The sequence below is a fragment of the Pseudorca crassidens genome, chromosome 7 (assembly GCF_039906515.1).
Source record: "Pseudorca crassidens isolate mPseCra1 chromosome 7, mPseCra1.hap1, whole genome shotgun sequence".
In the NCBI taxonomy this organism is placed as follows: domain Eukaryota; kingdom Metazoa; phylum Chordata; class Mammalia; order Artiodactyla; family Delphinidae; genus Pseudorca; species Pseudorca crassidens.
The window spans coordinates 55666919-56137938 of NC_090302.1; the positions used below are offsets into that span (position 1 = coordinate 55666919).

Sequence of the window (471020 nt, forward strand, 5' to 3'; positions counted from 1 at the left end):
AGAGTCCGCATGCTGCAACTAAGAAGTCCGCATGCCGCAACTAAGACGCATCACAGCCAAAATAAATAAATAAATATTAAAAAATAAATAAAAGCATTTAAAAAAAAGAAGTAACTACACTGGAGTGTTACTTAAAGAGGTAAAGTTACACGAAGTAACACAGTCATTAACTAAAATATGAGTGCTTTCCACCAAAGGAAACCATAAACAAGACGAAAAGACAACCCTCAGAATGGGAGAAAATATTTGCAAACGAAACAACCAACAGAGGATTAATCTCCAAAATATACAAATAGCTCATGCAGCTCAATATCAAAAAAACAAAAAACCCAATCAAAAAATGGGTGGAAGACCTAAATAGACATTTCTCCAAAGAAGACATACAGATGGCGAACAAACACATGAAAAGATGCTTAACATCACTAATTACTAGAGAAATGCAAATCAGAACTACAATGAGGTATGACCTCACACCTGTCAAAATGGCCATCATCAAAACATCTACAAACAATAAATGCTGGGGAAGGTGGGAGAAAAGGGAACCCTCGTGCACTGTTGGTGGGAATGTAAATTGATACAGCCACTATGGAGAACAGTATGGAGGTTCCTTAAAATACTAAAAATTAAACTACCATACAACCCAGCAATCCCACTACTGGGCATATACCCTGAGAAAAACATAATTCAAAAGAATCATGTACCACAGTGTTCATTCCAGCTCTATTTACAATAGCCAAGACATGGAAGCAACCTAAGTGTCCATCAACAAAGGAATGGATAAAGAAGTTGTGGTACATATATACAATGGAATATTACACAGCCATAAAAAGGAATGAAATTGGGTCATTTGTAGAGACATCGATGGACCTAGAGTGTGTCATACAGAGTGAAATAAGTCAGAAAGAGAAAAACAAATATCGTACATTAACGCATATACATGGAATCTGAAAAAATTGGTATAGATGATCTTATTTACAAAGCAGAAATAGAGATACAGATGTAGAGAACAAACATATGGATACCAAGGGAGAAGGGGGGTGGGATGAATTGAGAGATTGGGATTGACATATATACACTACTGATACAATGTATAAAATAGATAACTAATGAGAACCTACTGTACAACACAGGGAACTCTACTCAATGCTCTGTGGTAACCTAAATGAGAAGGAAAACCAAAAAAGAGGGGATATCTGTGTACACATAGCTGATTTCACTTTGCTGTATAGTATAAACTAACACAATATTGTAAAGCAACTATACTCCAATAAAATTTTTATAAATATTATGACATAGTATGAGTCTGTTTCGTGTTTGGTAATTGCAATCATTGTTGCTTTTGTTGTGGTCATCCATTTACAGTGCTTGGTGTCAGTTTATTATCTCTTGTAAAAATAAAATACAGTGTGTGTGTGTGTGTGTGTGTGTGTGTGTGTGTGAAAAAATTTTTTACAAATAGATAGATAAATAAATAAATATGAGTGCTTTCAACAACTTCCCATTGGCCCTTACCATTTCAGTTTGACTGGATCTGACTTTCAACTTCTAGCACCTGCAATCTTTTTTTTTTTAACGTCGCTATTGGAGTATAATTGCTTTACAACGTTGTGTTAGTTTCTGCTTTAAAACAAAGTGAATCAGCTATATGTATACATATATCCCCTCCCTCTTGCATCTCCCTCCCACCCTCCCTATCCAACCCTTCTAGGTGGTCACACAACACCAAGCTGATCTCCTTGTGCTATGCAGCTGCTTCCCACTAGCTATCTGTTTTACATCTGGGAATGTATACATGTCCATGCTACACTCTCACTTTGTCCCAGCTTACCCTTCCCCCTCCCCGTGTCCTCAAGTCCATTCTCTATGTCTGCATCTTTATTCCTGTCCTGCCCCTAGGTTCTTCACAGCCACATTTTTTTTTAGATTCCATATATATGTGTTAGCGTATGGTATTTGTTTTACTCTTTCAGACTTACTCCACTCTATGACAGACTCTAGATCCATCCACCTCACTACAAATAACTCAATTTTGTTTCTTTTTATGGCTGAGTAATATTCCATTGTATATGTGTGCCACATCTTTATCCATTCATCTGTCGATGGACACTTAGGTTGCTTCCGTGTCCTGTCTGTTGTAAATAGAGCTGCAGTGAACATTGTGGTACATGACTCTATTTGAATTATGGTTTTCACAGGGTATATGCCCATTAATGGGATTGCTGGGTCATATGGTAGTTCTATTTTTAGTTTTTTAAGGAAACTCCATACTGTTCTCCATAGTGGCTGTATCAATTTACATTCCCATCAATAGTGCAAGAGGGTTCCCTTTTCTCCACACCCTCTCCAGCATTTATTGTTTGTAGATTTTTTGATGATGGCCATTCTGATTGGTGTGAGGTGATATCTCACTGTAGTTTTGATTTGCATTTCTCTAATGATTAGTGATGTTGAGCATCCTTTAATGGGTTTCTTGGGAATCTGTATATCTTTGGAGAAATGTCTATTTAGGTCTTCTGCCCATTTTTTGATTAGGTTGCTTGGTTTTTTTCTTTTTTTTTAATTTTATTTATTTATTTATTTATTTATTTTTGGCTGTGTTGGGTCTTCGTTTCTGTGCATGGGCTTTCTCTAGTTGCAGCGAGCGGGGGGGCCACTCTTCATGGCGGTGTGCGGGCCTCTCACTGTCGCGGCCTCTCTTGTTGTGGAGCACAGGCTCCAGACGCACAGGCTCAGTAGTTGTGGCACACGGGCCTAGTTGCTCCGTGGTATGTGTGATCTTCCCAGACCAGGGCTCAAACCCGTGTCCCCTGCATTGGCAGGCAAATTCTCAACCACTGCGCCACCAGGGAAGCCCGGTTGCTTGGTTTTTTCATATTGAGCTACATGACCTGCTTGTATATTTTGGAGATTAAACCTTTGTCAGTTCTTTTGTTTGCAAATATTTCTCCCATTCTGAGGGTTGTCTTTTCTTCTTGTTTATGGTTTCCTTTGCTGTGCAAAAGCTTTTAAGTTTCATTAGGTCCCATTTATTTATTTTTGTTTTTATTTTCATTTCTCTAGGAGGTGGGTCTAAAAGGATCTTGCTGTGATTTATGTCAGAGTGTTCTGCCTATGTTTTCCTCTAAGAATTTTATAGTGTCTGGCCTTACATTTAGGTCTTTAATCCATTTTGAGTTTATTTTTGTGTATGGTGTTAGGGAATGTTCTAATTTCATTGTTACAGGTAGCTGTCCAGTTTTCCCAGCACCACTTATTGAAGAGGCTGTCTTTTCTCCATTGTACATTCTTGCCTCCTTTATCAAAGATAAGTTGACCATATGTGCATGGGTTTATCTCTGGGCTTTCTATCTTGTTCCATTGATCTATATTTCTGTTTTTGTGCCAGTACCATACTGTCTTGATTACTGTAGCTTTGTAGTAGAGTCTGAAGTCAGGGAGCCTGATTCCTCCAGCTCCCTTTTTCTTTCTCAGGATTGCTTTGGCTATTTGGGGTCTTTTGTGTTTCCATACAAATTGTGCAATTTTTTGTTCTAGTTCTGTGAAAAATGCCATTGGTAGTTTGATAGAGATTGCATTGAATCTGTAGATTGCTTTGGGTAGTATAGTCATTTTCACAATGTTGATTCTTCCAATCCAAGAACATGGTATATCTCTCCATCTGTTTGTATCATCTTTAATTACTTTCATCAGTGTCCTGTAGTTTTCTGCATACAGGTCTTTTGTGTCCTTAGATAGGTTTATTCCTAGGTATTTTATTCTTTATGTGTCAATGGTAAATGGGAGTGTTTCCTTAATTTCTCTTTCAGATTTTTCATCATTAGTGTATAGGAATGCAAGAGATTTCTGTGCATTAATTTTGTATCCTGCTCCTTTACCAAATTCATTGATTAGCTCTAGTAGTTTTCTGGTAGTATCTTTAGGATTCTCTATGTATACTGTCATGTCATCTGCAAACAGTGACAGCGTTACTTCTCCTTTTCCGATTTGGATTCCTTTTATTTCTTTTTCTTCTCTGATTGCTGTGGTTAAAACTTCCACAACTGTGTTGAATAATAGGGGTGAGAGTGAACAACCTTGTCTTGTTCCTGATCTTTGAAGAAATGGTTTCAGTTTTTCACCATTGAGGACGATGTTGGCTGTGGGTTTGTCATATATGGCCTTTATTATGTTGAGATAAGTTCTCTTTAGGCCTACTTTCTGGAGAGTTTTTATCATAAATAGATGTTGAATTTTGTCAAAAGCTTTTTCTGCATCTGTTGAAATGGTCATATGGTTTTTCTCCTTCAATTTGTTAATATGGTTTATCACATTGATTTCCGTATATTGAAGAATCCTTGCATTATTGGGAAAACCCCACTTGATCATGGTGTATGATCCTTTTAATGGGCTGTTGGATTCTGTTTGCTAGTATTTTGTTGAGGATTTTTGCATCTATGTTCATCAGTGATATTGGCCTGTAGTTTTCTTTTTTTGTGACATCTTTGTCTGGTTTTGGTATCAGGGTGATGGTGGCCTCGTAAAATGAGTTTGGGAGTGTTCCTCCCTCTGCTATATTTTGGAAGAGTTTGAGAAGGATAGGTGTTAGCTTTTCTCTAAATGTTTGATAGAATTCACCTGTGAAGCCATCTGGTCCTGGGCTTTGTTTATTGGAAGATTTTTTTTTATGGTTCTGGCAGCTTTATTGAGGTATAATTATCATACAATCAATGTAAATATTTAAATGTATAATTTGATAAGTTTTGACATATGTATATACCCATGAAATGACAGCCACAATCAGGATAATATTCATCATCTCCTAAAGTTTCCTTGTCCCCTTGGTAATTCTTACACCTGCCCTTCCCTGCCTTGCCCCTTCCCTGTTCCTATGTAACCACTAATCTACTTTCTGTCATTATAGATTTTATGAATTTTCTAGAATTTAAAAATATGGATTCATATGGTAGGTACTATTTTGCCTGGCTTATTTCACTGTCTGGCCTAATTACTTTGAAGTTGTGTGCACCAATAGTTCACTAATTTTTATTGTTGAGTGGTATTTCATTGTGTGTGTATCCCATAATTTGTTTATCCACTCACCTGCTGAGGGACATTTGGTTTGTTTTCAGATTTTGTCTGTCACAAATAAATCTGCTATAAACATTCATGAAGAAGTCTTGGGACTTCCCTGGCAGTACAGTGGCCAAGAATCCACACTTCCAATGCAGAGGGCACGGGCTTGATCCCTGGTCAGAGAACCAAAACCCCATGTGCTGTGCGGCATGGCCAAAAAAACAAAAACCAAACCAAATAGTTTCAATTTCACTGGTTGTGATTGGTCAGTTTATATTTTCTGTTTCTTCCTGGTTCAGTCTTGGAAGGTTGTGCTTTTCTAAGCATTTGTCCATTTCTTCCAGGTTGTCCATTTTATTGGCATATAGTTGCTTGTAGTAATCTCTCATGATCTTTTGTATTTCTGCAGTGTCAGTTGTTACTTCTCCTTTTTCATTTCTAATTCTGTTGCTTTGAGTCTTCTCCCTTTTTTTCTTTTTTCTTTTTATTAATTAATTATTTTTGCTGTGTTGGGTCTTCGTTTCTGTGAGAGGGCTTTCTCTAGTTGTGGCAGTGGGGGCCACTCTTCATCACGGTGCGCGGGCCTCGCACTATCGCGGCCTCTCTTGTTGCAGAGCACAGGCTCCAGACGCACAGGCTCAGTAGTTGTGGCTCACAGGCCTAGTTGCTCCGTGGCATGTGGGATCCTCCCAGACCAGGGCTCAAACCCGTGTCCCCTGCATTAGCAGGCAGATTCTCAAGCACTGCACCACCAGGGAAGCCCTCGCTTTTTTTCTTGATGAGCCTGGCTAATGGTTTATCAATTTTGTTTATCTTCTCGGAGAAGCAGCTTTTAGTTTTATTGATCTTTCCTATTGTTTCCTTCATTTCCTTTTCATTTATTTCTCATCTTATCTTTATAATTTGTTTCCTTTTGCTAACTAGGGTTTTTTTTTGTTCTTCTTTCTCTAGTTGCTTTAGGTGTAAGGTTAGGTTGTTTATTTGAGATGTTTCTTGTTTCTTAAGGTAGGATTGTATTGCTATAAACTTCCCTCTTAAAACTGCTTTTGCTGCATCCCATAGGTTTTGTGTCATTGTGTTTTCATTGTCATTTGTTTCTAGGTATTTTTTGATTTCCTCAGTGATCTCTTGGTTATTTAGTAGCGTATTGTTTAGCCTCCATGTGTTTGCATTTTCTACAGGTTTTTTTCCTGTAATTGATATCTAATCTCATAGAGTTGTGGTCGGAAACGATACTTGATACAATTTCAGTTTTCTTAAGTTTAGCAAGGCTTGATTTGTGACCCAAGATATGATCTGTCCTGGAGAATGTTCTGGGAGCACTTGAGAAGAAAGTGTATTCTGTTGTTTTTGGATGGAATGTTCTGTAAATATCAATTAAGTCCATCTTGTTTAATGTGTCATTTAAAGCTTGTGTTTCCTTTTTTATTTTAATTTTGGATGATCTGTCCATTGGTGAAAGTAGGGTGTTAAAGTCCCCAGTATGATTGTGTTACTGTCCATTTCCCCTTTTATGGCTGTTAGCATTTGCCTTATGTATTGAGGTACTCCTATATTGGATGCATAAATGTTTACAATTGTTATATCTTCTTCTTTGATTGATCCCCTGATCATTCCGTAGTGTCCTTCTTTGTCTCTTGTAATAGCCTTTATTTTAAAGTCTGTTTTGTCGGATATGAGAATTGCTACTCCAGCTTTCTTTTGATTTCCATTTGCATGGAATATCTTTTTCCATCCCCTCACTTTCCATCTGTATGTGTCCCTAGGTCTGAAGTGGGTCTCTTGTAGACAGCATATATATGGGTCTTGTTTTTGTATCCATTCAGCCAGTCTATGTCTTTTGGTTGGAGCATTTAATCCATTTACATTTAAGGTAATTATGGATATGTATGTCCCTATTACCATTTTCTTAATTGTTTTGGGTTTGTTTTTGTAGGTCTTTTCCTTCTCTTTTGTTTTCTGCCTAGAGAGGTTCCTTTAGCATTTGTTGTAAAGCTGGTTTGGTGGTGCTGAATTCTCTTAACTTTTGCTTGTCTGTAAAGGTTTTAATTTCTCTGTCGAATCTGAATGAGATCCTTGCTGGGTAGAGTAATCTTGGTTGTAGAGTTTTCCCTTTCATCACTTTAAATATGTCCTGCCCTCCCTTCAGGCTTGCAGAGTTTCTGCTGAAAGATCAGCTGTTAACCTTATGGGGATTCCCTTGTATGATATTTATTACTTTTCCCTTGCTGCTTTTAATGTTTTTTCTTTGTATTTAATTTTTGATAGTTTGATTAATATGTGTCTTTGCATGTTTCTCCTTGGATTTATCCTGTATGGGACTCCCTGTGCTTCCTGGACTTGACTATTTCCTTTCCCATGTTAGGGAAGTTTTCAACTATAATCTCTTCAAATATTTTCTCAGACCCTTTCTTTTTCTCTTCTTCTTCTGGGACCCCTATAAGTCAAATGTTGGTGCGTTTAATGTTGTCCCAGAGGTCTCTGAGACTGTCCTCAATTCTTTTCATTCTTTATTCTGCTCTGTGGTAGTTATTTCCACTATTTTACCTTCCAGGTCTCTTATCCATTCTTCTGCCTCCATTATTCTGCTATTGAGTCCTTTTAGAGAATTTTAATTTCATTTATTGTGTTGTTGATCATTGTTTGCTCTTTAGTTCTTCTAGGTCCTTGTTAAACATTTCTTGTGTTTTCTCTGTTCTATTTCCAAGATTTTGGATCATCTTTACTATCATTACTCTGAATTCTTTTTCAGGTAGACTGCCTATTTCCTCTTCGTTTTTAACTTACTGTGTTTGGGGTCTCCTTATCGCAGGCTGCTGGTTCATAGTTCCCATTGTTTTTGCTTTCTGCCCCCAGTAGGTAAGGTTGGTTCATTGGGTTGTGTAGGCTTCCTGGTGGAGGGGACTGGCCTGTGTTCTGGTGGGTGGGGCTGAATCTTGTCTTTCTGCTGGGCAGGGCCAAGTCTGGTGGTGTGTTTTGGGATGTCTGTGAACTTAGTATGATTTTAGGCAGTCTCTCTGCTCATGGGTGGGGTGTGTTCCTCTCTTCCTAGTTGTTTGGCATGGGGCGTTCAGCACTGGAGCTTGCTGGCTGTTGAGTGGATCTGGGTCTTAGCGTTGAGATGGAGATCTCTGGGAGAGCTCTCATCGAATGATATTATGTGGCGCCGGGAGGTCTCTTGTGGTCCAACGTCCTGAACTCGGCTCTCCCACCTCAGTAGCTCAGGCCTGACACCTGAGCACCAAGACCCTGTCAGCCACGTGGCTCAGAAGACAAGGGAGAAAAAAAGAAAGAAAAATAAATAATAAATAAGTAAAAAAATTTTAATTATTAAAATAAAAAAGTAATAATAATTTTTTTAAAAAAAGAAGGGAGCAACAAAACCAATAAACAAGTCCACCAATGATAACAAGTGCTAAAAACTATACTAAGATAAACATAAAAATCAAAAACGGATTAGTCACATACAGCAAGCCCCAAGTCCACAGTTGCTCCCAAAGTCCCTTGACTCAATTTTGGGATGATTCATTGTCTATTCAGGTATTCCACAGATGCAGCGTACATCAAGTTGATTGTGGAGATTTAATCCACTGCTCCTGAGGCTGCTGGGAGAGATTTCCCTTTCTCTTCTTCTTTTTGCACAGCTTCTTCTTTTCGCACAGCACAGCCAAAGCAGGTCCTGTCTCTATTCTTTTGTCTCTGTTTTTCCTTTTTTCTTTTGCCCTACCCAGGTACGTGGGGATTTTCTTGCCTTTTGGGAAGCCTGAGGTCTTCTGCCAGTGTACAGTAGGTGTTCTGTAGGAGTTGTTCCACATGTAGATGTATTTTTGATGTATTTGTGTGGAGGAAGGTGATCTCCACGTCTTACTCCTCTGCCATCTTGAAAGTCCCCCCACCTGCACTCTTGTCTGATGGTTTTCTTTGGCCTCTAGATCCCATTTTGCCTGAACACCATTTGTGCTGGAGAAATAACATACCAGGAACTGCCCTCCACCAATTAACTCAAGAGTGGGTTATAAATACCCCAGCTCTTTCACTCCTTGGGTGGGATAACTCTGGCCTGAGGGGAGGGTGTGTTCTAAATCATTTCTCAGAGTTCCCCAGCAGGATTAAGCTCCAGTTGCCCACAGAGGTAATTTCCTGGGTCAGACTTCATTAACTGGCTTCCTTTTCTTCCCCAATTCCCCACAAGTGTTTTTATGAGCATCTCCCAAATAAATGCCTTGATCAAGTCATTATTGCAAAATTCGCTTCAAGGAGAACCTACACTGAGACAGCTAAAAGAGATAAAAGTGAACATATCTGAGGAAAAGAAAATGGGAAGGAGAACAGAATGCCTTTTAACTATGACCCATGAGCCTGTTTGAATTTTTCCTTTTCCTAAAATACTCCTGTTCTAGTAGGAAATTGATGTCTCTGCTTGAATTGCTGAAAAGAACTTACGAAAGTCAGAACCTGAACAGAACCTCCTTTGCCTGCCTAGTTAGACTTTCAGGCTGTTTCAGAGGTAGTGGGCTTGTCCTAAGTCTGCAGTTCAGAAAAGGAAACTGGCTGGAAGGTCAGTCCGGCACCCTGTGTTTTCCATGGCTATTGAATTCAGAGAAGTAACTATCCATAGGCACAAACTGTATTCAAACCCCAGGTATCTTTTTATTATTGCTAGTTTGAAATAGGTAGCATTAGTTGGACTCTTTTCAAAAATTTTAGTTCTTTGAAGATGAAAAGAAAAGCATTCCAGAGGCCAGTTTTTCTCTCTGTTATTTTAGGAAGATGTAAAATTGTCAATATCTCAGAATCCATATTGGGTTCCTAGCACTCTCTCTGCCTCTGTCTCTCTTTCTTTTACAAAATCACCTTGGTGGATAGAGTTGGTGCTACCTTCTACTCAAGTCAGATCTTCATCAGCAGTACTTTAATGGTGTGGGGATGGTGGGAAGAGAAGGAAAAATAGTCACCTATATTCCTCAAAGCCCAACCATATTATCCTGACATCCTGACAGCTTTTCACAGAGTTCCCTTATCACATTTCAGTGTCTACTAATATCTCTAGTCTGTTGACTTTCACATACATTCAATAGCTGAGTCCTTACAGTTTTTTGAAACCGTCAAGCTATGATAGATCTCTGATTGTCAGTCTTCCATGGGACTTAACTTCATTTGGGCACATTCTTAACTCTGTTCTCCTAACACCAAATGAAATGCCAAAACCAACTTGGGTTCAGGGTCTGTCTGTCCCTTATGTCCAGGCAGGGCAGAAAACACCCACAAAGTGCCGCTGACCATAGATGAAGTCCTCCAAAAAAAAACCAGGTAAACTGAGGTTAGCATTGCATCATTCAACCCTGTGACACTTGTGGATTAAGAAATTGTATACCAAAAATGTCATCCAAACCTCAGACTCAGCAGTACTACTGAGTCGTTATCAGTGGAGTACAGATTTCCATTTGCTTTTATCTGTGGTCATGATGAATTTGTGCTGCCCCAGGCACACTTCTTACTGTCTTCCAAGTAGCCAGAGGAACAAGTTAGCACAGCAAAATAAACTGGCCTGTGAGGGGATCCCATGGGTGACTTTGGTCCCTGGGGGGCTCAGCTCCCCCAAACAAGCTAGTAACTGAACCCTGGCAGCCATTCTTGAGCTGTTTACTGTGAAAGGCATTTGAGTCAGCTCTATTCCTTCATGATACTACACTTCCTTGGTCCTATTCTTATTTTCTAGGCCTTTCTCACTTCCCCTTCTCTGCCCCTGGCCATTCTGGGCTTCCTGGTGCACCTGTAGCCCAAGTACTGCTCCAACCTTCATAAACTCCAAGACTGACACAAAGTTACTGTAGAAAAATCATCAGAGATGCTAAATAGTTAGCCCTGAATGTTAGAAACAACTCTCTACAAATTGACAGTGGGTAGTATGCAGGGTATTCCTGAAATCTCCTGTAGGCATCCACAAGGCCAAACCTAAGGAAACATTTCCAACCCTCATGCAAAACAGACACACTCGAAGGCCAAGAGAAACCACACCGCCTGAGTTACAGGCTTTATTTAAAAATATTTTCTCAAAAAAAATTAATATTAAAAAAAATATTTTCTCAGTAAGAGTTTGTTCCTTTCCCAGAATAATGGAGCACAATAGGTTCTGGCAAGGGTCTCTAGAATATCCCATTTGAACATGTGAATATTAAAATTGTTGAAGTCTATAAAAATGTTTTCAATTTCTTATTACTCATATTCCTATTACATTGTTGTAGATTATTTTTGCAATCTGAGTCTGATTCCTCCCCATCCTCTTCTAACTCATGCCCTTTTAACCTCACTTTAGGACACTTTCTAAGGCTCTGAGACTGAGCATATGTGATAGTTTTTAAAAATTTCTGATTTTGACTTTGTCATTGTCCTCTTAGAGTCAGGCAGCATGTTGCATTGGAAAAACTCCTGCCAGTGATACCAAACACCAAAGTTCTAGTACAAACTACCATTACCAGATGTGAAACTTTAGGTAAATCACTAAGGGCCTCCATTTTCTCAACAGTAAAAATGGGGACTTAGACTAGACCACTTCTAAGGGTCTTCCCTCCCTCTTTAACATCTTGACAATAATTTCAGTATTTGTCATTAAAACTGTTTTGAGTAGATTTGGGACACTGCTATAATCTTTACAAAGTGCAGTTGAGTACTGCGCCACTAAGGACCATTCAACATTACCCCCAAACACAAACTGAATTGGGTGGAACACCATATAAACTTTATTTGTAATTTTAGTCCCCAGTTGTCTCATTTAAATATGAATTTAAAACATTCAAAACACTTAGGTACTGTGATGTCATAAATTGCATTTTTAATATTACAATATTATTTACTATTGTACAGTGATTTCCAAAAAGGGTCATTCTGCTGTAGAGAATTTCTGGACCCGTATTTATTTCCTTTAAACTATGACAACCTCCACATACACTAAGAGAGTCTCTGTGTTGCTTTAGTTGAACCAACAATGTTTGGGGAGAAATGGGTAGCCACATGGACTGAAGATGAGATTTTTCCCCCCAACTTTGTTCCTAATCACTGACAAAGACACTGGATGAGGCTACCATTATTTTAATCTCTAAATCTTTGCTCATAATCAGACAATAGTTTCTCATCCTTCTCCTTATACGCTTTCTCAGAATAATTTCCTTATTCTTCTTGTAATATCACAAAACTTTGTGGTTATAAGCTAGCTGAACAAAGACCCTATCAGGCTCAGTATTTGGAAATGTCAGATGTCTAGTTGTTAATCAGGGCTTATTATTAATGCAAGTTTTAATTAACATAAATGACTAAGGAACAGCTCAAGAATCAGGGCATAAATGTTTGTCTTTTCAATTAAATGATACTGTAAATAATAAATTAGGGGGAAAGCTTTGGATAATCAGTAATACCAAAGACAATTGGGATATATTTTAATATAGTCGAGTTGCAAAGCCATTAGTTAATAGCTCTGCTTTGATTTTTGCCTCACCACACATTTGGGAGCAAACAAAAGTGTGAGTATGTGCATGTGTTTAGCAGAGGCTCTATTCAGTAACAATTATTAACTCAGGGTCAATGCCAAGAAGCCAAGACAAATGAATGGCCTGGTGGTTCAGAGGGGGCTCAGGGCCTGGATATGTTTCACAGCAACACAAATCCCATGTAAGTTATTTAGCCAGTCAACCCTTGCAGGGGACTCAAACCCACTCTTGGTAAGCCCTGGCTAGACTATGTCAGGAATATTTGGACAGCATGATTGAACTTAAGGGGAAAGAAAGACTTACAATTCCAGATTCTGACATGGTCTACAAACCAATGCTAGATATTAGATATCCAGTAGACTACCAGTATGCCTCCCAATCACTTCTTTCCCATGTTCTCCAGAGGCCCCAGATAATCCATGTGGATTAAATGAAAGGAAATCACCTTCTCCCTCTACAACCTCAAACTGGTTTCCTAGTCCTGTTATTATTCCTTTTCATTTTCCTGAATCCATCCCCAAAGCCACGCCTTAGCCATATTTGGGCCCTGGTGAATGCTCAGGTGGACCATTGCAGCAATTGATTGGGCGCTGGGATCTTCCCCCTGCAATGGACTAATCCCGATCCCAATTCAGATTCTTTCACGCCCATCACCCTGAAGATAGAGTGCAAACTATAGAGTGTTACACCCAAGGTCCTTCAGGAGTTGAGCTGTGCCTCCAGGCTCACTTCTTAAAAAGTACCCCATGTAAGGAACCTCTTGCTCGCGGCAAACTGAACAACCAGCAGCCGATCCCCGGACTTGACACACATGGACGTGCCTTTAATCAGTCTTCTGACCAAGATGCCCTTCCTCTTCACTTCCTTATCTTCCTGGAGAAATTCAGTGGATCCTTCAAGATCTGGCCCAAGTTCTCTACAGCTTTTTTTTTTTTTTTTTACATCTTTATTGGAGTATAATTGCTTTCCAATGGTTAGTTTCTACTTTATAACAAAGTGAATCAGTTATACATATACATATGTTCCCATATCTCTTCCCTCTTGCGTCTCCCTCCCTCCCACCCCTCTAGGTGGTCACAAAGCACCGAGCTGATCTCCCTGTGCTATGCGGCTGCTTCCCACTAGCTATCTATTTTACGTTTGGTAGTGTATATATGTCCATGCCACTCTCTCACTTTGTCACAGCTTACCCTTCCCCCTCCCCATATCCTAAAGTCCATTCTCTAGTAGGTCTGTGTCTTTATCCCTGTCTTACCCCTAGGTTCTTTATGACTTTTTTTTCTTAAATTTCATATATATGTGTTAGCATACGGTATTTGTCTTTCTGACTTACTTCACTCTGTATGACAGACTCTAGGTCCATCCACCTTTAATTGTTTCAAAACCATATCTTGCTATGCTTGAGGGTAGTGGCCATTATATGCATAATTGTTTCCCCCCTTCAGATTTCATCTTCCACTATTCTCTCTGGCCTTCTTTCTATTCTCTGGCCATGCCAAGTCTCAGAGCTTTTCCTCTGGCTCTTCCCTTTGCCTAGAGATCTCTTCCCTGTCCCCATATGTGCTCTTCACAGGACTGCCTCATTCAAGTCTTAGCTCAAATGTCACCTCTGCAGAGAGGCAGTCCCTACTGTCCCACATCTAAAGTAGCCTCCCCCAATATTCTTCTAATCATTCTTTTATTATCCTGTTTGCATTTGTCTCCATCAGAAATGAACTTGTTTATCTTCATGTTTATTTGTTCTCTCCCCAGCTCTCCCACTCCTCACTAGAACATATTTATCTGCCTAAGATATAGCAACCTTGTCTATGCATTCACTCATGTAGCCCCAGTGCCTACAACAGTGGCTGACACATAGCAGGTATTAATAAATATCTTTGGAATTAGTGTATGTAGGGTTTGCAACTGTAGGAATGGATATAAATAGGATTATTTTATGAGTATAGGTTTCCTGGTGAGTGGAAATAAAAAGGTGGACATCCTAATCAACCTTCCCCTCCTTCCCACCTCTCTAGAAACTGTGCCCTGAGTCATTATTTGAATGTTTTTACCTTTTGTCTTTCACAATTGTCTTTGCATGTCAAGAATGCATTAAGGCATAACTTTTGCAAGACCTTTTAGAGTATAGACTCTGGAGCCAAACCATTTAGGGTTATGTCCCAGTTCTGTCTGTGTATGACCTTAGGCAAGCAATTCAATCTCTTTATGCCACAGTTTCCACATATATAAAAATGATGGGGGGCTTCCCTGGTGGCGCAGTGGTTGAGAGTCCGCCTGCCGATGCAGGGGACAGGGGTTCGTGCCCCGGTCCGGGAGGATCCTGCGTGCCGCGGAGCGGCTGGGCCCGTGAGCCATGGCCGCTGAGCCTGCGTGTCCGGAGCCTGTGCTCCGCAACGGGAGAGGCCACAACAGTGAGAGGCCCGCGTACCACAAAAAAAAAAAAAAAAAAAGGAAAAAAAAAAATGATGGGGGCTTCCCTGGTGGTACAGTGGTTAAGAATCTGCCAATGCAGGGGTCACGGGTCCGGGAAGATCCCACATTGCTGCAGAGCAACTAAGCCCATGCACCACAACTACTGAGCCTGCATTCTAGAGCCCACAAGCCAAAACTACTGAGCCCTCATGCCACAACTACTGAAGCCCGCGCGCCTAGAGCCTGTGCTCCGCAACAAGAGAAGCCACTGCGATGAGAAGCCCATGCACCACAACGAAGAGTAGCCCCTGCTCACCACAACTAGAGAAAGTCCGTGCACAGCAATGAAGACCCAACGCAGCCAAAAATAAATAAATTTATTAAAATAAAAATGATGCCTGCCTCATTGGATTGTTGGGATAATTACAAGAATATGTGCAAAACAATCAGACAATGGCCATAGCAAGTGCAATATACATGTTAATCATTAATATTAGTTGTTTTCTATCATGTGGAGACAGGACACAATTGAGAAATCCAAATAAAAGCAGTATCTGTGGGAGATTACTGTGATGGGGCAAGTGTGTGCAACAGAGAAATGAGAACAATAAAACTTTTGCTTCCAGAAACTCAAAAAAATATAGTTTATTAATTTTACATTTAGATGTTTGTGATACACACACATATAGAGGAAATCTGAAAGTAGAGTACCTCCATGATTTTGTGTTGAATGTTATACATTTTATTTTAAAATAATTTAACAAAGTTCATCTTAAATTTTATTATTTTAAAATAAAAACCATTATATCAAAATCTCAAGCATTTAAAAAATTGTAAAGGCCATGATTCAAGTCAACAATTCTGTATTTTGAGATTTGGTGGGTAAACATGATTTCATTTGTCTATGAAGAATTTACTCTGTTCCCTTCTTGCCTTTTCAAGGTTTTCAAAAGTGATCATTCCTTTTGGCAGCTGCAACTTACTCTTTTCTGTTTCCAGTATGTTCTCGGCTTCACCTTAAATAAAGTACAGAAATGTGCAAGGTGACAAAGGGGTCATCAGCATTTTGTGAGAAGACCTACTTGTTGTGTTCCACTGACATGCTGTAACACTGTGTGGAGGCATGCCCCCAGATCTCACAGTTACATATTTCACCCACTGTCCCCAGTGAAGTGACCTCCCAAAGGAAACACAGTAATGAATTCTGAAGATTCATAAAGAGATAAATCAGATGCCAGAGACTTTGACAGAAGACAGCATTTTAAAATGTAGAAGAGAAAGAATACCAAGTACTATTTTTTTTCCTTGAAGGAAAGTCAGGATGAAAACATCCTGACTTTCCTTCAAGGAAAAAAAATAGTACTTGGTATTCTTTAGTTATAAAGAATACTATTAGTTGTGTTAGGATAACTATTAGTTGTGTTAGGAGGGGTTCAGGGTAGTGAAACCGCATATGGTTCTTCTTGTTGCCCCTTATTATATCATAAGTGATGTGAGAAGAAAATAAAGTTTACTAAAAAACTCTAATTTTTCAGGAAAGCTAATCTTTGACTTGAAACTACTTATAAATACCCCAAATAATATTAAATGTTCTTTAGTCCATATATACATACATACACACACATATACACATTTTTATAAACAATTCCTCTTAAATAATAGCTAGTAATTTCTTGGGCACAGTGACATTTGCCAACTTTTATTGTTGAAGACTAGCGAAATTCTGAAAAACTATAATATATGTTGTTGACATTCCATAAACTTTCCTTGGGAATAAAGGCAGTTGTTTTCTTGAAGTATTCCTCTTTTAATGCACAATTAATTTATACTCCAAACCCAACAGGGCAGGCTACAATTTGCAAATTATCACAGCATTCTAACAATCTGCAAACATTTTTTTTTCTCAATCTTAAATAGTAAGTAAAAATCATTATAAAATTGTATGTAATTGGGCAGGCTATTGATGGACAGACTAGATGTTTCCATGAGAGAGTGCCTTCCATATGGCAGATTCTTAGTATATGTTTACAGAATGGCTGATAATAAAGTCAATTAAACAGGAAGTATATATCTTGGGGTCATCTCTAGTTAACAGGGCTATATATTATAAACTAAACTTTTTAATATGGTAAATTTCCTGGTGGATTCTAAAGTTTTATTTTATTTTTTTTAAACAGGAAATTTCCACAACATTCCTTGGAAGTTAAATTTTTATATTCTATAGACTCTGATGGACCTGTTATAAAATTACTTCCCAATTATACAATCAAAATATTCCTAGAAAATAAATTTGCCCTCCATTAGTAATACATTCAAGTGAATGCTGTATAATAGAGTTGAGATTTCTTAATACTACATACTAACTTTTATGAGGGACTGAGAACTCTAATGTTCTTATAAACAGTGAGACATAGTTGAGCTCAGACTAATGAATTCTTAAGCAAATGAGTAACATGAACCTGAGCAGGTTATTGAAATGAGTTTTAACATAAGTAAATCAGTTTTGTACAGTTAGTTTCCAGCTTAAAATGGAATTGTACTCCAAAAGTTAATTTGTAGATCAGTGTTTTAGAACTCAGAATACATTTTCCCACAGTAATATATGCTATAAATAAATTTCTAGGCCATCAGCAAAACACTGTTTAGCCCACAATATAGCTGAACTATGATACCAATAATGTCTGACCCCAAAGGACATTTTAACATAGTTTCTATGTGGAAAATGTACTTCTATTTTCAAATGGGAATTTTTAAGAACATATAATTCCTCCATTTCCCTAAGTCTGTGCATGAAATGTTCTACTGCCTACTCCCAATACCTGCACCTTCTCCTTTCCCATACTAAACCAGTCCCCACAGAGCCTCAGGGATAGTGATGCGCCTATAGCCCAGGAGAGAACAGGATGGCAAAAATGAAGGCTTGGGAAAGCACTGTTTCCAGCATGCTCTGGGTTGAAGGCTTGAGGATTAGGGAAATAGGGATCCTCATGAGAGGTGTGTAGTGGTGGGAATTTGGAAGACATGGATATCCTAGACTAATGGGAAACTCTGTCTTCTTGGGACAGGAATGGCATCTGTGGCAGCAGTGCTAGTTTCTAGGGCAATAAAAGCCAGAGTTCAGTGGGAACAGTACGGTACTGGTGAAAATTTAACAACCAGCTTTCCAGAACAAAAACAAATGTATATAAGTTTATTATGTACATAAGTTTATTATAAATTTTACTTCTATGAAATATATGTAGCATACAATTTATAAATGATAATAACATGTACAGTACCCTTTATCATAAATTCTATATAGCAAATTGATCCTCAAAGAATGTTTTCATTGATTTTTGCTGAACTCTTTTATCCATAGCTCACCTAAGCAGTTGATGAGAAAGTATAATTTCAACATGAATGATGGTTGGTGTTTTCATTTACGTTAATGAGTAGGACAAAAGTGAAACAGTGATATTGTGGACTTTGTTGAATCAGATAACAGTTTTTAAATATTAGGACATTTCCTGAATTTTTTATGCTATTCACAACATAATGGATATGGACACAACACACTTTTAAGACTAATATACATCATTAACATTTTCTTCATCATTTTCTTAAGTCTAGACCACGGGTTGGCAGACTTTCTTAAAGGGCCAGATAGTAAATATTTTAGGCTTGTGGGGACTTGCATATCTGTTGCAGTGACTCGGCTCTGTCATGGAAATGGAAAAGCAGAAATGAATGGGTATGTCTGTGTTCCAATAAAACTTTATTTTCAAAAATAGGTGGCCAGCCTGCAGACCATAGTTTGTCAGCCCCTGATCTAGACAATCAACAAAATAGTAAGTCAAGCCTTGATTTGGTATTTGTAGATTTCCATGGTGTAAATACTCCCACCATGACCACCTTCAAGCTGACATACCAATGGGATGTCACTGAAGTCAGAGTTGTATCTGTATTTTATTGTGTCTATATATTGTATCTGCATTGCCACCATACAGATACAGTAGATATACATAACTTAAAAGAATAGATATACATAACTTAAGAGTACAGATATTTGTAAAATAATTAGAAACTAAGTTCTGATTATTAGTGTTTTAATATAATTTAATATTATGTATTTTCTGTAATTTATTTAATTGTAAGTTTATATAATTTAAAAAAAATTTTATTGGCGTATAGCTGATTTACAATGTTGTGTTAGTTTATATAATTTAATTTTTAATAATGACTGTGTTTAACAACCAGCTTACAAAATTCCTGAACATTTGACGGTTGGTTCTTGTGAGCTGGTATGAGGTGACTCCAGCATACCACTATGTGAGAGGGGGCAGAAATATCGGTCATTGGTAGCTCAGGGAGAGTCTTGTCAGAATTTTCATAATTCAAGGGGGTGTGAGGAGTGGATCCTGGAACCAGAAAATGAATCAGAAATTGAGACTCTGGTCTAAGACTTATCAAAGACTTACCTTTCATTCTTTGTATAAGGGTCCCGTAGCCCATGTCATACTGGTAGGCAAGGACAAAGCCTAATGGAACGATAGGGAAGAGGAAGGCAGGCTTCTTCTTTTTAATTGCTCTGATTCAAGAACAAAAAAGAATGAATATCAAGGAATAACCTGTAAATAAATATCTTTGTACTTGATGAAAGGAAATAATTTATCTGCTTTTGGGAAGAATATCCTCCATTTCAGAAGTTACTTAATTCTTCTATGGAAATAGGATTTGCTTACCCATAATCCCTCAGCAGATTCTGCAGTTCTTGGGTAGGGTCTATGATTTGTTCATCTTTATTTGATGTTGAGGCTCAGATTACTCATTTTAAAAATATTTAAGTATTGATATCTATCCCTTAGGGACTGTGGAGATGAATTTGTAGAGACTTCCTTCTGTCTTGGTGCAAAGTCAGTCCTCTCTCTTACTTATAAAATGGAGAAAAGTACAGAAGAAATCTAAGAAACTAAAGGAAGAATTAACTATTACTATCCTGGTTCTACAGAGTTACCGCCAAGGACTAAAATATCAGGGTTACTTTGTTCGCCTATACGTGTACTATTTGGATCAAAGTCCTATCTTGGCCAACTTAATAATATGATCATGGCAGAGACAAAAAGAAGTAGAAGAAAATTTTAAAGTAAGTAGCAAATATACCCAGCTGTTAAAGAGACGGCTGCAATGCCAAAAAAAGTTCCAAAATATTTGAGGAATTCCCGAGACCAAGCAATCTGCATAGCCATTTGTCTTTCTCTCGTTTCATTCTGCATCATTAGCTGCCTTTCCAGCTGAGGACAAAACAAAAGACAAAGTGTGGTTATTCATCTTTTGAATCCGAGCACAGAGTTAATAATCTGCTTTTCTAGTGGATTTTCTTTCTTCAGTAGCTTTAATTCATGTTTTTTCTTTTTTTAATCTCAGGAGACTTTGACTAAAGTCCTTCTGGACTGCTATCCCCAACTGTAATCTTGGCAGTGAAATCTGGAATATATATGGAATAAGTATGATATTCTTCTTCAGCTCTTGTATGCATGTAGTCTGGAACGTTTATCCAAGCCCAAAATATATGTTCAGCTTACTATATGAAATGTGAGAAAAATATCTATGTGCCTTTAAATACAGAAACACTTTATTGGCCTTAATTACCGTTTGCACTGAAATCATTTTGTCTTCCAAAACCATCCAACTCCACGCTGAAATTCATTTGAAGTATTGGGTCCATATTGCATCATAATATGATGGTAGAGGGGTATTATTTTGAGATATCAATAGAGATTTTTCTTTGCCACATTTTTCTTGTTGCCTCAAGTCCTTCACCACTTTAGTCAGTGCCTTTCACTGCCTTAGAACAGAAAGCAGATACAGCGCAGAACACAGGAGACTGTATTTCTGAATGGATTTTTTAGAAAATACATAGGAGAAGCAACAGTCTGAAAGCCCAAGCCCATTATTTTGAAAGAGTTAGATTCTTGAGAGAGAAAAGAGCTCTTTTTAAATTCTCAAATCTTGGCACTGTGTATCATTAGCAAAGCCTAGAGGATAGCAAGCATATAAACCACAGTGTGAGAGGAATGAGTAATAATGTGACTCAATTTTCCTTCCATGCCTTCTTTCTCCTGTGGGAAGGGACTGGAAGAGGAGAATGAGATTTTATGAAAAAAGATGGGGCTTGGCTCCGTGACCCCTCGTGGAGGTTGAAGCCCCAGGGGATGTAATGGATTTCGAATTTGAGAATCCTCAGACAGAGAGCACTTGTACTTCTGCCTCCTGTCAAGAATTCTGGGAAGGGGCATCTGTCCGCCTGCCGATGCAGGGGACACGGGTTTGTGCCCCGGTCCGGGAAGATCCCACACGCCGCGGAGCGGCTGGGCCCGTGAGCCATGGCCGCTGAGCCTGCGCGCCCGGAGCCTGTGCTCCGCAACGGGAGAGGCCACAACAGTGAGAGGCCCACGTACCGCAAAAAAAAAAAAAAAAAAAAAAAAAAAGAATATAAAGTAAAGCAGAAATGGTTGCAGAGCAGATCTAGGCTTATAGAAGAAGGCCTGAGAGAGGCCACCCCGGTCTCCCTCAGTTGCCAAGGGTTGTGGATAAAGTCTGCAAGGTTCCCAGGTCAACCTGGATAGGGTCATAGAAGGTAGCTGATAATTGAAAGCATGTGGCTTACCAGAGAGTCACCAAAGCCTAGGGCCCAGGAACCCAATAATAGACACTTGGGTAAAAACTAAGGATATTCAGAAACTCTGAATACCCTAACTTTACTTATCTATTAATCTGAAACTATTCTAAAATTTAAGTTTATTTTTTTATTAAGTTTATTTTTATTATATATTCTAGGTCTCTAATCTCTACCAATAAGAATAGAAGCAATCATCTCCATATATCAGAGAAACTGTGAAAATCAGCTAGACTATATCTGCAATAAACTAAGTCTAGAGTTGAAAAAAAATCCATGCAGACCCTCTCTTTCATGGGCAAAAAATCCTGATGAAGGACATCATTGAGCTATAATGCTAATTATCAATTAAAACTTTATTAATGACCACATACTTTATAAAATTGTATTTAAAGTCACAGGTCTAGGTCCAAATACATTTTAAAATTCAAATTAATTAATAAATTTTATCACCAAACTTTTTCAATAGCCATAAGGAGATAATTACATTAATGTAATTATTAATTTACCAGTAATAGGCATTATTTAACTAAATGTACATTCATTTTCACCCTTCTTCCCCAAATATTGACGCTAATAACAAGAGCAAAAGAGAACATGTACAGTAAGTTTCTGTAACAGTCTTTAACCCAAATCATAAATATAAAATTCTTTATCCTATTTTAAAAGAATTTTACACCTTTTTATAATAATTATTTTCCTATCTCTGTTACTTTTGATACTGCTTTATAGGACAATTTGAAATTAAAATGTTCCTCATTATGACTTCAGACTAAGATGATTTTACAGGCTTAGCTGGTACTAGTTTAACAATTACAGAGCCACAATTAATTTTAAAGAGAATATAATAAAAGAGAGCTAGCTTATTAAAAATTATTGTTCAGGGTGCAGCGGTTAAGAATCCACCTTCCAATGCAGGGGACATGGGTTCGATCCCAGGTCCGGGAAGATCCCACATGCCACAGAGCAACTAAGCCCGTGCACCACAATTACTGAGCCTGTGCTCTAGAGCCCGCAAGCCACAACTACTGAGCCCGCGTGCCACAACTACTGAAGCCTGCGTGCCTAGAGCCTGAAGCTCACACACCTAGAGCCCGTGCTCTGCAACAAGAGAAGCCACCGCAATGCGAAGCCCGCGCACCACAACCAAGAGTAGCCCCCACTCGCTGCAACTAAAGAAAGCCTGTGCGCAGCAGCAAAAACCCAACGCAGCCAAAAGTAAATAATAAATGAATTAATTTAAAAAATCATCATAGCGTTTCTTTAAAAAAAAATCATTGTTCATAGTAGGAGAAACCACATTATGACCACCTTCATAAAACTGTTACATCCACTCTTTCTTGTGTATTTTAACTCTTCAGATTTTTTTGTTTAAAAAATATTAAGGGCAGCCACAAAATTACTGACCTCAGTAATTTGTCAATCTTTTGAGTCTCAGAAGGGGCAACTATGTAAAAATCCACAGACCATTTAATATGTTTCCCTTTAATACAATCTTAAAATGATTAAATTTCATGTGGACACATAAAACATTTTCACAGCACAAAAAAGGCAATGACATTGTCCTATAAATTATCTTCATTGTAGTTTTAATTTTTTATTAATTAGAGCCTTTCCTATTTTTGAGAAATAATTAGGCCAACCTTGAAAAAAATCCGTATACTTCTGTGTTTTTAGTTTCCAACAGTCTTTTAACTTATGCATAATATATTCACATGTAATAGAAAAGATGTCTTTTTATTTGCTTAACTGGACAATGCCAAAAAGCTATTCTGCATGTTTTGTCACAAAAGAGATTTTGTTTTATCAGAAATGAATATTTTATATTTGTCTATGCCTTTTTTAAATTAACAGAGACATTATTGATACCTTCTAAACTAAAAGCAAAATCAGAATTTCAGGTAAACAAACCATAAAGATCATTAAAATAAAGCAACCATAATGAAAGCTGTGACAAGTGGCATTTAAGTTTAACTTGCTCTACAGATGTTTTAAATGTTCAACATCCAGTAAGTAGTTTGGGAAGAATCTGGAACAGGAAATGAATAACAAATTGAAGCTTTTTAAAAATAAATCCAGGGCTTCCATGGTGGCGCAGTGGTTGAGAGTCTGCCTGCCAATGCAGGGGACACGGATTCGAACCCTGGTCTGGGAAGGTCCCACATGCTGCGGAGCAAGTAGGCCCGTGAGCCACAACTACTGAGCCTGCGTGTCTGGAGCCTGTGCTCCGCAACAAGAGAGGCCTGCGCACTGCGATGAAGAGTGGCCCCAGCTCGCCGCAACTAGAGAAAGCCCTCGCACAGAGACGAGGACCCAACACAGCCAAAAATAGATAAATAAATAAATAGATTTAAAAATAAGTCCATTGTTTAATCAATGACTTATGAAAATAAAAACATTGAAGTATTATTCAGAAGCTTAAAAGCTTTGGTTACAGCATCTTGTTACATACCTTCCAATAAAGATTACAACACAATTAAATCCACTCTTATTCTCAGATGTTTGTAAACAATAAGGTCACCCTATGTAAAAACTAAGAATTCCAGTTTAGCAAAAGCCCTTTATATTACTTATGGATTCTAAAATATATGGACTTTCTCCAGCAAGATCAGAAGATGCTGACAAGATGAGTAGAGCCTGGGAAAGAACGAAAGATCAATGACGTTCTCGTCCGTTATCTAAAATTCTGTAAAGACATAGCTGCTAACAGTGTCTGGTACATTATAAATGCTATTAACTGAAGTTGAAGACAATTCCAGAACTTAAGTAAAAAATGATAATAAGCATATTTTCTTTTATCCTGGATTTCCTCATTTTAAAGAGTACATATTTCTTACTTTGATAATTAACGTTCCTCTATGTCAATCCTAGCTGTGCACAAAGCTAAGACCTCTATTCTATAATACTTAGAACAAAAAATCTTAGAAACAAAATATGCTTCAAAAATAAAATTAGAAAATCATTAAGGTAGTGTAAGATGCTTACTTCTACTTTATTGTGGCAGCTGATACACTGATAGAAATAATAATGTGGTTCACCAGGTGCTAAGCACTGTACTTAATTTACATATATTGACTTTCCTGCAAAACCCTATGAGGCTGGTCTATGAGTTAAAGATAATGGAATCCACTCCAATTAGTAATTTAAACAGAATGGGACTTATTGCAAGGTATTTGGCAGGTTAAGAATTTCTAGGGGAGCCATGGAAGTTAGTTTGTGTCCTATACTATCAGGAATAACATAGCAGGGAGAAATGCTCAGCCAGAACAGGGGACTCTCCTATGGGAACCCCACAGCTACTGCCTTCTGTCATAGATGCTCAGAACCAAATACTGAAATTCCACCTCCACATTCCCAAATGTCAGCTCCACTACAGTGATTACAAGAAGATCCAACATCTTCTAGAAGCTTTATACTGCCCATGTCCACCTCCCAGGTTTCCTTCAGGTGTGCCTAGATGGCAGAACCATGTCAGATGTGAAACCCAGCTGCAAGAGTCTGAGAAATCTGCCTCTGGCTTTCCAGCCTCTGTTGCCATAAGGGAGTTGGATGGAATGGAAGCTGAGCAGAGGATGTATTGACTCAGTTTACAGTTGAGGAAACTGAGGATCAGAGTTCGACTGATTTTCCCTGTGGCCTCAGTTATCAAATGGCAGATCTAGGATTCAAACCCAGGCCTGCCTGTTCCAAGGCCCAACCTTGCAGTCTACTCTCAGTACACTGGCAGTAATCAAGTCAATGTGGAAAATGGGAGTAAAGCAGGCAGGGTATGTCGTTACCATCTGAAAAGCCTTTGGCCTTCTATTATAATTAATACAAGAATTTTAAAAAGACACTGTGTAATGAGCTCTAAATTTATGGGGGTACAGGCTGACCTGAATTACTCTGTTTAATTCCCCTTAAAAGAGCCTCTCTACACACTGTCTCTGATTTTATGCCCCCATCCCTGTAGTGATTTCAGTGACCAGCACTCTCTGAATGTGAGCCTCCTAAGGCCCCTGTGACCTCCTCCTTGTTGTCATATCTAATTTCTCAGAGAACTGGGGGCAACCACCACATCCAAATAATGACCATGGCCTGGAGACTTGATTTCTAAACATTTCTTGAGATGTGGCCTCTCCTACGCTGTTGTGCAAGCGTGCGTTTGGGGCTCAGGCCAAGGGCCCTGGGAGAGAACAAGGCCAGCCCGTGGCTCTATAAGGAAACTAGTGTCTGTGCTCAAGGTGAGGGCAGAACAGGAAGCTAAGGAAGTTCTGAAAAGTCAAGACCTGCTCCCCTTCCATAAATGAAATACAAAGGGGAAAGGCAACTCCTAAAACCACAGAGGTACTAGAACCTTTTCCAGAGAGGGTCCTTCAAATCCTTTATTTGTTTACTTTCCCCTAGAATTTTTTTCTCATCCATCTCCTCTTGGTCTTCTCAGCTCCTGGTGATATTATCACTTTCCAGGATCCAGCTACCACTTCTTGCTGATGACGTCTGAATTCTAAATCTCTACCCTGGAGCTCTTTTCAGTGGTATATTGTGTTTCCAACTGTCTTCTGAGCATCTCCACGGGGAGATAGACAGCCAAGTCTTACCTAGATGTCTCTGCACACCTCTAAATCCAGCCTTCTTCCTGCTGTACCTGCTCCAGCTCAGAGCATCATTACCCATCAACAAAAGCACTATATTACCACCAATCTGTCTCTATCCTAGTTTCTTCTCCCTCCAATCCATCTTTTATATGGCTCTCTCTATATTTATTTACATTTCTATTCCTATCTCAAAAGCAATCTCATGTTACTTTCCTGTTTAAAAAATTTTACTGGTTCTTTAATTCCTAGACATAACACGGCCTTTAAAAATCCTATTCCAATTTACCTCTTGGGCTTCATGTCCTGACAGTCTTCCCCTAAACCACAGCCAGCAATCCTTACCCAGACTAGGCACGTTCATCTTTCCACAGCTTTTTGCTCATAGAGACAGACATTGGAGTCACTTGGACTGGGTTCAAATTCTAGTTCTGTCACAAACTTGCTATGTGATTGTGCACAAGCCCCCTAAATGTCTTGACTCCAATTTCTCTATCTCTAGGAGCAACATAGTTACCTTACAGGGATGCTCTCCTAAAGAAGATGGCATATTTGAAGGGAGTTTTGCACCGCAGGCATTGGAATGTGTTAGCCCCTCTGTCTTGCTTTCTCCTCTTGTCTCCTGTCCCAATGGTTACCTAGACTTACAGCCTTTTTCCTTCACTATCTTCCCTCTCTCTTTCTAGGACAGTTCACCTGTTTTCTGACTTCAAAGTTTCTCTTTGCTGAAGATGCCCACATCTCTATCCGGAGCCCCATCAACTCACTGAGCAATGCTGCCAGCTGCAGCTGGCTGACTTGTGTTCCTGGTACTACACTGAATTCAGCACTCCCTGCACTGTGACTGTTAGTTCCTCCAGACCAGCCCCCCTGCCAGCTCCTTGTACTCCTCAGAAGCTCCATGATTCTCCCAGAGGAATAAAAACTTTGGTTTCCATCTTCAACTCACTCTTCTTAACTCCCCATGTATCTAGTTAGTCCAGAAATTCTACCACCAGCTTTTTCTCTGAAATCTCCCCTTTTCTCCATTCTTGCTACCTCCCCTGAAATCCAAATCCCTATCACTTTAGACTTTGGGTACTGCAATGGCCCCATGTTATCCTTATATGTCTAGCCTGTGGTATAGATCTATTAACAAAAAAGCACTGTGGCCCAGAAGTTAATACTATGGACACTGGAGCCAGACTGCCTGAAACTGAAGCCTGGCTCCACCACTTGCAAGCTGTGTAGCTTCTGGCAAGTTCTTGCATCTCTCTGTGCCTCAGTTTTCTTATCTGTAAAACGGGGCAAATGACAATGCCTACCTTAAAAGGTTGTTGTAAGGATTAAATGAGCAAATACATGTTAAGGTCTTAGAGCAGAGCTTTAATAAAGATTCAATAAAAGTTAGCTGCTATTATTTGCCTCGAAAATAGACGTAAGGTTGCAAGATTATTTTAAAATATTTTAAATTAAATAAAAGGTTCTGCTCCTGTCATTCCCCTGCTCAAAAACTTCTAAAACTTCTTTTTTCTGCTACATCATGTATAAATGCTCTACTCAGCTTTCTGAGCCCTCTGGACCAGATCTGTGCCTCACCTCATTTTCTACTGTAGCCCTTCTCAGCTTTGGTCAGGTGGACTTCCTGCAGTTTTCCAAATGTGGCTCTATCTGACTCTTCCTGGCCTTGTGACCTTAGGTGAGTCACAGCATGTCTAAACAGCCTGTTTTCTCATCTGTGACGTGGGGATAATAACAGTACCTTCCTGGTGGGTTTTTTTGTTTTTTTATGAGACTAAAAAGGAATTAGAGCATCTTTTTTTAACATGCCTGTAGTTGTTGAGGGAGAGCAGGCTTGTATGGGAAAAGCAGCAGCAGTCTACATAGTGTCAATCAGAAATACATTTCTGTAAATCTTGAAGCCTAGGGAGGTAAAAATACGTTTCAGGAGAAAAAGACAAAGTTTCCACAGAAATGAACATAGTATCCTTAAAGGCTAATGGTTATTGAGTCATTTACTCTTTATAACAGTATGTTTGGCAGGTGTCACTAATATCCCATTTTTCCAGATGAGAAAACTGGTGGTAAGAATGATTAAGTAACTTGCCAGTGCCTGTAGCTCTCGTACATCCTGGGTGTTTCTTTTACTTCTTAGTAATACTACTTAACACCTTTTATAATAATAGCCAGGAAATTAATAAAGTACTTATTTTCAGAATACAAGCCAAGGCAAAAGAGAAGTAAAACAAAAAGACAAAACTAAACCCCAATGAATACAACTGTGACCATGTAGAACATTCTTTAATTAGTTTCACTTCTATCTTCTCAATGAGTTGTGTGTGCTTCTGACCCTACATTTCAGTATCCATGGAATCCCCAAAACTAGAGGTTCTTTTTCTTTTTCTTTTTTTTTTTTTTTCCGGTACGCAGGCCTCTCACTGTTGTGGCCTCTCCCGTTTGTGGAGCACAGGCTCCGGACGCGCAGGCTCAGCGGCCATGGCTCACGGGCCCAGCCGCTCCGTGGCATGTGGGATCTTCCCGGACCGGAGCACGAACCTGTGTCCCCTGCATCGGCAGGCGGACTCTCAACCACTGCGCCACCAGGGAAGCCCCTAGAGGTTCTTTTTAATCCAATAAAAAAGTATTTCTGTACTTTGATGTGCTTTTCTTACATTCATAAGTAATATAAAATAATTCTTCTAAAATGCTTCAGAAGATGAGGAAGCCAAAGCAAGAAATAAGAGGGATTAAAAGCATTGTTGAACAAAGGACTTTCCACCTGGTTGACAGGAATTTTTTAAAAATTTGCTTGACAAACTGATTTGAAAAGTCCCTTGGAGGAGAAACATCCCACAACATGGATGAACCCCAAAAATATTATGGTAAGGAAAGAAGCCAGACACAAAAGACCACAAATTGTATGATTCCACTTCTGTGAAATGTCCAGAAAAGGCAAATCTATGGAGACAAAAAGTAGATTAATGATTTCCTGGGTCTGGAGTTGGGATCAAAGATTTACTATACTTGAGCACAAGTGAACTTTTGGGGATGATGGAAATGTTCTAAAACTGGATTATGGTGATGGTTGTACAACTCTATAAAAATACTAAAAATCATTGAATTGTACCCACACAACGTGTACCCCTACAGTTTTAGAGTATGTGAATTACTCAATAAAGATGTTTAAAAAATAGAAGTGGGACAGAGTAGCCTTTCAGCATCAGTAAGTAACAGCATGCGTTTATTTTAAATCATTAACAAAAATGATGATGCTTTGTGGTGATATAGCTGCCTGACCACACAATTATTCCTGTGTCTTAGTGAGGTTTTTCATGTTCCGCTCTCAAGAACTGTTCAGAAACATCTGAGCCACTTGGTAAGGAATAACTCTATTCAGATGCAGACTTTATAAATCATTTTATAATAATATATTCCATCTTTATATTTATCAAAGAGAGAAGAAAAAACGTTTTAGCATTATATATATATAGTCCTTTTCATAAATAATTAGTTTTAAGCTTTATATTCCATACATTTTCTATTTTCATACTAAAACACACCACCAAAATTTTCCTTGCAATGTCAGGAGGCGGGGAGGATATTGTTTTTTTCTCTGTAAATGTTTCTATTTTCTCTTCAAGCATTCCTATCCCTAATACTCATATCACCCTTCCTGGGTATTAGACCTTATTTGCCCTAAAGAGGTGCAATATATACCACAGCAAATTTTTGGTTAAAAGGGTGGGTTGAGCTGATCCATCTTACTTTAAAAAATTGCTCAAATGTCAGCTCACCACCAGTTTTCAAGCTGTTTTGGGAGCTCAGCTTAGATGGCTGTTAATCTAGAGATTCTTTTATTTAGAGGAAAATACATTTATACAGCAGCTAAAATCAGAATCCAGTTAACACCAGAAGATTAACCTAGTGATATAATAATTGTTAATGGGAAGAATTTGTGGGGCAAGTCATTTCCAATTCTAATTAATTTTAGGCAAGCCTTTAAATTAGAAATTTATTTAAACCTGATTTCAATATGAAAACAAAAGTAGATTGTGGAAAGAATTCATTATTTAGTTATCCATTTCTAGGAAAAGATACTTCTGATAATTCATGTTCACATGAATTTAAAAATAAAATATCATCTCACTATTATAAGAAAATAATCATTAATTCCTGAAATGGAAAAACATGTTATTTTTACATGTTGTCCTGTTCTGATTTGTATGGATCTCAGAGTTCTGCAGAAAGGTGAGCCTGACCCAGTCAAGACCAATAAGTCTTAGATTTGCTGCTGTTTAATCCCTGTAGTGACACTCATTTCTTTTTGAATACAAGGCTAAATAAAAACCTAAACTAAATAGCCACAGATAGGGAGAGAGAAGTCAAACTGAGAAATAAACATAAAGGTAATTAGAGTTTTATGTCGTAAGTTTTTTTGTGCTATAAACGTTTTCACACAGGCTTTTTGTAAACATAAATTTTTTTAGTGGCTTTTTAAAATTTTTATTTTATTTTGGAGTATAATTGATTTACAATGTTGTGTTAGTTTCAGATGTACAGCAAAATGATTCAGTGTCATATATATATATTTTTTCAGATTCTTTTCCCATTTAGGTTATTACAGAATATTGAGTTGACTTCCCTGTGCTATACAACAGGTCCTTGTTGATTATCTATTTTATATATAGTAGTGTATATATGTTAATCCCAAACTTCTAATTTATCCCTCCTCACCACCTTTCCCCTTTGGTAACTATAAGTTTGTTTTCTAAGTTTGTGGGTCTGTTTCTGTTTTGTAAATGAGTTCGTTTGTATCATTTTTTTAGATTTCACATACAAATGGACAAATATCATATGATATTTGTCTTTTTCTGTCTGACTGACTTCTCTAGGTCCATCCATGTTGCTGTTAATGGCATTATTTCATTCTTCTTTGTGGCTGAATAATATTCCATTGTATATATGTACCACATCTTCTTTATCCATTCCTCTGTTGAGGGACATTTAGGTCGCTTCAATGTCTTGACTATTGTAAATAGTGCTACAATGAATATTGGAGTGCATGTATCTTTTTTGAATATATGCCCAGGAGTGGGATTGCTGGATAATATGGTACCTCTATTTTTAGTTTTTTAAGGAACCTCCATACTGTTCTCCATAGTGGCTGTACCAATTTACATTCTGCCCAACAGTGCAAGAGGGTTCCCTTTTCTCCACACCCTCTCTAGCATTTATTGTTTGTAGACTTTTTTTTTTTTTTAACATCTTTACTGGGGTATAATTGCTTTACAATGGTGTGTTAGTTTCTGCTTTATAACAAAGTGAATCAGTTATACATATACATATGTTCCCATATCTCTTCCCTCTTGCGTCTCCCTCCCTCCCACCCTCCCTATCCCACCCCTCCAGGCGGTGACAAAGCACCGAGCCGATATCCCTGTGCCATGCGGCTGCTTCCCACTAGCTATCTACCTTACGTTTGTTAGTGTGTATATGCCCATGACTCTCTCTCGCCCTGTCACAGCTCACCCTTCCCCCTCCCCATATCCTCAAGTCCGTTCTCCAGTAGGTCTGTGTCTTTATTCCTGTCTTACCCCTAAGTTCTTGATGACATTTTTTTTTCTTAAATTCCATATATATGTGTTAGCATATGGTATTTGTCTTTTTCTTTCTGACTTACTTCACTCTGTACGACAGACTCTAGGTCTGTCCACCTCATTACAAATAGCTCAATTTCGTTTCTTTTTATGGCTGAGTAATATTCCATTGTATATATGTGCCACATCTTCTTTATCCATTCATCCGATGATGGGCACTTAGGTTGTTTCCATCTCCAGGCTATTGTAAATAGAGCTGCAATGAACATTTTGGTACATGACTCTTTTTGAATTTTGGTTTTCTCAGGGTATATGCCCAGTAGTGGGATTGCTGGGTCATATGATAGTTCTATTTGTAGTTTTTTAAGGAACCTCCATACTGTTCTCCATAGTGGCTGTACCAATTTACATTCCCACCAACAGTGCAAGAGGGTTCCCTTTTCTCCACACCCTCTCTAGCATTTATTGTTTGTAGACTTTTTAATGATGGCCATTCTGTAGTTTTGATTTGCATTTCTCTAATGATTAGCGATGTAGTGAATCTTTTCATGTGCTTTTTGGCCATCTGTATGTCTTCTTTGGAGAAATGCCTCTTTAGACCTGCCCATTTTTTGACTGAGTTGTTATTTTGATATTGAGCTGCATGAGCTGTTTGTATATTTTGGAGATTAATCCCTTGTCAGTCACATCGTTTGCAAGTATTTTCTCCCATTCTGTGGGTTGTCTTTTCATTTTATTTACAGTTTCCATTGCTGTGCAAAAGCTTTTAAGTTTAATTAGGTCCCATTTGTTTATTTTTGTTTTTATTTTCATTACTCTAGGAAGTGGATCAAAAAAGATATTTCTGTAATTTATGTCAAAGAATGTTCTGCCTATATTTTCCTGTAAGAGTTTTATAGTATCCAGTCTTACGTTTAGGTCTTCAATCCATTTTGAGTTTATTTTTGTGTATGGTGTTAGAGAATGTTCTAATTTCATTCTTTTTACATGTAGCTGTCTAGTTTTCTCAGCACTACTTATTGAAGAGACTGTTTTTTCTCCATTGTATATTCTTGACTCCTTTGTTGTAGATTAATTGACCATAGGTGCATGGGTTTATTTCTGAGCTTTCTATACTGTTCCATGATCTACATTTCTGAGACACATATTAATCAAATTGAAAAAAATTAAAGACAAAGCGAAAATATTAAAAGCCACAAGGGAAAAGCAACAAATAACATACAAGGAAATCCCCATAAGGTTATCAGCTGATTTTTCAGCAGAAACTCTATAGGCCAGAAGGGAGTGGAACAATATATTTAAGGTGATGAAAGGGAAAAATGTACAACCAAGTATACTCTACCCAGCAAGGGTCTCATTCAGATTCGAATGAGAAATCAAAACCTTTATAGACAAGCAAAAGCTAAGAGAATTCAGCACCACCAAACCAGATTTACAACAAATGCTAAAGGAATTTCTCAAGGCAAAAAAGAAAAGGCCACAAATAGAAAACAAGAAACTTATGAATGGGAAAGCTCACCAGTAAAGACAAACATACAGTAAAGGTAGGAAATCATCCACACACAAATATGATATCAATAGGAGCAATCGTGAGAAGAGGAGAGCACAAATGCAGGATATTGGAAATGCATTTGATATTAAAAGAACAGCAACTTAAAACAATCTTGTATATATATAGACTGCTATATCAAAACCTCATGGTAACCACAAATCAAAAATCTACAATAGATACACAATAAAAAAGAAAAAGCAACTGAAACACAACACTAAAGATAGTCATCAAATCACAAGAGAAGGGAACAAAGAGGAAGGGAAGAAAAAAGACCTACAAAAACAAATCCAAAACAATTAAAAAGATGACAATAAGAACATACATATCAATAATTACTTTAAATGTAAATGGGTTAAATGCTCCAATCAAAAGACACAGACTGGCTGGATGGATACAAAAACAAGACTGGTACATATGCTATCTACAAGAGACCCACTTCAGATCTAGGGACACATACAGACTGAAAGTGAGAGGATGGATAAAGGTATTCCATGCAAATGGAAATCAAAAGAAAGCTGGAGACGCAATACTCATATCAGACAAAACAGACTTTAAAATAAAGGCTGTTACAAGAGACAAAGACACTACATAATGATCAAGGGATCAATCCAAGAAGATATAACAGTTGTAAATATATATGTACCCAACATAGGGGCACCTCAGTATATAAGGCAAATGATAACAGCCATAAGATTTTCTTTTATAATCCTCCTGAATGTTTTATTTTCATAAGAAAGAGGTACATTTTTTATTATGGGCTGTTTATTCACACTCACTTTCTTGCAATAAAAGTAAGCCTAATTTGATAGCATTGATAAGCAAGCGAAGATAGAAAGTATTAAAAACAATAGTGGCTCAGTATTGGCCCTGGGTTGGGGGGCAGGGGAGCCACAGGAAAGTCAGAGTGGTAGAAAGGGAAAGGCACGAACTATCAGGAATGACACTTGCATCATTGACTCTTCAGTCTGGAAGAAGACAGTTAGTACTCCCTATCTTAAATCAAATAGAAAATTAGTTCCAGGTGAATCAAAGCCCTGAATGTACCAAATGAAGTGATAAATATATTATAAGGAAAATTTGGAGACTGCTTGTATAACCTTAGGAAGTCAAAGACCTTTCCAAGAAAAACAGGAAACATGAAGGAAAAGATTAACAGATTTTATACACGAAAAATAAAAAAATTCACACCTATTGGGATGGCTATTATGAACAACAACAACAGAAAATAACAAGTATTGGCCCGGGGCAAAGATATGGAAAAACTGGAACCCTTGTACGTTGCTGGTGGGAATGTACAGTGGTGCAGCTGCTATGGAAAATGACATGGCAATTCCTTAAAAAAAATTACAGAATTACCATATGATCCAGTAATTCCACTTCTGGGTGTATACCCAAAAGCAATGGAAGCAGGGACTCGAGTAGACACTTATACACCCATATTCATTGCAGTATTATTCCCAATACCCAAAAAGTAGAAGCAACTCAAATGGCCACCAACAGGTGAATGAATAAACAAAATGTGACATATACATGGAATATTATTCAGCTTTAAAAAGGAAGAAAATTCTAACACATGCTCCAACATGGAAGAAACTCAAGGACATTGTGCCAGTTGAAATAAGCAGATCGTGAAATAACAAATATTATATAATTCTACTAATATGAGGTACCTATAGGAGTCAAATTCATACAGACAGAAAGTAGAATGATGCATGCCAGGGGTTGGGGAGAGAGGGGAGTGGAGAGTTAGTGTTTGATGCATACAGAGTTTCAGTTGGGAAAGATGAAAATGTTCTTAGAGTTGGATGGTAGTGATGGTTACACGAGAGAGGCACAGTGAAGGGGTTAAGAGTGTGGGCCTTGCAATCAGACTGCCTGCATTTGAGTCTGATGCCACCACTTATTAACACTGTGTCCTTGGGCATGTCACTTAATCTCTCTGTACCTCAGTTTCTTCATCTGTAAAATATAGAAAATAATAGTAACTACCTCATGGGGTTGTCTTGAGGACTACATTATTAAGGAGAATAGCATGTAGAAATAATACAACCCTATGGTTGAATTTGGAAACATCTATTTTAAATGCACCTACCCCTTGATCTAGCAATTCCACTTTCAGGCTGAGTCAATACTTAATAAAAACTAGTTGTTTTTTCTGTTCTTCTTATCATCATCATCATTATTCCTATGCAGCTATATATTCTGATGTGGAAAAATCTTTCAGCCTAATATATATATATATATATATATATATATATATATATATGTGTGTGTGTGTGTGTGTGTGTGTGTGTGTGTGTATGTATGTATATATACATGAATGGCTATATATGTATTTTTTTTGCCTTTTTTTAAACATCTTTATTGGAGTATAATTGCTTTACAATAGTGTGTTACTTTCTGCTTTATAACAAAGTGAATCAGCTATACATATATCCCCATATATATGTTTTTTTTTTCCTGACATCTGTTTCTTCCCTTTCCCCCATCACCACTGCTTAATCTTAGTCTTCCCATGTCCTTCACCTATAATTATACTCTGGGTTCATTCTTTATGGGTAAAAAGAAGTTAGCTACCATACTGTGAAATTAAGGTCACATAGTAAGCCGACAACTGGGTCAGGAGAAGAAACTGCTGACCAGGTCCTGCTCACACAACCTCTCAATGATAAGCATGTCTGGGGTATCTAAGGAACAGCAAAGTAACCGGTGTAGCCACAGAGGAATGAGCAAGGGGGAAAGTGGTAGATGATGAGGTCAGAGAGGTGATGGCAAAGGGCTAGATCACCAAGGGCAGTGCTTCTCAGACATGCATGTGAATCACCTGGGGGATATATTAAAAGCAGATTCTGATTCAGTAGGACAAGGAGGGACACATGGTTCTGTATTTCTAACAAGCTCCAGTGCTGATGCTTTTAAAAAGTGGACCATATTTGACAACGAGTCTTGTAGGCCTTTGCTGGAACTTCAGTAAAAACTGTGAGGAAGATGGGAAGCTGCTGGAGGGCTTTGAGCAAGAAGCTGTGTGATATGACATTTTAACGGATCAGTCTGACTTTGAAGAATATGATGTACCCAAGAGACATGAGCACATATGTTTACCACTCAAAGCAGCAATATTCATAATAGACCCAAACTGGAATCAATCTAAATATCCATCAACAGTAGGATGAATACATAAATTATGGTATATTCATATAATGGAATACTACAAAGCATGGAAGAAGAATGAATTACTGCTACAACTAACAATGTGGATAAATCTTACAGACATGAATTTAAAAAAAAATGAAAAAGAGTACATACTGTATGATCCCATATATATGAAGCATTAAAAAGGCAAAACTAATTAATGGCGGCAGAGGTCTGGATAGTGGTTGCTTTTAGCAGTGGGAGAGGCAGGAGGAAGCTTCCTGGGCTGGAAATATTCTATATATTGATCTGGATGGTAATTATATGGGTATAAACATATGTAGAAATTCACTGAGCTCTGCACACAAGATTTGTGCACTTCCCTGTGTCTATGATATACTTCAAGAAAATAAGAAGTTGTAGGGGAGCAAGTGTAAAAACTGCAAAAGCAGCTGGGAGGCTGTAGCACTAATCCAAGCAAAAGCGGGGTATGGAGTAGAGTGACAGCAGTGAAGGTGGTAAGTGGTTGGATTCTGGATATGTTTAGAATTTAGAGCTGAAAATCATTTTCTGATGGACTTGATAAAGGGATGTGAGAAAAAGGGAAGAGTAAGAGGCGATCCCAGGTTTGTAGCCTGACCACAGCATGTTGGTGCCACTTATGGAGATGGAGAAGCCTGCAGGATGATGAGCAGATTTGATGGATAAGAATGGGGTCAGAATGGGTGAGAATGAGGAATTGTGGTTTGCATATGTTAGTTTGAGATGTTTGTGGATATCCAGATGGATATGTCAAGTCAGCAGTCTGTAGTTACAGCCAAAGTCTCGGCTAGCAATAGAAATTTGAAGTCATCAGTTATATACGTGGTATTTGAAATTATGAGACTAGATGAGCTCCCCTAGGAAGTGAGTATAGATGGAGAAGAGAAGACAAGTGTGATCTGAGCCAGGGCCACTCCAGAAATATGCAGGAGTCAGGGAGAAGAGGAGGCAAAGGGGACTGAGGTGGTGTGGTCAGGGAAGTAGGAAGAGAACTAAGAGGTGTGTTTTCCCAGAAAGGAACTGAAGAATGTGTTTCAAGGAGGGAGTCATCAATGGTCAATTGTGTCAAGAGTTGCTGAGAAATTGAGTGTGATGAGGACTGAGATATTAATTATGTTGACTAGTAAACATCTGAAACTATGCCTGTCACATAGTTAAGTGTTCAAATATCATAGGCTATATGGAGAATATCATGGAGAATATACATTAAAACCTATATATATCAAATCATTGTTCTTGGCAGGAGATCATGTTTTGCAGTGAAGAAAATAAAAGTTCTTCAGAAATGAGCTCACGCTTCTACTCTTTCCCCTTGGCCCTTGAGGTTTTGGCTTAAGATGGGCAAGTGGAAAGGATCTTCTCCCCATTTGGAACAGCCCTAGGGAACTAGCCTAGCCTTCAGTCACCTCGGTCCTACAGATCATAGAGAAATGAAGTGTTTTCTTGACCTGTTCTGTAGTTTAAAGACTGCCCAAACTCATGAGGGAATATCCTGCTTCAGGGAAACAGGACTACCACGTATTCAAACTCCCCGTGCTTCAGTTTCCTCATCAACAAGATGGGACTAATTATCATGCCCATTCCATGATGTGTAACAAGGATTACAGGTATTAATATATACAAAAAGCTTAGAACAGACCTTGGCACAAAGTAAGTGCTAAATAAACAGTAGACATTTATCACATTATCATAGTGATATCAATGTCCTCCAGCTAAAGAATACCAGGAACATACCTATAGTCAAAAAAAGTAGGATTCATGGACTTGTTGCAGTAAAGAAGACACATACTATGGGGAACTGTGGGGAGTCTCAGTGAGAAGGTATTAGAAAAAGATTTATACCATCTGGACTTATGTCAAGTGATTTGGCGGAGGTTCAAAGATCATTTGGATGGGGTGCTGCCAGGAAGTGGGAGTAATTCCATGATTGGAGATCTTAAGTCTTCTTATCGAGAAGGTGAGAGGAACCAAGCAGATCTAAGTGGTAAATAGTAAAGATGCAGTAGCACTCATATTAGTCAGGGTGGGGGCATACTTGGCCATTCTGCAGTTTGGACAATGTTCATATCTTTGTCTGTTTCCTGACATAATTACAGAGTGGTCTTGCCTGATGGTGGTGATCTGTGAAACTACTTATGTTCCACAGGAGAACACCATGGACTAGCTGATAGTGCCAGGTCAGCTCCTAGCTGTCAGTGGGATAGTTTTCTTTCTCATTCTGTGTAAAATGACATGTGCTTTGAGGGGGTGATCAAAAGACTTCAGGAAGGGCTTCCCTGGTGGCGCAGTGGTTGAGAGTCTGCCTGCCGATGCAAGGGACATGGGTTCGTGCCCCAGTCCGGGAAGATCCCACATGCCGCGGAGTGGCTGGGCCCGTGAGCCATGGCCGCTGAGCCTGCGCGTCTGGAGCCTGTGCTTCACAACGGGAGAGGCCACAGCAGTGAGAGGCCCGAGTACCGCAAAAAAAAAAAAAAAAAAAACGACTTCAGGAAGACTTTCAATTTCCTCTGACAACACCTGAGTCATGAGTCATCAAAGAGAACCCGGAGAGGTGGGCAGAGAGGGTAAACTGATCAAGAAGAACTCTGATTGCTTAGTCCTAGATGTGCCCATCATCTCTGCTTTGAGCTGCTCTCTGGAAGCTCTCTGAAAAAGATAGAAAATTAGTGGGTGACTCGAGGTGAGCCCAGGGAGAAAATAGAAGGTGATGGGAGTTTGCTTCTGGCTCTTGGAGCGAAGATATCCTGGCACATACTCCAGGATAAGATGGTGTTCTCCTAGGTGATCCAAAGCCATTATGAAGATGAAGTGGAGAAACTAGCTTCACAGTAAGTAGGACTGACCTTCCCTGAGGGACAGAGCCCATGGGAACTCCCAGCCAGAATGTACATCTGGAAAACTGAAATGCCAAGGAGAAATATCAAGGAGGAGAAAGGAGCAAGGGTGAAGTTTTCAGGGGTCTGAAATGTAAACAACCAGGAAAGCTGTTGTAGTGTGGCCAGTAGCACTAAGAAGGAATCTTTTGGGTCAGATATTCATTGTCAAAACCCAGTGGAATCAGGGGACCCAATGCAAGCTGTCTAGAAGGTTTCGAAATCCTTCATTTGACTCAGGCTAGGGGGGTGTTTTTGTTTAGAATCCCAGCAGTTGCCCACTCGTACCTAGTTAAGTCCTTGTTTATATTTTGCTTGCCTTTCTCCAAGTAAAATTATCCTGTAAAACCGTGGATTGCCAGGGGTAGACCTGAACATGTTGACAGAATTAAGGCAGCCTGATGTTGGACCAATTTCAGAATCTGAAAAATCACAGGAGAGGCCAAACAGAGTGGTGTCAGGCAGAGAGGGTCAAAGAAGCAGGCTGTGGAGCCTGGAGACCCTTCTTGCCTGGGCTGTATCCCCACAGGGTCCAAGGGCACAATGTGAATACTATTACATCATTCTCACCTTTACTCTACAATGTTTATTCTCTGTGGCATTACATGATTCACCAAATCAAGTTGGGGTCTGTGGCTCTGGAGCCAGAGAGACCAGATTATCAGCCTCCTTCGGTTACTAGTTATCTGATCTCAAGCATGGAACTCTACACCGCAGTTTCCTCAACCTGTAAAATGCAACCAGTAATACCTCCCTTGCAAGGTTATTGTGAGACTTAGAGATAATATTTGTAAAAAGGCAGCCCAGCGTGTAGGAAACAAAGGATGATGATAGCCAGTCAGATCTACATCTCTGCTGCCTTCCACATCTCATGTTAAGTGGGAATATTTTCAGGGAGGAATTTTTAAATGTCTTCCAAATATAAAATGACTTAAAAAATCTATTGACTAACGTAATGCTCAACTGTCAGAAAAATTGTAACAAAGGGACATTTGTTTTTTTACACTACTAAGTCTCTCTACCCTAAATACCAAAGTAGCAAGATTTTCTAGGAACAGCAATTGAAGGATATATAGCATATCCTAATAGCCAGAAAAATAATTTGCTGAGCTGATGTTGGCCACAAAAGACCTTAAATTTGTCTCAGATGGTTAAATGTTTGTGTGTGCGTAAAGCATCATTAACTTTATCTAAAATCATTGATTTGCGTAAACTCTGGATGAAGCAATATGATTTTGATTTGTGCTAAATCAAAATAAGATTACTTTCTTTGAAGCAATCGCAATTGATGACATTTGTTTACTCATCGTAGAAAATACCCAAGATGTCTTAAAACATTGTCTGGGGGGAAAGGTTAAGATAAAAGAAGGAAGTCATAACCTACTGCAATACTAATTTTATCTAGATTATCATAGTATTTCTCATGAGGGTAGTATACTTTAGTTTTCTATTAGAAAATTCCACAGAAGTAGTTTGTCACATGTAGGAAACAAAGGATGTGCTGTTGGGCACAAAGGTGATTCGCATTGACCAGTTCTTAGAGCTTTGGTCAGAAGCAGTGAGAAACTGGTGTTGATTGAGCTCTGCCTTCTGTGCATCATCCTGTGATCAGTGGCACACATTTCTGAGATTGTCCTCCAGAGTCAAAGGCAGGGTCTGTGGCCTTGAAGCAAGGGTAAGGTTGGCCCTAAGCTGTCGAACCATGCAACAAAGCAGGCAGCCACATAGGTGTTCTGGTATGTGCATTGATTTTTGTGCTTTGTCCTTCTCAGCTGTCCTCAATCTTTTAGCTAGCCAAGACACCCTGAAGCTGGTGACTTACTAGGTTCAGTATAAAATTTGGGGAAAGAAGGGTTGGTTGGAAAGCCTCACAGGTAATTTGGATACACTTCCCCCTTACCCACTGCTAACATGCTGAAGGGTGTGGGCATGTTCTCCTCAAGTGGGCAGTCCTAGGCCAACCTCCTTAGCTGCAAGGATGCTCAGAGGTGAGAAGTTGGCCTGGCCTGGACAGCACTGAACGCATTTCTTAGATTTATGACATTGGTACTATGATATCCAGAGGGGGAAAGGCAGCAAATGTCTTAGAACAACAATGCTGGGGAACTGGGGTTTAATCAAAATGAGACTTAAGCAGGCTGAACACTGTGGAATAAATCTCCTGATTTTTCCTTGCCTTTGGTTTTTTCCCATTTCTGTTTTAGACATGGCAATAACTGTTATATAATCTGCTTTCCTCAGGACTGCTCCAGAGAGGAACTCTTAGAATAAATTAAGTGACACTTGCCAAGTTGTTATAGATGCTTACAATAAAGATGATATCATAATTCAGATTAATTGCTTAGGGTTGATATGCTCAAATAAATTAATTTTCATTGACAGTAAGCCCCAGGAGAGTGTATTTCTTATTTCCACGGCTTATGCTAAATTTTATCTTAAAATTCCTGCTCACACTTCCTGTATCATTACTGTGCAATTACTACATAGATATTCATAAGCCAAACTGTTTAAGGTTAACTCACCTTCTCATATTAGGTAAATACCCTGGGCTTTTGTATATGTTTTGTGAAAAACTACTTGAAGCAGAAAGAGACAAGTATTGTTATGTAAAAGTGCAAATGCTGTAGTCAGACTCCCTGGTTTGAATCTTACTATATACACTATATACTGACTGTGTGACTTCAGGCAAGCTACTTAACCTCTCTGGGCTTCAGTTTCCTCATCTATAAAATGGGAATAATAATTGATCTCCTTATTAGGTTATCATGAAATAAAATAAGAGAATACATAAAATGCTCAGAATAGTGGCTGGCATTTAGTAAGCACTCAGTAAAAATTAGCTATTAGTTTTATCGACATGTTTCTTTATTAAAATAATTCATGGATTTAAAAAATAATTTGCGGGCTTCCCCCGTGGTTCAGTGGTTAAGAATCTGCCTGCCAATGCAGGAGACACGGGTTCAAGCCCTGGTCTGGGAAGATCCCACATGCCGCAGAGCAACTAAGCCCAAGCACCACAACTACTGAGCCTGTGCTCTAGGGCCCACGAGCCACAACTACTGAGCCCACGTGCCACAACTACTGAAGCTCATGTGCCTAGAGCCCATGCTCCACAACAAGAGAAGCCACAGCGATAAGCCTGTGCACCACAATGAAGAGTAGCCCCCGCTCACCGTAACTAGAGAAAAGCCCGCGTGCAGCAACGAAGACCCAATGCAGCCAAAAATAAATAAAATAAAATAATTAATTTTAAAAAGTAAAATAATTTGCAATGTTATAGTAAAGAGACTTCATCCTGCCATTTTCACTTCTCTCTTGATTGGTGGAAGTTGGGGCAGGGGGTGATGAATAGTATTCTTTATTTTTCTCCTATCATCTACTCAGTAATAAGAAATAGCTGGTTTGAACAAGGAACATCTCATAATAATATGAAACAAATTTTAAGGCTTCTGTGTATACCTTATACCTCCTGTTGATTGTTAGCATCGTTACTGTGAAAGGTATAGATTTTTTAAAAATTGGCTCTAGCAGTTAAATAATGTTGCTGTAAAAATCTCACTAAGGCATGTGTAAATAGGTATAACTGTTTTTTCATAACCATACCCCTCAAAGCAGTTTCTTCTATAATTTAATATGGTCTTTCAACATTAATCTTTTTTACTTAGCAACAGATAATATGTGCTTTCTCAAAGGGAACTGTCGATTAACAGAACTAACAATTTTCTTTTTTTTCTTATCTATTATTTTCTTTTGGTTCCAGATATTCTGTTACTAGTTTGTAGTTTATATTCAGGTTTTTATTGCTTTAATAAGCTGATAATAAAGACCAGCAAACTCAAGGAATCAAGTAATTTCCTTCTAATAATATTTAACCATTTGTTGATTTAAAGTAAAACTAGTTCTTCCTGGGTAGTTTCCAAAGATAATATATTTCTGTTTTAAAGATTTATATGATTGGTAATAACAAAAAGGCTAATCAAATACAAACCTGTGCCTTCATGGAAATGACCATAAAAAAAAACTGAATTGTGACAACTGTACTTAGACATCTGATGATTTGGGAAGGAAAGAATCTTATATTTTATAGAAATTCATTCTCCTTCAATTAGTAAATCTGTAGAATGACCATCTCCCTAGCTCAGTATTCCAACTAGTGTTGCTAGTTTTATTATTAACACCAAGTTTCATATATATGAACACATTCCCAAGGAACTGTGAACACATTAGTTATAATTTACTTGGTTAAGTGAACTTTTCAAAGGCTTAATGGTCTAGACTTTTTGATATAATGACTGAGGTTTTTGAAATTCTTGGGAAGTAAGAACATGCAGCCTTTATCACTTACTGATCAATGTGGGATGAGGAGACAGAAAGTAGAGGAGGCAACATAGTCACTGAGAAAAAAAGCAAAACAAATGGTCAAGATGTAAGGAAATAAAGAACAAGGGGGAAAGAATTGGAAGTAATATAACTGTATGAAACTTCTCAATGTAACTTCTCTTTCATGAAAGGTTTTTTAAAAGTAACTTTTCATTTAGAAAAAGCCAAATATTGGATGCTGTAGACAAAATACACCATCAGTTCCCTCTAGCACCAATTTAAACACATCTGTTTTTCATCAACTCTCTTTTTGCCTGAGATAGAGCCTAAAGTTGAACTATTTCCAAACAGCAACCTGAGGTGTTGCTGGCTGCAACAGACACCTATGTGAAGGTGGTGATTGCTTAGTGGGTAGAGAGATCGGGGCAGAGGCCCTCCCATTCTGCCCATTCTGCAAGGCTGCAGCAATGACAGATTCAGACATGTTTTAATTCACTAATTATTTTATTAGCAAACTATTATTACAACAAAACATTATACTCAAAACATCACACTTAGATTTTCCTAGCTGTGAAAAGATTTTGCTAAAAGAAAACTTTGTGAAAGATTATCTTCAAATAGTTGCTGTATACAAAAGTTGGGAGGGGGGCTTCTTTCTTATCAATTTGCATGAGAAGTACTCAAGAAATAACAGTACTTAAGTGCCTGCACACACACATTAAGTGGACAGACTTGTATTAAGATTCAGGTTAAATTAGTGGGTTGGCCAAAAAGTTCTTTCAGGTTTTTTCTGTACTTATGTAAGCTACAGAAGCATGTAACTGAAAAAAGAATTTTCCCTGACTGTGTGATCATTACTCTGCGGCATGATATTAGTTTCTGTAATAATTGGCAAGAAAGCTACCCAGTCAATTACCTAAACCAGAAGTCACTGAAAGCCTGGTTAGTGGTTCTAACCATCTCTCTGTAGATAACTTCACAGAAACATGGAGCAATTTTAGAAAATAAGGGCAGTGATCATTAGGGGAAAAAAAAGTATGAACTCATACAGCAGAAAATAACATAAGAGAAGGTGAAAAGAAAAGTTCAAATTTAAGAACATCTTTAGAACAGGGCACATTCCTTTGTATAATAATCTCTATTCACAACTTCAAGAAATTTTTGTCCTCCTGTGTGATTGCATTATAATTTGGAAGCCTGTCTCTTCCCTTTTATCTGTCACATGGGCAGATTTTTTTTTCCCTTTTTTTCAGAGGTGTGCATTTTGGGTTTCCGGTTCTTGAAAATGAGTTATATTGCAAATGAAAGTTCTAATTGACATACTTATTAAAGAGGCACACCAACAGAGTGTTACTTATATCAATTTTAACACATTTAAAAAAAAAAATCTAACCTAATTGAGTTTCCTTTGCTTTCAAGTTCCTAAAGGTTTTAAATATGCAAATATTTAAATACTAAAAACATGAGCAAAATATTCTATTAAAATATACATTCCCAATCAGCTTTTATGGTGGACTTGATTTTTATTATGATATGTGCAAAAAACCTTTTACCAGAAGCCTTGTGGGTAGACTGGCAGTTGCTAATGCTAAGGTACAAGGTCAACAACTGCAGCTCTCCCTGTTTACTTGTTTGTGTATATTATAAAGATACATATAATCACAGAAAGATTTTTCAAGAGAGGAAAAACACTGATAATCACCTATTCTAATATAATTTTTTTTAAGGTTTGAAGTCTTCATGTTCAATTTTTCCTCAAAACAAACATGGCTTCAAAATAATATTTTTCTTTTTGGGTGCATAACTGAAAATAAATATTTCATGCTATATAATTCAGTGTCTGAGCCATGTACAATGGTTTAAAAATCAAGTGAATGTGCTCATACATAACAAAATTTCAAAGTCTAAATTATATATTACCATTAATGTAATAAATCTAAAATATAATAGCCTACACATTTCTAATTTTTCATCAGTAAATATACCCAAGCTGAACCTAACCCCAAACCTAAAACTATCGTTAATTTACCGAATAGATTCAAAGAGAACACAAAATTTTTCTTTCCTGAAAATGACCCAACCATTTCTTCTTCCAAGAAAAGCACTCTGAAATAATATGAACCATTTCAGAACATAATACAATTACTCAACTTTGTCTTTGCATCTTTATATCCTCATTGACTAGCACACGGCCTGGCATGTGGTCAGTGTTCAATAAGCATTGAATTAATAAAGCAGTATCAGAATAGTCTCTTTGGAGTTCTATTCTTTACATAAACATTAATGAGAACCAAACAGAAATGACAACATGTCAATTACAATGCTAGGCAGCAAAGTTAATGTAATTCTAGCAAATTTTTCTAGAAACATTCTGAGGCATTGCTTTGCAAATGCCTAAGTTTCTGGACAAATGTAGAAGTTGGGTATTGGGAGAGTTTATCTTTAAAAACCCCAGAAACCAAGTTAGAGAGATCATAAAATTGGATTAGAGTTTTAAAGTAATGTTTTGATTTAAAAACTTTATTTTCGAAAGGAAGGAAAATTTGCTGCTGCTGGAGTTGACTGTACCTCCGTGTGTGTGTGTGTGTGTGTGTGTGTGTGTGTGATTGATATGAGCTTTAAAGGCTGTCATTTTCAAGTACAGAAGTTTAGTGTTCTATTTTCCAGTCTGTACAATAGACATTACTATAAGTTCAAACATGAAAATTAACAGATGTCCGTCAAAGACATGAAGAATAACTTATGCAATAAGAAGTTTAAGTGTAGGAAGGGCTGTAAAAATTGTTTCAGAACCACCTCCAGAACTCACTGCCTTCCCACCCTCCAGGCTCCTGCTGGTGCCTCCCAATGAATGGTCCAACCAGAAGCCAGAGGGGAAGGGAGTCTGGGAGATGCAAGGCCAAGGGTCAGACCCCCAGTGCAGGGTAGACAAGGGCAGAGAATGGATCTAGGTGGGGGCAGGGTAAGGGGTGTCGAACAGAGAATAACCAACAAAGTGGTGACCTGATTTATATGAAATAATGATGTGATTCTGTGTGAAAGAATGTTTTCAGAGTTCTGGTTTAGATCAGATCCAAAAGTCTTAGAAAGTATTAATAAAGATGGGCAACAAATTGCAAATCACTTTTTAATTTTTTTATAGATAATATGGTCATATACAAATCAATATTAGTTGTAAAGTAAATGCTAAGTATTAGAATAGGTATCAGATCTCTTGACAAGAAAAATTAGATATAAGAAATACTTTTTTTTTTTTTTTTTTTTGCGGTACGCGGGCCTCTCACTGTTGTGGCCTCTCCCGTTGCGAAGCACAGGCTCCGGATGCGCAGGCTCAGCGGCCATGGCTCACGGGCCTAGCCGCTCCGCGGCATGTAGGATCTTCCCAGACCGGGGCATGAACCCGTGTCCCCTGCATCGGCAGGCGGACTCTCAACCACTGCGCCACCAGGGAAGCCCAAGAAATACTTTTATTCAATGATTATAATAGAAGCAATTATACTTTAAATTGCTATTATAGTCAGTCAAATTTAAATAAATGGCTCTTAAGAGAGAGAAGCTAGTTTCTCCCCAATTACTCTGGTTCTTCAGGACAATGTCTACTCAGTACCTATCTAAATCTGTGCTGTTTCCTTTGCAATATTTCACATACATCACAACTAAATTGGTATTTAGTGAACTCACTTTAAACTGGGATTCTTTTTTGTTCAGAAATTTCCTGGGGGAAAAAAGCATAAAAACCCTGAAATATCATATGTGCAAAAGAAATGAACAAGAAGTGATTCCTTTTTGTACCAAGGTGGGCACACAGGAGTACATCCATGTCCTCTGGACCAGGTCACAGGGATCTTTTGGAATGACTTAGGTTCTGCCATGGCGCTGGAGGGGACACTTGCTAAGGTCTCTTAGTGTCTCAAGGCTGAGCATACTTAGTGGGATCAGGAATGCCTATGAGAGTATGTGGGGCTAAAAGGCTAATTAGTTCCCTTTTCTCATTACCAGAATTGATTTTTTAAAGTGCTAAACATCCTGCAAGACAGAGGAGAAAGAGAACTAGAAAAGCATATGCCTGACCACAGAATTGAAGAGATGGGGAAAGATTAAAAAATGATAAAGAATGAAAAATGGAGAATGAAATTAGAGATGCCAGAAAGAATGAAGTAGAGACTATGAGTAAATAAGAGAAAGGAAAGTAGAAAAATTGGACATACGGGAACATTTATTGAGCATCTCCTTTGCCATACAAGTTAGTAGTACTTGGGTATCCTTCTCCCCATTTTAGTGATGAAGCTGAGGCTCAGAGAGCCTATGTCATTTATCCAAGGTTAGACAACTAGTAAGTGATGGAGCCAGGGTTGGCCCTAGATATTTCTGTCTCCAATGCCTGTGAACATCTCATTGCAAGAAGATTAATTCCACAGTCCTTAGCAGCCATAGCCTGGCCTTATATCCAGCAGGCAACAGTCCGGGGCCCAGTTTTTCTTTCTAGATTTCCCATTGTGCCATCCCAACCTGCCTGGAGGTTCTGCCATTCTCTCTCTTTCTAGTCTTCAGTCTCACACATTTCAGAATAAGAATGTCCCTCCCTCACGTGCACTGGTAACATAGTCCCTTACCAAACAGGTAAGGAATCCAACTGTAAGAATATCTGTATGATCATTTACAGGAAATTTTAACTTAAATTTTTTCCTTTTTTAACCAAAAACACTTTGTTTAGTCTGTAATTCATTTATAAACTCCTGGAAGACATAAAAATAGACTCAAACAAATGGAAAAACATTCCTTGTTCTTGGATAGGATTACTTAACAGTTCTTCCTAAATAAATTTATAAAAGCATGCAATCCCAATTTTAAACATTGACAAACTGTTTTAAAGAGTTGGACAAGTTGACACTAAAGTTTCTATGAAAAAGCAAGCATGTAATAACATTGAAAAGATAAACTACAAGGGCATACTAGCTTAACCAGGCATCAAAACATATTATAAAGCACCTTTAATTACAATACTGTGGTACTGGTACACGAATAGACAAGTAGGCCAGTGGAACAGCATGTCCAGAGACAGATCTAAGTACATATAGAAGGTTATTAAAGGTGACATCTCAAATCACTGAGAGTAAAGATGGAGATTTTAATAAATGTCGCAGGTACCACTAGGTAGCCATTTGGGAAAAGATGAAATTAAAATCGTATCTCCCACCATGTATGGAACAAACTCCACATGGATGAGGGATCTAAATGCAAAGGAAAAAGAATGAAGCTATACAAGTACTGTAGGGAAACATGGGTGACTGCCTCTTTAACTTTAGTACAGGAAAAGGCTTTCAAAATAAAGACTTAAAATGCAGAGGCAATAAAGGATTGTTCATTTGAATACATAAAAATTTTTAAATTTTTTCATGGCAAAAAAAGAAAACCATCATAAACGAAGTCAAAGACAAATGATAACCTGCAAGAAAATATTTGCAATATATTCCACAGGCAAGAGATCAATACCTCCAATGTATAAAGAACTCTTAAAAGTTGAGACAAGGGACAAAAACCCAATAAACAGACAATTCACAAAAACAAGGTATATAAATGGCCCTCAAACATGTGAGAAAATGTTCAAGTTTACTCATAATTAAAGAAATGCAAATTAAATCAAGACTGAGATTCCATTTCTTGCCTATCAGATTGGCAAAAATTAAAAAGCAAGTACATATTCTGCTGGGGAGACTTTGGGAAAACAGGCACTCTCAAATTGGTACAACCTTTCTGAAGGGAAATGTGGCAATACCTAACAAAACTACAAGGCACGTGCCGTTGACCTAACAATCCCACTTCTAGAATTCTACCCTGAAGGTATACCTCAAACAGCACAAAAATGTAAAAGCACAAGGTTATTCACTGAAGGACTATTTGTAACAGCAAAATATTGGAAATAACCTAAGTTCCTGTGGTAGGCAGAATAATGCCTCCCCCCAAGAGAAGTCCATGTCCTAATCCCCAGAACCCATGAATATATTACATTACATGGCAAAAGGGACTATGCAGATATGATTAGTTCAGGAATTTGAGATGCAGAGATTAGCCTGGATTATCCAGGTGGGCCCAATGTAATCGCAAGGGTCCTCATAAGTGAAAGATAGAGGCAAGAGAGTCAGAGAGAGATGAAGATGCTACACTTCTGGCTTAAAGAGTGAGGAAGGAGACATGAGCCAAGAAATTCAGATAGCCTCGAGTAACTGGAAAAGGCAAGGAGAGGGATTCTTCCCTAGATCCTCCAGAAGGAATGCAGCCCTGCTGACAGCTTGACTTTCTTCCAGTGAGACCCATTTCAAACTTCTGGCTTCCAGAACTGTAAGATAATTATTTTGTGTTGTGATAATTTGTCATAGCAATAGGAAACTAATACAGTGCCCATACACCATTTGAATAAATGATATATTCACACAATGGAGCATTATGTAACTGTTAAAAAATGAGGAAGAGCTCTATGAACTGATTGGAATGATTTCCAAGATATACAGTTAAATGAAAAAAGCAAGGTACAAAAGGGTACAATGGTACACTACCCTTCATGTAAGAAAGAAGGGGACATAAGAAAATAAACGTGTATCTGTTTATGGTACAAAAGATATGCAGGAATGATAAACCGAAGACTAGAGAGATCAGACACAGAGACAGCATGGGAAAGGGTATATAAAGAGAAGAATAGGAATAGGTTAGCAAGGATGAGGAGGGAGGGATGCTTCTTGGAGTGTATCTTTTTGTATAGCTTTAATGATTAGAACATAGTTTTGTTTCATATACTCCCCTACCCTGTAACTAAACTCAAACAGGATGTGGAGAGAATACAAAGTATAACTGTATTTTAAATGAAATTACCACCCTGAAGTAGCCCAGGAAGAACTACCCTAATTTATAGGAAAACAGTATTTTGAATTGATAGTGTAAAAGGGAAAAGAACATACAAATAATGTATGCTGGTTAGTATATATTGGCAATCCTGTAACTGTTTCTTGTTTCTACTAGGATTGAAGTGAATATATTGTAGAAAATGAGAGCCAGGCTTTTCATTGTCTGAGAAAGAACTTAAAAATAAAGAAAAAGGAAAGGCCAGAATGAAACATTATAATGCATTGGAATTAGAGGTATCAGTATGAACTCATGGTTTATAGTATGAAATACTTCTATGTATAAGTCTGTGTATATACATGGGTTAGTATATAAGTACATGTCTTTGCTGAAAGGATCTAGGAACAGTGGCCACAGCAATAAGCACCCTTAGAGCCCAGATCTTGATTTCTAAATATCATTCTCTAATTAAAAAACTAGGACTCCTTGAATGAGTGATTAATTCCAGGCCTGGGCAATATATATGAACTAACTTATGATACAGAAAATGAGCAAAAAAGGATGGGATACGTCAAAGGGACATAGGGAACCAACTGGAAGGAATTCCCAATAGCCAAAACAACTTAGGCCATAAAATAAATAATGATGGTACTAAATTATAACCCACAGAATAGTAGGTCCATGTGTCCATATTGATATAAATAAATGAATAAATAAATACATGGAGAAGGGACAGCTATTCCAATGAACAAATATAAATGGAATGAAGGAAATACAAAAATTACCATTAGGCAAAAATTACCACAGTAATAATTGTTCCATATAAGATCCCACCAATGGATGCTAAAATCAGTGGTTAAAAGTTTAACGAGAAGCAAGATATTAACAGAGTCTCAATGTAACTCCTCAAAGATATTTATCAATAAGAAATAGTAACTTTACAGTAGGGAAACCTGGTGTACACCACCTTAACCAAGTGACCAAGGTTAACATCACTAGTAATAAGTTATACCAACAGTATCCTCTGGTATGATGTAATGAGAGAGACATAACAGCATCCTGTGGTTTAAGAATAATATGTAAAAAATGCACAACCTCAATCTAGTCATGAGAAAATACTGGAAAAACCCAAAGTGAGAGAAATTATACTAAATAACCAGTACTTATGAAAGCCAAGGAAAGAATGAGGAACTGTCACAGACCAAAGGAGACTAAGAAGAAACAACAGTTTAATGCAATGTGAGATCTTGGATCCCTGGAACAAAAAAGGAATATTAGGAGAAAAACTGGTGAAACTTCAGAAAGATCAGTAATTTAGTTAACAGTATTGTACTGATGTTAATTTCCTGGTTTTGATCATTACTATAATTTTGTAAATTGTTAATATTAAAGAGAGCTAAACAAAGGGTATATGTGAACTCTCTACTAGTTTAGCAACTTTTCTGCAAATATAAAATTATTTCAAACTAAAACATTTCTTAAAATCTGGATTCACTATTATTCTGCATTTTAGTAAATTTATTCAAGAATAATGACACTTAAGCTTGTTCCCTTTTATTAATTGTATATTAAGGATGTTTATGGGGCTCTTTTTCTCTCTAAAATCCTTTTCCCCCTGCTGCCCTATATCGTCAGTTATCTTAAGGAAGAAAATGAAGTAGAAACAAGACACATATGAGAAGTCTAAAGATTTTAACAGCAAGCCTACTTTACATTCTTTTCAAAATAAGATGAAGTGAGTGTGTATATGTGTACACATTATGTACATATTATGAAGATTTACAGAGGGAAGTGAAGATAATTATTAAAACCATAGGATCATTTTTTAATTAATAGTTTTGGGCCCAAAATCTTATATACTAGGCATTCAGTAAACGCTCAAGTTAATGAATAAGTAAAGTAACCCTCCATCCCCTGCTTGCTCAAGCAATGAAGAACTAGAAATAAATTAAAATTGACTCTGATTATATTTATGAAAATAGAATTGTAGCTGAGGGAGGAAACTAAAAGGAAAAGCTTTCTGATCATCTATAACTGGATTTATTGATCTCATTTAAGTTTGTGAACAAACTTAAAACCAATGTCCCCCTTGGAGAATTAAGTGTGGGAAGGGTCCTGGACCAACTTGTCAGCATGGAAGGACTAGGCAGCAAAGGATCAACTTGGGGGTTTGACCTATTACCAATGACTTTTATTAATTATTTTACTTTCATTTCCTACCATTTCTCAACATAGACAATATACAGGAAATCTTAGTGTTTTTATTAACTCTTCTAAGTGATTCCGGACATATTAATATCTTGTCCCACACTTAAACAGACTTAACATTTTTAGAAGTCTCTTTAAAAGTCAGGAAATTCATTAAGTATATTCTTTGCATTTAGACCCAATCCTTCATAATATCGTTAAATTAACTTATTTCCATTCGTTCCAACTTTGGTAAAGAAAGACACTAGCAGGTTACTACCATCTTGAAGTTCAGGCACTTGAAGGCCACTAACAAGTCAAGATGCTCATTTCAGAGGGCCTGGACCCAGGTGAACAGCTTCTTCATCTGCGTCAGTAACAGACTTACTATGTGATTCCTAATCTTTACTGTGCAATGTCTAACTTCATGTTCATAAAGAATGAACATCGTACTGAGATAACTGGGTATTCACATTCAAAAAAATGAAAATGGACCCTTACTTCACTTCATATACAAAAATGAACTCAAAGTGGATCAAAAACTTAAATATAAAAGCTGAAACCATAAAACTCTTAGAATAAAACGTAGGTACAATCTTAATGATCTTGGATTTGGCAACACTTTCTCAGATATGATACCAAAAGTACAAGCAACAAAAGAAAAAATAAATTTGACTTCATAGAAATTAAAAAGTCGCATGCATCAAAGGACACTGTCAAGAGAGTAAAAAGACAACTCACAGAATGGGAGAAAATATTTGCAAATCTTATATCTGATAAGGATCTAGTATCCAAAATATATAAGGAACTCTTACAACTCAACAAGGAAAAGACAAACAACCCAATTTATAAATGAGCAAAGGACTAGAAGAGATGTTTCTCCAAAGAAGATATGCAAATGGCCAAAAAGCACATGAAAAATGTTTAATGTTATTATTAGTCATTATGGAAATTCAAATCAAAACTACAATAAGATACCACTGTAAACCCACTTAGAATGGCTAGAATTTAAAAACAAACAAACAAAAACTGAAAATAACATGTATTGGTGAGAATGTTGGAGAAATGGTAACCCTCATACATTGTTGTAGGAATGTAAAATGGTAAAGCCACTGTGGGAAACATTTAGTGGTTCCTGAATAGATTAAACATAAAATTATCATATGATCCAGCAATTCTACTCCTAGGTATATATACTCAAAAAGAATTGAAAAGCAAGAGTTCAAACAAAAACCTGTACAAGAATTCCCATAGCAGCACTATTCCCAAAGTGGGAAATAGCCCAAAGTGGAAACAATCTTAATGTCCTTAAACCGATGAATGGATAAAGAAAATGTTGTATATTAATACAATGGAATGTTATTTACCTATGAATGGGAATGAAATACTGATTCATTCTACAACACAGATGGACTTTGGAAAGATTATGCTAATTGAAATAAGCCAGACACAGAAGACCACATATTGTATAATTCCATTTGTATGAAATGTCCAGAACAGGCAAATCCATACAGACAGAAAGCAGATTAGTGGTTGCCAGGGTCTGAGAGGAGGGGGGATGAGGAGTGATTGCTTAATGGGTATGGGTATGGGGTTTCCTTTTGGGATGACGGAAGTGCTATGGAATTAAATAGTGGTGATGGTTGCACAACACTGTAAATGTACTAAATATCACTGAATTGCACACTTTAAAAACGTGAATTTTATATTATGTGTATTTTACCACAATTAAAAAAAAAAGAATCTCAGAAGAGGGAGGCTAAGAGCAGGTAACCAGGATGGGGACATGGGCAGAAATGAGTTTCAGAGGGGTAAGTTGAAGACAGTTATGAATCCAGGCACAAGAATTAAGCTGTTGTAGCCTTCCTTGTAGCTCCCACTGTAGGTGAACTTGTGTTGATCATGCTGCCTTTTTTTCCAAGGCACTTCCTAGTTAAGTCTGCTGACACTTCTAGTTCTTGAGCCAACTCCCACTTGGTCATCTTTTTGCTATAGATGGAGTTGGCTGCTTTCCTCTCCTCTTCACTACCTACTCTACATTTTGGGTTCCTTGTCGCCACAAGACTCTATACAAAGCAAACACTGTACTTTCTTGCTTTCCTCAGAACATCAAGCCCTTTTTATTCTAAGATGTTGGTACAGCTTTCACCTCAAAAAAACAGATGGGAGGGCACAAGAATTATAGATGTTGGGAGTTATAGGGGTTTAAGCAATTTCAAGTTCTCATAAGTTATTTGCTATTATTTGCTGTTTTACTTTTTAAATATTTGAAAAAGCATTTATTGAGTCTACACTATATTTTATGTTGTAAAAATAACCCTAACATATATAGCTGTACAGAAAAATTACTACCATCTTAGTGGCTTAAAACAACACAGATTATTATCTTGTACTTCTGGACATTGGATGTCCAACATAGGTCTGAATGGGCTAAAATCAAGATGTCTGCAGGGCTGTGTTCCTTTCTGGAGAGTCTAGGGGAAAATCTGTTTCCTAGCATTTTCCAGCTTCTAGAGGCCACCTGCATTCCTTGGTTGGGGGTGCCTTCCTCCATCTTCAAAGCCAGCAACATCACATCTCTCTGATTCTTTTGTCTTTAACTCTCTACTTTAAGAATTCGTGTGTTTAGATTGGGTCCACATTGATAATCAAGGATAATTTTCTCATCTCAAGGCCTGTTCCCTCAGTCACATCTGCAAAGTCTGTTTGCCATATAAGGTAATATATTCACAGGTTTCAGGGATTAGGGTGTGGACATCTTTAGGGGGTCATTATTCTACCTGTCACATTCATACCACAAACATCTGGTTATTTGCAGCATACCTCACCTTCTTCCCACCAAATAAGATGAGAAGTTCCTTGGATATAGAGCCCGCACCTTATACACGTCTGAATCCTGCTTAGCATGTAGCACATTATTTCATATATATTAAATAACTGTATTTTTGGTTTATAACTATACCCTATTTTCTTAACACCAAACACTACATAGACTTACAGGTCAAAGGCTCGCTGTTTCTCTAATTGCGGCGAGCGGGGGGCGCTCTTCGTTGTGGTGTGTGGGCCTCTCATTGTGGTGGCTTCTCTTGTTGCACAGCACCGGCTCCAGGCGTGCGGGCTTCAGCAGTTGTGGCATGTAGGCTCAGTAGTTGTGGCTTGTGGGCTCCAGAACACAGGCTCAGTAGTTGTGGCGCACAGGCTTAGTTGCTCCGTGGCATGTGGGATCTTCCCAGACCAGGGCTCGAACCCGTGTCCCCTGCATTGGCAGGCTGATTCTCAACCACTGCACCACTAGGGAAGTCCCTCATGTATTTTTTTAAGTCTTTAGTTTGTTGCCTGCTCATAGTGAACAATGAATAAACTGCCCTACTAATCTTATACATGGACCATGACTGCTTTTCCTACAAAGCACTACAGCACAGCAAAAACCCATGGAATCTTCCCTCATTTTTTCTGCTTTATACTTCCAGTTTCTATCCTATTTTATAACATCAAAATGCTTTTCTGGCCACTTAGGTCATATAAAATTGGTTTAGGTGTGCCATCTAGTGGCATTTTTAAGGAAGTATTCATTTTTACCTGATTGATACTTGGCTTAATGAATACAGCCATCCATCCACCATCCTCAGTAACAGAGGCTAGACAGAGCAGTGAGAAACTGACTTTTGCTGATGATCTGAAAACATTATTATACTGAGTAGTATGAATCCCCTCTAGCTCATCTGGAACCAACTTGTTAATAAAAAAGAAACCATTTTGATTTGAAGCCTTTTATAAATTTTTATTAACCAGACTCCAGTGATTGATTTAATTTCATGATTAACTTACCTAAATTGAAAACTTATTTGGGTTTATCTCCAATGTGTGCTATATTAAATCACTGCCAATCACCAATTACAATTATGTAGCAAAAGGAAAGGGCAAAGGTTCTCAACCCAGGCTGTGCATTATAGTCCCCTGGAGAGCTTAAAGCAACTACGTGTCTGGCCATGAAGAGATCTGATTGGTCTGGGGTGGGACCTGTACATTCAAAAGCCCCTCTGAATCGAATATACAGCCAGAGGCGGGAACCTGGTATAAGATGTAGCTGAATCTCTAATTCTGGTCCTTTATTCTGCAAGATAAGCACCAATAATATGGAATTATCAAGTTATGATTTATCTTTTTTTACCAAAAAAAAGAAGTAGAGCTTAAAAAAAAAACACTGGGAAAAGGATTATAGTTATTAGGCTTCTTTTTAATAAATGTTTTGCTTTATTTCTTCTATTTATCCTTTTTAATTGAAGTGCCATCAAATAGGAAAAAAGCCAAAAGACATCACAGGCTAGAGATATTAGTAGGCCTGGTGTTTCAACGGGGGTTTTTTAAACCTCCCCTTTGAAGAACTGACATGCCATCTCCCACCCCAGTGGCCCATTCCTTCCATTTTCAGAGTCCTGCTTAGTTCTAGGAACTCTGGGACATTCCAGCCCAACTTTAGCTGTTTGGGTTCATTCAGCAGATAGGGAGGAACCCATATGTAGCTTCAGGGGTATTGTGATAATATAATTCTTCAATTTAGTGATGGGTTCATTGGTGTTCATTTTATTATGCTTCATAATTTATAAATATATTCTCTTGTATATATAAGATATTTCATGATATTTCTTATATATATAAAGGAGAATAGCCCTAAGCCTTAAAATGATGCTAGATGTTTAGTTTCTTTAAATGAGGAACATTCAAGGACCAACCCAATCTTCCAAAACTGCTACAGATGAGTATGTTTCTCCCTTGGCTGCCCCAGTTAGGATGAGAACTCAAGCAGCTTTAGGGTTGGAAGGCTGCTTCAACTATATTGATCTATATTCTTTTTGTCATCCTTCCTTGAAATTAAAAGATAATTAATAAAATATATCCTGCTCAACAAGGAAAAACTAATCATCTTAACCAACACATGTGTTGGAAGAATCAATCTGCCATGGGGCCTAAGCATTCTTGCTGAGTAGGCCAAGGATGCAGGCCCTGACTACTCTTTGCCCAGGCCATTTGTCAGGGTTGTGTTTGCAGTAAGCAACTTTGAGGGATGAAGTAACATCTCTTCCCAGTCAAAGAGCAGCCTTGCTCACCATTCATGACAAAGGTGATAGATTCTATAAGCTCACTGTTCCTCACCCATGTCACAAACCCAGGCATCCACCTAAGCATACAACTAGGCCCACCTCCATCACCTCCATGGGACTTGGAGTGCATAGAAAACTGGCAGCAACACCATGCTTATGCTCCCTGTTGTGCTGTGAATAACAAAATCTTCTGCCAGCATCTGTGAAACAGTAACAGGCTAACTTGTTAATTTGCAAGTAGGGTAAAATCCCAGACCCTTCATGCGGCCTGCCAGTTTGGGTGACAAGGATAAGATGCTGATAGAGATGGCGTTCTGGAAGAGGGCCCTTGTTGGTCAGGTTAGAGGATATCAGAAGGCTCCCTGAGATCTGGAAGTAAATGCTCTTGCATAGGTGGTGGTGAAAGTAAGAGGGTAGAGTGAAGATCTCTCACTATCTTATGTGTTAAATGAGGCTGAGAAACAATAGGGTCCAAACAAGACTCCCAGATGGTGCTTTGGTTGTGGCACATTCTCCTCTGGAGTGGGAGAAGGAAAGGATGTTTTCATGACATCAATGGGACAGCAAGCCCCACACCCCAGCCAAAAGTCATGCAATGTGGCTATGGCTGATGGGTCAAGGGTTACCCAAAGCTGAAATAATGGTGTTAGCAATGAAGATATAGAACTTTGCATAGGCTAAATACGTTAGAAATTTGTTTGTTGAGTCCAGCGACGGGAGGCCCTTTGAAACAGAGTAAATTCAAACCCTTGCTGACTGGCACCGAGCTGCTCTTTCCCTCCTCCACTCCTCCAACTTGAGCTGCTTTAGGGAAGAAGGCTGAGTGTGCCAAGGAATTTCAGGGAGGGGAGAGGAGGAACTCAATGTTTATAGCTTTGTTGGATGTGGGCACCCATGTCTACTTGGTCCAGTGCAGGGAGGATGTGCTAAGTGCCAGGGTGGCCCAAAGTGCTGAGGATACAGGGCAGAGCAGTGGCACCAGTGTTGGCTAAAACAATGATGCCCCTGAGCCCCAGTGCTCTCCAGAAGCCAGGGGAGCCCAGTGGAGGAAGTAATACCAATTCTGGGATGAGAAACCAAAGGGCAAACACACATTTGTATTCTCTATCTCCCCCAGCTGGGAAACAGCCTAATCTCCTGAAACTATCATGATAACCCCTGAAGTACCTATGTTAATATCTTTGATTTGTGTTCCCACAGAGCAAAATTCAACTGATAGGGTTTGAGCAGTTTGCAGTGAGAAAGGGAAGTTAAAGAACATTCAGCTGATTCAACGTACTGCAGTTGTGTCCCCTGAATATAAATATATAATGTATTCTGTGTTGCTTGCTTTTATTGTAAACATTCATAGTGATGAGAGGACATTCTCCCATTCAGGGGTTCTCTGACCCCTTCCAAGTGGTCCAATAGAAACAATATAGAATCCCAGGCGAAAAAGAGAAAATCACAGCCATCTCCAGAGGCCATTGCCCAGTACAGCAGCGCCACACGCTGGACACAGGCACCAGATACATCCTGTATTAGTTTTCTGGGGCTGCCATAACAAAGTACCACAAACTGGGTGGCTTAAGCAACAGAAATATATTGTCTCAGTTTTGGAGGCTGGAAGTCCAAAGTTAGGGTGTCAGCAGGGTTGGTTGTTTGTGAGGGCTATGAAGGAAGGCTCTGTTTCAGGACTCTCTTCCTGGTTTGTAGATGGTGTCTTCATATTCACACGGCCTTCTCCCTGTATGCACGTCTCTGTGTCCAAATTTTATAAGGACACAAGTCGTATTGGATTAGAGCCCATCCTAATGACCTCATTTTAACTTGATTACCTCTGTAGAGACTCTATCTCCAAATAAGGTCACATTCTGAGGTAGTGGGGGTTTGGACTTTAACAATATGAATTTGGAGCGGGGGGATGGGACACAAACCCATAACAGACCCCTTTCAAAATGGGGAGGCAGTTATTGGGCTATTACTGAGCTCCTGTTAAAAATGAACACCTTACCCCTGGAGAATTTATGACTCAGGCCTGACATCCCCATTTTTGAAGGGTGGGTCAACTAGGAGATGACAACTACAAGGAAAGCACCCATTTGCTGGTCAAATGAAAATAATGTATTTGAGGATGTGCCTAGCCTGGCCCTGATGTCATCTCAGTTTTGCATAAAGGAGTAGTAGCTACCCTTTGGTGAAAACTTTATCCCTGACTCTGCCACCTGAAGCAAAGCTACTGGCTCAAAAGGCCCTTGGGTTCACAGAGACTGTCCTAAATGCCTGGGCCTGGTTCACCTTTGGTTCAGCTAAGCTGAAAACTAATGGTGCTGATAGTGTTCCGGCCAGTTTGACCCTCAGCACCAGCTATAATGGTCGCTTGGATCAGTGGGCAGAAGTCAAGGCTGTTCTCAAAGCTCTGGTCAACTGCACTGAGCGGGCAGTCTGCCACGGTCCCTGAAGGTACCCCCACATTCTGGGTAAGCCAAGAATGCAAGGCCCACACTGCTGCTTATTCAGGCCATTTCTTGAGGTTATGTTTGCAGGGAACAACCTTCAGGAAGGGGTTAAAGTTCTCCCCACCTCAACTCCACCAGCTCCTCATTAACTAGAAAAGCAGCAGATTCCCAAAGTTCAAGGGTGCCACAACCCACTGAGTGTACAGCACCCATGTGAACCCATCTTTGTCACCTCTGTGAGACTTGAGAGGCATGGGGAATTGACACGAACCTCATGCTTATGCTCTTGCTGTGCTGTGAGTAATAAACTCCTCCGTCTGCTGTAGGTGTCTCCTGTGTTCTGCCAGCATCCATGGGATAGTAATAAGCTAATCTCTTAGCTTGCAAGTAGGGTAAAATTCCAAACCCTTCACAGACCCTGACTTCTGACATAAAAGTAAAAACCCTGTAGTTTCCAGGGGTCTTGGACAAGGACTCTCTGAGTATGTGACATACTTTGCTGGTTCATAAACCTAATGTTTGGTCTCCTCTAGGTCACTTTCTTCTGTTAAACAATTCAATTGCCTATTCTTTCAACAGTTCCATTCCCCCCAAAGAGATCTTTATCCTGCACAAGACAGTCTTATCACTCTTTAGAAGCAATAATAACAGCAACAACTAATGCTTATAGAGTGAGAGACATTGTTCGAAAGACCTGACGCGTTGTTCTACACATTCTCTATATACCGTCATCTTTACTCCTCATAGCAACCCTCTGAGGGGGATACTATAACCTCCAGTTTATAGGTTAGGAGACTGAAGCAGAAGCCACACAGTTAGTCAGGAGGTGGAACTAGGATTCAAACCCAGGCTGCCTGTCCTCACTTTTAACCACTCACTATATGTCTCACAATAGGACCGTCTATTCCCAGGGCCATAATGAACCACAGAGGCCTAGAGATCTTTGTTAGACGTCTTAGGAAAATAATTTCAGTCAAACTTTTAATACTTGATTGATGTACAACATTTTAAAATACCTTTTGATAACCTATATTAGGCATTTAGACAATCTTCTACTTTGCTTTGATCTTTTTATCCAGCCATTGTATAAATCCAATGTCGAATGTTCACACTGTATTAAAATTTCCTATTGCTGCTATAGCAAGTTATCAAACTTAGTGGCTTAAAACAACACAAATTGATTACCTTACAGTTCTGAAGGACAGAAGTCCAGAATGGACTGGAGGGACTGCATTCCCTCTGGAGGCTCTAGGGGAGAATCTGTATCCTTCCCTTTTCCAGTTTCTAGAGGTTGCCTGAATCTTTTGGCTCATGGCCCTTTTATTCCATCTTCAAAGTCATCAATCAGCATAGCATCTTCAAATCTCTCTCTCTCTCTGACTCTGACCCTCTTGCCTCCCTCTTTCCCTTATAAGGACCCTTATGATTACACTGGGCCCATCCAGATAAACCAGGATAATCCAGGGTCTCCCCCAATTCAAACTCCTCAGCTTAATCACATTGTAAAATCCCTTTTGCCATGTAAGGTAACATATTCACAGGGATTAGGATGCAGATGTCTTTTTGGCAGGGTGGGGAGGGGCATTATTCTACCATACACTCTAAGCAGTTATCTCTTCCTGCAGTATGGAAATTTTTACATTAGATATCTAGATTAGAGATTTAAACAAGCCCATTCACCAGATAATTAGTAGTCTACTTCATCTTGGCTTTGAGGGTAGAGCACCGAGGGCATTTTACCTTTTGGGAGGTTAAGGAGAACATAGTGCTGGAGCACATGTGACAGAAACTTTAACCACCGTAACAACATAAAAGCTTAATTATCTAAAAATGTATCTGAAGGACTTCCCTCGGTGGTTAAGAAACCCCCTGCCAATGCAGGGAACTCAGGTACAAGCCCTGGTCTGGGAATATCCCACATGCCACGGAGCAACTAAACCCACGTGCCACAGCTACTGAGCCTGCACTCTAGAGCCCGTGAACCACAACTACTGAGCCCACATGCCACAGCTACTGAAGCCCATGTTCCTAGAGCCCATGCTCTGCAGTGAAGACTAGCCCCCGCTCTCTGCAACTAGAGAAAGCCCACGTGCAGCAACGAAGGCCCAATGCTGCCAAAAATAAATAATTTTTTTTTTTTAAATTAAAAAAATAAAAATGTACCTGAAGTCGGGCATTCATAAGCATGAACTCCTGCTGGCTTTTCATGTTCTCATTCATAGATTTTGAAAATATAAACCCCATCTTGACCTAAAATGTAAAAAAGCAAAGTTTAAAACAATATATTCTACATGCATCCTCATATGCTCTGTTTTCAGGCTACCATGAGCTTAAGACAAAGTAAAAAAAGAAAATTTTCTGACCTGGGAACACAGTATGGACACTAGTCTTTGCTCCTAACTAGCTGTCTGATCTTGGACAAACTTAACCAGTCTGGCCATCATTTACTTACATAAGAACAGCTGATTGAACTGGATGATTTCCAAAATCTTTTCCTGCTCTATAGTTTCATGTTTCCTGATTTTTCTTCCCACTGTATATCTTGAAGAACTGAGCACTTAAAAACAAACAAACAAACAAAAAACGCTCTCATTTTTAGGAGGGGCAGGGTGAATACCATCCACCCTCTTACCTTCTGTACAGCTGGATGACAGAACCTTTGCTTTTGAGGAGTGATTTAGAAGATGCACTGTACAACTTGAACACCGATTTCTCTGTGCTCCTTGCATTTGTATTTTAGGACGTTTTAGGTATCTCAAGGTTACTATATCAATACTCTTCCTATAATCCCTACCCCTCTCCTACCCACTTGCTCTTTCCATCCACCCACTGCTAACATCCCTTGGCCATCCTCCTCTAGCCTCACTTTTTTCTTCTTAAGCTACTACTGAAGTTCTCAAAAGGGGGAAAACCTAAGGATACTTAAATGTTCTGGGAAACACAAATTTTAAATGAATACATGGTTATCATCTATCTTATTTATCTTACTTAAGAAGTTCTTAAGTGGGCTGGCAATTCTAGATGGTCCAGAACTCCAATTTTTGTTCTTAAGTCAATTGGGTAGGTACAGAAGACCTCAGTTAGTTGTTGATTCTACCTTCAGAAGACTGCAGAACTCAGGGAAGTTATGACTACTCTACCCGCTTCAGCGATGTTGCTGATTCTCTTTGGTAGGCTGTTGAGCACTTTGTGAACATCAGGTCAGAGTGGCCATTCCTAATGCTTTCTGCCCAGAATTCACAATATTCTGTGGGAAGCTCAGACAGAGTTCCTATTTTCCATAGCCTCAGCAGAAAATCTTGGGATCTAGGTAACTGGTGAGAAGATGATGGGAGAGGGAGGATATTTCATGCCAGACGCAATGGGTTATCCCTGCTAATGGGGCTCCAAGTGAGTGTATACTACAAGCCAGACTTCACTGGCTTCCCTGTATTTTGGCCAGAGATGCACCCTGGATTTATAGGGGTCTCTGAGCCAGAGTCAGCTTCAATGCTAGGCACAGGAGGCTGAGCCAGAGGAGGAGAGGCAGAGTCCTGAACAGGCCTGGGAGGTCATGAGATTTCCCTACCCACCCCACCCCTCAGCCGCTGCCCTCCTCCATCCTGTGAGTGACCAGAGGCAGAGTCACCCAGTAAGGGTGGGCAGATCTAGCAGAAGTTCTCTGCTGTCTCCAGATTTGACAGCCCCAAGTCCATTGTCTCCAACAGCAGAGCAGAACTTGCCTGAAGGCAGAAGCAATATATTATCCATTTTGGCAGTCACCAAGGTGTCTCTTTCCCACAAATGTGCAGAAAGCATGAGTGACACAAGAGAAAGTGTAGCTCAGGCAGTTGCCATTCCTTATTTTTCTTTTGCGTGTAGGAGTAGATCATTGAATTTTTACATACGCAGCAAACATTTATAAAGAAAACAGCTGTCCTCTAATCCCATTTACACACACACACACACACACACACACACACACCCTGTATGTCAGAGTTATGTCCCTTAGAGTGCTCCTATTTATAAGGGGGTGGACTCTCCCCTGAAGCGGAGTGACAATCCTCGTGTCAGTGATCCAGGGAAGAGAAACCATGTGGAAAGTTAGGACTTAGGCTTACCTTTTTCTTGTCCTTGCTCTCTTGGGTCTGGATTGTAGTTTCGATGTATCAGGGGATATTCCCACGGGTTAAAGGTAGAAGCCAAGCAGGAAGGAGAGCTTTCCCTTGGTTCCCAAAGGAGACCACACCTGAAAATGAGTGCACCACACCTTGTGAACTGTGCCCTGGAATTCGGTATTTTCAACCTTCTTCTCCTTCTTTTCCCACCCTAAGAAAGCCATTTTCCAAAGTCTGGGAGGTTCCTTAGGGTATCCACAATACTCTCAGCTTTCACTCTCCCACTCACAAAATATATATCAGAAAATAAACAGGAGTGACGTTGCAATAGGAGTAACTTTGAATTCACCAAATTGTATAAGGTGAGTCTTTCAAAAATGCTAACACTTTGTCATTGGTGACAAACGCCTTGCTACTTAAAACTTTGATACCAGCGTGTGTCAGAGGGCTAAGAATGCTGATTTGGGTCCTTTCTGCCTTCGTTTTTCCTTCAGTTACTCCTGAGACCTTAGAAAGGACTCTTTAATGCTCCAACCCTGCCTCAACTGTGCTACAGATTACAACAGGCATGGGTATTTCTGAGGAAGAAGTGTTGGGACCGCAAGTTCCAGGCAGCCCTTCTCAGGTTGCATCTAGGAGCCAGGATTTGATTTTACTTTAAAAAGAAAAGAAAAGGATAATTCCATGACCCATAACCTCTGTCATCCAAGTTTCTGCGCTGACTCATTTCCTGATCGAATGACACATTAACTACCTACATTTCTGACTGGTTGCATAATTACAATCATTTTCAATAAGTCTTTGGGTTCCATTCCAACTAGCCCATTTCCCCTGCAAATTCCAGCCGAGAACTCACAGCTTCAGGTAGGTTTTCTGTAATTTATAACTCCACCCGCTCATCCTGGACCCAATCACAGTAACTTGGGAATTCCTGCAGTGGTATGCTGATTTCCGTTGATAACGCTCTGCCTACTTCCCCCAACTTAATTACAATGGTATGGGAGAGGTCTGGAGTCTTTAGCACTAGAAGCGGTTCCTCCGAAACGAGGTTGGCGATACTAGGAGCGGGAAAGCCAAGGGCACTCACAAGGAGAGGGCACCCAGCGCGGCCCGGCAAGCCCAAGGCCCTGAGCTCGGCGCCGGCAGACGCAGACGCAGCCCCGCGGACCCGCCCTCCCCAGCAGCCTGCGGCCGGCCTGGCACGCACGGCCGGCGCTCACTCACTGGGCAGTGGGCAGTGGAAGTGCGGGGACACTGATCAAAGCAGAGGCCTCCAGGCCGGAGTCCGAGACCGCCGCACGGACCGGGTCTCGCCCCGCAGAGCTTTGGGATTGGCTAGCCGTGGCAGGGATTCCGAGCCTCAGCCCATCAGCGCAAGTCTCGTCTTCCTTAAAGGGCCCGCTTGCCTGACCGAGGAGGCCTGGTGTTTTCTTTCCCGCCTGGCGCCTGGAAGGGGCAGGTTAAAAAGGCAAATTCAAAATCCAGCGACTCAAATTTTGAGGGGAGGCAGAAGAAGCATAATGGAAATCTCACTTAAAGTCCTCAGTGAGGTTTGTCAGTTACCCACGAGGAGCCTGAGCAATCCATGCTCCCTCGCAGAGCTAAAACCTCCATAGAGCTTAATGAGCCGTCTCACAGTTGTTCACATACGATGTCAACCACCACTTGTAGGCTCTGTTTCTAGAAGAGAATGTGTCTCGTGAGCGGTTGTCACTTAAGCATAATCCACAGTTATAAACATATGTAAGGGCTTTTCTTCTTATAGAATAGGTTTATGTTGAGCGTGGACTTTTTTCCCCATTTGAATCTCAGCACAGACATAGTTTATTTAATTTGTTAGAGACTCAGCCTACTCCAACTGTTGAGCTGCCACCATTAAAGTGGCAAAAAGATTAAGACAGGAAACGAAAAAGAGCAGACTTGACCAGAGTTACCAAATCAAATTTCTTTTTTTTTTTTTGACAGAGCTATCTTTCTCCCCTTCTGTTCTGAGAGATTCATTTCTTCTCACCCCACTAGTAATTTCTATCTTGAGTAAGTCAAGCCTCTCACCCAGCTTCATTGAGAGAATACTTGAGGAACTGTTGGCATTCTGTTCTTTGTTATTAAATGGCTTGGAAGAATACCATGGACTTCACCAGGCTCTGGCCTTGAGGAAGGTCAATGAGGAAGGTCACTGCCCTTAGCCCTGGCTGACCATCACACCTGTGGAGAAGGGATCTAACCTTCCCCAGGCTCTGTATGTGAGCGAACACCACACCGACCTGTTGCCAGAGTGACTGGGGCACCATAGAAGCAAAGCCACATGGAACTTTGACTCTTTAAGAGGGGATAACAATTGGTATGATAGCATTTGAGTGCTTGGACTCTAGCATAAGCACACCTATATTTGATTTGATTTCCAGCTCCATCACTGTCACTCTTCATCCTCTCCAAAACTTACTTTTATCATCTCTACAATAGGACTAAAGCCATCTAATTTACTGGATTGTGAAGACTAAATGAGATAATATATTCAGGCACTTAGCACCATGTCTGGCACACAGTTAGCATTAAATAAACAGTAGTAACCAGCAACAGTGGGATCCTGTTACTAACTCTAGGTCTGGAGGGACAAAGGTAAGGGAGCAGTTACTAAAACCAGGCGAGAGCCATAGCTGTGGCTGTATAAGAGGGCTACCAAGAGGAGCTATGTTGTTCAGGAGAGGAAAGCAGTCGATGCTGACCTTTGGCCCAGGAGGGTAAGATCCTATAGTTGTAGCCACTGCTAGCACCTCAGCTCCAAGTGGGGATAGGGTGGAAAAGAAAGATACATCCTTCTGTCCTTCCATGCTCGGAAATCCTGCTGAAATCTTCCATTGGCTGGATCCACAAGAAAGCCAGAAGATAGGGGAGCCAGGTCCATACAGTCTGTAGAGGTTCCGGACAAATGAAAATATCCAGCACACCATTTCTACAACCTTGGGTTTATCATACTTTGAAGTACTAGTTCAAAAGGAAGAAATGTTTCCACTAGAGGACCCAGCCATAGCTCCATTGAATTGGAAGCTGAAACTGCCCCCGATCAGTTTGGTTCCTCATCATGATGGAATTGGAATAACTGATCCTAATTACCAAGAGGAAATTGGGTTGCAGCTATACAATGAGGGCAAGGGGAAATATGCATGACTCCCAAAGATTCACTGAGCATATGTTAATACTCCCATGTGCAATAATAATGATCATTAGGTAACTACAGTAACCTGATAAAGTCAGGAGCACTTAAATTTCAGACCATACAGGAATTAAAGTGTTGTATCACCATACCAGGTAAAAAATCCTAATCTACTAAGATACTGTATAGAGCAAGGGAAACAAAAGTGAATGAAGTAGGAAATTATGATTATCAATTTTAGCCTAGCAACAAGCTATAGAGGCAGGGACTACTGTAGCTCTGTATATAAAACGTTAATTGATTATTTCTTCCCTGCCCTTCCTTTCCCTGTTTCCTTGGATGAAGAATACTGATGGAGACAAACATTATAATTTAGTTTCTAGGTCAGAGTATTGCCGTCACCTCAAAGCAATATAGTACTTGGTAGGACTCTGTGATTCTCATGTTTAGGGGATGTGTTTCTCTCCATCTGAGCAAAGGGAAAGAATAAATACTGGGTGGCAAAACAGGTAGACTATCCCGGTCTTCTATTTGCCTCCCCTCATATCCATTCTCCCCCCTTCCTTGCCCTATTCTATACCCCAGCAGCTGACCTCTTTGGAAAACAGCACCTGGGCTCTTCTCAGCTGGCTTCCATTTGGGTTGGGACTTTGGAGGCATCCACAGGAGACAGGAGGCAGGAGAAAAGAGAGGTAGGGTGTATTTTATCCATTCTTTCTCTGTTTGAGGATCTGGCAGTGGTTGTGTCTCTCCACAACTTCAGCTCTTGACCCGTGGCCCCTCCTCTGTGGCTCCAGCTCACAGAGCTCTGGAAATGCTCTCCTCCCTTGCTCTTCAGCCTAGAGATGCTATGGGTTTCCCGCTGCTGTTATACTCTCAACCTGATGGTTCTTCACCCCAACTTGGTGGTTGGGAGCTAGATGGTTCTCTTAACCCTACCCCCACTCCTTTAATTAGCATCTAAGATCTCTTTAGTCAGACCAACTGAGTAGAATTCTGATTCCTGATGGAAACCCAATGGATACACTTTATACACATACATTATAAATACTCTTGTATGTATTTTAAAATATAAGTGAAAAAAGTGACTATGAGAATATCTACTCTGGGAATTGAGAGAAATCTTGGTATAGATATTGAACACATTTTATAGACTGTGGGGTGAGAAGATTAAAGGAAAATTATTTCAATATCAAATGACATATAACTAACTGGTGTGTGCATTATTTCTAATTGTATGAATTTGTGAATGTATGTATATATGCTTTATACACACATACAAATAGGTACTTTTAAAAATCATTTTGCATTATAGCATAAGGATTTTCATGTTGTTAAATGGAATTCATATATACCATTTAACATATGTAAGATTTTCAGCAAGTATGTATACAATTTCCATCATTGGATATTTCTGATTTTTTTTTGCTACTGTCAGTAGCATCATTGTTAATCAACTATGCTCCAATATAAAATAAAAAATTTTTAAAAAAGAATTAGATGGCTTCCCAGACCCTAAAAAAAATAACATCATGATGATCGCCTCATATATGTATAGCTTTTTAATATTTTGATTGGAAATACTGGATTAAATAGTATACATATTATAGAAAGAATTGATGTAAAATCCATAAAGTTCTCAACTCATTTAAAGTCCCCTACCTCACGACAGTAAAATTACTCAATATTTCCCTGTATATCCATAAAGTAGTTTTTTAAGAAAACAAAGTTTTTAATTGGGGGATTGGGATTGACGTGTACACATTACTATGGAATGGATAACTGATGAGGACCTACTGGGTGGCACAAGGAACTCTATTCAGTGCTCTTTGGTGGCCTATATGGGAGGGGAATCTAAGGAAGAGTGGATATGTGTATGTGTGTAGCTGACTCACTTTGCTGTGTACCTGAAGCTGGCACAAAACTGTAGATCAACTATACTCCAGTGAGAATTTATTTTTTTAATTTAAAAAATATTTATTTGTTTATTTATTTGGCTGCATCAGGTCTTAGTGACGGCATGCATGATCTTTGTTGTGGCATGTGGGATCTAGTTCCCTGATCAGGGATGGAACTTGGGCCCCCTGCATTGCGAGCATGGATTCTTAGCCACTGGACCACCAGGGAAGCCCCAGAATTTAAAAAAGAATATTTAGAATAATAAATAAAAGTTTATAGAGTAATAAATTTTTTAAAAGTTTTTGAAAGTTCAAGATGTGCTTAGAGGTATTCCCTTTTAAAGGGATGCTTTTGAAAGGAGTGTGAATTTCTTCATTAAAATGGGAAACAGGTTTAGCCAAGAACTTCAGTTTATGAAGAAGAGCATGTGTGGGGATAATGATAGAAGTCTTCAGTATTAAGCTATTCTGGAATTGTGTTGCGCATACTCTGGAACACAATCTGAATTTTAACTTTAGACTTCATTCATGGGGCATACTGTAGCCTGGGCGCAATCTGAACCAGCAGAGCATCACTGAGCTTTGGACAGCCTTCTCTGGACTTTGTCCATTCCTCAAGTGACACCATATGGCACTGTAATATAATGGCAGCAGTGGACTCAAATCTTGTTTTCTCCCTACCTAGAAAATTTTATATTGAGATATAATTCACATATCATAAAATTTTCCGTTTAAAAGAGTACAGTTTAGTGGCTTTTAGTATATTCAAAATGTTGTTCAACTATCACCCCTACCTAATTCCATAACATTTTCATCACCCCAAAAAGAAACCCCATACCCTTTAGCAGCCACTCCCCATTGTCCCCCTTCCCCCACCAGCCCCTGGCAACTGTTAGTCTGCTTTCTGTCTCGATAGATTTGCGTGTTCTAGACATTTTATATAAATAGAATCATACAACATATGGCCTTTTGTATATGGCTTCTTTCACGTAGCATAAGGTTTTCAGGGTTCATCCAAGTTGTAACATGTGTCAGTACTTCATTCCTTTTAATGACTGAGTAATATTTCATTGTATAGATATACCACATTTTGTTTATCCATTCAAAACTGATGAACATTTGGATTGTTCCTACTTTTTTGCTATTATGAATAGTGCTGCTATGTACATTCATGTACAACTTTTTGTACCTATGTTTTCAATTATCTTGGTTATATACATAGGAGTAGAATTAGCTGGGTTAAATGGTAACTCTATGTTTAATTTTTTGAGGTTGAACAAATACATGATGCCACCAGCAGTGAACAAGGATACACTTATATGGTGGTTAAGGGCATAGACACTAAAGCCACAGTACCTGGGTTTGAATCTCAGCTGTACCACTTCCTAGTTATACAAGCTCAGACACGTTACTTCAGTTTTGTGCCTTGGTATCCCCATGTCTAAAATAGGGGTGATAGGGACTTCCCTGGTGGTGCAGTGGTTAAGAATCCTCCTGCCAATGCGGGGACACGGGTTTGATCCGTGGTCTGGGAAGATCCCACATGCCTTGGGGCAACGAAGCCCAAGCACCACAACTACTGAGCCTGCACTCTAGAGCCCGCGAGCCACAACTACTGGGCTCACACGCCAGAATTACTGAAGCCCATGTGCCTAGAGCCCGTGCTCCTCAACAAGAGAAGCCACCGCAATGAGAAGCCCACACACCACAACAAAGAGTAGCCCCCGCTCGCCGCAACTAGAGAAAACCCACATGCAGCAATGAAGACCCAACGCAGCCGTAAATAAATAAATTAATTAATTAAAAAATAAAATAGGGGCGATAATAGTATCTTCTTCATAGAATTGTTGTAAAATGTAAACTAGCTAATGTAGGTAAATCATCAAGACATGGTGTCTGACAAAAAATGCTATATATTTTATAAAAATGCTATATTTATAATCTTTATTATAATTATTGCATTTTGTTTTGTTAACTTGATAGTTGAAAAAGTGATGATATAGTTTGTTGAGGTTTGCCATTGAAATGGAGTAATCAGAAATGATAGTAATTTAAGGAGGCAGCCAAGTCAAGGAAAGCTTTTTTGAGCAGTGGGCGATTGTATTTCAGAGTGTAACCTAAATAAAACTGAAGCTTCACATGGTTCAGTACAAGCATGTAACAGCAATCTAAGAAAACATCAACTGACAGCTGAAGCACTTAAGAATAATACATAAGCTTTCTTAAGCAGTCCCTGCAAATGATCTGCACAGCATATTTAACAGGAAACGCCTAAAATCTTCCCTAGATATTTCTCTCTTTCCAAATATTTTTTCCACTTACAGTAGCTGCTTATATTTTTCCTTCTTCTCAACCATGAGGTTTCCATATCACTAGACTAAACCCCTGATAAGTTCCTTCACCTACAGCCCATGCCATTCACATAACCCTGTTCCTAGCCGGTGACTCTCAGCCTCCTGCACCTCTGAGAAATTCAGCCTGGTCTCCTACCTGGAATCCCAGGTAGCGTTTCAATTTAAGTTGAAAACAGTCCCTGAACTCTGATGAATAATATTATCTACCTTATTATATATTCTCTCTTTTGCAGCTCTTCACAAGAGGGACACAACATCTGTTTGGGCCATCCAGGGACATCAAAAAACCATACCCAGAGTTCATTCTTCATTCTTTTTCTCGACAGTGTCCATTAAACTTCTTCTAAGCAAACGTGGGAACAAGCATGTCAATGTTAGACTTTATTCTTCCCCATGCCAACTCCCCATCTTCCTCTTAGGATCTCCAAGAACACACGAAAAATGATGAGTTCACTGGGTTAATTTTTTTGTGGTTACAGCAGGCATTAATTATCCCCATTATCAAAAGCAAGCAAATGAGGGTTATCTTCATAACTGTTGGAGTCTGTGACATACAGAATAATGGATGCCCCATGATTTTGCTTGATATCAACCCTACAATATATCAGCTGCAAACTAGAACCACCTTGTCCAATTCACACCTAGGCCAGGCCTCACTGGGTTTGGGGAAACTGCTTATCTTCACCCCCTGGGGCCTTGCCTTGAGAGAGTTGGACTTCAAGAGGTAGAAGTATGCCTATGTTGCTTCTGACTTTCCAAGTCTACCTCAGTGTTTGAGGTCAGTGTGTCACTATCCTATCTTACTCTTAAAATGCTGCTATGGTCTTCTCTTTTGCTATGTCAGCTCTGATTAACACAAAATTAGCAAGAGATTCTGGGTCGGGGGCCTTTGCTTGGGGTTGTAAAATGTCTATTACTCTAGTCTATAATTCATGTTTCTACTTGGCTTGTTCATGCACAAGCGTGGATGAAACCTATGCTTTCCCCTTACTCTCCACTTTGCCATATTCTGTAAGAAGTAAACCAATTCATGCCTAGAGTACACACAAACACACACCTTAATGCTATTGCCTTAGCTGATGGCATTTCTCAGCCTCTGAGGCTTTCCCTCTGCATACTTGTCAAAGGAATGCTCTAACCATAACTCAGAGCCTTTTCCTCTCATCTCTGGCACAGTGTTCCCAGTGAATTTCTTCAGCTTATGATAGCAAATGACCTAGACCAGTCATGTTGTACCCTGATTAAATCCCATAAGCAGGACCAAGGCCTTGGACCACTTCCAGCATACTGCCACCAACTTTCCATTTCTACAAAGGATTGTATCAATAATTTCTTCTTAATAAGTTATGAGTCTCTTGATGGGTTACAACCAGTTTCCAGTGATAATTTAATGGGAGAGTTTGTGTTTCATTTTTAGATATCCTTAAAGAGCTCACATTGTGAGCTCTAAGTCTAAAATATTGTGAAAGCCTGTAATTCTGGCTGTAGTATCCTACCCTGAAATAGCGTATTACATCGTATCTATCATCCTTGATTCCCTTTTCTCTGTTAGTACTAATATCCTTCAACAAGTTCTGTTAGTTCTGCTTCCAAATTATATTTTGAATGTACTCTACAGCAATAGCTCCTAAAGGACTCCCAGCTTCCATGCTAGCCCCTCTATACTCCATGCTTCAGACCACAGCTAGAGTGATGTTTTTGGAGCACCAATCAGGTAACCCTACTGCTTTAAATTATCCAGCAGCTTTCCATTGCAATTAGAATCCAGCCCTCTTCCCTTGGTCCTCAAAACCATGATCTGATCTGATCACCACCCCTTCTTTCACTCTGTACTCCAGCCACAATGACATTTGTTCAATCCCTAAAACTTGCCAAGTTTTTGCATCTGTTGCAAAAGCCTTGGTTTTTGCATCTGTTGACCCCTCTACCAGGAATGTTCTTCCTACAAATCATTTCATGTTTGTCTTCATAATTTGTTTCTCAAATATCGCCTCTTAGAGAAGACTTCCCTCGCCACCACACTAAAGGAGCCTCACATCTACGTATTCTATCATATTGTCCCACCTCTTTTTCTTTCTTTTTTGTTTCTAATAGGACTCTCCAGTATCTGAAATTTATTAGTTTATGTTTGGAATCTCTCTCTCTCTCTCTCTCTCTCTCTCTCCAGAAACAGAAAGGCCTTGCTGTCCTTTCAGGATAGGGTGGGGAAAAGAAAAAACTATATCTCATTCTTTTATGATGAATCTATTATCATGAATGGCAGATTAATTAGGTTCTAGATCCAGTAACCTGGATGTGACTATAATTGGCCTTTGAATAACTACTTATACCAGAAAACAAAAATCAGTTTTTCCCTTTCAAGTAGAGATTCTGAAGACTTTTAGACTCTTAGAAGTCATATTGTTCTTAGTTTAAAACCAAGAATGAGTATAAAATAATACTCCTGGAGGCAATTCTACAGACACGTTTGAACTAAATCATGTTCTCGAACCAAGTAAAATGACTCACAAGGGAACTGTTTCATTTGTACAACATTCACTTAGGTTACTTAGTTCTAAGATATTAAATCTATAAAATATTTCCCAGTATTCTCTGAAAGGGTATCTCCCAATTGTAAATTCTATTTTTAGCAGTCTTCAGTTCATTTATTGAGATTCCTTGGAATTAAATTATTTACCATAGAGTGTTCCCAACTTCCCACAGCATTTACCTGGGTCATAATTATCTATGTCTGGGTTTATGAATTCCTTGAGGACAAGGGACATTGCTGGAGGCCTCATCTTTGTTTTAAAGAACCCACAGTGTGGGAGCTGCCCTTTGTAGCCAAGAGCTCTTCACCTGACCAGCTCTCCTCCAGCTCAGGACAGGAAATAAGAGACAAATACAGCCCTTGTTAAGAGAAGCATCTGAGCATGGGTGTCAAGTGATGAAAGCTGCTACCACTTGGCCATCCACACATGTTAATTGCTCCTGTATTTTAAACAGTTGTATTGTATAACCAGAGCAAAGTGTTCTGCTCCATGAAATCTGTTTGGCACCAGTCTATGGGGGTGGATGGCAAAGGTGGAGGCAACAGAAGGTGAGAGTTGGTGGATGGGGACAGAGAGAGAGAAATGGGCATAACATACGGCAGTGGTTTACAACCCTACACAATCAAAACTAGAACATGGGGGAAAATCTGGATGTTGTCTTTATATATAATAATAAAATGCATTTCTACATATTCAATGAAAACAAAGCAGTTTGTTAATATCTTTTTGTTTGTTTAAGTATCTTTATTATGTCCTGTTCTTGATGATCAAGAAAGTATACTGGAAATTGCTCCTTCACCAGGAAATTGCTAGTATCACTTCAGACCCACTTGTAAGAGCCTGGAATCTCTCTCTCTAAGGTCAGGACAAACAAAGATCATCTCTCTTGTTTTAGGGGCAAAAGTGAAAGTAGAACAGGCAGAGGTAGAGTGAAGAATGGTGTTGATACCAATTAAACCAAATTAGTTGGAGGAAGGAGAGTTATAACTGTACTTGCAAAGAACTCTTCGTTCAGTTTTTTCCCTTAAACATTATATCATCAATTTAAAAAACTTCAGTGTGCACATGACTCATGTGGGGATGGTTTCGAAATGTAGACTCCCAGGACCACCCCCAGGAGAATTGGATTTAACAGGTCTGTGGCAGAGACGGGGAATCTGTATTTAAACACCTATCCCAAGTCAACTGTGATGCAAGTGACCCTCAGAAACGCTCTGAGAAATAGCACATCAGCAATGATGAGTTTTTAACCTCTAAAAATGAACAGATTAAGAGGGGTGTGAATGGGACATGGCGATACTGGAGATGATCAGGTGTCTAGTTCTATAGCTCTGGCTTCCCACTGCTCGTCCCATATCTCAGCACTCCTCCATCCACTTCACCCAAATCACAAAACACGAACAAGGTTTTGGGACTGATGCCCCCCTGGCTGTTAGATTTTCATATACTTTTTTGAAGTGATAAAATCTCTTTTTTTCTAAACACATCCTGTTTTTCTGTCTCCAGACGATATAAAAACATTAAGAAACTTGATAAACAGTATAGGAAAATGAATGGCTTCATTAAGAAACTTGATAAACAGTATAGGAAAATGAATGGAAACAGGTGGGTGAGATGAACAAAATCACAAATCCTCAGATTAGTAATATGTAAATCACTGAGGAGAAAGCTGAGTAAATACCTTCCATTCCCATCAACAACTTCAGAGAAAGGCAAATTCCGTTCACCTCCTGCCTTGCCTGCTGATCATTATGTAGACCTTGAACATTGCTTTGGTAAAACAAATAAACAAGCAATTAAACATCCCCCCCACCGCCCCCAGTTTTAAAAATTATTCATGCATCATAGAGACCATCTAAGAGGATATCACTTATTCCTGCCTACTCAGTAAATTACTTGCTCAGGAAAACTCAGCTAGTTAGTGGTAGGTGGCTCTAGAGCCAGCTTTTCCCCACGTGATGGTCATGACCCCACTAGCAGGTCTTGAAATCTATGTCCTGGGTCTTGAGTGTCATTTTTAGAAACATGAAACTGGTTAAATAGAAAATATCACAGGGAATAAAGTTGAGAAAACGCGGCTCTATTTCACCATGTGGCCTCAAAAAGAGATTTGAGCTAATCTCCAAGTCTATTACAATTTTATTGAGGCTAAAGAGAATTTCACACTCCCCACCAGATTGTAAAGGCAGTATCTTCTGTATTTTTCCAAGTTAAAAAATAAAAATATGTGGGCTTCCCTGGTGGTGCAGTGGTTGGGAGTCTGCCTGCTAATGCAGGGGACACGGGTTCGAGCCCTGGTCTGGGAGGATCCCGCATGCCGCGGAGCAACTAGGCCCGTGAGCCACAACTCTGAGCCTGCGCGTCTGGAGCCTATGCTCCGCAACAAGAGAGGCCGCGATAGTGAGAGGCCCGCGCACCTCTATGAAGAGTGGCCCCCGCTTGCCACAACTAGAGAAAGCCCTCGCACAGAAACGAAGACCCAACACAGCAAAAAGAAATAAATTAATAAACTCCTACCCCCAACATCAAAAATAAAAAATAAAAATAAATAAAAATATGTGATATTCTAAGAATGTGAAAATTCTTACTTGGGAAGCAACTGCCGTATCCAAGACAACAGACAGCTCAATATTCATTCCTTATGCAGTAATTTGAATTGCAGTTGAGATGAATAAACAGGAAAAGCAAACAATGAAGAGTCCAATATATCAATTTAAAATTAAAAAGAAAGAAGAGAGGGAGAGCGAGACTGCGCTAGAGAGCGAGAGAACGAAAGAGCAAGAGAGCCGCATCTAGAAGTTCAGTAGTGGGGAATGCTTGACACAATTCTGCCGCCGCCTCAGTATGAGTGACGTGGTTTCAGCTTGGGCTCAACCATTGATCCGGAGTTACCAGAGGATTTTCTTAACCCTCACCTGTGCTACCCCAACGTGGATCTCAAGGACGGCAGGATAGCAGGGATCCAGAGCATTCTTAAAAGGTTTAAGTCCTGATGGGAAGTTATTTTAATGACAAAGCAATGATAGTTTCACTAGGTCGAGGAACTTTGAGGACGTGACAAAGTCCACGTTTTAAAAATATGTTTCCTATCACACACACCTACTTTCTAGAATAAAAACCAAAGCCATATGGGCCTGTCGTTTTACTTTCTTTATGTTGTAGATTTATAGCAAGTTATCAGGATGATCCGTTATCTTGTAAAAGCTTTTATCAGAAAGAGGGGAAACCGCATGGCAGAATTTAGAGTGTGAATTCTGAAGGTAAAACCAACGTCTGAAATCTTTGCGATGATTTCGGACGTTGGTTTGTTTTTAAACATTGTTTAAAACATCAGATATGATTTGTTTTAATCTTTGAAGCTTTCCTTTTGAAAAGCTGATTTACGGGAAGCCGGACTTAAGTTTCACTTTTGGTTTCACTTATCTAACCTTTTATTCCAAAAATGAAAAATCCGCTTGTTTTCCAGATTACAAGTTTAGCGGCAGCGTAAGAAAATCCAGTCGGGGGCGTGGGGTGCTGACCCGGGGGCGGGACTGTCTGGCAGGGGTGGGCGGAGAACTCATCCACGCTAGCTCTTTAGCTGAGGGCCGCCGCGGGTGGTCCTCGCAATCCCGGGCGCAGTGCCGAAGCCTCCCCGCCAGCCGAGAGTCTCCCGCCCGCAGGTAGGGAGCGTTCTCGCTCACTGGCCAGCATCTTTGGCCATCTCGCTGGGCACTTTAAAACGGAACGTCAACAGACCCTTTCTTTGGGATGGAGAGAGGAGAAGGGAAAGGGAAAGCGTGATGGTTTGAGTGCAGTAGAGCCGATTAAGGTTAATTGGAACAAGTAACAAGTTTAGCCTTTAGCTAGGGGGATTCAGTTTTGCTTATCCTGTAAGTACATATATGTTCCTGCGCGTTCACGAATGTGGTCCTGAGGTGGGTAACCGGGTCTAGAGGGAAATTCCTGGGTTAGAGGTCGGGACACCCGGGTCCCAGTCCACCTTTAGCTGCTCACTAGCAGTCTGATCTGTGTAAGTCATCACACCTGCAGCATCTCTTAAGGTCCTTTCCTGCTGTAAGAGCCAGGATACCCGAGCCCGAGTTCTTTGCTCTATCTGCTTTGAGGACTAAAGGAGTCCTGAAGGTGGAAGAGAGGAGCCTAAGGAAAAAAATGTTAAACATTTCTTAGCCACATTGAGCTTAGCCTATGTCAAAGTTCAGTTTGGATTTGTCTTAAAACACAGGGAGTCTTCACGTATCATTGTTCCACCTTGTTTTGTGCACCTAATGTGGCTGATTTTCTATGGATTAAATTGCTGTCTAAAAATGTGATTTTTTTTAATGGCTACATTCCATGGTGCTGGATAACCAAACAAAATTAATCCCCCATGCTGGACATAAAGATTATTTACAGTGGTTCACTATTTTAGCCATTCACTGAACATCATTGCATATAAATATCTGGGACATTGTTGATTATTTCTTTCGGATTAACTATTACAAGTATAACTACTTAATCAAAGTCTGAATGTTTTAACAGCCTTTTGATACAAATTGAAAATTTCCTTCCAGAAAGGTTGTGTCAGTTCACATTGACAGTTACCCAGCAGTTTTTAAGAACTGTGATACTCTAAAGAAAAAAATAGCCTTTTTTTCAGTTAAGTACAGTAGGCAGAGGTTACAGGACAATAGTTAGAGTGTGGTCTTAAAGGAAGCCACAGAAATACTATTGGGAATTGAAGTGACACCTGGGAAATGTACAAGAATATCTCAGTGTGACTGAGGGGAAGGAGAAAGGACACAGGGTTTAGTCGAGTTTAATAGAGTTTTGTATTTCATAGAGGTTTAAATAGATCAACTCGATCTGTTAATTGGGTAGGTTTTCAGCTTACTTGGAGACACATTTTCAAACTCTAGGAATTTTTAAAAATCAAATCATAGTACATATACATCAGGTAACAATCAAAGGAAACCCTGAACTAACAGATATCAAGACACTCCTTGCTTATACTTTTGAGAAAGAAAGCTTGAGTTCTTTTCCCTGTCTTTTCGTCCTACCCATCCTACCTTAGCAAGCTAGAGAAGTAGTATCAGCTCCATAGTGTTACACTGGGTTCCCCTAGGGACAAACCTGCTTCCCCATCCTGAATGAACCATCGCTTCTTCCCTAGTTCACGTTTTCCTTGCTCTTTAAATATCTCAGTTCTTGTCTGGGAATTCAGATATACTGTCAGAGTTTCTTCCCTGAAGAAGATGTCAGTGTTCTCAGACCAACTGCCCTAATGTGGAGTTTAGAGGTCAAAGACCATGTCTGTTTACATGGTCCCTATCTATCTATCTATCTATCTACCTATCTTCCCTCCACTAACAACAACTGCACTCCAAGGGAATGGAGCCTTGGAAGAGGAGCTGTAATGAGGAATTAGGTAAATATCAGATCTAATCCATCACCTTCCAGTAAACTTTTATTACCTCTAAAATTTTCAACTAAATTCGTTAAGGGGTAGGAACTCCACCAGGGTATGCCATAAACATTGGAAAAGTTAGTTGAAATCCATGAGTGGATTTAATGCCCCTCTGTTTTATTCAGTTCTTTACTTGGAGTTAGGGGCATCTTAAGTTTTCTTCTGCCCAATAAATGTATTTGTGTTTATTATATCACATTAGTATTTTATAATTGTGGTATAATCAACTCTGGCCCAAGTAAAGGATAGGCAGATAGCTGCTGCAGCCTCATTTCAGCAACCTTTGTGTTCTCACAGTCCTGGCTGCCATCCCTGTTTCCAATGTACAGGGCAGACAGAAAGGAGTGAAATAAGAATTATGTACCTAACACTAGCAAGAGGATGATGATGATATTTTTTATTTTACCGTTTTTGTATGTGTATATCTATATGAACATGAAGGATTCATACAGTTTGATAAGAAACCAGTAAGATAAACAGGCCAAAAAATGATCATATAATTCATAAAAGAACTAAAACAATCAACAAACTTCAAGTTGTACTTTGTAATTAAATTAGAAAAAATATATATTTTAAACAAAACCAAGTGCTAAGTGAAGACCCAATGTAACTGGCACCAATTATCCACATGTATCAAGAACCAGGAAAATGTTCTTTGTCCTTGATCAACAGTTCCGCTTGAGGAAAATCTGTCCTCAGGGCCTAGCCTGGGACCTGGTACACAGTAGACACTTAACAAATATTTGCTGAATACACAAATACTTATATTTTTAAAACTGGAAACAATCCTTACCTAACAACAGGGAAACTAAACATTACGGGACCACTAAACAAGATACTTACAAATATCATGCAGTAAAATGGAAATTATTTGTCAAAATATTCAATGAAAAAATGGGTGTTATGTGTATAATTGTTCTTAAAAGCTTCATGGGGAAAAGACTGGAACAAAAATATATACCGAAATGCTCACAGTGGTTGCAAGGTTTCTCAGCCTTGGCACTGTTGACATTTTGGGACAGATAGTTCTTTGCTGTGGGGGCTGTCCTGTGCATTGTAGGAGGTTTAGCAGCATCCCTGGCCTCTACTCACTAGATAGTAGCAACCCTCTCTCCACCTTATTTTGACAACTAAAGATGTTTCCAGGCATTACCAGATGCTCCCTGGGTTAAGTGATGGAATAGTGGGTGACTTTCCCCTTGTTTTCTTATTTGCCATAATGTGGTAATATTATTTTAATAATGAAGAAAAAACAGAAAAATAAACACATGCCATTATTCTACCTCAACTCTGATGTTTGGGGTTCTGGGGTTCTTTCCATTATACTACTCCATCTGCCAAACTCTCTGCCGCTTGGCAAGATGAAATGGTTCATTAAATTTTGTTTTTATTTTTTTCTAATAAAAATAAAACATATTCATTGGTTTGAAAATCTGGACACAGGAAAACACCAAAGAAGTCATTCACAATCTCATCTCCCTTTTCTTCTTTTTCTCCCATCCTTTCTTCCTTTCGAAAACTATAAAGAGATAAATACCTGACTATTCTTCCTTTAATTTCATTCCTAGATATAATTACTGTCAGCATCTTGGTATGGATTTTTCTGTAAATTTCCATGTCTAAATATACACACACAGATTATTTCTTTTTTAAACAAAAGTGGATTTCTGCTACATATACTGTTCTGCAACTTACTTTCTACATCTTTACAAAGTCAATACATCTACATGTATTCTTTCCTTAATGGTATTACATTATATGGACATACCAAAATTTATTTAACCATTTAGGCTATCTAGGGTTTTCCCAGTTTGGGGCTGGTATTAGCAATGCTAATCCTTTGGCGTCTATTGTTACATGCATGTGTTTTTGTTTTTGTAAGATATATTTCTCAGAGAGGAAGTGAAAGCTAATATGACATATACATTTAAGATTTTAATGGAGATTACCAAATTGCCCTTCCAAAAAAGGTTATACAACTTCACATTCCTACCATTAGTGGGTAAGGAAACCCATTTGTTCATATCCTCAGAAATGCTAAATATTAGGAAACTTTATAATTTTGATCAAGCTAATAAGTGAAAAATGGTGTCTCATATCTTAAACTATTATTTTTTTCTTTATTGGTAAAATTGAGCATCGTTTCCTATGTTTAGATGTCATTTGTATTTCTTATTCTCTGAACTGTATATTAGAACCTTTGGCTCATTTTCCTGTTGGGTTGTGTGTACTTTTCTTATTGATTTTTAGGAGCTATTTATATATGCATGACATAAATCTTCTGCCTTACATATGTGTAACATTGATTAATTGATCAATTGTGAGTTTTTGTATGTATACAAAGGTCGAAGAGACCCTAAGGCAGAAAGCTGGCTTTCTTCTCAAAATGTAAATGTATGTATTACATGAGAGAGAAAATACATTAATAAATAAACAGATTTGCTGAACTATAGAACAAATCTCTATTTACTCCTCTACTGGAATATATGCTCCTAGAGGAGAGTGACTTTTCTTTCCTGTTCACTGCTGTATCCCTAATGCCTAAATTAGTGCCTGGCACAGAAAAACTACTCAATCAATGTTTGCTGAATCAAAGAATTGGTAGAATTTCAAGCAGGATGACACAATGAAGTGTAGAATCTAGGCAGATACCCCTGAAAGAGGGCTGTGAGTGAGTCACATCTTAATGTGAAGTGGTTGAATCCAACTGTTTCTCCTTCTCACTCCCCCTGCTACTAGTGGAATCAGTTTATTGAGGGAATGGAATTTATAATTTGGGATAAGCAAAGGACGAAAGAGGAGATTTTAGAAGGATGGAACCTGAGGGAGAACTGGCATGGTTGGGATAATAATGTGGAAGGCTTGAATAGTTAAAGGGTAGGATGAAAGCTGCTAGTGGGGGGAAGAGGCATTGAAAGGTGGGAGATAATGGAAGTTAGATTCTCCTTGCTTTGAAATTTTGTATAGGGCAGGCTTGGATTTCTAGATATGTTACACTGCAGGAAAAAAACAAAAAGTAATTGAGAGGATTTTGGTGCAATATTTTCTTCTTGGTTTCTTTTGAGTGTACAAGTTTTTTTACAGGCCTTGTAATTAGAATTCTCATCATAGTACCTTTTTTTTTTTTCATTTAGCTTTATGTGGCTGTGGGATATTAAGTGAAGGTATTGAACTTCTAAATTCCCTGCTGTATTTCAGCACTTACAAATCAGTCATTGTCTGGTTATCAAAAGACAATTTCAATTAAAACTGCCAAGTCCCATAATGTCTGGATATTCAATTATTGAGTAAAGCAGTTTTCTTTTTGTGTTTTCCATAATTAGGTCATTCCAGAAAGATGAGGATATACAGTATCTTTACATTCATGGCTTACTGTTGTTTGCTGAAAGGTAAGACACCAAATCCTTTCATTAGGTTCTATAATTTAAATATTTTAACTATAAGATAAAAACTGAAATAATAAAATAGATATAATTTTTGTAGAGAAGACATTCTATTTTTCCTTCATTATAATTCATAAACATATTTCATAGACCTATTTCAATGGACAAAGATATAGGGAGTATGGACACATCTAAAGAAACAAAATTAACCCATATCCATTTATCCATTACTCATTATCCATTATCCATTTCCCAAGGGTAATTACTTAAAATATCTGAGGAAATGGCCTATGTGTATACTTTTATATGCTTGTTTTAAACAAGCAGGATCATTCTATCCACCTTGCTCTATGACCTGCTTTTCCCAGTGAGTATATTCTAAGGAAGAATTATAGTGTACATGCAGTGTCAGGGTAACACAGTACTGGCATCAGCCTGAGACCCTCCCTAAATCTCTGTACTCATCTACCTCTGGCCAGACAACTGATTAAGAGTTTCAGGCAGTATGTAGAGAGGACTATTGGAATCTATGATTTAGACTATGTAAAAAGCAATGAGTGTCCAGTCAAAGGACATTCTGGGGATGTCCACATGAAATAAAGTATCCCTTGTTATAAGCACCCCATTACCATGTAATATTTCTACAGTAGTGTATGTTTATGAATTTTGGGACTACAACTTGTTTAGCTAATTTTATTATTTTAACTCAGGAGTGAGATATACATCGTAAGACATGTCTCAAGCTCACTGGATAAAATATGTATTTCAGGGAAGTAAGTCCTTAAATGTAATTATCACATAAGTGATCAGATAAAGCTTTTATAAACCCTGCATTCATTCTATAAATTTTTTGAGGAATTTTCCGTCTTCTAAAGATTGGTCATCTTTCTTTTCAGCATTTACTATCACAGTTCCCAAGGACCTGTATGTGGTAGAATATGGCAGCAATGTGACATTGGAATGCAGATTTCCAGTAGACAAACAATTAAACCTGTTGGCATTAGTTGTTTACTGGGAAATGGAGGATAAGAAAATTATTCAGTTTGTGAATGGGGAGGAAGACCTGAATGTTCAACACAGTAGCTACAACCAGAGGGCCCTGCTGTTGAAGAACCAGCTCCCCTTGGGGAAGGCCGCACTTCAGATAACAGATGTGAAATTGCAGGATGCAGGAATTTACTGCTGCTTGATCAGCTATGGCGGTGCCGACTACAAGCGGATTACTTTGAAAGTCAATGGTAAGACCTATTACAGATAGACACAGCCTTTATTAAAACCATATCTCAGTGTTGAGAACTTTTCAATCTTGGAAGTCCAGCCTCACTTTCCACAGCAGCAGTCTGTTCATTCATTCATTCACATACTCATCCAATGAGCGTTGCTTGAGCACATCCTGTTTGATAGTCCCTGGAGATCCAGAGCCAAATGTGGCAGTCATGTTTCACAACATGTTCAGTTTTCCTAAAAATAAATTCCTAGGGCTTCCCTGGTGGTGCAGTGGTTGGGAGTCCGCCTGCTGATTCAGGGGGCACGGGTTCGTGCCCCGGTCTGGGAGGATCCCGCATGCCGCGGAGCGGCTGGGCCCATGAGCCATGGCCGCTGAGCCTGCGCGTCCGGAGCCTGTGCTCCACAACAGGAGAGGCCACGGCATGAAAGGCCCACGTACCGCAAAAAAAAAATTTAAAAAAAATAAATAAAAAAGTAAATAAATTCCTAATCTTCACTTTTTTATTATTATAAAAGTAATATATATAAATATATATATTTTTTTCTTGCAAATAATTCGGAAACTGTGGAAGAGAATAAATGAACCACAAAAGTGTCTCTCCTCCCTTCACCACTATCTTCCATGGCATGCAAGGATAATAGTCACTATTTGTGTGTCCCTCCAAGAATTTTTAAATTCAATACTTATTTCTTAATTTTATGAGGTCTGCCAGCATTTTTTCTTTGAAGCTCTCTATGTCAAATCCAAATAAATATATTAATGAGAAACCCCATTGTAAGGTTCACATTCAAAAAGACTTGAAGTCAATCTATGAAGGCAAAAAATAATCATGTCAAGTATTGAATAAACTATTCTTCCTCAGAGACAGTATAAACTATGCTCACTAGGCATAAATTCATCTTAAAAATCTGTACCATTTTTATCTTGGAGTATTGAAGAGGAACTGTGTCAAATTCCTGGGTACTGACCTATAAATATGACATCAGGTCACCTGGATTCAAAGTTTTGGATTGCTTCTAGCTCAGTAAAGGAAAACACCTTAGCTGACCACCTCTGCTTTCACTGTTAAGATTCATAAAATTGAGAGCTGAAAGGATCCCAGGCAAGAGCAGCTAATCCAAACACCCAAAGAACAGCAATCCCCTGAAAGGATCTTCTACTCACATACTTGCTACAATGATACCCCTGTCATTTGGACCTTCCTTCTATAGCCTATTGTAATTACTTTCTGATATTGAACTGAAATCTGCCATCTCTAGTCATAGTTTTGAGATTATCTGCTTGCTTCTTTTGTTTACATGGTGACCTTTTAATATGTGACTAGAATTAAATCATCATCCCCTGGTGTTTCTATTCCTGACCTAAGTACCATCAATCTGAATGTCAGGAATATAAATAGAAAAAGTTTACACTTATCATAAAGGGGTAACTAATCATTATAAAGTCAAAATCAAAATTATATAGGAATTAGGAGAAATGCATCTGTTTTATGGTACATTGCTGGGTCTCTAATTCTGGCTCAATTAATGCTACTGTTGTCAAAATGTCACTTGTCTTGTGAGGTAGATTTAATTTAATTGTATCTTACCATATGCTTCTCCATAACAGATATTCATGAAAGCAAGCTGATGGGATCCCAAGTTGGGATTTTTAACTTTTCTTCAGTCCATCAGCAAATATCAGGCATACTATGTTTCAAGGCATTAAAGAAATTATCAAGACTTAGCTCCATGAACAGCCAGCATTGCTGGATCTAGGGTAGGGAGGAAGAGCATAAGCCTGGCAGTCGGTTAGAAGGAAGTATAGAGTATATGTCTCTGCTTCCAGAAGAAGAGTCTCTCATCAGTCTTAGAGAGTATGCAGAGAGTGGAAAAGCTGTCCCTGTAGTGAAGAAGGGTGTTCTTCCAGGTTATCTGGGCTCTGTAATGTCCCTTGTGGATTTGTGATTTCCTTTGCTGTGGTTTGTTTGACACAATGGGAAATCTCTTGGCACTGATGGTTTTTCCAAGGAGGGGTCCTTGATGGAGCAAAGCAGATGACCAACCAGATTTGAGGATGTGATTTGTCTGACCATTCCATTTTGTACTATAAATTACTAATTTGGCATCCTAGTCCCACTCCATCTAGTTGTCATTTGCACATGGTGGTCTTGGAGGTCAAGTTGAGCTGCACTGAAAGCAAGTCAGCTACCAAGCTTCAATTGCACTGAGGCAGTGTCACCAAAGAAGTGTGGCCAGCTTGCATGAGCTTTACAACTCAGGGAAGTAGAACTCCTGAGTCACCTCCATATGCAAACGATTTCACAGTAACGCTGTCGGGCTTCGCTTCCCATCACTGCAAACATGTGGTAACACAGCTTCCCCATAGGGAGTTTACTCACCATGGGATTTTAAAGGTGAAGCATTTCAAAACTGAAATTTGAAAGAGTTTAGCTTTAGATTAACTCAATTATTATCCCTTTGGTGTTATTGCACCTTTCATGTTTGTTTAAATACCAGACTCTCAGGCATCTGACTTTCAGTTGAAAATGTTATTTTTCCTTAAACACTGAATCTAATAGCAGGGAAAATGAAGTGCCCATTTCTACTTTCAAGAACTTAAATGGGATGAGGCATTGAAAGAACAGAGTATGTATAGTTACCCTGATAAAGCCAATTTGTTCATATGGACCAAGGATTAACTGCTATCATTCTTCACCAACCCCATCTCTCCTCCAAATTCACCAACCAGCCCTGTTTAAGTTTTCCCTGTAGCATTAAATCCCCATCTAATATATCATGTAACATATCATATAAATGTACCTACATATTTTGTTTATTATCTCTCTCCTTCTTCTAGAATATATAGTCCACAAAGGCAGAGATTTCATCTATTTTATTTATTACTGTATCCCTAGGATTTGGCATATAAGAGTAGTAGGATGATAAGAACCCACAAAAATATATATGTTGAATGAATGAATGAATGGCATATTTCCTCAAATAGGATAAGCCTAAAAAATTTGAAACACGAACAGGTTTGGATACATGAAAATTTATTTCCAAGACTGTTCATCAGGAACTGTCAGTACTTTCTAAAGAATACCACATGAGTGCACTTTGCTAGTAGTAAGAAGAGGAAGAGCAGCTCTAGCAGTAAAAGCAGTAGTAATTAACACTTATATAGTACTTATGTGCCAGGGCCTATCCTAAGCACTTTGCCTATATTATCTCATTTAATCCTCAAGCGACTCTATGGAGTAGGAGCTTTATCATGTCTAAGATGCATGTTTTTCACATTTTACTATCTCTGAAATCTGAGTGTGTCTTTCAGTAGGTGACATCTTAAGAGTCAGTGATATGTGGTGGTATTCTTCTCATTTCATGGCTGAGCAAACTGAGGTCCAAAGAAATTAAGTAATTTGCCAAGTTCATTAAACTATTAAGTGATGAAGCCAGGTTCTAAACTCAAGCAATCTGTCTCTGAAGTCTGTGCCCTTAACAACCAGGTTTATTTCCTGTATTTGTACCTCCAAAGTGTGTATTGAGTTGTATTTTTTTTTTTTTTTGCGGTACGCGGGCCTCTCACTGTTGTGGCCTCTCCCATTGCGGAGCACAGGCTCCGGACGCATAGGCTCAGCGGCCATGGCTCACGGGCCCAGCCGCTCCATGGCGTGTGGGATCTTCCCGGACTGGGGCACGAACCCGTGTCCCCTGCATTGGCAGGCGGACTCTCAACCACTGTGCCACCAGGGAAGCCCTGAGTTGTATATTGACTTCAAAACTACTGTTAGCTTTTCGTTGTCCGGATGTAATAGTTGCATTAGAACATGTGTACGCTAGATCTAGTAAACCAGGAGTCTGCAAATGTTTTCGATTACCTACCCCATTAGTAAAGCATGTTAAACTAATATATGTATGTGTGTGTTTATAAAGAATGTACTTGTGCTAATATATGTTATATCATCAGAAATTGACATTTTTTAAAGGCAAAAGAAATTGAATATCACCAATTTCATATGGTTCAACATAATACATTGCACATTCTATAAATGTACAAAAATAGAAATTTTAAAAATATGAAATGAAAATTTAATAAACAATATTTTCAGTCTTACTAATTATGATGCTTCACTATAGTTAGCTAATATTTCAAGGCATAATATATCTTAGGTGAAATTTCGCATTAACAAAAATGGATGGTCTTGACAATCTTAAGGTTTTTTTAACCAATGCCTTGTCAGATCCAATTAGGTACTTGTTGTTTTACTTCATAAAGTCATGGTAAGAAGTATCACTCTTGCCATTTCCTTTTGGTTTTTGCTTGATTTATTGGTAATATATCCAGTCCTCAGTTTCTTTGTGGGAAACCTTTTAATTAGTTGTTCATTTTGTAAGCAGGTTAGTTTAGTTAAAATTAGATGAGAGAGACTTCCCTAGTGGTCCACTGGCTAAGACTCTGCACTCTCAACACAGGGGGCCCAGGTTTGATCCCTGGTCAGGGAACTAGCTCCCGCATGCCACAACTAAGACCCGACACAGCTAAATAAATAAATATTTAAAAAGAAATTATATGAGAGAACCTGAATATCTGTAATAATCCCAAACAAGTCACTGTCCTCCCTTAGGTGTTATAAAACTCCCCTATTCCTTTAAGACAAAGTGAGGCCCAGTGTCAATCAGTAAATCTCATTAAGCTTAGATTATTTCTTAATTGTTTTGATAAAAATACATATAAGTGGAGGTTCTAATATTTTCTTATTAAACCCAAATACATGTGCTCCACTTGAGAGACTAATAAAATGGGTATTTAATGAGTGAGTAGAATGAATCCGCTAATTTGTTGGGCCGTTAACGGTATAGTACATTTATACATATGCCCAGGCATGAAACAACATTCTTCTTTATTCTTATTCCATTAAAAATAATAATCAAAGGGTAAAAAAGCAAACATTTTACCCTTAAAGTTTACTATTCACTCTGATTTTAGGCTTGGAATTTTAATTGTCCAAAAATCAAGCTATGTGCTATATGAATTAGAACCTGTTATGGTAATATTATTTCATGAGGTATAATCAGTGGATTCCTTTTTAAAAGAATGCTTAAATATAATAGATAAAGGTTGAAGATTCAAGTACTCATGAGAACCATTATTTATATGTTTTGAAATTGTAATTATGTTGATTTCCAATGTTTTCATTGAACATAATATCATTATTTCAGTTTTGTTTGATCCTGGCTGTATTGTATTAAAGCTCTGTGAGTATATCATATCACAAAGCCATTGTTGTGTCTTTAGTAAAGGAATGGAGAATTAAGGCTCTAGGTGGACCATTAGTGGTTACACTAAAATATTAGGAGTAAAATAAAAATTGTGCCAACAGAATAATAACATGTTAACATACTTATCAGGAATAAACATGAAAAAGTTCTTAGGCATTGTAAATGCACTAAATAATCTACTAGAATATTTAGTACATCTACTAGAATATTTAGTACATTTAATCCTAAAAGGGTCCCAAACTTACGATCTAAAATTTAATCAAAGTTTCTTCCTTGAGTATAATTAAATGATTTATTAAAATAACCAGCATAAAAAGTTTAAAAAATAAGTATCATAATATGGTATTCTAGATGAGCTCCTAGAACAGAAAAAGGACATTAGGGAAAACTAGTGAAATGGAACAAAGTATAAAGTTTAGTTAATAGTACTGTACTAATGTTGGTTCCTTAGTTAGGATGAAAGTACCATGGTAATGTAAGATGGTAACAATAGAGGAAACGGGAGAGGTATGTGGGCACTCTGTACTATCTTTGCAACTTTTCTGTAAATCTAAAACTATTGTAAAATTTTTTAAAATGCATTTAAACTTTAAAAATTATCATGCAGGGAACACGTATCCACTTTTACAATGACGTTATACTATTTTCATACCTAATTTCTTATCATTTACCTAAAATTGGAAAAGTGAATGGCCCATCAAAATGAGATTTTCTGTTTATTAAATAAAGTCTAAGAAAACAGTACTGACCAGCTGGAGATGTTCATGTTTATAAAGACAGCTTTACATCAACAAAGAGATAATAAATTTAAGAATTTGGCCCTTTGTAAAAACTGTAAAACTTTACTGCGAAACATATAAAGACTTGAGTAAATGGACAAACATATTTTATATTTAGATAGAAAGACTACTGGTTTAAAGATGACAATTCTCTTTTAATTAATCTATACATTTATCAATACTTTGAGCTCAATAAAAATAGCAATATGTTTTTTATAGCAAGGTAGTTGTTCCTTTAAGCCCAAACTTGGCCCAAGTATGAGTGGAAGAGTTGAGGCAGAACTACCAGGCATTCCCCACTGCTGAAACATCTGAAAATTAAGCTTATTTCTCTGAGAACAGCCTGGACTGGTATTCTTTCTAAGGTAGACAAGACCAAGCCACATGTCTAGTTCTGTGCTAAGTGAAAGCTATGCCTTCTTTTTGCTCATGACCTAGCTTCATACCGCAAAATCAACCAAACAATTTCTGTGGATCCAGTCACCTCTGAACATGAACTAATGTGTCAGGCTGAGGGTTACCCTGAGGCTGAAGTCATCTGGACAAGCAGTGACCACCGAGTCCTGAGTGGCAAAACCACCATTACCAGTTCCAAGAGGGAGGAGAAGCTTTTCAATGTGACCAGCACACTAAGAATCAACACAACAGCTAACGAGATTTTCTACTGCATTTTTCGGAGATTAGGTCATGAGGAAAACAGTACAGCTGAATTGGTCATCCCAGGTAATATTATGAATGTCTCAATTAAAATGTGCCTAGTACTGTCCCTTGGTACCTAGCCTGATGCCTGCTCATTGTAAGCTTTCATTGTTTGTTGAATGAATGAATAACACTGTATTTACAAAATGCATCCTACTTCCTCACCTCCATTCGTCCAAGTCATATTGCAACTTAATAAACATTCAGCAAATATTTATTGAATATGTGGTACGTGCCAGGCATTGGGGACTCAGTTAACACTCTCCAGGAAGTAGATAATAAAACAGGCAATCTCATTTTATGTAGGACATGCTCTTGTGGCTGGGGGATCTAGGGCAGCACCTGAGAGGAAGACTCAACTCAGACCAAGTTTCAGGAATCCAAATCTGAGCACATCAGAGCTGTTTCCTTCTTTCCAGGGTTTCTGTGGCAGGAAGCAAATGGAATGTACTTTCCTATCTTATTCCAAACGGGAGAGATCCTTCCTCCCCATCTGCCTCCTCCAAGGTAGTCTGCTTAGTGCGTAAGATATAAGGCTGTGTGTCCCTGGGCAAGCAACTTGACTTCTGTGTGTTTCACTTTTCTTATATAGTTATAACCTATTGGGCAATACCATCATAGGAATACATGAGCTACGGTGTATGAAAATAATTTGAGACTCTTGTTTGCGCAGAATCAACTATTTTATTTTTATCTCACTCTCCTATAGAAGTGGGTAAGGCAGGATACAGTCTAGTGAGAGGCTCAGACCTTTAGAGAAGGCGAGCTTGAGAGCATGATGTTAATATTGGTTTGGCCAAAAAGTTCGTTCGGTTAGTGAATCCGTTGTTCAATGAAGTTCTTCGTGAAAATGAAAAATGTGTCTTTTATTTTTACTTAAAAGCGAGTGAACTTTTTGGCCAACCCAATATAAACCCAGAGGTTTATATTGTCTGCTTCTCAGAGGCACTTCTCACCACTCTCTCCCCCACTAGATGTTGAAAGTAAAGCTTAGGTACTTCAGAGAAAACAAATAAAAAATTGAATAGAAAAGGTAAACAATAGGAAAAAATAATCCAGGGTGGTCCTATGAACAAAAAGAACAAAAGAAGTTTAGAAAATTAAAGAGATGCTCTTACTGGGGTGTGAATCACTTTGGTAGGAGCTGCATTAGTATAATAGGTTCCTGTCATTTAAAAGCTATTTTATGATAACTTACTTGTGGGAAGACCTAGGGTTAACTCACCTAACTGCTCAGAATCTGTTTCCTCATCTGTAACCTGGGGATTTAAAAAATAAAAAATGGCACACCTAATTCATAAAGTTATTAACAGGCTCTGTAAACTGCAAGCTACTAGAGAAAAGCTGACTACAGCTTTAAAGCTTGAACTAGGTAGTCATGGATCATGGCTAATGGTGGGAGGTGGGAGTTAGCAGTCTCTGAGCATCATGTGCCATAAGACCCCTTTTCTTCCTGCATGGGACTGGAGACAGGTTGGTGAGAGGTGCCAATGATTAGATGTCCCAAGATGTTCAAACTGTGGAGAAAGAAAAGATAGCAAACAATGGTCCCAATCATGGCCACAGATATGGGGAAGCAGAGCTCTTTGACAATGCCAGTTGGCCTTCATGTTCCATCTTTGCCATGTGCAGTAGGCTGCTACCTTTTATATTAAGGAATGCAGGAAGTGAAATAATCAAGGCTACCATATAATATTGAGTTGCCACTCCCTGTGAAAAGCACTTTATAAACATTAGCCTCACAAAAATTTCATTAGCATTTCCATTTTTTAGCCTGGTTAAAGGACTTACTGGAGATCTCAAAACTAGTGAGTGGCAGCAGAACTTAACCCCAGGTTCATCTTTCCAAAACTTGGGCTGCTTCCACTTTTCCATGCTGCTCCCATTTTCATATCTGAGGTATCTCACCATTCCAGCCACTCACTGGAAAGGAACTTATGGTATTTAAGAAAATTAACCTCATACTATCCTAAATTAAGCTTCAAAGATGATTATTCTCTTGCCCTTCCAAAGAAGATTTTATCTTTAGTTTCTTTTTATTTTGTTTTGTTTTTCAGAACCATATCCAGATCCAGCAAAAAAGAGGACTCACTTGGTGATTCTGGGAGCTCTCCTGTTGTTCCTTAGTATAACCCTGACAATCATCTTCTATCTAAAAAGAGATGGTATTTCCTTTATTGTAATAGTCTGCATTGGGGTTGAGGAGAAGTGTATGAGAGTGCTACTGTTGTCACAATGGCACTTAGTGGGCAGAGCCAGGGATGCTAAATCTCCTGTAATCTGCAGAACAGTCCCATGTAACAGGGAGCTTTTCTACCCAAAATGCTAGAGGTGCCCCCAGCAGGAAACAGTGATTTATCAAATGGTTTCCTATTAGCTTTCCCTTCCAGGGCCAACTTTCAGTTATGCAAAGTAGGTTTTTAGTTACTGTTCTGCAGTATCACTTTCATTGAAGGGCGGCAGTGAACACTTGTAGTAACCTTTCCAAGGGGGTGAGAATTGGATCATGGCTGCAAGCAAACCTGACCTGCCTCTGCAAGGTAGCACAAAGACACTCCACTGTTTGATAGCAATTATAGTGAAGCTGTACAGGATTGCTGGGTGAAGATCGTGAGAGAAAGGTTGTGTATGGAGGTTGAAGAAGACCAAGTGTTAAACAATTTCTTTCCGTCATGCAAATAACCACAGACTTACAGAAGAGAAAAAGCTAAATGCCTGTTGGTTTCAGTTCAATTTGTCAAGCATTAGTTGCACTGTTATATTGAGCTGGTTTCTGGGACCTTTAAATAATAAAAATAGTTCTTTATGGAGAGCAGTGATACTTTTACCATAGAGTAGTTTGCAAGATTTCTGGCTGAGGGTGTTATATAGATTTTAAAATAATTTTGATGTGTGTATTTCTCTATTTACCCAAGGGGGCAATTAAAATTCAGGGAAACGTGGCTATTCAAATAATTTCCTTTCATTTTAAGATGATTCAGAGCGAACATTTCCCCAGTACTTTGAGAAGTACACCAAAGGATCTGATGATGATCTGTGTATAGAGTTATCTGATGACAAATAGGGAAGTGGAAAATGGAAGGGAATTCCAATAGTCGTTGAGAAATTCCCTACAACCCCTTAAGAGGTGGGTGGATCTGGGAAAGTGGTGTAATTGAGGGAGTGGAGGTCAGCTTCTTCTAATGAACAAGGACTTAACAGAACTGAGACAGCCAGAGTATAAGGATCAAGTTTCAGTGATAGGAAGACCTGAGATGGCTTTGATTTGTCCAAGGAAGTGGCTGTGGCCAACTTGCATTTCCATGTGAAAAATAATTAGTTGGCATTAGAAACGACTAGATAACCAGCGTATAATAAAGTATCTCAGAATATGGTACATCTCTGGGGGAAGAATGGAAAATATAAGTATATACTCCTGAATAAAATCTAGAAAATTTTGAATTAATTGAACTGTTGAATTAACCTCAGGGGTTGGGACTCCTGGAATATGGAAGTCTACCAGATTTCCTAAGGGATTAAAAATGTTTCATAGGAACCTGGGATTTAAACTTGAGTCACTGTGTGGGATGTAGAGTTGTGTTATATGGAAATAAAAATAATTTTTTTTTCAAGTGGAAGTGATGGATATGGAAAAATGTGGCACCCGAGATATGAACTCAAAGCAGCAAAATGGTAAGAATATTAGCAGGGATCGGAAGTTGAAGGAAAAGTAAACAAAAAGTTAAAGAACAAGGAGAAGGCTATCAGCCATAATCTCCCCTCATTTTACAGAATGCTGACTGTTGGAACTGCCAGCTCCTCTTTGCCTCACAACTCTGATATAAGAACTATTCCCACAGTCTGAGATTTAGGGATGGCAAAGGAGAGTAGAGGGATGGCTCTTTGCGGAGGTGGGGGAAGGAGGCAGCTTCTCTCTGTTAGGTTTCTATTGCTCTGCATCCTAACATCTCCCTGCAACAGGGGACCGAAGTGATTTATGTGGATGGGTGATAGATAGATGGATGGATGGATGGATAGATAGATAGATAGATAGATAGATAGATAGATAGATAGATAGATAGATAGATAAAACGTGTATCAGGCACTGTGTGTACTGCTTCATGTGCAGTACTTCAATCTCCTCCCTCCACAAAATCAAAGAGAATTTATTTATTTATTATCCTAGGATAATACTAGGATTATTCCCATTTTATAGTAGAGAAAACAGAGCGTCAAGAAGATAATATAAATTACCCAAGAACACAAATCTGGCAAAAATAAGGCGTTGGGGCCCACTAGCCTGACTATAGAACCTTACTCTTAACCTGTTCACTTAAATCCATTCCACAACAAATGTCTACATTTGTAGAAGTCCACAAAGACCTCACCCAGATGATTGAACTAAGAGGAAAGTTATATTAAGGTTTCTAATTCTTATTAATGTAATTAGAATTACACTTCACAATGAGCCCAAGTTTAAAGTAGTCTAATTACCTTGGACAAGCTCAGGCATGTTTCGTTATATAGTCCATAGCACTCATTTGTGTTGTAAAACTAATTAATGAGTGTTGTTTGGAGCATCCTAGGGTGACAAACCATCCCAGTTTGCCCAGGACTAAGGGTTTTCTCAGAACATGGGTCTTTCAGTTTCACAACCAGGACAGTTCCTGGCAAACCAGGATGGTTGGTTACACTTTATCATGTAAGGGGAATTGGACATAAATATAATATGCTTCTTTCTCTTATTGCAAGTTTATTATATCATCTAGCAAATATAACTTATGTTTCTCATTTTCACTCTCCAGATACACAATTTGAGGAGACGTAATCCGACGTTGAAACTTCTGATCTTAAAGCAGGGATTCTCAGCCTGTGGTTTGAGTTCGTCAGGGCTAGGCATGACCAGAGGCATGCAATGGGCCAGTGGGCTGCAGATGATGTAGAACTTAAAGGGCCCAAGCTCTGAAAATGGAAGCTGGGAAAGAAGAAGAGAACAAAGGAAGAAGGAGTAAAAAAGGTAGCCTTAGCCTGGAAGGAAACCTTGGTACTTCAAAATGACTGGGAGACTCATCAATGCATATGAAAAGGAGAAAGGACACTTCTGAATGATAAATCTCCATGCAAATTATCCATCACTCATCCTAGGAAAACAGGTTGAGATTCCCTGATTTAATGGTCAGTTCCTGCAGAAGTGCCCTTTGCCTTCACTCAGTGTTGATTTGTCTTCTGGGTAATTGAGAGTCCCAGTGTTGCAACAGTACTTAAGTATGAGTTATTTTTATTTATTTTAAGTCTGTGGGGTCTTGTCATGTGAGTGTGGTTGTGAGTGATTTCTTTTGAAGATATGCTGTATTAGAAGTTAAAATTATGTCACCAGACCAAACTTACTGCTTGATGACTTGTGTGTGTCCAGCAAAATATAGTATTTGTAAGTTGCTTGATATCCTCTATAACTATCAGTACATAGGAACCATAGAGAACAAACCATTGGTTTGTATAGGATATTACCTTATTTAACCCATTGATACTTTGACTGACTTGGATAATCTTATTCTCAGACCTCAAAGTAAGATACATTACCAAAATATGTTACGTTTAAGTATCAGCTTTACAACTATGTGTACACATAATCTCATTTCATTCCTGTAGCAGCTGTGTTGTAGCAAGCACTATTCTACCCATTTCACAGCTGAGGGAGCAAAGATAAAATAACGTGCCCAAGACAATAAACAGCAGACCTCAGATATCCGAGACTGTCACCCACTGTCCTTTTATTTCTTTCTTTTAATTAAGGTGTAGTTGATTTACAATGTTGTGCCGATCTTTGCTGTACAGCAAAGTAACTCAGTTATACACATATACACATTCTTTTTAATATTTTTTTAATTAAAAAATTTTTTTACCCACTGTCCTTTTAGAATACAATTTACAGCTCTGTTTTACTTTAAGAAATTCATTCATTCAGTGAACATTTAGGAAGCGCCCTACCATGTTAATCACTGTGCCAGGCAGAGTATACAGATGTGAGCAAGATAAAGCACTTCCCCTCGAGGAGCTCATAGTATCATGGGGACAGCAGTAAGAAAATGTATTGCTACAACATGGTGCATTATCATAGTATACGGTGTTCGAGGAGAATGCTTGTATGAGGAGGAAAGTCTAGAAATGCTGCCGAAGGAGGGGACGCTCTGGGTAGCCAGCCAGTGTGTTCCTGGACAGTTGAAAATACTTAAGCATTTTAATAATCAAAGCAATTTTAGTTTATGAGATGTCAGATTTTTTAAAACTGTGGAAAACAGCTCTTGAATTCCTTTTCTATGACTATATTTACCCCTGATTTGTTTGCCTTTGCCATGCAATTTGATGTTTATTTATATAGTGCCTAGTATTGTCTAGCAGTTTTCTTTTTTATTTAAATGCAATTGAATTTTGAATTCATACTTTTTTATGATTCAAAATTCAAAAAGTGCAGTAGGAGACATTAAAAAGTCTCTATTCCATCCTCCTACTCATCTAGTTTCCCTTTCCAGAAGCAACAACACTTGTCTTTTGTTTATTTGTCTTCTAAAGATATTCTATGAACATATGTGGAAATGTTTGTAAAATGTGTATATATTTTTAGTTTTTGCTCTTTTTCACATAAGTAGTAATGCATTATGCGTCTTCTGTGCCCTTTGCTATTTTTATTTAATATACTATTTCTTATGTAGTAGACAGAACAAATTTGAAGTTCCCAGTGGCTGGGTACTATGTCTTGTTTGTTCTAGGTCATCTTTTCCATAGTCTCTTAGTATCTTTCATATGATGTAGTACATACTAAAGAGTTACTACATCTACATTTAGACAACCAGCATTTGTCGAGTACTTGCTCTATGACTGTGTTTGGATTTGGTTTATTTTGTGTTTCTCAAAGAGAGAATGTGTTTCTCAAAATGGATTTTCCAGGGTACATGGGGTCAACCTGGCTCTAAAGGATGACTTTATTGCTAAGTCTGTATGACAGAATCATGTCTGGAACTTGTTTTTTTTCTGTTTTCTCTTGAGTATAAACTTGAATTCGGGGCTTCCCTGGTGGCGCAGTGGTTGAGAGTCCGCCTGCCGATGCAGGGGACGCGGGTTCATGCCCCGGTCCGGGAAGATCCCACATGCTGCGGAGCGGCTGGGCCCGTGAGCCATGGCCGCTGAGCCTGTGCGTCCAGAGCCTATGCTCCACAACGGGAGAGGCCACAACAGTGAGAGGCCTGCGTACTGCAAAAAAAAAAAAAAAGAAACTTGAATTCAATGTTGCACTTGCAAAATTACATGTTCTTTTTGGAAATTCCAGTCAAGTACCTTGACCCTAGACCTTCATCTGTGCCAGAAAAGGCCTGTGATGCCTGTGAGCTGTGCCTGAACCCTTGAGTCCCACCAGTTCTCACCACTACACAGACCTCCTAATACATTGCTTTCCAAAAGTTCAGATGCCCTCTCAGGAGGTCCCAGAGTGTTTCTTCCCTCTTGGCCATTTACCTGGATCACTGACAAGGAAGACCGTCTTTGCTTTGCCACATGTCAAGGCTGAAGAAACAGAATCTCCAATAGAACTTTTCCTGTTATCTTTTTGTACATGTTCATTTGCACAATATCCCTTGTTTGAGTGACAGTATCCTTTGTTTGAGTGACAGTATCCTTTGTTTGTGTGAAGTACAAGTGAGGATTCTGGTTCAGCAAGACGTAAAGTCTATTTACTCCATTCCTAAATCTTAATGCCTTCTTGTGGTATGGGATTTGTAAGGCACTTTATCCCTTTGTCTTGTGTTTCATTGTAAATGATACAGGCAGAGATGATATCTAGTTCTGCAGTGGATTGTCACTGTTTACACCTGCATTAATTTAATAAAATATTCTTATTTATTTTGTTCTTCAGTGCACCCACATATCTATTTTCTTGTTTTCTATATGTTTTATAAGACCATTCCCAGTTCAACATCCCGATGGAGACAGTTACTTGTAACATCTTCAGCTACCTTCCTAGTTCTTTTTTTCATAGCTTCTATGTTTACACAGCATACTCTTGCATCCTGTGTGATGAAAAAATATCAAAAGAATTTTTTAAAGAATGCATTGAAAATTTTCATCCTTTCTCACTTGATAGCTTCCTTTAGGACAATACCAAGAAAAGAGTCAAAATTGTGTTGTCCAAGTTGAAGATCTGAGGGAAGGGAGATGGGAGAGGAGTGGTCTTCAAGAGAACTATAGGGAAATGAAGGGGCTTTCCTTTACGAGAGTACTCTTCTCAGATCAGTAGATATGGATATGCAAGCCCATGCATACGAAGCTGGATGTATTTCAATCATGCGGTTCTGAAAAGGAAGTGAGAAACCTAGATTGAAGTCAAGTTGAGGATTAAGGCCTGGTTCAGGGTGGGACAGTAAGAAGATTTAATGTCAACTAATTTAATTACTTAGTCATCAGGCTTACTTTAAAGAGACTTTTGATCATTTCTCTAAACCAGACACTCTCAAAAGATAATGATGACTATTTCTAAGAATATGTCAGATTCTAGATGGTTCTAAAGAAAGAGTATCAGTATCTTTGTAGAAATGATGATGATATAATGTTTATGCCACTGCTGGGCAATGAAAGCAATAAAAATGCATGGTTGGCATCAGTATATTTCACCTTTCTGATCAATCTTCCTGGCTGGCTTTGGTGGTCATGGTTCTGGATGGACTTTTGTGACACTGGAAGGGTCCATACTGTAGGAAAGTTAGCTTGAAAATGTACCATAAGCTGTCATTAAGCTTTTACTCCAATCCCTTTTACAAGCATGTGACTATCTGCCATAAGTGGACCAAATATATTTTTATCTAAATATTTTAGAAAATTATAGATTATTACTATTTTAAAACTTAGAATTCAAAATTAGCTTTTTCACTGTAGATATCCCTGACCAAATTTGTGAAGGTAGATACATGCCATTTTCGTACTTTTTTCCTACTCCAGGCCCACAAAGTTTCAAGGGAATTAATACTACAAATCAAATTACCCCTATATAATTTAAATATTTCCAGAATTATTTATATTTTAAAAGAGGTTAAAGTTTGACTAAACTGAAGCAATTGTTAGTGGTGGGGTTTTATCATTAATAATTATAATAATTACCATTTATTGAGCATGTACTCTATGTCAGGCACTGGGATTACACATATTATCTCATTTAATGTCATGGGCTGGTGATAAAGTGTACCAAAAAAGTGCATCATGTTTACCTGGAGAGCTACCAAATCCAGAAAGTTAATGAAAACCGGAGCATTAAAAAGGCGAAAATAAGTAATTGCATAATTACAGTGATATTATGGGAAGCTTTTATTTATTTATTTATTTGTTTGCACCAGGTCTTAGTTGCGGCAGGCAGGCTCTTTAGTTGCAGCTTGTGGGCTCCTTAGTTGTGGCACATGGATCTCCTTAGTTGCGGCTCCAGAGCTCCTCAGTTGTGGCATGAATGTGGGATCTAGTTCCCTGACCAGGGATTGAACCCGGGCCCCCTGCACTGGGAGCGTGAAGTCTTATCCACTGTGCCACCAGGGAAGTCCCAGGAAGGTTTTTTTTTTTTTAAAATAGAGTTTTTATTATAATTCTTGCTGATTATTTACTTAAATATTTTCCCTCAACAGAAAAATATAAAATGGCCATTTAAATGTTATATATATAAGACTATGACATTAATTTTGAATGGAGAGTAAGTTGTGGAACACTGGCTAAGATATACACTTCTCAGTTTCTTATTGTTGTGAAGCTATCGTATTTTGACTCCATTTTCTACCAATTTATGATCTGCCTGCAGATATTATAGTATAAAGATGCAACCTGGGGGGCAGGAGTTCTGAATATGCATTTCCATTCAAGGAAATATTATCAGTAAACAGATCCCCAACCTCCCCCTTCCAGTCAATGTGACCTCTCTAGGAGATCTCTTTTTGTAGAAAATGAAAGTGGCTAATACAATCTCACCAAGGAGAGAGTCAAGCTGGGGAGATGGGCAGCAGCCTCGAGTGTGGAGTGAAATCTCATCCATGACCCCAGGATTTAATTCCTCATCAGAGCTTTTCAGTCCATGTGGCAAACCAGGGGATGATCCAGAGGGGGATGGGAGGTCAAAAATGTTAAGAAGAGCTACCCACTTCAAGGATAGGCCTGAGGAAATAGGCAGCAGCATCCTGGTTGAAGGGGAGGTAAAGGGAGGTGAAGATCCACCCTGTCTCCAAACTTGCAATAATCTCTAGGCTGGAGACCAGCCAAAGGATCACACACTCTCACATTCACACTTTGAGACCCCTGGGGATATCTGCAATGGTGGCAGAACTGTGTTAGGACAGTGTTCCAGAGCCTACATTTTGGGGCAGGAAAATTCTCAAGAAATAAGTGGTTTACCAGATTAAGATTTTATGGCAGGATTGTGTCATACCTCAACATATTAATCTGATTTTTCTCTGTGTATGTCCCTCCACCTCTTCTCTCCCTCTTTGTTGCCTGAGGGTCGATTTTCCTCCCCAAGCCCATGCCAAAGCTGAAACCTAGAAAGTACCACTTTATTCCCTGAAATTCCACTCCCATTTCCCACAGTTCCATTACAAACATCTCAGTGGGTCAGGTAACTCATTGGACATCTTCTACATGCCAGGCATTTACAGGGCATTGTAGGGGAGTCAAAGATATTTAGTGTGGCTCATGCTATCATGGAGCTTACAGTCTAACTGAGGAAATGATATATAAATTTAGGAAGAATTAAGTAATAAATCAAGTGTTAGAAAAGATGAGACATTTTAAAAATGTCTCAAGACAGTGAGAAGAGAGGACAGCAAATGCTGTGAAATAGAGGAGGGAGGAAATAGTAAGGGTTAGAAAGCCTTCACCAAGGAAGCCAGATTCAACTTGGACGCTGGAGAGTGGAGAAGATGCCTACCTCTGATGTTTTGTGTCTTTGTCCATTTGGGCTGCTATAACAAAATACCACAGATTGGTAGCTTATAAACAGAATTTATTTCTCATCTTTCTGGAGACTGGGAAGTCCAAGATCAAGGTGCCAGCGTGGTTGTGTTCCAGCCAAGACTCTCTTCCTGGTTCACAGCTGGAACTTTCTCGCTGTGTCTTCACATAGTGGAAGGGGCAAGGGATCTCTGTGGGGTCTCTTTCATAAAAACACTAATCCCATTCATGAGAGCTCTACCCTCATAACCTAAGCACCTCCCAATGGCTCCATCATCCTAATAACCTCATCTTTGGGGGTTAGAATTTCAACATGTGAATTGGGAGGTGGGGCACAAACATTCAGATAATAGCAGTGTGGAAAGCAGTTTCTTTTCTTTTCATACAGGTTAAATTTAACAATCGAAGAAAATCTGTGATCCCTTACATTTACTTGATACAACCCTGAAAAGGATAATTTGGCAATATCTATCAAGTTATAAATGACCCAGAAATTCTACTTGCAGAAATTTACCCTACAGCTGTATTCTCATATGTGCAAAATGGCATATGCATAAGGATATTTATTGCAACTTTATTTATAATAGCAAAACACTGGAAACAACCCAAATGTCCGTCAATAGGGAACTGGTTAAATAAATGTGGTGGCACATCCAAACAACAGAATACTGTATTAGACAGCCACATCAAAAAATAAGGAAGAAAAAAAAAAATAAGGAAGTTCTTTTCTGTACTGACATGAAACAGATCTCCAAGATAGAGTACAATACGCTACACTTTGTAATTATATTAATTAGGTATACAACAACACATATACTATGAGCATTTACTTTCACAATAAGTAGTATGTATACTGTGTACACTTATTTTGTATATTATGTACACTATGCATCCTTTCAGATACAAATTTTGCACTTTTGAAAGGAAAAAATTAGATACGTATTTCCTTGTATATGCAAAAAATATATATCTGAAAAGATGCATCTGAAACTGTTAAAACTGGTTGCCTTTGGGGTGGCATATTAGGTTTATAGTGGGAGAATTTTATTGGTTTTGACTTTTGAATCATATTATTACCTATTCCAAATAAACAAATTATAATTTTAAAAAATCTGAGCTCAATTATTTGCCTTCCAGGAACTTCCATGTACTTTTAAGGAAATGATAACTCTCATTAATGTATAAGGCCAAATACAAACATCAGAGGTGAGGGAGTTTGAACAACTGAATTCAGCCACCGCTGGATTTCAATCTGGACTTGAGCCCAGCTGTATTGAATTATTTTCTTTCATTTAATTTTTCCCTGTTTTTCACTGGTCTCACTCCCAGAACAGCCTCTAGTATGTGAAAGCATGATCAATTTATTTATGAGCTCTGATTAAGCAGCTATGGGTTTGGATCCTCATGATAATAAAGGAAACTGTTATGAAAGAACGAATAGGCCAGGGGCTTCCCTGGTGGCACAGTGGTTGAGACTCCATGCTCCCAGTGCAGAAGGCCCGGGTTTGATCCCTGGTCTGGGAACTAGATCCCACATGCATGCTGCAACTAAGAGTTCGCATGCCACAACTGAGGAGCCTGCATGCCACAGCTAAGAAGGCTACAAGCCGCAACTAAGGAGCCAGCGAGCCGCAACTAAGGAGCCCACATGCCTCAACTAAGGAGCCCACAAGTCACAACTAAGGATCCCACCCAGTGCAACCAAATAAATATTAACAAAAAAAAGAATGAATAGGCCAAATCAACCCATTGTTTATAGTGCCATAGACATGAAATATGCTTCCACAGATATGAACTAACTAAAATATTTGAACCTTGGGAAAGCTTGCAAGAATGATCCCAACTTATAATTTATCCAGTCAGAGAACTGAGTTTAGCACACGTGAAGTTTCTGCATAACCACAAAGAAAAGTTTGGTCAGCATTTTGGGGGCTATTGGTGACTATCAAAATCCCCAAACCATAGGCTTTCCCTTTCATTATCTTGGCTTCACCATGAGGAAGTTTGGCTGTCTGCCCTAAGATCAAACATCCAGCCTTTGACAAGACACAGAAAGCTGTTTTCGCCTCAGTGCTCTGCAGTGGTGAAAAATGAAAAAGAGAGATCATAGAGGAGTTACTCAATAGACAACAAAACTTACATATCTGAAACTGATTAGAAGAACTGTTTTTGCTGTGAGAATTAAAGAAAATGCTGCGTCAGGACTGAGTAATGAAAAAACTAATATTAGTAACAGCAAATGACTGAGAGCAGCCTTCATCTGTCAACCATCTCTCTTCCTTTCTGGATACAGATGACTTAGCAAGAATAAAATGGTCTCTTTCTAGGACACTGAAGGTGTTTGGAGACTTAAAAACTTGATTTAACTGATTCAGGTATCTAGGAGAAAAAATGCAAAACCCCACAAAAGACAAAAACAACAAACACCTGTTTATACTTACCACCAGCTCTTCTCAAGTTGCTTCATTTCAAGTGACTATGAAAGAAAGGAGAAAAAACAATTAGCTGTTTTGAGAAATGTATGTACATTTGGGAAGAGTGAGAGTGCTTTTAAACACCTGGAATCCTTCAGACCCAAGTTCCAGTCTTCTTAACACTATGACCATGGCTATGTTATTTAACTTCACCGAGCCTGTTTCCTTGCGACTAAAATGGAGTGAAGATTAAATGAGGCAGCGTATCTAGAATGCTTAGCACAATGCCTGGTGCTCTAAAAGCCTGCAATCAATTTGTGTATTGATATTACTGATGCCAAGAAATGGTTTATTAAACTATTTTCCAAGAGCTATGAATCCAGCCAGACTGTTATTGTTATGGATGACTTAAAAATTTTTTTTTAAATTAAAAGTATTTACTATTCAAATTTTATTTATTTTTAAAAATAAAAAATTGAAAGCTAAAGTGTTTAATTTTTCTATCTTAAAAGTTAAAATAACTGAATTAAAATTGTGCCAAGTTAAAGTCTAAATTGATAGACTTTATAATTTTTTATCTTTCATAATGTCAAAATTAACTAGAATTCCTTTTTCTTTTCAATTTGCACATTTAAAATTCTGGCATTCCTTTTTGATTCATCTGGGCCCCTCGTGTTGGTAAATTTTGAGCTATTATAAAGCAGAAGTTACTTACATAAGATAACTTAAAACTTATTTAGGGGAAATTTAGGAAATGTTTATTTGGATAAACCATGTTTTGTTTGTTTTTAAAGAAACATGCTTTGTTCTTTGCTAGTTTCAGAACAAACAGCTTTGTAGTGGAAAGCAATTCCTCTTTTTACACCTCAAGTTAAATATTTGTCTATTCTTCAGTCAAACTGAAAACATAACAAAATAATGACCCAGCTTGGTTTCTAACTACACAGAAATGAACACACGGTAAATGATAATGTATCCTCTTTATTGAACATTGGTTGAGTGCCTACTGTATCCACTAGGCATTATGGAGAATACAGAGATGATCCAGATATCCAAGCTGCCTTAAAAACATGAAGAGTGAAACATACTGTCATTAGTTATGGGCATAGGCCCTCCTCTTCCAAAAACAAAACAAACTGAAAGACACAAATAACATTGTTATAAATAATAACACAAACCATTGAATCACCAGAAAATAATTAAAGCACTTTGAACTCAACCTTTACACTCTCTACCATTCGAGTTATATTTTATCAAACCTTTGCAAGTTAATTCATATATTTTGGTGCCCCAATGACTCTAATCCAAATACAGTATTTTTGTAGTTCCATGTGTTCTAGTGTGTAATCACAGTGCTAGAAAACACATGGAAGAGAGTTAATAAATAGTATTAAGGGTTTTTTTTTTTTTTTAGTATTTACTGCATGCTGGGCAATGTTGTGAGGGCTTCATGTGTATTTATTTAGTCTTCCTAAAAACCCTATGAGGAAAATACTACTATTATCTTCTCCTGGTAACAGATGAAGAAATTGAGGAAGAGAAAGTTTAAGTAACTTAGCCAGAGTCACGCTGCTAGAAAGTTAAGGCCCCAGGATGCGAAGAGTTTGGCTTCAGAGCTCATGCTCCTAAACTCTACACTAGGCTACACCTGAATAATTGACTGAGTCATGTTAACTGAGGTTTCAAAGTTTAATACTGTTGGAGGAGTATAGTACAGTGATACCTGCCTGGGTTGAACAACTCCGAAGCAGTCAGAGGTTTGTTAGCCTGTGTATTTTTGTTTTTCTAGGCAATGGGGGCTAATCTGACTAGCACAACTATAGATATTCTAGTATGGGTCTTCCAATGAATCTTTAAATTCATTTCTGTTCAGTATATACCTAATGGTACAATTGCTGAATCACTGGTATATACATAAGAGTGGAATTTCTGGGGCATAGTGTAGAAATTGCTGGAAAATGTACCAATTTGCATTCCTAACATCAGTGTATGTGAATTTCAGTTGTTCCACATTCTCAGCAACATTTGGTACTTTCTGCTTCTTTTATTTTAAGCATGCTGGTAGATCCGTAGAGGTATTACATTATGGTTTTAATTTGCCTTTCCCTGATGACTAATGGAATTGAGCTCCTTTTTGTATGTCTATTGGTCATTTGGCAATAAACTCCTATGAAATGTCTTTTCAAGGGTTTTGTCCACTTTTCTATTAGGTTGTCTATCTTACTGATTTTGTAGGAATTCTTAACACATTCTAGATATAAGGCCTTTGTCAGATATATGAATTGAATATACCTCCTTCCACTCTGGTCTGTCTATACCCTCTCTTAGTGGGTCCTTTGGATGAACAAGAGTTATTAATTTTACATAGTGCAGTTTATCAATTGTTTTCCTTTATGGCTAGTACTTCTTTTTTAGATTATAAAAATCCAATTACCAATACTTAATTCAGACCAATTCAGTCAGACTTTCTGGAGGTGAGATAAAAGTATCAATAATATTTTAATGCTTCTAAGATGATTCCAATATGCAGCCAATTTTGAGAATTGTGGATACAGAGCCACCTGCTAAGTTGTTAGCTATGATGTCCTTATGGGATAGAATTATGATATAGTTTGTCTATTCTTTATATGTGTTTTCAATTTTAATATATGAGAAATTTTTTTAACATCTTTATTGGGGTATAATTGCTTTACAATGGTGTGTTAGTTTCTGCTTTATAACAAAGTGAATCAGTTATACATATACATATGTACCCATATGTCTTCCCTCTTGCGTCTCCCTCCCTCCCACCCTCCCTATATATGAGAAATTTTAATGATGATAATCGTACTGGGGGCATTGGTATGTGTAATGAGGAGTCTGACTCCATTTTTTTGATGTCTGACTGTTGACAGCTTTGAGCCTCACCTCTCCCTCTTCCTCTGGTGCCCCACATCTGATCAAGCTGATAAGGAGACCTGGGTTGCCCTCCTTTGGCACAGGTGAGAGATTCAAACCATGCAAGCCTCTTCTTGCACATGAACCACCACTCCAGCCCTACCCCATAAAGATGATAAAAACCCAGGCTAATCGCCTTTCTTTGCCTTTTAAAGCCATTTCAGACCTGCTTGAGAGTCTGCCTTGTTCTCGCCAGGGGCCTCAATTATGTAAGTAATAAACTTTTTCATATCCTTTTAATGGGTGTGGCATCAGTCTCAATGTGAACCAAATTTTGAGTAGGGGTCCATTTGACTTTTCAGGGAACTATAACAGCATGGAAAACAGCCACTTTTGAAAATTGTCATTGCAACTCCTCGTAAGATCACATGCCTTCATGTACCACCAAATACTCTCTTTACTGCATGGTACTAGGGCTTTTTTTGTCCTCAGCTGCTAAAGACTCCTGCGTTGTCCTCTGGGAGCAGACTACGGGTTTTTAATCTCTATTCTCCTACCAGACATAATTCCCAGGGGATTTTGCTACAGACTCTGCCTATTCTGGCATGGCTACTGTCTTCGCTCTGTTCTTCTGATGTAACATATCAACACTATCCTTTGATTCAAATTCCTCTTGAGTTTTGATTCCATGACAAGAAATGGACTGATATTTCAACATCTCAGTTTTAAAGCCTCAGAGTTGATTATATTTTTTGTATCCTTCCCTAGAAGAGTCACTTCTACTGTAGTTTTGACTTTCTTTTTGTTTTAAGCAGTCTTTAGCTATGTCTCTTTTCTCATCTCGCCACGCTCCTGGCAACGTTATTGAATCAGAGAATCTTTTTATATTTATTAGCCATTTGTTAGCATTCTTTATAATCTTTGGTATCTAATACGTAATTTAGTAGTTACAATGGTAAACTAAATTCTATATTCTTTCCTCTATTTTTCTACTTTTGTGTCCCATTTAAGCAAACTTTGCCTGCGCTCAGGTCATGAAGACTCCCTTCATGTTTTCTTCCAAAATTTCTTTGTTTTGTCTTTCATATTTAGATCTGCAATTCTTTTGGAATTAATTTTTTTGCATATCATGTGAGGTAGGGGTCAAAGTACATTATTTTCATATGAATATCCAATTGTCCCTACACCATTTATTGAAAAGACCATACTTTCTCTCCCTGTACTGCAGTCTCACCTTTATCATAAACCAAGTGACTGTATCTATATCTATGTCTCTCTAGTTATCTCTCTCTCTCTCTCTCTCTTTCTGCCTCTGGATTCTGTTCTATTATGTTGATCAGCTCCTTTGTTTCTACATCTAGAAAATTTTGTTAAAGCTGTATTAATTTTGTTAAAGCTGTATTAATTTTGTTAAAGCTGTATTAATGTTAAAGCTGTATTAATGAGTTTGAATTTTGCCTCTTGGGGCTAGGACAATACTTGAGCTTGTGATTTTTTCATCTGCAGCCCTAGCCATGCATTTGCACCCACTGAGACTTCCATCCTATGTGTATCCATGCTGTGCAAAAGACACCCCCATCTCTTTCTCCCCCGTTTACCCTTCCCACTTTCACCCTAAGTCTGTATTCAGTCTCTATCTTTCTCTCTGAATGTGTTTGTTTCTCCAGAAGTATAAAGGTATACTCTTATCATTTATTTTACTTATTGGATATCTTCTCTTCTTTGTGCATTATTTCAAAAGTAGACTAATAAGGGATTTAAATATATTTTTTAAATAAAAAAGAAATTAAATTACACTTATCTATGGGCTTCAATGAAAATGTTTTCTACTATAAATTCAGTGGTTTTTGATTTTAGAAAAATATTTTCCACTCACCCTAAAACAACATGGTTATTTGAATTCTACAAAGAAATGATTTTATTCCAACCTAATAACCACTACAAAATATGTTCTTTCTACTATAATTTTAAAATCTATAATAAAAATGAATATTGTGTATTACTGTGGCTTCTGAGAACGTTTGCCCACAGCTGCAATATTGTAGGATCAAATAAACTTTATCTCATATTCACAGGTTTGGAGTAGAGTCACATAGCAACATGCAAAGCAGATCTCCTGTTGAGATGTCTGTGGGACTCACTGGCTCACTTGCAGGGCGATGACTTGACTAAAACAGAGACTGTGGGCCATGTCCAGTGGTTTCCCATTTCTGTTAATGGTTTATCAAGTTCCCACTCACCAGAGCTAAACCTCAGGACCATCAGTTCACTCCTCCCTCTTCCTCATGGCTCAGCTTCAGTATTGACCTAATTCCCTTTCACAGAATCTCTTGTTCCAATTACTTCTCTTGTGAATTCGCTGTTACTATCCTCTCTTGGCCTTTATATCAGGATGTTCATATTGGCTGAAATAAAAAAGATCATTATCTCATGTAACAAGAAATATGCAGATGGAAAGGCTCTGTCTCTGTTTCTCTGCAATTTCCTTGGCCCCACCATGCTGGTGGGTTGGCTTTATACCCAAGCTTGTATCAAGGCAGCTGTGGCAGTTCTAGGTTCCTATCACACCTCATGTCTCATCAGCCAGACCAGGTCACATGCCTACCCCCCAGTTGCTGGCAAGGAGTTACCCAGTAGCCAGGGATGAGATCACCTTTTTCTGCATCACATGAGGAAAGATACCTGAACAAAATCAGGGTCTTTTTACCATGGAAGATGAGGTTTGAATGATGGTAGATAACCAACAGTGTCTGCCTTACTTTGAATAATTGCAGCCACCTCCTGTGCTCCCTGCCTTTTGTTTTTAGCCCCCATGTTCTCAACATTTATAATGAAGCCAGTACAATCCTTTTTAAACACACTTCTGTCACCATAGACAGACGTTCTTGGTCAGGGGGCCCAGGTGTCTCCCCTCTAACTGAAGGATAAAGTCCAAACACCTTGGCCTCCTCATTCAAGATCCCCACAATCAGCCTCTACCCTATGCCTGTTTTTTTCTTTTTTTTTTTTCAAATTTTATTGAAGTATAGTTGATTTACAATGTTGTATTAATTTCTGCTATACAGCAAAGTGATTCAGTTATACATACATATATACATATACATATATGTATACATATACATATATATATTCTTTTCCATTATGGTTTATCACAGGATACTGAATGTAGTTCCCTCTGCTATACAGTAGGACCTTGTCGTTTATCCAGCCTATATATACTAGTTTGCATCTGCTAATCCCAAACTCCCAATCCATCCCCCCACAACCCGCCTCCCCCTTGGCAACCACAAGCCTGTTCTCTATGTCTGTGAGTCTGTTTCTGTTTTGTAGATATGTTCATTTTTGTCATATTTTAGATTCCACATATAAATAATATCATATGGTATTTGTCTTTCTCTTTCTGACTTACTTCACTTAGTATGATAATCTCTAGGTCCATCCATGTTGCTGCAAATGGCATTATTTCGTTCTTTTTTATAGCTGAGTAATAGTCCATTGTATATATTATATATACCACATCTTCTTGATCCATTCATCTGTCAATGGATATTTAGGTTGTTTCCATGTCTTGGCTATTGTTAATAGTGCTGCTATGAACATAGGTGTGCTTGTACCTTTTCAAATTACAGTTTTGTCTGGGTATATGCCCAGGAGTGGGATTGCTGGATCATATGGCAACTCTATTTTTAGTTTTTTGAGGAATCTGCATACTGTTTTCCATAGTGGCTGTACCAATTTATATTCCCACCTACAGTGTAAGAGGGTTCCCTTTTCTCCACACTCTCTCCAACATTTATTATTCATAGACTTTTTAAATGATGGCCATTCTGACCTGTGTGAGTTGGTACCTCACTGTAGTTTTGATTTGCATTTCTCTGATAATTAGCAATGTGGAGCATCTTTTCATGTGTCTCTTGACCATCTGTATGTCTTCTTTGGAGAAATGTCTATTTAGGTCTGCCCATTTATCAATTGTTTTTTTTTATTATTATTATTGAATTGTATGTGCTGTCTGTGTATTTTGGAACTTAAGCCCTTGTAGGTCGCATCATTGGCAAATGTTTTCTCCCAGTCTGTAGGTTGTCTTTTTGTTTTGTTTATGGTTTCCTTTGCTGTGCAAAAGCTTATAAGCTTGATTAGGTCCCATTTGTTTATTTTTGCCTTTATTTCCATTGCCTTGGGAGACTGACCTAAGAAAACATTGGTAAGATTTATGTCAGAGAATGTTTTGCCTATGTTCTCTTCTAGGTGTTCTCTTTATGGTGTCATGTCTTATATTTAAGTCTTCAAGCCATTTTAGGTTTCTTTTTGTGTATGGTGTGAGGGTGTGTTCTAACACCCTATGTCTTTATCCTTCCTTCTCTCTAGTCCCTTATGAAAGGCTGGACAAATTTTTTTCTATAAAGGGCCATAAAATAAATATTTCAGGCTTTGTGGGCCATGTGGTTGCAACTACTCAACTCTCCCATTTTAGTCAAAAGCAGCCATACATAATAGGTAAATGAGTGAGTGTGGCTACGTTCCAATAAAGCTTTACTGACAAAAGAGTCATAGATACAGAGAACAAACAAGTGGTTGCCAAAGGGGCAGGGGAGGAGAGAAATAGGTGAGGGAGATTAAGAGGTAAAAAGTTCCTGTTGTGAAATAAATGGCTGGAGAGTAGGGCATAAGATGAGATGGAAACCTAAGGGCCGTGGTGAAGAGTTGGATTCCATTCTAAGTGTAGTGGGAAGTTGTTGAAAGTTTTAAGCAGGGGGATCATTGATCCAGCTTGTGTTATGAAATCAGTTTTGCTGCAGTTGGAGGAAGCATTAAAGGGGCATGGAAGCAAGGGGAACCGTTAGGTGACAGGTGTCATAAGCTGATGGTATCTCAGCCATGGAAAGCCTGCGCAATGTGGCAGGGAGTGTGTGTTCCTGGCGTGTGCTTAGGGAGAAAAGGAGACTCTGTTGTTTGGGGTCTATTCTTATTTCCCTCCCTTTCTTAGCCCACTTTTTATTTTTGCTCCTTTTTTTGTATGTTATAGACCCTTGTGAAGAGCCTTAAATCCTTTCTGGATATCCCACATCATCCTAGAATCCTAGGATATAGATCTCTCTTTGTTCCAAAAACAATTTCATTATAGTGCTCAGGAAGAACAAATACTGCTTCTTATTGTTTCTCAAGAAGATTGGTGTTTCTGGGTGGATTAATTAAGTTCCAGTTGTGAAGATAGTTGGGACTTTTAGAGAAAGTGGATCCAGAAAAACCCAAATTGCTACTAAGAACAATTTATGAATGTTGGTCATGATGCTTGGAATAAAGTTTTTCTGATATTTTTCTAGGATTATGTGAAAGGACAACACTTGGAAAGTCTATGGACAGTCAGGGAAACCTCAAGTTTGGTAGCTATGAAGAGAGTAGTTACAACTGGGGAAGCAGGGGTGAACATAGAAAGAGTGAAGTAAGACAGGAGACTACTTCCTCAAAGTCAGGATAGTTATGAGAATGGTCTGGTTTGAAATTCAGGAAGTTACTGGAAATCAGTAGTTATATACACATACATTTGACACACATGCACATCTATCGAAAAGAAGACATAACAAATGTCTTATGCAAGTGAGCCTGTGTCAAGTTAAAGTAGCATGACTATCCTTAAAATCTCCTACTAGGTGTTCACTGCCCAGTGTGGGTGTGGATGGGGAGCAAAAATCCTGGCTGCTGTACCCATAATGGAAATGCAGAGCTCCCCCTCTTGAGGCCAGACCTCCCAGCCAGCCCAGTGTCCTTCCTTCCCATCCACTGCTTGATGGCTTGCTGATTCTGGCCACTTTTTGATCACTTCTCCCAGCATCTCTGTCTCTTCATTCTCAGTATCATATAATGGCTCAGGCCTCTGACTGGGCATCTGGCTATCTTGGGTACCTCATTTGACCCAACTATTGTCCTGTTTTCTTGAGCAGTGAGGTCATAATTTCATGACCTTATAAATACAGTACATGGAGTAAAACATTTCCTAAACCTGATGACTTAATAACATTTTTAGAAAATTAACAATTTGTGGAGACAAATTGTGTGTGTATGAAATATATATGTATATATACATAGATATGGATATATAGATGTATAACTGTATAATCTATATATGCATGTGCACGAGTGAGAAATGAATAGTGTGTGTGTGTTGGATACAAAGCAGCTGCAGCCTATGAGGAAGGGACAAAAGGAACAAGGAGGGAAAAGTAAAGAAACTAGAGTTGACAAAGAGTAAAAGCAAAGATGCTCACATTTCTCCTACTTTTAATGCAAAGCATGTGGCTGTCAGATAATGTCATACATCCTCCAGCTAGAATCCCCAGGGATCTGCCACTAAAGACAGTGTTTTCTTTCCCAATCCCAGGCCTGGAGGGGCTCCGTCGAATCTTCTTTTATTTATTAGCCTTTGATTAATCTAAAGAGGTTTCACTTTGACCAACAGGCTCAAGAACTCCCATTAGCTTCTCTAAGGTTACCCCTGATATGTATGTATGTGTACATATGTATATTTTTTCTGATTATTTTGGGAGTGTCTGGTTGAAGATAGAATCATAGATACCCATTCGTACAATAATGAAGAGAAGCAATAGTAAATAAAGGAACCCCGGAATTAGACATGAAAGTTAAACCTCAATTCTCCCATTTACCTGATGTGTGACCTTCAGCAAATTGTTTACCTCCTCTGGCCCTCAGTTTCCCTATTTATAAAATGGGATCCACGAGAGTACCTACCTCCTGGGGTTGCTGTGAGAGTTAAATGGGTTAATACACATAAAGTTTTTGGAACTGCCCTGGCAATACTTAGGCTTCTGTGAATGTTAGCCTGTGTTACTGCGTTCCACTTCAGTTAGGAATTACTAAAAGTCATAGCAGACCGCACGCTCCACTAATTCCTCCTGATCACTCCTCACCCACACCAAGCCTGTGTGTTGGAATGTCCATGCTAGGACAGTGTCTGAAGTGGTCAGGAAGGGAGACTGGAATAAAATGGGTAGAATGGGAGATCCCTGGTTTAGGGTGGAGGGCCAGACATTTTCCTCACCTTCCTCCACCTGTAAGAGTCTGACCTGGCCCACCCTTGATGCAGTTCAGCCTGTGTCCATCTCCTTTCCACCCTCTCTTCATCTTTCATTACTCTCTGGTCAGTAGAAGGCACTGAGTCTCATGGCCACCACTCTTGTTTGTTGCCTCGCATCTCAGCTTCATTTGCTAAGGAAAATGCTCAGGATCACTGGCCAAGCGATGAGGAAAGTTTGGGGCTAGGAAAAATCTTCCCCAAGCCTGATTGGCACAAAATACCCTTGGACGTTATACCCTTAAAAGGTTCCTTAAAAGTTAAGTGAGATTATCAGCCAGTTGAACTTCCCTAACTGATTTCCTAGAAAAGCCAGATATTCAGAGAAATTCTACAGCACTGGTGCTCTAACAAAGAGGTCAGTAAATTCTCCCACAGAATTCCTTCTCAGGCCTGAAAAATTACCTGCTAGCGTAGGAACATGTTTGAAACCCGAGGGCGGGGACTGCCTCCACATATTTGCTCTCCCACAAACTGACCATTAGCCTAATTGTCCTCCCACAACAAGTTGCTGCAAAAGCCACCCTGTCAAGCCAGCTGACTAGCCAGTCTCTTTTCTCGCAATATGAGTTACTTTACTGAGACACATGTCTTCAGTTTAATACCCTTTGATCCAGAGACTCCACTTACAGCAAGTTGTCCCAGGAAATAATCAGACAAGGGCCCACAGCTGACTGTGTAGGGTCATTCAGTGGTGCCACTGTTGTGCAATGTCAACAATATTAGAAATAACCTAACTGACCAACACTAGGGGATGGCATAAATAAATTATGGTATAACCATACAATGAAATACTTACCAGTTTTTACAAATAATTATGGGATCTATAATTATTGACATGGAAAGGTACAATATCTTTGATGAGTAATAATAGCCATTCACTGAATAGCATCCTGATACAATGCCACTTACTAAAGTTGCATTCATATAGACGTGTCCAGAGAGCTATAGAGAATTATGTTTACCAAAATATAAAAGCAGTTATCTCTGGGGTTAGGTAGGTAGGTATCTTTACTTTTTTTTCCATTAAAAAAATACTTTACAATGATACAATGTATCATTTTGCAATATAAAAACTAAGCTTTTTACATTTTGTGAGGGGGAAAAATGAGCTAGGTTTTAGGTTGAGCTTGGATTGGCCACACCAACCAGGTAACAGCATAAGAATAATATAATTAACGTTTACTGAGCACTTACTACGTGCCAGCAGGCCCCGTTCTAAGCACTTTCCCTGTCTCAGATCATTTAATCTATATAACAATCCTATGAGGCAGGTCTTTTATTATCCTTATTTCTTAAAAGATGAAACAGAATCCAAGAGAGAAAGTCATTTGTTCAAGGTCTCACACTAGTACACGATGTAACAGAGATTTGGGCAGAGGTCTCTGGTCATGACCCCTGTGCTACTCTGAGTATGGCTCACCCGCTCCTTCTCTGCAGGAAAGAGTGAGGGTGCTGAGGTCTGAGAAGGAGTGGGAAGGTGATGAGAGCAGGACTCTGTCCTCTTTCCCCTGCTGTTTCTGAAGGCTCTTCAGCCTCCCACTGTCTATTTGTTTACTGAACCCCTCTAAGCTTCATCTTTCTCTTTTGTAAAACAAGGAAGCCTTCTTAGGCCATCCAGCCTAGAATTAATTAGTCTCCCCTCTATACTGTGTACCAGCCTAGGAGCTACTTCTGTTGTGGCACTTATACTGCCCCCCCACTGTCACCACCAACATCCCATCTCAGGCTGAGAGGGTTTCCCCCGGTGGACAAGTTGTCAGAGAGGCTGGAAGACAGCTGCACACTCTCTGTGCCTGCATTTATCACCCTCTACGAGAATTCTGCTCATTTGTCTTCTTCCCCACTGGACATGAACCCCTTGAGGCAGAAACAATGTCTTGGGTACCTCTGCATCCCTGGTGCCTGGAACATAACATTGTTCAATTAATAAGCATTCTTTGTGGACTGAATATTTGAAAATTACAGCCATGTGGTCTTAAGATTCCAGAGTAATAGTTAGGGAAAGAAGTGCTTGCATATTAATTTCTTTATTTTTTGTTTTCTGCTTTCCACCTCATCTGACACCAAGTTCAGAGTAAGAATGGTCATTAAGTAAAGAAGTCACTAATTTTTAACATGCCACTTAAGCAAAAGGGACCAGCAGGCCCTATTTCACTTTAATCACCTAATGCAAGAAATTCTGGGTATTCTATGTAAATTACAAAATATCATTAACAGAACTCCTTCTCTTGGTTCAGGCATTTTACCACCAATGCTCAGAGCAGTCAACTCACACAGCTGGTGAGGAGTGGATCCTGATCCAACTTTTCAGCCCCCTGTGTCAACTGCTCTCCACTTTCCACACAGTGCCACCCCTCTAACCAGTTACTGTGGTTTCTAAAAGCCAACCTGCCACTGATTCTGGCCCCTTAGGAGAGATAAACTCATGTCTGAGTGCTTCCACTTTTCTCCCCACTGGTAACCTGAGGCTCACAATATCAGCTCTTCTTAGCAAAAGAAAATCAGAGGCACAGACAGACAAGCCAAATTTATTTATTTATTTATTTATTATTTATTTATTTAACATATTTATTGGAGTATAATTGCTCAGTTATGAATAAACATATATTCCCATATCTCCTCCCTCTTGCATCTCCCTCCCTCCCACCCTCCCTATCCCACCCCTCTATGTGGACACAAAGCACTGAGCTGATCTCCCTGTGCTATGTGGCTGCTTCCCACTAGCTATCTGTTTTACGTTTGGTAGTGTATATATGTCCATGCCACTCTCTCACTTCGTCCCAGCTTACCCTTCCCCCTCCCCATGTCCTCAAGTCCATTCTCTACGTCTGTGTCTTTATTCCTGTCCTGCCCCTAGGTTCATCAGAACCATTTTTTTTAGATTCCATATATATGTGTTAGCATACGGTATTTGTTTTTCTCTTTCTGACTTACTTCACTCTGTATGACAGTCTCTAGATCCATCCACCTCACTACAAATAACTCAATTTCATTTCTTTTTATGTAAGCCAGATATTTAAATAGCCCCTGTTTGTCTCTGGGTTCTCACCTTCTTTTTCTCCCTTTTACTTACTTTTCTTCACAAATATTGTTGTGACCAACGTCATCAAACCTAGGGATTCCCTAATGCTGAGTAACCAATTAGGACAGGCAGGTTAATTCAGAACCACCTGATCAAAATTTCATAAAATACAGATTTTTGGACCCCAGCCCTGGAGATTTTGAATCAGGAGGTCTGGAGTAGTGCCCAGGCATCTGTATTTTTTTGAAGTTCCCCAGGGGATTCTGCTGTGCAGCCAGGTTTGGGAATCACTGATCTGACCCCAAAACATGAGTCAGCAGTCTCCTCCTGCCCCTGACTGAATTTGAAGAGATAAATCATCATTTCACTTTTTTTTTTTCCCGAACAGAATTGAAACCAAAGACCAGTGTGTGAACCTCAGACTTCCTTTACGTGACAATGAATTCAGGTGTCCCCTCCACTTGGTCCAAGCACTGCATCTGCTTCCCCAGGTTCAGGCTTCAGGTGATAGATTCCCTCCTCCATTTAGTCCTGGGAACATATTGTAGTCTTGATCAGCCCTGGTTAGGAAGTCCCTGGGTGAAATGGCTGTGTGATATTGTGATATATAATGAGAAATATATATTTGGTCTTTTGTCTCCATTTCTGGCACAGAGTTCCTAAAATTTTGGGACTCTGGGGACCCTTCAGCCTGAGTTGCAGGGATCACACCAGGTTCATCTTCCAGCAATCCTAGATCTGGGTTCAACAGTTTTGCCTCCCTCTCTCCTCCCAGAGATGAGTCAGGACGAGGAAAAAGGAGAAAATTTAGAACACATGTAGATTATTTGGTTCTGTAGGTCTACCTTGTCCTTCTCCTCCCAACCACCCTAAAAACGAGGTCAGGCCTAGTCGGCATGCAGGTAAATCTCAGGCATTTTTGATCCTTTGTGTTCTTAGAACTGTCTGATGTAGCAGAGACCCACTTGAGCAAAAATCATAATTCCACACAGGTATCTGGCCAAACCTGACGCTGGGACCACAACCCAGACTGTGAAAGGGCCTGAAACAAGGACCAAGATTCTAGTTAGGGCTGTCCCTCTTTCTCATCTGCTTCTTTCGTAGGTTCTCTCTGAATAGCTTATCTGGGCTACATGGTTGAAGATGCTAGCAACTGTTTTCTAGTAACTATTGCCAACAGTATCCTGTCAAACCTCTTAGCCCATTGGGCAGAGTGACCTCCATCACATCTCAGTCCAGTTTCATAATTTGCAGATCATTTATTACGACTCAATCCAGCCCCATGTTTTCTAACAGCTTTTTAAAATATAATTTACATACCGTACAATTCACCTATTTAAAGTGTACCATTCAGTGTTTTTTTTGTATATGTACGGAGTTGTGCAACAATCACTACAACCAACTTAAAAACATTTTCATCATCTGGAAATGAAACCCCACACCCTTTATCAGCCATCCATCTACCTCCCCACCATACCCCTAGTTCTAGGCAACCACTCATTATTTTCTGTTCCTATGGCTTTGTCTATTATGGACATTTCATTTAATGGAATTTTACAATATGTGCTTCTTCTATTTAGCATGATGTTTCCCAGGTCCATCCATATTGTGGCATGTATCAGTACTTCATTCCTTTTTTAAGCTGAATTATACTGCATTGTATGGATATAACACAGTTTATTTGTACATATACCAGTTGCTGGACAGTTGAGTTCTTTCCACTTTTTGGCTATTATGAACAATGCTGCTATGAACATTCATGTATACATCTTTTTTTTTAAATTTTATTTTATTTATTTTTTTATACAGCATGTTCTTATTAGTTATTTGTTTTATACATATTAGTATATATATGTCAATCTCCCAATTCATCCCACCACCACCTGCCCCCCGCCACTTTCACCCCTTGGTGTCCACACGTCATGTATACATCTTGTGTAGACATATATTTTCATCCTCTTGGGTATATACCTAGGAGTAGAATGCTGGGTCATACAGTAAATCTATGTTTAACTTTTGGGGGAACTGCTAGAATCCAGTCCCACTTGAAATTCCAATCATATGTGCTTTTCAAATATCCCCCCCTTCTCCCAGAACAGGCTAAACTGTGGCTCTGTTATCTTGGAGTGGGGGAGGGAAATATTCCCAGGCTCACCCTGGTCAGTCTAATGTCAGTGGTCCTGATAAGGGCCCAGGACTCCTGTGCCCCTGATTTCCCTCCCTCTGTGTCGCCTGAAACCACAATAACTTTTGGGGTGTTCAGAGGTCACTAAAGGCTCAGGGTCCTGGAATGAGGGGTGCCTGAATTTTCTTCATCCCTGAAAACAGCCCTACAGCCCTTCACACCCTCACCCCCCTAAACTCCAGTGAACCTCTCCCTTCAGAAATTTCAGGCAAGAAGCAGGTATTAATCTCTACATAAGGGCACTCTCAAATGTCAAGGATGTGTGTCCCGCATCTCCTTCTTCTCCCCAAGAATGAGAGAAGAGGACAGGACACATTCCTTCCAGGCCTTCCAGAACCTCCTCCTTGTCTTGAATCCCTCTCTTTTATTTTTCATTGTTAAAGGCCAGTGGAGCAGTTCAACTTCTCCCATACCCCTCTCTTCTCCACCCTCATTTCCTGCCCCCACTCCTGCACTTGGGAGATTTACCTGAGGAATTTGACCTTAATGAAACTTGACCTTTGTGACTTTAGTAACTTTTTTCTCAACAAGGAGCCATCTCCCCAGTTATTTCTTCTCCATTCAGTAACATGGGGGTTGCTAGGGCAGGAAAAGTACTTAATCATCAGTTTACATCAAACCATAAAACTCTCTTTTATATGAGTGCCTTTCAGAAAGTGAGCCAAACCTGGACCTCCTTCCTTCTAAAAACAGCCATCTCAGTTGCTCTGGCCAGAATATCCATCCACACTTTCCCTTCCCTCACTTTGAGCAAAGGCCTTCTTTGGCAGGTGGAGACCACATGGGATTCCAAGCCAAGTATGTGACTTCTGGTATGATGGCAAGAGACCAACCTCCAGCCCCTGGGTTGACCACAACTCAAGGAAAGCCAGTGTTCAGGGTGGCCCACATGTGGACTCCTCCCTCCTCTATCTGATCCCCTCTGCCCTGACTTTCTCCCCACCTCTGAATCCCCTATCCCCATTTTCAAGACAGGGGGCTAGCCATCATTCCTTTTTGTCACATTCCAGGTAAACTCGTATCAAGAGTTTGTTCCTGACTTTAGGAGGGTTACTAAGGCTGGTTCTAGGTAAATTGCTGGCTTCTTGTAGTTCTCACCCCTTCCTGAGCTCTTCCTCTTTGCCCATGTCCCAAAAACCCTGGGTTCATTTCTTTCTCACACTTAAGCTGTGTTCTTTTTTTTCTTCCCTGTAAGGCCTAGCAGAGTGGGAAACACTGGACTTTTTTTTTGGACCTGAAATAGCTAACACTGATTTAGCACCTGCTATGTGGCAAACACTGTTCTAGGTACTTTATGTGAGCATTTTTTTTTACTTCCAGTTTTATTGAGACATAATTAACATACCACACTGGATAAGTTTAAGGTGTACAGCATCATGATTTGACTTACATACATCATGAAATGATGACCACAGTAAGTTAGTGATTATTTATCTCTCATATAAATACAAAATTAAAGAAATTAAAAAAAATTTTCCCTTTCTTAGGATTTACCCTGTTAACAACTTTCATATGTAACATACAGCACTGCTCATTATGTTTATCATGTTGTACGTTACATCCCTGGTACTTATTTACCTTATAACTGAAAGCTTGTACATTGTGACTACCTTCATCCAATTCCCCCTCCACCCACCCCTAACTCTGGTAACCATAAAGCTGATCTTTTTTTTCTATGAGTTTGTTTGCTTTTGAAGGTTAATTGATCTACAACACTATGTTAGTTCCTCGTATACAACATAGTAACTCCATTTTTTTTAACATTTTATTTCATCTGAATTTCATATGGTGCAAAAGTATTATATGCTTGAACCTGTCACTCAAATAGGAGGTTCTTTCAGTTCTCCAGGCCAACCTTCCTTCAGATGCCAATAAATTTTTTTTTTTTTTTTTTTTTTTTTTTTGCCGTACACAGGCCTCTCACTGTTGTGGCCTCTCCCTTTGCGGAGCACAGGCTCCGGACACGCAGGCTCAGCGGCCATGGCTCAGGGGCCAGCTGCTCCGCGGCATGTGGGATCTTCCCAGACTGGGGCACGAACCCATGTCCCCTGCATCGGCAGGCGGACTCTCAACCACTGCGCCACCAGGGAAGCCCCGCAAATAAATTTTTAAAACAAGAATATTATGTAGAACATACATAGAAAATTTTATCTTACAAAAACAAAAATATTTGGACATTTTAAATTTAGTATAGCTTAGCAGCCCAGTTTCTGCCGATAAATTTAGTTAATTGTTAGGAGGTTTAGTACGTATACAGAGAACTCAGTAAACAGCAGATATTTTAACCCTTGATTAAGGATAACATGTCTGACTTAATTTTGTTCTTGTATTTTTTTAAGAAGCTACTCCATTTGTAAATTCAAGTTTGGTTGGCCTTTTATAGTCTTTTTGCTCAATATTTTGAACACTTTTTCTTCTTATTGTAGAGACTTTGAGCTTCTTCTCTCTCTTGTTTTCTACTCTCAAATTCTTGTTTCTTAGCAACACACTTAGCTTGTACCTGTTCATATTCTTCCTGTGCTTTTTTAAAAATATTTTTAAAATAAATTTATTTATTTTATTTATTTATTTTTGGCTGCATTGGGTCTTCATTGCAGCATGCGGGCTTTCCCCAGTTGCGGCAAGCGAGGGCCACTCTTCGTTGTGGTGTGCGGACTTCTCATTGCAGTGGCCCCTCTCGTTGTGGAGCACGGGCTCTAGGCATGCAGGCTTCAGTAGTTGTGACATGCGGGCTCAGCATCTGTGGCTCACGGGCTCCAGAGCGCAGACTCGGTAGTTGTGGTGCGTGGGCTTAGCCACTCTGCAGCATGTGGGATCAGTTCCCTGACCAGGGATCAAACCCGTGTCCCCTGCATTGGCAGGCAGTTTCCTAACCACCGTGCCACCAGGGAAGTCCCCTTCCTGTGCTTTTTGATTTGATGTTTTCTTTTATTTTTCTTTGGCATAGTAATGAAGTTTACTCTTATGCTACATTATTTCTGGCTGAGGTTGTTCATTGCTACAGTGTTCTTCAGACAATGCCTGGTCAATGTTACATTGCTCTTCTGACAAAGGCTGATTAACTTGTTCTTCTGACAAAGGCCAGTCAACTTGTTCTAACAAAGACTGGTCAACTTTTCTAAGTTGATTCTTGAGTCTTTCCTCTTCATCTAAATAGAGATGTTTCAGATGATCAGGGTACCAATCTGTGAATTGGGACTCCTGTGTGGTTTGAGCCTTTTTTACCTTCCATAGTAATTTCTTGTAATTTTGCTGAATCTTTCGTTTCAAAATGCAGACTTGTCCCTCAAGAACACTCCCCATGAAGGCTTGCAGATGGTTAGATTGCAATATCATCTGTTTCACATTCTTATTCTTGAATCCTACCTGTGAAGCTCCTTCACCACGTGTCCCAAAATTCCCTGTCTGCCACCTTGCTGCCAGCCTCACCAGTGCCATGGCACACCACCCATGTCACCAGAAAACCACGAAGGACCCACTCAATAGTTCTATACATTTTAAAATAATCACCATGATAAGGTCTAGTCACCATCTGTCGCTGCACAAAGATATTTCATAATTATTGACTATATTCCCCATACTGTACATTTTATGTCTGGGACTCATTTATTTTGCAGCTGGAAGTTTGTACCTCTTAATCTCCCTCACATATTTATAATGCATCGCATCATATCACATTGCATTGTATCGCATTACTTTTGGAGGAAAATATTTGGGAGGAAAAACCAGAAATGAACCCTGCCCTGCACTCACAAGGTGATCAGTCCTTGGTTAAGCCACGTAATCTCTCTTCACCTCAACCTTCCCTTCTAGAAAATGAAAAGAGCTTTGTAGACTGATTGTGCCCACTAGTGAGATCATTATTATGCAATATTTATGACCTAAATTCCAATTTCCCATTACTAAGTATCAGTGCAACTATGCCAAGTTCTAAAAATGTTTTCTTGTTGCTGTTGTTTAGCAATTTAACTACACTCTCCATTACTGATTTTTAAAAAATTATTTCTGTTTAAAAAGCAATGTGTGTCCATGGCAAGTTATTTAGAAAATAAAATAGAAGGGGAAAAGGAGAAAGTAAAAAAACCTGTGCAAGTCCTCCACCCAGAAACGCCCCTGTTAACACCTTGGTATCTACTGCTCCAGTATTTTTTTGAGGCATATAGATTTATGAGGCAGGAAAATGTACTGAGATATTAGTTTGAGTTTTATTTGGGCCCTGTTGTGAAAACCCCAGGGCTTTCCTTTGTGCTGAGATGAGTCTGTTTTCCCAAGCCTAGGTGTGGAGGAAAAACTGAGCTGCCCAGAGGGAAGGGTGGAGAGACGTAGACTGAGACAGGAGGGAGCCCAGATGAGGTGGAGGAAGGGAAACAATGGGCAAGTGTATCTCCCTTCTAAAGAGGAGCAGGAGCTCTGGTCGGTGGTGTATGGACCCTATAGACACTAAGCTCTTAGAGTCTTGCAGAGGACATATGCCCATTCCTCAGCCAATCACGGTAGCTGAGGAAGGGAGGTCAAGTAAGAGCAGGCAACGCTTATTGAAACCACATGCCTGGAGTTATGGGTGGAGAAGCAGTTCCCCACACAGCCCCATTCTTGGGGCCTAGGCAGCCACTCCCATTTGTAGCTACTACAAATTTCACCCCTTCTTCTTTAAGGTATAAAGTAAAAAGAATGAGAAGGAGGAAACGAGAATGCTGCTTTTTCAGAATAAAAACAATTAGGTTGGGGGAGGACTTAGAGGCAAGGCATGTTAAGAGGACTAGAACACATTAGAGAAATATGGCTTAGAAAACCTACCCTGTCTCTTCTGACCCCACTCTTATGAGCCCAAGAGAAATGAGGAGGTTGGAATTGGATTGATAATCAGGACTGCATGCAAGTTGGCCTTTTCTTGCCATCAGGTTTGAGTCTCACTATTGAAAATATTGAAAAGCCTCGTGGTGTAATGGGGCCGCAGAGGGCTTAGTTCAAGTACAACCATGCAAATGAAGAAAGGCTTCTCGATGTCAACTGTTTCCTCATATGTAAAATGGGTCTAACAGTATCTAGACCACAAGTTGCTCCAAGAATGAAATGAAGTACTGTAGCAGCTTGCATAATGTTTCCTCCAAATTCCATGTCCACCTGGAGCCTCCAAATGTGACCTTATTAGGAAGTATTGTGTTTGCAGATGTAATTAGTTAAGATGAGGTCATACTGGAATAGGGTGGGCACTAACCCAATGGCTGGTGTCCTAATAAGAAGAGGAAAGACATGCAATGATATGCACAACGAATAAGATCATGAAAAGATGAAGGCAGAGATTGGAATGACCTGCTGCAGCCAAGATATGCCAAGGATTGAAAGGAGCCCCCGGAAGCTAGGAATAGACAAGGAAGCATTCTTTCCTGGAGCCTTCAGCAGGAGTATGGCCATGTGACACCTTGATCTCAGACTTCTCGTCTCCAGAATTGGGAGAGAACTATAAGTACAGTGTCTACTGTTTTAAGCCACCCAGTTTGTGCTGAATTGTTATGGCAGCCCCAGAAAACAAATAATGATACCTGTGTAAAGTTCTTGGTACGTAGCTAGAATATGCTGGTATTCTTCTTTCCCTTCCCTTCTCCTACTCCTAAATGTGCACATGTGTGCTTACTTTGGCAGCACGTATACTAAAATTGGAACGATACAGAGAAGATCAGCCTGGCCCCTGCACAAGGATGACATGCAAATTTGTGAAGCGTTCCATATTTTTTCAATCAAGTCCAGGAAATGCAGAGTCCCATACAGGATAAATATAAGGAGAAACATGCCAAAACACATATAAATCAAGCTATCAAAAATTAAATACAAAGAAAAAGAGAAGGAAAAGACGTACAATAACAAACCCAAAACAATTAAGAAAATGGTGATAGGAACATACATATTGATAACTACCTTAAATGTAAATGGATTAAATGCTTCCACCAAAAGACATAGACTGCCTGAATGGATACAAAAACAAGACCCATATATATGCTGTCTACAAGAGACCCACTTCATACCTAGGTACACATGCAGCCTGAAAGTGAGGGGATGGAAAAAGATATTCCATATAAATGGAAATCAAAAGAAAGATGGAGTAGCAATTCTCATATCAGACAAAATAGACTTTAAAATAAAGACTATTACAAGAGACAAAGAAGAACACTACACAATGATCAAGGGATCAGTCCAAGAAGAAGATATAACAATTGGAAATATTTATGGACCCAACATAGGAGCACCTCAGTATATAAGGCAAATGCTAACAGCCATAAAAAGGGAAATTGACAGTACCACAATCATAGTAAGGGACTTTAACACCCCACTTTCGCCAACGGACAGATCAACCAAAATGAAAATAAATAATGAAACATAAGCTTAAATGATACAATAAACAACATGGACTTAAGATACTTATAGGACATTCCATCCAAAAACAACAGAGTACACTTTCTTCTCAAGTGCTCTCCAGGATAGATCATATCTTGAGTCGCAAATCAAGCCTTGGTAAATTTAAGAAAATTGAAATCATATCAAGTATCTTTTCTGACCACAACGGTATGAGACTAGATATCAATTACAGGAAAAAATCTGTAAAAACTACAACCACATGGAGGCTAAACAATACACTACTAAATAACCAAGAGATCACTGAAGAAATCAAAGAGGAAATCAAAAAATACCTAGAAACAAATGACAATGAAAACACGATGATCCAAACCTATGGGATGCAGCAAAAGCAGTTCTAAGAGGGAAGTTTATAGCAATACAGTCCTACCTCAAGAAACAAGAAACATCTCAAATAAACAACCTAACCTTATACCTAAAGCAATTAGAGAAAGAAGAACAAGAAAACCCCAAAGTTGGCAGAAGGAAAGAAATCATAAATTTCAGATCAGAAATAAATGAAAAAGCAATGAAGGAAACAATAGCAAAGATCAATAAAACTAAAAGCTGGTTCTTTGAGAAGATAAACAAAATTGATAAACCATTAGCCAGACTCATCAAGAAAAAAAGGGAGAAGACTCAAATCAAAAGAATTAGAAATGAAAAAGGAGAAGTAACAACTGACACTGCAGAAATACAAAGGATCATGAGAGATTACTACAAGCAACTCTATGCCAATAAAATGGACAACATGGAAGAAATGAACAAATTCTTAGAAATGCACAACCTTCTGAGACTGAATCAGGAAGAAATAGAAAATATAAACAGACCAATCAAAGCATTGAAATTGAGACTGTGATTAAAAATCTTCCAACAAACAAAAGCCCAGGACCAGATGGCTTCACAGGTGAATTCTATCAAACATTTAGAGACGAGCTAACACCTATCCTTCTCAAACTCTTCCAAAATATAGCAGAGAGAGGAACACTCCCAAATTCATTCTACAAGGCCACCATCACCTTCATACCAAAACCAGACAAGGATGTCACAAAGAAAGAAAACTACAGGCCAATATCACTGATGAACATAGATGCAAAAATTCTCAACAAAATACTAGCAAGCAGAATCCAACAGCACATTAAAAGGATCATACACCATGATCAAGTGGGGTTTATTCCAAGAATGCAAGGATTCTTCAATATACGCAAATCAATCAATGTGATAAACCATATTAACAAATTGAAGGAGAAAAACCATATGATCATCTCAATAGATGCAGAGAAAGCTTTTGACAAAATTCAACACCCTTTTATGATAAAAACCCTGCAGAAAGTAGGCATAGAGGGAACTTTCCTCAACATAATAAAGGCCATATATGACATACCCACAGCCAGCATCCTTCTCAATGGTGAAAAACTGAAACCATTTCTTCTGAGATCAGGAACAAGACAAGGTTCTCCACTCTCACCACTATTATTCAACATAGTTGGGGAAGTTTTAGCCACATCAATCAGAGAAGAAAAAAAATAAATGGAATCCAAATCGGTAAAGAAGAAGTAAAGCTTTCACTCTTTGCAGATGACATGATACTATACAAAGAGAATCCCAAGGATGTTGCCAGAAAACTACTAGAACTAATCAATGAATTTGGTAAAGTAGCAGGATACAGAATTAATGCACAGAAATCTCTTGCATTCCTATACACTAATGATGAAAAATCTGAAAGAGAAATTAAGGAAACACTCCCATTTACCATTGACACATAAAGAATAAAATACCTAGGAATAAACTTACCCAAGGAGATAAAAGACCTGTATGCAGAAACCTATAAGACACTGATGAAAGAAATTAAAGGTGATACAAACAGATGGAAAGATATACCATGTTCTTGGATTGGAAGAATCAACATTGTGAAAATGACTCTACTACCCAAAGCAATCTACAGATTCAGTGCAATCCCTATCAAACTACCAATGGCATTTTTCACAGAACTAGAACAGAAAATTTCACAATTTGTATGGAAACACAAAAGACCCCGAATAGCCAAAGCAATCTTGAGAAAGAGAAACGGAGCTGGAGGAATCAGGCTCCCTGACTTCAGACTATACTACAAAGAAGCTACAGTAATCAAGACAGTATGGTACTGGCACAAAAACATAAATATAGATCAATGGAACAGGATAGAAAGCCCAGAGATAAATCCACTCACACATGGTCACCTTATTTTTGATAAAGGAGGCAAGAATATACAATGGAGAAAAGACAGACTCTTTAATAAGTGGTTCTGGGAACACTGGACAGCTACATGTAAACTAATGAAATTAGAACACTCCCTAACACCATACACAAAGATAAACTCAAAATGGATTGAAGACCCACATGTAAGGCCAGAAACTATCAAACTCTTAGTGGAGAACATAGGCAGAACACTCTGTGACATAAATCACAGCAAAATCCTTTTTGACCCACCTCCTAGAGGAATGGAAATAAAAATAAAAATAAACAAATGGGACCTAATGAAACTTAAAAGCTTTTGCACGGCAAAGGAAACCATAAACAAAACAAATTGGAGAAAATATTTGCCAATGAAGCAACTGAAAAAGATTGATCTCCAAAATTTACAAGCAGCTCATGCAGCTCAATCTCAAAAAAACAAACAACCCAATCCAAAAATGGGCAGAAGACCTAAATAGACATTTCTCCAAAGAAGATATACAGATTGCCAACAAACACATGAAAGGATGCTCAACATCACTAATCATTAGAGAAATGCAAATCAAAATTACCATGAGGTATCCCCTCACGTTAGTCAGAATGGCCATCATCAAAAAATCTACAAACAATAAACGCTGGAGAGGGTGTGGAGAAAAGGGAACCTTCTTGCACTGTTGGTGGGAATGTAAATTGATATAGCCACTATGGACAACAGTATGGAGGTTCCCTAAAAAACTAAAAATAGAACTACCATATGACCCAGCAATGCCACTGCTGGGTATACACCCTGAGAAAACCATAATTCAATGAGAGTCATGTACTACAATGTTCACTGCAGCTCTATTTACAATAGCCAGGATATGGAAGCAACCTAAGTGTCCATCGACTGATGAATGGATAAAGAAGACGTGGCACATATATACAATGGAATATTACTCAGCCATAAAAAGAAATGAAATTGAGTTATTTGTAGTGAGGTGGATGGACCTAGAGTCTGTCATACAGAGTGAAGTAAGTCAGAAAGAAAAACAAATACCGTATGCTAACACGTATACATGGAATCTAAGAAAAAAAAAAAGTCATGAAGAACCTAGGGGTAAGACAGGAATAAAGACACAGACCTACTAGAGAATGGACTTGAGGATATGGGGAGGGGGAAGGGTAAGCTGTGACAAAGCTAGAGAGAGACAGGGACATATATACACTACCAAACGTAAAATAGATAGCTAGTGGGAAGCAGCCACATAGCACAGGGAGATCAGCTCAGTGCTTTGTGACCACCTAGAGGGGTGGGATAGGGAGGGTGGGAGGGAGCCGCAAGAGGGAGGGGATATGAGGATATATGTATATGTACAGCTGATTCAGTTTGTTATAAAGCAAAAACTAACACACCTTTGTGAAGCAATTATACTCCAATAAAGATGTTAAAAAAATTTTTTTAACCAATAATAAAAGAAAAAAAAAAGACACATGCACCCCAGTGTTCATTGCAGCACTATTTACGATAGCCAGACATGGAAACAACCTAAAACAAGTAAATACATAAATAAATACATAAATAAATAAATATGCACACACAGGTCAATGGGTACTTGCATGCAGAGACGTGCCACTGAAAGTAAAACCAAAACTTGCCAGTAGGTTGGGCTTCAGTCAGTTCCTTAGCATCAGTTTTGGTTTGAATTGTACTCATATTAAGAGAAAGCCTGAGTTGGATGGGGATGATATCTTTTCTTGTCTTGCTCAGTGTACCTTATCCCCACAGTTTTCTGTCATCCATCCTCGTGCGTCCCTCTGCCAGCTAAAAAGAACCCTGGGTTGGAGCTACTACTTGTTGCATTGGTCTCAGCAGCAACCTAGGTTTTGTTTTTGTTTTGGCTGTTTGTTTTGTTGGCCTCTATGAGGGAATCTGACAAAGAGCAACTGTTTGTTGTTTTATTTTCTTTTGCGTCTTTGCCTGAGGAGCCGTGCCAAGGCCTGATGTGAGTATCGAGTGGGTTGAGATTTTCTCATACTTTGAGTTGGTGTTGTAGACCATGATGAGCATGCCATAGTTGGGTAAGCATGGGCACATTTTCTCTCCACACCATTGGAGGCAGGGGAAACTGCCTCAGAAATTGTGCTCAGGTACACAAACAAGCTAATTTCCTCCTGTCCTCAAAATAGTAGGATTTCTCTTGCTGGTCCTATGCTTATTATTCTTCTTGAGCAGTTTTATGAGATGGGTTATTTTGTTTTCTGCACAAAATAAATCTGCACCAAAAAAAATTTACTCCTAAAGTTGTCTCTCTGCTTAGAATTTTGAAGGGTTAATGGAACTTAAAAATTTGGATTTTTACATCTAACACCTGTTTGTGATTATCCCTTTGGCAGGCAGTCAACATTCCAGGCTAGCCTAGCCTGTGTTTACAAGCTATATTCAAGTGTAAGCTGTTAAAAAAAAAAAAAAAACTATAATTACATTAACTTATAATATAGGCAACCATTATTTAACAAAAGCGTGATTTGGGCCTACTAAAATGCTTAATATTCTACATAAAATGATGAAAGAATGTTTAGCAAAATGAAGGAAAACTGCAACTATTGCTATTTATTGGTCACTATCCAGGTGCACATAGTAGAAAAGTGATGACGATGGATTTATGTGAGAAAGGGTTGAAGTGAGGAGGTGAAACTTGAATGAAATTACCTACAAATAAGGTCTTGTGACCCTGAAATTCTGTGGTTCTGTGGAAGGGAGTGATTAACATACATTGACAAAAATGTACAGTAAGAATATTCAGCGTGAGCAGTAATCAGACAGTTGTAGCAGGAGTCAAATGCCAATTGATCTGGATGTTTTTTAAGCTCCCTTTGAAGCCTAAGATTCTATGAATAGATGAAATCTTATCTCTTGCCACTTGGAACTGGTCTATTTGCCTTTATTACCTGAACTCTCACCATCAGCAGGATGTTCCTTTCCCACTCTTCAAGGTGTCTTCTCAGATTTCTTCTGTGAGCCTTTCCATTAAACTGTAGCTCCTCATAGGCAAAGACCACACCTTTTAGGATCTCTGAATCCCAAGTACCCCTCACAGTGCCTCACAATATGCATGGGTGCTCATTGGGTGCTTGTTGAGTTGTTGAATTAATTGATTTGATGAAGTGGCTGGTGAATCACCAGATGTGGGATATTTGCATAATATACAGCGGACATTGGGGCTGATGGAGGTGATGCAGATTTCTCAGGGACAGTATTAGGGATCATGCTTCAGAGCTGACTTTCTTTAAGATGCATCGGACAGTGATCCATAGGTTGTCGTGTGTAATTTTTATTCCACATGGCAACGTTCAAATATACCACATGACTTAACTGTAGCATACTTGGGTTACCCTGTAATGAGGCAACTGCAGCCTGACCTCCTCATGTCCCACACTGCTCTACTGCTGTGGGGCTCTCTCATGTTGTGTTCCCCTAATCTTCAAATCGACTAACAGAATTCCAGGATAGATAAAGGAATCTGAAAGGTTATCCAGCCCCAATCACCTCAATACCCTCCAGCCCTCCCTAATAACCCTGGGGCTGATTCCCAGTTCCTAGTCTCCCGACCTCTCTATTGTCAACCACTTCTGCTTCTTGGGATTTCCTCCCTCGGCTCTGAGATATTGTGATGGGGAAGCTTTTCACTCTTAGGATCATTTCTTCTCTGCTTTTGTCTCTGGTCTCTTACTCCCACTCTCCAAATTCTGGGGCATTCCTCAGAGTTCAGATCTTTTCTTTCTAACCTCTCTTTTTATACTCTCCCCCTCAGAGAGTTAATTCATTCCCCAAAGTCAACTAACATTTTATTACAAATAACTTCTTTATCTTTATCTCTAGTCCCAAATTGTGTTCCACACTCCAGACCTACATTTTTCTTGACTGCCTTGCATTACTTCATGACTCAAACCTAGCTCATCATCTTCCCTTTAAAAATCAGCTCTTGGGCTTCCCTGGTGGCGCAGTGATTGAGAGTCCGCCTGCCGATGCAGGGGACACGGGTTCGTGCCCCGGTCCGGGAATATCCCACATGCCGTGGAGCAGCTGGCCCATGAGCCATGGCTGCTGAGCCTGCGCGCCTGGAGCCTGCGTGCCTGGAGCCTGTGCTCCGCAACAGGAGAGGCCACAACAGTGAGAGGCCCGCGTACCGCAAAAAAAAAAAAAAAATCAGCTGTTGATCTTATATTTCCTCCCCCCCACCCCCACCCAATGACATCAATATTGTTTTGATAGTCTGACCTCAAAACCACAGTCAACTTGTTGCTTCTGTTTCTTTCCCATGTGACTAATCACTTGTCAATTGTTTTGTCAGTTGTCCTGTCAATTATCTTATTGACAGGAAGTTTCTCCTTCCTCTCCCTTTCTTCCCTCTTCTGATCCTAAATCAGATGCTTTACCAAACATCTGGATGAACACTGTGACCCCCTAATCAAGTAGCTGGCCTCCAATTCCACTCTCCCTCTATTACATACTGAAAAAAACAAACTCAGATTTAATCTTTTCAAACTTCTTTGTTATTGTCACTCAGTTTTTGAGTGACTGTCACTGTTTTTTATTGGCAGCTCTACCTGGCACTAAGCTCTCAATATTCTTGTCCCAAACTTATTTCCAGCCAGGTTATGCTGTTCATTGTCTTCCTTAACATGCCCTGTGTGTTTGCACCTCTAAAACTTTGCTCCTGACTCATCTGCAGTGCCCTCAAGAGTTGTTCCAACTCTCCAATTTCTACCAGTGCTTCAAAGACTCATTTCAAATCCCATCCGAGAAGTCTCCCTTCTTCCAGTCAGCTTCCAGGGTTTTTGCATCGTCATGCAAAATATTTTACACCACTTCTTAGTATTTTTCATGTGTATGAGTTTTAAACTTCTGACTATGTTATAATGTCTTTAAGGGCAGGAATCCTTTCTTAGATGAATCCTTCTATTGATTCTCCACAGTCTAATGCAAAGACTTGCAAAAAATGGCAGCTCAGTGTTTATTGACTAAAAAGTTGAGATTCAATTTGAATTTAAGTTAAATTGAAGGCTACAGATTGTCTACCTATGTCTAGATGGTTTAGATATTGAATACTGAAAGATTTCTGATCCACCTCTAAAAACAGAGCCACTGTTGTTAAGATTCCCTAAAATCTCAAATGCCTGTAGGAACTGGTAGACAGTAAAATGTGTGATCATACAATAGGGAGTAGCAGGGCCTGGGGCAAACTCTGCATTACTTGCCAAAGGCACTCAGATCCAAATTATTTTAAAACATTGCTACTTACAATTCTTGCTTTAGACACTTGGCTTCAAAAACAGTTATTAAGTCAGGTATTTCAGTTCAGTTTGTTGTGTGTTTATCTAGGTCTTCACAGATATCCAGGGCTGTGCTAGACACTTGGGAAGAGGGAGAAGCAAAATGAGTTAAGACTGGCAATGTTCAGCAGAGAATAAAGTGTTATACAAGCATGATCCTTTATGCTGGTTATTATTACACAAAGAAATTATTTGCTAGGATTCTTGAGATATTTCCATAAAGTACCTGTGCCTTGGTTGTTCTAGAGACCAGAGAATTCTGAAAGCTTTGTTTCTGTCTTATTTACCTCTGCATACCAGAGCTTGCCACACAGAAAATATAGAGTAAATGTCTTGAATAAAAGAAAGAAAGAATTAAAACCTCTGTACATAATTTCAGCACCATAAATTTCATTTCATCTATAAATTCACAAATAGCTTTCAGTAGATAGGTGAAATGGCAAGAAACTGGGCCTGAAGCAACCAGAAAGTGAACCTTCTAGCACCTATAGTAATTTTTGGTTCTCTTGCAAATTTTGCTTGGAAAAGTTTTCCTGCTTACATTTTCTGCTTACAACCTTCTCCTCAGAATTTACAGAAATTTTCTTGATTTTTCTGGAAAGATACGACTTCTTAATACAATTGAATAAATTGCTGTTAGTATCTTTTATGGAGAAATAAGCAGAATAAGATCTAAACATCTACTAAGCAGAAAGTTAGACGTAACCTATTAAATACAAGATAGACAAGAAGTACTCTGAAAGGTACAACAGTTCTGTGAACATTTACTTAGGAGGTACAGGGGAGTAGTCGTGAAAGAGGTGGTGCTGAGTGAGTCTTAAAGACTAGGTAGATTTTACCAGGCGAAACCTTCGTGGGTTAGTGAAAGGAGTGGCCATATTAGGAATTCATGGGAATTTTAGACCAAAGATCATCAGTCACCATCCTAAGTAATAATGACAATGAATGTAAAGAACGCTTTGCCATTTACCAAGTATTTTTCACGTACCTTGTCCACAGTCATTTCTGTTTATTGACTGTGGTGTGGTCAAGAGCTTCAGATATTAGAGAACTCGATGATTTCCGATTTCCACCCCTCGCAATCTCACCATGTTAGAAGGACCATTTATGGCTCTTGGACCACAGGAGCATGATCTAATCATTCAGTGAATATTAATGAGGACCCACCATGTATTAGGAGCTGTTTGGGGTGCCAGAGATATAATAAGGAACAAAAACAGACAGAAATTTCTGCCCTTGGGGAGCTTAATCTTCTTGAGCAGGATAGAGAAACAGAGGAAAAAGAGAAGCAGCAGCAGCAGAAGCAAAAGGAGAAGCAGAAGAAGCAGAAGGAGCAGAAGGAGCAGAAGGAGGAAGAAGAAGAGGAGGGGGAGGGAGGAGAATGTCCACTGAAGCAGGAACCTTCCACTTGACGGTATCCATAAACTCTTGAAGATTTCTCCAGGTCCACGTCTCCCTAGATGAGGACACAACTGACCAACCAAACCTTGCATTACTGGTCACTAGCTCTGCCACAACCTAGGCAACAAAGGTTATGCAACTCCCCACATTACTTTATGTTCCTAATAACAAAGTGCCTAAATTATCAAAAGTTTAACTTTATGTCTATGTACACATTCATATATATACACATTTATAAGTTGAAGTTTTTTACTTATCTCCATGATATCATTTTAACTCACTTTCTTAAATGCCTTTTAGAGGGGAGGAATAAAAGACTTCAGCTGGAATAAGGCCATTCTTACATATCTTAACTTTATCTTAAACACTAGTGATCAACTGTTACTGATAGGCCAATAATACTTGTGGTAGTTAGAAATGAAATCACACTTTAATATCAAAAATATTAAAATGTTCACGGTTCATCAAAAATCTTGATATGTTACACACTTGAGTATTACCTAACATGGCGAAACAAAATGGTAGAGATTGGTTGTTAGTTGCATAGATGGTACATGGAAGGGACCTTGGAAGTCACCTAGTTCACCCCTTCTTTTGTAGAGAGTGGAGAGTGAGTTCCTAAGGCAGCAGGGATAGAGCAAAGACTGGAACTCCTGTCTCCTGATGCCTAGCTCAGAACTGCTGCTTCCACCACACCACCAAGAGAAGCAGCTTTTCTAGTGGCCTGGGTGAGAGCCAAGGGGGCAGCAATTTGAGCAGGACTTTGCACAAATCTAAAAAGAGTAGCTTTTGCTTCTTCTCACTCTCAAGCTTGATTATCTCCTTACTGAGGGGGCCCTTCTTGACTCCTGGAGCCACCAGAAAAAGTTCTTGAAGCTTATCCTATGCCATTCTGTTCCATTTTAGATAATGACTTGCCCTCAACTGCAATACTACGACATGTTCATAGGCAGAATTATCAAGAATTACCCATAACTTCATTAAGAATTATCCAGAAATTAAGAAATTCAGCTAAACTGATCATTTGATTAAAAACTACTTTTTTCCATTCACATTCCAAAGTATTCATTAGAGCCCAGCCTGACTGATATAAAGATAGCTACAATGAGCACCCTCTGCTTGATGGAAAAGCTAGCAAAACCAAACATGTACATAAGGAATATACAATTAAGATGAAAATGAACAGCTGACTAGGCATAGACAATAAGATATTTATATCCAAAACAAAGGTGAATTTTAAAAGGGGAGGCTAGAGAGAGATGTGGTTGTTTGAACATGTTCATTGTATCGTGGAGAAGAGTCATCACAATGCTCATTTGGCCAAAGGAGTGCCTTACACATGGATACTCTTTAAATGATGCATTGAGTTAATTAATTTTGGCAATGCACTCCGTAAGTTCTCTAAGTAAATTCTTTCAGGCCTTGCCTGTCTGAGTATGAAAGAGTTCATACTTCCCCAACATTAACGCCTTCAAGAACCTGCTCTTTCAGAAAACGTGGTTCTCCTAAAGAACCCAGAGGGTAGAGGTCTTATCCGGATAGCCTAGTCTTTTGAGAGAGGTTGGTGAGGGGCTTGAGATACCTGTGGAAACATTCTTCTGGGAGATAATCTTGTAAATAATCTTGCTGTTAAAAAGGGATCACCTTCCACCTCTTGTGGAAACTCTTGCTTCAACATGCACCTTTTGCTTAAACAATACCAGGGATGATGCCTCCCCACCCCATTAGTGGCCCATTGTGTTGTGAGTGGCTCCATTCGATGGAAAGTTCTTATTTGTGGCAAAAATAAACAACCAAATTAAGGTTTCTGTTTCTCCGATAGAGTGGAGTCAAGTGGGAGCCAGTGATCTCAGATTCCTGAGTATGATGCTAAATTGTCATGCATGCAAGCACTCATTCACTTGTCCATTCAGCACACAGTTATAAGGACCTAATCAAGTGCAGTCCGCTCTCCGTATCTAAAGGGTTCTGCAACCCTACATATACGGCCGACTATATTATGCCATTTTACATGAGGGACTTGAGCATCTGTGGATTTTGGTATCCACAGAGGATCCTGGAACCAATATCCTGCAGATACCAAGGGATGACTGTACAAAGAGCTCCTATTCTAGCCTAGAAAACAGAAGTGTAATAAATCAGCATACCAGTAATGAGTTAAGTACTTACACTAGAGGTGAGTAGCAGATACAATTGAGGCAGAAGAAATAGACTAAGACAGTTAGGAAAGACTTATCCACTTCTGTTGAATGCATGAAATGTAAGGCCACTTAAGGAGTTATTTATGATGCAATACAATTTTTTAAGCTCATGAAGAAATTGAGATAGAAGAAAAATAAGATTAGAAAAAATAAGATGAGATTAGATGTGAGATTAGACTTCTCAAAGCACCTGTGAGGTCCTAGTCATGGAAAGCACATGTGTTTCTCTGTGGCCAAGGCAGGAGGTGCCAGATCAGGAAAGGTTTTGTAGGCCACACTAAAGGAGAACTTCACCTTGTAAATAGTGGGAGTTGTTGAAGTCTTTTAAGCAGGAGTGACATGGTCAGATTTGATTATTCAGTATTCAAGAGATTGTTCTGCCTGCTAGGTAAAGAGATAGTTCATCCAACAAGTATTAACCAAGTACCTACTTATTGCCAGACTCTGTTCTGGGGCTGAAGGCATAGTAGTAAATAAACAGACAATGATCCCTGTCCTTTGAGTGATTATATTCTAATGGAAGATGACAGGTAATAATATAATAAACAAGTACACTATATGGTAAGTTAGATGGTAATGAAAGTTTTGGAAAAGAAAGACGACAAGGAGAATTGGGAATGCTGGAGGAGTGGTGCTGTTGCAGTTTTTTGCATAAGGCAGACTCACCAGAAAGAGCGAAAAAAGCATCCAGGTGTAGGGACAGGCACACTGGCAGCAGAATCCACACTTGAAGGGATGGATTTGGTGAAGACACTACACAGGCCTGGAAGTGGGCTTAGGGCCATTTGGGCAGTGAATTCCAGCATCCCAAGGACCTAGATTATAATGGGTAGTAGGGGGAGGTCCAGAGGTCCATATGACACCTCTCAACCCAGCAAACAGCCACACTGCAGGGAGGGGCATGGCTACAGTGCACTCATCTAAAGCATGGCAGGGTGACTCAAGACAGAGGCCCCTATTACCTGGTTATTGGAGAGACTTAGGAGTTTATTCTCAGTGAAATACTGAGCCATCAAAAGGTTTTGAGCAGACCTGCTTTGACTTACATTTTTAAAGAATCACTCTGGCTCCTGTGTTGAGAGTCAACTGTAGGAAGGCAAGGTTAGAATAGCCACAAGACACGATAATGGCTTAGGTTGATATGGAAGCAGTGAGACATGGTCAGATTCTAGATATATTTGAAAGAAGGGCCTATAGGATGTGTTAATGAATCAGATGCTGGTGATAGAAGACAGGAGCCAAGGATGACGTCAAGGTTTGTGATGACAAGAGAAGGATGGAGCAGAAGGAAACAAGACTAGGAGGTAAAAATGGCAGTGAGGAGGCTCTGCTATGGTGTATCCAGGAAGTAGAATTAATAGGACTGGGGGCTGGACTGAATGTGCAAGATAAGCGATGTGTAGATTTAAGATGACACCCCCAGGATTCCGGCTTGAAGTAGGAGTTATTATTATTGGCACTTTAGGGAAATGGGACACAAAACGTTTTCATAAACTGTCTAAGTTCTTAGAGGCTAATACTTTGTAGACTCAGAATCTGAACTCAGATGTGTCTGATGTTAGAACCTGAGCTCTTAACCATTCCATGGGGCACTTTATCCCTAGGAGAAAGAAGCCTGCTAGTTGGAAAGTACCTTTACGACAGTGTCTGTCTCTCAGTTGACTCAAGGAGACAGTGTGCAAGGAAAGTCCCCTTCGATGAGCAGGGAAGAAGGGGAAGTTAAAACGAGTGATGGGTGAACCAGGAGTCCTTTCTGTTGCCAGAACTGCATGTTACATGCTATCCTTTTGTACTCTAGGAAAAAAAAATGCTAGGCAAGTGCTAGACTGTAGGTGCAGCTTAAAATGGTATATTTTCTAGATATATTTGTAGTTTCAGTAAGGAAGAGGGTTTTCAAGTCTAGCTAAGGTGTGTCTTGAGCATTTCCTGGTAGAAAGCACTAGATTCTGTTCCTAGTTGTTATCTGCTGTAATATTTCCCTCCCTAAACTAAAAACAAGAATACAGCCCACTGTGGACCTTGCATTCGCTTGTAGCTACTGCCTCATATCTCTGCGCCCTTTTATAGCACTATTCTCTAACAAGTTGCCTATATTCTGTTGTCTCCACTTCCTTAGTTCCTATTTTTATCTGTACCAGATCTACTGATACTGTGTTTATCAGGGTCATCCATGACCTTCATACTCTGCTAAATCCTGTTCTCAGAAACATTTGGCTCAACTGATCACTCCCTCCTTCCAGCACTATGTTTTAAACTCTAGGTTTTATTATTATTTATTACTATTATTTTATTTATTATTATATCTATTATTTAGGCATGGTGAGGCCAACAGATCAGGAGGTGACTGCCTTTGAAAAAATAGTTCGTTATACTCACAGATCCCAAGAGAAAGGGGCATGCCACACCATAGTGCGCCATACAGGCAAATACCAGGATCACACAGGAGGCAGAGGGTGAGGGAGAAAAGTACGCAGGAGCCTCTACTGTGGGTTCCACAGGAAGGAATGGGGCTAGTTTGTATAATTTCAGCAGACTTTGGGGGCATAGGGGTATCTGGTAACTGACCCTAGGGTGATTAGGGCAGATAGATAGTGACCCAGAGAGTGAGAGCCCAATAAAAAGGTGATTGGAGGTAGGACTCTGGACTGGTTGGTTTGCATATGAAAGGCACACTCAGGGGACAGTTGTTTACTGTCTCTAGGAATTGGCTAATCCTGAGGGGGCAGTCCCTCTAAAGTCAGCAAGATTCCAGATGTCAAAGCATCAGAATACAGAAAATAAAAGAGATGGTTAATTTACCTTTATATCCCTTCTCTCAATCTTCTTTGCTAGTACCTTCCCTCTCAAAGACCCCTAAGTGTTCGAATGCCCCATATCTCAGTCCTTTGACACCTTCTCTTCTCTATCTCTCTTTAGGTGGTACTATGCAGCACCATGGCTTTAAGTGACACTTATGCATTGATGACTCCCAAATTTATATCTCTGCCCCAAACTTTGGATCACCAGTTGTCCAACCACCTACTAAACATCTTTACTTGAGTGTCTAATAGACATCTCAAACCAAACATATTCCAAATACAATTTTTGATTTCTGCTCCCTAATCTGCTTCATTCTTAGTCTTCTCCTTTTTAATAAATAGTATCTCCATTGCCCTAGTGACTCAAGCTCCGAACCTAGAAATTTTCCTGGATTTCTTTACTTTTGTCAAACTACATTTCCATCCTGTCAGCAATTCCCATCAAATCTTCTTGAGAATATAGAAGACTTAAATAAATGGAAAGACATGCCCCATTCATGGATTAAAAGACTTAAAATTATAAAGATGGTTATATTCCCCAATGGATCTACAGATTCAGTACAATCCCTTTCAAAATTCCAGCTGCTGCTTTTGTGTGGAAATAGACAAGCTGATCCTAAAATTCACATGGAAATGCAAGGGAGCAAGAATAGCCACACACACACACACACACACACACACACACACACACACACACACACACAAAGTCTTAAAAAAAAGAAAAACAAGTTAGAAGATTCACATTTCCTGATTTCGAAACTTACCACAAAGCTTCCGTGTAATCAACAGTCTGTGATACTGACATAGGATAGACATATAGTTCAATGGAATAGAATTGAGATTCCAGAACTAAGCCCATACATTTAATGTCAATTGATTTTTGGTGAGGGTGCTATGACAATTCAATGGAGAAAGAATACTCCTTTAAACAAACTATGCAGAGTCAACTGGATGTCCATGTGCAAATCAATGAATCTGGAGCCTTACCTCACACCATACACAAAAATTAACTCAAACTGGATCAAAGACCTAAATATAAGAACTAAAGCTATAAAATTCTCAAAAGAAAACATAGACGTAAATCTTTGTGACCTTGGATTAAGCAATATTTTCTTAGAGATGACACCTAAAGCACAAGCAATTAGAAGAGAAAACAGATAAACTGGCCTTCATCAAAATTAAATTAATTTGTACTTTACAATTAAAACATTTGTGCTTCAAAGAACACTACCAAGAAACTGAAAAGACAATCACAGAATAGGAGAAATTAATTACAAATCATATATTTGATAAACAGTTTGGCAGTTTATCAAAAAGTTAAATATAGAGTTACCATTTAACTGATCAATTCCACTCCTACATATATAATCAAGTGATTTGGAAACATGTCTACACAGAAACTTGTACATGAATGTCATAATAGCATTACTCATAATAGCCAACAAGTGGAAACAAATGTCCATCAACTGATGAATGGATAAGAAAGATGTGATGTGTTAATACAATGGAATATTATTCAGTCATAGAAAGGAACGAAGTATTGGTAATGTGTTACAGTACAGATGAGTCTTGAAAATAATATGCTCAGTGAAAGAAGCTATACACAAAAGACCACATATTGTATGATTCCATTTATATAAAATATCCAGAATAAGCAAATTGATAGAAACAGAACGGAGATGAGTGAATGCCAGGGACTGGTGGGAGAGGGAAGAAGAATTGGGGGGGTTCTGCTAATGGGTATTGGGTTCCTTTTTGCAGTGATGAAAATGATCCAAAATTAGACAGTGGTATGGGTTGCACAGTTCTGTAGAATATACTAAAAACCACTGAATCATACCACTAAATCATCTGTGTCTTAAATATATATGTATACACACACACATATAATCCTCTATTGTATGTCAATTATACTCCAATAAAGATATTAAAAGTTTTAATAAATTTAAGGAACCAATTTTAAAATTTTAATACATTTTTAAAATGTGTAAATATAAAAAACCTTCAACAGACCCCTTCTCACCTCCACTAGCCCCACCACTCTGGTCCAAACTATTATCATCTCTGTGAAAACATTTCTTACTGATCTTTCTGCCTCCAATCTTGCCCATCCCACTCTCCTTCACAACAATAGTCTATTGTCTACACCAAAACTGAATCCTCTTTTAAAAATGTAAATGAGATCGTGTCATTCTCCTGATCCAAATCCTCCACTGGCTTTCCATTGTACTCAGAGCAGCTCTGCTTTTACCTGATTTAGATGTATGGCTTCCCTGGTGGCACATGGCTAATAAAATTTTGAAAGCCGCTTTGAGGACAAAAAAAGCTGACAGTGGTATACCCTGTCCCTTTTGCCTTCAACCGTGAGAAGTCCTTGGGTGGGAAAGTTTGTGAGCAAAAGTGGAAGCACGAAAGGTGAAGCAGGACTAAGGTTTGGCACCCACTCAACTGGGTTTGCAGTTCTCTGCAATCCCTGTCTGCACCTCTTAGTAACAGGTAGTTCAAGTGATGGGCACACTGGATCACAGCACTCTAAAGAGCTTGACAACTTTACCTGCTCAGCCAACTAGCAAGTATTTATTGAGAATCCAGCTCTGTTCTATTGAGCACTGAGTGTCCAACTCACAGAGTTCCAGTCCAGCTGGAAAAGATGATGTACATTATTCATCTGATGAACAAGACTGGTTTTCAAGGGCCTACACTGAAACTATGGAAGAAACAGAAAGGTACAGATAACCAGCTGTGTGGGTAACTCATGAGCACTGGTTCATATGAGCTTCTAACTTGGATCGATAAAGGGTGCCTCGCTTCTTCTTACCCCATCTCTCCTCTCCTTTAGGCAATCACCCTTTAACTTCTTTTCCCAGCTCTACTCCACCATGGTCCACTGCCTCCCCAAAAGATTTGTTTACCAGTCATTTCCCTGTTCTGTTTTCAGAAGTGAGCAAATGACCAAATCATGAGACCCAGAAAAACTGCAGAAGGCCCTGAGACTTTCAATTGTCTGTTTCAGATCCGGTACAGAAAATGTTCCTTCTCCTGCTAATTATGAGCCTGGGAATGCCGCTTCATCAGACAGCAGGTAAGAAAGGTCCAAGGGAGGAGCCTGAGAAAGAGGAACAGGTGATGACCCCTAGCTGAAGCCAAGGATGAGAATGTAGTCCTTGAGCTGAAGGCTTTCTTTGAGAGGAAGTGTGATTACCAGCTATTATAAGCACAGCCAAAAGAATGGTGCCCAGGGTGGCATGTGCATACCCATGTCCCTGTCTTACAGAAACAGGGACTAAGAATCCATCTATCCCCACTTTCCAATAAAGGTAGTAACAAGAAGACAGGACCATTCAGGCCATGCACCTCTGAACTGACACAAGAGGGCATGGGTTGAGTGTCCTGAAAGGTGAGCTGCCAAGAAGCTGTCCTTTTTTCTTCTGTCAGGGACAGTGAGGAGACAAAGGTCAGGGGGACACCTCCTCTTTTAAAAACCAACAGTAGGGCTTCCCTGGTGGCTCAGTGGTTGGGAGTCCGCCTGCCGATGCAGGGGACACGGGTTCGTGCCCCGATTCGGGAGGATCCCACGTGCCGCGGAGCGGCTGGGCCCGTGAGCCATGGGCGCTGAGCCTGCGCGTCGTCCGGAGCCTGTGCTCCGCAGCGGGAGGGGCCGCGACGGTGGGAGGCCCGCGTACTGGGGAAAAAAAAAAAAAAAAAAAAGCAACAGTAGCAGCCATGGGTCATTCACACATTAATGTGGATTACTTGAATTGGAAACTCAGAGTCTTCCTTGCACCTAAATGAATAATGAACCTTAAAGCTATGCCTTTGGATTTTGGAGAAAGATATTCTACTGGAGGGTGTGGGTAGCAAGGAGGAAAGCAGTTTCAGAGTTTTGCTTTCCTGGGGAAGGTAGTTTAGACTATTCACATATGCGGTCAGGACCATGAGTGCATTATAGTGGGTGAACACCATTTAGGTAAGAGAGGAGGACAGAGGTGGACAAAGCGGGTTAGGTCCTCTATGATAACAGCCCCGATCCCATGGGAATTCATCCAACATTCTGCCTTTCATTGAGAAAGAATGGCTTCTTTGGCACTGATAACTTTTTGAAGAGCTTTTCCCTCTATTCCAGGTGATCCCAGTCACGTTTCTCCCCCTCCCTTGGGCTGCTCAGCCTGGTCTGGCATTAGAGACACTGACTTGGGGCCATCCTTGGAGAACACCCCAATATTCTGCTTACTCCAGGCCTGCCCTTGCAGTGGCAGCTAAAGGAACACTTGATATTTCCTTTCTAAGAGACCCTGCCCTGCTGGGATTTTTAGAGACAGGCAAAATTAACTCTTTCCTTACTTGAGTGCTCTGTGGATGCTCTACCATTTTATCTATAAAATAATTTAAAGATTGAAGCGAAAAGCTATTGGAAAATATTTTCATTTCACTTTTTAAATATTTATTTTTAAATTGACATAAAGTAAAATTTTACTCTTTTTTATAAAAGCATCTATGAGTTTTGACAAACGCATAGTCATATAGCCACCACCACAATCAAGATCCCGAGCAGTTCTATCACCAAACAAAAACCCTCCTCCAACTTTTAAGCCCAGGTACTCACCGATCTATTCTCTATCCTGTCATTGTAACTTTTCCAGAATGTCATATAAATGGGATCACTTATTAGATATTCTTTTTGTCTGGCTTCTTTCACTTAGCATAACGCATTTGAAATTTATCCATATTGTTATATGAATCAATAGTTCATTCCTTTTTGTTGTTGAGTAGTATTACTCTGTAGGTACACACCACATTTTGTTTATTCATTTCCCACTTGAGGGACTTTTGGGTTGTTTCCTATTTTTGGCAATTATAAATGAAGTTGCTATAAACATTTGTATATAGGTTTTTGTGGAAGCATAGGTTTTCATTTCACTTAGGTGAATACCTATGAGTGGGATTACTGAGTCATATGGTAAGTACATATTTAACTTTATAAGAAACCATCAAACCGTTCTTAGAATCTGTACTGTTTTTGCATTCCCTCCAGCAAAGTATGAGAGTTCCAATTGTTCCACATCCTTGACAGCCCTTGGTATTGACATTGTTATTTTTCTTTTTTAACTCATTCTAGTAGTTGTGTAGAAGTTTCTCACTGTGGTTTAATTTGTGTTTCCCCAGTACCTAGTGAGGATAAACATATTTTCATGTGCCTATTGCCCATTCATATATCTTCTTAGGTGAAGGGCATATCAAATCATTTGACTGTTTTTAATTGGGTTATTTTCTTATTGTTCAGTTTTGAGAGTTCTTTATATATTCTGGATACAAATTCTTTATCAGATATGTGATATACAAATATTTTCTCCCAGTCTGTAGCTCATCTTCTCATTCTCTTTTTTTTTTGGCTGTGTTGGGTCTTAGTTGTGGCAGCAGGATCTTTGTTGAGTCATGTGGGATCTTTTGTTGCGGGGAGTGGGCTTCTCTCTAGCTGTGGTATGCGGGCTCTAGGGCGCGTGGGCTCTGTAGTTGGCAGCATGCAGGCTCTTTCATTGAGGCACGCGAGCTCAGTAGTTGTGGTGCGCAGGCTTAGTTGCCCCAAGGCATGTGGGATCTTAGTTTCCCAACCAGGGATCGAACCCTCGTCCCCTGCATTGGAAGATGGATTCTTTACCACTGGATCACCAGGGAAGTCCCTCTCATTCTCTTAACAGTGTCTTTTGCAGAGGAAAGATTTTAATTTTGGAGATACCTAATTTATCAAATTTTTTCTTTGATGGATTGTCATATCTAAGAACTCTTTCCCTAACCCAAGACCTGAAAGATTTTCTTCTATGTTTTCTTCTAAATACTTTATAGTTGTACATTTTACATTTAGGTTGACCATCCATCTTGAGTTGATTTTTGTATAGTGTGAAGTATAGGTTGGGGCTTTTTTTTTGCATGTGGACATCCGGTTGCTCCAGCCCCATTTGTTCATTTACTGAAAAGACTATCCTTTCTCCATTGATTGCCTTTGCACCTTTGTAAAAAATCAATTGTCCATATTTGTGTGGGTCTTTTTCTGGCCCTTCTGTGCTATTGATCTATGTATATATTCTTTCACTTATATCACTCACTCTTTTATTACTGTAGTGTTGTAGTTCAATTTTTTCCTTATATTTTCGTTTCAAAACCTAAGGACATCTTGTTACCCAGACACATTTAAGGGGAAATATTTATTTTTGTACTTTGTCATGTCTTGAAGGAAAAAGTAACCCCAGTCTTATGTCTTTCATTGATGTCTCCTTCTTTCTTCATCCACCAGAGAAGAATAAAATCCAGGAAGCCCATGACCAGGGTGATGCTTGAGGTCACTCTAGGGCAGGGACCACACCCTGGGTCACTCCACTTAGCCTATAGCTGACCTCCAAAACTATATCTGCTGACCCCTGAGGTATAGAAAGTAGAAGAATCAGGTTGGGGAAGGGATTTCTAATAGACAAGATGTCTCATGCAGCATTCCTGCTAAGAGGAGTGCATGCGTCAAGTGATCAGAGCAGCATCTATTCTAAACCAGGAACTAGAGCTTTCTGAAGGCTGGCTGTGTAAAGCAGTCCCCCCTCCCCTCACTGCCTACACCCATCCTCACCTTTCAAAATACCTTAAGAAGTCTGTAAACACTTAAGCTTCTGTTGTTAATGGGGAAAAAAAGGTATAAAATTAGCTTAAAGAGGAAGCTATCTTGGTAGGTAATGCAAATAAATTGTTTTGTGTTTCCTGGAGATGTGACAGGTCTGACTCCATCGGTGCCCCGACTGCAAATAAAAAGCGAACTTCCCCCAAGAACTTTCAGAAAGGCTCCAGCATTACTCAAGCCAGCTATTTTAATCTGTCTAAAGAACGTGCATTTATTAATTTTTCATGCTCTGGCCAAGTCCTTTGCCCTTTAATTTAGTCAAGATGACCAAATGAATGTTTTACTGGCTTAATTTTCAGTTGTGGAAACTTTCCAGTTTTCTCCTTTGTCTGATGACATCAGGAGTTCAATGCTAGGTTGGAGTTTAATTTAATAACCATGTGACATATGAAATAGAAAACAAATGTCTTTTCCTTATTATAAAGCTGGAAAGTATATCTATTTCATTCATGTATGTAGTATACACATGCCAGTAGATATATAGTCCTATCTGTTAGAAGTACAAGCTTTCAACACACAGAGATATGAATTTGAATTCCAACTCCATGAGCTCCCACTTTTTTACTTTGGGCAGGTTGTATCATTTCTTTAAGCCTCAGTTTCCCCATCTGTAAAATGGGGGTAGTGACTCCTACCTTGCAGAGTTTTGGGAACATGAAATGGTGATGTACAGTTTAGCCCAGTGTCTGCTTCATTGAGTTTAATAAATGTTATCTTTCACTCTACTTCCCAGTCACAGTCCAAATGCAAACCAGTGTTATAACTCTGTTTCTCAGATGTCAATGTGCATGTGAATCACCCCAACCTTGTTAAAATGCAGATTCTGCTTCTCTAGGTCCAGGGCATGGGCTGAGATTCTGCATTCCTAACTAGCTCCCAGGGAAAACTGAGGACAACACTTTGGATGGCAGGATGGTAAAAAATGTTTGCAAGTGCAGGTGTTTTATTTGTCCAGCCAATGGTTTCTCAATGCTCCCTGCACCTTAGAAACTCCTAGGGAATTTTTTTTTTTAATTGATGCTGGCCTCACAAAATAATTAGAATTTAATTTTAGAGGATCCAAAGTGGGGTTTGAGCATTAGTGTGTTTTAAAAGCTTCCCAGGTGATTCTTATGATGCAAGGTTGAGGCCCTCTCATTAGTGATTCTAATGTGCAGCCAAGCTTGAGAAAAACCTCTTCACAGAATTGCTTGCAAGAGTGTTTTGATTTCCTCTGTAGTTTACAATAAGTAAGAATATTTTAGTATTGCATTTCCTAAACTTGTCATTTTGTATCGAGTAATCAAGCTCAAAGCTTTGCATGTCTTACAAGCTTTAGTTGGGGCAAAATAGACCAACTAACAATTAATCTTCTAGTTATTCTGAGCGACTCAGATATGTGATTCATCTTTGCCAATTGCTCTTTCCTCTTGTGAACATTAGATGGAAAATGTCACCTGCCTGAGAGGTAGCATACTTTATGCTTCCAGCCTCTGTATATACACACACACGCTGCACAAGGCAGAGGGGAAAAGCAAGCAGAAAATGGATTTTTTTTTTCAAAGGCCCAGACAGTGAAGAGGGAAGTTCTGCTGTATGCTATGGGGAGTTCCAGAGGAAGTTAGAGGCGTTCCTTCTCTCATGGGAAGAAAGTATAAGTGTGGTAAATAAATCTACTAAATAAATTCAATAGAGACTATACCCAAAGTCCTCTGATTCTTGTTAAATCTCAGGCTCAGCAATTAACCTTCCCTGCAAGCCCCATTTCTCTTCCCTGTTTCTTGTTACATCATGTGTAATAAAATAAGAGAAGGAAGTACCATGAGGAGAGTAAAAGTAGTGTAAATTCCTGAACCTGGTGCATAGAATATGGTTAATACATATTAGATAATGAATAAATAAATATTATTCTCCAGGGTAGAGTGGATTTGGTATCAGGCAGCTCTGTTTTAATTATAAGGGGACTTAATAACTCAAGTATTTGGAGATGATTCTTATCATAAAGGAATCTACTTTAAAGAGTATCCTATTACGGAGACACCAGTGAGAGTTATTACAAGTGTTCAGGGAATTCCACAAAATGGAATCATGCGGGAAATTCAGAAGCATGGCATCTTTTCTCACATGTATCGTCCCAGAGTCTTCTCAACCTGGCCAAGCAAATGCTGAATTGGCATTGTTTTACACAGAAGCACTCACATTGTAGCCTGCCCCCACCCCCATCCTGCACAAAAGAATACCAGGCAGCTGTGAACTCCTTTTTGTATCATAGATCTCTGTCAGAAAGGCACGCTAATGTTCTAGTTGTGGTTAAAACAGGGGTTGGAGGCAATATATAAGCTCGTCATTAATTTTTGATAAAAACTCAAGTGTGTGCACTACACTCTAACCTGTGCTGTATGGTGATTAAGAATGCCAGTTTGGGGCTTCCCTGGTGGCACAGTGGTTGAGAGTGTGCCTGCCAGTGCAGGGCACACGGGTTTGTGCCCCGGTCCGGGAAGATCCCACATGCCGCGGAGTGGCTGGGCCCGTGAGCCATGGCCGCTGAGCCTGCGCGTCCGGAGCCTGTGCTCCGCAACGAGAGAGGCCACAACAGTGAGAGGCCCGCGTACCGCAAAAAAAAAAAAAAGAATGTCAGTTTGTGCAATTTGGGGCAAGTTGCTGTTTGATGAGAGGAAAGCAAAAGTGAATATGGGGAGGCTCATCCTTTTGTTTCTCCCTCTCCCCGTTTTTGTCATTTTATGTTAAACCCTTAACTGGAATTTAGTATGTGTTAGGCACTGGAGACGCCAAAGCAAATTCAACCTGGTCACTGCCTTCAAAGATTTGCAGGATGGTAGGAGGAAAAACTCCAGTCAGAAGAGAATTATGATGTGAATCACTCAAGCAACAGAAAACCCCCGAACTATTTATACTGTGAAATCTGTTATCCAGGGTGGTCCGAATACCACTTTCTCAAGAATTAAAACATTGTACAAAAGAAAGTTTGCTGACTACCTGCCAAAATAAGGCACTTCATATGTGCCATTTTGTCTAGTTTTCCCCACAATGCTGACAGGTAGATGTTATCTTCGACCTTTACAGATAAAGAGGCTGAGACTCATAGAGTTTAAATGGCATGATCAAGATCAAAGGGCTCATAATCCTGATATAGTCAAAATTTGAACCCAGGTTCATCTGTCACTAAATCCCAAGCTCTTTCCATACCACGTTTTATGTGGAAACAACCACTCAAATAGCATATTCTTAGAAGCCATCCCCAGATATAAGTGGATGTTTTGACTGATTAAATGAATGGATTAATGAAGTAAGCTCTACTGAACATAATTTGATCTAATCTTCTGTCACAATTCAGAAGCTACTTCGAGATCTTACACTCAGTCTTAATGACTAACCACTCATTAATAATGGAAGCAGCATAATTTTGTACAATTTATCACAATTTATTCATGCATACACTACTTTCATTAGTTTTGCCGTGTTTGACTACTCTTTGTGCTATTGTTTTTATAGAATTATCTAAATCAACTGAGCTTTTATTTTTTGAACAAAACAATCTACCCTTGTGGTAAATGGAAAACCAGTATCACTGGTACAGGTAAATAGAGGATATGAGCAAAAATAAATGCAATGAAAGTAAAGTGGTGCTATTAAATTCTACCCAGATAATAATATCTGCCTGAGAGCTTCTTGTTTTATTAAAAGGGAAAATAGGGCTTCCCTGGTGGCGCAGTGGTTAAGAATCCACCTGACAAGGCAGGGGACACTGGTTTGAGCCCTGGCCTGGGAAGATCACACATGCTGCGGAGCAACTAAGCCCGTGTGCCACAACTACTGAGCCTGCGCTCTAGAGCCTGCGAGCCACAACTACTGAAGCCCACGCACCTAGAGCCCATGCTCTGCAACTAGAGATGCCACCACAGTGAGCAGCCCATGCACCGCATCGAAGAGTAGCACCCGCTCGCCACAACTAGAGAAAGCCCACGCACAGCAACGAAGACCCAAAGCAGCCAAAAATAAATAAATAAAATAAAATAAAAAGAAAAATAACCATTGTTAGAGACGTGAGAGTCTAGTTGCAAATTATATGTAATTTGAAGGATTGGAATAGAATTGAAGAGGGAATAAATTCCTCTCCGAATAATCCAACTCCCTTTGGGCCTTGATTCTGCCGTATCTAAAATCATTTTGCATACTTCTAGAAGTATGTGCCTCACGTTTTGGGAAATACTGTTTCAAAGACTACAGATTTTGAAGTCAACCATCGGACTAGCTCAGAATTTTAACTTTACTAACTGTACATCCTGGAGCAAACCTCTTTGACCCAGTTTCCTCAACTATAAAACAGTAATGATAATACATGTTTCATGCTTGTATTTTCAGTATTAAATGACATAGGTTTTTTAAAAAACATTTATTTATTTAGCTGCTCCGGGTCTTAGTTGCAGCACTCGGGATCTTCGTTGCTGCATGCGGGATCTTAGTTGAGCATGCAGGGTCGAACCCAGGCCCCCTGCCTTGGGAACGTGGAGTCTTAACCACTGGACCACAAGGGAAGTCCCAATGATATAGTTATAAAGAGCCTAGAACAGTGGCTGGCACATAGTAGGTATACACTAAGTATTAGTTCCATTCTTTCCTCTTATTGACAGAAAAGACACTTCTACAGTAGACTTGTATGATATGATGGTTAAGAGCGCTTGAACTTAACAATACCTGGGTCTGATCCTGGCTGTGCAATGTTAGGCAAGTTGCTTAACCTTTCTGTGTCTCAGTTTCATTTTCTAAAAAGAAGATAGCTCTACGTCACTGGCTTCCTGGGGGGACTAAAAGAGATCATGTGTTAGCAGAGGCCTAACACCTAGTAAGAACTCAATGGGTGGTAGTTATTATTACTATCACTGGTGAGAGGAGGTAGAATTTGGCAGATAATGATGTAATTTGACCCATATGAAGAAAATGAGCCTGGATAATAGGGGGTAGGAAGGCAGTCAGCTGCACAGGTGAGGAGTGTTGAGAGGTGAGAACTACCTCAGAGCAGATCAAGAATTCTACTCTTTCCCAGAATGGATGGGGGCAAAGGAGAGAAAGGAACCTTCACAAATGCCCAGATAATGACAGGTATCTCTTGGGAAACGGGGGTGGGATAGGTCTCCTCAGGTCCCACTCTGTACAGAACTGAAATGTGAAGGCAGACAATCTGAGAATGTCTTATTTTCTGTTCAGCTTTATTCACAGTGACGGTCCCAAAGGAAATGTACACGGTAGACTACGGTGGCAATGTGACCTTGGAGTGTGATTTTGACACCGGAGGTCATGTGGAACTCGGAGATTTAAAAGCCAGTTTGCAAAAGGTGGAAAATGATACAACCTTGCTCAGTGAAAGAGCCATTTTGCTGGAGGAGCAGCTGCCCCTGGGGAAGGCCTTGTTCCACATCCCCCAAGTCCAAGTGAGAGATGCAGGGCAGTACCGCTGCCTGATCATCTATGGGATCGCCTGGGACTACAAGTACCTGACTCTGAAAGTCAAAGGTGAGTAGTTTCAGGGACTAGAATACATGGAGGCATCTCTCCAACACAGGACCTGCATTAGCTGCAAGTAACAAGCTCAAACCAAAACTAGGAGGATGGCTATAAAGAGACAGAGATACCTCAGAGAAAACAAAAGCACCTGCTCAGAAATATTTTTTGATATCTGAGTATAAAGCAGTGGAGGTTAGGGTAAATAGGGGTAGAGGGAATAAAACTGGTCTAGAGAAAGCCAGGAAAATGAGTCCCTGAAAGGTGGGAGAGTACCAAAGTTAAGTTTTGCCTAATTCACAGGAACAATACTGACTTGATATTAAACTACTCTTTCAGAGTCCAGAGTTTTTTAAACCATGATTTGCCACTCATTAACAGATTAAAATATCAGTTTAATGAGTAGCAACCAGATGGGTGTTTTTTACCAATAAAATGAATGAACCGAATGAATAGAATAGAATATATCAGGGCATCACATAGTAGGGATTAGTGTTGTTTTGTGAAACAAATTATTTCAGAGGGGTGTGTGTGTGTGTGTGCGTGCGCACACGCGTGTGTGTGCATCTTGGCTCATGGTGTGATAATTTTTTTCTCACTCTGGGTCATAGTCTAAAAAGTTTGGAAACTACTCTAGTCCCAGCCTAATCTATTGCACATGAAACAGCTGAAGTCCAGAGAATTGAAATGGGTAGCTTGAGGGAGCCAGTGAATCAATAGCTGTCCCCATTCCTCTGGGTTGAGGGCTCTCTCCACCACAACACGAGCCAAGAACCTAAATCTGAAGAGAATCTTCAAGTTCTTGTTTGTTCTGGGAAAGGTCATTTGAGGAAAGACATATAACAACTGTAGAAGAATAGATTTGGCTCTGTTCATTGGCTTATGTTTTTCAGCCTTCGCTGACTGGTCTGAGTTAAACTATGCCAGTTTTTCTCTGTCCCCTCCCTATTCCACACATTACACTCAGAGGATATGTTCTGTCTTCTGGAGGGTCTGTGGATTTTGGTCCCTAAAGACCATTGACCTTGACAGCAGTGGGGTGACTTTATGATCTGGTATAAAGAAGGACAAACTAGAATAATTAGACACGAGGTTGAATGTTGTTTTCACCTGACCTTGGGCAGGTTATTTCACCTCTCTTAATCTAGCATTTTTCTTATTTATAAAAGAATAGCAATAGTAGCATCTACCACATAGGATTATTGTAAAAATTAAAAGAGATAATGAACATAAAGAGCTGAGTATGGTGCTTGGCATACGGTGAGTGCCCAGAGGTTTGGATCAAAGACCCTCAATTACTGCAGGGATGGTGCCCTCTTACATCTCAACTAATAGTGAGTCATCAGGAAAGCCCTTAGCTGGATGTAACTGCCTTCTATCTTTATTGCATTTCCTACAAACAGGCATCAACTGGGAGGAACTTCAGAGCATTGAAGTTAGTCTGAGTTCAGTCAACTGGAAGAGAGAGGGCTCTACATCCTCACAATCCCCTAGTGTACTTGGGTATCTGCACCCCTAAATCACTGCCCCATGTTTGTTGATCTCTATTTGAGTGTTATAATGCACCTAGGGTCTTTGGGCAATTTGGTACCAGTCCCCCTCTTTCTCGCTCGGGCTGAGGGATGTCCCTCATCCATGGGAGGGCACTCTGCCTGCTTCCTCATCTAGACCAGGGATGAATCAGGTGAGGAACAGATTTATTCCTCAAACCTTAATTAATTAATTAATTAATTCCTTAAACCCTTAATGATCTTCCAGCTAGAGTATATGGGATCACAAAGACTTTCTATGAGATGCATAGCATAGGCGGTTTTAGGAAATTAGTTTCTAGATCTTCATCTTCCCCTAGTACTCGTTCCCCAAATTGAGTGTGCCTGAGAATATGCCTTCCAGGCAAGGCTCTTGGGGTTCTCCTAAAACGCTTCCTCTTTTATTTTTGCTTTACCCACTTCATAAAAAGCCTCCCTTTCACCCATCATGAATACAGTGCATTGCCCTGAGGTATAAAATCCTCCATAGTGATAAACAAAAGAATGATTGGAAATATTGATACCATACCAAATTGTAATGACTAACAAATCCTTCTGCAAACCAGGAGGTATCAAATTCTGTTTTCAACAAAATTGAAGGAGGCCCTAATAGAGTTAACAGCTGATAATAAAAAAATAAAGTAATTTTTTGTCATATAAATCATAAGGCTTTCAAAGAATGAAATGATATTACTATAACCGAACTTCTTCCATTCCCACCTATTTATTCATATGAGCAAGATTCCTTAGCCCTTATAGCTACAAAAAATGAAAAATAGAAATAGAATTGATACTGAACCTTGTCTCATTCCAACCATAAGTCATATGCATCCTCAGATTCATGAACAGATTGAAAAAGAGAGCCCCATCCATCCCATTAAAAGATACATTTCCAGTAAACTTTTTTATGTTTAATAATTATCAATATTCATAATATTTTATGTTTCGATTTTACATGTACTGATAATAATGGAAATTAGATTTCAATGCAGAAGAAAACTTTGAACACTTAAAGCCTCATGGTCACAAGAAAAAAAATTTAATTTCAATAGCTATACATGTTTTGTTGTTGCAAAGAAACAAAAGGATAATCACCAAAAGAGTGTTCAAACATGTTGCATTAGAATAAAATTCTGCAGAAGTGGAATGGGAACTGATATTCGAGGAATAAAAAGAAACAATGTAAAGTTCTGACCATTAGAGAAGAATTTTTATATGTATTTTTCAATGGATGGTGGTGTGTATGAAAGACACCTTCTTTGATTTCTAGGTGACATTGGATGCATTTGTAAAGAGTGAAATAATTGCCTTACTAAAAATATGTGTTTATAACGGTCTAAACATCGTATATTTTTCCAATATAGAAACCTATGATATATTCTAAGAATGAACTTAATAAATGTGTGAGAAGGAGCACACTGCATCACGATTGTTTTAGGAGAAATGCAAACAAACAAACAAAAAAAGATTGAAGACCAGCACATAAGGATATTCTACCCAGATGAGGGGTGTCTGAAGGAAGCAGGGGAGATCTAGGACTCCAGTTAGGGTGCGTTTACATAGAACAAGACTAGAGGAAGGATGTGCTTTGTCCTTAAAATGCCTAAGTTTTGGCATACACCTTGAAAATAGGTTTATAGCATTTTATTTGTTGTCTGGGCAACAGTTCATATTAAATATAGTGAAAAGAGAATTGATTTCATAAGGACAGGGAAAAAATTGCCAGGTAGCATGGCTAGAGAGTCTAGAAGAGACAATAACAGAAGGCTGCAGTTTTTCAAAGGCCAGGTTGCAACCCCAAGGCAATTAGAAATCTGTCGGAAGAAGGCCGGGGAGCACGACTGAAAAAAAGGGTACAGAGGCCCTGAGAAGCCAGGGATTGAGCCCACAGGTTGAGAACTGGCCTGAGCAAGGATCCCAGATAGACACAGAGCAGGTACTAAGAACAGAAGGGCCAAACCAGCCTGAAGGCGTGAGCAGGCTGAGGCTTACAGACATACTTTAAATCAACAAAAAGGCCCAAGATAGATAGAGTACAACTTCAACAAGTGGAGGAAGGTGGCAGCATAGTTTCTGTTTCCGCAAGAGAAATGGCCTTCACCCTAAAAGGGGAAGTCAGATGGCAGAGGGCATAGGGAGGAGAACAGCCCGAGAGAAGCAACTCGGTAGTGAAATGATGTCTGTACATTTAGCCTCTAGGCCCAGAGAAAGCATTTGCTAAAAAAACTTACTAATGGGGCTAAATCTGCTCTCAGTGTCTTTTCTCCCTTGGGGAAACTGAAGGGAATAAGGAAACCCTGAGTTAAGAAAACAATATCCTGAATTTTGAAGGGAAGAAAGCTCCTGGGAATTACAAACTGTTTAACCTAATGTTCCTCCCCAGGCCATTTAACAGACCAATTGAGAGCCATCCTAAAAGATTTCTTTCAGTGACTACTAGAAACCTGTCAGGATTCTCTAAGATTAATGCATGTAAAACTACATTTTTTCACCTTAGTTAGGGTCATTATGATGATAAAGCAGATGATACTATGTGCAGTAGTAAAGATAATATAGTAGTAAAACATATAGTAAAGATAATAAAGCTTATCTTTATTTCAGAAATGCTAGAGTTGCCAGTAACATTTGAATTATAGAGACAACTGGGATAACAGAAACCATTTAAACCAATGGAAATTGAAACCAGAAAATAGTAATTCTTTTGATGGAACAGACTGAGAAGCCAAATGGGGACTAGGGAGGCAAATCACCAGTTAGCAAAAGCAGGAAGCTGCTACCACACTGCTGGGTTGGAGGAACAGGGGGAAGGCAGGGTTAATGGGCCCAGGGGTGGAACCCAAGTGGGCCTGTCCAGTGGTATCTGGAGCCAGGGAAGAGCTGTGGCTGCTGCTGGAGAGGCCTTATAGCATAGAGTATGGGGGAGAAACACTCATTCTCCTTCCTCCTGCTAACTCTCACATCTTCCCAAATGCCTGCTGTTGGCTGTCACGAGCCTGGGATACACAGCCTGCAGGAGTCAGCCTTCCCGCCGTATAGAGCAGAAACTGAGGGATTGATCTAAGGGCAAACAGGCCCAGGACCCACACAGCACACACCTTGTGCATAAAATGGTAAAACATGGGATGAATAATAGTGTAGTTGACTGGATCTATAACCGACTGAACAAGTAGTAGTTGTTGACTAAGGGGCAACAAAGGTCTTGGGTCAACCTGGAGACCATCTCCAAGTGATAAGGCGTCTGTTATAGCCAACCTAGCTGGGCAGTAGATCACTCAACAAAATCGATCTTATGACCTTAGGCTGCTTTAAAACCCTGTGTTCGGCCTGAAGTGTACTCAGCACATAGGAAATAATTAGTCACGCTACACTTTGTGCTGCTTAGATAATATCTGGAATATAGGTCATGTTACACTGGCAAAAACAAAGTGTATCCGAAGAGTGCTATCTGGAACTGGGGCTGAAAATTATGTCCTGTGAGATATGGTTGAAGGAAGTAGGCATGTTTTACCTAAGAGGTGGAAAGACTATACGGGGTCTTGCCAGTGATCTTCAGATATCTGAAGGGTTTTGTCACATAAAAGAGATAATAATAATTGACAGTACTAACTGACTATTTAATAAGTTCTAGGTACCTAACTCATTTAATCATCCTCACACCCCTGTTAAGGATAAGTATTATCATACCTATTTTACAAATGAGAAAACTGAGGCTTGACAGGTCACGTAACCACCACTTGGCTTAAGCCTAGTCAAACCTTTCCGACTCTGAAGCCCACGTTCTTAACTACTATGCTTACCATATGTTGTTTTGCTAAACGAGGCAAGTACCAATGGGTTGAAGCTACCATGAGGCAAAATTTGACTTGGCGTAAGGATGATCCTCCCAATGAAAGTTTAACTTTCTTATTGTCTAATTGTGGCAATGACTGCTTCTGGAAGTAAGAGTTTCCATTCACAGATGTGTTTAACCAAAAATTAGTTATCTAGCAGGTTACTAATATCAAGAAGAAAAGTATTATTAAAGATAAAAAGGGGCATTTCATAATGATAGAAAAAATCAGTTCAACAGGAAAATGTAACAATCCTAAACGTGTATACATCTAACCATATAGCTTCAAAATATATAAAACAAAAATTGACAGACATAAAAGGAGAAATAAACAAATCCATAATTATATTTGGAGATTTCAACTCATCTCTGTTATAACTGGTAGAACACACAAAAAAGAAAATAGAAGAGTAGAACAACACAATTAGCCATCTTGATCTAATTGACATATATAAAATTTATACCCAACAACTGCAGAATACACATTGTTTCCAAGTGCATGTGAAACATTCATCAAGATAGTTATCTAGCAAAGCTGCTGGAAAAGATACTTCTCGTTGAGCAGGAAGTTGGGCTAATCAAATTTTAAGATCACTTCCACCTCTGAAATTCCAAAATTTACTCATCTTTTCCTAAGAATGTCACCCTCAGTCCAGCTTCCCCACTGTGTATTGCTGATAATGATGTCTTTTCAGCCATTTCCCTAATAAGAAAGAGGCTGTGGAGACATCTTTAATATTACATAAATGTAGGGTGTGTGCTCCTGTCCCTCCCCCAAACCTTGCTCATTCTTTTTTAAAAATTTTATTTTTCAAACTGAAGTATAGTTGATTTACAATGTTGTGTTAGTGTGTACAACAAAGTGTTTCAGATATATATATATGTGTTCTTTTTCATATTCTTTTCCATTATAGGTTATTACAAGATATTGAATATAGTTCCCTGTGCTATACAGTATATCTTTGTTGTTCATCTGTTTTATATACGGTAGTGTGTATCTGTTAATCCCAGACTCCTAAGTTATCCCTCTCCACCGTTCCCCTTTGATAACCATAAGTTCGTTTTCTATGTCTATGAGTCTGTTTCTGTTTTGTAAATATGTTCATTTGTATCAGTTTTTTGGATTCCACATATTTGTCTTTCTCTGTCTGACTTACTTCACTTAGTATGATAATCTCTAGGTCCATCCATGTTGCTGCAAATGGTATTATTTCATTCTTTTTAATGGCTGAGTTATATTCCATTGTATGTATGTACCATACAATGGAATCTTCTTTACCAATTCATCTGTCAGTGGACATTTACGTTGCTTCCATGTCTTGGGTATTGTAAATAGTGCTGCTCTGAACATTGGGGTGCATGTATCTTTTCAAATTAGAGTTTTCATCTTTTCTGGATATATGTCCAGGAGTGGGATTGCAGGATCATATGGTAACTCTATTTTTAGTTTTTTAAGGAACCCCCATACTGTTCTCCATAGTGGCTGTACCAATTTACATTCATGCCAGCAGTGTAGGAGGGTTCCCTTTTCTCCATACCCTCTTCAGCATTTATTATTTACAGACTTTTTGATGATGGCCATTCTGACTGGTGTGAGGTGATAATCTCATTATAGTTTTGATTTGCATTTCTCTAATAATTAGCGATGTTGAGTGTATTTTCATGTGCCTGTTGGCCATCTGTATGTCTTCTTTGGAAAAATGTCTATTTAGGTCTTCTGCCCACTTTTTGATTGGGCTGTTTGTTTCTTTGATATTGAGCTCTATGAGCTGTTTGTATATTTTGGAAATCAGTCCCTGTCAGTCGCATTGTTTCTCGCCGATTCTTTTAGTTGAACATCTCTCCCATCTCTTCCCTTATTTATATATCCCAAGTCAAAGCCTCAGCCCAGATCCTGATTCATGGCCCTCCTACCTCTGAAATCACCTACCAACTCAGCAACCAAGACCAGCATCTTGTCCTGAGCTACCTTGCTGGAGCAGGCCAAGCCCTCACCTGTAACACACTACTCCTATGAATCCATTTATTCTACTCTATGCCCCTCCAAAGCCCCAGAGCTTACAGAAATAATCTACAACAGAATAGGATTAAATGATTATAAGAGGATATCAAATGAAGGGACAATAAGTGTAGATAAAATAACATAAAATTAGATAAAGTGAGTACTCAAAATGCATGCTTCAGATACTGATGGATTGCTAGAGATAGACCAAAATTGGCTCCAAGGAGACTAATGAGTCTAACTACTTCAAGACCTTCAGTAGGCTGCTTCAGAACCTAATTCTTCTTATCTTCTTCTACTTCTGGGTACTTTGAAGTCCCCCTGGGAAACATATCTCTCTTCCCATGTATGTTGCTTCATCCCTAGACTTTTGTGATTACATAGAGAATCATCCTCTTGTGATGATCCCAGTGCAGAATTCAGAATACTGTACCCATGAAGGACATGAGTTCAAAGCTCCCCAACCACCCCATATTCCAGCTGTTTCCTTATTTATTACTGGAATATGAAATTTTCCTACCTCCTAAGGTCCTTGGGTGGTTTAAGCAAGATAAGGTATATTAAGAGGATGGAGTCAGTAGTTAGAGCTACTCACCCCTGCTCCTCTTTAAGTTCTTGACTAAGTGAGCTGTACCCAGAGGAATCAGTAGCCAAATGGAAATGAACTCCATTTTTTTAAATTAACAACTGGATGAGCACATAATCTTTCCCTTTCCCCTCTCCCCACTTTGGAGATTCTCTGATAATTTGCACTGGAGAACATGACTCAGAATAGGGAATTCTTGTTTCTTGCTCCCTTGTCTTAAACTGAGTCCAGGTTTGCACGTCAGTCCCTGAAGTTATCCATCCAAACTCATAGATAAGAAAATCTGCCCCACCCACCCAGTCACAAGCAGAAGCTGTAATACTGTGGGTGGGGGAAGATGTGAGAGATTTTTGAGGCAGGCAGGCCAGCAGGCCAGGGCAACTACTCTTAATGGCATGGAAAGAACTTCAAGAGAAGGCCACAGGTTATAAGCAGCCCTTCAAGACACAGTCACCTTGCTCTCCAGTGACCCGTGACTCAGTGAGTGACTTTGGCTGTAACTAATCAAATTAGCAACTCATAACACAGAGACGCACAAGGGAGGTTCTCAAAAAGCAAAAATTGTGGAGAGGGAAATGAATCTTCCTTTCACCTCCACAGAATGTAAAAGCACAGGGCATGAGCTCAGCACCTAGAAAACACTTAGTAAATCATACATATTTGATATTTTCCACATGGCTATTAGCATTATTTTAATATAAAATCACTTTTCACAGTTTGTGCTCATTTATACTCCTCCCAAAAATTTAACAAAAAAATGTTTCATCATATCCGTGCCATATATACATCTTTACTTCAAAGATTGTATTGAAATTCTTTCTTAAAGAAGTATTTCCTACCTGATGAGAGCTAGTGCTCACTCCCTCTTCCTTTCACCAAAAATCAGCAGGTTACTTTTTACACTCCCTGGTATCTGTGTACGTGGTTAATATTTATTTTTAGCTATCATCTAAGATAACTGGGCAATTTGTCCTTGTGTCTTCCTGGTGCTCTCAATGTCACTTGTGTCTATTTTAGATCTCAGTTTTCTAGAGGGCAGGGAGACATATCTGATCAATTCATTCAGCATCCACTGCACAGAAGGGTGTGTGTGTGTGTGTGTGTGTGTGTGTGTGTGTGTGTGTGTTCGGGAGAAGTATAAATATACTCAGTTCTTGACTATTTATAGGCAGAATCTAAGTCTTTAAAAATAATAATAGCATTTATCAAGTGCTTACTGTGTTCCTGCCCTTTTCTGAGCACTTACATGTATTAACTCATTCATCTTCAAAGTGTTGCCAGAGGTATTCCAGGTCTTTGCTCAAAAGCCATCAACCCCCATCTTTAGCAGGAATGACATATATCTTTAAGTTAAAGTGTCCAGAGATAAGAAAGGAAGCTACAAACAAAAACAAAAAAACCAAACCCAGAGGACCTTCGAGATGGTGGAGGAGTAACATGTGAAGATCACCTTCTCCCAAAAAATATATCTAAAATACATCTACATGTGGAACAACTCCTATAGAACACCTACTGAATGCTGGCAGAAGACCTCAGACTTGCCAAAAGGCAAGAAACTCCCCATGTAACTGGCCGTGTGGCTGACAGGGTCTTGGTGCTCCTACCGACTGTTAGGCTAGAGCCTCTGAGGTGGGAGAGCCGAGTTCAGGACATTGGACCACCAGAGACCTCCCAGCCCCGTGTAATATCAATCAGCGAGAGCTTTCCCAGAGATCTCCATCTCAATGCTAAGACCCAGCTCCACTCAACGACCAGCAAGCTCCAGTGCTGGACACCACAAGTCAAACAACTAGCAAGACAGGGACACAACCCCACCCATTAGCAGAGAGGCTGCCTAAAATCATAATAAGTTCACAGACACCCCAAAACACACCACCAGATGTGGTCCTGCCCACCAGAAAGACAGGATCCAGCCTCATCCACCAGAACACAGGCACCAGTCCCCTCCACCGGGAAGCCTACACAACCCACTGAACCAACCTTACCCACTGGGGGCAGACACCAAAAACAATGGGAACTATGAACTTGCAGCCTGCAAAAAGGAGACCCCAAACACAGTAAGTTAAGCAAAATGAGAAGACAGAGAAATATGCAGCAGATGAAGGAGCAAGGTAAAAACCCACCTGACCAAACAAATGAAGAGGAAATAGGCAGTTTACCGGAAAAAGAATTCAGAGGAATGACAGTAAAGATGATCCAAAATCTTGGAAATAGAATGGAGAAAATAAAATAAACGTTTAACAAGGACCTAGAAGAACTAAAGAGTAAACAAACAATGATGAACAGCACAATAAATGAAATTAAAAACTCTCTAGAGGGACTTCCCTGGTGACGCAGTGGATGAGACTCCATGCTCCCAATGCAGGGTGCCTGCGTTCGATCCCTGGTCAGGGAACTAGATCCCACATGCATGCTGCAACTAAGAGTTCTCATGCCACAACTAAGGAGCCTGCCTGCCGCAACTGGAACCTGGTGCAACCAAATAAATAAATAAATATATTAAAAAATAAAACAACTCTCTAGAAGGAATCAAAAGCAGAATAACTGAGGCAGAAGAATGGATAAGTGACCTGGAAGATAGAAGAGTGGAAATAACTACTGCAGAGCAAAATAAAGAAAAAGGAATGAAAAGAATTGAGGACAGTCTCAGAGACATCTGGGACACAGTAAATGCACCAACATTCAAATTATAGGGATCCCAGGAGAAAAAGAATAAAAGAAAGGGTCTGAGAAAATATGTGAAGAGATTACAGTTGAAAACTTCCCTAACATGGGAGGGGAAATAGTCAGTCAAGTCCAGGAAGTTCAGAGAGTCCCATACAGGATAAATCCAAGGAGAAACACGCCAAGACACATATTACTCAAACGATCAAAAATTAAATACAAAGAAAAAATATTGAAAGTAGCAAGGGAAAAGCAACAAATAACATCCAAGGGAATCCCCATAAGATTAACAGCTAATCTTTCAGCAGAAACTCTGCAAGCCTAAAGGGAGTGGCAGGACATATTTAAAGTGATGAAAAGAAAAAACCTACAACCAAGATTACTCTACCCAGCAAGGATCTCATTCAAATTCGATGGAGAAATTAAAACCTTTACAGACAAGCAAAAGATAAGAAAATTCAGCACCACCAAACCTGCTTTACAACAAATGCTAAAGGAACTTCTCTAGGCAAGAAACACAAGAGAAGGAAAAGACCTACAATAACAAACCCAAAACAATTAAGAAAATGGTAATAGGAACATACATATTGATAACTACCTTAAATGTAAATGGATTAAATGCACCAACCAAAAGACATAGACTGGCTGAATGGTTACAAAAACAAGACCTGTATATATGCTGTCTACAAGAGACCCACTTCAGACCTAGGTACACATACAGATTGAAAGTGAGGGGATGGAAAAAGATATTCCATGAAAGTGGAAATCAAAAGAAAGCTGGTGTAACAATTCTCATATCAGACAAAATAGACTTTCAAATAAAGACTATTACAAGAGACAAAGAAGGACACTAGAGAATTATCAAGGGATCAATCCAGGAAGAAGATATAACAATTGTAAATATTTATGCACGCAACATAGGAGCACCTCAGTACATAAGGAAAATGCTCACAACCATAAAGGGGTAAATTGACAGTAACATAATAATAATAGGGGATTTTGGCACCCCACTTTCACCAATGGACAGATCAATCAAAATGAAAATAAATAATGAAACACAAACTTTAAATGATACATTAAACAACATGGACTTAATAGATATTTATAGGACATTCCATCCAAAAAAAACAGAATGCACTATCTTCTCAAGTGCTCCTGGAACATTCTCCAGGATAGATCATATCTTGAGGCACAAATCAAGCCTTGGTACATTTAAGAAAATTGAAATTGTATCAAGTATCTTTTCTGACCACAATGCTATGAGACTAGATATCAATTACAGATAAAGATCTGTAAAAAATACAAACACATGGAGGCTAAACAATACACTACTAAATAACCAAGAGATCACTGAAGAAATCAAAGAGGAAATCAAAAAATACCTAGAAACAAATGACAATGAAAACACGACGACCCAAAACCTGGGATGCAGCAAAAACAGTTCTAAGAGGGAAGATTATAGCAATACAATCCTACTTCAAGAAACAAGAAACATCTCAAATAAACAACCTAACCCTACACCTAAAGCAATTAGAGAAAGAAGAACAAAAAACCTCAAAGTTAGCAGAAGGAAAGAAATCATAAAGATCAGATCAGAAATAAATGAAAAAGAAATGATGAAAATGATAGCAAAAATCAATAAAACTAAAAGGTAGTTCTTTGAGAAGATAAACAAAGTTGATAAACCATTAGCCAGAATCATCAAGAAAAAAAGGGAGAAGACTCAAATCAACAGAATTAGAAATGAAAAAGGAGAAGTAACAACTGACACTGCAGAAATACAAAAGATCATGAGAGATTACTACAAGCAACTCTATGCCAATAAAATGGACAACCTGGAAGAAATGAACAAGTTCTTGGAAAAGCACAACCTTCCAAGACTGAATCAGGAAGAAATAGAAAATATTAACAGACCCATCACAAGCACTGCAATTGAAACAGTGATTAAAAATCTTCCAACAAACAAAAGCCCAGGACCAGACAGCTTCACAGGCGAATTCTATCAAACATTTAGAGAAGAGCTAACACGTATCCTTCTCAAACTCTTCCAAACTATAGTAGAGGGAGGAACACTCCCAAACTCATTCTACAAGGCCACAATCACCCTGATACCAAAACCAGACAAAGATGTCACACACACAAAAAAAACTACAGGACAGCATCACTGATGAACATAGATGCAAAAATACTCAACAAAATACTAGCAAACAGAATGCAACAGCACATTAAAAGGATCATACACCATGATCAAGTGGGATTTATCCCAGGAATGCAAGGATTCTTCAATATACATAAATCAATCATTGTGATACACCATATTTACAAATTGAAGGATAAAAATCATATGATCATCTCAATTGATGCAGAAAAAGCTTTTGACAAAATTCAACACCCATTTAAGATAAAAACTCTCCAGAAAGTAGGCATAGAGGGAACCTACCTCAACATAATAAAGGCCATATATGACAAACCCACAGCCAACATAGTTCTCAATGGTGAAAAACTGAAACCATTTCCTCTAAGATCAGGAACAAGACAAGGTTGTCCACTCTCACCACTATTATTCAACATAGTTTTGGAAGTTTTAACCACAGCAATCAGAGAAGAAAAAGAAATAAAAAGAATCCAAATCAGAAAAGAAGAAGTAAAAAAGTCACTGTTTGCAGATGACATGATAGTATACATAGAGAATCCTAAAGATGCTACCAGAAAACTTCTAGAGCTAATCAATGAATTTGGTAAAGTAGCAGGATACAAAATTAATGAACAGAAATCTCTTGCATTCCTGTACACTAATGATGGAAAATCTGAAAGAGAAATTAAGGAAACACTCCCATTTACCATTGCAACAAAATGAATAAAATACCTAGGAATAAATCTACCTAAGGAGACAAAAGACCTGTAAGCAGAAAACTGTAAGACACTGATTAAAGAAATTAAAGGTGATACAAACAGATGGAACGATATAGCATGTTCTTGGATTGGAAGAATCAGCATTGTGAAAATGACTATACTACCCAAAGCAATCTACAGATTCAGTGCAATCCCTATCAAACTACCACTGGCATTTTTCACAGAACTAGAACAAATATTTCACAATTTGTATGGAAACACAAAAGACCCCAAAAAGCAAAAGCAATCTTGAGAAAGAAAAATGGAGCTGGAGGAATCAGGCTCCCTAACTTCAGACTATACTACAAACCTACAGTAATCAAGACAGTATGGTACTGGCACAAAAACAGAAATATAGATCAAAAAACAGGATAGAAAACCCAGAGATAAACCCATGCACCTAGGGTCAACTAATCTATGACAAAGGAGGCAAGGATGTACAATGGAGAAAAGACAGCCTCTTCAATAAGTTGTGCTGGGAAAACTGGACAGCTATATGTAAAAGAATGAAATTAGAACACTCCCTAACACCATACACAAAAATAAGCTCAAAATGGATTAAAGACCTAAATGTAAGGCCAGACACTATAAAACTCTTAGAGGAAAACATAGGAAGAACACTATTTGACATAAATCACAGCAAGATCCTTTTTTGACCCACCTCCTAGAGAAATGGAAATAAAAACAAAAAGAAACAAATGGGACCTAAGGAAACTTAAAAGCTTTTGCACAGAAAAGGAAACCATAAACCAGATGAAAAGACAATCCTCAGAATGGGAGAGAATATTTGCAAACGAAGTAACTGACAAAGGATCAATCTCCAAAATATACAAGCAGCTCATGCAGCTCAATATCAAATAAACAAACAACCCAATCCAAAAATGGGCAGAAGACCTAAATAGACATTTCTCTAAAGAAGATATACAGATTGCCACAAACCCATGAAAGAATGCTCAACATCACTAATCATTAGAGAAATCAAAACTACAATGAGGTATCACCTCACACCAGTCAGAATGGCCATCATCAAAAAATCCAGAAACAATAAATGCTGGAGAGGATGTGGAGAAAAGGGAACCCTCTTGCACTGTTGGTGGTAATGTAAATTGGTACAGGCACTATGGAGAACAGTATGGAGGTTCCTTAAAAAACTAAAAATAGAACTACCATATGACCCAGCAATCCCACTACTGGGCATATACCCTGAGAAAACCATAACTCAAAACGTGTCATGTACCACAACATTCATTGCAGCACTATTTCCAATAGCCAGGACATGGAAGCAACCTAAGTGTCCATCAACAGATGAATGGGTAAAGAAGATGTGGCACATATATACAATGGAATATTACTCAGCCATAATAGGAAACGAAATTGAATTATTTGTAGTGAGGTGGATGGACCTAGAATCTGCCATACAGGGTGAAGTAAGTCAAAAAGAGAAAGACAAATACCGTACGCTAGCACATATATATGGAATCTAAAGAAAAAATTGTTCTGAAGAACCTAGGGACAGGACAGGACTAAAGACACAGATGTAGAGAATGGACTTGAGGACACGGGGAGGGGAAAGGGTAAGCTGGGACGAAGTGAGAGAGTGGCATTGACATATAGCCACTACCAAATGTAAAATAGATAGCTAGGGGGAAGAAGCCACATAGCACAGGGAGACCAGCTAGGTGCTTTTTGTCCACCTAGAGGGGTGGCATAGGGAGGGTGGGAGGGAGATGCAAGAAGGAGGGGATATGGGGATGTAAGTATAGGTAGAGCTGATTCACTTTGTTATACAGCAGAAACTAACACAGCAATGTAAAGCAATTATATTCCAATAAAGGTGTTAAAAAAACGAAAAAACAAACCCAGATGGAACCATCTGGGGCCAAGATGGCAATGAATCTGACCTCCAACAGATCTCTAGGTCCTTATTTTTTCTCCTCCTAATCTTAAAGAGGACAGAGGAAAGGAGGACATGGAAAGAAATTTTCTCCTGAAGATGTTAGAAAAAGTACTAAATAAAGTGAGATATGGGGGTTCTCTAGTGATTTAGTTTACCCAGCCTCTCTTTTCTCCAATCCCCAATTATAAGATAATTTACATTAATACAGGATGCCACAGATTGTGGTAGCGTAAAGCACCATTGAGATTTGGAATCAAACCTCGAGTGTTCATAAATTGGCTCCACCAGTTAAAAGCCCTGTGCCTCTGAGTGAAATCTCGACCTCTCTAGCCTCAATTACCTTCAACAAAAGTTAGGTATATTAACAATGCTGTTTTGATGTATTGTAAAAATTAAATAATTCGATGTATGTAAAATAGCATGATATCTGGGACATAGGAAATGTTTAACAAGTTAAAACTATTAGTACTTAATATTGATAATGATAATTTTACTTCACGTGGCATTGAGTACAGAGATCTACGGGAATCAGAAAAGAGAGACTTATTTCTTTTTCTTCTTCTCTTATCCAGCTTCCTACAAGAAAATAAACACTCGCAACCTTAAGGTCCCAGGGACAGATGAGGTAGAGCTCACCTGCCAGGCTGTAGGCTATCCCCTGGCAGAAGTGTCCTGGCCAAATACCAGTGTTCCTACCAACACCAGCCACACCAAGACCTCTGAAGGCCTCTACCAGGTCACTAGTGTTTTGCGCCTAAAGCCACACCCTGGCAGGAATTTCAGCTGTGTGTTCTGGAATGCCAATATGAAGGAACTCACTTCGGCCATCATTGACCAAGGTAAGAGCTGCCTAGCTTACCAGTCAGGGTTCAGGCAAGAAATGGATGACACATTCAGAATGAGTAATCTGAGGACAGTGTAATAAAGGGACTATTTATGAAGGTGGGATTAGGATTTAGAGAAAGTACTAAAGGTAGTGCAGGACACCTGGGGCTTCAAAGGTCGGGGAGCAATTACCACCCTGGAGAGGCTACTGGAACCTGGAGGAGGGAGCTGTGGCCTCCGGTACAGGGATGCTGCCACCTGCATCAACCCCAAAGAGCAGAAGCTGATGAATGGATACCACAACCTCGTTCTCCTCCCACCCTCCAGTCTCCTGCTGGTGCTTCCCATTAGCAGAGCCCAGGTGGAATTCCACTGACATGTTCATAAAGTCAACCTCTCAGAGCTCAGAACTGAGTGTTGGAGTGGAGAGAATGGATCCAGAGAGGAAACTGAAAACACCCAGCATAAAGGCTCATCATTGTGATTCAGGCACAGTACTACGAGTCAGCAGTATGAATGTTACTTTGCTGACTTTGCTGCCAGCCAAGTGGTTTTAGGGTTTTCCAGGAAAACTGACCTCTTAAAATAATCATTTAGAGGCTTCACTGGCTATGCTGAATCCCATACTTTAGAATTCCGTGCACCAGCAAAATTTCTGACAATTTTGGTAGTCGGACAATTCTTTTATCTGCCAAGAACATTCATTTGCCAAATAAGAGAGTTAACATCTAGTATCATAATCATTTCATAAGAGACAGGTCATTTTATCACCAGAGACATAAGTTTCCTATTGTTCCACAAACATCATGGGCTTAACCTCACTCTTTTTGAGGTCAGAAATCTGAAAACGGCTTCACTGGTCTCAAATCAAGGTGTTGACAGGATTGCACAGGCTCTGAGAATTCATTTTCCTGATTTTTCTGCCTTCTGGAGGCCACCTGTATTCCTTGGCTCGTGGACCTTTCCTACAGCCTTCAACACCAGCAATTGCATTACTCAGATCTCTGCCTCTGTCATCACATCTCTTTCTTTAACTCTCTTGCCTTTTAAGAGCCACCTTTTCCACCTTTTAAGGACCCTGTGATTACATTAGATGCCTCCCCGCAATACATACCTCAACCTGATAATTTAGGATAATTTTCACATTTCAAGGTCCTTAATATAATCACATCTGCAAAATCTTTCTGCTGTGTAGGATAACTCATTCACAGGTTTCAGAACATGGACATGTTTGAGGTGAGTCATTATTCTGCTATCATACCAATAAAGGATATAATCTCCAAGTAAAGAACAGCCCCTAGTTACGATAAATTTGACTTTATAGAAGATTTGCTATGTTGTCATTATATTTCACTATTTGCCCTTTACCTTAGTTAGATAAAACAGAGCCTATGATAAGGACTTGTGTGGCATGCAGGTATTTAGGTGATGACCCCAGGGAGCAGAAGTGAGAGGTTTAGGAAATCAAGACAGGAAAGAAAGAAAAGCAAATAGAAGGGTGCATTACCAAAGTTGTTGGTGTGGACAATAGAAGCTTAAGTACTCAAGGACCACCTGAGAAGTGCATAGATCATCTCCTAAGATGTTTACTCAAAGGGCTTCAGGTGGAAGGACTAATCAATCTGCTTTTACCCCCAGTGGTTAACAGTTGTCCCCAGGAGCGTTAACTGCCTTCTACTGTGAGCTATGCATGCATGTGGGCTGAGTGAGCTCCCCATACCATCTATAGCATCAAAGTCATTCCAGGGCAGAAAGCAATGTATCCACTTGAGGTGAATCACTGACCATGAAGTGAGTCAAGGCCCACCCTGAATTCTACCCAGTCTGTGGCTGAAATCAGGGGTGAAGCTGAGAGGAAATGAGGCAGGACTACAACAGTCTATCCCTTGTGCTGCTCAAATCCCTCCATTCATGCCCTACATTAAGTCCACTGTCTCCGAGGCTTCAGGCAGGGAAGTAGCTACAATCTCTGCACAAGATGCACATACGAGAGTTCATGGAACAAGTTACAGCTTCTGCTGCTGCAACTGATCCCAAGCCGTAAGTGATGTTTGTCATTTCTCTCATCCACCATACATTCTAGATTTCCCTCGCTCAGCATTTCAGATGGAATAGTTTGTTTGCCTGGAAGATGAAGAGAAATAGGGGTTGGGGGTGACTCAGACTTTCAACCCTGAGAGACATGAGCCCGTAGTCACCTTGCCCTTAGCAGACTGAAGTTGTAGCAATTGCCTTTTCATTGTTATTACTGGGTATGGAAGTAACAAGACTCTAAGAATCAGTGGATCCCTGAGTTCCAGACATAGTCTTCCTTGCCTCCATTATGTAGCAGCATTTGAGTTCTTCCTGGTAATCAAGATTGATTACTCTACCAGTGCAATGATTCTTTTCTTTGCCTGCTGGTCTGACAGTGGGTAGAGCTCAAGCTGACTAGGCATTATCTAGATGCAATAGAACATATCCCTTGGTACAGCATCCTTTGGGAGAAGCACTTGCCACTAGGAAGCTGGACCTTTAAGTGGAGCCTAAATTTGTGGAGATGAGAAGCAAAAATTCTACAAATGGGTCACTGGAAGTAATGATGAAAGGGACCAACCCTCAGCATTGGGGGAGCCCTGGCATAAAGTAGCACATGGTTGAGGCAAGACTGTCTGGGGGAAGTGAGTTAGAACCTGCACAGAGCCATCCATCATTCAGCCACATTCAGCCATAGCTGAAATCAGGGGTAAGACAGGCAGAATATGAGTTGGGGCACCAGAGATACCTGCCCTGTCTCAAATTAAATTTTATCATGGATTGGCATCAATCCACAGACCAGACTGAGAACTTTGAAGTGACTCAATGCCCATCTCATCATTAATTTCCTAGCATTTCTCTTTTTTACAAGAAAAGAATCCTCCCTGATATAGTTTTCAGAGGCAGCCAGCTCCGTTGTCATCTTCAAACCCCCAATTCCCCGCTTCCCCAGCTATCCACACTTGGCTACCCAATTTCAGCGCTAAAGTTAGCCCAGCTTCTTTCTAACTAAGTGATTATGATGAAGTGAGGAAGTAAGGAGAGGATTCATGCTAAGGATTTAGCAACTTACCATTTTTAGGGCCAACTCTGAGTGAAAATAGTGAATTAGGCAAGTTTGGACCTTTCAATATTCTCTACCTCTTTTTTAAATCACAGCTAAGACCACCAGACTTGTCACCTTATAAAAATTGAGCTATAACTAATTCGTACCAGAGGTCTAGAGTCTTATATATTACAATCCCAGGGGAATTATTTTTTTCCAAGAATTGTTTAGTAAACTCTCCTTTGTTATGTGGAATTTTCTGCCTGGTTAATTTTTGGCCAATACTTTGGATGAAATGTGGTTTTCTAGAATGACACATATAAGGAGCTTTGCTGGGAAACAGGGGCCTGGGTAAGATGAATTTGGAAATAACTGGAATCTAGACTTCACATCACTGAGTACATCAGTATTTTTTTCTTCATGGTAGAGAGGTGGAAGAGCAGACTAACCATTCTTCTGGAAGCCTTGGGGTGGTGAGAAGTTAGGAATGAAGTAAGCTGGCTCTTCTCTCCAAGGGAGCCAACAGAGCTGATGGAATAGTCAACAATCGTGGGAGAGACCTGTGGGGTCTGCATCAGAGGTTGGGAGCTCCTAGGATACCACTCATGAATGCGGCTGGCAGGGGAATGGAGGAATCTTTGTGTAGTCAGAGATTTTCAACCAGTCTCTAGAGATATGTTGAGAATCCTTCCCAGCTCTATATTCATCCTATCCCCTGACATGGATCCTCTGCTCCAGGCAGCTCCCCTTCCTTTCCTTGTACTCTCTGAACCTCTTGTACCTCTCCAATCACCATGACTTCTCTGCTCAGTAGTTTCTTCCACATAAAATATCATTATTCGCCCTCTTCACCAGTTCTCCATGGCAGCTCAGGTAACTCCAGGGTACAAGGCATCTTTCCTTCATCTTGTGTCCTAAAACCTATTGCCTGTACCATTTCTTTGTTTGCCTGTGACTGTACTTGTCTTTTCTCTTTCATTGGTATTTTATTTTCCATGTATTTTAATTGTTCACATGAGTCTTCTTTATGTCCAAACTAAAGCAAAACCTCAGTGCTCTGCCCATATAGTGCTCAATAAATGTCAGATTAATGGGTTGGAGACTTAGTCTTGGATGACCCCAGTCCCATCATCCCAGCTGCTAGTCTGTGTGGACAGCCAGATCAGAGCAGTCAAATGATCCCCTAGTTTGTGATACAAACACCAACAAAATAGCAACAAAATAACCAAAGTCACACATTCTCCCACAAAGGCATTCTTGCTTCTGTTTCACAAAGGCATTTTTAAATTGTCTTATGACTGTCCCCTTTCTACTCATTCTCATAAGTTGAGCAGCTCACAGCTGACTTCTGTGACCCACAACATGCTTCTCCAGAAGTCAATGAATAAAACAAATATAGCAGTGAGAGTCTGGGGTGGGAGGTGCTCCAGTGGCTCTAGAATAGATGACTGAACATCCTAATTTTCAATCAGAAATGAAGGAGCAATGAGACCATTTTCCCTTTGAAACAGGGTTCCTTCCACTAAGGCAGTGTTGCATTTTCATTAGGAAATATAATGAGATTGGAACACAGGAAATAATTATAACAAGACCCTTGTAGGGCTGGCAGAGAAGTTCTCCCAGGAGACTTGGAAGTGACTCTCTGGCAGTGGTCAGGAGCATGGGCTCTGAAGTCAGATGGACTTGAATTTCAAATCCTCTCTCTGCTACCTACTAGCTCTGAGAACATGAACGTATGACTGTGCCACCCTAGAACTCAGCCTCTCATTTGTAGAATGAGGGTAAATAATGGTAGATATCTAATAGGGTTATTGTGAGGATTAAATGAAATATGTTTGTAAAGTCCTTAGCAGTCAGAAAGGATGAAACAGGAAAAAAAGTATGGTACCTTTAGTGAGAGGCATGACTTCCTTATGAGTGCATGAGGCTGTAGATAGGATAAATCCAATGTTTTTCCTATTGCATCATGACATCATTGTTAAGTAGCATGCAATTACTATAAAACAATCTAAAAGAAGATGTATTAGGATGTAGGCTAAGTAACCTCAAAATACAGTGACTCAAATAAAGCAGGAGTATATTTCTCTCTGATGTCACAGTCAGAGATAGAAGGTGGTTCAGAGCAGGTAGGTCACTATATTCCATAAAGTTATTCAATAATCCAGGTTCTTTCCATCTTGTTGCTCTGGCACTCTCCAGGATGTTACCCCTGCTGAATTGTCAAAGCTGGGTCACTGCCACATTCATGTTTCAGCCTTCAGAAAGGAAAAGAGACACATTCAGTGTTTGAAGGCCAAGACTCAAAAGACCCATTCTCTAGTCCTGAACTTAGTTCACGTGGCTGGCCACACCTAACTGCAGGGGAGGCTTAGAAATGTAGTCTCAGAGAAGCCATGTGTCCACCTAATCCCTAGCTAATACTAGAGAAGAAATGGAGAATGGATTTAAGGGATAAGCAGCAGTCTGCCACAAGGTAACTAATGACAAGGAAGATTGGGCAAGGTAGACTAGATAGACAGATGGTCAATTCAGCCCAACAGATCCTTATTGACACCTTTCATGTAGCTGGCACCTGGCTCTATAGGGGATTCAGAGATGACTTAGAGAAAATCTTTGCACTTCAGATACTTACAATCTAAGCAGACTGATGTCCTGTTGGATGTTCAATGTTAGAAAGTCTTCAGGAATAAGTAGAGTTTGTGTGTGGAAGGAACTATGAGGGAACCTGCCCAGGACAAGGGTTTGCATAAAGGCACTGAAGTAGGGGCCTCTCGTGTTGTGGGGACAGTGAGAACTCTTTGACTTATGGTGCTACATGTAGCAAGTGCTTAATCAGCATTTCCTAGAAGATATTAATTACTATGGGTTATGTATGGTAAGGGAGGTTAACTAGACGTATTGTGGTGATCAGTCACAGTATATACAAATATCAAATCATTATGTTGTATACCTAAAACTAATATAACGTTATATGACAATTATACCTCAATTAAAATTTTTATATATGGATTATCCAGTGTGTAGATGAACCAGACTTCGTAATGCTTTTTATTTTTCTTAATGTTCACCACAAACTTAGGATAGAGACAAATATCTGTGGGGCCTGAGCTTTGGATCAGACAGATCTAGGTTTGCAATCCTGGCTTCGTCACTTACTTAGCAGTGATGACCTTATAGATAATTTAGCATCTCAGAGCCTTACTTCCTCAACTGTAAAACGAAGGCCTCACATCAAATGATATCTGATCCCTCCTCAGCTAAAACTGTCTGTGATTCTCAGACAGCCCTATGATAGGGGAGGGGGAGGGCAGTTGGCAGGACTGAGCCCTTCCTCATGAGCAGTTTTGCCAGGTTTTTCCTGGACCAGGCTGTTATGTTCTTTTTTCTCTTTTGGCCACGCCGCACAGCTTGTGGGATTTTAGCTCCCCAACCAGGGATTGAACCTGGGGCCCTCAGCAGTGAGAGCGCACACTCCTAACCACTGGGCCTCCAGGGAATTCCCTATGTTTATTCTTTATGAGTTACTCCATGAGGCAAAATTCAGCCTTTTGGAAAGGGCACAGTTTACCCTGGATACCCTTCCATCTCCCTACAGTGGACGCCCCTCCAGGCCTGCCCTTTGTCAGTCTGGGGCCCTCATTCTAACCAGAGCTCTCCTTTACAAGTCTTTCCCCCAACCTCCAAAATTACTCTTCTCATCCACCTCTCTACTAGTTCATCTTTTCCTCACTGTCAGACCTTGATTAGCTGAGACAAGGAAAAGGGCTAGTTGTAGTGATTCATGCTAAGGTATGATATTCTAGTTTTTTCAAAAGGATCCTGTTAATCCTGGAGATTGAATAACTGATGGTAAAAATTCTAAGCACCATGAGTGCTTACCAGTGGAGTGAGGAGACATATTCGGGCTGAGGGACTATCCTACTGGGAAAAGAGAGATGATGAAGGAGGAGAGAAGGAGAGAGAGAGAGAAAGAAGGGAAAGAAAGAAGAAAAAAGGAAGGAAGGAAGGAAAGAAGGGAGGAAGGGAGAAAGAAAGAAGGAAGGAAGGAAGAAAGAAAGAAAGGAATGAAAGAAAAAGAAGAAAGAAAGAAGGAAGGAAGACATAATATGATAGGTGTATCAGAATGATGAAAAGCATGGGATCTGGAACCAGGCAGCCTGGATTATATCTCAGCTATGTCACTTACTGTATAACTTTGGGAAAGGCCTCTGTGCCTCACTTCCTTCATCAGTAAAATGAGGGTCATAGTAAAGCCTGTCTCATAGGATGGTTGTGAGGAGTAAAAGAGCGAATACATACAACATTCATATACATACAGCATTCATATATATACAGCATTCATATACATACAGCATTCATAGGACAGTACCTGGCATGGAGTAAATGCTCAGTGCAAGTTGGCCATGTTGGTTATAACCCAGTCATTTGGCCAACTTGTTGGTTTACCTCTAAGCTAACATGTAATGGGATTCTGGTGCTTTTCTTTCCTCCAGGTGATCTGGAATCCCCCGAGATCCGTCCATCTTCACTGCTTCATATTTTCATCCTCTCCTTCATCATTGCTTTAATGTTCATAGCCACAATGATAGTCCTAAGAAAACGGCTCTGCCAAAAGTTTTATTCTGGAAAAGGTAAGTGAGTTTCATTCATGGTAACTGAGTGGACTGGGTATCTGCAGTGTGAGGCTCTGCTTGGCCTCACTGGCCTACAGCTGCCCAGCTTCAAATTCAGTCCACGCAGGGCTTATGAATTGCTTTGGGCTTTTCCTGATGATTTTTCCCCCGGAAAAAAAATGGCTCCAGTCTTCAGTGAGCTGGAATCTTTACACTGAATATTTTTAAAGGAATGTTTTGTTCCTGTGGCCGAAATTGTTTGCTGTGATCTTTGAGCCAAGAAAATGTCATTAGCCTCGTGAGATCAGTGTTATTTTCGCAATACAGATGAGTATGTGGTCAGAGTTCACTCGTGGGAGGATGCCAGGATCCTTTATGAGGATTCCTTTAGTTCTCATTCCTCCTTTCTCCATTCTGGGTCTGCGCTGGGCTGAGCCCTCCTCCTTCCCACAAGAATCTGAATCTTCTGGTTGGGTAAGGAAAGGAAAAAAGTATGAGGCCATCTGGGGGTAGGGAAAGCACATGATTGGTGGTACCCTGAGGTCTTTCAGCAGCTCCCTCCTCACCCTGTCACATGCTTACCAACCCATTCCTATTCTATTGTGACAGCTGGGACAGAGGATGCCTGTGGCCTTTGAGCCCATGCCAGAATACCTGCAGGCCTATCTGGTGCTTTCTAAAACTATTCCTTTGTCAGCACCCAGTGAGCTCCTCCCAAGATCTAAACATGGCCTATAGCAAAGGAAAATGCATCTGGGAGTAATTCAGTAGGAATTTGGAATGGTCACTATTTGAGAATTGGGGGGCTTTTAGGTGATTGTTATCCTACGTCTACAGTCTAACTTCTATAGTCTCATCTGCCGTGAAATATGGTCATAATTTTTCCTTTGACCTATGTGTGCATTAGCTTGGGTATTAACCACAAAACCCTCTACTATGGAATCCAGCATCCAAGAACTATTGTTAAAAGAAAGAGGGGGGTTGGGAAGGAAGGAAGAAGGGAAGAAGGGAGGGAGGAAAGGAGGAAAAATGGGGTGGGGAGAGAGAGAGAGAGGGGATAGAAGTGGAGGGGAAGGGCAATTCACCATAAAGGAGGAATTACAGGGTCTTGCCCCAAAGAATTTTGACTAAACAGAATCACTTCTGCAAATCTATGATCTCAGAGAGTCATGACAGATGCAGCTCATCAAAATCTTACCTTCTGCATTCTTTCATTACCTCCCTCATACGTACCTCTCACAAACAACTTTATAACCAAGGTCCCAGACGTGGGACCTGAGAGCCCATTAGTCACCTCAGAAATGAGCAGCAGAGTCTTCTGTCCCTACTCTCTTTGGGAAAATGAAATGGAGCAACATTCCTTAAAGATAGAGCAGAAAAAAGAAATCCTCCCCTCATCCCCCATCCCAATCTCAAGAGTAAGTGAAGCTATCAGTAGCTTCAAGCTGGGTGCAAGTCTCAGGCACCAACTGGAGTGGGAGAGATTTGTTACTAATAAGAGGTAAGTGAATACATTTTCAAATGATTCCTTTTCTGTTTTTAATGAACCAGAGTGAAATCACCGTTGCCTATGTAATAACCCCCCTCTCTAACTCTTGTGCTTTGGGATCTGCTTTCTTGCAAGGGAGTAAACAGATACACGTGTGGAAATGCATCTGCCATGTAGACAAACTCATGTCACAGAAGAAGCTTGAGAAGTTCTGGTACTCTGGATAGAGCTTCAAACCAGTGACAGAAGCTAGGTCTGGACCTGGTGCTCCCACATATTGGTTCTATGATCTTGTACGAATCACTCAACTTCTTTGAGGTGTTTTTCCCATCTGATGCAGGAAGCAATATGAGAACAACATTTTCCAGCTTATTGATCCAACCTCACTGCCACGACTGTGGTTCAACCTGGACTAGGGCAGAACCCTCCTACTTGTCTCCCTCCACCCACTCCTGCCTCCAATGTGGTCTATTTTCAATTTAGCTAGAACAGGCATTTAAATTCTCAAATCTACCATGTCTTCTCTGCTCACACCTCTTCCATGGCTTCTCACTGCTCGGTGGGTGAAATCCCAACAAATCCCTGGTCCTATGACTCACATCTCGGCTTTGTACCCTCGTTTTCCAAGCTCTAGCCATGCAGAATTGTCTGGTCCACAGAGATATCTCATTCTTGCAATTCTGAGTTTTCTCATATAATATTCACTCTTTCTAAAATACTTTCTTTTCTTTGTCCACCTGAGTTGGAGTCATCCTTTGAATCTTAGCTAAGCTGTCACTTCATCAAGCCTTCCCTGATTCTACTCCCACCCCTGACTCTACTCCCCACGACACCCATTACTTCAAATCCCCTTGTTAGATATTTCCATAGCACCTACTTCTCATTTCAATGCACTCAGCACACATTACATACTTACGGCCTGTTTTAATAGCTTGGGCTATAAATGGAATTGCATCCCTTTTAATTTTCCAAATCCTCAAGTACCCACCTGCCTACCTCAGCAAGAAGTCCAGTGTCTCCCTCTTACAGTATGTACTTCCCCACCTCCCACAGACTGTCACAAGGCTTGCTTAGCCCCCGGGGTCAGTGCTGCTTCAAAACAGGCAGGAAGGCTACTGGGGAGCTAGGTCAGTTCACCAGAGGGCACTGGTTTTGAGCTGCAGCTGTTTCTACTGCCGTGCAACATCTCTGTTCCCTCTGGGTATCTCTGTCCACCACACAAAGGTACCCTTGCCAGTCCAGATCCCCACACAGACCAGAGTGATGCAGGATGGCAACTCTTCTGGCTCCCCTCACACGTTCTGCCATTGCTCCTAAAGCAAGATTCTCATGGGCTGGTGTGGCAGAAGGGGCTTCCTGCCTTAACAGCAGCTGTGCCCAGCCAGCCTCTTCTGCGCTCAGCCTTTGCATTGAGCCTGCGACATCAGTCCTAACTGCCTTATCTTGAGTTCCTCTTGGCGACATTGCTGTCCCAAACTTCTAAATCTATCAGAGTAAAATAAACAGGTCCACCCAGAAGGCTCTTTGGCTCCTAAATAGATTTACCCACCTATGTCTCAGCAACCAGCTCTGCACACCAAGGTGTATAGGGAGGCTGTTGACAGTCCATACAGGGTTCTGTTTACCATCTCCACTTAAGAGGAACCATTCAATAGTTTACGGCTGCAGGGTGACTTGCTGGGTTCCAGAAAAGAAGTTGGCCTTCTATTACAAAAACAATGTCAAGTTCTGCTTCATCTGCTAATCTTTAAATTTCCTGAGTTCAGGGACTGTGTTTCTCTTATTCATCAGTATATGTCCAGTGTCTAAAACATTACCTGGCATATATAGACGTTAAACAAAATTTTAGACATTTAACCTCCCATGTGCAGATATGTATGCTAACCTGCTCTGTACAATGTAGCCATATGTCGTTATTTAAATTAAATAAAAATTCAAGTCCCTGGTCATATTTTAAGTGCTCGCATATTGTAGGTGTTCAATAGCCACATGTGGCTAGTAGCTACTCTGTGGGATAGAGCAGTATTTCCAATTTCTACTGGATTCAATATAATATGATATTTCAATAAATATATATTTCAACAAATATGATCATTAAAAAACAAAACATATTAAAAGAATTTCTATAAAAGTTTCTAAATGTTTATACTTGATTTTTATATCTATCTCATCATAGACTGTTAACAATCAGTTCACCCACTGGTACCAGCCCATGGACCACATTTTGAGTGGCACTGCCCTAAAAGACTGAGCCAGGACTTTGCAGGGATTTAAACCAAAGGCCAAATATGCTGGCTAATGCTTGCATGAGAACCACAGAGAATGGCAGCACTGACCTCAGGCATTAGAGACCTTCACTCAATCTCCAACATTCAAGGGCAATTTCTATAGGCTAACCATTGGGCTCCTTTCAAATACAAACACTCTTGGAGGAGATTGCCGTGTGGGATAGAAGCCCTCTAAGTCCAGGCCAAGGTCAGGATGGTTATGAGGGAGTTACAAAGAATCTGATGTACAGAGCAAAAGCAGAATTAGGGATGGATTGAGTTCAGGAGCCCAGGCAACTGTAGGACATGGGCATCAAGCCCTGGAAGAAAATCAGAGTGGGAGGGAACATGTGAAATCAGCGGTTGAGAAAGAGATGAAACCAGGGAAACAGTGGTCAGCAGCGTCCCATCATGTGAACTTGTGCTTCTGCCCCAGGAATTACTTTGAACAGGTATGTCATTTATACCTTAGAGTAAATTAATTGATCAGACCATCTGCTCTGTTTAGGGAAGACAGGAAGGAAGTGGTATTCAGGACTAAAGCAGAACAGGGAGAGATAATTTCGGAGACATTTCCTGGGCTGAATACCCAAATTAGCAGCCCCTCAGCCTCTGAGTACCTGGGGGCCAGAGGCAGACAACAGAATAGGAAGTAAGTGGGGGCCTTCTTTCTTCACAATTTTCTCCTAAGAGTATGGTTTTTCGTCGTATTCAGCCTGAGGTCTCAAACCACGGTGGACATTTGGACTTCTATATGTGGATTTATTTGAAGTTACTTTTTGTTCTGCCATTGTTTAGCCTATAAACAGAACTATTTCCTCGTTAATCTTAACCCATCCCTGGATTTTTTCTTTTTCAGGCACAACAAAAAGATATGTCACCACGGTAAGGAGGGAAGTGGACAGAGCTGTAAGTAATCATGATTTTTCTTTTCTTTTTCACCCCCTTTCCTCTCCCAGCGTGAATTAAGAAATAACCTCTATTAATGCACCAAGGGCAACTGAATAGTTTAGGCTCGTGCAGAATCTTCCTGTTAAGTGGCATTTTTAGCCCGTTTTTCTTGCAACCCTGTGTTGTTCCATACCTTTCTTGGAGAACAAGATGGTGTCTTGTATAGCCACAGAACAACTCTGTAGCCTTTCGTCTGTCTGTATTCCTAAGCACCCCTAGAAAATAAGGCACAGGACATCTGGGCTCACAAAATTAGATGCATGGTTAAATTTAACAGTAAGGAGAAGATATTCAACTGTGGCACAATCAACAGCTGATGTTTTTGCAACAGTTGTTAAGTACACTGTTGGGGGCTGTGTGTCAGGGGCATTGCTGGGGATGTAGAAGTATGTCATGAGGTTGACAGGCATGGAGCTGGACTTTGTGGAAGAGAGAGGATGTGATCTGGAGGTTAGGAGAAGTAGGATTGCTGAAATCATTCAGGCTCATTGGATGAAAAGCTTAGACCCTGGGGAAGTGGTGTGTTGGGGACCAAAAGGCCTGGGTCTCATTGTAAAATGGGTATTTCTGGCTTTCTTGGGAAAGCTGCCTTTCCCTGAAATCTAGGGATCACATGGTGTGACACACAAGTTTATGAGTCACCAAAATAATGATAGGCAATTCATAGAAATTTCTAAATAACTATGTATCGGCTAGTCAGAATATTCAGAACTGTTCATTTTCAAATTCTGTTGAATATATCCCCAAAATTCCAGAGGGACCAATTGTGAAAATAACCCTAGAAAACCTTCAGATACCAGGGTCTGTGTCTGGCTTATGCATCAGACATGGCAGCTTAGAAGCACAAAATGAAACTTAAAAGAATGAAATGAAAAGAGGCTCCTGCACCCTCCCTGTCTCCACCACTTCCCTGAAAGCGATTCTTGAAACTACATCCTGTGACTGTATACGCATCCCTGGGCACAGCACCAGGAAAGAATTGCAGCTTAGGCCGGACTGTTACCCTGAGCTTTTCTGAATCAGCAACAAGATTTTCTTGACTCAGAAAACTTTCAGATCAACACTGGCAGGCCTGATAGAAACATTCATTTCTTGAGAAACAAAAATCCTATATTCCTATAAATTGATCTGCTTGGCCTACATGTGAGTTTCCATGGGAGAGGCCCAAAATTTGTCTGAATTTCACGAGGTCAGAGTGTATAAGCGACTCCTTCAATGGCTCAGCATAAGGAAGAAAGCATAGTGGAAGTCCTGAGCACAGAGGTAATAAACTCAGGTGCCTACTAGGGCCAGGAAGGAGATGAAATGAGTAAACACTGTCTAGTATAACCTGATAGGGAGTGGGGGAGGGATTTCAACAAATTGGAGAGTATATTCCATGTCAATTTAGTACTAGCCTAACATTGCCTGAGAAGATGGAAATCCATATTTTTATATAAAAACAACCTAATTACTAAATGCTGGCTGAAAGTATTTCAAATACCAAACAAACTAAATAAAATGTGCCCGTAGGCTAATTGAGCCTGTCAATGACCAGTTTTCAAGCTCTTTCATAGAGAGAAAATATTGTCAGGAAAGAGCCTAGGATCTGAGTAATGAAGGCAGAAACACCTATTTGGAGAACTGAACACTCAAAGGCTTGCTGCCAACCTAAATGTCTATCCTATGGCCTGCCACATGGTCTGCATGTTGCACTGTTATGAAGTGACTTCTTTGGATTAACAGTGTATCACAGTCATTTTTAACCAGTACAGCTCCTTATAAACAGAAAAATTTCAAACCCTCTTTTAATGGTGTCTGAAATTCAAAATAGAGTAACTATCTTGATCAAAAATCAAGTTAAAGAAATGGGACTAATTCCCTCCTCCCCCTGCCTGGCCCCCCGCCCCTCCACAATTATATATAGTCACAGTCTCTACCTTTTAACCTGGAGGAAGGGAGAGTCAGGGAGGTGAGAGAGTGATGCTTCTCCTCTTTCTCCCTCACCCCTCCTTGGCACTTACCTGAGAATATGTGGTACAGTGTAAATAAGTCAGGACCACTTAGATATACATCATAGAAGACACACATAGGAATGTACACGGTACTATTACTTATAATAGCAACAAATTAGAAATAATCAAATATGAATCAATAGGAGAAAAGATGAATAGGAAGACTAGACAGTAATTAAAATGAAAGCACCAAAACTAGATGTATTTTTGAGATGAATAAATCTGAACAATATAATTTGGAGAGGTAATATGCTTCTCAACCTGAGAAGCATATTACCAATGACAGAGAGTTTAAAAACATGCAAATAGGGCTTCCCTGGTGGCGCAGTGGTTGAGAGTCCGCCTGCCAATGCAGGGGACACGGGTTCATGCCCCAGTCCAGGAAGATCCCGCATTCTGTGGAGCGGCTGGGCCCGTGAGCCATGGCCGCTGAGCCTGTGCGTCCGGAGCCTGTGCTCCGCAACGGGAGAGGCCACAGCAGTGAGAGGCCCGCGTACCGCAAAAAAAACAAACAAACAAACAAAAAAAAACACATGCAAACAACCCCTAAGTAGTGTTTATGGGAAACAGTCATGTGATATAAAAGTACAAAAATAGTATGGAAGTGATAAACATCAAATTTAACCTCAAACTGGGTAGTGGTTATACAGATGTTCGTTACATTATTCTCTATATTTTATGCCTGAAATATTTATTTTTATAAAAAAAGAGGTCACAATTAAAATTCAAGACATTTAGATTTAAGTTTTTCTGTGAGCTAGCTACACAACCTTAGGTAAGATCTGCCCCCTCTCTGTGCTTCAGTTTTGTCAACTGTAAATTGAGAAAGTTGGACCAGATCCAGAAGGGCAAACAGGCCTCATGTCAGGTGCAGGGAATGCCTAGAGTAGAGATAAGGATGGTTTGGGAGACTATTTCTAGATGGAAAGTGTGGTGATTGATGAATGAATAATGTCTGCCTTGGGTGTGGGGTGGGAAAAGTCATGGTCCTTGACAATATATTAAAAAAAAAAAAAATTACGCATTTATCTGTATTTCCATTCATCTTTGTCATGTACATACATACATGACATTATTTTGTGTTCTACATGTTTTAGTTGCATTCAGAGTTATTTTCAGATTGATCCAAGTCTTTGTAATCATGTTTAGAGCTGCATAAAATGTAGAACTTGACTGATGATCACTAGTGATGAAGTATTAAAGGAACAAATTACTCATTTTTACTTAGCATAATGTTTTATGGTTTTGTCAAGACAAATACCAATGTGTTAGATTTTCAGTAGATGCTTTTTAATTTCCTCCCTAAAAAGTTGTTCATCAGTTATTAACTCTTTATTTAGAATGGATTTAATGCTTTGGATAATATCCCCTGGGAAGAAGAGGGAGCCAGACATGGAGATACTGATTTGAGAAATAGGAAGAGGCTAGGTCTGGGGCCCAGTGTTTGGACAGCCAAGAAAACTTGGCACGTGTTGTTGGGGGTGAGGGGTACTTCAGGCTTCTCCAGAGAAACAGAACACAGAACCGCTAGGAGACCAAAAAGTATGAAATCTGTAGGGCAGGCTGGCAGGCTGGGAACGCAGGTAAAAGCTGAAGGTGCAATGTTGAGTCCCAGATCTATAGGTCAGGCCAGCAGGCTGGGGACTCAGGTAGGATTTCTACATTACAGTATTGAGGCAGAATTCCTTCTTCTCTGAGAAACCTCAGTTGTTGCTCTCAAGGTCTTCAACTGTTTGAATGAGGCTCATCCACATTATGGAAGGTAATCTGCTTTATTTAAAGTCAGTGGACGGTAGGGACTTCCCTGGCGGTCCAAGTGGTTAAAGACTTTGTCTTCCAATGCAGGGGGTGTGGGTTTGATCCCAGGGAGCTAAGGTCCCACATGCCTTAGGGCCAAAAAACCCAAAACATAAAAACAGAAGCGATATTGCAACAAATTCAATAAAGACCTTAAAAATGGTCCACATCAGGGGTTCCCTGGTGGCACAGTGGTTGAGAGTCCGCCTGCCGATGCAGGGGACGTGGGTTCGTGCCCCGGTCCGGGAAGATCCCACATGCCACGGAGCGGCTGGGCCCGTGAGCCGTGGCCACTGAGCCTGCATGTCCGGAGCCTGTGCTCTGCAACGGGAGAGGCCACAACAGTGAGAGGCCCGCGTATCGCAAAAAAAAAAAATTGGTCTACATCAAAAAAATCTTAAAAAAAAAAAGAAGTCAGTTGACGGTAAATGTTAATCACATCTACAAAACACCTTCACAGCAACATGTAGACTAACATTTCACCAAACTGGGCACATTAGTCTAGGCAAATTGACATATAAAATTAACCATCATGGCATCAGGAGTTGAGGGGAACATTTTGCCTGGAATAAGTCAAGTTATCAGACCTCTCAGAGCCTTTAAAAATAGAAGTATGTGGCCATCTATTTTCTGGTCATTGGAGTTGTCCAAATGACCAGGGCTCTGTCTAATACCTGCTCATCCATGTAGCTGTCACCCCAGATTTTCATGCAGACTAACTATTTAGGGTTTTTTGTATATTTCAGCAGGAGTTTTTTCTCAGCTCACTGCCTCTCAACCTTTCAGCAACAAAAGAACATCTGTGGCATCAGACTCTGCCACTTTATGTATTTTGAAATAAAGAATATCTGAGTAGATCTAGAGGGGGAAAGAAAAACAAACTTGTAGTCAAATGTTACTTGATAAAATCAAACTACAGTTTTTGGAAATTACTTCTCAGTAAAATGAAGAGATTACATGAAATAGATTTGACTTATCTAATATCTTGTTTCCTTACCAACTCCCAGTGAGACATTTTAAAATGTACAGATAGCTTTGGAAAGTCCCCTTGAGTGGAGCCGGCATACTCTGTGAGGTCCGATTCCCCCTACACTGTTTTCATCATCATGCCAGTCTCCTGTCTCTAGACTAGATCTAAACTCCTTTGCATGGCTTTTCAGGGCATCCTTCTCCCTCTCCTGTTCCCATGCCAAGCTCATTCCTACCTCTGTGCCTTTGCTCATGTTGTATCTTCTGCCTGGAATGCCCTCCCCATTCCTTCTTGCTGACCCAAATTCAAACTTCTTGCAGGATCTATCTTAATATAGAATAATAATTAGCATTATTATTGTTATAATGCCAGACCACTGTTCTAAACACTTTAGAGGTACTAACATTTAATCCTCACGGTAGCCCTATGAGGTATATACTTCCCCCCGCCATCTCCAATCTTAGAGATGAGGAGATACTTGTGCAAGGCCATATGGCTAGTAAATACAAGGTCCAGTAAATGGACCCATGTATCCCAGTCCAGAGCCCACGCCTATACACTACACTGTACTCCCTTTCTTAATCTGTAAGACTCTCTCCCCCAACTCACCCATCTTTCTTTTTCCCTCTGCATTGTACACACAGTCTGTACTACTCTTAAGCACATGGTCACAGCATTATTTTCTGGCCGCTTCCAAGTGTACATATTTTATGTCTACTTAGTCAATGCAATGAAGTGAGATATTACTGTTAATGAAAGTATTGGGTATTTGGTGTTTGTTTTATTGTCCATTTGTCAGTACTTCTTTTAGTTTATTCTGTGATAAATTTAAAGAAGGTGACTGATATGGACCAAATTTGGCTCACTAATAAAACATCTTGTTTTAGTTGAGTTTTCCAGCTCAAAAGAGAATAACTTATCATGATTTCTAGAACATCTGTAGTACTTTTAGTAGGCATCTATTAATGAGAATCAACCACAGTTAACACTCTACTATCCTACCTCTTTACCTAGTTTACCTATCTTTTTGTTGTATCAACAAAAAAAAAGGTAGGTAAACTACAGCCAGGGGTCAAATACCCTCTTGTTTTTATAAACAAAATTTTTATTGAATTTTTATTGAAACTTAACCATGCTCATTGTTTTCATATTGTCACCCTCCCCCAAATTTCACACCCCTTCCTCTGCTTCTGATGGCAGAGTTGAATAATTGCAACAGAGACCGTATAGCCCATAAAGTTTAAATTTTTTATAATCTGGCCCTTTACAGAAGACGTTTGCTGACCCCTGACCTAGAGGCTCTTCCAGGCTTTGCACCTCCTCCCACCTCGATGTACTTTTCCTGTACTAAGAGACCTAAGGCCACCCCCACTCTTACCTCAGCTTCATGAAGTCTGAAGACAGAGCACACCGGGAAGTGCTTAGGCCCAGCCAGTTCGGGGCTGTCACTCTCCCACACGCATTCTCTGTCACCCCAACTCTGCCTCACCCCCAAAACTACCCCTGTGGGGACAGTGTTAGGTTCCAGGCTTTCCAGGAGCCATCCTGGGCCCTCACATTCTTACTCAGCATCACCTCGGGAGATGAAGTCTTGGGACTTGCTCTTGCCCTTTCCATTTGTGGAAGTTCTTCTTGCAGCTAACTTTACTCACGTGATGCTGTTCAGGCCCATGGCTTCTTGCTATTATGCAGGCAACCAAGCTGTCAAGCAGTATAACTTGAGGAGTGGATTCTGATACCATAGATATGTATCATGCTTCCTTTAAAAAAAAAAAAAGAGTTATTCTAGTCATCAAACCATGCTTTCTTAGAGCTTCCAGACCATGTAGCCTGACTTCTCCACTTTAGAGATGGTGAGACTGGGGCTAAGGGATGTTAAGTGACTTTCTTGATGAAATAATGACAAAAAATAAATAAATAAAAGATCTTGTGATCCCCAGTATAACACTATTTATTCATTCATTCGCTCTAAAACATGTACTGTGTCTGCTATTTGAAAGACTCTGTGTCAGGTAGGCCATGTGAGAATTATAAGGATGAATTAAGCACATGAGTCATCCAAGAGTCTTACAATGAAGTATTGGAGATGAGGTACTCAAAACCCTGTTCTCATTGCCATAGTTTGGGTTAAAATTAAAATAAAAGAGGCCAGCTTTCTATATATTCCCTAGTAATTGATCCAATCTCTACATTTTGTTTTATTTTGTTTTTTTACTTGAGTCTCTTGTCTTCCCCCTAAGAACTTCCACCTGAGAACTGACCACAACCTTGGCATTCCATCATGGCACCATGGATGTGTCTCCTTTCCCCCTTCCTACTCCAGTGGTTCCCAATCTTTTTTTATAAGCCTTTAAAAAGGAGATATTAGAAAGAAAATCTATATATACTGAGTAGGAAAAGTTTGAGTCGTCTTCCTATGTTCCTCCTTTACTCTCACACTACTATCACACTCAAACACATCTGACACCAGATGTGTGGAGGTTTTCCCCACACCAAGCAATTCTCTGCCTCACCAGGTGAGTGTCCTACAATTTAACTCAATTCTAACACTATCTACCTGGCGATAGCATGAGATCCCACAGGTTAAGGGCTCAGTCCCACAAGACTGCTCCCACCCTACTTCAGATGCCAATCATGAATTCAGGTTGTCACCTGTACTTCTGACCAATCAGCTATAAATCTGAGATTCTCATGCCCTTCTCCTTGGGTTCAACTAATTTGCTAGAGCCATTCACAGAGCTCAGGAAAATAGTATACTTAGGTTTACCAGTTCATTACAAAAGGATATGATAATGCATACAGATGAACATCCAGGCGGAAGAAATGTGTAGGGCAAAGTGCTTGGGAAGGGGCACACACGGCTTCCATGCTCTCTCCATGTGCCACTCGCCCAGCCCCTCCACATGTTCACCAATCCAGAAACTCTTCAAAGCCCTTCCTTTGGGGATTTTTAATGGCATGATGAATCATTAACTCCGTTTTTAGCCCCTCTCCCCTCTCTGCAGAATAGGGGGTGGCGCTGAAAATTCCAAACTTCTAATTATGGCTTGGTCTTTCTGGTGACCAGCACCCATCCAGCAGCCCACCAAGAGTCACCTCACTAGACCAAAAGACACTGCTACCACCCAGGAAAGTCCAAGGGATTTAGGAGGTCTGTATCAGGAACCAGGACCAAATATTAGAAGAAAAGATGCTCTTAGTGCTCTTACCACTTAGGAAATTACAAAGGTTTTAGGAACTCTGTGCCAGGAATTGGGGGCCGAGACCAATATATATATTTTCTATTATCTTACAAAAGTAGATTAAAACAGTGGCAGAATTGGGATAGAGGATATAAAGACCCTTCCATAGGTCCCTGCAAAGACTTCCAAGGTACCTCGTGCTTCTTGGAACATATTTGGAAAATCATGTAATAGAAGTGATCTTCTATGATCACTTTATTCTGAAGCCCACCTTATTTATCTGGCCACAGAATCCCCAGAAATGCCCACCCCACATCATGCTTCCTTTCCACACAGAGCACAGCTGTCCCAGGGAGGGAGAAGGGGCTGGGGGCATCAGGAATGGCCTCACTCACCAGTGCTCATAGATTTTTACTGGTGTGAGAAGTCTCTGTGTTTTTTATGGTTCTCTATGGCTTACAAGAGGTACACATAATGCACAAAAGTTCAGAGATGGGGGGAAGAATATCACTTTGGGCTGGGGATAATCAGGGAGGAGGAAAAGTTTCATGGAGGAGGTGACATTTGAGCCAGGCAGAAACAGAAATAGCAGACTATTCTAGATAGAGGGGACACGGGAGGGAAGGCAGAGAGACCGGAAGACGTGAGGCATCTGAAGGAGAAGGCATGTGATCCTCATTTGGCAAGAGCCAGGTATGGGATAAGGGGAAAGATTGTTGGGGGCCATATCGTGAGTCATGAATTCTGGGCAAAGGAGATTATATTTTACTCACCAGGCGTGGGTGCCTTGGTCAGGTCTCAGCAGGAGACAGAGGGCACATACAGAGGGGTAACTGAAGCAAGTTTACAAGTTTTTACTCTTTACAAAGACATGAGCAGGATGAGGGGAAACCAGTGAGGGATATTAGGCATCCTGAGACTAAAAGAGCAGGGACCAGTGACTGAGCCTCAGCCTGAAGGGGAAAGGGGAGGGAGCAGTTACCAGAACACTGGTGAAAACAGCAACAGGAAAGGGCTGCCCCCTGGAGCTGTGGGCTTTAACGGAGGAATAAAACTGACCTGCAAACTGTCCAGAAGGTGGCTGAGGAAGAGATACTCCAACCTCACCCTCCTATCACCGATGCAATCTCCTTTCTCCCCTGAACTGAGGGAATGGAAACCAGAGGGAAGAAAGGCCAGTGAAGCAATCCTGGGGTATGAACAGGACAGAGCAGGGTGGAGAGAGCATCTACATGAACAAACAGGAATATCTGGCACAATCGGAATTCTAAAAGGTCTGAATAGGGAAGCCCCAAGAACTTTGCTCCAGTATTGCTGAGCTGACTACAGGCCAGAGTACGGAGGAGAGAAGCCTCTTGCCACAGGTCTGGAGAGAAAGGCTGAAGATTTGGACTAGGGCAATGATCGAGGGGGTGGAAAGAAAGATTTAAGCCATGCTGCCTTTTGAGCGTTTTTTTCTAACTCCAGTTTTCTCACTCCAATCTGATTTTGAGAGGTTATGTATTTTCTAGTCAGAAAAACGATTTTCCTATTTGTGGACTTTTCTCCCCAGATTTGAATCTGTGGCCTGATGAGCTGGAGTGACCTGATGGGACATCCTCAAGAAACTTCTAGACTCTGAACAAGAATCCCTTGGCCTGCAGATCTTGTTGTGTGCACTTTTCAAATGCCTTTGTGTGAGCCAGCACTTTAATCTGGAGACTGCAGCAAGACTAGGCAGCACCTGCCAAGGTGTACTTACAGAAGTCAGGCAGCCACCCCTCCACTGATCCGGGCTCTCACTCCTGCAGCCCGTGGCTCCAATTACACACTACTGCAGTTTAGAAAAAGACCACACCGGATGCTGGACCCCAGTGAGTGTCCTCAGGCTCTTTGTTGCTTCTGGACGGGAAACAAAAGGAATTATTTCCCCCTAAGTTTCCAAAGTGATTTCCAGAAGCAGAGACCAGTGGAAATTTCCAGTTACAGAAGTGGACAGATTGCCAGTAGAGATACTTTTATCTGTAGTTTCCTCTGGTTACTGGACAAGCCTATTGAGACTGCGAGCTCACAGACAGGGCTTTATACAAAGTCAAACCATAATTGACATGTTTTATGACTTACAGGAATCTTGAAAGCATCTGAGTTGTTCTAATGAAGTATTTAAGCATTTAAGTACACAGAGTGGTCAACTACAAATTGTGGAAAAAAGCCATTAAGTATTATTGTGAGGTCTGAATCACAAAGCATTGGTTTTAACCTGTAATGGCACCATATTGAATGGTGCTTTTTTTTTTTTTTAATTACATCCTTCCTTCAAAAAATTCTGTCTCCTTAACCTCAGAAGCCAATGATACACATTTTAAATTTTGGCATGCTAATATGCTACTTCTGCAAAGATTTCAGATGAGTAGCCATGATGATCAAAGCTCCAGACTAAGTCTCCTTTCCTAGCCCTCTATATGACTTTAAACTTAACCTTTCAGTGGCTCAGTTTCTAGGTCTGTGATATGGTGATACTCACAAGCTGAGGCCTTTGATGTCAGCACTAGAAATCCTGTGAGATCCCATTATGGGTGTGTCAAGGAGGAGGGTAACTGGACATGGTGACATCGGGCTAATCACGTTAAATTTGGTCTTTGTGCTGGGACCACAAAGCTCAGGACATTAATTGACCCCTAAACTATCCAAATGTAAACGTTATCAAGCATAACAGATGGATGAGTGGGCCTGAAGCAAACTCTTTAACTGGTGTACAGACTAATTTTAGGTTTATGGGAATGAAGGGGTGTGAAAGTGAGTAACACACAAATAATATAACATCTCAGTTTCTTCTATAGACATCAAAGAATGCCGTTGAAGAATAAAACTCAATTGTTTATTCTTCAGCGTGTTCTGATGTCCTACTTTTGGCTAAGTGATTTCCTCAGGGCCCATCCAGGTCAGTAGGTTTAATGTTCCGTCAGGCCAGTTGGCTCCCATAGGTTTAAAAGCCTTTGAGGCACACTCGGATGCCCTCTTCAGAAGGGCAGGGTCCCATGGTTTGGTCTGGGGTCCCTGCTGGAGAAGCAGCACCTCCTAAGGCTGCAGAGATCAGAGCAGGCAGGCAAGGCCTTCTCCCTGAAGAAGCAAGTCTCTCCATCCTGGGCCCCACCTCCCCACAGATGTGTTGGCTGGCATGCTGCATCCTTGGGTGGTAATATTTAACTCTATTAGGAACCCGGTGGCATAATGATTTCTGTCAAAATACCACCATCTTTAGTCCTAGATTGGGGCTATTTTCTAAAATACCAAATAGGGACAGGGCTGCCTACCTCCAATACCCCAAAATTCAGCGTTCTTTGGGGAAGAAGACCATTAGGCATTGTGTCCTAGCAGGAGGAACGTTCTACACTACAGCCTACAGTCATAATGTCTAACATTTACCAAGTACTTACTACATGCCCGATATTGTTTAGCGTTCTATACATGTCATTGGAATGCGTTCTCTCAAAACCCTCTGAAAAAGGCACTATTTATGTCTCCATTTTAAAGATAAGGAAACTGAGGCACAGAGAAGAAATTTGGTTAAGGCTGCCTGTTTAGTTTGGAAGGGATAGAGCTAGGGCAGTGAAACCATATTCATTATACCCCACCATGTGTCCTGATTTCCTACCCGATGGGACTTTAAGGTGGGATTTTACTGGTTACATACACCATGTGGTCTTTTTTTGCTGGCCTAGGATTAATTTCACTCTTACTTTTTCCAAAGAGGCACTACAGGAGGGTGGGTGGAGAAGAGGCTCTGACATGAGAGATTCCAACTCCGACTCAACTATATATGAATCATACAACTTTGCATGTATCATTTGATCTCTCTAACCATCCGTTTCCTTATCTAAAAGATGAATACAGTCGTCCCTTGGTATCTGCAGGGGATTGGCTCCAGGACCCCCTCAGATACCAAGTCTGTGGATGTTCAAGTCCCTTATATAAAATAGTGCTGTATTTTTGTATAACCTATGCACATCCTCCCACATATTTTAAATCATCTCCAGATTACTTATAATACCCAGTGAATGTAAATGCTTAAGTGAATAGCTGTAAATACAAAGTAAATGCTATGTAATAGTTGCTGGTACATGGCAAATTCAAGTTATGCTTTTTGGAACTTCCTTCAATTTTTTTTTCTAATATTTTCAGTCCTCAGTTGGTTGACTTCCTAGATGTGGAACCTGTGGATATGAGGGGCCAGCTGTAATATAAGAAAGGTTGTTAACATCTTCCTTTATCAGGCACTTAGCTTATACAGCACATGGTAAATACCTGTTAAATAACAAGTATCATTGGTAATCCCTGATGTACCAGCCACTATTTCTTGCCAAACAGGCAGTGTCGTGACACTATTAAGCTAATCTGTCTGCAGGATATTTCTCCTGAATCCTAGCCCTAAGGGAGAAGTGAGTTATGCTCCAAGGATTTCCAGCCAAGGGGTTTTTTGTCCCCAGGCTCTTCTGTACGTGCCGAATTCTCCAGCTAAGTCAGAGGGCTCACCAGTTCTCCAGTATGCCTTGTGCTGTCCCCTTCACCTGGAACATCTCCTTTCTGGGACCTCAATTCTCCCTTGCAAAACCCTATCTGTCCGTCAGATGCCAGCTCTGCCAGTGAATATTTTCTGTTTTTCTCCAGTTGAATATGAGCTCTCTTTACTCTGGGCAGAGCAGTGTTTTCTTTGTCCCTCTCTAAAGCAGTTATCTTTTTCAGTTTTGAATCATGAGGATTTGAGCACATTTTATATCTTCCCCTTAGACTATAAGCTCCTGGAGGACAAGGAGAGAGTGAGATTTTGTCATTTCTGCAGCATCTTTTATGTGATAGATGCCTCATGCATGATTGGCTCTGAGACTCATTATAATATTAGAGAAAATGGCTGCACTTAACATTCTTACTTATTATGACCTTACTATGATTGGCTGAAAAGTATATTATGGCAATCCTCAAAACAAAAGAGCTAGATGAGTTCTAAGTCTTTTTTTGAAAAAGTACCTTCTACAAAGAAAGCAAAAATAGCATTTGGGAGAGTTTGAGGAATTGAGAAAGATCAAACAAACAAAAATCACCTATGATCTCATCATCCAAGCACAAGTATTTTCATTTTTGTTGTTGACCTTTGCTCTTTGTCCAGACATGTACATAATTTTGGCTATTGTTGTTAGCATGTCATTTTCTGTCCTTTTTTTCAAATTTGTCGCTGTGTATAAGTTCACAGCTATGTGGCTGACTAGTCTTCCTAATTATTTTTAATGGCTGCATGGCTTACAGATCCATGATGAACTGGAACTGGGCCCAAACTCCACTTATCACCTGATCACTCTAAACCCCTATTTTGACCACTGGTCCACAGTGGTATTTGGGATTCCTAAGAATTAGTGTCATTTCAGAGCAGTGTTTTGGAATTCCTGAAAAGTTTGGGTATTTCCATTTCCCCCAGTGCACAGACCCCTTAGTAAATGACTTTACATTCCTTTGGGGATGGCTTGGAGGAGGATCTATGCCAATTATTTGCGACATTGTTGCACAGTCCTTTCTTAAGGGATCCCATTCTCCTCTTCATCCAGGAGCTTCAGATCTGGCCATCATGAGGTTAATTGTTTATCATTATAGATAACTTTCAAGCCATGTGCCAGACATTGTTCTATTTGCTTTACACGTATCACCTCATTTAAACTTCACAATTCAATGAAATAGAGACAATTAATGTCTCTATTTTACCCGCAAGCAAACTAAAGCCCAGTGAAATCAAACAAATTGCTCATGTCACGTAGCAGAGCAAGATCTTAAAGATTCTGCAAGCCAGCCATGGTCCTAGACCTGTAACACAGTCAAGCTCTCATCGTGTGGTATTTTGTAATTACATATGTGTTTGGTTTTCTCCAAAAGCCTGCATTGTACCTAGGAACAGGAACTGGATTTTTATTCATTTATGTAGTCCCAGAACCCAATACAATAATTGGCACATAGAAGATACTTGACAAATACTGTGGAATTGAATTGAAGGCAAATGCATGGAATCTAGGAAAGAGAGGCCAATGTGGAAAAGTGTGATGGTGAATCCCAAGCACATCCAGCGGAAAGGGGTCCCCGTCCCTCCAGCACATGCATTGCTACCACCTGTCTGGTCTATCCCTCCAGTGGTGATGGATGCATCCGATTCACATAGCTTGATGACATCAGCCATTAAAATCATCCCAGCCACCTTCCCCCCTTCCTACCCCATCCTGATTCTCTGGTTACTGAGCAAACTGATTATAATTTGACTTTTCATATAGATTCTGTATGGGAATAGAATGTTCTGAAGCAATTTCTGATCTGCACATTAGTAGTATTTCTTATTATAGAAAAGTCCTAGGAATTTGGTTAGCATGATCCAGTTTTTTAGTCTGATTCTGAGTGTCCTGACAAAATCAATTTTCTGGACCTTTAAGGTAAGACCTTGGTGATGCCAATAAGAAATTTTTTTCTGTAAGGATGCTTATGCTGGTCATCAGCTGCATCTTGTCTATAACTGTGTATTCTCAAAAGCAGGCTCCACTTAGGAGAAGAAACTCAAAGACAGCAGCATGTTTTCTGCTCATTTCTGTTTGTTCTATAAAAATAGAATTCCGTTTTAAAGCAGAACAGCTGCAAGAAGTACAGAGGAAGCAACTAATGCCTGAAATTTTGTGTTGTGCAGATTGAAGTGGAATATAATCAGGCTGCTGGTCAAATCAGGCAACATGCCAGTGTCTCAGTTCTCCTTGCTTTAAAATTCAAAAAATGAAAGGCTCAAACTTACAGGTCATTTAAAATTTAAATCAAAGCAAAACTTAAGTGGGCCTTTTAAATCATTACATTGGCAAAAGCTTTTTAAATTTATAACGCATAATGCTCCAGAACACGTTAAATTCATAGCCTCATAAGTTGTTAGTGGTCATATAAATCAGTACAAATGTTTTTGGAAGGTTATTTGTCTATAGAACAGAGGTCTTACAGTTTGTCATACCATTTGTTCGAGGAATTCTACAGTATGTAAATCTACTCTAATCTGAGAAAATAGCCAAAAAATATAGAAAAAGTTATAGACGTGGAGAGGTTCATCGTAAATATAAATATATATTTTTTTAAAAGCTTTGCCATAACACTGAAAGAAAAAAGAAACATACAAAATTCTATACTTGCTTAGATTACTCTTAAGTTTTAAAAAAATGAACTCAAAAAAAAAAGTGCTTGGATATATAGCAAGAATCATGTCAAGATTCATACTTTTACCCAAAAATACCATTCCAAGGATCTTCTTAAAGGAAATCCATAGACTAAAGTGAAATAGGTATTATATGAAAAAGTACATTACAGTGTTATCTATGGCCCCAAACTGGAACTAATCTGTCAAACAAAACAGAAGTGAATTAGTCATAGTGATTGGTATTTGCATTACAGACTAAATAGTAATCTAGTCATAAAAATGACAGTTATAAAGATTATATAGGAATATGAAATAATTATATATATATATATTTTTTGGTACGCGGACCTCTCACTGTTGTGGCCTCTCCCGTTGCGGAGCACAGGCTCTGGACGCGCAGGCTCAGCGGCCATGGCTTACAGGCCTAGCCGCTCCGCGGCACGTGGGATCTTTCCGGACCAGGGCACGAACCCGTGTCCTCTGCGTCGGCAGGCGGACTCTCAACCACTGCACCACCAGGGAAGCCCATATGATATAATTTTAAGTAGAAAAATAGTTTCTATACAGTGAGCACTTACCATGAGCCTGTCACTATGTTGCTCATTTTATACACATTATCTCTTTTCGTGCTGACAGAACCTGAAGAGTAGGTAGAGTGCTATCCTCAGCGACAGAAGAAAATTGAGACAAAGTTGCTTAGTAATTTTCCCTAGTTCACAGAGTTCATACAGCAGGTATTCAAACCTAAGCTAACTGATATCAAAGCCATTTCTCCTTATCCAACATGCTATAAAAGCCCTAGACACCTGAAGATAATAAGCAAACGTTAATATAAAATATATATGGAGAGAGAGAGAAAAAAATCAGAGTGGAGCAATGGTGTGGGTGGTCTTATAATAACTGGTTCCTTTCTATTACAATGTTAAGTCCAAACAAACAAACAAAAAAGTAAATAAATAAAATTTTAAAAGTGAGAATGATACAAAAGGCTGGAAAGAAGTATACTAAAGTATTAATAGGGTTTTGTTAAAGAGGTAGGGTTTGGTGTAATTTCCCCCTTTTCTCTATTTTACAAGATTTTTTGGTAATGTATAGTACTTTTGTAAAATATTTTAAGTGCTCACTTCAGCAGCACATATGCTAAAATTGGAAAGATTCAGAGAAGGTTAGCATGGCCCCTGCACATGGATGACACACAATTTCATGAAACATTTCATATATAGATCGATATCAATATATATCGATATATATCTATATGTCCTCTGTGATATGGAATCCAGAGCTCTGTAAAGCTTATTGATCATTGAAACACTGTGATGTTCAGAAACAGCAGTGGTATTCCTGGCAGTATAAGTGTTATTAGGAATACAGTATATCTGTCATTCCTTTCAAAAATTCTGTGGGTTAATTTCCACAGAATCCTTTTTTATTTTTAAAGGTTTGAGAAGAAAATCTAAAAGCTCATGTTCCTTCCTTCTTTTTCTTCCTTCCTCACCTTTGCTTTCTTCACTGTAAAATTAGTATGGTGATAACAGTAACCTGCTCTGTTGATGTGATGAGTATATGGGCAATTTTTATTTTCATTATATTCTTCCTGTGTTTGAAAGGTTTTGAAAAACATATTTAACAATTTTAACCTAAAAAATAATCTTTAAACTTAATTTTTTTAATTATTAAATTTAAATTAAATTCAAAAGATTTTTTAATATTTTGAAATTTTAGAAATTCAGTGTTTATTGAAAATCAAAATGTGGCACAAATACCAAGTATAACGGTATTTTGGGAAAAATTCTTATATGCGCTACTCGTGTTTTTCCTCTTTCTGGTACATGCTTTCACCTGTGTTTTAAAGAGACTCTAAAGAGAAACTAAAAGGAAAGTTTACTAAGTGAAAGTTTGAGCAGGTTCTGGGGTTGCCACCATACTGCCTGCTTCATTGAATGTCACATGGGCCTCTGCACACAATGCATGACTGGGCTGTGACAGAGCACATGACACACATGTGACAGGACGGGCTGCTCACGTCCTTTCCAAATAATGCTCTGGGGAGTAGTCCTCAAGAACCGCTCTCCTAAAAGCAGAAAATTCAGGGGTGGGGAGCAAGAGGGGTCTTCCCAAAAACACAAAAACTTTTCTGAGTGTTCTAAAAATGAAGAGAAGGAAGGAACAGTGAGTACTAGATGTTAAAATGTGACATTTGAAAGCTGTTAGGAAAAATGCCAGGCTGACAGTCTCCAGCTATATCCCCCAGAGTCAAAATGAAAAGTGCAAACCCAGGCTGACAGAGGCCCTACTTTTCTGAGTGTTCATCGGTGAGATGGGGAATTCATCGGACTACCCGGAAAGCATCTCCTCCCTTTCTGAGCTGCTGAGCATTAAGGTTTAATCCCCAGGATCTATCAGATTCTGTCTTGGAAGTTTGAACCCCAGTCAGCATTGTATGAGATGTTGTGAGAGATACAAAGTCTATATTAGGTATGCTTCACCCTGGGGAATTTATAGGAAGTGGGAGGAATACATCACACACAGGAAAAGTTATGTAAAAAACAAGGCCACGTAAAATTGTCTTTTTAATTTTTAAAAAAATTTTATTGGAGTATAGTTTGCTTTACAATGTTGTATTAGTTTCTGCTGTACGGCAAAGTGAATCAGCTATGTGTATACATATATCCCCTCTTTTTTAGATTTCCTTCCCATTTAGGTCACCACAGAGCACTGAGTAGAGTTCCCTGTGCTATACAGCAAGTTCTCATTAGTTATCTATTTTATACATAGTAGTGTATATATGTCAATTCCAATCTCCCAATTCATCCCACCCCCACTCCCCCCTTGATATCCATAAGTTTGTTCTCTACATCTGTGTCTATTTCTGCTTTGCAGATAAGTTCATCTATACCATTTTTCTAGATTCCACATATAAGCAATATTATATGATATTTGTTTTTCTCTTTCTGACGTACTTCACTCTGTAATGAGTGGAACAGATCATAAGACAAAGGAATTCAGAGTGGGTGTAGGAATTCAGAGCTCCCATGGGAGGGAGAAGAACAAGAGACCGGGGTGGGGGGCGGTGATGAGGAATGCACAGGGCCTGGAGGATTTTCCATGATGGGTAGGGAGTAGCTAAGTCATGGGGGCAGGGATGATATTAAAAAACCACCAACTTGCTCAGCAGTGGCCCTGGCTGATCAGAATGGATACTGGTCCAAATGCTGGAAAACATCCTGGAAGCTCCTTGCTGAGCCAGGAGTTACTTCTGTAGTTGTTAGATTGTGGGAATATCAGGGGGTTCCTGGAGGAGCAGGGAGTCCTGGGACATGGCCAGGGTGGTGCTGGGGCACTCAGCGTGCTTGAGGCAGTGGCTATTTTCTATTCAGTTCTATCCACTACAATCATGCAACCATACCTGTGAGTATCTGCTGAAAATCAGCCTTGAATGAGGGCAAATGGTATAACAAGAACATTTACAACTTGCTTTTGCATATGGTATTTCATTTGATCTACCTATCTCTCAGCCTATCTGTCTATCTACCCATCTGTCTAACTAGCCATCTATCTGTGTCTCTCTGTCTGTGAAACCAAACTCAGTGTCCCTGGGTGCTGGACACTTAGCTAGGTACCAAGTTGAGGAGCCTGTCCAGAGTTGCAGTTGTCACATGGGCCTTTCATTTATTTTACCACTGATTTAGTGTAAGCACTGTACTAGGCACTAGGGATACAGAGGTAGTAGAACATCATCCCTGTCCTCAAGGGGCTTGCAGGTCACAGAAACCCCCTTTCGAACCTTTTACACAGGTGATAACGTATGCAAAAAGAAGAGATGTCACAAGATGATTAAAATGGGGAAAGCAGCGTGGATATGTGTGGGTGGAGCAGCCCATGAAGGGCCTTTACCCTGGTGATGATGCCAACCCCTTTAGTCACTAAGGGCAGTGGCCAGAACCTGCTGGTTTGGCCAATGGGGGGCACCAAACCAAGGGAGGGAAAAGTAATTCTGTAAGGACTGGAAGGAAGTCAAACACAACCTCTCAGCCAAGTGTTGGGGCCATGAATTTTTGCTGCAAGGTTTTATGTTTTCTGGAGGTCATTTACAGAATTAAGTAGGAGTCACCCTGGGCAATACTGGTAAGGGCGAAGAGCTAGAATTCTCAGAAACTTTCTTTTGGAGCCTGAGACAGAAGAAGGCAGATGAGAGAAATAGCGTGCTGTGGTGGTTCTCAGACTTTTAATCTCAAAACACTGAAGGATAATTCAACACTCTCCATTAGTAACAGCAGCTGACTTGTGCAGACATTCACAACCATTAGGGGTACATGGCAGAATACTGTAGAGAAGTGGGAAATGGGATGTAATTTCTTAAAGTTACCTAGTTGAGTCTACATGTCTATATTTACAACCAGCCTTGAGGCTCAGAAGTAGAGGCCTGAGTTGAAGGCAGCTCTGCCACTAACCAGCTACATCATCAGAGGCAGTTCACTCTCTCTCAGCCTTAGTTTCTTCATATATAAAATAATGAATCTTAACTGGCAGCATTATTGAAGGGATTCAAGATAATAAACTAGGGACTTCCCTGGTGGTCCAGTGGCTAAGACTCTGCACTCCCAATGCAGGGGGCCCAGGTTCGATCCCTGGTCAGGGAACTAGATCCCACATGCTGCAACTAAGAGTTCTCATGCCACAACTAAAGACCCCGCATGCCGCAACGAAGATCCCGCATGCCGCAACTAAGACCCGGTGCAGCCAAATAAATAAATAAATAAACATTAAAAAAAAAAATACACTGAAGTTCCTATCACAGTTAGTATATAGCCATAGAGCCAGTGCTTAATGAATGATTAGCTACTAGTATAAGTAATTTGTCTTAAAAGCTGTATTGGGAGATAACAGAGTCTGCTCAGCCAGCCATCATGCAGAAGTGAAAATCCTGGGATTTGCAGGAAATACACTCTTAACAGTAAATGCCCTCTGTAATGAGGTATAGCAGCTTAGACTTGAGGGTAAATATTTCATTAAATGTTAATTGCTATAAAGAGAAAGATGGGTGCAGAAATGGGGAGAAGATGCTATTTCAAAGCTAGCAGATTTTTTTTTTAGTTGTTCTAGAAGGAAGATTTTAAATTTGCATTTGAGATTGATTATTTCAGGGTAAAAAGATTAATAATTTTTTTAATCACATAAATGTAAAACCAGTTCCTGATCTGGAACAGGAAGGTTGAGACCATTCATTCCTTTATTCACTCAACAAATATTTATTGAGCACTTGCTACATATATTACAAAAGGTACTGTACATAAAAGGCACTGATTATGCAAAAAGGTTGCCTTTACTGTGAATAGAATTGCAGCCCTGAACCTGCATTTCCTTGGGGTCTGGGAAGAGGAGTCATGGTTAATGGACTCTTGTCTGTAGGAAACTTGATCCCTCCCACATGGCAGCAGGAAAGGCACTGAGGGAGAGATACCCTTCCTTTGAGATGAGGGGAGGAGATGTTGTGGAGAGCCCAGTCTGATATTTCTTTTTATGCATTGTCTTTTTCTTTCTCCTTCAGTAAAGTTATATTAAATGTTGCAGTCTGTTCTCTGTTGTGGAGGATTATGAGATGGGCTATGCTTGGGGCTCCAGGTGGTTGACTGAAATAAGCATTCTTTGGGAATTCCCAGAAGTGTTGGGGGAGGAGAAGTCAGGGACTGGCTTTCTTGCAGTCACGTGAGAGGTGAAGCTCAGGTATTTGGGCATTAATGAGAGGTGTGATTCTTTGAAGGCAGGACACCACTGTTATACATTGGTCCTTGTGGGCAGCTTGAATGATCCTCACAAAGCAACTGGACACATTCCCATGACAGCAAGCCACTGGGCACAGTTTCCAAGAACATCAAGCCAGAGCAACTCACTCTCCACTAACTCACATAACATGAAACATGCAAGTTACTTCACATGCTGGGGTACAAATGTCCTGAGCATGTGGACTAGAGATTGCTCATCCAAAGCTATTTCCTTTTATTCCTCTCTTATTCTTTCTTACCTACCATCCGTGCTTCTCCCAAGCTCCCTCTTGGGCCCTGTTGCCCAAGTGAAAGCAAAGAAGCAATTAACACTTATGGAAATCTGCTATGCTAAACACTGCATGTGCTGTTCTGCATAAACTGTGTCATTTAACCCTTACAACAATTTGGCAAGATAGGTAAGATTATCCCCTTTTTCTGATGAGAAACGGAAGCTGAGAGTCCTATGTCCAAAGTAACACAACCAACAAGTAGGTAAGAGTTCTGGGGTCCAAGTACAGGTTTATGTAACTACAAAGTTCTTTACACCAACCACAAAGGAAAATGTATTTTGGGGACGAAACATAATTAAAAAGAAAAATGCATTGGGAGAAATGCTTTCTGCTTCCAAGCAAACGTAAGTAATTGCCCATCAGTGGACATTGACCTCCAGTTGTAACTGAAACCTGAGATGCAGAAGGGCCAGGTTCAGACTCTTCCTCTCCACTTAGAAAACTGTCACAGAGGAAAAAGAAGTGGTGAAAGGCAGTTTCAGACAGATCATGACAAAGTCTACTAAGTTTTCTTGGGTGATAGGAGTAAAGAGGCCATATCTATCTGTCCTGGGGAATCAAACAGTTGCCTAGAACGTTAATACAAATCTGTTGTTTAAAACACAAGTTGTTTTATACATCTGGCCCCAAAATTTAAGCTTAAAAAAATATCCCTCATTCATGCAAAATCATGTTGACATATAAAGGCACATCTGTGGTCTACAGTTTGATCATTCATAGCCCTCTTATAAAGCACTGACCACACAAGCCTTCACAGACCAGTAACAGTTGGTGGGTGGGCACAGATGCACGGATCACACTTTGACAGCACTGATACTTTCACTTTCAGCTACAACAGCCTTACCATGGGTTACTTCTAAGAAAAACCTAACCATTTGAACCTCAACACGGTCTCCGTGTATCAAATAATTGCAAATTACTTCTTTCTTCTTTCTCTTTTTGCCTTTTTTTTTAACTCAAGCAACCCATGGGGCTGCTTAAAGCAGTCTTAAGTTCCTGTAGACTTTCTGAAGGAAATGAGAGGCATTAGGAGGTCTAGATTATATTTTCTTGCCGGTGATTGCTGTATAACTCTGAGTAAGACTGTTATCTTTATCATCTCAGAGATTAAAGTTGCCTCTGGCAGCACAAGGGTAGAATCTCGATGTTTGCATGTTTCTTCCCCTGTTTTTCTCCTCTTCTGATCCTGCACCCACACATAGAGAAAACACATAAGCAAAGCCACTTACTCACGGAAAGCATCTAAACTGGTCTTACAGTCTTATTGTGGAATCTGTTGTAAAAACCAAACCAGACACCACCATACCACCCCCTTTACCTTTCCTTTGTCATCCCTGTTTTGTGGGAACATGGTTTTCTATCACAGAATGATGACACTATTACCTTATGGGGTTTCTATGATGAATTCCCAGAAAGAGTTTGGGGAAGAAGTGTTATTTCTCTTTTGCTTCCCCTACCCCAAAGGTCCCTTCTGTGCACCTCAAACTCTTCAACCTACCCTTCTTTTGAGGGGAAATCAGTCAGTGGCTCATAGGGATATACCCCAGCTCTGACCTCAGTGGCTTACCAAAACCAGAGCCAGTCCCTCACTCAGTCAAGTCCAATAATGATCTTCCACAGATGCTGAAGCCCCACTTGAACCTGGATTTTTTCCCCCCTTAGGGTTCCTCTTGGAGAAAAAGAACCAGGAAAGCCACAGGCAGAGGGTTGAGCAGAGAACAGAAACCCCAGAGCCTTCCAGCTTCAACTGTTCCTACTGTCCTGATGAACCACCTGGGGCCGGAGAGGAAGAAGATCTAGCACAGGGAAGAGTGGCTTTTAGAGGATTGGGGAAGGGGTCTCTTGGGATCTTTCAAGAGATCTGAAAGTGTGTAGAAAGCCCTGCAGTTACCAGGAAAATGCAGATATCAATGCCTGACAAACAATAGGTGCTCAATGTATACACTAAGTAATTGAATGGTTGAATAAATAAATAGGCGAAAGGAAAGAAGCAGAAGAGAAGAGGTAAAGCAGTGCTTCATAGATGACTTTCACCTGCCTTTCTTCCTGGGCTCTTTTTTACAGTTGTTTTTGTTTTTCCCAGTTGCTCCAGGATGATGCTCAGGCACCACCTCCAGGCTGAAGGCTTCTCCATCATTTCACCTTTCCAACCTTAGTGACTGCTAGACCATGAGTTCCACACCTCCCAAGTAGAGGCTTAAGATAAGCACACCTGGATAGTAAGGAATAAGAGAGGAAAGGGAAGGGCAAGCAGAGGAATCTGCCTTCCCTTCCTTCTGTTTTAATTTGCTGGTGGTTATGAGGTTAACTTCCTTGGGCCTCTGTTTTCCTTAACTCTGAATTATAGGTACTGTCACTGAGACACCCTGAAGGTAGATCTACTGATGGTAGATTTGTGAAAACATAAGGAAAACACCATGTTTGTTAATATCTAGAGAATATGCCTTCGAAGCAAACCCTTAGTTCTCATCAGCTCTCACCTAAACCACTGTTATTCAGACTTTAATGTGCACATGAACCACCTTATTAAATATTAAGCTTATTACCATGCAGGTTCAGATTCAGTAGGTCTTGGTGGGGCCCAAGATTCTGCACTTCTAAAAGTTGCCTGGTAATGCCAAAGCTGCCCTGCAGAGGAGTCTAGAACTTTGAGTAACAAGGACCTAGACAATTGCTACAGTGTCATCCGGCTTCAGTTCTTGCCAAATCTCTCCCACACTCATCACCCCACTCGGCACTGTGCCCTCATCAACGACTTGCAGAGCCTCAGGCGCGCCATGCTCTTCAAAGCTGCGTGGCTTTGTACATCTTCCCTCTGCCCTTCACCCCCCTTCACTGGATGAGCTTCTCCGTGTCTCAGCTCACGTGTAAGCTCTTCTATGAAAATTCTCCCGCCTCCCCATCCTACCAGATGGCCATGCCCTCTCTCCTCTGTGCTCATCACACTGTACTATAACATGCTGTCTCCACGTCCAGGGCTGTTGCATAGGGTTGCTCAGGTTGAGTCCAGGGACAAGGGCCCCTGGTCAAGGCGGCAAGAGGGGCTTGAAATCCATCCTGTTCTCCACTTGCCCATTGGTGGAGCCCTGGTGCAGAGCTGCCTCCACCAAGAGGGAGGGATGACCTCTTCTATTTCACACGTGGCACCATATGGGCTGATTTTCTGTCTTTTCTACCAGATGTGGGGTCCTTGAGGAAGGAATCAAGTCTCATTCATCTTTATGTTTTTATCTGCTAGCATAGTGCCTGTCACTATTCAGTGTTCAATGAAATGTTTGTTGAATGGATAAATGATGAGAAAAAGAAATGAGCTACTGAAAGCAATGCACAGACAATAATTTCATTCAATTCTAAAGGTAAATTAACTGAATTGTAAGCAAGAAGTCTGGGATTTGCTAATGTGCTGCTAAAAAGGCAAGGTCTCCAAAACCCCTTTTTTTTTTTTTTTTTTTTTTTTTTGCGGTACGCGGGCCTCTCACTCATGTGGCCTCTCCCGTTGCGGAGCACAGGCTCCGGACGCGCAGGCTCAGCGGCCATGGCTCACGGGCCCAGCCGCTCCGCGGCATGTGGGATCCTCCCGGACCGGGGCACAAACCCATGTCCCCTGCATCGGCAGGCGGACTCTCAACCACTGCGCCACCAGGGAAGCCCCTCCAAAACCCCATTTTACTAAAAGGATTATAATAGGTATTAGTGAAAAGATGTAAAGGCTACAGTCAGCACCTTTAGAAGACTCATCAGTACCAGCAAAGACATAGGCTGCCCAGAATCAATACTAAATTGTCATGTCTTTTCAGATCTAGGGGAGGACGAGGGAGATTCTGAGGATATTATTTGGTCATAAGATTTAGAGGCTACTAAAATCAGCAAAAAGGTCCTGAGAACAAGAAGAGGTGATGACAAAACCATGTATTCACATAGAAGGGATGAAGTCAGAAACACAACAGAGAATGTGTTGGATTGTGAAAATGAGGATCCCACAACTGCTAAGGGCCTGGGCTTTGTTGAGAAAGGCACAGCCCAGATGAATAAGTGTCTTGATACAAATCTTTAAAATGGGTTCGTTTGATCTTCTTTGCATGAGTTCCTCAGGTGTTTCCCAAGAGAGTCTCTCTGACAAGACTGTAAGCTCCCAGAAGTTGGGACCAACGCTTAGACACCTTTTATCTTCCTGAGAGTGTGTGATACTCCGTGAAATGAAGTAGGTGCTGAATTTGCAGGGAGTTTACAGCTGTCACTGACGATAAACTAAGCAAGCACAAAGTGCTAATCATCCTCAGCCGAAATATCCAGAATTTCACCTCAGCACTGAGAAGGAGATTCCTCTGAGAAACGTCCTGATACGCTGCAAAAACCCAACCTGGGCTTTGCCTTCTTACATCATCTTATTCTCATTAAGGCCAATTTCCGAAGTTACAGCTGTGGTTCTGCAGTAAGGGGAACTGAGAATCTTGAATACTGTATGCTACCACATGACTTCAGGATAAAATGTGATTCAAAACAAAACCTCATTTAAACACACACACACACACACACACACACAAAGTAGGCTAAGATCACCAGACTTCCATTTACCTCTTAACAAAATTTAATCCCAGATCTCCAGCAAACAATTGGGAGGCATTTGAGAGCATTGGGGGCCTTATCTTTTCATCTAAGGGACCAGCATTTGTGATCAGGGTGATAAGGAGTCATTACCAAAAAGAATAGAGATGAGGTCTTTCTGACACATCACCATGATGAGACTTACCACTGATAACTGCCCAGGACCCATGGACTATGCTGGAGTCAAGAACTGGGTAATTGCAAAGATTCCTCTTTTTAGAGCAATAAAAAGTGCTGACTTCATGCCCTTATTCCCTGGGTCAGTTCTAGAAGAAAGGGAAGCTAGTTAATTTATTTTTTTTCATAAGAAAATAGGCCAAATAGCAAATACTCATTTTTAAAAGGCTTTTAATTCTTAAAAAATGCATTCTCATTTTAGAAAAAATTTTAAAGCATAAGAGAAGTCACCCCCGCCCCAAAAAAAGCATCCCTCCAATTGCCACCAACTAGCACAACCTTACCAAAAGCTTACTGTAGCTTTTCAAGCCATAGAGAAAATCAACACATGAAAACTGTGTTCATACGTTCACTAAATGAAGCAAATGCAGGCTATGTTCCTACACTCTGAGAATCAGTGGAATTGTGCAAGTAAAATAATCTGGAAATCTTAATGTCAAATTCAAAAATTAAGAAAATATGTGAATATTGATCACTTCTTTCAATGGATGCGAGTGCAGATTTCCTGATCTGTCACATGGCTTTTTTTTTTTTAAAACCAAACAGGAAAGGTTTTGACATCCTTGTTTGCTGTTTCTGCATCTCGGAGAAAAGCTAAAAGCACCTTCTCAGATACTGGCTGGCACACAAAAAAAAAACATTCAGGAAAGTTAGAGAAGTCCCAGAATGTTATTTATCAAGCAATTCAGATGTATCCTTCTGAAAAAGATTAACTCTGGAAACTTTATTACTTAGAATGTCACTTAAGATATTACAAGACATTTCTTCTGTGTCCATAACATTTTTTACTTCTTTTTCTTTAACTAGAGTATAATTGCTTTACAATGTTGTGTTAGTTTCTGCTGTACAACGAAGTGAATCAGCTATATGTATACATATATCCCCTCCTCTTGGACCTCCCTCCCACCCCCCCGATCCCACCCATCCAGGCTACCACAGAGCACCGAGCTGAGATTCCTGTGCTATATCACAGGTTCCCACTAGCTATTTCACATGTGGTAGTGTATATTTTTACTTCTTATATAGCTCTTTTTTCTTAGCTCCTTTACCCAGTTCTCAGAAGAAATCTGAAGTGATCTGACTCCTTTGGATACCACATAGTAGGCTGCTAAATTTCTTACTCAATGATATGGAATTGCTTTCAAGCTGAGTCCTGAAGCTGTAAGCTTCAAACTTTGTTTTAAGCACCAAAAGCGTTTGGGTCATTATGTGTGGCTTGGCATATAAAATAACTGCAACAATAACAGTCACAAAGATCTTACCGTGTGTCAGGAAACATTCTTTGTGTTTTACAACTACTACTAACTCATTTAAGCTTCATAATAAAATCCTCACATACATCCTTTGAGCTAGATACTATTATTATTCCCATTTTACATATGAGGAACAGAAAGCGATTTGCCCAGAGTCAAAGAGCTGTTAGGTGGCAAAGCCGTGATGGGAACCTGGCCGTCTGTCTCAGAGTCCACACCTCTAATCCCTATACTTGATTGTCTCAACTAGCAGTCTACTCCCCCCAGTTGAAAAATTACATTGACTCCTTCTAGCCACCCTCCTCCAACATTATACCCACTTGAGTAACGGAACGCCAAGTTCAATAAAGCTGCATTCTCTAACAACCCCCTTTCCCAAGGTCCACGGGAGGAGCTGGCTATTTGCCCATGAAGCCTGTTCACTCCCAATCTGAAGAGGCTTAATGGAGACTAACTCTGTCTGTGCTACTGGAGGAGAGGAAGATGAGTTTTCTTGTTCATTTAGCATGAAAAGTCTCTTAAATTGAGGCATTTCCTTCCCCTGCCATCTGCTGCTGCCAGCTACAGGTGAGAAGGTCTCCTGGGTATCAGTTTCACATGACCTGCCTCAAATAAAGACAGGTCATCTGCTCCCAAAAAAAGGCAGCAACTTCTCACCTCAGCTTTACTGCTAACTGCAGGTTTCATCTACAGGAAGAGTTTAAGGGAAATGAGCAGGAATTATAAAAACGTTGCTAGTTGGTGACGCAGATAAACCTCATCAGCTTTCATTTTCTCAGCTGGGAGTGCAACCAACATGATTAAAGCCAAGAAAGAAACCCTCAAGTTATCGTATTAACAATTCCATTCTTTAGATGAGACAACATAAAACCTTGGGAGGGTAGAACTAAAGTTCAACATCATTCCCCACATTTTACAGATAAGGGAACTGAGACCCATAGGGGACTCCTGGCGTACTCATGATAACACAACTAATTTGTGATTTAAAAATATGTTACCTTTTTGGATTATTTTCTTTTAAAAAAAAAGAAAAGAATAGAAATTAATCAGCCTCTCTGGCCTTCTAGAAATGGCTCATAGCATAAGGCTCATGACACAAAGTCAGAATTTTATTGCCTTACACAGAGGAAATTGCAATTACTACCCCCAATCCCCAAAATGGGTCATTCTAGGCCCTAGGGCTTACATATTGGCGTGAAGATGGGGAAGTGTCTGGTCTTTGGTCTCTTAGCTACTGTGCCTCTCACTATCCATTGCTGGCTGGTCCTTTAGCATCTGTTGGGTCTTTTGCCCTTGGCAGGATACAGAGATGCTCCCACAGTGTTTCTCTATTTTGATCACAGGTCTGCTGTAAGGGATTCTTGCCACTGCTCTTGGGGCCAAAGTGCTCAGGGCAGGCTACCACAGGCATCCATCCAAGCTTCCCCCACCAGAGGTCTCATCCTCTGTGGAGTAATGTGCAAAATTGCAATCAGATCCCCAGCTCTTTATAGAGCCTACTGCAAATCTCTTCCTCGCAGTTCCTTATCCATGCCAGTCTCATGCATTCTCCCTTCTCCTAAGGGTCAAGCCACTTCCTTTCCCCTCCTCCTGCAAAACTCCAGTTCTTACCATCCCAGAGGCTTTCTAAAGCAAGGGTTATAATGCATCCCTGAGACTCGGAAGCCCTGACCTCCTAGAATGGAAAGCAAGATCCCTGTCATCGTGAACAAATTATTTGTGTATGTTTAATGTCTGACTCTCTCTCCAGACTATAAATTTCATGAATTAAGGATTAGGATTAGGTTAAAGTTGGAGAGAGATTTAGGATCCTTCTGTCTTGTTCACTTATGCATCCCCTCTGCCAGCTCAAGGCCTGGTAAATAATGGTCATTCAATACATATTTTCAGAGGGAAGAAAGGCAGGGACCAGGGAAGGGAGGGAGAGAAGGGAAGGAGAGAGGGAGAAGGCTGATTACAGCGGCCCACTGAAATAACAAGAGCCTGATTTAAGGTAGTCTCAGAGAACATAGAGAGGAAGGGGTGGGAATGAAGTTGAAAACTATTAAGAAGAAATAATTTACAGGGTTTGATAACAAATTTGCCATGAAATATGTGAAATACAGCAGTCATAGATGATTCTGAGATTTTTTAAATTGACTCACCTAAATGTGCTGTGAGACTGTGGAAGACTGGGTTGGTTTTGTTGGTAAGATTGGAGGTTGGTGGAGGGCTTGTGAACAGTGAGTCTAGTTTGGAAACTGTAAGGTGTTTGGGGAGGATGTCCAGTAGGCAGATAAACCTGTGTGGGTCTCACTGCTTTAAGTACCTGTGAACAGGAAAACCAAAATCAACTTGTGAGGTGGGCAAAGTTATCTTTAGAAAGTCCCTTCTCTTTTAAGACCCATTTCAGGCCCCAAGTTCCCTATTCTTTGCCTATCTTTCTTCATCTATGTCTGCTTTTAAGAAGTGATCTGATAATCTCAGATAATCTCAGTTTAGAAGATAAACTATTGATGAGACACAATGAGTTATCCCTCTCACCTTGTACTGGGAGCATTGCCTCAAACCAAAAGAATGATAATAACACCACTAGTAAGAGCCAGTGCTTATGTGGCTCTTAGTATATGCCAGGCACTATACCAAGCACTTCATGCTCTCAGCAACACCATGAGGTAGGAATCATTTTAGAGATGAGAAACTGAGACACCGAGAGGCTAAGTGACTTGTCCAAGGTCGCACAGCCTACTAGTAAGGAAGCAGGAAACATACCCTGGTGCTGTGGCTCTGGAGTCCATTCTTGTATAAGGGTGGAAATTTCAAAGAGTGGAAATGTGCAGTAAATTTTGTGGGGGGGACCCTAGCAAGATTCAGAGCCCATTGTGCAGGTCACTGCAGTTTCACCCTATAAACTGATGACCATGATGACACGGGCTCTGCCAAGAATTAACCTTAGACAATGTACTTAATCTCTTTCAGTTTCATTTTCCTCATGGACAAAATAAGGAGAAATGACCCATGTAAAATGTTATTCCTTATAGCAGCATTTGTAATAGCAGATAACTGGAAACAACCTCAATGTCTATTGAGAGGAGACTGGCTATAAAAAGGATTGTACACCTATAAAATGGAATATAATGCAGCCATAAAAGAGTGAGGTAGAGCTCTATATGCTGTTTAGAGTGATTTCTAGGATATATTGTTATAGAACTGGGTATAGAGTATGCTACAATTTGAGTAAATAAGAATGATAGGAATATATATACATTCTTTTAAGCTTGTATGTGCATACATACAGGAACCCTATAGAACTGGTTGCTTCAGGAGAACTGGGCAGATGGGGAACAGAGATGTGAGGAGGAAGCCTGTACCAGTTAGGGTACCAGCAGGAGTACACGGCACACTCAAAAGCGTAATTAAAGGGAGTTTATTGAAAGGATGATTTGCAACAGTGTGGACAGGGGTAAGCACCCACCAAAGGATTGTGATGTGTCCACCGTTGGGCTACAGAGCGGGGTCTGGGCCCGCATTACCATGCCTGGGCCCTATGGGACAAGGGGAATAAGTGGTTTCCTGAACCCAGAGAGAGAACTGTAGGTGTAGAAGGAGCCACTGGACAGCAGACACAGCCTTCCCCAGATGAACCCACAGCCCAGCAGGGAAGGAGCTGGGGTTTAAATAAAGACCCTGACCCCATTCTTCTCCTGCCCTCTGATCTCTTGCCAGTACTGCCCCAGGGAAAACCCTACCAGAAGCCTGAGAGCAGAGGACACTGTAAGTGTACCCTTAGAGAAGAGCCTCTTGGGGCCCAAGGCAGGTGGCAGTGGATCTGGAGAGCAGAGACTATCCACCACAGAAACTGCATGCATAGCCTTTATCTTGTACATTTAGAACTATGTGAATCTATAATTTATTTGAAAAGTAATAAATTTTGCACACACAAAAAATAAATTAAAAATTAAACGTAATATGAGGGACTAGAGCAAATGGTTGCAAAGTCTCTCCCCCTCTCCAAATTCTACCTATTTCTTTGACGTGTGACTTTTTCATCTAATCAACAATCCATGGCTCCACCTAGCGTCAAAGCAATGCTTCACTGAGTTCAGAGCACAGACTCATTCAGGAGGAATTCCGGGGCAGACATGCTCTCTGCTCCAAATCACTGGTGTGTGTAAGCAGTTTTCATTGGGAATTACACCCACGTGGCGAATGATCTTATCCCCTAAAAGTAGAAAATAATTATTTTGGGACACAGAACATTTGTTGTTTTTTCTTTTAAAGAGATAGTGAACCTTGACTTAAATTCAATTTTGAACTAAATAGTTAAGATTTTTCCCCCCATATTTCAAACTATTAAATACACTTAGAGGTAAACAGCATGTGATCTAAGATAGTAAATCTTCCATAGCCCACTTTTGAGCTTATCACTCCTCTGTTCATATGTCCTTAACGCAGCAATTCTCAACCCTGGCTATAGAAAATATCCTTTGGGGAGTTTTAGGAAGCTCCTACTGGAGATTCCAATTTAATTGGCCTGAGGTGGCACTCAGGCATTAATTCTTTTTTTTTTCAAGATCACCAGTGTGTGTCATGGGCCGCCAGGGCTGGGAGTCCCTGATTTAATGATTCAATACTGCCTGTGAGGTGTATTTCCCTCACTACTCAGAATGTGCTCCTTTCACTTTAGACAAATTACGTCACTTGTAAGACAATTTTCCACTCTCCATGCCTTGCTCATGCTACATCCTCTACACTGCTCAGGCCTTGAATATTTTGCTCCTGCCCCCCTGCTCCCGCCGCCTGCATCTCGACTGCCATAGTTTTACCTATTATTCCTGACCCTGCTTAAGGGCTACCTCCTATAAGAATTCCCCTGCCTCTCATTCCCAAACAGATGTTTCTTCCTCTTTTGAATCCCTGAAGATTTTTTAAATAACTTCTATGATACTTTTTTTCCTTAATAGAAAACTAACACATTTATAGAGTATTCTTTTCTCTTATCAAATTGACAATAATCAAAAAGTCTAATACAGGACTTCCCTGGTGGTCCAGTGATTAAGACTCCACGCTTCCAATCTGGGGGGGGGCGGTGGGAAGGGGACGGAGGTGTGCGGGTTTGATCCCTGGTGGGGGAACTAAGATCCCACATGCTGTGCTGTGTGGCCAAAAAAAAATTTTTTTTAATTATTTAAAAATTTTTAAAAACTCTGATACAGTAGTACCCTCTTATCCATGGTTTCGCTTTCCATGCTTTCAATTACCTGTAGTCAACCACAGTCTGAAAATTTTAAATGGAAAAATCCAGAAATAAACAATTGATAAGTTTTAAATTATGCACCCTTCTGAATAGTGTGATGAAACCTTGTAGCACCCTCCCATCCCACCTGGAACATGAATCATCCCTTTGTCCAGCATATCACCCCAAATAAAATGCTAATTTTTAAAAACCCAAGAGTTCATTTTAAAAAGATAAAATATCGTAAACAATTTGGGTTTATCCAGAAATGCAAGGGTAGTTAAACATTAGAAAATAAACAAATATAATTCACTACATTAACAGATTAAAGGGGAAAGAACATATGATCATCCAAAATATGCAGCAAACAATATTCCTAATGATGAAAAACTGAGAAGCAGACCCTAAAAATTCAGGAACAAGATAAAGAAGTCCATTTACTTCTATTCAGCATTATACTGGATTTCCTAACAAATGCAGTAAGACAAGAAAAAGAAATAAGAAACCACAAAGACAGGAGAAGCAGTACCTGGTAGAAGTATTGGAATGGTCTTTTTTCATAAAGATATAGTCGTCTACATTCCAATGAATCTACAGGCAAATGATTAGTAATAATAGCAGAGCTCAGCAACATGGCTGAATAGAAGACCAATACACAAAATCAAATATATTTCTAAGCACTGGCAACAAAGTGTTAGAAAATACAATTTTGAAAAACAATGCAGTTTACCATAACAATAAAAAATATATAAGCTACCTAATGAAAGTTGTATAAGGTCTATATGGAATAAATTCCAAAACTCTATTTGATGAACATCAAGGAGGACCTATCACAGAATACATGGTGGAAGATGTTCAATAGGAAGACTCTATTGTAAATTTGCCAGTTCTCCCCAATTTGATCTATAGATTCAATATAATCTAATTCCAAATCCCAATGGGATTCCTCCCCCCCGACCAAAAAAAAAACTGATAAGCTGATTCTAAAATTTGGACAGATAAACAAATTTCAATATGTAACTAAGACTCTTTTGGAGGAGAATTAGGTAGGAGGACAATTAGGTAGGAGGACTTGCCCTACCAGGTTTCTAGATTTTAATTATAAAGTTATAAGAATGAAAAGAGTGTGGTACTGACTGATGCTGCAACAGACAATTGGATTAATGGAATAGTGGAGATTCCAGAAACAGATCCACATATTTGTGGACATAATATGTAAGAGAAGTGGTATTGTACGTACCGTGGAAAGGGAGAATTAGTCAATAAGTGGTGCTGGGGAAATACAGGGAAAGAAGCAAAATCAGATTCCTACCCCACAGGTATATTGGAAATCAATTCTAGGTGTATTAAAGACTAGGATGGGAAAGCTGATATTTTTAAACATCTAAGAGGAAAATATAGAATAGTATCTTTATATCTTTGGGGTAGAGAAGAATTTCTTAAACAAAACACACACAAAATCTTATCCAAAACTGAAAACTGAAAAGATTGACAAACTTGACTCTACTAAAATTAGGGATTTCTGTTCTTCAAAAGACCTCACAAAAGAATTTGCAGACAAGCCACAAACCAAGAGTAGATATTTGCAACATATATAACTAGTGCTGTGCTTGTAAATGTTTTAAAACTAGCTTTCCAAGGGAAAAAGCCATGATTTGTAGGGTTTGATGATTACCATGGAGGAAATAATCCCACCATGGCTTATTTCAAGCTATCAACATGGTGTCATTACACACAGTTTGGAAGAGAAGCACAAAATCACTCTTGTGAGACTGTATAAGCCAGCTCCAGCACACCACAGCATAATTACCCTAAAGGATTTGTTTCCAGAATGTATAAAGAACTCTTTCTGTATATCAATAATTAAACATCAAACAGTGCCATACAAAAATGAGTAAAAAAAAAAAAGATAAACACCATATGCTAACACATATATATGGAATCTAAAAAAAAAAAAAGTTTCTGAAGAACCAAAGACGCAGACATAGAGAACAGACTTGAGGACACGGGGTGGGGTGTGTGTGTGTGAAGGGTAAGCTAGGACTTAGTGAGAGAGTGGCATGGACTTCTATACACTACCAAATGTAAAATAGATAGCTAGTGGGAAGCAGCCACATAGCACAGGGAGATCAGCTCAGTACTTTGTGACCACCTAGATGGGTGGGATAGGGAGGGTGGGAGGGAGATGCAAGGGGGAGGAGATATGGGGACATATGTATACATATCGCTGATTCACTTTGTTATAAAGCAGAAACTAACACACCACTGTAAAGCGATTATACTCCAATAAAGATGTTAAAAGAAAAAAAAGAAAAATGAGTAAAAGACATGAATAGTTGTTTTACAGAAGAGAAAATGTGGAGAATAGAAATATACAAAGATTCTCCACCTTCATTAGTAATCATATTAAGATTAAACATTAATCTTAATGTTAATTAAGATTTCAATAAGAAACCATATTATACTCTACAGGTGGGTTAAAATTAAGAAGTATAACTCTACTAAGTAATTGCAAAGACTTGGATCAAAAGGAGCTCTTGAACAATGCCGGTGTGAGTATAAACTGGCACAACTACTCAAGAATAAAATTCAGTACTAGCTTATAGGTTGAATATTTGAATACCCTACAATCCAGAAATATGTACTCTTAGGTATCTATTATAGAGGAATTCTTGCACAAGTATACCAGAAAACACAAACATGAATGTTCATAGTGGCATTTTTATAATAGTAAAAAAAAAAAATTTTTTTTCAACCCAAATGTATCAGTCAGGATTTGTTCAGAGAAGCAGAACCTCTGTGAGAAATGAACACAATAAAGGATTTATTATAGGGAGTTAACTGTATGCAATTACGGAAGCTGGTTGTACCATCTATGTGAGGCTGCTGTTCCTGTGTCTGATGCTAGAGCTAAAGTGCGCAGGACAGGAAGTCAGGATGTGAAGTGGGGGAAGCAAGGACACACTGGAACCCACAAGGATGGACTGGAATCTGCACTAGTCTCTCCCCACTCCCAAATCCCTGGTGCCATTCACCATGGGGTTAAACACACACCTTACCCAAGAGTTAGAGAAGCTGAGCAGACAATTTGAAAGGAGTTGGGTGAGCTATAGGTCTGCAGGGACATCCTCAGTGCAAGGAACTAGGGTCATCCCTTCACTGCCACTTCTGTACTGGGCACAAAATGTCTCTTGTCTTTTCACATAAGTCTAAGAGGCCCAGAGAAATGAAGTGCCTCCTAACCTAGAAGCCTATTTTTAAGAAATATCCTTATGCATCTGAAACTCTTCTCAAGAGAGCTCATGTCAGTATATTTTGGATCTGAGTACATGCTATTCCTCCTCTCCAAAAGACATTCCTGACGTGTGTACTTGTGCCTGTTGCCTCTCATGATACCATATAAGCAGGTTTAGGTAGCTTTGCAATAACAGATCTATTGATACTTATTAGTCTCCAAAGGAAGTTCCTCATTCCACTGTAAATACACGTCATCTTAGGACTTATTTCCTCCTGAATCTCTTTAACGTAATCTTATCTAAATTTGAGCACTGCATCCAAATGTGCATTTTATTTAAATGTGAATTGCTGACTTTGAGGTAAGGACAAGTTTTCAATCCTCTATCCAAATCTGGTACCAAATTATCCATGGTTACTCTGCAACTACTAATCTAGGGGGAAAAAAAAACACTCTTTGGCAGAAGAGGATAAGTAAGTTCCCAACCTTCATTTCTCTGTTCTTAAAGACTTCCAGAATGAAGTTTAAGCCCATTACCAAAACATAGCATTAGGGACTTCCCTGGTAGTGCAGTGGTTAAGAATCTGCCTGCCAACACAGGAAACACGGATTCGATCCCTGGTCCGGAAAGATCCCACGTGCCCTGCTCGCCACAACTAGAGAAAGCCCGCGTGCAGCAGTGAAGACCCAACGCAGCCAAAAATAAATTAATTAATTAATTTAAAAAAAAAACAACAAAAAAAGTAGCATTAGAATTAAAATTATTTAAGGGAGAGAATGATAAGTCTTCGCCAATGCATTTATTTTGAGCAATAATAATACAATAAAGTTGCAGTACTGGGAAAGAATTTGGCTAATCTTAAGAACAATATCACAATATATAACTTGAAGTGACTTTTTCTCCCTCTCTATCTAAAAACATTGGGCCAAGAGCAGTTAATTAGAGTTGAATGCAATTTTACATTCGATGTTTTGCTGTGGCTTTAGATTTGGAGTAACAAATACTTTAAATCATTTCAGTGAGTGAAAATCTAGTTTCATAAAATAACAAATTGGAAGCTGGTGATTTAATTTGCAATTTTTTCTCTGCAAAACTATTCGTCACAAAAATCTCTACATGGTGAGTTCTGCTACTGACTTTAAAACTTAATTTAATTCACCAAAATGTGATTCATAGTCCATTTTTTCAGGAATGTATTTTTTTTTTACAAAGTGAGATATATAAGTACTTCTTTCATTTCTAAGTCTCTTTCTCTATTCTTTTTTTGCTAATTTATTTTTACTCTATTTCTAAGACAGTTTACAACAAAATGTCCCCACAACCCACATTTTTATAAATATTGTACTTATTAAGTTATATTTTGATATGGTTATTATTCAGAGACCTCAAAAGAGAGAGACGGGCAAACTTCCTCCTGCAAGGGAGTAATCGATCACTAAAACCACCGATCACCTGAGCATGAGACAGTTCTACATACAGGCAATAAGAGGCTGCTTTGATTTTCTCTTCCTATACTCCTTTGGGTCTAGACTTGAGGAGTTAAGGTGTCTAGATATTTGCACCTGGGCTGTGGGTACCTGCCATGAATTGGGTTCCCAGGGAAGCAGACTCAGACAGAGATTAGGGTACAGGAAGTTTATTAGAAAATGCTTTTGAAACCAAACCAGTCTACTGCCCTGGCTTAGGCCAATGTTAAAGGAGGGAAAAGTGCCCTCCACCCAGGCCAAGGAGAAGATATAAGATCCAGCTATTCCTTTCCATGTGGAGATTCTCTTTCGAGTGTCGACTTTGGAGGATATGTGTTTCCTTTAATTAAAGAGGGCAATATTTTTTATCAAGCGTCTGTAAATATTAGTGGCTAAACATTTTCAAAACTGGAATTTCAATTACAGTCTTCATTATCAATGAGCGATTTAGAAAAACACAGCATTGTACTGAAACAAATTTGCTATATTTTTCAGACACTAAAGAATTGAAAATTTTGGTGTTTTTTGGAAAATATATGTTTTCTTCTCAAAGTTTCCTTTTGTTTTCGTCTTTATGTGACCTCACTCTCCATGCCCTCTGTATCTCTTCCTAAAATCTGTTCTTGCTATCAGGTAGAGATATTTAGCCACAAAGAAAAATCTAAGTAGGACCCACCCAGCTTTTATATCCTGCATGGCTGAACTTTAATGAAAGTTTGAGTTTTTCCAAAAGTCTGGTCTTCACTGACTGGGAGGAAAAACAGTTGGAAAAATATGCCTTGGGCATGTGAACCATGTAATTTCATTTGAACTAAGGAATTCCAAAAATACTTGCTTATTGAAAGGGCAGTTATATTTTTGTGTTGGAACTTGTTAGGAAGAAGGATAAGTACTAGTTCTTTTCTCCTCTACTTTTTCTCATAAACATTAAAAAAAAATTAAAGACTGTCTGAGTGGCTGGGTAGAAAAATAATGTGGAGAGGGTGAGTTGGACCATGTCCTGTCCTGGAACCTATGCCTTCCTTGGGAGATCTATTTTGTGGGATCTATTGAGCCCCACTCAGCTTCAGATAACCCTCTCCCACTCTGATGAGAATTCAGGGCTCCATCTGGCCAGGTCTTCAAGACTAGTTGGGTTGAAACACAGAGGTTTTGCCAGTTCTGTTCACTGACACCAGCATAAATGCTGTGCCAATAGCAAGACTGGAATTTTTGGGTTCCTGCTGGGCAAACTGGTCAAGCAGAACATTTTTAGGTCTGGTCTGGTTTAAGGGGATCCAGTGTTAAGAATAATATTAATCACTAGCGTTTTGGGGAGTATGTACCATGTACCAGTCACAATACTGGGTACTTTTACATGAATTACATTATTTAGTCCCCACAACTATCCTTCGTGGATTTTTGAAGCTTAGTGAGGTTAAGAACCCAGATTTTGAAACCAATCAGTCTGTCTCCAGAGCTTTTGACCTTCTTCACTATTCAGTGAGCCCTGACTTTTGATAATGGGTCTCCGTGTAGTACTAGGTTGGAATCTCAGACACTAGTGTAGCAGGGGCTATTGGTGCACCATGTCTCCCTGGGGCCTTACCACCTGCCAGCAACTGCCTCACCTTTCCATGTCTTTCTCTAGTGGCTAGAGATCCAACCGTGAGCGTGGAGGCTGGGTGTGCGGAGATTTAATGCCTCCCAGGAGCAGCCCTTAACTAATGGTTGGTAAGAGTTGGTGCATAAATCTCCAGCTCCCTTGCTTCTCAGGTGCAATAACTCAGAGGCATGGGTTCTACACGGGTTCCCAAAATTCCCCAGAGGGACTAAGCACTTGTTACCCATACTGCTAATGTGCTTGAAAACACTCCCCTTATTGGCTGTCTTCCCTCCCTTGCTTATTTCCCCTGCTGGCATTTCCTGTTACCAACACGCAAATAAACTATTGGCATATGTATTCTTGTTGGCTTCTGGGGGAACAAAACGAAGACAAAGGGTAAAGGAAAGGTGGGTCTACAAAAGAAGGAGAACCCAGGTGGAGGAGGTGCCGCATTGCTGGAAGGAGAGCACGGGATTGCTTCTTTAGGAAGCAGCCTCATAGATGGTTCCCTGTTCTTGAAGGTAACAGTGTCTTTGGGCGACAGGAGAGAAAGATTTTGAAGGATTGTTGAATATTGACACACTAGATGGTTCTTTTTTTTTTTTTTTTTTGCGGTACGCGGGCCTCTCACTGTTGTGGTCTCTCCCTTTGCGGAGCACAGGCTCCAGACGTGGAGGCTCAGCGGCCATGGCTCACGGGCCCAGCCGCTCCGTGGCATGTGGGATCTTCCCGGACCGGGGCACGAACCCGTGTCCCCTGCAGCGGCAGGCGGACTCTCAACCACTGTGCCACCAGGGAAGCCCACTAGATGGTTCTTTTACTGTTTTGTTGGTGGACCTTTTTTCAGAAGTCTCTTTTGCTCCATTCCTTTTAAATTTATATTTGTCTAAAGTTTTAATAAGAAGAGAACCCAGGAAATGCATGCATTAATAAGTGGAATAGTGAAACAGGTATAAATGCAAACATGTTCTCAATAGAACATTGAGGAAGCAGTCATAAGTAAATGAAAGATAAAAAGTACATACATAATTTTGGAGGATTTATAGCTTACCCATGGCCTGAATATAATAATGTTACGTACTGTGTTTCAATGTGACAAACTCTTTCACCAACTTGTGACTCTATGGCCTTTTGCTGATTAACTGGACTTCCAGTGGTGTCTAATATGTTTTCAGGGACTAACATGGGCTTTGGGAAACTCTTGCTTTGTTAAGGTTAATGGCATTGTAAAGTGTTAACTATCGTGTTCACACATTTTAATTCCTTGACTGTCTTTGATTTCATATACTCAACTTCATGTCTGCATTAACTGAGTTTTGACATCTTTAAAATTTATTGTATGGTAGTTATATGGTCTGAATAAGTTTGTTTCGGACCTTTTGCTTGGGGGTATTGTTATTAGTGCTTTCAAGGTGAACAAACTTAGAAATGCCCATAGTTGTTATAAAATCTGTAGAGTAAGAGAGGATGATACAAAATTGAGTAGTTTTTTTTTCTAGTGACTACTTTAGCCACAAGAGGGAACTGTATGAGCAATAATAGCATATTTAGGGATAAGCTTTAGAGGATCTCAGCACCCATTTCCCCATTCCTTGAGTCTTGGAGCTTGCCCCATTTTAGACAGACTTTTCACCAGAGATCTGGGTTACAGAGCTGGATAACTCTTTCTACTTTTTAACAGACATTAACAGGTAAACTGTTTTTTATTTCTGTGATCATGGAAGGATGTGGGCTTAATAACAAAGTATATGCAGGCAATGGCCAAGTTCCTTTTCTAATCCACACACTTGGCTGATATAAACCCATGTGTTTCCTTCCACCTGGTCAAGGTAAAAACCTGGAGAGAGCTGTTGCCATCTTTGTCAATTTTTTGTATTTACTGCAGAGGAATTCTGAGACAACCTCTGAGAACAATGTGCTTGCCTGGGGTTGGGTAAGTGTAGGTTGAGGGGAGAAATTGGAACAATATGCTCCCTTTCGCAGGGTCCTACAGAAGATTCCTCTCTATCGGGAAGCCACAGGCAGTGCAGCACACGACAGGAACACAATCAAATCCTAAGGACCTTCAGAGGAAAGAGCCTGCAGTGCATTCCAATGGGCATTTTTAGGAAGTTACTTGGGTAAGGGGAGAGTCTTCCTTTGGTGAATCATGTATTGAACGATGTGGGTGGGTTAATGTTGTTAAACTATTATCCAATTTTTAAAAGACTAATTCCTTGATTCACTTTATAGCCTTCAACATCCTACCTGAGTGATGTGATTTCTTCTTCCCTCTCTTCTGTCCACTGCTAATTTTTAAGAATTCACATGACCTTTTGGATAAATTATCGTTTTCATTTTTGCTGAAGATACAAATGATGTTATTTGCTAGGTGAATGTGAAAATGGCAATTTCATTCATTTTCTTAGCAATTTTTCTGCATGAAGGATTAATAAAAAATATTCTTAGGAATTAAAAAAATAGTTAATAAGTCAGGCTGACATAAAATATGTATATTTAGTTGGTGAGAAAATGAGTTTGTAGAAAGAGACAGTATTGAAGTTGTTAAGTGTTTGGGTTCTGGGTTCAAGTTTTGACTCCACCACTTCTTAACTCTGTGAACCTTGAGTCTTTCTAAGCCTCAGGTTCTTCACCTGTAAAATAAGGATAATAATAGCTACCTCATATGATTGTTAGGACAATAAAAATTAAGTGTTTAGAGCAGTATTTGCACAAAATGAGGGCTGAATAAATACTAGTTGCTGTTGTTATTATTATCATTACTATTATTATTATTCGTGTAATAGCATTAATCATTAGGAAGTTCTTTGTGTCTAATCCAAAATATACTGCTAAGGGCACAGATTACTCTGAGCTCTTGGTTTCCAGCATTATGAAAAAAAAAGAATCTGATAAGATAGTTATTATCATTTCCACTCTACAGATGAGGAACAGTTAAGTGTAGCTCAGAGGGCTAGGAGGGCAAAACAAATATGATGAGCACGGGCCAGGTAGTCCATAAGCATGGGCTCAGCTCACTCATGATGATTGCTATTGAATGACCTAAGGTCACTTCAACAACTTGGTCTCATCTGGTCTCTACAGCAGAGTTGTTACACCCTTTGGATAACTCTTTCATCAGGAAATCAAGAAAATTCGGATTTGCTGGAAGAGGGTTCATGCCCACACTTCCTAGGAATCCAGTGCACCTGGATTCTGACTTGTTTGCATACTGACAGGAGAATTGGAGATTCAGTGCAGAAATTCTAGCCCACATATAGAGTACAAACAAGAGGCACTTTAGCTTTTTAACTTCTAATCAACTCTTTATCAACCTTATTAATATGCATGAGAATCATGAGGGTATTTGTTTAAAATGCTAATTATTGGGCCACACCATCAAGGAATTCTGATTCAGGAAGCCTGGGACTTGGCCAAGGAATCGACATTTTATTTTTGTGTGTGTGGCAGATTCTCTTTTTAATTTTTCTTTGTTTAACTGAAGTATAGTTGATATACAATATTATATGTTGAGGTGTATAATATAGGGATTTTTAAAGGTTATACTTTTTAAAGGTTATATTTTTAAAGGTTATACTCCATTTATAGTTATTATAAAATATCAGCTATATTCCCTGTAGCTTATTTTATACATGATAGTTTGTAGATATCTGCATTTTAAATTGTATCTCCAGACAATTCTGATGCAGTGATGAGTGGACCACACTTTGGGAAAACTGATCTCCTCAATAACAAATTAACATATTAAAAAATAGCACTTACTATTTTTCTGATTATAAAAGAAAAAAAACCCAGAAAGTGCCGAGAATGAAAAAGAAAAGAAAAACCATTCGTAATTATATTTTCTAGAGATGACTGCTGCAAATATTTTGATGGCTGTCCCTTTAGTTTTGTTTTTTTTTTTAAATATGTAGCCACTTTTCTGTATCTCTCAGGTACTTACAATCAAGTGTATTGAGTGTTGTTTCATAGATATGTTCGTTTTATATTAATTCTTTAGTGGTTTTATAAATTATTTCTATGTTTTAAATATATGTAAACTTACTCTATGAAATCCATTTATATTCTTATCAGGTCTAGAGATTGGACTGGATACTATTTAAGGCCCATTCTGACTAAGATGTCATACTTGTAAGACTCCTGCAATTCTCTGAATGTAAGGATTAACCACATTCAAACTTGATGGAGAACCTAAAAGACATCCTCCAAAACTTAAGCTCAAAGATTTGCTCTTGAGTTTTGTCTTTCTGTGCAGACCTGCTGATGTGACATTGTATCAAAGGTAATAATAACATTTCTTCAAAGATGATATACAAATGTCCAACAAGTATATAAAAAGCTGTTCAACATCACTAATCATCAGAGAAATTCAAATCAAAACCCAAAGTGAGATATCGTCTCACATCCATGAAGTTGGCTACTATTAAAAAAAACCCAGAAAATAGCAAGTGTTGGTGAGAATGTGGAGAAATTGGAACCCTTGTGCACTGTTGCTGGGATTGCAAAATGATGCAACCTCTATGAAAAACAGTATTGGATGTTCCTCAAAAAATTAAAAATAGAACTGCCATATGATCTAATCATCCCACTTCTGGGTACATTTCCAAAGGAATTGAAAGCAGGGACTTGAACAGATGTTTGTACACCAAAATTCTCAGAAGCTTTATTCACAGTAGGCAAAATGTGGAAGCAACCCAAGTGTCCATCAATGGATGAATGCATAAACAAAGTGTGTTATATATATACAATGGGATATTATTCAGCCTTAAAAAGGAAGGAAATACTATCACAGTCTACAACATGGATGAACCTTGAGGACATTACGCTAAGTGAAATAAGCTAGTCACAAAAAAGACAAACATTGTATGATTCCACTTTCATGAGGTGGAAACTAAACTAGTCAAACTCACAGAAACAGAAAGTAGAATGGTGGTTATCAGGGGCTGGGAGGCAGGGGAAGAGAGAAGTTATTGTTTAATAGATATAGAGTTTCAGTTTTGCAAAATGAAAAATTTCTGTTGATCTGTTTCACAATAGGGTGAATATACTTAGGCTACTGAACTGTTCACTTAAAAATAGTTAAGATGGTTAATTTTATGTTATATGTTTACCACAACACAACAGCTAAACCATTAAAAAAGGTAATAAAAAAAGAGTGTTGCCCTTTTATAACATTTTGAACTGTTACAAAACATAAGTTATGGGCTTCCCTGGTGGCTCAGTGGTTGAGAGTCCGCCTGCCGATGCAGGGGACACGGGTTCGTGCCCCAGTCCGGGAAGATCCCACATGCCGCGGAGCGGCTGGGCCCGTGAGCCATGGCCGCTGAGCCTGCGCGTCTGGAGCCTGTGCTCCGCAACGGGAGAGGCCACAACAGAGAGAGGCCTGCGTACCGCAAAACAAAAACAAACAAAAACAAACAAAACATAAGTTATACAGTTAATATTAAGGTTTGGTTTGATAAAAATTTTTTATGTAAACTGTTAAGTTTCTAGAATTGTACTCACTTGGGATTTGTAATTCTCAAAGTTGTCAGATTAAACCTAGTGGAAAACCTAAGACTAATGGATGAGAATAGCGCAGAAGACAAAACTATTATATACCAGAATGGTTTGTTACACCTGGGCACTAAACATGACTCTAAGCTTACTGGTAAATACAGGCAATAAAAAAGATAATGCAATGAATATGAATTTTTCTCCAAATTAATGAAGGGAAATTTCTCTGAATATAGAGGGAAAAGAAGGAGGAAGAGATGGAGGAAGAAGGGGGGAATGAAGAAAGGGAGGTGTCATTAGAATTATGGTGAACTCTGTTGTCTCACATTATGGGGTTAAACAATTTCTCATTCGAACTCCTCTTGCTATTTTAATAAAGAATACACACAGAAAATTCAGGTTGGCATTTTTTATACTGGAAAACTGGATGAGACATGGTCAAACATAACGATTGTTATTGTTTGCTATTTGAATGGAATCAGGTCTGTTTCCAACGATTTTTTAAAAATTTCTAAAAAGAGCAAAGTGAAGGGAAAGAATAGTGACTCTTTTCCCATTTTGCTTTATTAGGAACAGCAGACTTCCTCACTTTATTTTCTAGTTTGTGTTCAAGTGCCAGCCTAGGGAGTCTCATTTGCATCAATTAAGGCTTATTAATAATAAGCCATTCTGCCTTTATGGTTAATTAAATGATTCTAAGTAAAATTTAACACTATTTACCATGAGGATTGTGGACAAGGTAGACTGGTTAATCACACATGATGGAGTTCCTGATTTGTTTAAAATTTAAATGTTTATACTTTTTTAGTGGAAATTTCAACCATATGGAATAACAAGATGAGTTCCCAAGTTCCCATCATTTAGCTTCCTAGATTATCAACTCACGGCCAACCTTGTTTCATATATATTTCCACCTTCTCCACTCACCCCCGGATTACCTTGAAGCAAAACACAGACACTGTATCATTTCAGCTGAGATATTATCAATCTTCAGGAGGGGATGAATAATAATCAAGAATCTATCCCAGAAGCAAATACATCAGTTGCACATAACAGAAGTGTCATAAAGTTGAATGTTAAAGGCATATTAGGGACTTCCCTGGTGGTCCAGTGGTTAAGAATCCGCCTTCCAATGCAGGAGATGCGGGTTCGATCCCTGGTTAGGCAACTAAGATCCCACATGCCGTGGAGCAACTAAGCCCGAGAGCTGCAACTACTGAGCCTGCATGCCATAACTAGAGAACCCACGCACTTTGGAGCCCGGTGCCCACCCCCTTGTGCCACAACTAGAGAGAAGCCTGCGTGCCGTAGGAAAGATCCCACGTGCCATCAACTAAGACCCAACGCAGACAAAAATAAATAAGTATTTTTTAAAAAAGCATATTAAACAGTCAAAAACTAAAGCAGTATCACTTTCGGTGAATACTGTGATAGGTTATTATAGAGCTCCCCCCATATTGGGAGCGGTGTGTGAAGGATCAAATTCCAGTCCAACTGTGTACTGTTATAAGAAGTCTGTGAATGTCCGAAGGGCAGAGAGCCTACTTTCAGTCTGATGACTCAGGGTGCTTTTCCTCCTAATCCTCCTCTCACCAGTCTTGGGACAGTGCCTGAAGCTCCACGTTACTACATTCCACCCTGATTTGCCAGCACTGAAGGCCCCACTTAAAGCAGGCAAGTGGCTCATTATCAGTCATGAGCAATTTAACTTTGTTTTACGTAATTGTTTTTCATTACAGAAGTAACATGTGTTCGTTATAGACAATTTGGAAAATACAGAAAAGCCCCCAAAAGAACATAAAAAGCACCATAGTCAGGGTAAATACCAGAATTTTAGTGCATTTTCTTCCTTTTTTTTCTCTAGGCCTTTTTATACTTTTTTTTTCATGAACATGGGATACTGCCTTTTTCCTGCTTTCATTACTTCATAATAGTGAATATACTTCTATATGATTACATATTCTTCCCCAACATAATTTTTTATTTTTGCAAGATATTCCATTGTAAGGAAGGACTATAATTAATGTCTTTTGGGGGACATTTGGATTACTTGCTCTTAGCTACACCTTTGTGGGGTACATTCTTAAAGCTAAACTCTGTACATATTGGTGTTCATTTCTTAGAAAATAATCATAGGAAAAGAAATAGTTGGGGCCAAAGGTGTGCATATCTTTACGATCTCTCTTTCTTAAATGTAATGCCAACTACTCCTTAGAAAAACTGCACCAAATTATACTTCCACCAACCGTTTATAAATGTACCTCTGTTTCTGTGTACGAATATTTTTTCTAATTAAAAAAACCTGTTAATTTGATACATGAAAACACATACCTATTAATGTTCACTTACACCTGAGTCTTAGAATAGAGTTCATTAAGTTTGACTTGAGAGTGACGGTGGTGTTGTAGGGAAAGGAAGAGAAGGAACATTCAGGGCACAGGAATTGCTAGTGTATTTAGAGTAACATTACACTGATATTTGAAAGCTGGAAAGTCCAGTTCATAAGGTTTCTATCATAATGGGGGAACTCTTAAGTAAGGGATTGTGGAGAGTCAGATATTTCACTTTTCCCCCCACAGGGCGAAAGGCCTACAGGGTGTCACTGCCTGGAGCAGCTACGACAGTTCAGTTCAATCCAAAGATCACTAGGTCTGTAGAAGGAAGGCCAGTTTTCTTCAGGCCATGTGACTTTAGGCATGTTCACCACTCTGGTCCTGTTTCCTCATTAAGAAAGTGAGAATAACATCACACCAGTATTACCTACCTTGAAGATTTACTGTGGAACAAAATCAAGTCATGCATTTGAAAATATTCTGCAAACCTTAAATACTACAAAGGAATGTGGCAGGGAAATTAGATTCTAAAGCCAGCAAGTAAAGTTAAAACTGAGAGCAATGAAAATTACTTAGAAGTTCCTTAAAATGTGCTTGAGTGCAGTTAAATGCTAACATTTAGGAAGCACGTGAGAACAGAGAACCTCTGAAGGAGAGCTGGGACGAATACACTCTCAGGAAATTTTGCCAGTGGAATTGGTGCCCTGTAACTTATTTTAATTTCCTCTCTCTTTCTGCCAAGTGCATAACTGAATCTGAGAATGTTAGATGACAGTATGATGCCACTGTTATTCTTCTACAATTTTATATTGGCAAGTCAAGAAACCACTCTGGGCCTCTTTATTTGTCTAATGGTACAGTTCAGCTGGATCACGGTTTCATCCAAAGTTTCCTTTGACAAATACTTTGAGTTTACTATTCTTACTACGTTCCAGGCTGCTTTGCTGTTTGTCAGAAAAAAACACCAGGAAGGAGACACGGTCTGACCACAAGAGGCTGGTGAGCGGTGAGGCAATTTCAACTTTGATTTGAGGAATCCTGGGTTCTTTGATCGCCTTCTGGGGAATGCACTGAATGTTTAGAAAATTATGGAAAGTTACATATTTTGTTATGAATACCAGCTACAATACTACATCTGATACGGATTAAGTTACTTTGTTTCCTCTTTTGCTGTTTATCTTGCTACTTTTTCATGTGAGCTAACTTTTTTTTTAAAACCTGGGCTAACTTAAAAATCCTTTAATTGAAAAAGTAATAGAAACACGTGGAAAAATTCAGACGGTACAAAAAAGTAGATAATGAGAAGCAAGTCTTTTAATCCAGACCCCCACCCTTCCCCTACTCCGCATTCCCTCGCCACTCCTGCCATCCTATTCAGAGGTAGAGTCAACACTTAAGAAAACCCTCTTATTGTTAAGGTGATCCCTGGGTCCAAAAAGTTAAACATTGAACTACAGAATCTCTAAAGTCTGTTCCAGCTCTAAAATTAAATCTTATACCCTACTGAGAGTGCAAAAGAGAAAGCCTCGCCTTGTTTAACATTATGGTTGGTAAAGGGACAGAAAAATGCAAACTGAATTCAAAAATATACACTACATTTAGAATTCCTGAAGGACAGAGAACAGGATTCAGGCACTTCCATGGTGGTTTATTTACGAATTGAAATAAAGGGCTCCTCTAGGGTGTAAACTCCATGAGGGCAGGAAGTTCACCAGCAGGTTTCACCGCAGACCTTGTCACACAAGAAAGGCTCACTGGGCGAGGGACACGACAACCCAGCACAGAGATCACGGCCCAGAAGCCAGGACCGGAACTAGAGCACGGAGCGTCACGTGACTCGTCCTCCTCTGCAATTTCCCCCACCCCCACCCCCGCTCGGCGATGCAGCTCCGGGACCGCCTCCATCAGAGGCCGCACCAATCCGCGAGGGAAGTCAAATTCGGCTAGGCCAGGCAACGGGCGGCTCCAGCTCGTAGTCGCCTTGTAGCTGCGTCTCGCTGGCTCGGCCCACTTGTCGCCGAGTCTCAGGCGGTAGTCCCGCCTTCCAGCCCAGACTACACGCTCTACATTGCAAGTGGGAGGTGCAAAGGAGCAAGGGGCGGGGGGGGGGCAAGGCGCATGCGTGTTGAAGTGAAGCCCAAGGCGAAGCTTCAGAAAGCAGAGGGAGGGGGAGGGGAGAAGTCTCCAGTACGCGCGCGTGCTCAGCAGCCCTCCCTGGCCAGACACACGCGGCGCGGCGTGGTGACGCCAGGGCGGCCCGAGGAAGGGGCGGGGCCGGGGCGGGCCTTCCCAGCTTTTCCAGCTCCTCCAGCTCCTCCCGCCCCCTCCCGGCCCCGACTCGCTCTCCCCCTCCCTACCCTACACTGGGCCCCGTCTGCGCCGGGGTGCCTTAGTCGCTTAGCTTCGCGTCGGCCCGGCCCGGCCCGGCCAACGGGCAAATGCCCTGAGCTGCCACCCCCGCCGCCGCCGACTCGGCCGGTGGCGGTGTGGGAGACGGGCGTCCGGCCCCGGGCCGCTGAGTGTGACGGACGGGGCCGGGGGCCGCCGGGCGCCGCGGCGTCGGCGGCTCCGCGCGGACCATGTATTTCCTGAGCGGCTGGCCCAAGAGGCTGCTCTGCCCTTTGGGGAGCCCGGCCGAGGCGCCTTTCCACGTTCAGTCTGACCCCCAGAGGACTTTCTTCGCCGTGCTGGCCCCGGCCCGCCTCAGCATCTGGTACAGCCGAGTAAGTAGAGCCGCCCGCCGTCTCTCGCCTCTCCCTCCCCGGCGTCCCGGCACCGTCTCGCCCCTAACTTCCCCCCAGAGTCTGGGACCCCTGCCCCTTCGCGCCGGACCCACTCGTCTTCGCCGTCGGCGTCCTTGTTCCACCTACTCGGCCACACGAACCCCCGGGTCCTAACACGTCCTCCGGCCAGGGCTCCAGGGTGGATGTCGTCGCTGCTGCCCCAAATCCCAGCGCCTCCCTGCGTTGGACCGACTGCCGCGCACAGTGCGGACCCCAAGCGCTCCGTCGGCAGAGCCCAGACTTTCCCTCCTCTCCTTTCCCCCATTCGCTGAGGAACAAATTTGTTTAAACTTTCCACAGTTAGGAATCTGGCCGCTGTTTTGTTCCTAGCCCTTCCTTGCCCTAAAGGCCATTGTTTTGAAGTTAGGGAAAGCCTGTTGGGCTTTACCCAGTGTCAGACTTTACATGCTGTGATAACTTATTTCTGGCAACTACAGCCAGAGTTATTTTTTACTAAAGTTTTGATAATCCAACTCCTCGCCTCACCCCAACATCTCCTTTTCACTTTCAGGCCAGTTCTTTTTTCTGCTGCTCTTGGACTCTTCTGTAGAGAATTCTAGGGGGTTAGTAGGAGCGGAAGTAGAGCTCAAATCTGTTCGCGCTGCTCCTGGTATTCACACCTGGAAGTAATAAGATTTGGGAAGAGCGTGAACCGGTGTTCTGTTTTTGCTTTCTGTGAATCTTGCTTTTTTATTTCTTGTATCTAATTACAGAGTAGATAACTTCAAAAATAAGTGGTGGATAGGATACTCCTTATTTTCCGTAACGGTTCTGTTTATAAAAGCAACAAAATAGAGTATAAAAATGCCCCCCCCGAAGGCCGTACTAATCGATGTCAGAGTAAAGTCGTTCTCTTTTCAAAGCTAATTTTACCAAGTGGAAATAGGTCGTGACCTTAGCTTTGTTAGATCTGTGTGAAATACTGGCTTTAGTTAAATTAGCTAAAACTGTCACATCTGTGTATCTGACCATTTGAATGCCTGTGAGGCCCTTGACTACCCTCACACACAGCCGTGGTAAAAGTGATGATGAGATTTAGATATTTCTGGTATCTCTTTTATATGACTATCATAGTTAGTGTTTAAATCAGACTATTTGCCGTTAAGTTTTAGCTGATTTAATTTTTATATATCAGAACAAAATAGGCTGTTATAAAACAACAGTGTGACTCTTCTGTCTGGTGCTTGATGGCATTTTTTGAATATATGTATTGCATATCATTTGGTTCTTAAATGAGATACTAATTCATTTACAGCGTGTATGCCAATTGAATAATATTTTATTTGGTTGTATATAACTATTATACTTAAAGCATATAAAGAAAAAAATAATTAGAACTTAAATTTTAAATTGCCTTCTGAATTTAGTACATAATTTCACTCTAATTTAACAAATTGTTCGTAAAGCCTAAAATTTAACTTTCCTTATCTCTATAAAGGGCAGACCTGACTTAATTTTAGGCGGAACTAAACTTAATTTGTAGGAGGAAGAGACCAGAAGCCTGTAGGCTACTATTCCTCTGTAGAAGAAACAAAAATGCACCTTGACAGGGATATTGTGACTATTAAGAATATCAGTTTTTTTTTTGCTTTTGGACTTAGATACTAAGTAAATCAAAGGCAGTCCTGGAATGTAAAACTACTCATACTTCTTTCCTTCAGATTCCTACGGTGCACACAGATAGCTACTTCCTACAGAAGTGCTGGGGCCACTACCATTAAGATCCACTGTGCAAAAAGTTAGTTTGTACAGAATCTGTGGGCTCAGAAGTATGTGAAATGAGATGCAGGAAAACCTTAGAGGAGGCTCCATGGTACTGTAGGTTTACGAATGGTTAACTTTGATCTCTGGCATCACTGTCACTTTAAAGATCAAGTATTGGACCAGGTGAATTTAAGGTCTATAACTGGGTGAATGGGGGAACAGGTGCCAGACCCCAGTTTCTATTTTGATTTTTTAATTTCTAAACTTAAATTTATTTTAACTTACATAATTTAGGTCAACAGACTTCTTTTAGAAGTGAAAACACCTCTAGCTAAATTGAGTAGCTATCAGTTATTTCTATATAATTTAGAGTGAATTGGTTTAAAATGTTTGCGTGAGAACATGAAAGCTTTGATTTTGGAGACATTGTATATGCAAGTAATTTTACAGAATAAAGTGAATTTTGAAGATCTGAAGAAGGGTTTTATGGAGTTTGAGGTCTTAAAAGCAGCTTGAGGGCATTTGGAGACAGGGAGAAACATGCTCAAAGAGATGAGAGGATATAACACGATTGGCTTACTTGAAATTTTGTTAGGGCTCTCTTAGTAAGTTAAACTCACTTAGGAGGAATGCATTTTTAAAAAGAAAAAAACTAGCCTTGTGGGAGGATCGCGCATTTGATAGTCTAGCTGTTTTTTGTTTTTTAATGTCTAAAAGAATTGCTGTCTGGAAAATGTTGATTAGACATGAGACAATGGAAACATTAAAATAAAATCTCTAAGGATAACTTGGGTACATTTTATTGGTCTTCTAGTGAGCTTATATGTATCAATACCTCTTATAGCTACTATTATAAACTCTAAGTAGCTATTTGGAATCCCAGTGTTATAGAATCGTATCTCTTCAAAATTCTTTCCTGACTCCAAGTTTGAGAAATGTAGTATAGTGCTTTTCAGATGTGTTAATAAACAAAAGAGTTTCTGTAGATACTCACTTTGCTTTTTGATTTCATTTTTAGTGTGAGGATGTGACTTGTTTTCATTGTAACATGTTGATGTAAATTACTTTCTCTACTTTGTGATTCTACTTAGGAGTTTTAAAAACTACTTGAGCTTACAACAGGGATCATCCATATATTTTGGAACCCAAAAAAGGTTTGGTATGTATGTTAGATTGGGATGCTAGAGGTGGGACTTACTTGATGGAGCAGTTGCTGATGTATTTCTGCCAAGGGTATTGTAAAAGGACTAGTTTCAGCTTTGAGGATGAAGCTGCTGTTTAAAGCACATTATGATTTATGATTAACATGTGTGTTGTGTGAGATGAATTGTGTTTTGTATTGTATCAGAGAGCCTAGAATTATTCCTTTAATATACTGCTTAACTGTGAGTACAAAAAGTCTACATATGTGAACCACAAAATGATACCTTAGAATGCTCTAATTCTAAATTAGTCTTATCTCAGTTTTCAGGTCATTGATTATTTCAAATACATGAACACCTCCTGTGAAAAAGGTAGTATAAATAGGCAGTATATGAAAGGGATTAAGAGGCACATTGTATGAAAAAAACATTCTATCCAAAGATATTAGTGTGTTAATATAAATGAAAATTTTGTGAGTTATCACTACTAATAAAAAGCTGAAATAGATAAATAATTACTGGCCTTATGAAATAAATTGTCTTTGAGTAACCCTGAATAGAAACTTATCCTCTTGTTGCTGTATACTAATAATGGAAAACAATGAGATAGACGTTCAAAGAATCAGGTGTATGGTTAAATGTGTGACCTTAGGAAAGTAACTTAATTTGGATGGTACCTGTATTTTTCCAGCTCTCCCATTTCTCACCTTTTAAACCCTATTCTGTTAATGCCTCCAAAGAGCCTTCCTTATAAACTCACTGGTTGGAAGTCATTTAGGGTTCACTGTTGGTTAAAGAATGAAGTTCAAACTCCTTAGTTTGATAACAGAGACACTCCCCACTTGGAATGCTCTCTTGCCCCATCTCTGCCTATCAGAATATTATTCAAACTTTAGCTACTGTTGAAATCCTGCTCTGAGTCATTCTTTATTTACTGTAATTAGAAGTGTTCGTTTTTTTGATGAACTACTGTTTGTACTGTAGTTTTGCACACATGCTTTATTTCTCCAACTAGATTGTAAGTTTCTGGAGTGCAGAAGTGGTCTTATTTATTTATTTAATTGAAGTGTAATTGAGTTACAACATTGTGTTATTTTAGAAGTGATCTTATTTTGTATTATCCATAACACTTTGCACAAAGCACATGCTTAATAAGTATTTAAAATAAATTAATGAATTTAGGGTATCTGTCCTATGCGTAGCACAGAATTTTTTCAAGTTTTAATAATTGGAAGATTTTTAAATGTTGACATGTAACTTAAAAAATGTGGTAATACTAAATTACAACTTAAAATCAGAAAAATTTGATTAGGGAGGGTTATATAAGTGAAGGTGAATTAAATACTTTTTTATTACACACAGTCCAAATTATATTAGAAAAGTGGTACATGTTATTCACAATAGCCAAGATGTGGAAGTAACCTAAGTATCTGTCAATGCATGAATGGATAAAGGAGATGTGGTACATATACACAGTGGAATATTATTCAGCCATGAGAAGGAAGGACATCTTAAACCATTTGCGGCGACATGGCAGGACCTTGAGGGCATTATGCTAAGTGGAATAAGTCAGAGACAATTCATGTATGATATCATTTACATATATGGAATCTGAAAAAGCTGAATGCATAGAAACATTCTAGAATGGTGGATACGAGGGGCTGGGAAGGGTGGAAAAAGGGAGATGTTGGTCCAAGAGCATAGACTTCCAGCTGTAAGATGAGTAAATTCATGTACAGCATGGTGATTATAGTTGATAATACTGTATTATATACTTGAAAGTTGCTTAGATGAGAGTAGATTTTCAATGTGTTCACGACAAAAAAGAAATGGTAATTATGTGACATGATGCAAGTGTTAGCTAAGACTATGGTGGTAATCATTTTGCAATATATAAGTGTATCAAATCAACATGTACATCTTATACAGTGTTATATGTCAGTCATATCTCATTAAAGCTGTGGGAAAAAGTGGTACGTGATAAAGGGTCCTTCTTTAATTATTAGATAATCTGCTGTTTGCCAAAACTTAAACTACTGTGTAGTATTACAGCTAGTTGAAATCCTGGTTCCTAGTATGTGTTTATATTGATGTGATCTATGGAAAAAGAAGGTCACACACACAAAAGAAGCAGAATAAGAACATTAAAGACATTTTGCTTATCTTCAGGTGCTTGTGAATTATCGAAGTGATCCATTTTACTCATGAACATTCATTCTGAGTTTACTGCGGACTGTGTGCTTTACAACATGGGAATCAAAGTTTCCTGAATTTAGGTTCTTAACATACCTCACTCATGATTTTTGCTCTGTCCTCATAGTACCTGTCCAGTCTAACTTTTAGACTTGAAGTTCTCTTTCAAAATAAATTTATATCTTTATTACAAATGGAAAACTATCACCACTTGTATGAATAGAGGGTTACTGCATGAGGGAATACAATGAAAAGAATGTTATGAAAATCTAGTTTCCTGCCAAAGGCTGTTACCTTTTTCTTTAAAAGGGCAGTTTGCAGATTACATGAGAGGTATTTAGAAGTAAACTAGCCCCTCATGCAGATTTCCTCCCTACCTAAATCAAAAGGATTGAAGAATTGAAAAAAATTATTTTCTCACATATGATTAAATATTTAATACAGAGTTTATATGTTACCTAAAATAGTATAGAAAATATTGCCTTAAAGCATTCTATTTACTGCTAAATAAAGCATTTATTATGCAGTTTCAGGTTAGAAAAGATAAATTTACAATTTAAGCATTTAAAAATGTTCTAGAATTCAGACTTGCTACAGAGTGAGACAATTGCTTAATTTTCTTGTTTTTTTAAAAAACTGACCAGCAAACATCAATTGTTTGAAATCGAGGTATCTTACTTTTCTTTTAAGTTCATTATAATTGCTTTGCTTTGAGTTGCTATCACAAACCTGTCTCCCCAAGTGATTGCCTTATTTCAATCATAAATCATACCTAAATTTTCATACGAAATTTTGGATATTATTGTAAATATACAGTAGAATTTGCTGTGGTTTAATTTTCAAACAGCTTTTTTGAGGTGTATAAAATACATCTATTGTAAGTGTATAGTGATTTTTAGTAAATTAATAGCATTGTGAAGTCATCATTACAGTCTAGTTTTAGAACATTGATAGCAACCTCAAAAGTATTATGCCCATTTGCAGTCAACCTCTGCTCCCACTCCGGCCCCAGGAAATCATTGGCTGGCTTTTTGTCCCTTTGGATTTGGCGGTACTCCTTTTTATTGCTGAATATTATTCCATTATATGGATATACCATATATTTTTTTTAGTCCATTCACCAGTTGATGGGTATTTCGATTGTTTCTAATTTCGGACCATTATGAATAATGCTACTGTAGACATCTGTGTATACTTTTTTGTGTGTGAGATTATATATTATCATTTCTCTTGGGGAGATACCTAAGAATGGAAGTGCTAGGTAGTATGGTAAGTTTGTTTTTAGCTTTTTAGGAAACTGCCAAAATGTTCAAAGTAGCTGTCACATTTTGCATCCGCACCAGCAGTGTATGAAGGTTTCTGTTTCTCCACATCCTGTTAACACTTGTTGTTGTCAAGCTTCTGTCAATCTTCTTTATTATAGCCATTTAGTGGGTTTTTAGTGGTATCTGATTGTAGCTTTAATTTGTATATTCCTAATGACTAAACATGTTTAACATCTTTTCATGTGCTTATTAGCCATTTGTGTACCTTATTTGGTGAAATATCTATTCAAATTCTTTGCCCCCTTTTTTTTTAAAATTGGAGTGTTTGTCTCATTGAGTTGTAAGAGTTCTTTATATATTCTAGATACAAATTCTTTATCAGATATATGACTTGCATATATTTTATCAGTCTTTGGTTTGTCTTTTCAGTTTCTTAATGTGACCTTTTGAAGAACAAAAGTTTAGTTTTGATGAAGTCTGGATTATCATTTCTTTCTTTTATGAATCATGCTTTTTGGGTCTTATCTAAGGAACCTTTGGCTGGTCCAAGGTCACAGACATGTTCTATATTTTCTTTTGTAAGTTTTATCATCTGAACTCTTATACATAGGTCTGTCACATGTTTTGAGTTGATTTTTATGCATGGTTTGAGGTAAAGGTCTAAGTTCGGTTTGTTTTTTACATATAGATCCAGTTGTTTTAGCATTATTTGTTGGAAAGACTCTTTTCACTATTGAATTGCATTGGCACCTTTGTCAAAAATCAGTTGACCATAAATGTAAGGGTTTATTTCTGTATTTTCTATTCTGTTCTGTTAATCAATATGTCTATCATCAGGCAGACATCACACTATAGCTTTTATGGCAAGGTGGTGAAACTCCTACTTTTTGATTTCAAAATTATTTTGCTATTCTAGATCCTTTGCATTTCTATATCAATTTTTAAGATCATCTTGTCAATTTCTACCAAAAAGAAAAAAGAAAAAAAAAAAAAAAACCTTGCTGGTATTTTCAGGAAATGGCACTAAATCAGACACACATAAACATGAGTGTTTCTCCTTTTATTTAGACTGTAAAAAGTTTCTGTTGTTAATCGGCTATACTTCAGTATAAAATAAACAAAACCAAAGTTTCTGTTGACAGTATTTTTTCGTTTTCAGTGTACAGGTCTCTCACTTTTGTTAAACTTATTTCTAAGTATCTTATTTATCTTTTATGATGCTGTTTTGAATGTAATTTCATTTTCAGATTGTTACTGGTATATAGATATAAAATTGATTTTTGTATATTGTTCTGCAACCTTGCCAAAGCTTGTTTACTTCACTAGTTTTTTTTGTAGTTAGAACTAATAAATTCAGCAAAATTACAGGACATAAAATCAAGACGCAAAATTCGGTTGCATTTTTATACAAAAACTATGAGCATCCAGAAATGAAATTAAGAAAAAAGTTCCATTTACAGTAACATCAAAAAGAATAAAATACAGGCTGTGGGGGGAGTTTGAGGTTAACATATACACACTACTATGTATAAAGTAGATAAAAAACAAGGATCTACTCTGTAGCAAAGGGAACTATATTCAATGTCTTGTAATAACCTATAATGGAAAAGAATCTGAAAAAAAAGTGTGTGTGTGTATCTGATATAACTGAGTCACTTTTCTGTATACCTGAAGCTAACACAACATTGTCAATTAACTAAAAATGGTTAATTTAAAAAATGGTTGTTGGGGGAAAAAAAGAGTAAAATACTTAGGATTAAACTTAACTAAGGAGGCGAAAGACATAGTCTAACAACTACAAAACATTGCTGAAAGAAAGAAGATGGAAATAAGTGGAAAGACGTCTCATCTTTGCGGGTTGGAAAACAATATTGTTAAGATGCCAGTAGTACACAAAGCAGTCTACAGATTCAGTGCAATCCCAACAGTGTTTTTTTGAAGAAATACGAAAATCACTCTAAAATTGATACGGAATCACAAGGGACTCCCCACATCAGTCTAGCTAAAATTTTATCAATTTTTTAGATCTTTACAGAGAACCAGCGTTTGGATTTACTGATCTTAGTCTATTAATTTTGTTTTCTATTTTATTGATTTCTGCATTGAATTTTCTTAAAAAATTATTTTCTTCAGCTTGCTTTGGGTTTAATTGTATAAAGCAAATTAAAAGTAAAGTAGGGCTTCCCTGGTGGCGCAGTGGTTGAGAGTCCGCCTGCCGATGCAGGGGACACGTGTTCGTGCCCCGGACCGGGAAGATCCCACATGCCGCAGAGCGGCTAGGCCCGTGAGCCATGGCCACTGAGCCTGCGCTTCCGGAGCCTGTGCTCCGCAACGGGAGAGGCCATAACAGTGAGAGGCCCGCGTACCACACACACACACACACGCACGCACGCACGCACACACACACACACACACACGTAAAGTAAATTTTGTTAGGTTGAAAACAGGTTATTAATTAGAGGCATTTCTTTTTTTAAAATAGGCATTTTAAGCTCTAAGTTTTCTTCTAAGTACTGTATTAGCTGTATTCCATAACTTTTTTCTTGTTTTTGAGCAGTTTCAGGTTTACAGTAAAATTGAGAGGAAGATACATAGATTTCCCATATCCCCCCTCTTTACACATGCACAGCCTCCCCCATTATCAACATCAGTCATCAGAATGGTACATTTTTTTTTAAACCAAGGATAAACCTACAATGACACATCGTGCTTACCCAAAGTTCATAGTTTACCTAAGAGTTTACTCTTGGTATGTGTGTTCATTTTGGTTGGACAGATGTCTGATGACATATCCATCGTTGTAATATCATACAGAGTATTTTTCCCTCCCTAAAAATTCTGTGTTCTGCCCATTCATCGCCTGCCCCACCATAACTTTGATACGTTCCAATTTTGTTTTCATTTAGTTCAGTTTTAAAAATTTAACCAATTTCTGTGAATCATGGATTATTTAGAAGTGTTGTGGTTTAATTTCTAAATATTTGAGGATTTCCCAAATTCTTTCTGTTATGATTTCTAACGTAATTCCATTGTGGTTGGGGAATATATATTTTGGGTGATTTTATTCTTTTAAGGTTATTAAGACTTGTTTTATGGGTTAACATATGGTTTGTGTAAGTGAATGTTCAGTGTGCACTTGTAAAGAATGTGTTCTGCTGTTGGCAGAGTGTTCTCTAAATATTAGGTTAAATTGGTTGACATGGTTGTTAAGTGTTCTGTAGCCTTGCTAATGTTAAGTCTAGTTCTGTCAGTTATTGAAAGTGAAGATTGAAGGCTCCAGCTCTGTTGTTGAATTGCCGGTTTCTTCTTTGAGTTCTGTCAGTTTTTGCTTCATGTGTTTTTGGGCTGTGTTGTTAGATTTGTATACATTTATAATTGTTTTATCTTCCCTTTGTAGTAACTGATTTATCATTATGAAATTCCTTCTCTCTACTAATGTTCCCTTTCTTGAAGTGTATTTTGTTTTGCCTTAACATTGCCACTACAGTTCTCTTAATATTACCACTTGTGTGACATATCTTTTTCCACCCTTTTACTTTCAAACTGCTTATGTCCTTCAGTCTGAACGGTGTCTTGTATAGGTATCACATACTTAGATCTTGCTTTTTTGCTATTGTTTCAAAAATCCAGTCTGATAATTCCTGCATTTTGATTGGACTGTTCAGTCCGTTCACATATAATGTGATTACTGATGTGGTTGGATTTACATTACCTATTTTGCTGTTGCTTTTCTACACCTCACATGTTTTTTGTTTACCCGTTATTCCTTTAATTGCTTTGATTTCTTAATCATATTTTCTGAGTTATATTATTAATGGTTGCTCTAGCAATTAAAAAATGAATCTTATTACAGTATACTTCAAGTTAATACTGAATTAATTCCAGTAAAATATAGCAAATTTTTCATCCCTTCGTTTTACTTTTATGTTTTTAAAGTGATGAAATGTACATAAAATTTACCGTTTTAATAATTTTTAAATATACAGTTTTGTGACGTTAAGTGCGTTCACATTTGTGCAGCCATCACCACCATCCATTTTCAGAACTTTTTTCATCTTCCCATATTGAAACTCCCTTCCTGGTAAACAGTAACTCCCCATTTCCCCTCCTCCCAGCCCCTGACAACCACTACTTTACTTTCTTTCCTTATGAATTTCCACTAGTGTGTAAACACAATATTTGATCTTAAGTGATAGACTTAATTCACTTAGAATGTCTTCAGGGTTCTTCCATGTTATAGCATGTACCAAAATTTGCTTTTTAAGGCTGAATAATATTTCATTGTAGGTGTATATTATAGTTTGTTTATCCATTCATATGTTCGTGGACACTTGGGTTGCATCCACTCTTTGGGTTGCTTTCACTTACTGTGAATGGTCCTGCTGTGAACATTAGTGTGCAAATATCTGTTTGTGTCCCTGCTTTTGATTCTTTTGCATATATACCCCAAAGTGGAATCGCTGGATCATATGGTAGTTCTGTGTTTAATATTTTGAGAAATTGCTTTTTTTTTGATTGCTGTACTGTTTTTCACAGTAGCTGCACCATTTTACATTCCCATCAGCAATGTACAGGGATTTCGATTTTCCCACATCTGTGCCAACACTTTCTTTTTTTTGTTTGTTTTTTGATTATAGCCATCCTGAAACGTGCAAAGTGGTATCTCGTGGTGTTTTTTTTTTAACATCTTTATTGGAGTATAATTGCTTTACAGTGTTGTGTTTCTGCTGTATAACTAAGTGAATCAGCTATATGCATATGTATATGCCCATATCCCCTCCCTCTTGCATCTCCATCCCACCCTCCTTATCCCAGTCCTCTAAGTGGTTGCAAGGCACCCACCTGATCTCCCTGTTCCAAGCAGCTGCTTCCCTCTAGCTATCTGTTTTACATTTGGTAGTGTATATATGTCAGTGTTACTCTCTCACTTTGTCCCAGCTTACCCTTCCCCCTCCCCGTGCACTCAAGTCCATTCTCCATATCTTTGTCTTTACTCCTGTCCAGCGCCTAGGTTCATCAGGACCTTTTTTTTTTTTTTTGATTCCATATATATGTGTTAGCATACAGTATTTGGTTTTCTCTTTCTGATTTACTTCACTCTGTATGACAGACTCTCGATCCATCCACCTCACTACAAATAACTCAATTTCATTTCTTTTTATGGCTGAGTAATATTCCATCGTATATATGCGCCACATCTTCTTTATCCGTTCATCTGTCAGTGGACACTTAGGTTGCTTCCAAGTTCTGGTTATTGTAAATAGTGCTGCTATGAACATTGTAGTACATGCCTCTTTTTTGAATTATGGTTTTCTCAGGGTATATGCCCAGTAGTGGGATTGCTAGGTTGTATGGTAGTTCTATTTTTAGTTTTTTAAGGAACCTCCATACTGTTCTCCATAGTGGCTGTATCAGTTTACATTCCCACCAACAGTGCAAGAGGTTTCCCTTTTCTCCACATCCTCTCGAGCATTTATTGTTTGTAGATTTTTTCATGATGGCCATTCTGACCTGTGTGAGGTGATACCTCATTGTAGTTTTGATTCACATTTCTCTAATGATTAGTGATTTTGAGCATCTTTTCATGTGTTTCTTGGCAATTTGTATATCTTCTTTGGAGAAATGTCTATTTAGGTCTTCTGCCCATTTTTGGATTGGGTTGTTTGTTTTTTTGATACTGAGCTGCTTGTAAATTTTGGAGATTAATCCTTTGTCAGTTGCTTCGTTTGCAAATATTCTCTCCCATTCTGAGGGTTGTATTTTCGTCTTGTTTATGGTTTCCTTTGCTGTGCAAAAGCTTTTAAGTTTCATTAGGTCCCATTTGTTTATTTTTGTTTTTATTTCCATTTCTCTAGGAGGTGGCTCAAAAAGGATCTTCCTGTGATTGATGTCATAGAGTGTTCTGCCTATGTTTTCCTCTAAGAGTTTTATAGTGTCTGGCCTTACATTTAGGTCTTTAATCCATTTTGAGGTTATTTTTGTATATGGTGTTGGGAAGAGTTCTAGTTTCATTCTTTTACATGTAGCTGTCCAGTTTTCCCAGCACCACTTATTGAAGAGGCTGTCTTTTCTTCATTGTATACTCTTGCCTCCTTTATCAAAGGTGACCATATGTGTGTGGGTTTATCTTTGGGGCTTTCTAACCTGTTCCATTGATCTATATTTGTGTTTTTGTGTCAGTACCATACTGTCTTGATTACTGTAGGTTTGTACTATAGTCTGAAGTTGGGAAGCCTGATTCCTCCAGCTCCATTTTTCTTCCCTCAAGACTGCTTTGGCTGTTTGGGGTCTTTTGTGTTTTCATACAAATTGTTAAATATTTTGTTCTAGTTCTGTGAAAAATGCCAGTGGTAGTTTGATAGGGATTGCATTGAATCTGTAGATTGCTTTGGGTAGTATAGTCATTTTCCCAATGTTGATTTTTCCAATCCAAGAACATGGTATATCTATCCATCTGTTTTTATTGTCTTTAATGTCTTTCATCAGTGTGATAGTTTTCTGCATACAGGTTTTTTGTTTCCTTAGGTAGGTTTATTTCTAAGTATTTTATTTTTTCTGTTGTGGTGGTGAATGGGAGTGTTTCCTTAATTTCTCTTTCAAATTTTTCATCGTTAGTGTATAGGAATGCAAGAGATTTCTGTGCATTAATTTTGTATCCTGCTACTCTACCAAATCCATTGATTAGCTCTAGTAGTTTTCTGGTAGCATCTTTAGGATTCTCTGTAGTATCATGTAATCTGCAAGCAGTGGCTGTTTTACTTCCTTTCCGATTTTATTGGATTTTTAAAATTTCTTTTTCTTCTCTGATTGCTGTGGCTAAAACTTCCAAAACTATGTTGAATAATAGTGGTGAGAGTAGGCAACCTTGTCTTGTTCCTGATCTCACAGGAAATGGTTTCAGTTTTTCACCATTGAGAAGGATGTTGGCTGTGGTTTTGTCATATATGGCCTTTATTATGTTGAGGTAGGTTCCCTCTACGCCTACTTTCTGGAGAGCTTTTATCATAAATGGGTGTTGAATTTTGTCAAAAGCTTTTTCTGAAGCTATTGAGATGATCATATGGTTTTTCTCCTTCAATTTGTTAATATGGTGTATCACATTCATTTGTGTATATTGAAGAATCCTTGCATTCCTGGGATAAACCCCACTTGATCATGGTGTATGATCCTTTTAATGTGCTGTTGGATTCTGTTTGCTAGTATTTTGTTGAGGGTTTTTGCATCTCTGTTCATCAGTGATACCGGCCTGTAGTTTTCTCTTTTTGTGACATCTTTGTCTGGTTTTGGTATCAGGGTGATGGTGGCCTCGTAGAATGAGTTTGGGAGTGTTCTTCCCTCTGCTGTATTTTGGAAGAGTTTAAGAAGGATAGGTGTTAGCTCTTTTCTAAATGTTTGATAGAATTCGCCTGTGAAGCTGTCTGGTCCTGGGCTTTTTTTTGTTGGAATATTTTTAATCACAGTTTCAATTGCAGTGCTTGTGATTGGTCTGTTCATATTTGCTCTTTGTTCCTCGTTCAGTCTCAGGAAGTTATGCATTTCTAAGAATTTGTCCATTTCTACCAGGTTGCCCATTTTATTGGCATATAGTTGCTTGTAGTAATCTCATGATTCTTTGTATTTCTGCAGTGTCAGTTGTTACGTCTCCTTTTTCATTTCTAATTCTGTTGGTTTGAGTCTTCTCCCTTTTTTCTTCATGAGTCTGGCTATTGGTTTGTCAATTTTGTATATATTCTCAAAGAACCAGCTTTTGGTTTTATTGATCTTTGCGGTCGTTTCCTTCAGTTCTTTTTCATTTATTTCTGATCTGATCTTTATGATTTCTTTCTTTGTGCTAACTTCGGGGGTTTTTTTGTTCTTCTTTCTCTAATTGCTTTAGGTGTAAGGTTAGGTTGTTCATTTGAGATTTTTCTTGTTTCTTGAGGTAGGATTGTATTGCTATAAACTTCCCTCTTAGGGCTTCCCTGGTGGCGCAGTGGTTGAGAGTCCGCCTGCCGATGCAGGGGACACGGATTCGTGCCCTGGTCCGGGAAGGTCCCACATGCCACGGAGTGGCTGGGCCCGTGAGCATGGCTGCTGAGCCTGCGCGTCCAGAGCCTGTGCTCTGCAACGGGAGAGGCCACAACAGTGAGAGGCCCACGTACCGCAAAACAAAAAACAAAAAACAAACTTCCCTCTTAGAAACGCTTTTGCTGCATCCCATAGGCTTTGGGCCATCGTGTTTTCATTGTCATTTATTTCTAGCTATTTTTTTGATTTCCTCTTTGGTTTTTTTCAGTGATCTCTTGGTTATTTAGTAGTGTATTGTTTAGTCTCCATGTGTTTGTATTTTTTATAGTTGTTTTTCCTGGGATTGATATCTAGCCTCATAGCATTGTGGTTGGCAAAGATACTTGATACAATTTCCATTTTCTTAAATTTACAAAAGCTTAATTTGTGACCCAGGATCTGATCTATCCTGGAGAATGTCCCATGAGTATTTGAGAAGTGTATACTGTTGTTTTGGGATGGAATGTCCTATAAATATCAGTTGAGTCCATGTAGTCTAATGTATCATTTAAAGCTTCTGTGTCCTTATTTATTTTCATTTTGGATCATCTGTCTGTTGGTGAAAGTGAGGTGTTAAAGTCCCCTATTATTATTATTATTATTATTTTTTTGTGGTACGTGGGCCTCTCACTGTTGTGGCCTCTGCCGTTGCGGAGCACAGGCTCCGGACGCGCAGGCTCAGCGGCCATGCCTCACGGGCCCAGCTGCTCCGTGGCATGTGGGATCTTCCCGGACCAGGGCACGAACCCACATCCCCTGCATTGGCAGGCGGATTCTCAACCACTGCACCACCAGGGAAGCCCAAGGTCCCCTATTATTATTGTGTTGCTGTTGATTTCCTCTCTTATGGCTGTCAGTATTTGTGTTATGTATTGAGGAGCTCCTGTGTTGGGTGCATAAATATTTACAATTGTTATATCTTCTTCTTGGATTGATTCCTTAATCATTCTGTAGTGTCATTCTTTGTGTCTTGTGATAGTCTTTATTTTAAAGTCTATTTTGTTGGATATGAGAATTGCTACTCCATCTTTCTTTTGATTTCCATTTGCATGGAATACCTTTTTCCATCCCCTCACTTTCAGTCTGTATGTGTCCCTAGGTCTGAAGTGGGTCTCCTGTAGACAGCATATATATGGGTCTTGTTTTTGTATCCATTCAGCTGGTCTGTGCCTTTTGGTTGGAGTAATTAATCCATTTACATTTAAGGAAATTATCGATATGTATGTTCCTATTACCATTTTCTTAATTGTTTTGAGTTTGTTATCGTAGGTCTTTTCCTTTTGTTGTGTGTTTTGCCTAGAGAAGTTTCTTTAGCGTTTGTTGTAAAGCTGGTTTGGTGGTGCTGAATTCTCTTAGCTTTTGCTTGTAAGTAAAGGTTTTCATTGCTCTGTCCAATGTGAATGAGATCCTTGCTGGGTAATCTTGGTTGTAAGTTTTTTCTTTTTATCACTTTAAATATGTCCTGCCACTTCCTTTAGCTTGCAGAGTTTCTGCTGAAAGGTCAACTGTTGACCTTATGGGGATTCCCTTGTATGTTATTTGTTGCGTTTCCCTTGCAGTTTTTAATATTTTTTCTTTGTATTTAATTTTTGATAGTTTGATATATGTCTTGGCGTGTTTGTCTTTGGGTTTATCCTTTATGGGATTCTCTGCGCTTCCTGGATTTCATTGACTCTTTCCTTTCCCATCTTAGGGAAGTTTTAAACTATAATTTCTTCATACATTTTCTCAGACCCTTTCTTTTTCTCTTTTTTCTTCCGGGACCCCTATAATTCGAATGTTCATGCGTTTAATATCCCAGAGGTCTCTGAGACTGTCCTCAATTCTTTTCATTCTTTTTTCTTTATTCTCCCTGCCAGTTATTTCCACCATTTTATCTTCTAGGTCACTTACCCGTTCTTCTGTCTCAGTTATTCTGCTATTGATTCTTTCTAGAGTATTTTTAATTTCAGTAATTGTGTTGTTCATCACTGTTTGTTTGCTCTTTAGTTCTTCTAGATCCTTGTTAAATGTTTCTTCATTTTGCTTTGAGATTTTGGGTCATCTTTACTATCATTACTCTGAATTCTTTTTCAGGTAGGTTCCCTATCTTGTCTTCATTTATTTGGTCTTACAGGTTTTTACTGTGCTCCTTCATCTGTAACATATTTTTTTGTTGTTTCATTTTTCTTGTTTTTGATGGGTGGTACTGTATTCCTGTCTTACCGGTTGTTTGGTCTGAAACGTCCAGCAGTGGAGTTTGCAGGCAGTTGTATAGAGCCTTGGTGCTGAGATGAGTACCTCTGGGAGGCCTCACTCCGATTGATATTCCTTGGGGTCTGAGGTTCTCTGTTAGTCCAGTGTTTTGGACTTGGAGCTCCCCCCACAGGAGCTTGGGCCCAACCTCTGGCCTGGGAACCAAGGTCCCACAAGCTTTGTGGCATGGTGTTTAAAAAAAAAGAAAGGAGCAGTATGATATCAAAGAATAAAAAAGAAAATAAAATTAGAAAGATAAAAAATATATTAGGAAAAATTAAACTATAATTGAAACAATTGCAATTAGCTAAAATAAAGCTGCAACAGGAAAAAGAATGGAAAAAAAATGGGGGGTGGGAGAAGCCAAAAGGAAAGAATAATAACAAAGTATAAAGAATAAAATGAAATTAGAAAAATGAAAGATTTATTAGGAAAAATAAGAATATAAAAGAATCAACAACAGTGAACCAAAAAGGTAAAACAGAACCCCAATCTAAAGGAAGAAAAAGGAAAAAAAAAATGCCTTGGCTGTAGGAGCAGAGTTTAGGCAGGGGTGGAACTTAGGCAGGGGAGGGGTTTAGCATGGGGTGGTACCTAGGCGGGTGGGGGATGATGTTTGAGTGTGGGGCGGGGCCTCTGCTTAGGACCTGTGTGGAAGGGAAGAGGCAGCCTTCCACGAAAGAAGGGCCTCTGGAGTGTGGAGTTCCAGTGTTTAGAAGTAGGGCCCTGAGTGAGGGTGCTTGGGTGGGGTTTAGGCCCATCGCGTTGGAGGGGGTCTCTGAGTGTAGAGGTAGGGCCCTGGGTGGGGGTATAGTGGCGGGGTTTGTGTTCTGCACAACGGGGGGAGGCTCTGAGGGCAGAGGATTAGGCCTGGGAGTCTAACAGGCTCCCCAGTGCCTAAGTGGACAGGAAAGCACTGGCCGTGTTCCCTTCTGTTCCTTCGTGCCCCTCCCCCACCATCTCCCCCAGGGTCTCCCCCATCGCCGCTGGACCCCTTACAGTGGTTGGGTCCCTCTGGGTGTAGGAACTCCTCCCCTCCCCTCCCTCAGCTACCCCTCAGGGGTGCTGGTTCCGGAGGTCTGGCCTTTGTTTTTGCTCCACTTCCCTCCCTCCCACACCCTCAGGACCCGCACGGCTGGAGGGGACCTAGGTGGGCAGAGGATCTGTCCTGGGATCTCAGCAGGTTCCTGGGGGCCCATGTGAGCAGGGGAAACCTGGCCACACTCCCTTTTGATCCGCTGTCCCCAGTGGTTCCCCTTTTCCCCCTTTGGGCATGGGAACTCTTCCCCTCCCCCAGCCACCTCTCAGGGGTGCCAGTCCTGTCTTGCCTCCACTTCTTCTCCCCCTTCACTCCCCCCCAACATCCCACGTCCTACCCAGTCGCTGGGGGTTCCTCCCGTCTCCTTAGGTGTCCGTGGTCCCCCACCAGTGCCTGGTAGGTGCCCTAGTTGTGAGGAGACACAAATTCTGCATTCTCCTAGTATGCTGTCTTGACTCTGTCCTCCTCAGTGTGGTTTTGATTTGCATCTCTAATGACAAGTGATGTTGAGTACCTTTTAATGTATTTATTGGCGGTTCATGTATCTTTTTTGGAGAAACATCTGTTCCAATTCTTTGCCCATTTTAAAATAGGGTCATTTTTCTTTTTGTTGTTGACCTGTAGGAGTTCTGTATGTACAGTTGACCCTTGAACGTCACGGGTTTGACCTGCATGGATCCACTTACATGTGAACGTTTTTCAGTAGTAGATACTATAGTACTACATTCTATGTGGTTGCTTGAATTCTCAGATGTGGAGCTGCAGTTATGGAGGGCCAACTGTTAAGTTATACTCAGATTTTTGACAGATGGTCAATTCCTGCATTGCAAGGGTCAACTGTATTCTGAATATCAATTTCTTATCATATATATGATTTGCAAATATTTTCTCCTATCATGTGGGTTGCCATTGTACTCTGTTGATAGTGCCCTTTGATGTCCAAAAGCTTTTACTTTTGATGAAGTCCAACTTAACTAATTTTTCTTTTGTTGCCTGTGCTTTTGGTGTCATATGCAAGAAATCATTGCCAATCCAAAGTCATGAAGTTTTTGCCCTTTTTTTTCTTTGATAAATTTATATTATTTTAGGCTGTGTTGGGTCTTCATTGCTACACGTGGGCTTTCTGTAGTTGCTGAGAGTGGGGGTTACTCTTCATTGTGGTGCGCGGGCTTCTCATTGCAGTGGCTTCTCTTGTTGCGGAGCATGGGCTGTAGGCGTGTGGGCTTCAGTAATTATGGCACGTGGGTATAGTTGTTCCGTGGCATGTGAGATCTTCCTGGAACAGGGCTCGAACCCGTGTCCCGTACTTTGGCAGACGGATTCTTAACCACTGTGCCACTAGGGAAGCCCCACCTTTTGTTTTTCTTCTAAGAATTTTATAGTTTTAGCTTATATGTAGGAATGTGATCCATTTTGAGTTGATTTTTGTATGTGGTGTGAGATAAGGATCAAATTTACTTTTTTTCCATGTGGGTTTTCATGTTTCCTGGTGCTGTTTGGTTATTTTTTTTTTTTTTTTTTTTTGTGGTACGCGGGCCTCTCACTGTTGTGGCCTCTCCCGCTGCGGAGCACAGGCTCCGGACGCGCAGGCCCAGCGGCCATGGCTCACGGGCCCAGCCGCTCCGCGGCACGTGGGATCCTCCCGGACCGGGGCACGAACCCGCATCCCCTGGACCGGCAGGCGGACCCTCAACCACTGCGCCACCAGGGAAGCCCCCTGGTGCAGTTTGTTAAACACTGTCCTTTTCCCCCATTGAATGGTTTTGGCACCCTTGTTGAAAATCATTTAGCCATATATATGAGGGTTTATTCCTGGGCTCTGTTGTATTCTGTTGTTGGGTATGTCAGTCTTTATGCCAGTGTGGTACTATTTTGATTACCATAGCTTTGTAGTAAGTTTTGAAATCAGAAAGTGTGACACCTTCAACTTCCTTTTTTTTCAAGTTTTGGCTATTTGGGGTCCCTTGAGATTCCATATTTTAGGATGAATTTTCATATTTTTGCAAAAAACTGGTGTTGTGATTTTGATAGGGCCTGCATTGAATCTGTACATTGGTGGTTTGGGTAGTACTGACATCTTAGCATTAGTTTTTACCCCATGAGCATGAGGTGTCTGTCTTTTTTTTTTTTTTTTGCGGTACACGGTCCTTTCACTGCTGTGGTCTCTCCTGTTGCGGAGCACAGGCTCCAGACGCGCAGGCCCAGCGGCCATGGCTCACGGGCCCAGCCGCTCCGCAGCATACGGGATCCTCCCAGACCGGGGCACGAACCCACGTCCCCTGAACTAGCAGGTGGGCTCTCAGCCACTGCACCACCAGGGAAGCCCATGAGGTGTCTTTTTATTTATATGCATCTTCTTTATTTCAGCAACATTTTCTAGATTTCAGCATACATGTCTCTCACTTCCTTGGTTAAGCTTAACTCTAAGTATTTTATTCTTTTCTATATTTACTTATTTATTTTCTGTATATTCTTTTTATTTTCCACTATAAATGGAGTGATTTTCTTAATTTTATTTTTAGATGTTCATTACATAAAAATGGAATTGATTTTTGTGTGTTGATATTGCATCCTGCAACTGTGCTAACTGCTTAATCAATTCTAACAGTTTTATGTGGAATCTATAGGGTTTTCTACATAAAAGATCATGTTTTCAGAGAACAGAGATAATTCTATTTCTCTTCTAGTTTAGATGCCTTTTATTTCATATTCTTGCTAATTGCCCTGGCCAGGACTTACAGTACTGTTTTGAAGGGAAGTAGTGAAAGTGAACATCCTTGTCTTATTCCTCACCTTAGGGAAAATGTTTTCAGTTTTTTACCATTAAGTATGATGTTGACTAATTTTTTTATGTATTGGTTTTACTACCTTGAGGTAGTTCCCTCTATTCCTAATTTGTTGAATGTTCTTGTTATGAAAGGGTGTTGAGTTTTGTCAAATGCTTTTTTACTGAGATGGTCATGTGGTGTTTTTCTTTCATTCTGTTAATGTGGTGTACTACATTGATTTTTCTTGTGTTGAACCATCCTTGCATTCCAGGAATAAATCTCACTGGTTTATAATTCTTTTCATACTGCTGTTAAATTTGGTTCGCTAGTATCTTGTTGAGGATTTTTGCATATGTATTCTTCAGGGATATTGACCTGTAGTTTTCTTTTCTTGTGAGTCTTTGTCTGGCTTTAGTATCAGGGTAATGCTGGGCTCATAGGATGAGTTACTAAGTGGTCCTGTTTCAGTTTTTTTAAAGAGTTTGAGGAGAATTGGTGTTTATTTCAATTGTTTGATAGAATTCACTAGTGAAACCGTATGGACTTTTCTTTCTTTGATTACTGATTTAATCTTATACATGTATTCAGATTTTCTATTTCTTCAACATTCAGTTGTGGAATTTGTCCGTTTTATCTCAGTTTTCTGATTGGTCAGGATACAGTTGTTCAGAGTACTCTCTTATAATCATTTTTATTTCTGTAAAATCAGTAGTAATGTTTCCCCTTTCACTTCTGAGTTTAGTTAATTGAGTCTTTTTTTCCTTAGTCAGTCTACCTAAGGGTTTCTCAGTTTTGTTGATCTTTTAGAAGAACCAACTCCTGGTTTCTTTGATTTTTCTCTATTTTGCTCTTTTTCACTTTATTTCTGTCTGCTCTAATCTTTATTATTTCATTCTTCTAGGTTTGGGTTAATTCATTCTTCATGTATTTCCATAAGATGTAAAGTAAAGTTGGTTTGAGATCTTTTTCTTTTAATGTAAGCATTAGTTGTAAGTTTCCCGCTTTGCACTGCTTTTGTTGCATCCCACGTGTTGTAGTGTGTTGTGTTTTCATTTTCATTTGTCTCAGGATATTTTCTGATTTCCTTTGTGATTTTTTCTTTTCCATGGATTGTTTAAGAGTGGGTTAATTTCCACGTTTGTGAGTTTTTTGTTTTTCCTTTTGCTGTTGATCTTCACTTTCATTCCACTGTGATCAGAAAAAATACTTTGGATTGTTTCAGTCTTTTAAAGTTTATTAAGACTTGTTTTGTAGCCTAAGCTATAATCTGTCTTGGAGAATATTCCATGTGCATTTGACAAAAATGTGTGTTTTTCTGTTGTATGCAGTGATCTGTGTATTTCTTTTAAGTCAAATTAGTCTGTAGTGTTGTTCAAATTCTCTTTTTGATTTTTTTGGTCTGGTTCTGTTCTCAGGTGCTTTCTTTGAGGTATTATTGTCATGTATGTTGCATGTTATAAGCCCAATAGTGCAGTGTATTTTGTTTTTAAGTTATTGTCTTATAAAGGCTGATATATTTTAGAGAAATTCGAAGGAGGAAAGATAAAAATACATTTATTCAGACTTTTACCTTTATCCATTTACCATATCTTGTGCTCTTTGTTTCTTCCTTTGGATTTGAGTTACCATCTTTCTCAGTAGTCCCCTAAATTACCCCCGGTTCAGTGATTTGCTAGGAAGACTCACAGTACACAGCATATAGTCACATTCATGACTGTGATTTATTACAACAAAAGGATACAAAGCAAATTTGCCAAAGGGAAAAAGTTTAGTGGGCAAAATCTGGAGGAACCAGCTGCCAGCTTCAAATAGTCCTCTTTCAGTGCAGTCATATAGGATGTGCTTATTTTCTCCATTAAATTGTGACAACATTTGTACAATGTTGAATACCAGGGAAGCTTGTTATAGACCTAGTCCCCAAGGTTTTTACTGGGGGCTTTCTGCCTAGCACATACTGAATTTCACATTCTCTGAAAGAAAACAGGTGTTTCAGCATAAGCTGTTTGATTTGTATAAACAGTTTAGATACAGTCAGCACTCTAATTAGTTTTGGAATGGTGGGAACCCTCCCAAAATCCAAGTTCCCAGATGCCAGCTCAGGACCAACCTTGCAGGCAGGCGGGTTTTTTTTGTTTGTTTTTTAGTACAGCAGTCTTAAGCCAGTTAACTCTTTTCTGCATACCTTTTGATGTCCTTTCCTTTTTTCCTGAGGGATTTCTTTTAGTATTTCTCATAAGGCAGGTTCAGTAAGAACAAATATTTTAATCTCTGTTTATCTGGGAATGTCTTTGTCTGTAGTTCCAAAAGATAGTTTTGCTGGATATAGAATTCATGGTTGACAGTTTTTCTGTTTCAGCATTTAAATATGTCCTTTCAGTGTCTTTTTGGTTTCCATTGTTTCTGACAAGAAGTGAGCCATTAATTGTATTTTTGTTGTCTTGTGTGCGATCACTTGTTTTACCTATATTCTTTTAACATTTTCTTTTTGTTGAGTTTAAGTAGTTTTGTGTATGATGTATGTGTGCATGTGTTTATCCCACTGGGATTTTGTCAAGCATTCTGAATCTGGGGCTTAATGTCTATCATAAAACTTGGGACATTTGCAGTCATTATTTATTCAAATATTTTTTTTATCCCATGTACTATCTCCTGGAACTTCCCATTATATGTGCGTTAGTGCACTTGATGTCTTAGGGGTCTCTGAGGCTCTCTTCACTTCAGTCTTTCTTTTCTGTTTTTTATATTACTTAATTTTATTGAAGTGTTTTCATGTTTTTTGATCTGCCATCTCAAATCTGCCGCTGAGTCTGTATAATGTTTTCATTTCAGTTATTGTATTGGGTCGGCCAAAAAGTTTGTTCGGATTTTTCCATAAGATGTTATGGAAAAACCTGTGTGAACTTTTTGGCCAACCCAATACTTCTAAACTGTAGAATTTCTAGAATTGGTTCTGCTTTATTGATTTTACTTCTTTTTCGAGATTCCCCACTTGTTTAGGTGTCATCATATTTTTTTTTCATTATTTAAACATACTTTCCTTTATTCTTTTAATATGTTTTTCATGACTGATTTGAATTATTTGCCTGCCATTCTGGGCCCGCTCACAGGTAGTTTCTTCTTCCTTCAGTCTGAGTCACTCATTGTATATCTTCAAACTTTTTTTGTTGATGATTGGACATTTTGGATAATTTATTATAATAACTCTAGAGTTTTTTTTTGTTTTTTGTTTTGTTTGTTTCCTGAGGGTCATTGTTGCTGATACTTGTTTTAGTATTGTTTTTTAGTAAGTTTCCTGGACTTAATCTGCAAAATTGATCTCCCCTGCAATGTGCAGCTACTGACTAATGTCTCTGCTTATTTTTTCTTATTTTTATTTTTACAATGGCTTTCTAGGGGTTGCCTCCATATTTGCATAGTGTTTAGATGTTCAAACATCTTGAGCCAGTAAGGCATCTGTTCTCTGTTGATTGTGGGATGATGTGTGGGTTTGGGAGTACAGGCAAAGTTCAGGACGTTTTAATGTCTGCCCCAGCTTTTACTTCCTGCCAGGCCTTTCTGGAACTTCCTTGCAAACAGCTTCCCAGTGAGCTAGTGATGTGTGGGGAGCTTGGGCTTTCAAGTGCCCTTAGCTTTGCATGTACACAGCCTCCCTGACAGACAGGGATGAGTGGAGAGCTTGGGTGCTTCAGCGTTTTTCCCTTTTATAAGTCTGCCTCCCGTTGAACCAAGGATATGTGGCAAGCTTATCTGTTCCCTCTTTGACTCTCTGGTTTCCAGGATTTTCCTGTTAAATTTCTTGCTGGTTGAGGGATGTGCTGCTTGCCCAAAGCAGGTCTGCAAACTCTGGCTAGCAACACTGTTAGCTTTTTCTGTTTGTTCTCTAAGAATTTGCCACTTTAACAGTGCTGCAGGCTGTATTGCACTCTGCTCCATGTCAAGGCAGCAGCAAAGCTGCTGGTTTTTCACCAACAGCCCTACCCTGGTGGCACTACTGCCTACCAGAGTTTGGTGAGGGGATGGGAACAGTCCTGGCAAGAACATCATTTATTGCCACTGTTCTTATCTGAGGTTCAGAAGTTTCCCATGCATAAAATGTTCTTAATTTGTATGCCATCACTTTTCAAATACAGTACAGTTGACCCTTGAATAACACAGGGGTTATGGGCCCTGACCCTCTGTGTGGTCAAAAATCTGCGTATAACTTTACAGTCAGCCCACTGTTTCCCTAAGTCTTAATGGGGTAAAACTGAGCAAATTGGCTCTTTGTGTCATAATTCTCAGTCATTAGCAGAAATAATTCCTTAATTTTTCTCTTTAAGCACATGTAATTGTTGATGTAATTTCTGCTTTCTTCTTAAAGCAAGACTGAGCTGTTTTGAGTGTGTGTTTGTGTGTGTGTGTGTGTGTGTGTGTGTGTGTGAGAGAGAGAAGTGGTAGGAAGAGAATATGTTTGAAGCTTGGTTATTTACAGTACAGTATTCAGTAGCTTTGGGGTCTCATTTGTCTTACATTACCATTATTGTTATCACTTTCTTTAAAAACCAGATCCACTACCATCAGCTCTGCTGCCATCGTCAGTATCACTTGTTTTTGAAGCAGAAGAGTGATAGAATTTTTGTTAATTTTTTTTCGCTGTCAGTCACATGAAATATATATCCACTGACCTTAAAACTAAAAACCTAAAAGAGAACAAATATAAACTAACAAGTATTGAGTGCATATTGTATGTCAGTCTCTATTTAAGTTTATTATGTATATTATTTCATGAAATCCTTACAGTAATTTTGGGAGATTGGTCTTAGTTCTGTTTTCCAGATAGGGAAACTGAGGCTCAAATAAAGTAATTGTGTGACCTAGAGGAAATTATTTAATAAATGGCAGAGCTGAGATTCAAACCCACGCTTAATGCCAAAGCTGATTTCATGGGGATTGTCCCGTGCTGCTTCTCCTATAAAGTAAGAACAATAACAGTTGAGACAATCTGTTAGAAAGATATCTTAGCAACAACTCAAGTAAAACCATATTCAAATAGTTCTGTTCAGACTTAAAGATTGTTTAATAAATGCCCACTAAATTTCAAGCACGGTGTCTAATAATCTTTTGGTATATTCTGTTTAAATGAAATGATACTGTGAAGTAGAATGGATTTCTTTCCATTTTAGGCCTTTTCGTAAGCCTGGGTTCCACCAGTTCTGAGGTTGAACTAAAGGAAGATTATGAAACTCAGCTGGAAAGATGGCGTATAGGAAGAAGAAAAGTCTTAAAACATGGATGTATATTTCAAACCAGAAAACTATATTGTTTAGTGTATTTTAAAATGTTTACTATTTTTCTGGAATAGGGGAATTAGGTAGTCTCCCTAAGTCTATTTTCCAGATAACTGATTCTACTTCTTTAAGTCCAACTTATAAATCTTAGTTAATTATTTTTTCTAAACTCTTTCTGAAGTTCTGTTATTTGTTTTTTCTTTATCTGGCATTTAAGTAGTATGTAATAGTGAAGACTCTTAAGTCAAATAGTACATAAGACTTCTAGAGTCTCTGTTGTTGATATCATGGTGTGCTGTTGAGGTATGTTGGTCTGTGACCCACAGTTTGCTCTTAACTATATGCTAGGAAATGGAGATAAATTATACAGATTGCATACCTTCAGCTCTGTACAGTTTGTTTCTAGAAATTTCCACCTCTAATTATGTCCAATTGTGTATACACATAGGACTAAACTGGTGCTTCTTTAGAGGGACTAGTGTGGTTTCCTTAATTCATGAGATTTAAGTATTGTTTCCCAATTTAAGAATACAACCAACTCCTTATTTTCTTTATAAAGTTTTATAAAAGTTTTAAAACATACAGAACACCTGGATACTCACCACCTAGAATCAGCAATTGTCAACATTTTCTTTCTCATTTATTTGCTTGGGTGTATATATGTATATGTCTGTGCGTGAAGTTGGAGACATCAAGACACTACACTAATACCTAACTACTTGGTGTTCATCTTCTAAAAGTGACTTAAATATACATAGCCATAATATGAAAATTAATAATTCCCTAATCTGTTATGGAGTTTGACTTGAAAATTTCCCCAGTATTCCCCAAATTACTTGCATAGCCTTTTTCTTATTTTAAAACAGATCTACTCAAGGATCACACATTCCATTGGATTGTTGTATCTTAGAAATTGTTATCGCTTAACCTAGGATAGTCTTCCTTCCTTCTCTTACTTTCAGTTATTCAATATGTAGATTTATTTTGTTTTTAATAGATTAGGTCACTTTTCTTGAAAGATCACCCTCACACTCTGGATTTGCTTAGTTGTTAAGGTTTTCCTTGAATCCGCTATATTTCTTGTAAACTGAAAGTTACGTTTAAAGGTTTGATTAGATTAAAGTTAAGCATATCTAGTGTGAATACTTTATGCGTGATTTTTGTATTCATGAAATTAATTTTAAAAGTGTTTCCATTCAAGAGTACTTGTTAATTGAGGTAATATTGCACAGGCTAAAGAATAGTAACATGGTAGGAGGTAAACAGTCTGGTTTCAGGAGCTTGAAAGTGGGAATCAGGTATTTCTCAAGTATTACTCATTTCGTAAAGGAAAGAAAGAAAATAACCAAAGTTTATTGGCTGTCCTTTTCCTGTACATGAAGGTGATCATCTCAGTTTAATGCCATGAGTATTGGTGTTGAGCTTGAGTCATCAGTCACAGTCATTAGCTGCTACCCTTAAGGAAAATTGCACTTTGGAATTCGAGGAATGTTTGAAGCATGGAGTTAATTACTTATCACTACTGACATGGTATCAGTAGAAGAAAGTGCATGTTACTGATAGAAGTGACCTGTGTACTCTGAAAACAATACCTAATGGACTGTCAACAATTAACCAGAAAACCTTTTTTGAAAATCATCTTAAACATATTAGTAATGTTTCCTGTGTTTGTAAATAGTATTCAGTATACTTAAATGATGGCTTATTTATTTATTTACTTTTAGACTTTTGTTTTTTAATGTACAGTGATGTGTTGTTCTTAAGTGGATATTGACAGGCGTATATACTAATGTAATGACTATTCCAATCAGGATTCAGAATATTTTCATCACTCCAGAAAGTTCCCTGTGTCTACTTCTGGTAAGCCTGGTTCTTCTCCCCATTCAGGTATCTGGTGGTCCAAGCCCTATACTGCCAGAGAGTTGGGCTGATCTTGTCATTGCTTAAGCTGTAGCAGAAAGCAATATGTTACTGGTGTCTTAAGTAGGAATTTCAAATACATTATCTCAAGGAAGCAGTTGGGAGTTTTGTTCTGTAGTATTTTTAATAATGTGATCCTGGGACATTAAAATAATAAAACAGCAACAAATAATATCTACAGCACTTGCTGAGCTCTAAGCACTCTGCCAAGTGCTGTTATTTATTTATTCAATTTTTGCAGAACCTACCAGTGAGGTAGGTTCTATTGTTAGATTTATTTTAAAGATGCAGAAACTGAAGCATAGGAGAAATTAGTTTGTTCAAGCTCACAAAGCTATTAAGTGGCAGAGCAAGTATTTGAACCTTGCATTCAGACTTCAGAGCTTGTATTATTAATCACTGTATTATATTCCCTGTTAGTATATGTGGGCTTAGGAGACCTTCTTGAGCTGGTCAGGGAATCTAATCACCATTTATAGTGAATTTTCCTATATGAACAAAAGAACCCCAGTAATCAACTTAAAAAGACAGATATTGGAACAGTACCTCTTTGAAAGTTGGTGATCCCAGTTAAAAAAATAGGCAATGGATTTGAATAGGTATTTCTCCAGAGACGATGTAAGATAGCCACATGAAAAGATGCTCAACGTGATTTATTCATTAGGGAAATGTAAATAAACCGTAAGATACTACCACACTCACTAGAATGGCTACCATTAAAAAGACAGTAGCAAGTGTTGGCAAGGAGGTGAAAAAATTAGAACTCTCATGAACTGCTGGTGGGAATGTATAATAAAATAGTGCAGTCACTGTGGAAAACAGTTTGACAGTTCCTCAAAAAGTTAAACACAGAGTTATCATATGACCCAGCAATTCCATTCCTAGGTATATAGCCAAAAGAATTGATAACAGGTGTTGCAACAGAAACTTGTGCATGAACATTCATAGCAGCATTTTTCACAATAGCCAAAAGGTGGAAACAACCCAAACATCCATCAACAGATGAATGGATAAACACAATGTTGTATATCGATACAAGGGAATATTATTCAGTCATAACAGGAATGAAGTATTGATACATACTACAACATGGATGAACCTTAAAAGATTATGCTAAGTGAAAGGCCATGTGTCATATGATTCCCTTTATATGAAATCTCCAGAATACGCAAATCCATAGAGTCAGAAAGTAGATTATTGGTTGCTAGGAGCTGGGGGTGGGGGCGGGGGGGAATGGAGAATGACTACTAATAGATACAGAGTGTCGTATTGGAGTGATTTAAAAAATGCTCTGAAATTATATAGGGGTGATGATTGCACAACTCTGAATACACTAAAGCACAGTAAATTAGACACTATAAAAAGTAAAAAGTAGACTTTAAAAGTTGATGACATTTAGTTTATCAGACATAATATACACATATAACTTACTTGAAAAGTGTAGAATAGAATTTCCTGGAGGCTGGTATACAGAACTCTTGATACTGTGTGGTAATCTAGGGAAAGACGAGTTGTTTAATCAAATAAACTTGGGAAATATACGTACTGTATCTATTGAAGATTTACAGTGTACATCAGCCCACTAAAGATTTGGTAAAGCTCTGTGGTAAAGAAACCTGTTCAGTGTTAACACAGGATTTTTGTAACTGAATTGGTCTTCAGCCCTTTAAATGAACAATCACCAGTTCTACAGAACCTACTTCATTATATCCAGCTTGGAAAGCACCGGTCACATATTATTAAAATTTTTAGTTTATTAAGAATTCAGTAAAATAAAATCATTTCCTTAAACTAGCCACATTTCAAGTGCTCAGTAGTCACATGTGAGTAGTATATACTGTATTGGATAATGCATTTCTCTTGTTGCAGAAAGTTTTTACAGCCTTAGTAGACATACACAGTGAGACATACAGTCATAGGATGTTTTTATTTACTCTTAGTGCCCCACTTCTCAATTATTATAGAGCATTACAGAGAGAATGTTATGGGTTGAATCATGTCTCCCACCAAAAGATATACTGAAGTCCTAACCCCCAGTACCAGAAAGTACTTTTTATGCAGAAAAATTCATGCCTACTTGAATCTTTGTTACCATGTTACAAGTTACAAGGAAATATCTGATAGACTTCTTTAGTTATACATATATTTAGACACAGGGGTAGTTTTGTAAGGAGTAAAATTGCCTCGTAGAAAGTATTTTTTTTTAATAGCGTCAACAATTAATTGGGGGCCTTTAAACACGTTGATTTCTGCTATTTACAGAGTCAAAGTAGTACTTATTAACATTTATGCAAAATGTAAGTTACTAGAAGAGAGGTGGGACTGAAGACTGCTGGTTGTCTGCTTTACATAAAAATGTAGCAGTTTCATAAGCCCACGTTATTGTACATTATTCTTTTGATATGGATACAAGCAGAATAACAATATCAGGTTTGATACGCTTTCTGACTCCCAAATTAGGGAAGTCATTCATTTCGAGAAATGAAAAGTTTATAAGATATATAAATATTGAAATAGTTAGAAATAAGTAAATACTAAAACATACTATGATTTTAAATTAGTGATTAAATATTGTCACTCTGATTGGCTCTTTTACCTTTATTAATCCAGTTGGCAAATTATCATCATTGCTGATTATAACAATAGAAACCTTTTTAAAAGCCCCTTTTTTGATGGGTTAACGTTGTCTCCTTTGTCATTAACATTAAAAAACAACCTTTCAAATAGATAAGAGATCCCTAAATCATCAAAAATAAAGATGCAATTTACTCTAACTTGTATCTTGCATGTATGTATTGTAGTTGTGAAACAAATTACAATCAGTTTTTGTTGTTTTTGTCTTCTTTCTGTCCCTCCTACCTTCTGTCATAGTTCAGGTTTCTCTTTTAGGTTTTTGCAACAGATTCTGAGTAGGCCTCTGTAAGTATGTTTTTTTTCCCTTTAATTAGTTCTTCAAAAGACCATCTAAGATAACTTGTTTTTAACTTTTTAAACTTTTTTAGGATATACTTGCCATAAATATAAATATAATTGACATACACATAAATTGTACATGTTTACAGTGTAAATTTGATTAAGTTTGATGTGTATGCACCCATTAAACCATCACTATAATCATGATAATGAACATATCCATTACGCCCAGTTGTTTCCTCCTGTCTCTTTGTAGTGGCTTCCCACTGCCCTCCATCTCTGGGCACTCATCTGCTTACTTTCTCTCACTGTAGATTAGTTTTCATTTTCTAGAATTTTATATGAATGAAATCAGGCAGTATGTACTTGTTTATTGGTTGTTCTTTTGTGTCTTTCACTTAGCATAATTATAAAGAGGAAATTAACATTGGTACAGTGTTATTAAAGTACAGATCTCATTGAAATTTTCCCTAATTTTTCTACTGATGTAGTTGTTATTTCTTAGTCTTTTCCATTCAGTAATAGTTGTTCAATTTTCCTTGTCTTTTATGACCTTGATCCTTTTGAAGAATACTGATCAGTTCATTTATAGAATCTATCAGCTTGGGTTTATTTGATTTTTCTCATGAATGGAATGCGCTTATGTGTTTTTGGCAGAAATTATCACAAAAATGTCCTACTCAGTATTATATCAAGGAGTTCATGATGTTCATATATCTTACTATTGGTGACCTTTACCTTGATCACTTGGTGTCTGCCAGGTTTCTCTACTATAAACTTTCTTTTTGTAGTTAAAAAGGAACTGGGGGAAGATATTGTGCATATCTTATTTTTCCTGAAACTTGCTCACTGATTTTATGTCCATCACTGGATCTTGTCTGCAGCTAATTATGTGGTGTTTATCTAATGATGATTCTCTACATCCTTCTTCCTTCTCTATTTATTAATTGGAATTCTATGTAAGAAAGAGCTGTCCCTTTGCTTTCATTTATTCAGTTACTTATATCAGTATGTTTTTGTATTTACGTGTTAAATACAATGCTGTAATTATTTTATTTAAATTTTTGCCTATTTTAAAAATTGGATTGTATATATATATATATTTACTGCATTTTAAGAATTCTTCATTTGTTTTGGATACAAGTCATTGATGCAGATACGTGATTTGCAGATATTTTTTTCCAGTTTGTAGCATGTCTTTTATTCTTTTTAGTAGTGTTTTTTTGAAGAGAAATATTTGATTTTTATAAGGACCAGTCTGTCAGTTTTACTAATATTTATTTTGTGAGCCATGAAATAAATACTGTGTCTTATCTAAGAACTCTTTGCCTAACCCAGGACCACAAAAGATTTTCTATATTCCTGAACTTTGATGGATCAGGTTTTACATATAGGTCTCTAAATAGGTGAATTAATTAATTAATAGATATTATACATCTATTACTGTATTTATTAGGTTATTTTGATACTTTCGTCTTTTAACTTTTATACTAGGATTAAAAGGAATTTACTTATCATTATAGTATTCTGTATTTGTCTATATATTTACCTGTACCAGTCGGTTTTATACTTTTTTTTATGCTACAGTGTTGCTGTTCTGTGACCTTTCATTTTAACCTGAAGAATTTTAACCTTTAGCATTTCTGGTGAGTAGGTCTAGTGGTGATGAACTCCGTCAGGTTTTGTTTGTTTGGGAAAGTTTTTAATTTTCCTTCTTTTTTGAAGGATAAGTTGCCAGTTATAGTATTCTTGGTTGGTGGCTTTTTTCTTTTAGCACTTAGGATATATCATCCCACTCCTTTCTGGCCTGCAAGGTTTCTGCTGAGAAATTTGCTTATAGTTCTATGGGGGTTCCCTTGTACATGGCAAGTTGCCTTTTTCTTCTGCTTTCAAAATTCTCTCTTTGGTTTGACTTTTGACAATTTAATTTGTCTCATTGGGGATTTCTTTGAGTTCCTCTTTGGGGTTCTTTGGGCTTTTTGTATCAGGGCATCCATTTCCTTCCCCAGATTTGGGAAGTTTTCAGCCATTATTTCTTTGAAAAAGTTTTCTGGTCATTTCTCTTTCTCCTGAGCATACATTGATCTGCTTGTTGGTATCTCACAAGTTCCTTAGGTTGTTTTTTTACTCTTTTTTTCATTTTTTTTTTCTTTTTGTTATTGAATGATTCCTGATGACTTTTCTTAGACCTTTTTTCTTTCTGCCTGATCTAGTCTTCTCTGGAATCCCTCTAGTGAGTTTTTATTTCAGTTATTACATTCTTTAACTTTGTGATTTCTGTTTGGTAGTTTTATATTTATATATAATAAATTATATATATATAATATGTATATAAAATATGTTTATATATATATTTTTAATTCATTTTATTTATTTTACTTTTGGCTGTGTTGGGTCTTTGCTGCTGCACACGGGCCCTCTCCAGTTGTGGCGAGCAGGGGCCACTCCTTGCTGCAGTGCACAGGCCTCTCACTGTGGTGACTTCTCCCACTGCAGAGCACGGGCTCTAGGCACGCAGGCCTCAGTAGTTGTCGCATGCGGCCTCAGTAGTTGTGGCTTGTGGGCTCTAGAGCACAGGCTCAGCAGCTGTAGCGCATGGGCCCAGCTGCTCCGTGGCATGGGAGATCCCCCTGGACCAGGGCTCGAACCTGTGTCCCCTGCATTGGCAGGCAGATTCCCAACCACTGCGCCACCAGGGAAGCCCCTATTTATGTATGTTTATTTAATAATTATTTATTTAGTATTTTGTCTTTGTTGAAATTCTTACTTTGTTCATGCATCGTTCTCCTGATCTCAGTGAACATCTTTATGATGGTTATTTTGAATTATCTGTCTAGTAAATCATATATCTCTATTTCATTAGGGTCTCTTTCTTTTTTTTTTTAAATTAATTTATTTTATTTTTGGCTGCATTGGGTTTTTGTTGCTGTGTGCGAGCTTTCTCTAGTTGCGGTGAGCAGGGGCTACTCTTTGTTGTGGTGCGCAGGCTTCTCATTGCAGTGGCTTCTCTTGTTGCGGAGCACAGGCTCTAGGCACATGGGCTTCAGCAGTTGTGGCATGTGGGCTCAGTAGTTGTGGCTCTCGGGCTCCAGAGTGCAGGCTCAGTAGTTGTGGAGCACAGGCTTAGTTCTGCGGCATGTGGAATCTTCCCGGACCAGGGCTCGAACCTGTGTCTCCTTCATTGGCAGGCGGATTCTTAACCACTGTGCCACCAGGGAAGCCCCATTAGGATCTCTTTCTATAGATTTATCTTGTGTCCTTTGGAACATATTTGCCTGTTTCTTCGTCTTCCTTGACCCTCTTTTTTGGTGTTTGTGCATTAGGCAAAGCAGCCACCTCTGCTGCTGAATAAAGCCTCCAGTCTTTATGGATTGGCCTCATACAGAAGAAGATCCCTACCAGTCAGCCCAGCCAGAGATTCTGGTGGCATCTCAAAACTATATTCTAGTTCAGCATGCTTACTTTATTCTTTGCAGCCGCCTGGTGTCTAGGTTATTCTACATCCCCTCACAGCATCAAAACAAGTGAGACTGAAGCCATTTCTCAGGCAGCCTCTAAAAAAGTTGGATCATTTGATGGTTTAGCCAATTCTTTCCCTCCCTTGGGAGAAGCTGAGGGCTGCGTTTTTTCATCCACTTGCTCTGTGCTGAGCTGAGGGGAGGAGCTTTGGGAACTGGCAGCCCAAACCTCGGTCTCTATTCTCATTAGCATCTGGTGGCTAAATTATGCCAGGTCTCATTATTGCCCAGTGGAAGGCAAGACAGACCCCACCACCACCCCTTTTTTGGGCAGCCCCCAGAAAAGTTGGGGCATTGGAATTGTGGGCTAATCTTTAGCTCCCCAGGGAGAAGTTGGGGTTGGGTTTTTTATCCACTTGCTCTATACTTAGCCAGGGAGAGGGGCTATGGCAACTGCCTGCCCAAACCTCTGTCTCTGTGCTTACTAGCCCCCAGGCAGCTAGATTTTTCCAGATCCTGTCAGCACTCTGAGGCAGGTAAGTCAGAACCCATTCCTTTGAATAGGCCCCATAGAAACCGGGCTTTTGGACGTGTGGATCAACTCTTTTTTTCCCAGGGAAAAGCTGAGAGCTAGAATTATTTTCTCTGCTAACTCTGTGCTAAGCTGTGGAGAGGAGCTATTGGTGACTACCAGTCCATGCTGTTGTCTCTGTTCTCCCCCAGGTAGCTAGATTATGCCGGTTCTGACAGTGCTTCAAGACTGACAAGTTAGAAGCCTGTCCTCTGAGGATCCCTGTGGAAAGGTTGGGGCATCTGACACACAGACCACCCCTTTTCCTTTGTAGGGATTAGCTGGGAGTTGGAGGGTTTCATCCTGATTGTATGGCACTATGTTGGTGGTAGGAATTCTGGTGAGAAGGTGTCCTGAATTTCCCTACCAGCTTTGATGAGTGTGATCTCTCATTCATCCAGCATTCAGGTGCTTTTCAATTCATTTCTGTATTTCTCACAAAAGGGGATTTGTCTGCAAATTGTCGTGGGGGGGGTGGTGGAGAAGAGAATCTAGGACTTTTTACTCTGACATTTTGCTAATGTCACTGCCCCCAGGGTATTTGTTTTTAATGTTTAATTGATATTTGAAGTACAGACAACTAATGCCTAGCAGTTTTAATGTGTTTGGAGCTTTGTTAGCTTCTTAGAAACTTTTGTATTTCACTTTCAGAGATTAAAAAAACTTCTAAGGGGATGACCTATGTAACTTTGGAAAATGGCATTGTAACTCGTTATTCTAAGGCTAAAGTAGAAGTTATCCAAAAAAACTGTATTGTATTTGGTAAATTTGTTTTTTTATAGGGGTATAGTTAGCAATTGCAAAATACTATATACATATGGTAAGGTTGAACAAAGAACTAAATTAGTTGTATGAAATGATAGCCAGGTTCTCGCTGTCAGAAGAAAGTTCCAAATAAGTAAGGGAGAAGGCTAGAAAGAACCACATTGTGCTTGATTATAGTCACATATATTTTTGTTTATAAATATATGCATATATTGAAAGAAATATGTAGAGATATGTGTGTATATGTGGGTTATATAGGTTCATATACTTCCTACTGTGTTTGCTGAGAGGACCTACAAGTAATGACACCCCACTAACAGTAAGCATCTTGTTTTCAGGTCTTCTTTTCTAAATACTATCTCTAATAAAAGGGTCAGGAATCCCTGAAAAAATGGCTGATTTTAGGGCAAGGACAGACAGAGTACCAGATGACCTTGTGGAGCTTCTTGTAGTGCCAGAAACTGGATGTCCAGTTGTTCCAGCATCATTTGTTGAAAACTATCTGTTTTCCATTATGTTGCCTTTGCTTCTTTGTCAAAGGTCAGTTGACTGTATTTATGTGTGTCTGTTTCTGGGCTATTCTTTCATTGATCTGTTTTCTATTCTTTTGCCAATACCACACTCTCTTCATGACTGTATCTTTATAGTAAGTCTTGAAGTTGGGTGGTGTCAGTCTTTCAACTTAGTTCGTTTCCTTCAATATTGTGTTGGTCGTTCTCGGTCTTTTGCCTCTCCATGTAAACCTTAGAACCAGTTTGTCAATATCTATAAAATAACTTGCTGTGATTTTGATTGGGATTGTATTGAATCTGTAGATCAAATTGGGAAGAACTGAACATCTTGACAATACTGGGCTTTTTAATACATGAATTTGGGATATCTCTCCATTTATTTTTTATTTTATTTTGTTCATTGAAACTTTGTAGTTTTCCTCACATAGATCCTACACATATTTTGAATTTATATCTAAATATTTTTTGTTGAAAATTCCACTTGTTCATTGCTAGTATATAGGAAAGCAGTTGACTTGTATATAATAACATTGTATCCTGCAACCTTGCCATAGTCACTTATTATTTCCACAAGTTTTTTTGTTATTGTTGTTGTTCATTCTTTCTGATTTTCTATATGGGCAGTCATGTCATCTAAGAATAAGTTGTATTTCTTTCTTCTTCATCTGTATATCTTTCATTTCCTTTTCTTGTGTTCTCCCAGTATGATTTTGAAAAGGAAGGGTAAGAGGGAGTATCCTTACTTTGTTCCTGATCTTATCAGGAAAGCTAGTTTCTTCCAGTGAGTATGTTGTTAGCTATAGGTTTTTGTAGATGTTCTTTGTCAGGTTGAAGAAGTTCCCCTCTGTTTCTAGTTTGCTGAGAGTTTTTGTCATGAATGGGTGTTGGATTTTGTCAAATTCTTTCTCTGCATCTATTTATAAGATCATGTGATTTTTTTTCCTTTAGTCTGTTGATATGATGGTGGATTATATTAATTTTCAAATGTTGAACCAATCCTGCAGATCTATAGTAAATCCCACTTGATTATAGTATATGATTCTTTTTATACATTGTTGGATTTGATTTGCTAATATTGTGTTCAGAATTTTTGCATCTATGTGCATGAGAGCTCTTGGTTTGTCATTTTATTTTCTAATAATGTCTTTTCTGGTTTTAGTATTAGGGTAATACTGGCCTCATAGAAGGAGTTAGTATTCTCTGCTTTTATCTTGTGGAAGAGATTGTAGAAAATTTGTATAATTGCTTCCTTAAATGTTTGGTAGAATCCACCAGTGAACCCATCTGGGTCTGGTCCTTTCTGTTTTTGAAGATTATTAATTATCAATTCAATTTCTTTAATGGATATAGGCTTATTCAGATTGTTTGTCTTTATGGTTCTTTTTAGTTGATTTGCTTGGACTGTTTAAACTCATTTAATATTGGATTATGTTATCTTTTATTATACTTCTAGAATTATTAAAATACTGTCAGTGTACTTGATATCTTTTACTTTTTATGAGATATTAATAAAATAAAACTGTTTTCTTCCAGCCTAGTGTATTAATCATAACCTACAAGGAACCTGCAAAATCATCTTCTCAGTTTGGATCCTACACGCAAGCTGAATGGAGGCCAGATAGTACCATGATAGCTGTGTCAGTAAGTACATTTTTCAACTTTAATGCTGTTTTCTTATGAAATCATTACATCGCATTTAAATTTAATTCTCTTAGATGAGATCCTTTCACTTTTTCACACCCATTAGTATTTACCATCTGTGATAGGAATTGCTGTACCGATTCTTCTATTCAGGTTACTCCTACTATATCGTTTTTCTTGATTCTTCTACTTCCTCCCATCCCTAAACGGTGCCTATATCCTTTTCTTTTTATTCCTCTCACTTTACTGTTTTGTCCTTGAAGTCTAATCTAGATTTTTTAAGCTTTCATCTGTATTTACATGGTATTCCCAAATTTATATTATAAATCCTGCCCTCTGTTCCCAAGGATGTCTCATAAAAATGATAAACTTTGTGTTTATGTCATACTACATTCTCATATCCATTTGGGTTTATTTCTGCATTTCTCCTCTATTCCATTAATGTGCTTAGGTCTGGTTAATTTTACCTTTTTATTGTCAGCTCTTGGGCTGTCATCATCACCTAATTCGAATTAGCAATAATACATTTATTGAGAGCACCTTCCATGTAACTATTATTATAACCGCATTAGGTGTATCATGTCTTCTAAGCTTGACACTTCGAAGTAGATACAGTTGTCCTTCGTAGTAGATTAGTGTATTGAGGGTTTGAGAAAGTAAGTTTTATCCAAAGTTACACAGATAGTGTATATTGGAGAGAAGGACTTTAGAATTAGGTACTTAGATTCCATTTACTGTCAAGTACTACACTGATATCTCTCTGCTTTCGGTCCTTTTCCTGTTCATGCTATATAATGCTGACTGGGTTAATCATCTGAAAGTGGCTCCATAAAATAAAAAATATTGAGTAGTTCCTCACTTCCTGCAGCAAGGGTTTGCAGACTACCAACCATGTGCCAAATTTACTCTGCTTCCTGTTGTGTGTGGGCCATGAACTAAGAATAGTTTTATGTTTTTAAATTATTGGAAAAAATCAAAGAGGAATAGTATTTTTGACAGGTGAAAATTATATGAAATTTAAATTTTATTGTCCATCAATAATGTTGTTTTTGAGTATTAAAATGCTGATTTCTTTGCATGTTGTCTGGCCGCTTTCAAGGGACAACAGCTGAGTTGAGTAATCCTGACAGTGCCCATACATGGTGCTTTATCTCTTCACTCTTCTGCTCAGTGCAGTATAAATTATAATAAAGCATTTATAAATTCATTGTTTCAAGTGCCACGCATATTGCTATATTGTGACATGTCATATTATTTTTATTACTAGTGTATACTGATCATGTCAAAGGAATAAAAAGAGAAAAATAGATTTTGAATTTCATGCTTTTAAAGCACATGTGTATTATTTTATTACCGAATTAGATGGCAAAATATTGTGTTTATTATGGAATAACACTATAGTGATGCCAGAAGAATACAGTATAAGTTGAAATTACCCAGCTACGTACTCATCACAGTATTCCCAGCTCACTGAAATTAGTAGTCAGGAAAAATCAGAAAATTTAAAATGGATTATCTCATCACATCAGATTTTTTTCACAAAAATAAAAAATTAAAATGAAGGTGCAATCAAAGTAAGTTTGCTTGGTTCTTATGATGAATTGACAAATGTTAATACTGCTCAGTTTATTTGAATATCAAGACAGAATGTGAAATGACTAAGAATTACTCCCCATGAATAGCATGTGTGGGACAACTTCAGGTGAAAAAAATTTTCAAAGTTGAGAAAACACTAATTCAATACAACCTGAAGTAGAATCCACTAAGGTGTCTTGATTGATGGTGGTAAAAACATGGAGCAGAAAAAGGCTTCAGTTGGACAAATTTACAAAGCTTATGAATATGTAAACATTTAAAACTGATGGTTATTTTAAGTTTTCGTCAGAAATAGAAGCTGAATATCCTGACTTGCCCAAGACCACAGTCTTTTGATGGCTTAGCAGTTAGTGGTAAACATTTATTGTGAATTTTTTGAGCTCATGTGTGAGGTTGAAATTTTTTGAACTTGAGGAACCACTCTTAATCACCTGTGGGACATTGAATGGCTTTGGAAAATAGCTTTGCTGCAGACTTGATAATGTTTCCTAATGAATTTAAAACTATAAAGCAAAACAGCGCTTGTATGTGAAACTTATATGTGGTTAAGCCATTTTGATGACAGCTAATGTTTGAATTACAAGTAAAGTCAGGCTGTCAAAAGTTAACAAGAAGATGTCTATTTCCAAGAAAAATTAGCAATAGGTATTTTTTCTAAGGTCAAACCACAGTTCAAGTAGTATTTTTTGGATCTTGATGCAGTTGCAAAAGAAATTTCCATATTCATAATCCATTAATTGTGCAAATGAGGAGTGCTTCCACCTAACCTTCAGTTGGAAGTGATTACAATGTAATGACATGTTAATAGGCAAACATAGAAGAAATCTGGTAGACTTTATAATTGCCTACCAAGTGATGAATGTATTCAATTAAAATCATATGCTCATGGGTTGATATCAGTATTTGGCAGTACTGGTTTGAAAACACATTTTCACATATAAATATGTAAAATCACATTACAGACTAGCATTAAGAGGAAACTTTGCAATTGATTTTGATCGTGGGAACACAAACTTTATTTTTAATTGAAATATAGTTGGTTTGCAATGTTGTGTTTCTGGTGTACAGCAAAGTGATTCAGTTATGTACATATATGTTTATATTTATTTATTTATTTTTCATATCATTTTCCATTATGGTTTGTTACAAGATATTGAATATAGTTTCCTGTGCTGTGCAGTAGGACCTTGGTTTTTTTTTTTATATATATAGTAATTTGTATTGGCTAATTCCAAGCTCCTAATTTATCCCTCCTCCACCCCCATCCCCGTTTGGTAACCATAAGTTTGTTTTCTGTGTCTGTGACTCTGTTTCTGTTTTATACATAAGTTCATTTGTATCATATTTCAGATTCCACATGTAAGTGATATAATGTGGTATTTGTCTCTTTCTGTCTGCCTACTTCACTTAGTATGATTATCTCTAGGTCCATCCATGTTGCTGCAAATGGGCATTATTTCATTCTTTTTTATGGCTGAGTAGTATTTCGTATATATATACACAACATCTTTATCCATTCATCTGTTGACGGACACTTAGGTTGCTTCCATGTCTTGGTGATTGTAAATAGTGCTGCTCTGAACATTGGGGTGTATGTATCTTTTCAAATTAGACTTTTCCTTTTTTCCAGACCATATGCTCAGGAGTGGGCTTGCTGGATCATATGGTAAACTCTGTTTTCCATAGTGGCTGCACCAGTTTACATTTCCACCAACAGTATAGGAGAGTTCCCTTTTCTCCATACCCTCTTTGGCATTTAATATTTGTAGACTTTTTGATAACGGCCATTCTGCCAGTGTGAGGTGATACCTCACTGTAGTTTTTTTTTTTTTTTTTTTTTTTTTGCTGTACGCGGGCCTCTCACTGTTGTGGCCTCTCCCGTTGTGGAGCACAGGATCCGGACGCACAGGCTCAGCGGCCACGGCTCATGGGCCTAGCCGCTCCGTGGCATGTGGGATCTTCCCGGACCGGGGCACGAACCCATGTCCCCTTCATCGGCAGGCGGACTCTCAACCACTGCGCCACCAGGGAAGCCCCTCACTGTAGTTTTGATTTGCATTTCTCTGATCATTAGCGATGTGGAGCATCTTTTCATGTGCCTGTTGGCCATCTGTATGTCTTCTTTGGAGAAATGTCTGTTTAGGTCTTCTGCCCATTTTTTGATTGGGTTGTTTGATTTTTTGTTATTGAGTTGTATGAGCTGTTTGTATATTTTGGAAATTAAGCCCTTGTTGGTCACATCATTTGCAAATATTTTCTCCCATTCCATAGGTTTTCTTTTCATTTTGTTCGTGGTTTCCTTTGCTGTGCCAAAGCTTATAAGTCTGAATAGGTCCCATTTTTTAATTTTTGTTTTTATTTCTATTGCCTTAGGAGACTGACCTAAGAAAACACTGCTACAGTTTATGTCAGAGAATGTTTCGCCTATGTTCTCTTCTAGGAGTTTTATGGTGTCCTGTCTTATATTTAAGTCTTTAAGCCACTTAGAGTTTGTTTTTGTGTGTGGCGTGAGAGTGTGTTCTAACTTCACTGATTTACATGCAGCTGTCCAGCTTTCCCAGCACTACTTGCTGAAGAGACTTCTTCAGCAAGAAGTAGAAGAAGAAGAGACGACTTCTTGCCTCCTTTGTCAAAGATTGACTGAGTGTGGGTTTATTTCTGGGCTCTCTGTTCCATTTATGCATGTGTCTGTTTTTGTGCCAGTACCATGCCATGCTGTTTTGATTACTGTAGCTTTGTAGCATTTTCTGAAGTCTGGGAGAGTTATGCCTCCTGCTATGTTCTTTTTCCTCAGGATTGCTTTGACACTTCTGGGTCTTTTATGGTTCCATATAAATTTTAGGATTATTTGTTCTAGTTCTGTGAAAAAGGTCATGGGTAATTTTATGCTAGGGATTGCCTTAAATCTGTAGATGCTTTGAGTAGTATGGCCATTTTAACAATATTAATTTTTTCAGTCCAAAAGCATGAAATGTCTTTCCATTTCTTTGAGTTATCTTCAGTTTCCTTTATCAGTGTTTTATAATTCTCAGCATATAAGTCTTTAACCTCCTTGGTCAGTTTTATTCCTAAGTATTTTATTTCAGTTTTTGGATGCAGTTTTAAAGAGATCTTTTTTTTTTAACTTTCTGATATTTCATTGGTAGGGTAAAGAGGTGCAACTGATTTCTGTATGTTAATTTTGTATCCTGCTACGTTGCTGAATTCGTTTATCAGTTCTAGTAGTTTTTGTGTGGAGTTTTTAGGGTTTTCAATATATAGTATCTTGTCATCTGTGTATTATGACAATTTTACCTCTTCCCTTCCAATTTGGATACCTTTTATTTCCTTTTCTTGTCTGATTGCTTTGGCTAGGACTTCCAATATTATGTTGAATAGAAGTGGTGATAGTGGGCATCCTTGTCTTGTTCTAGATTTTAGCAGGAAGGCTTTCAGCTTCTCCCCATTGAGTATTATGTTGGCAGGGGAACATTAACTTTAAACCTCAATTAAGCAAAAAATATTATCCCCACAAAAAGAATTTCATTCTCTTTAGTGGATATATATTACAAAGAAAAATTGTACTAAATTTTCATCACTATTATATTTAGAATTTTGTAACAGTAAAATTTATGAAAATTTGTTTTCTCTCTGTAATCTTGTGTTGTTGTTTTTCTGTATTTTGATGCTTTGACGCTGGCCCTGGAGAGACTGCCCCTCTCAGGGCTAGCCAATTTCTAGAGATAGTAAAGGATTACCTGCTAATGTTCCTTTCATGTGCAAACCAAACACTTCACAGCCTGTACCCTCAACCACATCCTTTATGGAGCTCTTTACCTAGGGCCACTATTCCCCACTCCTAATTACCCCAGAGCCAGTTACCAGATAACTAGAAACAGCCTCTACAGAAACAATTTCACAATAATTTATTAACCTTTGCATATACTAAATATTAAGAAAACAAAGAAGTTAGGAATTATTTCTGTTCTCAAGTTGGGGGTGGGTAAAATACATATGTAAGAGAAGATAACAAACAATTTACTCTTTTTGGCTACTGAAAGTCCAGTTTTTATTTTACCTGGTTATTGCTTATAGTCTTTTTCTAGAAGATACATCTCCATACAACTGGAGATGTCATGATGAACATAAATTTAGCTGTTGTAGTCTGGTTTATGTTAAATAGGCTAAGTAAATGCTGACCTGATTCAAGTGATTTAAGTTAATTCATCTCTGTATAATTTAAAACATGAATTTATGGTTTAGCTTATATGAATTATAAGTTCATAAATGGACTTTATGAAAAATAGACTTTTTTAGAGCAATTTTAAGTTAACAGCAAAATTGAGAGGAAGCTATAGAGATTTCTTGCATTACTCCCTGCCCCAACACATGCATAGCCTCCCCCCATTATCCTCCACTAGAGTGATACATTTGTTACAATTGGTGAATCTACATTCACCATCATTATCACCCAGAGCCCATAGTTTGCATTACGGTGCACTTTTGGTGTTGTACATTGTGTGGGTTTGGATGAATTTATAATGACATGTATCCACCATTATAGTATATAAAGAGTAGTTTCACTGCCCCTCAAACCCTCTGTGCTTTACCTATTTATCCCTTCATATCCCATAACCCCTGGCAGCCACTGATCTGTTTTATTGTCTTCATAGTTTTGCTTTTTCTAGAATGTCATATAATTGGAATCATACAGTATGTAGCCTTTTCAGATTAGCTTCTTTCACTTAGTAGTATGCATTTAACGTTCTTCCATGTCTTTTCATGACTTGATAGCTCATTACTTTTTAGCATGAATATTAAATCATGGGATGTATTACAGTTTACACATTCACCTACTGAAGGACATCTTGGTTGCTTCCAAATTTTAGCAGTTATGAATAAAGCTGGTATAAACATCTATGTGCAGGTTTTTGTATGGACATATTTTCAACTCCTTTCATGCGCTGAGGTGCGCTTGCTGGGTTGTATGGTAAAACTATGTTTAGTTTTGTAAGAAACTGCCAAACTGTCTTCCAGAGTGGCTGTACCATTTTGTATTCCCATCAGCAATGAATGAGAGTTCCTGTTACTCCACATCTTTGACAGTGTTGTTAGTGTTTTGGATTATGATCATTCTAATAGGTGTATAGTGGTATCTCCTTGTTTTAGTTTGCATTTTTCTCACGACATATGCTCTGGAATATCTTTTCATATGCTTATTTGCCATCCATATATCTTTGGTGAGGTGCATGTTAAGGTCTTTGGCCCATTTTTTAGTTGGGTTGTTTGTTTTCTTATTTTTGAATTTTAAGAGTTTTTTGTTATTTTGGGTAACAGTCCTTTATCAGATATGTCTTTTGCAAATATTTTCTGCCAATCTGTGGCTTCTCTTTTCATTCTTTTGACAGATTTTTTGCAGAGCAGACGTTTGTAATTTTAATGATGTCAAGCTTATCAGTTTATTTCATCGATTGTGCCTTTGGTGTTGTATCTAAAAGTCATCACCAAACCGAGGTCATGTAGATTTTCTGTTATGTTATCTTTTAGGAGTTTTATAGTTTTGAGAATTGGATTTTTAAAAGTTTTAGTTTTTAATAAGGGGGATAAATGTTCGATGAAGAAAATCTGAGAATTGTAGAGATAAACAAGAAAAAATAAATAACTTCACTACTCACAGATAATCATTAATTTTTACTTATGTTCCTATACCTTTTTAACGGTTGTTTGCAGATACACTTATATTTAATAGTACATAGAATTTGAAAGGCTATTGAAGTCTGTTTGTTTTTAAATCCAAAGTGATATTACTATAAGTGACTGTTAATGTCACCTGTTCATGAGGAGCACATTTGATAAATCTGTGAGTTTTCATAGGTAGAGCATTATTGAAAACATATTTTTTTCTTTATAGAAAGCTACTGTACAGCTTTTTTGACATGTTATATCATGAACATTGTCTCACTTCAACATTTTTCTGTAACTTGATTTTGAATGTTTGCATAGGATTCTAACTTACAGATGAGTAGATTTAAATAGATAAATATGGAAATTTTCATTATTTTCACACAAAATTAACATCTTAATTTACACATTACTCTGCAATTTGATTTTTTTCACTTAGTATATTATGACTACCCTTCTAGATTAATACATACACTCTAACTTATTAGTTTTAGTATTTGTATAATATTCCATAGTGTGGAAGTTTCTTATACTCTTTGCTATTCTTCTAATGGACCTTTGGCAACTATAAACAGTGCTACAGTAAACATCGTTATACATATACCCTTTTGTATTGGTGCATTTATTTCTTTAGGGCACTTTTCCCTATGTAGGATTGCTGGGTCAAAGTGTGTATGTATATTCTTTTTAATGAGTATTGCCAAATCATTTTTTCATAAAATTGTGTCAGTTTCCAGAGTCACTCCTATGTGTTCTTAAGATTCCTGTTTACCTACATTGTGCCTGCATTGGATTGGTGGAAAATGGTCTTGTCATTTTAATTTCCATTTGTTTAATTTCTATTGCTAGTGAGGTTTGGCATCTTTTCCTATATTTATTGGCCCTTTGCAGTTCCTCTTCTGTAGGTTGCCTGTGTTTGTCCATTTTTCTTTTTTTCTTTAATTTATTTGGTTGCACCGGGTCTTAGTTGTGGCTCGCGGGCTCCTTAGTTGTGGCACACAGGCTCCTTAGTTGTGGCATGTGAACCGTTACTTGCGGCATGCGTGTGGGATTTAGTTCCCTGACCAGGGATCGAACCCAGACCCCCTGCATTGGGAGTGCAGAGTTTTATCCACTGTGCCACCAGGGAAGTCCCTGTCCATTTTTCAAACCCAGAATATTAGTTCCATATCTTTTTGCTTGTTATTTTCACTATAGCTTCAATGCCAAGAGCATTTTCTGCACACAGTGGGCATTCATATATTAAATAATATCTGAACGTACTGTTCTTTAAGCATGGTGAAGGATATCCTGTCTAGGTACAGGATTCTTAGATTGAGATTCTTTTTTTTTTTTTTCCTAGCCATGAGGTAATGTTCTAGTGCCCTCTGGTTTCTAGGGTTATTAGTGAGAAGTCTAGTGTTAATCTGAGTCTTTTCCCTTTTCAGGCAACCTATTCTTTTTCTATGAAAGATTTTTCTCTTTGTGATTGAAATTAAGTTATTTTTACTTACAAGATTGTATCTTTTTTTTTTTTCATTAAATTGTCTCCCTCTGCCTGCCTCCCTCCTTCCCACCCCGGGCCAATCCACCCAAATTAAACCTGAGTCTTAGGCGTTTCAATCTGAAGACTTCAGTCTGTTTCTGCAGCTAGGGATTTTTTTTCTCTTTTTCCTAAATAAGAGAAGAATAGAACAAGGTTTGTCTTGTTTTCTTCCCTTTTTTTTTTTATTGGAGTATAATTGCTTTACAATGGTGTGTTAGTTTCTGCTTTATAACAAAGTGAATCAGTTATACATATGTTCCCATATCTCTTCCCTCTTGCGTCTCCTTCCCTCCCACCCTCCCTATCCCACCCCTCCAGGCGGTCACAAAGCACCGAACTGATCTCCCTGTGCTATGCGGCTGCTTCCCACTAGCTATCTACCTTACGTTTGGTAGTGTATATATGTCCATGCCTCTCTCTTGCTTTGTCACAGCTTACCCTTCCCCTTCCCCATATCCTCAAGTCCATTCTCTAGTAAGTCTGTGTCTTTATTCCTATATTACCCCTAGGTTCTTCATGAAATTTTTTTTCTTAAATTCCATATATATGTGTTAGCATACCTGTTTTCTTTCTTTAATTCATTATTTGCAGAGCTCCTGAATTTGTCTTCCAAGTCTCTTACCTTTCAGTAATGATTTTATCGAGAAGGGACAAGCTGTGAAGATGGCAGCATAGAAGGACGTGGAGCTCACCTCCTCCCACAGATACATACAATAATACATCTACAAGTGGAGTAGTTCTCACAGAATACACACTGAAAGCTGGCAGAAGATCTAATACAACCAAAGCTGCAAGAAAGATGCCCACGTAACTGGTTAGGATGAAAGGGGAAATAAAAAGGAATCAGGACAGGACCTGGACCCCTGGGAGGGACCTGTGAAAGAAGAAAGGTTTCCTCACCCTGGGAACCTCCTTCACCAGCTGGGAGGTCCACTGGGACAGATAGGGAGCTTCAGAGACGAATACAGGAGCCAGCTTATAGCCAGGTAGGGTAGAGGGAGACCAGCATAGACGGTCCTTGCACATTGGTGCACTTTCCAGCCCGACATGCAGGCCTGCCGGTATGTGCAGGGGCTGGATGCTGAAACTCGGGCTTCAGTGGACAGACCTGGTGAGGGGACTTGGTTTGTCTGTGCAGAGATAGCCTGAAGGGCCTGAAGTGTGGTCTGGGATGCAACTGGCACGGAGCGCAGGTCTGCCATAGGAGCCCCATTGTCAACACACGAAGGGAAGGGTGTGGGCCCACCATGGCAGCCTCATTGTCAGCATGCTCCCAGCGGGGCATGGCTGCAGCCACTGCGGACTTTAGAAATGTGCACCAGCAAGTTTTGGGAGCGTGCAAGTGCCACCAGAGTGGGTGTGCACGTGCAAAGGCAGGGCTGAAATCTGAGCAGATTACCAGCACTCCGATAGTGGGTGCAGGAGTGACTTTGGTGGGTTTTCGCACCAGTGGCGTTGTGAGCATGCACATCCCTGAGAAATGTATGAGTCTGTTGTTTATTGATGCTCCTGTAGCGGAGGCTGGTTTGAAGGCAGTGCCAGCAATATTGTACTTTGTGGGCGCACACACCGGGTGGCAGGTGATATCACGGAGTTGCACGTCCTGGTGGACAGCTCCTGGAGAAAAATACACAGAGGCCCCTTTCCTAGTGAGAGCTTTCCAGTCCTGCCTACCTCACACTGTAGCTTAGAACTGGATCTGGGGGCTTCTTCTCCAACAATTGGGGAGCAGACCCTGCTCCCAACAGGGCTGTGACAACCACAGAGCAAAGAAGAGGCCCCGCCCAACATCCAGTGCAAGCTCTGGTCACCACAACACAACCCGTCTGTCAAGGGGATAACGGCCAGAACATGGCAGGCATCCATACCAAATACAGGCCTTGCACCAAAAACACTGGACTCACACAGGCTACACAGGGATGCTCCCAAATAAAAAACAGCCCTTTAAGACCACAGTAGATAACTGTTTCTCCTAAATTCAGAGAGAGAAATATGAGTAAAGTGAAAAATTGGAGGAACTACTCCCAATTAAAAGAACAAGAGAAATCCCCTGAAAGAACACAAAATGAAAGAAACCTCTCCATTCTACCAAACACTGAGTTCAAAAAGGAGGTAATAAAAATGCTAAAGAAATTAAGAAAGATTATTGATAGAAATGCAGATCACTGTAGCAAGGAACTAGAAACTATAAAGAGGAGCCAGTCAAAATTAGACAGTTCAATTGCCAAGATAAAAACTGAGCTAAAGGCAATGAACAGTGGACTAAATAAGGCAGAAGAATGAATAAGTGATCTGGATGATAGAATAACAGAAATCACCCAATCAGAACAGCAGACAGAAAGACAAGAGAAAAAAAAAATTGAAAGCAGCATACGAGATCTATGGGGTAATGTTAAGCCTTCCAATCTACGCATAATAGAGATCCCAGGAGAAGAAAGAGAAAAGAGGATTGAAAGTGTATTTGAAGAAATTATGGCTGAAAACTTCCCAAATCTAAAGAAGGAAACATATCTAGGTACAGGAAGCACAGAGGGTTGCAAACAAAATGAACTAAAACAGACCTACACTGAGACGTGTTATAATTAAAATGTCAGAATTTAAAGATGAAGAGAGGATTCTTAAGGCATCAAGAGAAAAACAGTCAGTCAGTTACAAGGGAACCCCCATACGGCTATCAGCTGATTTCTCTACAGAAACTTTGCAAGCCGGAAGGGAGTGGCAAGATATATTCAAAGTCATGAAAGGGAAAAATCTGCAACCTAGGATACTGTACCCAGCAAAATTATCATTTAGAGTAGAAGGGGAGATAAAGAATTTCCCAGACAAGCAAAAACTAAAAGAATACAGCAATACTAAACCTATCCTAAAAGAAATATTGAAAGGTCTTTTCTAAATAGAAAAGAAGCAAGACTCTATAAGAAAGAGAAATCACAATAGGAAAGGCAAGTACGTAAAGGGATTGTTTGATCACCTAAGGAAGCCAGTACATAGATTTTTTAAAAAATCAAAAAATTTTGTGAAAGTGATTATAATTACAATGAACAGCAAGAGGATAACATGAAGATGTAAAATAGGACATCAGAGTCACAAAATGTAGGGGAGGGGAGTAAGAAAATATAGATCTTTTAGAATGTGTTTGAACTTATATGACTACCTGTCTAAAGCAAGGAGATATAGTAATGGGTTAACATATTTGAAAATCAGGGTAACCACGAATCAAAAACACACAATAGATTACAAAAAATAAAAAGAAAAGAACTCAAGGATAATACAAAAGAAAACTGTCAACCCACAAAAGGAAAACAAAAAGAAGAAAGGAACAAAAGACAAATACAAAATCAACTGGAAAACAAGGTTTAAAATGGCAATAAAGACATATCTACTTATCAGTAATTACTTTAAATGTCAATGGACTAAATGCTCTGATCAAAAGACAGAGTGGCAGACTGGATAACAAAACAAGAACCTATAGCATGCTGCCTACAAGAGACCCACTTTAGGGTAAAAGGAACACATAGACTGAAAATGAGGGGATGGAAAAAGATACTTCATGCAAATCGACATGACAGGAAAGTGGGGGTAGCAATACTCGTATCAGACAAAATAGACTTCAAAGCAAAGGCCATAAAGAAAGACAGAAAAGGACACTATACAATGATAAAAGGATTAATACAAGAAGAGGATAGCATATGTTAACATGTATGCACCCATATGGGAACACCTGAATACATAAAACAAACACTCCTCTAAAGGTAGGTAATTTTATTGCTTCCACCATATAGTAGAGCTAACTATGGTAGACAGGTTAAAGCACCTGCCCCAGATTACATAAATACTATGTGCCTAAGATCACATCACTGATAATGGAATTCTAACCCATGAAGGCTGGTTCTAGAATTTGAAAGTCTTAATAATTTTGCCTTGCTGCCTTTCTCTGTTAGCATGGTTGTTTAATCTTACTAGCTATTATGGAATAAAGCTGAATCTAGGAGACGCTTTGAAATTTGCTTCTACAAAAAAAATCATTGATCGACTGTGTGAGAAGGATATACAGTTGTATGACCTATAGAGCAATACAGCATCACTCTCTGCACATTAAGTCAAAGCCAAAGCAGTCATCCCCATTTAATTTTCTTATGGCCTTCCCCCTGATCCCCAGGTATAGTCATTGTATGCTCTGACATGTCAGTATTAAAAATTCTAGTACTGTATCATCAACAGAACCACAGTCACCTCCTTATCAACTTGTACCTTAGAAAGAAATCTCACTGACACTGTTTTTTAATGGGGTGTGAGAAAGAAAATCCTTTACCATTTTAAGAATTGGCCCATAGCTTTTGGGAGTGTGCATTCTCTGAGCATCAGAAGTAGAATATCATTTTTGTAGACATGTTACCAGACCATAAATATCCTTACAGTTTTCCTCAGTTTTAGACAATTGATCTATATCCATGCGCAAGGAACATTAAAATGAATTTGAAGTACTGTCTCATTTCTAGGACTGTGTCTGGCAAATAGTAGCACCAGCATATTTAGGCATATGCGTAAGTATTTTTATTGAGGCTTTGCTTATAATAGGAAAAAACCTGGAGTCCCTTGGTTCTGTGTTCCCATCCAATCACCAGTATTTTGCTAAGTCCTGTCTCTAGTTTACTGCCATCCTCTTCTCTTTATTCTCATTGTCATTGCCTTAGCACAGGCTTTTAGTATCTTTTGTAGATTGCCTAGAACTCAAAACTTTCAGTTGCATTTTTTTGTCTACTTGAAATGCATCTAAATTATGCATAGCTATTCCTGAATCACAGCTTTTATTTTTTAAAATATTTATTTATTTATTTGGCTGTGCCGGGTCTTAGTTGTGGCACGCGGGATCTTGGTTGCAGCATGTGGGATCTTTAGTTGCAGCATGCGGGGTCTTTAGTTGAGGCATGCGAACTCTTAGTTGCGGCATGTGGAATCTAGTTCCCTGACCAGGGATCGAACCCGGGCCCTCTGCACTGGGAGCTTGGAGTCTTAGCCACTGGACCACCAAGGAAGTCCCACTTATATTATTCTTACTTTAAACCTTTTGGTGGCTTCCCATTGCATTCAAAATGTGTTCCAAACTTCTTAGCCTAGTATTCAGAGCATCTTGTGATCTGGCCTCTACCTGCCATTCCAACTCTATTTCTCATTGCTACTCTTAATATTCTCTTTCACACCCAGCTAAATGGAAATGTAGATTGTTTTGCCACAACATGAGTTACTGTGACATGAATTAGAATATAATTTATTTATAAATAAGGGAAAGACATCAGTTTAATTTAGAATTCCTGTTGTTTCATTGTGATTTTTTTTCCTGTTCCCAGCATGTTAATGTATTGAGTCACCAAATAACAGCTGAAAGCAAAGTATTATAAGAGAGTGGAATACAGCAAATTGTAGAGGAGTACAGTGTTCTAAATAGTACCCATTCATCTCTCTTTTTTTTTTTCTTTTTTTTTCCCATCTTGGTGTGACCAGACACTGTTTTGGAAGTGATTACTCTGCTATTCTCCTGGATCTCTTTGAATTTTGCTCTTGTCTCCATAACTTGGTGTCTTTAAATCATACTATTTATACTTCCTTAAATTATACTATTTTTGTTAGGGTTGTTATTTTTCACAGTTAACCATTGTCTTCAAAATGGTGGCTCAAAACAGCCATTTGTTTACTCTCATTCTGTGATTTGCACTGGGTTTGGTCAAATGGTTCTCCTGATCTCACCTCTAGTACTGATGTGGCTACAGTCATTTGACAGCTCCACTGATGCTGGATAGCCCCTTAGTTACATATCTGGTAGTTGACTGTAGCTGTCTGTTCTGGTTTCTTTGTGACCTCTTATTTTCCAGTAGGCTAGATAAGGCCTTTCTTGTGATGGTAGAAGCTTTTCAAGAAGCAGAAGTTTCTAAGTCGAACCATCACTTCCATTCCTCTTTTCTAAATAGCTTTATTGAAGTACTGTTGATATACAATAAATTGTACATGTTTGAAATGTACAATTAGATAAATTTTGAAACCATAACTACAGTCAAGATAGTGAACAGATCCATCACAGGTTTCCTTGTACCCTTTTGTAATTCCTCCATCCTGCCATGATTCACCTCCCTCTAAAACCAATTACTGATTTGCTTTCTGTCACTACAGATTACTAGAGTTTTAAACAAATGGAATCATACAGTATGTGCTATGACATTTTTCTAATTTCTTTTACTCAGCATAATTTTGAGATTCATGCATGTTGTCATGGATCAGTAGTTAATGCTGAGTATCTTATTGAATATAACACAGTTGGTTTATCCATTTATCTGTTGATGGGCATTTGAGTTGTTTATAGTTTTGGCCTATTTTAAATAAAAGTGCTATGAACATTCATGTACAAATCTTTATATGGGCATATATTTCCTTTTATCTTGGGTAAATAGCCATGAATGGAACAGCTAGATCGTAAGGTAGGTCCCTTATGTTTAACTTTTTAAGGACACGCTAAACTTTTTACGAAGCAGTTGTACCATTTTACATTCCTACCAGCAGGGTACAAGAGTTCTCATTCCTCTTTGCCAACCTAAGGTGTGCCTTTTTAATTTTAGCTATTCTAATGGCTGTGTGGTGGTATCCCATTATAGTTTTAATTTACATTTCTCTAATAACTAATGATGTTGAACATCTTTTCATTTGTTTATTTGCCATGTGTGTTTTCTGTGGTAAAGTGTCTTTTCAGATCATTCGCCCATTTTATTTATTGGGTTCTTTGCTTTCTTATTGTTGAGTTTCTAGAGTTCTTAGTGTATTTTGGATTCAAGTCCTTTATTACACATATGCTTTACGAAGAATTTCTCCTAGTATGTTACTTGTCTTTTCATTCTCTTAACACTATTTTTTGAATGCGTGAAGTACTTAATTTTGATGATGTCTGGTTCATTAGTTTATTTTTTAATGGCTCTTATCTTCTTCCTATGCTTTCTTCTAGAAGTCTTATGATTTAGGTTTTATATTTAGGTCTCTGATATATGTTGAGTTAATTTTTATATATGGTGCAGGATATGGATCTAAGTTAATTATTTGCATATTGATATTCAGTTGTTCCAGCACCGTTTGTTGAAAAGGTTATCCTTTCTATATTGCATTTCTTTTGCATCTGTGTCATAAATCTGTTGTCCACATGTATGTGGGGTTTTGTCTGTGTTCTCTATTCAGTTCCATGATATATTTGTCTGTGTTAATACAGTATTACTTTTGATTACTCTAGCTTTGTAATAATTTTTGAAATCACGGTGTGTTACTTTTTCAACTTTGTTTTCAAAGTTGTTTTCAGTGTTTTAGGACCTTTTGTTTCTGTATGAATTTTAGCATCAGCTTGTCGGTTTCTATGAAAATACCTGCTGAGATTTTGACTGGCATTGCATTGGATATGTGGATCCATTTGGGGGGAGTTGTCATCTTAGCAGTATTGAATCTTCTGACCTATGAACAACATATATCTCTTCCTTTATTTAGATATTTTTAACTTTGTCAATGTTTTGTTATCAGTGTACAAGTATTTCACATCTTTTGCCAGGTTTATCCCAAAGTATTTTATATTTTTTGATGTTTTTGAAAACAGTATTTTAATTTGCTGATTGTTCACTGATAGTATATAGAAATGCAGTTGATTTTTCTATTGATCTTGTATCTTGCAACCATGCTAAACTCAGTTATTCTAGTACTGTTTTTGTAGATTGCGCCAGATTTTCTGTATAGACAGTGACGTCAAAAAACAGTTTTACGTTTTTCCTTTCCAATCTGGATCCTTTTATTTCTTTTTCTTGCCTGATTTTATTGGTTAGACTGTCCAGTACAATTTTGAATAGGAGGAAAGCATTTAGTCTTTTACCATTAAGAATCATGTTATAGGGGCTTTCCTGGTGGCGCAGTGGTTAAGAATCCACCTGCCAATGCAGGGAGCACAGGTTCAAGCCCTGGCCCGGGAAGATCCCACATGCTGCAGAGCAACTGAGCCCGTGTACCACAACTACTGAACCTGTGCTCTGGAGCCCACAAGCTACAGCGACTGAGCCCGCGTGCCACAACTACTGAAGCCCGTGTGCCTAGAACCTGTGCTCCTCAACAAGAGAAGCCACCGCAATGAGAAGCCTGCACACCGCAATGAAGAGAAGCCCCCGCTCGCCGCAACTGGAGAAAGCCCATGCACAGCAACAGAGACCCAGTGCAGCCAAAGATAAATAAATAAATAAATATTAAAAAAAGAAGAAGAATCATGTTATAGATATTTTGTAAATCCCCTTTATCAAGTTGTGGAAATTAACCCTCTCATTAATTTGCTGAAAATTTTTAATTAGTAATGTTATATTGGATTTTTTCTAATGTCTTTCCTGCATTTATTGAGACTATCATACTATTTTTCTTTTTTAGTTTGTTAATATGGTAACTTACATTTATAGATTCTTGAATGTTAAACCAACCCTGCATTCCTGGATAAACCCCATTTACTTATGATGTATTAATACATTGTTAGATTTAATTTGCTAAAACTGTTTATAAATTTTACATCTGTGTTAATAAGCGATATTGGCTGGTAGTTTCTTTTCCTCATAATGTCTTTGTCTTCTTTTAGTATGAGGGTAATGCTGGCCTCATAAAATGTGATCAAAAGTGTTCCCTCTTTGTTGGTTTTCTAGAAGAGTTTGTGTTGAATTGATATCTCTTTTCTAAGTATTTGATAGAATTCACCAGTGATAGCATGTGGGCCTAGAGTTTTGTTCTGCTTTGTGGAAAGGATTTTAATTGAAATTTCAATTTCTTTAGTAGATATAAGCCTATGTAGGGTACCTCTTTCTTTTCAGTACGATTTAATAGTTTGTGTCTTTAAAGGAACCCATCCATTTCATCCAAGCGGGAAATTTACTGTCATAAAGTTATTCACAGTACTCCCTTGTTATTTTAATATCTGTAGAATATGTAGTGATGTCACCTCTCTCATTTCTGATAGTGGTTATTCTCTTTCTTTTTTTCCTGGACAGTATGACTAGAAGTATATCGATTTTAATGGTCTTTAAAAAAAAAAAACAGATTTTAATTTCATTGATTTTATTTTTGTTTTCTACTTCACTGATTTCTATGCTGATCTGTATTATTTCCTCTATTTTTTTTTTAATTTGTTTACTTTGGGTTTCATTTGCTCATCTGTTTCTTGTTTAAAGTAGAACCCAAGGTCACCGATTTGGCATTTTTCTTTTTTTCTAATACAGGTATTTGAAGCTATAAAATTTCCCTTAAGTACTGCTGTAATAACACCCCACAAATTTTAGTATCCTTTATTTTTCTAAATTTCTGTCTTGATTTCTTCTTTTATTCATGAAGTATTTACAAGCATATTATTATTATTATTATTATTTTTCGGTATGCGGGGCTCTCACTGTTGTGGCCTCTCCCGTTGCGGAGCACAGGCTCCGGACGCGCAGGCTCAGCGGCCATGGCTCACGGGCCCAGCTGCTCCGCGGCATGTGGGATCTTCCCAGACCGGGGCACAAACCCATGTCCCCTGCATCGGCAGGCGGACTCTCAACCACTGTGCCACCAGGGAAGCCCTACAAGCATATTATTTAGTTTCCAAATATTTGAGAGTTCTCCAGAAATCTTATGTCATCAATTTCTAGTTTAATTCTGTTGGGGTGAAGGAACATATATTATACATGTTTTATTTTTATATATGGTAAGACCCCAACATAGATTGCTATTATTCTTGTTTAAAAAGTCAGTTTAGGGCTTCCCTGGTGGCACAGTGGTTGAGAGTCCGCCTGCTGATGCAGGGGACACGGGTTCGTGCCCCGGTCCGGGAAGATCCCACATACCGCGGAGCGGCTGGGCCCGTGAGCCATGGCCGCTGAGCCTGCGTGTCCGGAGCCTGTGCTCCACAACGGGAGAGGCCACAACAGTGAGAGGCCTGCGTACCCCCCCAAAAAACACAAAAAAACCCCAAAAAAACAAAAAAAAAAGTCAATTTACCACAGTCATACCTGAGGACTACCTTCCTGAGCATTCTAATCAATGCCCTGTGCGTTATGAGTTTCCTCAGTCTTACTGGTGGGACAGGGACTGTTTTCTGGACTGTTGGAGCACCATGCACTGTTCCCTTTACTAATCCTTTTGGTTTCTCTTCTGCCTTGGTAGTATCCTCACATGCATGTGCTTATTGGTGCTCTTTGATTCTTTCTCCATGCAGCTCTCTTGACTCTGGTACTCTGTCATATAAATTTTGTTAGTGCCTTGTTCTTCCTGGACTCTCAACATCGTCTTCTCAACTCAGGGAGTCTGCCAGGCTCTGTCTCTATTCCCCTTCTCAGTGCTGTGACCTGGAAACTCAAGAGAGTAAGCTGGAACAATCATAGAACTCACCTGAGTTGTTTTCCATGTGTCAGAGATCACTAGCCTTCATTGCTTGTCAGTGTTTTGAAAACCATCGTTTCATATATTTTGTTTGGTTTTTGGTTGTTTGTTTCAGATGGAAGCACAAATTGACTTCAGCTTAATCCATCTTCGTTGGAAGCAGAAGTGTTTTTTTTTTTTAAGTATTTTGATATAAAACAATGTGATAGAACTAGTAATAATATAATAATTTTTGATGACTATTTGTATCAAAAGATATTCTTCACCTATCTTTGAGAGAATATGTTATTTATAACCATTTTTGTTATTTTTCATTTAACTATATTCATAGGTATGGATGTACAAAGTCTGAAAGAGTATACAAAAGTGTTAGATCATTATCTTATTATGCTTTGGGGTGAGTAATTTTATATACTTGAACATGTATAACAAAAAAATAAAGCTAAAAACAGAGAGCATCATTTATAAACCAGTGTAAAGAATTAAAAAATGCTAGTCTGTTATCAGCCTTATTTGAAACCTGATATGACAGTATGTTGGGATAGAAGATACATCTCTAAATCATCGAATCCTTCTCTCTTAAGTTATTACAGAAATCTCTGTGATGCCGTTATTCAAGTCATTGGAGCCAGATGCATAAATCTGTCCTATTCTTTATGGTAAAAATGGTATATGCTGAGGAAGAAATGCACTATGACTTGGAATTCTAAACTATCTGGTGAATTCATGTACAAAAAAGTATTTGGGTTGGTAGAGGAAAGTATTGGGATGCTGCCTACAGGTTAAGCATTAGTTATATATAGCAGTTGATTTGTCTCATGACACGGTTAGATTTAAATTACTCCTGTTTACAGAAGTTTACTATTTGTAATATATATGTCATGCATCAGTCATAAAATAATTTAAAAATACATTTAATTTGGGGTGGCAAGTGAAAACTTCCCAAATGCCCAAACAAAGCAGAATAGAAACAGGCAGTTAATAATAATAATGATAACCGTATCAACTACCACCACCACCTGTAGAATTCAATCTCTTCTTTTTAAAATGTGGAATTAGGTGAGGTAGTTTGCCTGGTTTTTTAAAAGCTCTGTTACTAGATTTGCAATTGAAATAAATGATGTGAAACTTTAATATTCATACCTCTCTGACTGATAATTTGTTGCATTATTAATATCCTTTTACATTATTGTTTCTAGTTCTTCTAAGTAGCATTAGTAGAGACAAGGCTGTCTCTTCCAGCCTCTATTTAAGTAGTGATTTTCTTTTATCCTCTCAATACCTTTATCCTTATGACCTTATGGCCCTAATTCATGGATAGACAAAAGAAGGGGACATAAAGACTTGTCATATAAGTTGCCTACAGATTGTTGGGCCTCTGTAATTAAAGGCACATAATCCAGTAATATACCTTGGAGAAAGAAAAAAATATTGTTAAGATAGGGATAACAGGAAAGAGAACTTCGAAGTTCTTTATTTTGTCTTTTCATTAACTTAGAAAAGTTAGTTTTGGGGTGTGTGCGTGTGTTTATGGATGTATACTCAAAGAAGGTATTGGTATTGTTGCCTACAGAGTAAGCAGTAGTTATATACTTTTTTGCAGTATTTTAGGGATAGGAAGAGAAGGGCCATCATAACACTGCATAAAAACAGTTTTGGTATAGATACACAAAGATGCTACTTTTTAAGGATGATCATGTTTTTGCTACCAAAACTTTTTAAGTTGTTCAAAGGCAGGACTGTTCATGAAATTATCACTGATGAATGTCATTGAGATCTGGAAATAAATAGCATTTAATATACATGCAAAGCCATAGAAACTTGGTAAAGATCATTGATACAGAATACCAAAATAGTAAATCAAGCCATTATTTGTAATCTGATCTAGTATACTGTCTATATAAAATTTCTAAATGCTGGTGCAAAGTGATGCTGTGTTTTTCCTGGCATTATAGTCTTCTAAGCACTTGTTAAAATTCTGAGTACATTATTAGCATTTGATATTCTGAAATGTTGAACTTTTGACCTTGAGTGACTGATATTCAGACAGTGGTTGTATGTTATTCATCTAAGTACTAGACCGTATTATTTTACTTTTCTAGCCCCTGTAACAGTAGAGTTTACACATTTTAAACAGTCACTAATCTATATAGGGGTCATGATGTCTGAAACTTTCAATATGGTTTGATTTGAATCCATTTTCTTTTTGATCCCATAGTTTTCACATTAGGAGAATAAAAAATTGCACATGAGTAATTAGAATGATGATCTTTTCTGAAGGATTTTAACCTTTTTTCTTTTGTATCCCAATATGTTGAATTAGAGTTTTGGAATACATTAACATATTAAAGTTTATAGCTTAGAAACAAAACACCTGGCTTTGCTGAAGAAATTGAGTATTTCCTCTGGCATTCCTTTATGTGAAAAACAGAAAACCAGTACTGGAAAGAAACTTGAAACTTTGAATAATTTTTTCAGTTTCTTTAGTTCTACTTTGGGTAAAAGCCCTCCTGCCTCTAAAATGATAAGAATTCAGTGTGAATATAAAGAAGTTTGGGTAAAACATTGCCACTTCACTCTGTTAATGCCTGAAAATGTTTGTTTAGAAAAAGCTAAATATTGTATTTATATAAATGTAAAATGGTTGTTTGAGCTTTACAAGTCAGATATGTGCCATGATCATATTATGGCACTGTTTGTTTTAATATAATTTATATATATATTTTAATTGAAATATAGTTGATTTACAATGTGTGTTAATTTCTGCTGTACAGAAAAGTGATTCTTATACATATACATACGTTTTTTAATATTCTTTTCCATTATGGTTTATCACAAGATATTGACTATATTTCCCTGTGCTGTACGGTAGGACCTTGTTGTTCATCCATTCTATGCATATCATGTTTGCATCTGCTAATCCCAAACTCACAATCCATCCCCCCCACCCCCCCATCCCCCGGCAGCCACAAGTCTGTTCTCTATGTCTCTGAGTCTGTTTCTGTTTTGTAGATAAGTTCATTTGTGTCATATTTTAGATTACATATATAAGTGATATCATATGGTATTTGTCTTTCTCTTTCTGACTGACTTCACTTAATACAGTTTATATTTTTAAAACATTTTATTAACTTAGAAAAATTAGCTGATGTTCAAATTTTTTAAGTTGGAGGTTTGCTCTGTTTTTACTTCTGTCTTGATATATTTTGTAGTAAATCAGAGGCTAATTGATTGATTTTGAAATGTATAAAATATGTTATTCTGAAGTTACACTATATAAACTTTGAGTAGAGTCAAGAATTTCATCATACTTACTATTTGGTGACATAATTGCTTTAAAAACTCAGAAAAATTATTTGCCGTATTATTCCAGAGTTTAAAACGTTCTGTATATTTTGCAAAATAATCATCTATTATTGAATAATAAAGTTATTTTAGAATATTAATGTCTACAGCATGTTATGAACTATTGATTTCAATTACCCATGAAATATTTTGAAATCTGTAAATCCCTTTCATGAGTTACTTTAAACAAGATGGATTATATTGAAGCAAAGTGATTTTTTTATTTGCATAATTAAGCTGTAGCTCTTCAAAAGGGGGTTCTTGAAGTGTTTTCAAAGTAACAATATATAAAATTAAGATTACAGTCATAGCCTTACCCTTTAATTCATGGTAAATAAAATTTATCTTTCAGACGGCAAATGGCTACATCTTGTTTTTTCATATAACATCTACAAGAGGGGACAAGTACCTTTATGAACCAGTGTATCCCAAGTAAGTTTGTTGTCTTTCATTTTTTAAATATTTGATTTGCATACTTTGTATTCACAAAACATTACAGTTTGGGGTTGTCTCAAGTGCTAAGCCAGCATTTCCAAAACACTGTTTTAAAGATTACCAGGTCTTTGAACTGCTGTCACTTGAATAAAGAATTCTATAATTAAATAAGTCTGAAAATCTTGGATGGATGTACTATCTCCAGAATTACTATTAAAATACTCCCGATCTAGCATCCTTTAGTCTTTATTGGGGATGTATGAGCTAAGATCATGAGGGGAAGAGGTGAAGTGTCAGTAAGCTATACGTACTTTTTCCTGTACATTTTAGTGTATGCATAGAAAAAATATGTACCCCAAACAGTGGGTTACCTCTTGATTAGAATTTGAGGGAACTTGGACTTTTGATCTTTAATCTGTGTTCTGTATGTTTTGCATTGTTTTTTTTTCCTTTTTTGTTATTTTCCTTACTTGTGAAACAAGAGAACATTTTATTGAAAGACCTTTTGAAATAAAAGAACATGTAATGTAATTTTCAAGTATTTCACCTTTTTAAAAAACGATCAAGCCATTAAAACTGGATGAAAATATAAATGAATTATTTATCACATTTCTAGATGATAGAAGACAGAGGTTATTAGTTATATAAGTAATTAAAGGGAAAATAGATTACATTATATGAAAGTTTAAATTTCTGAAAATTAACAGAAAAAAAAAAGACCAACATTAAAAGGGCAGATAACAAACTGGGGGAAAATTTTGCAGTAAACAAGACCAAGGCTTACTGTTTTTTATATGAAGGGGTCATATAAATTGCTAAGAAACACAAAGATTTCAAAAGATAAATACGTAAAAGCAATCTCATAAGAGGAGATGTCATCCATTTTAATTCTCAATTTAGACATACTCTGAAAGATTTCAAAAGATAAATAGATAAAAGCAATCTCATGAGAGGAACTATCTCCATTTTAATTCTCAATTTAGACACTCTCCTGTAAATAAAAAGCAATAAACAGAATCACCTGTACTTAACTTGATTATTTTTTATACTATTATAGGTGGGCAGGGGACTATTATAGGTGGGCAGGGGAGGGAAATAACATCTCTTGAAACAGTGAAAAATACAATTTTCTTCCATTTGCCAACATGATTTACATATATTTAGAGTGTTTTGGAGTAGTATTTTGAGACTCACTTTTTGTTTTCCAGAGGTTTTAAAAAGTTTCTTACCTTTTAATTCTAAGACTCCAGGGCACACTGCTTAACTAAGTAGTAGTCCCAACAATGCATGAGCTATGCTGTGTTTGACTGTATATGTTAAGCTAAAGAACTAAGTAAAGAGCATTATTGTTTTGTTTTGTTTTTAAACTTGGATGTTCTTCCACTGTGTTGAAGAGTTTGAGTTTCAATATGTGGGCTCAATAAAATGTGTATTGCCTTAGAGCAGCATAAATAGAAATTAAGGGGGGATATAGGCTTTGGTGTCAGATAGACCTGGAATTGAATGTCAGTTCTGCTGCTTTTCAGCTGTATGTCTCCTATCAAGTTAAAATACCTCTAAAAACCTGAGTTTCCTCATCTGTAGAATGAGATAACAGTAGTAATTATTTTATAGGATTAAATGAGACCATGCATATTAAATGTTTAGGTAAGTGCCTAGCTTGTGGAAAAATTAATAATGGACAGCTGCTATTATTATTAATATATTTTTTCCCTCATCAAATTTTTACTTTATTTCTAATGTTTTAAGTGATTATATATATAAAGTGATTTTATACATTACATAAATTGTATATATTATATATATTTTTTTGTTTTTAACTTGATAATACACTTTTTTCAGAGTTTAACTTCTAGTAACTGTTACATAAAATCAAACAAAATCTCTTACATGGAAACAGTTTCGCAGAGCAGATTAGAATCAGCCTATTATGCATTTGTTTGCTAGACTACTTTCTAGTTCGGCTTTTTAGTCTAGTAAGTTTCTTAGTTTTTCTGTAGAACCTGTTTATAAAATGGGAATAAAAATATTTTCTTCAGTTGTTTGGAGGGTTATGTGAGTTTAGGTTTTTAAAACCTGATTTGAGGAGAGTTTTTTTTAAAATTTAGTTTTTATTGGGTGTAAGATAAGCTCAAGGATGTATTATACAATATACAATGTAGCCAATATTTTGTAATAACTGTAAATGGAAAGTAAATTGTATAAAAATTTTTAAAAACTAAAAAAATTTAGTTTTGAGAGTGTATCATCATCATCTGTGCCATTGTAAACACTTATGCAATTCAAGACACTATTCTAAGCACTTTTTCAAACTAACTTAATCCCTGTAGCAACCTGATGAGGTAGTTATGTACAGTAACTATACAAACTGCAGCACAGAGATGGCCAAGTAACTCACCCATAGTCATACACTAGTAAGTGACACAGTCAGGATCTAAACTTAAGTGTTGTAGCTTCAAAATCTGTGTATTTAAATTAACCACCAATACTACACTTCAACCCCGTGTGTCCATCTAGCCATCTACTACTTTGGGTTTTATTTGGGGAGTTAGGGAACCAAAAATGGATAAATGATCTGGAGTGGTTTATAGTAGTCCTGAAGAATAGAGACAGCATAATTGAGGCCAGTGGTTAGTCATCCTCTTCACAGTTTTAGAAACGCTATTGTCTCTTGCTTCTCTTCTCTAAATCTTATAAGTTCCTCCCATGAGTTTTTCTATAGTATCTCAACTTCCTTGTATTATGTGACAGCATCTTAACCTCAGACTGCCTCTTTTCCCATAGTGCTTCATCTTAGAACAGGTCAGATGCCCCCATAATCTTTCAGAGTTTCCACATAGTGTTGTTTCCAACATCCTTCCTGTTGATGGTGGGAGTCAGGCTTCAGCAATGGTTACAGTCTTATATTAAATGACTCTTTATGCCTCAAAGGTCATTTAGGTCATTTATTGTTTGATTAATGAATTTTCCATTTCTTTCATCCTTTGCATCTTTATAAATTCCATTCTATATTAAAATATTCCTTCATATTGGTTACACAGGCCAATGGATGGACTTATCCATTGAAGGGGTCATCTTGATGGCTTTTTCTTTCATGTCTTGTAACTTACAGTGCAATTAATGAAGGAAACTCTGTCAGGGATAAATCAGAAATAATTTGTGTTAAGCTTTAGAATATGTTCATGTGTTTATTTTTAAGTATGAGTTTGGTATATCTTGAAACTGCAAATCATATTTAATTTCATAATGAAAATAATTTCAACAAACATTTCATCATTATGTATACTACTTTGAGAGCAGAGATTTTTTTCTCCTTATTCTTTCTATCTTTCCACCTTATTGAGACCAGCCTTATTGAGGTTAGTGGTCTTTTAAAAAGAAAAGTTACTGTACTAAAATTCAGTATATTTAATTGTCAACTATTAAAGATGAAGATATTATCTTCTTCACTGAAAAAAATCACTCCAAAACAACTATCAAAATTCAGACATCCCACTCCCTCCCCAAGGCCAATATTTTTACCATCTGTTATGAATTAGTGCTAGGTGGGAAGCAAGAAGAGAATAATTAGTTGAAGTTAGCAATTTCTAACTTCAACACAACTTGCCTTTTCAAAAATCCTGCTTCTTGGGAACTATACTCAATATGTTACAATAACCTATAAGAGAAAAAAATCTGATAAATAACATATATATGATATATATATATATATACACATATATATTATATATACAACTGAATCACTGCTGTACACCTGAAACTAGCATAACATTGTAAGTCAATTATACTTCAATAAAATAAAGCTTCTTGCAGGAGAAACCTGCAAGTAAGGGAATATAAACATTTACTCAGTTACATCAAAGAGAATAAAAGAGGTTTGAATTACTTACAGATGTGAAAGATTCCCCTCAACATTTGTTTTTTTCTTTTTGCTAGTAAGTTTTGAGTGTTAGTTTTCTGGAGAATAAACTTTAACTGCTTTTTTCCCCTTAAGCTTCTATAGATTTAGAAAGTTATTTCTAACAATATATCTTGGTCTAAGTTCAGTTTTTGAACTTGACAAAGTGTGTTAGTTATCCTAACATTTTTGATTCCCTTTGATCTTCTCAAAACGTTGCATGTGTAATTTGATTTCAATATGTATGTATTCTGTAACAGTACATGTGTAACCTTTAGCTGTTCAACTTTGTGTCTTTTATGTATCCATTAGCTTACATTATAATTGCATGAGCATTTACTAATAAGATTAATTAGCAACGTTATTCTATAAATTCTGGACAGTGAAAACCACTCCCTGTTGGCCACACTTCTAAGACTGGCACCTGAATTCAAAGAATCACAGAATTGTTAAGAAATCTGCCTGATTCAAAGAGCCCTGTGCATTGTTCTTATCGGACTCAAAGCTGTCTGATTTTGTGATAATGTAAATAAAAAGCTTTTTTTTTCTTTTTAAGAAAAATGATATAAAATGCCTGGTGATAAAGAGTACTTACCTCTTTCAGAAAACTCTTCTGAAAAATTGTTGTCATCCATCTGTCCATTTAAGTATTAAATTTTGTCAGGCTCCAGGACCGTTTTAGATACTGGGATGCAGCAGAGGAAAAAGAAAAAAGAAGAAAAACAACAACAACAAGAAACTCTACTCATACAGCCTGCATTCTTGTAATAGATGATGATAAATAAGTAAAATACATTACAAATTAGGTGATACATTCTATGGAGAAAAATAAAGCCGGGAAAGGGAATGGGAAGTGGGGAAACAACTTGAAATAGAGTGGTCAGGGTCTTTACTGAGAAGATGTTGTTTTAAAAGTTCTCAATGAGATGAGGAAACAAAACATACACCCATGGCCAGAGCATTCTGGATTGGTGAGATTTAGAAGGTAAGAAAGTTAATAAGAAGAAATTACTGTGACTAAATCCTAGGTCTTATCTAATAACTTACAGTGAAAAAATCAGAAGGGAGAAATTTTTTATTAAATATAAAAAGAAAAATTACATTCTGCTTTTAAAATAACCTAATCCTGGGAAAGCCTACAGTTTATTCTCTTTTTTTTGTAAATGGCACCATCATTTGAGCTTATTTATTCTTACGACTTAATAACTCCAATAGCCAGTCTATATCAAGTCCAGTATATTCTACCTTGTATCCCTCATGTCTTTGCCTTCTTCCTAATTCTCAGCAACACTACTTTAGCTTGGGTTCTGTCATTTTTCTCCTGGATTATTGTAATATCTTATTAATTAATCTTTTGTGGTTTACCCCTAAATGAATTTTTCTAACATAAAATTAACTTGCCATTTTTCTACAGTTTTTCAGTGGCTTTTCTTAGATTTCAGGATTAATCGTGTTGCTTACTTTTTTTGAGTTTTATTTTACAAATCTGAAGAATGGATTTAATATCCACTTCATGAAGATGTCATTAGGTTGTTTTTGTTTGTTTGTTTGTTTGTTTTTTGCGGTACGCGGCCCTCTCAGTGTTGTGGCCTCTCCTGTTGCGGAGCACAGGCTCCGGACGCACAGGCTCAGCAGCCATGGCTCACGGGCCCAGCTGCTCCGCGGCATGTGGGATCTTCCCGGACTGGGGCACGAACCCGTGTCCCCTGCATAGGCAGGCGGACTCTCAACCACTGCGCCACCAGGGAAGCCCTGTCATTAGGTTTAAATCAACACCTTAAATTACTCTGTAGAGTACCTAAAATAATGCTTTACTGTTGCCCAGGATTTTGTTATGCGTTCTCTTGTATTCTACATGCTCTTACTGGCTTTAATTATCCAGTATATATGGATGAGGTTCAGACGTTTCTGTAATATAGTACCACTTTCTTAAGCTTCTGGCCCACCTTTCTGGAACAAATCTATTTAGGTGTCTCTAGGCAGCCTCAAACTCATCATGTGTAAACCTAACTCATTTCCTCTCTACCAAGCCAAACATGTTATTGCTTTTCTAAAATTTATTGCCATTACCATGATCTTTTATACAGTGTGTGATGTTGAAAACCTTGGAATCTTTATTTCTTCATTTCTCTTCTTTGTTTGGTAATCAGATTGTATTGATTGATTACAACTCTCTAGTGCCTCTAAAATTTGCTAATATGTATTTTACTCTCACTTGTCATATTAAGGGCATTCATGGCCTCTCCTTGCCTATTGAAAAGCTTGTTTACTAACTCATTCTTGTCCTCTAGTCTCTTTCTCCTCCATACTGAAATCCATTCTTTGCACTGATAACCAGATTTATTCTTCAAAGCAGAAACTTGATGATGTGATTCTTGTCTCAGAAACTTTTTTTTAAAGTCTGGATTTACTTTGTTCTAAATAATTAACACCTGGATCTAAAGATACAAAAAAGCTAGCATTATACATCAGTACTTCCTGGAATATTATTTCAGAAAGATCATATCAGTAAATTTTTTTATTTCTAATTTTTTTATTGTGGTAAAATACACAATGTAACATTTATCATCATAATGTTTTAAAGTATAGTTATATAGTTGGCCCTTTAACAACACAGGTTTGAACTGTGCAGGTCCACTTATACATGGATTTTTTTCAGTAAATATGTACTGCAGGATTCTTGGTTGGTTGAATCCAAGGATACAGAGCCACATATATGGAGGGCCAACTGTAAAGTTATGCACAGATTTTCAAGTGCATGGAGGTCTGCATCCCTAACCCACAGGTTGTTCAAGGTTTAACTGTACTTCATATAAGTGAAACCATATGGTATTTATCTTTTGTGACTGACTTATTTCACTTAGCATAATGTCCTCAAGTTTCATTCATTTTGTAGCATATGTTAGACTTTCCTTCCTTTTAAAGGTTGAATAATATTCCACTGTATGTATATACCACATTCTATTGTGAATAATGCTGCTATGAACATGGGTATTCAAATGTCTCTTTGAGACCCTGATTTCAGTTCCTTTGGGTATATACCCCAAAGTAGAATTGCTGTATGTTACGGTAATTCTCTTTTTAATTTTTTTGAGGAACTGCCATACTATTATCCTCAGGGGCTGTACCATATTCTGTACTTAGTGCACAAGGACTCTAATTTCTCTACATTTTTGCCAACACTTATTGTTATATATGTATTTTTATAGTAACTTGTAGGTGTGAGGTGGTATCTCACTTTAGTTTTGATTTGTATTTCCCTAATGATTAGTGATGTTAGGTACTCTTCTAATGTGCTTATTGGCCGATTGTGTATCATTGGAGAAATGTCTGTTTTGAGTCCTCTGCCCCTTTTTGAATCAGGTTGTTTTGGTTTTTTGCTGTTGAGTTTTAGGAGTTCTATATATATTCAGGGTATTAATTCCTTATCTCATAAACTTCTGTTGCTCTCCAGTCCCCACAAAATAAAGTCCAAGAGATCTGGCTTGGCATTTAGAACTTACTTTTCCCCTATCTCTAGCACACTGAACCCACACTTCCTATGTATTTTAATTCTGTTCATTTGCTATTTGCTTTACTTAGTATGCCTTTACCGCTATCTTTTTTTATGTAAGAAAGCTATCTCACTTGGTTTTCAAGCTCAGGTCAAATGTTTATAAAGCTTGACCTCAACTCTCCTATCTTCCCTTGTACCCAAGAAATAGCTGATCCCTCATGTATAATCCCATGGCACTTAAAAAAATTTACACTGGTAGTCCATGAATTTATTCTTATAAAAACAAACAAGTACTATGTTGAGGTATGTTCCTGCTGTGCCTGCTTTCTGGAGAGTTTTTATTATAAATGGATGTTGAATTTTATCAAAAGCTTTTTCTGTATCTATTGACATGATCTGTGGTTTTTATTCTTCAGTTCATTAATGTGATGTATCACATTGATTGATTTGTGGATATTGAAAAATCCTTGCATCTGTGGAATAAATCCCACTTGATCATGTTGTATGATCCTTTTAATGTATTGTTGGATTTGGTTTGCTAGTATTTTGTTGAGGATTTTTGCATCTGTGTTCATCAATGATATTGGCCTGTAATTTTCCTTTCGTGTGATGTCTTTGTCTGGTTTTGGTATCAGGGCGATGGTGGCCTCATAGAGTGCGTTTGGAAGTGTTCCTTCCTCTGCAATTTTTTGGAATAGTTTCAGAAGGATAGGTGTTAACTCTTCTCTAAATGTTTGGTAGAATTCACCTGTGAAGCCATCTGGTCCTGGAATTTCATTTTTGGGGAGTTTTTAAATTACTGATTCAGTTTCAGTACTGGTGATTGGTCTGTTCATATTTTCTATTTCTTCTTGATTCAGTCTTGAGTGATTACACCTTTCTAAGAATTTGGCCATTTTTTCTAGGTTGTCCATTTTATTGGCATATAGTTGTTTGTAGTAGTCTCTTATTATCCTTTGTATTTTTGTGGTGTTGGTTGTAACTTCTCCTTTTTCATTCCTGATTTTATTGATTTGGGACCTATATTACAAACCAACAGCTAATATCATCCTCACCGGTGAAAAAGCTGAAAGCATTTCCTCTAAGACCAGGAACAAGACAAGGGTGCCCACAATTGCCACTTTTATTCAACATAGTATTGGAAGTCCTAGCCACGTCAATCAGAGAAGAAAAAGAAATAAAAGGAATGCAAATTGGAAAAGAAGTAGAGCTGTCACTGTTGGCAGGTGATATGATGCTATACGTAGAAAATCCTAAAGATGCCACCAGAAGACTACCAGAGCTCATCAGTGAGTTCGGTAAGGTTGCAGGACAGAAAAGTAATATACAGAAATCTGTTGCATTTCTATACGCTAACAATGAACTATCAGAGAAATTAAGGAAACAATCTGATTTACTGTCACATCAAAATGAACAAAATACCTAGAAATAAACCTACCTAAGGAGGCAAAAGACCTGTAGTCAGAAAACTGTAAGATACTGATGAAAGAAATCGAAGATGACTCAGATGGAAAGATATACCATGTTCCTGGATTGGAATAATCAATATTGTTAAAATGACCATACTACCCAAGGCAATCTACAGATTCAGTTCAATCCCTATCAGAATACCAATGGCATTTTCCACAAAAGCAGAACAAATAATTTTAAAATTTGTATGGAAACGCAGAAGACTCCAAATAGCTAAAACAATCTAGAGAAGGAAGAACAAAGCTGGAAGAATCACATTCCCTGTCTTCAGACTATACTACAAAGCTACAGTAATCAAAACAGTATGGTACTGGCACAAAAACAGACACATAGATCAATGGAACAGGATAGAGAGCCCAGAAATAAATCCACACACTTATACTCAATTAACCTGACAAAGGAGGCAAGAATATACAATGGAGAAAAGACATTCTATTCAGTAAGTGGTGCTGGGTAAGCTGGACAGCTGCATGTTAAAGAATGAAATTAGAACATTCTCCAACACCATATATAAAAATAAACTCAAAATGGATCAAAGACCTAAATGTAAGACTGTATACTATAAAAGTCCTAGAGGAAAACGTAGGCAGAACACTCTGACATAAATCACAGCAATATTTTTTTGGATCCGTTTCCTAAAGCAAAGGAAACAAAAGCAAAAATAAACAAATGGGACCTAATTAAACCTAAAAGCTTCTGCACAGCAAGGTGCAGGAGTAAAGACATAGACGTAAAGAATGGACTTGAGGACATGGGGAGGGAGAAGGGTAAGCTGGGACGAAGTGAGAGAGTGACATGGACATATATATACTACCAAATGTAAAATAGATAGCTAGTGGGAAGCAGCCACATAGCACAGGGAGATCAGCTCAGTACTTTGTGACCACCTAGACGGGTGGGATAGGGAGGGCGGGAGGGAGATGCAAGAGGGAGGAGATATGGGGATATATGTTTATGTATATCTGATTCACTTTGTAATAAAGCAGAAACTAACACACCATTGTAAAGCAATTATACTCCAATAAGGATGTTAAAAAAAATAAAAGCTTTCTGCACAACAAGGGAAACCATTGACAAAACAAAAAGACAACCTACTGAATGGGAGAAAATATTTGCAAGCAATATGACTGATAAGGGATTAATATTCAACATACATTAACAGCTCATATAACTCAACATCAGTAAAACAAACAACCCAATTAAAAAACGGGCAGAAGATCTGAATAGACATTTTTCTGAAGAGGAAATGCAGATGGTCAATGGGCACATGTAAAGAGGCTCAACATTGCTAATTATCAGGGAAATGCAAATCAGAACCACAATGAGATATCACCTCACGCCTGTCAGAATGGCCATCCTAAAAAAGAACATGAATAACAAGTCTCGTCAAGGATGTGGAGAAAAGGGAAGTCTCGTGCACTGTTGGTGTGACTGTAAATCAGTGGAGTCACTGTGGAAAACCATATTTTTAGTCAAAAGACTAAAAATAGAACTACCATATGACTTAGCAATTCTACTCCTGGGTATATGTCAAAAAAACCCTAAAAACACTAATTTGAACAGATACATGCACCCCAGTATTCCTAGCAGCATTATTTGCAATTGTCAAGATATGGAAGCAATCTAAGTGTCTATCAACAGATGAAAGGATAAAGAAGAAGTGGTATATATATATATACAATGGAATACTACTCAGCCATAAAAAGGAATGAAATTTTGCCATTTACAGCACCACGGATGGACTTGGAGGGCATTATGCTAAGTGAAATAAGCCAGACAGAGAAAGACAAATACTGTATATCACTTCTATGTGGAATCTAAAAAATATAACAAACGAGTGAATATAACAAAAGAGAAGTAGACTCACAGATACAGAGAACAAGCTAGTGGTTACCATTGAGGGGAGAGGCAATACAGGGGTGAGAGAGTAGTAGATACAAACTATTGAGTGTAAGATAGGCTGCAAGGATGTATTGTACAACACAGGGGATGTATCCAATATTTTGTAACAACTGTAAATAGAGTGTAACCTTTAAAAATTGTATTAAAAAGCACACAGATAATGAGAGACATACAAAAAGTAAAAAGTGAAATTGGGAACCTTGTCTGCTTTTTCAGATTCCAGTCTCATTTCACTCTCCAGTTAGCTTTATATCTTTTGAGTAAATAAATACCTAAGAGTTGAGTTGCTGGGGCATATCACATGTCTAGTGATTTTAGGTTGGATCATGGGCATTGTATTAGATATCAAATGTCTGATTTTCATTCTTTTGCTTTAAAGAATGTTGAGTTTTGTTTTGGATGGCAGTTAAGTTGGAGAGCTTCTTGATCCTTTTGAAGCTTGTTTATGTATTTTTAGGGTAGGTTCAACCTTTACTGTAGACTAGCTTAGCGCTTCTGAGCTCTCTGCTAATGTCCTGAGTCTTTAATGAGGTCTCTTTTATGTGGTCAGAACTGGAATGTCTCTCAGCCCTATATGAACGGTACAGCTTAAAACTCTGGTAGTTATTCTTTGGCTGACCTTGTGGGGTTTCACCATATATATGCATAGCTTAGTATTCAGCAAGACTTAAGGGGAATCCCTTAAGCTCTAGGTTTCTAGAGCTCTTTCTCTGTATCTCTCACCTGTCTTGTACTCTGTTCCACAAATAGCTGCTTCTGCTTCCCTGAACTTTAATCTTTTTCTCCTCAGCTTAACAAGACTGCCATATTATGCTTGTGTCTTCCCACCATACATGGTAGTCTAGAAAGTGACTTCTATCAGAAAACCTTGTTTGTCTCCCTTCACTCAGGATTATAGTCCTGTTCTGCCTGTTATGCAGTGTCTGAATATGGTTGTTTTATATATTTTGACCAGTTATTTTTTTTATTGTTTCTGGAGGGCTAATTTGGCACCAGTTTGCTGTTAGTATAATAATAACGTGACTGATGACCACCTATGTGTCCATCAGTCAGCTTGAACAATTTTCAGTCTTTTTTCACTGAGTATGTTTTAGCACATTCAAGATATCATCATTTTATTTCATGCCCAAATACTTTCATTATTGATATTCTGGTAACAATTAGGTTAACTGAAAATGATGAAACAGGAGGTATGGAGTTTGATGAAAGAAACCATCCTGAGCCTTTCCAGAACTATGGTTGGAGAACCAAAGCCTTTTGGTCCAGAATTCACCTAGGATTGCCAGAACTTCCTGGATCAAGCCTAATACATTCCAGAATCATTTTAAAATTTGATAACCTGAGTTGTAAGAGAGTAGATCTTGAAAGTTCTTATCACAAGGGGAAAAAAATTGTAACTGTGAGGTGTTGGATGTTAACTAATCTTATTGTGGTAATCATTTTACAGTGTATACATATTGCAAATCATTTTGTTGTGCACCTTAAACTCATACAGTGTTCTATGTCAATTACACCTCAAGAAACTGGAAAAAAAATGTGAAAATCTGGAATGAGATTTTTTTCCATCATCATCAAACACTTATTGTATGCTTTGCTATCATTTGTAAGGCACTAGCTATTCTGTTGCTGAAAAGGTATAAGATGCTAATGAAGAGAGACATATTTAAAATTAATGGCAATATGCAATGGCAAATGCCAAGTGAATGAACATCCCTAAAGGTGTTAGTAGCATTTCAGGGGAAAATTCTTGAGTTGTCAGGGAAAGGTTTGTAGATAAGGAGATTTGAGCTATACTTGGAAGGAAAGATAGGCCTTAGGGTAAGTAAATGTTGCTAGGAAAAACACTGTATAGTTAGCTGTACTTCTGAAATTCCTATCCGATGTCCCTGGGTTGTTTGCTGCCCACCCCACCCCCAGCACCACCAAATCCATCAGGTTATCTGCTATGTTACTGTTTTCTTTAGCTGGCACTTAAAGTATTTGAGATGTCCTGCACACTAGACTTTGTTGAAATCAATGCCTGTTGAATTTAATTGCATAGTGACAGTTTTCTGTATCATCTTGTTTAGCCCTCCAAAGCATACTTGACATATATATTAAAGGCAGTTTTTTCTCTTTTTTTTTTTTTTTTTTTGCGGTACGCGGGCCTCTCACTGTTGTGGCCTCTCCCATTGCGGAGCCCAGGCTCCGGACGCGCAGGCTCAGCACCCATGGCTCACGGGCCTAGCCGCTCCGCGGCATGTGGGATCTTCCCAGACTGGGGCGCGAACCTGTGTCCCCTGCATCGGCAGGCGGACTTTCAACCACTGCGCCACCAGGGAAGCCCATTTTTTTCTCTTTTAAGACTTCTTTGTAATTTTTATGATACGTTTTTGAGTACTGTAGTTTGCTTTTTATTTTTATCAATTTAGTGGGAAACTGCTCCCTCCTCAAGGCTATGGGAAGTTTGACTAGTAGTTGATCTACCCCTCATTTCATTTTTCATTGCCCTTTGGGGGCTGTGCATTGCATTCATTAGAATGGAAAGCTAGGAAACTTTATTTAAAAAATAAATTTATTTTTATTTTTGGCTGTGTTGGGTCTTCATTGCTGTGCGTGGCTTTCTCTACTTAACGGCGAGCGGGGGCTACTACTCTTTGTTGCAGTGCACGGGCTTCTCATTGTGGTGTCTTCTCTTGTTGCAGAGCATGGGCTCTAGGCGCGTGGGCTTCAGTAGTTGTGGCATGCGGGCTCAGTAGTCATGGCTCTCGGGCTCTAGAGCGCAGGCTCAGTAATTGTGGCGCACAGGCTTAGTTGCTCTGCGGCATACGGGATCTTCCCAGACCAGGGCTTGAACCCGTGCTCCCTCTGTTGGCAGGTGGATTTTTAACCACTGGCACCACCAGGGAAGCCTGGAAACTGCTTTTAATTCATGAAAAATACATCAGTAAAGCAAAACTCTTAAACTGACTTAATTTCATTTTCCCTACTTTCTTACGATATTGGACTTAATATTACTACCTCTGATAAATATACAGCAGTTTAGAGATGTAGAGAAGAGAATTTGAAGAGCATTTGAAATTAGAGCCACGTGGGTTTCAGTCTGGGCTCTACATTTTATAGGCAATAACTTTGGAAAAGCTGCTTGTTCAGTTACTTTCTGTGTTTTTGTGCATCTATAAAATGAGAACAATGAGTTAGTACGTTCTTAGTAAGTTGCAGTTGTTGTTGTCTAGGTTGCCTTTTGAATTATTAAACATAATCTGCTTCCACTGGATATTTAAGACAATTTGTGTGTGTTCAGGAAAGAAGGAAATTCAAGTTCACTAAATATATGGATTCTCTTATAATCCATTTGTTTCTCTAAGGTCAGTAGTAATGTCCCCCCTTTCATTTCTGATTTTAGTGAGTTGAGTCTTCCTTTCTTTTTTCCTTAGGTTTTTCAATTTTGTTGTTGTTTTCAAAGAACTACCTTTGCTTTGCTTGATTTTCTCTATTGTTTTCCATTCTCTGTTTTTTGTTCATATACGCTCCAGTCTTCATTATATCCTTCCTTCTGCTAGTTTTGAGTTAAGTTTGCTCTTTTTCTAGATCCTTTTAAGGTGGAAAGTTAGGTTATGGATTTGAGATTTTTCTTCTTTTTTGGTGCAAGCATTTTAGCTGTAAATTTTCCTCTCATCACTGCATTCACTGCCTCCTATGGTGTTGTGTTTTCATTTTCATTAGTCTCAAAGTATTTTCTAATTTTCCTTTTGGTCTTTTCTTTGACCTATTGGCTGTCTCAGAGGTGTTGTTTAATTTCCACATATTTGTGAATTTTCTAGTTTTCCTTCTGTGATTGCTATCTAGTTTCATTTCATTGTGGTCAGAGAAGATAATTTCAATCTTTTTAAATTTATTGAGGCATTTTGGTGGCCTAACATGTTCTATCCTAGAGAATGTTTCATGTACATTTGCGAAGGAATGTGTATTCTGCTGTTACTGGGTAGAGTTTGGTATACATCTTAGGTCTGAGTGGTTTGTAATGTTCAGATTCTCTGTTTCCTTACTAATCTTCTGTGTAGTTGTTCTATGCATTATTGAAAGTGCGGTATTGTCCATTCGTTACTTTAGAACTATTGTCTAGTCGTTACTTTAGAACTTTTTCTCCCTTCAGTTGCTTCAGTATTTGCTTCATGTGTTTTGGGGCTCTGTTGTTACATGTGTTATCTGTTTATAATTGTTATATCTTCTTGCTGGATTGACACTTTCATCAATATATAATGTCCTTTATCTCTTTTAACAATTTTTGATTTAAAGTATTTTGTCAAATATTACTGTAACCACTAAGCTCTTAGTTATACAATTTGCATGGAGTATCATTTTTCATCCTTTCACTTTCAACTTATTTGTTTCTTTTGATCTAAATTGAGTTTCTTATAGAAAACTTAGAAATGGAATCATATGTTTTTTTAATCTATTCTGACAATGTGTCTTTTAATTGAAGTGTTTAATCTATTTACATTTAAAATAATTGCTGATAAGGAAGAACTTCTGCCATTTTGCTATTTGTTCTCTGTGTGTCGTATCTTTTTTGTTCCTCAGTTCCTTCATTACTGTCTTCTTTTGTGTTTAATTTTGATTCCTTTTTCATTTCCTTTTCTTTGTATATTTCAGGTTTCTTTAGTGGTTATTTTGGGATTACGTAGTATCTTACACTTACAACAACCTAGATTGAATTAATAACAACTTGGTTTCAGTAACGAAACTATATTCCTCTACATCTTCATCCTTCCCCTTTTATGTTCTTATTGTCACACATTACATCATTATACATTGTGTGCCCATAATGTAGATTTAGAATTATCTTTTCATTCATTAGTCTTTAAAATCATATAGTTAAAAAGGTGGATTTCCAAATCAAAAATACAATATTGCTGGCTTTATATTCACCTATGTAGTTACCTTTACTGATGTTCTTTATTTTTTTCATATGGCTCTGGATTACTGTATAGTGATCTCTCATTTCAGCCTGAAGGACTCCCTTTAGTGTTTCTTGTAGTTCAGATCTGCTTGTGACAAAATCCCTCAACTTTTGTTTATCTGAAAATCTCTTAATTTCTCCTTTATTTTTGAAGGATAGTTTTTCTAGTTAAAGAATTCTTAGTTAGCTTTTTTTTGTCTTCCAGCATTTGCATTGTCATCCCACTGCCCCTGTCCTCCATGGTTTCTGATGAGAAACTGGCTGCTAATGTTATTGAGGATCCCTTGTATATGATGCGTCACTTCTCTTGTTGCTTTCGAGGTTCTCTTTGTCTTTCAGTAGTTTGAATACGATGTATCTTGTATGGATCTTTTTGAATTTATCCTTCTTGGGAGTTTGCTAAGCTTCTTGGATGGTTAGATTGATGTTTCTGTTAGATTTGGGACATTTTCAACCATTATTTCTTCAGATATTCTTCCTGCCTCTTCCTCTTGCCTTGCCTTTGGGACTCCCATTATATTTATGTTGGTATGTATGGTGGTATCCCACAGTCTCTTAAGCTGTGTTCATTTTTCTTCATTGTTTTTTCTTCCTGCTCCTCAGACTACATAGTTAATAAAATCACTCATGAATAATAATCACAAACTATTAATTTGTTGGGTTTTACTGGACCACAGTCTAACAACTCTCAGTTATTTGATGTGGTATACAGTTGACCCTTGAACAACATGGGTTTGAACTGTGCAGCTCTGCTTATGCACGTTTTTTTTTTTTAGTAAACGCAAATAGTACAACATGATGCACGGTTGGTAGAATCTGTGAACGCAGAACCACAGATAAAGAGGACTGACTGTGGGACTTGAGCATCAGCGGATTTTGGTATGCATGGTGGGTCCTGAAAACAGTCCCCTGCACACACCAAGGGACAGCTGTACTGTGTAAGTCAGCATAGGCTAAGTCCCTGCGGTAGAGGATAAAAGCAGAGCATTGTGTACCAAGTGTTGGCTCTTTAAAGTCTCTGCCCAGAAATGACCCAAGTCACTTTCCCTTGTGTTTTATAGGCCAAAGTAAGTCACATGGCCATACCTAATTTTAAGTGGTGAGGAAAGCACAGTTCTCTCTGTACCCCAGAATGAAGAATATATTATGTTTCAATAGCTTGAATGACAACCAGGTATGCATACAATGTGATTGTATGTGTCTGTTTCTGAGAAGTCTCTGTTAATGACCGGGAACTATAATTCTCAATATGCTTTTATCATATCCCTTCAGAAAAGATTATGATAAAATTGTCTGAAAAGACATTTCTACTACCACTGCTAGTAGATGCCTTTGTGTACTCTTATTAACAGTCTCCTAATTAATTTACACACTACTCCCTCCCCACTCTATCACCAGTCCATTCTTTAGCATTCATTGTAATATTTCTTTGTGTACACAAAGGTTATTATTAGTCTCTTTAACTCTCCTAGTTTTCAGTTTAACTCCTTCACCTTACTAGCTCTGTGACCATAAACAAAATTCTTAATAATAAACTGAAGCTTCAGTTTCTTTTCTGGAAAGAAAGATAATAGAAAGATAATAACGCCTGACTCAAAGGATTGTAATCAATCAGTTGACATAATGTGTGCAGAACGTTTTGTACACTCATACTTGGTAACTGCTCAATTTATTGCTTTTTTTCCTCCTGGCATTCAGTGCTCTTCATAGTTTGGCTCTCCCTTCCAAAAATCTGATGCAATACTCTCAAATTACTGTTGAACTATAAGTAATAATATTTTTGATCAGAAAGTTAGATTTTTTTGTTAATGTAATTTTTAACAGTTTACTGCATTTTAGTATGTTTGGAGGAAGGGGTGGAAATTATACTGTGAAGTTTATCTCCTAATTTTATAATGGAAGTCATTGCGAAGTCAGGATTTACTTAAATTTGCTATAAAATTCTTATCATAATACTTTTAGCTCTAATAAATGGTAGTATTTATATAAAGGAAAATAGTTTCCAGTTTCAAGATGGGTAATGAGGTTTCCACCTTTTTCTTGAAAATCACCAACAGAACAAAAAGTTGAAATACTGTTTTCATCTTTAATGAGAGCTGGAGGTATCTCTAACCCATGACCTAAAAATTGGATGAGAAAAAATAAATGACTTAGGAAGAATATCAAACCTGAGAGCCTAACGTTACATATATGATATTGATGAAAAGCAAAACCCTAGAACCCTAGAATGTTTGATCTGCAAAACCCTAGAATGGCTCAGGTACTAGTACCACAGAATATAGGAATGAACCAGGGGCCATAAATGGGGATTGTTTGAAAAATCTGAATAAGGAATAGGATTTCTATGTTCTCACCTCACAGGAGACAGGATGTCTGATTAAACCAGAGGGATTCCAGACACAGAGTAGGGCAAGGATGAGATGCTAAACTAAAGATGGGGATTAAGTGAAAGTTGTTGTACTGAACAGTAGGATGTCAAGCTTTCTTCCCCTGCTTGGCTCCAGACTTCTGGCTTCTGTACTTGATTGAGGGATTCTTCCTAGGGAAATTAAATCACTCCCGATGAATGACCCAACAGCCTCTCATATTGGAAGACCTCAAACAAAAATGCCTACCCTGAGGTCCACCAGTTGACAACCCAACTTGAACACATAAAACTTATAATTAGTTTTTTCTCATTAACCTCTTGAACATGAAGAAAGATGTTATCCATCTTAGGAAAGTTTCTAACGTAAAATAGAGACACACAACAGAAAAAAGGAAACTCAGAGGAAATAGGCAATATAGGGAACAAAAACGCTTTGGTGAAATGAAAATTAACCACCTTAAACAGGTATTGCCTAATTAAAAAAAAATTGATGCTATAAGAAAAAAGGGGAGGTGGGTGTGAGAAAGTTCCTGGAATGAAAAGTATGATAGCAGAAATTAAAAATTCAGTAAAAGCATTAAAAAAAACATTTGACAGACCCTCCCAGGATATAGAACAGTGGCAGAAGAAATGTCTTCAGACAACTTTATCATAGTCTTTTTTGAAGGGACATTCATTCAAGTGTCATAATAAAATAGAGACATTTCAGACTTGAGAGTTCTAAGTTTACTTCTCATGCACCTTTCCAGAAAGCCCCAAGAATATGTGAACCGAAGAAGATACAGGATCTATAAAATAAAGAGTTCAACATAGGAAAGAAGCAAAGAAATCATAAGGATGATGACAAAGTAAATATCATGTTGATAGCTGTGCATTAGACTTAGTAGGGCAATGGGCATAAAGAGGGATGCCTCCAAGGGCGGGGGTGAAATGGAAATCATAAGCTATATAGCAGGTTTGACCACATAGAAGATTGTTTTGAGAATTGTTTTGTCAGACCTATTAAGGAGTATGAGATGACTTAGGTATAAGTTTAAAGAAAACCAAGCAGGGCTTCCCTGGTGGCGCAGTGGTTGAGAGTCCGCCTGCCGATGCAGGGGACGTGGGTTCGTGCCCCGGTCCGGGAAGATCCCACATGCCGCGGAGTGGCTAGGCCTGTGAGCCATGGCCGCTGAGCCTGCGCGTCCGGAGCCTGTGCTCCGCAACGCGAGAGGCCACAACAGTGAGAGGCCTGTGTACTGCAAAAAAAAAAAAAAACAAGAAGAAAACCAAGCAAATGAAAGCATGTGGAAAATTACCAAGTTATTTAAGGAAAGATTACTGAACACTACTTGACCCAGAAGTGAAAAATATTTATGTAATCATCATAATGAAAACAGTTTGGTATAATTATGTTAGGAGGATGGGAAAAAATGGGTAAATGAGAATAAAAAGCTAATGTCTAAAATTAATGATGTTAAAGCAGTGTAAACACATGGTTTAAAAAATACGCAGGTAAATAGAAGAAGATAACAGCTCAAAGAATTCAAGCTGGTTGCCTCCTCACTGAAAGAAGACTACTTCAGTAGTTATTTTTGTTTGTCATAAGCCTTCTAGCACTGTTTGACTATTTATGTGTATGTATTACTTTGAATAATAACTTTAAAACTAGATGTACATGGAGAACATCTCAGAAAATTCATCACAGTGTCTTGTGTGGTTAGCAATTCAGATATGACTCCTGTAAACTAATAACTCATGATGTCCTTTTAAGGGCTGTCATATCAAACATACTAATTGAACATGAACATGTTTGGTTAAAAATTAGCCAATTTAGCCATTCAGGCACGTAGAAGGAATCAAATATTCCAGGTCATGGCAGTAGCAGAGCAGGATAGTAATAAAGCACCACCAGGTTTCTGTATGGAAAGTAATCTAAAACTAATAAGCATCTAAATAATTTTCTGAGCATCCAGATAATTTTCACAAAGCTAGGAACCTTAACTTGTTAGATTCTTTGCACTTAGTTTTAATAGTATTGACAAATTGGTTTCTAGGATTGTAGGTGATGAGAAGGAAAGATGATGTAGGCAGGCTAATTGTTGCCTAAAGTAAGTGATAGCTGATAGTAAGAGAAGAGACAGATAGCTGTTAAATTCTAGCACAGGCATTGAGAAAGAATGGTCCAATGCCATATGGATATAAAGATTCCAAAACAGCTTTATAGTCCTTTTGAGGGCTTGTATGTGACAGCTCAATTATGTTGGCATTGACCTAGCCACTCTAGTGCAGCCATTTAGTGCCAAGGAGTTTTCGAATTTACCCATTTTGCCACTTAATGTAAAACATCTCCTAATTGCATCCCTGAATCTGACCTTAAGTCTGATACATACCTAAAGGATAGGAATCAAGAATGAGGTGTGGAGCAAGGGAAGATGAAGTGACGATTTGACACTTCGGACATGCACTGTATAATAGAATGGTATATAAGTTTCGTAGTTGCTCAACTCAGAAAGGGCTGTCAGTCATTTTAAATGCCTGTTGGTTCCCTTGAGAATTAACTTCTATCTTTACTGTTTTTTTCCCTAAGATTCTTTGCTCCTCTCTCTCTTCTCCCTCCATTCCCACTCCCCCCAATATAAGTTACACTGGTCAGACACATTTATTTCTAATTGATAAATAGATATGTCTGCTATAGTGGAATTTAAGTATGTTTTTCATTTGAGAATCTAAAGGATGAACACCTGATTTTTACGTTTGATTGTGTTACTTTATTTGATTGGCTATTAGTCACAGAGTGGAGGAGAATTCAGTATCTTTCTCTTTAATCCTGTGTATTTGCTTTTTTTTTTTAGAGGAAGTCCACAAGTGAAGGGGACACCCCATTTTAAGGAAGAACAGTGTGCTCCAGCATTAAATTTAGAGATGAGGAAAATATTGGATTTGCAGGCACCCATCATGAGGTACAGTACTTTGGTTAAATTTAGCATTTTGTGATGACAATATACAGTGTAGTTTGTTAATCGCATGAGCAGTAAGAAAGTTGATTTTATTTCTTTTCATTGAGGATCATTTTTTTTAGTCCTAAAAATTCTTGATTAGCCCTTATAAAAATGTAAAATTTTACAAATGGTACATTATTATACTTAAATTACTGTAATAAAGCCCACAATTTGGGTATACCAACTGTAATTTTATTTAGAAATTTATATTTTTTGATAAGATCTAGAATTGTTTGAATGGTATAACATAGTACATGTTACTTAAAAAGATACTCATATGCATTTGTAAAAACATTGAGGGCACTTTCTCTTTTCTTTTCTTTTTTTTTTGCGGTACGCGGGCCTCTCACTGTTGTGGCCTCCCCCATTGCGGAGCACAGGCTCCGGACGCGCAGGCTCAGCGGCCATGGCTCATGGGCCTAGCCGCTCCGCCCCATGTGGGATCTTCCCGGACCGGGCACGAACCCGTCCCTTGCACTGACAGGCTGACTCTCAACCACTGGGCCAACATGGAAGCCCGAGGGCACTTTTTCTTGAAAAAACTCCCCAAATACGTTGTTGGGTTAAGAAAAGTGAGGTATACTGTACATAAAAATGCTACTATTTTATTTTAAAGCGAGCTGGTGGTGGTAGTTTATGTGTTGTTCTGGAAGAATACGTAAGAAACTGGGCATGAGAACTGAGTGGCTAGGGGGGACAGTTTTGGAAAAAAGACTTTTTACTATGTAGTCTTATTAAGTGTTGACCTATACAATACGGATACAATACGTGAATATATTAAACTATATGAATGTAATACATATGTTTCTTAAATTCTTCTGATTCACAGTTCTAACTAAAGGCTTCCTTCATCATTTCTCTTGTTAGAATACAGTACAGATACTAGAACATGTTAAATAGAATTGTATACAAGTGGCTGGCTATTGCCTTAATCTATCTTTTTTTTACTTTAAGTCTCCTCAGAGAAAAAGAATGCCTTTTTGTTGTTGTTTTTATTTGTTTAAATGTGATCAGGGCTACAGGAGATTGAGTTCAGGTTACTCTTTATCTCAGATTTTATTTCAGCATAGAGATCCTTTTCAAGAGTGTAACTTGTGTAAGGAATTTTGAATGTCTGGGTTCCAAGCTGGATGGAACTGTACAAGCATGGCTTTCTATCTCCACCTGGTGGCAAAAACTGTGTGGTTCATGGATATAGGATAGAAAAAGAGCCTTAAAAAAAAGAATTCCTGCTGTCTTGTACAAGTTTAACTTGTCAGGTGCTAGTTTTTAATCTACTAATTTAGATGATTGGAAATCTCTCATTTTCTCTCAGAACTTCAGTAAAATGATCGCATTTCAGAGCAGTGTTATTATTAGCACCTGTAACATGTACCTCCTGGAAATTTGATTGGAGAATTCCTATATACTTTTGAATTGAGTGAGGGGGCATGAAACTTGGCCTTTAAACCAACTGTTTTCCCTCCTACTACCAAAAATTAGTCAAATAAAGTTAGGGACAATGATTATGCTGTTGCTTATAGGCATAAGATTGCAAGAGTCTGCCATCTTTTAATTTTTGATTGAAGAAAGAATTGGATTAATGTTAAGCATCTACACCTTGTTATTAATTGAGGGTAGAGAATATATAGAAAGTTTAAAAGTACTGGGACTTCCTGGTGGTGCAGTGGTTAAGAATTTGCCTCCCAATGCGGAGGATGCAGTTTGATCCCTGGTCAGGGAACTAGGTCCCACGTGCATGCTGCAACTAGGAGTTCTCATGCCACAACTAGGGAGCCCACCGGCTGCAACTAAGACCTGGCACAACCAAAAATTAATTAATTAATTAATTAAAAATTTTTTTAAAAGAACTGATATAATTTATAATTAAAACTCTTAGTCTATTTCTAACTAATACTAATAAATGCTACAGTTTATTATCTTCCTTCTTCCCAGGCACTTAGAAAGACCCATGTAGTATATATAGTATTTAATGTTAATTAGGTATTAAACATATTTACATATTTGAGAATCGGTAATTGTGAATTATTCATTTTATATTAAGAATATTTGATTAATCAGATTCCAAAATCCTATTATTCTCCTCCCCAAATCCTATTATTCTACTTCTAAGATCCTAAATTAAACAACGGCAATAACAAACACCTGTGGTATACCACATAGCTGTTAATAAAGCCCATAGAAGTCAGTGATTGTAGAGGGCATAACTATGCCATAACTAGAGGCATAGTTATGCCTCTCTAAGGGCATAACTTAGAGTATCTTTATGTGTATTTTGTGTGTACTTACACGTAGGGGTGATTTTCAATAAAAGTCAGTACAACATATGAAGACATAGGATATAAATTATTGGTACAGGGTCCTAACATCCCCCAGGTGGCAAGAATTAATCCTTTAGTTCTTAAGTCTTTGTGAGAATGGGAATCCGCGGGGAGAGACCCTTGGGTGACTTGAAACAAGGCCTATTTACTAAACTTCATGGAAATATTCAGTACTTTAACATCTGATATCAGCCTTTAATTGAAAGTTTGTTTACTTTCAATTAAACGGGGAGAATCTATCCTTTTTATAGATTGTTTATCATTTTTGTCACAGTTATTTGTTAATTCCAACGTCAGGATTGTTTATGAGTCTGTTTACATTGATGGATTTTTCTTGACTCTGGGTCACATTTTCCTGTTTATTCAGACATCTGGTCATTTTTAATCACAGTACTGTGGATGATGATGATGTAGAGATTCTGAATTCTGTTAACTTTGTCAGAGAAGTGTTGAGTTTTGCCTAGAAGGCAATTAAATTACTGGAGGGTAACCTTGATCTTGTTCCTAATTGTCATATGCAGTGATTCTTCCAGGGAGATACAAGCTGGGGAGAGGGAGAATGTGGTTTGAAAAAACCGAGGCTGACTCCTGCTGAATGAAAACCACTGGTAAACCAGTGACTCCTCCACTAAATTGCCTCTCTTATATCAGGTCTAAAACAAAGTTTTTATATTCTAGCCACCACATGCTACACATAAATTTTACCACTAAAATATAAATTTGAAATAAAAGAATATAATTTTAAAAGGTGAACTTTCATTAAACTGGGAATTGTAGTTGACTGCAAATGCTCTGAAGTTCAAGAGATGGAGCTCAGTGAGGGGACATGTTATTCTTATCTTTTTTAATATTTTTATAGTTGGGAAGAAAGTACAGTAAATTCTTCATCATCTGAAATATATGGTGGAATAAGTCATTGAACTTAACTTTCCAAAGAATTAAAAGTTAAAGAAAACATTAAAAACGTTCTTTTCACCACTATGGATTAAAATATTTCTGAAATAGACTCTTAACTTCTAAAGTATGAAAGGAAATTTAACAGTACATAATAGAGTATATAAATAGACATTACATTTTTCATTCTTTCTTACACTTAAATTTTCTTTTTTTTACAGCATTTGATACTCTTTTGAGTACTCTTTCTTAAGTCCATCTTATTCCCTTGGCTTTCTTGATACCAGTTTCCACTGGTTCTCTTTCTTTCTCTCTGCCATTATCTTTGTAGCCTCACTTTCGGATTCCCCTTCCCTCTTGACCTTCCTCCCACAAACATTTGGTGCCATATGTAACTAACATTGCCCTAGGGACTTGGCATTATAGGAGTAAACAAGTCAGGCATTTATTGCCCTGCAGTTGTAATTGTTAAATCTCTTTGCAAGTATCAATAAGTGCTGAGATCATACTACATAATTACTTTTCACTACTTAGTCAGCTGAGAGGTCTTCTGCAGGGATAAACTGTATTTTATTCACCTCTGAATCTCCAGCCCAGCATAGTGCCTGTCACAGAGCTCAGGCTTAATTAAATGTTTGTTGAATGGATGCACAATGTGAGATTCTTTGATACCCTAGAAATACTGTGGTCTAGAACTATGCTCTCCACTACAGTAGCCATTAGTCAAATGAAGTGATTTAAATGTAAATTACAGATAAAATAAACAGAATTAAAAATTTAGGTCTTCTGTCACACTAGCCATGTTACAAGTGTATAATCACCACATGTGGCTAATGGCTACTGTGTTGGATAGTACAGATACAGAACATTTCCATTACTGGTGAAAATTCTGTTGGATAGGGTTAGAGGATTGTTACCTCTACACTCCATGTCTCCGGATTGTCATTCTGTCATTAGTTCTTTTCATGGTTTCTCTGTCTCTTTCCTTTCTTGTCAGCTGTCACTTATCCTTCCATCTTCTAATTTGCTGTTTCAGTACGTCTAGTTTTTAAACATAATTCATCAGGTTTGTGACTACAGCAACGCGTGGTCTTTCATTTTTTTCAGAATTTCTGATTCTAGATTGAATTATACATTGATAAAGCTGATATATAGCTAAATTGTAGATAAATGGCAGTTTTGTTAAGTGGTTTTATGATCTTTGCATGAATATTCTCCAGAGCAGTTATACTCATATTCATTGCTTACCCAATATGCTTTTCTTAAAAGGAAATTGATTCTAAATTGCTTACTTCTCTACAGTTTGCAGTCTGTGCTGGAAGATCTCCTGGTTGCTACTTCTGATGGACTTCTTCATCTTATTCACTGGGAAGGAATGACAAATGGGAGGAAAGCTATTAATCTTTGTACAGTACCCTTTTCAGTAGATCTCCAGTCATCTAGAGGTAGTTACACTTTTTTCATGAGACAGAACCAGATGTTTAATATTTTATATAAACTAGTTAGATATTTCTTATGGATGAACATTGGTTTATCTACTTTGGAATTAATTATGCAAGGGAGGAGGGTGTGTGTGTGTGTGTGTGTGTGTGTGAGAGAGAGAGAGAGAGAGAGAGAGAGAGTAGGAAAGAGTAGTTCAGTTGTTTAGTGTTGTTAGGTCATTATGTTTGCCCTTTTAACTGTCCTTATATGGTTTGCAAGCAAAAATACAAGAGAATTAATTTACTATATTTATATTCATATTTCATGTACTTTTTTTTTCATCAGCAGGTTCATTCCTGGGCTTTGAAGATGTGCACATTAGAGACATGGAATACTGTGCCACACTTGATGGGTTTGCTGTTGTGTTTAATGATGGTAAAGTTGGATTTATCACACCAGTGTCAAGTAGATTTACTGCAGAGGTATGACTTATTTACTTGGAATGTTTATTTTTTAATTTTGCATTTATTAATTTTAGTCTTTATTAAACCCCTCCCCTATTTTCCTTATTTAAGATTTTTTTAATCAAAACTATACATATAAATAGTGTAAGTAGACAGTTCTATTGACATGTTAATGAAAAATGATAGTTCCTTTCCTCCTGCTTGTTCTCTTCATTCCGTTTTCATTCTCAGAGGCAACTACTTTTTATTCCTTCACTGGTGATTTTGCTATTTATCTCCACTACTCTGAGTATTTCCTGTAATTTTTAGTTTTTAGGCTGTGTTCATTGACTTCCCATTGTGGAAAATGACCATGTACTTCCCACTTCCCTGTTCCCCCACCCTGTCTGTAAGTTCTTCCCATCTTCCCAATATAGTTATTGTGATTTTGATTATGTTAGTATCCGTTTCATCTTGAATAAATTTCTCTTGGAGCCTTCTGGACGATTGCTTACTATACATACCTATTTAACACAGTTGCATTTTTAGGCTGTCCATCATTATCATCCTGTGGATTTCCTATATTCCTTTATTTTTAGATCCTTTCAGAGTTAATGGTTAATTAATATTTGATTCATTAATATATGAATTTGGTTGCTGTGACAGAGACCCAAAATAAGAATTTGGATTCACTGAAGGCTGTGTGGGCTTTGGTGGGTTTGGTTGACTGTGGTCTTCATCATAGGGTGAGCTAACTGGGTTATTTCTTTTCCTCCCCACTCCATATCCAGTGTCTGTTGGAGAAGAGTCCTGCAGTCTTTCTCAGAGAATATGTACCTGGCTGGCCCAGTATTTTGGGATTTGAGTTATGGAAGAGTTAGACTAGAGGGTCCAAATTCAGGATGTAAACTCCCATGTATCCCTATTTTTGGTGTGGTCTAGAGACCACTGAGATTTTTTTGTTTTTCTCTAAAGAAAAACTCCAGTTTTCTATTGGAGTGGAGGTGGGATATTTCTTAGCTGCTCAGACTGGGAGGTAGGCAGTGCCAGCTACTGATTAAACAGGCTTTAAACCAATCCTACTGCTTTTAGTTCAGCTTTTGAGAGACATTTAAATTCCAAGGCCTTTTGTGTACCTTACAATGTAAGTGTGGCTGTTTTTCAACATCATTACTGCTGGTTAAGGATTCTACTCATCCACTTGCTTCCCAGCGTCCAGAATTTTCTGAGACCACCTCCTCTCCCATTCTTTGTCCTTGCCAACATATGCATTTTGAAAAAAATCTTTTCTGTTATAAAAGTTGGGGTTTTAAGAGTCAGAGAAGCTAAATATTCATGTTCAGTGTGTTTAATGGAAAGGATTTTAAGTTTTCAAGGGCATATTTTTCTATATGGTATCAGCTTTCTGTCTGATTTATTTCACTCAGCATAATGCCCTCAAGGTCCATCCATGCTGTTGCAAAAGGCAAGATTTCATTCTTCTTTATGGCTAAATAATATAGTTGACCCTTGAACAACATAGGTTTGAACTGTGCAGGTCCACCTACACCTGGGTTTTTTTCAGTAAATACATGCCACAGTACTCTACGATCTGCGATTGATTGAATCCACAGATGCGGAACCAAGGATATGGAGGGACAACTGTAAAGTTGTATATGCCGGGGGTAGATGCCCCTAACCCCCATGTTGTAAGGGTCACCTGTATATTCCTGTGTGTGTGTACCAAATTTTCTTTATCCATTCATCCATCAGTGGGCCCTTAGATGTTTCCATATTTGGCTATTGTAAATAATGCTGCATTGATCATGGGAGTACAGTTATCTTTTTAAGTTAGTGTTTTCTTCTTCTTCTTCTATTTTTTTTTTTTTTTTTTTTGGATAAATACCCAGAAGTGGAATTGCTGGATTATACGGTTGTTCTAACTTTACTTTTTTTTTTTTTTTTTTTTTGAGGAAGTTCCATACTGTTTTCTCTAGTGGCATACCAATTTACATTCCCATCAACAGTGCACAAGGGTTCCCTTTTCTCCACATCCTCCCAACACTTATTATTTCTTGTCTTTTTGATAATAGCCATTCTGACAGGTACGAGGTGATACCTCATTGTGGTTTTGATTTGCATTTCCCTGGTGTTAGTGATGCTGAGCATCTTGTCAGGTAGTTTTTGGCTCTCTCTGTGTGTTCTTTGGAGAAATGTCTATGCAGATCATCTGCCCATTTTTTAATCAGAATTTTTTTGCTATTAAATGTGTGAGTTTTTAATATATTTTGGATACAATCTTTTCTCACATATATGATTTGCAAATATTTTCTTCCATTCAGTAGATTGCCTCTTCATTTTGTTGACATATGTTTGGGATTTAAATGTTTTTACTGAAAACAAAAATATTAGAGCTGGAAAGTGAGTGACTGATTTCTGAATATCAGCTTGTATTAGTATTTGGTTAAAGAAAGTTTTCTAGTAAATTAAGGATTTAAAATAATGAAAAGTAGACGAAACATTATTAAATAAGTTATAAGTAGAAAATATAAATTACAAGAAAACAATACATATCTATTACTGGTAATTGGGAAATACACTAATGCCGTATTTATATCAGACATTATTTAAGTGCTTTATAAAAATCCTGTTTGGCACTGCCTTCTTTTTTTTTTTTTTTGGCTCTGCCGAGCGGTGATGCGGGATCTTAGTTCCCTGACCAGGGATCAAATCCACGCCCCCTGCAGTGGAAGCGTGGAGTCTTAACCACTAGACTGCCAAGGAAGTCCCCTGTTTGGCACTGTTCAATACAGTTAGCAAATGTATTAAAATATGTCAGATTATGCCACTCCTCTGCTCAGAACCCTTCAGTAGGACAAGATATTTAGGACAAAACCTGCTGAGGACAGCTAAAAGAGCTGGAGAAAAAATATTTTTTGAATGTGCTTAACGGCTTTGGAGAGCTAAAAAGACTGTAAAGAGCTAACAAGACTGGTTAGGGGAGGCCAGAGGCCCAGTGAGCTAAAAGCCCAGTGTTTGACATGACAATGAGCATGAACAAACAAGGCTGTATGCAACAACATGGATGAATCTCACAAACATGTTTAGTGGAAGCGGCTAGACACAAAAGAGTACATGCTCTGATTCTATTTTATATAAAATTGAAGGAAAACAAAAAACATAGGCAGCTCTGAATCAGTTCTGTGTGGACGCATGTTTAAGTGTTAATGGTTTAAAGGAAAAGAAGGAAGTGATTACTATGTAGGTCTGGATATTGTTTCTTTTGTGGTAGAGGTGAGGATAATATTGATCAGGAGTGACACTGTTGGGGGACTTGTGGGTACTGGTAATTCCTAGCCTGAGTGGTAATTTCACAAGTGTTTACTTTGTGATATTATTGTGATGTACATTTTTGCTTTTGTATTTTTCTCTAATGTATTATAATTCATAATAGAAAGGGTTAAAAAAAACTAAAGACACTCCAAATGACTCCCCATATATGAATTGGAGAAAAAGCCAAAGTTCTTATGGTGACTTTCAAAGCCCTATAAATCTGGCCCCCTATTTCATCTGTTACCTCATTTATTCCTTCTCCTTCCCCCATTCCACTCCACTCCACTCCATCTGCACAGGCCTCTTTGATGTTCTTTGAACATGCCAGAAATGCTACTGTGACAGGGCCTTTCTACTGCTGTATCTCCGAAAGTACTTTCCTCAAGAGGCACCTTCATAGGGCAGACCTTTTAATATTACATCTTCACCCATATACTCTCTTCTCCTTAATTGTTTTATTATTTTTTTCTGTAACATTTACTAACCTCCCACGTGATACTGTACAGTTTTTTAAACTTGTCAGTCTCTTAACAAACGTAAAGCAGGGATATAGCTAGGGATTTTGTTATGTTTGAATATCTGCAGTATCCTTGGCACCTAGAGCAGTACCTGGTGAATAGTAGGCACCTGGAAAATTTTTGTTATAGGGATGAATAGACGAATTTCAGTCTAGGCAGCAGTCCAAAGAAATAATGCTCAATGCTGTCTTTGCCATTTTTGTTAACTAAAATAATGTCTAGTTTTATTATTAAAATTGAAGAATAAAATTCCTACAAAAAAGCAAATATTCCATATTTAGATAGTAGATTCTATAGTTAGGAATTAAATAAAATCTATAGTATTATATTTCAAACAGTTTAATTATATTGGATCATCTAATTTTACTATCGTGATAATCCAGAAATAAAGTGCTGTATTGTAGTGTGCTGATTTTTTGTGCTTACTAAACAGTCATGATGACCTTTGCCTTAGAAATTTATGATCTAGGATGCCCTTGATTTGACAAATAAAAACAGACAAGAGAGCTGAATCTATTCTGTGTCTGTATTCAGAATTAAGTAGCATATAAAGCTTAATAATAATGTCATTCATTTATTGAAGCTTAACTTGTTGAATTCCAGGCATTGTATTAAGTGGGTTACTTGTATGTAAGTTCTCATTTAATTTTCAAAACACTCTAAGAGGTAATTTACAGATAAGAAAACTGAAGCTTGGAAAGGCCAAATAATCATTTTAGCAAGTCGGGTAGATCTGAGATGTTATGTCAGGCTGCCAGATACCATGCTACTAACCACTGTACTATAAAGCAAAGGAGTAATAGAGAATAGTCAGCAATTGACAAATCATTAATCACTTCCAAAGGATAGATGAAATAAAATCGACCATTTTCGATTGATCAGAAAAGTTCAACACTATATGCTAGGTGACAAGAATAATAATAGTGAGCAAATTAGATGCAGTTTCTACCATTAAGAGGTTTACATTTTAATAGGAAAGTTGTCTTCATTTAATTTGAATTTACAGGTCAGATATCCATTTTTTAGTGTTTTATGAATAGATTAGCACTGGACTGAGCTCATTTGGGAATATGTATTGAACCAGTTAATGAAATTGAGGTTTTTAAGGGAGAAAATCCAGATGGTAGTTCTGATGGGATGTTTTCCTATCCAGATCAAACCATATAAAGAACCATATAAAGCCTTATAAAACTGTGTTCATTGAAGGAGAATTTTATTGATAAAAGTATATTTGGGGAACATGCTTTAAATCTTAACTATTTTTCTTAATTTTAGCAGCTTCATGGAGTTTGGCCACAAGATGTTGTTGATGGAACTTGTGTAGCAGTAAATAACAAGTATCGACTGATGGCGTTTGGTTGTGCGAGGTAATTGATACAGATGTCTGTATTTTAAGACTTACTGCCAAAAATAATGGGTTTTTTTTAAACCGTAAGATATTCTTAACACACTTATGAACTTTATTGTGCCTTTCATAATTTATGAATCAGCCTTAATATAAAATTTAAAAGCATTTTAATAGATTGAAGCAAACAAATCTAAAGGGCAGATTTTGGAGATTGGGTGTTTAAGTTTGTAAAAGTGAGCTTTTTTTCAGTGGTAGGAAATTGAGTCACAAGTTGAGAAGATTAAATCAGTTAAAATTTCGGTTCTTTATTGTTTAAAAGAAGATCAGGAAGAATGTTTTCCTTTTTTGGAAACAGTCCTTTCTTTTTAAGACATCAGTGTTGACTTGCCTTTGAATTAGTGGGTGTGCCTTAGTTAACAAGCAAATTAAAAGCTTATACATAAAATCAATTTCTTGCTTTAATTCAAATAATTCAGGTTTTAGAAGTAAAATTGAATACAAATTATTCATTCAACAAATATATTTGTGTCTACCATGTGCCAGGCACAATTCTAAGCACTTGGGATACATTAGAAAACAACAAATATACCTGACTTTTTTGAGCTTTATGTTTTAGCTCAAATAAAAAGATCATATCAGATGCTGAGAGTAATGCCTTAAAATGTGTATAGTGCTTTTTAGTCTTCAAAACTCTTTGTTAAATATAAAATTCCATTTTGACCTCAAAATGTGACTTAGTGGTTCTGTAGAACACAACATCTAATATTGTTTCCAGCTACATCAAGGTAAGTATCAAAGTATTTCTATCAGTATAAGTAATACACTGATAGTGTTATAAATCACTGCCTTCATTATACTGTCAATAATCTGTTTGTGAAGTAGGAAATTCTTATCCTCAACACATTGCTTCTCACTGAGGAGATAAATGTAGAAAGTAAATTTAACTTAGTGTAAGGAGAAAAGGAAAGCGTATTTTTCTTCATCATTATGGATTTGATTTGGTCACATTTTGTTTAGAATTTTTAAATCTATGTTCATGAGTACAGTTTGCTATAGTTTTTTTTTTTTTTCTCTCTCCTGGTTAACCAAGGTTATGCTTGTCTCATAAGACAAGTTGAGGAAGGATTTCTCTCTTTCCCTTCTTTGTTCATCTTTGAATGTGTGGCTGAATTTGTCAGTGAAGCCACCTGAGCCTAGAATTTTCTTGATTACTAATTCAATTCAGTTTTAAAATAGACTGAAGAACATTTAGATTTTTTGTCTCTTAGTCATTTTGGCAGGTTGTGTTTTTCTAGGAATTGGTTTCTTTCATATACACTGTCAAACTTATTGGCATAGAGTTTATAATATCCTTTTTAACTTTCATATTGTAAAATAAAAACAAACAGGAAGATGCATAATCCAGATATTCACAGTTTTACAAATAATTATAATACAAACATCCATCTTTTCACAACTCAGTCAAGAAATAGAACGTTGCCAGCCAATATAAGTTTTACTCCTGCCACTTCCTAATCATGACTCCCATCCCCCCCTTAACACTTAAAGGTAACCAATTTTGTCTTTCATGATAATCATTTCCATTTTTTTTTTTACAGTTTTACCACTCAAGTATGCATTCCTAAAAAGCATAATTTTGAACTTTATATGAATAGAATCATATTCTATGTTTTGTGTCTTGATTCTTTCAGTCAACGTTGTGAATTCATCCAGCTTATTTGCCAGTAACTGAAATCATTTATTTGGGATTGATTTATAAGTAGTGTTTTGGTGTATGAATATATCATACTTTGTCTGATTTCCTGTTAAAGGACATTTACATTATTTCTTGGTTTCCAAAAAAGGAGACATTCTCTTACATAAATGCATCATCTTTAGTCAAACACTTGGGAAAATTAATGATAAATCCCCAATAAGATCTAATATTGAATTCATATTCATACTAACCCAGTTGTCACCAAATTTCCTTCATCTCTTTTGTTTTAATCAGAATCATTCAAAATTCATGAATTATATTTGGTTATTATTTCTCTTTAGTTACCTTTTGCCTATAAAAATCCTTGTATCATTTTTCTTATTTTTATGACATTAACTTTTTTTTGAGTCTAGGTCAGTTGTTTACAGAATATCCTACATTCTAAATGTGTCTCATCGTTTTCTCATATTGGCATTTAATTAGTTTCTGTAACACCTGTTTGAATCTTGAAGGTGGTTCTTATTGAGCCAGTATAGTCAAATGAGTAGGAAGCTCACATCAGCATTTAGAGGAAACTGACAGAGACGGGAACAGTGGTAGGTGTGCAGTTCTACATCACCTACATTTAGGACTAGCACCCAGGGGTCTAGCAAGGCCAGATTTTAGAAGCCAGGATTCTAGCCCTTCTTCCAGGATAATGAAGGTGGAATCTTGGCCTTCAGCCTTTTAGTTACCTCAGTTTTCATGAGTTGGGAGAGGATCAGCCCTTCTTATGGCATGATCATGGGTTGGGGTGAAAGTTTTGTGATTATAGCTATGTGACATAACTGACCTAGTGGCTTCTAGCCCTGATCTGCCAGCACTTACCAGGATTAATTGACTTGAACACCTCATTAGAATTCTATAAGAAACCAGCTTTCTTTTAGGATGACAGTTTACAGCCTAATTCTTCCCCTTATATTTAAAGGTTTGATTAGATTCTGGTTAAACATTTTTGTCATAGGTGTTTTGTACTTCCTATGGCATCATGCAGCAATAACATTGAGTGGTCTCAGTATTGATGATGCTAAATTTGATTACTTACGGTGGTAATAGCCATATATATCTCTATTATAGAGAGATGTTTTTTGCTTTGAGATTAGTAAGTAGTGTCTTTTTAATGAAATATATTTTTCTTTTATGGTGGGCTTATGAGAAATGGAAAGAAAAATAATTTAATATAGGCACTATAAATACTTAAAACGTTAATTGTCAGTCTTTTGTAACTATTGACATAGCACCTACTTCTTATATTAGAAATATCTGGACTCCTCACTGACTTGTTAGAGTTCAGCAACCCAGAGTTAGCACTTGACAGTTGTTAGATGCAAAGCAAAAATAAGTAAATACCTGCTAGCCACTTAGTGCTGTCTTTTAGCAAGGTATCTAATTGGGCAGGTAGTCTGGATAGATTCTGTTCCAGGCATTTGGCTTCTAAGTTAGAGTAACAGATCAGATTTTTCTCTCCCACCTAAAATAGCCAAGAAAATGGACAAAACTATGAAACAAGTGTTTTGAATTCAAGACATAGGACATCAGGCAACAAAGGATAGTGATCCCTGAAAGATGAGAAACTAAATAAGAAAACTCTTCAACTGCCCCAGCTTCAATTACTTTGAGAGAATCTCCAGCACAAGGATAGAGAGACAGGGCCTGGCAGATTCCCTGGGTTGAGTGTGTGGAAAGGAAATGAGAGTCTGGGAGACCAAAGCAGCTGGGGCTCACAGGCCAGACATCAGAGGAGAGAGTGGCACAAAGAGAGAACTCCAGAGAGCTGTAGAGGGTTTCTTTTGAGTATTGAACTGAAACATGGAAGACAAAAGACCCAAATCAAACATTACAGAAGAAAAGATTAATAAGCTTGAAGAACACAGCAAGAGAAACGATGCAAAATGAAACACAGAGAGAAAAAAAGAATTTAGAAACAGAGCATCAGTGAGCTGTGGGATAACTTCAAGTGGCCTGTTATTGCAGGTATTTTATTTAGTCCCCATCCTGATCCTTGAGAAGAGTGGGGCTGGAAACTGGAAACTGGAAACTGATCAAAGCTGCTGTGAGGAGATCATCTAACTTCTCCTACCTTGAAGGAGTACAGATAAGGGTCAGAACATTCTGGCAGTCATAAGCTAGTATCATCCTGATGTGTGCAAAAGCAGCCTTGGATTTAAATTATTTTTAAAACAACATTTATGTTAAATTTTCGATCTGAGAATGACTCTGTAAGCAGAAATGATATTTTTTGTGATTATTATAATTCAATTTTGAAATATAGCTTAGATGTAATATACAGATTCTTTGTTTTGGTTTCTGGCCCTTTGTAAGTTTGACCCTTGTAAAGATTTTTTAATGGAATAATGATACTTACCATATACATAAGAGTATGTATCATGTGTATACATACAAAAGATAATATAAGGTAAAAAATAACAAAATGAAGATTTCTGAAAGTTTCCAGTACTGCACTGATGTAGCCCCCGTTTGTCTCTCTTCTTTAATATTCCCCTTTCTCCACCAGGGCAGTTACTAATCTGGAATCTGTGTACATTAGGTCCTTGTTGTATTTTTACCACAAATGTATTTAACTATGTTTTGAATGTTTTTCACAGTATAGAAACAGAATTATACTATTTATGTAGATATATAGATGGATGGGTGGGTAGATAGATATGCTGTCCATTTTAATGCACATGACAAAAATTCATTTTCAGTGCTATATGGTATACTACTATATAAATATACCACAGTTTCTCTTTCCTTTGTCTTATTGCTGGACATGTAGATTATTTCCATTTCTTTGCACTTATTCCCAGTACTATAATGAACATTATACATGTCTCAAAGACAAGGATATTTCTGGGTTATATCTGTAGGTGAAATTGCTAGATTACAGAATATGCATTTGTTTAAATTTAAGAGATGACTGCAAATTATTTACAAAATGGTTTTGTTCTAGTTTACACTCCTATCAGCAGAACATAATATTTCCTGTAGTCATGTTTTTTTATATTTGTATTTGTCTCTTTACACTAAAAGTCTTTTTGATTTTTACAGTGGTTCTGTACAGGTTTATACAATAGATAACACCACTGGAGCCATGCTACTATCTCATAAACTAGAGTTAACAGCAAAACAATATCCTGGTGAGTCCTCTTCTTTTTTTTTTTTCTTCTTAATTAAAGGTAATAGAGTCTCTGTCTCTATTCCTGCCCTGCAAATAGGTTCATCTGTACCATTTTTCTGGATTCCACATATATGCATTAATATACGATATTTGTTTTTCTCTCTCTGGTTTACTTCACTCTGTATGACAGACTCTAGGTCCATCCACATCTCTGCAAATGATCCAATTTCGTTTTAAATTAAATGATGGAGGTTTTAAATTAAATGATGGAGGCCAAAGGCCAAATATTGTTAAAATATGTAACAATGTTCTCTCTGACCCAAGGATTTCTGTGTCACTAGAGGCTCCTGGGATATCTCTTCATTTAGTTTTCTCTGTCCTCACTTAGTTTTAGCCCCTATATTCCTTGTCTGGGTTTTGCTTTAGACTCTTGCCTGATTTCATCGCCTCTGTTATTTTATGCCTTCCAATTCCATTTGTTCATTCAATGAGTAATTATTGAGTACATACTGTAGGCCAGACACTGTTCTAAATGCTGGTTACACAGCAGTAAACAAACCAGAAAATCTCTTTCTGAACCCCCTTAGTGACTGTTGATTGAATCCTGTCCACAGATGTAAGTCTAAAGTCTGTATCATTGGAAATGTTTTTGAATGAAACTAACAGAAAACCCAACTTACTATTGCTTAGACAAATAGGATTTATTTTCTGTAATAGCAAGAAATCCAAAGGTAAGCTGCTGTTGGCATTCATTTGGCCTTTCTGTCATGATCACAGGGTAGCTTCTGAGCTCCAAGCATTACTGCTGCATTTGAGTCAAGAGGAAAGGAGGAAAGAAAGCATCTATATGCTTTTTGATCAGGAAAGCAAAAAAGCTAGATTGAATTTGAGTTCTTCCAGAGAAGATTTCTGTTTGTTTCTTCCAATCACCTGGGAAAACTACATCAGTCTGGAACCCTTTGCATTATATTCTCTGTTTGAGATTTTTTTGAATCATACAAGTTACACAAATTACAGATCAGACTGAGGACTGGTTTCTGGTTGCAGATTCTCAGGGGAACTTCTTTATTTTCCATTCAATACCATGGACAAAAACAGGGAAGTGTTCTTGCTATTTTTTCACCTTCCATGTGGTAGAGTTTATTTCTCATTCTCCCTTGTTCATGGAATCTTTGTAGTCCCAGCTTTACGTGGGTATCTTCTATTAGATTCCCTGCCTTGGCCAAGCTCTGAGCTTTATCTCCTGTTCCTCACATGCTGTGAGTCGTCAGATGTAAAAGTCAGGTCTCTAGGGTTTGGCAGAAAAATTCAGGGCAAGAGCACTTGGTACACTCACTTACCTCCCAGTATTTTTGGATATTTTGATGTGTTTAAGTATTCTGTTTAACATTTTAGTTGTTTCAGTGTGGAGAGTCATTCAAGGTGTCATTTCGCTATACTGCCAGAAACAGAAATTTGCTCCTTAAGTTTTTATCATTCTTACTGCATAGCCTTTAAAGGCTTGCATGTATTTTTTTCTAAGGACACTTTTTGCTGCAACTGACAAGAATAGGGTGTTGTGTATTTTGATTGTGTTTTCTAACCCTTTTATCTGTTTAATTTTCTATCCATACTAATGTTGTGATGTGCAGTACAGTAGTTACCAGCCACATGTGGCTGTTTAAATGAAACTAACTGACATTAAAGAAAATTAAAACTTTTCTCAGTTTCATAGTCACACCTAAATGTTGAATAGCCACATGTAGCTAGTGACTGTCTGTTAGACCAAGCAAATATAGAACATTTATCATCATTTCAGGAAGTTCTCCTCATTGCTTCTATTGATTGATTGACAGCACTGTATTGAATTTTTTAGATTGTTTCCTTTTCTCATGTTCTTGGAATGCCAATTCTCCCTTTGGTTATCTGCTAACTCTCACTCTTGCAGTTTTTCTTATGGGAGAGTGCTGCCTTCTTGAGTTACATAACTTTAGACTATAAAAACTGCTTAAAATGTCAGGAGACTTGTGCTGTCCTGCATCTTGAACACAGACAAGCTTCTGTGTATTTTTCTGGCTCCACTGGCTGATTTTTACAGGTGGCAGCACTGCAGGAGTCCTTACGTGATACAGCGGCTTCCATTCTGATTCCCAGACTCACGCCAGCCTGAAACCCCTTTCTTGTCTTTGTATAGGATGTGAGACCCCAACTCCCTAGTCATTGCTAGGTCCCATTCCAACCTTCTGTCCCTATATTTCTAACCTTTTTCACCTCACCACTCCCCACTCTTCACACCTCCGCCCCCTGGGCTGCCTTAATTCAAACACTAACCAAACTCACTTTCAGTTTTCTCCTTTCTTTCTTCAGAGTTCAGCTCTGTAACAGAAAGTCTTTGGATTACGTTTTACATTTTTCTCATTATGCAGGTTATCACAATCTATGTTTATGGTAGGTTACCAGCTAGATAAATTTTCCATATTCCTGCCACTTGAAGATTAGGTTAACTGTCATTAACATTTTATTGTATATCTCTACAACTAGATTTTAATGTGTGTATAATACTTGGAAAATAGATATGCATATTATGTACATATGTATATATATGTTTACTTGGGATTAATAGGAATACTGTTTATAACCATTCTGTAAGCTTTGATTTGAGTTTGTATGTTTCTTCTTGGTTTGGTTTTAAATTTCACTCTTAAATGTGTAAAGTATACTAATAAGATACGAGGTTTCTTATGCATGTTACCATTTATTTATTTGGTTATTTGTTTTGTTTTAGTTTCGTCATTTGATATGGCTTTATTGGGCATTTTTTTTTCTATTTTAATAAGAATTTTTTTTATTGCAGTAGAATTGCTTTACAATGTTGTGTTAGTTTCTCCTGTACAATGAAATGAATCAGCTATATGTATACATACATCCCCCCCACCTTGGTCCTCTCTCTCACCCCCCCATCCCACCCATCTTGGTTGTCACAGAGCACTGAGCTGAGCTCCCTGTGCTATACAGCAGGTTCCCACTAGCTATCTGTTTTACACATGGTAGTGTATTTATGTCAAACCTAATCTCCCAATTTGTCCCACCCTCCCTACCCCCTGCTGTGTGCACATGTCCGTTCTCTACGTCTCTGTCTCTATTCCTGCCCTGCAAATAGGTTCATCTGTACCATTTTTCTAGATTCCACATATATGCATTAATATACGATATTTGTTTTTCTCTCTCTGGTTTACTTCACTCTGTATGACAGACTCTAGGTCCATCCACATCTCTACAAATGATCCAATTTCGTTCCCTTTTATGGCTGAGTAATATGCCATTGTATGTATCTACCACATCTTCTTTATCCATTCATCTGTCATTAGACATTTAGGTTGTTTCCATATCCTGGCTATTGTAAATAGTACTGCAGTGAACATTGGGGTGCATGTGTCCTTTTGAATTATGATTTTCTCAGGGTATATGCCCAATAGTGGGATTGCTGGGTCATATAGTAGTTCTGTTTTCAATTTTTTAAGGAACCTCCATAGTGTTCTCCATAGTGGCTCTATCAATTTACATCCCACCAACAGTGCGAAAGGGTTCCCTTTTCTCCACACCCTCTCCAGCATTTGTTTGTAGATATTTTGATGTTGGCCATTCTGACAGGTGTGAGGTGATACCTCATTGTGGTTTTGATTTGCATTTCTCTAATGATTAGTGATGTTGAGCATCCTTTCATGTGTTTGTTGGCCATCTGTATATCTTCTTCGGAGAAATGTCTATTTAGAGCTTCTGCCCTTTTTTGGATTGGGTTGTTTGTTTTTTTGATATTGATCTGCATGAGCTGCTTATATATTTTGAAGATTAATCCTTTGTCAGTTGCTTGGTTTGCAAATATTTTCTCCCATTCTGAGGGTTGTCTTTTCATCTGGTTTATGGTTTCCTTTGGTGTGCAAAAGCTTTGAAGTTTCATTAGGTCTCATTTATTTATTTTTGTTTTTATTTTCATTACCCTAGGAGGTGGGTCAAAAAAGATCTTGTTGTGGTTTATGTCAAAGAGTATTTTTCCTGTGTTTTCCTCTAAGAGTTTTATAGTGTCTGGTCTTACATTTAGGTCTTTAATCCATTTTGAGTTTATTTTTGTGTATGGTGTTAAGGTAGTGTTCTAATTCCATTCTTTTGCATGTAGCTGTCCAGTTTTCCTGGCACCACTTATTGAAGAGGCTGTCTTTTCTCCATTGTATGTTCTTGCCGCCTTTGTCATAAATTAGGTGACAGTATGTGCATGGGTTTATCTCTGGGCTTTCTATCCTGTACCATTGATCTATATTTCTGTTTTTGTGCCAGTACCATACTGTCTTGATTACTCTAGCTTTGTAATATAGTTTGAAGTCAGAGAACCTGATTCCTCCAGATCTGTTTTTCTTTCTCAAGATTGCTTTGGCTATTCGGGGTCTTTTGTGTTTCCATACTATTTTTTATATACATAAATAATACAGTTATTCATATATCTGAATTATGGTGGGAAATGCTAATGTGAGGATTCAAACACAGGCAGAGGAAAAAAGTTTTACTTACTCTATTAACAAAGGCTGTCTTCTGTAGGCTAAAATCTGTATACAAGCCCTTTGTGGCAAAGGTACTTATAACAAAAATTTATTAATACTGCAGATGTAAAGAATTTTAATTTTAAAGAGGTGAAAGCTATAGATCTTTTGAATTGCTGATGGGAAATGCTGCTATGTTTCATTTAACTCTGCAGTAAAGAAACTTGGATTTTACTACACAATGAAATTTTCTCCTTTAATAATTACATATGAAGAACTATTATTAGTTAAAAGAAGATATAAGCGCCTATGGTACTGAGGCTGGAGTTTACCTACTTAATCCTAATGTAAGGTTAAGCTTCGATTTATTTTAACTTGGATCTCTTTGATATTGCTGATGGAACATGGAGATCATGGGAAAATATTATTTTACATTTTAAAACACCCTCATACTTTGCAGAGTAGTTTGACATTCAGTGTTGAATCATTCAAGGGAAATATTATTCCCATCTTACAGAAACTGATTTGCCCAAATCCAAAGCCTTTTTAAGACTACACAGTTACAGTTATTTAAGCTAATAGTGGCCAGAAACGGTTTTTGGTTCATATAAATCACTTGGGTACTGACTTTGTTCTGTTTAGATCGGGTCAAGGCTAATGACCATACTGATTTTAAATAGCCCTAAACGAACAGAATTCATCTCATTATTTGAAGCAGGCATGCCTTTCTGCTTGTTTCAACTTGAAGGTATAGGCTGTAAAAAATACTAAGTATTTATGAAGCAATCATTTATTTTTAACTCTTCTCACAATTTCTTAACAGACATTTGGAACAAAACAGGAGCTGTTAAATTGGTCAGATGGTCTCCTGACAATAGTGTTGTAATAGTGACCTGGGAATATGGAGGCCTTTCTTTATGGAGTGTATTTGGAGCTCAGCTGATTTGTACACTTGGAGGAGATTTTGCGTGAGTCAATAAAGAAATTTTAGATGAAATAACTCCATTTTCTCCAAGACAATACACATACACAGAAACTTTGTTATACAGCTACCATTTTGCCTTGACTCTGAACCCAAAACAATTTGTAAGGTTCAGAATTAATGTATTCAGAATGTATTGTTTCCTCATACATCCATCCTCTTTCCATCCTCTTAAAACTGACCATTCAGTGAAAGTGCATTTATTTATTGAACCCCTATTGTGTATATGATAACATGTTAGATTCAAAGCTAAATCAGACATGAATCTGCCTTCAAGTAGCTTATTTTTTTTTTTTTTTTTTTTTTTTTTTGCGGCACGCGGGGCTCTCACTGCTGTGGCCTCTCCCGTTGCGGAGCACAGGCTCCGGACGCGCAGGCTCAGCGGCCATGGCTCACGGGCCCAGCCGCTCTGCGGCATGCGGGATCTTCCCGGACCAGGGCACGAACCCATGTCCCCTGCATAGGCAGGCGGACCCCCAACCACTGCGCCACCAGGGAAGCCCCTCAAGTAGCTTATTATCTAATAAGAGTGGTAAGCTATATACATAAATAACTAGTAGGAAATGAAAAATTACATTATCTCATTGGGTTAATGTAGGTTAACTCAGTGGGTTGATAGAACTGGGTTAATATCTCTGTCCACTTCATATACTACCCTGAACTTCAGTCCTGATATAATGAACACACCTTCCCAAACTGCATGACCCTGTTAAGAAGTTATTTAGTAACCGGAAGACTGTATCTCAGTGATATACCTAGGTATATTAACCAGGAGTCTCATATTTCATACAGTATTGTGTATTTCTCATTCTAAGGAACAAAATCAGTTTTTTAAAATTAAAGCTAAATATTACATGCAATTAGAAGACTCTTCTTAATTAAGTTTCTGTTGTGTTTCAGTTATAGGTCTGATGGTACCAAAAAAGATCCCCTTAAGATCAACTCTATGGTAAGTTCTTTCTATAAAATATTGATACAGTGTGAAAAACTTGGTTTTTTCTTCTTCTCTCATGTTGATCTGATAAAATTACAAAGCTATTCTAGTCTCAGCAGACTCTTATACAGTTCTTGCTTTGATAAAAGTATTATCTTTAAAAATCAGGAGGCTGCCCGGTTTTCAGTATTTGATTTTGGTTTTGTTTAGATGTGTCCAGCAAGCCCTGTCATCTCTGTGAACATAGTAACTGTTGAAATCAGGCCTTTGTTTTTCCAAAGCATACCTACATTTCTTATGGGACTCAATAGCACCCACTTCCCATGGCCTCCTTTCTTTTAACATAATGTGAAATGCTCATTGGGTCTTCTTCCTGGAAGACATGTGCTTGTACGTTATTTGAGCATATTTAAAATTTTTTCCATAGATGTATGTCAAAAGAATTGTAGTCCCTGTTGTAACAATATTTTTACTATCAATTTTCAAGAGTTTCTGTAGAAAGCAGTGAGGTGTAACCCCTGTCTTTACATACAAACATTTTCTTTCTATAGCCCTCTGTGTACCATCTTTGAGGAATTAGTGGCTGTGAGGCTTATCACTACCTTTCTCTGCTGCTCCACAGAGGAAGGCATTTTCTGATCATGGGTTTCTTGAAGAATTAAGACCACCATGGTTGCCTTCAGTAGGGGTTCCCAACCTTTCACCACCAAGGATCCCATTTGATGGCTCTCCTCACCTCCATATTTTGAAATAAGTTTTCAAACACCATTTCTCTGACTGCCAATCAGTGCTTATGAATGCCATGCAGCAACCAGTGTTACCTGCCTCACTAAGTTAATATTTTAATCACAGCTAAGAATCTAAGCATTTTAGTTAACTTATGCAACCAAAACTTTTCATGGGAAAGCAAAAGTTCTATTCAACTTCTGAAATTTTGGAACAATTCATGGACCTCTTCTCCCCGCATTAGTATTTTCTTGGCCTTGCAGATTGGGAATTACTAATGTTAAAAAAAAATTTTTTTTTTTTAACTCTCATGGAATCTCGTTAATAGAATATTAAAATAAACTGGGCCTGGAGAATTTATTTGAACCCTCTCATTTTACAGAGGAAGAAACTTATACCCCAAGAAACCAAACAGCTTGGCCAAGGTTGTACAACAAAATGGTAGCCAAGCTGGAGTGCAAAACCCTAGTCTCATAGCCTCCAATCCAGTGTTCTTTGTTCTGTACAAAACTGCATCTGTTTGGGTGCTTCTTTGTAAAGCTTCAGCTATGTAACATGGGTCTTCTCTCTGTAAGGAATTTCTTTGTATTTGAGAGGCAGTTAAATTAATGGTGAAGTTACAGAGAGCAGTAGGCATTTCTTAGGTTTTGGAGCTAAGATTGGTGTGTAGTGTTTTCACTCTTCTAAGTGGAGAGCAGTGATGGTTTCTGCTGGAGATCTAAGATGTAGTAGATGTAGGTATAATTCTTGTCTGTGTTGTTTGTCATGGTTTCTCCAGCCTTCAGAAGTCATTAATAATGCTGTTGTTGGTTATTTCAGAATTTGAATATTTCAAACCGGGAAAAAATAACAAACTTTTTATTGCTTTGATTTTCTTTCCCTGACTCCCTTCTTCTTTCCCCCTCCTCTCTCCAAGAGCTGGGGTGCCGAAGGCTATCACCTATGGGTAATCAGTGGATTTGATTCTCAAAATACTGAAAATGAGTCTGACTCCAAGAGCATAGTTAAACAGCCTAGCATTCTACTGTTTCAGTTTCTCAAGAGTGCACTCACCGTAAACCCTTGTATGGTAAGTTTATTTAATTAAAACTCCATTAGTTTTTTTTAGTGGCTTTCATATTTGAATATGACTCTTCCTTATGACAATTTTATTTCTGAGCAGGTTTTGCTTTTTTTTGGCCTTGTGGCATGCAGGATCTTAGTTCCCCAACTAGGAATTGAACCTGCGCCCCCTGCAGTGGGAGCGTGGAGTCTTAACCACTGGACCGCCGGGGGAGTCCCATGCTTTTTTTTTTCTTTTTTTAATAGGATCACAAGCAATTTGAGGAAAAGCAGTGTTTACAGATTCATTTGAGTAACCTGAATAAAATTTAGTCTTTGTCTGAATAGCATTTCTCAAAGTATGTTCCACCAGGCACTACTTGTGAGAAATATCAAGAGCAATTACGTAGGACAAGAAGAATTTCTGTTGTCTCTTAAGTGTGAAATAAAGGAGTTAAACAAAGCTGTAGAGATTTCTTTAACATAGGACTCGAGTCTTTAATATGCTGATGTGCATCATGAAAGTCCAGGAGTTGGTATATAAAAAGCATTGTTTCCCAAGCTTATTTAACTATGAATTTTTAAGGAATGCCTAGAAGAAAATAAGCCTAGAATCCTGCTTTGGGAAACACTGCCCCAAATTATAACATAAACTCATGTTTTATCAGTCTGAAATAAGATATTAATATGATATATTGTTGATATATAGTAACAGTGATATGTTATATGATAGGGGTGCATATCTTAGTATCTACCACCAATGGGTTTTTAAATATTTGGTGCAACCAATTTCTAATTAAAATTTATAACACATTGAGGAAGAATGAAAATACCCTGGATCTCAGACCTCATTACTATAGCTGAATAATAAGAAAAACAAGAGTAGAGGATTTCTCCTCTGCTTGCACATCCCAAATAAATAATTTAAAAGCACTCCGAGTTTTATATCAAGACAACATTTGGACTACAATGGGAAGGTGAGTGGCTGGAGTGCTGATCTAATTTAAAGAGTGAGTGAATAATCTGCCCACATTTGAAAACACTCGCCTTTAATTAAAAACCAGGGCATAATCACAGAGAGTTGAAACTATATTTTTGTCTAAACATCCTCAGAACCTGGTACACTCCTTGGTACTAACCAGGCTGTCACCAAGCAATTATTGAATTGTTCTGAACCAGGACCACAGATGTAGGCTACTCTTCCTCCTCCCCATGATTTAAAAGATCCTCCTGTATCCAGTTATCCCTGTTCGTAATCCACTCCCTCTTCTTACCACGTGGGCACACGGATGAGCGTATACACACAAACAGTTTGACCAGACATGTTTTCTTACTACCATTCATGAGGTATCTTATATGAAACTAGTTTGTAAACTGTAGACATTGAATAGTCTTATTCAGTTTTCAGGTGGAAAATCTCTCATAGCACTGCCCTGGGCATGTTTTGGAATCTGTATGATAAAACAGACTTTAACAAAGATTTTATTTACACTGGGAAGTAATCATTAAAATGTTGTCTGTTAAATATAACAGTGTGTGAGATTATTAGGTAGTCTTGTCCTCTGTGAGGAAAATCAGCATTGAGATGTGTGGTACATTTCCAACAATAAAAGTAAATTAATGTATTACTTACTTTCCCCTACCTTATACTAACTTGTTTTTATTTGCTTCCCTCCCCTCTGCTTCCTTTTTCCCTCATCTAGAGTAACCAAGAGCAAGTGTTGCTTCAGGGGGAAGATCGATTGTACTTGAACTGTGGAGAGGCCTCACAAACCCAGAATCCCAGGAGTACTTCGGCACACTCTGATCATAAGCCCAGTCAGGAAAAGAGCCCGTTTGCAGATGGCAGTTTAGAGTCTCAGAGTTTAAGCACTTTACTTGGTCATCGGCATTGGCATGTAGTGCAGGTAAGTCTTCAGATGCTGTTGACTGTGGACTTAGTCCTTGGTAAGATAGCACCCTGAAGCACATATTTAAGTATTTCATTTGTTGCTTTAGAAAACTGAGAAAGTTTGTAAACTTTTTGACTGTCATGTCTCTCTTCTGCTGTTCTGTGCTCTTGTCCTCTTGTCTTCTCCTTTCTTTCCACCTGATGTAGATTGTATGCCCACCTGCTTTAAGTCCATCAGTAAGTGAATAGTTAAAAAAAACTAGAAGTTTATGCTTTGTCCTCTTATTGTGCAAGACTGTTTATTTTACTTCCAGCCTATTTTTGGTATAAATTTAGCTCTGGATTTGCATAGGCTAAATGTAGTAATTTAATGAAAAGTGACAATATTGATTAGTACCTTGTGCAGCTGACCTTGTAGTCCTAATGGGGACACATTGAGGTTAATTGCCTGACTTTGGACCCAAATTGCAGACTTCTGATTAGTCTAGAACCTTAGTGTTAATAATTTTATTATTACTCAATCTTGTACCAGATTATTATTAAATTAGCAGTTTCTTTTAGTAATTCTGATACATTGACATTTAATATAGAAATTAATTCTGAGTTTCGATACCAAATAAAATTAATTTGGGTAAATCAGTAAATTGAAGTTTCTTGAAAGAAACTTTCACACACATTTCAAAGTCCTGAGTGTTTTCTTCCCACTTTTCATGCCAGAGTGTCTTAGGTACATCAGAGCCTACTCTTGGATTAGTTTCTTTTAGTCATTTTCTATTTCCACAATTCTTTGTCTTACTTCTACATTCTGTACTTTTACCTTACTAGCTTACTTCAGCTCCCATGTTATTTTCGGTTGACTTTGAGAGGAGATAATGAGAGACATAAGAATGGTCATTGTGTGAAAAATTGAAGGAGGAATATCTCCTACATTGACATGTGGTATACACTAAAAGAAAATGTATTTAACTTACATTAAGAAATTCATAAAATCAAAACAATGTGCATACCATTTTATAATTAGTAACAGTTATTAAATAAAACTGCATCAGCTACTTCCTTGACTAAAATTTTCCACTGCTCCCTTCTCTCCTATAGCCATTTCTCTGCTATTTTCATTTCCCCATACTTTGAACTATTCATTCTACACTGACCTAGCATCAATGCCAGTTCTGCCTAGCCAGGTCTGTGTTGCCAGAGAGCCAAGTAGAGCAGAGGATCAAAGAAGGTAGGTCTGGAACTCAAAAATCCATCAGGCAATAACAAAAATTGAATTTCCTTCCAGCTCAAAAATTCAGTGATTCTGTGATTCATAGCCATCTATAAAGTATCCCATATTAGAAGCATATAACACTGATTTTACAACTTCAGGCAAAGTAGATACTAGCAAGATTCTTCTGTCATCCTGTTCTTTAGGTATCTAAAATATTTAGAAAGATAAACTTGTTTAAGTCTAGCTTTACGTAATTTTTTCAGTTTCCTTAAAACTAATAAAAATAATGCTAGAGTTGTACTCCCCCCAAATTAAGTTATAATGGACTCATAGAATTTTTAGAGCTGGAAGGACCTTAGCAATCATGTAGTCCAACTAGGTTTTATACATGAGGAAATTGAGGCTCAGGGAAGTTAGGTGACTTGCCCAAGGTCACACAGCAGAATAGTGGCAGACTCTATCCTTACCATGATATAAATTAAAGTAATAATCAAACCTGTTTTAAAACCTAGGTACTAAATGTTGAAGCATATAATATACTGCTGACCTTGATCTAAAACTGAGAATGTGCCTATTTGACATTCTTTTTACTTGGAGTTGCCCTATGCTTTGTTTGCTGGCACTCCAGCCACAAGAGTCAGTGCAGCATTGTGGTGGTGTTCGTTTGGTAGTGTGGTTTACAGTGTCCATATAATGTTAATGCTTTTAACTTCCAGACATTTTAGCCATTAGTAAGTATTCCCTGAAGAAATGTGGGTGCCTGTTTAATTCCCCCTTCAACATATGCTCTTGTCTAGGATAAGTGCCCGCATCCTCCATCACAATGGCTTTGTTTGTGTGGTTTATACTTTGTATGCTTCTTGTACAGCTTAGAGTTCATCACATGAGCTCCAACTAATTCTGCTCTGTCTGTTCCTCATCTAGACTACTGGATTTTTTTTGTTTGTTTAAGCCTTCTACCTTACACTCGTTAGTTTCCTGGTCAGAAGATTCTGTGTTAACCATGTTTTCTCCTTTAACAAAAATAACACAAATACATACTTGTCGGAAGCAGGGTAATGTATCAGGCACTATGTTAGAGAGGTCAACAAAGAGGATTGTAAAGGCTATTTCATTTATAAATGATTTGCTCTCATTCCTACAACGTGTATCATATGTTCTGGGTATTTGGCACAGATCATATCTCCTAGGGTGATGGCCCTCACAGTCTCACCAGTTACAGAAGAAAGTAGGCTAGGTAGGAGACATGGTTTTAGCAGAATGACTTCAAGGGAAAAAAGGTAGATTTAGGTTCTCCAAGAGACTGAAAAATCCTAAGATGTTCAGAGTAGAGATTCTGTACCTTAGCACTGAGTTTCCCAGTGGTATGACATGACTTTTGTGCCCTGACTATGCATTCCTAACCTGAGTTTCTTCATTATTCATTAGCCACCTCTTTTCTTACTTCTGCCATTTCCTGTTCTCAGTATTAGGAGTGGAACTCAAAGTTCAGGTAACATATACATCTCCTGGGGCAAAACCAAGTTTTTGTTCTTATTTCATAGCATCTTCAAGACACAAAACCATATGAGAAATAAAGCTTCATTTTAAGTTTTGAAAGTAAACCATTTGTGGCATCTCATATACTTTTGGAGGGTAAAAGAATTTGTTTTCTCCTAGAGATAGTCATCAGAATGTGATCGTATGATAAGTTAACCTTGGTTCCCATGATTAGAAACTCTTCATGTTGGAGTCCACTTTGGCAGTGAGATCTCACTTCCCACTTTACCTGCCCACACATCTCACAAATACTTATGAAACACTAAGGTTTGGGGAAAGTCGGGGGCGGGGTGTTTAGTGTCATGGATGGCTAGCTCAGTTGTGCTCCAGGAACATCCTTCTTGAAGTGACTATTTTTATTTTCTTCATCCAAAAAAAGAATTTCACTTACAGTGTCCTACAAAACTACTTTCAAATTTTACTTCGCCACCTGATCATTACCTCAGATTATCATTATTCTGAACTAATTCCACCCATCATAGTAAATTTTACTGGTTGGCCTGAATAGTACAGCATATCTGTTAAGATACAAGTTAAGCATTCTTCAAGCGTATCTATCCTGACACAGTTATTTTTAATTCTGTAAGGTAGGCTTCCACAAACCAGCACTGGGGTTAAGAACTTCCTAATGTACTAAAAGCTGTTAATTTACTTAGATTTTAGGTTGACTTACTGGATAATAAGTGAAGTCTAACAAAAATAGTTTTATAAATAAATTTTATCAAGGTTAATACAGATGTTTTCACTTGATTTTTGCTTTGTCTTCACATTACACAAAGAATCTTATTGGATTTGATTGCATTTACTTGGCTTTTTAATTTGACTTTCTCTTTTTAAATACGTAATCATTTTTCTTTGAGTAAACGGAAACTAAATTAAATTGAAGGTTCTCTTATTCCAGGAACAGAAGATTTTTCCTTTATTCTGTTGTTCTGTTAATTTTCACATTGCATTCACCATGTGCTCATGAAAACTATTTACTCAGCAGGCTAATAGATCACAGTCTCAGTAAAGCTAGACTTAAGCTACATTGATACCTCACAGAGGATTTTTTAAGTTTAAAATTCTCAGAGTGACACAAAGACACTGTGTACAAAGATGTAAGACAGACGACATGGAAAGATATATTTATTGCTTATGTTGCAGATAAAGAGTTAATATCTGTAATATATTAAAAGTACTTGTAGGTGAATAAGTTGAACGCCCCAGTAAAAAGCAGTAGCTTATACACACTTTTATATATATATGGCTGTTTGTTTAGAGATAGCAATGATATAACAGAAGAATTTCACTTTGTATTTTGTGTACTTTTATACTGTTTAAATTTTATAAGCATGCATTGCTTTTTTATTAGAAAATGTAAAAATAATAAAAGAGAGTTCTACTAAAAAAACATAAACAAAACTTTTGCTGAGGCTCTGATTTTATTAGATAAGGGTTTTTTGGGATGGTTCATATCAGCGGACCCAAACTGTTCCATCTACACAATTCTTGGCTGCCTTAGTAGATGCTTCTCTAAATATCTTTTGTCATTCTGTATTTATTGAGTGTTCAATATTTAATTTAAATCAAATAAAAACAGTGTAGAGAAAAAAGAGGAAAGCCTGATGTCTAGAAACATATAATGAAATGGTTACGACAGGAGTTGTGAAATATTGGCTGCTAGTGTAATACTCATTATTTGGGAGCACTTTTTAAAAAACAATTTATTTTATTTTTGGCTGTGTTGGGTCTTCGTTGCTGCTTGCGGGCTTTCTCTAGTTGCAGTGAGTGGGGGCTACTCTTTGTTGCGGTACGCAGGCTTCTCATTGCGGTGACTTCTCTTGTTGTGGAGCACGGGCTCTAGGCGCGCGGTCTTCAGTAATTGCAGCACGTGGGCTCAGTAGTTGTGGCTCGCAGGCTCTAGAGCACAGGTTCAGTAGTTGTGGCGCACAGGCTTAGTTGTTCCGCGGCATGTGGGATCTTCCCAGACCAGGGCTCAAACCTGTGTCCCCTGCATTGGCAGGCAGATTCTTAACCACTGCGCCACCAGGGAAGCCCTATTTGGGAGCACGTTAAACATTACAAGAAAATTAATCTCATGATGTTAATGCTTTTACTTGCTTTACTTTAAAATATATTTCAGAAGTCTTACCAAACTGATGTGTTATTTTCTATAGATTTCCAGCACCTATCTAGAGAGCAATTGGCCTATACGGGTGAGTTATTTGTTACTTTGTTGGTGTTAACTTTCATTGGATAGCATTTGCTGCAAGAGGTATTCTGGGAATTGAGCCTTTCAGTGGGTGCACTGATAAAAGTAAAATTTCAGTACTTGCTTCCTTGTACATTGTTAGTGTAACTCTATAATTTGGTCAAATGTAACATGTATAAATGTTAAGATTTTTGAATTTAGCATTGTACATTTAATTCTCTTAGCAAATGTTTATTAATAGTCTGCTTGCCTGACATAATCCTCAGCTCTTTACGCCTAATTAAAAAACTCAAGGAAGCGCTCTTAATTTTTTTTTTTTAATCAGTTTTCAGCTATTGATAAGCTTGGACAGAATATTGCTGTGGTTGGCAAGTTTGGTTTTGCACATTACTCTTTACTCACCAAAAAATGGAAGCTTTTTGGAAACATTACCCAGGTTAGTCTTTTTGAAATTAAAAACCTATTTCTCAAAGTATGAGAGAACTACAATATGAAATAAGTATAAAGTAAACCACTGTTTACTTATTAAAAAGTAAAATCAAATATTAAAAAGTGACACTGGATTATACTAAGGGTCAGTTCTGATGAAGTACTTGATATTTGATAAAAGATTTTGTATTGAGATAGTTGGTTTGTTTTTAATTCTTGTTAAGATCAGACACTATAATCCTGTAACTTGAGGATTTACTCTTACATTCCAGGTAGAGTTCATCAGATATGATCGGAATAAATCTCCACAAAATTTGAGATCATTTCCTGCTTGTCTGTGTATGACATAAATATTTGGGTAGCATACAAACATATGCAGTTGGATTTTGCAAGAATCAAATAGGAGGAAAAGAAGGAAGTTAACATTTAATAGGTGCCTACCGTGTACCAGGCACTTCCACATATGTTATCTCATTGTTCTTCATAACAACCCAATGAGAGCACTATTGTTACTCACCATTTTATAAAAGAGAAACTAGGATTCAGAGTCAAGCAGCTGATAAATGATAAACCCAGAATTTAAACCAAGGTCTGTTGAATGTGGAATAATGATGCTACATGGTACCCAGTTATTTTGAATGATGTATTTTATGTCTTACAGAAATATTTATTTCTTTCAAAGTAGGATGTGAATCATTATTAATAAAGGCCCTAGAGTAATACTTATTGTTGAGGGGGGCGGGAAGAGAGTAGAGCAGAAATAATTAGAGCTTTCATTGTCTGATTAGGAATATTTTACAAGTCTGTTACTGGCAGGAATAAATGTAAATATGTTTTTTATATTTTCTTTTAAGGAGCAAAATATGATTGTGACAGGTGGCTTAGCCTGGTGGAATGATTTTATTGTCCTTGCATGCTATAACATAAGTGATCATCAAGAGGAGGTATGTTTTTGTTTTCTCAGAAATAACAAGATTTTTCCATTTTAAAGATATTAAGCACAGTTTGGTTTTTATATAAAAATAACCTATTGAAAATGAACAAAACGTTTTACTTTTTAATCAAGAATTTGGCATTTTTAACAAATGGGATTTTCATTTCAGGTTACTTAAAAATTTAAAGGGATAATCAGGATTTCTGTGATAACTTTTTCTAAGGATTTTAGCCATTAGACATTCTCTATAAAGTTTGTAAATAATAAAAAATAGTTAAAAGTTGAGAAGTTTATAAAGATAGCTGTCCTTAGAGATTTATTAACTTACTTATTTCTATATTTATTTTTTGAGAAACTACTGATCTCCCTGTATCAGGTCTAAATGCGCAGGTCTAAAAGGAGTATCTCGTAAGAGTACATCACAGTTTTGATCACTTCATCTTTTAGTTATTTGTAGAATGAGCCTACCCTGTCAAAATATAAACATCCATTTTTTATTAATGCTCAGATTAGTCTTTAACTCCTCTTACTTGAAAAAGTCAGTAGATAATAAAACAGCATGTCTAAGGTATTTAGTCATCCATGGTAGGTATCTTGTTTTTACAGTTTTCTTTATTTTTGTTTTCTATAGCTCAGAGTATACTTGAGAACGTCAAATCTGGACAATGCTTTTGCTCATGTCACCAAAACACAAGCAGAAACATTACTGCTTAGTGTCTTCCGGGACATGGTAATAGTATTTAGAGCAGACTGTTCAATATGCCTTTACAGTATTGAAAGGAAATCTGATGGGTAAGTATATAACGTATGACAGGTCACTTTTTGCTCCTATTTATCATGTTTCCTCTGTAGTTTTTATTTCTCAAAACAGTTATTCTAATTTTATATTTAGTTTCCTTTGTTTTAGGAGTTAAAAAAGCAAGGAATTTTAATTAGTGATATTCATATAGTAGTTATTTTTTAGCTACCAAAATAATTAAAGAGCCTGTACCAAGTTCTTCAGCTAATCTTACTGGACTCATTTGAGAAAAATCTAGTTTGGGATGGGGTAAAGCTTTAAATACTAATTTTTTTTTCACAATCTTGAAAACAAGTGGTTACTAACTATCCTGGTGTTCTAGAAACTTGGGGAAATTTGTAGGAGTTTACAGCTTTAAGGCCTTAGGAAGCATGACCTTAGAAGACTCATTAATATTTTAACTGAGCTAGATGGCTGTAGTCTGGAAAGGAAAGGAAAGGAAAAAGTTTTTCCTTTCTGGAAAGGAAAAACTGTCAGACCTGTTGGAGCTGCGTGTTGCCTATATTCTTGGCATCTGGCTGGCTTGCGGCATTTAGACCATTCTTCTTGAGTTTTATTTTGTTCTCAAATGGTTTTTGTTTCTTTTTTTAAACAGCTATGAAGTGCATATTTGCTGAAGTAGCTTATAATTGAGGAGTAATATAAAAATAAAAATTAACAAATCTACTAGCCTCGGAACGCATGTCTTTCTCAACCAACTATTTCTCAACTGACTAAGCTATTTCTATAGCTTCTTCCCAGTTTATTTCTTCCTTTCTACATCTTACTCCCTTTTTTTCCCTCCCTCATTTCCAGATGTGTTCTTGGGTGCCACAACCTTGTTGGTCTGCTGTTTAAAGGATACTTGGGGAGGAGAAAATGATAGGTAGAAGGCATTTGGGCCCATAAACATAAAATCTCATACTATTAGTAGTGGAAAAGGAAAAAACCTCATTAGCATTGTTGTTGAGGTGTATGGGTTTCTTTCTCTTTTTTGCAGTCCAAATACTGCTGGTATTCAAGTTCTTCAGGAAGTCTCCATGTCACGCTACATTCCCCACCCTTTCCTGGTAGTATCTGTCACTCTGACATCAGTGAGTACAGAGAATGGAATCACCTTGAAAATGCCACAGCAGGTACCATTCTATTATCAGAGCTCTTTAGAGTTTTCATTTCAGTTTTTTGTGTTTTAATTTGATTTTAGGAACTATTAATTGTTCAGCAAATACATACTAAATGTCTAGAATTTGCCTTGCATGAAGCTGCTGGGTTACAGTGGCAAACTAAACAAACATGGTTTCTGCTCATACTATAAAGAAATAATTACATACATAATTAATTACAATTGTGATGTGTATACCAAAAAGTAATATGGCTTACTGTGTATAACAAAAACCTGGAGTAGTCTAAGCAATCACAGAAGATTTCTAGATCATTTAAATTGAAACCTGAAGAACAAGTGGCAGTTATCTAAGTAAAGAAGGGGAATTTCAGGCAGAGGGAACGGTATTCAAAGGCCCATAGATAAGAGAGAACATGACACCTTCAGGGAATTGGAAGTAATTTCAGAGTGACTGGAACATAGAGTATGAGAGGATGAGAGTCTTATTGATAATACGGACTTTGGAGTTTGTCTTAAAGTCTAAAGTGTTTTAAGCTGGATGTTATTAGATCTAAGCTTTATAATGTTAGAGAAAACATTACAAAGGAGGAAAATGAAACAGAGTGGGACACCACTGGATGTAGGGAGAGCAGCTGAAAGGCCATTGTAATGATCTAGGTGAATGGTGTCTGTGGCCCAAACTTGGGTAGGGAAAAGAAGATGGAAAGAAGTGGAAGGAATATGACATATAGAGGACTCCATGATTAGTTAATTATGAACAAAGAGAAGGGATAATCCCATAGCTTCTGGTTAAAGTAGCTGTGTAGGTAGCAGTGTCACCAGGACCCAGGTATTATAACTTTCTATTCCAAGCTGCCTTCCATTATACCACTGGTTTCCAAACTTCATGTCAATGTGGAACCCATTTTCAAAGGAAAGTTCTGTGCGGATTTATTTGTCATCCCTGTCTGCCCAGTCTGTCTTTTACTTCCTATTAAGGCACTTCCACTGAGTGCCTGTAAAATACAGGTCCCATTTTTCTCTGCAAACTCTATTTCATGTAACAAGATAGTTCTAGTTGATAAGGGGAAGTTATCTTTTACAGAAGAACTCTAGCTAAAAGATACGGAAGGAATGTAAGAATTTAAGAATCACGATTTTGCAGCCCGTGAAGAAATGAGTGATTCAGGCAGTGATCATTGGATGAAACCAATGAAAGGTTGATGGGAAGTTTACAATGAAGGTATCAAGTTGTCATGCCCAAGCCTTATTAATCAATTTTAGCATCACTAAAAGTGGGAGAACCAGATGTGGCATGCTTCCTGGGGTGAAGCAACCTGAAGTTCACGTGAAGAATTACTAGCAAAAACATTGAGCCTGATCTGAATCAAGCTTCTAGAGTCATCTTCTATTCACAGAAAATACAGAGAAAGAGGTTTAGTTTAATAATATTTTATAGGAAAGCTGCAGGTCAATAATGTGGGGGAAAAAAGAAAAGATTCTTCTAAATAAGACTTTCGAGCTATAACAACAAAATGCATGCGTAAGTTCATTTGTATCTTGATTCAAATAGGCTATATATAGAAAGACACTGTTGAAACAATTTGCAGTATTTAAATGTGAACTAAGGAATAGTTGTAAGTTTTATTACATTTAGATGTGATATTGGCGTTGTGATTATATAAGCAAATATCCATATATTTTAGAGATGCCTATTAAATGTATAGGGGTAAAATGGCATGGTATCTTTTAAAATGCTTTGGCAAAATAAGTAAAAAGAAAAGAGGGATAGGTGGAGCAAACCTTGATAGTTGTGAATCTGGATGATGGGAATAAGGGGGCGCTGTTCATTGTACATTTTACATACTTTTGATCATGTTTGAAGTTGTCATATTAGAAAAAAAAGGACTCCTTGTATATCCTAGATACTACTATTAGGCAATCAGTGGCATCAGTAATACTGGGTGCCCCATTTTAAGAGGGCCCTTTACAAAGAGGAGATACTTAACTTGATAAAGAGCACATTAAGAAGTAAGTTGAAATACAATAGGAAATAGACTGATTACATCTTGCACAGAGGGAAGACCAAGATTTAAAGCAAAGCAAGTCTTGATTTAACAACAAAAAACTAGCAGTAAGAACTGTTCAACAGTAAGGTGGCCTTCACTCAGGAGAGAGGTGAGCACCTTGTCTCTGAAGCTTCCAATGAAAATTATCTACCAGGGATTTTTCAGGGTAAGAGATGGTATGTTGGGTTCCTTCAAATATAGGATTTTGAGGATACATGTAGTCCCTGCTTGTATGTTACAGTCAGTTTCTGAAAAGTTCATTAAAGTTGCCTGAGAGGGCTGTCGTGGTCACCGGTTCTTACGTATTGTAATATTATCAGTAGAAAATGTTGACTGCATGTAGAGCTGAAGGAAAAAAAAGAATTTTGCTTTTTTAAAAAATGAAGTAGTATAAAATGTAGTGGTGAATTTACCATCTTAAAACTTAAAAGTGGTCATTATGAACATTAATCAGATTTTAGTGAACTTCAGTAAATGCTTTTTAGGTCTTTTGAAGTGTTTGAGGAGTTTGTCCCTATGCCAGTCCCCAAGCAGTCATATTGTTTGATTCTTGGCATTGCATATTCATTTTCCTCTACTCTCTAGCGCTTATAATTCCCACATAGCTTTTAAATTCCATTTTTCCTTCTCTTACCTCCAAGTTATTTGCTTTTTCTCGTGTGTTAGGACAGATGTTCAATTTTTAGTTTTCATGTCATTATGTGCTAAGTGGGGAAATGAAGATTTCTTTCCAAATAAAATTCTTGAGTTTTGTGACAGTTGCTTGGAGATTTTGTAGGGTTATTTTTTAAATTCCTACTTTGTAAATTAACAGCAGTTCATATCATGCTTACTACCTACCTGGATATGATCTAAAGCAAAAAAGAATAACAAAGCCTGTGAGTATTCTGTACCCTTTTGCCATTTCTTTATACACAATCCCTTGTGTCTTAGAGCAGTGCAAAAGAGCATTTCATGTATCTGAATATTTTTTGCAAGTAGAATACATAGGGTGACGTTGTTTTCTTTACCAAACCCTAAATGATATCGGCAGCTTAAATTCATCCAGCCAGCAAGAGTCAAAGCTGGGACATAATCCATGTCTTCTGAATAATCATCCTTTCCTTCTTAAAACTCTTTCCTTCTCTAGTCTGTGACATCATGCTTGATTTCTCTTCTTGCCTTCAAAAGCTTAGACAGTGGCCCTCTGCTCTTTTGCCTCCCATATACTTTGCCTCAGAAAACTCATCTGTTTCCTTCAGCTTACCAGGTTTGCCTTTATGGTTATGATTCTGGTATTCATCTCCAGTTAAGTCATCTCTCACAACGTTTTTACTTGAAAGTCTTAAGATTCTTTCTAATTTATAATGGGCAATAGAAGGAAACTCTTCAGTTTCCCTTCCCTAAACTATTTTCTCCTCCTAACTTGTATCAGTGACAACTGCAACTTCTCTAGCATCTCGCCAAGATTCAGTTCCCTGAAATCATCTTTGATTCAGCTTTCTTTTCCTACCCTTCATGTCTAGAATACAAGTAAGTTTTTGTTTTGTTTTGTTTTAATCAAAATGCTTTTTCCTCTTTACAAGTGAAAATGACTTGATGTCTGAGATTCATTTTAAAACAGTGCTCCTGAAACTTAAAGCTGGGTGATAGGGTTCAGTGAAAATCATTATACTAGGTTCTCTACTTTGGGGTTTGATTGAAATTTTCCTTAATAAAAAGGCAGACTATTTCCTTCATTCTTGAAGTCACCACCCATGATATCTTCCTCTCCTCAGTAATCCATCCTGAATAACTCAGAATTTTTAATAACTCCCTTATTCAAGGACCATACATGGTGGCTTTTTTCCTGCTATATTTTTACCTGACTTTCCAAGCCCTCTTTGAAGGTCTGTTACCATCAGCATTTTTTCTCATAACATCCCTAATTTAGCCAGATTGTTCTCACTTTCCCAGTAGAACTATTTTATCCTACCTCTGTGTCATTTATATTGCATTCTTCAACTAAAGTACCAACGCTTTTTCTCCCACCCGTGTAGGTTAACCTCACCTTTCAAGTCCCACCTCATCCTTTAAGCCCTGTCTAGCTGTGCCGGCCAGGTCACTGAAGCGATGTCTCATTTTTATGAACTTCTGAAGGTCTTTTAGTTTTTCCAGGATAATTCAGCTCTGCCCTCAATTTTATGTTCACTTGCATTGTTCATTAATTACATTGTGTTAAGCTTGTTCTACCCTAGCCAGACAGCTCGTTGTACTTCCACAGAGCCTAGCAGAATGACTGTACATAGTACACACTCAATATTGTTGTTTGCTTAAACTGTAAACCTTATGCATTGGCGGGGGAAATGCTGAAAACATACCTATTAATTTTTATAAATACAATTTATTTTTCTTTCAGGCTCGTGATGCAGAGAGCATTATGCTAAATCTTGCAGGACAGCTCATCATGATGCAGAGGGACAGATCAGGCCCTCAGATCCGGGAGAAGGACAGTAACACTAACCAAAGGAAACTTGTGAGTAAAGTGCAAGTCATTTAAAACGTTAAGAATGTATGGGAGGAGGATGAAGGAATAAAAGAATTTAAGAGGAGAGTATTATCTTGTGATTTGGAAAGTGAGTAAGTACATAAAATAAGTTTTAAGCCTCTGGGTACAAGACTGTTTGTGAAGAGTGGAAGATGAGATCCTAAAATGATAATAAAATGCTCTGTATGCCGGATGTTACTGCTTAGGCATTATTATTTACAAATTCTAATGGGAAAACAGGATAAATTGGTGAAGTTCCTTGGGGTGGGGGGGTGTTCTTTTGGGGTTTTTTTAGATTTAAATACACATACTTTGAAAGTCAGGGTACTGTTATTAACTCTGACTCTAAATAAATTCCCCTAATTTTCCCCAAAATTTATACTGTCATTTTGAAAGATTTGGGAAACTAGTACCTAGGAAAACTTAGGAATCTGCAAATTTAATAGGGGAAAAACTGATTTCTGTCTCTCGTTCTCCAGCTGCCATTCTGTCCTCCTGTTGTACTAGCCCAGTCTGTTGAAAATGTCTGGACCACGTGTCGAGCAAATAAACAAAAGCGTCACCTTTTGGAGGCCCTCTGGCTGAGCTGTGGAGGTTCAGGGATGAAAGTCTGGCTCCCTCTCTTCCCTAGGGATCACCGTAAGCCCCATTCCTTCTTGTCCCAGCGGATCATGCTGCCTTTCCACATAAATATCTACCCCCTGGCTGTTCTGTTTGAAGATGCATTAGTCCTTGGTGCTGTCAATGACACTGTACTGTATGATTCCTTGTATACTCGGAACAGTGCTAGGGAACAGCTGGAGGTGCTCTTCCCTTTCTGTGTTGTGGAGAGAACCTCTCAGATCTACCTCCACCACATTCTACGTCAGCTGCTGGTGAGGAACCTTGGGGAACAAGCCTTGCTCTTAGCCCAGTCCTGTGCCGCGTTACCTTACTTTCCTCACGTGCTGGAGCTCATGCTCCATGAAGTGCTGGAAGAAGAAGCTACCTCACGGGAGCCCATTCCCGACCCTCTGCTTCCCACTGTGGCAAAATTTATCACCGAGTTCCCACTCTTCCTGCAGACAGTTGTTCATTGTGCCAGGAAGACTGAATATGCCCTGTGGAATTACCTTTTTGCAGCCGTTGGAAACCCCAAGGACTTGTTTGAGGAATGTTTGATGGCTCAGGATTTGGATACTGCTGCCTCGTACCTTATTATTTTACAGGTAACAATTCTCTTCTTACAAAGGTATAAGAATTGTTGAGCGTAAACCTAGAGGAAAAGGAAGGCAAATGTCCTGTGTTGGCACTGTGATTGTGTTTAAAGAACTATTACAGTCATGTTTTCTGTTCTTTTTTTTTTTTCCGGTATGCGGGCCTGTCACTGCTGTGGCCTCTCCCGCTGCGGAGGACAGGCTCCGAATGCACAGGCTCAGGGGCCATGGCTCAAGGGCCCAGCCGCTCCATGGCATGTGGGATCTTCCCGGACTGGGGCATGAACCCGTGTCCCCTGCGTCAGCAGGCGGACTCCCAACCACTGCACCAAGAGGGAAGCCCAACTTTGGGGTTTTTTTGTTCTTCTTTCTCTAATTGCTTTAGGTGCAAGGTTAGGTTGTTTATTTGAGATGTTTCCTGTTTCTTAAGGTAGGATTGTATTGCTATAAACTTCCCTCTTAGGACTGCTTTTGCTGCATCCCATAGGTTTTGGGTCGTCGTGTCTCCGTTGTCATTTGTTTCTAGGTATTTTTTGATTTCCTCTTTGATTTCTTCAGTGATCACTTCGTTCTTAAGTAGTGTATTATTTAGCCTCCATGTGTTTGTATTTTTTACAGATCTTTTCCTGTAATTGATATCTAGTCTCATGGCGTTGTGGTTGGAAAAGGTACTTGATACAATTTCAATTTTCTTAAATTTACCAAGGCTTGATTTGTGCCCCAAGATATGATCTATCCTGGAGAATGTTCCATGAGCACTTGAGAAAAATGTGTATTCTGTTGTTTTTGGATGGAATGTCCTATAAATATCAATTAAGTCCATCTTGTTTAATGTATCATTTAAAGCTTGTGTTTCCTTATTTATTTTCATTTTGGATGATCTGTCCATTGGTGAAAGTGGGGTGTTAAAGTCCCGTACTATGAATGTGTTACTGTCGATTTCCCCTTTTATGGCTGTTAGTATTTGCCTTATGTATTGAGGTGCTCCTATGTTGGGTGCATAAACATTTACAATTGTTATATCTTCTTCTTGGATCGATCTCTTGGTCATTATATAGTGTCCTTATTTGTCTCTTGCAATAGTCTTTATTTTCAAGTCTATTTTGTCTGATATGAGAATTGCTACTCCAGCTTTCTTTTGGTTTCCACTTGCATGGAATATCTTTTTCCATCCCCTCACTTTTCAGTCTGTATGTGTCCCTACGTCTGAAGTGGGTCTCTTGTAGACAGCATATATATGGGTCTTGTTTTTGTATGCATTCAGCCAGTCTGTGTCTGTTGGTGGGAGCATTTAATCCATTTACATTTAAGGTAATTATCGATATTTATGTTCCTATTCCCATTTTCTTAATTGTTTTGGGTTTGTTATTGTAGGTCTTTTCCTTCTCTTGTGTTTCTTGCCTAGAGAAGTTCCTTTAGCATTTGTTGTAAAACTGGTTTGGTGGTGCTGAACTCTCTCAGCTTTTGCTTGTCTGTAAAGGTTTTAATTTCTCCATCAAATCTGAATGAGATCCTTGCTGGGTAGAGTAATCTTGGTTGTAGGTTTTTCTCCTTCATCGCTTTAAATATGTCCTGACAGTCCCTTCTTGCTTGCAGAGTTTCTGCTGAAAGATCAGCTGTTAACCTTATGGGGATTCCCTTGTGTGTTATTTGTTGTTTTTCCCTTGCTGCTTTTAATATGTTTTCTTTGTATTTAATTTTTGACAGTTTGATTAATATGTGTCTTGGCATGTTTCTCCTTGGATTTATCCTGTATGGGACTCTCTGTGCTTCCCGGACTTGATTAACAATTTCCTTTCCCATATTAGGGTAGTTTTCAACTATAATCTCTTCAAATATTTTCTCAGTCCCTTTTTCTCTTCTTCTGGGACCCCTATAATTCGAATGTTGGTTCATTTAATGTTGTCCCAGAGGTCTCTGAGACTGTCCTCATTTCTTTTCATTCTTTTTTCTTTATTCTGCTCTGCAGTAGTTATTTCCACTGTTTTATCTTCCATGTCACTTATCCATTCTTCTGCCTCAGTTATTCTGCTATTGATCCCTTCTAGAGCATTTTTAATTTCATTTATTGTGTTGCTCATCGTTGCTTGTTTCATCTTTAGTTCTTCTAGGTCCTTGTTAAATGTTTCTTGCATTTTGTCTATTCTATTTCCAAGATTTTGGATCATCTTTACTATCATTATTCTGAATTCTTTTTCAGGTAGACTGCCTGTTTCCTCTTCATTTGTTAGGTCTGGTGGGTTTTTATCTTGCTCCTTCATCTGCTGTGTGTTCTTCTGTCTTCTCAGTTTGCTTATCTTAGTGTGTTTAGGATCTTTTTGCAGGCTGCAGGTTCGTAGTTCCCATTGTTTTTGGTGTCTGTCCCCAGTGGCTAAAGTTGGTTCAGTGGGTTGTGTAGGTTTCCTGGTGGAGGGGACTAGTGCCTGTGTTCTGGTGGATGAGGCTGGATCTTGTCTTTCTGGTGGGCAGGTCCACATCTGGTGGTGTGTTTTGGGGTGTCTGTGGCCTTATTATGATTTTAGGCAGCCTCTCTGCTAATGGGTGGGGTTGTGTTCCTGTCTTGCTAGTTGTTTGGCATAGGGTGTCCAGCACTGTAGCTTGCTGGTCGTTGAGTGAAGCTGGGTGTTGGGGTTGAGATGGAGATTTTTGGGAGATTTTCGCCGTTTGATATTACATGGAGCTGGGAGGTCTCTTGTGGACCAGTGTCATGAAGTTGGCTCTCCCACCTCAGAGGCACAGCACTGACTCCTGGCTGCAGCACCAAGAGCCTTTCATCCACACGGCTCAGAATAAAAGGGAGAAAAAGTAGAAAGAAAGAAAGAAAAAAAGAAAGAAAGAGGATAAAATAAAATAAAGTGAGATAAAATAAATGTTATTGAAATAATTATTAAGAAAAATAATTTTTTTAAGTAGAAAACAAAAAAAACGGGCAGACAGAACCCTAGGACAAATGGTGAAAGCCAAGCTATACAGACAAAATCTCACACAGAAGCATACACATACACACTCACAAAAAGAGGAGAAGGGGAAAAAATAATATATCTTGCTCTCAAAGTCCACCTCCTCAATTTGGGATGATTCGTTGTCTATTCAGGTATTCCACCGATGCAGGGTACATCACGTTGACTGTGGAGATTTAATCTGCTGCCCCTGAAGCTGCTGGGAGAGATTTCCCTTTCTCTTCTTTGTTCGCACAGCTCCCGGGGCTCAACTTTGGATTTGGACCCGCCTCTGCGTGTTGGTCACCGGAGGGCGTCTGTTCTTCGCTCAGACAGGACGGGGTTAAAGGAGCAGCTGCTTCGGGGGCTCTGGCTCACTCAGGCCGGGGGGGGGGGGGAGGGAGGGGCACAGAGTGCAGGGCGAACCTGCGGTGGCAAAGGTCGGCGTGACGTTGCACCAGCCTGAGGCGCGCTGTGCGTTCTCCCGGGGGAGTTTTCCCTGTATCCCGGGACCCTGGCAGTGGCGGGCTGCACAGGCTCCCCGGAAGGGGGCGTGGAGAGTGACCTGTGCTCACACACGGGCTTCTTGGTGGCGGCAGCAGCTGCCTTAGTGTCTCATGCCCATCTCTGCGGTCTGGGCTGATAGCCGCGGCTCGCGCCCGTCTCTGGAGCTCCTTTAAGCAGCGCTCTTAATCCCCTCTCCTCGCACACCAGGAAACAGAGGGAAGAAAAAATCTTTTTCCTCTTTGGCAGCCCCAGACTTTTTCCCGGACTCCCTCCCGGCTAGCCGTGGCGCACTAGCCCCCTTCAGGCTGTGTTCATGCTGCCAACCCCAGTCCTCTCCCTGGGATCCGACCTCCGAAGCCCGAGCCTCAGCTCACAGCCCCGCCCGTCCTGGCGGGTGAGCAGACAATCCTCTCAGGCTGGTGAGTGCCGGTCGGCACCTATCCTCTGTGCGGGAATCGCTCCACTTTGCCCTCCACACCCCTGTTGCTATGCTCTCCTCCGTGGCTCCAAAGCTTCCCACTTTGCCACCCGCAGTCTCCACCCGCGAAGGGGCTTCCTAGTGTGTGGAAACCTTTCCTCCTTCACAGCTCCCTCCCACTGGTGCAGGTCCTGTCCCTATTCTTTTGCCTCTGTTTTTTCTTTTTTCTTTTGCCCTACCCAGGTACGTGGGGGAGTTTCTTGCCTTTTGGGAGGTCTGAGGTCTTCTGCCAGCGTTCAGTAGGTGTTCTGTAGGAGTTGTTCCACGTGTAGATGTATTTCTGATGTATCTGTGGGGAAGAAGGTGATCTCTGTGTCTTATTCTTCGCCATCTTCCCCCTCTCCTCCTCTGTTCAGTTTTTATCTTTCCTTTTGAAGAACTCAATCTTACCATATGATGGCAGAAAATTTCTTTACTATCATAAAGTAACATTGCAGGGTTGTGTTTTTTTAATCCTGTTTGTCCATAAATAGGCCTAAAACAAATTAATGAGTTTACAGTATTATTTTGAATAATACTGAAGAAGTGTATGTATACATATATGTATATACATATTATATATCATAGTACATATAATGATATGCACATATTACATAAGATTATTGAAATATGTAAGAAACATAATAATAAAGAATTATTTTGAATATCAGTGGGTTTGTCTGAGCTCTCCACAATAATCTCTTTCCTTATAGTGTGGAATTGCTGAGGAGACTCTGATTAGAATGTGGGTTACAACAGAGTACCTTACGTTAGGCTCCCCATAGCACGCAGGGAAGACCCAAACCTGCCGCAGTAATTACACAATTTTTCTCAAAATAATGGGTTCTTTGAGACTCCTGAAAATTTGTTTCATTATACATTTGACAAAAGGGCTTGATAGTTTGCTTTCCTATTAGTCTGATGTGAATTTGATAGGTTACATTTAAAAGTTCTTTAAAATTACTGCAGAGTTGTTTTCATTGATTAAAGAAGCTAACCATAGACCTTGTTTGAAATTCTGCCTGAAGCAGTTTTCCTGTCAGTTTATTTGCTTCATGGCAACTGATTGAAACCAGAGGGGATATTCAGGCAGAAGCTAAGTGGCCCCGAGATTCTGTGATTCCTTGGGTATTCTTAAAAGGCCACACAGTCATAAAAACAAACAATAAATGCAGCTGTGTTTTGTTTTAGGTCACTCCTTAGACTTTCAGTGATCTCCCAAGCAATGGAATTAGAAACTTGATCTGAATTCCTAAGTTGCTGTGGATTGACAGATAATAATTACAGTTGAACTTGCCTGTTAGGCACCTTTCCATGAAGGCCAAGGCAAGCAGCAAGTTTAAATTTGTGAAAAAATTACAGAGAATGCTCTTTGTGTAGCAAGACTACATACTATTGCCTAAAGCAAAGATTTTTTTTAGTCACATTTTCAGAAAACTCTCTGTCGCAGGAAATAGACCTGAGCTTTTTTGGAGTCAGGGAGACAAATTTATATTCTTTTCTGTTGATCTTTAACAGTTATTTAACTCAGTTTTCTCATCTGTAAAATGAGAATGAAATACATATTTTGAGAGTCACTAGGAGAAATGAAAGAATATGTAAGGTTTATGTAAGATATCTGGCAATAATGGGAGTTCAAGAAATCATAAATTATATTACACCAGCAGAGTATTTGCCTCACTTTTCCTTGTATGGTACTTTTTAATGCTTCTTTTAATTTTACTGTTAAACTATTCCCATTGTTGTAGCTGCATTACTTCTCTGGGTTTAGGGAACCGTGGAGATAAAGAATTGCTTATATCTTCCCAAGTCATTTGTAGTATAAAAGGAATTCTTGTCTTCCTTGGTTGTTTTTCTAGAACATGGAAGTACCAGCAGTAAGTAGGCAGCATGCCACCCTTCTGTTCAACACAGCCCTGGAACAAAGCAAGTGGGACCTGTGTCGACACATGATTCGATTTCTTAAAGCCATTGGCTCTGGAGAATCTGAGACACCTCCATCCACACCTACAGCTCAGGTTAGTTGCAGAATTGCACAGCTTCTCTAGGCCATTACACCCACGTGGCATCTTCCTCTAACTGTACGGTGTGTAATCATAGGAACCCAGTTCAAGTGGTGGATTTGAGTTCTTCAGGAATCGAAGCATCAGTTTATCCCAGTCAGCTGAAAATGTACCTGCTAGTAAATTCAGCTTACAGAAAACACTAAGTATGCCGTCTGGCCCTTCTGGAAAAAGGTAAAAGAATGAAGAGCTGTTACTGGTTTTAGGGCATTCTGCGACACATTGCATTTCAGGGTATTTGTAGAATTGCATCTTGGGAAAACAACTATTTGATCCAATTGCAATTCCTTTTTACATTCCCAAAAGGCTTCCCTTTTTTCCTTCTCCAAAGTTCACTTCTTTATTCTTTGTACAGTTTCTGCCCTTTGTACTGGAGTAGATCTCGGTTTGCCCATGCTGAATGCCACTAACTTTAAATTACCTCTGATAATAGAGGACCAGAATAAAAAGGAAGACAGATAAATCTGCAGATAATTCAAAAGCCTTCTTACAGGGCTTCCCTGGTGGCGCAGTGGTTGAGAGTCCGCCTGCCGATGCAGGGGACACGGGTTCGTGCCCCGGTCCGGGAAGATCCCACATGCCGTGGAGCGGCTAGGCCCGTGAGCCGTGGCCGCTGAGCCTGCATGTCCGGAGCCTGTGCTCCGCAACGGGAGAGGCCACGACAGTGAGAGGCCCGCGTACCGCAAAAAAAACAAAACAAAACAAAACAAAAGCCTTCTTACAGTCAGCAGTTTTACCCTTCTTTCCAACTATACCTCTTGACAAAAAGTAAAATTTAGTTCTCATGTACTTGACTCTCCTGTGACTCTTTTGAGTGGAGAAGTCATTAAACAGTGGAAGCCAAAAAGAAGTGTATCCTGGAGCCTGAAACCTACATTACACGTAGATGGGTTATTTCTCCTGAGAGGTAACTATGAACTCATACTGAACATTATAAAATAGAATTTCCTCCGTTTTGTGAGGTCCTTGTATTCCTTCCTGTGTTATTTGGTTCTGTGTGTATTCTTACTACAGTGCCTGACACATAGTGAGAGCTTATTGAACATTTTTTATTGTGATGTTTTACTGCTTTTTCTTATCACAGCCATTAATACAGCCCCATTCCCAGTGTGCACACACACACACACAAACACACACAGTCATGGACTATAAACAAGTTAAATGCAACCATGGAGGATTGTAAACAATTGCCAGGCAAACAGTAGCTTCTCAGCCATGCCCCTGAATTTAAAAGTGCTGGCTAATATATACTAAGCACGCACTATGTGCTAGGCATGATTCTAAGCATTTCCATGTGTAGGTCTTTCAGTCCTTACAACAGCTCCATCTGGGTAGATACTGTTCCACATTACACAGGTGAAAAACAGAGGCCCAGAAAAATAAATTTGCTTTATGTTTGTACAACTAATGTGTGGCAGAGCCAAGATCTGAATCTAGGCAGTCCTGCTCCAATACTGCCTCTTGCTGAAAGCACCCCGTCACCCAGTGACCAGACCAGTTATACCATGTCAGTTCATGTGAATAAAGGACAATAGACTATATTTAGCAGTTAATTTTTAAAAATCCGTTTTGATGTGTCTGTAAAACTCACATTAAGAGACTTCATTTCACTGTGCTTCTCTCTCGTTAGTTCCTTTGATCTGATCTTCCCTCTTTTCATTGGTCTTTCCAAATACAGCATTTTTTTGCTCCCTTTCTTTCCTTTATCCAGCTACCATCCTCTTCCTGGTTTGACTTAGTTTCCTGTTCTTTCCTATTCTATATTTTCATTATACAAATATGTTTTAAGAGGCTACTATGATCGAGGTATTGTTTAATAGGTTGTGGTATCACATGGAGAAGCCCTAATACTTTAGCTTCAATCAGAATTAGATCTTAGATGTCTTACCTCCTTGTCAGCGTTTTCAGTGTTACTTCATAAAAGTATTTGAAGTCCTCCAGTGAAGATTGTTCTGTAGCTTTCTTGTATTCCCACTTACAGATGGAGCAAAGACAGTGACTGTGCTGAGAACATGTATATTGATATGATGCTCTGGAGACATGCCCGGCGTCTCTTAGAAGAAGTTCGGCTAAAGGATCTCGGCTGCTTTGCAGCCCAGCTGGGCTTTGAACTAATTAGTTGGCTATGCAAGGAACGTACCCGAGCTGCCCGAGTAGACAACTTTGTGTTAGCCCTGAAGAGACTCCACAAAGATTTCCTGTGGCCACTTCCCATCATCCCAGCTTCTTCTCTCAGTTCTCCTTTCAAAAATGGAAAATACCGAACAGGTAATGTAGGCTTTGTGTTCCTTGTACAGGGAGGATTGTATTTTGCTCCAAATATGTAGACATTTTGCTGTTAGTTGATATTCAAGGAAGTCTTTTCATTCCAAGGTCAGAACAGATAAAAGCTAACTTTTTGTGCATCACTTGGAACATCCACCATTTGACTCAGGATGTAAATAAAGTAGAACATATGTCTCTAGGTCTTATGACCTTTAAGTCTAATTTATGAATCCAACCAATTGTTGTATCAGATGATCAGCAGGTTGAGCATTGACTGAACATAGAAGCTCCCACATTTGTTTTTTGTAGGAAGGAGTTATTAATCACAGACCTCAAAATAAGCTAAATTGTGACTTATCTGACAGGACTCATTCCAGAGAAATGGTAAAAATGCATCTTGAGAGCTTGGGCCATCTTCTAAATTAGGAGAGGACAAAGTGAAACTGTATTTTGATAAAAGAAAAAAGTTTTTTAGTTCAGGTCTTTTAAAGAAGACTGTTGTAATTATTATCACTTATGAAAATTCAAACAAAAACCTTTATTATGGCATTTGGAAACTTCATGTCATGTTAAAACCAAGGAAAATCATTTAAAGATGAACAGAATGAAGTTTTGCCTAGTTCTAGTAAGATACATGATGATATAAGATGACTGCTGGGTGGCGTTATATAGTCAGTCCATTCTGTTACAGTCCCACATCCCTGGTTCAGTGGATGGATGATGCAGTGTAGGGACAGTAATTAGCTCTGAACTTTTAGTATTTGGGGTTGGTGAGGGAAGAGAAGCTGAAAGAACTGAATTGGAAATGGCAGTGTGTGCACCTTTAATTCCCATTTTTTTCTTTGTTTTTGGATCTACCTTGCAGTGGGAGAGCAGCTGTTAACATCCCAGTCAGCTGACCCTTTTTTGAACCTTGAGATAGACGCTGGCATCTCTAATGTCCAACGAAGTCGGAGCTGGCTTGGCAACATTGGCCCCACGCATCATGAAATAGACACAGCCTCATCCCATGGACCACAGATGCAAGATGCCTTCCTTTCACCTTTATCTAATAAAGGTAGATATCATTTTAAACCCTAGCTCCTCTTCAGTTCCTGTGGAGGAAAGTTTATATGCTATAGCACTTCAGAGAGAGAGCTTCACTCTTTTCTTTCAAGATATGTCCTTGAGGATTAGCCATTTGTATCTGCTGGAGAGGTGGATAGTTACTAGAACAAGGCCATATTGGCCTTGACTATACTTTGCCATGTTTATTTTAGATAAATGAAATAGGTAAATTCTCATTACAGCTCAGCACTAATAAATGAACCTTTGTAATCAACTTTGATGATACAGAAACACTAACTTTGAACCTCAAGTAAGCAAAATGTTATCCGTGTGTAAAGAATTCCATTCTTCTCATAGGTAGACCCGTATCATAAAATTGTACCCAGTTATCTTCTATTTTTTTATTTCACTGATACAAATTTATGGAAAAAATTTTTTCTCTTATAAATTCCTGCGTGATATCCTTAATTTTGCCTCTTAGCCTTCAAAGCCTAAAATATTACTGTCTGACCCTTTATCAAAAAATGTGTGTCAGCTTCTGCAATTATAGTAATGGTTACATTACAGGTTGAAGAAGTTTTAAAGTGATTTATGTTGTTTAGGTTTATATAAGAACTTAAGTAGCAATTGGTCTGATTTTCTGGAGTTTTTTAATGGCCAGGCATTCACCTGATGTTTGATTTTCAGTGTGTCATCACTGTTACCGGAGCTTCTGCTATGTGGAGAGGCATATAGCTGCCATGACTTTCTTTTTAAATTTTGGTAGAATACATGTAAAATTTACTATCTTAACCATTTTTAAGTGTACAGTTCAGTGGTATTAACTACATTTTTATTGTTGTGCAACCAACCTGCAGAACTCTTAATTCTTTTCATCTTGCAAAACCAAAACTCTGTACTCTGAACAATAGCTCCCCATCCCTCTCTCCCCCAACTCCTAGCAACTACCATTCTATTTTCTGTCTCTGTATTTGTCTTTTTGTGTCTGGCTTCTTTCACTTAGCATAATGTTCTCAAAGTTCATCCCTATTGTAACATGCATGGAAATTTCCTTTCTTTTTAAGGCTGAATAATATTCCATTATGTGTTTATAACACATTTTATCCATCCATCAGGGGACATTTGCATTGCTTCCACCTTTTGGTTAATTGTGAGTTATGCTGTAATGAATGTGGGAGTACAGTGAACATGGGAGTTCTCTTCGAGACCCTACTTCCAGTTTTTTTGGGTATATACCCAGAAGTAGGATTGGCAGATCACATGGTAATTCTATTTTCAATTTTTTTCCCATAGCAGCTGCACCATTTTACATTCCTACCAACATTGGCAAGGATTCCAGGTTTGCCACATCCTCACCAACACTTGCTGGTTTTGTTGATAGCAGCATCCTAATGGACGTGAGGTGGCATCATTGCTTTTTTTTTAGAAAACTTTCTAAAGAGGTCACTTCAAACATATTTAAAAAGGAGAAATAATAGTATAATGGACACCCTTCCCCCAGCCCCCACTCCAGTTATTACCAAGTCAGGAACAAATTTGTTTTATCCACTTTCCCCTTCCTGTATTATTGAACTAAATCCGAGACATGATATATTTTATCTGTGAACATTTCAGTATATATTTCTGAAGACTCTTCTTGAAGATAATGATAATTACACCATTAACATCTCTTTAAAAATTTAATAGTAATTCCTTAATACCATCAAATATCCAGTAAATATTCAAATTCCAACTGTTTTATAATGTCATAATTTTTTATGGTTTGAATCAAGATCCAAATAAGATTCACACACTGTGATTATGTTTTTTAATTTTCTTTTTAGTGATTGTTCCCCCTCCCCATTTCTCTTTTTTTTCCACTTGCAGTTTATTCATTGAATAAACTTGATTCTGTGGATTTTCTCATGATGTGGATTTTAGGTTATTGCATCTTCATGGTTTAGACAGTTTCCTCTGTATTGTAAATTGGTAATTGAATCTAAAAACGTGATCGAGAATTCCCTGGCGGTCCAGTGGTTAGGACTCTGTACTCTCACTGCGAAGGGGGCCCAGGTTTAACCCCTGGTCAGGGAACTAAAATCCCACAAGCCGCGAAGCATGCCCCCAACCGCCACCCCCCCCGCCCCAAAAAAAAAAAAGACAAATTATTGCTAGGGTTTTTTTTTTTCAGAGGTGGGCAAGACTACTTTTTAGGTAGTATGAAGGCACATAAGGCCTGGTTACCTCCTAATAATTTTTTTATATCTATTATTATTAATGTAACATGGGAGTTTTAGTAGTGGATTTAATGTTTTGGTCTCAAAATCCTGAAGAGAAATCAACATCTGAGAGACAGTTAACATTTATAATGAATGGAAAACATATTTTCTACATGAAGCTAGTTTGTAACTTTTGGCAATTCTTCATCAGGTGATGAATGCAGTATTGGTTCAGCCACAGACTTGACTGAAAGTAGCTCCATGGTGGATGGAGACTGGACAATGGTGGATGAAAATTTCTCCACACTCAGTTTAACTCAGTCAGACCTAGAGCACATCTCTATGGAGTTGGCAAGTAAAGGACCTCACAAATCCCAGGTTCAGCTTCGGTGAGTTTCTCAGCATTTTGAAAGCATAGAATGCCTACTCAGGAAATCTGGGCAAATTGGGTACAGAGGCTACTTTCCCGATAATGACTGCCCTTATGTACATCTGTAGATCATTTTTAGCATCAGTCATTTGTGTTTCTGCTTATATATGTAGGTATTTGCTACACATCTTCATGGAGGCAGGATGTCTGGACTGGTGTGTTGTTATAGGCCTGATTCTCAGAGAATCCTCAGTAATCAACCAGATTTTGGTTATTATACAATCTTCAGAGGTAGATGGAGAGATGTTACAGAACATAAAGACAGGGCTGCATGCTGTGGACAGATGGGCCTCTACAGATTGGTAAGTGCTAGTTTCATTAGGTTTGTTATCTTCACGGTCCTTTGGTGAATCCTGTCCTTTCACATTAAGGCTTAGTTCTGGTTCATTTATTTGGAGATTTTTTAGGTGGTTAGAGATAAAAACTCCTTTTGTATATTCATTTTAAAGGCTAGTTTCTTTAGTTACCATTTTATACCAGTTTAGATGAGTAATATCCATTGAGATAGTGTTGGTCAGTGAATACATGTCACTGACTCAAGACTGATGCAGTACAAATGATCTTAGATCTAGGGTGGAACTTGAGATTTTTAGTTCTGTCAAGTAGAAGGTAATAACCTAAAAACATCTGCTTGAGAAGATAAAAATTTAAGGTCTGTGTGAATTTAACATTCCGTGGCAATTACTAACAAGCCCAAATTAAGAGTAGTGAATGAAGTTAAAAGAGCCTGGGATTCTACCCCTTTGTCACCAGTTATGTGTGGATTTGGGATTTCCCTTACTTGGGTCTAGTTTTCCTTAATTGGTAGATTCATTCATGTTAAATGTTCTCTGAAGGTCCTGTTTTTCAAGTCTAAAATCCTATCGGTGCTTAGATTATAGAATACGATTTTTAATCGTAATACTGGATAAAGAATATCAGTCTTTGCTCTTTGTGCTCACACTTACATTACGTGCTGCTCCCTCAATGGTGGCCTTGGCACCTAAAAAGCCTTTCCTCCCGACCCTTCTGTGCCTCCTCCCCTCGCCCACAATCTCATTGACCTTACTATATCAGTGCTTAGTAGGAATTCATCCATAACATGCTATGGAGCCTTTTGAATGTGGCAGAGGAGAGCTAATTTCCGTTTTCTTCTACTTAGTCCTGGATATAAGCCATTTTTAAACATCATTAAGCCACAACTGCAGAAGCTCAGTGAGATAATAGAAGAGCAGGTCCAGCCTGAAGCCTTCCAGCCAGTAACTGTGGGTAAGACTCCTGAACAGACAACCCCCCGGGCAGAGGAGAACAGGAGCTCCTCCAGCCACGGGAGCATCCCCCAGGGCGAGGTTGGAGGTAGCAGTCTGGTCAGCCGGAAAGAGGAGGACACAATGCGAGCAGAGGAGGAGGAACCTTTCCAGGATGGGACTTACGACTGTTCTGTGTCCTAACAACATTGGGTGCCGTCACCACGGGCAGTATTAATTAGCAGCAGCATGCAGCTGAGGACACTGTGACCTAGCTGGATGATTTAACCAGGGAGAGAACTCAGCTCTGAGACTCTGGTAAGGTATTACTAAATTTTAACTAACTCTTTCTCCTCTAAGAAATCTCTTTGAGTCCATAAAAATGTGATATCAAAAAAAATCATCTTTCATAAAAAAAATTTTTTAAGCTGCAGTGGAAGTAATAAAGAATATTGTACAGATCTACACGAGAATATTTTGGTTTTATTCTTAAAGGTTGGTAGCTCTTAAACCACAGGGATTGTTTTGCCCCAGATGAGCAAAACACTTTTCACTACTTACAGCTTCCTATGTTTTCTGGTTCAGCGTGTGTTCAGACTGCTTTTTAAAAACAAATGCTAAGGTGCTTGCTGTAGCTCATCAAGTACTTGAGCTACCTGTATGCCCCCGTGGATCAAGAGCACTGGCCTCCCTAACTGGGCCTCTGAATAGATGCCTGCCCTAGCATAAGAGGTGCCTGTGTGAAGGAGACATGCTCCTCTTCTAGCCTGTTAAATCCCAGTGCTGAATTGATGGAAGCTATTTAACCTGTGAGTCAGTGTGCCTGCTTTTTAGCAAGCTTGGTTCCTGCTAGGTCAGCGTGGGCTGAGGTCTGAGGAGTTTTTATCAATTATGCTATTAGATACCACTAAACTATTTTGTATCAAAGAATTGTTATCTTTTTGTGAGTACTCTTGTGTAAGTATACTCAAAGGCACTGTTCATATTTTTAGGGCTTGTACTATAATTTGTAAGGTTTTATGCTGGATTCTGCATGGCTATAGATACTCACTCTTGGAACAAAGACAGGGCTTGCTCTTCTTTCCAAATATAAGCAGTCTTCATAGAGGAAGACAGGTTTATTGGCTTGGTCATAAGGTAACAGAAATGGTCACACTGATCATGAAATGAAACAGGTTTTGTGCAAATTAATGTAGTTTCTTATTTATTGCTTTTATAAATTGAATAAAAATGGACTTTTATGTAAATAGACTGCTGAATCCTGTATTATCACAGCTACTAAAAATTAGTATGTAAAGAATGCATTCTTCATTGTAACTTTTTAAATATTTTATGTATTTCTAGAAATAACAAACTTTAGTTTTCATACATTATGAAAACATGACTGCATACTCAATTGCTTTAGACTGAACACATATCCACTGTATGTACATCAATTACCTTATAACAGTATTAATTTAGATAGCTTGTTTGTACTGTGCAATTTGAACAAAGGAATGCAATGTTATTTTTTACAAAAATGAACTTATTTTTATAATAACAATGTATTTGATGTGGACCAAATTCATACCACTATGTAAAACAGCCTCTCTTCTCATAGTGCAATTACAGTTTAGAAATAAAACTTGGTCCTCTATCCTTGCTTTTTAAAGTAAATGGCTAGCTTTAGTTGTCCTAGCCAGGTTTCCTCTGAAGGGAAACCCAAAACCATTTTGAAAATGCTTTGTTCATAACTCATCAAACGGTTTTAAATTATTGAGTTTGGTAATTTACTATCACTTACTTTTCACATTACAAGTGCAATAATTTCACATACAAAAACTCCTGAATGGGTGGAATATGTGATTACTGGTACCTGGTCCTTCTGGTGCTATGTTTATTTAAGCCTTTGTTTTAACCACCTTTCTCTGAATTTTAAGATAGAAAATGTTTCCCATGTGAGTACATGCAGCCCAGCAGGAAACTAAACTGAAGAATTTCTTCTCCTGTCCTAGTCCATTAGGAGAAGAACTAGCATTACTTTTGTGTTTGGTGTATTTAGTCAATAAAAATGACTTACCATTGTAAACAGCTATGATCTTTTTCAGGTATCCTAATGTGCTGCTGGGTTCATCCTGCACTCTTAAAAGCAGGGCACCAATAAGTTAACTGTATTCCTGTGGTTAATGCCATGAACGAAACTTTTCTTGTATAAACTACTTGTTTTTCAACTAAGAGATATAGGTGGCCCCAAGGCAAAAAAATTGGCAACTTTATAGAAAATTTCTCTTTGGTAATGTGTTACATTAATTTTTTTAATTCATATTTTAATTTTGCCTTGTTTGGATCACATATCGACTGTTTAAGCCATAATTTTAACCAGTGAATTTAAATATTCAATATAACTATTTGAAGTTTAAATTATTTGCTGATACCAAAACAAGAAGTCATTTGGGGGTAGAGTCAACCTTTGCTTGTAATTAAAGTTGCTGCTACTTCTGTAATGTGTATTTTTTTACTTGGTAAAGGGCAATAAAACCATTACGTGAACTTTTGTTTATTCATCATCTCAAGTTAACAGCAAAAAGTATATGTATTGAAAGTCATAAAAATATTCTTTTCATTATATAATTCTATCTCTTAGAATTTTCCTTATGAAATAACTAGAAATTTAGATTTAAAATGTGTATGCAGAATTATTTAGAATAGGAGCATCAAGAGTTGGCAGCATCCTAGATGCCTGGCAATAAATAGGCAATTGGAACAGACGGTCCATATTGATGACATGGAAAATACTCAAAATATAATGAAAAAATGATATAAAAGTACACATACCAGAGGAAACTAGTCATCTCTAATACGTGTGACTAAAATAATAGGTGGAATTTTGACTTTTTCCTATTTTCCTAAATCTGCTTTCTGTCTCTGAATTTGCCTGTTCTGGACATTTCATCTAAATGGACTTATATGTGGCTTTTTCTGTCTGGCTTTCACTTAGCATGAGGTTTTCAACTTTGTATATTAGTAGTTTATTCCTTCTTAAGGCTGAATAATCCATTTTACGGATATATATACTACATGTTTATCCATTCATCAGTTGAGGGACATTTGGGTGGTTTCCACTTTTTGACCATTAATAATGAACATTGATGTACAAGTTTCTGTGTGGACATATGTTTTCAGTTCTCTCTAGCAGTGGAAATGCTGTGTCATATAACTGGTTAATTTTTTTGAGGCAATGCCTAATTGTATTACCAAGTGCCTGTGCCTTTTTTTTTTTTTTAACATTTCCACTAGCAGTGGAGGAGGGTTCTGGTTTCTACTATCAGCACATGTTATTGTCTGTATTTTTGGTTATAGCCATCTAAGTTATGTATGAAGTGGTATCTTATGGTTTAGATTTACATTTCCCTGATGGCTAATGTCTTTTCATATCTCAGGAGAAAAATATGTATTCACATCCTTTGCGCATTTCACAAATGGGTCGTTTATTTTATTGTTGGTTTGCAAGAGGTCTTTATATATTCTGGATACTAGACTTACCAGAGATACGATTTGCAAATATTTTCTCATTCTGAGGGCTTTTCACTTTCATGATACTGTCTTTTGAGGCAAAGAAGTTTTTCATTTTGGTGAAGTCCAGCTTTTTCTTTGGTTGCTTGAGCTTTTGGGTGTCATATCCAAGAAACCATTGCCTAAATCCTAGGTTATGAAGATTTATGCCTGTGTTTTCTAATGAGAGTTTTATATTTTAGCACCTGCATTTAGGTCTTTGATCCATTGAGTTAATTTTTATATATGGTATGAAGTAAGAAGTCTATAACTTTGTTCTTTCGTGTGTGAATGTTCAGTTCCAGTACCATACACAGAAAAGATTTTTTTCCTGTTGTCGAAAATCAATTGACTATAAATGTATGGGTTTATTTCTGAAACTGTCAGTTGTATTACGTTGATCTCTGGGGTCTTTCCTTAATGCTGGTACCAGATTGTCTTGATTACTGTTGCTATTTAGTAGGAGATTTTGAATGTGTAAGTAAGTCATAAGTTTGTTTTTTTCAGGACCATTTTGGCTCTTCTGGGTCCTGTGCATTTCCATTTGAAATTTTACAGCCAGCTTGTCAATTTCCGTGCACACCCGCACACACACATAAGGCAGCTAGGATTTTGATAAGGATTGTATTCAGATGAATTTGGAGAATATTGCCGTCTTGATAATATGCCTTCCAGTCCATGAACATGGGTTGTTTTTCCAGTTATTCATGTCTTCAGTTTCTTTCAGTAGTGTTTTATAGGTACTTTTGTTAAGCTTATTAGTATTTTATTCTTCTTGATGCTATTGCAAATAGAATTATCTTTGGATTGTTCTTTATAAAAATACTATGCTGTAATTGGATCCTACAGCACTGCTGAATTCATTTACTATTGGGTTGGCCAAAAAGTTTGTTCAGGTTTTTCGTACGATCTTAAGGAAAAATCCAAAGGAACTTTTTGGCTGACCCAATATAGTTTTTTGTGTGGACTCTTTAGGATTTTCTGTATAGAAGATCATGTCGTCTGCGATTAAAGCCCTGGCCAGAGCCTCCAATACAGTATTCAAGTGGCAATAGTAGATACGCTTGTCCTTCTGACGTTAGGGAATAAGTAAGTATTGAGTCTTTCATAAATTAGGATGTTTTAGCTGTTGAGTTTTGCATCTGTTGAGATTATATTGTAGTCCTTTATTCTAATAACCTGGTATGTGACATTGGTTTTTTGAGGTGTTCAACCAACATTCCATTCCTGGTATACATCTATTTGGTCATGGTGTACGGCCAAACTTGGAGAAAAATTATCAACATGCTTATTGTATTTTTTACCAATCAATCAAATCAGGAAGTAGTGGTATCAAAAAAAGTACTGATGCACTTCAAAAATGCCCAAGATGTTTTTTCGAACAAAAACAGAGGTAAAGAGGCATAGATGCATTTTGGCTTTACTGGCCCTAAAAGAAGGCAAGGTGTATTTAAGAATAGAAGTTATTCGGAGGGAATTCACTTAGGAAAGGAAGTAACTTGCACAGAGCTCTGGGAGCTCACGAGTGGTACACTGTTTGGGGACTGGTGGTGACCCTTCCTTGTGTGAAGATTGGAATGTGCAGTGGGTTACTCTCTGGCTGAAAGACCATATTTTCTTCCCTCCCTCCTATCCCTATCAATCACTTAAAGAATATCATTTATTAGCCCTTCAGTGATTTTCTTTGCCAGTGGCAATGCTAAAACTGCTAAGTATGCTGTAGCTCAATATTTACCAAATGATTGATTGATAGGCCATTGATTTCTGTGAAATTCAGATGCACAATTTCATTCCACAGTAAAATGGATTCCAGTTGAAGCCATGTTGAGTTCTTTGCTCACATGACCCATTAAAATATCAATGATACCACATGAGCCATCTAGGTCTTTTTAAAAGGCTCTATACCCTTCAAATATGGGGGATACAGGAAAACAAAATAAAGATCCATTTCTCTGTTAAAGATACTAACTTGTATGTTAAAAAGTTTATTTCAGTTAAAGTGTAAGGCAATAATTAATCTTAGCAAACAAGTTGAAAGAAAAAGACATAATCATTTTTTTCTATAGCTTCCTGAGTCAGCAGTCTGGCTTCGTAAGTAGTGGCTCCCTCAGTGGTGACATTTTAGGACTCTATAGTGCTTATTTACATCTGCTAAAGTGTGGAAACAGAAAAACTTCATGCAACAATCTTAGGTCAGACACAATGTAAATTTTAAGGATTTCTTCAAAATCGCAACCCTTCACAGTTTCCCTGAATGTGCAGTACTGTACATTTTAAATTCTGTAGGAAATGCATTAGAATTTGAAAAGACCCTTTTAGAAATGAGTCATTCAAATCAGATACTCAAGAAACTAACAAGTTCTTTAATCTCAGAGATTGCTGATCTGACGGTGTTCTTAACAGAGCCATGATATTGTGTATAATTACTTAACCACTTTTGGCATTAAAATAGTCCCCCAGAATATTAAGCATGCCATGAGACTAGTGAGCATTTGTACGATAATCAGAGCTTTATAATGCCAAAGAAAACCAAAACAAGAGAGAATTGTTCGCATAGGAAAATAACTCAAAGGCAAAAAGAAAACCATGATTATTACTGAAATGGAGTAACAACAGGGAACTATTGGTTTCTCACGTAATGTCCTTCTTCAACACTTGTGATTTTGCTTTTCTTTTTCCTATAAATAATTTCCATTAATCTATTTCATATTAACCACAGGAACAGAAAATATGCCTGTATTTTGAAATTTTCATATTAACCACAGGAACAGAAAATATGCCTGTATTTTGAAATTTGTTTAGATGTTTTTTCCACAATTGATGAGGCTATAAAAGCTATAAACACTGCAAACCTTATGTGTACTGCCTGACATGTGAAGCACCCAAGACTAGTGATACAGCTGACCCTTGAACAACATGGGTTTGAACGGTGCAGGTCCAATTATACACAGATTGTAAACGGGTATTACAGTACTACATGATCCGTGGTTGGTTGAATCCATGGCTGTAGAACCTTGGATACAGAGGTATGACTGTAAAGTAATATGCAAATTTTCAACTGCACAGTGGTCAGCACCCCATATCCCCAGGTTGTTCAAGGATCAACTCTATATGGTTCCTACAGAGTCCAGGAAAAGCAATGGTTCCAGTGTCCACGCATGTGACAGCATGTTACCATTCAGCTCTGGCTGCAACCCTGCTGTCTGTGTGGGCTCGGTCAGTTTTTAAGGAGTCACAAATGAGGCAGGCAGTATATGAGGAGCATGATTCAGAAAGCACACTGTATACATCCCACAAGCAGCTTCAAGAAGTATTTTCTTCCACAGCGCACACTTACTATGTATGCTCCTTCTGTTCAGGCAGATCCGAGTGCCACCTTTTTTGTTTTACTCTGGCTTTTCTTTAAAATGTTTTTTTTGGCCTAGGCTTGCTAAATGCAAAAATTGTCTTTTTACATTTTTAATGGAGAAAAGAAAGCTAGCAGAATTTACCACTGCTCTAATCAAACTCTTCCACTGCTGGAGCCAGGAAGCCATCTTCCTCAACATGAAAAGTACCTCTAAGTCCTAGAGCTGCCATCATGCAGGATCTGAACACCGACAACTCTAAGGACAGTTACAGAAGGACATTCCAGTACAAGCCACAGCCTCAAGTCTGAGGAAAGCCAGCTCTGCTGAACACAGTAAGTTAGTGAGAGACTAATCTGTTCAACTGGCTGGAAAACAGACAAAAATAAGGACCCAGTGCATCAATAAAATTATGCCCTAAAGGATTAACCTTGGATAACAGAAGACTCCTAAAAAAGTGAGAATAAATATAAAACGCCCAGCCACTCCCGACCCCACTCTCCTCCCACCCCAGAATAGCCACCATGGCAACTAGTGCTCTGAAGAAGGAAGTTAACATCATATACTTGCACGAACAATATTCTAAACCAAAAGGGCCTGTGCAAACTCAGAGGGAAAGTAGACAAATACTCTTCTCACAATGGTGAGGTGTGGAGAGGAGGAAAATATATGTTTCAGAGGGAAACAGGCATTGAAAAAGCAACCTCAGAAAAACATTACAATGATGGAGCTCAGTGACCACTTGTCAGAAGGACAGGAGTCCCCAACTCACACAGGTTTCCACATCAGAGGACCGGGGCTTCAGAGGTGCAAAGCACACTAAAGGCTGCATGCAGAAGCAGAACTCTCGGCACAGGCTGGGGCCTCAAAAGCCCAATGGTGCTTCCCCAGTCTTTACTGCAGTTACCTTCTAATGACCTACAGAGTTAGGCCTCAAGGGGAATCATTACTCCTGTGAATGATGTTTAACCTACCATCCAATGACACAAAAAAAATGCTCTTGGGCTTTAACTGGAAATGTCATTTGTCTCATTAACAGTGGACTTACAGTACCTTCTGCATCTTTCATGATCCTAAGGGGACAACTATTAAAGTGGTTTGTTGGCTTTCGTCCTTAAGGTCATACAAAATGACCTATGTAGGTAAGTGGCAGTACCCACATGTGCTTAAGTGCCAGAAAACTGGTATTTTCAAGTGTCAGAAGGGCCATGCACACTACCCCACAGCATAACCATTACAGACAGTGCTGGGCCCTGAAGAGTGTTAGACCACAAAGCTCTTTGAACATATGCTCATTAATTCATTGACTTACATACAAACATCCATGAAACACCAGGAGAAACCGTGGGCATGTACTTAGAGCTCATCCACAAGACTAAAACACAAAGAGATGGTAGGTGCACACCCAGGCAGAGGGAAATGTCCAATCTGGGAACTTCTCTTTCAGAGCATCCAGCTGGGAGGATCTCTTGTCTTCCCCAGAAAGATAGTGGGCAGCAATGGCCACAGTGACCGCTCCTTCAGGCTGTTCTTCCGAGACCTGGAGGAGAAAATTAGTTACTTCTCTAGTGCTAGGAAGGCAAGAACACTGACTGATCCCAAGATTCTTGCCAAATACCACCTGGAAACCTGATCAGTAATATCAGCAATACTGGGAAGTTCCCACCTGTACTTCTATCCAGAACTGCCATGCAGAGGCCTGGAGTCCATGGGAATAAAATACAAAGTAGTCCCCTCCTTTACTCGTGACTGGGGTGCCATTGCCAAGAGACCACTGAGAAAGTGTAGACCCTTTGTGGGTTCGGACATAGAATGACATATGGCTTGGTCCTGTACGATAAGAGGAAGGAAGAATAGTTAAAACAATCTTTGAAAAAGCAACAAGAAAAGAAACCCACCACCCAAAGCAGACTACGAAGTTCAATGCTTTATATCACTTTTAAGACACTCAGTACAAACCTAAAAAAGGTGCCAGGTTGGACGTTCAGTGTGTATCAACAAAGGTAAGTAATGAGGTGCGGCAGAAAAGGCACAGAATTTATAATGAGAAAACCTCTGTTTACATCTTGGTCTGGTCATTTAAACATGGAAGAACCTTACCACTCGTGAGCCCTTCTTCAGAAATCTAGAGAATAAGCTTCATCTAACCCAAGAGATAACTGCAAAAACTATAGCAAAAGAACTGACAGGATTTTAATATATCCACATACATTATTAAGACAAACAAATATTGAGGTGAGGGTGGAAGGCTAATGGGCAAATGTTGCATGTAACAAACACAGAGGGAAAGGGCAAAGCAGATAAACTGTGGTATAAGCTAATAGAGTTAAAGAATACAATTAAACACTGACACACAGATAGTAAAAGGTTAAATAACAGGCAATCAAAACAAAAATATAAACATTATATGCCAGAAACTACCTTTTTCAAGAGCAAGACAGCACATCATAGAAAAAGGAATATAGCAGATAAAACACACGTAATTATAAATATTTTTGAGACCAAAAGTATTATACAGTAAAAATAAATGTGAAAAGACCTAACCCGGCTGCTAAAAGAAAAAAAAGTTTAACTTAGCTTACAAAGCTAGACCTAATCACATACTGTAACATACTTAAAGAGATTCAGAAAGCGTAAAAAACGAAGGTTATTTCAGGCAAGTGGACAGAGTTTTTAAAAAGACAAGAAAGGAAAAACTAGAAATCAATGAAATAGAGAATAGAAGAAACAGACCTAATAATCAAAAATCTGTTATTTTTTTAAATTAACAAGACAACCACTAAGTAACCTGATTGGAAAAGAGACGGAGGGAAAGGAGAGTGGAGCAGAGAAAACAAGTATATACACAAAGAGAAATAAGAAAAATAAGCAGAAGTTGTTTAAAAAATCACACATAACCACTCTGCCGCCCTCTGTAAGTTTGAAAACCCACATGAAATGGCTATTCTGCTAGGAAAATACAGATTATCAAAACTGATAAGAGATAATAAAGCTAGAGCAGAGATAATAAACAGATAATAAAGCTAAAGCAAACCAATTTCCCTAGAAAAATTATTAAGAAACTACCCTAAGGAAAAGCACCAGGCCCAGGTGAGTTTAGAAAGGAATTCAAGCCAACTTTTCAACAAAATAGTTCTAATGCACCATAAACTGTTGCAAGAAAATGAAAACCAACTGTTTTTATGATGTATAACATTCAATACATTTATGATATATACCTAAATCTGATAAGGACAGTACCAACCCACCCCCCCCAAAAAAAACCCCAAACAACACAAACCAATATCACTCATGAACACTGATGTGGAATTTCTAAATAATATATTTGCAAACAAATCCAATATCACATTAAGAAAATAATAGCCTATGTGTGACCTGGTAAGATACACCATTTACTTAAAAGACCCAAGGAAGAAAAATCCCATCATCAGTTTTGTAGATGCTAAAAAAGCTTTTCACAAAATTAAAATCTAAAATACATTCCCTAAAAAAAATTCAAGGAATGACAAGTGATGAATACTTGTTTAACATGATTAAAAAATATATACCTTAGTCCTAACGTCAATATCTTATATAATAGGAAAACACTAGAGACCTTGGTTCTAATATCAAGAACAAGGCAAGGATGCTCACCATCTCCACAACAGTTCTATCCTATGCTAGAAATATTAGCTATTTAGACAGAAATCAATTAGAGGCATAAGAGTTGGTAAAGAAAAATTATCTGCAGATGATATGCAGTAGTAAACAAACTATACACCTGAGGTCTGTATTTGTATGGCTCTCAGGCTAAGCATGGTTTTTACGTTTTTAAAGAGTGGTTAACAAACAAGAATCTATCATGGAAACATATGGCAAAGCCTAAAATATTTACTATCTGGCCCTTTAAATGTTGGCAATTCCTGGTATACCTGGAGAACCCTAGTATCAGTGGTTAACTAAAACAAGATTCAGAAAGGTAGCAAGATACAAAATTGACATACAGATGTCAACTGCCTTCATACATAAAAAATATAGCCAGTTTGAGGACATAATGATAGTAGCAACAAAACCTTTATAGCACTCCTGAAAGACATGAAAGTAGAACTGATCGAACAAATGCAAAGACATTTCCAGGTTCAGGATAGGGTGATTCAACATTGTATGTCAGGGTCTCCTTAATTTATAAATTTATTATGATACTCCCCTAAATACCAATTAGCAATATGTTTTATATTAGATGATACTAAAATTCTAAATACTAAAATTATGGAAAAATAAGCATGCAAAAAATGGCAAGGAAGATACTAAAAAACAAAAACTACAAAGGATCTTAACTCTCCCAATCATTAAATTATAAAGCGTCTGTAATTAAAAGTGTGGTAACTGATGCACAAACAGACCTGCACACGTACAGTCAAAAAATAATTTTTTTACAAAATGATTTCTTGTCATTTGTAATCACAAAACACAGGGCAGTAGGTGTACAACCTGCCTGCCAGGAACCTGAATTTTATTGGAATTCTCCAAATGGTGCATAAAGGATAGAGAAAGGTTTGAATTTTTCTGTGCTTCCTTTTTATAGGCTGGCATTTAAATAAAATAAAAAATTACTGGCATGAACAAGAAAACCAATTAGTGCAAAATAAATTTATTTCTAATTAAAATTTTAAAGCCTAGAAAACGGAAGTATTCACCTTCAGAAGTGTCAGCTAAGGCACTTCCTTCCCATAAGTGCTTCATCCCACTGGTTAACTACCAAATATTATTTCACTACTACCATCTTGTGTCCTCCAGCTTCCCTCACTTACAAGATTTTCAAGTCCCTGCTGTGTTAAACTGAATGAAAATACAAAAACCAAACAAACTACTTGTAGAAGAGAAATTTCAGTAAAAAGTGGGCAAAGCTGAGGTATATACAGTCAAATAATTTTGTGTATGGTGTTAGGGAGTGATCTAATTTCATTCTTTTGCATGTAGCTGTCCAGTTTTCCCAGCACCACTTATTGAAGAGGCTGTCTTTTCTCCATTGTATGCTCTTGCCTTCTTTGTCATAAATTAGGTGCCCATATGTGCATGGGTTTATCTCTGGGCTTTCTATCCTGTACCATTCATCTATATTTCTGTTTTTGTGCCAGTACCATACACAGTCAAATAATTTTGACAACGGCACCAAAGCAATTCTGTGAGCAAAGTCTTTTCAACAGATGATGCTAGAACAACTGGATATCTATAAAGGAAAAGGACCTTGACCTCTACCTCACACCATATACAGAAATTAACTCAAGGTGCATCCTAGGCCTAAACATAAAAGCTTAAGGCTATAAAGTTTCTAAAAGGAAAAGTCTAAATTCATGATCTCTGGGTAGGCAAGCTTTTTTTGGAAGATACATAAAGCATTAATCCTGAAAGAAAAACCTGATAAAATGGACTTCATAAAAATTTAAAACTTCTTCACATCAGAAGACATCATTAAGAAAATGAATGGGCAAGAAATCTTGATAACACCAGTTATCTGATAAAGGATTTTATCTAGAATGTATGAATGTATGTCCTATAAGACAACAAGCTCAGTTTTTAAAAGGGAAAAAGACATGAGAAAACAGGTGAATGGCCAGTAAACACTTATAAAAGTGTTCCACATCTTAATTATCAGAGGAATGCAAGAGGTACTACTACTAAACACCCACAAGAAATGATAAAATGAAAAAAAACAGTAAATTCTGGTGAGAATGTGGAGTAACTGGAACTCTCGTATACTACTGGTGGGAGTGAAAAACTGAAAAAAACAATTTAAAAAAGTTAAATGTAAGTCTGTCCTATGAACCAAACAATTCCACTCCTAGATATTTATCCAAGAAGAGAAGTGGAAGACATATTCCCAAAAAGCTTTGTACAAGAATGTTCATAATAGCTTTATTCATATTAGCCCCAAACTGGAAACTGCCCAGGTGTCCGTCAACAAGAGAATGATAAGCTGTGGTATAGTCATGCACTGAATACTACTCAGCAATGAATAGGAACAAAATACTGATACTCAAAAACAACACAGCTCAATCTCAAACACATTATGCTTAATGACCAGACACAGAATATTACATACTGGATGATTCCATGTATATGAAGTTCAAGAATGAGCAGGCAAATCGAATCTGTCAATGTAGGAATCAGAAAGTTGCTTCTCCAGGGCAGGGAGACTTTAGTGTAAGGGAACTTTCTGGGGTGATGGAAATGATTTGTGTTTTGATAGTGGTTACATGGGTATATGTATGCTTTTATCAAAACTAAAGGAACTGTACAAGATCTGGATGTGTCAATGTATGTAAATTAGGCCTTAAAAATATACATATATATATGTATGTACATATATATATGAATGAATAAAAATAAACAAGGGGGAAAGTTACGTATGAAGATACCTTTCACTCATAAAATCCTGGGCAACTTTCTATCAACTTTTTTTTTTTTTTTTTCAATTTATTTTTGGCTGCATCAGGTCTTTGTTGTTGAGCATGGGCTTTCTCTATTTGTGGTGAGCAGGGGCTATTCTTTGCAATGTGTGGGCTTCTCATTGTGGTGGCTTCTCGTTGCAGAGCATGGGCTCTAGGTGTGCGGGCTTCAGTAGTTGTGGCACACGGCTCAGTACTTGTGGCTCACAGGCTTAGATGCTCCGCAGCATGTGGGCTCTTCCTGGACCAGGGCTCAAACCCATGTCCCCTGCACTGGCAGGTGGATTCTTAACCACTGCACCACCAGGGAAGTACCTCAACCTTTTTTTTTAAACTCAGTAATTAAAGTACAGAGTGAACAGTAGCAGGAACTTTTAAAAATGAACTTCCTGTATTAGGGTTCTCTAGAGAAACAGAATAGGATGTGTAGAGAAAGAGAAAGAGAATTATAGAACTGGCTCATGTAATTGTAGAGGCTGGCAAATCCAAAATCTGCAGTAGGGGCTGGCAGGCTGGAGACTCAGGGACGAGCCGAATTTGAATTCCTAGGCTGTGCTGGCAAGACCCCCCCTCCTTGGAGGAGGAGAGTCTTTTTTTTAAGGCCTTCAACTGATTGGATGAAGCCCACCACATTATGGAGAACAATCTGTACTCAGAATTTACTGATCTAAATTAAATGTCAATCCTATCCACAAAATACCTTCACTGGAAACATCTAGTATGGTGTTTGTTCACATATCTGGGTACCATCTTAAAAAGAAAAAAGCTGACTAATTTAATTTAACTCAACACATTTGAGTGCCCATTATGTGTCAGTGATTTCACTGGGCACCAAGAATAGAAGGATAAGAACCCACCATGTCTGCCTCCCTTGACTAAATAATCATGATACAAGGAGGTCAGCGCTACAATCAAGATATGTACAAAGGAAAGAAAAAGGGTAGCAGTTGCTTAGTCTGTTGGAGAAGATGGGAGAGAAAGGTCAGAGTAATCTTGGCATTTTGCCTAGGGGAGAAACAGAGTTTGGGTGGGAGGTAGTAGCAAGAAAATCTCTCTCTCACCAGGAGTGAGTGTGTGTTTGACTGGACAGAAAGGAGCAGTTGGATGTAGCTAAGGAATGCACCAAGGGAAGTGCTGAAAAAAGTTTAAATGGGTACCTGGGCCAAACTCCCGAAGACCACACATGCTTTGCCAAAGAATTTGGATGTATTCTGCGGCAACAGGAAATCGTTAATAGTTCTTTAAGTAGGGAAGTGACGTGATCAAATGTATTTTTGAAAAATAATATGAGAGACAAGACTTAGAAGCCAGAACACCAGTTGAGTAGCTCAAGGAGCTAACTACTAGTTTTAAACATAGTAAATATACCAAGAAAGGTAAATAAAGTCACACTGTCTACTAATGCCAGGCCAAATGCTGTTTTGGATCTACCTGACAACTAATATCTGACACTAAAAGTTTTTCAGTAAGGCTCCTTAAAAATTATTATCTGCCTCAGTTTGTTTTTAGAAACACTATAAGCTCTCAAGTTGCTGGTCACGATAATAAATCTGAGGGGAAAAAAGCTCACATGCAACATATTATAAAGTTGAAGAAGTGAAAGAGAAAGAGAAAAAAAAAATGTTGTCTGACTTACCCATTGCTTCAAAGGTCAACTTTACAGAATCCCAGGGAGGGAAGAATTGGGAATATTACATTATAAAGCATCTGTACTACCCATGAAGCAGTACAGTGTTACTTGAAAGTGAACTTATTGAAAGCTCTAAACCACTTAAAATAATTTTTAACAAGTATAATCAAAATGCTAATATATCAGTTTAATCAAACAAGTATAATTGCTATGTGCCTAAAAAGCAGACCAAAATAGGTGAGGCAAAAACTGACAAAATGGAAAGAGAAAAAGACAAATTCACCATTATAGTTGGAGACTTCAACAACCTTTTACAGTAACTGACAAATCCAGCAGGCAGAAAATCAGTGAGGATATATAGCTGAACTAAAACACCACCATCAAAAACATTCATAGAACTTCATCCAACACCAGAATACACATTCTTTTCAAGCTCACATGGAACATTCACCAAGGGAGACCATATCCTGCATCATAAAACATACCTCAACAAATTTAGAATAGAAATCATATAAAGTATGCTCTCAGACCACAATGAAATTGTAGAAATAAATATTGAAAACCAGCTGGAAAATCCAAAATATTTGAAGATTAAAGAACATGCTTCTAAATAACAAATGAGTCAAAGAAGCCTCAAGAGAAATTTTTAAGTAAATTGAACTAAAATTGTAAATTTGTGAGATGCAGCCAAAATAGAGCTTAGGGGGGAAAATGTAGCATTGAATGCATACATTAAAAAAGATGATCTAAAGTCAATAATCTAAGCCTCCACTTTAATAAGCTAGAAAAAGAAGAGTATTTAAATCCAAACTAAGCAGAAAAAAAGAAATACTTAAAAATAGGGCAGAAATTAATGAAATTGAAATAGGAAGTCAAGAGAGGAAATCAATAGAACCAAAAACTGGTTCTTTGAAAAGATCAATAAAATTGATAAACCTCTAGCCAAGCTAAGAAAAAAAGAGAGAAGACACAGATTACTAATCTCAGAAATGAAAGAGGTGACATCACTACAGATCCCATGTGCAGTAAAAGGATAATAAAAGAATATTATGAACACTGTAGGCCCCAAAATTTGATAACCCAGATGAAACAGACCAATTCTTTGAAAGACACAATTTGCCAATATACACACAAGAAGAAACAGACAATCTGAAATAGTCCTTTATTTATTAAACAAAATTGAATCAATAATTAATGACTTTCCAAAACAGAAAGAACCAGGCCCAGATGGGTTCGCTAGTGCATGCTACCAAACATTTAAGGAAGAAATTATACCAACTCTCTACAATCTCCTCCAGAAGACAGAAGCAGAAGGAACACTTTCTAACTAATTCTGTGAGGCCAGCATTACTCTAACACCAAAACCACACAAAGACATTACAGGAAAACTTAAAGATTAGGACTCGGGCTTCCCTGGTGGCGTGGTGGTTAAGAATCCGCCTGCCAATGCAGAGGACACAGGTTCGAGCCCTGGTCTGGGAAGATCCCACATGCCGCGGAGCAACTAGCCCCGTGAGTCACAATTACTGAGCCTGCGCGTCTGGAGCCTGTGCTCCGCAATGGGAGAGGCCGCGATAGTGAGAGGCCCGCGCACCACGATGAGGAGTGGCCCCCACTTGCCGCAATTAGAGAAAGCCCTCGCACAGAAATGAAGAGCCAACACAGCCAAAAATAAATAAAATTTAAAAAATAAAAACAAAACAAAAAAAAACTTAAAAAAGATTAGGACTCCTTCATGAACACAGACGTAAAAATCCTCAACATAATATTAGAAAATCAAATCCAACAACATTTAAGAAGAATTATACACTATGACCAAGTAGAATTTATTCCAGGTATGTGAGATTGGTTCAACATTTGAAAATCAAGTAATGTAATGCATGACATCAACATGCTAAAGAAGAAAAACCACATGATCATATCAAAAGACAGAAAAGTATTTGACATAATCCAACATTCATTCAGAATAAAACTCTTAGCAAACTAAAAATAGATGGGAACTGCCTCAGCCTGATCTGACGAACATCTACAGAAAACCTACAGCTAACATTATACTCAGTTGGTAAGAAAGCTTTCCCACTAAGATCAGGAACAAGGCAAGGATTATCCCTCTTACCACTCATTTTTAAAACCATACTGGAAGTCCTAGCTAATTGCCATGAGATAAGAAAAGGAAATAAAAAGTATAAAGATTGGGAAGGAAGAAATAAAACTGTCTTTGTTTGCAAAGGACATGATCATCTATGTAGAAAATCCAGAAGAATCAACCAAAAAAAGCCTGGAACTAATAAACAATTATAGCAAGGTTGCAGGATACAAGATTAACATACAAAAGTTAGTTGCTTTCCTATATACCAGCAATGAACAATACTATTTACATTAGCACCTCAAAAACGACATACTTAGGTATAAATCTCACAAAGTATGTACAAGATCTATGTGAGCAAAACTGTGAAACTACCAAAAAAAAAATCAAATAAGATACAAATAAATGGAGAGGCATTCCATGTCATGGATAGGAAGAGTCAATAGATGTCATTTTCCCAAACTTGATCCACAGGTTCAATGCAATTCCAATCAAAATCCCAAAAAGTTATTTTGTGGGTATTGACAAACTGATATATAGAAAGACAAAAGACAAGCAATAATCAGTATACTGAAGAGAAAGTTGGAAGACTGATATACCCAACTTCAAGAAATACTATAAAGCTAAAGAGATGAAGACAGCGCAGTAATGGGAAAAGAATAGAGAAATAGATGAGTAGAACAAAATATAGAGTCCAGAAATAGCCCCACGCAAATATAGTCAACTGATCTTTGACAAAGGCAACTCAGTGGAGACAGGATAGTCTTCAACAAATGGTACTGGAACAACTGGAAATCCACATGCAAAAACATGAATCTAGACACAGAACTTATACCTTTCACAAAAATTAATTCAAAATATATCACACACCTAAGTGTAAAAGGCAGAATTTTAAAACTTCTAGAAGGTAACATCAGAGAAAATCTAGACACCCTGGGTTTGGCAATGATTTTTAGACACACCACCAAAAGCATGTTCCATAAAACAAAAGTGATTAAGTTGGACTTCAATAAATTAAAACACTTAATGCTCTATGAAAAACACTGTTCAGATATGAAAATACAAGCCAAACTGGGAGAAAATATTTGCAAAACACTTACATGATAAAGGACTTATACCCATATATACAAAAATCTCTTAAATCTCAACAATAAGAAAACAAAATTAACAGACAAAAAGATCCAAATAGACACCTTACCAAAGAAGTTATACAGATGGCAAATAAGTATGAAAAGCTGCTCAACATCATATGTCATTAGGGAATTGCAAATTGAAAAAGTAATAAGATACCACTACGTAAATATAAGAATGGCTAAAATCCAAGATTGGTTCAAGATGGCGGAGTAGAAGGACATGTTCTCACTCCCTCTTGTGAGAGCACCGGGGTCACGGCTAACTGCTGAACAGTCATCGACAGGAGGACACTGGAACTCACCAAAAAGGACACCCCACATCCAAAGACAAAGGAGAAGCCACAGTGAGACGGTAGAAGGGGCACAATCACAATAAAATCAAATCCCATAACTGCTGGGTGGGTGACTCACAAACTGGAGAACAATTATACCACAGAAGTCCACCCATTGGAGTGAAGGTTCTGAGTCCCACGTAAGGCTTCCCAACTTGGGGGTCCGGCAACAGGAGGAGGAATTCCTAGAGAATCAGACTTTGAAGGCTAGCGAGATTTGACTGCAGGACTTCGACAGGACTGGGGGAAACAGAGACTCCACTCTTGGAGGGCACACACAAAGCAGTATACGCATCGGGACCCAGGGGAAGGAGCAGTGACCCCCACGGGAGACTGAACCAGACCTACCTGATAGTGTTGGAGGGTCTCCTGCAGAGGCAGGGAGTGGCTGTGTCTCACTGTGAGCACAAGGACACTGGCAGCGGAAGTTCTGGGAAGTACTCCTTTGTGTGAGCCCTCCGAGAGTCCACCATTAGCCCCACCAAAGAGCCCAGGTAGGCTCCAGTGTTGGGTCACCTCAGGCCAAACAACCAACAGGGAGGGAACCCAGCCCCACCCATCAGCAGTCAACGGATTAAAGTTTTACTGAGCTCTGCCCACCACAGCAACAGTCAGCTCTGCCCACCACCAGTCCCTCCCATCAGGAAACTTGCACAAGCCTCTTAGACAGCTTCATCCACCAGAGGGCAGACAGCAGAAGCAAGAAGAACTACAATTCTGCAGCCTGTGGAACAAAAACCACATTCACAGAAAGATACACAAGATGAAAAGGCAGAGGACTACGTACCAGATGAAGGAACAAGATAAAACCCCAGAAAAACAACTAAATGAAGTGGACATAGGCAACCTTCCAGAAAAAGAATTCAGAATAATGATAGTGAAGATGATCCAGGACCTCAGAAAAAGAATGGAGGCAAAGACCGAGAAGATGCAAGAAATGTTTAACAAAGATCTAGAAGAATTAAAGAACAAACAAACAGAGATGAACAATACAATAACTGAAATGAAAACTACACTAGAAGGAATCAATGGCAGAATAACTGAGAAGAACGGATAAGTGACCTGGAAGACAGAATGGTGGAATTCACTGCTGTGGAACAGAATAAAGAATGAAAATAAATGAAGACAGCCTAAGAAACCTCTGGGACAACATTAAACGCAACAATATTCGCATTATAGGGGTCCCAGAAGGAGAACAGAGAGAGAAATGACCCGAGAAAATATCTGAAGAGATTATAGTTGAAAACTTCCCTAACATGGGAAAGGAAATAGCCACCCAAGTCCGCGAAGTGCAGAGAGTCCCATACAGGATAAACCCAAGGAGAAACATGCCGAGACACATAGTAATCAAACTGGCAAAAATTAAAGACAAAGAAAATTATTGAAAGCAGCAAGGGAAAAACAACAAATAACATACAAGGGAACTCCCATAAGGTTAACAGCTGATTTCTCAGCAGAAGCTCTACAAGCCAGAAGGGAGTGGCATGACATATTTAAAGTGATGAAAGGAGAGAACCTACAATCAAGATTACTCTACCTAGCAAGGATCTCATTCAGATTTGATGGAGAAATCAAAAGCTTTACAGACAACCAAAAGCTAAGAGAATTCAGCACCACCTAATCAGGTCTACAACAAATGTTAAAGGAACTTATCTAAGAGGGAAACACAAGGGAAGAAAAGGACCTACAAAAACAAACCCAAAACAATTAAGAAAATGGTAATAAGAACATACATATCGATAATTACCTTAAACATGAATGGATTAAATGCTCCAACCAGGCTTGCTGAATGTATACAAAAACAAGACCCATATAGATGCTGTCTACAAGAGACCTACTTCAGACCTAGGGACATATACAGACTGAAAGTGAGGGGATGGAAAAAGATATTCCATGCAAATGGAAATCAAAAGAAAGCTGGAGTATCAATACTCATATCAGATAAAACAGACTTTAAAATAATGTTATAAGAGGCAAGGAAGGACACTACAAAATGATCAAGGGAACAATCCAAGAAGAAGATATAACAATTATAAATATCTATGCACCCAACACAGGAGCACCTCAATACATAAGGCAACTGCTAACAGCTCTAAAACAGGAAATCAACAGTAACACAATAATAGTGGGGGACTTTTAACACCTCACTTACACCAATGGACAGATCATCCAAACAGAAAATTAATAAGGAAGCACAAGCTTTAAATGACAGAACAGACCAGAAAGATTTAATTGATATTTATAGGACATTCCATCCAAAAGCAGCAGATCACACTTTCTTCTACAGTGCGCACAGAATATTCTCCAGGATAGATCACATCTTGGGTGCCAAATCAAGCCTAAGTAAATTTAAGGAAATTGAAATCATTTCAAGCATCTTTTCTGACAACAATGCTATGAGATTAGAAATCAATTACAGGGAAAAACATGTAAAAACCACAAACACATGGAGGCTAAACAATATGTTACTAAATAACCAAGATATCACTGAAGAAATCAAAGAGGAAATTGAAAAATACTTAGAGACAAATGACAATGAAAACACAATGATCCAAAACCTATGGGATGCAGCAAAAGCAGTTCTAAGAGGGAAGTTTATAGCAATACAAGCCTACCTCAAGAAACAACAAAAATCTCAAATAAACAATGTAACCTTATACCCAAAGGAACTAGAGAAAGAAGAACAAACAAAACCCAAAGTTTGTAGAAGGAAAGAAATCATAAAGATCAGAGCAGAAATAAATGAAATAGAAACAAAACAGTAGCAAAGATCAATAGAAATAAAAGCTGGTTCTTTGAGAAGATAGACAAAATTGATAAACCATTAGCCAGACTCATCAAGAAAAAGAGGGAGACGACTCAAATCAATAAAATTAGAAATGAAAAAGGAGAAGTTACATCAGACACCGCAGAAATACAAAGCATCCTAAGAGACTACTACAAGCAACTCTATGCCAATAAAATGGACAACCTGGAAGAAATGGACAAATTCTTGGAAAGGTATAACCTTCCAAGACTGAACCAGGAAGAAATGGAAAATATGAACAGATCAGTCACAAGTAATGAAATTGAAACTGTGATTAAAAATCTTCCAACAAACAAAAGTCCAGGACCAGATGGCTTCACAGGTGAATTCTATCAAAAATTGAGAGAAGAGCTAACACCCATCCTTCTCAAACTCTTCCAAAAAATTGCAGAGAAAGGAACACTCCCAAACTCATTCTATGAGGTCACCATCACCCTGATGCCAAAATCAGACAAAGATACTACAAAAAAAGATAATTACAGACCACTATCACCGATGAATATAAATGCAAAAATCCTCAACAAAATACTAGCAAACAGAATCAACAACACATTAAAAGGATCATACACCATGATCAAGTGGGATTTATCCCAGGGATGCAAGGATTCTTCGGTATATGCAAATCAGTCAATGTGATACACCATATTAACAAACTGAAGAAGAAAAACCATATGATCATCTCAATAGATGCAGATAAAGCTTTTGACAAAATTCAACACCCATTTATGATAAAAACTCTCCAGAAAGTGGGCAAAGATAGAACCTACCTCAATATAAAGGCCATATATGACAAACCCACAACAAACATCATTCTCAATGGTGAAAAACTGAACAGGAAGAAGACAAGGATGTCCACTCTCACAACTATTATTCAACATAGTTTTGGAAGTCCTAGCCACAACAATTAGAGAAGAAAAAGAAATAAAAGGAATACAAATTGGAAAAGAAGTAAAACTGTCATTGTTTGCAGATGACATGATACATACATAGAGAATCCTAAAGATGCCACCAGAAAACTGCTAGAGCTAATCAATGAATTTGGTAAAACTGCAGGATACAAAATTAATGCACAGAAATCTCTGGCATTCCTATGTACTAATGATGAAAAATCTGAAAGAGAAATTAAGGAAACACTCCCATTTACCATTTCAACAAAAAGAATATAATACCTAGGAATAAACCTATGTAGGGAGACAAAAGACCTGTGTGCAGAAAACTATAAGACACTGATGAAAGAAATTAAAGATGATACCAACAGATGGAGAGATATACCGTGTTCTTGGATTGGAAGAATCAATATTATGAAAATGACTATAGGACCCAAAGTAATTTTTAGATTCAATGCAACCGCCATCAAATTACCAATGGCATTTTTTACAGAACTAGAACAAATAATCTTAAAATTTGTATGGAGACACAAAAGACCCCGAGAAACCAAAGCAGTCTTGAGGGAATAAAACGGAGCTGGAGGAATCAGACTCCGTGACTTCAGACTATACTACAAAGCTACAGTAATGAAGACAATATGGTACTGGCACAAAAACAGAAATACAGATCAATGGAACAGCATAGAAAGCCCAGAGATAAACCCACGCACCTATGGTCAACTACTCTATGACAAAGGAGGCAAGGATATACAATGGAGAAAAGACAGTCTCTTCAACAAGTGGTGCTGGGAAAACTGGACAGCTACATATAAAAGAATGGAATTAGAACACTTCCTAACACCATACACAAAAATAAACCCAAAATGGATTAGAGACCTAAATGTGAGACCAGACACACTATAAAACTCTTAGAGGAAAACGTAGGAAGAACACTCTTTGACATAAATCACAGCAAGATCTTTTTTGATCCACCTCCTAGAGTAATGGAAATAAAAACAAAAATAAACAAATGGGACCTAATGAAACTTCAAAGCTTTTGCAAAGCGAAGGAAACTACAAACAAGAGGAAAAGACAACCCTCAGAATAGGAGAAAATATTTGCAAACGAATCAACATACAAAGGATTAATCTCCAACATATATAAACAGCTCATGCAGCTCAATATTAAAAAAACAAACAACCCAATCCAAAAATGGGCAAATGACCTAAATAGACATTTCTCCAAAGAAGACATACAGATGGCCAAGAAGCACATGAAAAGCTGCTCAACATCACTAATTATTAGAGACATGCAAATCAAAACTACAATGAGGTATCACCTCACACCAGTTAGAATGGGCATCATCGGAAAATCTACAAACAATAAATGCTGGAGAGAAAAGGAACCCTCTTGCACTGTTGGTGGTGGGAATGTAAACTTGATACAGCCACTATGGAGAACAGTATGGAGGTTCCTTAAAAAACTAAAAATAGATTTACCATATGACCCAGCAATCCCACTACTGGGCATATATCCAAATAAAACCATAATTCAAAAAGACACATGCACCCCAATGTTCATTTCAGCACTATTTACAATAGCCAGGTCATGGAAGCAACCTAAATGGCCATGGACAGACGAATGGATAAAGAAGATGTGGAACATATATACCATGGAGTATTACTCAGCCATAAAAAGGAACGAAATTGGGTTATTTGTAGAGACGTGGATGGATCTAGAGACTGTCATACAGAGTGAAGTAAGTCAGAAAGAGAAACAAATATCGTATATTAACGCATATATGTGGAACCTAGAAAAATGGTACAGATGAACCGGTTTGCAGGGCAGAAATTGAGACACAGATGTAGAGAATTAATGTATGGACACCAAGGGGGGAAAGCCGCAAGGGGGTGGGGGTGTGATGAATTGGGAGATTGGGACTGACATGTATACACTGATGTATATAAAATAGATGACTAATAAGAACCTGCTGTATAGAAAAATAAATAAAATTTAAAAATTTAAAAAAAAAGAAGAATGGCTAAAATCCAAAAGGCTGACAGCACCAAATGCTGGTGAGAATGTAGAGCAACAGGAACTCACATTCATTGCTGGTGGGAATTCATACTGCCTTTGGAAGACACTTCGGCAGTTTCTTACGAAGGTAAATATATGCTTACTATACAGTCCAGCAATTGCACTCCTAGATATTTATCCAAATGAGTTGAAAACCTATTCTACACAAAAGGCTGCACACAGATGTGTACAGAAGCTTTATTCATAACTGCCAAAACCTGGAAGCAACCAAGATGTTCCTCAGTAGATCAGAAGATAAACAAACTGTGGTACATTCACAGCAATAAAAAGAAATGAGCTATCACGCCACTAAAAGACATAAAGGCACCTTAAGTGGAAATTACTAAACAAAAGAAGCCAATCCGAAAAAGCTACAAAGTGTAATTCCAGCTATATGGTATTCTGGAAAAGGCAAAACAATGGAGACAGTACAAAGATCAGTGGTTGCCAGAGGGAGGGAGGAGAGAGGGGTGAATAAGTGGAGACAGGGGATTTCAGGGCAGTGAATCTACTCTGTATGATACTGTAATGGTAGATACATGACAATATGCATCTGTCAAAACCCATAGAACTAAACAACACAAGGAGTGAACTAAGTCTAATGTAAACTAAGGACTTTAGTTAATAATAATGTATCAATGTAGGGCTCATCAATTAAAAGAAATGTACCACACTTAATGCAAAAGGGATAATAATAAGGGAAGCTGGGGGGTAGAGAGGACAATAGGGAAATCTCTGTACTTTCTGGTCAATTTTTCTGTAAACTTAAAACTACTCTAGAAAATAAAGTCTATTAAATTTTCTTTTAAAAATCATAACCAGCTTCAATTGCTTTTAAAAACACCAAGTTCTTCCTAAATTGCTGGTCACTATTATACATTTGAGGAAAAAATATACACGCGTATTAAAATTTTTAAGAAATGACAAGAGAGAAGAAAAAACTACCATATGACTTACCTGTTGCTTCAAAGGTCAGCTTTACAGAATCCCAGGGTGTCTGTTCTTTGGATACAAGTCTGAAATGAGCAGGTTCTTTTGGAGAAACTTCTGGGGCAGGAAGATACCAGTTTTTCCTATTTGGAAAGGTAACTTCAATATTCAGGTTGCTTTATTAGTTGATTTTGAACTATAATTCATGGAAGTGCTCAGAATATATAATAAACACATAAACTGATGAATATGATAAACAATGTCAGTTTCTCTGAAGCCCAGGTTATTGTGTAATAAAACCTTCCCAAAGTTAAGAACAAGGATCCTAGGTGATCTTGATTCCACTACCCATCCTATTTCTTCTCATCCATTCCTTCACAGCCAAACCATAAAAACTCCCCAGAAATAAAACAATTTGAAATTGATGCTTAGCTGCTTGCTATCTGTTAGACCAGTTAAGAGGGCTACACTTTCTAACTATTCAGCTTTCTAGAGGAAAGACTTCCTAATTTGAAAAAGCAAAATTTGGGGGAGAATAAAAAACTTCTGAGTGCTTTATCCCACAAAGAAATACAACTTCTGTAGTTATATTAAAAAGAAAAATAGTATAAACAGCACTCAACTTCTATGTTAACCAGTTAAAATAATAAAGTACTGATACAGTGATAGGACTTGAGAACAAACTAACCCCCAACTAAAAGCAGAAAAGTAATGAACCAACCTGATGAGAAAGTGCACTGGAAGATACCAAGGGAAACCACATAGGGGTGCGTTCTCCTCACAGTGAGCTCGGATGGTATCGTTGATCTCGGGAATGTGAGGTGTTATGTGAGACATTCCGGTATAATCAAACCCGTTGATCCATATTCCAGAGTCTCGTTTAACTACGTTTCCATCCAAGTCATGAAATGTTCTAGTCATATGCTGAAAAGAACAAGACTAATGAGGAAACTACTGTTTGAACTCCTTCACCCACATCCCCACCCCAGATTAACAAAAATGACTACGTGACAATACCAAGAAATGATGAGGCTACTGAGCAACAGGAACCCACCGCTGGCACAATCACTTTAGGAGACTGCTTAGATTACCTAATAAAGTTAACATGCGCATAACCCTTCAAGTCAGCAACTCCACTGCTGAATATGGACCTTAGAGAAACTCTTGCAAGGTACAAAAGTGTTGGTTCAGCATTGTCCATATTAGCAAAAACTGGAAACAACCCAAATGTCCATTAACAGTAGAATGGGCAAATAAATTGGGGCATCCTCCTATGACAGAAGTCTATTCGGCAATGAAAAATAACGAACTACAGTGACACAGATCAACCTGGAAGACTCTGACATGCTGTTGGGCAATAAGAAGTAAGCCACCAAAGAGTATATGGTATGGCCTTACCTGTAAGAAGCTCAAAAACAGGCAAAACTATATGTTGTTGTTTAGCGATTAATACATATGTGGTAAAATAATGATTAACTCCAACCTTTAAGATAGTGAGTACTTTGGGGGTGGTAATAAGAGAGAGAGGAGCAAAAGAGTTGGGATCAAGAAGGGAATACTGAGGTTTTCTAAGATACAGCTAATGCTCTTTTAAACTCAATAGATACTCACATGATTACTTTATTATTTCTTACAAATATGTTTCTAAATTTAAATTTCATATAAAAAGTTTCTGAAAACCTACTATTTCAGATATAAAAGACATGAAAACTAGAACTCTTAAAAGTCCTAAAAGGACTTAAATACATTCTAAAAGAAATACACACACATTTCCCTTTCAGGGTGTTACATGCTAATTGATGTGCAGAGAAAAATAGGAATCACAGCTCACCACTGTGCCTAACAGAATTCTCTGAAAAGGCACCATGCTCCATCTGGAATAGCTCTATTAACAACGGAAACCAGCCTGAAGAATATCAAATAGGAAAAGAAAAAGGATTGCAAAGGGCAGGGGTAAACCACAGCCCACAGGCCAAATGGCCTGCTGCCATTTTTATAAATAAAGCTTTATTAAAACATGGCCACATTCATCTGCAGGTGTCGTCTATGGCTCCTTTCACTCTGTAGAAACAGAGTAGCTGCAACAGAGACCACATGGCTGGCAGAGCCTAAAGTATTTATTTTATGGCCCTTTATAGGAAAAGTTTGTCACCTTCTGGCACTGGGGAAGAAGAGAACCCCAAAACAAATCAGAACAGGAGTTTTTAAAAATAAAAATCTAGCTTTTCCTAATGACTACTGATGTGACTGTAAAATTTGTCACATAAAATGTATCACTGTGTCCTACAGGACTGGAAACAAAAACAAGGAATAGTTGGCTCTTTCTCAAAATCTCCTCTCTCATATTTAAGTTCAAATATATTATTACTACTTACTCAAGTCCTTGAATAATTATCTAGGTTATGACTGTTGGCTTTTCTGTTTGGCCACTCCATTCCCTCTAACAGACAGGAAGACTGGAAATAAGGGGACTTAAATTCTTTTTCCTGTTTTACACCAGCTCTAAAAAGTTTGCAGAAAAACCTGAAATCTAAGAAAGTTCTAAATCTCATTTTATTAATATCTAAGTTATTATATTTTCACTATCACATTACCTTGAACATTACCTAAGATCAGTCTTACCGCATTTTAAAGAATCTGTTTCATTTTGCCAGTTGACAGGAGGTCATATTTTTACTCAGCCCACAAACAGTTTTACAATCTGTACTTCTGACAGCTCATTATTCCATGATACATATTTGCTCTCGTTTTTCCAAGTAGGTACATTTTTGTAATTTGAACAGTAATAAGAACAACAAGCAGACATTTCTGATTCAGGCTCTTAGGAGAAGTGTTTCTAGCTGATAAGAATGCCTCTTGATGGTCTTTTCCTCACTGCCTTACACAAAATAGTCGAGGTACCAACTAACAGGTCAACAGTAGAAAAGTCACTTATGTGTTTCGAGCTTCACTGTTGACTAGTAAGCTCAAAACACCATAAGCCTTTCCTCTCCAGTATCTCAAATAGCTCACGCAAGATCGCTCTTACCTGAAGAAACACTCTCTTTGGCTTTGGACTGGCAGGGTTGGAGCTGTATGGGAAAAAAGTTCCACTGCAAACAAGGAGGAATGCAATTGCACATACCAAAGTTAAAGTTAGCATAGTTCTTTTTGTGCTTTTGGCAAGGTAGATGAAGTTAATCTAAAACACAAAACACAAAAATAGAAAAATTACCATTGGCAGAAAGGTGGCTTTACTGACTTGACATTGTAACAGGTGTTGTCAGACAGATAATAAAGGACATGTATCAGCATGTGCTACCATACTCCCAACTCCCAGTACACAAAGCACTAATTGTAAGGGATTTCCATCACAAGCCAGAGCCTAAATAAATGAGAGATGCCCCCATCTGCATGATGGTGCCTCTCTGACAGGCAGCCAGACAGTAAGAGGGAAAAAGGCAACTGAGACAGTGTCTCTGCTCAGCCAAGAGACTACTAGAGGATGTACATCCACCATCAGTCAAACCGTGAACTTATTTTATTTCCAATTCTATCAAACCCTGTAAGTTAACTGCACAGCAGACACTATTTAACCGTACCAAACATCATGACATCAGGCTTTTATTAAAGAACCAGAGGTAAGCTTTTAAGCAAGTAAGCAGGCCTATTTCAACAAAACTCAAGTTCTAATAATGCTTTCATAATGTGCCTATGTGCTGGATTCATCTTTTAGATACACCTACAAGACTCTGCCTGTGGACCTGCACATAAGGAAAAACTGCAATAAAAGTAATTCTGCACCTGAGACTCACACAATATTGTAAATCAACTTATAGTTCACTTGGAAAAAAACCAAAAAAACTATGAAAATTGAAACCAGGGGAAAAAAGGTAATTCTGCCCTTGTCACTGCAGAGTTAACCAAGGCCAACACAATCAAAATAACAAATCTGAACTTGGGCAGGAAAAGCAAGTGGCTCTGTCTCAAGATGGGCATCCAGGAAGTCCTAAATATGTTTATATTTTTTAATTGTAATAAAGTCACTGAATTAAAAATTGCAGGGGACACATGATTATAGAATATGTCCACAGATCCCTTAGGGGTTCTGAAGGAGCCACTTTGAGAAACAATGACCTAGTCCCTGCTCCCCCTTTTGCCTTCTCCCCCTTATTGCTCACCCTCCAGGGTCAATAAGTAGAAAAGTGAAGAACATAAATGTGAAAATATTTTTACTGAGATGGAAATGAAAAATTAAGCAGATATTCATAACCTACCATATACTCTACTATATGAAACTAAGAGATTTTATATCTACAGTGTAACGATATGCCCGCCAGGGTAATCTCCAGCAAAACAGTACTGGTCTTAAGTCGAAGATCTTAATGTTTTTACACTGAAGGACAGAAATAAGAGAGTACCCAAGGATTTATGGCAGTGAGTCAGCAAAACACAATTTGTTACCCTGTCCGTCCCTCTTTCTCCTGACAGTCACAATATTTAAAATGTGGCTCCTTAAACAGGGTCAAATATCCTGCCAAGTAATAAGTTTCGCCTCCTCTGGGAGACTGGTTAAGTTTAGGTATACAGAGTCGTTTGGGTCCAAATAAAACCTCCCTGTCATAATGCTGTGGTTCCTGCCATTCTCAACCCTGTTGCTACCCAAAGTTGTCCTACAACTTCAGGTTAAGCTACAGTTTCCACATCCATATTTTTCTCTTCTCCAGGTCATGAGGCTCATCTTCTGCCTCTTCCACCCACCTTCTGGAAGAGCTTTGGTAATGGTGATAAATGAGAAGGTGATCAGAGAGTGGGAGAGAAGGAAGAAGAGAACGGCCTAGTGACAGTGTGTTTGGATCCCACTGTATCACATTTTACTGTCTTTTGTCTTAAATGTTACATCTGATACCACTCTAGGTTCCGAAATGGGTGTGAAATAAAATGAAGAGAAGCATGAAAAGGGACTATGAAGTGTCCCGTGTGCGCTGGCTCTTTCTCTGTTTCTCTCTGAGAATCTCCTCCTGATCCCGCTCCTACCAGCAGTCTCATTTAATCAGTACAACCATGATGGCCCCAGCACAGGGGAACCCCAGGAAACCTGTTAACCGATCATTTGACAGCAATTTAATTGCTTCCTAGCAAATATATTTAATAAATCCCCAAGGACTAAAAGACAGGCTCTCTGAAGTGTGCATTGTGGTTCAATTCTCCATTACCCAAGGAGAAAAGTCTCACTCTAGTAAAAAGCCACTATCTGTAACACAGCTACACATAAGTAAGAAAATAGCGAAGAGAATGATAACCCACAGCATCAAAGGGCAGCAGAGTTATTTCACATTATAATGAACATTAAAGTATTCCAAGAGCCACTCTCCAAAAGTAATTTAGAAGGTAATAAACTTTAATCTGCTTGCTTATGGTTTCCAAGATTTCCATGCTTTTGGGGTCATTTTCAATTTCCACAGTGAAGTTTTCAGGGTTCATTTTGTCCCCTTCCCTATGGAACAGAACTGAAATGCCCCACATTCTGATCATCTTTTATGAGCATCAGTAGCTTTCATTCATTGACTGTGATTTAAATATACTGCAGGGGCGGGGGGGGGTGTCCAGTTCATAACTCAGCTGACTCTAGATTACAACCTAATCTACATGTGATGAAACTACATCTCCTTTAGTCCTCACAACAGCAAACCATCTATTAAGATATACAGAGGATTTAAAGCCTTAATATTAAAACCAAAAGAAGTAAACCCTGAAGGCAACAAAGAACATTTTAGAATTTTCCATCTATCCCTGCAAATACCAGTAAGGACTAAATCATAATATTAAAAGTAAGATGGCTGCAATGCTCAGATTTCTTTCAGAACTAGTACAGCTGATCTCAAACAATAGCGTGCATAAGAATTACTCTACAGGGCTGTATACGCAGTCACACATGCAGCTGTTTATTTGCCATTTAAGGGACTTGCATGGACAGCACTGACGACGCACGTGGTACTTGTATCTGCTGTCCCTAGACCCTAGTCCCCACATGAGATGCCCTTTACTATATCAGTGTGAAAAAGCTCACTATTCTCTCCATGAAGGAAAGAGCTATAATAGTCATAGCTACTTTTTCTATTTGGTACCCTAGCCTCAAATCTCAGAGTGTACCTACAGGTATTCAATAAATACTTCTTACTCTTAGGGACTGCAATGAAAAGAGCCACAAAACAGAGCAGCCAGGCCTGAGTCCTGGAGAGTGCCGACACCACGCCAAGGGCAGCACTCTGCCTGGAGCTTGCTCTAACAGAGGGCAGTCTGGTTGTCAACTCTACATCATGTCTTTTCTTCCCTCCGGAGAGTCCCAGGGAGGAGAAGCAGGGATGGCACAGGTAGGACTCGCCCAGTGAGGGCAGAACACTGATACAGTAAAATGACAAGGCCTGTAACATGTATTCATTACTTGGTAAAGGAAGGCGTGTTTGGGTGTTGTAAGTGTATGTCACTCAAGGACACAGACTCATCAGTGACCTTGGCTGCGCCAGCACCAAGGCAGGTGAACGACAAGGGAAAACTCCTCATCAGAATTAGTCTTCCTTCACTAGCTCTAACAGCACCAATGAAACTACCATGTATTTATTAACATTTGCCTCTAATTAGTAAGTTCAAAACACACGCTAAAAATTCACCACCAAGCAATCTCTACCATTTCTCACTTGGTATTCGTTCCACACATTCAAATTCAGGTAGTTTGAAAGCTATTTGAAAAGAAGTATAATCAGAGGATTTGGGAGGATGAGGAAGCAAAAATAACAACCACCCCCCCTTCTACATTTTATGCCCATACCGAACCCACAATATGCAGAGTCATTCACCATTTCTTTTGCTTAATAGTAGAATCAACACTATTTCACAGGATCTAGCATGGCAAAACTCATCATGTATTTATATATAAAATGAAGAAGGAAATTTAAAAAAAATTTTTTTTCCTTACAAAATAGGATGAGAGAATCATTGTACAACCAGCCAAAATAGAAGCCAGCACGACATCAGGTGGAATTTCCGAACCACTCCTCCCAAGGATAGGGGTAAACATCTCAAATACGGCCCAGATGAGGTACAATGCATAAAGATAAGGAATAAACATCCCCAAAAGGTAAAAGGCAATAAATCTTCCTCCGGCACCTACAGAAAAAGAGAAAGAAAACACATCTCTGAAATTCTCCAGTGAGATAACAGCTTTTCATAGTCCTGGTATACCTTCGCACCTAACAGAAATTAGGTTAGCTCTGACTCTTGCCCTTTTGGTACATGTTATCTTAGTGAGATAAAATACTTTGACTTAGGGTAGAATACAAATAAGAAAACAAAGTATGTAATATATTAGCATGTGCTCATTTACGTGAGAATGATGGGGTAGGTATAAGGTGTAAGATAAAAATCTGTGTGATCTGAAAGTTAAAAAAAAAAACAAACAGCAACAATTTAGAAAGCCTACCCAAAAGGATCAAATATGGAAATAGTTCCTGGAAGCCTTATCTTATGTATTTTAAGGTATTTCCCATTTGTATCACAACCAAAAATACCCTACCATGCCGCTTAAAGTCCTTGTGCACGCAAAGCTTTGTGAGCAACGGGAATGCCACCCAGACAGCGCTAATAAATGCCGAGCAGAGCCCTTGGTAAGTGAGAGCTGTAAGGAACCCACAGTGCACAAACAGAGAGACATCAAAAAATACTTCTCCCAGATACTGGTCACTGGCATTCTGAAAGAAAGAAAATATACAGGTCGTCTCATTCATGGGCCATTCATAAAGATCTTCTATTGTAGTGTAACTTCCACTGCTCCAAAAAGCTATATTTTGTTTGGAGCAGGGTCTATCCTTTAAACTTTAAAGTAAACACTGACAAAGCTACCTCCTATCATAAAGTAATAAATTCAAATTACTGCACAGGAAAGGGGAATTTAACAAGATGGGGGTAAAAACATCATTACTCGTATATAATCTGTGCTCTCCCTCCACCGGGCTGAAAGACCTTTGGAAATGTTCTAAAATAGAAGAAAGGACTCTCCTAAAAACATTCACCTCTGTAAGCTCTTTTATTCATGCAACTTACAAGGAATGTCAAGCAAACTGGAGAAATGACCTATGTGAAGGCGGCTGCAGCGCCACCAACAGCACAGCTTGAGAACTGCAGGACCTTTAGAGCACACAGCCATGGGGGGTTTTTGCTCGATTCCTGAGTCTTTTCTATCTCCAACTGGTCTTGTAGCACAACTTTGCCCCCATCCTGGATTCCTGGTGGTTTCACGTTATAAAATTTGATCTACATTTTTTGAGCTCTGAAGTCTGAGGATTCCTGTGCAGCACCTTGAGTTCTTCAGAAGAAAGTTGCCATATGAACTTAATACATTTTAACGTCTGCACCAGCGATTCTATTAATGTAAACATGAAAGTTATAATTTTAGTGCAGAAATACCAAAACGGAAATAGATATATTTAAGCTTTTCTCTCTCCTCTGCCTTCTCATTTCTGTATAGTCCAGGGCATGTTTGTTATAAGGGTCCCTAATTCAAGAGCTCAAAAGAGTTTGTCACATGTTTTCAAAACAAGTTAAAGTTCACTTGACAAACCTCCTTTGGACAATGAAAGACAGGCTATCATCGTTAAATAATTAGATGTTCAACACTGTTAATCAAGAGTCATGGTCTTTAAAAAGAATAAAATAATCCTTAGGATTCAATTTGAAGCCAAATTCCACTCAGATATTTAAAAACAAAGATCTCAACAATGAAGACTGTAATAACTGAAAATGTTTTACATTGTTCCCACATTGTACCCAAGTCCAAACATCCCTCAAATCTAGTTCCCCTCTCCCCGTCTCTATTATCCCTCTACCCCTTCCAATCCATTCTGTACACTGTTACCAGTGTGTTCCTACTAAATACAAATTCTCACACTCAATATCCTGCTTAGAAATTTTAAATTGTGGCCCCACTGGTTTTTAGGGTCATGCTCCAACTTCACCCTGGCCTGCTTTCTCAGTTATTATCTTATCAAACTCATCTTCACCACACTGAACTTTTTACTGACTGTGAGCCAAATGCATCTTGTACATTCCCACCTTTGCCCATCAACCTGTTCTCTATCTGGCACACTTCTACTCAGGCTTCAGAAACCCAGTTCAAATGTCACCACCTCCTTCATGAAGCCTTCCTGACTTCCACAAACAGAATTCATCTCTCCTGGCCCTATATTCCTACAGCACTGTTAATATATCACTCTACTTCACTTCGTCCCAATGTACTGAAACCCCTGTGGTTTCTCCATCATTTCATCCCCAAATGAAACTGTGAGCTCCTTAAAGAAAAAGACTATGTCCTGAATCTCTGTACCAGACCTTAGCATGGAAGCCCACTAGATACTCAAAGACCATTTGTGAAATGAAAATAAAACACACTATTCTTTACATTGTGCCTTCAGCCCGAAGTTTTGTAATCAGACAACTGAAATCAGTCAAAGTAGAACTTTACTAAGCATTTCTGTCTTACCCTCTACTGCACCCCAATGCCGTATCAATGACAGTCAGCCACACTCTGACTAATTACATACCATTGCACTAAGAATAAGCATGTGAAATTGAGCCCCATGGTATCATTCTTTTGGAGACAGAAGCCACTAAGATACAAGCATTGGCTCAACCATAAACAGATGGCTAACCTCAAAGAACCTTTCTTCAGTAGGGCCCGAAACACAGAAGGGCTCCTCAGATCATATCCCAACATGAACTGAAACTGAGACCAAGGTTCAGGTACCAAAGACATCCTTGTGAAAGGATGCTGTATTATAGTCTTCCATGTCTCCATTCTAATCCCCAGCAGTACAAACCGAAAAAACAGGTGTACACTGGCCGTCTTGAAAATGACGGAACTAAGAAAGATTTTCCCTTTAACTCTCTTAGAAAATCAGAAACCACTGCTTGCTCTCTCACTGTAATTTATTTTTAGTCCTATTATCTCATAACCCTAATACCTAATTTTGTTTTTACCAAACAAAATACAATGGTATACAGTTGAAACCACAACAATATGGCTATATTCTCTAAGTCAGCATAAATCATTTTGGAACCCTATGTACCTCCCCTTATTCTCCTTAGCAATATGTCAGTATAACCCCCAGACTACAGAGGCATGCTGACAGAATCTGCATCAACAACATAAAAGTTAAAAAAAAAAAGTGAAGGAAACTGAAAACTTTAAGCGCAGTTTTAAGCGCAACGTTCATTCACACAGCAAACACTTACTGTGTGTTAGTGCTGTTTCAGACACGGCCTAAGCACAGGGGACAATGAACAAAACAATCCATGCCCTCAAGGAGCTTACAGTCCAGTGGAAAACAGAGCTATTCAAATATAAATAATTGGGTGATCCCAAGGAAGGCTGGTAGATTAAAGAGCATGGTTACAAAAACCGCAGACTGAGGAGAGGCAAAAGGCTATGCTAACACACCTTGCTGTCACCAACACCGCAAACTGTTTGCAGCTTTATAACCTCATTTGAAGTCTGCTACCTGCAGATTGAGAAGCCTTCCAGAAAGTCAACACAGATCTGGGAGTCAATTATCTATAGCCATGCCAAACAATCTGTGATAGCTCAAAAGGCCAATCACAAGGAACACCCACCTGAGTTTGTCTTCAATCCTAGAAGGCAGCAAAAAGAAATCAATAAATATGCCCAACACTTACCACATAATGAAATCTTTTTGCGAGGGTATGTATGAATATTATTTTGGCAACAGCTGCAGTTCCATACAGACAAACGGAGACGTAGAAGTGGTTATACCATGCGAGAGACTGTCCAATAAGAGAGACGAACACTGCTATAATGAGAACTGTAACCAAGCTAGTAAACCAGCTTATCAGAGTGATGCCAAGTCCACAGAAGAAGTCCTTTGTGTAGGTAGCAGCTAATTGAGAGAAAACAAAAAGTAGAGATCACCGTCTTTATCAAATCAATTTCATAACCAGTTAGTAGAATTAAAGGAGCAAACATTAAAATAAAATTCACCATTGTAATTGAAAATACTGAAATTTCCTAGGGGTAAGGTTTGTTAAACACTACACAGGAAAAGTATCAGTGAATAAGATTCAAGTATTGACATCTACTCAGAGTCCGTGCGTACAAACGACTCAAAGAGATAAGTCTTCAGGAGCAGTTCAGATATATTCCTGGCTAGAAAAGTGGGTCGTCTTAATCTTCATCACCTTTGGGATGCTTTGTGTATTGAAATAACAGCAGAAATGGAAGGCAAAGTTCCATGTAAAATCTTACTAAAAGAAGCTAACACAGGAATAGAAGTAGCATGAGAAAATAACCAGTGATAAATGAGTATTTAAATTGCTGCTAAATATTTTATCGGATAACAGCACACACCAACTTAGAGTACAAAACATAGTAGAAGGAGACCAATTTAACCAGAAGACGCTCATTTATATTCCAGAACAGTGTGCTATTGGTCTGTAGTGTGGACAAGACTTTTTAATGGGACTCTTCACTAAAAGTCAATCTTTACAAACCATTTTCCACAAGCTTTTGTGGTACTTCTATGAAGTGCATAAGTACGTAAAAATTGCCTGCTTCACCATGACTAAAAGTATAATGAGCATATCAACCTGATACTCATTTACAAATTTCTTACAACAGTATAAATCAAATATTATTTTTCTTAAGATTTTTAACTTCTTGGAAAGATATAAGCAAAGTGACTAAAAAACTTCAGGCAAATTCCATACCCGTGCCAGTACAGTAGTTTTAAAGGAAAATACTTACTCTTATGTTGGGGCTGCAATAATTTCTTTCCCAGGTATAAAACAACAGCCATTACCACCATGTAGTTAATTATCAAGCCAACACGAGAGGGGTAGGCAATGACAAACAGGCCAAGCACATCAAAGAAGACCATGTTTCCATGTTGATACTTAGAAGAAGAAGCCAACATATCAGATGTAGCTAGATATTTAAGAACTGCTAAAATATTGTCACCTATCAGTAAAAAAAAAAAAGAAAGAAAGAAAAGAAAGGTAACAAAGTTGAATAAACCATCCACTGTTAGAGTAAAAAAAATACCTAGAAAGACTGTGAACAGAAATAGCTTTCTACCATCCTACTGCTCTCCCCCACTTTTCTTACTAAATATCTCAGATAAGGTCCATGCCCCCTACTCTTGTTTCCTCTCCACTTCAAAGCTCAGTGACCTGGTCTTCATCCTTTCTCTTCTATTTATTACAGCTACTCCCTGATCAGTTCTACCCTCGCTGTTGACAAATCCAGTGGCTGTTTCTTAGTCCTTCTTCATTTAATATATACTTAATGTAGCAGACACCGCTCTAGATACCAAAAATTCAGTGGGGAACCAAGAAACTCATGAAGCTCACAAACACCAAACAAGTTATTACACGTGTGTTAAGAATAAGGAATTTCAATGATATCCCAATTAAAAAAAGAAATAAGGAGAGAGTCCCCTAAAAACATATCACGGGAGACTAATGGAGTGGAGTTTGAGAAGTCAGGGAAGCACTCGAGGAAGTGAAATTTACAGCTAAAGGATGGACAGGAGCTACATCGGGGGAGAGACTGTCCAGGCTGAGACTGTTCATCTGTGTAGATGAAGGCTCTGAGGAGGGCAAGTTCCAAATACAGGGTGGAAAAAAAGTCCAGAATGAGTAGAGAGAGTATTCAACAATGAAACTGGAGAGCTGGGAGAGCCATTATCAGGCAGAATCTGGCACATCAGATGCCGTCACAAATATCTGTTATATCAATCAATGACTAAACGAGTTTGAACTTAATAATGAAGAATTACAAGAGGACATGAATGATTGGCATTCCTTCCTGCTGCTCATCCCATTGACTTTCTCTTTCCACTGAAGACACCACCTCTGTCTTACTGCGGGATTTCTTTCATTGGCTCCTCTGTCACACCTTAGAATGTGTCTTCCTCAAAGCTCAAGTTTAGTCCTCTACCTTTGCTTCCCTCTTCCAAAAACCATTTCCATTCTCCATACTTCTGTGGTTTTCTCTATGCCTTTAATTTCCAAACCCAGAAATCCAGTTCTGTCATGAGCTCTAACAGTGTATCTATATTTTCATCTGGTCAGTTCAGACACCCTCCGTCTTAACATCTGACAGACTTCAGTCCCCTTCCCCTCTTCATGACTGCTCTGGATGGGGGCCTCCTTCCCGTGTTCCCATAATGGTCAATGGCATCATCTTTCCCACAGCCAGCTAGGCCTGATGCTGCCCCTTGCTGCCCCTTTTATCTAATCTGTCAAGTTCTGTTGAATTTACATTCAAAATATACCTAATTTTCTATCCCCTTGCTTTCATTTCTATCTTTGGTCAACACCCCAGTCTATGTCCCTTACTATTCCACAAGAAAATTACTGTTGGAACAGCCCTGACTCTTGGCTCTCTCCCCGTCTCCACCATCCACTCCACACTGCATCACCAGACTGACAGCATTTTAAACCATCATTCATTCGTGTACTCAGGCCTTTAATGAGTCCTTATTCCTACAGCGTCGTCTTGCTGATTTTTAAAGCTTTCTACAATTTTCTCTACCCTATACACTTATACCTCATTTCCCTCTATTTCTGAAAATGCAACCTCCATTCTCTGACAATCTACTCACCAACAGCCCCTCATACAAAAACACACCCTACTCGTGCTGTGCTCTTACTTGGGACATCCTCTCTTTTCCACTGTGCCAAATCCCACCAACTCTTTTTAAGGCTCAGCAACAGACTCACCTCCCCTGACTACTATGGATCTCTCTGGAAAACACTTTAACTCCCTTGCCCCTTGTCCTGACACCTGTCCTATAACCCACTCACTGGCCCTCACCACTCAACCTTGGATCAATGTAACTTTTCCAGACCTCGGCAAGTTGCCCAAAGATGTGCTTGTGCCACCTGCAACGTATAGCTTCCATTTTGGCTACAGGCTCATCACTCAGCAATCCGACCATAACCCTGGGTCAACACCCTTTCAAATTCCTCATAATGAATAGTCTTATGTTCTTAACTGCTAAACTAGATTTCAAGGCTAAAATTCAAAGCCTCATCTAACTCCAAAGCCCTACCTCATTTACACCATACACTGCCTCCCTAATGCACAAGACACAGAATATTTATAGGTTTACAGGTCATCCATTGTATTCCATCTTAATATCAAAAGTCTAAATTAGGGGCTTCCCTGGTGGCACAGTGGTTGAGAGTCCGCCTGCTGATGCAGGGGACGCGGGTTCGTGCCCCGGTCCGGGAAGATCCCACATGCCGCAGAGCGGCTAGGCCCGTGAGCCATGGCCACTGAGCCTGCGCGTCCGGAGCCTGTGCTCTGCAACGGGAGAAGCCACAACAGTGAGAGGCCCGTGTACTGCAAAAAAAAGTCTAAATTAGAATACCAACCTGCTCGCTGAATGGAATCTGTTAGAATTCTGTCCGCTGTGTCATACTTGGTGTGATAAATGTATCCATTCTCAATAAAAGCTAAGTCTATTCCTAAGACATACAGAAAAAAAAAAAAGTCATTTTAAAGATTAACCTTACTTTAGGCCCATTTGTTTAATGTATTAAATTCCTGAAAGACAAAACATCAAAGCAGTGACATGATTGCTTTGTCACATTCATGAATGCATGATGTAAATTCTCTTCCAAATTCTCACAGAACCAATAGTTATGGTACATAATTCAATACATAATGACTGGGGCATTACAATTCACACAGCAAGGGGTAGGAATATTGAGCACGGGGAGGTCATCAAAACTTTGCCATCGACATCCTTGCCAGGCCAGACCCAAATTTTAACTTCAAATAAGCTGTACAAGCCCCCAGGGCAGTTGGCACAGCAAGATAACAATGAAAAAGACCCCTGAAGGATCTATTACCATCTTTGGGGAATGAAGTGCTAACCAGTTCTCCCCTGTTCTGTCACACTGTGGGCCAAGATGACATGTTCTAGAAAAGGGAAGCATTTAACTTAGACTGGAGTTTAAAAGAAAAAGAAACTATCAGGGTCTCTCTTTCAGTAAGTCAAAATATGCAGTTTTCACATAGAGAATTTGCTCTCAGAAAATGCTGCTCACTCACAAACTTCCAAAATGTAAAACTTGTTTTTGATTAATCATTGTCACAAAAAAGCCCGTAACGACTGACAGAATACCTGGAATGTTCCCAAAATCCCTGTAGATACGAAAGTCAGTATCTGAAGGAATGATTCCACTCTGGAAAACCTCCTGAGCCACCACGGAAGCAAAAGGGTGTTTAGCTGCTGAAACATAAGCTTGGACCAACCAAGGATTTTCAGGACCTGAAATGAAACATGACAACATAATACAAGGTTAATCTGGTAAATATTTTTAATATAGTAATTTTTTAAACACACCTGAAATAGTTACTGTGGTGATTTGGGGAGATAGGTCAAGAGTTTGGTTTTTTTAATCCTATTTTCTGTATTTTCCAACATTTCTTTGATAAAAGTGTATGACTTTTTAGAATGAAAAATAACCTTTAAGAAAACAAAATTGCTTTCAATTATAAAATAACAGCACTAGGGCTTCCCTGGTGGCGCAGTGGTTGAGAGTCTGCCTGCCGATGCAGGGGACACGGATTCGGGCCCCGGTCCGGGAAGATCCCACATGCCATGGAGCAGCTGGGCCGTGAGCCATGGCCGCTGAGCCCGTGTGTCCGGAGCCTGTGCTCCGCAATGGGAGACGCCACAACAGTAAGAGGCCCGCATACCGCCAAAAAAAAAATAATAAAAAATAACAGTACTATAAAAACTTTAAGTTTAAAAATGAAAAACCACTAAGATAACTATCATCATTTTTCTATTTTCTTACAAATGTATGACTGTGTGTACATAGCTGTACTGATAGGGTATATATACTCTCTACATTGCTCTTTCACTTAACAGTGTACTAAATGCATTTTCCTATCTTGCTAGATATTACAATGATCATTTTAAGAACTGCATAATCACTGAATATATCATAAAGTTCCTTACTACTATAAATTTTTATCATTGTTAATAATTCTGCATTAACATCTTCATGTACATACAGCTTTCTTCAAATGTGGGAGTTTTTTCTTTAGGATAGCAAGATAAATTGTATTACTGTTCCCAATTATTCACTCCTCCCTCCCATATAACTTATAATGCCTCCCTGGGAAAGTAGCACATACATAAATTGCTTCAGTCAATTGATTGTGAATGGGAGAGAAATGAACTTCAACTGACAAGACTCTGAAGAACCATCACATGGTCCATCTCTCCCATTAACTTTGGCCCTGAGATTAAAACATCCCTGATGAGGGCTTCTCCTTCAGCCTAGGTCTCAGAATGAATAAGACACATGCAACATAATAACCATGGGATGTAGCTGCAGTTACTCAGGAACCAGAATGTAATGCAAGCAACAAATAAGCCTTTGCTATTGTAATCCACTGAGATTCAAGGGTTGTATATTACAACTAAATTTACCAAAAAGTTGTCTGCTGTAGACAGATCAAGTAACTGTATTTCAGGAAATCTAAGAATATTAACATTTTTATAACTTTATAAACAGATAATCAATTTGCTTTCCTACAGAAAAAAATAACCATAAACGGTGGGGGAGGGAAGGGGTGGAGAAACACTACAGAACCAGACACCCAAGTGACCCAGAGACTGGAGTTACCAGGCATGGATTTTAAAATAAATACTATTAATTATTCAAAAACACAGATGATAGCAAGAATTTCAATAGACAACTACAACCTATTAACAAAGAGAGAGTGAGAGACATAGTCAAATGGAAACCCTAGAACCAAAAAGCATAATAATTGATGTTAAGAATTTTAATACATATATAGTTTAATACAAAGTTAAACACAACCGAAGAAAAAAATATAGATCCATAGAATTAAAGCACAGAAGGAAATAGGGGTGGAAAACATAGAAATGCTTATAATACATATGGGATACAGTGAAAAGGTCTAACATGAGTAACTGGAATCTCAGAGGAAGAGGAGAAAGAATGGAGTAGAAGCAATGTTTAAAGAGGTAAAGGCCAATAATTTCCCAAAACTTAAATACCAAGCTATGAATTCAAAAAGCCCTACAAACCCCAAATAGGATAAATATTTTTAAAAAAAACCTACTCAGCACCAAGATCTTTGCTTCTGAATACAATTATCCACTAAAAGAACCAGTTCTCCCTAGAGACATGCCCAATTCCAGATCTGAGCCCAGGAAAATACTGATAAGTGGGATCATCTTGTGCCAGAAAGTAAGAAGGTGCTCAAACAAACATGTCAGAGACATGTCAAAGAGACAGGCACCAGCTGAAGGGGCTGCCACTGGCCTAAACTGGAACAATTCATGCATCAAAATGATTATAACAGAATATAAAATTCATAAAATAAAACATACATGAAACACTGAAATAAATACACACAAGAGAGAAGAGAAAGCCTTCCTTCTAGCGAACTCCAACTATTAACTACAGACGGAATGACAGACCCAGAAAACAGCATCTGGCTAACATTATAGTAAAAATGCTTTGGGGCAAGAATCATCAATGACTGCTAAAACTAGGATCAAAGTTTCACAAGAAACAGGATATCTACACAGCTTCAAACTATTTATTACAAAGGTGTAACTTTACAAAGTACAAAAACCTGGCAAATATAATCAAGTGATAGAAGGTTAACACCGTCAGTAATCAGACACACATTACATGCTTCTGATGTGATGCACTGAGAAGAACACAAATGTAAAAGGAAAAAGAAAAATGATGGTGGGGAAGATTATCAAACCATATCATGTTAAAATATTAAAATATTATTACTATTACAATTAGATATTAATAAAGTTTTATGATTAAAATATTAAAACCACATTGAAAAACAGGTAAAGCTAAACTATAAAGGAAAGAAAGTAATGATCATAAAAATTAGAATAATGGCTAACTTTAGATGAGAGGGAGGGAGTTGTATTTGTGAAGGGGCAGGTGGAAAACTTCTGGGAGGGTGTAGCAAGAGTCTATCCTCGGGCTCCCCTGGTGGCGCAGTGGTTGAGAGTCCGCCTGCCGATGCAGGGGACACGGGTTCGTGCCCCGGTCCGGGAAGATGCCACATGCCGTGGAGCGGCTGGGCCCGTGAGCCATGGCCGCTGAGCCTGCACGTCCGGAGCCTGTGCTCTGCAACGGGAGAGGCCACAACAGGGAGAGGCCCGCATACCGCAAAAAAAAAAAAAAGTCTATCCTCTTTCACACGTGGGGGTTAGAAGGGTATTCACTTTATAATAATTAAGTTCACACTGATATTTTTTATGTGCGTGTTATATAATGACTGTGATGTATCAAAATACATCTGACATTTGATCCTGGATTGGAACTCAGACTAAAAAACAAAACAAAGGATGTTATCAGAACAATAGAAATCTGAATATGTACTGTTTATTCACTAACAGTTTGTTTTTTTGGGTTTTTTGGGTTTTTTTTTTTTGCAGTACGCGGGCCTCTCGCTGTTGTGGCCTCTCCCATTGCAGAGCACAGGCTCCGGACGCGCAGGCTCAGCGGCCATGGCTCACGGGCCCAGCCGCTGCGCGGCATGTGGGATCTTCCCGGACCAGGGCACGAACCCGTATCCCCTGCATCGGCAGGTGGACTCTCAACCACTGCGCCACCAGGGAAGCCCTAACAGTTTTATATTAATGTCACACTTTTTGAGTGTGATAAATGTACTGTTATTGAAGGAACATATCCTTGCTCTTTATCTACTGAGATGATTATGCTGAGATTATCAATTGAGATGGTTTTTCTCCCTTACTCTGATAATGTGGTGAACTACATGGAGTGACTCAAATATTAAGCCATCTTCATTTACCATTAGTAAAACTGCAGGATGTAAAATCATTCCACAAAATCATTTGCATTTCTATACACTAATAATGAACTATCAGAAAGAGAAATTAAGAAAATAATCCCATATCCAATTGCATCAAAAAGCATAAAATACCAAGGAATAAATTTAACTAAGGAGGTGAAAGAAATGTACACTGAAAACTTTAAGACACTGATGAAAGAAATTGAAGATAACACAAATAAATGGAAGAAACTGTGTGCTCACAGACTGGAAAAATTAATATTGTTAAAATGTCCGTGCCACACAAAGCATCTAGAGATTCAATGCAATCCCTACCAAAATTCCAATGGCATTTTTCACAGAAATAGAACAAACAATCCTAAAATTTGTATGAAACCACAAAAGACCCCAAATAGCCAAAGCGACTTTAAGCAAGAAGAACAAAGCTAGAGACATCACACTTCCTGATTGCAAACTATATTACAAAGCGCTAGTAATGAAAACAGTATAATACTGGCATAAAAAAAGAAACAGATCAATGGAACAGAATAGAGTTCAGAAGTAAACTCACATATATATGGTCAACTAATTTACAACAAAAGAGCCAAGAATACACAATTGGTGAGGGACAGTCTTTTCAAATAAATGATATTGGGAAAACTGAACTGCCACAAGCAAAATAATGGAAAGGGACCACTATCTTACACCATACACAAAAATTAACTCAAAATGAGTTGAAGACTTGAACATATAAGACTGAAATCAGGGACTTCCCTGGCGGTCCAGTAGTTAAGACTCCGAGCTTCCAATGCAGGGGTGGCGGGTTCGATCCCTGGTTGGGGAACTAAGATCCCGCAAGCCATGTGGCCAGAATAAATAAATAAATAAACTTTAAAAGACTGAAATCATATAATTCCAAGGAGAAACCATAGGCAGTAAGCTCCTTGACACTGGTCCTGGTGATGATTCTTTGGTTTTGACACCAAAAGCAAAGGCAACAAAAGCAAAAAACAAACAAATGGGACTACTTCAAACTAAAAAGCCTCTGCGCAGCAAAGGAAACCATCAACAAAATAAAAAAGGCAGTGTACTGAATGAGAGAAAATATTTTCAAATCACATTTCTGATAAGGGGTTAATATCTAAAATATAAAGAATTCATACAAATCAAGAGCAAAAAACCCCCCAAACAATCTGATTGAAACATGGACAGACAACCTGAATAGACATTTTTTCCAAAGACGACAAACAGATGGCCAAGAGGTCCCTGAAAGGTGCTCAACATCACTAATCATCAGGGATATGCAAATCAAAACCACAGTGAGATATCATCTCATACCTGTCAGAATGGCTATTACCAAAAAGACAAGAAGTGTAAGTGTTGGTGAGGACGTGGAAAAAAGGCAACCCTTGTGAATTTGGTGGGAAAGTAAATTGGTGCAGCCACTATGAAAAACAGTACTGATGTTCCTCAAAAAATTTAAAAATAGACCTACTGTATGATTCCACTTGTAGGTATTTATCCAAAAAAAATCTAACTCAGAAAGATATCTGCACCCCCATGTTCACTGCAGCATTATTTACAATAGCCAAGACATGGAAGCAACCGTGTCATCAATGGATGAACGGATAAAGAAAATGTCTGTGTGTGTGTGTATACACACACGCACACAATGGAATATTATTCAGCCTATCCTAAGTGAAATAAGCCAGACAGAGATAGAAAAATACCATACAATCTCACTTATATGTGGAATCTTGACCAAAAAAAAAAAAAAAGAGGACTTCATAGATACAGAGAACAGGCTGGTGGTTGCCAGAGATGGGGAGGTTGGGAGATGGGTGAAATGGGTGAAGGTGGTCAAAAAGTACAAACTTCCAGTTATAAAATAAATAAGTCATGAGGATGTAGTGTATGTACAGCATGGTGATTAAGTTAATAATACTGTCTTGTATACTTGAAAGTTGCTAAGAGAACAGGTCTTAAAAGTTCTCAGCATAAGAAAAAAAATTTGCAACTTTATGGTGATGAGTGTTAACTAGACTTACTGATGATCATTTTGTAATATATACACATTGAGTCACTATGTTGTACACCTGAAACTTAAAAAATCTTGTATTCCTGAAATAAGCTCAACTTGGTTGGAAAGCATTATCTTTTTTGTATGTATATATATGTACACATACACATAACTACACATATATTGCTGGATTCAGGACCAGTGTTAATAATATTTTATTTAGGATTTTTGCATCCAAGTATGGCATACATCTACCAAAAGTTATCTACCAAAGTTGAAATTACACACACCTTATGACTCAGTAGTTCCACTCAGAAACGTGCATACACAAACATGTGTGCTAAAGACACTCATAAGAATGTTCCTAAAACCAATCATAAGAGCCAAAGCCTAGAAGCAACCTAACATCACTAGTAGAATGGATATCCTTGTCAATGGAATATTATTCAGCAATGAAAAAGAACGAACTAAACACAACATAGAGGAATCTTACAGACATAATACTGAGTAAAAAAAAGGCCATACACAAAAGAAAACATAGCGTGTGAGTCAATTTACAGAAAGTTCAAACACAAGCAAGATTAAATCTATCAAGGCATAAGTTAGAATGGGGTAATCTTGGGGAAAGAAGACTGAGAAGGGACACAGAGGAGGCTTCAGGCTTCTGGAGTACTCACAATACTCTCAATCTTGAGCTGGGTTCTAGTTACATGACTTAGTCTGTAAAAATTCATTAAGCTGAGCACTCTCAGAGCTGTGCACTTTTCTTAGTTTATAATAAAAGATGAAATAAAGACACCTAAGGATATCATCAAGTTTAAGTTCACTTTATGCATTGTACCATAAAAAATATTTGAGAAAAATGTAAGCTCCATCAGTAGGAAAGGGTTTTGAATAGCCATGACCTGGCCTTTGACCCCTTTCAGATCACACTGCTGCACAGTAGTGCTCCATCCCTACTCCATCCTCTCACTGATTGTCCACTGAGGCCTACAGGTCACAGACAGGTCAAGTGTTGGTGAAAAAGGGAAGACTGGGGAGACTGGGATGGGGAAGGCAGATGAACTACTAAGTAAGATACTCTCTGTGATATAAACAGGGCAAAGGCAGCTCTTAAACAAGAAATTACAGACTTGAGGATTCTACGCACTGGTTATTAATCCTATATTATCCCAGTTTTACTGATGAGGAGCTGAAGCATGGAGCTCCAAGGTTGCAATGCTACAGCTGAGATTGGAACTTGGGTCAGCAGAACACAGAGGCTGTGCTCTTAATCACCACCTATCCTGCCTCCCCCAGAAAGCTCTTATCTTAATTATCTCACAGAGGAAGGTGGGAGGCACACACAGAAACATTTTCACCTTACAGTCTTTCTCCTGCCATCATCTAAATCCCATGATGCTTCCAGTTTCCTGTGTACCCATTTCTTCTTCAAGAATGCATCCCATCTTTCTTAAAGCAAAGGGCATGAGCATGTGTGATATTGAGGGGAGGCAGATCGCAATGTCAACAATGAAAAGTCAAAGTTCCCTGGAAGTCCAGAACCAACTCACACACAGCATCATTCCCTCTGCTCTGCTTTCTTCTAACTTTAGTTGGGAGCATCAATGCCCAGAATAAACAAAAAAAGGAGGAACTAAAAAAGGAGACTGAGAGCAGAGAATATTATTATGGAAGCCAAGTAAGATGTTTATTAACTCAACACTAATATAACCAGTCCCTTATGCATGGACGTGGAAGGTGTTTTCAGTTTTTCATTCTTATTAAAAAAAAGCTGAGAAGATTATGCAGTACTTAGACCTATGCGTCTATGTGCAACTATTTCTACAGGATAAATTCCTGCAAGTGGACCTGCTGGACAGAAGGGTCTGTACATTTTTTAAAGTGATACATATGGCCAAACTGCCCCAAAACTGCACCAATCTATACTTCCACCAATAGTGTTTGAAAATGCCTGTTCCTCTGTATTCATCAGAACTGGGCATTATCATTCTACTTACTTTTTGAAAATCTAGTATTAAAAAAATTCTTACTGTTATCTGAATTTACATTTCTTCTAAAATAAAACTTATTTGGTTTAGCAGTTTCTTAAAAAGTTAAAACATAAATTTACCATATGACCCAGGAATTCCATTCTTAGGAATCCACCCAAAAGAAATTAAACTATATGTCCACACAAAGACTTACACACAAATGCTCATAGTGGCATTATTCATAATAGCCTAAAAGTGGAAACAATCCAGATGTCCATCAGCTGATGAATGGATCAATGAAATGCAGGATATCCATACAATGTAATATAATCTAGCCATAAAAAAGAATGAAGTACTTGGGAATCCCTGGCAGTTCAGTGATCAGGACTCTGCGCTTCCACTGCCAAGGGCTCGGGTTCAGTTCCTGGAGGGAACTAAGATCCCGCAAGCCGCGTGGTGGGAAAAAAAAAAAAGAAAAAGAATGAAGTACCGATACATGCTACAACATGGATGAACCTCAAAAAATACTCTAAGGGGCTTCCCTAGTGGCGCAGTGGTTGAGAATTTGCCTGCCAATGCAGGGGACACAGGTTCGAGCCCAGGTCCGGGAAGATCCCACATGCCACGGAGCAACTAAGCCCGTGCGCCACAGCTACTGAGCCTGCGCTCTAGAGCCCGCGAGCCACAACTACTGAGCCCGTGTGCCACAACTACTGAAACCCGCGTGCCTAGAACCCGCGCTCCGCAACAAGAGAAGCCACCGCGATGAGAAGCCCGTGCACCACAATGAAGAGTAGCCCCCAGTCACGGCACCTAGAGAAAGCCCATGCGCAGCAACGAAGACCCAATGCAGCCGAAAATAAATAAATAAAACAAATTTTTTTAAAAATTAGGTAGTAATGATTATTCTAGTCACTAAAAACTCCCCAAACGAATGTCTCTCTGAAGTGACAATGGAGCACTAGAGAGGACAAACTGTTTTAACGGAAACGTTCCCAGGGCAGGACAAGCGCTACTGTGTAGGATAAAAGCGCCTGTTGCAGAAGCTGAGGACAGGGTGGTCTGGCAGAGCTCCCCAGGACTCCAGACCCAGGAGGCCTCATCCTCCCTCTTCAGACATGGAAGCAACACTAACTAGCTTTCTGAAAGCAATCCCCACAAGAAAGCTAGTTTTTTGTAGGAAGGGCATCTGGAAGTGAGAGAAATACTGGGAAAGGTATTAGACTGTCAGAAAGTGCCCAGAAAGCTTTCAGGTATACAGTTTAGCCACAAGAATAAGCTACCAAAACCTAGAGGGAAAACAGCATACAAAGACTCAAAGAAAGGGGAGAAACATTCTTTACAAATATTTGTAGGATGCCCCTCTAGAAAAAACTTAATTTTGAAATACGAGGATTTTAGAATGAGTAAAACATTTAAATTGTATATATATTGCTAAGTAGTAACAAGTCTGTTTTTATTATTAAAGTAATCATATGAAATGCAAAAAATTTAAACAATACAGAAAACTATAAAGAGTATCAGTAAAGCTGTAATGGCAATTCTGATTGTAAGTTTATGAAGCAGTGGAGAGTTCAAATTGGCTTTTCACATTTTGCCCCATCCTCCACTCTAGTCACACCCACCACAGCTCTGACAGCAATGCCCACCATCCAGTAGTGACTGTTATTAACAGTTTGTTTATATCCTTCCAAATAATGCAATTATATCTAAAATGTAAACTGTAGAATTTTTATGTCTAACTGTCCACATTTAGTAAAAAGAGCAGGGACTGTAAATTAGACCTAGCATAAATGAGTACTCAATAAATGTAAATAAATAAATGAAATGACTTGGGTCTAGCCCTTGCTAACCCTAGGTAAGTATTTTTTTTTAAACGCAATTTTTAAAGGTTACTTTCCATTTAAAGTTATTACAAAATATTGGCTATATTCCCCATGTTGCACAACACATCCTTGAGCCTGTCTTACACCCAATAGTTTGTACCTCCTACTCCCCTAGCCCTATAGTGCCCCTCCCCTCCTCCCTGGTAACCACTAGTTTGTGCTCTATATCTGTGAGTCTGCCTCTTTTTTGTTATATTTACTAGTCTGTTGTATTTTTTAGATTCCACATATAAGTGATATACAGTATTTGTCTTTCTCTGACTGATTTCACTTAGCATAATGCCCTCCAAGTCCATTCACATTGCTGCAAATGGCAAAATTTCATTCTTTTTCATGGCTGAGGAGTGTTCCATTGTGTACACACACACACTATCCATTCACCTGTCGATGGACACTTAGGTTGCTTCCATATCTTGGCAATTGTAAATAATGCTGCTAGGAACATTGCAGTGCATGTAACTATTCAAATTAATGTCTCTGTCTGTTTTTGTTTTTGAATGTATACCCAGGAGTTAGGTAAATGTGTTTTAACCTCTCTGGATTATATGTACGAAAGATATATTAATATATACACACAGAATATGTATGCATTAATAAATATGCACAGAAAAATTCAGGAAAGGCACACACTAAACCTTAGACTGGTTCTTCTTTGGGTCCTAGAAGTACAGGGGCAGGGTCCAGTGATAACAAATTAAAAAGTATGGATGTGAAGGTACTTAAATTATAGTATGCTTCCAGTAGGGAAAATATACAAAGACACACTCCTGCCCATGTGCAGCCCTAGTATTTTCACCAGAGAAAAGAAAGACACAGTGTCCTCTTTGCTTACAGAATGTTCTCTTGCTGCTTTTTGATCTGGTGGTTGTTATATCAAGTGTTCCTCTTACCCTGACGGACATCCAAGAATTAGAGGAAAATGGATAATAGTGTTGCATCCACCGACCCCTATAGATATTAGGTACCAGCTTCTTCTCATTATTCAGATGAAGAGTAAACAGAAAGGTTTGAGGTGAAAAGAAGGGAGAACCTTGCTTCTGACCTCATAACCTTGAGATGCTCATAGGTTTGGCTGAAGTTAAAATACACATTCATTTTGAGTGGTAAAAGTCTAAAGTAAGTTGGATGGAGAATATTAAAATGTGGTACTGTTTAGGTTATGAAGACATACTTAGCATATCTCTATAACTTAAGCAATATCATGTCTGTGAAGGGTGCTAAAAAATAAAAAACAAGTTCCCATATCACCTTCCTCACTTCCCCTAGCCCACCTAATACCTCAAAATACTCCTCATTATTAAGCTTCTAGCAAATGCTCCATCTCTGGCTAAAATACATTACCCAAATTTCTAATAGAGCAGGAAAATGGCATGAAACGACCAACATCAGATTTTAGTATGCCCTAACCAAACAAATCTGAGCTTTGAACTCTGATTCATATTACTGGATTTTTATGACATTAACATTAATATTATTTTGTTAAAAACTTCAAAAAGACAAGCTAAAACTGTCTCATGATTTTAAAAGAATGTTCATTTCATTAGATTATTTACATTCAAAAAACTTCCATTTTATAAAAAACAAAAATAGCATTAAAATATACAACGTACAGCCTCACACACCTGTTTGGAATACAAGTTCTTTCCCTCCTACACCCGCGGCCTCCAGGTTAATAAATGCACGAATCAAGCTGGCCCACGGGTGCTGGGTAATAAAACCATGACTGGCCTGAATGAGAAGGAAAGAAAACAGATATCAGTTAAACAATCTTATACTATTAAAGTCTTTATTTTGCTTTTTTTAAGAACGTCTATGTTGATGAGGGGAAGAATAAAAAAAAAACAATCATATTTTTCAAAGGCAGGATCTAAAGACATCTATCTGTGTGTCTCTCTCTGCCTAATGGCCATGTGCAGTTTGCTCAGCAGAAAGTCACTCTTCACAGAAGGCAGCCTGATTTCCACGAGTGGAGCCAAACAACATCTTTAGTAAGTGTGAGCCTGTGCAAAACAATAGAAGGGAAGGCGCTATCCCTGTGGTTGGGCATTCATGCCGTGTGCCTGCCTCAAAACATCTCTGAAACTCTAGAAAACCTGAGGTGAAAAATTATGCCATCACAGAGCCCTTTTATGAAAAAAACACTGACAAGACGATCTAAGTTGAGTTTTCAAATATTAAACATGTATACATAAGTGGCTGTAGATTTTTTTAAAGTACAGCCCAGTACAGTATCTCTTTTGCATGTCATTTTATGATACTACTCGAATGAATAATCAAAATGCATAAATGTTAGCTATTGTTATTATTATTATTCTCATTACCATTATTACTCAAGCCTATTCTTTAAAACAGTAAAATCTCACTTGCAAGACATTTTCCTCAGCACCATTAAAGAGAAATATGACAGCATGATGTAAGGCTTCTGAAGATGTTGACAAGACACGAAGGACTTCCAGCATCACTGAACAGCTAACTGCATCATCACTGGCACCTTTAAATCAGAAAAACAGATTTGCTTCTCAGATTTTAAAACCTTTACAGTATGAACCATTATGGCAAGAAACAGAGTTTTCTCATCAAGGAAGCATCACAATAGCTGCAAGTAGCATAGCTCTGTCATCATCTGGTGATAACTACACCCACCAGCAGTAAACTCCAGGAGAACGGGAATCTTTGGTTTGCTTGCCGATTTACTCTCAGTATCTGGAACTGTGCCTGGCCCCGCAATAGTTGCTCAATTAATACCTGTTGAATAATCAACCAGAAGGAACCTAAGGCAATATTGAAAACTGGCATTCTCATCGCCCAAAGCAATTTTTAAAATTCTTCATCCTTATTCCACGTCCTCTGTAGTATCCTCACTTCTGGTGTTCACGGTTTCCTATGTCATCTCCAACTGCCACCCACTCCCTTCCTGCTAGTTTTCCTGCTAAAAATCATAAGAGGGGTCAGTATGGATAGTGTAGCATTTTTTAAAGTTTCTCCAAGGGGATCATGTGATGAAAAAGTACAAAGAGGACACCCAATCTAATAAGATACAGGAAAGGAGACTAATGACCTGAGTAGTAATCTTTGGTCCCAGCACTGATAAAGCAGAGAACCTCATCAAATCACTTAACCTCTTAATTCAGAAACTTTATATATTAATTAAAGGTGATTATAAAGATGATTTTAGGGCCAAGACTTTTCTTTAAAGTACCATAAGAAGTCATTAAGGAACTGACTGGATATTTGATGATATTAAGGAATTATTAAGTTTTTCATGGTGTTATGAGCATGTCAAAAAAAAAAAAAAAAGAGTCCTTATCTTTCAACAATACAGCCCAAAATACTTACAGAGGAACTGATATAGCTGAGATCTGCTTTAAAATAGTCAAGGTCGGGGTGGGGGGTAGGGCAGTAGAGAAGAAGCAAGATTGAACTGTTGAAGCTGGGTGACTGGTACACTCAGGTTCATTAAACAATTCTCTTTCTGTATATATTTGAAATTTTCCATAATAAAAAGTTCAAAGAATAATCAAAGTAAATAGGCACAGTAACAACCCAGGCAACAGCATTTCTGGGTTTACACGTGGGAGGCAGGGTGCTACAGAGAATAGTGTGGGTTTTAGAGTAAGAAAAGACTTGGATGTAAATTCTAGCTCTGCCCCTTTACTATTTCCTGGTCTAGAGAGCAGATTAATAACATCTATATTTCACAGTTGTGTTGTGAGGATTACAAGGTAATGCACAGTGCCTAGCCTGTGGTAGGCATTCAGTGTTAGCTTTTCCTTCTCTTTGCAAACTTAAGGAAGGCTCTGCAGCCAGCTAAAATGCTTGTTTTGGTGCTGTTAAATTCCAGACCCCATTCCTACTTGAGAGGAAACTACTTATTAGCTATACTTGTCTCAGTAGTGATTACTGGATTGTATTTTAATCGAAGTGAAACAAAGTAATAATTACCTAAGTACTATCAAGGAGGAAGTATAATGTAGCTATCAGTAAAAAGTGCCACCTTTCAAAAACCAAAGGAAACAAATGATTTTTAACTTTGAGACTGTGACTTACTTTAAAATAAAAAGCAGTAAAATTTTTCTTTATTCAAAGGAAGAGAAATGGAAATTTAAAGATATATATCTCTATAGAGTTGATTAAAAGTTAAACTGTCCTTTTATCTTCCTTTATTTTAATGGTTCTGGTGTCTGAGAATAAACCTAGAGAAGGGTTAGACATCTTTAAGAAAGTGAAGGAAAGTTAGAGGACAGTATCTATAAGGGCTGGATGCTTAACCAACATCCCTTTCCATTTAGAATTAACCCTGAAACTGAAGCCAGCCCCAGAGTAACAACCTGGAACCATGCAGCAAACCCAAGAAGATATTTAAGGCCTTTTTCTGTGGGTAACATTACTCCTAATTGGTATCAGTTCCTAAGTTCCAGATACCTTGCTGAGAAGTACCCTTAAAAAATAACCATGTTTCAGTTTGTTCATCCACTAAAATAATTTAGGTGACAATCTATTTTATGAACGTTTTTAAAACTATTTTTAACAATTTATTAATGACAGAAGTTTCCCTGAGATTGTTGGCATAGGTATCCTTACAAAATTTTAGTTAAAAATGGGTTCCAGGGGCTTCCCTGGTGGCGCAGTGGTTGAGAGTCCACCTGCCGATGCAGGGGACATGGGTTCGTGCCCCGGTCCAGGAAGATCCCACATGCCGCGGAGAGGCTGGGCCCATGAGCCATGGCCGCTGAGCCTGCACATCCAGAGCCTGTGCTCCGCAACAGGAGAGGTCACAACAGTGAGAGGCCCGCGTACCAGGGGGAAAAAAAAAAAAAAAAAATGGGTTCCAGTAACCCACAAAATGCCATCCTTTCATTACTGGACTTCATATATATGATTTCTAACATTTGGTACTGTTTGTTTCTGATACTTGTATAGATGTCTTTCTTATATAATGCTCTTAAATAACCATGATGTTAATTTGTCCCTTCCTAGACTTTAAGCATCAAAATAGTGGGCACAGGGTGATGCTTATTTTATTACCGCTTTGAAATGGACATACAAGACCACTAATTTCCCCAGCACACACAAAGGTATTTCTGACTTTATAAAACAGATGAGTGTATACTAATTTTTGAAAAAGCATGTTACATTCTAAATGCAATTGGCAAGATTCCTAATTAAAGATATCCTAGTATGAATAATTTTATCAAGCACGCAAATTTTAATTTATAGTTTGTATAACTCTAGATGTTCATATTGGGGCTGGTTTAAGTTTAAGCAATCCGCAAGTACTTAATATTAAATAACTACTAATTGCAAAAAAAGGATTTTTCATGCCAGTTGCTATTCTACTATTTTACTCGTATTTAATCCGCATTTAATCCTCTAAGCAATGCCATTAGGAAAGTACTGTTATATCGCCATTTTTCAGATTAGAAACTGAGGAAAGAAGTTAAGTAGTTTGCCAAAGGGAACATTAACTACATCCTAATACTCTCCTTCCTTTCAAATATAGCTAAAAGAACTGACTAGCCAGGAAACCCAGGTCCTGGCCCTGTCTCAGATCAGTGGTGATCAGCTAAGAGTACTCCTGTGTCAAATGAGGGGATTGAACTAGATGCCATCTCATTGCAAATTGCTATTATTTTCTATTCTTCCCTATTTACAATTTCTAGCTACTGAAAACCTTTTTCTGAGGAATCTTACTCTAAAAAATTGAAGTTCAATTTAGGAGATACTGAATTCAACAAATATTTACTGGTCAGGCACTGTCCTAAACATCAAGTACTCTATTCTGCCGAAGTATTTTCAGAGCAAGATTTATGGATTAATGAGGTACTCTACCAGTATGGCATCCCCAATGGACCAACATTCTCACATTATAGGTCGACAGAAACTGCTAGGAGAGTGAGCCTCCAAACCATGTGTCCCTTGAAGGCCAGTACAGTTCCTTCATCCCACAACCCCAAAGCCTAGCACGACACCTAGCTGAGCAAACACTTGAAGTGGCAGGACCTAACTCCATGACTGAAGAACACACACTGGTAACACTGATAAGGCTATTTCAGTCTGCCAGAAATACTCGATGCCCTGTCGCTGGGCTGCTGGCACTAATGTTTAAAAATTAAGTAAACAAAGCACTTGAGAGAATACTAAAAGGTAGACCTTAAACTAAATGATAATTATTCTAATCATCCTATCTTCCATCGCAATGAAAAGAAGATTTGTCTAAGAAAATAGTGCCCACAGTTGCTCAAGCAGCTTGGAGTTAACAAGCTTCCTTGTTGTGAGGATTTCAAAATGACTAAAAAACAGGCACAAACCTGGTGAGTTTGCCACTGAGTCAAAATGACAGTTGGCCAGGACAGCATGCTGGGCTCCATCTCTGGGTTCCAGCTTTACCACAACGTTGGTGATGTTGTCATAGTAGCTTGTAAACCCTCCCAAAAAGTCAATGCTAAAGGAGCCTGTGGGCCGTTGTACATCTACTGAAATTCTGTGAAGGCTGTTGCTCTGAACTTCAATCAGTTTAATCTGTTCCAAAAGGTAACGCACTGTCAGAATTTCATTTTCTGGACTTCCTGTAGTCCTGGGGCCAATGGATGTTATGTGTTCAAGATAATCCCTGGAAGCAACCAGAAGAATCATGATGACAAGGCGTCCTAGGCTTAAGACTAACACTTCGCACAGAGCAACTCTTCCTCCACACTTCCCCTTTCCAAAGAACAAGTTCTCTGACTTCTCACATAAAAGAGGCTGCCTTTAGTATTTCAGGTAACATGTGAAAATCACTTGCAAAGTTCCATCATTTTATTTGGCCTTCCATGAGTTCATCCCTTCAGTTTTCTACACTCACTCCACTCCCAACTTCTCCCAACCCCCATATCGAATCAATACAAAGACAAGGGATTTTATTCAAAACGTGTAACTGCTGATGGCTAGACAGAACAGAATACAATTTCATTGTGTCACACTCTGGAGGGTTACTGATGCTGGGTTACTGATTCTAAGTAGCAGAAACCAAGAGCAAAGACAATTAAGTCAAGAGGTTAAATAAGCAAAGAAAAACTTTTGAAGAATGGACTCAGCCCTCCCATTGTGCACACAAGGCCAAGTAACTTCAATTCAGGCCAAAACCAACTCTACCCCTAAAACAAACAAAAAAATTTTTTGTCTTTTCACTGCATTCCAAGTGAGGAAAACAGGGGGTGGGGAGGCGTGTTTCAGAAAGCCTTTAAGAAAATAAGCTTCCAGCACTTTGTACTTAAAAGTTTTCTAAAACACCAAGGCTGTTGAAAAGTCTGCTAGCTTATGATTTTATGAGCTTTGACACATTTAGGTCACAATACCTTTGACTTAATTCACATTTCCTAGTATACGTAAAGGTCTCTTGTGTTTTTTTTTTTTAAAGAAAAAGCCAAACCTCACACACCAAGGACCCAAGGACAAACTCCAGGAAACTGAGAAGTTCTGAAATAGTAAAATTTTCAATGTGCCGTCTTCCAGGGAGAGCCTCCATAGCTCTCAGGTTTGAGACCTGTGACCCTCAAAGATTTAGACCACTGCATTAGCCCCTTCGGACCCTTCCCAGAAAACCGAACTGGGTCCACAAACCTCACAGCCTTCCATCTCACTTGCAAAGTAGGAGAGCTAGTAAAAAGCGTAAGTTGCTCCGAAAGATGGGCGATTACTAATAACCAAACCATCTGCAGGTGAGGCAAAAAAGGGATGGAAAAGCCGGCGCAATCACCCTGGCCACCCGCACGTGTACCACGAGCTTAATAGGGGGCCGCGCGACCCCAGCGTCCCGCAAATTGGGGCTCCAGAAGGGGGACGCGCCAGGCAACCCCACCCCACGTGCAGCCGGGCGGGGGCGGCGAGCCCTGGAGGCCCCGCGGGGTCAGGTGCACACAGGTGCGGCATCCCGCACCGAAAAGGGACGCCCGGGCCCGGCGGAGGCGGCGGTACCTGGCTTGGCGTGCGTCGAACTCTCCGCGGTGCCCAACAGCGGCCCGACGCACCACGAGCTGCTGCAGCGAGAGCTGCACGAGCGCCCGCAGCGCGAGCAGGTAAAGCGCCAGCCCCAGCGCGGCGCGCGCCTCAGACAGTCCGGTCCCCGCGCCCCGGCTCGCGCCGCCGCTCCCCTCCCCGCTCCGCTTCCGCGTCCTCGCGCCGCCGCCGCCGCCGCACGCGTCCGCCGGGGGCTCCTGCGCCAGGGCCTCCCTCTCCAGTTGCGGCGCGGCCGCCGGGCCGTCCCGGCGCTCCCCTCCGATGCGGTACCGCCTCACAGCTCCCGACTCCGAACCCCACTCCATGGCCACGAGCGTCAGCCGCCAGTCCAACCGCCCCGGCCCGCGATAGTCCCGGGAGCCGCCGCGGCGGCCGCAGCGCCTCCTAGTGAGCGGACGGAAACTGCAGAGGGCCAAACTTCTTCTGATTGGCCGGTCCCGCCGCGCCGTGACCCAGGTTCTTCGGGCAGATTGCTGGCGGGCTCCGCGGCAGGGCCGACACCCGGCTGGGCGTGATAGACGTACCTTCTTATTTCAGGGCTTCCCTGCCTGGTGTGGGGACAGAGATTAATAAATGGAAAGATAAGCATAAACCTAGAAACGTGAGAAAAGAGAGATTGTTTTTAAAAGAATGCACGAGGGGGCTTCCCTGAGGGGGCTTCCCTGAGGCGGCTTCCCTGAGGCGGCTTCCCTGGTGGCGCGGTGGTTGAGAATCTGCCTGCCAATTCAGGGGACACGGGTTCGAGCCCTGGTCCGGGAAGATCCCACATGCTGCAGAGCAACGAGTAGCCCCCGGCTCGCTGCAACTATAGAAAGCCAACGCGCAGCAATGAAGACCCAAAGCAGCCAAAAATAAATGAATAAATAAATAAATTTAAAAAAAAAGAATGCACGAGGTTCATCATTTACACATCATGAAGAAGGCAATGGCCCAGCTTTCGCAAGGAGCATTAGAATACGCTCTGGAAAAAGTAGGCGCCTGGCTCTTCATATTAGCAACACGACTGCGCAGAGGAGGCCTAGCCTCATGCTTCCACGTACAGTGATCTAATCACAGGTCTTCATAACCATGTGAGGTAACCATTGTCTCCATTTAACAGACTAAGAAAAATAATAGTTGTTATTTCTTGAATACCCTCCATAAGCCAAACACTGTGCTAAGTGCTTTAATACACTCATTTGATTCTCATAAGAATCCTGAAAAGAAAGTATTTTTATGTCCTCTTAATAGCTGAAGAGCTTACAGGTAACAGGTGAAGAACTTAAATCTAATTCAGTGGGCTCCCAAAAGAGCATATTGAATATGGCACTCTGGAAAGGAAGATTCAGAAAAGACATTCCTCCCTCCATGTTGCCCTGGGTGGGAAGAAGCAGAGCCTTGGTTTTAGTGTAGACCCTAGTGAGCATCTAGTCTTCTTCCTGCTGATGCAATGAGCCTCTCTGCCTCAAATCTCTGTGTCTCCAGCATGGAATTGCTGCGGTACCCTGTCTATTAACCTAGAGACCAACTGGGAATGTGCACTACCTGACCGGTCTGCCCCTGCCTACTGCTCAGGCCCACCTGAGACCAGGGCACTCCTTATTTCTAACTCTCTAGTCACAGTGACCTCTTTCAAAGTCCTTCCTGCTCACCATCCTTCCTTCTACAGCAGGATCTTTTTTTTTTTTTTTGCGGTACGTGGGCCTCTCACCGCCGCGGCCCCTCCCGTTTTGGAGCACAGGCTCCGGACGCGCAGGCCCAGCGGCCACGGCCGCTCCCGCAGGCCCAGCCGCTCCGCGGCACGCGGGATCCTCCCGGACCGGGGCACGAACCCGCGCCCCCCGCATCGGCAGGCGGACTCCCAACCACTGCGCCACCAGGGAAGCCCTACAGCAGGATCTTATACACTGAGTTGTCTGGAATGTTCTTCCCTCCCCTCATTGCCTAGTTTTAACTCCTGTTTATCATTCAAGTCTCAGCTTAAGTGGAACTTCCTCAAGCAAGAATCTCCTAATCTGATGAAGTCAGTTTCCCCTAATTGTAGGATCTCATAGCACCTTGTATATGTGTAATTATTTAACATCTTCCTCATTAGACTGTAAGCTCCATGAAGGCAGGAATCATGTCTGGTTTTGCTCACCATTTTATTTCCTTCTCTTACCACAACATGTAGTATGTAATCAATAAATATTTCTTGATTGTGTGAGTGAATGAAATCATAACAGTTTTATGGCAGCAGCATAATTTTAGCTCAGTAAGATCCTTTTTAGTCGTTAAGATCCATGAGACCAACGACAATGTCTATCTTATTTATTCATTACTATGTCCTCAGTGCTTAGTTCTGTGCTTGGCCCGTGGTCACCACTCAATACATATTTATTAAATGAGCAAATGAATATCTATTGTCTTTTTATAAGAACCAGCTGTCTTACTGTCTTGTCTCTTTCCAAAAATTCAGCACCTCCACCATCTTTGGAAGGTAAAACCTCAGAAATGACTCTGTCCACTGCAGCATAACAAGTTGTGGAGGTCTCTAGTTCCTAGGGGTAGGGCACAAATGTCTCATGGTCTTTTACACTTTACTTATTTTATGCTGTGACTTGCTAGGCTGGGTGGGTGTCAGAAAACCTAGGGATGAGTTACACTTCTCAGGAGCTGTGTTACTGGTTAAGTCATCTGGGCTCTCTTTTTCTGAATAGATAATGTATGTTAAGCATCTCTGACAATATTCCATGGGAGGCAGTGTACCATAGTAGAAAAAAGACTGGAAAAAAGAAAAAGAAAAAAAGCCTGATCGTTGGAGTCAAAAAGATCTGAGTTCCTGAATCATGTACCTTTAATACACATGGCATTATGCAAGGTAAAGTTTCAGTGTAAATGTCCTTATCTGTGATAATGGAGATAACGGCTGCCTTAAAGAACTTCAGTGAGGATTAATCAGCTAATCCATGTGAAAGATCCTCATACATAAATCTCATTAAATACTATTTTCCAGAATTTTCCTTCTTATACAATCCTTGGCAGAATGGGTTAAAAGCCAGTTTCCTATCATGATACAATCATAGAGTCCTAGGTGGTGAAAGTTGAGCTATTATAGTTGGGGTCTTGGAAGGCAGTCTTTCTCTAGACTTATATAACCTATGCTATTCACATTTGAATATTTTTAAGCTACCAGTTGTTGGCTGTCTACTCTGTGTCAGATGCTGATCAAGGTGGGTAAACATCTAGATGAACAAATCAGTGTTTCTGCCTTCACAGAGCTTACATTCTAGTGGGGAGACAATAAATGAAAGTGCGTGCGTGCATGTGTGTGTGTGTGTTTCTGTGTGAATAAAATGTCAGATAAACTGTTATGGAGAAAAATAAAGCAGGGAATTGAGAGTGACCGAGGCTGCTCTTTTAAGTAAGGTGATCAAAGAAGACCTCTCTGAGGAGATGACATTTGATCTCTCTCTCTCTCTGCATGAAGTCAGGAATAGGGCCATGAAAGCCTGGGGAAAGAATGTTCCCAGCAGAGGGAAATGAACTGGGGTGTTCTGAAGCAACACTGAGCAGGGCATGTGGCTAAAGCAGACTGAGCATGGGGGTAGGGAGTAGTGATAGAGATGATCAGAGAAGTGGGCAGGGGCCAGTGCAAGGAGGGCCTCCTGGGTCACAGCAAGGACTCTGGAGTGGTTTTGAGCAGGAAAATGTTATGCTCTAGGTTATGTTTTATGAGATCACTCAGTGTCTCAGTGCCAGGCAGAGCAGCACAATGACCATACCTAGATGACAGAGGCTAATAAAAGACTTTGCTAATTTCTGGCCTTTGAAGTATTTGAGGTCATTTATCTGTAGTTTTAATTGCTGGGAAGTAGACCACAGTCAATTGAAACACACATTCTAGTTCCTACATATCAAATTGCTGATGAGGACGGAATGGGATGTGAGAGTCTTCGGCTGCCCCATCTGGTGAGCTATTGATCAGTGGGGTTGACTCAATTCATCTGGCTTGGCAGATAATTGTGTTTTTCTTATGTGTCCCTTTATGACAAAGTGAGAGTTAAACCAACTTGACAGGCATTGAGAGTCCCAAGTCCCTGTTTTGCCATCTCTCCAGTATTTCCTAGTAACCCGGCCAAGGTGAATGGAAAGGCATGCAAGCTGTCAGGATTCAGGTAAATTGCCAGACTCTGTCTTCCACAGAGGTCATCCCACGGCCTACGTGCCTCCTTCCTTGGAAGAGGGGCTACTGGCGCACTTGGTGAAAGTTCTCTGAGACTGACATTAAAATCAAGGGAGGTGCCAAGCCAAGAGGTGAGAAGAGAATCCAGGGAATTCCCTGGTGGTCCAGTGATTAGGGATCCTCGCTCTCACTGCCAAGGGCCCAGATTTGATCCCTGGTCAGGTAACTAAGATCCTCCAGGCCGCGTGTGGCACGGCCAAAAAAAAAAGAGAGAGAGAGAGAGAGAGAGAATGCAAACCGGTTGCAAAAGACAGAGAAGATGTCAAAACTTGACAGGCAGAGTGAATCAAAGATCGAGAAATCAAGAACAATGATTCCAAAGGCAAAAAAGATCTTGGATAAATATTGTAGACAGGTCCTGTTGCCTACAGCAACAGGGTTTAATGTACTCACTGAGGTGGTATGAGGATGGGCCGACTCTGTTTAAAGGGCCAGGGATGGAGCTCATGCTCAGGTTCAGGGGACACCATTAGTTTTTTGGTTTTGGGTTTTGTTTTTTCGGGGGGCAGAGGGCAGGTTTAGGTCCCTTCAGTGTTAAGCAAGGGCCTCAGGGTGCCGGTAGACAACTGGTCTTCCTAATTATGGAGCTCTGCAATGGAATATTTGGGAGCTGGTAACAATGGTCAGCTACAGTAAGCACCTGCAATAAGCCAGGCAGTCTGGGAGCTGACAGTGCCGGTGGAAAAGGGCTTTCTAAAGGAAACAGAGGGACTTCCCTGGTGGTTCAGTGGTAAAGAATCTGCCTTACAATGCAGGGGATGAGGGTTCGATCCCTTATTGGGGAACTAAGATCCCACATGCCGCAGGGTAACTAAAGCCTGCATACCACAACTACTGAGCTCGCACGCCTCAACTAGAGCCTGTGTGCCGCAAACTACAGAGCCCTCATGCTCTGGAACCCGCGCGCCACAACTACAGAGCCCACGCACCCTGGAGCCTACATGCCACAACTAGACAAGAGAAAACCTGCAGGCCACAACTAGAGAGAAGCCCGTGCACCACAACGATAAAAGATCCCACGTGCGTCAACGAAGATCCCATGTGCCGCAACTAAGACCTGATGCAGCCTAAAATAATAATAAATAAATCTTAAAAAAAAAAAGTAAAATAAAAGAGACAGTGCTTTCTAAATAAATAAAGGGCACAGAGGCCAGATCTGTAAATCCCCCTTTTGTTCAGAGCTTTTCTACGCCCATGAGCTGAGCTGTCCTTGGAGCCTAGGGAGAGGGTGACGGTGCACCACTCTTACCGCCCCTTCCAACTCCAGGCTGGTCCCTCCTACTCCTTTAGTATCCTGTTGCTGGTGGCCACATAGGAGGTAGAAAACCAGTCCAGTTTCATTACCAGCTGAAGTTACCATGTCCGATAACCCTTTTCCATGGCCAACTGGAAAGGAGATTCTCTGATTTTGGAAGAACCCATATCTGGCTAAAAAGGCCTTCTGAATGGGCAGAAAACCTAAAGAGACATTTCTCCAAAGAAGATATACAGATGGACAGTAGGCACATGAAAATATGCTTAACATCACTAATTAGAGAAATGCAAATCAAAACTACAATGAGGTACCACCTCACACTGGTCAGAATGGCCATCATTAAAAAAGTCTACAAATAACAAATGTTAGAGAGGGTGTGGAGAAAAGGGAGCACTCTTACACTGTTGGTGGGAATGTAAGTTGGTGCAGTCACTGTGGAAAACAGTATGGAGGTTCCTCAGAAAACTAAAAATAGAATTACCATATGATCAAGCAATACCACTCCTGGGCATATATCTGGACAAAACTATAACTCAAAAAGATACATGCACCCCTGTGTTCATAGCAGCACTATTCACAAGAGCCAATACATGGAAACAACCTAAATGTCCATCAACAGATGAATGGATAAAGAAGATGTGGTACATATATACAATGGAATACTACTTAGTCGTAAAAAAAGAATGAAATAATGCCATTTGCAGCAACATGGATGCAACTAGAGATTATCATACTAAGCAAAGTAAGTCAGAAAGAGCAAGACAAGTACCATATGATATACTTACATGTGGAATCTAATATATGACACAATGAACCTATCTATCAAACAGAAACAAAACCAGGGACATAGAGAATAGGCTGGTGGTTGCCAAGGGGGACAGGGGTGGTAGAGGGTAGGAGTGGGAGTTTGGGATTAGAAGATGCAAACTGGCATATATAAGAATGGATAAACACCAAGGTCCTACTGTATAGCACAGGGAAGTATATTCAATATCCTTTGATAAACTATAATGGAAAAGAATGTGAAAAAGAATGTATATATGTATAACTGAGTCACTTTGCTGTACAGCAGTAATTAACACAATGTTATAATTCAACAAAAAAAAAAATTTTATAAAAGGCCTTTTGGAAACAAATGGGGTGACAAAATTGGCTCTTTTGAGGGAAAAAATAAAATTGGAAACTTATGCCATATTACACCCCCCAATCAAGTAGAAATCAGAATTAAATATCATTTAATTATTTTTTTAACTGATTAAATAATTTTTAACTGATTAAAAAATAAGGTAAACATAATTAAATAATTATAATAATTAAGATTCGAAATGGCCAAGGACACTTTAATCAAAAAGGAAGTAGAGGAAATCATAAAGTGGAAAATCACATGTTGAACACACAAAATTTAAAACTTCTGTATGTCAAAAACAATCACCAAAAAAATGAAGTCAAATGACAAATTTGAAACATTATTTTCAACAAATTTTTAAAACAGGAGACTAATTATACTCTGTCTCTCATTCTGTCTTGATAGATAAATTTAATGTACATATTTATATTTTATTATATATTATTTTATATTATATAATTTATTATAAATAGTTATATTTAACTTAATATATATATTAACATCAGCAAGAAAAATATCAATGCCTCATTAGAAAAATACATAAACCATTCACCCTTTGTATCAAAGGAATACATGTGAAAATGTAGGCCATTTTAAACTTATCACATTGAAAAAGGTCTCTGTGTTGTGTTTTTAATTATAATATGCACGCTGGCAAAAGTTTAATTGATAAGCACTTACATGATGCAGATAGAATATATATCTGAATGCCTTTCTGGAAAGCAATTTGGCAAGATGTACCAGGAGCCTTAAAAGAATCTACAATTTTTGATGTAGTATTTTCACATGTCAGAATATGTTGATATGATAAAATTTAAAAAAAAAAAGAAAAATGCAAAAGAATGTTCATCTATAAAAATCAAACATGTGGAAATGACTTCAGCATATAAAAATCAAGGTCAAATAAATTACAGTACATCCGGAGTATGGGACACCATGTAGTATTAAATACAACATTACCGAAGTCTATTCAATAATATGGGAGAAATGCTCATGTTGTAAATATTAAGAGGAAGGAAAAAATATACAAAATTGAGCAAAGCATATACTTCTGAATATTAAATATGTGGCAGGAAATACATTGATGCAATGACAGTGGTTCTCTGTGGGTGATTTTTCTCTTCTTTATTCATTTCTCTCCCACCTTTCTTACCATGATCTCAGTGTTCTCTTTAAAGAGCCTCAGGCTGTGAGGTCAGGCTCCTCAACCCTGTGTCTAGGAAGACGCTTAATATCTGCCAGATTTTAATCCTTAGGAAGGCAGTTTTTAAATTGATTCCAGCATGGATATGATCCAACAGGGGAATGCAATGTCAAAACCTCATCTCTGACCTGAGCTCAAGTACATTTCTAGACTAAAAGTTTTAGGGTAAAGACTCAGCAATTAATGAATAGCTGAACCAATAAAAAAATTTTTTGGAGAGAATTTTCACTTAATTCTCATTCTTTAAATTCAGTCTGTGACACTAGAGAAGAACTGGTGCTTAGACTTTTAAATGGCTTTCGATTTTGCATTTTCTCTTCCCTCCATCCATAGTACATTCTTTGTATTAGAGGAAAAGAACCCAGGAAGCCAGAAGTCTCCAGGGATTTATTGGTACTTGAGGGCCACGTGCCCAGGGTTTTATTTGCCTTCCTTCCGGGGCTGCAGGGGCAGGTGAGCAGGGACAGAGGTGGGTGACTCAGCAGTTTGGGGGTGGGAGAAGCTGACTCCATGCTGAAGCTCAGTTGTTTTAGACAACCCAAAAATTAATGAGCATGGACTTCCCTGGTGGTGCAGTGGTTAAGAACCCACCTGCCAATGCAGGGGACATGGGTTCGAGCCCTGGTCCGGGAAGATCCCACATGCCACGGAGCAACTAAGCCCATGTGCCACAACTACTGAGCCTGAGCTCTAGAGCCCATGAGCTATAACTACTGAGCCCATGTACCACAACTACTGAGCCCTCACGCCACAACTACTGAAGCCTGTGCACCTAGAGCCTGTGCTCCACAGTAAGAGAAGCCACCACAATGAGAAGCCCACACACCACAACGAAGAGTAGCCCCCGCTCATCACACCTAGAGAAAGCCCATGCGCAGCAAAGAAGACCCAATGCGGGCAAAAATAATTAATTAAAAAATAATAATGAGCATGAGTGTTGCCAGGGCTCAGCGCATCTAAGAGAGCACACCCAGAGACCCCATCTCTAAGCAGCTACCTCCTCCTGCAGCTGCCTGAACCCCTCTCGCGGGCTCTGTGCTGGGCCTGGTTCACTTGCCCTGTGAGCCTGTGACCTTCATCTGGACCTTACTGGTTGAAAATAGCCTCTGCAACTGTGCTTCTCCAAGACACCCAAAGGAGAAAAGGGACAACAATGGATCTTGGATGAGAGTAACAAATATCTCTCACAGTGTGGTCTGAGGACCACGTGGCATGAGAATCACTTGGAGACCTGCTAAAAAATAGTTTTCCTGTGTCCTACGCACCTACTGCATCTGACTGTCTGCAGGCAAGGCCCTGGAAATTGTGATTCCTACGTACACCAAAATGGTAAACCACGATGCAGTCAAGGGCCTTCTGTCTGTGGTCCACAAGCCCAAGATGGCACACGGGCCGACTGTGAGTGGAGCCTGGGCCAGATGGTCCCTCCCTCACCTTTAGGAAGATTGAGTCAGCATTGCTGCTGCCACCTTCTTCCAACCTGCCGTGCCCACCCCACCCCCAATGGCCAGAAGAACAGTGCAGCACTTTGCCACATCTCGTTAGAAAATAGGGATGCCAGAGGCGGAAGGTGCACTGGTTAAGAGCATGGGTTCTGCACTCAAACTGCTTCCATCTGGACTCTCTACCACCAACATGCTGTGTGACCTCCAGTGAATTACTTAACCTTACAGTGCCTCAGCTTCTCCAACTGAGAAGTAGGGCTAATAGGGCTGTTTTGAGGGCCTAGACCGGAAGACCTGGCAAGAGCTCAAGGTGTGACAGCTGTTGCTCCTATTCTGTGGTTTGAACCTTATCTGTAGGACATTCGGAAGATGAAGAGATAACATCTCTGTGTCTCTGACTCAGTTTCCAAATTCTCCAATCACTTTTTTGCAGGTGGCTATGTGAGTGAAAGGAAATCAGAGAACTCGGACAGACCCCTTTACAGCAACTTAAAATTGTGAAAGGCAGTTTGCAACCTTAGCCTGAGGGAAACTTGGCTTCTATCTTTACTGGAACGGCAACTGCTCTGCTCTCTCCAACCCCTTGAAATACACGCATTCACATCCTTACAAGTACATTCCTCTTTATTCCTACCTTCTTGGTGAGAGGGTTTGTGAAAAACCTGTTTTCTTCTCTTATCTCAAGTCTTGGCCTCCCTTGGTACATAAGAGGTTAATGAGCAAAAAACCAGAAGTATCAAGAATAGGTACTGGGGCTTCCCTGGTGGCGCAGTGGTTGAGAGTCTGCCTGCCGATGCAGGGGACACGGGTTCATGCCCCGGTCCGGGAGGATCCCACATGCCATGGAGCGGCTGGGCCCGTGAGCCATGGCCGCTGAGCCTGTGCGTCCGGAGCCTGTGCTCCGCAACGGGAAAGGCCACAGCGGTGAGAGGCCCGCGTACCGCAAAAAAACAAAACAAAAACAAAAAAACAAACAAAAAAAAGAATAGGTACTTTCTTTTTTTAAATAATAAAAACTTATTCACAATATTATTCAGTCACAAAAAGAAATGAAGTGCTGATACACGCTACAATGTTGATGAACAGACAAAACATTATGCTACATGAAAGAAGCCAGACACAAAAGATGGCATACTGTCTGATTCTGTTCATATAAAATAACCAGAATAGGTGAACTCATACAGACAGAACACAGGTTGGTGATTACCAGGGATAACGGAAGGGGGGAATGGAATCAACTGCTTTATGGGTACAAGATTTCCTTTTGGGCTGATGAAAATGTTTCGGAACTTGATAGAGGTGGCATCTTGCACAATATTGTGAATGTACTAAGTGCCACTAAATTGTACACTTTATATTATGTGAATTTTACCTCAATAACAATAATTTAAAGTTTTATTCACTATAAATTACACACTGCTGACTAGATAGTAAGTGGAATTTAAAAAGAATTCTTAGCTCCAGAGACAGGTGCCTGCCCAAGTTCAGTTACAGTAAAATGATTTGTGACTCCAGATCTATTGTTATAAATTGTGATGATAATAATGAAGTCCGTGGGTTTCAATAGCTTCTTATTTCCGAGCAACTCAAATTAGGATTTCTGTTCCAAGGTGTTTTGGGTTTTTTTCCCTGAGAAAATCAATGAACAGATCTGTGACAGAAACGCTGATTCTTTAGAGAAGGCAAAGGAAGGAGCTTAATTCATGGCCTCAAGTTTTTAAAATCATTTCCTCCCAGATTCCTCCATGGTTCTAATTTCACTTAACATAAAGGGCTAGCCAGAGGTAAGGCTAATCTTTAAGGAACTCCTGCAAGATCGGGAGCCCAAGTTGAGAGATTCAGAGATAAAAATCCAAGAGAACTGTGCTATTGTGTCCACAAGGTGGCTTTGACTTATTTGGGGTGACAGAAAAGAGCATTCACCTACCATTTTCTGATATGGGCAGATAAGGTAAGAATAAAACAGTTCAGATTACAGTTGTAGGGGGTGGTAGGAACTGGGGTGAACTGTGACCTCAAGCCCCACCTGAATCTGTAACTATTGCTCTGTGGAATTTGGGGCTCAGCATAGCCAGGTCTTCTAGTTTTTCAAGAAATGACAGAAATTCGGGTATTTATGTGAAACCTTCTGCTCTGTTAATGTTGAGAACTAATTTTAAAAAGAGATCATTGTACATGCCAAACAAAACAGGTCTGCAAACTGGATCCTGCCCTCCAGCTGCCAGTATGGAACTTCTGAGCCCTCACCTTCAAGGACACACTTGCTAAAGATAAAATATTTCCCTGAGTGACAATCAGATTATAAACAGAATTCTTAGCTCTCGATTTAGGGTAAAGTTTACAGGGCTAGGGTGGGTCAGATATAGCCAGTATAGCCAGGCCTCTTTCCTTTCTTTTTAGGTGACAGGCGAGTCTTGTCAAATGCATCCCCCTTCTATTCCTCTTCCCCCGACACCCCATCTTTATTTTGCTTTGAACATACTGGAGCATGAAACTGACAGGTAGTTACAGCCCTCTTAGATTCTGGACCAAGCTGGGACTATGCAGCTGTTATTTACCCTCCCTGTGTGTCCCGTGGGGAGGAAGGAAGGGAAAAGCAGAGAGCGAGTGGGCCTAGGATAAAGCCCACGACTGTGGGGAACACGGAGTGTTCCTCCACACGGGGGCCAATACCAGGAGCACCGACTCTTAATTTGAAGTGTAATCCTCTGTGAACTAGGAGGGCATTTCCAGGAGTTGAGACTCAGTCAAACCTACAAATTGGTTCTGATGTTAAGAAAAACACTTTCTTCTTAAAATTAGATACCCTGTCCTGGAAAACACTGGCATCCTAAATCCCGGGACTTCCTTCCTGCACCTTTGAGCTCTTTCCTCCCAGGCTCAGACATAAGTGGCCAAGGAGCCACAGTGACCCAGCAGGAGAGATTAAATTCAACTTTTGTAAGAACTAAAGAGAAACCTCTGCAGTCCACCTTGCCGAAACCTGACAAAAATCTACTTGGGTCAGACGGAAAGGCGCTCCTCTCGAAGAAACCCAGGCAAACTACCTGCACCCCTCCTTTCCCCTGGGTTTTTCAGGTTTATCAGCCTTGCAGGAAACCATAGACTTCCAGTTGACACTCATGCTTTCTGGTTACGTCAACCCCAGTTCTTCCTTCCAGAGACACCGTCCTGGTTGTAGAGAGAAAAATCAACAAATACCACATTCTTTCCAACTGGTTTACCCATAAATTACAATTGGTTTGAGCATGTCAGCCTTCTGGTTTTCTCCAGAGTGTAAGATGTTCCCTGGCCTCACTGGTGGCTTAGCTGGGTTTCCTGCTGACACGAACAGGAAAAAATGGCCCCCTCCACGCTGTCCAGGCCTCTCCCTGGGAACAGCATCAGGCCTTTGAATCTTTTAAAACTTCACTTGCTGAGCCTAAAACCTATATCTTGGTATTTTACTTGTTTCTGTTTTCATCAGGCAACCTTCAGCGCTCCTTCTGTGTTGGCTTAAAAAAAAAAAAATCATTGTTTATTTTTAAACCTGTAATGTCCCTGACCTGTGACCCTGAGGGGATTTGACAATTATCTGTGCTCTTAAAAAAAAAAAAAAAAAGTTTCTTAAACTGTGGAGGAGCGGGGAGGAGAGAGAAAGCATTAGAGTGAGAGAACAGTTTGTTCAAGTTATTTATCTTCTCTGTTTTCTGTCTCACAAAACCAATTCCCAATTGACTGATTATCTGTGCTCTTCCCGGCCTGTGGCTTAATTACACGCCCCCCTCATATCTTTCCCCTTCCTTTGCTGCCAAGTGTCTGTTGTTTCTGCTACAGAAGAGGGAAGAAAAAACTCAGATTAGTTCTCTTTGATTACCCAAGAGAGGTTGGTGGGGTCCAGGCCTTATCTTGGTCTCTCTTAAAGCAAACAATGGGGTCAGCGCTCGCCTCTCAGGAGAGCACACCATGCTGAGGGCTCTTTGGGCATTTTATGAGAAAACTTTCTTGAGTGAACTTCTTGCTAGAGTGAGCCAGGACTCCAAGGTGGAAGGGCTTAACAGAAAAAAATATGGGGAATGAACGGGCCTAAGGAGTTCTTTTGAGGCCATAAAGCCATCAACTGGTACGGGGAAAGTTCCAGAAGGAAAGAGGAAATTAGTGAAATTACACTGTTAAAACCCTCGTGGTGCTTGGCTCAGGAAAAAGGGAAAAGGAGGAGCCATTCTGGAATACCAGGTAGGCCTGGGTGCAGATGCGGCACAGTAGGGCTTCTTGAACTTGACTGTGCCTAGGAGACACCTAGGATCTGAGTCTGGAGGTCTAGGGTGGCCAAGATTCCGTGTTTCTAGCAGGCTCCCTGATACTGCCCAGTGCTGCTACTTTACCACACTTTTCGAAGCAAAATGGTAGAGTATTTTGGGAACTAGGGACAGCATAAAGGTGAGGTGAGGGGCAGAGGCAGGAGAGAGCAGACAAAGCAGTCTGCAATCACTTCACCATGAAGGCAACAGATGGACAGTCTTACAGTGAGGCAGCCAAGAGGAAAATGAGACTACCAGTGGCTGATCAATCTGGGTTCAAATTCTGGCTCTGCCACTACTCTGCTGTTTGCCCTTAGAGAAGTCATTTCATCCCTTGGTGCCTCAGTTTCCACATCTGTAAAAGCAGGGATAATAAAACCTACGTTGGCCAATTCCCAGGGTTGCCCTGAGGATTACATGAAAAAAATATGAGGAAACTCTTTACAGAGGCCAAAGTACTTTGCAAATGTAATCTGTGATTATGCTGACACCATTGCAAAGTTTCACCCACATATGATTAATAGCCAAATCTAACTGCATTTCTCAGAGCACTGGGTGGAAAGGAGGAACTTCTATCTGTTTCATCATCCTTCAAAGCCTTTGCGACTAGATGTTAATTGGTCTGTGTCCCGGGCCTTTGCTATCCCTCTGGTTCAACATCAATCACCTCACTTGTTTCATTGGATGATTATTCCCATCTGAAAAGATGAAGGAAGTGTTTGTGTTGACCGAAACTCTTCTTTTCTAGTTGGGGCTGTCTCACATTTACACTCGTGGGCAGAATAGTTGATTTTCCTGTTGGACGTGGAACTAGAGGCCCTTTCTTTAAGAAACTGCAAATGGATAGGCTACAAAGATACATTACAGATGCCTTCTCCTGAAAACAGAGCTCATTTTCCTTCCATTTTTCCAGACAGTGTGATGGTGCCCCTCACAGCAGACTCGGTACATTTCCTACTGCATTCCCTCAGCACCAAGGCAAGGTACCCCCAGGCAGGCCTCAGGGACCATGAATATCCAGGAGAGAGGGGAAGAGACTGGCAAATGGAATTTTCTGTTTAACTTACCATTATATCTAGGAAATATGGAGTTTCCCTCCCAATTCTTACAATTAAAAATTTCTCTAAAACAGTACTCTCCAATTCACTACCTTAATTAGCAGAATATCCCAAACAATTACTTAAAGTTTTTGAAGATTAGGATTTTGCAGCATCTGAGTCATCATCCTGAATATCATCACTAATTACACGATACCAAGATGTAGATGACGGTAGACAAGCTCCAGATTGATTTTTAAACTAAAGCCCTAATTTTTTTCCTTCTCTTATAACACGTAGCAGGCAGGCAGTATGCCATGTGCTTAACAAGCTTTACCTTATTTAATCCTCAAAAAACCAACCAATTAAAACAAAACAAAAACCCTATGAAGTAGATTTGTTATTAACCCACTTTTATTGATGAGGAAACTGAAGCTCAGAGAAAGGATACAATTTAACAAAAGTCACGGGGCTTCCTTGGTGGCGCAGTGGTTAAGAATCTGCCTGCCAATGCAGGGGAAACGGGTTTGATCCCTGGTCAGGGAAGATCCCACATGCCGCGGAGCAACTAAGCCCGTGTGCCACAACTACTGAGCCTGCGCGCTAGAGCCCACGAGTCACAACTACTGAGCCCACGTTCCACAACTACTGAAGCCCGCGTGCCTACAGCCCGTGCTCCGCAACAAGAGAAGCCACCACAATGAGAAGCCCGCACACTGCAACAAAGAGTAGCGCCCGCTCGCCACAACTAGAGAAAGCCCGCGCACAGCAATGAAGATCCAACACAGCCAAAAATAAATAAATTTATAAAACAAAAAACAAAAGTCACATGAACAGTAAGTGGCCACGGTGGGATCTGAAGGTAAATCTGCAGGTTAGGCAAAATAAGAGCCCACCCCTCCCCCAGCCCCAACTATGTCCACACCCTAATCACAGAACCTGTGAATATATTGCCTTATTTGGCAAAAGGGACTTTGCAGATTGCTTAAATTAAGGACCTTGAGATGGGAGATTATCTGGATGGGCCCAGTATAAACACAAGGGTTCTTATAAGGAAAAGTGGGAGGTGAGAGAGTCAGAGAAGAAGTGAAGACAGAGCACAGGTTGGAATGATACAGAGCCACAAGCCAAGGAACGCAGACAGCCTCTTGGAGCTAGAAAAGGCAAGGATGTGGATTCTGCCCTAGAACCTCCAGAAGGAACACAGCTCAGCTGACCCATTTTGGACTTTTGACCTCCAGAACTGTAAGGTAACATATCTGGGTTGTTTTAAGCCACGAAACTTGGAGTAATTTCTTATAGCAGCAATAGGAAACTAATACACATGCAGGCATATCTTGGAGATATTGCAGGTTCAGTTCCAAACCACCACAATAAAACAAATATTTCAGGACTTCCCTGGTGGTCCAGTGGCTAAGACTCCCCGCTCTCAATGCCGGGGGCCCGGGTTTGATCCCCGGTCAGGGAAGTAGATCCCACATGCTGCAACTAAGAGTCTGTATGCCGCAACTAAAAGATCCCACATGCCGCAACAAAGATCCCGCATGCCGCAGCTAAGAACCGGTGCAGCCAAATAAATAAACATTTATAAAACAACTATTGCAATAAAGTGAGTCACACGAATTCTTTTGTTTGCCAGTGCGTAAAGAAGTTAGGTTTACACTATACTGTCATCCATTAAGTGTACAATAGCATTATGTATAAAAGAACAACGTATATACATTAGCTTAAAAATACTTTATTGCTAAAAATCATCTGAGCCTTCAGCGAGTGGTCATCTTTTTGCAACAGTAACATCACAGGTCACCAATCACAGATCACCATAACAAATATAATAATAATGATGAATAAGTTTAAAATACTCCAAGAATTACCAAATGTGACACAGAGACACGAAATAAGCAAATGCTTTGGAAAAATGGTACCAAAAGACTTGCTCGACACAGGGTTGCCGCAACCTTCAATTTGTGAAAAATGAACTCTCTGTGAAGTGCAATAAAGTGAAGCACAATAAAACAATATCTGAAAACAAAAAACAGAAACAATATCTGCTTGTACCGATAGGAGGAATAGTGGAAAGAAAAGTCTGGTTTTGTCAATGAGTCATATATACGTTGCTATTAGACATTTCTGGTTTTCCATGTGGATTTAGGGAACTGTAATTATTTTTTAATGCTCAGAGCCTTAACTCTTAACCACAGAATGAGATGGCCTCTCCCCATCTCCACACCCAAATAAGCCCTTTATTGTTTGAAGGTGGTTGTTTGTAGATAGCATTCTGGTTTAATAGGGATTATTAAAGAAATAACGACTCTAAAGTTTATTTGCATTGGAAATTATTGGTAGACTTCTTGAGTATCACCTTTCCAAAAGAGTGAGTAGTGTGGACTGGGTTACAGGGGTGTCAGTTTGAGTGCAGGTTGAATGCCAGAAAAGGGAAGGAGAGACCCACTTGGTTTACTCTGATCAGATGGGGTGACTCTGACTGAGTAGAGAGAATGAACGGGGAAGCCTTTCCGAGCTGCAGTCTTGCAATCAGATAGTCACAGCCTGTGGGGGACAAAAGGGGCCCTCAAGATAATCATCCAACCTCTTCATTGTACAGATGAGGAAGTTAGTCCCAGGGATGAGAGCTAACTTGCCCAAGGTACACAGTGAGTCCTGGGTCAGGACTAGAGCCCAGACTGGTCCCTGGCCCCAGTCTTTTGCTCTGCCCACTCCCCTGACTTGGCGCTTGGTGCAGTCTTGGTACACTAATTGGGTATTTCACATAAATAAGATCAAAATTTGGGCACTGTTCAGAGGATGGTATTTGTAGACACTCTCTTTTTTTTTTTTTTTTTCGGTACGCAGGCCTCTCACTGTCGCGGCCTCTCCTGTTGCGGAGCACAGGCTCCTGACGCACAGGCCCAGCGGTCATGGCTCACGGGCCTAGCCACCCCGCGACATGTGGGATCTTCCCGGACCGGGGCACGAACCCGTGTCCCCTGCATCGGCAGGCGGACTCCCAACCACTGCGCCACCAGGGAAGCCCTGTAGACACTCTCTTAAATCACCAAGAAATGTTCATACTTCAATAAATTGTCCTGTTATACTTGGCCAATAAAACCCATGCTGTTATAACAGGTTTATTTCAGACCTACATGTATCACAAAAATAAATCATTCAATTATAGCATATCTTTGGCAAGCTCAGTTCTTGCAGAAGTGCCTATGCCAGCAGCGGCAAACTTCCATCTGCCTGTTGTATTACATCTAAATCCACCCAAATTCTGACATAAGATAGACGAAACCAGGCCAAAGGGCACCCCTCCACCCATGTCCCAAACTCACACATACAGGCTTAAATGAATGAACCCAGAGACCCAGATTTCCATCGTGGGCTTGTGGATTTCAATCCAGCCCTCTGTACACATACCCTGCCCCCCATACACACACACACCCAATAAAAATGCATACCTGGTGGCCACAGACATACTTAATCCTTTTAAAATCTGCTGTCCCAAATAGGAGCACATCTTCAATTTAGTTGAGTGTTTACTCTGTGCCAGGCATTGATCTAGGTTGGGGGGACACAAAAATTAATAGGTCTCAGTCCCTGACTTGGTGGAGCTTGGGAGATGCAGGTATAGCAGATTATTTCTATAAACATTTTACCAATGAGGAGCAAAACTAGAGTGCTTAATAATAGGTCCAAGGTCACATAGCCTGCTGTTGTCAGAGCAGACTAGATCCCAAGTCTTTCCCCCTTTAAACTTCATGGACTGGTGTGAATCTGTGGATGGGCTGCCTCAGAATTACCTAGGGTTCTTGTTAAAAATACAGAATTCCCTGGCCTTCTGTGTCAGAAGCTGGGTGGACTAGGAGACAGAATGTGGCTGGGGTATTTTAATGTTTAACAACCTCCCTAGGTGACTGATACATACTCAGGTTTGTAGACCTCCAAGTAGACCCAGTTGTCAGCGGGTCTCTACTCAGCTGGTTGTACATAAAAATGAGCTGGAACATTTAAAATCTATATGAATTCCTGGGCCCAATCCTAGAGATCTATATTCAGTTCATCTAAGTGGTGCCCAGGCAATTAGCTAATTTTGGAAAGTTGCCCAAATTATTCTAACGTGCAGAGTTTGAAACCCACAGCCCTGTGAGCAGTGATAACAAATGCTTCACCCCAAAGTCAGGGTAACTCCTCAGGTAAATCAACCCTATCCTTCTGGCTGTGTCCTAGCTTGCAGGGTCCCAGAAGGAAGTACACGGCTTAGAGAGACTAGACAAGTCAAGGAATGAGGAACGAGGTGGAATCCCCTGAGAACACCGGGGTTTTGGATCAGCAACCTCATCCCCAAATCAGTGAGGAAGGAACTGCCCGAACCCTGAGGTCCTCCCCTAATGGCCTTTCCCCAAAGATTCCCCCAGTGTTCCCTTTTTGCTGGTATCAAGCAGAGCCTCTGGAGTGTTTCCATTTTGTGGATACTGTGAATCTTATAATTGATTTGTTCTTTCCTTCGTTCTACTCTGAACCTCAGAGCCAAATTGGAAGCTCACTTTCAGCAACTATACAGCACATGTGGCATGCATTGTGTATACTCTCAGCCCTGGGCCACTTCTTATTTTCCTTCCTTGGTTTTTTCATCACTTGTTTCTGCGTTTCCCTTTTTTTTTTTTTTTTTTGGACAAACGTTCTCAATTTATTTTGACATGCTGTAAGTGAATAAATTACACTATTTAAAGAGTTATCATCAATACATTTTTCTTCCTCTTAGGTCAGAGAGAGAAAAATAAAAGACCATGCAAATAAGACTGAGAAAGGAAGCACCTGCACAGGTAACTTACAGATGTGGGTGGGGAGAGAGGCTCAGGTGAGAACCTTGCACACAGTGATACTCACCAAGGGTGAGAGTCAATCTGCTCAGAGCCAATTCACAAGGGTTTTTTAAAACTTTCTTTTGTGATCAAACCTTTTAACACTTTCATTCTTATTCATAATCAGGCCACTTGTTACATCAGTGGCAGCAGGAGTTACAATATGAAGGCCTGGCAGTTGGGATACTAGGTATTATGTCTATGAGTCATTTAAAAAAGAATGTGAAAAAAAGAAAGAAAATGAAAGAATGCCTTTGAACCTTCACACACACACACACACACACACGCACACCCCAACATTTATTTTAAAACAAAAAATTAAGAAAAAGTTATAACACTACATCTAAAATAATTTGCAAAGGAATATTTCCTTTACAAAAGGCTTGAAGTAGTCTAGTAACAAATTAGGGATATTTTGATTTCATAGTGAGTCAGCAAGGCATTTTTGTTATTGTCTAAAAAAAAAAAGTCATTTCTTTACAGAAACACTTTTTGGTTTTTAATGACCTTGTATACAAAAAAAGCTCCCATTTCAAATAAAAACTAAATCCCAGATCATATTGACATTTACAGCAATTGCATTTATCTAAGTGACATACATAATCAGTTGTAAGATGTTAACTAAATTTCGGTGACAAGTATGCTTTCTTTTTTAATAACCAAGAACAATAGAGAGAATGCAGCACCTGAAGGATAATTTTGATGTCACCAAGTTTTTCTTAAGTCTTTACTTTAGATGCTGTTACTTCTAGCAGAGGTGACTATCAGAGTCTTTCATATGCTCGAACACTGGAACATTTTGTTGCTATCATACCAGCAAAGAAGCCAACCATTTTAAGAACGTTTTAAATGAACAATTTACAAACTCCAGTGATATCTACTTTTTTTTAGATTTGTATTATGTATATCTTAATAAGTTGCCTCAAATCTGCATTTTGAAATAAGGGAGATTATAGAAAAGTTAATAACAGCAACAGAAGAGATTCCATTCACCACAGAGACATGTTTTTATAAGTGGGATGAAAAATTTTCCTTTCTCAATGACATGCCACATGTCAGTTCTTTCCACTGTAGCAGGCGGGGAGAGGGGGACCTTCTTCACTATTCTCAGTTTAGTCACTGAGACCTGCGAATTAAACTGACAGAAGAAAAGGCAAACAAATTTTATGTGCACAGGGGCTTCACAGAAAAGAGGTGAAAACTCAAAGAAGCAGTTAGAGTTATATAACATTTTAACAAAGTGATGAATAGTGGAGAAGTGACTAGACAAAGGAAAGGGGGTTCGGCCTTCTAGGGGCAATAAACTATGTGAAAGGGACTAGGAAATGCATGGGGGAAACTACTAGAAGGTAGAAGATAAGGGTTATATTAGTAAGGTCTGTTTATGCAGACGCAACTTGGTGCCAGCCCTCCATCTACAATGATAAGGGTCACTCTCCCCATCCTAGGACAAGAGGTGAGGTAAATTACTGCCACCTTCAAGAGGGAAATTTATACCCTGCTTTATGAAGGGGGGAGGACAGAGCTCTTCTTGCATTTGCTGTTTCTCAGTTGCCTTCAGCTCAAAATAATCAATACGCCAAAATGGCATCCTTGGCATAGCTCATCCTGGGCCCCTTCACCACATCACTTGTCTTCCCTCTTGCCCTGTGGCTGCACTCAGAGTTGCCTGAGGTTTCAGGGCTGAGCTCCCAGGATTGTTATACTTGTCCTGTTAGGAATCATGCTCTGCCCATTAAGAAACAGCCACCACATGGGGTTCAAATGATTCTGCACCCCAGCTTGTGTGTGTTCTTAAATGTGCTTCAGCCTTGAGAAACAAGGGTTGGGAAGCCTTGGAAAGCCACGTTCTCAAACTTGAGTGTGCGTTAGAATCATCTGGAAGCCTTATTAAATTGCAGATTCCAGGGCCCTGCCCCAATTCTATCCAGCAGGTCTAGGAGGCCCAGCAATTTGCATTTCTAACAAGCTCCCAAGGGATGCTGGTCAGGGGACCACACTGAAGAGCACAGCCCCAGAGTTAGGACTCTCCAGTCAGGCTGACATGGAGAAAGAGGAACTGCTGTGGGTGAAGATCCACTCTGAACTGGAGGGAGGAGAGGGGGCCACGGTCACGTGGGTATCTAGGTTCCAAAAAGAAAACAGCTGGGATTTTCCATAAATTGTCAGTACTGGTTAGGATTCTGGCAGGAAACTGATAGCACACTTAAATGGGAGATGAAGGGAGTTTACTACCGGGATTATTTACAAAGGTGTGGGCAGGATGCAGGGAAATCAGCAACGGTCGGTGAAGCACCCCGGGGCTAGCTTCAGTGGGGACCTGTTTCCACCCCAGGCACCTAAAGGGACAAGGAGAGGGAGCTGCTACCAGAATTCTAAGACAATAACTATAACTCCAAAGAAGCTGCCCTGATGGGAGCTGTGGCTTTTGACAGATGGATGGAATCAACCTCATGTCAACCCAGGAGGTAGGAAGCTTCCTGGGGAATAAATACAGTTGATTCTCATTATTCAAGGCAGTTATGCTCTATGAAGCTGCAGCTGACTCTGAATTAGTGAGTGCTGACCCATTGCTCCTGAGGCGATCCAGAGTTAGGGTCCTGCAATCTCTGGCCACAACATCTTCATCAACCGATCAATACATATCCTTGCTTCACGTGTGTTTCTTTTAAAGACACATTATTTAATACATATTGTTGATTCATTAACTTTGGACTCATAGTCAAGAGCACCTGAACTCAGCTTATGTAACACACATATTTTTTCCATAAGGAACACTACATAGCACTTCAGCTCTAAGCTTGGGGCCATTTTAAACAGTGAAGTCACCAGCAAAAACCACAAACGTGCAAAAACATGGTGCTCAATGGACGGTAAAAGGGACGATTGTTCACAGTATGAGAACTGAAATAAGAAGGCAGAGCAGTTACCTTGTCTGATCTCAGCTGGGAATGTGCACATCAGGCAACAGAAATTTTTTACCTCTCTGTGCGTGTCTATGAACGACCACAAAAGCACCGCGAGCATTGATTTGGGGGTTCCAAATAGATTTTAGCAAGTAGGCAAATTTGCAGCTGCAGAATCTGCAGATAAGGAGGATCAACTCTACCTACACTTCACTCTTCTCTCTCCCTCTAATCTATTGGTGCCTCCAACTGACTGAACCCAACCAGAGGGCACAAGGACCGGTTGATACAGTCTTATAAAGGTCAACTTTCAAGGATACTGAAAAGGATGGGACAAGGTAGAGAGTAGATCTGGGAAGGATCTAGAAAATATTCAGTGCATCACCCCTTATTATTTATAGACTTGGCTGAGACCCTAGGGGTTATGGTTATTTTACAACCCATTCATTCATTCACTCATTCATTCATCAAGCATTTATTGAGCACCTAGCACTAGGCTATGCACTCTCATCTGTATAGGAGAAGGTTGAAAAAGTTAGAAGATACAGTTTTCCACCTGGAACTAACACAATATTGTAAATCAACTATAAATAGGTAGGTAAATAAATAAAAGATACAGTTCCCATTGAGCTATTTGAGCACCCCCTACATTCTAAACCCTGTTTTAGGTGCCCAGGATATAGCAGGACCCAAGAAACATCCCTGCCCTGGCAGAACTTATAGACCAGAGAAGAGGAAAGACAACTGAGTGAAGGACCCTGCTCTGGGATGCTAAGTGGAATAGAGGAGCCTCTACTCATCAGGGGAATTAGGGCAGATCCAATTAGGGAAGAAAGAATGACTGTGGAATAGTCAGGGAGAGATTTCTAGAGGCAGGAAAGAGTGGCTTGAAGGACTCTGAGTCAGCGTCAGGAGCCCAGAGCAGGGGAAGTTAAGAAAGGCGAGAGGTGAAGCCATGTCTGTGCACAAATGTGATTACATTGTGTCTCCAAATGCTGAGAAGTGCCGATGAGAGGAAGAGATAAAGCACTGCAGGAGCTCACAGTAAGGCAAGGTCACACTGCACTGGCCCTGAAAGGATGAGGCGGACCGTGATAACTTCCTAAAAGCACGGACTCGTCCTCTGTGCTGGCCACACACAGTGCCCACATGGCAGCACTTGATGGCGCTCATTCTTCTAGCCCGAGCCTCCTTGAATTGCCCAGGGAGGCCCATCGTCTCTCTGGAGCTCAAAAGTCAGAGTCGTAAGCAAAGTTCCCTAAAGGGAGACTCAAAAACTTAAAAGGGGTAAAATTGTGGGGCAGTTGGGATACTGGGGAAATGTTCAAATCACGTCATGCAAAAGGGCCTTCTTCACCCCTATGGTGACCCTGAGATCAGAGAAACATTCAACAACATTACACGGATTCGCTCTGCTCAGCTTCAAGTGGGTGCACTCAGTAGAAGGAGGGAGGAAGGAAGGAAGAAAGGAAGGAAGGAAGGAAGGAAGGGAGGAAGGGAGGGAGGGAGGGAAGGTGAATGGATAGATGAATGGGAACAAAGTAAAACCTAACATTTTCTACCCTTGTGGCACTTGGCTGGCTCCAAGCTGTGGTTCCTTCTACTCACCAAGGCAGGGAGTTCACCAAGTCCCTCCTGTGTGCCTGTTGCTGAGCTAGGCCCTCTCACAGACATGGACTCACTTCATACTTCCAATAACCCTGAGAGGGAGCTCAGGGTTATTGGAAGGTAACTTTCCCCATTTAATGAGTGAGGAATGTGAGGCCCAGAGAAGCTTAGTAATGTATTCCAACTCCATGCCCTGAAGGAGACAGAACGGAGACCTGAATCTAAGCCTCTGCCTCCAAGTTGTGTCCTTTTTCCTTGTTCCTTTTCCATTTTGCTTCCTCTTCTCCTTTCCTTCTCTGTGTTAGTAAGAAGGAAGTCCTTTTGAAACAGTATCTTCTCTGTTCTAAATAGGAACTGAGCTCTTAATGGAGCTTTGTCACCTGGCAAAGATGCTATTTTTGTTTTTGTGAATTCTGGGAGCTCTTGCTGTCCCCTTGGGAGTACCTTGCTCTTTTAACCTTTCAGGCACTTTCCCACCCCTCTTACCATTTAAATCTCCTAAGTGCTGTATAGGGTAGTTAGGGGAAGCTATAGTCTCCATTCTACAGATGAGTAAACACATGCTCAGAGGAATTTAATGACTTATCTCAAAGTCATGCATCCTGGGGTTTCCCTAGTGGTGCAGTGGTTAAGAATCCGCCTGCCAATGCAGGGGACACAGGTTTCAGCCCTGGTCCGGGAAGATCCCACATGCCGCAAGCAACTGAGCCCGTGTGCCACAACTACTGAGCCTGCGCTCCAGAGCCCGCGAGCCACAACTACTGAGCCCACATGCCACAACTACTGAAGCCCGCGTGCCTAGAGCCCATGCTCTGCAACAAGAGAAACCACCACAATGAGAAGCCTACACAAAGCAAGGAAGAGTAGCCCCCCACTCGCCACAACCAGAGAAAAGCCTGCGGGCAGCAACAAAGACCCAATGCAGCCAAAAAAAGGTAAAACAAAATAATACAATAAATAAATTTATATATATATAAAAAAATGTCATGCATCCTTACCTTGAGACAAAATAAGGAAGAACCTCTAGGCTCCTAGTCTCTTTCTCCTAGCCTAGGAATGGGAGTGGCAAATGGGTTATATCTTTGACTGAGAGAAGGATTCTGAGGCCATCTTCAGACTCAATGGGAAAGAGACCTATAATCGATTAGCAATGTCTGCCATGGGAGGGGGAATGAGGTAAATGGAGGCACACGTGCTTAGTATTTGCTATCCCAACTTACCATAACTATTTCTAAGCCTTATGTTCTTTCTTTTTAATTATTTATTTTAATTAATTATTTATTTGTTTTTATTTTTGGCTGTGTTGTGTCTTTGTTGCTGCGCGCGGGCTTCCTCTAGTTGCGGCAAGTGGGGGCTACTCTTCATTGCGGTGCACAGGCTTCTCATTGTGGTGTCTTCTCTTGTTGCAGAGCACGGGCTCTAGGTGTGTGGGCTTCAGTAATTGTGGCACGCGGGCTCAGTAGCTGTAGCTCGTGGGCTCCAGAGCGCAGGCTCAGTAGTTGTGGCGCATGGGCTTTGTTGCTCCATGGTATGTGGGATCTTCCCGGACCAGGGCTCGAACCCGTGTCCCCTGCATTGGCAGGCGGATTCCTAACCACTGCGCCACCAGGGAAGCCCTGTTGTTTCTTATTTAATGAAGAATTTTGTTAATTCTCTTAGCCTGACACAAAGTTGATGCTCAGTACAGAGAGGTACTATAATTTATTGAGTGACTACTGGTTATCAGGCACTGAGCCAGGCTACATAGCTACATTTGTAGCCATTCAAGTTGATCATAAACATTCTGATTCAGCTAAATTTAAACATGGTGAGCTGTTTTTACTCCCAATACTTCTAACCAAAGGTGTGGTGTTTATCCCAAGAGCGACCAATTATGCAGTTCCCTGAACACCAAATGGGTGTCCAACAATTCAATTCAACTCTGACACTAACTACCCAGAATTAGCAGAGGCCCCACAGGTTAAGGGCTCAGCCCCACAACACTGCCTCCACTTCAGATACTAGTCACAAGCCCCAGGTTACTACCTGTACTTCTGACTGACTGGCTCTAAACTGAGATAATGGGGACTTCCATGGTGGTCCAGTGGTAAAGAATCCACCTTACAATGCAGGGGACACGGGTTCAATCCCTGGTCAGGGAACTAAGATCCCACATGCAGTGGGGGAACTAAGCCTGTGAGCCACAACTACTGAGCTTGCGTGCCTCAACTAGAGCCGGGGTGCTGCGAACTACAGAGCTCACGCGCCCTGCAGCCTGTGCACCACAACGAGAGAGAAGCCCGTGCACCACAACGAAAGTTCCTGCGTGCCTCAACAAAGATCCCACCTGCCGCAACTAAGACTCAACACAGCCATAAATAAATAAATAAATAAATAATAAACCTTAAAAAAAAATACTGAGATTCTCATGACCCCCTCTTCAGGTTTGGTAATTCACTAGAATGGCTTATACAAGTCAGGAAAACACTTTACGTACATTACTGATTTTTAAAATAAAGGATACAGGGACTTCCCTAGTGGCGCAGTGGTTAAGAATCCACCTGTCAATGCAGGGGACACGGGTTCGAGCCCTGGTCCAGGAAGATCCCACATGCCGCGGAGCAACTAAGCCCGTGCGCCACGACTACTGAGCCTGCGTTCTAAAGCTGGCGAGCCACAACTACTGAGCATGCGTGCCACAACTACTGAGCCCCTGTGCTGCAACTACTGAAGACTGCGGGCCTATGGCCCGTACTCCACAAGAGAAGCCACCAAAATGAGAAGCCCGCGCAACACAACGAAGAGTAGCCCCCGCTTGCCGCAACTAGAGAAAGCCCGCACTCAGCAACGAAGACCCAACACAGCCAAAAATAAAACAATAAAAAATAAAAGAAATTAAAAAAGAAAATCATAAAAAAATAAAATAAAGGATACAACTCAGGAACAGACAAATGGAAAAGATGCATGGGGCAAGCTATGGGGAAAGGGGGTGGAGCTTCCATGCCTCTCTAAGAGCGTCCCCCTCCCAGCACCTTGGTGTATTTACCAACACAGAAGCTCTCCAAACCCCATCATTGACGGGTTTTACGGAGCTTTCATTACATAGTCATGATTGATTAAATTATTGCCCATTGGTGGTTAACTCAATCTCCAGCCCCTCTCCCCATGCCAGTAGTTGGGGGTGGGGTGAAAGTTCCAATACTCTAATCATGCCTTGGTCTTTCTGGAGACCAGTCTCCATCCTGAAGCTATTTAGGGGCCCCCAGCCACCAACCATCTCATTAGCATACAAAAGACTCTTATTGCTCTGGAGATTCCAAGGGTTTTTAGGAGGGATGTGCCAGGAACCAGGGAAAAAAGACCAAATATGTATTTGTCACACATGGCCTTAGACACCGATGTCAATACCATGATTAAAAGAACCCTAATAAAACTTTCTTAGGCACCAAATAAGCTTACATTAAGTTTATAAAGACAGCACTTACACATGTGATAAATGCGACTGTCAGTATTTTAGGTGTGAAGTTTACTGCCAGTGAGCACAGGGAGTGTTCTATTCATTTTTATGTCTCCAATGTCTGGCCAACCCTGGGCACAAACAGAATAAATGAGTGAGTGAGTGAAGCTGAGAGCCATTTGCTGATTTTAACTAGTGACATGTCACATGTCCTCCCTCTAGTGGCCATGAAAGGTTGCCAGGACAATTCCTACACCTTTGATCCACATGTTCTTTCAAAATTCTCTCAATATGGACACTTTGAACATCTAAGACGATGTCACTGGTGATTGCTTTCTGTACTTATGTGTGGATGTGGATGCATGCAAATGTGGTTACAAATACCAAGGAGCAAATAGCCACAAGCAAGGCCCAAAAGTCAAGGTGTCTTCCAGTGTTCAGACCCCCAGTTATTATACAGGAACAACAGCCTCTGCCCCCGGGGAGGGAGAGAGGATGCGGGGCTCTAAGTCTGGCATGCTAAGTCTGGCACTCTAAGGTGTTAAGTGAGGGCAAGAGAAGACCATCCTCCCTGAGATAGTGATTCCAAAGCACGAGTCTTGCTTGCTGAGAGCAACAGGAGGAGGACGTCCCCAAATCATTCTTGTGAGAAACCTGGACAACCCTGAACTTGTTCTCCATCCCATTCCATTCTTTCTTCAGCTCCCTGTCTGTGACACTGGGACAACCTGCTTTCCTGAGAGAACACTAGATAGAGTGGTGCAGGGTGTGTCAGCCCAGACTCGGGAAGCAAGACGTGTCATTTGCTTTATTTTTCTGTTTCTCAATTCAATTTCTGTGTCAAGTGCCTAATTCCCAGGAGTACCGGAAAGAAATCTCATTAAATGGGAGCTCTGTCAAGGCCCTGTGACTTGTCTTTGCCAAACCCTGCTGAGATGTTTGAGTTCTTGCCCTCCTGGAACCTTCAGTTAGAGGATATTTCTGCTCCAAGTCTGCCAGCTGGGGGCACAGGGGTCATCCTGCTTTCTTGTGACCTTGGGAAGTCATCAAAGGCCCTTCCTGTCTGAGCCACCTCTGGAGTGGTACCCTCTCTGAGGTCTCGCCAGGGAAGCAGAGGCCAGGGCCCCATCTGGAACCCACCAACTTTATCACTTCCCTTCTGTCGTTCTGACCCCATTTTAGGTCAGGGAATCTTCTAGTCTACGGGAAAGTGGGGAGCTTGATAAGCAGGTGTGCTGTCCGGATGTTTCTGCATTTTCTAAGACAATGAACACACAATAGCCTAGAGGTGTGTGTGTGTGTGTGTGTGTGTGTGTGTGTGTGTGTGTGTGTGTAAAATCCAAGGAAATATGAACTACGGTGGGGTGAGGGCAAGTTGCGAACTCGAAGTATCATCCCAAGATGTTGTTATTGGCCTGAGGCTGTGCTGGACTTGAGTAAAAAGGGAAGATTTAGGGAAACATATTCTAGCCTCTTTGTACTCAGGGTACATGACTGAGTTTTCATAATTTGCTTTAACTTCTTTTTGAAGCACTTAGGGAGGAGGAAGCAGGAGCCATGTGTGTCAGTCTTGATTAAAGACCCATTTGTCTGGTTCCAGAGATGGCGTTAAATGCAGGTTCATTTCCCCCTAAGGAGTGGACAGTTAACTGGAGACTCAGACCCACAAGGGGGGGCCTCTGGAGACCTGGCAAGAAAAGGTGGAGGAAAGTACTGAGCCAGTGGAGGGAGTCAATGGTATGTTCTCTCCCCAGTGCAGACAGAGCTCACGAGAGTTGACCCTGGAGAAAGGATGAGCGTCCAAGGACCTCGGTAGGTGCAACAGCAGCATCGGGGTGGGACACTGCTCATCCCCTTTTCCTAGGCCACCTGTGGAGATGGCTCCTGGCCCCTCTTTTTTTGTGTGACCAGTTGAGTGTAGTTCTTCCTGTAACTAAAAGTGGCCAGAGGTTTAGGGACTGCCTATCTAGACACAAGCCAACCACCTTAAAAAAAACAATCCTTTAAGAAATACAGATGAACAATAGGCACATGAAAAGATGCTCAACATCACTAATTATTAGAGAAATGCAAATCAAAACTACAATGAGGTATCACCTCACACTGGTCAGAATGGCCATCATTAAAAAGTCTACAAATAATAAATGCTGGAGAGGGTGTGGAGAAAAGGGAACCCTCCTACACCACTGGTGGGAATATAAGGTGGTGTAACCACTGTGGAAAACAGTATGGAGGTTCCTCAAACTAAAAATAGAACTACCATATGATCAAGCAATCCCACTCCTGTGCATATATCTGGACAAAGCTATAACTCAAAAAGATACATGCACCCCTATATTCATAGCAACACTATTCACAATAGCCAAGACATGGAAACAACCTGAATGTCCATCGACAGATGAATGGATCAAGAAGATGTGGTATATATATATCATGGAATACTACTCAGCTATAAAAAAGAATGAAATAATGACATTTGCAGCAACATGAATGCAACTAGAGATTATCATACTAAGCAAAGTAAGTCAGAAAAAGACAAATACCGTATGATATCACTTATATGTGGGATCTTAAATATGACACAAATGAACCTATCTATGAAACAGAAACAGAATCATGGACATAGAGAACAGACTGGTGGTTGCCAAGGGGGAGGGGGTTGGGGGAGGCATGGAGTGGGAGGTTAGGGTCAGCAGATGTTATGCTTTTATATATAGAATGGATAAATAACAAGATCCTATTGTATAACACAGAGAACTATATTCAGTATCCTATGATAAACCAAAATGGAAAAGAAGATTAAAAAAAGGATATGTATATATGTATAACTGAATTACCCAGCAGTAATTAACACAACATTGTAAATCAACTATACTTCAACAAAAAAATAAAATAAAATAAAATTCCACCTCCTAAGAGGCAGAGAAGGAAAAAAAAATCCTTTAAAAACAGCGTTAAAAGACAATCACCCTTTTCATTTCACATACAGCATTCATTGGTGGCTAAACCAAAACTCCTGTCTTACAATCAAGGGTTATTACCTACCTCAACCCTGAAGGCCTACAGCTTTCAGTCTTTCAGAGCATGGGCTGACCACCAAAGCAAGTTCTTGTTTTAAAGGGGTATGTACTTGTTGGGGTCATGGGATGGCTCTTGGGCCCTGCGAAGGGATTTGTCCCAGGAACTCCAACCAAGACAGTGTGTGACGATCCAATGAAATGTAATAGGAAAGCCAGAACCTGAGAGTCTCCCTTGAATGTGGGTGAGTTAATGGAGGAGAGGTTGGTGCACCAGAGGAAAAGACTGAAAGAAGAGAAGGAGATTAAAATGTCTGTTTCCTGTAGCACATGGATTCAGAGAAAGACTTTTCTGAGACAATTCCTCCTATGAGTTTGAAAACCCAGCTCCTGGGGCAATGGAAATAGCAGTAGTATCCCATAATTATGGGCGTGGGAAATCCAGTCTCCACAGGGAGAGGACCAAGACAATGCTGTTTTACACTAGTGTCAGTTTAAAGCCCCCATTAGACATATAATGTTAGAAATGTCCCATTTCTGAGACTGGGCAGCTGCAGGGGAGTTTAAAAGCAGTATTTCATAGCAGGAGTTTCTGCAAATGTCATCCAATCACTTAAAAATACACTGGGCCATAAACTGGGACCTGGAAAATTCCAAGGATTGCCTTTCCATCACCACCACTTTTTTATGACCAAACCATTGAAAAGTCAATTTCCCATTTCCACTCCTTACACCAAGACTACTGTTGTTTTAATGAGGTAAAAAAAAAAAAAAAGAAAAAAATGAAAGTGATAAGAATCATGGGGCAAAGCCTGCTCCACCAGCAGTGATAATAATGAGGGTATGCTGAGCTGGAGGGGCGGTGCCCAGATGACCTTCTTCCGGGCTGGCACGTGTTCCCCGCCCTGGCTGGGTGCAGCTGCATGCCAACAAGTCTCACTGTTGGCACATTCTGTAAGGACCAGGGGAAGGTCAAGGGCATGCGTGCGTTTGGAAGCCAAGCAGAGATTCTTGGAGCCTTCAAAAAATAATTTTAAAATATAATTTTCTTATCACAGAAGCCATACTCATTCATCAAAACTTAGCACATTAGTTATATCTTTCCATATATATATATGTTGTTGTTTGTTTGTTTGTTTTTTGTTTTTTTGCGGTACACAGGCCTCTCACTGTTGTGGCCTCTCCCGTTGCGGAGCACAGGCTCCAGACGTGCAGGCTCAGCGGCCATGGCTCACGGGCCCAGCTGCTCCGCAGCATGTGGGATCCTCCCGGACCGGGGCATGAATCTGTGTCCCCTGCATCGGCAGGTGGACTCTCAACCACTGCACCACCAGGGAAGCCCTATATATGTTTTTTTATAACAAAAATGGGATTATTCTATTCTATAATTTACATCTTTCACTTATGGGCATTTTTTTGTGTGTGTTAACAAATACACATCTACATCATTTTTAGTGACTTATAGTCCAGCAATATACCCCAAATACTTGATTTGAATTAATAATGTTATTAAAGTTTTTTTCCCCACAAATTAGACAGATGATGAGAGTCAGGAGATGAGATGACCAAATGAGGGAAGAGAGGGTGAAAAGAGGCAGAGAGGACATGTGCATGTATTCCTGGGGTATTTCCTCTTTCTTTTCTAAATGTGGGCCTGTAGGCAAAGGTATACAATCTCCCCAACCCTCATCTGTAAAATGGGACTAGTAAAAAGAATGGGTTGTTTTGAAGACAAAATGAGTTAATTTATATATATATGTGTGTATGTGCAGAGTGTGTTCATTAAGTGATGGGTGTTGTATTTCTTTTTTTTCCCCAAACCAGGAAAGTAGTGCTTTCTCACTTCAGAATAGGGGGCCCAAGTGGGTGGGAACCCCTCCACCCATCAACTTATCTTAGGGAGTCTGGGCTGCAGGGGGCGGGCTTCTGCCATCCTTGCATAGTTGAAGAGGAAGGAGAAGGGTGGGGCAGGGGTCCCTGGGACAGCTGAAGGACAGGGAGGGTGGGATTCATCCACTTTGCTGTTTTGCTGGTGAGTCGCTGTGTTTGACTGACCACCTCTGGCCAGGTTTGGAACGAAGGCAGAAAATAGGATGAACAGAATTCACATCACAGAGAGGCAGAAGAGAAGAAAGTTAATGGCCCAGATTTGATGGCCAGTTCAGCGGAGTTTGAATCCCTGTCCCTCCATGCCCTGGCTGTGTGCACTTGGCCTCACTGTGCCTCAGCTTTTCATCTACTAAAAACAGATGATAATGGTGGTGATGATGATGACAATGAAAATGATGATAACCGAATGTACATTTCAGGGTTGTTTTCAAGATGAAATGAGTTAATATGTATGAAGCATTTAGAATTGCGTCTGGTACATGGCAAGGGTTCACTCTCACTATTAGTCGCACTCTATGAAACGAACAGAACAGTTTGGGTCAGGAAAGGTGTCCGAGATTGTGTGTTTCCCCTGCATCATGGTTTGTGCCCGTGGACAGGTGGCAAAGAGCTTCAAACAGAGGCTTGTCCAAGTTCACTTAGTCAGACAGCATAGGGAGGCCAGGAAACTTCACTCGTTGACCCTGGGTCCTTTGTGTTCCTTGTATAAACACACACTTGTGGCTTCGAGCAAAAGTCTGTCCTGGATCTCAGACATGAGCTCCTCAATTGCTGTCACCTTTGTGGGACCCAGGAATCTGTAGGCTCCCTACCTTGGTTGAACAAGAGGTGGAATAAGGCAGGTAGTATCAGCCAAATTACCTGGGGTAGTTTTGGGACTGCAAATAAGCTCATGTGAAAGGCTGGTTACAAGTTTGATTCTAAAAGCTACCAGCCACTAAAGAAACAATCCTGCCCTGGGGGTGGAGTGGCAGGCCCCTCAGCCAGGCAGGCATCGCATTCCAGGGACACAGGTGACCCCAACGGCGTCCTGGAGGGAATCGTATGGCAAAAAATGGGGCCTCACAGTTCCTGCTGGCCATGTCGCTGTCTGGTAAAGGCTTAGAGCAAACACCAGAGAGAAAAATCTGGTTTTTCTATAGGGAAAACCAAAATAATATGTTAAAGTATAATACCATAATTAAAAAGTAAAACATGCTCATCATAAACAATTTAGAAAACAGAGAAAACATAATGAAGAAATAAAATTATCATTTTTGTGTGGTGCTTTTTTTTTGTTCTTTTATTTATTTTTTGAAAGAAAATTATATTTGTGATGAAATTACTCAGTATTTGCAGTACAGTTTTGAAGTTGTCATCATCATCATCATAACCATCCTGAAAGTTATTTTTTAAGTAACTGAAAGCTATGCTAAATGCTGTAAAAAGAGTTTAAATATAACACCCTAACTCACACTATATAAATGCATTATCAACATAGATACACCTAAGATATATCATCAGCAAAATAAAAATATTAAGCCTATACATGAAAAGACAGTGAAGAATGTACACATTACTGGAAAAAGCAGTTAATGGCATTTTGTGTGGTTCTTTTTGGTGTTTGATTATGTATCCATAGTAGTATGTAATTTGATATAATTGAGATTATAAAATATATTGAATTTTATATCCTGATTTTCACATATTATATTATGAGCACTTTTGCATGTCATTAGGTATGTTCTTCAAAATATCATTTTTAATAGCTGCAAAGCATCCTAGTAGATGGCTGGACCATAATTCTTTTTTTTTTTTTTTTTTTTTTGCTGTACGCGGGCCTCTCACTGCTGTGGCCTCTCCCACTGCGGGGCACGGGCTCCAAATGCGCAGGCTCAGCGGCCATGGCTCACGGGCCCAGCCGCTCCGCGGCATGTGGGATCCTCCCGGACCGGGGCACAAACCCGTGTCCCCTGCATCGGCAGGCGGACTCCCAACCACTGCGCCACCAGGGAAGCCCTGGACCATAATTCTTTTAACCATTATTAGACATTTACGCTATTTCCAATTTTTCCTTTTTTTTTTTTTTTACAGCTATGAGCAATGCAGCCTTAAGCCTTTTACAGTTAAATATGTGTGTATATCCCTGATAATGTCCTGAGGTTAAAATCCTAGACAGGGACTCACTAAGGTTCCGCATTCTCCTACTATTAGGGAGAATGCAAAGCTTCCCTTGCAGGGCCCCTTAGGAAGGTAGAGCAGGAGAGGGACAGCTGACATATATCCAGGCAAAATCCTTATCAGGACTTGGTGCTAAAAGGCAAAGCTCTCAGTGATGACAGATGGGACACTTTGGTGTCCATGTGGGGACTGCTCCATTTAGGCTCTACTTTTGGGGCCTCTGTTCTGTAGGCTCCTGGTCTGCTATATTAGAAATGCATCTGAAATTACTTTTAGCAAAAAGGTAGTCAATTGGAAGAATACTGGAGCATCTCAGGTAATCAAAAGAAGGGCGTGTAACCAAATTGTGGGAAGGGCAGGGACACAGCTGAACCTCACAGGAAACAGGAACCAGGGAGTCAAGTATGTCAGCACTTTCCTTATCAGGTACCTACTCCAGACCAACCAACCAAGCCAGGAGGGTAGGCTCTATAAGAACATGAAAACTCCCAAATACGGGCTTCTCAGAAGAAGGGGTTGCTATGCCATGGAGAGAGGGAAGGGTAATGGCCTTCGGGGTCTCTTTTTTCAAGTTGCGATGACATGATGGACTTGGCACTGCCTCCCACTGGGACCTGGGCCGGGCCCTGGAAGAGTCTAGAAGTGGGTTATCTTTAGCCAGTTTTGCTCAAGGCTTTAGGGAGGAAGATTCTCTTTCTTTTGCGTTTTCTTTCCCCCCCTTTTTTTTTTTTTCCTGCTCTAAGGTGGTGAGTCCTCTAGGACCAAGATTAGGAGGTGGGCCTTGGGGACAAAGGTGAAGGCAGTCAGTTACAGGGTAAGTGTTAGCTCAAAGGTAAAATTAGCACTCTGGCTCCCATAAGCTCCAGCCCAGCTTAGCAGGACTGGAGGGTCCATGCAGGGGTCTGGGACCAAACACTAGCAGCAAATGCCAAGCCCTGGTGTGGAGTGTCCCCAGAGTACATCTCCCTCCTGTACCTATGGCAGCAGAAGCCTGAGGATGTGTAGGCCAGGAGTCCTGGCCAAACAGCTGTCCACTTCTTCATGACAAACAAAAAGGGAAGCACATTTTTAGGGCTTTCGAGACATATTGCCAAATTACCATCCTGAAAATTGCACCAGTTCACACCCTGTCTGGAAGCCAGCAGAGTCCAACCCAGGGGGAGCTCTTGTCAATCCTGTACACAGCACCATCTCAATCAACTACAATTAGCACTCAATGTCTGCACAGGGTAGAGTTTTCCTTAGAACCAATCCATCACATATAATAATCACTGTCATACAATGCCACCTGATAAAATATTGTGTTGGTTCCTTCTGTGCAAAGTTCCTATACCATTTTCCTATGGTTTTTTTTTTTTTTTTTTTTTTTTTTAAGATAAATTGCTAGGGGACTATTTTCAAATGGTATAGAATTCAGAAAGGTTTCTTTGGGAAACTTGTTTGGCTGTGCTTTTTTCTCACACTGAAGTTCCTGTCCTGAGCACAGGCATTAGTGTTTGGGTGTAGACTTTCTGCTTTTTTCAGGGCTTGGGATCCATTTTTTGAAGACTGGACAAATGTGGATGGATGCCTCATTGGGAGCGCTGCCTGCCACGACTTCCCTAAGCAAACATGGTGTGATGGCAGTGGGCCACAGGGCATGTGAAGGGCACACGCCAGTACACACAGACTGGTACTAGCTGGCACACCATGCCCTGTTCATAGTTGCACAATTGGATCAAAGCGTGATAGAGCTGCAAGGACCCTTGGAGACCATCTATTCCAACCCTCTCCACCAAATCTACCCACCTTACAGAGGAGGGAAGGGCTAGAAGTGGCTTGTCTGTGGTTACACAGGCAGAATAATCAGTCAAAAATGAGGTCTGGGTCTCCTCATCCCCAAACCAGAGCTCTGGTAAAAGGTAAATATGCATTTAAGGAAGAATTTAAGTTTTGTATTGCTTGTGTCCAAATATTTTAATACACATGGAGAATGATCAAGTAAGTCAAGCCCAATAGAGCCAGGAAAACCTGTGTGCAAATACTTTGCAATTTCAGTACTTCCAGCTCTTAGTGAGGAGAAGTCAAGCTTGAAGGAGATTTCACTACAGACCAATGGTAAATACACAAGTGTAAACACAGCTCTGATTATGGTATTTGTTAATGATTGTCCTTTGTTAGTGGCTTTTGGCCCAAATGCATCCTGTATCAGGTAAGGCTGCTAAATTCGAGGTCACAAGACTGAGTTCAGTGTAATGCTCTACTTCTTTGCTAACTATGTGACCTTTGATAATGACCTCTCTGAATGTCAGTTTTCTTATCTTTAAAGTAGGGATAATGATACTTGCCTCATAGGTCAGAATATAATGTATTTAAATGTATACAGTCTTGTGACCCCCAAAGATACCCTGGTCCTAATCTCTGGAATCTCTGAATGTTACCTTATATGGAAAAAAAGTGTGTTTGTAGATGCGATTAAATTAAGGGACTTGAGACGGGTAGATTATCCTGGATTACCTAGGAAGGCCCTAAATGCTATCATAAATATCCTTATAAGAAGGGGGCAAAGGGAGATTTGACTCCAGATAGAAGACAGAAGGCTGTGTGACCACAGACGTAGACATGAGAGTGATGAAGCTACAAGCCAAGGAAAACCAGCAGCCACCCAAGGCTGGAAGTAGCAAGAAAAAGATTCTCCCCTAGAGCCTCCAAGAGGGAGGGTGGACCTGCCAACACCTTGACCTTGACCCAAAATGGATTCTGGACTTTCAGCCTCCAGACCTGTGAGAGAATAGGTTTCTGTTGTTTTAAGCCACTGAGTCTGTGGTAATTTGTTAGAGCAGCCACAGGAATGTAATATCGATCCCACTGAGATACAAGAGATGGTTAGAGTTACAGGTCCTATGGTTTCTTAGACTTCCCCCAAAGTCCAACAGTTCCATGAAAATGAGAAAAATGTAAATTCTCATGCTCCTGTGCTAGAGAGAAGCAGAGGCAAGATTTAGGAGAAGCCAGGGGCCCTGGTTAACTTCAGGGCTGAGGTGGCTTTATGGGGGCTTGATGGTTCTTCACAGGAGACAAATAAGATGTTTGCAGATACCTTTCAGGCAAAGCATTGCTTCTCTAGTGGCCCTACTACAGCTGGAGAGTGAGGCTCCAGAGGGCTTTAAGGGGTGGGTGGAACTGCCCTGCTTGGAAGAGGGGCAGAATTCTGTTGGTTTTGCTGGGAGTGAGGGGGCAGAATGAGCAAGTTGCCAGAGGCTGAATGTCTATGATGCCTTTCCTTCAACCCCTTCCCTCTTCATTCAAGTTACAAAAATCAAAAAACGCTGGGTGTAGTGGATTTTTCCTCAAAGATGTTATTGTGAAAATTTTCATATATAGAGAGAAGTTGAAAAAAATTAAACAACAACCAGTCGTATACGCACTACCTGGATTTTCCAACTAACATCTTACTACATTTATTCCATATCTACTCATCTATGCATCCTCTAACCACATCAATCCATCTTATTTTTTGACGCGTTTCAAAGTAAGTTGCAGACATCAGTACACTTCTAAACATCTCAGCATGTATCTCATTAGCTAGGGTGGCTTGAGTGGATTTTTTTGGTGCAAAGCACAGAAGGTGCTTAAGCTTGTTCCTGAACTGACACAGGGAAGAAGCAGGGCACCAGACGTGGACACAAGTGTACGGGGCAGAAGCATGAAGAAGTAAAGCCTGGGAGGGCACTGAAATTTGGGGAGAGGCTGGTTTCCCACAGGCCAGGGGTTGGATTTGGAGATAAGATTAACCATGTCCCATCTGATGTCCAAACTGCATTCATACAGGCAAAGGCCCAGTGGTGAGGCTATCCATGCGTGGGCAGAGGAAGCTGAAATGGTGCTTATAAGCCCAACAATCTTTTCTGTGCTGGACACAGAGTAAGCTCATCAGTGCAAAAGTTTAAAGGAAAAAGATCTCTGATTTTTATTTTAAAAAATATCACCAGAAGGAGAAGAAAGAGAGAAAGAAATAGAAGAAATATTTGAAGAAATAACGACAGGGAATTTCCTCAAATTAATGTCAGACACCAAACCACAGATACAGGCAGCTCAGAGAACACCAAGCAGGATAAATGCCAACAAAAGCTACACCTGGCATATCATATTCAAACTACAGAAAATAAGAGATAAAGGAAAAATCTCTAAAGAAGCCAGAGGGGCAAAACATCTTACCTATAGAGCAGTCAAGATAAAAATTATATCCAACGTCTCCTCGGAAACCATGCACACAAAAGAGAGTGGAGTGAAATATTTAAAGTGTTGAGAGGAAGAAAACCACCAACTTAGAAGTCTGTATCCTGTGAAATTAATTTTCAAAGGTGAAGGAGAAATAAAGATTTTCTCAGGCAAACAAAAATTGAATTTGCTGCCAAGAGAACTACCTTATAAGAAATGTTAAAAGAAGTTCTTCAGAGAGAAGGAAATGGTACAGGGAAGAAATTCAGCTCTAGGAAAGGAAGAATGTTAGAAAAGGAATAAATGAAGGTAAAATTTCACATTCCTGAAGTAAAACACACACACACACGTGTGTGCACGTGATCCCCAGGTCTTATGCTTTTAACTGAGTATCTTGCCTTGAAGGATGATGACTCTGAGGAAGTCTCCCAGGGAGCAGGAGACCTGGGGCACAGTGACTTGGCCCAGACCTGGATGAGGGGTGCTTGCTTCTGCCTGAGCTCTCCTGGGTGGGGGGAGGGGAAAGAGAAGACCCAAACCTGCCTACAAGATGACATCCTGTCCAGCTAGCAGCTGGACGCTTAGCTTTCCAGGTGGCAGAGTTGCTGAAGACCAGAGGAAAGAAAAAAGCCAGGAGGCCACCTGAGGGAGGCCTCTGGCCACAGGAAGCAGCAACATCACTGAGGCAATGAGCCAGGGGCCACCAGAGATGCCGTGAAAATTGGGGATGATGAAGGTTTCAGACACCCCCAAGATGGCTCCGCATCAGAGCTATGGACCAGGAGCTGCAGACCCAGCCACCTGCCTGAGCTTGCCACCATGTTGGCTTTGCCTGCACCTCTAGCTTGAAGCAGCCTGGGGTAGGAGAGGGAGGAAGAGTATACAAGTCATGGCTTTCCTCCCTGTTTTTGTGCCTTGTTAGCCAAAACAGAGAGATCCCCAGGCTAGAGATTTGAATTTCAAAGTTCTATGCTCAGGAGAACTGAAATGGAGCAAGAGGGCACAGGTCACCATATGAGGCAGAGGCACGGGAAACTGGGAAACGGGAAAGGCCTGCCGGGTTGACCTTCTGGAGACCCACACACCTGCCCTCCCTCAGTGCTGAACACGTTTGCAGAGACAAAGGCAGGCTGGGTACTTCCTGCCAGGGACTCTGGTGCCAAAACCCAGTCTCCCTCTGTTTGGTCAGGGCTGCTTAGTTCAGAACCAATATGATGGTTTAGGCATTTGCCTCAAGAAGAGACAGGACCAGCTAACCCAATGCCAGGGATGGAGTTTGCAACAGCAGGGGAAAGGACTTTTGAGTTGGGTCTGGCTCCGCCACAGACCTTTGTGTGACCTGGGTGGGTCATCTCTTCCCTCTGTGTCTCTGCCTCTGCTCTCAGAAGAGACCATTCATCACCTTCAGATCATTCACACCAGCCCACTCTTTCTGTGGAGGGTGCAGAGGGCAGTGAAAGAGAGGAGCAGGCTTATGTCTGGTGGAAGAGTGGGGTTGCCGCTGTCCTTAGAGCTACTATCCCCAGATTGTGGGTAGAGAATGTTCCCAGAAAGGCATGATCGCAGCAGACCAGATGTGGCCCAACATGTGAGGGTGTCAAGAGGCCAGGGTGGAATGGGCTGGCCCAAGGCCAGGGAGGGGTGGCCAAAAGGACATCCCTGGCCTCTAAGGAATAGCAGGCCCAGGCCTGGGGGTGCTCAGATGGCCTTCCTGGGAAGCTGTGTGTGGGCTCACCAGCTGGGCTTTTCTCCACCAGCCAGTACTTCTGCCCAGGCCAGAGAACTGAATGGAGCCAGCGGTTCTCAAACTCTGGCTTGTGTTAGAAACACCTGGAGGAGCTGTTAGAACATGGATTGCTGGGCCCCACTCAAGAGTTTCTGATCCAGGATGTCTGGAGTGGGGCCTGAGAATATGTTTTTCTAACCCATCCCCAGGGCCTGTTGCTGCTGTACAGTGTGAGAACATCTGAACCATGGGGAAATGATTATATTTTATGTGACATCATGGTAGATGCTATATGTATATCATCTCATGTAACCCTCACCATGACCCTGCTGGGTAGATGCTGGGCAGTCTGTGAAACTCTCTGTTATGGGTTGAATTGTGTCCCCCCAAAGATACATTGAAGTCCTAACTCCTAGTATGTGACCTCACTTGGAAATAGGGTTGTTGTAGATATAGTTAGTTAAGATGGGGTCCTATCGGTGTAGGGTGAGCCTTTAATCTGACTGGTGTCCCTATAAGAAGACACGGACACAGGGCTTCCCTGGTGGCACAGTGGTTGAGAGTCCGCCTGCCAATGCAGGGGACACGGGTTCGTGCCCCGGTCTGGGAAGATCCCACATGCCGCGGAGCGGCTGGGCCCGTGAGCCATGCGCCGCTGAGCCTGCGCGTCTGGAGCCTGTGCTCCGCAGCGGGAGAGGCCACAACAGTGAGAGGCCTGTGTACCGCCAAAAAAAAAAAAAAAAAAAAAAAAGACACGGACACAAAGAGAGGGCACAACACCATATGAAGAGAGAGACACAGAGAAGACAGGTGACAGTGAGGCAGAGATGGGAGTGATGCATCTACAAGTTGGGCAGTGCCAAGGATGGCCAGCAAAACCAGAAGTTGGAAGAAGCAAGGAAGTGTCCTCCCCTTCAGGGTTCAGAGGGAGAATGGCCCTCTGATCCTTTGACTTCAGACTTGTAGCCTCCAGAACTGTGGAACCATACATTTCTGTTGTTTAAGCCTCCCAGCTTGTGTTATTCTCTTAGAGCAGCATTAGGAAACTGATAGACGCTGGAGCCAAACTGCGTCCTTGCTGTTCCTCAAGGGCCATGACTCTAACTGGCAAGACCAGGGAACCCTTCCTGAGCCAAAGAGAGTTCTGGACATGAGGTGGCCTGCTGTGAAGACATCGCCCAATGGGGATGCTCCATTCTGGACAATGACCAACCAGCCCCATCAGATCCGTCAGGTAAGGACTGCAAGAGTGATGAGGAGGTAATAAGAAGTATCAGAAGGAGTGGTGGGTACTTTTGCTGACGAGTCACTATAGCCACAGTCACCTCCTTAATGAAAATGGGGCTCTCCCCAGCCTCCATGAAGCAGTGCCAGCTCAGCCTTGGAAAAGTCCTGTCCTTCCTAACACTATACTTCTCCACCTCACCTGAGGCCGCCTATGGGTCTCTCTTTGTAATCTGGAAGAAGCTAAACAAATAAGAATGATCCTAAAAAGAATGATTGTGCCCACCTTACCACTGAGCAAACTGAGACTAAGAAAGGTCAGGTAACTTATCCAAGGTCCCATGGCTAATAAATAGCAAAGATGAGACTTGAACCCCTGGCTTCTATTTTAGCACTGTATTCATTTGTCCCTCATGGGAAAGGCCCAAGCAGAAGCTCTTGGGGTGAGGTAGATTCTAGTGTTAGCATTCCACATTTTAGTCAGTGCCCCCTGAAGAGCACAAAATGGCCACACCATGGGCCCCCGGGAAGGTTATCCAGCAGGTAGTGACCTTGACAAGCTGCTTATAGGTGATCACTCCCTCTCTGGCTTTGGGGCCCAGAATGGGACTCAACCCTGCATGTCTGCATGCATTTCTCTAATAAGCATTTATTAAATACCTTCTGTGTTTCCCAGCCTTTGAATGTTAATTGTCTATGAAATTCTTACATTTGAGGCATTATCCTTCCAACTCTTAACCACTAGCACAGTACCCCTCTCCCCAAGCAAACAATGTGATTTATACTATCAAGGAATTCATACAGGAAAGGGGTGTATACCTCATGTTGTCCACGCATAGTATGAGAAGGGCATACTCCTCACGTGTCATATAGCTCTCACATGACATAAGAGGTTCAGAAAGGGGAAAAGCAACTCAAAAATTTTTGGTGACTACTGAGTTCAGTCCTTGGCATATTGTAGGTGCTCAAGAAATATTTACTGACTAGGTGAAAGAATTTGGGCAGTGTTTCTGTTAGGAAACACTTATCATCAGAATCAGTTGTAAAGCCATCTCTTCATTCATTATTTTATTCATTTATTCAAGAAATAGCTGTATACATCAACTACACGTCAATTAAAAAAAAAAAGAAATAGTTGTGAGCCCTTGCTTTGGGCCAGCAGCTGATAATGCAAAGGTGAATGAGACACAGTCTCTGCCCTTGAGAAGGTCAAGGAATAATCCACATGGAGAGTTCCTGGACACATGTTCTAAGTAAATAACTGACTCTGGGGAAGGGGAGCCGGTCTTATAGCTGTCCTATGCCGGACTGTGTTTAATTCGTGGGCAGTTTTCCTCTGGGGGAATCTCCATGTTTAAGCATGGGGGTTTGGCTATCTCCACTCTGCCAATTACTAACTAGTGACCTTAAGTAAGTTACCCAAACTTCCTGGGCCTCAGTCTCCTCTGTTAAGTGGTGGTAATAATAACACCCACCTGACAGTGCTGTGTGGGGCTTCAGGAGAAAATGAGATAATCCACGTTACTCAATTCATTCACTTTCTGGCACACAATAAGAATACAATACATTTAATATATATTTATGGGCTGAATTCTTTGCGGAAAGGGACTCATTATAGGCTCTTTGTTAAATACTTGAAGGAAAAGGCCAATCACATGAGAAGCTGGACCTATAATGACCCTTCGTGGTGATACAGCCCAAAGGGTGTTCTTGGAGCACCAGGGCCAGCGAGATCTGACTCCACACAAGATGGTTCGAGAAACTCTGCTAGCAATTGCCTTCCCTTGAAGATTCATAATGTGCATTAGCATATTAAGGATGTCAGAAGAGTTGTAGTTAAACAAAAGACATCTGTTTAAGTTTGTTTAGATCAGTGCTTTCCCACCGTATTAGCCCAGTAACATACTTTGGGAAAACCAAAACTCCTGAATTTAGACCTAGAAGGAAACTCTGGGCAGAGAGAGCTGGTTGGGCCCTGAGTGCCTGCCTCTGGGTGTTTTTTCTTTCCCTTTGGGGTCCTCTCACTTTACTACTTTTGCCGCTCATGACTTCCAGGGCTCCGTTAAAACTCTTTGGTTACTCCTGGTAGAGCTGATACTGGCTGAAGTATTACAAAAATTTTACTGAATACCTCTAGAAAAATACAAAGAAACATCAAGAAACACACCAACAGCCTGATCCCACCACAGCCCGATGTGGTCTCCTTCAGACCCTGGCTGAGCTGCCTTCTTTTGATCCCCAAAGGGCTGCACAAACCTGTATGCACAGTAATTGGCAAAAGGAAATCTGCCATTCTGTTGATCAAATTCAACCGTAAGCTTGAAAGCCAGCAGCACCTGATGCTGGTCCCACATTGGTCTTGGGGACTACCACCGCCTCTTTAAAATGAGGTGTCAAGCTTGGGCCCATGAAGCTCCCCTAAACTAACTGATAAATGGACACTGGGTTGGACCAATTGAATAAGCTCAGGGATAACTCACAGGAAGGAAGCGCAGAGATAAGGCAAACAAATGATTTGACTCACAAGGTCAGTCTAAGTTTCAGCTTGTTTACCAGCAGAATGTCAGAGATGATGGATTTATCCAGTCCATGACTATTATCCTAAAAAAAGTCCACATCTGGGATCTCCCCTTCAGATAACTCAAGTCAACCATCTTATTTTTAACATAAGAAACAAAATCAAAATGCTATGTAGAAACTTCTTTTACAAAGTAAATTGGAGTTGAGTTCTTTAACTCTTAAAAAGTCTGACATAGACAACATATCCCTCCATCGTCTCCACAGACTTGGTAAGAAAGAAATTATACAGCGTGGCTCTGACCTTGGGCAATTTCAAGTTCCACCTCTTCCCTTTTTCCCCCAACATTATTCTTAAAATCCCAAGATCTCACTCCAGACGGATGAAACTGCCTAACTCCCCACTGAATTTGTTCTTTTTGCTTCACATACAGAAAACACTCCCTTTGCATGGAGACAGTTGGTGTTTTTATCTGTTTAAGGTCTGTGGGTTATTTCCAGGCATTTTGGGGGAACAGCAGGAAGACAGAGCTGAGTAGGGCTTATGGGAGAGCCAAATGACCCTCTCTTACTGAAACAGCCCAAAGCCTGTTATAAATGGTCACTGCCCCCAAAATACAAAATCTATGGGAACATCAAAATGTCAGCCCTTAGAAGCCAGAATTTCTCATGGGATTGTAGATATGGTGGCCATAGAAGAAAGTCTGGAAAAAGGCTCTGTGCCAGGCAATGGAGATACAGAGGTAATGTGAACCTTACCGCCTGGAAGCTCAGGAACCCATGGATACATCAGAGATGAACAGATACGTCAACATCACGTAGTAAGGGGTAGGATGGAAGTGCAAACAGGGAGCACCTGGCAGCCTTCCACAGTCTCCTGCAGGACTTTCTCTCACAGTGCTTGTTAGGAAACAGCAAAGACTTAGGGAGACTTCTCAGGGATAAATCCTCACTTGAGGAGCCCTGTATAACTCGACAGCCACCATTTGCCAAATGCTGTAGAGGTCTATCTTTGTCTCTCTTGCATCCCTTCCTTCTTATTTTCGTAACAAAAAACCAGACTCCCTCTGAACATTTCTCCTTCCCTGTTTCATTCAGCCTTGATGCGGTGTGAAACACTCCCGCCCCCAAGATCACTCCACGCCTAGACAAGGATTTGGTATGAGACCCAAGCAAGATTCTCCAATGAATCTAAATCTCCTAGGCAAACAAGGATGAACAGCTGATTTCTTCCTGATGGCAACAACCTGAAGGGCCATTCATTAATTAATTCCTTCTACCTGTGTCCACAGAACTGCTCAATTCTGTTCCTTCTTAAGGCCTGGTTTGCTCAGTTTTTCCTTTTTAATTCTGTGGGACACTTTTATAACCTCCCATTAATTTCCTTATATCCTTAAGTAGCCAGAGTTGAGTTTCTGTTGCCAGCAACACAGGAACCCTGACTGATGTAAGTGTTCACTGCACACCAGGCACATGAGCCCTCACCTAACAGCCCCCCTGAGAGACAGATACTGTGTTCCCATTCTGAAGATGACCAGACTGGTGCTGAGAGCCTTGCATAGCGGAAGACCACATCCAGTCCATGCTGAAGCCAGCATTTGACTCAGAACCAGAATCCAAAGCCCAGGCTTTCTCCTATTCATCCCTCCATGTCACCAATACATTGTCCTGACATTTAAGGACAGACTGCTGCTTCTAGATTTCATGTCGATATGATTTAGTTTACAAACTGTTTTCACACACAATGGCATACATAATCCTCACAGCCACCTGGGTGGTAGATGTTTTCATGACACTGGAAAACAGATTGACCCCAAGTCTGGTCAGCCTCAGTTTCTCCCCTGCTTAAAAACTTTCTGTGACGCAACACAGCCTGCAAACTAAGCCCAAAAGCCCCAGCATGGTGTTCACGTGCTCTGAGATTCAGAACCTCAGGTCTGAACTCCTTTTCTGTACTTTGAACTCCAGCCGTACAGGACAAGCAGTTCCCCAAACCTGCCAGGCCGTTCCATGTCTCTGAGCCCTCCCTCCATGTGGATGTCACCTTCCCACCCTCCCCCCAAGTTGTGACTAGTAAATATTTACTTGTCCTCTGCATGGAATGTCCGCTCCCCATCTCATGCCTGGTGACCTCCTGCGTACCTTTCCAGACTCAGAGGAAGCTCATCTTCCTCTAAGAAACCTCTCATGTACCTCCTGTCCCCAAGAAGAACCCATACCCCTGCTACTCCCTGGGCAGGAATCTGGGGTGGCGCCCATATGATCTGACATCGTGGTGGGCATTGAGGTTGACCTCAATAGCTTTCCACTCCAAAGGTCATTCTAATCCAGCCCTGCAATTCTATCCTTCTTGGTAGTGACTGGTCAGAAGTGGCCGTGGGGTTATTAAATCCCATTTCTGATTTATTAGTGGTCTTTTCTGCCCACCTTTGCACCCTTAGAAACTGGGCCATTGTTCTCATACTTGAGCCAGCTTCTGTGCACGCATCAGCGCTGACGCTAGCTTACCTGTTGGAGGGGGGAACCAAAGGAGTCCTCCTGACGCCTTCCTGAGAGTCCAGCCTGAGGCTGGCAGAATCCGACTCTTGCTCTCGGGTGCCTGAGGGAGGAGGGGGCTCCTGCTATCCTCCAGCAGCCCCCCAGGCAGCTGGGGCTTCCCTGTTAGGCCCCCCGCGTAGACACACTTTCATTCTGCTCCTGTCTGGACCTCGGCACTGCCCCTCCACCTTCAGAACTTCTCCATCTGACCGTCTCTTTACTTCACAGGCAATAACTTGTTAGCTCATTAGCACTAAGCAGTCAACAGGCCACAGCTGATCACTATTAGTTCATAGCTTACCTTGCTATCCCGCAGTGTCACAGCTGTTTGCACCTTCACAGGAGATCAAGCTTTAGTAACTTCCAAGGCACTGCACTGGATAATTTTACATATTTAATCTCATTTAAATCTCACAGCAATTTTGTAATAATTATTTATTCCTATATTGTAGATGAGGTTGCTGAAGCTCAGAGAGGTAAAGAAACTTGCCCAAGGTCACACAGGTAGTAATGGGAGCTGGGATTCAAGGCCATTCAAACTGGGTCCAGGACCCCACTGGGTGTAGGGCTGTCTGCAGCCTGCCTCAATAACTGCAGAGATGTCTACCTGCCTTCTCCACTTTCTGAAAAGCAAGTTCTCTTTGTTCAGCTTCTCCTCCAAAGGGCAGCAGCATCAACCCCCCTTTACAGCACTGCCTTTTATAACATTCTAGCATGTTCTGTTGAGGTGTGTGTAAGAGGGCAAAAGCTCACAGTCTTGTGGGGCACTGAAGAAGGTTCTAATCCCCAAGGAAGATGAGTAAAGAGGATTCTGGCTCCTGAGCAGTGTGAGCAGGAGGGTTTTGAAAAGATCAAAGAGGCATCTCTGCAATCAGTCCCAGTGGCTTATCAGGTGGGCCTGTAGTGCAAGGGGGGCCAAGGCCCACCAGGTGGCAGCAGAGAACCGGGCAGTGGCCAGTAAGGTGTCACCTGGTCCAAGCTCTAACCCTGGGACTGGGGCACAGGAAGGGGCAGCGCCACATCCAAACTCAAAGCAGGTTTGAACTGGGCCAGAGGGGTAGTGGGTGGGGCAGCCTTGTAATAACATTGTTGCTAAACTTACTCTGTTGAGCAAGAGCAAGTTTAGACACTGTGCCAAGCAGGTGGTAATTATCTCCTTTTACTCTCACAACTAATCTAGGAAGTAGATACTATTATTAGCTCTACTTTTTTAGATGCATGCAGTGAGGTTCTAAGAGGTTTATGATTTACCCAAGGTCACACAGATTGAATAGAGGAGGTGCAGGCAGTTCGGACTCTAGAGCCCCGACTGTGAGCCTGGTGGCTGGGTGGCTGGGTGTTACACTGCCGGGGAAGATAGGGAAGTCACTAGGAAGGAAGTGTGCAGGGTGAGGGCAGGTGGGGCCTGGCTTGGGCTGGCTCTGAGGCGAGCCTGAGGCCTAGGCCAGTCCAAGGACAGTGACTAGGAGCCTTAGTCAATGGGAACTTCTGGGGGCACTTCCAGGAAACAGGATGTGTAGGGTTTTCAGGCTGAGGTTCCCTGGGAACTGTTATTTGAAAAAAGCCACCCCAGCTCATCTTGGGTGATTCACCCTAACAGGACTGGGCACCTCAGAGGCTGCAAACCACTCAAAGACCTAAAGAGTTGCCTTTGTAAGATCTGATCAGGGCTCCCTCGCTGAGCTCCAAAAAGCAGATTAGCTGGAAAGGAAGTGACCAGACCGGTCACAGTGTCCCCAGTGTGCTGGGCCTGGTCCTGTAGGCCCCTCTGGGGAAGGCGATGCCAGCTGCCTTGTGGTTTCCACCCTGGAACAGTGTCCAGGCACTCTCAGGGACCTGGAACTAGCTCACATCACCAGGGGACTTGAGCGAGACCTGGGAGCTTCCCCTTGCCCTGAGATCCAGGTCAGTACCTCCCTCTTCTCTGGTCCTGCTGCCAATCATCCAGGGGGCCATGTTAGTTAGTAGAGTCCAGCTTAGCACAAACCTTCGGCCTCTTGGATCAGAACTGCATCCTTCTTTCTAGACTAGCACCCACCGCTAGGCCTTCCTGGGAGTTATCAGGTGTAATCCTGAGGTTCAGGTTGAAGTTACTCTCCCCAAATCCCTCAACACCAAAGATTTGTATCCTTCCTGATTTTCTTACAAGATCTCCTGAATCAGCCTCAGTTCTGGGAATCCAGACCAAGTCATGCCCCATTACTCTGCCCCAGGGCCTTTGCACTGGTTCTTCTCTCTATTTGAAATGCTGTCCCCCCATCTTTTTATGAAGGACTCCTTCTTGTCATTCAGATCTGTTTGCATTTTCTCTCTCCTTTTCAGAAAGAAGAGGATAAGGATCTCACCTAATAAACATCAACCTCCCCCACCCTGTTTTATTTCCCCCTTGCCATTTCCACTGATGATTATCCAGTAGGTTGATAATGCCCTCACACAGAACAGTCCAGTGGAAACTGGAAAGCCAGAGGATCAGGAAGGAGGGGGCTCTTGAATATTATGGGGAAGGGGACTTCAGTGGTCATTTAATCTAAGTCCTCAGCTGGTGAGAACTCTCACATTCCTTTATTCTGGTGGGTGTTTTGTTTGGTTTTTGCTTTTCCACAATGGTTACAGAGAGCTGGTGAGCAAAGATAATTCTGTCCCACTGAAATGCTTCTGGGCTGTAACCATTTGACTCTTGGAGTAGGCTATAATGTCAGGTTGAATCTGCCCTG

The 471020-nt window shown here is 39.2% G+C and overlaps 5 protein-coding genes, 3 non-coding genes and 1 pseudogene across 19 annotated transcripts; 6 read left to right on the forward strand and 3 right to left on the reverse strand.

Annotated features, from left to right (window-relative positions):
* Positions 1–15562: 15562 nt before the first annotated feature.
* Positions 15563–65707, reverse strand: PLGRKT (plasminogen receptor with a C-terminal lysine). Of its 2 annotated transcripts, XM_067744310.1 has the most exons (7): positions 65558–65707; positions 64337–64464; positions 62689–62793; positions 62400–62486; positions 20088–20218; positions 19406–19515; positions 15563–15964 (listed from the first exon to the last, which is right to left on the reverse strand). In XM_067744310.1, exons 4-7 carry the CDS (start codon positions 62478–62480, stop codon positions 15843–15845), a joined length of 444 nt encoding a protein of 147 aa, XP_067600411.1. In that variant the 5' UTR covers positions 62481–62486; positions 62689–62793; positions 64337–64464; positions 65558–65707; the 3' UTR covers positions 15563–15842. The 2 variants fall into 2 exon arrangements, with proteins under 2 accessions (XP_067600411.1, XP_067600410.1); XM_067744309.1 differs by lacking the exon at positions 62689–62793.
* On the forward strand, positions 65158–98938 carry CD274 (CD274 molecule). 4 transcript variants are annotated; one of them, XR_010945014.1, is made up of 7 exons: positions 65178–65197; positions 68073–68179; positions 83040–83105; positions 83996–84337; positions 90806–91090; positions 93124–94738; positions 95851–98938. XR_010945014.1 is itself a non-coding variant. In XM_067744307.1 (7 exons), exons 2-7 carry the CDS (start codon positions 83054–83056, stop codon positions 95871–95873), a joined length of 870 nt encoding a protein of 289 aa, XP_067600408.1. In that variant the 5' UTR covers positions 77821–77932; positions 83040–83053; the 3' UTR covers positions 95874–98938. The 4 variants fall into 4 exon arrangements, 1 of the variants encoding a protein (XP_067600408.1); XM_067744307.1 differs by lacking the exons at positions 65178–65197; positions 68073–68179 and adding an exon at positions 77821–77932 and having other exon boundaries at positions 93124–93231; positions 94679–94738; XR_010945015.1 differs by lacking the exon at positions 68073–68179 and having other exon boundaries at positions 65158–65197.
* An 8585-nt stretch (positions 98939–107523) lies between these two features.
* On the forward strand, positions 107524–224597 carry PDCD1LG2 (programmed cell death 1 ligand 2). Of its 4 annotated transcripts, none has more exons than XM_067744312.1 (8): positions 107524–107573; positions 142935–143003; positions 151788–152093; positions 168053–168319; positions 175860–175997; positions 180595–180644; positions 221385–221521; positions 223476–224597. In XM_067744312.1, the coding sequence occupies exons 2-8, from the start codon at positions 142949–142951 to the stop codon at positions 223534–223536; spliced, it is 1014 nt and encodes a 337-aa protein (XP_067600413.1). In that variant the 5' UTR covers positions 107524–107573; positions 142935–142948; the 3' UTR covers positions 223537–224597. The 4 variants fall into 4 exon arrangements, with proteins under 4 accessions (XP_067600413.1, XP_067600414.1, XP_067600412.1 ...); XM_067744311.1 differs by lacking the exon at positions 107524–107573 and adding an exon at positions 129890–130190; XM_067744313.1 differs by lacking the exons at positions 107524–107573; positions 221385–221521; positions 223476–224597 and adding exons at positions 129889–130190; positions 203527–204171.
* Positions 121917–123042, reverse strand: LOC137227051 (thyroid transcription factor 1-associated protein 26-like; annotated as a pseudogene).
* LOC137228478 (U6 spliceosomal RNA) lies at positions 125232–125338 on the forward strand. The gene has a single exon (XR_010945268.1). It is a non-coding gene; the product is annotated as a U6 spliceosomal RNA (small nuclear RNA).
* On the forward strand, positions 196926–197032 carry LOC137228492 (U6 spliceosomal RNA). Its single transcript, XR_010945281.1, has one exon. It is a non-coding gene; the product is annotated as a U6 spliceosomal RNA (small nuclear RNA).
* Positions 200377–200449, forward strand: TRNAG-CCC (transfer RNA glycine (anticodon CCC)). Its single transcript has one exon. It is a non-coding gene; the product is annotated as a tRNA-Gly (tRNA).
* A 4981-nt stretch (positions 224598–229578) lies between the features above and the next one.
* Positions 229579–366292, forward strand: RIC1 (RIC1 homolog, RAB6A GEF complex partner 1). Of its 4 annotated transcripts, none has more exons than XM_067744317.1 (26): positions 229579–229953; positions 267345–267452; positions 290336–290415; positions 311329–311436; positions 315993–316135; positions 316458–316594; positions 321664–321752; positions 326520–326608; positions 331924–332068; positions 332983–333031; positions 334659–334811; positions 336487–336690; positions 341583–341621; positions 341943–342053; positions 342901–342990; positions 343612–343772; positions 344759–344894; positions 349307–349423; positions 349915–350643; positions 356394–356552; positions 356635–356771; positions 358579–358865; positions 359728–359919; positions 362319–362496; positions 362651–362839; positions 363679–366292. In XM_067744317.1, the coding sequence occupies exons 1-26, from the start codon at positions 229810–229812 to the stop codon at positions 363965–363967; spliced, it is 4263 nt and encodes a 1420-aa protein (XP_067600418.1). In that variant the 5' UTR covers positions 229579–229809; the 3' UTR covers positions 363968–366292. The 4 variants fall into 4 exon arrangements, with proteins under 4 accessions (XP_067600418.1, XP_067600417.1, XP_067600416.1 ...); XM_067744316.1 differs by having other exon boundaries at positions 316461–316594; positions 321661–321752; XM_067744315.1 differs by having other exon boundaries at positions 229580–229953; positions 321661–321752.
* Positions 366293–369259: 2967 nt separating this feature from the next.
* ERMP1 (endoplasmic reticulum metallopeptidase 1) lies at positions 369260–422045 on the reverse strand. 2 transcript variants are annotated; one of them, XR_010945016.1, is made up of 16 exons: positions 421630–422045; positions 419985–420286; positions 416040–416167; positions 415299–415404; positions 404112–404258; positions 403357–403449; positions 400721–400933; positions 399637–399857; positions 396482–396656; positions 395885–396075; positions 391958–392110; positions 389651–389853; positions 388957–389072; positions 372308–372471; positions 370075–372181; positions 369260–370028 (listed from the first exon to the last, which is right to left on the reverse strand). XR_010945016.1 is itself a non-coding variant. In XM_067744320.1 (15 exons), exons 1-15 carry the CDS (start codon positions 421974–421976, stop codon positions 372017–372019), a joined length of 2724 nt encoding a protein of 907 aa, XP_067600421.1. In that variant the 5' UTR covers positions 421977–422045; the 3' UTR covers positions 369260–372016. The 2 variants fall into 2 exon arrangements, 1 of the variants encoding a protein (XP_067600421.1); XM_067744320.1 differs by having other exon boundaries at positions 369260–372181.
* Positions 422046–471020: the final 48975 nt, after the last annotated feature.

Excerpts from the sequence above, each read along its gene's own strand:
- PLGRKT (XM_067744309.1), bottom strand. The coding sequence starts at position 62,480 with ATGGGGTTTATATTTTCAAAATCTATGAATGAGAACATGAAAAGCCAG. Across the intron at positions 20,219-62,399 it reads TTATGAATGCCCGACTTCAG|CTGGAAAGGCAGCTAATGAT; the intron begins GTACATTTTTAT and ends TTTTGTCCTCAG. Across the intron at positions 15,965-19,405 it reads CCTTATACAAAGAATGAAAG|GTGAAGCCGAGAACATACTG; the intron begins GTAAGTCTTTGA and ends ACTTTATTTAAG.
- CD274 (XM_067744307.1), top strand. The coding sequence starts at position 83,054 with ATGAGGATATACAGTATCTTTACATTCATGGCTTACTGTTGTTTGCTG. Across the intron at positions 83,106-83,995 it reads TTACTGTTGTTTGCTGAAAG|CATTTACTATCACAGTTCCC; the intron begins GTAAGACACCAA and ends CTTTCTTTTCAG. Across the intron at positions 91,091-93,123 it reads AGCTGAATTGGTCATCCCAG|AACCATATCCAGATCCAGCA; the intron begins GTAATATTATGA and ends TTTGTTTTTCAG.
- PDCD1LG2 (XM_067744312.1), top strand. The coding sequence starts at position 142,949 with ATGTTCCTTCTCCTGCTAATTATGAGCCTGGGAATGCCGCTTCATCAG. Across the intron at positions 152,094-168,052 it reads CCTGACTCTGAAAGTCAAAG|CTTCCTACAAGAAAATAAAC; the intron begins GTGAGTAGTTTC and ends TCTCTTATCCAG. Across the intron at positions 168,320-175,859 it reads TTCGGCCATCATTGACCAAG|GTGATCTGGAATCCCCCGAG; the intron begins GTAAGAGCTGCC and ends TCTTTCCTCCAG.
- RIC1 (XM_067744315.1), top strand. The coding sequence starts at position 229,810 with ATGTATTTCCTGAGCGGCTGGCCCAAGAGGCTGCTCTGCCCTTTGGGG. Across the intron at positions 336,691-341,582 it reads GGCATTGGCATGTAGTGCAG|ATTTCCAGCACCTATCTAGA; the intron begins GTAAGTCTTCAG and ends TATTTTCTATAG. Across the intron at positions 350,644-356,393 it reads CGTACCTTATTATTTTACAG|AACATGGAAGTACCAGCAGT; the intron begins GTAACAATTCTC and ends TTGTTTTTCTAG.
- ERMP1 (XM_067744320.1), bottom strand. The coding sequence starts at position 421,976 with ATGGAGTGGGGTTCGGAGTCGGGAGCTGTGAGGCGGTACCGCATCGGA. Across the intron at positions 399,858-400,720 it reads ATTGCAGCCCCAACATAAGA|CTGCTACCTACACAAAGGAC; the intron begins GTAAGTATTTTC and ends TCTCTCAATTAG. Across the intron at positions 389,073-389,650 it reads CCAGTGCACTTTCTCATCAG|GAAAAACTGGTATCTTCCTG; the intron begins GTTGGTTCATTA and ends CTTTCCAAATAG.